We start from the raw sequence: 536,063 nt of genomic DNA on the forward strand, positions 1-536,063 counted from the left end.
GGGCAGGTTTATTAGAACAGTTTTGCCTCCATGAAGCCTTCATACCCAAACTGACATATTTTAAAGAACTTTGGGGAATGAAGTTTTCAGGGAAAGCAAAGCATAGAGAAATGGGGTGCATAGTCCCCACCCCATTTCCCACAGTGGCAAATTACAGCCATGCTCCTCTGCTCTGAGAATAGGGTAACTGGCTATGTCTGGCTTGGCACATCCCTTTGCTAGGCTAACGCAGGTGATATGTTGCCATGGGAACTAGATAGCAAGTTGCTTTTGGATACAGGATAATTTTGGGAATGTCCTAGATAGGAAACCACCACAGAACATGCCAGACCTTCCCCTCCTCCTAGCAAAGGATGAGACAATCCAGGTGTCTATGTGAAGAAAGGCTTTAGTCCGATAATATATCCACATACAAACCCCACCAGTTTGGAGGGCCCCATAGTCTACTAACCAACCAACCAACCAACCAGGAAAAACAGGTGCTGCTTGTCCTGGCAGATGTAGCAACAGAGGCACATCACTCCTAAATATCTGCCTGGCATGAACCTGTGGAAGCCACAACATGACAGTTGGGGTGTGGGGGGAAATATAGCAACATCATGCAGCACAACTGAACTATGGAACTTGCTCCCACAGGAGGTAGTGATGGGCACCAACTTCGATGGCTTTAAAAGATGACTGGGCAAATTCATGGAGAAGAGGGCTATCAATATGCTCTACTGTACTTCCACAGTTGAAGGCAGCAATATTCTGAACAGAAGTTGCTGGAAATCACAGGAGAAGAGAGTGCTCTTGTGCTCAAATCCTTAGCTTCCTGTGGGCATCTGGGGTTGGCTCCTGTGGGAACAGGATGCTGACTAGATGGGCCATAAGAAGTTCTTATGTTCTTAATCAGGGGTCAGCAAACGTTTCCAGCAGGGGGCCGGTCCACTGTCCCTCAGACCTTATGGGGGGCCGGACTAATTTTTTTAGGGGGAAATGAATGAATTCCTATGCCCCACAAATAACCCGGAGATGCACACATTCTACTCATGTAAAAACACGCTGATTCCAAGACCATCCGCGGGCCATATTGAGATAGTGATTAGGCCAGATCCAGCCCCCGGGCCTTAGTTTGCCTACCCATGTTCTTAAGTGTCCCTTCTTCCTAGTCCTTCACTGACCTTCCATTTCCATCAAATGTGCTTTCCACCCGATAAATATATATGCCCCCTTTCTCTCCCCCCTCCACACACACACACATCACACACAAACATATATAGATTACACACACACAGTTAAAGGGGTCGAGAGTGGGTGGGAATCGAGATCATCAAGATCTCTTGGCCCGGCTTAGCACTGTTTACTTTGAAGCTGTAGCCTTGGAAGGAGGAGGGCTGCCCGCTTTCGATTTGTGGAAACATGGGCTTTTAGCAATTATAGCAACATTCCACCCTAAATTCGTACTTCCTGGTGGCAAGTTTGTTTCCATTAAGTTGTTTGGGCCGCAGAGTAAATGGATCCCTGTGCGAGGGCTACGGAGCAACGGCTGAAATAGTTTGGTAAATTCTCTCTGCATGGGTGAAATTCCCGGCGCTACCAGAGGTTATTATCTCCACACAGGAACCAACAATATCCTTTTCGTCGAGACACTAATTCATACAGCATGTTCAGAGGAAAAGCGGGGAAGGGGAAGAAAGACTTGGCTGCTTAGGGATCCTTTGAAAACGCGCTGAACAGATCAGGCCAGGGGAGTCTCTCACAGCTGATTAATTTCCCTGTGCTTACCCCCATCCCCCCAAAACTAGTCCACCACCTTTTCAACCCATGATAAATCTTCCCTCACTGAACTCTTGGGGTATGAACCTAAATTGAGCCAGACCATTGATCCATCTAGCTCATTGTTGTCTACACTGACTACACTGACTGGCACTGACTGGAAATGCTGGGGTTTGAATCTGGAGCCTTCTGCATGCAAACCAGGTGCTCTGACACTGAGCTATAGCCTTTCTCGGTTTGCAACTGCCTTGCTCAATGGAACCAAGATCACTGTTATTTTTTAAATTGGGTTTGTGTGCATTTATTTCTTGTTATTCAATTTGGGTGCTTCATTACAGAAAGATTAGATAAATCAATATTAGCAAAAATAATGTACAGAAATGCATTACAGTGGACGCTCGGGTTGAGAACATGATCTGTGCGGGATGCACGTTCGCAACCCGCAGCATCCGCAACCCGCAACGGCGCTTCTGTGCACACGCGGGTTGTGATTCGACGCTTCTGTGCATGCGTGACCGCCAAAACCCAGAAGTAACCCGTTCTGGTACTTCCAGGTTTCGGGGGTCTGTAACCCGAAAAAACACAACCTGAAGCATCTGTAAGCCGAGGTATGACTGTATATTTGGGACAGTTGCTTTGCAAAAATATGTATGTTTAGGAACAGTGCACATCCCATTCACATGTGCACCTGCAACTAGGGGCAAGTGAATCTGTTGGTTTCCGTTTTTCATTTTTCCACCCTTAGGTTCAAGTTCCACATCAGTTTGCAACATATTTCTTAAAAGTCCTCATGAAGATTCATCAGCATTATAGTATGAATTTCCCCTAAAACACACATTTTAATGCAATTTCCACCAATGTATACATGATTGCAAACAATTTCTCCTAATATAATGCTCTTTTTTTGGTATGTTATTCTCACCAATATATGTGTTTTTATCCATGTTTTGTGTGGATTTGTGTACACATTACTGGGCTGGAGAACTGGCATTGCAAAATTTTGAAAAGTGCTATATTTTGCAAGATGGCTGTCTTTCTGTTTGTGCATTGTCTCGGAAAGTAAGTAAGTTTGTTTCTTGTGTTCATATTCTTAGTCCACAGTAGCTGGATCTGCTTTACTGTCCCAGGTTGTGGGCCAAGAAGAAGCTGAGATATGCATGAATCTGCCAAACAAGCCAACATACATGCTTTTTGTTTTTTGTTTATTTTGAAAATAGGTAAATATTCCACACTGAAAATATTACATAATCTAACACCATTTAAAACATCTGTCTATTGTGATCACATCTAGGCTCCTATTAAGGTAGGTGCCCTATCCATTATGCTGCTGCTAGATGACTCTGACCTCCCAACTCTTCGCTTTCTTAGATCCTTCCCTGTATCTAAGCATAAGAACACAGGGACAGCCTGCCAGATACAGTCAAAGGCCCATCCTGTCCAGCATCCTCTTCTCACAGTGGCCAACCAAACGCCTCTGGTAAGCTTGTAAGCTGCCATGAACAGGGAGGAGGAAGAGGATCCCAGGGAGGGGTGTAGCCGGGACAGGGACACGCCGAGGCAAGCAGGAGACGGGGAAGGAAGTACTCACAGGGTGATGGAGGATAACAAGGTGGTGGAGGTCAGTGCACAGGAACCAGAGCAGCAGGACCCATCACCAGAGGGGCTCCTGTCTTCACAAATATGGCAGGCTCTGAGGTGTAAGGAGCAGCAAGGGGGTACTCCAGGAAGCTGAGGCAGGCAAGGGCCCACAGCCCAGCTCCCTAGCTGGCCAGACTCGCTAGCTCTGGGAGGAGGTGTGTGATTCCTCAGCTGAAGTAGGCTTGGAACAGGTGAGGGGCACATGCCTCATCAAGCCCAGATGCTGCAGTCAAAAGGGAAGCAGACCTAAGGTGCTGTGTCTGCTCAACTGCCCATGCTGGTGGACCTTGACTTGGGTGCTCCTGGACCTCCATGGGATTGTGCTTCGGGTTTGACTCTGGACTGTATCCTGACTGCTGGACTTCAGACTTGGCAAGTTGGATTCACCCTGGACTATATTTCCTGACCTTTGGACCTGACATACTGGCTTGCTGCCAGGTAGGCCAGGGGTTCAGGACATAAGCAGGACCTGAACATAGCACCACCCTCCCTACATAGGGTTGCTAGCAGGGGCTAATCAGGAATACCATCTCTGACAGTAAAGTTAGAACACAGTTAGGAACAAGGGAATCTGTCAATTTTGGTTTCTTGTTTTCGTTCAGGCATAAGTTAAATCCTCCACATTTTCACATCTGCCTGTGAAAATATTTGCTTAGTATACACATTTTTGCAATGCAATTTCCCCTGCTGTAATGTACTTTGTTGGTTGTTTTAATTAATATATGTATTTTTACATGCACTTTATCCTCATATGTGCATGTTTGTACACATTTAGTTGGTTGGAGAACTGCATTACAGAATTTGGAGGGGCATGAACTTCAAAGAATGGCTGTGTTTTGGTTTGTTTGTTGTTTTGGAAAGTGCAAATTGCGTATTGCGTATTATGCTGCCCTATGCCCACAGGTTGGTGGTTTTGTCTATAAATGTGAACCAAGTTTAATTCCCCCCTCCCCTCAATCCGTAAGCATAGTAATCCTGGCTAGTAATCACTGGTAGCCTTCTCCTCCATGAATTTGCCACATCCTCTTTCAACACCACCCAAGTTGGTGGCCATCACTATGAAACAAATCAAGCCCACACTGTTTGTATGTTTTGCTCAATCAAGGGAAATCAGCTTTTTCCTTCTTCTGCATTACTACAGTGCTGAGCCTTAAAATCACAATTTCCATACAGCTAGAGGGTGCAATAAAAATGCTTTTAAATTTGTTCTGTCACAAACCCCACATTAAGCATCAAGCAAAGCCAGGGTGTATAATTGATCATTAGAAAAAATAAATTAATTTCGGTCCTTGGCAACCAACAAGACGAGCCGTGCATATCCAAAACGTTCAAAAGAGATATTTACATCTAGCCAGGGATCCCGAGGAGTTCTACTTACTGCTCAGCAGGTAGAGAAACTGTAGGCTAGTAGCAGCCAGTGTTGTGGGGCAGAGCCAAGGAGCCACCCTCCTCCTGACACCAGTGGTGAGTCTGCTTACCTAGGCAGCGCTGGAGTGGGGCAGGGAACCAGGGGGGTTGGGCCTGTGAAGGCACACTGTCGGAGCCAATCAGCCCTGTCCTTGCTGATGCCCTGCCCTTGCCCCATTGAGTAAACAGCAGTGGTGTGGGTATTGGGAGGGTGGGTCTCCATCTCAGCTAGGGATGTTAGATAATTCCACAGTGAAGGAAAACGTGGGCCATGTTTGCTTATTCATAACTGAGTATGCCCCCTGCTCCTGTCCACCATTTGCATAGCATTTCCTTTGCACTAAAATGAATGGGGTGGAGTTCTGGAAGTTTCGGGGGCAGCAGTTTCCAAATATGTTAAAGCCTCAGCACTTCTTTTTTTACAACCATCATTTGTAGGCAAAGGCGGTACAACATTGTGCCAAAATATGACTATGTAACACCTGTGCTTGGGGGTGGGTGGAAATGGTATGGGGCTGTCCAGAGGGGCTTAACTGAAAGCAAAATCTGCGGGTTTGTCCAATACTTTGAAGAGGGGAGCTAGCAGGCCAAGAAAAGGAGGGAGACAAGAATGGAAGCACAACAGTGAGATGGAAGAAGACTGGGAGCCATTGTTAGGTGCTGGGGTGAGGGGATAGGCATCCACTTGTCAAGAGAATGAAATACATGCAGAGTGTGACATTTCACTTCAACATTTTTGACATTTTATTTTGAATACGGTTGGCGTGAAGTATGTCCATGACAGGAGACTTCTTTTACAGCAAATGTCAAAAGAGATGTCAAATTTGTATTGGGGGGCGGGGGGAGGAAATGTCAACCTCTTAATTCTTATTCCTTTTCTCTTTCCAATAGGTTTTTTTTTTCTTTCTGGAGCAGCCCCAGATTTAAACCACAAGTAACATGACTTGGAACAGGTGAGATGGAGCTACCTCAATAAGATTGTGAAGAACCTCAGAATCAGATAAGAATACAATAAATTGCTTTGAGACATAAGGGTGTCTCAGAGTGGCTTACAATATAAGAACAGGCAAAACAAGAAACATTAAAATCAAATATAAGGACAAAAATAAAGCAATAACTTAAAATGCTCATCCATAAATAAAGTGGTACCTCGGGTTACAGACGCTTCAGGTTACAGACTCCGCTAACCCAAAAATAGTACCTTGGGTTAAGAACTTTGCTTCAGGATGGGAACAGAAATTGTGTGGCAGCGGCGCAGCGGCAGTGGGAGGCCCCATTAGCTAAAGTGGTACCTCAGGTTAAGAACAGTTTCAGGTTCAGAACGGACCTCCAGAACGAATTAAGTTCTTAATCCGAGGTACCACTGTAGTTATAAAAAGACAGAGCCAGCCCGCCAAAAGAATGAGCACAAAAAGAGGCAACAGGAATAGCCTCCAAGGGCCAAAGGCCTGGTAAATAAAAACGTTTTTGCCTGGTACCTAAACACAGACAATGACGGCACACAATGACGGCACAAAGCTTACTTCTCTGATGGGAACATTCCACAAATGGGGAGCCACCACTGAAAAGGCTCGTTCTCTTATTTATTTACTTACTTACTTTAAACCAGTTGGGTGGATCATTCTGTATTTGGTCCCAGAAGCAGCCACTGACATGGTCTGAGAGTCATAACCGGACCACTTGAGAGGCTTTTATTTTCTTTAAAGCACTCTGTTCTCCTGGTCTAAATCCCACCCACCTTCAAGCTTGCTTTTAGCTGCACCTGTGTTTTGTCTTATTTTCAACTTCCAGGGGAAGGGGGTGGGGTATTTAGATCAAAACAGTGTTTGAAGGGATCAGATTTGGAGCCCCAGTGCCTGTTTTAAAGTAAACAAAAACCCATCTCAATGTCCTGTTATAGATGTTTTGCATCATCTGTGCATTCGGCCTTAAAAGCTGTGTGGATGGGATCTCATATATATATATATATATATATATATATATATATATATATATATGATATATATATATACGGATATATATATACCTAAAGTCAGTCTGTCTGTCTATCTATCTATCTATCATCTATCTATCTATCTATCTATCTATCTATCTATCTATCTATCTATCTATCTAGTGCCTGTCTTTAAAAACCACAGACTACCTCTAAGGTGTCATGCTTTCTCTTATCTTTGCTGAGATTTCCCATGGACTCTGCCGTATTGCGAAAGGTGCTGTCCTGGCTGGCATGATCAGCAGCTGAGCTGCAGAAAGAAGCCCACGTTTTTGCACTGAAATGCCACTTGCACCTTTGCTTTCCACCCCCACCCCCACCCCTGCACCCCAATTGGCAGCTGGCTGTGTGAGACATAATCAGCTCTTCTGTTCCGAAGGAGGTCTTTCTGGAGTGTCAATGCAACAATCGGCCACCTTTTCCATGCCGTCTGTTGAATCTCCTAAATCGTTCTTTGGTGTTGACAATGTAAATATAGCTTTTCATGGACTTAAAGACCCTTCTCCCCACCCCCACCCCCGCCCGCCCTTGTGTGGTGGCACTGCATATACGCAAACACACACACACACACACACACACACACACACACACACACACACAACCACTTAACCCCGGTGACAAAAAGAGCAGTGAATTGGCTGTTTTGAGGCCCGCTCGTGCAAGAAAAGCAGACTCAATAGGATTTGGGTAACTGGGTGTATAGAAATTGCCATGCCTCACAGCTTGTCAATGGGGGATTCAGAGTTGAAGCATGTGCAGCTAAAGCTTGCGTGGAGACCGAGGGGGTTGTTCCACCTCTTAAAAAGCAGCTGCTTCCCTTTAAGAAAATAATGATTTATTCATACCCATTCAGGAGAGGGCGGAATATATTGGAAAAGCATCCTTTGGGGGGCCCAGGACTTAACACCATCAGCGTCTTTCTATCTCTCTCCCCACCCCTACCCCCACCAACTCCTTTTGTCCTTTAGAATCTGTGACAATGTGATCCCGCCATTGTTTCTTGACAAGATGCCCTAATAGAGACTTACTAAGCTGAGCAATATGGTCTCAGAAGGAGAGGACGAGGATGAAGAAGCTGGCTTTGCATGCAGCTCGCTTGGTCTGAAGAAGTGATAATTCGGAGGGGAAGGTTGACTTCTCCAAGCCTCTAGCTGTGGGGGAACAAGAATTGCAGAGGCTCCACCTGCTGTCTCTCCACAAGTGGTCATTTTATCTGGGCTTGACTGCTGAGCAAGGGAGCCTTAGGCCTTCCTGGGTCTCCTGCAGTAGAGTCTTCTGAATCAGAGGAAGCCAGTGCCACTCCCTCAGGCTGGCAGACAGGGGGCAAGGTCTTCATCTGACCCTGCAGGTTCACCTGAGTGTGCTTCTGAAGGTGGCTCCCTCTGCAAGCCACCTTGCTTCAGAATCCTTGTCCTCTTCCCCTAAAGATGAAGGATCCAACTCCGGGATCTTGGCAGGCCTGAAGCTCCCCACACCCCTGAAACAAAATAAATAAATAACTACTTCATAAAATTTATACGGCGCTTGACTATTAAGAAAAACCTCAACGTAGTTTACAAGGAGAATAAAACAATAAAATCGTCAGTAAAAAGAACAACTCTTTAAATCATTCAAAACATTAAATCAACAAAGAACAGATTAAACCACACTACCACATTCTACATGTCCGGTTCGTCTAAAACACAGACGTTTTTAGCAGGCGCCAGAATGAGCACAGTGATGGTGCCTGCTTGATGGCAATAGGCAGGGAGTTCCACAGTGTAGGTGCTGCCACGCCAAAAGATTTCTTACGAATGCGGAAGGGGTATGATGGGGCACCTGCAACAGCCCCGGTTCTGCAGATAATACTGGTCAAGTGGGTATATATGGGTAAGGCAATCTTGCAGAGAACTACCCTCTGTAAAGTAGGACACGTGGCCACCCTCACTCCCGGCAAGGCCACCTCAAGTGCTCTGCAACCTCAGCCAAGCACATTGGCCCACCTAATGCATTGCATAAGGAAACGCACACTTATTTGATGAGGTGGAGGGCCTTGCTTTTTCTCTGTGTGGAGTTTCGCCATCAACACCCCCCAGAAAAAGGCCGGAAAAGGAAGCCTTCCCAGATGTATTATCATACTTCTTGGCTCGTGTGAGATGCTTCCCATGAACATATGCACAGGGAGAGAGGCAGATGAGAGAGCCGAGGCTATCATAACAAGGCCAGATAAGGCTTTGATATCCTTTCCCCAGGAGAACGGCTCTCATGGAGGGCTCTTCCAAGACCCTCCTGGCTCTCAGCACAAGCACAATGGAGAACACATGTCAGGCTGAGCCTCCTCTTGCTTTAATTAACTTCAGTTCAATTGTTATTTTCATACGATTGCCTTTGTTCCTCCAGCGTTGGCTAATTTGGTCCCAATTACCTTTCATCCAAAGTAGCCCTTGGCTGCAGTGGCTACATAAAATCAGGGGTGGAGAAACTGTGGCCACACAGATGCTGCCAGACTCCAGCTCCCAGCAGCCACGGCCAGTGGTTGGGGTGATGGACATGGTAGCTCAGCAACAACACAGAGAGCCACAGGTTCCCCACACCTAATGCTGGAGGCCAGAGTCTCTGCCCTGGTCCAGAGCAACAATATTCCTTGCATACGGATGTTGGAGAAGCAGGCGGTGGGGCCAGCATCTCTAGTTAGGGCTGGGAATGTCCCACCTGAAAGCCTGGAAAGCCACTAGGAGTCAGCGTAGGCAATACTGAATGGACCAAGGGTCTGATTCAGTAGAAAGCAGCTTCCTATGGTACCTCTTCCATATGTTTTTGAGAGCAAAACTCCAAGCTGCATGGCTTGGGATGCTGGGAATTGTAGTCCAAAACATCTGGAGGCCCCAGATTGGCAAAGGCTGTGCTGTGTTATGGGTACAGCTGATAGGAAAGAGCCTCTCTGTCTGAGACCTTGGAAAGCCATTGCCAATCCAGGGGGGCGGGGGGGGGACCCCAGGCAGGATAGTCTCATCTGGTATAAGGCAGCTTCCTGTATCTGTAACTCTTTGAACGGGACTGATGTCCAGAATTGTGCCTTCATTAATATTTAAATGAAGGTTGTGGGAAAGTGAATGGGATTACACAAAGGTTTTTTGTCTGATTGCTTTGCGTTCAGACACCTCTTAAGATATTGCATCCAAAGTTTTGCAAGATGGTTTTTGAGATCAAGGAGCATGTTTTTGGCTATGTTTGGATACAGTTGGGTGCCATTTTGTATCAAGATGGCAGACTGAACCGCACTGGTTTTAACCACTGTTTTCCAAGCTGCACTGATCTTTTTGGTTTCTTAGAATTCCTCAGCAATCTTTCAAAACAGAGGCCTTCCCTCTGTACAGGACAACACAATGGCCACCCTACCTCTGTCAACAGAAGCAAGATTGAAGGTTTGCTCTTTTGAGAAGAGAACAGAGGTGGCCAACAGAGGCTCAGAGCCAGGATGTGACCTCAGAGGCTATAATACCTGAGAATGGAAGTAAAATTGCAGCAGAGGTGGAGCAGATGAGAGGGAGGCGCCTACACTCCTTCAGGGAAGTAGGGAGGAAAAACCCTCTTTAGCTTCTCATCAGCTCAGTTCAGTGGCCCAAATATTCCAAGGCAACAGGAGAATAGGCGAAATGCACAAGGTTAGCAACCAACTCTGGAAACGACCTGGAATCTGTAACGTAGGTAGGCACGCATTCTGTAAAATGTCTTGGGGGCCCAGCATCTTGATTGGGATGATTGGCAGGTCTGTTGATTTCAGGGACAGGGGCTGATTGATGGCTGCTTTAGTTGCTGCCCTGGGCCTCTTCACAGCTCGCTGAGGTGAAATGTTCAGCCGAAGGATGGGAGCTTGTCCCCAGAGGGACATTCAGGACCTTTGGCCTTTTCCTACTCCTTGCTCACTGTTCAGAAGCTCCGACATCCACCATCACACACATCCCCGACTTGCCAGCCTAGAGCTATCATGCAGAGGAGAAGACGTTAAACATTACCTAAAGAAGGCTGGGGAAGTCTTAACCTGTTACTGGTTTTGCAGAGACGTTGGTGTACAGTTATCCCAGAGGCCCAACTAATCCACTCCTCAGACAGATTTACTTTTTCAGCTGCCTTTTAAGGTGACTCACAACATACTACACACACAAGCATAAAATTGTATCCCAATGTAAGGACCAGGGATTAATAGATCAGACTATTTCTGGCCTGAGTGTGTTCCTAATACCTCATACCACACACAATCCTGTGTGACTGGTCTGTTATTTTTAAAAAAATAAAATATGTGCATTTAAAAATAAGTGTTTTCAATCTGCATATTTCTAAATGCATTTGCCCCTAAACTATAATTTTTTGTGCATTTGGGTACATTTTTTTTAGTGAATAGCTGTATTGCAAAATTCCGAGAAGTTCAAAAGTCCAAAGGATAATTACAACCCACTTCATGTATTAATCCAGGGAGTGAATTGTGTCACTCTGCTTAAAAATGTGAACCAAATGAAATTCTTCTCCATCCCTAGTGAAAACACATCTAAAAATATACCAAAACAGCAGCAGAAGTATGAAACAGACCTCAGCTCATTCAAAAGCTGACTAGACTAGAAAAGTCTTTAGGGTTTCCTTAAAATCTAACAGAGAGGGCCAAGAGGATTCCAGCGTGATGAGGCCTCTGCAGAAAAGGCCTTGTCCCTTGTAATCACCAGTCTAGCAACTCTTGCTTAATGTATTAATTCTTAGTCCCATTTATACAGAAGAGGGGCAGACTGAAATGAATTTTTTACTGTGAATCTCTATTCCTAGAGGCTCCTGAAGGACTTCACATTGTACGACCTTCCACTAGTGCTTCGAGTGGAATGGCTGTTGCCAAGGCTGGCCACACTCTAATCTGTTTGCAGCACAAAAATGTAGCTTTTCTCAATCCAGCGTCATTCAGCCTAGATCGATTCTAGAACCTTTGCTGTCCACAAAGGTGGGTTTGGTTACTTGATTATGTGTTTGAAAACTCTTCCCTTGTTTGGGTTATCTGCTCCTTTTCCTCTCTGCACATCCCCCAGGTAAATGAAGAAGGCACTGGCATTGTGATCTTGGCATACTCACGCCTACAGCATCCTTGAGCAGGTGTGGATACACACACAGAGAACCACCTACATCTGTTTTCAAATGGACACTCTATGGCAGTGATGGCCAAACTTGGCCCTCCAGCTGTTTTGGGACTACAACTCCCATAATCCCTAGCTAACAGGACCAGTGGTCAGGGATGGTGGGAATTGTAGTCCCAAAACAGCTGGAGCGAGCGCCAAGTTTGGCCATCACTGCTCTATGGGTTAATGCAGAATCCATCTACAATGAGCTCCCCCCCCCCCACAACCCCATGAAACCAGTCTCAATAAGTGTTTTTCAGGGGCACAAAATACGCAGCAAACCTAGATTGTGTGCAGACTATGTAAAAAACAACAAGGATGTGTTCTATGTTGATTCCTGAATAAAATGTTGTATGTCTGCAGCCGAAGACACCAAGTAGATCTCAGTGCCCCCTTCAGGGCTCCTGAAGGAGAGCAGGTCTTCCATCACCACCTCCCCAAATAAGGCTGTATGGATGGGGATTTTACCAGGTTCGTTTTGGGGGAAGTGGTATGCTTTCCCCACTGCTCTCACCCTGGGGATGTTGCACCAGATGTTCTTGATAAGGGCTTGTGATTCCTTTTAATTAATCACAGCTGTTCTCGTCTGTACTTGGCATTACGACTGCTGCATTGAGGTTGGGTAGGGAAGAAAAACATGGGAGAAGCTCCCCAAAAACAGGTGACAGGATCTGGTTTGGATAGCCTCAATCTTCTTCCTACTGATGAAATAAGTGGGGAGAAGTTGGAACTTCACACACCAAACTCCAGTTTAGGTTGCTAACTCCTGACAAGCCCCACGCTTTTGGACATCGGATCTGTTAAATGCTTTGGGTAGAGGCTGGGGCTGAATCAGTCAAATTCAGTTTCTCGTTTTGCCAATCTTGAATTCAGTTCACAACATTTCTGCATCAGTTTACAATATATTTATTTTGAAAAGTCCTCATGAACATTTCATCAGCATTTTTAGTGTGCTTTTCTCTATTGGATTTAAAATTGTTTTTACATATGAAAGTGTTCTAAGTGCTTTTTAATTGTTATAATTTTTATATATGAAATTGTGTGTTGTTTTCATTGCTGGTTTGTTTTGGAGGGGATCAGTTGAGGTACTTTACAGGAAGCAATTCATAAATGGAATAAAATAAATTTATTCAAATAAACCTATTATTGTATGCAATTTTGCCCTACACACACATTATTGCAGGTGATATCCACCAATATAAATCACTTTTATGCACCCTTCCGCCTAACAAACACATTTATAGACATGCTTTTAGGATGGAGAACTACACCAGAAAATTCAACTGAGGACAATTTCAAATACATTTCAGCATGCACACTGTGGTGTGAATTAGTTAAAAAGGTAAAGGGACCCCTGACCATTAGGTCTAGTCGTGACCGACTCTGGGGTTGCAGCACTCATCTTGCTTTATTGGCCGAGGGAGCCGGCATACAGCTTCCGGGTCATGTGGCCAGCATGACTAAGCCGCTTCTGGTGAACCAGAGCAGCGCACGGAAACGCCGTTTACCTTCCCGCCGGAGCGGTACCTATTTATCTACTTGCACTTTGACATGCTTTCGAACTGCTAGGTTGGCAGGAGTGAATTAGTTAGGCTTGCATTAAAATGTAAACTGGACTGAATTCCTCCCACAACCCTTTTTATCCTATTGCATACCACTTCAGTATTGGTTTGTAAAATCAGTAACACCTGCAGGGAACAGCTTTCCCATCCCTGGTCTACACTGACGCACACACTAGCTCTCCATGGTTTCAGACAGGGAGTCCTGCTCACCCCTGTGCAGTTTGCCGACGCCTTTCCTCTGAAGGAGTTTGGCTACAAGCCAGAGCTGATCCAGTACCTGGAAACGGTGGGTTGGATAGAACTGGCGGCTGGTTTGCTCATGGCATTTGGGCCTCAGCTGCTGCAGGAAATCAGCAATTTTGTGCTCACGATTGTCATGATAGGTAAGAGCTGTGCAGGGGTTGGCTATTTCCCCTCCGCAAGGTAGAAAAGGACTGCTGGAACGTAGGAAGCTGCCTTATACAGAGTCAGACCAATGGCCCTTCTAGGTCAGTATTGCCTGCACTGACTGGCAGCCACTCTCCAGGGCTTCAGACAGTCTTTTCCCAGTGCTCCCTGGACATGCCAGGGACTGGACCTGGGACCTTTTGCGTGCAAAGCAGATGCTCTGCCACCAAGCTGTGGCCCTTCCCAGATATACCAGTGATCTGCTGCAGGCCCACTTCTGTTAAAACAGAGCTCAAAGGGCACCCCCCAGCCCTGCGAGCCTCTGTGACATATGCCTGTCTCCTCTGCGCAGCCTGTACTTGTGCCTGGCATAGAATGCAGAGGTTGGTGGTGATACGATGCTGCTCTCTAGTGGCCAAAGGGCAGAGCGTCAGTGTGACACCACAAGCCAGTTTTTACGACTGACCTGTGTCCTTAGTCTCAAGAACAGGAGCATGCAAGGAAGTCTTTACAGGGGAGCAGAGCCAGCATCAGCACCTGGTCTCCTTGGACAGCAGCTGAGACCCAGAGTCCCAGTAGAGCCCACTGCTAGACCCCTTTAAAAACAAAAAACCCCTGGCCCTGCATCCTCAGCAGTGGTGTGCAGCTGTGACCTGCCTCCATTTGAACTTTTCAGTGACCTAGATTCCTATTATAGGATAAACATGGCAAAGCACACCAGTGGTCTCTCCATTTTCAGAGAGACTTTTGCACATTGGCCTCCTGTGCAAAGGACTCCTACATGCTTCCCATATGGAGTTGGACTAAGACCCAGAAAAGCAGGGTTCAAATCCCCACTGGGTAACCTTGGGCCAGTTGTAGTCTCTTAGCCTAATCTACCTTACAGGGTTGTTGTGATGACCATGGATGCCACCTTGAGCTCCTTTGGGAGGAAAGGTGGGATATAAATCTAATTAATAAAGAAATGACGACGTACTGTCTAAAAATCTGGCATATCTCTTAGGCCACTTGTGGAAAAGAGGGCAGACCTATCAGGCCTCAACATTGCCTTGCAAAAACTCAGCATGCCCCTAACATACAGGGCATAACAGGGCAAGGCCAGCCATGGCAGTCAAGCTGTCTAGTAAGTGCTGCATTGCCTATGCAACTCCCACTGTTGACACTTGCTGTCTCTTCAGCTGCAGAAGAAACTACTTCTTTTCCTCCCGGTTTCCAGTTGCCTTTTAACAAAGCACCTTTCCCAGCCCAGACTCAAAATGATAGCCTCACTCTGGCTCCATGGCAAGCTCCAGGCGAGGGCAGGCAGAGACACCGGTCCGTTAAATTTCAATTTTCCCTTTCAACTCCAGGCCATTTATTAAAACACACACACACACACTCAAAGGATGCACTCAGGGCCCCCTTTTGACACAGCGTTAACTTTATCAAGGCTCCCGGTACAGGGCAGTGATAAATTGAGCATCCCTGCGGTCTGTCAGAGGCAGATTAATACGGTGGGCTAAATGGCCCTTACATGGCTAGGAGGGCAGACATTTCGTAGTCATTGGAAAGAGAGAGGCAGAGGCAGGAACTTGCCTGCGGAACTTGCATCGCGATGCTCTCCTTTAGCAAAAAACGCAACATCAATTCTCATCACTGCACTTAGGAGAGGCTAGGGCTGGGTCCCCCTCCCACAGTTTATTTTTAATGAAGTCGCACCCTGAGAGCCATTTCCTTCTTTTTTAAGAGTCGGGACAAAGCTGTACGTCAGCAGCAGCTAGTCTAAGCTTGCACAACCTGAGGCCCACCAAAGCAAACATGTGCCAGCTTGGACTCTCTCTCTCCTTTTGGTTTCCCTATTGGGACTGCCCAAAATGGGATGCAAAGGACCCAAGCAAGGCCCAATGCTGGCCCTACCATTAGGTACGAGGCAGTTGCCTCAGGTGGGGAACAGACAGTGATGAAATGTTGCAGGACTGAGTTGTAAGTGCCACGTTCCCTCAGGTGCAGTGGAGCGGGCTGCGTCTTCAGCAGTGTTGAAGTGAGGGTCACCTGCAAGTCTGATTAACCTCTGTGTGTGGAATGGGTGGGGCATCTCTCTTCTCCTTCACCTTTGCCAAGAAGGCTCTTTCCCTGCAAGGCTGTGTTTGGTTTGCCAGTTCCAGTGTTGCACAGGACCCTGAATAAATGAACTGTCAGTCTGCATGAAGACGCTTCAGACCCAAGAGTCGGGGTTGGAGCCCATTCACAGGGCCTCAGGGCAGCACATTAAAATCTCTGGGTCAGCCTCAGCTCAGTGGTAGAGCACAGCAGAAGGTCCCAGGTTCAATCCCTGGCGTCTCCTGGTAGGGCTGCAAGGAAGTTCAGTCGGAAAGCCTGGAAAGCTGTTACCCGTCTGTGTGGGCAATAATGAGTTAGACGTTAGAACGTTCTGTCTCAGTATAAAAGCAGTTTCTTATGTTCCTTTTGTTGCAAATTGCCATCTTTGCACTTACGATCGAGGAGCTTGGGAGCAGAATCATATAAAGATACAAATTTTTCTAATCACATTCTAAAAGAAAAAAAATTGCATAAACGTAATATTTTACAATTTTAAAACACATTTTGTTTTGGATTATTCACCTTTTGAACTATACTTAAGGCCCCTTCTGAGCATCAGCTTTTTGTATTTTTTTGATTTGGTAGCACCCTGACATCACAGGGTATCATTGGTATCAGTCCGTGGAATACAAGATGCAACCTCAGGTCTGTGGCCTGTCCATTCCTGGATTCCATTTGGAACGGTTGTCCCTCACAGGCTCATTATGTCTCTGAATATTCTTCCCAGTGTGGACCCTAGGATTTTGTCCTGGGATTTTTCTTCAAAAGGGTCAGAAGCCCTCAGTCAGAACATTGGATACCTGCAAGCCATGCAAGGCCCTGTCCTCTGTTCATGCAGGAACAAACCCAGTGGGAACTATTCTCTTTGCACAAACTGCTTAAGGTGGAAACACCCAGCAGGGTCAAACAGTATGTAGATTTCAGAGCAGGGGTGGGGAATCCTTTTTTTTTGTCCAGGACCACATTCCCCTGGACTCGTGCATTGTAGTCACAGGGGGTGGTGCCAAAGCCCAAAGTGGGCAAGGCTACTTTTCTCTTTCACTCATTTCTCTTCCACTGTATAGTGTGCTGTTGGGAGGAACAGATTGTTCCTGCCAGTGGTTTGCACCCATTGCTTGTAGGCTTTTCTGCCCTCCCCACTGAATGCTTTTCAGTTGCTGTTTCTCAAATACACCCCCTCCCACTAGGCTTAACGTAGACCGAATATGGCTTGTCTAATCTTGCCCTAAACTACATACTGAACCTCACCACTTGCAGCCACCCCTCCTCAAGCATTGAGGTGCACCAGGGGTGGCTTCTCTTGTAGCTCCTCTGGATAGACAAGTGAGAACTTGAGTAGGGAGATGCAAGGTCTTGAGGACAGCAGTTCCATAAAGTGGAGAAATCTGTGGCCAACCAAGATCTCCAATAATTCTTTTTATCCATTGTTGCTTGTTGCTGTTCTTGTTAAACCAACCTGCGGAGTGTGGGAAGAGATAGAGGCCTCTACTGGCTGGGCAAGCAGCTGAGAATGTCAGCTGCTGCTGGTGCTCTGGCAACCTCCTGCCCCTCTTACTGGTCTGCTGAGGACAATGTGTGAATGGACAGCAGCAACCATGAGGCAGAAAGGAAAGGTAGCTGGTGGCAGCAAGAAAAAGCAATGGTTTCTGCTAGGCTGGGCAAGAGCGAGAGAATGCCTCTGAGATCAGGAAGGAGCGATGGGCAAGGGAGCCAAGAATGGTAGAAAACAGATGACAAACTTCACATGTTGGGGGGTTTCATATATAACCATACTAGGGGCCACCTTGTCAATTAAGACATTAGATGGCTATAAGCTAAAAACTGAAACTAACTGTATGTGTGTGTTTTATACAACCATTGTTGTGATAAGTAAAATAAGCCCAAAGGAAATTAAAAAGAGAGAGAGAAGACTGTTGCTTTCTGCTTCTGCACCTGCACCTGCTACAAAAGGACCTACCTTAATACATATTTCCTTGCTCCAAGGATATGTCCCATTCATCATTCACTGGAGAGGTTTAAAGTAATGAGATAGTTCCTACATCTGAAACCAAAATTGTAACAGGATTGATCTCTCTCCCTCTTCATAAGACACACAGAGCCCTCCTTGCCCAGAGGCACAGTCCTTGTCCTTTAACCCCATGGCCAGGAGCTGGGGGAGGAGAGGGGTTACTGAAAGATCTGGGATGGAGGACAGCAAGAGAGTTCTCTCTCTCTCTCTCTCTCTCTCTCTCTCTCTCTCTCACACACACACACACACACACAGGCTTCTTCTTGGCTTGTCCACTCAAAAGCCATTTTTCACATTTTGAAAATAGAGATCATTTTTAGCCTGGGTCCATCTGGTTTCTCAAATAGCCTGTCTCTTTGATAAATAACATAAATTAAATTAGACAAGACAAACAAATAGGTTTTTTGCTTCCCTCCCACCCACCCTGCTTCTCCACCTCTGCCCCCCCCTTTCAGGAAAGAAACAAAAGCAAATATAATTCAGCAAGTGCCTCCAGTCCCCCCAGGACCCGTTGCAGCAGGGAGCGAGAGTGATGATTAGGAACGTGTCTGCAATGTTAACCTTTAACACCAACTGTGGGCCGCGGCTGGCCCCATGCCTTTTAAACTCCTTTTAATTTCCTCTCCCATGAACCAGTGCTGCTAACAAGGCCAGCAGGTTAAGAGCTCTCTGGTTTTCTATAGCCCCTATTACCCAAAGATTGCGAGATCCTTCAGTGCAGAACTACCCTTTATGCAAGCAGCTAAACTAAAGCATTACTAGAAGAAGAAAGAGCTACTACAGGAATCTCTGGTGGTGCAGCAGCTCTGGGCTAGCCTCCGCCTACTCCAAGTGGGTCCCATCATCTCAACATAAAGGTAACTTTCATTTTTAAACGGAAGAGACAAAATTTGTGGATTATGAACCTACCCATGCTTCCTAGCCAAATGAAAATGGAACTGTTTGTGCAGAGAAAGTGAACCCTTCACTATTAAATGCTTAGGACAAGCAATGGGAACTGCAGGACTTCACTGCCTTGCTTGCCAACTCCCCAAGGGCACTTAGCTAGCTGCTATTACTGCTGGAACTGTTGTTGTTTAGTCGTTTAGTTGTGTCCAACTCTTTGTGACCCCATGGACCAGAGCATGCCAGGAACTCCTGTCTTCCACTGCCTCCCGCAGTTCATAGCTTTGAGAACACTGTGCGACCATCTCGTCCTCTGTCGCCCCCTTCTCCTTGTGCCCCCCATCTTTCCCAACATTAGGGTCTTTTCCAGGGAATCTTCTCTTCTCATGAGGTGGCCTAAGTATTGGAGCCTCAGCTTCACGATCTGTCCTTCCAGTGTGCACTCAGGGCTAATTTTTGTAAGAATGGATAGGTTTGATCTTCTTGCAGTCCATGGGACTCTCAAGAGTCTCCTCCAGCACCATAATTCAAAGCATCAATTCTTCAGCGATCAGCCTTGTTTATGGTCCAGCTCTCACTTCCATACATCACTACTGGGAAAACCATAGTTTTAACTATGCGGACCTTTGTTGGCAAGCTGATGTCTCTGCTTTTTAATATGCTGTCTAGGTTTGTCATTGCTTTTCTCCCAAGAAGCAGGCGTCTTTTAATTTCGTGGCTGCTGTCACCATCTGCAGTGATCATTGAGCCCAAGAAAGTAAAATCTCTCACTGCCTCCATTTCCCCCCCTTCTATTTGCCAGGAGGTTATGGGCCCAGTGGCCATGATCTTTGTTTTTTTGATGTTGAGCTTCAGACCATATTTTGCGCTCTCCTCTTTCACCCTCATTAAAAGGTTCTTTAATTCCTCCTCATTTTCTGCCATCAAGGTTGTGTCATCTGCATATCTGAGGCTGCTGGAAATAGGGTGCTGGAATAGATGCCCCACTTGGGCGCAGTTGAGTCATTTTTTTTATTCTGGACTTCAGTGCTTTTAGCAAGGTATAGTCAGTATCAAACAACATAAGGCTCAGTGCCTACCAATCCAGCGCCATCCCCAACCTGGTGCCCTCTGGGCAAGGGCCACAGCTCAGGGGTAGAGTGCCTGCTTGCAAGCAGAAGACCTCAAGTTCAATCTCCAGGTAGGGTTGGGAGAGTTTCCTACCTGAAATCCTGCAGAGCCACTGCTGTGCAGTGTAGACAGCACTGAGATAGCTGGGCCAGTGGTATAAGGGAGCTTCCTATGTTCCTGTCTGGAGGCAGCCTTAGGTTTGTCTGCAAGCAGATGGGGGGGGGGTGTTTTACCTGTGAACTCCTGGCACCTAGGAGTAGCAGGTGACGATCTCAAAGGATCATCTCATGCCTCTAAAGACAAGGACTAATATCTTAATTGTCTTGTGCGAAATATACTTCCTTTTTAAATAAAGACATGCCACAGCTCAGGCCAACATAGGGCCCTGCCATCTGCCTTTAAAGGTAGCCTTGAGGTATAAATCTCAAAGTGCAGGGACATGTTCCAGTTGCTCAGCAGTGAAGCAAAGGCATTCTGTAGATGCTCAGCATTACTTTGCTCTGTTTTATGAAACATCTTAGGCTTTCTTTTAAAAGGGGGCCTAGCAACGTGTCTTTTTGTAGCCAAAGGAGTGAGCCAAAGAGAGAGATTTCAACTCGCCCCCAAAACAGGATACAAATTGTGGTTTTCTTGGTGCAAAAGAAAGAAAAGTTTTTTAGTATCACAGAGCTTTGGAGAAGAGCAGCTTGCCAGGGCTCAATAGCTGCAGCTTTCTACTAGGAGAAGTCATTTAATAGAAGAAAGCCCTTTACCTACTTTCTCATTCCTTAGACCTGACCAAATAGCTCTTGTTTCTGAACAGTGCCCTCAGGTGGCTGAAAACATAACCAGAAAAAGAAGGCTGAGGAAAAATAGAGATGAACTCCATTGAGGGTGGAGAATTACATGCATGCTCTAAAACTGTGCCTGAAGCTGTGACATGTACCCATCTTGCTAAAGCTAAGCAGGCCATGTACACCCACCTCTGGAGGAAAGGTGGGAGATATATGTAATAAAATAAAGTTATCAATATAAATGTATAATTTTAACAAAAGGCAGTTTTTAAGAGAAAGTATTTTGATTCCCTGAGAAACAGGCTAAATAGTTTCCTATGGAATCTATAGATTAGGCAGTAGATTTAAAAAGCACTGGTTTATTTTGAAAATCTGCTTGCACAGCCTCACATCTTTCATCATCTGTACACATCCATTTGTAACACTATACTTTCTCTCCGCCCCCCCCCCCCCCGGCAGAATAGATTTACAATTCAGAATGACTCCTCTGAGATCATGCAGGTACAAAGTTTGAGGATGTTTAGATGCAGGTAAGATGCTGTTGTAAGAAGTCTTCATTGCAGCACTTTCTAAATATAGCCATAAATACGTTGTTTATTTCCATTCACCTTTCAAATTTCAAATCCATCCTCAAAAATTAAATGTAACTGTTAAAAAAACCCCTCCCCTCCCCCTTCTATTTTTCATGTTGAAAGCTTTAAATAAAGGTATAGAGAACTGAGAAGGATGCACAATGGACATGCCTCAGTTTTCTTCCTCAACACAGTTTCACATGTTCTGTTTAAAAAGGAGGGGCAGCAATTGAACATGAGAATGAGGTGTGGGGAACAGAAAAAGGAACCAAAATTGCCTTTAAAAAAGTTAAAACCTTGATTTTAAAATGCCCTAGAACTTTCAGATATATATAATGTTAGGGAGCCCTCAACAACTAGCGAAACACAGGTGGGGAAGATATTCAGCCTCCATAATCATTTTTTTAAAGCATGAAAACAAAGGCCTCAAATACCCGGCCCAGAACTCTTCTTGGGAGTGCAATGCAGATTGTGCAAGTTGAAGATAAGACCAATGCAGAGAAGTGCAGGTTTGACTGGTACTCAAGCTGCAGCTGCATCCAACAGGTAGAACATACCCTTTCACCTGCTCTCTTATTTGTGCACCCAGGGATGCAGGCCAAGTGACATTCCAGACATCTCATTATCAAAAGGGTTCCACTCTAGAGAGAGTTGCATCAGTTCCTTGACTTGAGAAGTCTGTGCAGCCGCTGGACCAAGACCAAGCACCATCGGTGCTCTCCACCCACGTCTCTTATCGCTCCAAGTACTGAAATATACTCCGGGTTTCTTGAGCTGAAGTGCCATCGAGCCGTAGCCGTTTGGGAGAAGGTGTTGCAATGGCGACAGGAGCTCTCTTCTTGACCTAGAAGGTGACAGGAACCATGAGACCACAAAATCTCTTGAGCACGAGAATTTTTTAATTAACTTAATTGGCTCAGATATACGTTGACCCTGCAAAAAGAACACTGCACTCTGTGAGAAGGAGGGTCCCTGCTTTTGTCCCCTGGACATTCTTATTTGCCACAGGCAACTGAGCGAGTGGCTGTTTTCAAGTCTGAATTATATAATAACTCAGCAGTATTTTGATTATGGACCATAGGATGGCAGCTAACTTTTGCTGCTAAGAGGGCCATGTACCATTCCTGTCCTGGGCAACTTGGCTGGGTCAGGGCCCAAGCAGACAACACACACACACACATACACAGTCTCTTTGTCACATTTAAGAAGGGCAAGGTAGCTGCTAACAGCCAGGAAACCACTCAAGATAGCAAAATGTAAGAATTGCCTTGCTCGATCAGATCAAAAGGTAATCTAGCAGAGCAATGATCTGCCAGATATAATGGGAAGATTACAATCAAGGTTCCTGCCCCTTTGCCCCCCATATCAGTCAGTTATCATTAAGCTTCTGTCACACATACCCCAAAACACAGACACATTTCCCACTCTTGGCTGTAAACACCCGACTTCTTAAATCTTTCTTCATAAGGATAATGCTGTCCGTTTCTGTTCCTTCTCCAGCTTCGTCCTATCATTTGCACTCCTGAACATAAACTACTCTTCCTTACCTTCAAGCAGTGCTAATGAGTCCCTACTAAAGCACTCTTCAAGGAGGCTGACAAACTTAGGAAGGAATGAAATATTGTTGTGGGAAGGAGGGGTTCTGAACTCCTAGGGAGCCTCTAAGGATGGATTAACTATCCTGCCCTAAAGCAGAGGTTGTGAATCTCAAACAGGGTTGTCATTGGCATGCTAAAGAGCACAAAGATACATAAAGGGCAGCTTTTTGGCCACTCTAGCCCAGGTTCATCAAACCTGACTGGCAGCAACTCTAGCCCTAATATATAAGATCATTCAATGCAAGTATTGGATTACTGATTGTGCAAAGTAATACTTACGAAGGTATGTGCTCATCTATAGCTCAAGAATCCATTCCCAGGACGTTCCATTGGATGCCCTGTAAACAGGATTCTAGGAGACTGGGAGGCAGCCAAGACCACCCCAATGCCTGCTGCAGTTGGACTTTCTCCTGTCCCACCCCCAGCACCAGTTTAACACCAGCTGCCCCATAGGAAGGATATTGTTGTTTTGCCTGTTGTTTAATGTTTTTTGTAAGCTACTTTGGAAGGATCGTATTCTGGAAGGTGGGGCATAATGAATGAATGCCACATAATGCTGTTCTGCCTACAATATGAATGAGAAAGCTGTGCTTTGGATGAAGAAGAAGAAGAAGAAGAAGAAGAAGAAGAAGAAGAAGAAGAAGAAGAAGAAGAAGAGTAGTTTGGATTTGATATCCCACCTTTCACTCCCCTTCAGGAGTCTCAAAGCGGCTAACATTCTCCTTTCCCTTCCTCCCCCACAACAAACACTCTGTGAGGTGAGCGGGGCTGAGAGACTTCAAAGAAGTGTGACTGGCCCAAGGTCACCCAGCAGCTGCATGTGGAGGAGCGGAGACGTGAACCCGGTTCCGCAGATTACGAGACTACCACTCTTAACCACTACACCACACTGGCTCTCCATATCATATCATGATCATGTTTCAAATTCCTTGCCAGCCAAGACTGCAAATTCTCCCTCAGACCATTCCTACTGAGGCATACCCAGTTCAAGGAACAAAAAAATTAAAAGCAGACTAAGTAAATGATTCCGTTCAATTTAAATCAAGAGATATCTACCTGGGGCTTGGACTTCTCCTTCGTCTCCTCGCTCTTGACTGGGGAGAGTGTCTGGAAGACGAAATTTCTTGAGTTCCTGGGAGCGTTTGGGTTGAGGTCTGACATGGCTGCCAGTTTCTGCAGGACTGCTTTGGGCCTGTTCAGCAGTGATCCATTCTTCAGCTGCAAAAAGAAGGAGGGGTGGATCCAGAGGCATAACATTCAAGTAACATGATCTGAGTAGTACACTGAACACAATTTAAGCCTTCAGAAGAACTGCTAGTCAAGATGTTCTTTCTCACAGGAAAAATAAATCAGGACTAGCAATCCACTTGATCTCCATTGCTTAGTTTACTAAAATAAAATAATACAAGCAGACCTGCACTGTTCAAAGAGAAGCGGTGACTCATTATACAATTTGGTACTCCTATCTCAAAAATGAGGCCCACCTTCAATTTCAAAGAAAGCTGTCTAGACACAATATGAGAAATGATGAAGGGAAGAAATAATCTATTCTCAAAAGAAATAATCTATTCTCAAAACTACTAAAGTACTGACCTGTGGATCACTGGCAGACCGGAAAGTTTCAAATGGATTTCTGGGTAGTGATTTAGTTTCCTGTACAGCTATTGAGGGAGTTGCTAGAAAAGCAAAAGACAGATAAAGTTTTGAAACTTTGCAAGAGAAAGACTAAGAACTGTAGCGTACTATAATACATATCTGCCACTTCCCCTCCCAATGCCACTTGCTCTGTACAAAGGCAGCAAGGAACAAGCCACTTGGAAGTATGGCCACGGCTGGGACCATTCAAAGAACCTGAAAATCAACCCTGTGGTGGTAAACACCAATGTAAAGTTGGCCTTCTCAGTCATGGTGTTTTGACTTATGGAAAGCCCTTTCCAGAAAATGAAAGAAAGGAGGCATCTGGCATTACCATCAATCCAAGGCCCAGGTTAAACCTACTCTTCGAAGCAAGAGTTTTGATGGCTAACACTGCTCTACCGTGACTGCAGTTTTTTTTTTTTGGGGGGGGGGGTTTGCATCATATTAGCTGCTGCCTCTCTTTCATTGTTTTTAAGACTGATCTGGCATTTCAGAAGTTTTATTTTTGTGAACTGTTTTATAGCTTACCAATATTTAAAATGATATCAAAGTCTCACTAGAGTGCAAAAGTATTTTTTCAATCAACCTGCAGCCTTGGTGTGGAATTTTGGTGCTGAATTTTGGTGCCCACCCATCCCCATTCTGCTAATGTTCTGCTAGCATTCATAGCTCTTTGGAAAGAAACAGGTGTACCTTTCTTTTGTAGGGACTTCACAGTGACTTTTTTGGCCAGTTTCATGAACTGGCTGTTTTCATCGATATCCTCCTCTTCCCCTTTCTCCGACTGTAAATAAGCAGAATTTTCATTAGACCACATCATTATAGGCATGGAACAAAAAGTAACTGAAAAAAGATGCAGTTTCTTTAATAAATGACACTTTTACTAGTCATGTGCTTTTGCTTAAAAAAAAAAGGCCACTTTGGGAGGAGCCCAACAAAACAGTTCCACTAGTGCAAACATTTCTGAAACGGCATAGTGGAACTTCCCCTCCCTGTTTGCACCCCCTAAATCTGTTGTGGGTTTCCCTCAACCTTCCCAAGTAGAGTTGGGGGCATATGGGGAGAGGAGAGGGAGGGGAAGTTCTGCTTGTGCTGGCAGAATTATTTAGCTGTATACCACTCTTTGAACTTAAGAGGCCAGTTCCAACCATTATGTGGCAGCATACTTGCAGCTGTCATTGAGTGTACCCTCTTCAGGGAATTGCAGCCAATCTTACCTCTCTGACAAGGGATGCCAATTTTTGTGCCTTTTAGAGGTATACTTAAAACAAGTTACCGTATGTATGTTTTTTAAAAAACATACATATGTGAAATAATCCATAAAAGAATTTATTACTGAAATTTTGCTTTACTTGCAAGATACTGGCACAGTTCTTAATTCACAATCCATTAACAGACATTAAAAGGTGTTTTAAAACCTTTTCACCATCAAGTTTACAAACTCCCACAGACATCTTCATCCATATTGCCTGCTATTTTATAAAGAAGACTACAACTGATACTGGCCCAGTGGAAGATGCTATCTTCAGTATTATTATTTTCTTACATTAGAATGTGTGCATCACCAAGAATACTAAATATCTATGGCTTGTAACCAAGAACCAATGGGGGGGGGACATTTCAGGTCTCATCTCAGTCTGTCATAAAAGCAGGCTAAATGAAATGGTCCAGGAAGAAGCCTATCCACAAAGGTAAGCTACCTGTTCCCGAAGCCACTGCTCCCGCTCAAAGCGCTCCTTCCTCCACTTCGCCTCTGTCTCATCCAGATGGTCTTCGTTTTCATCATCGTTCTCTGCATCATTGTGGAACATATCCTCCTGAAAAGCATTGTCTGAAAATGGAGACAGAAAGGGAATTGGTTCTGGCCACTGCTGCCTGAAATGCTCTACTTAAAAGTAAAAGTGTTAAATGCAGAAAAAGCATTGTGGGTCTGGTGGGGGAGAAAGAGATGAGATTTGGACTGGGATTTGAACAGTTGTGGTAGGATTAGGGGAAAGCGAGAGACCCTCCTGCTGGAGTTTGGGTTTACCAATGTAGCCTGCAGAACAGACAGCATATTTGCATAAAAAAGTATCAAAGCAGCTTACAATTTTAATACAATAAAAGCCACACAAAAATGTAAAACAGATCAGCAGCTATTACATATTTTAGAGACTGAAAGATGGTGGGGAGTAAAGGTCTGTTTCTCTCCTTCTCTAGGACCATTTGTGACCCACTAAGCTGAACACAGACAACAAGCCATGTAGGGTCTCAATAAGCCTTCTTGTTTTTTCCCCCCTGCCTGCGACCACAAACAGGGCCTATCAACTTGTATCAGGCTTGGCTCATTCATCTTTATGGGTCACCAGTTGTGCAGGCTTGCTCTAGAATAAGACAGCATTATACCTATGTTCTTCCACCTGAACTTCCTCATTCGCCCCGGGCCATCGCTGTGCAAATCTCCATCAGCAAGGTATCTCTCTTGATACAAGCGCAGCTGTCGTTTGTCATCATCCAGCATCACCTTCCTAAAAAGTATCCATGTGCAAGGGAGGAAAACTGAAATTAGTCTTCATTCAAAAACAAGGCTGTGCTTTCAGAAAAGCACAACCACAAACAGTATTTTAAGCTGATGTATCTGTGGCTACTGACATGTGTATTTTGTTGACTTGATCCTGGAGTTCTGCATCTGTAGGGAGGACCTCATCAAGGACTTCATCTTCATAAACATCAAGTTCCTCACCGTCATATTCATCCTCACTCCCCATCTCACTTCCCGACAGCTCAGCCTCCTCTTCCATGAAGTCCTGCAATTTGCTGAAATGTTTTGAGGGGATGGAAAGAAAGCCAGTAATCCAAGTTGAGTCTAAAAAGATTTAAGGAGCTGCTGCACATCGTGACAAGCTTCATCTTTCCCAGAACTGCCAACATTAGCTGGCAGAGTCTCAAATCCAGCCCTCCAAGACTCTGTTCTCAGCCCTTCAAGGAAAAAACATTTATACCTTGCAAGGCAGGAGTTGAACTGAGACTTCCATACATACACAGGATGTGCTTAATTCACCAAAGCACAATGTGTGAGTACAACACTTAAAGATACTGTGAAATATTGCAAATCCCATGTTAGGAGATACCCTAACATGCAATAGAAATTTTCAACATCATGCCAGTCTTTAAGGCTACAGAAGTTGTAAGCCTACATTTTTAAAAACTAGTTATGCATTATTATTAGCAGTAACAGTATTACTATTATTACTTTATTAATATATGCCAAATCTATGCTTCTAAAAAATGCAACAAAATAGAAACAATTCAGTGCCAATCAAAATGAGGAAGCAAGACAAGAAATCCGAGGCTCTTCTCTTTTCCTTTCTTCATGTAAAACCTTTGCCTTCAGCCATGGTTTTTATTTCAGAAACACTTGTTGCCATTTATTTAATACAGAATTTAGTGTATTAATATTTTGAAATAAGAACAGATGCCAAGGGTAAGCCGTATCAAGTTGGGAGAGAGCTTGTTCCTTCCTGCTGCTGCCTTCTTGTGGTGCCTTCACAAGAGTGTGTCACTGAGCTTATCTCAGCAGCATCCAGAAAAATAGGTTAGCCCTCTGAGTACCCTCCCCTTGCCTGCTTCATCGTCAGCCCGCCATTTCCTTAAATGGAACTGGGCTGTCAAACCCTGCAGTTGTTCAAGCAGCGGCTGATTCCCAGCGGTTGATTCAAGCAGCAGTTGTCTCCTTGCACCACACTGCCTTCACCAACCATTCAGATTTGCCTTAACCATTCCCCATATCTCAGTCTTGGTCCAATTTGCATCGAGCCATGGTCTGAGTCCGGGGTGGCTAAGTCTTTGTGGCCTGAGGGCAACCCAGTCAGATAGGTGGGATTTAAGTAATCTCTTCTTCGTCGTCGTCGTCGTCTTCGTCTCCTTCTTCACTGTTGGCTGACACTTGAAGGTTCCATGCCAGCCATTGGTGTGATTTCTCTCACACACAAACAGAGAGAGAGAGCTCCCCTGCCTGCAGATCAACTGAGGAGGTGATTATCCCCCTCAAAGTGCATAAAGTTTAGCAAATTTGCCAAGAAAGCCCCTGGAAAGATTTTTCTGCCAGCATCTTTCAAGCCTGTCCCTTTTTATTTTGTTTTAGTTAGCTTCATATACTGCATTGATCCTGTTTATTGCAAAACTATAAAGGCTAGATGGATTTACTTACAATTTCTTCTTCATTCCTTCCCTTCGTCTCAACACTTCCTCTTCATCATCATCTTCTACTTCATCTTCACTCTCTTCTTCTTCTTCTGTTTCTCCTTCCTTTTCCTCCTCCTGCTCATCGTCCTCCTCCTCTTTGTTCTTTTCATCCTATCAATTCAGGAAATGAATTCAGAATTTCCTTTAGTATCTTATCACCTCCTTTACTACCTTCTATATTTCAGCTTGTTCTTTTATTTAAACAACACAGTTAGAAGGGCGGTGTCTACATGATGATTGTTTAGGAGCATAGAAAACCCACAGAATGAGCTACTGGGTACAGCCTCCAGCTTCATTTAAAAAGCAACAGAAATGGGAATGGAAGTGCACAGTCTGTTGAAATCTCAGGAGCCTGAGGGGTGACTGAACAAGATACTGAGGGTTTAGGCTTGAGGCTTCAGTGCTCTGCAAAGGTACTCCCCATGACCGCTAAAGGCAGAATCAGTTACACGAAGAAAGGAAAAATATGCAAATTTGCTTAGTACGCACATTCAGGCTGCAGAATGGAGTTTCTCTTCAAATCCATTTACTCTGGGGCATACCCAGCCCTGCCCATTAGCTTCTGGTGGACTAGTTGAGTAGAACATTGGCTTTGGGGAGGGAGTGGAAATAGTTAAGGTTTTGTGTGGAATGCATGCCTGGTGTTTAATTCTGGAATAACCACAATAGCTTGCAGTACTCACTTCACTATCAAAGGCATGGTCATCTGTTAAGAGACAGAAGTCTCCAAATTCTTCTTCCTCATCTTCTTCCACTTCTCTACAAGAAAGGATTTTTAAACGGGAAGAAAAATACTTGTTTAGCAACTGGAATCTAGCAAAGTGGGAATGTGCAAGTGGGAACAAAGGAGTCCAATATACATTTGGAGGGCCACAGACATCTCGCCCCTGCTGTACAACCTGTCACACCTAGTTAGCCATGAAAGAACATGGTGAACAAAACAAAAAGCATTAGGACTTATCTATCCTCAGTCTCCAAGATGTCACTGTACTTAGCACTGCCATTGACTAGCAGCGGCTAATTTTCTGGAGTTTAGTTTGGTGTAGAAAGGTAAACAATAAGGAGAGGTAGCACCACTTCTTGGAGACTAGGCCAGTGAAAAATTCTGCTTAACTGAGAAGTTTTCTCCTCCCAGTCCTACCGATTATCTCAATACAATGGATGTTTTCATGCTCCCTCTACTGAAGGAGAGGAAAACCTTTGGAGAACTGAGTTGCACATCTCCAAGGCTTACCTCTCAGTTGAAAAAGAGCCAGAACAAAGAGCTACTGCCTCAGCCATTGGATCATCAGTGCTGTTCTCTTTTTCCAGTTTAGGGTTTGCTGAGGAGGATCGAATGGGAGAATCTGAGAAAGAAACCAGAATTGAGATGTCACTGGAACAGGGTCCAACAGGCAGAACCCAACTGGTCCCAGATAAAGTGTTCTTGTATCCCCAGCCCTTAAACTTATTAAAAAGCTGGTGCTGCTAAAGAAACAGCAATTCCTCTACCTAATATTGGGAGCTTTTATTTCTCTATATATTATAATGTAAGAACGTCATCACACAGCTCCCATTGGAGGGTTTGCATAAAGTCAGGGAAGGGGAGCAGAAGAGAAGGCTGGTTGCACAGCAGTAGCGACTATGACATGGAGGTAAGAAGAGAGGAACAACAAAAGGGGAAAATGTGGCTGTTTCAAACAATAGCAAAAGTCTGAGTAAAGTGAAAGGTGGGTATCACTTAGAGGAAAACTGCAGTTTTAAGCAATAGCAGGGGTTTAAGTAAAAGAGGGATGGAGCGATACTGAGACTGAGAAAGTGACAATTGTCAACAATGGCAGAGGTTGGACTCAGCCATTGATACCCAAGATGTGATTGTAATCTGTTTAACTACTTCTATTTTTAAATTTTGAATTGGGACCTGCTGGTGAAGGGCAGGTAATAAATCTAATGTCAAAAAAAAGTAATGATGATAATAGACCAAGCAGGGGAGACATATGTTTAAAACTAATGTTTGGGTACAGCAAGAAGAGAATTTGGAAAGGCTCTGTTGTGCTAGCTTCTGTGTTGCGCCCATCTCTGCTATTTCTCCTCGTTAAAACTATTTGGTTTCAAATAAGAAAAAAAAATCCTCAGTGTCTTTCCATCTTTCCTTTACTCAAACTCTACTGTTGTTTAAAACTGCAGTTTTCACATTTGTCCCTCCACCTCCACTTTACTGAAACTTCTGCCAGGTTGAGGAACTTCTTTCCTGGGATGGGACTTCTTGCTCCCTTAACAGTGGCCTTCAGTCACAACAAGAGCTTTTCGGGCAAGCAGTCAGACTACTAAGCTGTTGCATTTTATATAGGTTTCCTTAATCAGATTGTTATATATGCTGTTCTTACCTCCTTGTTTATTGTTATCCTACATGTGTCTACTATGCTGCAAGCAACCTTCAGCAGTGTATAAATTGAAAATCAAGAGTAAAAATAATTTTTAACGGAATAAAATTGCCATTAAAAAAAAATCCATAGACAAAACCGTTAAATTTACTTGCCAAAACTAAGTACCTACTAGCCTCTTTCCCTTTGGTTTGATCATCATATTCTGGGTGTAGAATTTAGCAAAAGCCTACTGAAGGTGGTATGTGCAACCCTAGCTCTTGCTATGAGGAGCAAGATCCACAACTTACTCTGAGAAGCAAACTTTCCAGAGCAAAGGCTGAGCAGCTCTTCCATGTTCTGCTTCTTGCCATGGTAAGTGTTGGGAGGACACTTGTTCTGAGAGGCAAACTGGCCAGAGCACAGATCCAACAGCTCATCCATGTTTGCATCCATGGCGTTCTCGTCCATGCTAGCCAACGGTAGGCGATCCTTGGATGACTGGTATTTGTTCCGGTGATGGCCAACATTCAAAAACCTTAAAGCAAAATTAACGGCCGTCTTTGAAAAAGTCCACAGTCATCAGAGAAAGCTCAAGTGGTTTGGCAAGAATAATAATAATAATATCTTTATTGTCATTGCCCCCTCTCAGGGACAACGACAAGAAAGGTCTCCAACATGGACCTTTTGGGATGCTTCTTCTGTAGCTACACTCACACAGTGTGAGTGTAACTGTGTAACTGTTTCAGCATTTTCTTTTAGGACTTACCTACCTTAGACAACTTTTATTTACTTGCTTTGTGTATACAGTGTCATCAGTGTGAAAGAATTTTACAGTTTCTCAAGGAATGTTCAATCTAAACTTTGACACAAAGAAAGCACAGGAACAGGGGTGGGGAAGTGTGGTTGTGGTTTTTATTTTCCCAAGGTTTTTAAATGCTTGTGCATTCTTGTTATGCTTCTTGGTATAATCCTGTCGGCTGCCTTTATATTGTGGCACTTCAACATATTTGTTTTAATTTGTTTAACAGTAGCTTTAACTTTGTGTAAGCTGCCTTGGGAACCTCTTGAAGGGTGGGGTATAAATCAAAATACAGTGGTACCTCAGGTTAAGTACTTAATTCATTCCGGAGGTCCGTTCTTAACCTAAAACTGTTCTTAACCTGAAGCACCACTTTAGCTAATGGGGCCTCCCGTTGCTGCTGTGCCGCCGGAGCACAATTTCTGTTCTCATCCTGAAGCAAAGTTCTTAACCTGAGATACTATTTCTAGGCTAGCGGAGTCTGTAACCTGAAGCGTATGTAACCCGAGGTACCACTGTAAAAATAACTTGAAAATGATTTCACTCTGCTCCAGACTGTGAGCAAAGTTTTTTACACCTTGGGTTAAGATTTGGTAGGGCTGTGGGCCCTGTATGAAAATTGTTTTCAGGCTAGATTCATTCCACAAGCTGCCAATAGTCAAAAAGATCAAGACACACACACACCTTCCCAATAGGCCTGTGAACTAAATAACTCTGAAATATGGCCTGCTGGTTCAAGATTTGTCACAGAGCCAGCAACCTGACTTCATTGCTAAGTCACTGAGGATACTGTGTCTTGGACTGAAAAGTGGAAGCTTAGCCTTTTCTACCATCAAACTTCCTTCCTCTCGTGGGTTTCAGGATTCAAGCCTATTATCTACTACTAGTAGATACTGAGTACACAGGCAACAGCAAACCAGCAGCTTCCATTTCTGAGACTGAGAAAGCATTCTCTGAAGAGTGGGTGCATTTCATCCCTCTGTTTATTTGTTCTAACCATTCACAATCCTATGCATGCTTACCTTGAAGCAAGTCCCACTGTGTTCGATGCAGCTTTACTTCCTAGTAAGTGTGTTTAGGATTGCAACCTTATTCTACCTATTTTGAAAGCATTACTTGCACAAGAGAGCCAACTCTCCAAATTACATACCCATCCGCATCAAGCAACTGACTCTGAGTGTCGTCTTCTAGGGAGAACTGGAACTGGAACCTCCCAGCTGTTGGAACTGGGCTTTTCTCTTCAGGAGTAGCATTGTAGAGATCTTGGGAATCCTCTATGGGTAGGGAAGGCTCAGATGCCTTCCCTGAACTCTAAAGCAGAGGAGAAGCAGAACACAGATTCATGAATTAAAAGGCAGACTGTACCCAAAATTCAAAATAGGAAAATGAAAAATTCAAACTAGAAAAATTAAAAGTACAGGCCAGAACTCTTCAGCTAACAAACTGAAGCAATACAAAATTGGAATCAGTTATAATGTTTGCATACAGAAATTAATCAATTTGCAAAAACTTTGAATTTCTGGACATAGGAAGCAAAGAAAGAAAGGTTTCCCTAAGGCTGCAGAATTAAAGGAAATACATTCTGGTCTCTGCTACTAGCCAGGGGAACAAGAGCATTGGGAGGCTCGTCCTCAGATTCTCATGTCTGATTTTATGTACCGTAGATTCCAGCACATAAGGTGACTTTTGAACCCCGGAAAATCTTCTCCAAAGATGGGGGTCACCTTATACACAGGGTATGGGTGGCGCGGAGCAGAACCCGCCCCCCCACTGCTGCTGCGGAGGCTCAGCTCCATGCCAGGCGGCTTTCTCCCAGCGCAGAGCTGAGCCCGCCCCCCATTGCTGCCCAGCGTATTGGGCAACTGGGCTTATAAGACGAACCCCCAAATTGCAGCTGCCAATTTGGGGGGTCGTCTAATACACTCAGTCACCTAATACGCCGGAATCTACAGTATATGGTTGTTTTGTATCTTGCCCTGGGATCTGCTGTACTATGACTACAGAAGATTTAAAAACAACAGCGCCTGTCTGCAAGCTCACCATTTAAGAAACATGATACAAAAAGGAAAATCGAGTGGAGAGGGATGACGGGGGAAAGCAAATTCAGGCACCAGCTCTTAAAGTTACATATTTGCTCTTCGAGTGACCAGCTACTGTTAGTTAAAGATTCAAAAAAAGATCAAAATCTGACCTTAGAAGCAGAACTGATGAAGCTTGTTTTGAAAAATCCGGGAGAAGGAGAGCGGACAACTCCAACGGCAGACAGAAAGTTGCCCCCACGTGCCAGTTGCTTATTACAAGGTTGATAGGAGGGAATCATAGAACCAATCAACTCAAAGCTGCTGTTGTGACTGTTTTCCTTTGCCAAGTTTGGCAGTAAAAATGAATCTTCATCTTCTAAGAGAAGGAAAAGAAAAGTGAAAAAACCCTACTAATTTTTACTGGAATTAAAACAACCTGAGCTGGTTATTAGAGTGAACTAAGCCACATCCCTCTCCATGGAATTTGGGGGAGGGCTGAGGTTCTGCTCAGACCCCAACTATGGGAACTGGTTTATCACTGAGTGCCAAGTGAAATTCATTCACTGCGTCTTCCCCACATAAAGCTCTGCTAGAGCACAAGTGTGAATCAATCCCACGAAATATCCTGTTTCCAGTAATGTCTCACAGAAAGAGGAAATCACCAATTCATTGAAACAGAAGTCACCAACAAAACGAAACATTTGCAATAACGTAGGGAAACAGCTGAACATTTTCAGAAGTAAAAACATGGAATGAGAACAGCTCAAGCTACATAAAACAGCCCACATCAAAACTAAGATCTTCTGCTCAACCCAACTCCCTACAACCTAGTTAGGTATAACTCATCCAGCGACTATATCCCATACACCTCTCTCCTAGTTTCACCTCTTACATACACAGCTCTCCACACACCGCTTCATTTCTAGCATCTGAAGATTTGAGCCTCTAAGCAGTCAAAGACTTACAACTTCACATTTTCCTTGCAGCAAATCCAGTGGGGTTCTGATCCACACTTTAGCAGATCGTAAGCCAAGATAGGTTTGCAGCAAGGCATGCAGCAGATCACATCTATCCCAGAGGTGGCTGTTTGATAGACCTTCCCAAAATTTAACCAGCCTATGTATCTGTGTATTAAACTTACCTTGTACAGTGGTGCTCCGCAAGACGAAGGCCTCGCAAGACGGAAAACCCGCTAGACGAAAGGGTTTTCCGTTTTGGAGGTGCTTCGCAAAACGAATTTCCTATGGGTTTGCTTCGCAAGACGAAAATGTCTTGCGAGTTCCTGCGGGGTTTTTTTTCCTTCCCCCCCCTTTTTCTAAGCCGCTAAGCCGCTTATCAGCTGATCCGCTAAGCCGCTAAACAGCTGATCCGCTAAGCCGCTAAGCCGCTAAACAGCAGATCCGCTAAGCCGCTTATCAGCTGATCCGCTAAGCCGCTTATCAGCTGATCCGCTAAGCCGCTTATCAGCTGATCCGCTAAGCCGCTTATCAGCTGATCCGCTAAGCCCCTAAGCCACTAATAGCGCTAATCTGCTAAGCCGCTAATGGGCTTGCTTCGCAAGACGAAAAAACCCGCAAGACGAAGAGACTCGCAGAACGGATTCTTTTCGTCTTGCGAGGCACCACTGTAACTAAAAGAAATATATTGCTAATTGTTGAAGTATATCTATGTTTTGGCAAAATGCTTGCCCACCATTCAATCATGAAGAGAAGCAGAAAGACTTACATATAAAAGTTATTAAGACATATATTTTAGTTACAAGAGAAGCTTAGTTTGTCGTTCAAAGGCACAGTATGAAAAAACAGACAAGAGCACGCCAGCTGCAGATATGCAGGTATATTACCTGGCTTGTGTGATCTTCCCACACCTTCTTCCACCTCAGCTTTTTCACATGGAAGTGAACACCTGCAAGAAACAGTAACAGCCCAAATGAAGGATAATCATATTTTTAAAAGGTAGTAAGGACCACTCCATAAATCAGGGACAGCCAATGTGGTGCCCTCCAGTTGCTGATGGACACACTGGGTGATTGGCTATGCTGGCTCAGATTGGATTCCAAGAACATTTGGAATTTACCATGTTGGCTAGCCCTGTAATAAAACTAAAGCTTACCCTGTTTTTGAAGAGTTATCCTTGAACAGCAGCAAGGTTGACTCTGTTGAGGAAAGCTTTGGAACAGCAGTGCAGTGCACAAAGTTAGCTGCTTGTTCCTCATCAACCGATTCTTTGTCAGTTTCTTTGTCGCTATCTGCAGGGCCTTGCTCTTCCAGCTCCTCATTATCTTCCTCTGCCTCACCAAGGAGATACTCCACCGTCTAGTGGAATATACACACACACATATACCAAATTCCAAAGTGAGTGAACTTTTGCTTACGGGTATGCTTAAACACAGACAGTTGTTGGCTTCAAGTGCATACACTTTTACGGCGAACAGTGAAAACTCTTATGAAACCTACAGTTACAAAACAGGGCTTTAAAAAAAGGATTAGGCCAGTTGCTAGGAGACAATAGAAGAACGTTGCCTTCCTGACTTGCTTCTGCGAAACCCACAAGCATCTGGCTTGGCACTATGGGAAACAAGATGCTGAACTAGATAGACTGTTGATCTAATCCAGCAAAATTCTCATGTTATCTAGACTTCTTTAGTCACTTCTTTCTGTATATGCGATAACCATTTCTAACCCTTATAGTTACAGACAACACCTTAAAAAGATGGAGCCAAAAGCTCAGACTAAGAAAAGAGGTACAATGGGGGCCACCAGCAGCAAGGATAAAGAAGTGGTTGCTGGTCACAGTTCCCATTCCCTACTGCCTGCCCCATCCCTCTTTTGGGATAACTGATCCAGAAGGCCAACACTTAATTTCTAGAGCTGGTCTATCTCAAACTACTATTCTCCGGTTCAGAAGCCCTTCCTCCTAACATATTGCAAGAGTTATCTCAGCAGTGAAGAATATGTACTTCCTTAAATTCTTTCTTCTTCTTTTCCCAAGTCTAATCCCTAGCATTTAAAAACAGGTGCCAGGACAGATTCCAAGAACACGTTGAGCCCAGACAGATGCCCTCTTTTGCAGCTGGACATCATGGGTGGCATAAACTCTGCAATAGAGGAATCTGCTGCCACTTGACATTCACAATGATCAGAGGCTGCTCCCTTAGTTTTTTATCTGGCCCATTTTTATTGCTGTATTTTACAGATTCCAATTATATTAATAATGTACCCCACTTTGATAATTCAGATTGTAACTTGCTTTTTCAAGTCTTCTAAATAAATACTAAATTTTTGCAGAACTCCAAAACTTAGATGCAACAGTTGTTGCCTTTTGTTTAATTTATTCTGCCTATAGTAAAATTGCAGAATTGGTCTTGCTAGGGGGGGCAGATATGTATATTTAAAGCAAACTAAAGTACCGGCTCATCACAATTCTGCCTGGCTTTGCAGTGCTTCATTTCCTTGCAACAGAGCTTCTAAGATACTCTGCTAGTTGATACTCTGTACAGCAATGTCATTATTGGTCTCGTTTCCTACTTTCTCATATTCAGAGCCCCACTGTGTGGCTTTTGAGAGGTATGGAACAAGGCAAAGTAAGTGGTGGCCCTTCAGGGTTCTGTGACTACCTGCCTGAATTTCTGTACTTCCTCGGGGGAAATTGCTTCATGATTAAATCATAAGAAATTTCTGGCTGCAAAATTGCCAGCAGTAAGGTGGATAAGATAAAAGCCTGGATTTCAATGCCTAGCTGTGTGGGGAGCTGAAGCCACATTTACTTAATTAGAATTTTTATTTCAGATCAATTTGGCAAGAGGCCAATATTAAACATGGCGCAAATTCCTGAGTCTCATAGTTCCTGGACAGTTTTATGAGAAGTCAGCAATACATTAGAACTTGCTGAAGTAGGCCAAAATAAAATAAAATGTAAAGGAAAATAAAGGAAAGACCTCTTGATTGCCTTCCTCCTCCTCTTCCTCAGATTCATCTGTCATCTCCTCCTCTTCCTCCTCCTCTTCCACCATATCCTCATTATCCAATTTATACAATGCTTGCCGCTTCTGGCGTTCCTCCATCCTGCGGAGCTTCATGACCTCCTGCAGTTGAGCCTTAAGCATTTGTAGCTTTTCACCTGGTAAGCATAAATACGCTAAGATGCACATTTTAACAGACACACAGAAATGTCATTGTCCCAGGCAAACATTTTAATGATGCCACCAACAATTAATTTTAAATGCAATGGAAGTTTATTTGAAATTGGGGGTGTTCAGGAACTCATGTGCTGACTAAGAGAACCAGCAATTCCAGCTAGGAGAGAAGGAAAGCTTCAGGCTTCTGAGATCTTATTTGCTTTAAGCTAAAAAGGACAATTGGTCCTACCTGAAGCATAGATTTTATAGGCGACGAGGGGTTAACTGGGGATACTGTATCATCAAGAGGACAGAGCTACTCATCATGTGGGACTAGGGCTGTCATTCAATTGACTAAAACTTGGATTATGGAAATGTGAGTCAATTAAACCTGTATGAGCAACAAAGATTATTTTAAATTCAGATGAATGCCATTTTGTGTCTTTTTCTAAATGACGCATGCTTGTGTTGCAGTAGGCATCATCTTAGTCGGTTCCCTTTTTTGAAGATGCTACTTGCCATCAGCAGCTTTGAGAATCTGCATTTTTTTAAAAAATGTAAGAAACTAAAAACCTGCTTTCCAATCAAGGGGCACCTTTTTAGTGTATCAAAAATGTTACTGACAAAGTAATCTACATTGGTTGAGCCACCATTGCAGCTCTATTTATGACAAGCACCCGAGAACTGGTGGAAGCATCCCCACCCAATAAACCTTGCCCTGTGCTCTCTCAAAGCGTACCTGGTTTTGCATGGGTTGCACCCTCCACAGTCTCTGCAGCCAACGTCACTGCCACCACATCTGCTTTCAGCTCCTCCTTGCCCTCATGAGTGGTCTCTTTCCGAATGATATTCAGGCCCACCGTTCGTTCTGCTTTTGGCTTGGTTGTGTAAAGTGCATGCTTCACAAAACGTTCCTTCAAAGCATCTAGTTCTGTTTTTTAGGGGGCGAGGGTTAGAAAAGAAAACATACTATAATTACTTATTTGTGAAAAACTTTGTAGTTTTCATTTTTTTAAAGCCTATCAATCTTACTTCAGCTGGATCTAAAGTTACCTAAAATCAATCAAGTTGAAAAATAAGAGTCTTCCTGTTAAGAATTTAACACCATGCCAACATCTGTTGGGGTTTCTGAAATTTTGGTTGAAAGTGGGAGAAAATAGTTCTCTCGTGAACATGGCACAATTCTGGGGTTAAACCTATGGGCAAAAGTCAAATCTTCTGTCTTTTCATAATATTTTTTTAGTTTTTCTTGCACTAACAATTGAATAAAAGATGTCAAAAGTCTTCTTAACTCTTGTTGGGTTTGAGACAATAAAATAGTGTCATCCCTCAAACAGCACCTCAGCTGTCAAGAATTAAGGGACACTTTTTAGGACACCTTTGGAAATTAGGAACTACATCCAGGTAACTGTGATGGCAAGCATTTGAAGAAGCCTTAAGGAGAAGGGCTGTAGCTCAGTGGTAGAGCATCTGCTTTGCATGCAGGTTACAGGTTCAACCCCCCAGCATCTCAAGGTAGGGCTGAGAATGTTTCAGATGAACACTGAAAGGCAATGTAGGTTTTACTGAACTAGATGGACCAATGGTCTTACTTGATATAAGGCAGGTTCTTGTGTTCCTAATGGAAGAGTGCCGATTTATGGGTTTTACTGCTATGTGTCACAATTATTAATATTGGGGGGCAGGCAGGCTTGTGAAAAAGTGTCCTTGCTTAAATATGAGCGAGAGACTTAACTAAACCATGCTAAGTGAATATCTAACGGAGGCTTAAAACAACCTGATTTAAGCAAAGCATGTCACAATTCTAGACACATTACACAGAAATAAATGATTTCAATATCCAAAGTGGCAGATAGCACCTGACCATTGAACTCAAACGTTTTAGGAGAAGAATGAAAAATCTATTTTTTTACCTTCCCCTCCCCAACAATGCAAACTTCCCTAGCAATTCCCTTTTCAATCTTTTGTCATATAAGCAGTAGCAAGCGAATAAGAATCACAACATAACAAGATACTAGATGCTGGTACCACACCTCTGTTAGATTCCGGCTCATCAAGATTAATATACGAATCATCCCCGGAACACAGCCTAGGCTTGATTGTCAGGTCTACTCCCAGCTCCCGAAGCCGATCCAGCTTAGACTTCTTTGTTTTTTCAGCAGGAGCTAACAACACTGCTTCCTGTGGCTGCACAATGTCTTTGGGCTTTCCACCCAGTTCTGAAGATTGCTCCTCCACTTGCTCAAGTAAGTTTTCTTCCACTTCATTCTCTACTGATTTGATGCATTCTGCAGGGATTTGATCAGGCTTTTCTTGCTTTCCAGAACTCAGCTCCTCCTTAAGGCACTCAATTTTTAAATCACTGTCCTGTTCATTTCCCTCAAAACAATGTTTTGCCAAATTTCCCACTTCCCCAGTAGAAGTTTCATCTGTGCTGGCAGAAGCAGGGTTCAAGGGGGCCGAAGATTGCAGATCAAGCTCTGCTGCCAATACTCTCCCTGCTGGTTGGTTAAATTGTCCTCTCCAACTCTCACTGCAATCGATACCTGGGTTCTTTGGAACAGCACTTTCTTCATCCAGACTGGGCTGATATTTAGTTGATCTGTTGGGGGGGGAGGAAAATACAAGTTAGATCACTACCAATCTTAAACTTGTTCATTTCAGGAAATGAAGAAATCAGGCTAAGGGCAGAATGCAGTATTTTGCCTATTTATCCTTGAATAAAGGGAGGGGGGAGAGAATTATTGAAGAATGATTACAGTTTTCTGCCAACAGCTAGACACAGTAATGTGCACAGTGCCTTCTCATGTGGGGCAGGAGAGTTAAATTGTGCAACATGTTCAACTGATGTTCATTTTGTTTTAGCCCATTTTGAGTCAATTCAATATAATCATAATGAAAAGAAACAATCTCCCAATTTTTGAAAAGGAAGCGACTCATCACTGCCCAATCTCAGACTAGCAGGCTGTCATAGCATCTCACTTTTTGGAAAGGAGCTGGACCTGCTGGTATTAAGAGAAGTCGGGATAGGCAAGTGTACATAGGATCCATTTCCCCATCTCTTCATTGCAAGGCAAATGTATTTTTTATCTTGTGAACTGGCCTGAGATCTTCAGATGAAGGGGGTACAGTGGTGCCTCGCAAGACGAAATTAATCCGTTCCGTGAGGCTCTTCGTATAGTGGTTTTTTCGTCTTGCGAAGCAAGCCCACTGACAGGGGGAAAAACCCCCGCAGGAACTCGCAAGACATTTTCGTCTTGCGAAGCAAGCCCATAGGGAAATTCGTTTTGCGAAGCGCCTCCAAAACGGAAAACCCTTTCGTCTAGCGGGTTTTCCGTCTTGCGAGGTGTTCGTCTTGCGGGGCACCACTGTATATCAATTTAAGCCTCTCCTTTTTATTCCACGCAATAATCTCTACCTGTTTCCACAGGATTACAAAATAGATACTGTACAAGGGTTGGTTGGAGGCATTCACTCATTGCAGCATATGAAATGAATTAGCTCTCTCTAACTTGGAGTAAATAATAGTTTTGCACATAAAAACACCCTCAGTTAGATCTCAGAGTATAAATGGCACACTTTTAGTAAGAGATGTCAGTTGCATACTCAGTGCTAAAAATAAAATTAGAATTTAGCCCCAAGAATTGCAAAAAATAAATCCTGTATAAATTATGTAAACTTTGGAATTACACAAGTTTGTTTATTTTGCACAATATATTTGGATTTTGCTAGTCAATGGGAAAAGCTTGAACTGGGCAGCATGTTGTAACCCTGAACTTGACCTCTGGAAAATCTTAATCACCCTTCTGGCTTCTGAAAACTGAGCAGGCATATTTTCAGAGCTATGCAGCCTTGAAACTTTTTTATTTTAATGAAACCCAGAGTTTCTAAGAAGATTAATTCTGTTAAAATCCTGGGAAATCTTTTTAATCCCTAAAACATTTTATATCTACTGTTTTTTTTTTAATTTTTACTATTGCTACGATAATTGCTTTTGTTTCTAATGTTTTTGATCTGTTTTATATTTGTTTTATGATTCTTTTGTAAGCTATCTTGAAAAACTAGATTAATGAAATTATGATTTTAAAAAGATGAATTCTGCATCCAGTCCTATTCTATAACAACACTACTGCAACACCTACAGATGCCTGTATCATGAAAAGGAACAAGTTAGCAGCAAGCTTGACTTACTTTAGCAAAGCCATAGCACTTCCCTGGAAGGCAGGACGAGGTTTGCGCTTGAAGAATTCATGGACACTTTTGGCTTCTGGTAGGTGATATGGGAGAGGGATGCTGGCTTCTACCAGAAAAGAAACAAAGGGATTAAACTGGTCTGTGTGGATACAATGAAGGAAAGTTTTGAATAGTATGGCCTTGGTTTAACTTTTAATGATAAAAACACAAAAATCTTAAAAGGAACATATGAAGCTGTTTTATATGAAGTCAGACCATTGCTCTAGCAAGCACAGTAAGGTAAAGGTAAAGGGACCCCTGACAGTTAGGTCCAGTCGTGACCGACTCTGGGGTTGCGGTGCTCATCTCACTTTATTGGTTGAGGGAGCCGGCGTACAACTTCCAGGTCATGTGGCCAGTATGACTAAGCTGCTTCTGGCGAACCAGAGAAGCGCACGGAAACGCCGTTACCTTCCCGCCGGAGCAGTACCTATTTATCTACTTGAACTTTGATGTACTTTCAAACTGCTAGGTTGGCAGGAGCAGGGACCGAGCAACGGGAGCTCACCCCGTCGCGGGGATTCGAACCGCCGACCTTCTGAACGGCAAGCCCTAGGCTCAGTGGTTTAACCCACAGCGCCACCAGCATCCCAGCAAGCACAGTACTGCCTAGCAAATGAATCTCCAAGGTCTGTGGCAAAGATAGGTCCACGTTCTGCTGACAGTTCCTTTAAGGTGTTTTTAAAGTGGGCGATACCAGAGTTTAATAGAACCTGGAACCTTCTACATGCATACAGAATCTTGCAAAATGTTTTGAAATCTTACCTCTGACAAGCCGCTGAGTCTCGCTGTGCAGTTGTTTGATGGCTTCCTTACCCAGCTTGGCTGCCTTCCGCTCCTTAACAAAAATGAAAAGACAGCTTTGAGCAAACATGTGGCTTAGACACAATTAAAAGTTAGGCATACTCAGGATGGAAGATGAGGTGCTGTTAAGTACCATACAAAAAAGTGAGATAGAAACAAAACTAAAAGTGAATAGGTGTGGGTGTCATTTTTAGGTTCCTTCAATAAACGTTCCTCATATTCATCCATCTTGTTTGTCGTGTTCACTCTCAGAACCAGTATTGATGGGAGAGGCAATAAAATTTAACATGCCAAAAGAAACTTTTATACAGAGTACTGCTTAAAGAAATACCAAATATTTATCCAAATATTTTTTTCTGGGGCTTCTGTGGTGTTTGCTGCAGATCCCCACCAATTTCTGTCTAGCACACTGGGACACTGTGCTTTGAAGGTGCTCCAGTGCAGTATTTTTGGAATCTTCCTATAACAGTCTCCACTTGAATTCCACAAATGTGGCACCACTTTAAAGGCTCTGCCTCTGGTCACCACCCAACTAGAATTTGGGATCATCCAGTAAAACTGATTGGCAATAAGTTCAGGTAAACAAAAACAAATACTTTGTATGGTTTCCTTGGATGGTTTAGCATTACTCACCTTCCGTTTTTTCACTTTCTCTTTTCCTGCAGCTTTTATCAACTCTAGAGACTCTCCATCTTGAAGGAGGGGATCCTCTTCCTCTAAGCCATTCTCAAAGAGGTCTTTATCAGCCAGCAGACACCCACTGTCATTGAAAGAAGACCTCTCACTATCCTCCTGGCCCAAGAAAGGTAGAATATAGGAAACAGTTAGCAGTTGCTACCTCCCCCTTTTCTATATAAATAGAAAGGAAATCAATGTTTTCAACTGCATATTATAAGTTCACAGTAAAGCCAACCACAGCCGACCACCCTCCACTCATGTGGAAGTTACATTTCGGGGCCCCACACACATAGGAGAAAATCATGTAAGTGGGGCGCACCTGTTTTTTACTGCTCTCCAGCTCTCTCTTCAATCCAAACCAAAACCAAATATCTAGAGTTGAAGCTCTGGAGCCTGCTGGAGGTAGCTTTGGAAAGTGGCTGCTACTGCTACTGCAGGGAGACTAAGCAACCTAAACAAAGCCCTGCTGAGCCGCTCTTCAGGGCTTCCTCCACCCTCACTGACATCATCTTTAGGATCCAGAGATGGTTTCCTTATCAGCCATGAAGACACTCTCTTCTGTCATTTCCTGGTATGATTCCATTTTATTTTATTTATTTATTTCCCGGTACCACATGTATACGTGATCACGCTTGAGTCAATTGCACGTAAAAGTGGGGAGACGCCTGTAGTGCAAGGCCCCATGCTATACCATGAACCACAGTAGAAGTGGGGCATCTCTGGCCCTCCAGATACTATTGGAATACAACTCTCATCATTCCTGACAACCAGTCACACTGGCTGAGGCTGATAGAAGCAGAAAGTCTGTAGCATCACATGCTTCCCATCCTATTTGCATTCAAACCCTGACCCAGTTTAGACAAACAACTTAACATGCAATCAAACTGTCCCTGGCCTGTACTGCTTCACACTGAGCAAAGGATTACCGTATTTTTCGCCCTATAGGACGCACTTTTTCCCCTCCAAAAATGAAGGGGAAATCTGGGTGCGTCCTATGGGGTGAATGCAGGCTTTTGCTGAAGCTTGGAGAGCGAGAGGTGTCGGTGCGCACCGACCCCTCTCACTCTCCAGGCTTCAGGAAGACATCCGCAGCCTTGGCAGCCCTGCGGGAGTTCCCCGCAGGGCTCCCCATTCTGCGGATAGCAGCCTGCCGCCCGGCGGGCAGGGCGCCCTGAAGCAGAGCGCCCCGCGCGCCGGACAGACATCCGCAGCATAGGGAGCCCTGCAGGAGTTCCCCGCAGGGCTCCCCACGCTGCGGATAGCAGCCTGCCGCCTGAGGCAGACATCGGCCAGCCCCACAAGCTCGGGGGACAGCAGGGAGGCGCAGCGCCGTTCCTCGACCTGGTTCGGTTTCCCCGACCTGCTTTTGGGGGGGAAATAAAGGGAAATTTTTTTTCCTTTATTTCCCCCCAAAAAAACTAGGTGCGTCCTATGGGACGGAGCATCCCATGGGACGAAAAATACGGTATATGTTGTGGGCAAGCATTCAATCAATGTTTATACATGGAAAATCAGCACGTCAAAAGAAGCCTACATTAGATTACTCCTACCCATCACATTTTCTATATAAAAGTGGTGGTGTGCGTGAGATAAGATTTTTTTAGAATAGAGGGGAACATTCAATTATGCAATGGCCATCTGTCCTCTAAAGTGACACAAGAACAAGAACAGTTGCATGGTGAGCTACTTATCTAGACTGTGCCTTATTCTCTCCTGTTACAGCAGCAAGTTGGACTACCATACCATAATGCTATAGCTGACATTTCAGTTTAACAGTGCAGCTGGTGAGACACTTATGTACATGCCAGTTAATGCAAAATGAGGCATGAATCACAAAATGTAAATACATCACTTGGCATTAGACTGGACTTTACCTTGGGTGCACACAATGATTCCATCAAAGCCCAATCCCTTAAAATGTTCTTCTCATTCCCATCATACCTTCCCTTCTTCTGCCTCTCCTTTCTTTATGAGATCTCTAATAGCTTTCAATTTTTTCTCTTTCTCCTTCCTCCTTTTCCTTGGGGCACCCTTTTCTTTTTCAATAATTTCCTTCATACAATGACTTCTGTGGTTCTTGTGTTTTTTCCCAGAGTTCTCCAACTTATGTTCAGGCAAGCCAAGCTCTGGATACATTCCAAGGTTCTTATTATTGAACAAGTTGTTCACTTCATCATCATCACTGTCTTGCAGAGCCTGGCAGATTAGGTTGGATTTCTTCTCCTTAGCAGCAAATGTATCATCATTTTCCTTCATGATTTCCATATCCCCAGTTGCAGCCTCCGATTTCTCAGGAGCCAGGTCTTCTCTTTCACTGTCACTGTCTGGGAGGATCTTCTTACATTTGACTCTCTTACTCACATATATCTCTTCATCAGAATCTGTCAAAAATAAAATTTTCACATATTTATGGCACACATATTTTAAACACACACATATTTTAAAAGCAGCTAAACTTATTTCTTACCCTCTTCTCCTCACTTGAAATATTGCAGATTCAGTTGCATACTGCAGTCAAAGATAAGCAACACTAAATTCAATTAATTTAATTGAACTTTATTGTACAATTAAGCTCCTGTAGGCTCTATTTCCCCCCTGCTCTGGTAACAATCCACAAACCACTACAGCTCATAGGAGTGTAAGGACCAGGTGTGTGCACGTAATTATTTCCTTTTTAAATTGGCTTCAGCTGTTCAGGTCTACTGTTTTCCACTTTGGAATATACTAAAAATCAGTTTCAGGAAAGCAGTCCTGCTATCAAAATGGCTTTCAAAACTTTGTGGGAGAGAGGGGTAGGCCTGGAGGTGTCAGATATGCATGGAGGGGCTCCTATGAAAAATGGATTAACTGTGTGCATGATGTTGGGTAAATTATATATGTGTCACATTTACGGTATATATGTTAGAGATATTTACTGTTGTATAGGACATATCTTTGAAATAATGCAATGACCTCTGTAATGCCCTTTTGTTTTTAAAGACAGTAAATTACTGACCTTCATCATCAACAGATGCAACTCCTTTGTTTATCTGTGCTGGAGAGGTCATTTCACAGCTTCCCTGTCCGCTGTCTGAATCACTGTCAGACGCTTCCTGAGATTTCAGATCCTTGACATCCAACTGAATCTGTAAGCCACAAACATTTATAAGTATGACAATAGAGACAAACACATGTAAATGTTTTGATAATGGAATTTTAAAATAGAAGCCAACTCCAGCACCATTCACCTCCCAACTGCAAAGAAAACGACATTGGGCCCTTAGGAGTTCTTCAGGGTTCCATTGTCTAATGTCTGCATGGCAAGACTGCCCAGAGAGTGAGTCTGGCATGATTAACACAACAGTGACATGCTTCGGATTTAAAAATCAGAACCAGAAACTGCTGCATGGTACATTTATCAAACTCAGCATGATTAACAGACTATATAGTAGAAGTTCCCACGGATGCAAGTTGCACAGTAGTGTAAGGATCAAAGTTATACAAGGCAGGCATGGGAGAGAGCTCAATGGGTGACCGTGGGCCAGTCACTACCTCTCAGCCTAACCTACCTCACAGGGTTGTTGAGGGGAATTAAACGAGGAGGTGGTAGGACCATGAAATGGATTAAAATGTGGGATATGAAGGCAATGAATGAATAACAAAACAAAACAAACTAAAAGCACACATGCACAAGTCTGAAACGGTAACAGTGCATTCCCCCTCCGAGGACCGTACAGTATTTCAAAGAAACTGGGGGGCCCCAGGACACCCTGGTTAGCCGCAATGTATGCTGGGAGTTGTAGTTCTTGCTCCCTTCGGTGGTTCCCGCGGGGCCGCAGCCAGCCGCCAAGGCAAGTGTCCTACGTTCTCCCCTCGCACCGCCAGCCGCTCACTGGAGGCAGTTTCCAGGCGTGAGCCAAACCTACACTGGACTCACCTCAGTCGCCGCCGCCATGACGCCCGACGCCGACGAGCGAAAAGCGCCAAAGCCTCCCTCGCGCCTCCGAATTCGAGTCTTCCCGCTCTTGCTAAGAGTTTGCCCCCCGCTCCTCAGACCTTAGCCAATCGCAACTTGCCTCCGCCCATACGCCAGTTGTCATCCTGGCACGAACCAATTGAGAGGCAGGATTTCCTCCGCGGCACCGCCCCCACGTAGCCTGCGTTAACCCCTCTCGACGCAGAAGGAACATAGAGATAAAATACAGCAGAATAGCCAAATTCTGAAAACAAGGCACTTTCCTGTCCCTTTTGGTCTGGTTTTTTCTTTCTTTCTTTCTTTCCTGCGGGGTTTTCTCTCCAGCCCACAAGAAATAAAAGAGCGCGCGTGGGGTGGTGGGGGTGGAATATCCATATTGCAGATGGGTGGTGTTTGTCGCGAAAATGGCTAACCACGTAGCATGCAACAGCTGCACAAACAACAACCCTGCAATATAGTCCAGTGTTAAAATATTGTTGCTGTTATTGTTTTTAATTTAATATAGCAAAAAAAATTGTTGCCGCGGAGCAAGCTACTTAAATCTACGCCTTTCAACACAAAAAAACCACCCACTCAGAGCTCAACAGTACTGTACTCAGAAGCTCTGTGTGCTAATGCACACATTGATGCTCCCTTTGTGCATCAATATAGGTTGCATTTTCAGATGTTTAAAACTCCACTCCACACCACTTTTTCCACATAAAAATAAGACTTGAGTGTGAAAGGGCGTGAATTGCTGTTAACTTCGCCGTTAGGGTTTAATGTTGTTGCCTAATCGTAGCTATGCTAAAATAAACTATTTCTCCACTTATTTCTATGGGAAGCAATCGCTTCCTCAACAAAACAAAATAAAAGAAAAAAAATTCCTTCCAGTAGCACCTTAAAGACCAACTAAGTTAGTTCTAGGTATGAGCTTTCGTGTGCATGCACACTTCTTCAGATACACTGAAACAGAAGTCACCAGACCCTTCTATATAGTGAGAAGGTGGGGAGGGGTATTACTCAGAAGGGTGGTGGGAATGGGTGATTGGCAGATAGCTGTGATGAGCCTGTTGACGACTCTTAACGACTGCAATAGGTCTTACAGGAAAAAGCAAGGGGTGAGAAGGTGAAAAATGGCTTTGTCATGTATAATGAGATAAGAATCCAATGTCTTTGTTAAGACCAGGTCTCTCCATGGTTTTAAGTTTGGTGATAAGTTGCAATTCAGCAGCTTCTCTTTCCAGTCTATTTCTGAAATTCCGGACTTCCGGGTTGGCGCCATCGCCGAATGGCGGACTCCCTCCGAGCTCCGGAGGGAGCCTGCTTGGCAGGGGCTGGGTTCTACCGCGCCGGCGACGCGGGGACCCTTAAAAACCATGGGCGCTGAAACCCATGGGCATGGTGACTCGGTGGGCACCGTTTGCGCCCCCCCGACCCGCGAAGGAGTCTTTTTAAAGGCTGCGGAGCGGGTGACGGGGGGGTGGTGCTGTGAGTCCTCCGCTTCCCCTGCCGAGTGAAGCCGCATGCCATTCGACGGAGAGCGCTGACTTCTTCCATTGAAAATTTGGATTTTAAAAGAATAACCCGTGAGTAATTGGAACTTGGATTAAAAAAGGGGAAAAATTCTTTTTAAATTCGGAGCGAGCGGGGGAGGTGCAAAAAGGAAGTCAGCCTCCCCCCTGTTGTAGAGGAGCTAAAACAAAGGATTTGACAACTAAGATCGAGCGCAACCTTTTTTTTTTTTTTGATAAAGTTATTAACTTCGGGATGGAAAATTATCAGACTGGGCTGGAGGAGAAAAGTGGAATGTGAACTAAAATGCAACCCCCCCCCCGGAAACCCCGGGAGCGATCCGTAAGAGCGCCGGGAGAGGAGAAATAGAGGTTTTGACAGCTGTCAAAGGAGCTGTCAAAGCGGAAGAACAAAAAGAGAACTTTGTTACGAGGACTTTGCTGGTCACATTTGTTACAAATTGGATATAAATTGTTTAAAACAAGGAATAATAAGTTACTTTGACTGTTGGGTCTGATCGGGAAGGAAACTGAGTTATTATAATCCCTCTAGAGGAGCTGTGGGACACTACAAGTATTGTTGGCATTGAATTTGAATAGGACTTTTTATCGCCTGGGAAACTGCAGAAATGGAACACTATTTTGTCTACAGAGGTCTACACACTAAAGGAGACAATAGATTTATCTATTGAAGAATGGAAGGGACTTGACGTAATGTTTTGTTCCTGAATAACAAAGCCTCTGCAGAGGAATTAGAAACTTTTTGGAATTAGAACATTTCTGCAGGAGAGCAGGGGAAAAAAAAAAAAGAGGAGGAGAGAGAACAATAAGAACAACAAGAATAACAAGAACTGGATAAAGTTGGAAGATAGACTCCTTCCAAGACCGGACATGTGAAATCAAAGATGACCAAAAGACGGCAAAGACTAATAAAAAGACGGCAAAGCGGATTGGTGAAGGACTGTGGTTTAGATGTGGGAGCTCCAGGATGACAGTAGACAGTGACGGACATTGGGAACGCAACCGGGAAGGGGGGGAGGGAAATTTGGAATCCAAAGGGTGTTAAATTACATTTTATTCTTTTTTCTATTTTTCTGTTTATCTTAATCTGAATTGCATATTAAAGAGGGGAACTCGCGGAAGGGAACAGGTCGATTTTAGGGGATGGGAAAATATTTTTTAAATTGGGCCAATGATAATAATTTTAAAATTTGGGGTAAGAATTTGTTGAATCTATTTGAAAGAACTGGAATACAAGAGGGGGAGGGGAGGGGAAGTCCTGGAAAGAAGCCAATGAAAATAAGGTTTTAAATTTGGATGTTTTTCTTTTTTTGTTATATTTGAAAATCTTTAATAAATATTATTTTAAAAAAAAAATATTTCTGAAATTCCTTTGTAATAGAACAGCTACTATGAGATCTTGTATAGAATGTCCTGGGAGATTGAAGTGTTCTCCTACTGGTTTCTCTGTCTTGTGATTCCTGATGTCGGATTTATGTCCGTTTATCCTTTGGCGTAAGGTTTGGCCTATATTGGACAAACAGGCCAAACCTTACGCCAAAGGATAAACGGATATAAATCCGACATCAGGAATCACAAGACAGAGAAACCAGTAGGAGAACACTTCAATCTCCCAGAACATTCTATACAAGATCTCATAGTAGCTGTTCTATTACAAAGGAATTTCAGAAATAGACTGGAAAGAGAAGCTGCTGAATTGCAACTTATCACCAAACTTAAAACCATGGAGAGACCTGGTCTTAACAAAGACATTGGATTCTTATCTCATTATACATGACAAAGCCATTTTTCACCTTCTCACCCCTTGCTTTTTCCTGTAAGACCTATTGCAGTCGTTAAGAGTCGTCAACAGGCTCATCACAGCTATCTGCCAATCACCCATTCCCACCACCCTTCTGAGTAATACCCCTCCCCACCTTCTCACTATATAGAAGGGTCTGGTGACTTCTGTTTCAGTGTATCTGAAGAAGTGTGCATGCACACGAAAGCTCATACCTAGAACTAACTTAGTTGGTCTTTAAGGTGCTACTGGAAGGAATTTTTTTTCTTTTATTTTGTTTTGACTATGGCAGACCAACACGGCTACCTACCTGTAACTGCTTCCTCAACAGTAGATGCAAGCCTATGTCATGCCTGGATACATAGCGTCAGCCTCTCTGATGGTCTTATGCCATGTTCACTATAGCAATGAATCCTCCATGGGTTGTGCTTTCCCATGTAATGCTGGCTGTACCTGGACCCTTTGTGGGAAAGTAGGCTCAGGGCCAGCTCAGGGTTTTTGTGGAACCCTTTCAGCTTCTTCTTCCTCCAATCACAACCTTTTCCTTTGCACTCACTCACCCCACTCCTTAAAACTAAAACAAGTGTTTTAAATATGCAAGGGAAATGATATTGTTTGACTACATACACTATACAGGCACACTGCTAAAAAGGGTATGGGGGAGGGGAAGCATTTGACAAAAGCCTTGCTGGCTTGAATCCTAAACCAAAATTTGGCCAAACTTAATTTTTGCTTAGAATAGACCTGTTTAAATTAATGGACCTAAGTTAGCTATGTCCATTTACTTAACTAGGTCTGCTCTGAATAGAACTAGCACTGAATACAGCCCTAAAATTTTATTAATCTCTTAGTTTTGTCACATTTTTGCTCCTTTGCAGTTGCTGTTTTTTAAATTGTACTTTTGCAAATCTTGGTGGTTCCTCCCAAAACATCCTTCTCTCTCTTTTTCTGTGGCCTTGTTTTGTCTCTACATCTGTTGGCATTCAACCATCTATCCTGAGTTTACCATTAGAGGAAATGATTATGATTATTATTAATTCATTTTATTCATCATATACCTGAAGTTGCCACTATGCTATATAAAGGTTTATGCCTCAAAAAGCTGCACTCTGTATCCACAAATGCATAGATTTGTACAGTAAATCTGCCAGAACTGTAGCCAACTAAGTGATACAGAGAATAGACTCACCAAAATCAATGGTGTTAAGCTAATAATGGCTCAAGGTGTCCCATCACATTGGCAATGAAAGGGGTGGTGCAGTTTCAGTCAGGATTCACTAGGGCAGAGGTTCTCAACCTTTTTGTGTGCATGGCTCCCTTGACCAACTACATTCTTTCTGTGGCACCCCTGTGGGGCTCAGGAGCCCAGTTATGTCACCCCTTGCCTGCACAGCTGGCAGCCTCTCACCCTTTTTCAAACATCCTCCCTTGTGGAGTATTCCCTCAGCCTCTTCTCTCCCGTCTCTTTGTGAGTCCTCCAGGCAGCTGCTGCTGCCACCCCTGGTCTCTGAGCTGCCCCCCACACCAAGAGAGGTGCCTCTCAGAGGCACTATTGACTTGTCAAGCTCTTAGCCAGGGCTGCTGCAATAAACAGCTGTGCAAGCCTTTGGGAGGCAGAGATGCAAGAGAGCATCAGAGGAGGGAGGGAAAGAAAGAGGTACAGAGGCCAGTGTTACCCTTGGCACTATCATTCAAGGCACCCCAGGGTGCCACGGCACAATGGTTGGAAACCACTACACTAGGGAGTAAGCCCTGAGATCTATCTGCAACGCCAGGAACATAGGCCTAATACTGCTTTTTGATGCATTTTCCCTCAAACCAGCTCTCATCCAATTTAAAATCACAAGCCACTGTTAAGCTGAGACACATACAGCTGTTCTGCATGTGCAAATGGCAGAGCATGCACAGATGAACGCTTCCTCAAACAGGAATGGGGTGCAGGATTGCAGGTGCCGGAAAACAAATTGGGTAATGTTTATCAGATCAGGTGAAGACATAACAAGTACAAATGTGATTTAAAACTCAGCAGGGGCAGGGGGGAGCAGTGTGTGGACCTCACTGTGTTATAAGTGCTAATGTGTACGTAGCCATAGTAAGTAATGCATTTGCCTGGCCCAGGATTGGATCAAAGTTTCAGGAAACCTCCCCAGGGGAAACTACCATCTGATGGGCCTGGTCTGGGCTATTTGGTGCTAAACAGGGGGAAATAATAATAAATAAGATGATATACTAATTCATTCCAAACCTAGACATATCTGCTCAGAAAGATTAAAAAATCTCATTTGTGTGCTTTATTTAACAAACATCTCTTGGAAGAAAAATGGATTATTATTATTCTTTGTTAATTTATGCACTACAAAATATCAAGAAAAGGTGTAAAAAAACAACAACCTCTAAACACCTATACTAAGCTGGCCCTGAAAAAGATGACACCTTTATAGTGTGAGTGCAGTCCAAGATTTACAAAGTATTTTGTACACTGAAAAAATGCATGTAAATAATAGCCATCTGCATTATTGCTATTATTTATTTATACAAAAACTGAAATAAGAACTGGCTACACCAAACCAGAGAAGCACAATGATTTCCACTTGCTGGTATCTTTTTGACATGACCATCATTAGCAGAAGATGACAGATGTCTCAAAGGGCAGCCTTCCCCAACTGCGTACCCTCCAGAAGTTTTGGACTACAACTCCCATTAGACTCAGGCAGTATTACGAATGAACAGGGATTATATGACTTGTAGTCCCTGCCCCATCCGCCAAAAAGGGTGGGGGAGAGAGAGAGTTAGGCAAGAGAATAAAAAGAGGGATAGAGTCTCCCACACAGATATTAGCAGTAGGGGGTAAAATGTGCTGAATCCTTTCACTCTCTTTTGAGGGAAATTATGTGTTCTAAGAGTGGTTTGGAAGGGGCATGGAGAATGAGAAGAGGTCAGCTAGAGAAGGAAATAAACAGGTGCTCATTGGACTCCTGGGTGAAGTTTCCCGTTGTTTAGGTGTGGTGCTTTTGCTGAAGTAGGTATACAGTGGTACCTCGGGTTACATACGCTTCAGGTTACATACGCTTCAGGTTACAGACTCCGCTAACCCAGAAATAGTGCTTCATGTTAAGAACTTTGCTTCAGGATGAGAACAGAAATTGTGCCCCGGGCGGTGTGGCAGCAGCAGGAGGCCACATTAGCTAAAGTGGTGCTTCAGGTTAAGAACAGTTTCAGGTTAAGGACGGACCTCCAGAACGAATTAAGTACTTAACCTGAGGTACCACTGTAAGACATGGAGTAGTCTGCTTCCCTACATCCATACCACCAACATTTAATCCACAGTTATTTCCCTAAGAGAGGTGAGGGGGTGAAGAATTGTTTGTATATATTTCTGAGGGATCTCCTTACAATACACCTGTCCATTCACTCTGGTCATCCATGGGGACCCTCGTTTTAGTGCTGCATGTGCCACACACTCAGTCTATGGTAGTCTGGCTCGGGTCATCTAGCTCAGTGGCACTTGACCTATGGAAGATTCCACCCACTGAGGTCAGACATGCACCAACCATGTTTAGATTTTGGTGGACGCTAAAAACCTCGCTCCGTCAGGCTTTCCCCAAAAGCAATTTGTGGGCAATTTTGATGCTTTATAATAATTATGTATCTTATTTTTATCTGCTTTTATTTTTTATTATTGTACACCACGATGTTATTTAGTGGTTATTAACTCTCCTAATAAATAAAATAAATAAATGTAATCCTGGGTAACACTTGCTTAGGCAATGAAAATCCTACGCCTGCACAACATAATCTCTCTGTCAACTGGCTGCCTGAGCCACTGACAAGCAATAGCATGCTTGCTGCTACAAATATCAACCATATTTTGGTGCATTTGGGCACTCCCTAATTTTGTTTTATAGCCATGTGCCAAATTGGTTATGAATTCTCCTAATGTGCCAAGTTGGAACATATAAAGCCACTGGCATCGCCCTGACCTCAAAACCAAGGTCTGTGATGGGAACTGGATCCTTTAGCAGATTTCCATGTTGACAATGATCCCGATGAGTCATCAGGCCTGTGTTGATTCAAGGAAAAAATAGGTATACAAATGAGTCTGGGGCAATTACTCTTTGGTTACAAAAGCCCCAGCAGAGATATAAAATCACAAAATATGCAGCTAAGTAAAGATTGGAAATATTGGCCGTTGAGACCTTTGTCAGGACAATATTTCAGATTATGGATGTTGCCAACAGCTGAATGTTATTTATAGTCAATGGTCAGTATAATATAAAACTGGCCAGGTGCATTAAATAGGTAAGCAAGGTAACATGAAACAAGGCATCACACATTAGCAGAGAGAAACATGTCTCTATTGGAATTCTGCAAGAGAAGAAGCTAAATTGTTAGAGATTCAACATAAGAGTACAAAAATATTTGGTTTGATAGTGGAAAACCTGATGTGATGCATTTTTATTATGTTTTTCTATTAGAGTCAAGTGCTTGTCTTTACTTGTCTGAGAGTTGGCAGTTCCATCCATTAAAAAAAATATACAAATGAGATGTGCTCAAAAGCACACAGTGGAGGAATAAGCAGACTCACTCACCTCAACTCACCACCGCCCAAGCCTCCCTTTTTACATATATAATAATTTTTATTTGATTTTACAAATATAGAATTATAACAATCCAAATTACATATCCCTATTTAGAGATGTCTCCAAATCTCTGGACTTCTGCAGAGGATCTCAGTGACTGAGCTGGGATATAAGGGAACAGCGAATCTCTACGGTTCCCTGGACCTTAGTTGCTTAGGGCTTTCTATATTAATTAAAAGACTTTGAATGTGGTTTGATAGTGATGGGTAACAGTGTAGAGGTTTAAATTGCTGTGTTCCACGTTGTTGGCGATAGATAGGTGTGGCAGGGGTGGATTTTGGCATCCTGAGGACAAAATTTAATGCCTCCCCCCCAAATACTTATTATTTTCACAATTTTTTTTATAGTTGCTTTTTTATCGATCATTTCAATAGGTATCTGTATAAATCTCACCTCATGAGAAGAGAACACTCCGGGGGGCCACACAAATCTTGCTGAGGCTGTGGTGCGACCCTAGGTGGCGTTGAAACCAAATCCCCTGGATCCGCTGCTGTGGGTGGAGCCTCCGCAAGTGGAGTGGTCTGAGTCTGTGGTAAGTCTGGCAGACCCTCTGAAGCGGCTTGGTTCGGCTCCACGCTGGCAGTTTGCGAGGGAGGTGTAGGTGGGGCCTCGCCATCTGTAAATGTCTCTTCTGGAGCCACAAGCGCAGTTGGGGGCACCACGGTAGTGTCCAAGTCCCCAACCCTGCGCCTAAGCTGGTCTATGTGCCGGCGCCACAAGCGTCTGTCTTCGAGTGCCACCTGGTACGAGCGAGGTCCAGTGACTCCCACTACTGTGGCTGGCACCCAAGGAATGTCCCCCACATAGTTCCGAGCAAAGACCTGGTTTCCTGGAACAAATGACCGTGGCGCGTTGGCACAGCCTGGGGGTTCGGCCACGGCAAAGTCCGGGTGCAGCCGGTCGAGCGGTGACCTGAGGTGGCGGCCCATAAGCAGTTCAGCAGGACTCCGCCCTGTGGCCGCATGAGGGGTGAAGTGTTGCACGAACAAGTATTCGGCGCCCCACTCGTGCCAGTCTCCCCGGTCCAGGCACGCCAGTGCCTCTTTTGCCGAGCGCACCATTCTCTCCGCTTGCCCGTTGCTGGATGGATGAAAGGGTCCGTTAGGGCATGGCGGATGCCCAGTCCCAAAAGATACCGCTCAAACGTGCCTGACGTGAACTGCGGTCCGTTATCGGAGACAAGGACATCAGGACACCCATGCGTCCCAAAAAGGCCTTGCAGCACCCGGATGACGGCCTCGGTAGTGGTGGAGGGCATCAGGGCCACTTCCAGCCATTTGGAATAGGCGTCCACCACTACCATAAAGGTCCGGCCGTGAAAGGGGCCAGCCAGATCAATGTGACCCTCGACCAGGGTGTCTTTGGCGTCTCCCAGGTGTGTCCCTTAGCTGCCGGTGGTGCAGGCCTCGACTCTTGGCACGCTTGACAGGTGGACACCCAGGCAGTGATGGCATCGCCAACGCCTTCATTTTGACAATTCCCGGGTGGTCAACGTGCAGAGCCTCCAGGACGCGCTGACTGAGTCCCATCCATCAAGGCATCGTCTAAGTCTCGGAACTCGCAGTGCATTGCAGCCTGTCGCAGGGCGGTGGTGTGGTTGTTGACTCCCCCTCTGCCTGGTTCCGGTGGTAGAATGCATGGCGGGCAGCAATCTTGGACGGCTTTGGTGCATAGTGGTTGCGGAGCTTCTATTGGATCGTGTCCCACGGTGTTGCCTGGACTGCTTCAGGCGCAACCAATGCTTGGGCCGTCTCAAACACCTCAGGCCCACAGAGGCTGAGGAATAGGCCCCGCTTACGTTCCTGTGATACTTGCGTCAGCTGATTGGCTTGGAGGTAGCAGTCGAACCAAGCGAGGTAGGAGTCCCATGATTCAGAGGCTGGCGCAAAAGGCGGTAGAGGCACAAGTGAAGCCATGATTCCGATACTGGCGTGAAGGGCGATGGATGGAACACCGTGCTCTAGCCAGAACAGTCAGCTCTGAATTGGTTCTGTTCAGTGATTTCGCTCAGTGATTCAGCTCAGTGATTCAGCTCTGCTCAGAGGTGGCTGCATCTGGCTGTGCTCTGATGTCCATCGATCCCACCTTCGTCACCAGTGTTAAGTTGTGGGCGAACATAGCAGACGACACAGCGATTTCTCCAGAGCAGCTCTTTTATTTGTACGCTGGCAGAACTGAACAGCAAACAGCTCAGCCGACCTGCTTTTATAGGCAGCCGGCTGTCAATATTGTAGCAACAACAACCCAGGGTTTCCCGCCTAAAATAACTGACGTGGACCTGAGTGAAAACTATCTACAGTATCCCCCTGCTGACCCAGGGTGAGAACTTCAGTACATAACAGAGGGCACAAGGAGAAGAGGATGACAGAGGACGAGATGGTTGGACAGTGTTCTTGAAGCTACCAGCATGAGCTTGACCAAACTGTGGGAGGCAGTGGAAAACAGGAGTGCCTGGCGTGCTCTGGTCCATGGGGTCACAAAGAGTTGGATGCGACTAAACGACTAAACAACAACATCCGTATAAATATATGATGATGAAAATGATTATTTTATGCCCCCTCGGCTCACCTAAATCCAGCACCGCATGTGGTATCCAGGAAGAGTAGCAAATTGCCTGGTGATGACCATGGAAAGACTCTAGCAAGCTTAAGCACTTGAAGGATTAAGAGCCATTCAGCAAAGCTATTCCAACTGCCTAAAGTTCAGTGTACAAATAGTTGTACTGTACTGTAATACCAAACTTCATGTATAATTACATATAAAGACATCGCACTTTATTAGTTGACATCAAAGGGAAATAAATCTTACTATGGAGTTCATGCCTAGTAAACATTTCCCAGAGAAGCAATAAATGCCATAGCTGCTTAAATCGCATTCTGCTTTATAATGGATGGGTGAATTGCCAACATAGGGAAATAATACAATAGACCGTATTTTTGGTAGACTCTAGAATATGCAAGGATATACAAGGAATAAGGGAGGGGTGTCTCTCTGTTACCTGTGTAGTACCGGTAGTTTGTGGCATACTGAACAGCAGGAAACATAGAAGCCAACTCACAGGGGCTGAGGGGTCTTCACATCCCCCCAATAAAAAGTTTGAGGAGGCTGCCCCCCCCCAGTTAATGGGCAATGCCATTCAAAATGTGTGTATGCACTACGTCATGTGATTATTATGTGGGGTGGAGCTGACTTTCCTTCATTGGAGGTTTTTAGGCAAAGTTTGGATAGCCAGAGATTCTTTAGCTGTGATTTTTGCATTGCAAGGGGTTGGACTAGATGACTTCTGAGATCCCTTCCAACTCTTCAGTTCTTTGATTCAGTACCATAAGGTGCACTTCTCCAAACTACAGATAAGAATGTGTGTCACTCTGTAAGATAAATTCCAATATTAGGTACAAATTCAGTACACACCAGCAGATGCCACACGTGAACTCAGTTGCACCACCAGGAGTGGTTCTGCTCATTTCAATGTGGCCCAGAAGCTTATGCCACCATAAACAGCATAAGATGCCACAAGACCCCACTTTGTATAAAAGAGTCTGAATACATACAGTTGCAATCTGGAAGGCACTTGTTAACATTAATGAAATCACTCTGAAGAAAGGACAGGATTGTAACTTCAGACTTTTAAAACACAAACCCATGTATGCCAATTAATTAATTAATTAATAAGGAATATTTATAAACTGTTAATCACAAAACACCATAGCATTATAAGAAAAGAACATAAAATAAAACAAGTACTGTAAAACAGATGAAACAGTTGTATTATTTTTTAATCAGGTACTGCCCACTAGTAAACTCATCCCTCTAGGGAGGCCTGCAAAAAATGAAAATAGGTTGTTAGCATCTGATTAAATGTGTAGAGTGTTGGAGCCTGACTAATTTATATGGTGAAAGTTAAGTCCATTGCATTCAGTGGAGCTTACTTCTTAGTAAGTGTGTTTATGACTGCAGCCTTAAAGATAAATTGTGTATGAATAGTGCATGTGTTTTACTGCCTTTTTGGATTGGGACCTATTTTATTTTTAACTGCTCAAGGGCTAATGATACCAGCTAATTTCCTCCCTACCAGTGTCTTTCATTCCTGCCAAATTCTGAGTGACATCCCATGATTGCTATTGATCTGTGCTCTCTGTGTTAACTATTAGCTGCTGGGTACTAATCAATCATTAATGCCAGTGAGAAGAGCTATCACATTTATCAGTGGACAGCAAATACACACACACACACACACACACACACACACACGCTGTGATCCTAAGGGTTTGTGTGTCCTTTTGAAAACTTCAGCATGTAGGTGGGCTTCAGATAATAGATCTAATTTATTTGCAAAAGGGTTACTACAGCCAGACCTTTAAGCCTGCCTACTTGGAAGTAAGTCCTTGCGATTTAAAAGATACCTACTTCATACCAAGTGTGCTTAGGAGTTTGACTACACAGACCAGGCATGTTCATGTTTACTCTGAAGTAAGTCCCACATGTATTCAGTAAGCCTTACCTGCAGGTAAGTATATGTAGGATGGCACCCTTGGAATGCTTTGACATGAAACTGAAAACACCTGAGCTGCCTTAATTAATACAATTTGCATATACCAATAGAAGCTTATATATAAGATGCTTGTTTGGCTAGAACATGGATTATGGGATAGGTGTGGCTCAGTGGTAGAACATGTACTTTCCATGCAAAAGGTCCCTGGCAGCTCCAGGTAAGGCTATGTTCTTAGCTGAAGAAAGGATGATGCTAAAGGAGACATTGAGATAAAATTCAGGCAAGTTTTTGCTTGTTAAAATTTAACATGTAAGTGTAATAATGTACCTAGGCCAGGAGCAACAAGGAGCATGTCCCTAGAGCAGATGTGGAATGAAGAAATTGTACCTTCTTTTGCTGCGGTGGTTTTGCATAGTTCTGGGGTATAAATGTGCATGTGTTTTAAGTGTGCGCACACAGGTAAATGGATAACTGAGTGTGCCCATAATGATTTATAGGTTTGTCTGTTGTTTTTAAGGTATATGTGCATGGGTAACTAATACCTGTATACATATACAGAACTGTACTTGGGGTTTGTGCAGTTCTAGAAGAATAACCCTCCCCAAAAATCTTCCCACTTGGAATAGGAATGGAGGGTAGGGAATTCATAACAGGGACAGCTCAAGAAACTCCTACCAAAGACCATCTACTACTGTGGATGGGAAAGATCAGGTCATGAATCTGGACGGAAAACCTGAAGTGCGCATGTGTGGATGTCCTCACTTAAATTTGCACACACAAAATGTGGATTCTCAGCAAAGTAACAACCCCATATGGATGTGCTTTATGTTATCTCAGCAGTTCTTACAACAGTCCTGTAAGGTAGGGCAGGTTTGCGACCCCCATGTTTTCTTCTGTGAAGAGGTGAGGCTGAGAAATTGAGACCTGTCTAGGATAACTCTGTGACTTATAGCTAAGGTGAGATTTGAAGAGGGAACTTTCTGTTCATCGTTTAGTTTCTTGGTGACTACATTGGTTAGTTTTCTCTGCTTTATTAGTTTGAATTCACCTAAATAAATATTTTCTAAACTATTTTAACCCTAACCTGGATACCTTAGTTGGTTAGAGCATGGTGCTGCTGACGACGCCAAGGTTGCAGATTTGCTCCCCATATGGGACAGCTGCATATTCCTTAACTGCAGGGTGTTGGACCACTAGATAATCCACAAGGTCCCTTCCAACTCTAGAATTCTATAAGAACTATATACCTGTTAATTTTTTGATGGATACAGGAAAGGTGTGTTCAGATCCTGTGATCTCTGTTTTGGAGATGCCAGGCTTTAAAACTGGAGAAGCTGTGCAGAAGTTATTACTTTGACCCCAATATTGTCTGTTAACAAGGTCTTTGAGTAGCAGGAATGGTGAAGTCTGCAATCATTGTAATCTTTGAGGGCTGCAATTAGAGGCACTGCTAAGGCCTTAAAAGACATGGTGAACACCTGTGGTGCAAATGTGCATGTGCTAATTTATCCACTAGAGATGCAAATATAGGCTGGCTTTCAGAAGGAAAGCTTCCTGGTATGTTTACTATTTTATTGAGTTCAGTCATAAAGGCTGATGGCTCAACCATACTGGAGCTTTTTAAATGCTTTAAAATTCAGGGTGATTAGAAGAATCATTATGATGATCAGCGTATGAAAAAGCCTGAATTTGCTCTTATTATTCCCCCCCTTCCCTTCCCCAGGTTAAGGTTAATTTTGCTGTAGCACAAATTCACAAGAAAGTGGTGTGAGAGGTTTGCAGGCAGCAGCTGCATGCTTATTGAGTATGCAAAAATGCTTAGAAAATGGATGTGCATAAATTTTCACGCCAGATCACTGGAAAAGCTAATGATGACAAATGGGACAGCCCAAAATGAGCATCATTCCCAGGTAGCACTTTCTCTTGCCCCCCCCCCCCCGTTCCTTGACAACCTTTCAATTTACCCCCACAGTTGAAATTCTGTGGCCTTACTCAAAAGTAAGGCCCATTGATTTCTATGAAATATGCTGCTAAGTGAATGTGCCTTGGAGAGAATAATTTTATTGAAAGTAGGAGAGTAGAGCAATCTCTGTTGAGAGTTACTTCTTTCTGCTAACACACCTGCCATTTCTGCTTTTACCTTCACTTCAACAAGCCCTTACTCCCCAGGCAGCACTTGGTGAGATGTGTGGCGCAAAGAGTACTGTGTGTGTACCATGCAATCTGCCTCATACTTCTTAAACCAGTGGTGTCCAAACTTTTTTCAAAGAGGGCCAGATTTGATGAAGTGAAGGGCCGTGAGAGCCAACCAAAGGGCCAACCAAAGTTTTTGACCTTTTTTTAGGATTGAAGTTGTTGAGGTTTTTTTAGGATTTTACCCCAGGGGCCGGATTACACTGACGAGCAGGCCGGGTTAGGCCCCCAAAACGGTGCCTGTCTTAAACTAATTTTAGCTGCCCTCTATGCGGTGGAGGATACTGCCCAATCTGGTTGGCTTTTATATTTACTTGCCTCAGGCAACAAAATGCCTCAGGCCAGCCCTGGTCAAAACTTTATAGGGACTTGTTCATCATTTAGGAGGCTCTGCAGCCCTTGCCCCCATCCCCAAATCTGATCCAAGGGTTGGGGAAACCTTTGGGACAGCATTTGGAGCAGGGGAGGTGACATTGATGGCTGCAAGAGAAAGGTGGAATTGCTATCCATGGCTCCCACACAAATGAATCCTAGGAACTGTAGTTCGTGAAGTGGGTTGGAATTGTAATTATGTGTGGGATAAACTACAGTTCCCAGAATTATTTGTGGAAACAGCGTGCTTTAAATGTAGCTTGTTAAGAACAGGAAGTAGTTCAAAATTAGGGAACACAGGGATTGGATCGTTACTTCTTCTCCCACTGAGTATGCTTTCTAACATTATTATTTCTTATGTTATTTTTGGTGTGAGTGTGTATTTGGTAACTTTCCACAAACTACCTGTTGGGGTGGAATATTTGATTGCAGCACCTTTTGAAGATGAACTGAATTTGTAACAGTTTAGCTGAAGAGCCTTTGAGAAACAACCTGCTTTATAGAATTTATATCCCAAACTATGTAATTTCTTTTTTCTTCTTTTCTAAGAAACCCTCCTAGAGTGTGTTTGTCTCCTAAGTCTAGCTACAGCAGCACACTTGGTGCTGGGAGGAATGCACCCATATATCTTTTTTCAGCCTATAGTTTTGCACATTAAAAAATTATGCTTACAGCTATTGGAAAATGAGTGATTCTGAAATGTTGAGCTATGGGAGACACATCTAAGAAGATGGATTGGGTTGTCAGAATGCTGGCATATGTGCTATGTTTGGAGATTTCCTTTCCAGTGGGACATACAAGTAGGACAGTAGTGAGGAAACTTTTCAGCCCAGGGGATGTATTCCATTCTGGGCAATACAAGGGCCACATACCTATGGCAGATATGACAAGAGGCAAAAATGGACAGATCAACAAACATGAATTTTACTTTTCTATCCAGACTAGCAATTGGCATGATCAGTGTCCAAGGACACATTCTAGGCCAGCCATGCAAAAATACTCAAGGAAGGTGTGAAGAGGGGCAATGAGGGCTGTGGCCTGGTGAGAGTTGCAAGGGCCATATAGAGGGAGTTGAAGGGCAACCTTAGGGGCCTGGGCCTGAGGCGGGGCAGTGTGAAATGGGAAATGCTGGCATGCCCAGACTTTGGCGTTGGGCTTAATTGCCTCATAATTATGACTGCTGGGTGTTTAAATAGCCATAGATCCTCTACAAGGAAACTCTGGGAAGTGCATTAATATGAAGCAGGAATGGAGATTTAGGATGGAATATTCCCATCTTTCTGCTGTTGAAGCAAACATTTTAGCATGAAAGAGGATGTAAAAATGGAAAATAATACTATCATGGGCTGGCTGGATGCAGAGGAGTGGTGGGAGGCACCAGTTGGGGAACCCCCAAATTGGACCCTCAGGAGAAGAAGGCTGAGTCAGGGGACTGGTGGTGGGACATTGATGAGTAGTGCTTGCTATGTGTGCAAGACCTCTAATGGGGTAAATGGCATCTGCTTAATGCCACAAGCCTATTTTTGCTTACCTAGGAGCAAGACTCATTGAATTAAATGGGGCTTGCTTCTGAGTAGCCAAGGATATGATTGCGTGGCATCTCTTGTAAAACAGACCTTCTTAGAACTCCCTTTCTCTCCCCCCCCCCCCCACATCACAGGTAGGCTCATGGCTGGTGGGGTAGTATTTGTGGCTGGTGTGAAAAGAGAACACACTTCGCACATGTTCAAAGGCACTCTTGGAGCCCCACAGACCGAAGCTCCCTGAGAACTTCCGAAAGGGCTGAAGTCCTGGCGCGGTCTCTTCTCTTGCTGAGTGGGGACATTCGTGGGGGATGGAGAGAAAGAATGGCCGGCGCCCCCGCTGTGCTTAAATGCCTCTAGTTGGCAGGGCGAGGTCGGCGGCAGCCTCTCTGTGCATGGGTTTGTGTTTGAGGGAGACGGTAACAAGCCCCCGCCCCAGACGGCAGCGCATGCAGCGCTCGCTCATCAGGGTCTTCTGCCGGACCGGGGAAAAGTGGGCGAGGGAAGGAAGCTGATCTACACGCGCGTACACCTTCGAGGCGAAGAGGACGGAACAATATACCGCGCCGCGCGTGCACCTTACGCGGCTCTTCGCCTCAGCCCTTCCCCTCTTCCTCCGCCCCCGCCCCCATGTTGGTTGAAGCGGGCGGAGCTAGTCGCGCACTCGCGCCTGAGGTGACAGCTGAGGCGGCTGCGCTGTGAAAGGGGGTCTGGGCAGGCGCGCGCGCGCGCGCCGGAGGGAGGCACGGGGAGCGCGCACGCACAAATACACGCACGGCCTGGGCCTGAGTGAAAGGCAGCGAGCGGCAGTGGCCGCAGCGCGGATACGCACATTTAGTCTCCTCTCTCTCTGGCACCGTCCGCTCGGTCTCGGGGCCGAGAAGACGCGTGCGCGCACATCCCCCAACACACAGACACGCGCGACCGAGCGTGGAGCAGGGGGAGGAAGAGGAGGCGGAGGCGGGTGGGGGAGGAGGAGGAGGAGGAGGAAGAGGCGCTCCCGGTGCCGAGGGAGAGCGCTGGGCGGCCGGGCTGGTTCCGCCGAGGCGGCCGCGGGCTGTTGGCGAGGCGGGGACGCCCCCTCCCCCCGCCTCCTGCTCTCCCCCCTTTCCCGGTACTGACCCTCACACCGGAGCCAATATTCCCGAAATTAAGAGATACGCTGCGGCGGCGGCGGCGGCGGCTGGAGCTGCGGGGCCCGGGGCGGCCGGGACCGGAGGGGACCGCAGCGAGGCCGCCGCCGTCGCCGCCATGGAGGCGCTGGGACCAGGTGAGAGGGGGGTGAGGCCTTCATGTATATGCATGCAAAGGGTGTGCGAGGTGTGTATGCGTGCGAGTGTGGTGGGAGGGGCCCAGCGGTGGTCTTGAGGCCGTGGGTGACGACGTGGGTCACGGTTGGGATGTGATGGAGGGAAGAAGGAAGGAGCCCTTGCCCTTGCATGCCTTGCTTGGGAGTGACATTGGGAGCAGGGGTTGCTGCACCTGCAGAGGTGGGGCTGGGAGTGTTGTTGTTGGTTTTTCTTGAAGGGTGGGGCTGGGCCATGGGGCTTAAATGGATGTATCTTCCAGCAGAAGCCTTGGGAGGAAGGAAAGGCTTGCTAAACCATTTGTTTATTTAGGTGAAAGGGGACGGTGTCCGCAGACAAACCATTCATTTAAAGCACACACCCCCTTCCACATCACGGGAACTGTAGTTTGGCTACCATAGAACTATAACTCCTAGCACCCTTAAGTGTAAGCCCCCAGGATTCTCTTGGGGATGTGTGTGCTTTATATGTGGCCTGAAAGGCTGATAGTGGTGACCCTGTTGCTTTTGTTCCTTGAGGGCTATTTATACCCACATAGCATGTAATGTTTTTAGGTAGATGCTTAAAAAAAGAGGTGGCGGCAGCTTGGGTGTATATCTGGAAACTACTGTGTGCAGTAAGCAGCCTTGCACCTCAGTGTGAACTCAGCCCTGCAGGGAAATGGGCTCTGACCAGGCTTGCTTTAAAAATGGGTAAGCCTGTAGCATAGTAGTACCCTCTGCAGGCTAGCTATTAAAGTTCTTGGCCCTAATTTATCTGGTTTTAGGTGTGCATTTTAGTGTTCATTCTCCCTTGCCAAGGGCTCTGGGTGGGTAATAATTTAAGTGGAATGGAGCAGTTACTTTTGGATGTCAACCCAAACTGGAAAGTCTTAGCACCAGTTGCAGAAGATACTGGTTGATGATTAGATGTAGGGCCCAGTTATGTTCTTGGGATCTTAACCCCAGGACTGTGATAAGAGTTGAGGTATGTATCAGTAGTACTGGTGAGGAACTTCACTCTTGAGCTGATGGAGCTCCTAATATATAAGAGATGTGCCAGGATTGGGCAACAGAAATAAGCGCTAGAAGGATAGCTAATATTCTTTGATTGAAGAGGGTTCAGCTTCAGCATAGTAGTATAATGAATTGATATGAGATGTGATAATATTAAGGTCTGGTTCATTTGGCCAGATGGAACTTGGAAGCATTGTGTTCATGAAGGAAACAACAGGTTAGCAATTGGTTGTGGTTTTTGGGGTGATGTAGGGATTTCTGCCTCCTGTTAGGTCTTTTGTCTCCTGAAATAGTTCAAGTGATGTTCTTTCTTTTAAAGTAGATTCTTAAGGCTTATTTTTTCCAGCCAATCTTTGTCTAATTGTGTTTGGTCTCCTTTTTTAAACTTACATTATCTAGTTGTCTGAACCATAAACCCATTGAGTGGGACCTGTCCTTTATGTGTATTTTGTACAGTACTTTGATTTTGTGGCATTTATTGTTTTAGTTATCATTAATCATCCTTGCTTCAGCTTCTGTAACCTGGAGTTCTGTTGTGGGTAATTGTGGTTGCGTCCTTCATCTGAAGTCTCTCATCTGCACCCCCACTCTGTTCTGGTAGATGCAAAACTGTGCCAGTGTTCTCTTTTATGTATCTCAAATGTTGAGGGCTAAAAGGTGTTACTTAGATGAGTCACTTTTGTAGTGCATTTTATATTTTTATCCTACCTTTTGACTCATTAGGAGCCCCCAGAGCAGCTAACTATCCAATAGTGTACAGAAATATAATTGGATGTCGTGCTTTAGATCTATCCCGTGAGACTGTTGTCCTCTTCAGTCTTCCCCATATTCTCCATTTGCAGCCTGCAGCTTCCTTGAGAGTCTTGTCTTGGGTACTCAGTGAATTCCCACCTGGAAGTGGTATGAGTTGCTGTTGCTTAGCATCATCATTTAGATTTGTGTGGGTGAGCTTTTGGGGTGGTGTGTATGTTTAACCTAGGGTAGCTATCAGAGGTGGGTCACTGCTGAACATCCAACCATTCAAATGGAGTGGTTTATCTGGCAGTTTGCCTTTTCAAGCTTTCTTTGTCTTGGCTATTAAAAGTCATATTATGGGATGACTAAATTAGTTCTGTGAAATTTATTTGTGGTTCAAGGGAGGGAGGAAGTGATGCTGTCATCTCTCAGAGGTGCTTGCAAGACCGTCTACTGAGGGAACCTTCCTTGGATCTCCTTGTCTTGAGAAATCAGATTTATCATGTGTTGAGAAATTATTCCTATTTTGGCAATGTGGTTGGATGGGCAATTGCTTATTGGATACATGTCATTACATATAAATTCTTTTAAATTTGGGCTTCTGGATGGAGTTTAGGATGGGAAATTCTTTGGTTACCCTGATGGATGTTCTGTATTGCTGCGAAGCATGGCTTTGTTGATCCTCCTTTCTTGACAGTTTTCAGTACCACTAGTTTATTTTATTTTATTTATATTTTAATTTATATACCACCATATACCTGGAGGTCTCAGGGTGGTTTACAGAATAAAATAAAAATATAAAACCACAAAATACATAATAAAAATAAAAACGGCAACAACCCAGTAACCCCCTACAAAAAAAAAGTGGCATCCTTCTGGACAATCTGTGTAGATTGCAGGAAAGAGTATGGTGCTTCAGTGGTTCTGCTCCAGCCTTGTGGGATGGTTCCAGAAGTTGGTGCTGTAATTGCTGCTCTGCCTTGTGGAAGTTAACCTTGCATGGTTGTGCACTCTGCAGGGTTCTACTCTAATACTTATATGCCACTGCTGGGCGAGGTCATTTGGAGATTTGGGGCACAGTGTCATTATGTTTTTATTTCTCTTTTTCCTTTGTATCAGATGCAGTGTATGAATGGCTAAAATCAAGTAATGAACTGGATATGAATTAATATGTTCAATCCTGACAGGGCAGATGCAGATGGTCCTTTAGAAATGATCTAAAGGACATTCTTCCTCTTGTTGGGTTCATACTCCCCATTAAGTAGATAGCTGTTTGGGAGTTACCCGAGGCCTGGCACTGTTTTTGGATGTTTGTGTAGCAGCTTGTGTTCTGTAAGCTTTCACTGATATGTCCACTGTGCCCTTTTCTGAAGACTCGGGGACTTGGCCATAGTCATGCATGCTCTGCAACCTTTTAAATTAACTCTTATAATGGGCATTGCATACACCTTTCCTTATGGACAGTCTGGACCAGCTGAAGGTTGGAAGTCCAATAGTTTATCTTTTGTCAGAGTTCTGAAAATCTGTGATGGTCATTCTTTGTGAGCCCTACAGGTTGCCTCTTGATTACTGAGCTGAACTCCAGATACTGATTTTGGCTTACACAGCCTGAGTCTACTCTGTGATACATTAAAGATCACTTTCTCCCATATAGACTTCTCCCTACATAAACTGTGAGTCACCATAAACAAGAGAGTGCTTTCAGTGCTGCAATAATAAAGTATTTTCAGCAGTGGTGCCTGGATTGTGGCCCTCCACGTGCATTGGAGTTGGGCCTTTTGTGTATCCAAATGACATGTTTTTCACCTGTGCTTTGTGTAAGGTTGAATTCTGATGTTACTGTTGTTCTATGTTGCTCTAAACTCATTTCAAAAGGATTTTTTTTTATTGACTAGATTTTTAAAATGTGTGATGTCCATGTAAACCCCTTTGCTTTTGCAGCTACGTTGCAATACATTTACCTATAAAAACAGAACTCTATTTTTTTCTTTGCAGTGGACAATTTTGCTAAGACTATACATTTGGCAACTTTTTGCCTTTTGACAAGTGAGTAAGTGAAACAATGGGATTATTTTTTTCCCTTAAAAGTGTCCTTAATAATTCCTTGATAAGGGATCCAGTGTTGGTTGAGGTTTAGGTTGTTAGCTGATAGCCCCGGAAGTTGCCAGTTTTTTATTGCAAAATGTGACCAAGCGTTGGTTTAAGCAAGCTTAATGGAGCTGGTAAATTCACATGCAGAGACTGCACCACTTCTCTGTTCACTTGTTATTTCACTTCCTTTGTCACTTTCAGGAAAGAGGAACACAAGTAGGTTACTGAACTTCACAGGGAGGTTCCTCTCCAAAGAACTTAGAGCGTTGGTGTCCTTGTGAGGAGTCTGTGAGGCAGGCAAAGTTCACATTTGGGGGATCCCTTGTGGAATGAGTATGGCTTAGAGCAGGGGTCAGCAACCTTTTTCAGCCATGGGCCGGTCCACTGTCCCTCAGACAATGTGCTGGGCCAGACTATTTTTTTTGGGGGGGGGGGGAATGAAAGAATTCCTATGCCCCAGAAATAACCCAGAGATGCAGTTTAAATAAAAGGAAACATTCTACTCATGTAAAAACATGCTGATTCCCAGATTGTCCGTAGGCTGGATTGAGAAGGCGATTGGGCAGCATCTGGCCCACAGGCCTTAGGTTGCCCATCCCTGGCTTAGAGAGAGTGATGACTTGACCAAGGCTACCCATTGACCTGAGCAAGGTTTCGAACCTGAGTTTCCCACATGCAAATCCTCTGTTTTTGTCGTTTAGTCGTGTCCAACTCTTCGTGACCCCATGGACCAGAGCACGCCAGGCACTCCTGTCTTCCACTGCCTCCCACAGTTTGATCAAACTCATGCTGGTAGCTTCGAGAACACTATCCAACCATCTCATCCTCTGTCATGCCCTTCTCCTTGTGCCCTCCATCTTTCCCAACATCAGGGTCTTTTCCAGGGAGTCTTCTCTTCCGATAAGGTGGCCAAAATATTGGAGTCTCAGCTTCAGGATCTGTCCTTCCTGTGAGCACTCAGGGCTGATTTTCTTAAGAATAGATAGGTTTGATCTTCTTGCAGTCCATGGGACTCTCAAGTGTCTCCTCCAGCACCATAATTCAAAAGCATCAATTCTTCAGCGATCAGCCTTCTTTATGGTCCAGCTCTCACTTCCATACATCACTACTGGGAAAACCATAGCTTTAACTATACGGACCTTTGTTGGCAAGGTGATGTCTCCGCTTTTTAAGATGCTGTCTAGGTTTGTCATTGCTTTTTAAGGCAAATCCTCTAGCATGCCACAATGGCTAAATATGTAGAAAGGCTGATTCACAAAAAGTCTCTTAAATGGTAACTCTTTCTAACAAATATTACATTGTACTCATATTGCATTATGCACCCAAGTGGATTCGCTTTTGATTTATGCTCATTATGAAAATTTAGGTGACCCCTTGCCATTCAGGGTTGAGGGAGAAAGAAGCTGGTCACATACAGCACACAGTTAAACTATGGAATTTGCTTCCATGTGATGTAGGGATGGCCACCAACTTGGATGTTTTTAAAAGAGGGTTAGACAAATCCATAGCAGATTAGGCTATCAGTGAATGCTAGTCATAATGCTTGTGTACTGTCTCCTGTGTTAGTGTCCCTCTGAATAAGAGTTGCTGGAAATCCCTGCTTGCAGGCTTCCTGTAGGCATCTGGCTTGCCATTGAGAACATGATGCTGGACTAGATTGGTCCTTAGTTTGATCCAGCAGAACTCCTCTTAGGTACCGGTATATGAAATGGCTTGTGCATTGTGAAGCGATTATGCTTACTTGTGTGAAGGATGGTGGCACCCTGCTTCAGTGGCAACCTAGATGTGATCTTTCCTTTTCTCTCTCTTCGTGCCAGCAGTGACTTATTTATTGCCTAGAGCAAGGAATGTGGGATTCCCACTACTTACAGTGATGTACCCAGGAGCTGAATTCCAGTTAAATTCTGAGTCTACTTGATAAAGTTTTAGTCATAGATTAGTTTAACCTCTTCATTACTACAGCTCATAATAAAGAAATTCTTGGCTTGGTACTATTTAAAGAATTGCCGTTGTGAAGGCTTCATGGATATGATGACTCACCTTCTTAATCAAATTCACCGCAGGAAGAATTGTGAAAACAGTTGCTTTCTTTAACAGTATTTTATCTGCTTGTTTGATATTTATTAAATTTCTATGCCATCCAAGAAGCTACATAATTCAGAGCAGGGTTCAAAATTAGCAGGGCGCCAGGTGCATTTTGCACCTAAAGATTCTCCATTTGTGAACACCTCCCAAAGTCAGGGTGCCATTTTTTGCACCTGTCTGACACTCAAGGATTACAGAAATGCATGTGCTTTGAAGCCTTGAAGTATATGTTAAGGGTAGACAATATGTTAAGGAGTTTAACAGTACTGTAAAAAGTAGAGTGTTTTGAAGACTGAAGTACGGTACCAATATTTTTATTGTAAGCACCAAATTAAACATGTATTAACAATTTCTGCTAAAATGTGATATTAACCATGTGTCACTTAGGTGAATTGTATATTAGCTCATGCTTATAAAAATAATAAATAAAAAGTGTTGCCAACTTCTCCCCAGTGGCGACTAGACATTCTGTTTTGGTGCCTGGCTTCTAGCTTTTCCATCTCAGTTTCTAACACTGATTCAGAGTGCTGGTGATTACTTGTAAAGCCCTAAACTTCATGGGATCTGGTTACTGAAGGACCACATTCTGTCACACAAATTGGTCAAGGCCCATAAGAAGTTAGGCAGGTGATGCTTGGGGAGTGACTGCAGGGGATGGGAGAGCAAGTATGGATTGACTGAAATGCCTGAAGGAGGGCTAAAATACTAATTTGTTGACCATACAGCCTACAGTGGGGGGAATTAACACCCAGTGCTGTGCTGTGTGGCAGTGATTCATGGCAATCAGCTGAGTTTTGCTTACAAATATGTGGAGGTATATTTCTAGTCACTAGTTCTGAAGCTCCTGTTTGTCCTAGTCTGTTTAATTTTTCTGTTACCAAAAAAAGTTAAAGGAGGATAGGTTCTGGTAGTAATTGGACTTTTATTTATTCTACATGCCCTAGAGAGTGGTGCTTGATTGCCCTCCAAGTCATGGTCTATCTCTCAACCTCTGCTTTCTATCTGTAATGTTTGAGTAACAATGGCCTTTCAGGAGTTTTGTGAGAGATACAAAGAGTAAAACAGAAGTGATGTATAAATACAAACTATTATTTCAGAAACTGAGGGAGCTTTTGACAGTAATTCTACCTCAGCAGCTCAAATGCTGAACCTACAAAAATTGTCAGCCTTGAAGGACACCAACATATTTTCTATGTACCAGTAATTCTTTGAGCAGATCACTGATCTATAAAAGCTATGCTACTTCAAACCAAATAGCACATCTCCTGAGTATACAAATAAAGTAAACTTTGATTGTCCTTGAGTCAAGAGATCTAATTTTTTGAAAGCAAAAAGGTTTAGCATTATGGAATCTTATGCTGACCGATGAGGGTTTTTAATGTAACTAGTTCTGTGAGGAGTTGAACTTTGAGCACTTTCCATAGGAGGAAAGGCTAAATCATTTGAGTGTGTGTTAGCTTGAGGTGGGTGGGGGAAGTGTGTGCAAGGGAAATGTTAACGTAGCAGAAAATATTTCAGAAAGTTTTCTGTCACTAGATTTTATATGAAAAATGCCATTGCTAAAAATACATTGTCCATAAAACCAATGTGTAATGGTAATGAATGTATACAATACCAGTCAAATTTTCTATTTCCCCCATGACTGTTCCTAAAGAGACTAATAATATAAAATCTTCAGCTATATATTAACAGCTTTTAGTACCTTAATTTACCCTCTTAATGTTTAAAACTATGTTAAGGGAATTATATGCAATTTTTAGTTGTAAGTGTCTTAAAGTGTTTACTAGTAGCCCAATAAAAATTCCACATAAAGCTTTGGATTGGTTTGTATCTCGCACACCACTGCAAGTGGTTGTGTTGTTAGTAAAACCTAAAACAGCTTGTGACCCAGGTAACTCGGAGACTGCCTCCTGCCACATAAGGATGTCTGTGTAAGAAAATGCACCAAGAGGCCCTTCTTGGTTTCCCACCACCATCAGAGCTGTGGCCTGGAGGAGACCAGAAATAGGGTATTTCTAGTGGTGGCACATTATTCTGCAATTGTCCCTGGAGGAGTTTGCCTGACAGTGACAAAATAAAGTACATCTTTGTACAACATGTAATTAACCTTTGAAATGCATTACTTTATGTGGTGATGGCTAGTGGCTTTTAAAAAATAGACAAAATTGTGGAAGACAGGCCTTGCAATGGCTATTGATTATCTAGATTTGGATACAGTATTCCTCTGAATATTAGAGACAGATGGAGGGAAGGTTGTTGCCCGATCTTCCCAGAGATCCCTGACTGGTTACTGTGGGAAAGAGAATGTTGGATCAGCTGGACCTTTTGGTTTGTCTCAGCAGATTTGTTAGATTCACAATGCAAAATATTACTAGTTAGCCTGGCCTATTAGCTATAAAACAAAAAGAAACAATGCTTAGGAATATATTGCACAGTCAAATGTGGAACACCAGATACTGGTTTTTGTTTTGTTTTTTGAAAATGTGTTGCTCAACATAACAAGATCCACTTGTCTGAAAACCCCCCTTCCAGCAAAAATACTTTCCAGTTTCTCCCATCACCCCTAGCTAACAGGACTAGTGGTCAGGGATGATGGGAGTTGTAGTCCAAAAACATCTGGAGGGCTGAGTTTGCCTATGCCTGTGGTAAAGCTCACTACCTCAAAGAGAATTAGCTTTTCACACTCACGGACACATAGCCCTTTCAATGTTTTGAACTTCAATGGTCTATCCCTGTGCACTTGGTCATCTCACAAGGAAATTAGTATTTTCTACTAACACTTGTTGACTGGCTTTACATGGCAGGACAGAGTCTGCAAACAACATTTCCGGGCTGGTTATCTGAGAGATGTTGTTTGCAGATGCCCAACTGTTTTGCCCAAGCCTGCATGGAGTTTGGCCTCATCCTCAGTCTGATGAAGACCAACATCCTGGGTCAGGACGTCATCAGCATTGTTGACCACACACCTGAGGGAGCGTCTCCACCCCCATAGTTCTGCCTGGACACCAAGGTCCAGCACTGAGGGCCTTCTGGCGGTTCCCTCACTGCAAGAAGTGGGAACGGGGAACCAGGCAGGGGGCCTTCTCGGTAGTGGCACCTGCCCCGTGGAATGCCCTCCCATCAGATGTGAAGGAAATAAACAGCTATCTGACTTTTAGAAGACATCTGAAGGCAGCCCTGTTTAGGGAACTTTTTAATGTTTGAAGTTTTATTCTGTTTTTAGTCCTCTGTTGGAGCCACCCAGAGTGGCTGGGGAAACACAGCCAGATGGGCGGGGTATAAATAATAAAATATTATTATTACTATTATTATATTTATTTATTTATTATTGTATGGGAATCCCTTTGCAGGCAATCACAGTGCCAGGAGACAGACAGACAGGTTGTGTATCCATAGCAGTGACTGTTGGGAGGAGCCCAGAGCACACCTTGGTGCACCTGTAGCAATAAAACCCAGACACTTTCATCTGCCCCACCTGCAGTAAATTAAGTCTCTTCTGTCTCTGACTCCACAGCCATAGCACATGCTATAACTCTCCAACAGTTTGACTTCACGTCCGAAGTCACACTCTTCCATTGCGAGACAGACTGATTGCCAACTGTTCATTGGCTAGGATCATTGTCCCAATACACAACCCCGGAAGTGTGCCTACTTCACTAGCTTTTACATGTGCTACATTACTGGTGCCTGGAATACACACTGCGCTTCCTTAGATTCTAACCTCTTGTTGGTTTGAGACAAAGCTTTTAACACAAGCTTAAACACTTTAAACCTTAATTAAATTCTGGCACTAGCTGATCTGGAATTTAGCCTGTCCCCCAGTTTCATAACATCATACTCAGCATAACTGAGATGCTATCAAGGAGAGAGAAGTCAAGGATGCAAGCTCTGGGCATATGTCTCCCACAATGTCTAGTTCTGACTTTTATTACTATGGTAGCAGTTCTCCCAGAAAGTCCTACATAACTTTTGTTTGTCAATCTCATCTGAATCTTTTCAAGGGGAGTGTAAACTTATTTGAGTGTGAGAAATCAAAGGACAGAACAACGTACTCCTTTCTGTTAGTATGAGCTCTGTAGTTCGGTCCATGTATTTTTATTCTGTCCTTCAGCCTGATTCTTAGGGTGGCTTACAAAATGAATAAAACAAAGCATCAATATGAAAAACATAAAACCTAATTGGCCTTAATTTTCTAGTACCTTTTGGGATTCGAATTGGAATTGCTAAAATGATCAAGCTGGCAATGCTTGCTAGGCAATCCTTCTAAATCTCTCAATTTTTTACAGGGCCACCAGCCAACCTGTTTCAGCCACCCCGTCGTCCCGGCCTGGGAACAGTAGGGAAGCCGATTCGTCTCTTAGCCAATCATTTCCAAGTGCAGATCCCTAAAATCGATGTTTATCATTATGATGTGGATATCAAACCAGAAAAGCGTCCCCGGAGGGTGAACAGGTGAGACCAACTAGAGAATTCCAAGCCTATTTTTAACAGTTCTCCAACTGCTGTCAATTGCAATTTTAAATAGGTTCTTTGGGTAAAGAACTAAAATATGCTATGAGCATTTGAGTACTAAAATTGGATGTACTATGGAACAGCCTTGCGTCCTCAGCAACAGATTTGGTGACAATCTGATACTGTATAAACCACTTGTACTTGGACTAAAATAATTTTTATTTATTTGGGCTCTTCAGGCAGCTTGGATTATGTTTTGGCAAACTGGATCAAGACTGCTAAATCCTTGCATGCCACTAATTTTTCCTGTTGTCTCTCCTCACTTCTATTTTGCTTCCAACTCTTTTCAGGGAGGTAGTTGATACTATGGTGAGACACTTCAAGATGCAGATATTTGGGGATCGGCAGCCTGGCTATGATGGCAAGAGGAACATGTACACTGCACATCCTCTGCCTATTGGCAGGGATAGGGTAAGTGCTTTCATGAATGGCCTTCAGAAGATACTATTCTCAATCTGATGCCTAGATCAGGCACCCCCAAACTTGGCCCTCCAGCTGTTTTGGGACTACAGTTCCCACCGTCCCTGACCACTGGTCCTGTTAGCTAGGGATGATGGGAGTTGCAGTCCCAAAACAGCTGGAGGGCCGAGTTTGGGGATGCCTGGCCTAGATCCTAATGATGTCATGCTTAACCTGACCTTCAGCATTGCAGGAATATGAGCTATCGATAAACTGATTTAGTTCTAAGTTTTGCAATAACACCGTGTAAACAGAATGCTGTGCAGAAGCTTAAAGTGGTATTTGTTAACATTGGCTAAATTCAGATGTGATGCTAAGCCATGAGGTATAGTTTAACATTGTGAATGGGCTTGAGTTCTCCCACTTTGTTCCTTGCTTACTTGAGCAGGGAAACAAACCATGGAGCAGCTTAGCATTTTACGTTCAGACCAGGGCTTATAATTTGCTAAGCCATGATTGGGAAGCTAAGAAGAAACTTGAGCTTCTTGATAGGGACCTGTTTGGAGAGAGACAAATCATGAGTGCTGGTTCAAAAGTTTGCCTGCTCAACTAAGCAAGGAGCAAAAGTGGGAGAGCTTGACCTGCGTCATAAGCCTGAAGTTCTTGCACAGTATGATTAAATAAACCATACACTATGGCTTAGCATTGCATCTGAATGTGACCATTGTATAAAGTGAGAATCTTATAGTATGTGTGTTCCTTTCTGGAGAGGGCCACTTTTCATGCCTCACTGTGCTAAATGAAACATGTCAATATGCTCTGAAATACTTCTAGGACTTACAATACTTCCATGGAGCGGTGATCTGCAGATTCAGAAGGAGTAGGGAAGTCTTAATAATGAAACTGATGATATTCTGGGATCAAGATTATTGTGGCTAGGCTGCAGTCCTTCAGATATTGGGACTCTGCAGTCCAGGCTAGCATGGCCAATGGTAAATGAATGATGAGAGCTGTGGTTCAGCAATATCTGGAGGACCAACTCTACTCTTTTTTAAGAGTTTTTACAAAGAGCAGGTTTCAGATTCTTCTGCTGCAGAAATACATGCTATAACTTAAACCGCACTAAATTTAAACTGATCTTCATCCAGTTTCAGTGGAGTACAAGCAGTGAAGGGCTTCAGCCTTTATTAAAGTTGAAAACATCTGCATTAGTATCAGCTATATGGCTAACTTTCACAATTGACTCCTCAGGTGGATATGGAGGTCACACTCCCAGGTGAAGGGAAGGACCAAACCTTTAAAGTGTCAGTTCAGTGGGTGTCTGTGGTCAGCCTTCAGATGCTCCTGGAAGCTCTGGCAGGGCATCTGAATGAAGTCCCAGAAGACTCTGTACAGGCACTTGATGTCATCACACGGCACCTTCCCTCTATGAGGTGAGCTCCTATGATATATTCTCACTCATCCCACAGCCAAGGCTAGTTAAGCTACCTTTTGTGGATGTACCTTTAACCCCCCCCCCAAAAAAAAACCCCACCAATGCAGCCCTATTGAGGATCGAGCACAGAATTCTGACTGACTTGGTGGGAGATGGAATAGAATATCCTGGCTGAGGGCATGGCTGGCTGGAATCCTGAACAGGAACATTCCTCATTGCAGCATTTTGTTGCAAGTCCCACTTGGTTAATGCTTGATGCATGTAATATGTTGTACAGAATTTTTTAGCTGCAAGTTTCCTTCAAAGAAAACAAAGCTGATACACCTGTCTTCTTAGGTACACGCCAGTGGGCCGTTCTTTCTTCTCTCCCCCTGAAGGATATTATCACCCACTGGGAGGTGGTCGCGAGGTTTGGTTTGGCTTCCACCAGTCTGTCAGGCCTGCAATGTGGAACATGATGCTTAACATCGATGGTATGAAAAAATCTCATTTGCTTTAATTGCCTTAAATCTCTTCCATAAACCTATTTCTCAGTACATTTTGTTGTTGTTCTCTTTTAGTATCGGCAACTGCTTTCTATCGTGCCCAGCCTATTATTGAATTCATGTGCGAGGTCTTGGATATTCAGAACATCAATGAACAAACAAAACCCCTTACAGACTCCCAGCGTGTTAAGTTTACCAAAGAAATCAGAGGTGAATCTTTGGAGTAAATAAAATATTTTCATTAATGTTGAATTGTAAAAAACAAAGTAACTGAATCCCAAAGCGTCTTCTGGTATGTTCCCATCATTGGAAAATAATATGAAGGCCCAGGACATCTATAGCACTTTTCAGTATGCAGACTGTAGTTCTTCTCATTTGTGTTGTTGCTCTTTCTTCCCAATAGGGTTTAGCTTGAGTAGCTGTTAAAAACATTTTGATCTTTTAATGTGGCCTGATCTTTGATAACCAGGTTTAAGCTTTTCATAGGTGGGATATTTCAGCATATAATATTTTGATTCCTATCTGGGACTTTGAAACTGTAATGCAGCCTAGAGATGAGCAGGCTAAATAAAGTAGACTTCACAGCAACTTTCTAATGTAGTCACTTAATCCATGTAGAAAGCAGGGATTTGAATCTGGAGTTCCACATAAAACCCCAAATGCTTTCTCATTGCTTCTCATTAACCATTGCTTATTGGTGTATTTGGTGTGCGTTCTGGATTTGCAGGTTTAAAAGTAGAGGTTACTCACTGTGGTCAGATGAAGAGAAAATACAGAGTTTGCAATGTTACTAGAAGACCAGCCAGTCATCAAACGTATGTATGCTCATTCCTTGAGTTGTAGCAACTAAATTCTACTCAGAGTAGACTCAATTTGAAACAGTGGATCCTAGTAAGTCATATTCATTAATTTTGGTGGGTCTCCTCTTGAGTTGGATGCAATCCTTTGCTTTTAAGATAAATATTTTTAAAGTGTAAACTATTAAAAACATGTGCATTACAGAACAAGAAACAGCAGACCATTCATGTTTTAATATATAAACATTTTTCTTGTGAACACTAATAACTGTGAATACTAATCAAAGCAATATTTCCCCTCACAGGTTCCCTCTGCAGTTGGAAAATGGGCAGGCCATGGAGTGTACAGTAGCCCAGTATTTTAAGCAGAAGTACAGTCTACAGCTGAAATACCCTCATCTTCCATGCCTTCAAGTAGGGCAGGAGCAGAAACATACATATTTACCCCTTGAGGTAAATAAACATGGCAGTTTACTTCAGTCCCATTGTATTCCAATATGGTCCCCTACATGCCGTCTTTCTGATCTTAGGTATGTAATATAGTAGCAGGCCAACGATGTATCAAGAAGCTAACTGACAATCAGACGTCAACGATGATCAAGGCAACGGCACGGTCTGCACCTGACAGGCAGGAAGAAATTAGTAGACTAGTGAGTAACTCTTAACTTGACTTTACGGGGATGAAAAGCTTCCAATAAGTCTGTGGCAAACATGATGGTCACAGTGTGCATATCACAACAGCATCTTTTCTCGTTAGCGTTCCAAACTGTTGACTTGGATCCAGGGTTAAAGACCATCTTTGGGTACTGGGCTTACTAGGATTGTGAGGTTAAGGCATGCTCGTGTGTTGGCTGTGGCACAGAGTATGATGACAACAAATAACCATAGCCAGTTAATTTTTGACAACTTAGGTGTACATGAATGGAGCAAAGAATGACAACAGCCCTGAAAACAGTATAGATAATTAGCTGTGGTTGAGCCACACCTGCACAAGTAAAAGAGCCATGTAATTATGTGTGTTCAAGAGATGCTCTCTTGTATCTCCAGGTGAAGAGTAACAGCATGGTAGGCGGTCCAGATCCATATCTGAAGGAGTTTGGAATTGTTGTCCATAATGAAATGACAGAGTTGACAGGCAGGGTGTTGCCTGCACCAATGCTGCAATACGGAGGCAGGGTAAGTTTCCACAAAATCATACATTAGACAAATCATGTATCATTTAATCACTAGTTGAATTTCTAGTCTACTTAGTCCCTTTAGACTTAGGTTTAACAGCATGAAGGAGAAACGCCATTTGTTTTTTATTTGTTCAGGCTTTGGGAAGATAGCATTATTTTTTTTTCTGAAGTAGATAGTAAATACTGTCTTCAGGGTTATATATTATTATTATTAGGTGTCCTAGGCTCTCTTTGGGGTGGAAAGGCGAGTCTTATATCTTAAATAATAAATATTTTAAAATGAGATAATAGTGCTAAAAATATGCAACATAATACCTTCAGTTACCAAAATGTTTCATTTGTACATTAGCTTAAAGTTGTTGTGGAAGAACTGTTTTGTTTTTTAAATCTTCCTTAGAATAAGACGGTTGCTACACCAAATCAGGGTGTCTGGGATATGAGGGGAAAGCAGTTCTATGCTGGCATCGAAATCAAAGTTTGGGCTGTTGCCTGCTTTGCCCCTCAGAAACAATGCCGAGAAGACTTGTTAAAGTAAGTCATTTCTAGTTTTGAATATACAGTGTGATTTATTCTTTTTTCCATTGATAATTGCTGGTGATTTAGCTGTCGGTTATGGGCTCAGTGCCCCTAATGCATGCAAGTCTTTTCCTTGCATCCACATGACATTGTTGACATCGAAATGCCAATCCATATGTTTCCCATATTTGATCTGGTTTTACAGTTTCCATAGAAAATCCAATAACTGATGAGAGGGGAAATCTTGTTGCCGGTGACTTGCTAGCAACCTCTGTCTGGAAGCATTGTTTGTTGAGCATATTGTTTTTAGTATGCTATGCTTTACACAGAAATAAATGAGCTAACAAAACAGAACGAGTGCTTAAGGCACCTGATCAGGGCTAGCACAAGACTACAGGGGCCCTTGGCATGGTCTGGCTGATGGGACTCAGCCTCTAGACACCTGATTAATCCACCCTTCTGTTTCCGGCGGCAGCAGAGTCACTGGCCCCCTTTCCTGCCTCCACCACCCCACTTTAAAAAAAGTTATCTGTTGCAGTACCAAAGGCAGCACAGGTGGCTTCTCTGCCACCTCTGGGCTCTGAGAATGGGCCAAAGAGGGGTCCTTTGAAGCCAGGTATTTCTGGGCAAGGTGGCTAAGATAATGCTTGCACTGCTGCCATGATTTGTGCAGTGCTTAGGAAGACTTTTGAAACTTTTAAAAATGGTTTAGAAGGCTTCTCTAGCCACTGTAGCAGCGGGGTGGGCATTTCCCTGGCTTCTCACCCAGAATGCCTGGCTCTGAAGAGTAAGCCTTTTTGGCTCTTTTCAAAGCACACAGGAAGCAACTGGCAGAGGCAGGCAGTTAGGTGGCCACTGCAGATTGAAGCTGAGTTTGTCTCCTAATAGGTGTCTGCACAACTCTGAACTGACTATAAATGAGTGAGTAGCAGATTGGGCCAGTGAGAGCCACTTTCTTGGCTGGGCCTGTGCACAGTATTTTTTTTAGATTTCTGAAAGTGTACTGGAAACTATCTACCCAGTCCTAGTTAAAAATTGCAATATAATTTGCTTATTTTCATTGGGAATTTCATATTAAAACCATAATAATTTAACTATACTAAAATCCATTTATTCCAGTGTTCCTTTTCCAACAGTGACAGGCCAAACACTTCTAGAAGATTAAGTAAGACCTGAAGGGAATAGCTGTCCCGTTTATCTTTATCTCATGGTATTCTGAGTTGTACTGTGACTGTACGTGGAATTTTCAGTTAGCAAGTACAGCTAATGACTGTTGCAAAACCTATATTCTAGGTATGGTCTAATTCTTCTCTCTTAAAACAGGCTCAGCTAGTCACCATTATGTCTCATGGTAGTGAATCTCATGGTGTGCTCAGAATAATAGAGATAAAACTTGCAGGATTTTAGGTTGCTGCTGATAACCTCAAAGGCATAATTTGTTTATAGGAGTTTTACTGACCAGCTGCGCAAGATCTCCAAGGATGCAGGGATGCCAATCCAGGGCCAGCCGTGTTTCTGTAAATATGCACAAGGTGCAGACAGTGTGGAGCCCATGTTCAAACACTTGAAGTTGACTTATGTTGGGCTTCAGCTAATTGTAGTGATTCTCCCTGGAAAGACACCAGTCTATGGTAAGGAAGATGAAACTTAATATAACTTTGCAGTTCCAACAAAAATATTTGTGACCAAAGTGCACACATGATATATTTGGCACCACCTTTTCCTCCCTCCTATGCAACACAGTGAGGTCCCCCCCCCCACTCCCCGAAATAAATCCACTCACTCACTGAGCAGGTTATCCAGTTCACTTAGCCACTGATGATGGGCAAGATCGAGCGTATTAGCTAAGATTGTCTGAAGTAATATGGCAAATGTTTATTGAATACATAAATTTTTCAGACTGGCAGGAATCCATCCAGCACTCATAGGATTCCATGGCATGCTCTCTTAAAGTAATCAAATGAAATTTTTAACATATGGCATGATAAAAGTCTGTAATTTTATCAGGACAAGTTATCTGTTTACTGTTGTAACAATTGTTTTCTCAAAATTTATCTTCTGTACCATGAAAATAAATAGTTTTTTGTTTTTTAAAAAGATTATCTGAAGTAAATTTTTGCTTTCTCTTACAGCTGAAGTCAAACGTGTTGGGGATACTCTGCTAGGAATGGCCACGCAGTGTGTTCAGGTGAAAAACGTGGTGAAAACCTCTCCGCAGACTCTGTCCAACTTATGTCTGAAGATCAATGCAAAACTTGGTGGGATAAACAACGTGCTTGTACCACATCAAAGGTCAGATTAAACTTAATACCTTTAAGAATCTAATGCAGCAGGCACTCTGGTTGATATTGGTTGAGAAGCAAAGTGAGACGTGATTGTTTAGAACGGCTTCCATTTGTAATGCACAGCGTCAACATCTTTCCAGTAAAAATTACTCTATATAGTAATATGCAAATTCTTGACAAGCCTAAAATCTCACTTTTGGTCCTAATAGGGAGGCATCCAGATGCCAGTAAAATATTTTCTGTGTTTTTTACATGTGCGCTTCTGTCATTGTTTGAACAAGATAGCACTGTGTACAGTTCATACTATACAGTTTTCTGTATTACAACCCACTTTATTTAAATGCTGTTGCGACATAGGGGGCAGCATTAAAACAACTTTACTAGAATTCCTGTTAAAGCCATCATAGATGTTGAGACCCAACCATCTGGCATGCTTGGTACTGGGAAATTTTTTATCTTTCTGTCCTAATTTTGTAATTGTGTTTTCTTTTAATTTTATTTGACTGTGTGCTGCTCTGAGTGTGTTACTCTCGCTCCACTATCTACAAAATAGCTCCAGAGAGTTCGGAAAATTTCCATAATAGCTTTGGTTGATGCAAGTGTGGCATAGAGCAGGAAAGTGCTCAGTTGCCTCCAATGCAATGAATGTTTGCTCGTTTTTGCCATTGATTAATAAATTGCATTAATGTGATTTTGTGAAATTAGGATGTTTATTGGTGCCTCAATTTAATTAGACCAAACTAGCATGTGGTCATAAAGCAGTATTTTAATGACTAGAGGCTCTTCCAATAGGGCTGCTGACATTCCCAAGAAAAATCTCAAAAGGACACACACGCTTTCCTCTCCCACATATATTTTATACTTTGATAAAGTTACAGTGGCTTGCAGAGGCATTTGTCAGTTTCATGTTCTCTGACCAATCATTCTCAGTACCACTCAGCCAGTCCTAATCTAAAAGGATCGCTATAGTTAGAAATGTGAAGGCCTGAAGAAAAAACTGAAATAGAGCCACTGCTCCCATTGTCCAATAACTGGAAAACAAAACAACAGAAAAAATTTGGGAAGATGAGGATTTCCCCCCTTTTTACAGGGCCTTTCCCATGCCGTCATATCTCTAGCTGTGGCAATAATGGTCCCTCACATGTGTCTCTGGGAAGAAAAGCCACTGACATTAAGATATTTGAGCATTTGGATTATTGAATATTAGGAGAACTGCTGGCTTTTCAGCCCCTGAAAGGGCTCTCACTCCCTCTGTTGTTTTGAGGGCTGTTCAGCAGCCACTGGATTAGGAAGGACTGCCTGAAAACCTTGAAGAACAGCCTAGCACCATGAGCATGTTCAGAGCTCTTTCCTTGAAGCCCAGACCCTCCTCATAACTTTTAGCATCTTCTGTAATTACAGAAGGAAGAGGGAGTGTTTTGAGGAGCTGTTTGTTTGTTTTGTTTTGTGGTATTGCTGAGAGAAAAAGAGGGCAAGCAACAGTGGAAACCGCATGTATAATAGATAAATAAATACCTATCTATTTTTGCTTGATTGTTTTGCATTTATTTTTGTAAAATGGATTGGGAGGAGAAATGGTGGATGGCTTGTGTAGCTGCAAACTCTGTATTAACCATTTCCCTGCATTCACTCATTAAAAGCTGCAGCAGCTGCTGGGTGGGGCAGGGCAGCTTGTCTGAGCCACGTGCAGTTCCAGAGCCTTTCCAGAAAAGGTGTGTAGATCAGCTTCCAATAAGTGCCCCCAGAATATCTTGATTGCAGAGTGGAAGAAAATGTGGGTGCTTTGAATTGTTTCTCGCTTGCTTGTGAGCTTATCAGTTAATTTCTAAAATGAAAAGTTTGGGCTCTGTGCCTGTCCGGATGTCACACTGACTGACTGCACATCCTTCCCCAAACCTGAAAGGTATTTCTCCCTAATCTCAGACATAAGAGGCTGATAGTGATTGTTCTGATGTGATGTGCTCTGCACATGAGACATTATTACTTCACATTTTCAGGACTCAGCTATACTGATCAAATGAATCAATAATTTTTGTCTATTAGTTGAAATACCTCATTCTTTTCATTTAGAGAAAAAACGTGTTTTGAATAATGAAAAGCCAAATTTTGGCGGGAGGGGGACTGCATGCAACTGAAAGCAAGTGTTTCTCACATTTTAGAAGTGTTGGTTTCATGGCAATAGATGTATAGATGTACTCAAGACATAAATAAAAAAACATATCTAATTTCTAAATAAAAGGTACAGAGTCATTCTTGTCTGAAAATCATAGTTGGGCCCTCTTACATGAAACCTCTTCCCCTGTCCATAGATGTGCAGAGAATAATTTTTGGCTCTCTACACAACTGTAATGGCATGCTTTCCTTAAATAAATGCTGTGCAAGTCTTATTGTGATGAAAACAGCAAGGTTAAGAATTGTAGCCCTACCAAGTCAAAATGTTACCAGGCTCCACTGACTGTAAATTTTCTTAATTTGATTCTAATTCTAAATCTATGGTTCTAATTTAAATATGTATAGATCAAAGGTAGGCAACCTTAGGCCTGGGGGCTGGATGTGGCCCAATCGCCTTCTCTATCCAGCCTGCGAATGGTCCGGGAATCAGTGTGTTTTTACATGAGTAGAATGTGTCCTTTTATTTAAAATGCATCTCTGGGTTATTTGTGGGGCCTGCCTGGTGTTTTTACATGAGCAGAATGTGTGCTTTTATTTGAAATGCATCTCTGGGTTATTTGTGGGGCATAGGAACATGGTCAGAGGGACGGTGGACTGGCCCATGGCTGAAAAAGGTTGCTGACCCCTGGTATAGATAGTGGGGGCATGGGAGCACAGTATGTGGTTTGCACCAGGTGCAGTTATGGTTAGTTACAGCATTGTCTATGGGAGCAGCAGAATGTTCAGTCCTTGTGGTACCCTGCCCATCTGACAGTGTACATTGGTGCATAAATTAAAAGTCAAAAGAAAGGTGAAGGGAATGTGAAAATGCATCCCATTTCTTGATTTCCAGTGTAAACTTTTTCTCTCTCCTTTTCAATTGAACAGGCCCTCTGTATTCCAGCAGCCAGTGATCTTTCTGGGAGCAGATGTCACACATCCGCCTGCTGGGGATGGGAAGAAGCCTTCCATCGCTGCTGTCGTAGGCAGCATGGACGGCCACCCTAGCCGCTACTGTGCTACTGTGCGAGTACAGACGTCCCGCCAGGAAACTTCCCAAGAGCTGCTGTACAGCCAGGAAGTGATTCAGGACCTGACCAACATGGTGCGAGAACTGCTGATCCAGTTCTATAAGTCCACCCGCTTCAAGCCCACGCGGATCATCTACTATAGGGGAGGTGTGTCAGAAGGGCAGATGAAACAGGTATTCGTCTCAAGATCCTTATATGTTGCATGGAGGTTTAGCTTTCCAAACTTAGGAAGGTCCAGGAGACACCACTTCTTTTCTGGACAGAGACGTTTGTGCCATGAGGTTGCATGAAGCGAATGCCTGTCCTAAAAAATTTTAGTTCATAAGCTTTATTATCCAATTTTGAGATCCAGTATTAGTATCACATGCAGGCTGTGCCACTGCAGTTACTTTTGAGATCCGATACATCCACAGGCCAATAGCCTGTTGGTTCATGTTACATACCCCCCCCCCCTTTCAGAAATGCTACTCTGTATAGGTATAGGTAAACATGGCAGTTGTTAAAAAGGGTGGTATATAAGTTGAATAAATAATAACAGTACTGTAGACAGTTACTGCTTTTGTTTGGTATTACAGTATATATTTTTATGTTTTTATACTGTAAACTGCCCTGTGATCTTTGGTTAAAGAGCAGTTTAGAAGTTTAATTAAAAATAAAGGAATAATAAGAGAAAACCAATCTGTGACTCAGTACACCCTTTTATGCAAAAAGTCTTATGTTCAATCCCTGGTGCCTCCAGTTAGAGCTGGGAATGAGAATGTCCCCTATCATAAACCCCAGAGAGCCTCTGCCAGTTTGTGAAGACAGTACTGAGCTGTATAAGGCAGTTTACTATGAAAAATGATGACTTCTTGGTGACTGCTTTGCATTTTATAGAGTAGCAACTATCGCAATTAACTATGCCATGTCTCCCGCCCCCAAAGAGTGGTTGTATTGTAAAATCCACACACAGTGACTGAGCCATATTCTAACATGTTTTTGTTTAAATTTCTAGCCTGTCTTTCCAGCAAATTGTGTTTTTTGTGTGATGTGTGTAGTTGTCATTTAAATTCTAGAACCATTTAAATGTCCCTTATACATTTGTTAATGATGAGGAAGAGGGTGTTTAATCTTCAGAAAGAGAAACTGCCTTTTCCTTTGGGTGTGGAAACTTGGTACTACCTGAAATGACTGAACCCTGTCCTAATGTGTTAGTTAAGCTTCCTCCTTACTCATTGTTTGCTGAAACAGTAGGCTGGCTGGCAGCCTCCAAATCTGAGCCTCTTGTATTTTACTAAAAGTATTTCTTCATCTTCAACTTGAATTGGCATTTAAGTTGAAATCTTACATTGCCAATGGAATCTGGCCCTTTATTCAGGTGTTGGTCTGATGCAGTCGAAATAAATAAAAAAATTGTCCAGTAGCACCTTAGAGACCAACTAAGTTTGTTCTGGGTATAAGCTTTCATGTGCATGTACACTTCTTTATATACACAGTGTGCATGCACACGGAAGCTTATACCCAGAACAAACTTAGTTGGTCTCTAAGGTGCTACTGGACAATTTTTAAATTTATTTTTACTTATTTTACTGGTCCTTTATGTAAGGAGTTGGATGTATTGGATAAATACAATAAAAATAATGACCTTGTGCAATCCAGATAAGTAGCTGATGTCAAGCACTTAAATTTTCTAGGTGGCCTGGCCAGAACTCATTGCAATTCGGAAGGCCTGCATCAGTTTGGAGGAAGACTACAGACCAGGAATCACCTACATAGTTGTTCAGAAAAGGCATCACACAAGGCTGTTCTGTGCTGACAAATCTGAAAGGGTAGGCCATGCTTCCTTTGGAATGACGAGGCATCTCATTAGACCACATCTTGTATGGGGCTGCCAAATAACTCTTGATAGAAATGTATTAGCACATTTCATAATGTTATTCATTGCTTGTTTTCTCAAAGTGAAGTTGAAAAAAACCATAGAACAGGGATGTAAATTAAATTAGTAATAATAAATAATGTCATTCAGCCAGACAAAGGATGACTCGAGAAGGGCGCTTAATTTCTTAAGGTATAATTTGTAACTAAATGCTCAGATGCACAGGATACCAAGTAAGCACCGGGACTCAGGTTCAGAATAACACTGAAAGTGCTGCTTTTGGCCATTCTGCAAGTCTGCTGTCAGAAGCATAGCAACTCTAAGCTGTAGGGCAATGTGATATAGCTGTAAGACAGGCAGCAGTTCTTCCTGAACTTCAAAGCTTAAGACTTTGAAAATGGTGTAAAGAATAAATTATAAACTGAGGGTATCCGAAAGCCAAATAGAGTAGTAGATACAGTATATTTCATCTATAGCTTTCCTTTTCCCCAAGGTGTTCAAGACAGCATACCTGACTTTGCCATTTTTATCACAACAAACGTAGCTGCAATAGGGCAGTTGAATACTTCATTTTATTGTTACTGCAAAACTATGCTTAATGTTGCTTTAAGTCCAGTTAGACATAACTGATACATTATACAAAGCTGAAGAACAAGGTGGAAGGCAAATTTTAAAGTGTGTGACACTGTTAAGTGGCCAAGAAGGTAACAACTGGTTGGTTGAATGGCACTGAATTGTGCCACAAATGCAGATACTAAGGCACTCATTGATGTATCTAATAGGTGGGGAAAAGTGGCAATGTTCCAGCAGGCACAACTGTGGACAGCACAATCACACATCCCTCTGAATTCGACTTCTACCTCTGTAGCCATGCAGGAATTCAGGTAATCTGCAGCTTTGGTTATGATAATATTTTGATGATTCATTTACTTTTATATGCATTGGGACTGCCCTACAGCAGCTTCATTTAAGCCATTAAAATGTGTGCTGGAGGGGAGAATGCATGAATACACTGTTAATTCAGTGGGCCCACAGCATTTGTGCCTCTTAGTCAGTGGAGCAGTCCCTTCTACCTCTGTCGTTAGTGATATTCAACCTTACTAAAACCTGTGTATCTCAGAGAAATGGGGAGGCATCTGGAAAAGAAGAGGGATAAACGGGATGTAATTTACCCTTGGAGAAAGAGAGAAGGGACTTTCTGACAGGGGCCCAGTCATTCAACTTTCGTTACACGTTTTCTAAAATAAAAATAGTGGATTTCCTGGCCTTCTCTTCCTGCAGGGAACTAGCCGTCCTTCTCACTACCAAGTCTTGTGGGATGACAACTGTTTCACTGCTGATGAATTGCAGTTACTGACATACCAGCTGTGTCACACTTACGTCAGGTGTACACGGTCTGTCTCGATCCCTGCTCCTGCATACTATGCCAGGCTGGTAGCATTTAGGGCAAGATACCATCTTGTGGACAAAGATCATGACAGGTGAGTAGTCGAGGGGCATGCATGCTTCTGTTCCATGGACCACTAGGCCAGGAAGGGATGGTGAACTTTATTTGGCCCAAGGACCATATTCCCTTACTTAAAGGCAACCAGTGGCTAGAAATTCCTTACTCTGCGATAGACTGTGGGCTTGTATTCAGTGTGAGTGTCAAAGAATGCATTCCCCATTTAGCGCTGTGTTGAATTCCACCGTAAGGTTTTGCTGTTGGTATATAAAGCCCTGAACAACCTGGGACCGGGTTACTTGAGAACCTGCCTTCAACCTTACAGCCTGCTCAGTTGCTCAGGTAATCTGAGGAGGCTCTCTTAATCGTGCTAGATGCCCCTGAAATTCATCCTGCTTGTGGGATTCCCACGGGGATCTGGTTAACCACTGTGAGAACAGGATGCTGGACTAGATGGACCTTTGGTCTCTGAGCTCAGCAACAAGACTCTTCTCACATTCATCTTGCAGCCAATGAGAGTAGGGCCTCTAGTGCAGCAGCATTTACTAGGTAGGATACCCTGTTCCTTTTAACAAATGGTGCACCAACGGCATTCTGGTTTTGGTGGCCTTTTCTTGTACTCTGAGCCTTCATAGAGCAGCTGTTTGCATGCATTTCTTGTCTTCTACTTGTCACTGTGAAGTTTGACCTGTATTTTATGTTTGTTTGTCTTTTGGTGTTGCTGGCACTTTTTGCTTTTTATCCTCCTGTATTCTGCTTTTCAGTTTGGGGGATGTTGTGATTTATAAATATTTAAAAAAATAAAATAAAGAAAATGTTGACTAATTGAGACAATGTTGCTTTACTAAATCTCTCTTTTGTCCCCCCCCGCCCCCCGCAGTGCTGAAGGCAGCCACGTTTCAGGACAGAGCAACGGCCGTGATCCTCAGGCGCTAGCCAAGGCAGTGCAGATCCATCATGACACCCAGCACACAATGTATTTTGCCTGATACGAATCTGAGAGTCTGAGGCAGAAGCAGTAGCCCAGTTGGGCGGGCCACCAACCACTGGTGGTTAGGGCTCATTTTTATTTCAGGCTGTCCACCACCAGCAGCTTGGGACAGTTGCACTGAATTGACGCAGCAACATCCGATGCAGGCGCAATTGAGCCATTTTTATTTTGTGATTTTCAGTAAATAGGAATTTCATAGACAGTCTTTGCATTGGACTGAATTTTTACCTCAAAGCGCAAAAGGCTGATCCTCGTAAAAAGAAATTTTTAAAGGACTTGGCACGAAAGGTTTTTATTGAAATATTTTGCTAATCAATTTTAAGTTACCTCCTTGGTCCCCCCATTAAGCTTATCAAGAAGCTGAATTCCTCCTGGGCTTCTTCATACTGCTTAGTGAGTCTCCAGATATGGCAAAACATCTTATTCCACTGTTCTTCTGTGTGGGGCCATATAGACTTTATAAATGGAACTTTTACTGTAAACACCTTTCAACAACTATTACTTTTCTGAGGTATTGCTGTTTGTTTGTTTTTTTCGCTTTGTTGTTAAGTTTTACTAGTCTTTTTGTAAATCTCTCTGCAGTCGTGGGCTGCAGAACAATTGCACTATAACTGCGAATTCAACTTGGTGGTTCTTGTTCTGTGAATGTGTAACATAAGCGGATAGCAATGCCCTCTGGCAGGTCTAGTAAAATCATAATGGTTACACACAACTGCCACTGGTTCAGAATGCTGAACTGCTTCCCCCTCTAAAAAGTATGTGACTAAGTTCTAAAAGATTAGTTTTAGGTATTTTTCAGACATTACGAAAGTGCCCATTTTATGCTGCTGTGTTTGATGAATTGAGGTCATTTTTAATACTCTTTTTCATAGAAGGTTTTAACTTTGGCAATAATTTTTTTTTAATACCCTGGCAGTAACTTTTCTAGCTGAATACTTTACATGAGTTACAGCCAACATTCTTGTGTAGATTGACTTGACTTTGCTGAAGAGGAAATTTGTTCTTAAATGGATCAGAAAAGGCTCCCTTCATGCTTTTTACAAATGATTATTTTTAACTGTTTTATATTCACCATTGGTCTGTCTAGCCCCTTTTTATAAGCTTGGAAAGTGGGTGTTCCATATATAGGAAAGGCTTTGCCAATATGTATAGTTGTGTATAGTGTGAAAGTAGCAATCGAAGACTTTACCAGCATTTTAAAACTTTTGTTTCTCTGAGAGTTTAGGTTGCCCGCATGTACAGCAACATTCGCTAGCATGTGTGAAGTGTACATTTCAATGTTGATCTTGACCCATTTCTATAAATTAGAACCCTTATTTGCTTGGTTCTCTTCCACTAAAATGTGTAATGCAAAAAGCGGGGGTGGGGTGGGGCACCTGCAGACCATAGTAGTGCTGCCTTGAGACTAGCTTGTGAGTGTTAGCGCAATATGCTTTAAATTCCTAGTTTTTAACTGAGATGATGCCACTGTGAAAGATTGGGATTTTGCCAATAATTGCACTCTAGTCTCTGATGTGAGCAGGTGGTGTTGCAGAGTCATGTGACCTTGTGAACGTTTGGATCCAGACCTCAAGGTCAGCAATATGCTATGTGGTTTAGATTTTTCCTTCAGTCTTTTGAAATAGAGCTTGTAGATACTTGGAAAGTTTACATTTCTAAATACTGTCAGTCAGCTGTATCAAAATACACTTGACATTAGTCTTCTGAAAGCAGTTTTTGTAAGCTCCTCTTAGAAATTTCTCTCTTTCTCCTTCTCCCTCTCCCCCCCCCCTTGTGGGTTCTAGCTTATAAAATTTTATTTCCCCCCAATCAAACAGGAGCGAAGCAAACTCTGCTCTGACACATAGTGTGGCCAGGCTTAGATACTAGATTTATTTAAACGTATTTAAGTCTTTCGTTTTCTTTTCCCCTTAAGAATACCTCACTTGTGTAATAAATATCAGGACATGTGGGGAAGAAGAGTGCTGCTTCAGTTGGTCTGCTGCTTTTCTTTTCTTTTTTAAAATTACCTGTTCAGGGAGAAAATTCAAGAATCGAACTCCTGCTGGCCAACAAATGGAGAACTAAGGCACCTTGAAGCAAGTAAGCACCTGTGTTAGTGTGTAGCATGGTTTCGGGTTTTTTGCACTAGGTAAGGTCGTGAATTTGGAAAGAGGGAGAGAGTATGTCAAGAAGAAAAACGTATATTGTAACATCATCAGGCAGGTAGCTTTTCGTAGCGCCAAGCACACCTAGTGCATGTGTAGCAGAGAGATTCTCTAATTTGCCTGTCTGCAGGTAAGTCTGACACTCTTGAACATCGGAGTCAAGCAACATGTTAAGTATACTTAAAAAACAAAAATGACACGTTTCCTGTTGGCCACTCTTCTTCCTTATAAACAACAGTTTGAGCTTCTGGATTAGGACTGGCATGGTGGGGTTACTGTGCAGAGTGATAGAAAAAGGCACCATATTTAATAAGCACTGATTTCTAGCTGTTGAGGAAGAATCAGTAACACATTTTGTATATGACACCAGGTCAGGAAAAGGAAGGCATGGTTTGCCCAAACCAGCCTGGAAAACATAATTGGGCCTGTGGGCCAAAAGTTCCTTACTTCCTCATGTCATTGTCATCAAAGGCAAATCTGGATCCCACCCTTCTGACACACCCACCCCTTCTTTAGCTGCATTTGCTAAAGAAAGAAAGTGACCAGTTGAAAGCATGCTTTTTTATTACTAAATGGGTGCTTAACATAACTTGCAGTTTTGTCCAGAACTGCGTAAGCAGGAATCTGAACTTGCCCTGGAAAGGGCTTTTCTGACTCACTCGCTCATCATAAAATAGGCAGGACTAGATGAAATTATCTTTTTTGTCTTCTATCAAAGGAAAACAAAACCCTGTTCTAATCATTATATCTTTCTTATGTATTACAGACCGCAGCTATCTTTTGAAGTCTTCTGTATTTAAAAATTATATATATATAAGCGGGATTCTTTTTAATGCATTAATGTCACAAAAAATTATCATCCAAAAATGTCTGAGCTTTTTTTTTGCCAACTTTTGCACTTTCTTGGAATTTTTCATGAATTTTCCTTTAATTTTTGCCCCTGTTGGAATTTTTTTCTGTGCAAGAAAATGTTCAGTTAACTCTCTGTTGCTGAAGAGTGTGATGATGTCTTTTGGGGTGGGAGTGCTTAAAAGCTGAGTATTTATCCAAGGGGCTGTACGGGTGGCAACAGTAGCAAAAAAGATCTTCGGAACTAATGACTGCAAGATCCAGATGCAGCAACACTGTTGTGTGGCAGAATCTCTTGACTCTGCTCATCTGAACTAACCTCACCCCCACCCTGAAAACGGGATGAACTGAATTGTTATGCATGTGTCAATCAATGGGAAGACGTGCATTCTGTAGCTGTAGGTTCTTATGGTGTTTGGGTTTTTATATGCTTTATCCTTTTGTTTAAAGCCTGTTGGCTATTGTTTAGCTATATGTTGTGAAAGATTCTCAAATGTAGCAAATTTGGACTGGGGTGGGGGGAAGGGGAAATTTTTTAGGAGCAAAAGGTGTTTATAGAGCCAACCAAAACACCATGCTCTTTTTGCTTTCCCCCTATCCTGTTCTGCTTGTTGTGAGCACTTAAATTCGAAAAGAGGCTCTGAAAAGCTTTTGTTCTGTAGCGGATTTGAAGTGCAGGCTGGGGTTGCTTGCTCTTTGCTTGAGGGCTGTTTAAAGATGACACCCAAAGAGGCATAATCAAGGGATGCAAAAGAGATGTTCCATGCAGTATGTATCAGTATGATTTAGAAGTGCCCCCTCCCCCCCACCCTCACCCCATTCTGCCCCACATGACCCTTATATCAAAAGCCTTTATCCACCTGTTGGGGACAAGGCCATTCTGACAGGTTAGCAAACCTCCAACCCCACCCCCCACTCCCATAAAAACTACCCTTGTGGATGTGTTGTAGATCTTTTTACCCCCTTCTTGCTCAATAGCAAGGCAGTCGCTCTGCTTTCATTTTAGGAAAGTAGAGCTTGGAGGGCATTGTATCAATACTGTTTGAACTGCAAGGTTTTTTCCCTTGTGCAATTTGAGGAAAGATCATATGTGAATATCACTTAAGAGTTTCTTTATACCTTGCTATTGACACATTTTGGTGATATTTCTGTCTAGAGCCTGAAACATGTATGTAAAACTTGTTTGCATTTGTTCATTTTTGACTTCTGATGTATTTTTTTGTTTTGTTTCTATATTGTTAGACTTGTAATGTTTTAAATTGTATTTTATTAAAATTGGACTGGATGTATGTCTATAGCAATACGAGGTACTTTTTTTCTTTTAAAAAAACAAACACAACCCCTGTTGGTGGGGAAGGTAGGCTAACAGCCTTCCTATTGCGATAATATGCTGGCTGTATATAACTGCAATGTATTTTTTTCCTCTTTTTTTTAGCCTGCAGGGATTTTGTGTTCATGTGTCCAAAAAAATAAATAAAGGCATTTGGGTGCCAAATGTTCTTTTCTTTCTTGGTGTATAATAATAATTGATAATGATCATGATCATGAATAGCCTGTAGGATAGTTGTAGTGCTCCTAAGAGAAATGTCTTTCAATTATCTAAATTTTAAACACAGTATATTGCATAACAGAGGAAATATTGTATATTAAACAGTGACATGCTTGATTTGTAAACCAGATACTTGAGAACATAACATAATTTGTAATATCTAAGCATAGAGCCATATGGTAAGTAAGAGCAGAGGCATAAATAATTGGAAGAGTTGCTATAAGCTTCAGTTAAATGTAAAGTGATTCATTTTGTAGCCAAAACTACTCATTGTATATACACAAAAGGTCTGAATTGGCAGTTACTAACCAGGAAATAGATCATTTGAGATGTAGTGGTTAAAACAGTTAAAATGGTAACTGCATGGCAGCAGGCAAGGTAAATTCCATGTCCAAGTTTATTAGGAAACTTTCATACCATGAAAGTTTGAACCATGGCTGTGTAACAGTTTGGGTGACTTGTGTCAAAAACTATAGAGCTGAACTAGGCTCAGAAAAGCAACCAAAATGGCTAAGCGCTGGCATAGCTTCCCAACAAAAATTATCATGTGGAGTTTTCGTAGTTTAGAAAAAACAAAAGTGCACTAGGTGAGAAATAAGTTTGTTACTTCCTTTTGTCTGTTGTAAAAGCTGTAACTGACAATACCCCATAGCTGACTTAAAAAGGAATTCACTGCCACAAGATATCCTGCTCACTAGAACAGATGTCAAAGGGATGAGGCATATTCATGGAAAAAGATCTCTCAGTGGCTCCTAACCCAGAGGCAAGATGCCAGTGACTAAAATTGCCTCTTGGTTTCCTACAAGGACCTGGCTGTTCCCTGTGGTGGCAAACAGGATGCTAGACTAGATGAATCTTTATTTATAGGGGTATTCAGCATTAGATATGCATTCTGCAGGAGCTGTGAGAAAAGAACAGAAGCCATTTAGTGCACAGCTATTTGAGAAAGGGACAGGACAGTAGAGTAACTGGATCTCAGAGGCATAGCTGGGGGAGTCGGGGGGGCACTGGGCACCACACCACACCACAGGGGGTGGCACTTACTGCGCCCAACCCATGCATCTCCTGGGAGTGAGATGGTGGCTCGGGCACCTGCAGGTTCCACCACTCTACAGCTGAGGGAGGTGGTGGGCAGACACGGCTGGGCCACATTCTTTGCAAGTGGTACTCTGCCAGGCTGCATCCCAAGTGTTTGATTGGGGACCTAGGGATGAAGTTTCTCCCCTCTACCCTTCCTCTAGTGGTTTAATCACAAGTTATGTGAATGGCTACACCAGGGGCAGGGGACCTGTGCCCTCCCCCCAGGTTTTGTTGGACTCCAGCCCCCCCTCTGCCCCAGCTAGCATGACCAATGGTCAAGGATTATGGGACTTTGAGTCCAGCAACCTCTGGAGGGCCACAGGTTCACCACCTCTGGCTTGCTTCAGCATAAAACTTTGCATTGTACAGACCAAATTCTGGGAGCTTTTTAATGCTGCAATGCTAGCTAGGGGTGGATCTACACTTAGGAAAAAATGCTATAAATAAGTCAGAAATTAAAATCGTTATAACAAGAAAAGAAACTATGTAAAAATCACATAAGAAATTTATTTTGCTCTCCGGTGCAATCTGGTTTTGTATGTTTATAACACATTCAAAATGTCGTTTTTTGACTAAGGTAGCTGAGTCCTAGGTCTCTTGTGTACTCTGGTTTTGATGTAGGTCAAGTTAAAACAACTAGTGGTTTTGGATGGCCCACCTGGAACAAGAGACATGTCGGTTCAGTGGGGCTGGAATGAGTATTGTGGCATGCACATGTATTACAAAGGGCTGTACAGTATTCAATGTTCTCTGTCACTAGTGCAAGGACTCCTGCGCCAGCAGGTGGGTGTGTTTTAATGTTGCACAAAGAGGAGCCCAAAGAATAGTTGCACAAAGCTATCGGTAACCACCGTGTGTTTTCTCTTGCACAACATAACATTTCTCTAATGGAACAAGTATACCACTTTAGTCTTACAACTAAATTTAGTGTTGGTGGCTCTCCCTTGTTTGATCAGGCTTGAATCTTCAGGTTTGCATCTTCCTTTCAGGTAACCACTGTTCTCAACAGAACAGTTGAGAATATACTTAATCTGCATACTTGCTTTGCTTGTTATTCTCTCAGTGCTGTAGACTTCATTTTATCTTTTTAATAGTTGGGGAGCGAGGCTGCTGGAAGCTTCCAAGAAAATGTCAATGAGGAAAGCAGCACAAATTTACTTATGGCATGCTTTCCCCATGGTTTACTAAACATGGGATGACAATTCCATAATCCAAGACAACTACAATCTGGAATATAATTGAAAATGCAAAATTAAAGAGGGGAAATGAAGACAGATAAATGGAGAAAAACACTGCAATTATTGCAGTTATACAGAAACTTTGTTTGGTTGTGGAGGTAGGACCAGTGGTGTGTGCCAAAGACACAGCAGAGAATGTGAGTTGAGAAAGATTTGAAGTAGTAGCATAATGGGGCTTTTTTTTTTTTTTTACAGCGATAAATGGACATTAAATATTTTATCTCCTATGTAATAAAGTTTTATTTCCCATTTAAAATATTGTGCTTGTGCATCATTCTGTTTTGTAGCAGTTGGGATTGTTTCTCCCCACCTCCCATTCCCCACAATTCATCCAAGCTTTGCAGTGCACCAAGGACTTTCCCATCTCATTTTACTAAGTGCCCCCCCTGCCCCAAAATTATTCAGTATGACTCCGGGTCGCCAGACTTATGTTTAAATCTTGTTTGAGCAGGCACATCTTCAAGATTCTGCCTTTTTTTGCAGTGCAGAGCATTATTCTGCTCTATGTCAATGTGATCTCGGTGCACTTTCAGACAAAATGCAAAAGTGGCAACCCATAGATGGGCAGGGTATAAATAATATCATTATTCTGGAGTAGGATGTCCCTATTTTCATCAGAGAAAGGTTGAAGAGTATGCCATTCAGTGAGCTTCATTGCCAGCTGGGAACTTAAACCTGAGCCTCAGTCTCTCCAGGCCTAATCCAATATTCTGCATTTGTCGTTTAGTCGTGTCCGACTCTTCGTGACCCCATGGACCAGAGCACGCCAGGCACTCCTGTCTTCCACTGCCTCCATTAAGGATGAGAAAATATACCACTTTCATATGTCTTGTTGGACTATAATGCCATAACCACTATCATTCTGGCTGGGGCTGATAGGAGTTGTAGTCCAACAACTGAAGGGTCACATGTTCCCCATCCACGCCTTATGCCATATTAACTTTGTTACAAGGCTTTTTTTATGATGAGCCTGAAAGTGAGGAGTACCATTGATGAATACTCTCCCATGTCTGAGAAGCAGACAAACAACAAAAGATGTACCAGCAACAACTCCCTGCAAGTAGAAGATTAGCACAGCACAGGGGTATTGGCCTACCCCTCTCCCTGCTATGCTAGTTTTCTACTTGCAGTGCATATTTTTTTAAAAAAATGTATGGGAAGCAGTAAAAAATACTATCCTCCATCTTGGGCCTCGGATAGTTACTCCCCCAGACTCGTTCTGGTTTCAAAATGGCCCCCATGCTGCATATGCCCTATACGGCCCCGAGCCTTACTCTGTTCTTGCGGCTCCCTTAGGTCGCCGCCAGGGGGCACCCACAGGATTCCTTTCCCCTTTTCCTTTGTTGGCAACAGGAGTCGAGGCAAAGGGGAAGAGCGAAGGGCTGCACTGTTACACTCTTAACGGCTCAGCACAGAGATTTCCGGTTTCCAATTGCAGCTAGTGGTGGGGGGCAAAAACACAGGGTTAGCGCTTCTTAGGCTTTTAGTAAATGTTTTTTTTTTAACAATCACCTCCACACTAAGCGGGCAAAAACAGCTCGACACGGATGAAATTCCTTTTCTCTCCTGCGCTCTCAGATCCCACAACAGCATTCATGGAATTGAACAGAGAGAGATGGAGTGATAAGCAAGACAAATAGCTTTCCTATTGAATTTTTAGCCTTGGGGGGAAAAAGGAGACGGAAAGATTGCACGGGAGTGTAACTCGGTAGGCTCCCTTTTGTCGCCTCCGTTTACCGGTTTCCCATGAGTCCCCAATGCAATCACCACTCATGGCCCCGCACATGGAGGATTCCTCAAAAGAGCCTGAAGTGAGGACTGCCTAAGGACAGTTATCTCGGGCGAAGAGCAGGGAAGGGGGAAGAGCTGAAGACCTCCTGTGACGCGTCGCCGGCGCTGCTGGTTGGCCGGGCGGCTGCGCATGCGCGGTCTGCGAATCCCAGGCGCCTGCCTCGTACAGAGCAGAGGCTGCGGCTGCAGCAGCGCGAGCGGCGCCCTGGTCCCGGCGCGCGCTCGCGGGCATCACTCAGCGCCCCCCCGCCCCGCACCGCGTCCGCCGCCTCGACTTTCTCTCTTTCCCCCGCTAGGCTCGGGGCGACGCCCGCGTGGATGGGATGGAAGCAGGACCCTCGGGAGCAGGTATGGAGGACGCTGGGGGGGGAGGGCTTAGAAGGAATGCAGGGGGGAATCTTGGAAGGAGGAAGATGCAATAGGTCCAGGGGCTCAGGGGAGCAAGTGCAACTGAGAGGAGGGGGGCTGAGAGGCAAGGGTGGTGTGCCAAGGGACATGGGGCCATCGCGAGTCTGCTGCATGTTTGGGTTCAGCTCTTTGGTGGGCCGCAGTATGTTTGGGGGCTTATGGGGAGAAGTGCAATTGAGGGGAGGGGGCTGAGAACGGTGGGAGGCCTGCTGAGGAACAGCGGGGAGGGGTTTTTTTTGGAAGGGTGGGCTGTGTTGGGGACTGCAGGGGGCTTGTGGGGTTTAGGGGAGCTCAGGAGCAAGAGGCCTGCCGAGGCAGAGGAGTGGTCTGTGGGGGGATTACAAAAGGAGGGTCTGCAGCTGCTGTGTGTGTGCCGGAGGGGGGTGGCCCATACGGGTGCAAGTGTGAGATCAAAGAGGTCTGCCAAGGAGCGGAGTGGCAAATCGTGTGCGTGTGTGTGTGTGTGTGTGCTTGCAGTGCGCGTACGTGGGGGATGCAGGAAGGATGAGGACACGGAGGGGGCTGTGCGGATGAGGGGCGGGAGGAGACATGGATCGGTGGGGGAGGGGAGAGAATGAGAAGCATTGGGACTTTGAGAAAGGAGTCCCGGCGTGGCGTCCAGGGCACCTGGAGCCACATGTGGAGAGGGAGTTGTCTGATGGGTTCCAGTTGGGCTGCAAGAGTAGTTGGCAAAGAGAAGGCGATGCTGAGGGGTGGATGGGAGGAAGTGGGCATTCCCAGGCAAGTTGGAGGAGTTAGGGGCTAAAGAAACACTTGCGTTGGGGGTGTTCTTGCCTAGGGAAAGGGGGAGCAGCAGCTAATTGAGAGGGACAAAATGCAGTAATGCAGTAAGGAGAGGATTGAGAAGAAACACACACACACACACACACACACACACACACCCCATCACTGGGACGAAAGGTTGGGGACGTCCCCCAGTATCCTAAGTGTGTTGGATACGAACAGGCAATGATGACTTTAAAACTGCCCATCCCCCTCTCCAACAGATTGATGTGCAGGGATTAACTTTGTGCATGGTTACATCCACATCATACATTTAAAGTTCATGGCTCCTGCCACCAAAAAAAAGTGTCCCATTAGCTGTATTTTGTTACAGGTGCTGGGAATTGCAGCTCTGTGAGTGGTAAACTACAGTTTCCAGGACTGTTTGCGTATGTGTGCTTTAATTGTATGATGTGGATGTGACCTGCTGTTTCAAATTGATTTTTTTAAAAATGTAAACCACTTTGAGGTAACTTGTGACTACTAGTATTATTATGTGCAACAAGGTGAGAGAGGCCTGTTGAGTACTTAAGTGGAGGCAGAGGAGAAATCTGCAGCATTAGCACATCCAAGCCCAAGTTGAGTGGGGGGAGATGTTGGCTTAACAGGTATGAAATGCCTTGTGGCTCTTGAAAGGAGAATGTTGCAAAGGAAAGAAGATATGGAGAGTAAGCGTTTGCTGGGCACTGAGAGGTCCAATAGCTTTTGAAAGAGGGCAGAATGTGGTGCTGCAGATCCTCAGAGAGGGAAGCTCACTTCAGCACAAATCACCCTGAATAGGAGAGCACTAAGAGGGGCTTTCTCTGCTCTGGGTCTCCTAGGTTTAAAGGAATCTGGCTGATTCAGGAGCAAAACTGACTTTAGGTGTGCGAGCGAAGCCTTGCTTGTTACATAGACAGGGGTGTGAAGGTGGGTGAGAGGGAGAAACAAATGCCCTGTCCAGGAGGAGTAGATAAAATGCTGAATCTTTGCACAAACATTTTTGTAAGATACTTGCTGCTTAATTGAGATTTGGGAAATGATTTTGGGGCTGACTAGTGGAGGGGACATAGAGGCATTCATGCTGCCCCCTTCGCTGTATCAGGGAAGCTGGGGGGTCTGATTTGAGTGGCTGAGCATGCCTGAAAGCTGGGTGGTGAGGGGACAGAAGCAGAAAGATAAGGATCCCTTGTTAGGACAAGGGAAGCTGGCAGCAGCTGGGTCCTTGGTGAGCCCCCCCCCCTTTCCCTCCAGGCATAGCTAAGAGATTTGAGGGGAAGATATGCCCACAGCCTTTGAGTAGCTGGAGGAGGAAAGACTCTCTTGCAGCCTTTGTCAAGTAGGTGCCCTCCAGGTGTTTTGGACAGCAAATCCCATCAGCACAAGTAATAGTCCAGAACAACTGGAGGGCAACTCCAGCCTGGTGGAGAGGCTGTTGTCTTGTTTTTGTGTACTGAAGGAGTGATCAGAAGGCTATTGAAACCCATCAGTATTTGTGTGTGTGTGTGTGTGCCTTTTCTTTTGTTGGCTTTTACAAAAGTAGAACATCTTGCTTTCAGACCTACTTTAAATTGACACACAAAGCCCTTCTAGGTTGATGGTAAAGAGAATTGATGCTTGAGTTTGCTGACATCTTTTCAGATATGTTTTTTTTTTTTTAAAAAAACAAACTTTCCCATAGTGCCTTGTAGAGGCAAAACCTAACTTCCAGGGAGGTGGGTGATTGTTTACTACACTTGCAAAGTGCTTTGTGATCTCTTGCTTCATTGTCTCCTCAATAGCCTTGTTAGGCTGGGTCACTGCTATTAAAAAAGTGTTGTGGGTGGTGATCTGTCAGGCTGATGAGACTGGTGTGCCCATGGCTACATAGTGGCTGGTTCCATGTGACTCTTGAGCCAGGTTTTAGAAACATAGGAACCTGCCTTACACTGGTCCCACTGGCTCAGCATTGTCTACAGTTTACACTGTCTGGCAGCGGCTCTCCAAGGTCTCTGAGAGGAGGCATTCCCAGCGCTACCTGGAGATGCTGGGGGGATTAACCTTGGCCCTTCCTCGTTCAGTGCAGGTTCTCTGCCACCGAGTTATCTAGCTTATTGTGGTTTACAGGGCATGAGCTGTGTGCCCATGCACATGGCCTGATTGCTTCTGCTTGCTCTTCCCCCTAGCAGGAGCAGGAGAAACAAATCAGCCAGCCTTGGCTTTGCAGACTGACCAAGCCCAGGGTTTGTGGTTTTGGTTTTCCCTAACAAGCCACAGCAAATCATGGGTTTGGACTGGCCAGCAATTGTGGCTTGTTAGGGACCAATAGATCACGGCCCCTTGTTTAGCCATAACACAAAGTCTTAAGTTTCTGTTTCATTTATTCTCCTTGCTCTAGGGCAGGGCTGAAGTAGGGACAGCTGGGCAGCGATGTACCAGCACCCTGCCCAGGTTCAGTAAACCAGAAGGTCTGGATTATGACATGTGAACATGACCACTATTTAAAAGGGATGAGACTTCATATGGCTCTCCCAGGTCTTAAGTCCTCCAACTGCTTCCCAGTTAGGTTGGTGAGAGAGGAGTGGGGTTTGCTGGCATATCAAGTTGGTTGTCTGCTTGTCAGGCTGCAGGTGTGTACTCATGTCCCAGGAAGGGCTGTAGCTCAGTGGCAGAACATCTGCTTTGCATGCAAAAGGTCGCAGGTTCAATCCTCACCCACTCCAGGTAGGCCTTGGAGAGACCCCTCCTGCCTAACATCCTGGAGCGGCCTGAATCTGTAGAAGGCAGCTTCCTGTGTTCCTGATGTTCTTTAAAATAAAGGCAGAGCCCAAGAGTGAAGGCTGGCTTGCTTCTAGTTCTGGTTTTAACTTGTGGAAATTCACCCATAAAGTTTTTGTGTGATGAAGGTTGCGATCCTAACCCCCTTTACCTGGGAGGAAGACCCACTGAGTTCTGGGTGGGTATGGTTAGTCTTGCACAGGGCAGCTGCCTCATTAGAAGGACTTACACCATTTTTGTTTCAGAAACTAGACATGTGTCCATTCATGTCTTTGGAGGCAGGGCTTGAACCTGGAGAAAGCAAATTAATTAAGATGGTGCCTTGGACCAAGTGGAAGGGTCCATTCTTAAAGAAAATTTGTTCCTGGCACCAGTATTCGAAATTTGCCGGGTGCTAGGCAAATTTGGCACCTGGCTATCTGCCACTTGCGACCAAGTGAATATATTTGGGCACCTGGATGGTGCCTGATGTCTTTGCCATCTGGAGGTGCATGCCTAGGGGACCATTGGATCTTGCCTGTTTTCACACACTAACATTACATCCTGTAGAATTCTATCTGTGATATTTTATCTGCACAATCAAAGTTTGGCTTATATATCTGACTTTCTATCACACCCCATACGTGCTTAGATGGCCCTTTTCCAGCTTGAGAAGCAAAGACAACTTCTCTAAGTTTCTCTGGCTGGCTGGCTGCCTCAGTTACAATTCTTACTTGCTACCAGAAGCCAAGTGGCTAACTACAAGTTGGACTTTTCCAAAAGCCAATTTTGGCATTAAGCTGTACTCAGCTGTATTCAGTGGAATATCTCTGTTGGCATAGCGTGAGACCCTTAATATCAGACTTGTGGATTTGAGCACCAGATTGGGCAAAAGATCTCTATATTGCAGGGGTTGGACTGGATAACCCTTGGGGTCCCTTCCAACTCTACAATTCCACGATAAACATAGCAATTTAGAGTGTTACCCAAATAGCCATACAACTTGTATTGGCTTGATCAATCTGTGTCAATGTAAGTATAGCTTATCAAGAAATAAGCCTCTACGGAGCCTATCTTGTGTAAGTTGTTGTGTTTAGAAGAAGCCAAGTGAGAACAGACACTCATTAAGGGATGCAACAGCAGACATTTCTGCATTTGTCTCTGTGTCCAGAGTGGTTTGAATGCTCCTGTTTGAATGCAGAGGTATGGCAGACTGCTTCCTTTCTAGATATGGCGCCTCATGGCACACAGTTTGATGGCTGTGAACCCTAATGGCTCATCTTGACAAACTGATTGCAGATGTGAACTGAGGATGTGTTGATAACTCCACAAGGCGGATTTTAATTTGATAGATAAAATAAATAGGATTGCATCCCAACTAAGTCCTTCCTTTCAGTAGGTCTCCTCTGAGTAGGACTAACATTGGATCAGGGATGTTTGACTCAAAAGTTTCAAGTGCAAATCATTTGCCAAGCATTTTGCATCATTTTTACCACTTCAAAATAACCAATCTGGCTCAGTCCAGCAACAAAAGTGTAAAATTCTTAAGAGTTAAATTCTGCCGCTTTTGCTGAGTTCCTACAGAATTGCGACTTACGAAACAGCTGGGGTTCACAGCCACACCATTGACTGCTGTGTGATATTTGTAGGGGTGGGAAATGTTTAGTTTCACAAGTTCATTAAAAAGAATGAATGGATGCCTGTTGCAAGTCAGGTTGTAGACACGAGTTTTTAGCTTTGTTTACTAAATGCCAGTAAAATAAACATGCTAGATTAGATCGCTCTCTAGGGCAGTGCTGGGAAACCTTGAGCTCTGAGAACTTCTTATTTTGCCTGCAGCATTGTTTTCCCTAAGCCATGCCTGCCTGTCTGCCCATCACCTGTTGTCATATGATATCAGGTGTGGGTCAGGTAAGCTCAGCTGATCCAAACTGAACAGGAGATGTTCTCCCAATTCTTCTGTTCTGTGCACAGGTAAAATTTCTTGCTTTTTGAATTTGGCACCTTTTTTGTTGTTGCTGCCCTGCAGTAACAGAAAAGGCACCAAACACAAAAAGCACAGAATTATTTCTGGATAACACCCTGCCTCTGAAATAAAATCCTGTTAAGCATGCTGGGAATTGTAGCTCTGTGAACTACAGTTCCCAGGATTCTTTGCGGGGGAACCATGTAGTTTAAATGTATGACCTGGATGTGACCAAAGAATTGGGAATGCCCTTGGATCAGGCTCCTGTTTTTTTCCCCTTTGCAGGTGTGGCTTGAAAAGTTTTGCATCCTGTAGTTACTGCTTATTGCTTTGCTGATTTTAGATGCTCTTGCCATGCCATACGGTTGATTTGAAGGAGATGGTGGTTTTCCTAGGTCCAAAATGAGGTTTTGGTTGCTTCATTTTATGTGTTCCTTCACTGTAGACTAGAATGTAATGTTGAGGTCTCTTCTTGCTCCAACTCTGAGCAATGTACACTTTGTTTTGTTTAGTATGGCCCTGTCGCCTCTGCGTGATGCAAAAATCTCTGTGATTTGTGTGATTTTTGGCATCAAATCCATAACAAGCTTACATTAACTTCATCATAGCATAGCAGAGAATCATTAGCAGGCAGTGAGTGCAAACTTGCGGCTTTGCAGAACTTAGGTGAGAAAAGATTTTGCCTTTTATTCATCTGCATAGATTTCTAAGTTCTTTGTTTAAATGCCATCTTCATGCTGGCTCTGATAGCTTGAGTTGTCTTCTAGGAATTTTGCTTGGGGCACATATTCAATTACAGCAAATAACCTGTTGAGTTTTGAATTTGTTGCATGCCTAACTGTGTTTTTTCCTACTTAAAAATATCCTCAGTTATATGGAATAGCTTCATCTTGCGCCTGTCTAAACAAATGAAATTTGCTGTTAATGCAGATTACTGTAATTTAATACAGATTAAATCTAGGTGTTAATTCTTCTTAAAAATAAATGCCCACAGATGAGGAAGAAAGAAAAATGGTAGTCATGTAGTATTGATTCTCCCAGGTTTACAAAAAGCCTGTTACAGCTTCAAGGAATGTGTAATTTAAAGGTGGGGAACTTTTGGTTCTCCAGTTGCTGTTTGACTCCCAATTCCTGTTAGCTCTGACCATTGGTCATGTGGAGGCATTTCATGGAGAAAAGTAGCAGCTGCCACAAAAAAATGGCGGCCCCAATGTTGACTGCCATCTTTTATCACTGGAGTGGCATATTCTAGGTGTTTAGTAATTTGGACTGTTATTATTTGTGTGTGTGTGTGTTTGTTTTGTTTTTTTGCAAACTACTTTGAGTTTATGTTCTAAAGAAAAGTCTGACAAAAGCTAACACTACTGGTTCTGGAGAAAGGCGAGTCTCACTACCCCTCAGTGAGTGATGAATGGGTACAAATGGAACAAACAACAACACCCGACGATACTTGCTTGTTGATCAGTGCATTTATTGCTGATTTCTGCTCCTTTTTGAAGACTGTGGACTCAACTAGATTGATAAAGAAATAGCGATTTACAGTGGTATCTCGGGTTAAGTACTTAATTCGTTCCGGAGATCCGTTCTTAACCTGAAACTGTTCTTAACCTGAAGCACCACCTTAGCTAATGGGGCCTCCTGCCACCACACAGCCGGAGCATGATTTCTGTTCTCATCCTGAAGCAAAGTTCTTAACCTGAGGTACTCTTTCTGGGTTAATGGAGTCTGTAACCTGAAGCGTATGTAACCCGAGGTACCATTGTATATGTGCTATAACACTGTGCCACCAGATGGCGCTGTGGAGTCCCAGTTTTTCCCTACCAGATTTCTCTGTTTAAACGTACGTGTTTTAACGCTGCTTTGATGTGTCTAGATCCAGCCTGTGTAGGCACCAGAGAGGAACCCAATCCAATCTAATCCATAGTTCTATGCAGGATAAGTTTAATTTTAGAAATTAGATTCCATCTTCTAAAAATCAGGTGCTGGAACGTATTAGGCCTTGAGAATGCCTTTCCCCAGCCCCCTTGGCAGTGGCTGGGTGTGGGCATCCCCTACCCCTGGTGCTGGGGACCCCCCTGTGAATGGGAAACTTTGCTGTCTATCCTTTTTGTGTGTGTTTGGTTCGGCAGACTGAGAGCTGGTTCCTAGAGGAGTGATTAATGACATGTGTTGCCCGCAGTCACAACTTTGCTGCCATTTGGAAAGCAGTGGGTCTGTGTGTGTGGTTCCCCCTCCCCCTCTTTCCCCTTTGGGATCTCACTTCTCTCTCTGCCCCCAGTTAATTTATTGAAACAGCAGGAGAGTATGTGGGAGAGAAAGGGTGGAGGTGGCAGTTTATCCTCCCAAAAGCCTCAGTGAAAACAAAACTACTCCATGTGTCCTGTGTTGTCTAGGATCGTTGGTGCATCCCCCTCCCCCCCCCCAGTGTTGGGGGTGCAAGGATCTAAATAGACATGTTAATTTCATGCCCTCCTAACAGGGCAGCCCCCATCAAGCAGCTGTTGATCTAGAGCTGGCTGACAGCTGTTAAGACAAATCCTTTGTTTAGGATGGGGATTATCTCAAAACAGAGGTTCGGAGGCCTTGAATTCTCTCTGCACACCCAAATAAAGATGCTTGGGGGGAAGGATGGGTTTCAGGGGGAAACCAGACGTGGACGTTCTCTTTGGAATATGCTGCCTCTGGTGAGCAGGGGGAAAAAGAAGTTTGCTGCCTGATCTTTCAGTGGCAAAGTCTGGTTTCATACTGCTGGATGTGTTGTGCTGCAACTGAAAATAGGTTTCTTCCCCTCCTTGTGCCCCTCTGCCTAGGCTCATTCATTTGCATGACAAAGTGGAGGCTTAATGCAACTTTGCCATGGTGAGTGGAGGTATGCAGAGAGGCACCCCCTTGTTTCGAGGGAGAATGGGGCAGGTCTTGATAAAGGGGTGACTGTCTCTCTGGGTTCCCCTGTGCTGGCTTTGGTTACTTGCGTTTTGTAGATGCGGTTTCTTCAACTGTGCCATGGCGATGACCTCAAGCTCTTTAGGACTGGGTTGCCCAAATGTCTCGTCTGCATCTGCGAAGACAATTTGTCTGGATGGTATTCGTAGTAGGGCCGCCATGGTGGTGGCCCCGCAGTTAAGTGGAATTAGATCTTGCTCTAAGTTGGGCAGGACCCATCCCATGTGGTCTTTACATGGGCCTTGAAGACCTACTTTTTCATGAGGGCCTTCGTGTAATATAAATGGGGGTTTCTATTCTGGGGGTCTGCTGACATTTCTTTTCACTGCTGGTGTATTTCAGTCTATTTTGAACTGTCTTTTAGGGCTAGTGTTGCAATAAAGTGGATATATTGAATTGTTACCTTTGTATATTTCGTTCCGTTGTGAACAGCTCTGTGGAGCCATGTGCTCAGAAATCCAATCATCTTTGTTTTTAATTGGTGCAAATGGGAGTTGTGTTTGCATCTGGTAAAGTTAAGTTCATTGTGGTTGCTGATTCCCCCCTTGCCACCCTTCTGTTCTGTGGATCATTGGCTCACCTTTTACAGGTAAGAGCCACAGTGGAGTATGGAAGTCCTTGTTGTCTCTTAATTTCCTTCCCTTCCTTCAAGGAGCACAGCGGGGTCCCTGGAATTGCTTGTCATCTTTTTATTTCTAGACAGTTATATCAAACATTAGTCACACTCAGAATAGATGCATTGAAATGAAATAACAAGAGTGACTTTGGTCCATTAATGTCAATGGTTCTTCTCTGAGCAGAACTTAGTTGGCCTAGCTAGTCTTCTTGAATTTCAGCTAAAGCAGGGGTACAAACCTGGTGGCCCTATAGATGTTGGACTACAAATTCCATCATCCGTGACCATCGTCTAGGTTAAGATCCTTCCTCTAGTAAAACTAAAAACCCAACAAAGTCTTAAACAGTCTTTTAAAGCATGGGTTCTACCTCTAAACATGATTGTGTTTTGTTTTTTGTTACTCTTCCCCTGGTTAAGATAGTACAGCTAGCTATCTGTTTTTATCCTCACAGCAACCCTGTGAGGTGGGCTAGACTGAGAGGCTGGCCCAAGATTACCTGGTGAGCTTGATGGCCAAGTGGGGATTTGAACCCTGGTCTCCCAGGTCCTAGTCTGGCACTCTAACCACTGTGCCACCACTAAAACTCTCCAGTATTTTAGGGTGTGTGAGATGTTAAGTTTTAAAAAAATATTCTCTGTCATGAAATCACAAAAGCTCAAACACACAAACAAGGAACAGTTATGGCATTCCTGCAAGGTAGTGTTAAAATGAAACTTCTAACTCATTTAAATTGCTTTGCAATGAGCACAATTTGCATACCACATTTCTGCATATTGGAGATAATGAACAGGTGGCCGCTTTGCACTTCTTATTCTGCAAAATTTATTCAGAAGATGTTGCCCCTGGATATGACTGGAAACTTTGCAGTTAGGTACTGAACAATCTTGAGCTTTTGAGAATTAGGAAAACCAGTGCATCTTGGCTGTCTCATTTCAGGAACCTTGAGTATTTTTGCCATCATAGCTCTGAACTCAGGAAGCTTGGTTTCTTAGGAACTTGAAAATACATAAAAGTCATGTTCAAATGCTACTTTCCCAGAACCTGTGATCATGCTGAGATTAGGAGCAGATCTTGGGCTTGAAGACCTTCTCACCCACTTCCCTGCCTCCACCACCTTGCATGCTGCATAACCAGAGCTGTGATATTGCAGGAGCACTGGGCAAAGTGCCAAGACTTGTATTGTCTCTGCTGTATTTTTAAAGCAAGCATCTAGCCCTCCTGACTGCAAGTATATAGAATGGACATGAACCTCAGAACTGCTCCCTGTCTTGGTCATAGCTCAGTGATAGAGCACCTCCTTTGCTTCCAGAAGGCTCCAAATTCAATCCTCAGTGGCATCTCTGGGAATTTCCCCTGCCTGAAACCATGGAGAGGTGCTGCCAGTCATTTGTAGACCAGTGATTAGCTTATATATCTGAGTTTCTAGCACTGGACCCAAGTTTGAGAAAGGCTGGTGTAGGCAGTACTGAGTCAGATGGATCAATGACCTGACTCTGAACAAGGCAGCGTCCTACGTTCTGGGGTAGGGCAAGTATTGGCTGAAAAAGCTTAATGGTGCCTTGGGGAAAGTGCTTTGGAGGAGGTCTGAATCTCTGGGGTAGAGCATCTCCTTGGCCTTTGGGAGGTCCCAGGCTCAACCCCCCAGCATCTCCAGGCAGGGCTGGGAGAAAGACCCCTATCTGAAACTCTAGACAGTCTCTTGTCTGGGCCAGATGGAGCAATGGTCTGGTTTGGGCTAAGGCAGCTTCCTGTGTTCTTTGGGGGGTGTTGGTGTCGCTTGCCTCTTGGGCAGGCATTCTGCCATGGGTAAGTCCTAGGGTGCCGTGAAAAGAGGGGTGGGAAAGCAGCTGGGTGCCAAGGCTCTCAGGCGGTGGTGTGTAGCTAATGTCTGGAGTCTCATCTTGCCAGCTGGGATGCTGAGCTTTAATTTATGCATCGTGGCCACTCTTCCCTTGTCTGCCGTCCAGCCATAATTGGCCCGCCAGCCATCCCCCTTGTTGTGTCGCTCACGGGCAACCACTTTTAATCTGTGCATTGATTCCTTGACTTCATTAATTAATCTGCAAGGCTTTCAAGAGACAGGGCTTGGCAACGGTCCGAAAGCTGGAGCAAATCTGCATTTGTGTTTTATGTGAAACTCTGTGGCATCCTGGCAATTCCACAGCAATTTCACTCCTTCTGTGCGGTTTAAGACTTTTGAAATGTCCCAAACCATCTCGCTGAGGCTGTTACTGCGGAAAAGCAACAGCTAATCCTCAACTTGATCTGTATTGCAGGTGGAGGGGTGAGGAGGGTGAGAGAGAGAGAGAGAGAGAGAGAGAGAGAGAAGGGAAGATGCATTGAATGAGCCCTGGGGGAATCTGGGAGAGTTTGGTCCCCATTGTGTGTCTCTCTAGTCCACAGCTGCGCCTTGTCCATTCATTTTTGTCCTGCAAACGTGTGCAGTGACGCGGCAGGAGCCCTGCCACAGACTGTTCTCAGACTGGGTGTGTTAAAGATTCTGGTTTTCTTTTTTAATAGTCTGTGGGCTTAGCCATGCCATCTTGCCAAGTGTGATCCAGCCACATACTTTCTTTTGTTCAACTCCTCCTTTCCCCCAAAGCAGTCCTTAGACACAAAAGTATTTTGCACCCAGATCCACAGGATGTGGGAAGGGTATGGCAAAGGTGCATTGGGGAGAGCCTTAAGTTCTGGGGGCAAGGAAGAACTTTTCAACTCCACACCTTCAATATATATAGCCTGTTTAATCTCCTGTCCCAAATTGACAATTTCATCTCTCTTACTGGAAATATCAGTGGAGATTTTTTATTTTTAATAATGGTTGAACAATGCCCTGATTGAACAAGTGCTTTCTTTTATGTGTCTAGAAGCTTACTCAGAAGTCTGTGGTGAGCTACCTTGCCAAAAGTTTTGTGAAAGTCCATGTATACTATGTTAACTGGATTACCCCTATCTATATGTGTGTAGACTCTCTTCTCTTAAAGGTAAAGGTAAAGGGACCCCTGACTGTTAAGTCCAGTTGTGAACGACTCTGTGGTTGCAGTGCTCATCTTGCTTTACAGGCTGAGGGAGCCAGCGTTTGTCTGCAGACAGCTTCCAGGTCATGTGGCCAGCATGACTAAGCTGCTTCTGGCGAACCAGAGCAGCGCACGGAAACGCCGTTCGCCCTCCCGCTGGAGCAGTACCTATTTATCTACTTGCACTTTGACGTGCTTTCGAACTGCTAGGTGGGCAGGAGTTGGCACCAAGCAACGGGAGCTCACCCCATCGCGGGGATTTGAACCGCCGACCTTCTGATTGGCAAGCCCTAGGCTCTGTGGTTTAGACCACAGCACCACCTGCGTCCCATATATGCGTGTAGACTCTCTTCTCTTAAAGTACGCTTGATAAGTTGTTGACATTACTGAGCTGGATGGCTCAGTGGTCTCTCTGAGTAAGGCAGTCCTATCAAAACCAGATCAGCAAGGAACCCCCCAGTGGCACTCAACAGCCGTCATTTAATGAGGCACAGGAGACTGGGAAGAGGTTTTTAGCTCTTTTCTTAAAAGTCATTGACAATTGTGGCAGACTGACTTCCCTTAGTAACATGTTTGCTGTGCTGGCTGGGGCTGATGGGAGTTTTAGTGTAGAGCATCTGGAGGGCACCAAGTTGGAGAGGGCTGCTTGAATGCTCCCAAGGATGCTTCTTAGAACGGTTCCTTTCGAATTCCAGAGAAGCATGTGAACCTGTTCCTTATATATCAATAGTTCTAGAACTATGATATGTGGAAATGTTGTTGTGGAGCCATTGAGAAATATCTACCGGTATCTGTACTAAATATCTATCTGTACTTGGCCTTGCATGGGATTCTGCCCCTACCCCCAAATATGGAGATCAGTTTTGCAGAACATCTTAGTTCATAAAACAGTCACATCCATCACTCTAGAGCAGTGATTTCCAACCTTTTTTTGACCATGCCCCACCTAAGCATCTCTAAAGTCCTGATGCCTCCCGCCCCCGCCTCCCATGACATATAATTCTTATTATTCAAAAAATGAACTCCTATTCACAAGGCCATTAACTTAGTCTAACACATTCTCGAATTTCCCCCCCATAAAAATCAAATTGCCCCCCTGTGGGGCATGTGCCCCACATTGGGAACCACAGCTCTAGAGAGTAAAGACAAGGGTTATTAAAAGTGAGTTGTGGATGTGCCTTGATTTGTAGAACTAATAAAGTTTATTAAGTTGTCTGATTAGACCCCCCCAGCAGTTTTCAAGTGGCCTGCATTGAGGTTTAGAACCGCTGTTCTCAGTGAGGAATTAGACTGTGTTGAAAGGAAGCGCAGCAGCAGCAGCAGCAGCAGCCTCTCAGCAGAGTAATCCAGAGTATACCGGTAAGCCAGAAAGCAAAGCGCAGCAGTGTGGCTTGGGATAAGAGGATTCCTCTACTTTCTCTAAGCAGTGCTCTTGGGCAATGGGGGTCAGGGGGTGTTTAAGGTGAAATGTGGTGGATAACACCCGGTAGCGGCGCTCTGGCTCCTGTAGACTAGCTACAGGGGTTTAAGTAACAGAAGCATTGGCCGTGGAAGTAGAATGAAGGGTAATACCTGGGGCGCCTGCCCTGCATGCAAATCGGCCATTGAAAGATTGTTCAACACCTGGCGGGTGTTTTGTTTTTTTAAATGACTTTACATTAAATTATGTTTTCAGTGTGGAAGTATCTGTTCAACGAGGTAGGTGACAAAGCAACCTGCTAGCTTGCTCTGGGGTGTGCTACTCAAATCCTTTGCATGTTTACTCAGAAGTAAGTCCCAATGTGTTCATTGGGGCTTACTCTCCATTAAAGGTAAAGGTAAAGGGACCCCTGACCATTAGGTCCAATCATGACCGACTCTGGGGTTGCGGCGCTCATCTCGCTTTATTGGCCGACGGAGCCAGCATACAGCTTCTGGGTCATGTGGCCAGCATGACTAAGCAACTTCTGGCGAACCAGAGCAATGCACGGAAACGCCGTTTACCTTCCCACCGGAGCGGGACCTATTTATCTACTTTCACTTTGACGTGCCTTTGAACTGCTAGGTTGGCAGGAGCAGGGACCGAGCAACGGGAGCTCACCCCGTTGCGGGGATTCGAACCGCCAACCTTCTGATCGGCAAGCCCTAGACTCTGTGGTTTAACCCACAGCGCCATCCGTGTCCCATTAAGTGTGTGCAAAATTGCAGCAGGACAGACAGTGGTGCAGGTCTTCTTTGGTTGACAGCCGAACCAAAGTAAAGCACATAAACAAAATTAAATGTATAACAAACAAGACTAACAATGTATTCTACCAATTCAAGGGAAGAGCAAAAAACAACAACAACCCACAATTGAGCATGGTCAGTATAAGGTAGGGACACACACACACCAGGGAGGAGAAAATAAGAGATGTGTGATTAAGAAACTGGCCATCTCAGTAATAGTTTCCTTAAAAGACAACAAACCATTCCTGATTCTTTCCAGAGCTGGTCCTTGAGATGTGTGAATGGGTGTGTTACTTGGGATCCTGTCCCAGGCAGAGAAATGGCTAACTCTACCTCCTGAAAGTTTCTACTTCTGCTGGGGGGGTCTCTGGCAGCTTTGGGTTTAAACAGTTTGTACTGCAGGGCTGAGCAGACTTTAGACTGATCCAATTTCTTTTTGTTGCTTATTATAAGAGCTACTGGGACGCAGGTGGCGCTGTGGGTTAAAGCCTCAGCGCCTAGGGCTTGCCGATCGAAAGGTCGGCGGTTCGAATCCCTGCGGCGGGGTGCGCTCCCGCTGCTCGGTCCCAGCGCCTGCCAACCTAGCAGTTCGAAAGCACCTCCGGGTGCAAGTAGATAAATAGGGACCGCTTACCAGCGGGAAGGTAAACGGCGTTTCCGTGTGCGGCTCTGGCTCGCCAGAGCAGCGATGTCACGCTGGCCACGTGACCCGGAAGTGTCTCCGGACAGCGCTGGCCCCTGGCCTCTTAAGTGAGATGGGCGCACAACCCCAGAGTCTGTCAAGACTGGCCCGTACGGGCAGGGGTACCTTTACCTTTACCTATAAGAGCTACCAACCAGAGCCCGGTGCAAAAGAGAGTAGTGTTTGAGTTGAAGAAAAGTGAGCATGTCCTGACCTTAGGATTTGTTTTCAGCTCAGGAACTGAAGCGAGTTCACAGTCCCTTTGCCCAAGGGGCCAACTCCCACTTCGCTTTATTCATTTCAGTGGCCTAATTTAGTTGGGAAAACTCATTCTGCTGTTGCTGTTGTTAAGGAACTGGGGGTCAGAACCCCTGGCTGACCTACTGTCAGTCACTCAGAGATCTACTGGTAGATCAGGATCTACCACCTGCCCACCCCTGCTCCACAGAACACCGTTTTAGTCCTTTTTCCTAAGTGGTGTGGGCTGCCAATTTTTGTCTGTGGATGGTCAGGCTGGTTGATGGTGTCTACTGATTCATTTATTTTTAAAATTATCCCAAAGGACAATTAATCCTCATCATCTTCAGGAAAATCATGGCAGATAATTGGCTGGTTGCCGCCTAATTTAGTTGCACTAAGTTTCCACTGAAATCAGTGGGACAAGTTAGTTACAACATAAATAAGTAACGACTAATTTGTCCCACTTATTTCATTGGGACCCAAATCCTGCTAACTTAGTCTGGAGCCAACCCAATGTTTGCTTTGCACCCAGAATCTACCATAACCACTACCAAGACCTCCCTGCTAAATGCAAGGTTTTCATTTGAAATTTTAAAATGTAATATTAAACACATACAACAACAGCTGATTGTCCACACCAAACCACCCTCCTCGCTGAGGCTTGTAAATCATGTTGCAATTCTGGAGAGCTGTGTTGGGTGGGATGCAGGGCTGATAATAGCAGTTGTGGTATGGAGGGGGCTCTTCAGAGATGGATGCTGGCCTCTGGGTGACCTTGTAAGGGAGCAGACTCCCAAGTCTGTTCACTGGGGAAGCCGGTAGGTTAAAGGGCAGGTTGAGATTGATTGTAGGGTGGAACCTATTGCTTCCCGGAATTGCATGCGAGTGACTTGACTTAAAAAGAACAGCATGCAATTGATCCTTCCCAAATGTTCTTTCTCTGGGAAGAGTAGTCGAAGAGAGCTAATTTCCCTCTACGAGATTTCCCTTCTGTACTCTGAATCATCACCACACTTTACCTGAGTCTTCACATGGCCACAGAATGGAGTGGTATAAAGAAGGGCTGTGCAGACCACAGGTAGAATCACATTTATTTTTCTTACTGCTGTGTGTGTGGTTTAAAATAAAAATAAAAATCCACCCTACAAATAAAAAGCAGGAGAGAGAGGTGGGTTAAACCTTGGTATCACCAACATACTAGATTTATTATTGCAGGAGGTTTTAAAAAGTGAGAGAATCCTTAATAGTGTTGATCATCCTGAAGTGGTACAGCTCACTTTGTATAGCCTCATGACTTGTACCACTTAATTCTGCTGCCAAGTAGGAAACAGTGCTTAGAGTGGGATAACTCCGTAGTAAAGCACCTGTTTTGTATGCAGAAAGGTTCCTGGCTCAATTGCTGGCATATTCCATTAAAATCAACATCTAGGAGCTGTGTGTGCATATATATCTGTCTTGGACCCTGTAGCATCCTCTGCCAAACTGGTACCCTTTCGGACTTAAACACCCAGCACAGCCAGTGGTCAGGAATCATGGGCGCAGTGGTCCAGAACTTCTGGGGGGCACCAGGTTGTGGAAGATGTTGCTGCTCAGAGCAGATAATGCTGTGCCAGACAGACAAATAGTCTGGTCTGATAAAAGGCAGCTCCTAAGAATATAATAAGAGCCTTGCTGAATAGCCTTGATAGTCTAGCACCCTCTTCTCACAGTGGCCAACCAGATGCCAATGGGAAGGCCACAAGCAGGCCCTGAGCACAACAGACTCTCCCACCCTGAAATTTCCAGCAAATGTTACTTAAAGGCATACTTTTCCACACAGGGGAGTCACTCAAGCCCCTTGATCATTTTGGTTCCCCTTCTTCACCTTTTCCCCAGCTTTACAATATCTCTTTTTTAAAGCACAGAGACCAGAACTGTCCTGTGTTCCCATGAATATGATGCCGGCTGGGGAGTCCAGGTGTTCTGGGAGTACAGGGTCCACCAGCCCCAGCCAGCACAAACTGTCCAGCCCCTAACATCTGGGAATTCTACTTGGTCCGTCCCACACCCCGTTGCCTCTAGTTCTATTAGGAACCCTTCAGTGAGGTTGGGGGTTGAAATCTTCATTATTTCAGGCAGATTCCTTTACCACTTTGCATCTCATGCAACAGTGTTGGCACCAGGGAAATCTGACTCTTTACTCTTGTTCTCCAGAAACCATGAATTTTGGGGTTCCAAACAATCTATTGTGAATCTTTGGTTTGAGCTCCCTGCGCCCCCCTTCCAGTGTTGCCAAACAACAACTCTCCAACCTTCTGGACCAAACACCTCTGTGTCCTACAAACCACCAAGGTGCATGCATTGTGTCTATCCTTACCACCACTAGTGCATTTGACAGGCCTAAAAATATTATAACTGAGTTTTTCTGAGCTTTTCTGCTGCAGTCGTGAGCAGAGGATCCATGGTTCCCCTTCCTTCCCTCCTCCGTGGTTACAAAGCATGGATCCACATGGATCCTCAGGACTTTTGCATTGGGCTACTCCAAACTCACTGTCAGATCACATGTCTGTGGCCACAGCATGAACCACAAAAACCATATATCCACTATTTCATTTAGAATATTTTTTTTCTTGTTTTCCTCCTCTAAAAACTAGGTGCGTGTTATGGTCTGGAGCGTGTTATAGAGCGAAAAATACGGTACTTAAAAATCCAGTGCTGACTCCCTTTTAAGTGATGGGGTCATATTGTCACAGGTAGTTGAACTGCAGACTTGCCATCTCTTTGGAAAGCTCTTTGCACCACTCTTTCCCATAATTAATCAATGTTCCTGTATAGCATTGGCTGCAGTGTCATTTACTTGGGACTACAACTCCTTTATGGGATGCGGGTGGTGCTGTGGGTTAAACCACAGAGCCTAGGAGTTGCCGATCAGAAGGTTGGTGGTTCGAATCCCCGCGGCAGGGTGAGCTCCCATTGCTCGGTCCCTGCTCCTGCCAACCTAGCAGTTTAAAAGCACGTCAAAGTGCAAGTAGATAAATAGGTCCCACTCCGGTGGGAAGGTAAACAGCATTTCCGTGCACTGCTCTGGTTCACCAGAAGCGGTTTAGTTATGCTGGCCACATGACCCGGAAGCTGTACGCTGGCTCCCTTGGCCAATAAAGCGAGATGAGCGCCGCAACCCCAGAGTCGGCCACGACTGGACCTAATGGTCAGGGGTCCCTTTACCCTTTACCTTTACAACTCCTTTGGCCATGCTGGCTGAGGTTGATTGGGACCTCTGAAATGCCAAAGGTTGACCACCCTTCATCTAAAGCATTGGTCTTCAACTGGTGGGTCTGGGCGCATTACCAGGTCAAAGCCTGACCTATGATGGGTCACAATAGCAGTACCCCATTGTGCAAATACACGGCAGCATATTAAGTAATGGGTCCCCAGATGTGTGTGTAGGCTAAAGTTTGGTCCTCAATTTGGACAGATTGAAGACTACTGCTGTGACATTTTAAAATATCCTCCGCTCTTTCTTTTGTCTAGCAACCGCTGCAGGCACTTACCTGCCACCCCTGCAGCAGGTATTTCAAGCTCCTCGCCGGCCCGGGATAGGAACTGTTGGGAAGCCAATCAAACTCTTAGCCAACTACTTTGAAGTAGACATTCCCAAGATTGACGTCTATCACTATGAAGTTGACATCAAGCCAGACAAGTGCCCTCGCAGAGTCAACAGGTAAGGCAAGTATTAGCGTTTAGCAATTTCTCCTTTTGTCCAGCCCTTTAACTGAGAAGAAGCCAAAGGCCTTGGAGAAAACGCATGCAGAGCCCTGCATCTCTTCTCCTCCCCCATCCGGCTAGTTCTGAGAGCCTCACTTCCAAGCACACCTGTTGCAGCTCTTTCTGCCCAGTGGGATACTTGGCACTATTTAGCTTTGCTACGAGTGAAGTTGCCGCTTTTTGCACAGGTGGGAGCTGACCCTGCAAGCTGATGCTTAGACCGGCAGTGAAGTGGCTTTCCTGCAGCATCTCTCTCTTCCTTCCTCTCCGCCCACACTGGGAATTCGGCCTCTCTCCTCGCCCCATCTCTGGCCATGCGCTGGCGGCTTGAGAGATAACTGGGCTTTGGGCTCTATCACTGGTCAGCTTACAGCAGCTGTGTGATCTTGGCTGCAGTCCCAGGCTTTTAAAATAGCCATCCTTAGGCTTTGGGCAATTGTACTGCTGTTTAAAACTCTACTGTTCGTTTAATTCTTTGCTTGGGAAGGTCAGTATTGAGAGTTATCTGAATTAAAGAATGAAAATTCTGCAAGGAGCACATGCGTAGAGCAGCTGATTAAATTTTGTACCTGTTCTCTTTTAACTTGCATAATTCTGGCTTGGCTATCCATGAAGGCGTGAGAAACCTCTAGAGGCTCACTCTCCCCCGCTCCTGGATACCAAACAGGCTTCTGAGATGTCAGCTGAAGGCATTGTAGAGTTGGCATGCTGGTCAGATATTTCAAGACTGCTACTAGGTAGAGGGCAGCGTAATTTAAAAATAAAAATTATGGTGCCATTTGTTAGCAAGGACAGGAACATGGGCTACTTGTCCCCTAGCCTTGCAGCAGTCAGGGGCAAGTGTGCCCCCACTGGCCACCTACTTATAACAGAAAGCACATTGCAACTCTGAATGCAAGCAGTCATCAGTGGCACAGGCCAACATGTCAGACTAGGACCAAGGAGGGGACACAGGTCCAAGTCCTTACTTATCCATGAAGTTCATTAGATGGACAGGTTGCGCACAGCCAACCTCACCTGCTTCATGCAGTTATTGTGATGGTACATTTTTTTTTTTTTTGGTGGGAGAAATTTATATATCGCCCTATCCTTTGGGTAGCGTGAAGTAAAAATGCAATAACATTTTTTATTACCTAAAAAAACAAAACTGGCAGTCAGGCCAGTTACAAATAAAAAATAAAAAATAGTTAAGTGGAGAAATGGTTGATCTTCTTATTTCCTAATGGCAATGCTTTAAAGTCCAACCCTTCAGATGTTGTTGGACTACAGTTCCCATACTGCTAAGGGGAGCTGTCGTCTAACAACATCTGGAGGGCACCAGGTTGACCAAGTCTACTTTAAACATGCTTGACCATGACTTGTCAGTATTTGCCTGGTCAATGTTGCTTTTGATCATTTCAGGGCATTACCCATAGGCTTAAGTAACTTTTATGATAAACATCAAAATTATTCAAATAATTTTTTTTAGAAAACTTACTTAGCATATCATCAAAGGCAATTAAAAATAAGATTTTTTTGGAGGAAAACATTAATACAAATTTCATACTTCTTCACTGGTTGGCGTGTCAGCTGCAGTCTTTTTCTGGACAGGGATAGCCTGGGTACAGTTAGCGGCACTCTGTGACACACTTTTTATGAGGCCACCATTGAATGCAATTCAACAACTGCGACGAGTGCAGAATGTGGCAGCCAGAGTGTGGAGAGGAATAGAACTCAAGCAGGTACACTGGTTGCCAGTTACCTTCCGGGCACAAAACTATGTGCTTAAGACAACATTTAAAGCTCTGAATGATCTGCAGCCCAAATATCTGAGAGAATGCTGTCTCCAGTATCAACCTACCCTGCATTAAGATAAAAGGCTGCTTTCTGGGTCATCCCTATGTTAAACGAGGTGCATAATGCAGGGATGCGTGGTAGAGCCTTAATGGTGGTGACTCCATGTCTTTGGAATGACCTCTCCTGAAGTGCATCTCACCCTAGCTGTATATTTGGGAGGAAGGGTGGGGTATAAATGAAAATAATAAAATTTGTTTTGATGCCAGATGAAAGATCTCTTTTTGGTAGGCCTTCTATTATAAATTGCATACATTTATGTAATTTCCAAGAATGATTTTAAAAAGTTTTTCTGCTTATTTTATCCAATATTGCCTTTTTTTCTTTTTTCTTTTGGTAAACTACCCTGTGACCATTTTTGGTGAAGAGCGATCAAGAAACCTGATAAAGAAACAAATCATTTACCAAGCATTCTACCTCATTTTTGCCACTTCAGGTTAACCCATCTGTCTCAGTCTAGCGATGAAAGCATTAAATTCTGTCACTTTTGCTGTGTTTCTGCAGAATTGTGGAGTTCACAACTACTTCATTGGCTGCTGTGCAGTGTTTGTGAATGGGAATCTTGAGATTCGGGCTGGAAAATGTCCTGTTCAAAAGTTTATTAATAAGAGTGAACGAATGCCTGTTGCAAACACAACGTTAAACAAGCCTGGCAATTTATGATGGTTTTTAAAGCTTTTTTTTACTAAATTCCAGTAAAATAAACATGCGTTATTAGATTGCTCTCTAGGGCATTAGTAAATTTTCTAATGCAATCAGGGTTTTTTTTTCCTGATGCAGATCACTATGATTTACATAAGGAAAATTTTCCAATTGAAATTTTTTCCAGACAAGTTACATCACTTATGGGAATGAGGGAAAATACAAGATCAGCCGAGGTGATTGGCCAAGCAATACGAAGTTGTTGTATTAGATAGTCTTGGTAAATCTGGGTGCTTAGCCTATTGTACTCATTTACTCAGCAGAGTAGTACCTTCCACTTGCTGCATGTTGAGACTTAAACTTTTCCAGCACCAGCCACTGACTCAAATGATCCTGAGTTCTCCCTCATGTTCTAGCTTGGCTGCTCCCAGTCCAGTCATACATCTGGTCCTAGTTTCTTACTGGAATTGTGAACCTGCTAGCCAATCCTTCTAGCTTCTCTCTTCCTCCCCCTCCCCTCCTGGTCTCTCTCTCTGCAGGGAGGTTGTGGAATACATGGTACAACACTTCAAACCTCAAATCTTTGGAGATCGGAAGCCGGTGTACGATGGGAAAAAGAACATCTATACGGTCACTGCCCTGCCCATTGGCAATGAAAGGGTAAGAGGGCGGTGTTCTCTTGGGTGGTTGGGCTTCCTCAGGCACCCTCCTTTTTAAAGCCAGAAGGATCAGGAGAATTAAGAAGCTGCATTGGTGTTCCCTTCTACCTCTGCTGTCCATCCAACATGGCAGTGACTAAAAATTACATGTCAGTCACTTGACATCACCTTGATGTCTGGCGACCTAGCTTCAGAGGAAAGAATTGGGAACACACTCTTAAGTGTGTTTTCAATTCTTTCTCCCTCTGTATCCTGACTTGAACTCAAGCCCCTGATGAAGGGGACTTGCAAAGCACTGTGCTTTCAGCTGGAATTGTGTTTAATGAATGCCAGAGACAGCAGGAGCTTAACAGCAACTGTTTCATTGTCTAAAAATGACTATACAACAGGCCTAAACAAACTCACTAATGGAACTTCTTTTTCTTCAATCCTTCACTCCTAGTTCTAGTTCCATACCATATAAGGCAGGGGTTCCAAAGCCATAGTTCCATGCCATACCATATAGGGTATGGGTTCACAAAACTCTGGACCGCAGGTACTCCATGAGCTTCATTCAGGTGGCCCATAGCATGTCTGAATTAAATATTCATATTTATTTTTTAAATGGTTCCTTTATTTCTTTCCTTGTATTTTATTGTATTACAGTGGTGCCTCGCAAGACGAAAATAATCCATTCCGCGAGTCTCTTTGTCTAGCAGTTTTTTCGTCTTGCGAAGCATCCCTATTAGCGGATTAGCGCTATTAGCGGCTTAGCGGCTAAGCGGCTTAGAAAAAGGGGGGGAGGGAAAAAACTCGCAAGACTCACAAGACATTTTCGTCTTGCGAAGCAAGCCCATAGGGAAATTCGTCTTGCGAAGCGCCTCGAAAAACGGAAAACCCTTTCGTCTAGCGGGTTTTTCGTCTTGCGAGGCATTCGTCTTGCGGGGCACCACTGTACAACCTGACTACTGTGGAATGCAAATCATAACACACAATAAAAGACAATTAAAAAAAATGAATTTATTTTTCTGTCATTTGTTTGTAGGTTGACTTTGAGGTGACAATTCCAGGGGAAGGCAAAGACAGGATATTCAAGGTTTCAATCAAGTGGATGGCCATTGTGAGCTGGCGCATGCTTCATGAGGCCCTGGTGAGCGGGCAGATTCCTGTTCCGCTGGAATCTGTCCAAGCCCTTGATGTTGCCATGAGGCACCTGGCCTCCATGAGGTAACTAACTTTCGTGGCCAGGGATTTAGTTCATTTTTTTTTTTAGGGAAGATACACACAACTCTGGGCACATCTTTTATCCTGTTTTCACACAGATATATTACATCCATGAAGCCAACATGGCCCTGGGAGTTGTATTTTTGTGGAATTTTCTGTGAGGGAGTAGCTCTCATGCCTCTTCACTTTCTTCAGCTGGTGTCTAAAAGAGTACAGTGATGGTGCCTACATAATATCAGTAGGCAGGGTGTTCCAATGCACAGATGCTGCCTCATTAAAGGAAAACGACTGCTTTCAAATGCGGAATGGACATCGCTTGGCACTTGTAGAGGTGCAAGTTCCACAGATTGAAGTGATTGGATTGGCATGCATGGAGCAAGGAAATCCTTTAACTTGCAACTTTGAAGACTGCCCGCCCCAATTAAATAGTGCCTAGGTACAGCGGCGTAGCGTGGGTTGTCAGCACCCGGGGCAAGGCAAGTAATTTGCGCCCCCTAACCCGGGGCAAGGCAAGTACAGTAATTTACTCTCCCAAGCAGCAGCAGCGAGGCTTCTCTTCCCCCCCCACTCTCCCGGAGCTGCCTCTTTTCTTTCCTTTTTTCCCTTTCTCCAAGGCTTTTCGCTTTCTCTCCTTAATTGATTCCCCCTCCACACCGCGGCGTTTCCTGGCTGCTTCCCCCCCCCCCTCCGCCTCGCTCTGCTTGCCTTGCCCTGCCCTGCCTGAGGGTGCCCTGAGGAGACTCCGCTCTCCTTTTTGACCAGGCGAGGTGGAAAAAAGGGGGGAAAGTCTCTTCCCGCCCCCTCGCCAGACTCCCTGCTCGGCTCGGCTCACTACCCAGAAGGCCAGTGGAGAGAGAGCCGCAATTACCATAAAGCTCCTCTCCCTCTGCTTCGCCAAGCTGTCAAAGCCCGGCAGCAGTGGCAACGGCAGCAGCAGGCGCAGCCAGACCCCCGCCAGCCAGCCCGCCCGCCCGGCTTCCTCTCCTTTTTTGGCCCGCGGCAGAAGGCTTCGCTCTCCCCCTTCCGCGACCTCCTCGCCAAGCCGAGCGAGCGCGGGCTCCCTAACCCGTGGATTTTAGTAGGGGCAGAGAGCTGCTAGTGCGAGCGCGCCCCCCGCCCATGTTGCGCCTGGTGCGGCTGGCCCCCCCTGCACCCCCCACGCTACGCCACTGCCTAGGTATGAGGAAAGAACTGGGCAAAATTATGCTAGTGACAAATCTTTAAGAAGATTTGAGGCCCAGGGACATTCTTGAAGGGTTTTTGTGCCTCAGTCTAGACTTCAAATATCAACGTTTGCTGTCCTACATGGGTATAGCATGTGCTAATGTTCTTCATTTTCTTTGGCCTTCCCAGGTACACGCCAGTGGGCCGTTCCTTCTTCTCTCCCCCTGAAGGATACTATCACCCGCTGGGAGGCGGTCGGGAGGTCTGGTTTGGGTTCCACCAGTCTGTCAGGCCCGCTATGTGGAAGATGATGCTGAATATTGATGGTAATTATATGCATGCAGTAATGTAACCCTGTAACTGTAAAACATTCAGAATACCCAACCAGAAGTCTGTGACTGAAAAAAGATTGTTGGCAATGCCTCTTAGGTTCTATGGGGCCCTGTTCACCAGAGGTGCCTGAATTAACTGTTGTGATAGGTTCAATGGAGAACAAGAACCTGGTCAGATGTAGCTTGCATTGTGGTGATTATTTTGACAGTTCACAGGCACAGGTTTTCTGACAGCATGCATGGCTGGTGTTTCCCTAAGCAGCTTCATAAAAGGCAGAGCAAAAATGTATTATATAAACATAAGTAAACTTATCTGGTTCTCTGCAAGTGTTGCATTGCTTTTTAAAATGTGATTTTTCTAGAGCATTTGAGGGAGGGGGTTCTTCTTTGGTTCTTGTTTTTATTACAAATTTTGTGTTTATATCTTGTATTTTTATGCTGTGAATGGCCCTGAGATCTACGGATGAAGGGTGGTATACTAATTCTAGTAGTAGTAATCATCATCATCCTGGTTTCGTTATGGAGTATTTACATGTTTTTCCACTAGTCATTTGTTTATCCCGCAGTTTTCTCTGTCACTTTCCAAACTGCAAAAAAATCATTTAAAAATGGATTTGTTGTGCTAGGGTGACAGTACTTAAATCCATGTCAATTGCATAAACCTTAAGTTCTGGTATGCGCTCGAACCCCTCCTGCAAAATGGTGGCAGTCTGGAAGCACCCCTAGAGAAAGTGAGTCAAGAAATGACCGTGATGCTTGTGCTGCTGTTGCCTGGACTGACCTGCACTCTTGTCTGCTCACTCCACAACAGTATCAGCGACAGCCTTCTACAAGGCCCAGCCCGTGATTGAGTTCATGTGTGAGGTGCTCGACATCCGGAACATTGATGAGCAGCCGAAGCCCCTGACTGATTCTCAGAGAGTCCGTTTCACCAAGGAGATCAAAGGTAAAAGAGGGCAGAGACTCTAAAAGGCCCTAGTTGGCAAGTGGTTTTCTTTCAGGGCCGCAAAGGAAATAGATGCAAAGCAAAAGGCAAAATTAAGAGGGGCAATATTTTGGAGGCCATGGTGGAAAGTCTGGGACACCCTATCCCTCCTTTGCGTTCTGTGTTTTATATGTTGACTGGATCAATAAGCTGATAAATGGATTGACATCAGATGTCTTTCTCTTTTGATAGGTTTGAAAGTGGAGGTGACTCACTGTGGGCAGATGAAGAGGAAATACCGTGTGTGTAATGTTACTCGGAGGCCAGCTAGCCACCAAACGTAAGGCTGTTAGCTTGGGGGAAGGGGAAGAGACACTTGTGGTGTGTGTTTGTGTGTTTCGGGGGGGGGCTGTGTTACCTTGTGACATTTAGCATCAGTTGGGTAGCATTTAGAAAGGGGAATGAGAAAAAACACTGTTAGTCTGGTGATACAGGAAGCCTTGGGAACTGACTGATGGGCACTTTCTTGGAAGAAGTGTGCACTGCTGCTAGGTGACTTGTTTCAACTGTCAGTGTGGGGAAAGCTGTCCTGAAGGTGGAATTAAGAGCCAGATGAAATCTTGCAACTTCGCATAATACAAATGTTTTGGAGTTGTTGTTTGTCCTGCCTTTGTTGCCCTATAGGACAGCGGCGTAGCGTGGGTTGTCAGCACCCGGGGCAAGGCAAGTAATTTGCGCCCCTAACCCCTAACCTGCCGCCGCTGCCAGCTGCTTCTTGCTGCTGCCTGGGCTGGTCGGGTGTGGTTCTGTCCCGCGCTCAGTGCTGCGCTGGGCGGCCGCTGCACTGCCCCTCCCCCAGATAGTCCCTCCCTCGCTCTCTCTCTGCTCCGCACCGCAACGCACGCCTGGCACCCTCCCCCTCCACAGTGGGCGGCGACCCGGCAGCTCGGATCGGATTCGCACAGCCAGCACTGCAGTGAGAGAGAGTGAGTGAGCCAGGTAGGGGCAGAGAGCTGTGAGTGCGAGCGCCCCCCCCCCAAATGTTGCGCCCGGTGCAGCTGGCCCCCCTGCACCCCCCAGTCTACGCCATTGCTATAGGGCAAGAGTGCTCTTCCAGATAGCAATAATGCGGTAACCACTTACAAAGCAGAATGATGTGTGGATGGTCCAGCATAAATTCACCACTAATGCGCAGTACAAGTTGTAGAGTGCACCTGCAAAACCAATCAGTCTGGAGAGGCTCGAGGTCTTTTTCCTGGTTTTGTACCGGGCTCTCTAAACAGCTGTGGATTTCTTCTGTGTAGGTTCCCTCTCCAGCTGGAGAGCGGTCAGACGGTGGAGTGCACAGTAGCGCAGTACTTCAAGCAGAAATACAACCTCCAGCTCAAGTACCCCCACTTGCCATGTCTTCAAGTCGGCCAAGAGCAGAAGCACACATATCTACCTCTGGAGGTGAAAACTCATTTTTGGAATGGGATGGGGAAGATGGCTTTGAAATACCTCAAGGCTTTGCTGTTATAGTGGGGGGGGGGGGGCGAGAGAGTGAGTGTGTATGTGTGTGTTTGTGTGTGTGCGCGCCCTTGCATGAACAGTTATGTTCTGTTTTGTACTCGTTGTTGTCCTTTTGAACCTTTTTGTGCTTCGGCCTCCAGCGGTTTTAAGACTTTTAATTTTTACTGAAAAACAAATTTTTAAAAAAGAAACAAGAAGTGCCTAAACACACAGACACAAAACAAAACGCTGCAATTTTATACACAGAGAATAAAAATTAAATAAATAAATAAATAAATAAATAAATAAATAAATAAATAAATAAATAAAATATAATAAATATATAATGAAAAAGAAATAAGCTGAATTTTCTTTCTTTCCCAACCATGGGACTTTGACCAATCCTGACTGCTTGCTTTACACTTCTGTGTAAAGTCCCATGGATTTCTCAGCTGGTTAGAACGTGGTGTTGATAACACCAAGTTTGCAGGGTTTGGTCCTCCATATGATACAGCTGCATATTCCTGCATTGCAGGGGTTGATCAATTATCCTCAGGGCCTCTTCTGACTCTACAATTCTATGAATCTTGCCCTCTATTCTCAGAGCATCCTGTCACATATTCTAAAATTTAACTTTGTTGTGTTTTATTATCCTGCTTTTCAGACGAATAATGTCTTCCGGACAGAAAAGAACCACAGGCCCAACCCTCAGGCTTATAGACTAAAAAGTCAAGATGCAAGAAGGGAAAGCAGGTGGAGAAGGAAAAGAAGGGGACAATCTTTTTAAATCCTTCCCCATAGCAAATGCTCTGAAACTAATTGGAGGCTCCTAATCTTGCCCATTCACCTTGCCTTTTAAAGTCCCCTTGGTGAATAATTTCAATGCGATGCCCCCCATTCCCTTGTCCCTTTCCATGCCAAGTGCTCAGCACAAATTCTGCCTGCTTGGCTCAAATTAAGGGTAGGCGGGACTCAGTAGTGACTAGTGGATACATGGTGGATTGGAACACAGGAAGCTGCCAGACACACTGGTCTGGTACACACGTACTGGTAAAACATAGTTTGAAATGAACTACGGTTTACCATGAACAAGTAGCATGCTGGTGCATGCCAGTGAATTGCACCTGTTTTGCACCTCCCTTTCCAGAAGTGGGAATCAAAACCACAGAATGGCTGACTTCACCTAATGTGTGAAACAGCACTCATTGTTTCTCTGCAAACTACTACTGGAAGCCAAGGTTTTGTTTTTTAAAAGAAACCCATGAATGCTGGCTTGCACAGAATGTTAAGTCAGCTTCTCCATGGTTCCCCCCCCCCCCCCCCGTCTATGGGAAGGGAGGAGCTCAGCAGCTGCTATTGGGCAGCATGCACTAGCACACTGCTTGTTCATGGTAAACCATGGCTTGTTTCTGACCATGGCTTAATGTTCACAGTGAACCACTGCCCAATGGTCTCTTACTGGCCCCTGAGCATGGCTGTCTTAATGGTTTGTCCAGGATTCTGAGAGGGCTGTTAGTACAACAGTTTTACAAATTCAAGTGCTCCATTATCACTCACAAAATCTATGGGAAATTGGCTCCCAACTCAGGAGCTATTTGACTGTATTTGCAAGTTTTCCATAGCTGTGGTGAGGCAAAGTTTATGTTTTTCTCTAATGTACCGTATTTTTTCGTGTATAAGACTATATCGTTTCCTAAATTTTTGAAGTTTAAAATAAGGGGTCGTCTTATACACGGATAGTGCACAGTGCATTTTCTTAATTTTGAGTCCCAAAAAATACACGGGAAAAATACGGTATATCCTGTATGAATCTCCTTCTGCAGTCCCCCAGAGAGGCCCTGTTTTGTGTTCCTCTACCATTGGCGGTTAAGCTGATTGACACAAGAATCAAGGCCTTCTCTGTAGTGGTGCCAGCTTTGTAGAACTTCCTTCTGAAGAAGGAGCAACAGTTCTGGAGTACTGAGGACTCCTTGTTTCACCAGGGGGTTGGGGCAGGCTGATCCAGATCAACAGGAAGCTGCTGCTGTTTTCCATAAGCGTTCTTATATGCTGCTGCTGACATTGATCTGAGTTTTAAGTGTGTGTTTGTTTTATGCTTTCATTGTTGTCCATCTGGAAGACCAGTATTGGGGCCAAAGGGCAAGACATTAATTTAACGAAAACAACAATTAAAAATAAATGTCTTTGGCAGGTATGTAACATTGTGGCTGGCCAGCGGTGCATTAAGAAACTAACGGACAATCAGACCTCCACCATGATCAAAGCAACAGCGAGGTCTGCCCCGGATAGGCAAGAGGAGATTAGCCGGCTGGTATGTGCCTCTTGTCTTTTTGCTCTTGTGGGAGGGAAGCAGCAAGCGCTTGTGAGCTTTCTGTTCTTTTGGGCTGGCAACTTGCGAGTGAGGGTTTGTGAACTGCTGCTGAGGACAGTGAGAGCTTTATGATTTAGTGGTGCAATTCAAATGGGGTTGGCTGGGGCAGAGATCTGCCTCCACCCAACCCTATAACAACTCGGGTAGTCTCTGCCAGCAGAGTTATGGCAGAGTCTCTCAAAGCCAAAACTCATGTACTTTAAAACTTCAGGAGTTCTAGGTTGCTGTCAATATTTGTATCTCTTCATATCTACCAGAATTTTAGGATGGGGCAGGGCAGGAAGTATGGGGCTTTCTGAGTGTTTAGCTACAAAACCTTTGACCTAAATCCCTCCAGATCTTATGGAACTAGTGCTGAAGTGATGCGATCCTGCCATTACCTGGGTAGAGCTTTCTGCAATCCATTGACAGATTCCAGCACCATAATCATTTGAAGTGTTCCACTAGGAGCTTTCACAGGCCAGACCTGTGTTATTTATCCTGAAGACTGTTGGCTGCCCATGCTTTGCTTAAACTATTGCCTATATTTTCCACTCTTATGAGTAGTGTTTCTTTTTTGCCAGTGTAGCTGTTGGAAAGCCTGTTCTGTTTGGATAAATATATTTTATTATATTTATATATCATTCTTCCAGCCAAGTTTAAAACTAAATTTTAATATTACAATGGAAAATGGGAAAGAGATGTGGAAAGGAAACCCCTTGAGTTAGTTTCAGCAAAAAAAAAAAAAAGAGAGAGAGAGAGAGAGAGAAAAGGTTCTTTTAAACTCACACATTGTTGATACCTCACTCTAAGAACACTAAGCTTAATATATGCAGTGAGTCCTGTATGTTGACGATGTGGGTGCCCAGAATTGGGCACATACGTACATATGTGGTGGGAATGTGATGTCATACAAGTTTTTTGGGGGGAAATCTTACTGGAATGTAGTAAAATAATAAGCTACTACATAGATCCTTTCCTGATACTGGTGTTGTTAACTATATTTGATGGCCAAAATTCAGATGAACCATATAAAAAGGTTTTATTGATGTTATTGGCTGCAGCTAGATAAGTAATAGCAAGAAATCAGAAAACGAGAGAGAGGGGCATTTCAGGAATGGAAAATTTTATTGTAGCAAAATGCTTTAATGGAAGGATTGATGAAGCAAATACAACTGACGAGACAGACAAGCATGGAAGGTGATTTTGTAGGGCAGTGCTTTGGGTTCATTCTATGGTTAGGAAGTTGTGAAACTGGAACCTCAGCAGCAGCTTCACAATAACCTTACTGGAGAGACTTGATAGTTTGATATGAAACAATACATTGCTATTCACATTTTTCCTATGTATTATGAAAATAAGAATAGCGGCACAAAGGGTAGCATTGTATACCTCCCATGAATTCTATGTATTGTATTTTTTGTGTGTTATTATATGTGAAAAATAAAAAGTTAAAAGTTATTTGTGCAGTATGTATACATAGATCAGCTGTGGGCCATTTCTGGCCTGTGAGCCTAATTTGGCCTGGCAGGGGTCCTAATTAGGCATGTGAGGCCATTTGCCCCAAACCACACCCACCTGCACCACACCTGACATAATATGTGAATTCAAATGTGGGGCAGATAAAGACTGGCTGCCTTAGAAGTTCCTGGTGAGAATTCCCTAGTGTAGCTGATGGGGCTTTCTCTTGGCACCAATCAGCTGATGAGTACTGAGAACAAGCCCTTTGGAGGGTGCACTGTTGGTACCAATCAGTTGAGTGGAGCTGAGTTATCCCCTTTGCAGTAGTCATCTGATGTCAGAGTTGACCTGTGGTGGGTGGGGCAGCTGAGGAACCAAGCCGATAGCCAGCTTCAGCTCTCCACCATGGACATAGACAATAAAATAGGAAATTCTGTTTTCAGAAGGAGCCCTTAAAACAAAACATAAGCACCAAAGCAGAAAGATCAGCAAAAAGCCAACTTAGAGCAGCGTAAAGCACAGCATGGGGAAAGTTGATGCAGAAAGTGAGGCACTCAGTAAAATGTAACCATCCTTGTTTTTCAGATGAAGAACGCCAGTTATAACCTGGACCCATACATACAGGAGTTTGGCATAAAGGTGAAGGATGACATGACTGAAGTGACTGGGCGTGTCCTGCCAGCCCCAATTTTACAGTATGGAGGACGGGTAAGCATCCAAGGGTTTCTCAAGTGCTCTTGGTGGTGGGGGGTGGCAGATTCTCTTAGAGTAACTGACCAGTAGTAATATCTAAGGAATGGACATTTTGACACCCCCTCCCCAAAGCCTTCCATCAGTCACCATATAAATTGTGTTTAATTCTCAGGATTATGGGTTCAAGCCCCACATTGGGCAAAAGATTCCTGCATTGCAAGGGGGTCTTGACTAGGTGACCCTTCCAGCTCCACAATTCTACGATTTTATGACTGTTATCTTTTACGGGTGAAATCCTTTCAAGATGGCTTACAGAATAAAATTATATCTGTCCCACCACAGGAAGGATACAAGAGAGGGCCTTCTTGGGGGCTGCTCGCAATGGATTGTGGAGCTCCCTTCAGGGGGAATCTAGGCTAGTCCCCTTTTGCTGGCAGGGAAATAACTTTGTTTGTTTAGAGAAGCCTTTGGCTGCTAACTGATGACTGTGGCAGGGTCTTCTGAGGGCGGGTGTTGCACGTTTTGTTTTGGTGCTTTAAAATAATTTTAATTTTAAATAATTCAGTGATGTTTTTAATAGGGAAACTTGTGTATTTTTATTATTTATATTGCTTGGTGGGAGTGGCCACCAATTTGGATGGCTTTGAGAGAGGATCAGACAAATGCATGGAGCGCAAGCTACTGGCCACAATGGCTATATTCTGCCTCCCCTGTCAGCAGCAGTATGCCTCTTGTTTACCAGTTGCTGGGAGTCGCAGTTGGGCAGAGTGCTGTTGCGCTTAGGCCCAGCTTGTAGGCTTTCCACAGGCATCTGACTGGCCGCTGTGAAAACAGGATTCTGGACTGTATAGACCATTGTATAGACCATTGGCCTGATTCAGCAGGCTTTTCTTAGATTTTAATAAACAGTTAAGCTTGGATATTGACGCCAGATGAACCCCAGGCCCCTCTCCCCTGAATTGACTAGCCATCCTCTAAAACGGTTATCTGTGTGGGGCATGTAGGGCAAATGATTCCCAAACTCCCCTGGTAAGGTAAAGGTAAAGGGACCCCTGACCATTAGGTCCAGTCGTGGCCAACTCTGGGGTTGCGGCGCTCATCTCGCTTTATTGGCCAAGGGAGCCGACGTACAGCTTCCGGGTCACGTGGCCAGCATGACTAAGCAACTTCTGGCGAACCAGAGCAGCGCACGGAAACGCCGTTTACCTTCCCGCCGAAGCGGTACCTATTTATCTACTTGCACTTTGACGTGCTTTCAAACTGCTAGGTTGGCAGGAGCAGGGACCGAGCAACGGGAGCTCACCCCGTCGCGGGGATTCGAACCGCCGACCTTCTGATCGGCAAGTCCTAGGCTCTGTGATTTAACCCACAGCGCCACCCGCGTCCCAAAAAACTCCCCTGGTAGGTGGTGTTTATTTTGAAAGACCAATTCACTATTTTCTTTCCCTGCAGAACCGTGCCATCGCCACACCCAACCAGGGGGTATGGGACATGAGGGGGAAGCAGTTCTACAATGGCATTGAGATCAAAGTCTGGGCCATAGCCTGTTTCGCCCCCCAGAAGCAATGCAGGGAAGAAGTTCTGAAGTAAGTGAGTGGTATGTTTGTGGGTGTGGGGAACTGGATGTGGCTATAGAAGGACAATGGCTTAGAGACACTCTTCTGCAAGCAAAAGGACCCAGGTTCCATCCCTGGCATCTCCAGATAGAGTTCAAAAGGTGTAGGTGATACTGAGTTTGATGGATTAATGGCTCGTCTTTGTATAAGGCAGCTTCCTAGATTTCTAATAGGGAGCTGGATCCGATATTGAAGCAGCAGCATAATGTATTCTGGTAGCCCACCTCCTTCAAAATGTGTGCGGCAGTTTTTTGGGAATTCCCCTAGAAAACTGGTGTTGAGAAGCTGGCAGCAGTTCCTCATCTGCTATAGAACCTGGGGCCTTGTTCCTGAGTATGGCAGGGTTTTCCCTCCCATCCAGGGCTATGGGCGATTGCTTGGAGATGGTTCCTTCATTCCTGGGTTGGCCACAGGTTCTCCTCCCAATGTTGTTGGACTCCCATTAGCCCCAGCCAGAGTAGCCAGTAGTCAGGGATGATGGGAGCTGTAGTCAAAAATACAACAACTGGAGGGCCACTGGTTCCCTTCACTGCTTCCTGTGGGCTTAGGGACAAGCAGACTTTTGAGATGGATTTTTAGTTCTCCGTCCTGGACCCAAAACACCCCTCAGTGCAGTGATGAGAAACCTGTGGCCCTCTAGACTGCAGCTCCCATCTTTCTTGAGTGTTGGCTCTGCTGGCTGGGACTAATGGGAGCTGGGAAGGCCATGGGTTCCCCATCCTATGCAACAGCACTGCTTGTTAGAGGGATAACCAGTCATAATAAACTCTTCCTGCATCCTCCTTTCAAACCTCATTTTCTTTGCCCCTGTGCCGTAGGAACTTTACAGACCAGCTGCGCAAGATCTCCAAGGATGCAGGGATGCCAATCCAGGGCCAGCCGTGTTTCTGCAAATATGCACAAGGTGCAGACAGTGTGGAGCCCATGTTCCGTCACCTTAAGAACACCTATTCAGGGCTCCAGCTCATCATAGTCATCCTGCCAGGGAAGACGCCGGTGTATGGTATGTTAACAGGAAAGGAGAGAGTTGCTGGAAGGGGGGAGGACAAAAGGGAATTTCTGTCCATTGAACCCTTAATAATCCAACACTTCCAGCTGCCAATTTCCCCTTCTCGGACAAGATTTTTGAGTGGGCAGTTGCAGACCAGATCCGTGTGCTCTTGGAGAAAGCTGATTTTCTAGATCTGTTTTAATTGGGGTTTAGGCCTGATTTTGGCACAGAATCTGCTTTGGTTGCCCTGTGGTTTTTGAAAGGACAGTAAACAAATGTAAATACTATGATGATGATGACTACTACTACTACTATATATTTCTTTTTAAAGGACAACCTGTGCCTTTGAACGTAGAAAGTTAGTGCAGCAGGGACTAGGCTAAAACCCCTTTTCTTTAGAAGTTAGATTTCTGTGTTTAGCGTTAAAAAGATTTATCCCACACCTTCAAAGTTAGTTGGCTTTTTCTGGGCCAAACAAACAAAATCCCACAATAACAAGCACAAACAAACAAATGGCCTCCAGTAAAAGTAGAAACCTAGGAAAACTTAAAAACTGTAAAAGCTTTTTGAAAGCCTGAGAAGGGACAACAATAAAGTGGGAGCCAGACAAGCCTTCCTCAGGTAGCAATTTCACAGGCAAGGTTGCCACCATTGAAAAGGTATTCTCCAGTTTTGCTGACTGCCTTACTTAAATTGGACATCCATGGGAGTATGGGAGAAGAAGATCCAACCAGTATCTTGGTCTCATACTGTGTAGATAAGCATCACTGCTTTGAACTGAGCCTGGAAGTGGATAGGGAGCCAATTATGTTGCTTCAGAACAGATGTAATAGATCCCACCTCTTGGGGAGAGCTGTGGCTGAGTGGTAGAATGAAAAAGTGCCAGGTTCAACTGTAACATCTCCAGGCACAATTTGGAGAGATGCCAGTCAGTATAGACAATACTGAGCCAGATGGTTTCACTTGATATAAGGAAGCTTCCTGTGTTCCTAAAGCAAAGTGTACAGGAAGTGGTGAAGAGCTTTCTTTTTCTTGCTCCTGTTGGCTGCGTATCATGTTATGAGAAAGCTTGCAGGTTTCTCACAGGCATCTGGTTGGCCAATGTGAGAACAGGATGCTGGACCTCATAGGCTTTCGGCATGATGCTGCAAGGCTGCTCTTCTGTCCCTGTTAGCCATCTGGCAGTTCTGCACTAGTTGAGTTTCTGGACTGTCTTCAAGGTCAGCCCCACATAGAGTTTATTACAGTAATCCAGCCTCTGTAGTTACAGATTTTAGGAGCATATTTTCAAGATGAAAAAAAGAAAATTAAGATTTGTGGCCTTTGCCCCCCTGCGCTGTAGTTTGAAGCGATGCAGTGCATGTAGGTCTACAAACCCGCATGCTTTAAAATCAGCTCTGGAATTCTCAGCCTCTCTTAAAGCTATCCCTCCACATATCAAATGGAAACCTTCCCCAGATATGTTCCTGCTATCCTTTTCAAGGAGAAGCCTCAAGGTGCCTGTTGCTTTAACAAGCTTTTACTCTTCTGTCTGCAGCGGAGGTAAAGCGTGTGGGGGACACGCTCCTAGGGATGGCTACCCAGTGCGTGCAGGTCAAGAATGTTGTGAAGACATCGCCGCAGACTCTTTCCAACCTCTGCCTCAAGATCAATGTCAAGCTCGGCGGGATCAACAACATCCTGGTGCCTCATCAGCGGTATGTTTGCCAAGTGGGATGGAAGGGAAGTACCTTCACTTGAACTCTCCCCCCCCCCACCCAGTGATGTTGTAGCTCACACAAGGACACCCTGCTACCTGGCGTAACTGAACAAGAACACATGATTAGGGTTACAGATAGGTAGCCGTGTTGGTCTGCCATAGTCAAAACAAAATAAAAAAATTCCTTCCAGTAACACCTTAAAGACCAACTAAGTTAGTTCTTGGTATGAGCTTTCGTGTGCATGCACACTTCTTCAGATACCAAGATATCTGAAGAATATTCAGTATTCAGATACTTCAGATATCTGAAGAAGTGTGCATGCACACGAAAGCTCATACCAAGAACTAACTTAGTTGGTCTTTAAGATGCTACTGGAAGGATTTTTTTTATTTTGTTTTGACATGATTAGGGATGTAAGAAGGCATTGATCTCCATTTTGTCCTGTATTGGTTGCATGCAGCTGTTTCTGTTCTGCCATTCGTATTCCACCCCAAACTATGCTGTTCATCTCCACATCCACTGTGGTGAAATTACGTGACACACGTAATTTTTGTAAGCTACACTGTCGCTCCGTCGTTCCACCCCATTCATTTCAGTGCAAAGTAAACGAGGCACAAAACGGGGTGAGGTGGGGGACTTAATCAATTGTGTATTGTTTGTGGATGGAAAAAAAAACAGCAACAATGAATACTGATCATATTTACCGGATTGATTTGCACCGGCAATTTCTATTCCCATTTCTGTCAGAATTCTGACATCCATACTTGTGACCCTGAAAATCTCAGCTTTGGCTCTCATTTAGAAACAAAAAGTGAAGCTCTGGCCCCAGTAGTCACACCAAGCACTTGGGCGCAGAGAGTCCAAAAGAGAGTGGGAGAGGGAGAACTCAAGGCAGACCAACGTACCATATCCAAAGCCCTATTGGACTTGTGCCTTCCTCCGTTTCCCCCAGTCTTCTGTCAGCCTTTTTAATACACATTTCTCTCCCATTGAACCCAAAAGAAGGGGGGGGGAGTATGCCAGCCACAAGGCTGCTGGTGTCCTCCATCCCCAACCCCCCAGTTCCCAAATCTGAAGATAATGTTAGGAGAACAGGAGAGCTTGGGAACCAGAGGATCCAAAGGCTCCTTTGAGTTGCCCCTACATCTGAAATGCAACCTTCTTTGCCGCTCTCCACTGCTGAAGCACTAGCGGCCAAGGAGGTGACTGTGGTTGCAAGATGGGTGCCTTTATGGGCGGACCTCGTCTCCCTAGGGAGATCTGTGATATCCTATGCCCCTGGGATGCTCTCCCAGGGACCACAGGAGTGCAGCCGCAAGATGTAAAACAAAGGAACATATAATCTGCATCCGAAGAACCTTCCTGTTGAACTGAGAAATTTGATTCTTTGTCCTAGAATGAACTACACATAGTAAGTGGAATTATGTAACTGCTCATTTTTTGCCCTGTTCATAATTTCCAATATTTTATAGGCAACACTCTCCGCTATTTCTCCAGTGCTTTGCGTTTTTTAATTTTAAAAATCTAGTTTGTAAACCAAGTTTACAGTCCAGATTTTTTAAAAAATGCAAAATTACTACAGAACCATAACTCTTACAATTAAGCAGTAATAAAAGGGTCACCTGAAATGTTTCATGGCTTAAACATTCAGCCAGTTATACAACTACACTGAATACTTTATGAGAGCTTTTTTATCAGATTTCTCATCGTTTTTAAGAAGAAATGTGGACAGTTTAGAATGCAGTAAGTCAGCCCAGAGGAAGAGCTTACTGAAAATATCAGGATTTCTCTTGGCAGTGGAAAATCACCAGTGAGGGAGCCTGATGAACACACTTTCAGGAGTTCTTTGGGACTTGGCTTGGAATTTCGGGGAGGAGACGGGGGAGATAAAAGCATGTAACTCTGATTATACTGCTTGTCAGTAACTTGCTTTAACAGAAGGAAGTAACTTGCTTTAATTTAGCTACAAAATGTTGGACGGCTAGCTTTTGCAGAAGGGTGTTCCCCACAAAATGCTAGTTTTTTTTAATAAAAAAAAATCTCTGGTTGTATTTGGTACTAAATCTTCTACTCAATCTTGTTCCCAGGTCTGCTGTCTTTCAGCAGCCAGTCATATTCCTTGGAGCTGATGTGACTCATCCCCCAGCAGGTGATGGAAAGAAGCCTTCTATAACAGCTGTAAGTTTTACCTCTCAAATGTTGTGGTGTGTAATAGGCTGGCTCGGCCCCAGACCATCAAGAAGGGAAGAGCCATAGTTCAGAGATAGAACACCTGCTTTGTGTGCAGAAAGGCCCAGTTTCAGTCTCCAGGGAAGTCTGGGAATGCCTCCTGCCTGAAACCCTGGAAAACCATTGCCAATCGGTGTAGACAATACTGAGCTAGATGGACCATAGCTTTGGTTCGGTATAAGACATTGTTCTTTGTGCCTGTCTGGAGCACTTGGCCACCACCTCAGATGTGCTCCAACCTGCCCATTCAGGATGGAGTTCAGTGAGAGGCTCACATAGGTACATTTGCCTTGTGTCCATGTAGTCTAGCACAGATGTCTAGGGAGTTGCCTCTTAAGTCCCCTAGCGTAGGGAGAGGCAGTGTTGTCTTCAGCCTGTTCTCTCCCATTTGTCTTCACCAGTTGACAGTCCTTCACTTTCATCAGGATTGCTACCCACACCCAAGCCTGACAGAAATAAAACAGGGTGAAGTTCTTAATAATAATAACAATTCTCAGTTTCAGTGGCATGCAAGTTTCACACTTTTGCTCTTTATGGGCTGCAGGTGGTGGGCAGTATGGATGCCCACCCAAGCCGTTACTGTGCCACCGTGCGGGTTCAGCGGCCCCGGCAGGAGATCATAGAGGACCTGTCGTACATGGTGAGAGAGCTCCTCATCCAGTTTTACAAGTCCACTCGCTTCAAACCCACCCGCATAATCTTCTACCGTGATGGAGTGCCGGAGGGACAGCTCCCACAGGTGAGGGGGCCTCTTTTCCTCAATAGTACCAGCGGGAATGGATCCTGCGCAGGAAGCTTCGTTCACATTAGGCGGAAAGGACAGAGGTTTGCAGTAGGTACAGGTTAGGAATTGCCCAGTTTAAGGTGGGCTTCAGTAGTAGATAAGTTCTGTTGAATTTGACTAACTGGATTTTTGTAAACCGCTTTAAGATTTTTTACAATCAAGTGGTGTATAAATTTTATGAAATAAATAAAGGTTCATTTAGTCTAGGTCTGGGTGACCTGTGGCTCTGCAGATGATGATGATGATGATGGTGATTATGATTTTGTTGACAGCCATAACTTCCACCATCCCATTTGTCTTGGTGGCTGGGGTTGATGGAAACTGGAGCCCAATGACATCTAAAGGGCCCCAAATTTCCCAGCCCTGGCTTATGGGAGACCCAGAGGCAGGGCACAAGGGCAACAGCTACTGATTTTCAGGAGTAAACATTTCAGGAGGGTCCATTTAGGTATTAATAGCTGTTGATAGGCCTCTCTCTCGTCGTGATTTTTGCCTCCTCCCCCTTTAAAGCCACCTTAAGCCTGTAGATGTGCCTACAACCTGGGGCAGCCAATTCAGTAAATTAACCATACATTAGTCTTACAAAGTGCTTTATCTTTTGTTGAGTTGTGCTAAATTCACTTCCAGTCCATTTTACTGGGTGAAAAAGTTTACAATTGGCTGTAATCGTGCCTTAGAATAAGGTGGCCTCAAACTTTTTTTTAATTAAAAAAATGCTCTTCATATGATCAAGCAAAAAATAATAATAAAAATAAATGGCTCAATGAATAGATTATCTTTCTAGAAACAGAAGTGGGGGCAGCATGGTGTTTTCTTTTTCCTTCTACCTTTTAAAGTATTATGGCTGCTTTTCTCTTAGATCCTTCATTATGAGCTCCTGGCCATCCGTGATGCCTGCATCAAATTGGAGAAGGACTACCAGCCAGGCATTACTTACATTGTTGTGCAGAAACGACACCACACTCGCCTCTTCTGTGCAGATAAGAATGAGAGGGTGAGGATCAGTGATGGGGCATGCTTCAAATTAGGTCTTTTGGTTGTGTAAACAGATCAGCGAGGCTAACAAGTGGCAATTGTGGAACTGCTGATAGCATTAATAAAGCCTGAGATGTTTAAGATACGAAGCTAATTTAATTTTTTTCTTTTATTTTGTTTGGCACAGCAGTTCCCTAACTTAACTTGCTTGAGATCCCTAAAGGATAGTGGAGGCATCCAGGCAATTGATTTTTCTTAGCATTGCTTAACATCCGTCTTTCTTAGCATCTTGCTTAAACATCCCAGACAATTTCTCTTGCTAACAGCATTTATGCTTTTGTTTCCTTTGTAATAAACTCTGCAGATCGGTAAAAGTGGGAACATTCCAGCAGGAACAACAGTGGATACAAACATTACTCATCCGTTTGAGTTTGACTTCTACCTGTGTAGTCATGCTGGCATTCAGGTACTGTGTATTAATGACCTTTTTTATTTAAGGAGAGGAGGCGATTTAGATAATAGCCGGAATCCCAAAGTATACTTCAGTTTTCCTACCCCTATAATCCCTGTTCTCTTTTTGCAGAGGGAGGCAATAGCAAAGAAGGACCTGGTGAATGGGCACCAGTTTATTGTGGCTCCCTGAAGCAGAGGTTCTATGGGGGCTGTAGATCTGGGGAAGGAGCAGCAGTTGGCTCTGTTACATGGAGTTGACCATGAGGGAAGATAAAACAAGAGGACCAAGTTGAGACGGTGGCCTCTGGGTTTTGTGGGTCACCATAGTGGTGGTTGGAATTTACCTAGAGGTTCTTGAATGCACAAAGCACTTCATATTAGCTCAGTAATCCATATGTCAGCCTGGTAAGATGTTGATATTACTATATCCATAATGCCAGTGGGGATTGGAAGCTGGGGGAGGTCTTGTCTACGGCCACCTAGCACAGGGGTGGCAAACCCATGGGCCAGATTGTGTGTGCATTGGCTGCTTTTGCATGCAGCCTTTGGACTGAAAAGTTTAGCCACTACCCCTGTAGATGGACCATCTGTCCACTGCACTTAGGAAGTTATCATCATTCCTCCCTGTGTACTCTACTGAGTCCAGTTCTTCTTCCCACCCAGGGTACAAGCAGACCTTCCCATTATTACGTTCTTTGGGATGACAACCGGTTTACAGCGGATGAGCTTCAGATTCTCACCTACCAGCTTTGCCACACTTACGTACGCTGCACTCGCTCAGTCTCTATCCCAGCACCAGCATACTATGCCCGCTTGGTGGCATTTCGGGCGCGATACCACCTTGTGGACAAAGAGCATGACAGGTGAGCAACTGGGTGTCTGTACATGTAGTACCTCTACTTGTTTGTTTCCATCCGTGGAGCAGGATAGACTAGGGCAGTTACGTGGCTGCACGGTAACTTGTTTTCCGTCACCATCATCACTGTGGTGGAAGCCCAATGACACCTGGGTTTGAATGTGTGTCTTCAGTTCTGAAGGAACAGATTTGTATGTCAGGAACATCCCATTTGTAGAGCCCCTGATGGGTTGATTGTCGCATTATACCACCAATAGGCATGGTGCTTTACGGAGCACAAGAGGGCAGGTCGCTGCTCGAAGGGGTTGCCATCTGAAAAACAACTGAAGGAGGGGAGGGGAAGTGGGAGGCAGAAGAGGGAAACAAGGGAAGGGTATATGATTGTTTCAGTTACACATACCTAGGGTTAGATGCATTGATAGTTCTTCGCAGAGTAGATCCATAGAAATTAATGGGCCTGAGCTAGTCCTGTGTATTAATTTCATGGATCCACTCTTGAGTAGAACTAGCACTGGATAGGGTCCTTAGGCTTTGTTGAGAAAAGGGCAGGGTTGATGAATCTGTGGGCCTGCTAGAGTTGCCGTCATTATTGGGTACAGGTGGTGGGCAGCATGGATTCCTCCCTCCCCCCCCCCCAGCCGATTCTGTGCCACGGTGTGTTTGTAGCCAGCCTGGCCAATGATCAGGGATAGTGGGATTTGTACTACAGAGAATTTGGAGGGCTACTGATTAGTGAACCCAAGATAACAGAAATGGCATTATACACCCCCTGTTTTTACTGTGCGAACCAGTGAGACGTACAGCCTGAGAGAACTGAGGACCAGTCAAGAGACGTGGAAGGCCGCATTTGGCTACCTGTCCTGTGGTTCCATACTTCTGTCTTAAAACATAATATTATTGAAAAATAAATTTATTACATCGTAACTTAACTTGTCAAAAAAGGCACTCAAAGGCTTTGCAGTCAGCCAGATGCTGGAAGCTTAATTGTTAAACAGGTGGTGCAGAATGGGGTGGACTCGAGAGAGCTCAGTCCCAGGTAGAAAATCTCACAGATGTTCACTGTTGAGATCCTTGAAGGTTCTTCCTTGTCCGGCAGCAGCACCAATGATCAGTGATGAGCACTAGAGAAGATTCTGCAGATCAGACTGAGCTGACTGGAGGTCAGAATTTGGTCTTTAGTTTTCTAGGTGCAAATAATTTATTTGCCCCAGAGAAGTGTTATAGCACACCTGGCAAGTCCTTTCTGTTCAGCCATACTTTGTACTTATTCTTGGCTATGTCTGGATATTTGTGATACTGTAACGCGAGTGGCACTGTGGTCTAAACCACAGAGCCTAGGGCTTGCTGATCAGAAGGTTGGCAGTTTGAATCTCCGCGACGGGGTGAGCTCCCGTTGTTCGGTCCAAGCTCCTGCCCACCTAGCAGTTTGAAAGCACATCAAAGTGCAAGTAGATAAATAGGTACTGCTCTGGCGGGAAGGTAAACGGCATTTCTGTGCGCTGCTCAGGTTCACTAGAAGCGGCTTAGTCATGCTGGCTCCCTCAGCCAGTAGAGCGAGATGAGTGCCGCAACCCCAGAGTCGTCCGCAACTGGACCTAATGGTCTGGGTACCTTTACCTAAGACAGTTTTCTGCTAGGGCAATACTTACTTGCTTGCAGGCTTCTTACCTGGAATGGAAGCAATTCATAAGTAGTGGTTTTATATGTTGACAACTAATGCTTTGTTCTCTTTCCCCTCACACCCTGTTTCTTCCACTTTCAGCGGAGAAGGCAGTCACATATCTGGCCAGAGTAATGGTCGAGACCCTCAGGCCCTCGCCAAGGCCGTGCAAGTTCATCAGGACACTTTACGTACCATGTACTTTGCTTGAAAGTATAACTTTTTTTACCTCACTCCAGAAAGCTTTCAGATTTGTAGGAGCCATAATTTAAAAAGAGGAAGCACCTTGCGGGCATCCAATGAGAAATCACTGCAGGGCGCAGATGGCGTTGGAGGCAGGAAACCAGCATCCTCTGGAATGAATGCAGGAGAGCCACTTAACCGGATGAACACACCTTTGTAGTCTTTGTTTTTCAGGCTTTCTAGTTACCTGACCAAACACACTAAGTATTTAAACCAAGGAAGAGATCTGACTTCCTGTTAAGAAAAAAACAAAACGGTTTTCATTATTGGGGCGGGGCGGGGCGGGGGGGGGGATGCAATATTAGACTTTCTCGACTGTGAAATAACTGTTTTGGTTCTCCAATGCCAAATCAAACGCTGGTAAGATTTTTGTTTGTTATTGTTTGGGATGGGTGGGGGAAATGGGATTTGTAGAGCCTTAAAACAGATGACTAGATTTATAAAAACTAATATTTTAGGATACAAGATGCTTTAATTGGTGAAGAAGAAGAAAAAGCCAGTAGTTTATAGATTAATTTTAACACTCTTACCCTTCCCTATGAAGAAATTTTCTCCCCTTTATATATAATAATAATAATAAATAATAATAATAATAATAACGTAAGGCACCCCCAGCACTTACCACAATGCCGAAAAGGAAACTTGTCTTCCGCCTGTTTAAAAGTGGGATAGCTGCTGCCCTTTTAATGCAACAGTCACATACTCAACTGTGGGCGAGTGCCTTACTGCAATGCTGCAAAATGTTGATGTTCGTTCACCTTTCAAAGGAAAAGAAAAGCAAACCAAGGATACTCTTGTCTCGGTGGTGGTCCAAAAAATCTCCATCTTGAAGGTATTAGGAGTTCTTTTTTTAACGTTCACAAAGCTTTCAGTTTCATGTTAGCCTCACAGCCTCACGATGGGTTAAAATTCTGTGCACTTTTAACATGACATATGAATTTGGAGAGCTGCTGATAAAACCTGTTTTTGTTCTTTTGTTTTTATTTGATGTTGATTTTATTGTTCCTGATGTATTTCTTGAGTGGATTTTTTTAAAAAAAATTTAATTTAAAAACTACATTTCTAACAAACGGGGTTTTGCAAGAGGAAGAATGTTTTTGCCTGCCTCATGAGCACAAATGAGAAACTCCATTATCAATTGATGTCCTGACTTTTTTTTATATGCCGATGAAATTTTTTATTACCAAGTGTTATTTTTGTACGGTGCCGAGTCTTATTGCCAAAACTTACTCAAATCACTTATATATTCTCAGCGTTTACATCACAATATTCCCCCAGCAGCCCCCTCATACTTTGGAGTTTTCCTATAGCTTATGTGGTGGGTTGTGTTATGAGCTTTTTGTTTGCTTTGGCAGCATGTATACTAAAATGCAAGTGATAGAGATTAGCGAGAGGCTGGCTGCTTTTCCATTAATCGGGCTGCAATCCACAAAGTCTTTATTTTTCTTTCCTAAAGTTTCACCCTATTTTTCCTGTATAGTTTTATAATAGTTTTAGGTCCAGCATGTTCTCAAAACTGCCCTGATGGTTTCTGCTGCTTTTAATTATTGCCATCCCCATGTAAATAAACAAAACCCCACTTGGCTTTTCCTTGGATCAGAACAACAACATGCACTTTGCTATCTATGTAGACATAGTTCGTATTCACAAGACAAATCTATTCTGTCCCCCCGTGATGATGAATTTCAGACTTCCTACAAGAAGCTACTTGTGCTTTCAAGGCTGGAGGTTCTCTGGCATATTCTGTTACGGACACATTCTTGCCATTTTAGTACAAAAGCAGGCATGTGGTGAGAGAAGGAAATGTCACCTATACTCAAGCCACATTGTCTCTTCAGATTATTACCTTAAACTGCCAAAACCTTTGTTAAAAAAGGAAGGTTGAACCTGTGCAGCCATGCCACTCTCTTTGTAGGCACACCCTGTTAAAGCATATGCTTTGCAGCTTGTGAGGCAATACTGATTTTACCACTCAAGCTTCGAGTGTCAAGTCAGGTATCCCATCCTTTTTATTTTCACTCCTCCATCCCATCCCCTTCTCTCTCCAAATGCTATTTTTGGGGCAGAATGTTAACCCATCAAAATGCTATGCAAAAAAAAACAAAAAACAAAAAACGTGCTACAGAATGGAGCACTGTTGTGTTTTACATTACTTGGGCATTATGGCTCATATTCTTTAGCCAGGTCCCAAAGAACTGCTGTAGGAATGCTCCAACATTGCTTGTGTGCAGCTGCTGAGATTTCTGACCTTGAGCATCAGATCTCCACTTCATATCACAACTGGCTTTTAGCCCTTCCCCAGGTTCCAGAATGGTTCACCTGCTTCACTTGGGAAGGTGTGTGCCTGCTTACTGGTTTTTGAAGCACAAGTCCAATGCACTATTGGCTGCACACAGTGAGTTATGCAGTTCTTTGGATCTTTGACTCTTCTCTCTTTCCCCGCTGGTTTCTTTTTCCCTCTCACTCGGCTGCTTTGTATCCCGCAAGGCTGGGGATTGCTTTGCTTTGGGCAGAGTCCGGTCAGCAAAAGCATCTGTCTGGGAAAGCTGATCTTCTTAACCAAGTGCCTGCATGGGTAAACACATCATCATCTTCCAGCATGAACCTAGATTATGAGCCCTGCATTTTTCGAAAGAGATGTTGGGGAGTTCCCTCTCTTACTTGGGCTTGTGAGTGAGAATGCTTTTATTTCTAGAAGCAGCTTTTTGAGTTCTTTGCATCCCCTTCATGTCCTCTGCGCCGCTGTCTCTGTGCTTGGAGTGGGATTTGTAGGTTCAGTCACCAGCATTGCAACTAAAATATTTGGTCCAAGATTCAGAAGCGTTTTGAGCAAAAATGACTTGGGCATTTGCAGAACTGGGTGGGGTGGGGTGGGGTGGGGGGAGATGGAGGGAATTTGAGAAATATTCAGCTTTGTTTAAAAAAAATGCTTTAAAACAAACATAAACCTCCAGGACTTGAATTGTTGTCAATGGATTCTCTTTTTCAGATTTTTGCACTCCGCCGTTAAGTAGCTGCTTTGAATGAATTGGTGTTGGCATGACCTAATGAGACAGGCAGCTAGGGCAGGCTTTGCCAACCTGGTGCTCTCCAGTTGTTTTGCACTGCTTTGAGTTGCCTGGGGAGTTATAGTGCAAATCATCTGGAAGGCACAAGGTTGCTGAAGGTTGAGCTAGAGGAAACATACCTGTTTCAAAGCGCTTTCTGGCCCATCCTTCACTTCTCCCTTCCACCCACCTGGTGCATGCGGAATTTTCACTAAGTGCCGTAAATGATGTCATTGCTGCACCCTCTATGGAACAAAGTTTCTGGGTTCGGGGTATTTCCCCCCCCCCCTTTAGATGTTCTACTTAATGAGTTAGATCTCCCTGCATGTTCTGTGTACTGGAGGCTCCCTGTTCCATTCCTGCTTAGGTTTGGCAAAGCTGTATATTATGTCCTCTTGATAGTCCACGAGAGCACATAGGAGGTGGCATTCTTTTTTTTTGTACCACAGACTGTCCACTTTGGGGGCGTTGCAAGGCTACCAATAAGATATTTGAATAGGCATTTTGGAGCATTTAACCTTGCACCTGAAGTCTGTCTCTTGTCGCTATGTTGCCCCTCTGCAGCTGAAAATGTTGCCAAATTCTCACAGGTGTGTGTGTGTGTGTGTGTGCTCGTTTGCGTGAGGGTTGGGGAGGCAGCATAATTATGTAGTTATCCGTTGTTGGCTCTTGTTTTTTTATTTTACCTGCACTGCTGCTAGTTCCAATTTAATGCTTATATTTGAGCAAAAGACACTGGGCTGGGTGGAAGAGGATGATGAAGGCGGCAAGAACCTGTTCCGCGAAAGATTGCAAGGAGCAGTACAAAAACTGGACTGGGATTCAAGGTGGCCCTTAGGTTTGTGCCAAGGGGCTTATATGAGCCCAGTGGAATATTTAAAACCCCCCCCCCCGCCAATTTTTTAAACTGCAGGCCCCAATGTCATGTCAGAAGCTACTGTTGACATTATTCTCGGTTTCCAAAGCAACTTGACATACAGCATAAAGGGGCTGTTACCTGTGGAGAAATTATTCTTAAATCTCACTTGGGCTTGTGGAAGTAGCTCCACAGTTCTTGGGAACTGTGTCTATGGCTGTTGTGGCTAACCTCTTGTGGCCCTCTAGGGGGCTCTGGACTCCAGCTTCTATCAGTCCCAGCCAGCATGGCCAATGGGACTTGCAGCCCTCCAGACATTGCTGAACTACAAGTAAGGGCGAACCAAAATGAAATTGATAGGATGTAAAATAGAGGTATGGTAACAATCTTTTCATTTGGTGGTTGCAAACTTTCTGAGTTACACACCACTCTTCAGGCAGAGGATACACAGTACAGAGGGCAAAACTGGGTAAATATGCGGCGACATCTAGATATTGTCTCTAGTGTAAATCCTTACGTGGAACCAGAGGTTCTGTTTAGTTTGGAAAATGAGCTGTTCTCATCTGAAGAATTCTGTACAACTGTAAAACACGAAAAAATTCTCCGGCTACCAAACATTTGTCTGAAAAAAGGAAAGTTGCCGTGCCTGGTTTTTGTATCATAATCCTTTTGGGACCAACAAAGCAGCTTCTGTCTGTAGAAAACTGATGTTGTAGGAAAGCCTAAAAGCGTCAGCATTGCAAGGATTCAACAAAGAATCCCTTTTTAATATAATGTTCAAAGCAATTTGGCAGCAAGGTGCAAACTTGTTGTGTTGGTCCTATCTGGAGAGAAATGTGAGCAACATGGCAGAACAGCAATAAAAAAAGTGAAACCCGTATCACGTGTGCACATGTAATTTTGCACTTCCAAGAAATTGTGAAAGTTTTAAACTGATGGCAACTCTGGTTTGTGTTCAATATATTTTTTTTTTTAAAAAAAGAAAAACTGTTACAAGGAAGCGTTGAAGTGTAAATAGAGAATGTTCACAAAACACGCTATTGGTTGAGTTTTGTTTTCTTGTTTGTGTTTTTTTAATTTGAAACTGAACATTGTATGGTCCATTTATTAAACAGATTTGAACAACTGCTGTACAGTCCTTATTGAGAGGAGCAAACTGGAACTCAAATTTTATAAAGAGAGTTTCAACACTTGGATATGAGTTTCTTCTGTGAGAGGCAGACATTTCACTTAAAGTATAAACAAAATCCGCATAGAATACAGTTGTGCTTTTTTTTTTTAAAGAAAAACTAGGATGTCAATATTCTGGCAAAACTGGTATTTTATTTCTTGAACAAGGTTTGGTGCCTTTGGTGTGCATAGATGGCCATGCACTTCTGGATACCAGTAAACCACATACCCAGCTTGTAATAAATGTCCCACTGTCATGTATTATTATTATTATTATTTAATTAAATTTGTAAACTGCCCTTCTTGTGAAGACCACAGAGCAGTTCACAACAGAAAAATGCAAACTGAGAACACAAAATACATTAAACAAAAACCAATAACGTCCCCCCATCACGTTTAGAAGGTGATAGAATGTTAACCAGCCAACATAGAAAAATGTTTTCACCTGGGGTCTTAAGTATGTAATGATGCCAGACGAGCCTCCTTGGGGAGGGAATTCCACAAATGGGGAGCCCACCACCCTCCAAACCTTTTATGGAGGAGGCACACAAAGAAGAGCTCAGATGATGATTGCAGGGTCCAGGCCAGTTCATATGGGGAGAAGTGGTGGTCCTTAAGGTATTGCTGTTCTGAGCTGTTGATTGCTTTATTGGTAAAAAACCAGCACTTTAAATTGGGCCCAGAAACTAGAATCAGTGTCATACACTCTAAACTGTCTTGCCCCTGTGATCAACCTGGCTGCCAGCTGAAGTTCCTGAAGTTTCTTCAGACACCTTTTCACGGTCCCTGTGACCACTCATCACTACTCCCTGGGCTCTGGTTCCTCCCACCACTACTCTGTTTCCAACTAGTCCATGGCACTAACAAAGTCATCCAACATAGCAGGACTAGACAGTGCTCTGGACACCCCTTGAAATTCATCTGCTGTAACAGAACCTGGTGGATGCAAGCAAATTTATTCTCAAGACAGCTTGCAAGCAGGTTACAGTGAGCTACCTGCTTCAGGCCAGACTGCACTACTTGGAAAAGCTCTACCAGATGGCACAATGAGGATGCAATGGAAGTACCAAACTCTGCTGCCTTTGCTGCCTTCACTGCCACTAGGTAGGCCCTATGATGAGCCCTCCTGAACAGGTGGCCCTCCTGAATGGACTGTGTTTAGAGGATGGACTACACTAATCCCTGTACAGCAGCCTTTGTCCAAAATATCTGAGGGCGCCAGGTTGGGGGAGAATTATGCGTCTGTAGAGTTAGTGTCTTAGTGGGACTGAAAATTCATAGCATGTCAGTCCAAGCACTACAAAACACTGCTTTTATTAGTTACTACTTTATAAAGTGCTGTACAAAGATTTAAAACAAGATGGTTCCTGCCCAGAAGCTTACAGTCTTACAAACACACACAAAGGGACACTGAGCCAGGTTGCCTGTTCTTTATGCATTAGACTGTGTATGTGTCTCTTAAGATAAATAGTCTTGTTATTTTCAGGCAGAGACACTGTGTAAGTGTGAAAGCCATACATTTTTTACTGTTTGGGATGGGAATGTTGCATTCAGAGTTGTGGATTGAAGCCCCACATTGGGTGAAAGATCCCGCATTGCAGGGGGGTTGGACTAGATGACCCTGGTGGTCTCTTCCAAGTCTACAATTTTATGAAAACTCAGTGTTTACAAAAAGAATCAATAACGGTTAAAAACAAGCAATTAAAAGTAAAAAAATTAAAATCAGTTAGCTAAAACTATATTAAAACTACATTACATGTAATTTTCTGTTTTCATTTTTAAAATCAACCTAACTTTGTATTTATAGTTACATATAAATTGTTGCCTGGTGGGCAACTCCTCTTTTATTTTTAACCATAAGATGTCTAAGTCCTTTATCTCTTCTTGTCGGGATGTTTTCCTTTCCAATGGTGTTCCTCCTGCCTTTTTTCCTTCTTTCCCTGCCATTTTCTCTTTCACTGGTTTTAAATTAAATCTCCTACAATACTTATTCTCTCCCCTAAAGGGCACACACTCTAAGCTCTATCTAATTAATTATCGAGCAATGAGTTCAAAAACTCTCTTAGACACTTTCCCCTAGGGGGCGCACACTCTGAATTCTGTCTAATTAATTATCGAGCAGCGGATTCACGAACACTCCTTTAATCATTCAGAAGGAATGTATGAAAGTCAACTCTATACTTATAACAGATCAGGCTCGTCTTTAGACACTTTAAATTCCAATAAATTCATTTATATTGATAAATTAACTTAGATAGTTTCAATGTCCTATCGAACTTGCTATAAGGCTTTTATAATAAGAGAAGAAAAAAAAAAGACAGACAGAATATACAATATCAAAACCAAACAAGATCAACAAAGCAACCAACCGATGATAAGAACAGCAGCAGAAATTTAGCTTTTATCTAATTTTGTCTTATGTGGGGGCTCTTTTTCCTTCTTTCTATTTAAACAGCCGCGGAATTTAAAGGTCCTCCAAGTCTCGCGCTTACCTCATATAACACAAGCCGAGCCTCGAACCCGCGGCCTTTCGTTCATTTACGGCCAACCCCATAACCACTCCTTCCTTTTGCTTGTTCCTGCCTCCACACGGCCCTAGCTCCGCCTCCTAAATTTGCATTCGCCGAGGGCTGCCCTTGAAGGAGAGCGACTACTCTCGTACGCATGCGTGCTGCGTTTATCTTAGTTGTTTAACAACAACGCGAGCGGGACTAAGCGCGAACTTGCGCGGGGTTGAGGTAGAGCAAGAGAGGCTGAAGTAGGAAAAGAACTTCCGGCGGCCAGAGGTGGTGGAGGAGAATGCACGCATGCGCGTGAGCCGGTGAGTGAGTTAGTCAGGCACCCTCCCCCCCTCCTGCTACAGAGTCAGTCATCGTAGAAAGACTACAGAGATAGTCTTCAACTCAGAGCCGAAAAAGGGAGGAGGGGCGGCTTCCGGTAGAGAGGGAGGCGCATGCGCGCGCCTGCGGGCACCCGGGGACTGGTCCCTCTAGAGCCAGGCTCAGTGTGTGCCGAGTGGAAAGTCGGGTTTCTCAGTCAGTTAGTCAGTCAGTGGAGAAGGGAGCGAGCCGGGGCTGCGGGCGGCCACGCAACTTCCGCTTCTTCACCCGTCACCGCAGCCCGAGACTAACTGACTGACTGACCGCCCGTGGGCGGCTGGGGAGGGAGAGTAATAACCTGAAAGACTCGAGTGGCTGCGTTGTGTGAAGAGGAGGCGCCGCCGCCGCCGTTGTTGTTGCCGCTGCTGTCTCCTCAGGCCCGGCCGGACCGGGACGGCGCCAGGCGAACGACGTGGGGGACCCGGCAGGAACCGGACCGGCACCCGTAGCCTGAGAGCGGCCGCGCCAAGCTCCATGAATGGAAATCGGCAGCGCAGGTGAGGCGGAGGCGACGCCTGACGGGACGCTCCACTCCTTAGGAGCCGCTGGCAGCGCTTGGCGTGGGCTGGATCTTGACATAATAGGTGGACTCGGGGAGGGAAGTTTCGGGGCGGCGGTTGGGCGGCAGTTCCCGAATAACTGACCTTGAAGTTATGGGGCTGGTGGCAAGTATGTAGCTTGGGCTTCATGGTATCTGCCATTTGGGTATGGAGGCAACCCGGGGCCCTGGTGTGTTTTCCTCAGAACTAAAAATAAAATAAAATATGCGGCTGAAACACAACTAACTGCATGAAGTAAATGTCCTCTGTGGCCCAAAGTATTGTTTACTGATAAGTTCCACTTAAGTGACTGAAGTTGAGCTTATTCCTAAGTGCATTGAGGGTTGTAGCTTGAGGACCAATCCTATACTCTTGAGATGTCTATAAAATCAATAGTTGGATAGGACCAACGTGTCAGGCTGTGTGTGTGTAAGAGCTTGTAGGTAGGTGTACCTATGGAGAAGCCTGGGGAAGTGTGGGTCTGAAATCTTGGAACAGAATATGGGGGGACTGGTGTAGGTGTTTTGGCTTCAGCAGGGTGGTCCTCCCAAGGTGCTTGTGGGGCAGCTCAGACCCTGAATATTTTATACGTAGCCGTGGAGCAAGTGGCTTGATTATCATTGCCATTGGAGTAGAAACTTGGAATAACTGTGAGGTAAATGTGTTTCTGATTTGCAGTAGATACTATATAAAACCACATGTTTGCTTTGGTGATTTATCTATGCTAAAAAATTATTAGCTTCTTGTAACCTATGGTTACCTGAAAAATCAAGAAATGCATGACATAACTGATCTTGAGAATGCAGTTGTTCTTAAATAGTATTTTCCCCCTGTGTATTTGTGCCTGACCTCAGATGAACCCTGGTATGGGTGACAGGTAGATGTGGTAGACATGTATAGCTTGTCTAGACATCAATGTTAAATTCATAAAGTTGCTCAAATTTTGCAGAATATTTGTAAATCCTACTTGTCCACTTGAAATGATTTTGGGTGAATCAGTGGCTGAACTGAAAGAAAGGACACTTCCTGAAAGTTTGGGAGTCATTTGAATAGCTAACTGCCTTGAGATATTTGCTTTTTTGGATTCTCAAGTGGGAGGGATTCCTGTTCTTTCACAATCATTTCTTTAAGTTTGTTTATAAACATAAGCAGCTGTGTGAGTTTTTGTTTGTTTTTGTTTTACCAAAACAGTGATTTAATTTTTAAAAATATGGACACGTGTTTGAATAAGTGTTTAAGCAATACTAGCATTGGATCATAGGTGTATATGGCCTGAGGGCATATGAAACAAGCATTCCTGGTCGGTGCCATATATGCCATTTTTAGTACTGTGACAGAATAAAAGTAGGATTTTAATGCACTAAATAAATAGCTACTTGTGTCTGAAAATACTTGTGTTGCAAGTTAAATGCATTGGTTAGATCATACACACACCAAAACAAAAGTTTTCTTTTCACGATTTTAGCAACGTGACAGCTAAAATCAGTTGCAGAACAACAAACCCTCCCCAAAAACTGCACTAACATGTAACTTTGTATCTCTAGAGCTGCTTAACAATTTATAACTGGAGCCTGAAGTTATTACTGACAGTGTTGACCAATGAATACAAATGCTTGGATTTTCATGTTACAATGTTAAATGATAGCCACAGCATTTGTTTTCTTAACACTTTTGGATTCCTCCATTTTAGATTTCTAGCTGTTAAATGCTACTAGCTTTAATACCATTCTTTAAGATAGGGTGCTTTGATCCACAACTTTAGCAGCTAAATTATTTTGAAATAAAAGTTTTACTAGCTTGATATGGCACATATCTAAGAAAGCCTTAGCACTCAGGTGGAAAATTGTAATGCCATTTGATACAAAGATATGTAAAGGTGTGTTGCTTTGTAACTTTGGGTTCAAGCATTAAGGGGGGGAAAATAAGTGTGTGTTATATGCCTAATACAGAGATAGACAACTTAGTAAGTTTTTGCTGGTTTCTTCCACTTTGCAGGATACTGTTGAGTAACACTTTTTAGAATTTGTTTGGCTTCCTAATGAAGAATAGTGATCTAATTGTTGTCTGTATGCATAGTGGTCATTAATGCCATATGTTAGACTTAGTGATATGTACATTCTTTATATCCCTTCTTATTGTACAAAAAATTCCTCTTTTAATGTGGAGAATTGAACATTATTAATCCTGGAAAGAAGATATTAGTATAATTGCAGAACTGTGTGTCCCTAATAAGGTACTGAAAGAATCAGGAAACATCTGGCTCTTTAAGTCTGTGATTTTAAGCTTGTTTAGAAGTATCTTCATTAAAACCAGAGATTAGGTTCCAAGTAAACATGGCTAAAATAATGACTGCAAATCTTAAATTCTGCAAGCCTCAACTAGTTTATCTGCCAGTTGCACCCTCCCCAAAACTACTGTTATTTTCCTCTAACTTTCATATGGTTAATAATAATAGCATTAATACTATATCATACCTTGTATACAGAGTCAAAGTTATGTGGGATTTCCCCCCCCCCCCAAGTTTCATTTCTGAACCATTTTCTTACAATTCCTTTCGAGTCCTCTCTGCTTTCATTCTCTCTGTATGTTGGGGAAATGCCATTAACATTTGTTTTCTAGAGAGGCGTACATTACTGTTTGATGGACATAGTAGCAGTGATGGCTATATGCTACCTCCAGGGTCAAAGACAGCATGCCTCTGAAAACAAACCTGTGACTACAGAGCAATAGTAGGAGAGGATGCCTGTGGGCTTCCCATTGACTTCTGGTTGTTCATTATGGGAAACAGGATGCTAGATTAGATGGATGACTTGATCTAGCAGGGGTGGTCTTATGCTCTTATACCTTGCAGGTAGCCTTTCTTTAATTTTGTCATAATTGGATATTCAATTCCAATATGTCATTATAAAAGCACTAGAACACAAGAAATGGTGTCTGGGTTTGCTCTACCTGCTCCTCTCCACCCAATTCCTTTTCCTCTTGTGTCTGTTTTTAGATTGTAATCCTAGACAGGGACTCTTTTATGAATGTCATTTGTAATTGTAAGCCACTCTGGGAGCATTTTTTGGTTGACGAGTGTGACAAAAATGCTATGAATAAATAATTTAAGAGGTCAGTAAATACTGAGGTGAGCGGGACTAATGTTTCTGATTTCTGAATAAAGTTTGGTTTTATTATGCATATTTTTGACATAAGGTTGATAATATTCTTATCCAAATAATGGATGCACTAAGAAGGTGAGCTTTGTGGTGCTTAATTCACCCCACCCCCAAAACAACCTTGGCAATAAAGTCAGAGGATCTAAAGCTGGCTCTCTGGAAGTTTTGAGTGTCACAGGAGGAAGATAAAAAGATAAAGCTACTCAGGCAGCTAGGGGCTCTTAGTAAAAAATATTTAATTGGTGTTTAGCATGTTTGTGGGTGTAGCTGAGGATAGTTTGCAAAGCAGAGTTCTGCATTTAGCTTTCTTGGGAGTTCTGTGAGTCACTGGTATAATTGATCATCTATGTTAAACCTACATCTTAATTAACTTCATTGTAATGGTCTGAATAGCTTCAGAGAAAAATGTTTTATCAACCTTTGGAAAAGATCTACAAAATATTCATTATGTGCATCTGGAAATGCAGCAGTTACATGAAAACTAAGTTAGAGCATAAGGGACAGGTTTGGAGATCTCTTCCTTCAGCCTTAGGAACTCAGCTGTCAGCTCCCCGTTTCTGAGTATGCAGTGTTTATGTTCAGAATTGCTGGCTGCCTAAAGGATGCTATAAAATTTGAGATTTTACTCTGGCATCAGGTATAGAGATAAGAAGGAACATGTCACTTGCGGCATGGGTAGCACATTCAAATTTAATGCTGACGAGGTCAAAGTCCTTCATTAGGTCTATGAAAAAGATGTATGAGGTGCATCACTGCTCTCAACTTTTCTCCTGCAGTTTTCATACTGAGAGAATCATGTCAACTGTTGATCTCTAAGCTCTAAAGGCTCATTGTGACTCTGGAAAATTGTTGGGTGTGTTGTAACTCTGTTTAAGGCAAATAGCTGGCGAGATTGACATATATGATAGATACAAGACTTTTACTTATCTGCTAGACTGTACTGTTACATGTCTTACTCTGAAGTATTTTCCCATAAGCGTGTGCACAATAATTTTGCACATGTGGGTGGGGAGACACCATAGATCTTCTGCCAAGCAAGCAGGGGTTGGGTTTCCCCCTTTACTTGAGGAGATATATACAGCTGACATTTTAGTCATTTGGTGGTATTTTTTGTTTGTTTAATTATCTGAGGTTGTTTGTTTGTTTGATTATCTTGAGGTATTATTATTATTATTATTATTATTATTATTATTATATCCTGCCTTTCTTAAGAACATAAGAGCATAACTGAAGCAGAACAAAGGCCCATTTAGTCCAGCATTCTGTTCTCTCTGTGGCCAATCAGATGCCATCAGAAATCCACAAGCATAACATGAGTACAAGCGAACATTTTCACTGAACATACTGCCCTGATTTTGGGTGTAGTCCATAGTTATTGTGACTAGTCGCCGTTGACTACCTTATCCATAAACTGGTCAATTCATTTTTTTTAACCCTTCCAAGTTTGTGGTCTTTCCTTCATCTTGTGGTAGCAAATTCCACAGTTTAACAATGTGTTTTGTAAAGGAATCTTGCCTTTTGTCTGTCCTGAATCCTCCAAACTTCAGCTTTGTTGGATGACTTTTCTTTCCCCTTCCTCCACATAATGCATAATTTTTGTACACCTTTATTGTGCCCCCCACTTAATCACTTTTTTCTGACCTTCAATGTCCCAAACATTGTTATCTTACCTCATAAGGGAGTTGATCTTGCTCCATGATCATTTTGGTTGCCCTTTTCTGGCTCTGCAACATCATTTTTTGAGGTGTGGCCACCAAAACTGTACCTAGTACTCCAAGTATGGTTGTACCAGAGTTTGTGTAATGGTATTATGATAATGGCAGTTTCATTTTCAGTCATTTTCTTGTGGGATGCTACACACTGCATCTTCAAAGATGAAATTCCAGGTGGCATACATAGGTTTTTCAAGCCATCTCCTATCCAAGACTGAACAGATATATTCAACTTTAGCAAGGTTACTGCTTCCTGTGCCTTCAGTCCAAATGTCTTTCTTCGTTAAAATTTGTAAACATACTAAGCTAATTTTCATAAATGTTACTTCTTTTTTAATACCACCAGCAGGCTGAGCACACTTAATATACAAACAGTTGTAAAATCATTTGAAAACAGCAATTGTCAGGCATGCTTAAGGGATATTCAGTGTTCAGGTAAATCCTTTGATAACATATCCTTCCTTGTTTTGAACATTTTGAAATTCATATTTAAAAAAGCAGCCATAGGACAGACTTCAGTGCCCAAAATTCACCAGGTGCATTTTGAGACTAGTGTGGGTCCAGTTGCGACCACATGGACATCTGTGGATGCCAGGTTGGGGTCTGGCATCTCCATCTGGCTGACCTCTCTAACTTTCTTAAGCAAGTACTGTAAGCATTTACCGTATATCCCACCTTTTTCTCCAAGGAGTACATGGTTCACCCCCCTCCTCAATTTACTTCTACAAAAACCTTGTGAAATAGGTTAAAAGGCTGTGACTGACCCAAGGTCAGCCCATGAGTTTCATGATTGAGTAGGGATTTGAACCCCTAGGTTCTAGATTGACACTCTAACCACTATAGCACACTGACTATAGGTAATCCACCTGGATTAGCAAGGTGGATCAGACCTGGCAAAGCAAAATGTCACTTAGGAAGGATCTGAAAGATTTTCCTTGAAGCTTGAATTTGTTTTATTCTGGATTGTTTTATTTGATGCTTTAATGTATTGTATACTGCTTTGAGATTTTTTTCTTTAAAATATAAAGTGGTATCAAAATGAAATAACTACCGGTAACTAACAAACAACAACAAAATTTCATTGCCAAAAAGGCGCCTAGACATTCCATTGTGGTGACTGAGGTTTAAGGTGCCATTTGGTGATTAGCTTCTGTATCTGAGATTCTTTTACAAATGATATTTTATTAAGACTTCATAATACAATAAAAAGAAACTAATCTAGACAAAAATAGACAAAACGGGGGGGGGGGACAAAGGGAAAGAAAAATGCAAAGACTTAGCTTATATATCTGAGTTTCTAACACTGACAGGCTTGTCTAAACTGTGGATGAATAGGGTTTTTGCAGCACTGTATCCCCTTGACACATATATCTAAGTGATGCACAGAAGTACCACATAAATATTTCCTCCAAACCTTTAATGTGCTTATTGTGGTTCTGAACTGTGACATGTTTTCCCATAACATCAGATACTGTTATACATTTTCAAAAATATTGTTTGAGACCAAACTATATGAGTGTTAAGAAGGATGAGAGATTTGAAAATAACAGGGCACCATAAAGTTAGTTGAAAAGATTATGAGAATGAGTGAATCGTATGAGAATAATAAACTTTGAATAAATATTATGTCAAAATTAGGTATTTAAGATATAGATAAAATTTTCAAAGTTAGGGACAAAATATTGAAAATGTGTATAATAAGAATGGAAATAAGGTGATAAATTGCTGGCTAAAGTTTTATTAATGTGGAATGCAGGAGCGGGAGATGTGAGGAAGTCCAAAAACGAAGAAAAGTTGGTTATTATATGATGCTAAATTTTATGTTTGTTTTTTCTTTTTGTTTGTTTTTCTTTGCTTATGCTGTTTTTTCCCTCTACTGTATTAAAAAAAAAAATATTGTTTGAGACCAGTGACTGGTGGCAATAGATGAAATGTAATAACTTGGTCAGTAATATATTTCTTCATGGCAGCACACTGCACATGCCTCATTGGAAACACATCCAGTTTTAAAATTCTAATAGTTTTCATTGGGTCTGCATGCATTGCAAGGGAAGGTTTAATCTTTCCTTCCCAACTGCGACACTGACAAAGGTAATCCCCCACCCCAGCACTACTATCAACATTAGTGGGGGGAAACTCCCATTGGTGCCAGTGAGAGATTTTCTTCTCTAAAGCTAATGGCAGTGTAGGAGAGATGATTCATCAGGATTTTGATGTAAGGGTTAAACCACTCTTCTCTCATGCTGCAGTCCCAGTGAAAAGCGTGCCTTTGTTAACCTTCCCTCCCCCCAAAAAAACCAAACTCTGTCATGCATGCAAGATACCCATTTAACATCCTGTGCAGTTTGATACTGTAGTCTTAAAATGTACGTGGATGATTCAACTAACAGGGTGCTGCTAGTTTCAAGCATACATCTGTGTGCTTGTGGGATATGATTCGAGTAACTTTGTTATGCAAGTTGATCAGGAACTGAGGTTGGACAGATTTCTAGCACTTTGCGTTACAGCTTAGATATGCTGCCTTTTGTTAACTAGAGTTCTAGAAGTTAGTCCAGTACTCAAAGGTGATTGAATTCTACCTATTGTAGTAAGGCAGGGTTTTCCATTCTGTAATTGCTGTCTCTATCACACATCGGGATTCTAGCCTCCTTACCCACATATAGCATAACACCACCCAAATTGTGTGTTAGTAGTATAAAATGTAGGTGGGCCAGAAATTGTAGGTTTAAAAGTTCCTGGAATCAAGAAATAGTGTTGCAAACTAGAAAGCTCAAGCAAGTTTACCACATGGTACAGGAAAGGGAGGTAGGACGCAGGTGGCGCTGTGGGTAAAACCTCAGCGCCTAGGACTTGCCGATCGTCAGGTCAGCGGTTCGAATCCCCGGGGCGGGGTGCGCTCCCGTCGTTCGGTCCCAGCGCCTGCCAACCTAGCAGTTTGAAAGCACCCCAGGGTGCAAGTAGATAAATAGGGACCGCTTACTAGCGGGAAGGTAAACGGCGTTTCCGTGTGCGGCGCTGGCTCGCCAGATGCAGCTTGTCACGCCGGCCACGTGACCTGGAAGTGTCTTCGGACAGCGCTGGCCCCTGGCCTCTTAAGTGAGATGGGCGCACAACCCTAGAGTCGGACACGACTGGCCCGTACGGGCAGGGGTACCTTTACCTTTACCTTACAGGAAAGGGAAATTTCTTGGGTTGTTAGTTGACTTGACCTGAAAGAAAACTCAGTTTTAGGGATTGGATGGACAAAGTTTGGAAGATCATCGTGGTTCATAAACTGACTTGACAGATATGAGCTAACCAATAAACTAAAGCTCAAGTGAACTGATGCACATGTCTTGCTACCTGCTTAGGTTTCTTTTCTTGGCTCATATTGATTCTCAACATAGGAACACAATACCTGATCATAGTACATGTATTTCTTTGTAGCATTTGCAGTCAGTACTCACCACCACTTTGTTGAGTGATAAATACATACATTAAACACTAGCCTTTATAGTCTTATTGCTATGTTCATACTTAAACTATGGTCTGAAAGAAATGAACTAGTTAAGTTCAGTATTAATATTCTGTTCTCTCCTTTCTTATAATAATATGTAGGCAGTTAACTCTTCAATGGTTTGTTTTACTTTCATTTTGTATATTTGAAAAGCCTTTAATAAATGATAGGTAATATACAGTGAGACCAGACATCTGCATGCATAATGGAGCTTCCCTTCTCTTACCTCTGACAGGTACCCCAAATCTGCTTCAGACAGTTGAGGACCCTCCAAAACAGATTTAGGGGATCACAGACTGTAAGGTAGAGGAGAGAGGATGGAATTCCCTGCATGCAGCACTGAATATGGGCTTTTTAAAAAAGCAATATTTTCTGATCCTAGGCAAGGAACATTGCACAAAATCTGTTCACTCTGCCTTTCTGAACAGGGTATTCACTTAGCCTGTAGAACAACTCCATCCCACTCAACCTTCCAGCCCCGAGCAAAAGGCGTAGTAGTGAGAAACCAAGATTTGCTATTTGTATAAGAACTTGGCTTGGGAATACTTCTGTGTTTGCAGTGTAATTTATTTACTTAAAATTCTATGCTACCCATTAACAAAAGGTCTGTGGATAGTTCTCACACAAGTTAAAACTGAAGTAGAAAATGGATAAGTGTAAAAAGAACTTTGACGTAAACGTTGAGCAGCTAAAACAGCATCAGAATAAAACCATCAACACAAAACAATTGTTTCACAGAACTTAAGTCTTCATCTGGTGCCAAAAAGATCCCAGTGTAGGTATAGGTGAGCCTTTCTGTGGTGGACATTCCTCAACCAAGGTGTCACCGCTAAAAAGTGGCACTGGTGATCATCCACTTCACGTCATTTTGCAGTGATACCTGGAGAAGGGTCTCTTAAGATATTGGTGTCAGTTCACATGTGCAATGGGAGTTTCCTTTTCTCTCCTGCCCTCCCTCCCTCAGTCTCAAAATCTGTTCTGGATGAACCTCTGGAGTAAATGGAGGGTATGTAGAACTGTAATGAGGTAAGAGAGGAATGGGAAGTCTAGTTGCATCTGCTGATGTAACATTCAATATCACTTGATCTTAGGGTCTAGGCAGTTATAATATGGGAAGAGACAATCGTTAAGGTAATGTATTATAAACACAATCCATATTGTAGCAAATGTGGCTTGTATACTTTATTTCTTTATATTTGAAAACTTTTCAATAAAATATTAATACCAAAAAGAGATAAATGTGGCTAATTACCTATATAGTTGTTTGACTTGCTTAATTTTTGTTATGTTAATACCTTTTGGAGGCCTTGGTGGTTAGGATTTGTGATGAGATTGGTGCATAAAACAAGTCACTTTGAAATGTTTGCTAAGCAATTTTCATATGAATCTGGTCTTTTAATATATGTGTCTTGTGTTTGTTGTGTTTTGTGAAAGCTTTTTCCAATACAGAGCAGCTTGTATATAGCCCCTGAAACAGTGGGCAGGGCAGATTTTAGTGTAGGTAGAAAGAAACATGATGCTATTTTATCTATGATTTGCTTTTCTCCACGTACAAGAGATAAATTAACAGCTGATGTTAGAAGGTGGGAATATACACAATTTCTGTCAATGAGTAGGTGTGAAAAAAGGCGGGGTCATTTTTGAGTTTGTCATACAGTATCTACATATAATGACATTTGTTGGTTGACTCATTCCAATAGCTCCAAATGAGTGTCCAGTATTTATCTTTTTGAATATGTTTCTTTTTGTTTGAGACAGTGTTAGTAAAATGAGAAGTGATAATATTACTTCCTGTACAGGGAATTTCTACAGAAAATGCTAGAAACGGAAGAAGCAATGTTGCTGCCTGCATAGCTAGATATGCCTGATTGCACCTCTTGAAAATGCATCCTCCTTCTGTTTTGGTAGTATTGGCTTTCTATTAAATACTTAAGCTACTGAAGCTGATTGCTGTGAGTAGTGAAACTTCTAATTGGCTCAGTAGATATGGTTCACTTCTGGTTTCACTGTCTTTCAGCCCCATCTTCAGTTTTGCTAATCATTGTATGATCTTTTTTTAAAAAAACAACTTGTGCTTCAAAAACATAGGAACTAATTAGAATGTGGTTCATTACGTAGGGATTGACAGTTAGGTCTCATCTGGTGGGTTGAATACAACGGTACCATTCCATGAACTGAATGAATTCTCCAGTAATGGAAACTCAGGATCCAGCAGAGGCTCCTGCTCACAAAATGGTGGTGGTGGAGAGGTGATTTTTGCCAATTCTTGCTTGCATGCTGTTCTAGAGGGTTTCCTGCTACTTCAGAGCTGATTTGGAGAAGCTGCAAGGTGGGGGGGGGTTGATAAATCACCTCTTCAGTTCCATAAGCAGGAGCCTCTTTTGGATCCAAGGCTACTCCGTGAACGGAATTCTCTCTTTTTTGCAATGCTACATTGCCAAAAGATAAATTTGTTTATTTACACATATTACAGTGTGAAAGCCCTCTACTAAGGGGGAAACAGTGTTTGCGCCTTTGTGCTGAAAGCTAATGGCTTAGGCTTCCGGAGGCGGCGCCTACCGGCAATGGCGGATTCCCTCTAACCGGAGGGAGAAGCTCCGTAGAAATCGGGTCCACCGCTGCAGCGAAGCGGAGGACCCTTAAAAAACCCGCAGGCGGGAGAAGCCTGGGGCCGTGGGACTCAGTGGGCACGCGGAGCGCACCCCGAACTGTCAAAGGAGCTCTGTAAAGAGCTCCGGAGCGGAGCGGGGTTGCGCTGTGCTGGGAGTCGATCGCTACTTCTACGGAGTGAAGCTGCATAGCAGTTGCCGGAGAGCGCTGACCTTTGTCCTGTGAACATCGAATTGAGGCATCTACCCGTGAGTAAGACTGGGGGAACTTTGAAAGGATCAAAGGAAAGGACTTAAAGAACTAGCAACTTGACTTTGACTTTGACACTTTGATCCCTGGATTTTGATCTTGAATTTGAACCTGAAATTGGTAAAGTTTAAACAGGAAGCCTGCTTTGCCGACTTGTAGACAGCTTAAAAGCAAGGGACAATGGAGCTGGGAACCACAGAATTTGAACTTTTATAAAGAGCTAAATCTCATTGCCTGACAGAAGAACCCCCCCAAAAAAGTGGAAAGGGGGGGTTTTGAACCTACCACTCAATCCTTGACTTCGGTCTGCCTTAAGTATCTGAAAGGTCACTTTGGATGCACCGTTTTATGACATTGTAACTATTACAGTAGACCTCTGCAAAAGATTGGTAACTTTTTGGGACTATCTGAGCTTGCAATTGTTGCTATTTGTGTAACATTATTATACCTATGAAGATACTGTTTTATAGTTGTCATCCATGCTACTCTGCTCCCCTAGAGGAATCTTGTGTTATAGCTGGGGATTTTCCACTGCAGCTGCCTTTTTATCATTGCTGAGAAACAATCCTGGGAGCTGTGAGAACTGTGTAAGTGACCTTGACTTCTTGCGGCGCAGGAATGGATCAAGACAAACCACAAGATAAGGCCCAGGAGAAGGCGCAAGAGAAAGCTATAAAATATAAAACTAGACAACAGCAGCAATTGTTGACACAGCAACAACAACATTACAGAAGACCATCTTTAACAGGCCTTTCTGCCCCACAAGTCACAGAAAGAGAAGAAGCTAAAGGACCAGGACCAGCAGGATCAGATTCTGCAACATTGGACAAGATTCTCTCTGCTCTACAAAACTTGTCAACCAAGATAGACTTAAATACCTCAACTATTAAAGACCTTGGACAAAAAGTGAATGACGTGGGGCAGAAAGTGAACTCTAATACCCAGGCAATTGACAGGCTACTGCAGGAATCCAAGGAGACTAAACAGACAGCAGAGGAAGCGAAAGAGAGGATCTTGGCGGTAGAGGAAAAAATACCACCAATTAATAGAAAACTGGATGACTACAAGGCACAATTTTCTTTGATTGAACTTAAGGAAAAGCAGGCCAACTTGAGAATAAGAGCAGTCCCGGAAACAGAGGAAGGAGAATTAATAGAGTTCCTTACATTGGAATTTGAGACTTTCTGGGGTCTGGACCCTGAAGAAATTAAGATAGTGAGTGCTTTTCGACTGGGAAGGGTCAGGAGGAAGAACAAGGCAAGGGACTGCTTGATTTCGTTAAGATCAAAAGAAGAAAGAGATAAAATACTGAGCCTACATTACCAGAAAGCACTTGAGATTGGAAGTGAGAGAATTGAAATTTTTAAAGATATCCCAAAATACCTACTAGATCTTAGAACCAACTACAGTGATTTGGTCGACCTACTAAGAAAGAACAACATCCTCTTCAGGTGGGAATTCCCGCAAGGCCTCTCGTTTACATTCAAAGGAAAGAAAATTAAGATAAGATCAAAGGAAGATAAAGTGAGTTTCCTGAAAGATTTTGGTGAAGAACTACGAAGGGAGGCAAGAACAAAAGATTTGGAGGCACTAGGATTGGGACCACCTGACTTGGACAGGCACCCCCTGGGGTTGGACCGGCCAGAGAAAGAGACACAACCATCAGAGGAAGAACAACTTTTAGGAGCAGTTGGAGGAACGTCATAATAACTACAACATGTCTCTGCAGATGTTAACTTGGAATATTCGGGGTCTAAATTCCCCTAGCAAGAGGAAGAGAATTTTTCACATGTTAAAAAAGGAACAATTGGACTTGATTTGTTTACAAGAAACACATATAACCAGACTCCACAGGAAATTATTGATAAATAAGAGATTAGGCCAAGAATTTATCTCATCGGATAAAGTTAAAAAAAGAGGAGTAGTGATATATGCAAAAGAGAAATTGACACCAAAATTTTTGTTTAAAGATGAACATGGACGATTCATTGCAATTGAAATACAATTATATGGAGAAAAAGTTTTAATAATTGGAGTCTATGCACCTAATGAGGGAAAATCAGACTTTTATAAAAAAACTGCATGAGACGTTGCTCGATTATATGGACCAAAACATCATTTTGATGGGAGATATGAATGGAGTTGTGTCAACAAACATGGACAAATCTGAAAGACAGGTAGTTACAAAAGATGGAAGGCTACCAAAGACTTTCTTTGAATTGACAGACAATATGGACTTGATTGACATTTGGAGAACTAAAAACCCCCTAGGTAGAGAGGGGACCTTCTTCTCTGAAGCCAATATGACATGAACAAGAATCGACCAAATCTGGATTACAAGAGGGATGGCACCTAAGATACGGAAAGTGGAAATCTGCCCAAAAGCTTGTTCCGACCATAATCCTGTGAAAATGGACATGAAATTAACACCGATTGGTTCCTTTAGATGGAGAATGAATGACACCTTATTTAGAGACTGTGAAATCATTAAGAAGGCCCAAAAAACTATGAAAGATTACTTTGAAATAAACCTGAAGACAACTGTAGAAAAAAGAATAATCTGGGACGCGAGTAAGGCGGTCATGAGAGGTTTTTTGATCCAACAAAATACCTTAAAGAGGAGACTTCAAGAAGAAAGAAAAGGAAAGATTTTGGAGAAAATTGGAGATGGAGAGAAGAGACTAAGGACTAAACCAAAGTCACAGGAGATCCTGCGAGAAATCAAATTATATCAGGCACAATATTTGAAATTGGTTAATCAGGACATAGAATGGAAGATTAAACAAATGAGACAAAGAACTTTTGAATCAGCTAATAAGTGTGGAAAGCCGCTAGCATGGCAGCTGAAGAAAAGACAGAAACTAAACACTGTGACAAATCTTGAAGTAAATGGAAGGAATGTACAAAACCCACAGGAGATTAAAGACTGTTTCCAGAGATATTTTAAACAATTGTACGCACAAGGGCCACAGAATGAGACCAGGATTGACGAATTTTTAGAAACAAATGGATTACAAAATATTTCACAAGAGAACAAACTAATATTGAATGGAAAAATTTCTGAACAGGAGGTTGAAGGTGCCATTAAGAATCTGCAACTTGGCAAGTCTCCAGGCCCAGACGGGCTTTCCTCCAAATATTATAAAGTGATGAAAGACTATTTAATTCAACCATTAATGGAGGTCTGCAACGAAATTATGGAGGGGAAAAGAGCGCCGGAGTCGTGGAAAGATGCTTATATCACTCTTATACCGAAAAATGAAGTGGAAAAGACACAGCTTAAGAACTACCGCCCCATATCCCTACTTAACGTGGATTACAAAATTTTTGAAGACATATTAGCTAAAAGATTAAAAAAAGTTTTGGCAGGAATTATACATAAAGATCAAGCAGGCTTTCTCCCAGGTAGACATATGTCAAATAACACAAGGAACTTAATTGATATTTTGGAAAAATTACAAGTTAATATTAATACAAAGCAGTATTGATATTTATAGATGCTGAGAAAGCCTTTGATAACATCTCTTGGAGTTTTATGAAGAAAAATCTGCAAGGGATGGGGGTGGGAGAAAGGTTTGGAAACGGTATAGGGGCGATCTACTCGGAACAAAAGGCAAAGTTAATTGTGAACAATGCGGTTACAGAAGAAGTTAAGATAGAGAAAGGGACACGACAAGGCTGCCCAATCTCCCCTCTACTTTTTATTTCAGTCCTGGAGATATTGCTGAATATTATTAGAAGGGACCAACAGATTCAGGGTATACAGGTCGGAGTGAAACATTATAAATTAAAAGCCTATGCAGATGACCTAGTTTTGACATTACAGGAGCCAATCCCTAGTACTAGAAGAGCTTTGGAACTAATACAAGAGTTTGGTCAGGTGGCAGGGTTTAAACTTAATAAATTAAAAATTATGGTTTTAGAGAAGAATTTAACACAAATGGAGAAAGACAGGTTTCAGAGAGAAACAGGTTTAACAGTAGTGAAAAAAACAAAATACCTAGGGGTGAACATGACTTCAAAGAATGTTAACTTATTTAAAGATAATTATGAAAAATGTTGGTCTGAAGTGAAAAAAGATCTTGAGATATGGACAAATTTAAAGTTATCCTTACTGGGTAGAATAGCAGTCATCAAAATGAATGTATTGCCAAGACTATTGTTTTTGTTTCAATCGTTACAGATAATTGACAAGATGGACTGTTTCAAGAAGTGGCAAAAAGAAATTTCTAGATTTGTCTGGCAGGGCAAAAAGCCCAGGATTAAATACAAAATTCTTACTGATGTGAAAGAGAGAGGGGGGTTTGCCCTGCCGGACTTCAAACTATATTATGAGGCGGCAGCTTTTTGCTGGCTAAAGGAATGGCTACTTCTTGAGAACACAGACATTCTTGATCTGGAAGGATATGATAATGCTTTCGGATGGCATGCATATTTGTGGTATGGTAAGGATAAAGTACAAAGGTCGTTCAAAAACCATATTGTCAGAAAAGCGTTGTTTAATGTCTGGGTCAGATATAAAGATCTTCTGGAGAATAAAACCCCAAGGTGGCTTTCTCCAATGGAGGCTAAGGCCTTGAAAAAACTTAACATGGAAACTAATTGGCCAAAATACTGGGAAATTCTGGAGCAAGAGGGAGACAAATTGAAATTGCAGAGCTATGAGAAAATTTAAGATAAGGTGCGTGATTGGTTACATTATTTTCAAGTAAGAGAGGCCTATAATTTGGACAGGAAAATTGGCTTCCAGGTGGAAAAATCGAAGCTAGAAACAGAATTGTTAGAACCCAGTGTCAAGGTATTGTCGAGAATGTATAACTTGCTGCTGAAATGGAATACTGAGGATGAAACGGTTAAATCCGCTATGATAAAATGGGCACAAGACATTGGTCATAACATCATGTTCACTGACTGGGAACGGTTGTGGACCACCGGTTTGAAATTTACGGCATGCAGTGCCATAAGAGAGAATATTATGAAAATGATTTACAGGTGGTACATGACCCCAGTCAAGTTAGCAAAAATCTATCATTTGCCTGATAATAAATGTTGGAAATGTAAAGAAACGGAAGGAACTTTCTTTCACCTTTGGTGGGCCTGCCCGAGGATTAAGGCTTTCTGGGAAATGATATATAATGAACTGAAAAAAGTATTTAAATATACTTTTCTAAAGAAACCAGAGGCCTTTCTCCTGGGTATGGTTGGCCAATTGGTGTCAAAGAAGGATAGAACGTTTTTTATGTATGCTACAGCAGCAGCAAGAATACTCATCGCAAAACACTGGAAGACACAAGATCTACCCACCCTGGAAGAGTGGCAGATACAAGTAATAGACTATATGGAACTGGCAGAAATGACCGGCAGAATCCGAGATCAAGGAGAAGAGTTGGTGGAAGAAGATTGGAAGAAGTTTAAAGTTTATCTACAAAATTACTGTAAAATCTATGAGTGCTAAGGGCAGTGTAAATGAAATGATGAGGTTCTAGCGATTAAGATAAGTAAGAGTACAAAGGGAAAGATAAAGGATGAAAATGAATATGAATGAGCTTGCTGAAAATTTTTTTAAAGTGGAATACAAGAAGGGAAGGTGGGAGGAAGTAAGGAAAATAAGGTTTGGAAGATTATTAAAATGAACCAGAGTTTTCTTTTTAATTTTTTAGTAATAGGTTGAATCTTTTCTATGTTTTCTTTTTTTTTCTTTATGATTTTTGATGTTGTTTGTATTTTTGATGTCTATTGTTTGTTGTCTTTTTACCTTTTGTAAAATTTAATAAATATCATTAAAAAAAAAAAAAGCTAATGGCTTAGCAAAAAGGGTAACTTAAACCAGTGGTCTTTACCCTTTTAGGGTCAGGACGCCTACTCCCTTTATCCCAAACATGCATTTGAGAACCTACTTGTTAATGTTTTGCTGTATCTTTGAATAGTGTTAGTGCTGAAACCCACCTTAGGTCAAGCTGTGACCTTGCAGTGGGTTCCAACTCACTGGTTGAAGGCTGGTGGCCTACCAAGGCACTTTCTGGAAATCCTTTGCTCCAGGAAGCTGAACTGAGGCTTTCCCTCTAGCATGGGGGTCGTGATGTTGGGCTGTTCTCTTTAAACAGAGGACTCTTCTGCTAAAGTTGGCATACTTTTCTTTATATTTTATTCAAATAATTTTAAAAAATAAAACACTTTTAAGAAGGTAAGGAAATTTGGAATGAACTTTGGAAACTTTAGCTTTCTGAAAGTTTGGGTAGGTCTGAGGATAGTGATGAGTGTGGAAAATATGAAGAGGGTAAAGGAGTATTTAAAGATGGATTGTTAACAGGTGAGAATGTAAAGTTATAAAATATTAAGATAAATTATTAAGATAAAAGCAAAAATGGAAAGGATTTGCTGAAACAACTAATTGAACTAGAATACAAAAAAGGGAGGTGTGAGGAAGTCAGGGAAACAAGTAAATGAAAGTCAAGACATGGAAAGGTTGATTTGTTTTTAATTGTTTTTACTTTTTTGTATTTTGTATTTTTTTGCTTCTTTTTTCTTTTTTCTTTTCTTTTTTCTTCTTTTATTCTTGTAACTTTTTTGAAACTTTAATAAATATTATTTTTTTAAAAAAAGAAAATATGAAGAGCGTGAAAGGGAAACTGGTGGAATATTAGCTTTCTCACCTTAGCATATTGATCATGCTGGCAAGGAACAAGCGCAGAGGGATTGCGGGAAGTGTTAATTAGATGTATTAAATGCAGCATTTATAATAGTAGTAAGAAAGTTCAGCAACCTTTTGTCAGGCACTGATTGGACCATACTGGAGAATACTGTGTTAACAACTGTCCATCTATATCTGAGAAGGATGAATTCATACTGAAAACTGATGTAAAGAACAAGATTATTACAGAAATGGATGGAACTAGTCCAGGCATAGGCAAACTCGGCCCTCCAGATGTTTTGGGACTACTACTCCCTCATCCCTGAGCACTGGTCCTGTTAGCTAGGGATGATGGGAGTTGTAGTCCCAAAACATCTGGAGGGCCAAGTCTGCCTATGCCTGAACTAGTTCAAATTCTATTATATGTTCCTCACAAGCTCCATTGTGAGAGGGAGGAATGATTGTGGGTCCTCCCAGGTGACAGCTCCATAAATGAGGAGTATGTCAATTTGCCCCACCTTTCAGTGTGAGCTTAAGTTAGGGAGACAGTTGAAACGAGAGTGCTGCTGCTACCTTGTATATTTGCATGTATATTTGATGGGTAGATCTGGTTGTCTCTGCTGCATATTGGATCTGCTAGAAGTGGTTATGGTACCCATAAAGGTAGAGCTAAAAGACCCCTGGATGGTTAAGTCCGGTCAAATTCGACTATGGGGTGCGGCGCTCATCTCTGCTTTCAAGCCGAGGTACCCATATTTCATTTTAGTATATAATGATTTTTAAGAGGCTATCTTATTTAATAATTATTTACTGCTCTAAAATACAGGTTTTTAATTGCATTTTTGCTGATACTTTTATGAAGTTGCAAACAGCTCATATTTCTTTTGACTTATGGAGTGGTATATAAAATGGCCTGTTTGGCTTCAATGAAGGAAATAGAAGTACAGTATATAAGTAGTTGCAGAAATGTATTGGAATTATTTAAAGGGCATAGAGATAGTTGTATTAAAGAAGACTGAGGGCAGTGGAACTAATAGCCACCACATTTTACACAAGGTTTCAAACTGCTAAATCAGTGGTAAGAAAGAGGGCCTTCTCAGTAGTGGCGCCCACCCTATGGAACGCCCTCCCATCAGATGTCAAGGAAATAAACAACTACTGTATTTGACTTTTAGAAGACATCTGAAGGCCGCCCTGTTTAGGAAAGTTTTTAATGTTTGATGTTTTATCTTGTTTTTAATACTCTGTTATGAGCCGCCCAGAGTGGCTGGGGAGGCCAAGCCAGATGGGAGGGGCATAAGTAATGAATTATTATTATCATTATTATTAATTCTCAAAGGGTGTGGTGTGTGGCAGGAGAGGATGGTAAGTGTGGAAGGAAGATTCAGAGACAATCAACAAAACATTTAAACAATTCAGTGTAGTATAGTGTAGTATCAAAACATTTTTTTAATTTTCAAAATATGGATAGATACCTTTTCAAAATGAGAGCAAGAGCATCAAGTGATACTGATACTAAGGACAAATCCTAGCTGTGATCTAGAATCACTGTTCAAACAGAGTGCTGGAGAATAACATTGACTATTTTTCTACAGTTCTCCATGACATACTGTTGTTAACAGGAATTTTTAACTCTGACAAATATGAAAGATCAGAAAAGAGAAAAGCTTATTTGTGTTGATGAGGAGATGAGAGTTTGTTCGTCTCAAATTAGACCTAATATAAATGAGATTACCAGGCACAAGCAAGCTCACACCTCTCACTGAGTTTGTATGCATGCTTAAGGTTTGCCTGATCACAGAAGAAAACTTTCCTTTAGGTAAGGTTGGTTAGGTACTATGTGTGGGTACTAGCATTTTTGTGTGTTGGTTGGCTTGATTCCTTGAATAATTATTTATTTGCTCTGCAAGCACATTCTCTCTGCTAATGGCATAGCTTGGTTTGAATTGAGTGGATCTGTGGCAGGGTCTGAGTACTTGGTTCTGCAAAGGGGTCAGACTAGGTGATATTTTGGGCAGGTTACCAATGTTACATGCTTCTGAGTCTCAGCAAGCTTTTTCTATAGCCTTTTCCGTAACTACTTCCCCCCCAGGGTCTCCAAGGGTAAACATGTTTAAATACATTTATTTAATGTGTCTGCTACATATTGCACATTTCAAACTCTAAACTATATGTTATATTTATTTGACAGGACCCATTGGGGCTCAGCCCCTGCTGATGGTGCCCAGACGACCTGGCTATGGCACTATGGGCAAACCCATTAAACTGCTGGCCAACTGCTTCCAAGTTGAAATCCCAAAGATTGACGTCTACCTCTATGAGGTAGATATTAAGCCAGATAAGTGTCCTCGGAGGGTGAACAGGTAAGTCAGGGTGTTTAATATTACTACATCAAGCAGATGTTTAGGCAGTACTTGATGAAATTGGATGTTGGATGTTTTTGTAAGACTATAGCGGCTTTAACAGCTGGGACTAATCAGACAGCCTTGTTTGAGCAAAATATGTTTGCTCTAGTTTCCCTAGGTATTTTGCATGGTTGCTGCCCAGAGCACTGTTTTAATCTGTATCACAATACAGAGCACATGTGAATGTCGTACAAGATACGAAGCAAACAAGAACCTTCTGTAGACTGAACATGCCTTCTTTTATATTGGCATTCTAAACCTGGAAAATATCAGAATTAAGAATTGTTTTTGAAAACTGTCTTTCTTTAGTAAATGGGCTAGTGTGTTTAGAGGCAAGTATTTTATTTGTGTTAGGAATCACTAGGACATTAAGTATTCAGGGAGTAAATGAGAAAACATCACATTCAACCAGGAATTAAAAACAACTTTTAAAGTTAGCATTTGTTTGAAAAGAATTTGATTCCATCTTTTCTGATAACACCCTTTGTACAGCTGAAGTTCTATAAGTGGTCTCATGTCTTTATGATATTTTCCTTTTGCAGTTGGAACTGTTTGCTTATTTCTGTGATGGGGTCAATTGCATTCCTTGATGGGCTGCTTAATTTCTCAATGGAAATGCTTGCTTCAGTTCCAGCAGGCAGAATAAAAATTCTGCCAGTCCCAGTTTTGATTTGGATTGGTTCTGTTTATTATGTGAAATAAGGCTTTACAAGCAAATTATAATCTGTAGCTTGAATGCACCTCAGCCATTTGTAGAAGAATGGCCTCATGATTAATTAAAGTAGATGCTAGTTATATTTAATAAAATTAAAATAAAAGCTGGGCTGTAAGACTTCTGTTCTGCCTCTTGTGATGGACAGTCACACCTTCCCCCAAGAGTAGCTTATGTTGAAAGTGCAGTTTGTAAATGGCATTAATATTGAGTAATGTAAAGGTAAAGGTACCCCTGCCTGTTCGGGCCAGTCGTGTCTGACTCTAGGGTTGTGCGCCCATCTCACTTAAGAGGCCGGGGGCCAGCGCTGTCCAGAGACACTTCCGGGTCACGTGGCCAGCGTGACAAAGCTGCTCTGGCGAGCCAGCACCAGCGCAGCACACGGAAACGCCGTTTACCTTCCCGCTATAAAGCGGTACCTATTTATCTACTTGCACTTAGGGGTGCTTTCGAACTGCTAGGTGGGCAGGAGCTGGGACCGAAAGACGGGAGCTCACCCCGCCGCGGGGATTCGAACCGCCGACCATACGATCGGCAAGTCCTAGGCACTGAGGTTTTACCCACAGTGCCACCTGCGTCCCTTATTGAGTAATGTAGGCAGAGCTTTATGACTTCTCTTAGTAATAGTTCTTCTTTAGCTTTTATTCTTGCAATGAACAGTTTGCGGAGCTTTCTTTTGTTCCCAGATCCCACCTGGCCAGTCCTCTGCATGGTGAAGCCTTCCAGGCCAGAAAAGACATTTATCCAGCCTGATGCTGTAGAGAAATGAAATGCATATTAAGAAAAGTTTAGTTTTAATTGGTTTCAAATAATGCTTCAATATGCTTTTAACTATTCAGACGCTTGCAGTAGAGTGTGAGAGTGTGTGTGTGTGTGTGTTTAATGCTATTCTGAAAGTCTTTGCATCCAAACAAGTGAGAACTCTTTCTTGGGCTATTAGGTTAAAGATGCTCACTAAAACGCTTGACAGACTGATTTAACTTTAAAGAAAGTAACTGTCCAAAGTCCCCAGGATCAAATAGTTTTAATTCTGTACTAGAGCTTTGAGATGTTGCTTTTATTGATAAGTCATACTTGGGAAGCAAATGTAAATATGTAATTTACAGAAAAGGCAGATTACTTCAACTCTAGCTCTAGTAGATTCTGCAATATGCAGTTGGTGTGAACTCATGCTTTTATAACTGAATGATTTCATACCTGCTGAGAAGTTTCATCACTTAGTGTTTGTACAGTGTGGTGGTGGATGGCTCCCAAGTTCTCAGAATAACTTTATTTTGCATTTAAATTTTTGTTTGCTATGACCCCATAATGTTGCTGGATGCTACTATTCATCTGCTTTGATCTTGGGGTTAGCTAATGTGCAGTGGGAAATCATAGTTTATAATGAAATGATTTTAGAATGTTGTATCATTGTACTGTTGTTAGCCGCTCTGAGCCTGGCTTTGGCTGGGGAGGGCGGGATATAAATAAATAAATTATTGTTGTTTTTGTTGTTGTTGAAGTATTGTGTTCCATTGCTGTGCACCTAGTCCTCTGATACATGCTTATTCTAGAGCAGGGTCATCCAACTTTTCACACCAAGTGGGCCACAAGAGTACTTCATTGTGGAACCTGTGGGCTGCATACTGCTTTGTTGTGTGGGGGGGATGGGGAGTGAGGCCAAAATTTGATGCCCGTGAGGTGCTGGGATTAGTATGGAGATCACGTTGACGTGTTTTCCCTTTTACTTGCTTAATATACTGTGTTTATCTGTGAAAAGAAGAGACAAAAATATTTTTAACAGTCTAGCAGCCAGGCCTCTAGGATTTAGCTGAGCTAGGACAAGGAATGAGGATATTGTTGGTGCACACCTGATATGTATTCCTAAGGATGTCAAACTGAGTCTGGCTGGCCTTCAGGAAATGATAATGAGGCAGAACTACAGTAGCATCTTGCTCTTGGTAGCATCAAATACAATTTTACTGAAAGTGCCACAAGCCATATAGGTGCAACTCCTTGTCTAAGAGCAGGTCTGAACACAGTCATTGTGCAATTGAGACAGCTCCAGATGATTTGAGGAGGAAAATTAAGGCTATATTCCACCAACACCATTTGTTTTCACTAGACTTCCATACCACCAGATGCACAATCTGTATTTAATTACATTTTTATACCACTTTCAGGCAAAATTCTCCAGTTTGTAGTAGTAAAATACAGTCAAGTATGTAACTTAAACAGACAGTAACTCCATATACAGTGGTACCTCGGGTTACGTTACCTTCAGGTAACATAATTTCGAGTTACGAACGCGGCAAACCCGGAAGTGTATACTTCCGGGTTTTGCCCCACGCACATGCACAGAAGTGCTCTTCGCGCGTGTGCAAAAGTGCTGTATCGCACCGCACGCTTGTGCAGAAGTGGCGCCTCTGGATATGGACTTTTCGCGGTAAGTATGGACCCCCAGGACGAATTAAGTTCGTATCCAGAGGATCCACTGTATAGTATAAAGAAGGAAAACTTTAAGAAACAGTACTTCAGCTTAAGTCCTATCTCAATAAAATTGTTTTAGTTTTCCCATCTTGTATTCTGAATTCCCCTTTCACTCAGCTTCATGGTGGTCCTATCTGATGTGTTGGTAAGTGGTTTGTTGCAAAGGGAGGCACCCATGTGTCTATTCCAGTCTTGGTGGATCAATGGCTACCTTTGGTGTATTTCCCTTCAGCTTTTGTCCATGCCCTGGTAACCTGGGTTGGATTACTGCAATACATTCTAGGTGGAGCTGCCCTTGAGATTGGCTGCAACTAGTGCAAAATGCAGCAGCTTGACTGCTCACAGAGCAGACAATCACCACCATGTCATTCAGCTGCTAAAACAGTTGCATTGCCTGCCAATTGACTATGAAGCTAAGTTCATGGTGTTTGTTATGTGCACAAAGCCCTATATAGACTGGAACCAGGATACCTCAGAGATTGTTTCACCCTCATATACCCAATTGATTCTGTGCTTTGCAGATCATCTGTCTCGTGCAGAAATAATTTTAGCAAGAGGTCTGTTTCATATGATATAGGAATCTGGCCTTTAGCATGGTGGCACCTACCTTTGGAGCTTCCATTACTTATCAGACATGCACTATTCTATTGTCTTTTCAGCATCTATTGCAGATCTTTCTCTTAAATGCACTAGTCTTTTAAGTGGCTAAGCCAGTCTGTATCTGTATTGGATTTGAAACGGTTTGTATATATGGAATTGTTCTGAATTGTTTTCATTGATGTTTCTACACAAAAATTGCCTTGAGATACTTTGTGGAAAGTTTACTATAAATGGAATAACATAAATAAACAAAACTTTATTGGCAGTACTGGTAGTGCAGAGATGCGCCTTTGAAAACCTCACTCCCACTGAGAAGCATTCCCCATGATGTTTAGGGCCATGTCACTCGCTACACAGAAACAAACTGTTGTTTAAGCCATCAAATATATACTCAACATGAAGGCACAGCCAAACTCATGAATCTGATATATGTGCATTCTCGAACACATTCCCATTGTACCATGTTGTGTACCCTTACAATCTTGAGGTATCCACCTAAGACGACTAAATGTGTGAAGAAATTCTAAGGCTGGAAAATGACTCATCATAATATTTTATTTTTACTCTGCTCAGCCAAAAGATCTCATTGAGTAGTTTTTCCTAAGATCAGTAATAAAGATCAGGAAAATAAGCAGAGGGGAGGGGGAGAGCAATAACTTTTTGCCCTCAGTTCAAGTATCCATAAAAACTTCATTTGATTTTTTGCAATGAGATGGGCAGTTTTTTCTTCTGTTATTGCATTAAACTTGGGAAGAAAGTTCAATGCAACTTATTATTTCTCTACGAAGACTTAATGTTTTCAGTGGCCTAAGACAACAGTGACTTTTAACAGGATAAGATGCAGCCGCAAGGTCACTGTGCTGTAATTGTTGCCATCACCAGTCAGAGGAGTTGCAGTAACAAGAAATGTTCACTGGAATATGTAAAGAACTGAATTGTTCTCAGCTTTGCATAAGGAAATTAAAAGTATTGGAAAGCACAGGGGCGTAGCATTTCTCTTGTAGCAGTTAAACGCATGCAGCAAGCTGTCATTTTGAGTTCTTTTTATTAAAATTTTATTTGGCACTGAGGAAAAAGCAATAACCATTCTCTCCCATCTTATGCACACTCTTAAAACTTTGTTTTGTTCTGACATCATAATTCAGTGAACCATTTTTTAGATAATTGCTCTGTAATGACTTGGTTAAATGCTGAAAATATTAAAATGGGCTGAAATGTAGTGTTTTTCTTACGTTCTCCCTTAGTGCCATACTGTTTTAAAATTATATATATTGTTTCCCTAGGGAGGTGGTAGATTCAATGGTGCAGCATTTTAAAGTGACAATATTTGGGGACCGCAGACCTGTTTATGATGGTAAAAGAAGCCTTTATACAGCCAATCCGCTCCCCGTTGCAACAACTGGGGTAAGATAGTTTGTCCTTCCATAAGTTCTAATTGTTTGTAAGATAAATGAAATCTTTTCTGAAAATGTTAAGGTTTTATTGATTGTTACTGTACATTGCAACCACTTTGTGTGGTATTTTTACAAAGAATGGCAGGTCTTGGAGGACCTTACTATCTAAATCTGGGCGATGGGAGAAATGACAGACAGGATGAGGGGGAAGGGAAGGAGTGGAGATTAATGGGTTGAGTATGCACAAATGCAGTTGAGTTTATTTTAGTTGGGATTGAGGACTAAATAGTTGAGTTTTTGTGTATGAAATTGACAAGGTTTACAAGGTAATTGGACACATTTCCGCTGGACACAGTCTTGCAACACAAATGGTCAGTCTAGTGTGGGTGAGATACATTGAGTGTGCACACACATCCAGTCTGCAGCATCATAGCCAGTGGATGCAGTTCTTAATTTCACTGTGAGCTCTGGCATATCCTGGCAAACAGGCAGAACTGTATTCTCTGAGGGCCAAACTACATTACATTTGAAATATGTGATCACATGTCACAACAAAAGAGCAGCCACACTGGAGGGAAAAGTTCAGGTTTGGGACTTCGGCAAGGTGGGGTTAAACACATCCTCCCATGCTGTGGTCTGGGTAAAGAATTCTCCCTTAAGGACATTAGCAGTAGCTGCTGTTGTGGCCACTTTCAGCTTTCTTTCTGAAGCAAATGGTTTCAGCTTTTATTAGATCTGTTGCTTGGGAGGAAAGGGTTAAACCTTGGTGGTCCTGATCTCTCTGACACCGTTTTGGGTTTTTGTTGTTGTTTTTAACATGAAATGCAATCGCACACTTAATGCATTGTCTAGTTTGGCCATAAGACAGTGTGGGAAATCCAATGACTCACCAGATTTTGGGCTCTAACTACACTCATTACACTCATCTCTATTCATTGCCCATGCTTGCTGAGACTGATGGAGTTGGGAGTCCAAAAACATCTGGGATCCACGGGGTCCCCTGCCCTTGCCACAGTAGACTGGGTTGGATACATTTAGAGATTCCCATGACAGCTGCTGTGTCAAGCATCTGATGCAGAATCTGATTACAGTGGTACCTCTGGTTACGAACTTAATTTGTTCCAGAGGTCCGTTCTTAAGCTGAAACCGTTCTTATCCTGAGCTGCACTTTCACTGCTGGGGCCTCCTGCTGCATCCTGGGGCAAAGTTCGCAACCAGGAGCAGCTACTTCCGGGTTAGTGGAGCTCCTAAACTGAAGCTTTCGTAACCAGAAACGCTCATAACCAGAGGTACCACTGTCGTGCTGATGTGTTTGATTTTGTAACTTCACTGGTGACGAGAGGTAAAAGGATTCAAGGCACTAACATTAGGCCTTGATTTTCTGGTTTCCCATTTCTGTATGTTGAATTAATCTGGAATGCCATTTCATTGTCATTCACATAGATGCCTAGCATTTCTTCAGTCTTCTGTTTGGTAAAATAGGTTTAAATCCTTCAGTACAGTTTGGCCAGAGGAAGAAAAAGAGTAACACTTGCAGATAAATTACTTACTTTAGGATTCTTCTTCTCTGTATCCTCTCCTATGGCTTTTTCTCTTAACAGGTTGATTTGGATGTAACATTGCCTGGAGAAGGTGGTAAAGATCGTCCCTTCAAGGTGTCAATCAAGTTTGTTTCCCGGGTGAGCTGGCACTTGCTGCATGAGGTTCTGACAGGACGAACCTTGCCTGAACCTCTGGAATTAGACAAGCCAATCAGCACTAACCCTGTTCATGCTGTCGATGTGGTGCTACGACACTTACCCTCCATGAAGTAGGTTCCCTGTCATTCTCTGAACACATTATCTATCTTTTTAAAGTTCATCTTTATGAATGGATCTCTTTACACTCCTATGCACATTTTTCAGGGTAAGGGAGAGAAAGGGTTCATCCACATTTTGCATTAGTGATATGAGTAAAGGTTTCTCAGTTTTGTCCACTGAGCACATTGCTACTTCTAGACATGTACATAATTCTTCTGGAAGACCAATGGTTAATTGGAAAGCCTTTTCACAATGAGGTCGTTCAGAAGTGATCAAGGACATGAGATGCTTGTGTTGGCAACTGGCAGGCAGTAAGATAATGGCCACAACAGAGCAGTAAAAGAATACCAATCACACTATGACAGTGTTTTGCTTGTCTAATCTACTAAGACTACTGTGGAACCACATTTGTATGTTTTATAGCAACTTTCTGTGTATGTATGCTTTCAGAAGTCTGCTATTATTTATTTTTCTTTAAATTTTGTTGAATCTTTTCATCATACAGTACAATAAAAAACTAACTAATCTAAATAGAAAAAGAAAAAGAAAGGAAGAGCAAAGGAAGTACAAAGTCCTATCTCAAAGGAAAATTTTAATCCTTGTCTCAAACAGAAGGAGGTGGACCCTTCCAGCTCTTACCTTGGAGCTTCTCTTCTCCCAGCTTCCCACCTTGGGATATCTTTCCTTCCCCACTTCTCACACAGGGCCCTTCATCAACCATCCATCACCTTCATGTATGTCCAATTCCCTTAGTAATCTAGAGTAGAGGGCACCAAAATAAGCAAAACAGAAACAAAAGCAAAGCAAGGAAAAAAAATAAGAAAAAGAAGCAGGAAGATAAAAATAATAAAAGAGATAGAAATAAAAAGGGCTTCTGATTCTCCATCTGTCAGGTATATCATATAAGGATTATTCAAAATATTCACAGTATTCACTCCAGGGTAGTATCCAGCTGTTCCTCTTTCTGCTAGGCAATATTTTCCCAGTCTTCAGACATCTCAAGTTCATTCATTTTCCCTTCCACACAAAAAGTCTAAAAGGGGTTCTCCAATTATTATTATTATTATCATCAGTACATGTCCACAATAGTCTTCCTCCAGTTTAGCACAACAACTTTACTTCCAATGCTGAAAAACAAGAACTTTTCATCTTTATTCACACAGGAGTCTCTCCACTGTGGTCATATATTGAAACAGTAATCCATAGTTATTTATTTATTGTATATTCATTAATTCACACCCAGTTCCGTATCTTCCGATCCCATTTCTATGGCTGTGATTTTCCATCCTAATATATCTTTGCAATTCTGCTTCTTTCTTTTTCCAGAAGAGTTGCCAAAGGCTTGGTAGCTTTTTCTTCTAAATTCATTCCAAATTGTACACAGAATCCTTTCTCAGCTCTATCTCTGCCAACTCAGAACAATCTCTCAGTCCATGGTTTCGTTCCACTTCTCCAACATTCATAAGTCCACTGCTTGACTGTTTTAGTCCTCCGGGCTCCTGTGTGAAGGTCCTCTCCATTTCATCATCTACTGTCTCCAGCTTTACCTTTCCACTCTCCTGTTTAGAGCAAATATTTAACACAAAATTGGGCTGACTACCTGGTAGTTTAGTCAATAAAGGGTTAAGCATTCATTGAAGAGCTCCTGCATAAAAATTACAAAACAAAAGAACAACTTCTGTTGGTCCCACCTTCTGGTACTGTAATTACAAGAACAAAATTTTGAGGAAAGAGTAACAGAAGCATATCTGCTCCTAAGTAATTGAGAAGGCAACACATTAAAACTGCTCCAAATGTCCTAGGTTATCCTCCTTGTCATTGTATTTTGAATCCAACTTGGGAAGTTGGAGAGTCCCTCATTTACCAACATATTTTGATGCCTTCCAGCTTCAGCAAATCATTCCTATGATTTCAGCAGGCCTAGTAATATCCTGGATCAAGCTTGAAGCATGAGACGCCCATTTTCAACCCCAAATGAGGTTGACAGGGAAGTGTCTATCCAACCTTTCACATGAAAAGTGTGGAATAGATACTGTAAAAAAATTAGTCTCCACACTCTGACCTTTAATCCCACTTCCATATCTATTGCAATTTCAGACCCAAGATAAATATGTAAATATATGTTACTGTTTCAAAAGCAGGACCTTGCAAGACTGTTTATTTTCATAATAACTTCTGCCACTTATGGAATTGCAACTCTTGGAACGTTTGAAAGATTCATTCCTAGATTGGCTATGCACCCACCATCTAAATATTTAGCTACAGCAGTAATATAACCTCTTCTTTATATAGGTATACACCTGTAGGCCGCTCCTTTTTCTCTGCTCCAGAAGGCTATGATCATCCCTTGGGAGGTGGCAGGGAAGTATGGTTTGGATTCCATCAGTCTGTTCGACCTGCAATGTGGAAAATGATGCTGAATATTGATGGTAAGCCAGTTCTCTGAGAGCATGAAGAAGTATGTTGTCTCTACAAATGGCTGTTGTATCGGAGTATGAAATAATATACATATATAGATATAGTTCATTGCAGTAAATTTTGATAACTAATCAAAATACTTAACATGCAAATTGTCTTGTTCTATATATTGTTCCTGCCAGCTTTTCTCCTTTGTAGGTGGTGTGAGGTGTGCTGCAAATATTTTCCTTCATAATTTTTTGAATTATAGAAACACTTAAGCCCAAGAATCCAAGAGCATATGATAGAAATATTGTCTGCTAATTAGAGTAACAAGGTAGATGGGAAAGCAGGCATTAAAAGCCATGCCTTTCATCAGGCAGTGATAGGTGCATAAGCAAAATCACATTGACAGAACTTGAGTTGATTAGTTACTAACAGGTCACTGACTTTGGTATGATTTGATGGGGGAAGGCGTCTTAACACTGAAATTATTTGTAATACTTGCAGTTCTGAAGAATGCCCCCCTCCCAGTTTCTGACATGAAGGTGCTTTGCTTTTAATCTTATGGCTAGAATAGACAAGGTTTAAAAGTTATAAGCAACATACTAATTCATATTTAGGTTAAAATGCCTGTGTGAATGTTGTATTTGAGGAGTAAAACTGTTAGCGCAGGATAACTTCATTCTGTAATGTGGTTTGAAGAGGAAACCTGGTACACTGAAACTTCTTAATTGTTGCCCATCCAGGACTAAGTACTTATAAAATGTTTTCTAATTGGTGTAGCAAGTTTGGTTACCATGGTGATAAGCTGCAGCAGGTTGAGGTTTTTGGAGGGATGCACACAAGCTATTTGTGTTCATTCAGTTAATCAGCATCTGTAGGCGTCGGCTAGCATGCGTCATGTGAAGTTGGCGGGCTGCTGGTGGTGACGCATGTCTGAAGAATGTTTTGTTATATTTGTATGGGGACATTCTGTTTGGTGCACTTGAGCCCTGGGAACCTCAAAAACGCCTTGTTAACCGTTTCACAGTCTAGTAATTCTGCTGTATGGAAAGCATTTGAAACGTATTGCCTAGCATTCACCCACACACAGCATGGCAAAAGTGGCAACAAATTCATCCCTAAGTTAAGTAAGCCTTTATAATTTAGCAAAGTCTCAAATACCCCTAAATGCTTTTTGGGTGATGTTTTACAGTGACATCATGTTTAAAATATGGGAGGAAAAAATAATTTTGGACGCTTGCAGTTGTATTATCTTATTGCAATTGAGTAATTTATTTGGAGCTCTAAACATTCCTGAAGTCCTTCCAGTTGTGAAAACTCACTCAGGACCTTGAAACGTTATTGAGGTGTCATGATCTTACGATGATCATTGAAACAGGACCTTATCTGCAAGCCTGTCTCCTCTCAGCTGCTTTGAGCATTCTTCAATACAATAGTCATTTGTTTTGCGCCATATGGTTGTTTGTAAGCATTGTAATTATAATGATATTTTGTCTATTGTTAACTTCTTCTTGTTAATATATTGCTGTTACAGTCTAGTGCCTTTCAGCATTTTTTAATGGTTGTTGTATAGAATTGTGCCCTTATATGTGAATTTGAGTGCCTGCTATTTCCCCTCCTCCGAAACTAGATTAATGGCATTTTTTTGGACTTTCTTTGGAGATCTTATTAGTTTGGGAGAAACTTCAGGCTTGAGTCTAACTTGCAAGTTTAGCGTTTTGCACAAGAATGAAAATATGGATGCTGGGTGTTCTATTTCTTCGTGGGTAGAAGGAGAACTTAGGCTGGTTGAAATTTGACTGAGTGATATAGGAGTAAATGTGCATAATTATTTGTGTAACTTACTATGAGACTTCTACTGTTTTGCTCACTTTGGTAGTCATGAGTTTATTGCCCTACATAAGATTAATTATTACTCGTTTTCAATATGAACCCTCTAAAGCAGGGTTTCCCAAAGTGGTTAATATTGAACTCCTAGTTTTTGTTTTTATTTATGTGGGCATGTACAAAGTGTGCCTTCCTTGCCATTGATAAACCTCTGTATTAATATATATTTTTAGATTTGATGATTCCTGTTATTGGTGATTGATGATTAATAAATGTTGATTAAATATTGATATTTTTAAACTTTATTTCATTTACTTTCCTAAGAATTTGCAGAGTGGATGGGTGATGACAAAGGATTAGTAAACTAGACTTCCGGGTTGGCGCCTCCGGCAATGGCGGAGTTCCTCCGATCGGGAGGAATTTGCTCCGTGGAAATCAGGGTCTGACCGCCACGGCGAAGGCGGAGACCCACTAAAATCACAGGCAGGAGAAGCTTGTGAACGTGGGATTCGGCTGGCACCCTTTGCGCCTCCCCTGCTCGCGGGGAAACCCAGTTTTGGGGATCCGGAGCGACGTGGGGTGAGTGGCGTGGTGCTTAGAATTTATTGTTTTTTTCACGGAGTGAAGCCGCATTGCTGTTGCCGGAGAGCGCTGACTTTTTCCTGTGGACAATTTGACTTCAAACAACTACCCGTGAGTAGAACGGAAAATTGGATTTACAAACGTCTTAATTTGGTACCGAAACGGGAAGGTCTCAAACAGGAAGTCCGCCTTCCCCTTTTGTAAATAGATTGAAGCAAAGAAGCTGCAAGCTAAGGTCTTGGAAAGCCTTATGTAAAGGATTAAACTTCCATCAATTGAAATCATTAAACCCCCCTTGAAAGCAGGAGAAGAGGGGGGAAATTTTGGATTGTGTAGCCTGCAGGAGAGAGTGATAAAAATTAAATTACCACTGATCTGAACCTGGAAACGGGCTGCCAGTAGATTGACGTTTTTGGAGAGTTCATTGACAGTGAAGAGAACGTATGTGACAGTTAGTTAAATAAGAGAAATATATTGTTTCCATTGTCCTCTTCTGCGTTTAAAAAAAAAAGGAGGAAAAGTAACTGAAAATTGAAACTAACTTTACTTTTTGAACTGTGCTTGAAAGGATTGATACAAGTGGAGACTGTTTCCCTCTAGAGGGAGCTTTTGAAACTGTTACAAGAGTGGAGCTGGGGAATCTCCAGCTGCATAAGAACTGTGAGAATCAGGGATTGACCTTGGACCATTTAAGAATGTCGACAGGAGAAGCTTTAGTGACTGCATTATGTAAGATAAGCTACTCGTTGGAAAAACTTCACAAGAAGAAGGATGTTTTGACTACTAAAATTGATAACTTGGGACAAAAAGTGATTAATTTGGAACAAAAAGTGAGCACCAATACAGAAATTATTCAGGATTTGGTACAGGAATTTACTTTAGCAGGACAAATTGTGGAAAAGGAGAAGGAGAAAGTTGTTGTTGTCGAACCTAAAGTAATACAAGTGGGAGCCTCAGCCTTACAGAGGCAAATTGAGGACTATAAGTTGAGGCCTTTTATGATTGAAACTAGAAAAAGTCAGATTTTGAGGATTGGAGCCCGGCCTGGACTGGAAAAGGAAAGTTGGAAAGATCCCTCCATGCAGGGATTAACTGACTTTTGGGACATGGACTTGGGTCAGGAGGAGATTGGAGTTCTGGGGGCCTTTGGATTTGGAGGAATCTTGAAACATGCCCTGAAATACTTTATGGATCTTAGCTTTAACTATGGAAATTTGGCTGACCTGTCGAGAAGGAATAAAAGCATCGTTAGCTTGGAGTTTCCCCGAGATCTGCTCTTTAGCATCAAAGAATATGAAGAAGAACTGCAGAAGGGATGTGGAAAAGAGTTAAGAGCCTCGGACAAAAGATCTCCAGGTTGATGGACTGTATGGAGTTGATGGAAGTGACTGGCAGAGTCCGAGACCGGGGAGAGGAGATGGTGGAAGAAGATTGGAAAATTTAAAGTTTATATATAGAAATTTTGTAAAATTAATGAGTGATAGAAAAATGTTGGAATGAAATTTTATGGCCTTAGTGGAAATATTTTAAGGAGTTAAGCTTAAATAAGTATACTAGTTTTAATGGAAAATAAGATTAAAAATATGTTAAGACATTTATATGACAGAAAATAGAGAAAGAGGGAAAGGAATTGCTGAGACAACTAATAGAAGTAGAATACAAAAAGGGAGGTGAGAGGAGGTCGATGAAACAAGGGAATGAAAGATAGAATATGGAAAAGGTATGATGTATGCTTTTAAATTGTTTTTGTATTGTTTTGTTTAGTTTAGTGTGTTTAGTTTAATGTGTTAAGGTTGTGTTTTGTATAGTTTATATATTGTATTGTATTGTTTTTTCTCTTTTTTGTTCTTTTTTCTCTTTTGTCTTCTTTCTTTTTCTTTTTTGTAAGTTTTAAAAGTAATAAATATTATTATTATTTTTTAAAAAGGATCAGTAAACTGAGAAGTTTGGGGAAACTTGCTCTAAATTCATGAGATAATTTTAATTAGAAAATGTACTACATGGCACTTTGTTGTGCCAAAGCATAGTGATGATTTTAATGATTTCTTCTTCAAATGTATACACAGAACTAATCATTGTGTACCAGTGGTTTATTTTAGTCTTCAGAAAGAAGCCATTTCATTTGCTTTTACAGCTTTGGAAAACTTATACTTTTTAAACTGCTCTATTTTCTGCTCTTAGTTTCTGCCACTGCCTTCTACAAAGCACAACCTGTAATTCAGTTTATGTGTGAAGTTCTCGATATTCACAACATTGACGAACAGCCACGACCTCTGACTGATTCTCACCGGGTAAAGTTCACCAAAGAGATAAAGGGTAAGAAGAAAATAGAGCACTCATCCATGTAGAGTAGCTTATAATTCTCTCAGAAGCCTTTCCTCTGCTCTTCCTGAACACTCCTAAGTTCATTTAAAATGCATATGATTCTTCTTCTTTTGTGCTACTCATACACTAATTTGCATGAAATGTGTGTTCTGGTAAGAGATTTGTATTCTGGAAAAGGTTGCCTTTATCCCAGCCCCTGAAAATCATACAAAGAAGTCTCTAGTCCTCTTAACTGTGGAGACTTGAACATGGCTTGTCAAAAGGCCATACTGTCTAGCAGCATACTTCTTCAACATTGTATCTTTGTCTCATAACTGTTAGCCATTTTTGGCATCAAAATTTGTTTCATATTTTTACTTAGTATTCCTTCAGCCGCCACAGTGCTGCCGCTTGCCAAAATAAGATTCTCAGCCTACAAACTGAACTGTTGGCACTAGTAAGTGCACCTGTATAAGTTAGAAGCTCATGCTCTTCTGCTTCGGCATCCCTCCTCTGGCACAGCCATGAAGAGGTGATTTGAAAGCTTTGACTGATAGATTCATAAAATCATAGAATCATAGAGTTGGAAGAGACCCCCAAGGGTCATCTAGTCCAACCCCTGCAATGCAGGAATCTCAACTAAAGCATCCAAGACAGATGGCCAACAGTCCTCTGTTTAAAAATCTCCAATGAGGCGGCTTCACCTCAATCACTGCACACAATGCTGCTAGAGGAAAGTGGTATAGTAGAGCCATTTTTGCCTGTAGTAGCGTACACTCATTTTTATATGTCATACTATTTTAGTCAAATGGCAATTTGACAGTAAAGGTCCCGGAGCAAGCAGAGCGAGAATGCATTTATTATCTATTATTATGATGATTATTAAATTTGTATACCATCCTTCATCCGAATATCATAGGGCGGTTCACAACATAAAAATACAAAATGAGAATACAAAATACATAATAAAACAAAAACAAGCCAATACCACCCCTAGAGACTTAGCTCACCAGATTTCATTGGGACACACAATTACAGATAAGAGTGAATGTATTTTGGTAATGTCATAGGTGCCAAGCCATGCAGTTTCCTGTACATTTGTACCATCTTCTCCCAGTTACCTTATCAACATGAGATCAAGTCATGTGTACGTGCTTGTGCAAAAGGGGCCCAATGGAAAGTTGGCATTATCTGTCCAAAGGTCTATTGGACCCTCTTTTCCCCCAGACTCCCTTGCTTTGCATATGAAATGAGACATTCAAAGTAACTATTCTTTGTAGAATTGTTCCATAATAAGAAGCCTGATGGCATTCTTATTCTGCTGTACATTAATATGCATGTTCTGTCATAAAACAGCTTGTGCATGTACCATTTTGGGTGCAGCCATTCTGTGACATCAGTAGTTCTCTTCCCCCCTTTGTTTTCATATAGGTCTGAAGGTTGAAGTGACTCACTGTGGAACAATGAGACGAAAGTACCGTGTCTGTAACGTTACACGGAGACCTGCCAGTCATCAAACGTAAGCAAATGTTTTAAACAATTGACTGGAATGTTGCATACATGGCCACAGTAAAAATCCGCCACCCAATCTTTCTAGAATTTGGAATGCATGACACTGTATTGGTTTTTTATTTACACACACACATAACTTTATTGGGGTCCATAGACCCAAATTGCACAGTACTTTTAAAAAATACATTGTTGCTGTTGTTTTTATTTTTGTATTATTCCCTTGTATTCATGGATGCACACACTGATTTGAAGCCACTTTGTGTCCTTCCTAAGAGAGGCTCCTTAGAGGCCGGAGGGACATTACTGGAACAACTCTTGGGTTGGGGCAATTGGCTAAAATGTTTTAAATGGTTCTCATTTTGGTTCCTCTGCTTTGTTTTTGTTGGGTTGATGTTGGTTCCGTTTCTGAGCACAATTCAAAGTGTTGGTGCTGACCTTTAAAGCCCTAAACGGCCTCGGTCCTGTATACCTGAAGGAGTCTCTCCACCCCCATCGTCCAGCCCGGACACTGAGATCCAGCGCTGAGGGCCTTCTGCCAGTTCCCTCATTGCGACAAATGAGGTTACAGGGAACCAGACAGAGGGTCTTCTCGGTAGTGGCGCCCACCCTGTGGAACACCCTCCCTTCAGATGTGAAGGAAATAAGCAGCTATCCTATCTTTAAGAGACATCTGAAGGCAGCCCTGTTTAGGGATGTTTTTAATATTTAATGCTGTATTGTTTTTAACACTTGATTGGGAGCCGCCCAGAGTGGCTGGGGAAACTCAGCCAGATGGGCGGGGTATAAATATATTATTATTATTATTATTATTATTATTATTATTAGTTAAATGTTTAGTTTGGGCTGGCGATTATTTTATTTGGGTATAACTGCAATCTGTTTATTATTGTTATTATTGGTTTCTATTGATTTATTGGTTTCTTTGTTGCTCGTGTAGGATATTTTGTTTTTTTAATGTTTGATGCTTTGTTGTGTTTTTATATATATTGTAAGCCGCCCAGAGTGGCTGGGGAAACCCAGCCAGATGGGCAGGATATAAATTTTAAAAAGTTATTTATTATTATAAGACTGACATGAAATAATGTTGTGTAACTTCCAGAAAAATCACTTAATTTTTTTCCAGAAGGCAGTTAACTCCCTCAGTTCTCCTCTGATTAAAACTCAATTTCTCTTTTCAGTTTCCCATTGCAGTTAGAAAATGGTCAGACTGTGGAGAGAACAGTAGCACAGTACTTCAGAGAAAAATACAACCTGCAGCTGAAATATCCTCATCTTCCTTGTCTACAAGTGGGACAGGAGCAGAAACACACCTATCTGCCTCTTGAAGTAATTTATTCAGAACACTGTTACTTTGCATAGCCAAAAAGGATTTGCCAGATGTTTTAATTGTGTGCAGTACAAGCAGTTTGCCAAACTTTTTATATAAAGGAAAGATTTTCTGACTTGTTTTTTAAAAAAGTTAAATATACATTTTTAAAAATACACCTATTCTCTACAGCCATGCCTGCCATCTAAGGATAACTCCATTTATCTGATGAAATGAGCTTTAGTACATGAAAGCTTATGCCATAATAAACAAGCTAGTTTTTAAGGTGCCCACAGGACTCTTCATTGTGTTTAGGGTGTGTGTGTATGTTACAAAACTAGCTTTCAAATATTTATTCATTTAAAAGCTTTGCATTTAAAAATATTTAAGTGGTATGCAAAAATACAACATAAAAGCAATATAGAAACAGATAAAGCAATATAAAAACTGAGATGCAAGTGTAAAAATGGAAAAAGTAAATCCAGTAACATCAAGATCTAATTTTATGGGTCAAGGAATGCCTTGGCAAAAGGATGTCTTTACAAGACATCTGAAGCAACTGATGAATGATGGTTTATGTATGGCAGGGGAGAAGGCATTCTAAAGGGAGGTGACAGTTATGGAATGCACCTGTTTTCAGGTCACCACCCGGTGATGCTCGGTAGGATTTGGTGCAATAAAATGCCCCCCTGCACACTGCATTAAATAATGTTGCTGACATGAGGGAAGTTTGGGGTAAGTAGGTTTTTGTGTGGAAGGATTGCAAGCTCTATTCACTTCAAGAACTGGCTCTGACTGGTGGATTACAATGAGCATATGAAGCTACCTTATTCAGTCAGATTGTTGGTTCATCTTGCCCAGTATTGTCTACTTTGACTGGCGGCTCCTCTTCAGAATTGCAAGCAAGAGGCTCTTTCCCAGCCTTGCTTCTTGTTAATCTTTCAGCTGGCAATGCTAGGGAATGAATCTGGAACCTTCTGCATGGAAGGTATGGGCTCCGTCAACTTGTCATAAGAACATAAGAAGAGCCTGCGGAATCAGGACAGCAGCCCATTTAGTCCAACATCCTTTTCTCACACTGGCTAACCAGAAGCCTATGGTAGGCCTGAAGGCAGGATCTTGACCCAATAGCACTCTTCCACTTAGGATTCTCTGCTGTTGGTGTTCAGAGGCATACCTCCACTTTCAGTGAAGGTAGAATATAACCATTGATAAACTTATTCAATATGAATTTGTCTAATCCTCTTTTAAAGCCATTCAATTTCTCCTATGCTGAATGTTGAATCTTAGGAAGATTGATAACTTTAGGAAAGCTTTAGAAAAGCTAACTTTTGTGGAAACATGTACTGCACTGAGGTTCTTACCACATAGGAACACTCACATTACTAGAACACAGTTCTAAAATTGCTTTGGCAGGCAATATGCTAGGTTCATAAATGATTTCAACAAATTTGTTTAATGTACATCATTAGACTGACATGTTCCATTTTTGCAGGTTTGTAACATCGTGGCAGGCCAGCGATGTATCAAGAAACTAACAGACAATCAAACATCAACCATGATAAAAGCAACAGCAAGATCTGCGCCAGATAGACAAGAAGAAATCAGCAGATTGGTTAGTTTGCTTTTGAATCGGAAAGAGGACTTGTGTACCCTTGAATGGCTAATGAAGATAAAACACGGCCTTTCCTAGTTTGTTCTTAAATCCCACAGCCTCCTTTTTGCCATTTTTTCTGCTTAGTGTTGTAGAGTGTGTTGCTACTGACTTCATAACTGTTATCCCCACCTCTGAAATCAATTAGTGAGGACAAAACTTGAGTTAATCTGCTTTGTACATGAAAGTTAGTGCAACATTTATCTCATTATCTCTGCATCTTCAAGACCTATAAATACCAAGACCTATGGCTAATTTGTTTCTTCTAACCTTTAGTAAGATGTTTTGTATGTTTTTTTCATTTGCGCGAGAAAGTTAGGTGTGATTTGCCCAAAACTGTCTGGTGGGCCAACCTTAGAGGCCTAACAGGCCTAATTAGGCCCATGGTCTGTAGGGAGTGAGTACAAACCTGGGACTATGCAAGCCAGGCTATAAATGTTATATGCCCTTGTGCAAAAGGGACCTGTTCTGGAAGGAGCTGTACTCACCCTGAAGGTGTAGATAAAGAGCTTAGGGGCACTTCTGGCTCAACTGCTGTGCTCAGTGGTGCACAGCATCTTCTAGCAGGTTTGGCTGGTGATCCAGTTGCAACCCTGTCTGCACAGGGGTAACTTAACTTCAGTTGTCTATACTCTAATAACCTCTAATTTATATTAGTGCAATACATTAAACATGGGACTGCCATTGAATACTGTTAGGAAACAGTGACCATATTACCAAATGGGACTAGCAGGTCTGAGTTTATTAAATCACTTCTGGCCCAACTGCAGTGGCTACTGATTAGTTTCTGGGTTCAATTCAAAGTGCTGGTTTGGACCTATAAAGCCACCATCCTCAGGACCCCAAAGTCCACCTCTTCCCACTTGAACCAGCTGAGACCCTGTGGCCCTCAGAGATCCTTCTCTGTGTACCTCATCTGAGGAAAGTGTGGAGGGTGACTACATGAGAATGGGGTTTCTCACTAGTGGTTCCCTGTTTGTGGAATGCTCTCCACCAGGAAACACACCTGGCACCTTCATAGTCACTTTTTAGGTTCTAGGCTAAGATGTTTGTATTTAATTCTGATGATTAATTAGCCCGTAATTAGCTCATCCTTTGGTAGGTATGGGTAGGATGACTTATCCTATTGTTCGATGAACATTTTAGGAATGTTGCATTGTATGTAAATTTTTAATTTGGCTTTTAATATATTTTACTTGTTTGTATTTCATCTTGCTGTTAAGTTGCTTTGAGATTTGTTTTTTTCTAAAGAGCCTAACAAATGCAATAAATAACAGTAATAGTATGTCATCGTCTATTGAGGCTTAGATTGAACTTTTGGAAGAAACTCTGCTTATATTTAGTTGTAGATGCTTTAGATTTCTCTTAAGAAAGGGCAGCTTCCCCTCAAATGGAGCATGATAAAAGGTATGTGCTCTCCTTGCGTGCCACTGGTCTAGGAAATATGCATGCCTTAATTTTGCCAAACTTTGAGCTTCAACCTTAAGGGCATAGCAGCCATCTTTAGAAAGTTTTTAAGCATCATCAAATGAGGTATGAATAGTAAATAATAATGGAATTTTTTGCAAATGGCTTGTAATTTAAGGCAGCCAAGTCTGTCTTGAAGAATCACAGAAGGTCCTTGTTCCACATTTGGAATACGTTGTTTACTTTTGACTTAGAGGAGGAGAAAGGAATTGAACCCTTAAATTAGCACTTCTGCAATAACAAGTGTATTCAATATGGCTGTTTTTGGTTCCACTTTTATGCCAGGTGAGAAGTGCTAATTATGATGCCGACCCATTTGTTCAAGAATTTCAGTTTAAAGTCCGTGATGAGATGGCTCATGTGACAGGGCGTGTGCTTCCAGCTCCCATGTTGCAGTACGGAGGGCGGGTAAGAAACCCTTGTTTGTTTGTCTCCTGGTGTAATATTCAGATGGGATTCTAACTTTGATTAGCAGCGCTTCCCTTCGTAGAACCGTCTGAGTTTAAACATCTGTGGAATGATTTATTGATGCACATACTGTAATTTACCAGTACATTAATTTAATTTTTTCCTCCCCATTTATTTCCATAGAATCGAACAGTTGCAACACCAAGTCATGGTGTGTGGGATATGCGGGGAAAACAATTTCATACTGGTGTGGAAATCAAGATGTGGGCAATTGCTTGCTTTGCAACACAGAGACAATGTCGTGAAGAAATACTGAAGTAAGCCACCTGTTAATGAGGCAGTGAACTGTTTCTCCCTTCCTTCCCCTGCCCTCATGTTACACAGTTTTTATTGCATGGTAGGTCACCGATTAGAAGAGGCTATGAGTTTTGTGTTTCTGCCTTAAGACCTGTGAAGCTGTCCAACCTTTGCTGCTGACATTGTTCACAAATGGGATTTATTTACCCAAAAGCTGCCTTGTTGCTGACAACCTGTTTTTCACATCTTTACTTTTTGGTTTATGATTGAAATTCAAGGGGTTGTTTTGGCACTTTGGCAAGGAGGGACTGAATGAAGCGTTAAAGTTGTGAGATGGGCAGTAGCACCTGAGCAGGACAGTTTCTGGGGAGCTGTTCTCACTTGTTTTTCTTCAGCTCTCTTGAACTGTTCCACCTGCTGTTCCGCTATGCTGCAGTTGCAGCGTCTTGGAGGCCATGCCAACTTAACTGCAGCATGACAGTATATTTTAAGATTTTATTATATAGTAAAACAGTAACCATTGCCTACAAACATTGGCCACAAAGCCTCTCCTTTGTGTGTAGTTTCTCCTTTAGCAGCCCCTGACAGCCTTATGTGTGGTTAAAAGCTGTGCTGGCAACGCTTTTAATCACGTGTAATGCAAACCAGTGATCAACAGGAACTTGAAACAACATTTTAAATGGGCTTGAGAGTGGTACCATCATAACCATAAATCTTGTTGAAGGCTCTCACTACAGAAAGAAGTAGCTGGAGGGAGAAAGTATGTGATCTGTGCACCCACAACTTTAGGGACTGGAAGAAAAAGGTATTCAGGGTTTTTTTTGGGGGGTATGCTTAGTTTCTATCGGTGGATGTTCATTATTCCTCCTTCAGAAAGCTTTCCATTTTTTGCCAGGGGTTTTACAGACCAGCTGCGCAAAATTTCCAAGGATGCAGGAATGCCAATCCAAGGTCAACCATGCTTCTGTAAATATGCACAAGGTGCCGACAGTGTGGAGCCCATGTTCCGACACCTTAAAAACACATATTCTGGGCTCCAGCTCATCATAGTCATCCTACCAGGGAAAACACCAGTGTATGGTAAATAAATATTAAAGTTGTATTTTGGTTCAGCTTGTGTTTGATTGCTTCTGTTTTCAAACTTTCAAATGGCAATCTTAGCATAGCAAGTTGCTGTAAGAAATGGCCAGTTGGACATGCAACATAGGTCAGACTTGTTGTATGTGTCTTGCTATTTTGTGAGGCTGAGAAATAGACAAGCTGGAAGAGGGGGAAATGTTGTTCAGGATAAGATAAAACTCTTGCCTGGAAGAGAGCTTTGCATTCATATTTGTAAGGAAGGAGAAACTTTTGTCTTGGGTTTTCTTTCTCCTGTTGATCTCTCTCATTCCAGCTAAGCTTCATTGCTTTCCTCCCTATTAGCTGCTAGGGAAGATTAGCTCCATATGAAGAAAAGCAGATCAGCTCCTCTTGTCAGCATGAGTTCAATTCTCTCCAGTTTTCTTTGCCTATCAGGAGGGGACCTCATTCTGTACTGAAGATATAGAGTTGTGCTGCTTTTTTAATATTGTACCTTTCTCTTGACATCCTTTGCATTGGGCATGACTTAGTGAGCTGACATTGCAGGGACAGATTTTAGAACTGTGCTGTGGTGTAAAATATTGAAGTCCCTTCACATCAATGCTTGTTTCTCAGCCGAGGTGAAGCGTGTGGGGGACACACTTTTGGGGATGGCCACGCAGTGTGTTCAAGTCAAGAACGTCATAAAAACATCTCCTCAAACCCTCTCTAACTTGTGCCTAAAGATTAACGTAAAACTGGGAGGAATCAACAACATCCTTGTACCTCATCAACGGTAAGAATCCTACCTTAATGTTAAGGCAATTCTCAGAATTGTGTACTCTGTAGAACTTCAGGGAATTGCTTTTCCCCCCAGATGTGGCATGAAATGATCAGTTGGATTGAGCAATTAAAAACCACACTGATTGTCTTAAAGTGCTCTCTATTACACTTTATGCCAATCAAAATGGTTTTTAATTGCAATTGTTAAGCATATATAGTCATAACTTCAGATAACAAGTGCCATCTGAGAAAATGTGTTTCTCAATTTTCATACTTGGGGAATGCCTCTTCTTAAACACCTACTGCAGCATGTACATGTATAATCTAAAACAGGGATGGTGGAGAACTATGGCCCTCCAGGTGTTGTTGAACTTCTAACTTCTAACTTCTGCTGGCAGGGGTTGATCATATCCAGAGGACCACAGGTTCCGACAATCCTCAGCTAAAAGCAAATTACATTTTTCCTGCAGAGATATTCTTCCATATTCAGATTTAATTTATTGACTTAAAGAATCTTGAGAATGTGGTTTTTAACCAAGTTATAGCCTTACTAATGTTACGTGCTTGATTTGATAGCCAAATTCATTTGCTAAAGCAACATTGGTCATCACAAAAGTACAGTCGTACCTTGGAAGTCGAACGGAATCCGTTCCGGAAGTCAGTTTGACTTCCAAAATGTTCGAAAACCAAATCACAGCTTCTGATTGGCTACAGTAAGCTCCTGCAGCCATTCGGAAGCCCCGTCGGACATTCGGATTCCAAAAGAATGTTTGCACACCGGAACAATCACTTCTGGGTTTGCAGTGTTCGGGAGCCAAAACGTCTGAGTTCCAGGGCGTTTGGGATCCAAGGTATGACTGTACAGACATAATAAATATTTGTATTTTTTGTAGCTGTTATCTTACTGAAAGCTTTAATAAGAAACAGGGTTTGACACAGCTAAATCTAAGTGATTTGGGGAACTTTATAATTTAAAATTTTGATAATTTGATAACCTTAGACTTTCTTGATGGTTTTGTGTTAATCATATTGTAATGGGTATTGGCTGTAATCAATAAAAATCTGACTGATTAGATTGCAAAAATAAATAAATACATGCAATCAATTTGAAAGGTACATTTTAGGAGATTGGACCCCATTTTGCAGGATAATTTTTGTCTGATCCGTCCGGATTACTATAGCAACCATACCCCTTGTATATAATATAATTATTCCTATCATCCAGTAAGTAACAGTTTTTGTCACCACTATTCAAAGAATAAAATGTACCATGAATCAATTTCAAAAACCTATCCCTGAGGAATTATGCAGCGAGCAGTATAATTCACAGTGAGCAATATTGTCCACCTCTCTCTGGCCGCACGATTTGAGTCAATCAGCTCCAGTCACAGGAATGTGAGACTGACTGTAAGATGCCCTCTGACTTGCACATCTTTAGTAAGCCCATGTATTCAGAGCTTCCCTGCCTCCTACAGCAATGTGGGGTGTTTGTTTTTATTAATTTTAAGTAGAGGAAGTCTGGTACATCCAAAATCTGCTATGTGTTCTAAAAAACTAAACTCTGGCATTTTAATTTTCTGTATGAAGATTTCTAGACTCCGTGGATGCATTTCAGGAATAGTTGCTTACCTTCTAGAATGTGAGGTGCATAGTCTAGGACCCTTCTGAGGAAGGCGGTAGATGAAGTTGGGATTTGAGATTGACATGTCACCTTTTTTTTTTAAAAGACCTTCTGTGTTCCAACAACCAGTGATTTTCTTGGGAGCAGATGTTACTCATCCACCTGCTGGGGATGGAAAGAAGCCATCTATCGCTGCTGTGAGTTGCATTCACATTTGTGTGTGCCCCCCACCCAACCTTCGTTGAATACCTTAGTTATGAGAGAGTGAAAGAGAGAGAACGTTCACCAGGATTGACTGCCTTAAATAGGCCCCTTGTCTCTGTCTCATTAGTTCTCCATGCCTCCTTTTGTGCTTAGTTTTCTGATGTAATCAAAGCATTCCCTAATACAAAATGACTGTTGCTTGGGGTTCCAGGGCTAACCATACGCAAGATGGAGCATTATTATGAGTCAGGAAAGGTTCAGTTTGCACATATGTAATGCTGCACCATGTTTTAGTGCTCTTTGCACAAACAGGAAGAAACCAAAGCAAATCCTTGGGCTTTCACACTACCCTCTCCTCTTGCACAGTGAGGAAAAGGACCACCTTCATTTATGGCACACTGTTTGAAAACCACTGCACTAAATCATCATTTAGTATTTTCAGTGAATGAAGCCAGCGTATAGATAATAACATTGTGATAGATGTGAGAAGAAGGCAGATCTGGATCAACTGGTAGATATCTGGTTCATTTGCAGTTGATCAGCAAGGATTTCTGACTCCCCATTTTTTAACAAAACCAGCAGCAGCAACAGAATGAAACCCACCACCCAACAAAATAATACTGCTGAAATGAAGAAAGCTTGGGGTAACCAGAAATAGATTTTGCGTGTGAAAGATCTGGGAGGCTTGGTTTGGTGCTGATACTCAAAACTGTTGCTAGACTCAGAATTAGGCAGTGGAAGACAGGAGTGACTGGCATGCTCTGGTCCATGGGGTCACAAAAAGCCGGACACGGCTAAACAACAACAACAACATGAACATGTCTTTTACACCAAATTCTAGTTGGTGGTTCTTGAGGTTATAGTAAAAACAAGCAGATTCCACAAGATCTCTTAACCCATGCATTAGGATCACCAGTGCTATCAGATTCAGTTTTGTCCAAGTGGGTGTGTTTGCTGTGTGAATGTCATGAGAGCTCCACTAGATGTGTATGACAAATTAGCCATGCATTATTCACATGGTGAATGAAGCACAGTTGTTTAGACCTCAATGGATAAAACATGCTTCATTCTTAAATGTCGATGACTTTCTAAGCTTTTATACATTAAAATTTAGTAATAAGCGGTTTTCACAGCTTTTCGCAACTGTCACTCTCTGAAGGCTTCTGCTTCCTGTTGGGGAAAACTATTTACGCTGATTAGAGAAAGTATTGTCTGTCTGGAACAATCATTTTTCTTCATGTGCCTCTCTTGTTTTAGGTTGTAGGTAGTATGGATGCCCATCCAAGCAGGTACTGTGCCACAGTGAGAGTTCAAAAACCCCGCCAGGAGATCATCCAAGACTTGGCCTCCATGGTTCGAGAACTTCTCATCCAGTTCTACAAGTCAACACGCTTCAAGCCGACACGAATAATCTTCTACCGTGATGGGGTGTCAGAAGGGCAGTTTCGACAGGTGTTTATGTCCCACAACTTTTACCATAAAAGGGCCCTCAGAGCAGATTACGGCGTTATAAAACTATTTTTACAAGGGTCATAATTTGGCCCGCAAGCCCATTTCCCCCAAGTGACACCTGATGTAACATGTGATGTCATGTGTGAGGAAGGGGACAACATGACTGCAAAGAAGCAACTGGGAACCTTAAAATGTGCTCCTGATAGTTCCTTAGCATTTTAATTTGGCAACAAATGCAAGGCTTGGAATGTAGCTGATCCCTTTCAGAAGCAGAGCTTGAACACAGCACTAGTCAGCTTGATCACAGCGGCTTCAAGTTTCACTGTGATCAGCTACACTTCAGAGTATCGGAAGCTTTCAAGTGTAGCCAGTCCCAGAGTTGATATCAAACTCTGCTTTGATTTCCTGGGATTTTCCTTGGCAGCACAGCTTGAACTTCAAAGGAAAAATGGGTCACCCGATGTCATGGTGACATAAGGTTCTTGAGAGGTGGGTGCTCCTGTCAAAGTGGGAATACTTAGAAAGGTGGGCAGTTCAGAACCGGACACTTCAGTCAGGTCCTAGTCCCCCACAGAATTCAGTGGCCAAGTTGCTTGATGGTTTGAGAATATAACACCAATCCTTGCCCTACTGCACTGGCTGCCACTTAGTATCCAGGCCCAATTAAAAGAGATGGTTTTGACCTATAAAGCCTTAAATGGTTCTAGTTTTTAAAGACTACCTCTCCCCATATGAACCAATACTGCAATCATCCTCTGAGGCCCTTTTGTGCCTCTTCTATGAGAAATCCGGAGGGTGGCAATGTAAGAATGGACCTTTTCTCCAGGGGCTCCTCATTTGTGGAATGCCGTCCCCAGGGAGGCTCTTCTGGAGCTTTCATTAGGCTCCAGATGAAAACACTCCTCTTCTCCCAGGCCTTTGGCTAATTAAACAATATATTACTTTTAAAATTGCCAGGGGGTGGGGATTGTGTTTTGTTTGTTAAATATTTTTGTGTTGCACACTGTAAACTGCCCTTTGATCCTTACATGAAGGGCTGTATATAAACTTAATAATAAACTCCACTTTAGATATTTTAAATAGCTATAATATGTTCTAACATGTTTGGTTGAACTGGTCACAGGTCTTCTGACCCTTCCAGGGCCATGTCCCTTCTCCCTTTATTGCCCTCGGCTCCTTGGGAAATCATGCCAGTCACCAGGCCATTTATTCTTTCGAAAGATCAACCCAGGACTTGTGTGTACACACACACACACACACACACACACACACACACACACACACACAAACACATACACGGTTACTCTGGGAAGCCTGCATGCAGAGCCTGAAGGCAACAGTCCTCTTAGTAACTGGTGTTCAAAGGGTAACCTGGAGGTCGCATATACTATCATTAGCACTAATTAGTAGATCTGTCCTCTGTGAATCTATCTAATCCCATTTAAAAATTGTTCTTGATGCTGGCCATCATCACATCTTATGGCAGTAAATTAATTATGCACCATGTGAATTACTTGATTGTGTCTGGCCTGACCCTCCTGCCAATTGGCTTTTCACAAAATGTTTCTCAGTGTCTAACAAATCTAAACCCCACCTCCTGACATCATTCCACTCATATATTGAGACTCCTTAACACCCCATGTCCAGTGGTCTTGGACATGAAATAGGTAGCATTTGTGAGAATTCTACAATAGGGGTTGTAGGTTGCATCACGTTACCTAACAACGTAATCTTACTTGCAAAACTTCACTTCTGCATTTCCCATTGTCATTGCTGCTAGTATGCACTACAATACCACTACAATGCACCACCCAGCCTATCTAGCCAATATGTGATGCCTGCAACCTTTGATATGCATTAAATGCACCCACCAAAACCCATCTCTCTGTATGCCTAATTATCAAATTGACCGTTACAAGGAGCTCTAGAGGCATAGTCTCTGCTCAAGAAGATGTTTATTTGTCACCCAAGGAATACTTCCTTTGTAAAGGAGTGTTTTCCTCTTCCTCAGAAAGATGCTCTCCTTCCTCAAGACCCTCATTCTCCATGCCAGCAGAGGAGCTGTCAGCTTGGCAGCAGGACGTTTCTATTATGTCCCTGATGTGTCAGGACCAAGTAGTGATCCATCCACAACAATGGAACTACATTAAGTTCCCCACAATGAGATCGCCCTCCTTCTACCCAGCACAAAGCACCATATCAAATACATGACCTGTCGCATGGGTGGGACTTGATACTGATTGTTTAAACACACTTATTCTAATAACTGCACCAGGATGCTAGCTTCCAGACTGAACTGCAAGTCCAGCCCAAATCTGTATAAATCTATATTGTCTGTTTTGCAGTTCTGCTATACATAGACCTTGGAAGTTCTAAACCAGCAAATACTATAGTGTCTTCTACATTTTAGTAGACTTAAAGGTTAGACACACTTCAAATGTATGTGTGTGTCTCTGCAATAGAATTAAGTAGTGTGTGTATTTTTTTAAATTGTTAATTTATCATGAAGACTCGGGGCGGGGGGGGGGGGAGAATACTAGCAGCATCCACCTATACAACAAATAAACAAGGATCAGGAATTTGAAGTGTACCCATTGACTACTAATGTTTCAAGAAATAAATTTCTAATTTCATATTTTTAAATTAAAATAATATAAATTAGTATAATGTCCATACCTTTATACCTCAAAACATTAAGATTGGTGAAGCAATGAGTTTTTTCTAGAATGTTCAGTAAAAGGCTTGCAGTGTGCCATAAAGTTGTCTTGCTGTTACCTTTCCCCTTTTATTCTTAAATATATCAGTTTTGCTACTAGAGCAAATTCTGAGAGGTTTTCTGTCCACTCATTTGTTGCCGTTTTCTTTGTGATCTTGGTTTCTTTTCACATAAGAATTTGATTTAAGTGTCCTGTTTTATTTTCTATTTGAGAGTAAGCTAACCATTCTGTATCTGCACTCTAGGTGTTGTATTATGAGCTGCTAGCAATTAGAGAGGCCTGTATCAGTCTCGAAAAGGATTACCAGCCTGGCATAACATATATTGTTGTTCAGAAGAGGCATCATACAAGGCTGTTTTGTGCTGATCGGACAGAAAGGGTAAGACTTGTCTAATTTCAGTGTAGTTGCTTCCAAGTGGATGACTGAAGAAAGTGTAATCTATCATTATTAGCATGTATATAGTGATTTAGAACTTTCACAGCACTTCAGATGAATCATCTTGTTGTAATCCTTACAACAGTCCTATAAGATAGCCCATTATGATTTCCCCCGTCATAGATGGAATTGAGAGGCTGATAAATGATGGTAGAGGCAAAATTTCAATGGAGGATGTTCTGATTCATAGCATGGTACAACAGCTTAATTCCCCCACTTTGTAAATGCTTCAATGAGGAGCCATAGCACCATGGCAGAGTAACAACTTTGCTTGCAGAAGGCCCCCAGTTCAGTCATTCCAGTGAAAAACATCTTCAGCAGCAGGGCTTACTAATGCCCTTGTACGAGACCTTGACAATCTGCTTAGTATCTAGATATCAGGCTAGATGGGCCTATGGGTCTGGTCTGATAGAAAGCTATATGTTTCTATTCTTCCAAGTTTACTGTTCAGTTTCAAAGGCAAGCAAAATTGACTGATACAAAATGGCATTTCAACTTCATTTTGTTGTGAACCTCACCTCTATGTTAACAACAGACTTTATTCCAGCTGCCAGCCTCTTTGCACCATCATTGTTACAAGCCTGGTGTCAGCAGCCCAGTTCTGGACTTGCTTTCATGCACAAAAACTAGAAGCTGATGTTCAAAGTTGAAACAAATAAAAGCAGATTTTTCAGTATTTTATATCATGTGTTCATTGCATAATTATCAAGCTAACATTTTTGTTCCTCTCCTGTGGAAATGCATTCTTTTCTAGGTTGGAAGAAGTGGGAACATCCCAGCTGGAACAACTGTAGATACGGATATCACACATCCTTATGAATTTGATTTTTACCTCTGTAGCCATGCAGGAATACAGGTAGGAACTAAAGCACAAACCTACTTGACTCAGTCTGGGTTTGGTATCATTCGTGAGCAGACATGAGTGGTAATATAAGTGAATCTGCAGGGTGCTTTCTATTTAAACCAGTTTTTTTAAAACAACCAAGGCTGACTTAAAGCAAGCTTTTTATGACTTGAGCTTTTTTTCCAAGTTTGTACCCTTTAGATTTGCCATGGAACAAAAATGTCATATTAGCCAGGAATGTATTCTCAAAATGTTTGGCTCACACACTAAATCTTTTCTGTGACATCTGAAGGCAGAAAATGTGTTAGGAATTGTCCTCTGGAAGCTCTGCTATGGCTCCAGCATTTGCTTTTCGTGCTTGTATTCACCCATATACCTTTCGGAAGCTGCAGAAAATATGTAATTGCTGTGCTTCATAAATTCGAAACTGAAGCAGCTTGGCATCAAGCTCTTACAAAGTAAATTTGTTTAGTTACGCCAAGGGCTCCTTAAAACTATATTCAGCCTCTGGTTATGGGCTGTATCCAATGTAGCAGCAAGTCACTTGTCTTGATCTGCTGGTGAAAAGCTTTGTGCCAGTGGATCATTGTTGCACCAGAGAATGCATAAGCAGGTTACTGGTAAGTTTGTTGTTAACACAACTGTTGCATTGGTTTTCTCTGTTGTGCAGCATTAAAACTCTCATGTCCAGTCGCACAAGAGCCGTTGCACTGGTGAATGATACAGCCCTATATTTTAGCACTTGGAAGTGTTCATTTGAAATAAGTGACAGGATAGGACTATGGTGGTGTTCTGCAGGATGCTAATGTGCTGCAGTGCCAAGAGTGTGCAAGGGTCAGGCTACAGCAACATGGAATCCCCCTTCTCAGGAACACAGTCAATATCCTTGGCATACAAAAACATTTGCTATTCAGTTTAATTTTTATAGAAATGTGATGCAGAAAGTTAATTGGGCATTTGAACTGATGTTTCATTCTCCCTAGGGTACCAGCCGTCCCTCACATTATCATGTATTGTGGGATGATAACTGTTTTACTGCAGACGAACTTCAGCTGCTAACTTACCAGCTCTGCCACACCTATGTGCGCTGCACACGATCTGTGTCTATACCTGCACCAGCGTATTATGCTCACCTGGTGGCATTCAGAGCAAGATATCACCTTGTAGACAAAGAACATGACAGGTAAGAGTAGTGTTGCCAAATGTCTTGGCTTCTCTGACCTCTGGGCTAGTTGCCATAATTTTTTATGTTAAAGTATGGCATTTGATCTCATTGCAGACTTGTTCCAAACTTGATTTTATTTTTTTAAAGAAAGGTCAGCAGCATCATTTTCACATGTTTAAACAGTATAGTCAACACATGTGCACTAGGGTACCTGGTTGTTTAGCTCAGTCCTAGCACATTGTTTCATACTGCTGCATATGAAACCACTGAGTATAGTCAGAGTTAGCTTACAAGAATGATCCATTAACTTCACTTTTTTGTGCAACCCTGATTGGATTTTGAGAGGTAAGTAGGGGTGTGTGCATGCTCCATGGAGACCACATGCATAATTAGACCCCTTTGGGCATTGCCCTGTCTCTCCCACCTCAACTAGCAAACCATCAAATGTGCATGATTAAATGTGTACAGAGTTCTACAGAAATGGCAGCAGGCAAGCCAGTTAGCTATGAGGTCCATTGAGGTAAAGTCGTCATGATTGCCAATCTATCCTTTATAAATCTAGCACTGTTATAAATATGACGCAGAGTTCCTGCAGTGTTCCCATACAGCTCATTCATTCATTCATTCATTCATTCATTATAGAAGGTTGCCCTGTGGGTGTGGTGGGGAACCGTGGATTCCCATAGATGGTTACCCACAACTTTAATCTTTTATTAGGTGCAATTGGGTGCACAAATTATTTGCAACAGTCCATTGTGCTTTAAGTATGCGTTTGTGAGAAAAGATAGCACATTGTTCATGCTAACCACTACATCACACATTTGATTGTACATGTTGCAGGGCAGTTTCTTCAAGCTTTCCCATGATGTCTATGGCTAGCCATTTTAAATGAGTGTGTGAATTTGCCCATAGAAGTGTTTGGAATATGTGTTCCAGTGACTTGTTCTATACTGATAATTGGTGGTGGGGACCATGCATCTAGTACTGAAGTTCATCCATGTGCTGCATTAGTGTAATGTATTGTTTTTGAGAGCTGAAAAGAACACGGAATACAGCTTTCTTAAAGCTCTTTTCCTGGTTGATGTTCAGAAGCAAAGGAATTAGCCCAAGGCTGTACTAATGGCTGCTCAGTGCAGAAATTGGAATTGTTTTTTACAGCTTAGTTGCTTAAAAATATAAGAAGGGAGCGTGACTTTTGCTACTTGGGCCCAAAGGTATTTGCTAATTCTTCTCTCTTTTCCCCACTATTGCAGTGCTGAAGGAAGCCATGTTTCAGGACAGAGCAATGGGAGAGATCCCCAAGCCCTTGCGAAGGCTGTACAGATTCACCAAGACACCTTACGCACCATGTACTTTGCTTAGCTATAAAAAAAATATCAGTGAGACCGGAGCCTATTCACGAAAGGAAGAACTGCAGAATTTAGCCACATACAGTGTATGTTTAAAGAAGGGTCAGTTCATTGGGGAGGGGGATACCTCTGCCACTGCTGAAACTGATCCTATGGGAGGGGGCATGGGCCTTATCCTTGTTTTGACACAAGGAAGATTGTTTACTTCACCGAGAACACGGCACTTATTATGCAATATGAAACCAGCCAACTGCTTTTGAAGCAGCCTCCAATGGGAAGTGCTGCCGTCATCGTTGTTGTCTTTTCCTTTGTGTGTGTTTTTTCTTGTAGTCTAACCCTTTTTTATGCCTTTACCTCAAGTTGCTCAGCAGCACAACTCTTTCTGCAAAAAAGAAACAATTATTACGGTATTAAAACTTACAGGAGCAATCAAAAAAGTGATTGTTGGGGTGGGCAAGTGAAGTGAAGTAGAGAATGTGCAAAAATGTTTTTATCCTTTGGGTACCCCTACGAGGGTAGCCGGTGGCTTCCCCTCAATGGCTGTCAGCACTTGAATGTGACCATAGCAAGTGTGTTTGTTTGTATGTTTGAGTGAGCAACTCCACAGAGTATGTTGTGGGAAAGGCTGTGTGTATAGTGCATTTGCAGATCCATTGATCCCAGTGTGGTTTAGCCAACTGCTGCCTTTTGTGTCTGTCTTCATTGCTTGGAGTTGCTCAACTCAAGTCTATTTCTGTACCATAACTAAGTTGATGCTGGCAGTAGCAATACAACCTGATGAGATTAATGAAGCTGCTGCTTTCTCCTTGTCCAGAAGTTTCAGCTAATTTTACATCTTGTGTGCCATGTGTATACCTTCTGAGCTTCTTGTGACAGCAGATCTCCTCCCCTGTTTTGCCAGGGTGACGTGTAATATCCATTCAAGTACAGACACTAAGTTGAGGTCTCTCTTTTTTAAAAATGAAAAAATATATATTAGTTGACTCGCTGCCTCTCACTTTAATGTGATTGCATATATATATATCTATATATACGTGTACTTTGAGGTTTAGCTTCCTTTTTTCTTTTATATTTATTAGAGTAATAATAATGCTTTAATTTAAGTCAGTGTATTGGCGACATCAGTTTTAATGTTTAGAAACATAACTATTTTGTTTTAGAGAACTGACAATGTTTTTGCTATCTTTTAGTGCAATAAGCCTTTGCAAAGGAGAAAAATCTGTCCATTTTTGCTGTGCACAAACAGCAGCATTTTGCACCACTAATAGTGGGAGAATGGACATGTTTGTGCACTTAAAAGGACAAAGTTAGCCTTAATTTTGAAAGGAAAGTCTTGTAATAGGGAGGATTCCCTTTTTTAATGCATAAAAAGGCAAACCCTTTCATGCTGCTAGCAGACAACAAGCTTTAATACTGTCTAGTAATGCAGGATTTTTGCTCTGCTGCACCCTGGGGTTGGAGGGCATGGTTTTTCCCAGCACAGAAGAAATTCAGGTTTTTAGATCTGTCCAGATGACATTGAGCAAAAGTCTAAAAGGGGGCATGAAGATTTTTTAAAAGCAGTTTTTGATCATGTAGACTTTCCTTTTGAAACTTGAGTGCTTCATTTCATTTTACAAATAAAGCTACAGAGGGCTGGGATACACTTAAGTGAGATCACTGAAATGTGAATCAGATGAATGGGCCTCTTTTCATTCCACTTTGAAGCTGAAGCAAAGTATTTTACAAGATGATGAAGATGAGCATTGAACTCAGTAGCAGGGATTCAGGGGCGTTTTGCACTTTGTAAACACATGAACTGCATTTGTGACTGCTTTTTTTGCACTGGTTTTATAGTATATATGCATAGATATATACTGCAGATGGTTCATATGGGCATTGCTAGTAACCCAGCCCTGCTGAAACAAACAAACAAACAAACCCTTCTCCACATGAAAACCATTTCACTGGTTGAAGCATCTTTCTTATATTGTGCTGTCTTCAAAGTGACCCACTATATTTGCCAATTTACTGTATTTTCAGCTGAAAAATCTGAGCCCATTTTGCTCCAACAGGCCTGAACCTTTCCTATTTCTTCTCTCCCGACCCCACCCCCACCAGAAAACTTAAGTACTGTGTTTTATATGCTTTCTTGTGCAGGCATATGCTGCTGTTCATGGTGTCTCAAAATGCTTTACTGCACTTGTGATCTAGTGAAGTTTACTCCCAGTTTCAGCAAAATGGTACAATGCACACTTAACCTCTTGGGGGCAAGAATCAAAGTGCACTTGAAATAATTGTGATGGGGAGCAGCTTGCCTTAGGGGGTTGGGAAGAAGTGTGCACTAAGATGAAAGGGGAAACTGCTAGAACCAAAAGAGTTCTTAATGAATTGAATTGCAAGTGGCTGTTTTCATGCTTCAATCTCTGGAAGTTTCCTAGCTGAGGATACTTCATGCACTGTACTTATGCTTGAATTCCTAGCATGAAATGACTGCGGGGAGTTCAATACCAGCCTGCTTAGGCCCCATGATGTGGCCAAGGGACTCAGACTTCACCTCCTCTGTCCTTCACCCCCCTGCCTAAAGAGAACATACACCACTTGTTGTCAGGGTAGCCTAGTAAATTTTCCTGGAGCTTGAGGTCAAGTTTAACGGTTCTAATATGGGTGCATCACAACAAATCTTCACTAATATTAATGTTAAGTTTTTTCTCTTCCAAGGATTGTCACTTTAAAAGGCTCCAGTGGGAATTCTTACTCAGTGTTTCACAATTGAGATTTTAAAAGTGAGTTGTGGAACATTGGGACCTCTGCCCCCCCCTTTTTAAAGACCTTTTAGCTGTTTATACCAATATGCACTATAATATTTATTTCCTGACCTGTCCCTAGAATAGTGGCTCTAAAGCCTCCTTTGCTGCAGCCATCACCTTCATCCTTCCAAAGTGAAAATGATTTAGAGCCCAACAGAGAAGCACCTTTAAAATACTTGTACACAGTGCTAGTGTGATTGATTTTCATGTGGAGAGGAGATGGTAACTTAAAAACAAACCGGAATATATTTTAATTTTGAAACTGTCTTTGTCAAGTGCCGATAAAATTTGTAATACACTGGCCTGGTTCACACCTAAATGCTAAGCCATGGTTTGATTAACAAACCACAAGTTAACCACCGGTTGTCTCATAGACGATCAACAAACCATAACTTGTTTCTTCAAAGTTGCTTTGGGTTTTCCAGCTGCTCTTGGTTTGTGCCTATGTAGCTTAGTGAGAGGTGGGGTGGCCAAAGAAATGTTTAAGGAAGGGTGAAGGGTTTGGGTGTAACAGCAAGCCATAGTTAAAACAAACAAAGGTTTGTAAGCCAACAAAAAAAATCATGACTTCAGGTTGTGGTTAGGCGCTAAACAAACTGTAGTTGGGTTGATGGCAGGGTTTGGAGGCTCAAACAACAAACTATGGGTTAATAAACAATGACTTAGTATTATCTGTGAGCCAGGCCAATATCAATGTACTGGCATTGAAGGCCACCTGTACTACAGTACTGTAGCTGCTATATTTATTTAAATGGAGGTGGGCAATTACTGCACTAAGGAAAAAGGGCAGGTGAACCGGAATCCAATTTAAGAAGTAGTATTCTGATTTTTGTTGTTTCAAAAGCAATTTTAACAGTGTGATATATCAAAGGGTGCTGTCTTAACCAAGATTATAAAATAGCCAGATATTCTTCCTTTGTTTTGAAAGACTTAAGATATATTTTGACGTTTGCAGTGGATGGGTGGAGGTGGGGATGGGAGGAAATAAACAGTACCTCATCTGTGGTGGCAGTTCCCAGTATATTTTTCACAAGATTATATGGACTTTTATTTTTGTACATGCTCTCTGTTTTTGTTTTCTAAAAAAGCTTTCTTGAATTTTAATGTGCTTTCATGAAAATTTCTGCCTGTACAGCCGAGACAGCTGTCTGTTCAGCCTATATAGGTACAAAAGTGTAGGTTTAATGGTTTTTTGCACCCAGCTTGGCCTTGTTCTTTGTTCAGTATGTGTATTCCTGCCTAGGATGGTTGCTGTAACTCCCCCCACCCCGGTTGTCCTATTTCTCACTTATACTTGCAAGAGCCACTGTCCTCTCTCCATCACCACTCCATACCTGAGAGTTGCTTGGTGCTGAGTTCTGTCCACCATGAAAACACAGTGCATTGTTCTCCATATGTTTTGAACTACAACTTCCATCAGCTTCAGGCTGAATAAAGCTGAGCTAACAGAATGTGCCCCTCTGTAGGTAGGGACTTTTCTTTTGTGCCATTGGGCTTGCTCTCTGTCAGGTACAATTCCCATTAATTTCAGCAAGTCGGTAGTGCTAGGGCTGGATTTTCAAAGGCAGAATTGACGACTTTTGGGCAACCCTAGTAGTACAAAGCATTAGAGTCCTACTGGCTAACCTTCGTCATCTAAGCAACAGCTGCTAAGAGGGGCATTATTAAAAGACATCAGACCGAAAGGTTCATTCTGTGGGGTCTTTCGCACATGTGTGTGAGAGACTGTGTTAGAACGTAAAGATCTCAGGAGTGTTAGATGAAAAATCTTAAAAATAATGGCAAGGGTGCTTCCCAAAGCTTCCTTGGGGATATTTCTGCAAGACTGAAAGTCTATCTGCTTGTAGATATCCTTTGACTCTGTGTGTTCCCCTATGCAAATTATTGTGACTTGTTAACCACCCATGTAACCTTCCTGTTGTATAGCTTTTCTGCTAGCTGTTTTTGATGATGGCAACACCCTGAATCTGTCAGATATTCCCACTTGGTAGGTAAGTGATTCATTGAATGGATTTTTAGTGCTATGAACTGATAGAACAATTACCTTTTCAACTGGAAGAGTTGTTTGTGTGTCTGCAAAGTGGGAGCAGGACATATCTTTTTAATCAACTTCCACTTCCCATCCTTTTCACTTTAGGGCAGTTTGTCCATGCATATTGAGCTTGTGGTGAATGGAACTTCAAGCATAGTCTGGCATATAGAAAATGGCCATCATGGGTTAAACACCAGGCAGAGCTTTCACTATTGCCTCAAGCACAGCAACGTCTATTAAGACATGTTCAGCTTCAAGTTATCCTCTGATGTACTTGACCCTTATGTTTTTTGGAAAGCTAAACAACTCCTGGGGAATTTGCAGGTCTGCTAATACCTGCTTGTTAATTATCATATTTACAAATGCTTGGATTTCACTATGATGAGAGACAAAGCTGTTAGATGCCAGACCCTCCTTTATGACTTGCCAGTTTATTCTCTGTAACCTTGACTTTGCTGATAAAGAGGTTATGACTAAGTAACCACTGGGGAATGAGGAACAAAAACCCTGGAGTGGGAACTGGAGAACAGTTTGAAAAAATAAACTGAAGGATTGACTCTGCAGGAGGTAAAATGTTGACAGACGAAAATCATGTCTAGCATCTTTCAGTCCCATTTCCATATTAAAATTGTGTCTGAATTAACTCTGGCAGGTATGTAACTATAAAGACCTATTTAAAAATGAAGTAGCTCTGCCATCTGAAACTTGGAGGGTTTTATTCATTCAAAGCAAGACAGTCCTCAAAGTGCCTTTTTAGAAGATGGTGCTGTAGATTTTTCTTTCTTTCTGAAGTTGTATATTGCTGGGTGATGGGGGGATAGAAGCATTTAGTGAAAACACGCCAAGTTCTTGATGATATCACTTGTAGTGTTGAGTACTATGTAGTACCCCACCCCAAAGTAATCAGGACCAAGATAAGAGTGGACCATACTATATTTGGGGGAAATAATGGTACTGATAACTTGATTAAAATCCACTGTGTGGATCTAAGATACTTTAGGGTTTTTAGGGCAAGTAGCCCAGGACACTTGTAAGCACTAATTGTTTATTCAGAGGCCACAAGCTATGAAATTGTGGTAAGCAGCATGTGCCCCTGAAGCTATATGTGTATCTTTAAAGTTGTTAAAATTCTGAAAATCCCAGCTTTAACTGTAGACCTTTTGTAAAAAGCAGTCCTCATGGTTGCAATGGCAGATATTGATGGCAAAAATTTGCAGCATGGTCTTTTGGTGCTGAGCAGGTCTGCTGCCCCGAAATATATAAAAAAAAACTTTTTAAAAAGAAAAGTGCTGTACAGCCAGTCTTGTCTTTAAGCTTTTTATCAGTCAGGAAAAAACTAATAAACACTGCACCTCTAGCAGCAAAATGCTGTAAAAGTAATAATAACAAAGTTGTAGTGATTACACTGTAAAACTACTTGCACACAGCTGCAAAAAAATCCAGTTATGGTCTTAATGGTACCAATAGAATATTTTTCAAGGAAGATTTGTGTCCCTTTGTGGTTAGATTATTGGTCACCTCTGTAGTTTATGTGCCATCATCTCTTTTTCCTGACTATTGGCTGCCATTTTTATGGAAGAGTTTATCAGGCTTTGTCTTTACAATAATGTTCTTGCTATAACTTTGCAATCCAGGGTTTCAGGGGAACTGCGAGGGCAAAGGATAATCTCATCCAAACCTACTTTCATATCCGTCTTCGGCATCCTGAAACTCTCAGTGCAATGCTGGATTGTAGAGGAGGCCAGTTGTTCATTTGAACAATAGTCTAATGCTTTGGCACAAAAAGGAAAAAAAAAGTTATTTGGATTAGGCAACAGCCTATTTTAATTTGTTATGATGCAGGCTATCGGAAAGAGTAAGAGTTGTGGCCTGCACATACATACATTCTGCCTGCCTGATGCTCACACCATGCTTCTCCATGTTACATGGCCACAATGCTGACTGCTTATACTTAAGGATGAATGATCCCTTCTCAGCCACTCTCTCCAGAGGTGTGGAAGCTTTTGTGACTCCAAGTGATGGCTGCCTTAATTCACACGTGCATTGCCCATTAATCTTCGCATATAAGTTTATATAGTTCCCTTCTTGAATAACCTTATCCAAAGACAGTGTATTAAATTGTTCAGTATGCACTGCGGCATCTGTGCTAATAGTAATTTAACTAACTTTTTTTAAAAAAATGAATTATATAATCCGAAATCAGTTGCTCTGTTGTTTTTGACCCAGTGGCCAACCCTAGCTGATAGCTTAATAGCACATATGGTATGGTCCTAGTTTAAATGTGCACAAAGGTTCTTGACTATTAGTTATTCCAAAAGGGTTCAGCAAAATACTGAATACACAGCAGTGGGAAAGTTAAGGGTGGATACTGAAGTACATACCTTTTTTTGTAAATGATAAGAATGACTTGCTATTAGAATAGGCTGCCTCCAAAGATATGGTGGTATTGGCTTTAACTGTACTAGCTTTCTAGAGGTGCAAATGCTACCCCAGTGGCAAAACTCTCTAATTACAACCCAGTCAACTTTTAATCTATTAATTATTCAAGTTCAGCCAATTAATCAATTAATTGATCAATTAAATTTGCATATGGATAAAACCAATATTTCTGAAGAAGCATTTTTTTAGTTGATGCACACATGTCATAACATGCATAATCTTAAAATGCATTATTCCTGTGTGAAAAAGGAAAGTGATTCTTTTCAGATTATGCTCACCCTCTGCAACTTTTATAAGCACTTTTATTAAAATTTTAATGTATATATACGTGTGTGTGTGTGTGTGTGTGTGTGTGTGTACCTTCTGCCCAAGTGTCCTCGGGAACATTTTCCATCCCTACTATGAATGTTCCATAAGAAAAAAAATTAGGTGAATTGTCACAGGCTGCAATCCTATATGTGCTTACCTGGGAATAAACCCCATTGCACTATTTGGTGCTTACTTCTCAGTAGACATGCACTGGACTGTGCTGTGAAAGTACCATAGAGGTGCCTCTGACTTTGCCATGTATGAAAACAGACTAGATGTTGTCCCATTTCAAGTGGTCTCTGGCAGAATTTGTTAACAGATACTTCCAGAACTTTTTCTAATACTTTTATTATTTTTAATGTTAAATCATAGAAATTATTTCAAAACCTAATGCACTTTCAACTGTAGGGAATGGGCGGGGGGGATGGAGCAACCTCTGAATGCAATACTTTTGTTGGGACCGACCCCAAAGTCTAAAAAAAGTGACACATTTTTTTATTAATTAACACCTTAATTATTAATAATTAATACCTTTATTGAACTGTGGACTTCAGAGGGTTGTTGTTGTTTTTTAGATGGACCAACATAGCTTCCTATTCTTTTTAAATTAGAGAAGTTGCTTCTTCCTGGTGACTTATATCTGATTTTGCAGGCTCTCCTTTAGCGGGAAATCTACTTTGTGTTTGCTTTATTATGCCTGTCTAGCGGGGGTGGGGGGTGGGGAAGCATATGTGTGCCTCACTCTTAAGATGGGGTCTCATTCATCCTCCATCTAGAGCACTAATCAGGTCTGCACGTGCTTAACTACAGTAGTAGCTGTACCATTAGTTGTGTGGAGACCATTTGCTAGGCCTGACCTTACTAGGTGTCGCATGTCTTGTTCTCTCTTTTTTAAAAATTTATTTGCAGCTTCAAGAGAGGAAAATGCTCATCATTTCCTACCCACTCCAAGCTTTCCAGACAAGTGTGGCATGCTTCTATAATCATACCCTCAGGGTGTTTAAGTGCAATATGCATCATCCCTGACAGTAGCCGTGCTGACTGAGACTGATGGGAGGGCACATCTGGAGGGCATCATGTTGGCTACCCCATTTATAGGTTCTTTTGTAAAAATGTGTTTATGTCTATATTATATACACATATAAACATAGATGTACACTCTATAAACCAGTGGTTGCCAACATGGTGCCCTACCATGTGTGCACGCACACATCCTGTGTCTTTTCCAATGTGCATTGATGATGCAATGCAAGTGCAATGTTGAGGGGAGAGGCACAGGCTAGCTGGGCTGGTCAGATGCAGCAGATTTGAACATGGCCTGTTTGCCGAAACCATGCAGCAGAGTTTTGCAGAGCTGGCACTGAAGCCTGACAGGAGGTTCGGCTCCTAAACTGGTATCTTTTCTTTTGTTACCAGAAGTGTGCTGGACTCAGGGGTGCTCTTTGGGAGCTGAACCCTACTTTCCCAAGATAGTTTTGGGGACTAAATCTTTTCAAAGTTTGCTGCAAAACATTAAACAACTTTCCCAGTTTACTAGTACCCAGTCCACAATTTGTTTCTCAAAAGAACCAATCAAAAGCTAATGGAGAGCATTATGCCAATCTTTTATTTGGAACAGATGATGCTCTTCCAGAAAAGCTTAAAGCCCTCTTGGTCTCAGACTGGGAAGTTGACAGTAGAAAAACCACAGAATCCTCCCTATGGTGACAAAATCCTTGTCTTGCTTTCCATTCTGTGCTTTGAACAGTGCACCTGTTTCTTGCTTCGTTCCTCCCTGCACTCCACAGCATAGACTAGGAAGCACTTCAAACAAGCAAGAAACTGGTGCCTTTGTAACTGCATTATCCCTGACCCTCTTCCCTGCTTAGAATTCAGTGGCATTGGACTTTGGTGTGAGCCCTTAATTTATCTCAGTTTACTAATACCCAGTCTACAATGTTGCTTTTTAAAATAGCTGCCCATTAATTTTGGGGGTATCTGTTTAAGTGACTTTAAAGTTACTGCTGTCCATTACCTAAGAACTCATGTAGTCATAGTAGTCACCTGAACTGATCTAATCTGCCTTCTCTCTTTCATGTTGCTCGTTTTTACTGATTCCTTTGTTTTTATGGTCCCTTTGTGCTTGCTGTGCTTGATGGTAGTCTTTTTTTGAGGTGGATTATGAGGACTTGTAAGAATGTTGTGTGGTGAATATAGTGGAGCAGGGTGATGAAGGAGAGCTGTTGTAGAGTCAGAAAACTTTGGTTGCAGGAAAGGAGCAGGGGCTGAGAAGAATACATGCATATTCCATGGACACACCGGGTCATACTAGTGGAATTGTTCAGATGGATTGTACAGCAAAATTCAGGCATAGAAAACTTGCTTGGCAGGAGCAGATTGAGGCCCACTTAGTTTAGATTCTACTTCCATCAAATGCCCTGGGGAAACTCACAAGCAGGACATGAATATGGCCTTCCTCTATTATATCTCTAGCATCCTGGTCCTCCAGACTTAAGCACTGAAGCTAAGAGGCTTGCTGAATGTCAGGTTTGAGCAGAAGCAACATAAAGATTCACTCACTCACTCACTCACTGTATTGGCTGTGTCTAGTCATATCTGTTTGTCTACATTTAAGGAATGAGCTTTTTGTTCAGAAAAGTTTCAGGCTGTACTCTCTGAAATGCAGGCAGCAGAAGGCAAGACTATTCCACTTTTAATCATGAGCACTATTGACCTCCTTCTCCCAGCAGCAGTGTGGGTGTGTTTGAGGGGTAGGTGGGTTCAGACCTATTCAATATCTCATTTTAGGAGAAGCAAATCTCCAGCTTTTTTGATGGAAATTCTTGAAGCCTGTGATATGATAGGTTTTTCATTTTTCAAGTAGCAAAAAAGTCTCATTAGAAGGGACTCTGATGTAGCATGGACATTTTTCCATGGAATGTTCACTGTATTAGAGAATGTTGTTTCTCAAAATACAGTTTCATGAAATAAGCAACACAATGAATGATTACAATGCTAGTTTCAAAGTGTAACTAAGTTTTTGTTTCAGGTGATTATTCCTAGGAACATTAATTGTGTTAATGATTTTTTCCCTCCTGATTAAAATTGTTTAGTTTTACTACTTTAAAATATTGGGAAAATGTGTTTATAGAATACATAAAATTAATGTGGCATACTTTTGTGTACACATGCCAGATATGCTAAATTAGATCACAATTTAAGTCACTGAAACAAACATCGCAAAAATGTTTTGAATCAAAGTTTATGAAAGACCATTGTTAAGGGATTTCAGTACATGCTAAAGTAGAATATTTCTAGTAAAATGTTTTTCTAGCATTGACTTTAGGGTCATTTTTTTCTGACTATTGGCTCTGTTAGAGACTGTATTTTGTTCTCAGCTCAGCTTTGACGTGATCTAGGAGTTTGGACTCCAGGTTGGATATGGCTTGCTTGAGTATGAATTTATTTGCACATGTGGAATCATTAAGTTACCTGTGGGGAGTGGCTGTTGTGTTTTAAACAGCAAGCTGCCATTTTGCCATTTCGCCAGACCTGAGAGGTATGTATTAGCAACCATTCTCACAAGTCAATTATCCCCAATACACACTGAAAATTAAAATGGATTCTGAAATTATGTTTTATTGCACAGTCATGTGGTCAGGCAAGTTTTCTGAGGTTTTCCCTGCAGACCGTGTTAAAAAATGACTTGTGGCCTAGATGATTGCTCTTCCAGTTTGTCCACACTAAGGGGCAGGGGTTGATGAGGTTTCGGTTCTGCATGCTTGACACAGATGGTCCATTGTGACAGGAAGAAGGCAGCTTGCAGTGACATGTAGGTTGATCACAGGGCTCTTTGATGCATGACTGCTAACTGTATGGGTACCTTCTGTCTAAGAGAATTGTATGTATGCTACATGTGACAAGCACACGGGTGTCTATTTGGCCACATCCACACACAGTGAGAACCTGTTGCCAATCACTGCATCCTTTCCACATGCATCTGCACATGGACCTATGCATGTTGGTCTTGTGTTACAGGGGACAGGTGGTATATGCAAGGTATTCCTGTATGGAAGCTATATCCATGAGAGAAATGACCCTTCAAGCAGTTTCCTTAATAAGGCAGACTTTAAACTGTGTAACAATATAGTATTAACATTGTGTGTGTGTAGTTAGGGGGACAAATGTAAGCTCCATCCTCAAGACATTCCGTTCACTGTGGGTCCATCAGGTGCTTGGGGCTGCACTGAGCAGTTGGTCCGCTATAAGAAATACATAGCATGGCAGACTGGAGGTGCCCTTTTGCCTTTGTGTGGGGCATCGTGTTGGTGATGTCAACACTATTCTGTGTGCCATTGCAGGGACACATTTCTTAAGAATCCAGCTGTAGGCCAGCTATAGTTTCACATTCTCCTAGGAACATGTTGGTGCTGCACTTCAGCTTAAAGCCCTTGGTTGTAAATTTCTGATGACTTCTTGCTTTGTGGGGCACTGCCATTTTGCTTTCTGAGAGAAGCATAGGATGAGTTTGAAATCTCTGGGTGTTCTTGTAAGTTCTCCCCCCCCCTTAACAAAAGTATGCTGAAGTCAAGCAAGTTTGTTGCACCTGAACTATTGTAGTTTAGCCTTCCTGCAGGTGGACAGATGGATGGCAAGTGCATTGGTAAAAGCCTTCACAATTTTTACTTATTAAACCACCTTGACCGTGTGTGCCTCTTTGTATTGCAAATGTGAGCTGCAACTATTTGGGGATAGGGTGGGAGGGTTGGTTTATATAAAATATAGATAAATATATATATACATATATATATATAACAAATCTGTATTTCAGTATGTTTTTAGAAACTTAACTCTTTAACCCAGAAGCAGTGTGTCCACTGCTCCCTTCACTCATTACCCCCGCCAAGTTTACTGCCCTTGCCAAAAGTTTAGCTATCTTTGCATTTTCTTCCAGTTTGGTTAAATATCAGCCTGTCATCTTCTACAATTTTCAAGTTTGTTACATATCCATCAGCTTTGTGAGACTTGGGTTGGCTCTTAACACACTTTGTTGGAAGAGGATGGCTCTTGTAAGCCTATCTTAACTACTTAAGGACCAAGCGTTCTTGAATTGGCACACAAGTCCTTGTTGCTTTTAGTGGCATAAATTTCTTCCCACCCCACAACTGTCTTAACTTCCAGGGTGGAGGTTAGTGTATCCACTGTCAGGGGCAGGACACCTCTGGATACCCACTGCTGTGAATCATGAGTGCTGTTGCACTCTGTTCCTTCATACAGGCTTCCCACAAGTATCTGGTTGACCACTGTAAGATGCTGGGCAAGATGGGCCTTGGGCGTGATCCAGCAGGGGTCTTACGTTCTCATAGGTCTCAATCTTGTAATGCCACAGAAGCAGATATTCTGAGGGACTTCACAAACCTAGTCTGCCAAACTTTTTGTCAGTGTGATTTTGTGTGTGCTTGTGTGTTTTCTAAATTTTCTCTGACAATTTTTCCAGCTAAGGGAGAAGAGGAAAAAAGGAGAATGTTATACTTAAAAAACAACAACCTGGACTGACATTTGCATAGAAATAACAATGTTTGCCATAAATAAAATGGCCTTGGCACATGGTTAGTGACATGCATACCACTTAGGGTATAAGCAGGAGGGAGTTTGTGGCACATGTGGACAGCAGTCCAGGTTGGCTGAGATAGCTGGACTTGCACTCCTTGCTGCCTCTCTAGCCATCACTGTGATGCTGTGTGCTCCTCTGTTCAACAGACTAGTCCAGCCTTCCCTAACCTGGTGCCTTGCAGATGTTTTGAAATACGACTTCCATCAGCCCCAGCCATCCCCACTGTGCTGACTGGGGCTGACAGGAGTCATAGTTCAGAATAGCTGGAGGATACGAGATTGTGGAAGACTGGTCAAGAGGCAAAACAACATCCAGGCACTGTAGTAGGGTTGGGGTTGGGGGTGGGAGAGGGAGAGGGAGTGGGGAAGTTGGTTCCATGTACGTACTCATACTTTGATTTACGGCACACTTGCCAAATAGGTTGGACACCACTGATTCCTAGCGTAACCTGATGTGTTATGTTGTATCAAATCATGGTAGTGCCTCTGAAATTCTGTCACCATGTCTTGAATATCCAGTTAGGTTATGAATTCACCTTAAAATACTTTGAGGGTACAGATAAAGACTGGACAAGCAGGGTTTGTTTTTGTTTTCTCCCAGACTTGTTGCTAGTTATATCTTTTGGGGTCAATCCATTGTGTTACAAAACACATTGTCATATCTGTCAGTTGAAGTTACACTTTTCTGTTCTTGTCTAATGTTCTGTCGCTTACAAGTATGTAACCGTACATAATTCAGTCATGGAACTCCTGAGCCAAATCTGTCCCCAAAGTTGTTTTTCTGTGACAGATTCCACTCCTTTTTATGTTTTGTTTTGTTTTGGTCCACTTTCTCTATACTGGAAGGACTCTATGTTGTGGGTTGTTTTTTTTTAAGTAAAACAATTACTTAGCATTGCTTTGCTTCAGTTTGAAGTGTAACTTTCACTAATAACTGCAATAAATACGCTTTTGCTCCAGAATTCAAGTTTGTGTCCAGACTTTGGTTATGGTGATTGTCAGGGACGGGAAGCAATAAGAAATTTTAATGTCTAAGGTTTTACTTCATATTTTCAGTGTCATCATTTACACCTAGCTGCACCAACCAAATTCTGGAAAACTGCTTCATTAAAGAAATAAATAAAAAAATTATAAGCTCTTACGATGGCATTACACACAGCCATTAGTGAATGTGAAGGAAATGCTCTTGCTGTGTTCCGTCATCTAACTGGAGGGAAGTTCCATGCTTTCACAAGATCTGTATTCTTTTGGAGGAAGAATGCTAGAAACCTGTGTTGTCATATTATACATCTTCAGTGAAGGTAGTGTAAGGCCGCAGAAGCAAGCACACAGATCAGTGCACCTGCACTTTCTGCCAACTAGCCCCATAAAAGCTTAAGGGTGCATCTCCTGGCCAGATTCAAAAGTGCTCCCTTTCCAGGTTTCTTGCCCTCACACCTCACAAGCCACTTCACAGCCTTCTCCTACACCGCAGGTATGTGCATCAGGATACCCTGCTTTGATCACCCATTGATTAGCATGTGTTCTTAGTAGCCCAGCCACTTTGAAGCTAAAACTGAATTGCAGGACATCAGTGACCTATAATAATCATCAAGGTATTTTTGCTCTGCAGAACCCCAAATGACATGTTGCATACAATCACAGATGGGAGTGGGTGAGAAGACAGACTGCTTCCAGACTGTTATTATTATGTAGGCTGTTTGCATGGTTCAACCAATAACTGATCCTTTCTCATGGGGAACAAATGAAGCAGGCTTCTGGTAGGTAAGACTAATTATAGCCACCTTTTCTTCAAAAAGGAACACAAAGCAACTTACAAAGCCTAAAGACGGATATGATACAAGAATTAAAATATCCTAAAATACTCACAACATGCATATAAGGGCAAATCCAGCTTGCCCCCACCCTGCTAAAAATATGCAAAGAAACTCCAAAGGCCTAGGTGAATAACAGTGTATTTGCCTGGTGCCAAAAGACAGAGATGGCACCAGGCATGCCTCCCTGGAGAAAGCATTCCACAATCAGGGAGCCACCACTGAGAAGACCCATGTTTCTGTCGCCACCCTCAACCTCTCCATTGGAGTTCACACAGAGAAGACCCTCAGATGAAAAACATAGAGTGGGGAGAGGCATACCATTTGGTTCTGAGCTGCAGTTTGAATTGGGCCAAGAAACTCATTGGTATCCAGTGTAGTTGGAGCAGGACTGGTCTTGGCTAGTTCAGTACTATCTTCTCTGTCAGTGGCTCGCCAGAGGTTTGTCCCCATTACCTGTTACTCCTTTATCTAGCGATACTGGAGACTGAACTTAGGACCTGCATGCAAGCAGGTCCTCTAGCATGGAACTATGTGTTCCTCTTCAAATGCAGTACCACCATTGATACTGGAATATTGCACACTTTTGAATGCCCAGCTCACACTAGCTTGAGGCGAAATGGGAAGTGCAGTCCTGCCCTGCCACTACTGCTGCTGCTCCCACCACCATCTACCTGCTCCTGCCACTGCCAACACAGCCTACTCCGTCGCCACAGCACATCCGTTACTGGTGGAGAAGCACTGTTGCTATCAGTGCCATTTTGAGGTAAGGTCACATCAATTCTGGGCAAGTTCTCGTCCAAAATGGACACTTATCTTGCCTGTTAACTTGGTGGAGGCAACAGGGCAGGCAGGGTGCCTACAGCGGTGTCACCGGGAGTGTGTGTGTGTGTTCTGCCTTCCGAAGCTGTGGTCTTGCCCTGCCTAATAGCTGGGCCAGCTCTGAGTCGCAGTGTGAAAGGCATATGTGACTCTTGAGGCTCTATCAGCTCCCTGCAATGTTGGGCTGGATATCTGTACCAATACTGAATCCTTGGGTGTATGGGGTGTTAGGGGAAGGGGAGTATAACTTTTGGTGGGGGACACATGCTCTTTGGTAGTTATCCACCTTTGGTCTGCACCCTGCACTCAGCGCTCACCTGTGGTACCTAGAAGTTAGCATGCGATAGTCTAGGTGAGGGCAAACTGATGGGTCTCTAACCCTTGGTGAGATAGAGACTTTCCCTGCATGCAAAGACAGGTTCTGGCAGATTGAGCCGACAAGACCAAGAGTGGGTCCAACAGTCAAGAAAGCAATTTTTGTTTGTGCTGTAGAGGGAAGTGAGGGACAGATGGGGTTCGTCAACCTGGGAAGGGAGCCCACATAGGAGAAGGAATACTCTGATCCTAAACCTCCACTGCCTTGCTAGAGATCTCCAGGAGAAGAAAAGGCTAAGGAGTAAACCCTACACAAATCTAGAGTGGAGTCCCTAAGACGGTTGGATGGTACTATGTACACCTCCTTCCAGTGACTCTTGACCACATCAGTGAGCCCAAGAAGAGGGGTTTGTCATCTGGGCAGCCTGGGACTCCATACCCACTGCCCAGGCTTGAGCCGTGGGGAGGTCAGTTCAGTGTTGCTAAAACAGCAGTTTGACTTCACCCCTGGAGGTGCACTCCATTGTCTTTCCAGGCAGATGGATGTTCAAGATCCTCTCTGGCAACCCATCTAGAAAAGCCTAATTTAATAAGATTCTTTCTTTTGGTAGAAGATGATTTCACTGCTGGAATATAGGACTTATGAAAAATATATAGGCCTTACTTATAAAAAACTATACCCTCTTTACTAGCCCTGCAGAAGATGAACACATTTTTTGTGTGTGGGGGATGCTATCTAGGTGTATTCCATTGATCTTGAAAATACATATGCAAGATTAAACCAAGGCAGCAGGGCAATCCACCAGATACAATCAGGGAGGCATTTATTGCCCTGAGACCCTCTCAAATCCACTGCTCCTTGTTGTAACCTCTGAGTTGGATGGGCAGGGTGAGAGTAACCCAGCCTGCTCTTCTGTGATCGAATGAGTTTCACCAGCCCTTTGAAGCCTTTTCTTTTTCAGATCTCCAGGTTGCCATGGCTTCCCCCTCCCCCACCCCCTTTGTAAACACTTGCAGGGGGATTCTATCTGATTGGCTTCTGTTGAGAATGGCTGCCTGGCAACAGGCACAAAGCGTGCTTAGCAACCAGGCTGATAACACAGAAGAGCAGTTGTAGGAAGCGGAGGCCGAGAGGAGGACTGCCTGCCTGGAGAAGAGGAGTGGTGAGTTGATGATGGAAGGGTAGAGACAGTTGTTGTTGGGGATCTCTCTTTTTCTTTTTATGCAAGTCAAAATTGTGTTCTGCATCCACTTTGTCAACCTTCTGTTCCACCCCCCACTTCTGTCTTAAGTAATTTCGTTCAAAATCTTTCCACAGCTTTTCCTACTGAACGTGCAGCTTTTCCTACTGGGCAGAGTACCCTCCTTTTCTCCTACCAGTAACAACAATTCATTAGGCTAGCCTGATAAATCTTGGCAAAACCAAATGCTGCCACCACACCTCCTCCTTCCTCACAGGCTCTAACAAAACATCTACATGTTGCTGTCTAACAAAGTGTGTGATTTTTTAAATTAAAATATATATATATATTTGCAAATAGAACAGGGTGGGAGAAGAAACCTCATCAGCTGCCATTAACATTAACAGGGAGGGATAAGCAGGGTACAAGTAAGCTGTTGCAGAATACACACCAATCTCAGGCAGGAGAAGCGGAAAGCATAGTTCTTTAGAGCAGAGAGAGTTCGGAGAGGTTTTACTTTTTCTTCATTCTCCCTGGATTTTAATACCCTGGCCCACCTCACCTGAAGCAGCCTATCAACTGTCTTCTGTGACCTGCCCACAGTGGGATAGACCAGAACAAAGCTTTGCAGGTGGGTGGGGCCAGCCACCTGTCAGTCACCTGACATCATAATGACATCAGGTATTTGACACTTGTGAAAGTCACAGCAACCTTCTCTGAATATATGCTATCAGCACCTATTGGCTAGAGTTACAGGGAACCCCTTTGAAATCTCTGTGGAGGTGAAAATGTTCCCCTCTGCAGAAGAAGCAGTTTGGACATAATTTTTGCTGCTCACACTTGGTTCAGATTAGTGTAGAGGTTTTATTGGACGAGGACTGGGGAACTATGGGTTCCAATCCATACTCAGCTCTGGATTGTCATAGGGTAAACGTGGGCTTGGTTTTCTTGCTGTCTTGCTCCAATCTACCTCACAGGGCTGTTGTTAGGATAAAAGGGATCGGATAACAGAATGTATGCCATCATGAGCAGCATTGAGGAACAGGCAGGAATAGAAATAGAGCATGCGCTAGGCAGCAAAACAAGGAGGGTTATTGACTCAGCGGGTCACAAATTTTACAGCAAGGGTAGAGAGCATGTGGCTTTCCAGATGTTGTACTTCAATTCCCATAACACACAACCAGATGGCCAAGGTCAGGGATGATGGAAGATGTAGTCCAACAACGTCTGAAGGACAATAGACTTCCCAACCCTCTTTGTACAGGTTTATTCAATGTACATAATAATGACAACTGAAAAGAAGTAGATGGAAAGAGGGTCAGCCAATATGGCAGGGGAGTATACAGTAGTTTCAGCCCCTGCAACATTTTAAAGTTTGAAAGCAAGGATGTGTGTTTTCCAGGAAATTTTGAATCAGCTGTACTGCCCTAAATGGAGAACTGATTTTGCTCTTTTGAATTTTGTTTGACTTATGTTTAGTAAATAAAAATAAACAGATGAGAAGTGTCCCCAACCCCTGTACTCCACCCCCAATAACCAAAGGTATTTCAATGGAGACATTGGAAGCCATTTGCTCTGACTCTCTCCAGTTTGCTGCTTTTTCTTCTAGCTCACATCACTACTAAAACTCAGCTTTCACCTCTGGCTTTTCCCTTCTAACTCCCATGCGGGTTGAGGGAGGTGATTCTATCCACCCATTTGCCATCTCCCACAGAGCCCCTTCCTTTGCTCTCCTTAATGGCCCATCACCAAGGCTATCACCTCACTAAGAGGCTAGCCTGACTATTCCAAGAGTTAGAAGGCTTGATTATTTTTTTCTAGTATTTTCTATTATTTTATGCAAGCAACTTAGATTTTGTTTATTAAGCAGTCTGTAAATTTTGTTAAGTAAAATAAAAGTCATCGTCACCCCCCAAAAAAAACAATTTGCTTGTAATTCAGAAAAACAAAGTGTAATGCATAGCAGACTGCTATGTGTTGAGCAAGTATGTTGGCCCCTGAGTCCAGTATCTCTGAATGTGTCACCTTCATTTTTGTCTTTTCTAGAATGTTGCTGCCATGGCTACTCTGAGTGTGAAGCCCGGCCAGAGGTACACACTTCCAGACTGGCGCACCCACTTTGACCTCATTGCAACCAATGCTGAGCGACAGCGCTTGGCATCCCACCAGATCAGGCAGGAGGGCCGGGTCCTTCGCAATGAAACAAATAACCAGGTGGGCAAGTATTTGAGCTTCTTTTCTGTGTTTCCAAACAAAAACAAATGAACTAAAATGATAAATTGGGGTCCAAAATCTGGAGGTCATGGTGGGATGGGGAGAGGAGAGCATGGGATCATTGCTGAATAGGCAGAACAGAAATACAAATTGAGAAATTATGAGGAACCAAAATTGGCAGATTGGTTCATCCTGAATTGTAACTGAAATTTAATCATTTGAGGGTTTTTATTGTGTGTGTTTTTGTGTTTTGTTTTCTTTTGTTGGTTTTGTTTTTTTGAGAAAGCAGAGTGAAGGAAGCTTCAGCCTTTCCTCACAAAACCAAGGAAAGGTTGTTCACAAATAATTTCCACACTAGCATGTCTGTGTGAAATGTACATGTCTAAAGAATGGGCCAGGAACTTGTCAAGATAAGGAAGGGCATGGTAAGAACCTGTAAGAACCATGCTGCTGATGCCCTGAAAGTGGGGTTTGAAACCATTGCCTCTCTCCTCTCCAGACAAAATGGGATGAATATGACAACCGCACACGCCTTCTTGAGCGGATCGAAGTCGTCAATCGAGCGAAGGAAACTCTGGACAAATGCCTCACGGACATCGACACGGAAATCTATGCCTTGACTCAAGTATGTAGTGCAGACTTACTCATTTATGGTGTTCCTAAACTGAATTTCACCAGGAGATTCCAGGATAGTGTGCAGAAGTATGAAAACAATTCACACAACGTATTGTTAGGTGCACCCCAGTCTCTTGGGGTGGGAGGTCTCAGGGGGTCCCAGCACATGCCTTGGATCTGGCTTCCTTGGAATGAAGGTCATCAGAGGCAACTGGCATTTCTGTGCCATGTAAGGATTATTTATGCTTTTATCCAGGTTGAGTGTGCGTGCATGTGCACTTACCGATTCACTGTTAAAAGCGTGTTCATGGAAGACAATCTTACTCTGCTATGAGTGATCGCCAAATAAGAAAGAATTGTGCAATGAAGGGCAAAGGTCATGGAACTCAATTTTGGTGTGCTGAGAAAGTGGTTTGGGTGGTTCTGTGCAGTAGCTGGCATGTAGCCAATGTTTTCTGTGATGCTAAAGATGGAATGAAATTCAGTGACCTCTTTGAGATGAAAGCTGAGCAACCCAGCTTTCATCTCCATGTGTCAGAACGTGCTTGGCCCACCTGCAAAGAATTCCCATTGGAAACCTGATTGGTTAGCAAACCTATGTCACTTGACAAGATGCCCACAGAGGGAGTTGGGAAGGTGAGATCAACCCCTTATCTTATTTTTGCTTCTTCCCTTCAGATGAAGGAGGAGGCAGAGCGTGCCCTGCAGGCTAAGAACTTGCAACTGGATGTGGCCATTGAAAATCTCACTCTACGGGAAAGTCGCCGAGACATCGATGTGGTGAAGGATCCTGTCGAGGAAGAGCTGCACAAAGAGGTGGAGGTGATTGATGCTACTACGAAAGATCTTCAGCAGAAAGTGAGCGAGGCCTTTGAGCAGCTCTGGTGAGTCAAAAGACTTGGTGGTCAAGTACAACATATTGGTATTGTGTCTGAGGCATCAAACTGAGTTAAATGCAATGTGGGATGCCAGAGGAGGTGCAAAAAACTTGTCTTAATGGTGCAGAATGACACATAGCCAGCCTTTGGATGGGAAGGGCTTGTAGGGTGCGCATTGGGGCGGGGTTGTGGGGGCCAGGGAGGGAGGCAGGTGTGGGGTGTGGTGGGAAAAGGCAGTGAGGGGCCATTTCTGGCACTAGTTTTTCTAGAAAAAAAGCACTGCATAGCAATACTTAGATGTTTGTAGCAACAGTGCATTTCAAATTTCCACCACATTTGAGCATCACACACATTCTTTCAGTAATAATTGCACCAACCTTGTAAGGCATGCCATACTTCATTTATTTACTTACTTTGGCTGCAATCCTAACTCCACTTAACTGAGAGTAAGCCCCATTAAATTCACGTAAGATTTACTTCTGAGTTGGCTTGGTTGGGATTGTGCTGCCAGTTAATATCCTGCCTTTTGAAAAGTATTCTAGGGTTATATATTATAAAAGCAATACTAAAACAATAGGGGGACACTTTTTAAGAATAACTGAAACAGTATTATCTCTAGTACCCAAAATCATAAATTTACTGGCTGGTGTTAGAATTTAACTGGACATTTGACGACTCAGGCTCCCACATTCTAACATATTTTCAGTGTACCTTGTAGAACACCTTTTATATCTTTGCTACTATTTGGTCAATTAAAAAAAAAGCAAGCTGAAACGCCACCTAGTATTACATACCCAAGAGAAAGGCCATTGCATTGTTTATAACTTATTTTATTTGGCAGAGAAAGAAATGGGATAATCAAAGCCCCCCAATTACTTGGGGGCTCATTCCCCATCATATTCAGCTCCCTTTTAGCATCTGATTGTCTTGTTTACACAATCCTAGATTTAAAGTGATTTGGGGGGATTGTAATTGCTCTGCAACTATAAATTCCTCTGTTTTTCTTAAAAGAAGTTCTAGCAGTGATACAAGGACTTTGTGTTGTAGGCAAAATATACAGCTACACTTGTATATGGTGTGTGCTGCGTTCAGCATTAATGGCACCATCATGTGAGAATATATTCTTCTACAGACGGGAGACTTTTTTGACTGTCAACAATTTATGGGAGTTTTAATTGCCAATTGCTAAACAAAATGAAAGGGGAATAAATCTGAAGACTTCCACCTGAATATTCTCTTACATCCCTTCATGTCTGCCCTTTGCCTCCCCCCCCCCACTTTTAATTCATAGCTTGTTGCAGGAAGCCCGCCAACAGCTGAACTTTGCCCATCGAGGGAAAACGGAAGCCGTGGAGATTGACCGGACCTGTGTTTCCCTCAATATCAACTCTCCAAATATCTCCTATAAAGTCAATCCTACCCGAGTGCCGATTGGGTAAGGTTGTGTCCAAAAGGTCTTGAGTTCCACCTTCATCTCAGGGCCAGCCCTCCTGTTAGACAGAATGTGGCAACTGAGGTGCCCCTTCCCGAGTGCCCTGGCTGTACCTTTCTGTTGGAGGCCCAGAGCAGCGTGTGGCATGACAACTGGAGGCCTATGCTAAGCCCTCGTTATGACTGCACCTTCTTGAAATTGTCCCTCTCTCACAAAAGAGGCTTTTGTTTTTCTGCCTTTTTCACAGGGTGCTTTATAATTTCCTCGCACTTTTGGTAAGCTTGGAATTAGGTCTCATCCTTGTGAGGTAACTGTGGGTTGTGGTGGGATGTGTTTTTCTTCCCATTAAACATCTCTCCTGCCCTCTGCAGCCTCCCCAGTTGCTTGGGCCTTCTCCCATGGGCGGAGTTAACATCATGTCTTCCCCTCGGCTTTGATTGAAGTGTAGGAAACTGGTGAAAGTAGTTACCAAGCACCTGCAATCAATGTGTTCACCAATATTGTTTAAAAAGTGCTTCCTTTTGTCTTCTTAAAAAGTACGTCATTCTACCTTTAATCTTTCTGTAATGATTTCCTTAAAAGTAAAGTCTCGTTTTTTAAAACAACAAGCAGCGCCCAGGAGGGGCAGCAGCCCTACCTTCTGTACTTAGAGGAAAGTCCAGCCAAGGACTTCATGAGGCTTTCAGGAAGGACAGATATGCAGGTGTGTGTGTGGGGGGGGGCGTGCTGCAGAGTGCAAACTTCTGGAGAGAAGATTTGTAGAATGAAGAGAAGGGCACTCAGTCACTCAAACAGTCGCTTGCCCACCTCAGAATTAAGGGAAGTACATCAAAACCCCATGTGTTTCACTGAATTTTGTATCCCCTTCTGTATTTTCCCCAGTGTCATTTCTTTCCTCATTAATTGATGGAGAATGGTCAAAAATATTTGGCACACTGCTAGCTTAGTGTGCTTTTATTAAGTGCACTGCATGGGTGGGTGAGTGAGTTAAACTTCATTTATACAGTATGTTCTTTTCTGACCATTGGCTTCCAAAGCTGCAGATATATAGTTTAAAAATATGCAAGGCAATACAGTGAGAAAGTGTGTGTGAAAAACTGATCCTAACAACCAGGCCATCTTTTCCTTCTGCCTATTGTAGAACTCTCACTCCAGAGGAATGGGATCAGATCACTCAATACAACAAGGATCGAGCAGAGGCAGAAATGAAAGCAGCCTCAGATCTGCGAGAAGCCATGGCCCTCACCATTGCCCAGGTAAACCATACGGCTTCCTGTTGGCTCCTAGGAAGGCTCTTGATGGAGAAGATACATTACTGTATGTTATAGAGCAGCCTTTGCCAACCTGGCGCTTTGTAGGTATTTTGGACTGCAACTCCCATCGGTCCTAAGAAGTACCACACCTCCCACCTGATGGGAGTTACATTTTGAGGGCTTCAGGTTGGCAAAGGCTGTGAGTAGATCCATAATTAAGGTGACTTGTTTTCAAAGTAATTTACTGAATGTCTGATCTGGATCTACTGGAAGATCTTTTAGTACAAAGCTTTCCGGCGCCTAATGATTTATCAATGGCAGCAACTAGATGGATCCCTGCAGCCTAAAATTATACTGCTGAAATGAAACTTTTTTGCTCAGAATCACCAACCTTTACTGGATAGTAATAATAATAATAATAATAATAATAATAATAATAATAATAATAATAAATTTTATTTATAACCCGCCCTCCCCAGCCAAAGCCGGGCTCAGGGCGGCTAACAACAATAAAACAGTACAACAGTACAACACAACACTCTAAAATCATTCCTTTTAAAATTAATTCAAAACAAACCACTGGCAACCATTGGGCGAAGATTGCCGAAGGAGGGAGTCAGGCTGTGCCCTGGCCAAAGGCCTGGTGGAACAGCTCTGTCTTGCAGGCCCTGCGGAAAGATGTCAAGTCCCGCAGGGCCCTAGTCTCTTGTGACAGAGTGTTCCACCAGATCGGAGCCACATCCGAAAAAGCCCTGGCTCTAGTTGAGGCCAGCCTAACCTCTCTGTGGCCTGGGACCTTCAAGATGTTTTTATTTGAAGACCGTAAGTTTCTCTGTGGGACATACCAGGAGAGGCAGTCCCATAGGTACGAGGGTCCTAGGCCGTATAGGGCTTTAAAGGTTAAAACCAGCACCTTAAACCTGATCCTGTACTCCACCGGGAGCCAGTGCAGCTGGTATAGCACCGGATGAATGTGATCTCGCAGCGAAGACCCTGTAAGGAGTCTCGCTGCGGCATTCTGCACCCGCTGGAGTTTCTGGGTCAGTCTCAAGGGCAGCCCCAAGTAGAGCGAGTTACAATAATCCAGTCTGGAGGTGACCGTCGCGTGGATCACAGTGGCTAGGTCAAGGCGAGAGAGGTGAGAGAGGATGCAGTAGAAAAAGGAGGAAAGAGGCAAAGGCTGTTTAATTAAAGGCTGATTATTCCAACAGCCTTGTTAGCTCAATGGAACGACCCCCTCCCTCTCCTCTCTCACTCATCCCCTTCCCCAAATCTGCTCCAGAGGGTTGAGGAAACCCTGGAACAGATATGGGGGGCTCGTGGGGGGGGGAGCAGGAGGGAAAGTTCCACTGTGCAAGTAGTAGTCCTTGTGCTAATGGAACAACTTTGCTGGATGCAACTTGGGATTTTTTTTTTTAGAATTAAAAGTGGTTTGAAAGAGAAATCGTTGCTTGTGGCATATATACTTGTTCAACTTTTTTTCCTTTCCAAAACCCATTGTGCCCATCTACATTTCAAAATCCTGTAAAATCTGTTTGGTCAACAGCCAAGGCAGTATACATCATTGCAAAGTGATGGCTCTCTCAATCTATGTGCAGTTATTAAACTATGGTATGATAGGGGACGCAGGTGGCGCTGTGGGTTAAAGCCTCAGCGCCTAGGACTTGCCGATCGAAAGGTCGGCGGTTCGAATCCCTGCGGCGGGGTGCGCTCCCGCTGCTCGGTCCCAGCGCCTGCCAACCTAGCAGTTCGAAAGCACCTCCGGGTGCAAGTAGATAAATAGGGACCGCTTACCAGCGGGAAGGTAAACGGCGTTTCCGTGTGCGGCTCTGGCTCGCCAGAGCAGCGATGTCACGCTGGCCACGTGACCCGGAAGTGTCTCCGGACAGCACTGGCCCCTGGCCTCTTAAGTGAGATGGGCGCACAACCCCAGAGTCTGTCAAGACTGGCCCGTACGGGCAGGGGTACCTTTACCTTTACCTTATGATAGTGGCCTAACTTTTTATATGTGATTCCATGGGCGTAGCCAGGATTTCTGTTAGTAGGGGCCAGGCCTTTCGTTGGGAGGGGGCAGAACCTCAGTTAGCTATGTATTTTTATTGCCTTTTATTGATTTAGGGGGGCAGCTGCCCCTCCCTGCCCCCCTCTGGCTATGCCCATGTGTGTTTCCTATTCTAGACTGAGAACGAACTAGAAGCTCAGCGCGTGGCCACAGAATTTGCCTTCCGGAAGAGGCTCCATGAAGTGGAGCAAGCCCTTGATGAGCTGAGGTGGCAAGAGAAGAATGTAAGTCTTTGGCTGGCATTGGAGACCTGCCCTGCATTTTTTTTTTAATGACACATATAGAATGTCTGTTCCAAGTGCAGAGTCTCCCTCTGATCTGAAGGGTTTATGCTAAGGTTCTTCCAGAATTCAGAGTGTTATCATCTGCAGTCTTGGAGGGGATTTCTCCTTTTTTTCCAGTGCCTGAAGGAGGGGTAGGGAGCCTTTTTTCATGACCTACTTCAGACCCTTCAACATTTCTCTGATGAAAATAGGGACATCCTATTTCATCATCATCATTTTATTATTTATACCCTGCCCATCTGACAGGGTTGCCCCAGCCACTCTGGGCAGCTTCCAACATTCATAAAAATATGTTAAAACATTAAACATTAAAAAAACTTCTCTGTACAGGGCTGTCTTCAGATGGTTCTTTACTAGCTGCTTCTGTAAGTCCCTCACTGTGACACTTGGTTGATAAAACCCAAAACTCTCCCAAATTTGTCTGTGACACATTTTCTCTTAAAAATAGTATTCCATTCCATTCCATTCCATCTCATCCCATTTCATTTAGTTTCTGACTGCTTCTGCAGGTCCCCTTTTGGAAGGCAGCCTTGAGAACCGCAATCATTGCCACACTCACTTTCATACTTGGGTCACACACACTTTGCCACGTGGCCATCAGAGAGCTGGCTATGTGTCAGTGTGGCCCTTTCTCCAAGAAAGATGAGCCATAGTTAAGTTGAGCAGAACAGCTTACTCTATTATATTAACCCTTTCATGCATTAATTAGACTTAAGTATTTTGTTTGTTTGTTTGTTTGTTTGTTTGTTTGTTTGTTTGTTGATTGAATTAATATACTACCCTATACCTGGATGTCTCAGGGCAGTTATCCCACAACCTGGAGATGCTGCTGGGGACTAAACCTGGCACTTCCTGCACGCAAAGCTCCGCCATTGCATGTGCCCCTCCTGTATGGCCCACCTCACAGATAGAGGTGGCAACCACTTCTAAGCCTCTCTCCCCATGGTGTCTTTGCTTTTTTCAGACCCTAGAAGAAATTGCAGAAATGGAAGAGGACATCAGGCGCCTGGAGGACGACATCCGGGCAAAGGTGGTGAATCTGAAACTGGCTCATACCCGTCTGGAGACCCGGACTTACCGCTCCAACACAGAGCTTTGCCGCGACCAGGTACAGCAAACCTCTAGCTCTGTAAGCTTAGAATTGTGGGCAGACAGGAGTGACAGCTGGCCTTGTGCACCAGAGGCAAGGCAAGGCAGAAAGAAGGCATGAAGCAAATTTTAAAGGCTGCTTGCAGAAGGCTTTAACTGCTCCACTCCACTGCCTATTCACGTGGGATGTGTGTGTGTGTGTGTGTGTGTGTGATTCCTTTTGCTTACTACTGTGTAATGTATTTTTCTGTTTTTATATTGTAAACTGCTTGTTATCCTCAGTTGAAGGGTGGTATAGAACTACTACTACTACTATTACTAATAGTGATAGCCTTGCAGCTTCTTGGGCTTTTTTGTATAAGCCAGACCATAACAGTAATATTAGGGGGAGCTGACAGTTTAACCCAGGAGTAATCACCTTTTCTTGGCAAAGCTACCATTTGCGACGTATTGAAGCTTGACGTCCCTCTCTCGTCCTTGGCTTTCAGGCTCAGCATGGATTGACAGATGAGGTGCATCAGCTGGAAGGCACCATTGCTTGTCTGAATCAGAAGCTGGCACAGTTACAGTATGTACCTCCCTAAAAACAAAAACAAAATTAAACAGAGAAAGGGAATAGGCTGTTTTTAAGTAAGCATCAGTTGCAAGTTGTGGCCTTGGGTCAGCATATGCTGCCTAGGTTGCAGGAGGCCATGGCTGTTCACTAGGATCACCTAGATATATGAGTGAAAACAGAACATGGGAAGCTGACTTTATACAGGCTAGGAGCATAATCCCCAAATCTTTTGTGATGCAGCACCAATGTGTCTTTCACACTGCAGCATTATAAGAAAGGCTGGTAATTATTAGGTCAAAATAGTGGGCTCTGTGCATGATCCTTAGGTGATAGATGCAAGATGGCATCTCCTGGATTCCAGTGCCTGGGATGACTTGCTAATATCTGGTCCCAGTAGGAAGTCCACAATAATAAATCCAAGACATAGTGTGTATGTTAGAAGTCAGAAACATTGTCCCTGTTCTTTTGCACCAGGGGTGGCTAATCTGTTGCCCTCCAGATGTTCTGGAACTCTAGCTCCCATCAGCTCCAGCCAGCATATCCAGTGGTTGGGGATGATGGAAACTGCACTCCAAGAGCTTTTGCCTGGCTGGACCATGCTCCTGAACTCTCATAATGCCTCTTGCTTGGTTGGATAGATTGCTTCTCATCCCATCCACTACTCTCGCATGTGGCCCTTGGAAGGTTGCTCAGAAGCGAATGTGGCCCTTAGGCTGAAAACAGTTCCTTACAAGGTTTACAGGGAGGCCCTGCCATGGGGAGAGAGATCCTTGTTCTTCCAAGATAATCTGCCATCGTAAGCGTAACTTGTACCCAGTGCTGGATTTATGTATAAGCTAAATAAGCCATAGCTTAGGGCCCCACTCTCTTGGGGGCCCCAAAAAAATTTAAAGGAAAAAAAACCTGGATGTACATTTCCAAAATATAAGATAAAAAACAAATAAAATAAAACCTACATACAGCAACAGTGTTTTGTGTTGTGTAGGCTCCTGCGATGTAAGTAATGGGCCCCGCCTGCTAGCCTGCTCCCTAAAATATCACTGGTTTGCTCATTTCTATATATAGGGTGCCTACATTCAACACAAAAAACAGTGACAATTTGTTGTTGACAAAGAAGAGCTGGACATATAAAGGGCCCCATTACCTTCAGTAGCTTAGGGCCTCATCAAACCTAAATCCGGCCCTGCTTGTACCTGATAGAAAAATGATTAATGAGACCCTTGCAACAGAAAATCAGTGTTACCCCACCCCCAGTGCCATAGCTGAAATTCAGTTGCCACCAACCACACCAAAGGATAAGGACGTGCTTTGATTTAAAGGCAAATGGAGGCAACCCCCTGTTCAACTTACCTTGGCTTCTTTCCTCAGGGATGCTCTGGATGCTCTCTACAAACACCTGGACCGTATCCAGGCAAACATCGTCTACAAATTGAACTCCCTGACGCTGGATAACAAGTGCATGGATGTCAGGCGGAAGCTGACAATCCCTGCTGAAAAATTTGTGCCTGAGGTGGACACCTTCAACCGAACCACCAATCGCACTCTTTCACCCCTCAAGTGCCGACAGCTGGAACTGGCTTAGAATAATGGCATGAGATGTATAATCCCTTGAGTAATACTGAAGAAGGAATTGGCTTGGGAAGTGAGTGACACAGTTCCTGCCCCCCGCCCAGTGACTTGCTTCCATGCCAAGCGCAGATGACATCTGTCTCATGTTAAGAGTGACATGACTTTCCTTCTCCCTTTTGACCCATTTCTGTTCTCAAAGGTTGTATAAAACTTCCCCTTGTTTACAGCTTTGGTATTTCAAGAAAGTGTGATAACCAATAAATCTGTCCCCAGCGACAGTATTTCTGACACGTCAAATACTTTCATGCTTTGATTTTTGCATCTCTTTAAATTTGGTGGGGAACCCAAGTTCTATGTTTTAAATCAGGCATAGGCAAACTCGGCCCTTCAGATGTTTTGGAACTGCAACTCCCATCAATCTTAGCTAACAGGACCTAGTGGTCAGGGATGATGGGAATTGTAGTCTCAAAACATCTGGAGGGCTGAGTTTGCCTATGCCTGGTTTAAATACAACAGATAACAGAGTCACTTATATCTCAAAATTAATAATTCCAGCCCAATGCAGGGCCTTTACGTTAGCCCGACCGAATGTTTTCCCCTCAGCTTTTGACAAGGGCAGAAATTTATACATCCCCAGAAATGATAAGACATTGTGGATGTTCTTTGAATATGCCGGACACTGTAGGTAAAGGTAAAGGGACCCCTGACCATTAGGTCCAGTCATGACCTAACAGGCATGACAGACTCTGCTAACCCAGAAATAGTACCTAGCTACTCTGGGGTTGCGGTGCTCATCTCGCTTTATTGGCCGAGGGAGCCGGTGTACAGCTTCTGGGTCATGTGGCCAGCATGACTAAGCCGCTTCTGGCGAACCAGAGCAGCACACAGAAAGGCTGTTTACCTTCCCACCAGAGCAGTACCTATTTATCTACTTGTACTTTGACGTGCTTTTGAACTGCTAGGTAGGCAGGAGCAGGGACCAAGCAACAGGAGTGCAGCCTGTCACAGGGATTCGAACTGCCGACCTTCTGATCAGCGAGCCCTAGGCTCTGTGGTTTAAGACATTGTGGATGTTCTTTGAATGTGCAGGACACTGTAGAACATATCCTTTTCTACTAACCAGCTATGCAAACGCGTACTATCCCCTTTTTTGGGTAGTATAACATCATGGCAAAATGAAAATATCGGATTCTATCTGACATGAACCCGGAAGTAACTGCAAGGGTGGCTGAGTTTTAGCGGGAAGAAATCCCAATGAAAATCCTCCTCATTATATATTTTACATGGCTGTTTATTTGTATATATTTTAAATTTTTATATATGGTTGTTTTATGATGGCCTATACTTGTAATGCCTAATAAAGGTTTGGTGACGTACGTTTGGGGAATCTCAGGCCAGGGATCAAATGCAGTGCTCAAGGCAACTCTGTGTGGCCCTTGAAACTCTGCCATGACCACATTCCTCACTGACACATGATGTGTAAAATGTTTCGGCATAGCTGGAACTCTAATAATGCTCCTTGCTTGTTAGGACTGAGGACAGCAAGGCATGTGTGAGTGTATGTAGAAACTAGACTCCTCTATACAGTGGTACCTCGGGTTACATATGCTTCAGGTTACATATGCTTCAGGTTACAGACTCTGCTAACCCAGAAATAGTACCTCGGGTTAAGAACTTTGCTTCAGGATGAGAACAGAAATCGTGCTCCGGCAGCGTGGTGGCAGCGGGAGGCCCCATTAGCTAAAGTGGTGCTTCAGATTAAGAACAGTTTCAGGTTAAGAATGGACCTCCGGAACGAATTAAGTACTTAATCTGAGGTACCACTGTAAAGGCAAAAGACTCCAAATGGTGCACTCTTGCTTCTTGCTGGATAATTAATTTGCACACGCACAAAAAGGGTTCTTATCCTGCACATGTGCAAATATCCCATCACTTTTCTAATCACAGGAAGTCTGATAAGAAAATTGACAGAAAATTGACAAATGGGAACTGTAAGATAACCACTAGCTGGTTGTATCACTTCGGTGTGAATGTATCTGGGTGAATGCTCAATAAACATCTCATCTGGAATCTCCCATACAGAACCCAATTTACTGGGAAATAAGTACAATATTTTGGTAAGGCTTGCACAGGATAACTTCCTTGGAATTGTGCCTGCTACAGGTCAGATCTAATTGTCTTTCTCTCCCACGTTGCGCTCATAAATGGCACCTAAAATCTGCTACCTGGCTTCGCAGGAAGCCAAGAAGTGAAATTACATTTGGAGCCCATGTCTAGGCACAACATGCTTAAGACTCTGGCCAAGTTAACTCCAGAGGTAGCACTGCTCTGATGCTGCTGGTGACCTAATGCATCAATGATGTGAGATGCCAATATAGATTTTAAAAAATCCTTTTCCTATTAAAGTAGCTGACACCCCACACCCCCAAGGTCAGGTAAAACACCTGTAGGGTTGCAACCCCAGGACAGAAAATGACAGGTGTGTCCTGTGCATGCCCTTCTTAGTATACAAAGCTATTCCGCGGTGGAATTTCGCTACTCCAGAAAGAGATTTGTTTTTATTTCATTTAGAATAAGAGAAGAAAGAGTTCTTCTTCTTCTTGACGCTGTGCTGTAACAATGCTAGGCTTGTCCAGGCATTTTTAAATGGGGTTTTTACATTTGCCTGCGGTCGATTCTATTGTTCAGATCTCTTCCGTCTTTTGTTTCGTTTTGTTGCTATGCCCTACACCGCCCCGTTCTCTGCCTAAACAAAGAGCGGCTGAGGGAAAAACTCAACGGGACACAAAATGCTGTTTTTTCACAAGGGCAACGGGACGGCGAAAGCGGCGACCACCTCCTCCCGTCGGCGGCTAAGCGGGTCCACTGCAGCCGCGCGGGGGCGGCACGTGGCCGCCGGGGCCGCTCTTCCCGCCTCGAACGAAAGGAGCCAAGATGGCGGCGGCGGTGGGGAGCGGTGGGGCCGCCGCGGCTTCTGTGCTGAGCCGAAGCCGGTTCCGAGGCTGCCTGCTCGGAGCGCTGCTGGGCGACTGCTTGGGCGGCGGCTTCGAAGCTTTCGAGACGGTCAACTTGGCGGAGCTGCTGCGCTTCGTGCGCTCGCTTCAGCCGCCCGAGAAAGGTAAAAGGAGGAGGGGCTGAGGCGGCCTCCGGAGTCAGCTGGGCCGCTTTTACCTCAGCAGATGGTGATCCTCGGGGGTGAGGGAGGCGGCCCTTCCTTTTCGGGGGGTGTCGGGGAGGGGGGGGGAGGGAGAGCCCCCAATTTATTTGGGGCAAGCGACCCTTCCCCGCCGTCCCTCATACATTTATTCCCGAGGGGTCGGGGCGGCTCACGCCTCGGTGTGTCGTCGGGGCTGTGACATTTTCTCCACGGTAAACGGTGGGCAGTCACGAGAGGAAGACTTCGTGTCGTGGGATTATCAGCCCTTCCTTGCGAAGCTACCCTTGCTTGGGGCTGCCTTCAGAGGCCGCAAATTCAACTTGCGCAGTTGAAGCTGGCTTTTTGGAGGTCTTGCTCAACAAGCCCGCTTTCTCGAAAGCGTCGGGGGTTTTTCGTTTTGCAGTAAGGGGAAGGCAAACGAATGATTTGACCCAACGGAGCCTAGCCTCCTCAAATCGGAGTGAATCCTCATTAAGTAGGGTTCTCCGCGTCGTCACAATCAGCAAACAGATTGGGTGGGAAGCACCCAAGGTAACAGAAGATGCTGTATATGAGAGTGAGAGAGACCTTGGAGAGCCAAGCCTGAGGGTGCAGAGGACGAAAAGTGAATTTATTTCTGATGGAAACTTTTAAAGAAATGGCTTCCTGGCTCTGTGTATGGTCACTGTACAGATTCGGGGCATGGAATCTCCGAAGGGTGATGAACAACACTCGGGTGCTTTTATTTTGGTTATTTTATTTTGGTTATTTTTAATGCCTTGACAGAACGGCCGGCCCAAGGCAGGTTGGCACCTGAGGCGCACCACAAAACATCCTCCCCAGCCAGGGAAGAAGGGGAGTGTGAAGATTTGCACCAGGAACAAGGGGGTTATACGGATCCACATAGGGAAGATTTGGGTGAGTAAAGATCTACATCCAGGACAACGTGCGGTGGGGGGGAATCAAAGCAGCCTTCCCTGCCGGTTGATGTGGGAATCAAAGGCGGGGAAAAGCCCCACTCTGAATCATGCCAGGTGGGTGCAGACCCCAGGAGACCCCAGAGGCAGCCCTTTCCATTTTCTCCAGAGGGATGGGAGGATACAAGCCACATCTCTTGGTCACCCGGATGTACAGATGGCATTGGGGAGAGCGGCCACTGTGGAAGCAGTGTTAGAAACTCAGATATATACAGTGGTACCTCTGGATACGCACACCTCCGGTTGCATATCCTTCAGGATGCGAACGCGGCAAACCCGGAAGTGTTTTTCTGGGTTTTGCCCCGCGCCCATGCGCAGAAGCGGTCCCTATGGTTGCGGAAACCTCGGGATCCAACCAGAGCTCCGGAACGGATCCTGTCCGCAACCAGAGGTACCACTGTACACTAATCTCCAAATGACACCTTAAGCATAGGTTGCAGTTGCCACAACAGAATGTCTAGGTTCCATTTCCCCCCCATGAGATTTATTATTATTATTGTTATTATTAATAATAATTTCATTTCTATACCACTTTGTATTTTAAAGAAAAAATCTCAAAGCAGTTTGTAACACATTAAAATATCAAATAAAACGATCCAGAATAAAACAAATTCAAGCTTCAATGAAAATATTTCCAATCCTATGTGACATTTTGTTTTCCCCATTTATTTACCTACTTAATTTATATAGCTGCCCCATAGCAGAAGTACTCTAGGAAGCCAGTGTGGTGTTGGGGTTACAGTGTCATCCTAGGACCTGGAAGATCAGGGTTCAAATCCCCACTCAGTCTAACCTACCTCACAGGGTCATTGTAGGGATTAACTGAACCATGTACTCCTTGGAGAAAAAGGTGAGATAAAAATGCAATAAATAAGTTCTTCATCTTATCTTCTTAAGAATGCTGGAGGGACCAGCTATATGGAATGTCATTTGCTAACCTGGCATCCAGAGATCTCCATGTGGTTGCAATTGGACCCGTGCTAGTTGCAAAATGCACCCGGCTCCTTGGGAATTTTTAACACTCTGGTGGCAGCAGCAGGTGCTTTGTTCCTTGGATGCTGGATCTGCTGCCCCTGTGGATCCTGCCACCCAACGTGGTCACCTCACCTTGCCTCATGAGTGGGCTGGCCCTGCTTGCCAGTTGCTCTGAGCATTCTTTTTACAGTGAAAGGGATATAAATTGTTTTAAAAATGCTTTCTTCTTATGCTAGAAGAGTAAGATCCCACAAGAGTCTTTATTGACTGAGGGCAGTATCAAGTAGTTCCATTAGTGCAGGAACTTTTGGCTGTGTAACAAAACATGTCCTTCTTTTCTCTGAAACCCCCTTAAATTTATTTTGGGTTTCCCTTAGCAAATTTGAGGAGTGCATGAGGAGAGGAGAGGAGAGGAGAGGAGAGGAAGTTCCACTGTGCAAATGGAAATCCTTGCACTAATGGAACTACAGTGGTGACTCTGGATAGGAACGGGAACCGTTCCGGAGCCCCGTTCGCATCTTGAAGTGAACGCAATCCATGTCTGTGTGTGCACGGGTCGCAATTTGCCGCTTCCGCGCATGTGCATGACATCATTTTGAGCGTCTGCGCATGCACGAGTGGCGAAACCTGGAAGTAACGTGCTCCGTTACTTCCGGGTCACCGCAGAGCGCAACCCAAAAACGCTCAACCTGAAGCATATTCAACCCGACGTATGACTGTACTTTATTAGAGCATAAGCTCTCAATGACAACATTCTGCTTCAGCAGGTGTATGAGATTTAATCCTAAATTGGCAAGCATACGTATTTATGAAAACTTGTACATCCCACCCTTTTAGAGTAAAAACAGTTCCTTCAGCGTGGCTTACAGCATTACGATTCCATAAAACAATGACAAAAAGAGAGTGGCAGCCACATTTAGCACATAAAAACAATTCTTTACCTCATAAAATAAAAAGGTCCTCAGTAAGCAGCAAATAACAATGAGGGGCTGCTTTGGGGGAAAGGGTGGAATACAAATTCAAGCATCATTATTTAATAATAATAATAAAGTGTGTATTATACATAATATGAAAATTAGGTCTTTTTAGCGTCTCCACCCAGATTATGGAACACTTTTATTTGTTCCATAATCTGGGTGGAGACACTAAAAAGACCTATGCGCATATTGTGGCAGGGATCTGGAGCAAAGGAAAATAAAATGCAAAATGAACAGTCAGCTGGCAGTTACCTAAAGCAAAATAGTTACAATGTCAAATTGGTGAGCCTTTGGTGTAATGAAAAAACATGCTCTGGAAATTCTTCTGTTGACTATTGCCATGGAAATAACCTAATTTTGCCATATCATGTTATAATAAGATGTTTGTTTATAATTGTTGTTGTTATTGCACAGTGCCAGTATTATAACTGCAGACAGGGAGTGTCTGGTTGTGAGCTCTGGTATCTCTTTTCCCCACCAAATGAAGGTTTTATCTGAGCCCCACTTGTGTGTGTTTTGAATGCTAAGATTATGCTGAACTCAGTAATGGGTGAAGTTCTCTGAACATGTACAGAGTGACCTTCTTCCCTCTAGGATTGCCTGATACCTCTTTATCAGTTAACTACTCTTCCCAAATTTTTATTGAGGGGAAAGAGGAAAGGGAAAAGAACACTCAGCACACACCCACGTGCTTTCTAGTCTATCCATCGTATGCTGACATTTCTGCACTTCTTACCTTGTAGGAATCCACTTCTACAGTGATGACACAGCTATGACTCACTCGATAGTGAGGTCACTACTAGCCAAGCAGGACTTTGATGAAGTGGATATGGCAAAGCGGTAAGGAGGGTGCTGTAGTTACAAGAGATCTTGAAGAGTAGGTGTGGAAAATCTCTTTCAGCTTGAGATCCTGGACAGGTGCACCCAGTCACAGTTCACAGTAATGAACTGTTTGACAAAGAAATCATTGAAAAGGACTCTGTCCCTTTTTATTTTTATGATTATTCATTCCTTTCTGTATCCTAAAACGCTTCTCAACTGCTTCTGTGGGAGTGGGAACTTGCACGTTCACATTGTTTTTTGAAAATTTAAAAAGACAAGGCAATGATCCTGTGCAGATTTACTCAGAAGTAAAATCTACCCTGTTCATTGGGACTTAGCTCTCAGTATATGAGTGCAACTTAAGGCATCTTTGTGTAGAGTTTCCTGCATGCTTACCCAACCATACCAGTTTTTAACAAAAATGAAATGTCCTGGAGGCTTTTTGTGTGGCGTGGTGGGAAAAGGGGTGAGAGTTTATGTAAGCATTTCTCTTCCCAGGTTTTGAGGAATTTCTCAGTCCTCCTTTTTTGTGTTAGGCAAGGAAAAGAAAACCTTCCCAGAGTTTCCTTTATTCTTATCTGATTGTTTCCACTACAGAGATGTACATGTTTGGCAACGTCTAGGGTGCTTCTTTGCATGTATTTCCTAAACACACAGGGACAGCCCCTAAGATACTGTTGAAAAGGGCTTGAGAAGAATCTACGTCCTGTGTGAAATAGAGTTGCGAACTTTAACTTGATTAAGTAGCATGATCAGTTAATTCACCCACTTTGCCACTGCTGGGCAATCAGGCACTGTACTTATTGTTCACCTATTGGCACCTGTGGAAGACCTTCCTTTTCCAACAAGCCTTTTAAATTTTTATCCCAGTCCCCCAATGATTGGCATTGGGACCTGTGCATTGTAACTTGTTCATATATGATCTAAAAGTTAGGAGAGAACAGTGCAGTAGTCGGGTTTGCTGAAAGAGGAGTAGACCAATTAATTTGTGGAGGCAAGGGCTATCAGTGGCTATTAGCCATGATGTCCGTGCTCTGCCTTTCCAGTAGGAGGCAGCAATACTTCCAAATACCAGTTGCTGGAAACCATAGGAGGGCAGTGTGCTCTTGTGTTCATATTTTGCTCGCTGGTTTCCCACAGACATCTGGTTGGCCACTGTGAGAATAGATTGCTATTCTTATGTTCTTATGTAGTCTTATCTTCATTGGCCTAGAAATTGTATTTATATGTGTTTTCTTATTGGTTTTCTTATTAGTAAATTGCTTTGGGATGTTTCATGGGAAGCAATTTATAAATGAAATAAATATATCCTCCAAATTCACCCTGTTAACTGGACAAACTAGGCACTATTCTTTTTTCATATTAGTAGCTGTCCAGTGATAGCTCACAGAATGTAAGTGGAGTTACATTTCAACATAGTCTCCCTGCAGGTTTGCTGAAGAATACAAGAAAGACCCTGACCGGACCTATGGCGCCAGTGTGATTACTGTATTCAAGAAACTTCTTCGCCCCAAATGCAGAGATGTGTTTGAGCCAGCGAGACAGCAGTTTAATGGGAAAGGCTCCTATGGGAATGGTGGCGCCATGAGAGTAGCAGGCATTTCACTAGCTTACTCTAACGTTCAAGACGTCAAGAAGGTTTGTTGATTTCTTATATGTAGCCTGCTGAAATAATGCTGACTACATAACAATAAAAGCGCATCACAAACATTGTCCTAGGCTGGACGGACATATCTGTGTGTATGGAATGCTGTCTCCAGTGAGACCCGCCAAGTGCTGGCATTAACATCTTTCCAGTGCCACGTTGACATGTATGATGCTTACTGCTGTTTCTGGGTGTGCATGGTTTTTTTGGTGTGTGTGTGTATTGCTTCATTAAACTGGATGGCGCTTTTTACTTGTGCATGTAATTTGCATATTAGGTGACAGATAAATAAATAATAATATGTTGGTTTAATTAGCCAGAATATGCAACAGTCTCATATCTGCATGGGCCAATGTTTTTGTAATATTTGCATAAACTCTGTAAGGAGCAATCCAACAATATCATCCCCCATAATCTCTCCAATGCAGCCATTTGCTGGTTGCCATGCTTGTGGGATGTCAGATAAGAGTTACAGGATTTGGTCCTGCACATTGTGGTGCCAATATCTTAGGAAGTTGCTGCAGTTGTGCCTACAAAATTCCTCTGAATAAGGAGTTGCTGAGGAACAACAAGGGTGGGGGTAGTGCTTTCATGTACTGCTGGTGGGCTTTCTGAAAGCATTGGGTCAGCCACTGTGGAGACAGGCTAAGAACATAAGAGCCATGCTGCATCTGGCTAAAGGGCCATTTAGTCCCACATCATTCCTGTCCTCATAGTGGTCCTTAAGGAAAGCCCATAAGCAGGACCTGAGCAGAACATTTCTAACTTGTTCCCCAGCAACTGGTATTCAGAGGCATACTGCTTAATAGCTAGAAGCCACTGGCAGCTATATCCTCCATGAGTTTGTCTAATCTGTTCTGAATTTTCTCACATTCAGCTTCAGATAGTGGCCTGGTCTAGCAGGGTTGCCTTACCTTCTTAGGTTCAACTGCATATATTGATACTGTGGGTAAGTCAGAAAGGCAAGGGAGTCCTTAGACTGCTTTGTCACTGCTTCCTACAACATTTGTTGCCAGCATCTGTCAAAGAAGATGCTAGGCAGGTAAGACATGCACCCTGTTGGTTTAAGACATGCACCCTTATTCAGGCTTAATTTTTACAACAATGTCTTCTGCTTCTGCAGTTTGCCAAATTGAGTGCTGAATTGACCCACTCCAATTCCTTGGGCTATAATGGAGCCATACTGCAGGCTTTGGCAGTTCACTACGCTCTACAGGCTGTAGAGTTGAATCGGGAGAAGTTTGTGGAGCAGCTGATAGGCCACATGGAGGAAGTGGAAGCAGATGACAAGTCTGTTGCAGATGCACGAATGTAAGTAATAGCCATCTGAGGGCAGGCTTACATTTATACTTGGCTGTAACACAAGGGGGCAGCATACCCTTCCCCCTTTGAAGCACATGCCTCAACCCAGTCTCTCATCTCCAGGCTGGGCTATGAGGAGTTGCCATATTCAAAGCGTCTAAAGAAGATCAAAGAATTTTTGGAGCAGAGCACTGTGTCAAAATCAGATGTGGTGTCAGAATTAGGTATGTACAATATTGAGCACAAGGCATGGACTCCCATTTTGTGACCAGAAAACAGTAAAACACTAATCTGTAGAATTGTAAAATTCAAGCATGTGGTTTATTTAAATCATCAGCATTGGGGAGGAAGTACAGTGGTACCTCGCAAGACGAATGCCTCGAAAGACGAAAAACTCGCAAAACAAAAGAGTTTTTCGTTTTTTGAGTTGCTTCGCAAGACGGATTTCCCTATGGGCTTGCTTCGGAAGACGAAAACGTCTTGCAAGTTTGTTTCCTTTGTCTTGCAAGTTTGTTTCCTTTTTCTTAAAACCGTGCATTCACTTCGAGGAGCAACTCATAGCACGTGGTGTGGTAGCCTTTTTTGAGGTTTTTGAAGACTTTGGTGATTTTTGAAGCTTTTCTAAAGTCCGTGCTTCGCAAGATGAAAAAATCGCAAGACGAAAAAACTCACGGAACGAATTAATTTCGTCTTGCGAGGCACCACTGTTGATAGAATAGTAAAATATTTGCTCGATTGTGTGTGAGAGAGTGGATGAATTGTGGGAGGTTTAAGACAAATTATCTTCACACAGTGCTTACTTGGCTGTTGGAAATTTTCATAGGATGTTATGAAAGTTGTGGTATAAATAGCTTAAACACATACATACACACGAGTTTTTAATGGTTAGGTCTTTTGGGAACTACCTGTTGATAGGCAGAAATGCAACTTCAGCATTCAGAGTAGCCACAATTCCAAGTATCTGATCTTGGAGGTGCACACTAGGATGTGTTTATAGCCAGCATAACAGTGCTTGTGGATTTATGTGAGGCATAATGGTCATGTATATAACGGTATGGGTACACACACATACACGTTTCTATAGTAATCGCTTTGTACTGAATATAATGAGAGTTTATGGTGGAAGGCTAGATGCATGTGCTGTTGCTTGCTAAAGGGAATTAATTCTTTTGTCAGGCAATGACATTGCAGCCCTGCGCTCTGTCCCCACTGCTATCTATTCCTTTCTGCGCTGCATGGAGTCTCACCCAGATATCCCTGAGGACTTCAACAGTCTGCAACGGACCATTGTCTACTGCATCTCATTGGGTGGGGATACAGACACCATTGCTACAATGGCTGGGGCAATTGCTGGGGCGTATTATGGGGAAGAGCAGGTGCCCCAAAGCTGGAAGTATAGCTGTGAATCTTTTGAGGAGACAGAGAAGTTGGCTGACAGCTTGTATGAACTCTACTGCCAGCGGATTTGAGCCATGGAAAAAGGAACCCTGTACCTCGTCATCAGAACTGTGTTTCTGTTTCATCTTCCAAAGAAGAACTCGTTTGCAATGTGGGGCTTTTCCCTCATGGGAAACATGCCTAGGATATTTTGTGTGGCAGATAAAGGTTCCTCTTGTAACCAATTGCTCAAAGTGGCAGTTGCTTTCTTCTGCATACATAATATGCTCCTCTTACAGTCTCTGATTTTTAGATTTTTATTATTAAATCTCAGTTGGAGTTGAATCTCTCTCAGTTCACTATGCCCAAGTGTTGGGAACCCTTGGTACTGAGCTCTGCTAGGAGCAAGGTAAGGATCTGTAAGCATTGCTTTCCATCCATTGTTATGGTGCAAATTCATCAAATGGTAGCTACAGAAATTGCTTTTGGATTTCCTGTGTGGTTGCAAAAGCCAGAGGACTCTCTTGTAACTGAGTAATCTTGGAGTACTTGAAATCTGGAGATTTTACATATGTCTTTGATAACCAGGAATGTGTGTTACCAGTAGTAAATTTAAAATCAAGTAAAATACACTGCTGCCCTCAATAGGAAACAGAAGGCCAAATGGATGATGCATCCTCCTAAGTTTGAAGGGGAGCAGGTGCCACATTTCTGTCCACCCAGCATGCCTGTCTGGACTCCAGTGCCACCAGATGTCCACATCGGGGACTATCATTTGTGCAAACGTGCAAAATCCAGATCACATGACCCTACCGCCACTGAACTTTGTGGTGGTGTTAGAAGTAGTGCAATGCCCCGAAGGAAAATGGCTCAGGATATCCTCCTCCCTGGTTTGAATTCTTATTTGTTTTTAAGAAACAAATTAGAGTTTAAATTCTAACAAACTCTAAACCAAAAGCACTGTTGGTGTCAATGTTTGTGGCACTGCCACCTTTCTCGTGAGACCACCCTGTGCATACAGTGGCCTCTGGGTCAGTCCTTAGCTGTCCTGGTCAGCTTGAAAACCTTCTGTTTGTTCACAGTGGTGATCAAAGAACAGGCTTGCTCTAAAGACAAGGAGTGAAAATATAATTATTACTATTATTATTTATTGAATTTGCTAGTCGCTTTAGATTGCCCAAGGCAACCCAAAGTGACTTACAAACAAACAATATTTACATCGGCATGATTTTTGCAGGCAGTAATGTGAAATGCAAATCTTTTTGTAAAATAATATTTATTGATGTTGGGTCAATACAATCAAGTACTGTAGTTTCAGTTCAAAAGTGAAGACCAGTTTTTGATCACAAAACAAGAGTGCATTTTAAAACCAAATTTACTATGAAACAGTGCATGTAACATAAGTATTTACAAAACTAAAAATTCGCTATATACTAGGTTAGCAATGAAGATACTAGAGGCAAACTTCTTTTCTTTAAAAGAGAGAGAATTTGTATATAAAAATGCATATTGTAATGCACAGTTCAAAGTAGTTTCCAAACCTGATCTTTCTGCTGACTGAAACCTAATTCCCACATGCTCTCCAACAAAAAACCCCCAAACTTTGTCACAGACAATTTCTGGCATCTCATTAAAAAAAAAAAAAGCTAACTCATGCGAATCAGCCTCTTCATCCCACACTTCATTTCCTATGTGTAATAACAGCCTCTATATTAAGAAGTTTAAAAAGTTGTATAAATGCAGAAGGGTTATGCCCTGTATGAGAGAAGAGAAGAGTGAGGCTGCAGAACAGTACCCATGAAACAAAACAATTTAGTTTGGAGATAAATGTGCTTTTTGTCATTGTGTTTTCTGTCTTACCAGCCAGATCACAAATGTTGAATCTCCAAAGGAGCTGAAAAAAGAGGTTATCTCTGTGTTAGAACACAGTATAAATAAATTGTGTACCAACACACCCAGGAGCAATTCTGGGGTTTATGTGATTCTCTGCTGCTGTTAGAGTACTTATCCACCACACTTTCAATCTCTGCCAATTCGACTTTTAAATAGTAACACATTTTCTTAGATCTGATGGTGTTAAAAATGGAAGCTTAATACTCTACTTCACAGAAAAATAGACTTAAATTTAGAGCACCAGTCTCTTGGAAGCCTTCTTCCAATATTAGGCACGTAGAAAATGTGTGCACTTGGCTTCTTCAGTTTTAGCCTGTGGTGACCCAATGTGAAACCAAAGATGTTATTGCAAGCAGAGTGTGCCTTTGGCATTCTTGTCCTCTCCAGGAATTTAGAAAACATCAGATGGAATCAGAAATCTTGGGCCTATTCTTTTGCTTGTGTCTAAATCATACAAGTTTAAGTTAAATGTAGGAAAGAAGAAGAGGCAGTTGGCAGCGCAGCTGAAATAGCAGGTGACCTAAATTTCAATTCTCCAGCATCCATCTATCAGTGTTAGTTATTTTTACAAACCAAAATGTGATGATTTTTTTCTCTCTCAACCGTCGCCCTAGAATACTTGTTCACAAATTTAAAGTTCACTGCATTTTAATGTTTAAATACCTTTATCTACATTAAACCTGGGAGATTGAACTAAGCCACTCTCGCTGTATTGTTGGCATCCTGGACACTTGAAAAGAAGCTCTGAACTATGAACTGGATCAATTCCATCTATTTTTTTCATAACATGGCTAAACAGTAAGAGGCTTTTGCTTATTTTTATGTGGTATCACCAAAACAGCATATTATTTCTCCAAGATGAGAGAGCTCACTCTTCAGCAATTTAAGGGTATGCGTTACCACTTCTGAAAGCACTGTACACATGATCAGTTATCCCAAAATCTGTGAATAACCTTGTAAGGCAGGTGACATTTCAAGCATTATTGAGAGAAAGTGGTAAGAAAAGACAAATTATTCTTTTCCAAAATCACATAAATCTTTGCACACAACACTTTGCACCTTTTTAATAGATATTGCACTATACTGAATAACATTAAGTAGCTAATAGCACCGTTGTAGAAATGATTGAATGGAAAGTTACCATGAAATCTACTTTTTAAAAAAATCAACATTTTTATGGTGGTTGGGTACTTCCACCACCCTGAACAACAAATAAGTTTACACATCCTGAAAAAAATGGTCTCTTAACTGGCACTTCGAAGATAACACAAGTCAAGCTAGTAGCAACTGAACCTATATCTGCAGTGCCTTTACACTGGTTTTGTCAGACAACAGCGTTCATAGAACTATCTTTTTAGGCTGCTGACTCATGAAGGATATTTAGCTACTTGATTTGCTTAGGGACTATCAAGCATGTGCACTTTAGGGAGTCCTGTTTTTGTAGAGGATCACAAAAGTCTCTGGCTTTGGAATATGTTTCACTTGCCATCCCTTTCCCCATATACCTCTGATGGCATGATTTAAAGATGTGTTAAGCATTGTGTAAAAGGTGCTCATGCAAAGCATTCCACAATTAATTCATCACTTTGTCACAATTTGACTGACTTGAATCACACTTTTAGAGCAGAAAGATTAAAAGTGAACAAATGCTAAATTTGGAAGGTGGTGTCTTAAGTTGATACGTCACACAACCTGCAGATCCCCGAGTGCTGCTGTCCATCGCATGCCTTCCGTGCATCCTAAGAGAACTGACGGGCAGCTAATCCTCAGGTTAGCATCTGTGGTCGATGTGCAGTCACTAGGATAAACTAAATTCTGAATACAAAGATGGTACTGAAAACAACAGCAAAGTTTTCTCTCTCAAATTATCTTCTCAGCTTGGTCAAAATGGTTCCACACACCATTGGTTTTCACCATCTTCCCAGTGACACTTTTTTATTTTTAACGGACAAGTTTATGGCTACAGTGGATTAAAGGAGGTGTGCCCAACAGCTGTTATGTAGGGCAGAGAAGGAATCCAGAAAAAGATGAATGGATGTATTCAGTGGAGTACAGACCGTTGGCCTGATCCGATGGCATTTGGATCCAGACCTGGTCGTTCTCTTTGAGTTCAAGCACTGCACTACCGGAAGCTTGGTCCAAGTAGCCTTTTTTGTATTCATCGTAGGTATAGGTGGCAGGCACGTTGTTTTTGTAAAGTGCCACCCAGACATTAGTTCCTTTAACGTGCACGTGATAGGCAAAGTAATAGATGCCAGAGATGGGACAAGTGAAGATTCCTGTCACTGGGTTATAGCCGTTGTGACCATTGTACAAAGTCCTGTCGAATTTTACTGGCATTCCTGAGGCTGGGAATGGTGATGTTAAGATGGCAGTGAAGGCAGGTACCATCTGGGCAGATAGTTCCCCTCGGCCAAACTGCGGCTTCCCAGGCTTGCCATTCCCCAGAACTGCTCCCTCTACACCTCCATTTGGCAAGTGGAGGCCAGCAATCCCTGTCTCATCAAACATCCCGGGTGCTCCTGGGGGTCCAGGTGGCCCTGGTGGTCCTGGAAGCCCATTTAATCCAGGATTTCCTGGAACCCCTGGTGGCCCACTGGGACCTACAATACCCGGCTCCCCTACTTTGCCATTTCCTGGTTGGCCTGGGAGGCCAGGCTCTCCTTTCAGTCCTGGTAAACCTTGGGGCCCCATTGGACCAGAAGGGCCTTGCAGACCTGGTATCCCTGATGAGCCTCTGAGGCCTGGTTGCCCTGGAATACCAGAGTCCCCCTTTGGGCCCATGGGCCCTGTAATCCCGGGGACCCCAGGGAGACCAGCGAATCCACCTTCCCCCTTGGGGCCCATTGGGCCAGGCATCCCTTGTGGTCCAGGCAATCCTCGCTCCCCAGGAATCCCTGGCTTCCCCACAAAACCACTAGGCCCTTGGTCCCCACGCATACCTGGTAGCCCTGCAGGCCCACTTGGTCCAGCTTCACCTTTAGGGCCTGGAATGCCATGTTTACCTGGCATACCCATAGAACCAGGAATCCCAGGGGCCCCTGTGATACCAGGGGGACCCATTTCACCTGGCTCTCCATCCATTCCGGGCTCCCCTTTTTCTCCGCTGATTCCTGGCACACCTGGTTGCCCACGATCTCCCTTTAAGCCAGGCAACCCAGGCTTCCCGTACCCTGTAGGCCCAGGCATGCCAGGAAGGCCACGGTGACCAGGTTCTCCTTTGGGGCCCACATGCCCTTGCAGTCCAGGCACACCAGCTGCCCCTGGCACACCAATTCCATCCACACCTGGTGGGCCACGTGGGCCCATAGGGCCAGGCTGCCCACTGAGCCCTGGCTCTCCTGGAAGCCCTGGGTCACCTTTGCCACCTGGAGCACCAGGCAACCCATCAAGTCCAGGTTTCCCAATTCCCTGTGGCCCCGGAGGTCCTGCAGGGCCTGGGGGGCCTCCGTTTCCCCGCGGCCCTATCAACCCTGGCTTCCCAACTCCATTTTCACCCTTCATGCCACGCTCGCCACGGGGACCGGGCTCTCCTTTGGCCCCAGGCTCCCCCCGGAATCCTGGCAGGCCTGGGCTTCCTGTTGCACCTGGCTTTCCGTTCACAGAAATGCCAGCTGGGCCAGGCACTCCTGGAGGGCCTGGCAAGCCTCGTGGCCCTTGGTCTCCTCTCATGCCCGGCTCACCATTAATTCCAGGCATCCCTTTCATACCTGCCTTGCCAGGGAGCCCTGGGATGCCTGGTTTGCCAATGCCAGAAAAGCCAGGTGGGCCTGCGGGGCCTGGTTGGCCGTGGAGCCCTGGTTTGCCAATGCCGGGTTTCCCAGGGTAGCCAGGTGGGCCAGGAGGTCCTCTTAGGCCAGGCTTTCCAGGAGGTCCAGGTTCTCCTTTGAGGTCCATTGGCAGCAGTGGTGGCATATCTGCGAAGAGAAGAGGGGCACATCAGTATGAATTGGGAAAGAAAGGACTGGCAACTAACATTTTGGAAGCCAAGGGAAACGTAGATGCATGCCGTCTCTTCAGCTCCAACTACCAATGGCTCCCAGCACCATTATTGGTTAAACTTCCTTCTGTTGCTCTCCGAACATAGTATCTGGGTAGCTAACAACCTTTGTTGCCTGAAAGTCTTGAGTAGACACATTGATGCCATCAAAGGACATTGCACAAGAATAACAACATATTTCCAAATATGTATTTAGATTTGAGGTCCTTTGGAATAATTAGCTGCATTTCTGCATTGTGACAATTAAACAGCATAATCCAGACAACTCCAAAATAAGAACAAGTGATTACGTTTCTGCATATGCAAAAGCACCTGTACAAGAGGGTCACAGATGGAGGTAAAGGCTTGGTGGTAGATACCAAGCCCCTTAAGAAAACTACATTCGTAAAGAAACCTAGCTTGCAAGATGCACAAAACAATGAACAGTGCTCAGGCAGGTCTCCTGCTTTTCTGTTGTTGAAACTGTGCTAAACTTACATTCTTTTAAATGCCATGGTGTTCCCCTAAAACTCATGAGTGATGTAAAAGAGCCTTTGTTCACTCTACACGATGCTGAGTTTGAGTCCACCCCACTGCATGTACTTCTGTTTAAGCACTGTCTTGATGCAGCGATAGACAGGATCAACACCATCTCTTCAAAAGAAAGAAAGTCTCCAGAGATTTGGCCATTGTGAAACAGTTTCCCTCAGCCAATGGGAGACTAATTCTGCAAATGAAACACACATGCGAGGAAAAAGACCCAGATGGCATTGACAAAGCAGCCCCCATTCCAGTAGGTGAGTGTATGGAATACACTTATCTTATTTTAAAATCTGAAAAATTAGCACCAGACATTCCTGATGTTACTCTCCTCCTGTTAGTGGAAACATTTGCGGCTTGCCCACATCCACTGTCCTAGCTAGGGTTGCAAAAGCATCTCAGGAAATCCTTGCCCATATAGCTCTTAAGTGGCCACAGTAGTAATGCAGCCAAAGAGAGCCATTTAAGCTTGTATGCTCAAGCAAGTTTTTTTTCATTCTCTTTCGGCGCCCGGAAAAAATGCTTTCCCGAGGAAAATTATTTCAGTATGTTCTTATGCTGCAGTTAATAGTTTGAGAAGAATTAGCTTTCTAGGTCATCAGAACAAGGAAGCAGTCAGGCCTACAAGGCGAGGGAATGAGAGTGAAAGAAAAAACAACACACACACACACACACACACACACACACACACACCAGTCTTATGAAAAGGAATTGGGAGGTGGGGGAGAGAGGTGGAAAGGGAATGAACAGATGCAACTTTGCCAACTTCAGCCGGTCAGGAAAGCAGACAGGAAAACCAAACCGGGGACGCTAGCACGGAGAAATTGGGACACTGCAGCCCTGATGTGATCCAATTTCAAAAGAATTGTGTCTCACCGCAGAAACAGAGTGTGTGCTCAACAGCAACAGTGTTTGTGTGGGGATTTATGCCCTCCCACTGAGGCATGAGGAGAACCTCAGCTAGTGCTTAAAGGCTACACCCACCAAGAAGGGGGGGGGGAGGGAAAGCCTGGTGGGTGTTAAGGGAAGGTTTCTTCAATGGATGGCCCCCATTTCTCTTAACATCTGAGCTCTGCCTCTTCTTGAATGGGATTGTTCTTCACATTCTAACTGTTATGGGAGGCTCTTTGTTTTAGTGTATTTCATTCTTGATTTTAGTTAGCTGCCGTGAGTGATGCATAAACACTAAGCCCTTTGCACTCATATAGTCATAGTCCCCGTCCCCCCCACTTTCCCATCTAAAGTGGGGATAATAATACTGGCCTATGTTAAAAGGTTGCAAGAATTAACATACTTAAAAATGGAGAATGTATTTGAAGTGCTGTGAATTCTCAAAAGCACTACATCAATTATTTTCTAAAACCAGATCCATGCCTCTGATGATAAATCCTCATCAAGAGCCATTTCAAGAAAATCAGTTGCCAAAGTTTTTTCCTGGCACTGCAAGTCATAAACAATTAAATCAAAAATGTTATTGCTAGGAACCTGCTAGGAGAAGTTTCTTTTTTGCTTTGCTCTGCAGGTAGGCTTAGTTAAAGGTGATGGTGGAAGCAGAATACCTCTGCACGTAAAAGCAAAAAAGATTGCTCTAACCATCACCCTGACATGTTATGTGTTTTATTTGCAGGGATGGTGTCTGCTTCTGGGAAGGAGCACATATGCAATCAACTCCCATTCCCTGGTAGACTTCAGAAAAATGCCTTGACACTTGATTGTGCTGGCAGTACAAAATGTGTTTGTGGCCCTTTAGATCACAGGTGGAGAAGAAATCTGATTTCATTTTCAAAATGTTCTTCATCTGAACAATCCTGCAAGGTCTTTTACTGATCCTATTTTACAGGTGGAGAACTTAGGTCAGAGACCAAATGCCGTCCAGAGTGCCTGGGGCAATCCAGCTAAATGGGCAGGGTATAAATAATAAAACTACTATTGTTTTTGTTATTATTAGTTAGTCACACACTTTAATAAACACACTTAACCTGGCTGTATTTACTCTGGAGAAAAAGCAGCTTCAGGCCCCAATCTGGATTATGCTTCTGATTCAGACTGTGGCAACTTTCTCCTGAAAACCACTCTGTACCTGGCTTCCTCCGGAGGAACCAGTGATGGGATAATGGCAAAACCCTATGTTTTCATTGCACCTAGACTTTCCCACTTCCTGTGGTTCTGTTCCTGTGGTTCTGTTTGTGTCTCAAACATAAGTGGAACTAGACAAGCTTCCTCCTCAAGCTGCCTTTGGAGGCCTCTTGATATTGCAATTTGGAAACTGTGACTTTGAAAGACTGCAAATTCCAGAAACAGCCACTGGGTGGTGGTGTTACATAAAACATCAGCATTTTTCCATTGGCTATGGCCATCACCTGATCATGAAGCTATTCACATCTTCATATTTGTCCCCCCAGTTTACTCCGGCAATATACTTTTCTTGCCTTGTAAAAGGCACTGGGGCTAAGCCAGGGCTCTGGTTTAAGCCCCAATGCCTGCCTCCTCATTTTATTTTCTTACTTGAGAACTCGACGTGCATATGCTGTAAGTTAGTCCTTGGGGAAAATGCAAAGTGTTTGCACATTCACAGGATGTCAGGCCACTGGTCCATCTAGCTCAGAACTGTCTACTCTAAACTGACTGGCTCTTCAATGTTCCAGTTAATTCCATTGGATCTAATTGTCAGTCCTTGGAAAAAAAGTGTGTGTGCAGGTACTTTCTCCCTCTTGTGGGTGGGGCCACGGGTGTAGAGGTTTGTTTGTTTTTGGAGGGGGCTGCTGGAGTGATGTACCCCATGCTTGAGCTAGAGAATGAGTGGGAGTGAAGGGGAGGAAGGAGGTGGAAAAGCCTAGTTCTGAAACCTGGACAAATCTTCCTTCCTTGCCTGATCAGCTTTTCTTTCTTTTCTTTTGTTGCCTCTCACCCAGGGTGTGCTGCTGCTGCTGCCTGCTGATTTCACAAACACAGCCTGCTCAGTGGCAACAAGAACACATTGGAAGAAATAAACACTAGCACAGAGAGATACTTGAATCTCAGCCCATCAGCAGCCAAAAATGTTACTTCTCAGTAAGGCTGTGCTGGAGTTTGTGCTTTGTTTTGTTCTCCTTGGCTGCAGTTCAGATAAGAGCTTCACAACAGCTGGAAAAGGCAGGGAAAAAGAAAAGAAGACCTTTGCTCCCTTTAATGCTACATAGAAGGGTGTGCGTGTGTCTTTTAACCTCCTTACATACCACATTTAAACATCCGATGAGCCTAGTTGGTTGAGCAGTAATTCCTGTGCAAGAGATGCCCATCTTCTCTGCTAGCCTTTAAGACGCCTGGGTAAAGATACCTTTTCCCTTACTCTCTCACAGTTCTATAAATTATAATTCTGCATCAGCAATACATGTACTCTGGAATGATGCTGAGAAAGATCTTGTTCTATCACCAAATGCAACAGATACCATGAGGTAGAATGAGGCAGCTGCCTCAAGGGGCGGGTACTGAGGGAGGGAGTGCAGTGCTCTCAGGACAAGGGACACATGATCCTATTTGGCTGCCCCACTGACCCGCCTAGCAGCTGCATTTTACACTAGCTGCAGTCTCCAAACTCTCATCAAGGGCAGTCCTCTTTGAGGCAGCAGCAGTTGGCACAGAGCATGAGGAACTAGAGGGCTGAGTCAAAGAATCCAAAGAAAAGGTAGGTTTAGAGCGAGGGGAGGCAGTCCCAAGCACACTGGGCAAAAAAGAAGTTAGAGTGGAATCTTTTGTAGGCATGGGGGACCTTAATATCTATATTATGTTTTATGTACATTATGTACATTACCTAACTGCAGTCTTTGCAACAACTCTGTAAGGCTGCCTTTTCTCCAAAACGTCTGTGCTGGCTTGGGCCAATGGGAGTCACACCAAAGCATCTGGAGGGCACCAGTTTGGCAAAGGCTGCTGTCAGGTACACCAGTGGCATCTTTCCATTTTGCAGATAGGGACGTGGCAGGGGAGGAAGGCTGAGCAATAGACTGTGGCTTGTCCAATGCCACCTATGGAGTTCATGGCAGACATGAGAGGTGAACTGGGGATTGCCTGATTTGTAACTGTCTCTGAGCCACTATGATACACCACTTCCGGGATATGCCTGGCAAGGATTTTCTGGTGCCCAGAGCCTACACTCCCTTTCCTGAAATTAGTTTTGAGAGAAGCATTCCATTGTAATCAGCAGAATAGGCTGTGGTGTGTGGTTGGTTGTTGTTGTGTTGTGCTGTCCACAATTTCTCTAGTTTGCAGTTGTGTCCACAGGCCCCACAAGGTTGGTGACTCCTGCGGCCCTAAATCTCATATACCGCATCATTTGTGAGTGCCATGCCGCCTATTTCTAGCTTAAGCCACTTTCCTCTAAAAAATGCACCCAAGCAGAGACCTGATTTTCCCCAAATTCCACTGAATCTTATTTATTTAATATCATTTCATAAAATTTATATACTGCTTGATTGCAAAAAACAAAAAACAAAAAACACCTCAACATTGTTTACCAAAAAATGCTTTGAGGGTTTTTTCCCCAGCAAGAAGTTTTATACACATTTTACCTTTTCAAGGTAAATATCCCAAGTTTGCATATATACATTATGGTAGTGTATATATGCTTTCTACACCAATATATGCTTTATACCCTGTGTAAAAAATATAACAAATGAAGAAGCATCTTTGGAAAGCGCTGCTGATAACTTATTAAATGTGAACTCTTACATGGTTGTGAAGATAGGAAACAGCACTTAAACATTTGCTAGATTTCATTTATTTTAATTGGCTGCTTTTATAAGCCTCCTGTGCATCACCAGCAACCCAGCACATCTGATTATCAGCTGTGCCAAAACACAGGTGCCATGTGGGAAAGTGCTTATGCCACTTGTTTTGCAGACAGGGAGGTAAAGCTAGTCTCCTTCAAGCCCCAGGGACACAGGGAGCTGCCTTATACCAAGGCAGACAAACAATCCATCTAACTCAGTATTGTCCAAACACTCCAGTAAGCAGCTCTCCAGGGTTTCAAACAGGGGCTTCTCCCCATCCTACCTGGAGCTGCCAGGAATTGAACCTGGTATTTCGGCATACAAAGCAGATGTTCCACCACTAGGGCCTGCCCTTCTCTTTCAGGGATCTACACCTCTGGATCTGCTTTCTCTTGTCCATGTGCCTTTACCAACCTAGATAATAAGTCTGCAGTCTCCAGCAAGGTTCAGCAAAGCTGTGTCTCCAGTTCAGAGTGAAGCAGTCCCCAGGGACCATTGATTACTTCTCTGATTTTGTCTGTTGTCAGCCAGAGAAGCCTGTCTGGATTTCATACTGTACTGCCCCCTGTATCCCTCACCAATGACCGGGAAGCCCCTTTGCAGTCCAGCTGTGCTGCTGCAACTGGAGAGCACCTGCTATCTCACAGTGGTAGCCTGAAAATCCTCCCTTCACACCCAGCCTGCAGCCTGCAGCAGTCACAAAACGTCCTCACCTTTAGGGCAGAGCAAGAGCATTTACCAAAAGACAGTTTTCACGGGTGCCAAGTTACTTACACTGTTTTAACAGCAGCGGCTTTATTTACAAGCCCAGGAGTTTTTAACTTGACCTTGTCATCATTCTTGGTGTGGAGTAAAAGAATTAATAACGGTAATTCACCTCCATCCTGAGGGAGCAAAGGGATGCAGCGGCCTAAATGTCAGTACCCTTCTCAGGCTTGTGTTTCCTGCTTGTGTGCTTTTGTAACTCTAATAGTAAATTTCCCAAGGTTTGGGTGAATCACCTGAGAAGGTCTGAAGAACATCTGTTTTCATAGCTCACAGACTGTTTGTTGGAGAACTCCACTGCAAAATTTGGGTAAGTGTGAATTATTGAAGGATGCCTATGTTTTGGTTCTCATATTGCTTTGATAAATCCAGCTTTGAATGCAAACAGAATCACCCCCACCCTTACCTTACCAACTGGCAGTGGCTGCTCAGGGTTTCAGGAAAGAATGTTTCCTTGCCCTGTCTGGAGATTCCAGGGATGAAATCTAGGACCCTCTGCACACAAGTCATGTGATCTACTACTGAGCTACAGCCCTTTCCTGTGAAAATGCTGATTGCCGCACATCTTAAAAGAAAACTATATGAATAACATGTTTTAAAAACAGACTGGGTGTGATATGTCGCCCAGCTGAATGTCTGACACCTTACTTTAGGATGGGAAGACGGTTGCTGCCTGCCAAGTGCCTGAGCCAAGCTCTCTTCTATTCTGGAGAAGTCTTCCTGTGCAATATGGGATGTGGCCCTTGGGTGGGAGACATGGCTGAATAGGCCACTGTGTGATCATAAAACTGATGATTCACTAGCCAAATGGAACAAGGCAGCCACACCTATATTTCAGCCCCTCCTCTAGGGTCTGCCCTAACTTTAGGTAGAGTGAGGCTGATGCCTCAGTCCCTTGTTACAAAAGGGCAGCAATTGGTTTATTGTTTTATTATTATTGGAATTTATCTCCCAGAGAGAGATACTCATGGGATTTTTCTGCCTCAGGTGGTAAAATAACACATACATAATGCACACTTTGGGGGGTGGGGAGGGGAATGGTGCAATTTACTGTTCTGCTTCAGGCAGCAAAATGTCTTGGGCTGTCTGTATCCTCCTGTGTTGATCATTGACTGCTAATCCTGAAAACAGCACGGCACCAACAGAGAACTGGGGCACAGCAGGAATCAAGTGCTCCACATATATATTTAGACCACAACTCCAGTCATCCCTGATGTTTGGCCACACTTGCTGAGGTAGATGGGAACTGTCAATAACCTAAATCTGGAGGGCACCATGATTGCTACCCCTGCCATAAATGATGAAGTTAGATATAAATTACCCCATCAAAAACCAAACCAACCAACCAACCCACAGGCTACTGAGGAAGGCAATACAAGAAAATAAAAGAGTGAGGGAGCCTCCCTCCACCAAGCAAAATACAACTACCCCACCTAAGTCACTAGCCAAATGAAACAGCATGCCAATTCATTCTCTGGCTGTGTACACATTATCAGCTTAAAGTGCATCTTGGCTGTTCTTCTCAATTTGGATCAAAGCCGGCTTGGGAGAAAATGCATCAAAATGCAGTGTTTCCTAAGAAACTGTGGGATATACATGGATTGTGCTAACATCATGTGTACGCTGCTTTCCAAACCAGAAGTGGAAGTGCACTGGATGCAGACTATATTGGAGTGTGTACGCATCCTCCGTCTTCCTGAAGGGGATGTTGTTATGGCACATCTATTCCACTCAACATCCTGCCTTTAGCCGTGGCTGTCTCTAGCAGGCACCCCAGAGGGAAGGAAAAACCCAAAAACTCAGGCTACTGCAGCAGGAAACAATGTCCTGCCAGCCTGGGCCCCAGTTTCCTCTCCTCTCTGGGTGGCCTGCCTTGATTGCCTGCCTTTCCTCAGCTGAAAAGCACACCAGGCTTCCTGTCCAATGGTCTCGCTCTCCAAACCAACACCTGCATGAACACGATGGCAAGCCAATCAAAGGAAGCACTCAAACAGAGACATATTCCTAGGCTCCCCCGCCAATGCAAACCCACTTGAGCCAGCAGAAGTGCAAAGGCTCCTGGGAGTCATATTCCACCTCTAGGCAAAACAAAAGGTGAATTGTTTTACTGGGCACCATATATTCTATAGCGTATCTCCTTTGCTGGCCCACACCAGTGTTTCAGACCTGCATGCTGCCCTGCCACAGTTATTTTGCAGTTTGAGGCAAAATACACAGGAGTCCCTTTTGTAGCTCATTCACTGAAGCAAGGCTGGAGTGCGGGGGAGATCAGAACAGGGGAGCAAATTAAAATATTCTTCCCAGCTACATTGCAGAAATTGGAACCCACTTACTCAGCTAGCTTCTGATTATAAGAAGGGGGGAAATAATAAAAAAAGATAATTACATCTCCTGTCACAGAAAACGCCAACATCACACCCTGGTCCCATAATACAGCACCTACACTCTCAACAACAATAGACTCAAAGGTAGTGTCTTGTCCGGAACACATGGGGGGTGGGGGCGGGTCTAAATCCATGCCTTCCCAGTCCAGCACTGCAGCTACTGCACTCTCCAGTCACCTTTGTCTATTAGCAGGGTTGTGATGCCATTGCCATGTAACCACAGTAAATACTAAGGGAACTGATCTAAGAACCCAAGCTTTTCAGGGAAAGCAATAAGGTTCAGCATGTCCTGAGATCTGACAAGCCTCAGGCTGAATAATGTGTGTGCGCGCACACATGCCTAGCAACAGCCACAACTGTTGTTCCATCATCTGAAGGGAGCAGAGCTAACCTCTATGTGCACAGCTGAACTGTGAACTTATATCTGTTTTATATCAGCTTTTTTATTTTTAGGTATCTGTATGCTGCTTTTCTAGGGAAATCCCATCCAAATAACCTTTCAACAATAAAAAGTACATGCAAAAAACAATCAGTATCACTAATACCAAGGAAAAAGACTGATCACACACACACACACACACACACACACACGTACTGCATATGTATTTACATATAAAGAAAGCATAAAAATAAATTTAAAGCAATAAAAACAGACTCACCATTCCAGTAATACAATGATATACCAACTTACTTTCAGTGAGTGAAACATAAACCACACAGGGGAAGGGTCAATAAATGCAAATCAGACTTCAAGGCTTTACAAAAAGGCAGAAGCCAACCCCAGCTCTACTGGGAAGCTCTGTATGTGTTGAGCCACCACAGAAAAGGCTTGCTCCCTTGTGCTTCCCTCAAACACAAGGGAGTTTCCTGAATCTACTTTTTGCCCCATCTTCAAAAAGATGGGGGAGACTCAGTAAACTCCCAAATGATTAGCTTGACACTGATACCAAGAAAGGTCCTAGAATAGATTGATATGTGAGCATATAGGAAAAAAGGATGCTGTCATCAGCGGCGGAGCATATGCCTGCGCTGCCCAGGATGGGCGCGCTCCCAAAGGGGGCAGGGCATGGAGGGTGCCCTCCCAGGCGTGGGATAGCCGCTTGGGTGACGGAGTGGCATGTGCACCCTATAGCTGGGGGCGGAGCAAGCCGCCAATGGTGAACATTCAGCACACCACATGCCCGCGACTCCCAAGCCTCCCCCAGCTGCCCAAACAGCTGCTGGCAAAGCGGCGCAGTTCCCCCTTTCCCCCGACAGCTTCAGGTAGGCTTGGGAGTCGCAGGCGGACGGGCAGGCGGTGGGCCAAATGTCACCCCCCTCAGCGAAGACACCTGGGGCAGTCCGCCCCTACCGCACCCCCCTTCCTCCACCACTGGTTACTAAGACCCAGTATGGGTTTCTCAAAAACAAGTCATTCCAGATGAACCTCCTGTGTGTTTTTGATACAGTTACAAGCTTTGTGGATCAGGGGGGTGCTGTGGACATAGTGGATCTTGATTTCAGTAAGGCTTTTGACAATGTTCCCCATGATATTCTTGCAAAAAAGCTAGTAAATTGTGGTCTGGACAAGGTAACGGCTAGGTAGATTTGTAGCTGGTTGACTGAACCTAAAGAGCGCTCACTAATGGCTCCTCATTATCCTGGAAAAAAGTGACAAGTGGGGTGCCACAGAATTCTATCCTGGGCCCACTGTTGTTCAACAACTTTATAAATGAAAGGGATAAAGGAATGGAGGGGTTGCTCATCAAATTTGCAGATGATACCACACTGGGAGGGGTAGCTAATGCCACAGAAGACTGAATCAGGAATCAAGATGATCTTAGAAGTTTGGCCCATACTGGGCCAAAACTAATAAAATGAATTTCTACAGAGACAAATGTACCAGCTGCACAAATATAAGATGGGGGACACCTGGCTTTCCTGTAGTACATGTGAAAAGGATCTAGGGGTCTTAGTAGACCACAAGCTTCATGTGAGTCAACAGTGTGATGCAGCAGCAAAAAAAAAAAGCAAATGCTATTCTAGGCTGCATCAACAGAAGTATAGTGTCCCAATCAAGGGAAGCAATAGTACCACTTGCTTCTGCAGCCATTCTGTGGCCTAACTATCACCATCACGAATGCAGACCACACACTGCAGCCTTATGGCCTCCAGGCAACCTCTGCTAGTCAACAGACCCAGTGCCACACACTCTTAGGCACCACTGTGAGACAACCAAAATGGCACAATCTCTTCATCACCTAGCAACCAGCACTGGGAGACACAGCATGATGGCCTCCTTTCTCCTAGCAACTACCACTTAGAACTTAAACATCTTCTCTGTTAACTATGGTTTCTACTTGTAGGAGAAAAGGGTAGGGATGGAATCACCATAATTACTGTGGGGTCTAGGCAGAGGAGGTGTGAAGCTAACATTAAACATGGAAAGATGAAGACAACAATTAAAAAAAATATCAGTTATATGCCAACCTATAGCCAAGTTCTCAGGGCTACTGGCAAGAAGAATACAGTGGTACCTCGGGTTACAGGCACTTCAGGTTACAGACTCTGCTAACCCAGAAATAGTACCTCAGGTTAAGAACTTTGCTTCAGGATGAGAACAGAAATTGTGCTGCAGTGGCAGCAGGAGGCCCCATTAGCTAAAGTGGTACTTCAGGTTAAGAACAGTTTCAGGTTAAGAAAGGACCTCTGGAACGAATTAAGTAGTTAACCCGAGGTACCACTGTAAAAGTAATCTGAACATTTTAAGTAGGCAAAAACAGTAAGAGGCCTGGGCCTGGGAGTTGTTGTTCCTTCAAGATAAAACTCTACAACCCCCCCCCCCACACACACTTCTGCCTCCTCCGGAATCTGTGCACCCGAAGGCTACTTACCTATGTACTGCCCTTTGCCTTCCCGAAATGGAGGGCCGAGAGGTCCTTTCACCACAGGCTGCATGTATTTGATCTGCCCATAACCACCTCCAGCTCCCCCTCCAGTCACCGTGGAGATGCCAACCACCAGCAACAGCCACAGGGTTACTTCATGGAGCATCGTGGCTTTGTTGGTAGTCTCTCTGCAAACAAAATGTGACAGCAAAATCACCTTTTGAGAAGATCTCTAAGCTGTTCCTTGGGTATTTTTAGCAAAAACAAAGCAGGTGCGTGAGAGAGATTTTGCTAGAGCAGGGATGGGGAACCTCAGGCCCTGGGACCAACTACGGCCCACTGGGCCAAACCCTCCCAAGCCACTAGCCCTGCTGTGCACCCTCCCTGAGTGTTTTTGCCTGGCTGGAATGTGCCCTTGAGATCTGATATGCTTCTTGCTAACCTTGATGGAAGAGAGAAAGGTGTCTGCATGAAATCCTGTGTAGAAGAGGTCAGCTTAATGTCCAAAAGTCCACATTTCTTTCTCTGCCCACTTTTGGTTCTGGCCCTCCCTGTGGCTCTCTGGCTCAAAAAGGTTCCTTGCCTCTGAGCAAAATTCCCTAGTGTTTTCCCTCTGCTACCTCCTCCTGAATTTCCCACTCCCCCAACACCCCAGTTCTCCTCCTTTGTTGCCACTGGTTCTTGATGCTGCCAAATTATTTTGCTGAGGCCTTTCTATCCATGGTCCTCCACACAGAAGACCCTGTATCTGTTGTTGCCTCTCCTAGAATGTGCCCTTCACATTGCTGACAAGAACACCCCATCTGCTGTGCAGACAGATGGAGGCAAGATACAGAAGGGCAACTGCATTTCTGTATCATTTTGAGAAGAAGTGGGAATTTCAGCTAGCACGACGTGGTACCTGCCAACCCCCTGTTTAATACATCTGTTGAACATGGACAGACTGGCCCCTCCCTAATTCTCCTTTGTATCAGGCCACCCCCAAGAAACAGTGTGGGCATACAAAGTGGGGATACATCATGAATGCATAGCTGACTCTTGAGGGCTTGGGGAAGAATCCATGCAACCACGTCTTTTAGATCAGGCCACTTGTTTCAAAAACAGCCGAAGCACATATTTATTCATTCAAAAACATTCCTAGGTTGCTTTTCAGTAGAACAAACCACAACTCACAGGCTGAGCACATACCGTACATTTAAATCAAAGAATCCTGGGAACTGTAGTTTGCTAGAGGTGCTGGGAATTCTAGTTCTCTACAGTTCCCAAGATTCTCTGGGGGCGAGAAATGTGCTTTAAATGTATGGTGTGTACACAGCTAAAGTTTTTTTTAGCTGTGTTTTACAAAACAGTAATATAAGAGCACTGTTGTAAAGCACCCACAGGGCTGCATAACTAACAAAAACAAAAACCTGACATTGGGTAGAAACAAACCACCATGGATGCCCATCCTATTTTTATTTTATTTGTTTATTTATTAGATTTCTATACTTTTATTTATTAGATTTCTAAACTGCCCTTCATTGAAAGATCTCAGAGCAGTTCACAAGACAATATCACAGGGCCCTCTTCAATCCATAAGGTAGGGACCCCTGCAGAGAATGCCTGCCACTGTCTTTCCACCAGATGCTTCTCTGAAGGCTGTTGTATGATCAGCATGGCATTCTCTGATTATTTTAAATGAACTCACAGATCTATTTCAGGTATTTTGGTCCCAAGTGCAGTGCTTTACAACCTTGATTCCTCCATTTGTTCCTGAAATAAAACTCTCATCACTCCTGACCTTGAGTTTAGCTGGCAGGGGATGACAGGAGTTGTGGTCCAACAACATCTGTGGACCCAGGGTTGAACATTACTGGTGCAGGGCTTTATCTGCTATCAAGGACTTCTTACAACTGGCTTGGTAGCAAACTGGCAGTCTGCGCAGCCCCTCCAGCACAGGAGCTATATGTGCATGGCTAGATACCCTGCTCAGCATTGTAGCCGCTGGGTTCGACCCCAGCTGCAACTTCCAAACCAGCCTTAAGGGTAGCCCCACACAGAGTGCATTACAGCAGTTCAATTTTGAGGTTACCAAGGCATGGGTGAGAGCAACTAAGCTATCCCTTAGTATTTCCAGGAACAGGTCTAGCTGTTATGCCGGCCACAGCAAATATGCCTCTGAAGTAAATGACACCCACTCTAGAACGCTCCTTACAGATTCATCCACCACCACCACCTACCCTTTAATGAGATCATAATGAAGCAACAGTGGGGTGGAGGGGATGACCAAGCTGAGGGTTATTATCATGTCTTTCGACAGAGCAGGATTTCCTCCAGCAAAAAATGTGTGCGCTTGGGAATTGGCTCTTGAGAGCGTCTCTGATTCCAAAGCCAAGGCCTCTCTGTGCTGCCTTTGAAACCCTCTGGCTTGAAGAGCGGGTGTGAAGAAACCCTGTTGTGTTTGGCGACTTGAAAAATGACTATGTCAGAGACACAATTCCCTCACTTGGAGTATCGCCAGAGCTAGTAACTCTCCGCTGTGGTGCTTCTTAAAACGTCAACAGGAGTTTGTTTGGTCAAGTACTTATGAGTAACCTTGACTGCTTATGATGCTCAGTAATGCCAGACGCTTGCTAAAGTGCCCACTTGTGTAAAATTAAAGGGCCTTCTATAAATACTGCCTTCTACTCTTGCGACATTTTCCGAGGCACAGGCTTCAAATGAGGCCTGTATGAAGCAAAGGACAGTTTATTTTCTGACAGGTTTAATGACACAGAACACCAAAAGTGCTGTGGACTAATTGAACCACAATCGCCATTAATAAAAATTAAAGACCTCGGCCTTTTCCTGCCTCCGAAGGAATGAAGAGAGCTACTCCTCGCCTGGATTTGATTGGAATTTCCTGAGCTGAAACGGGAGCGGGGGGGAGGGAAAAAAAATACACCATGAAGAAAGAGGAAGAAGAGTTTTAACAGCGGGTAGCGATGGAGATTGGTTCCCACATGGAAGTGATTTGAATGCTATGTGGGCTTGGCGGGAACCTGAAAGATCTTTAGTAGCAATGTCATTCCTCGTCTAACCCAAATGATGTATATTAAGTCTCCTTTTATTACTTTTACCTTTGAGAAGAGGGCTCCTGCCCTCACGCGGCCAAAAGGTGGCTAGGGCTGCAGCTGACGTTCCAATGATCTGAGGGAAAGAGTTTGTGTTGGCTGCTTCCTTCCATGTCTCCCAAGGTTTCTGCACAAACTGCCCCCTTGTCACCAGCAGAGGAAATGGCTCCTCGCTCAGAGAGGAAGCTGGTGGAGGGCAAGAATTAATGCAAGCTACATGGGACCCCAGGAGGAATAAGACCTATCACCTTTCCTTTAAAGGAAAAAAACAAACCCCAGCAACTTTTGAGGCTCCACGTGAGACTAATTTTTCAGTGAAATCGGTGTACAGTGGTGTCCAAACTTTTTTCAAAGAGGGCCAGATTTGATGAAGTGAAGGGCTGTGAGGGCCGACCAATGGGCCAACCATTGGTTGTTGACCCTTTTTTAGGGTTGAAGTTGTTGGGGGGTTTTTTGGGATTTTACCCCAGGAAACAGACTGCCACAGGGGCCGGATCAAACCGACTGGTGGGCCAGATTAAGCCCCCGAAATTGACTTTGGACTTGCCTGGTGTAGACCTAGAACAGCCTTTGACAACCTGGAGCCCTCCAGCTCTTTTGGACGACATCTCCTATCAGCCCCGGCCAACACAGAAGGCTGCCCTAGAGCAAGCACATTGTGGAAGGACATGAGTGGGGAAAGAACTGCTAAGCTGATCTTCTAGGGAGAAGAGAGGATACAATGGACTATCCTGGAAAAGAACATTGCTAGGAGGCTAAAACCCTGAACAGGAGCATTCCTAAATTTGGTATTTTTTACAAATCTTCAAGTCTCTGTGTGACTGCCTGATCCCTGACTTGTGAAGACAGCTTTCCTGGGAACTGAATCATAACCACCTACGAAAGCAAGTTGGTAAGGGTGGCTTCCAATCCAAACTTTATTCAATATTCACCTGATCATTAGATTACTATCAAACAGATTCCTCTCTCGTGATGCCTCCTTCTTACTCAGCATAGATGAGATATTGGATATGTACTATAAACAATAAGAAATCCATGGCAACTGAGCATACTCAGCCCTCTTCACTGGGTTGTTTATTGAATCCCCCCCCCAACTGAGTTTTTTTGGGAGGTACTTCTGCTGCACACTTAGCTACTTGCATTTTTGGGGAGTGGGAACGGAGAAGATGATGGAGAAATGCTGCTATTAAATGCAACCCAAAGTACGATGTTCAAAGGGTGAATCTAACAACAAGAAACTATATTTTTCACTGTCCCCCACCTTTAAATCTTGCCCTTACCAAAACAATAAGGACCTTGCTACTGCAGATGACTCTGAGATTTTGTCTGTGTAGCTGTTTCTCTCTCTCCTCTTTCAAGGTTTTCTTCATACCAATCCCTCAAGCCACAGAACAGGCAGAATCCCAAACCAAGTAGGCTTCAAATGAAAGGTAAATATACGCCAAGGCCTTTACTATTCATTATAATTTTCCTTGTTTGTTTGTTTTACCTTTCAACAGTGTGGAGCTGAATGGGATTCAAACAACAAAAGAGCACAGGAAGCTGCCGTAGACTAGCTCAAACTATTCTCCCCTTTGACTGGCAGTGGCTCTTCAGGCTCTCAGGTGGAGATCTTTGCTCATTCGCTGCTATCTGATCTTTTAAACCAGAGGTGCCAAGGATTGAATTTAGGACCTTCTGCATGTGGAAGGCCAGTACAAGCAGCAACTCAACAAAGCTCATTTATCATAACCCAATTGGAAGCCAGTAGCCAAGAACAATGAATACATAGCCATGAGTTTTCTTGTTATGCATATAAGATGGCTTGCTGAAAGCAGATCCATAAGGTTTACCCTAGTCAGGTGCACATAAGGTTTACCCTAGTCAGGTGCACATAAGGTTTACCCTAGTCAGGTGCACATCAACAGCTAGACCCAAGGATTCTGCCTAACAGGGTCTCCATTTACTCATGAGCACTAATAGGCTGGAGATGGACAACAGCATATTCAGTGCTGCATCACTGCTCCTGCCATTTTTATTCTGACCAACGGTCCCCCTGGTTTAATCAACTTGGGCGTGCAGACAATATTCAGCTAGATGGACTAACAATTGCATGTTGATTGCCCTCTTAGAAGACAAAGTCCAGCAACTGGAGGAACGTGTAGCTACGCTCCAAAGAATTAGAGAGCTGGAGCTCTTCTTGGAAGCAACAGAGCACACCGTCTCCACCAAGGAGGAGACAGGGGACTCCCCTGAGAAGGAGGCTAGTTCACCAACACAGGAGCCAGATATATGGAGAAACGTGACTCAAAGAAGTAGGAGGCCCAGGGTTCGCTCTGATTGTTTAGAAATACACAATCGCTTTGAGGTCCTCTCCCCTAGCATGGAAGACGAAGAGCAGACTCCATTTGAGGATCTCTCCCTCATTACAGTCGATCAGGTATATGAAGACGAGCAGCAAAGTCAGTCCTCAGGGAATGTGCAGGCGACCTTGGAATGGACAGCTCACGGAAGAACCCCGACCAAACCTAAGAGGGGGCGTGTAGTGGTGATAGGGGATTCCCTACTGAGGGGAACAGAAGCAGTGATCTGTGGGCCTGACAAGATGTCTCGGGAAGTGTGCTGTCTCCCCGGGGCTAAGATCCAAGATGTAACTGAACGACTGCAAGGAATCATAAAACCCACTGACAAATACCCCTTCCTCTTGGTTCATGTGGGAACCAATGACACTGCAAGCAATAGCCTCCAGAAGATCAAAAGAGACTATGAGGCTCTGGGCAGGAAACTGAAGCAATTAAATGCACAAATTGTCATCTCATCTGTCCTCCCAGCTGAACGACGTGGCCCAGGGAGAGAGGGAAAAATAGTGAAAGTGAACAGCTGGCTTTGCAAATGGTGTAAACAGGAACGGTTTGGATTCTTAGATCACGGACTGCAGTTTCTTGAAGATGGACTTCTGGCAAGCGATGGGCTGCACCTCACAACGGTTGGGAGGAATGTTTTTGCCAAAAATCTCAGAAACCTCATCAGGAGGGCTTTAAACTGACTAATGTGGGGGAGGGAGACAGTGCTCCTGAAGGTAGGAGTCTATCAATTGATGAAGATGATCATCTAAATGTCATAGACCAAATGGAGCAAACAGCACGCAGACCTAGTGGTGGGAGGAAAAAATCCTTAAATAAGAGACACGGGGGAATGATTAATGGACTTCAATGTCTGTACACTAATGCACAAAGCATGGGAAATAAACAAGATGAGCTTGAGCTCTTGGTACAGCAAACTAAATATGACATAATAGGCATCACTGAAACCTGGTGGGATAAGTCCCACGATTGGAATGTAATAATGGAGGGATATAATCTATTTCAGAGAAACAGACCAGACAAGAAAGGAGGAGGAGTGGCGTTATATGTCAGGGATGTGTATACCTGTGAAGAGATCCAAGATTTAGAACCTCAAAGCCAAAGTGAGAGCGTTTGGGTCAAAATTAAGGGAGAGAAGAATAACAGTGACCTCACTGTGGGAGTTTACTATAGATCCCCAAGCCAAACGGAGGACATAGATGATGCCTTCCTGGAACAGATGGCCAAGCATGCAAAAGGAAGGGAGATAGTAGTAATGGGGGACTTCAATTACCCGGATATTTGTTGGATGTCAAACTCAGCCAAGAGCATAAGGTCAAACAGATTCCTCACTGGCCTTGCAGACATTCCTCACTGGCCTTGGTAGATGAAGGGAACGCAGTGGATGTAGCCTACCTTGATTTCAGCAAGGCATTTGACAAGGTGCCCCATGATATTCTTGTAAAGAAGCTGGTAAAATGCAGTCTTGACTATGCTACCACTCAGTGGATTTGTAACTGGCTGACTGACCGAACCCAAAGGGTGCTCATCAATGGTTCCTCTTCATCCTGGAGAAGAGTGACTAGTGGGGTGCCACAGGGTTCTGTCTTGGGCCCGGTCTTATTCAACATCTTTATCAACGACTTGGATGATGGACTCAAGGGCATCCTGATCAAATTTGCAGATGACACCAAACTGGGAGGGGTGGCTAACACCCCAGAGGACAGGATCACACTTCAAAATGACCTTGATAGATTAGAGAACTGGGCCAAAACAAACAAGATGAATTTTAACAGGGAGAAATGTATAGTATTGCACTTGGGCAAAAAAAATGAGAGGCACAAATACAAGATGGGGGACACCTGGCTTGAGAGCAGTACATGTGAAAAGGATCTAGGAGTCTTGGTTGACCACAAACTTGACATAAGCCAACAGTGTGACGCAGCAGCTAAAAAAGCCAATGCAATTCAGGGCTGCATCAATAGGAGTATAGCATCTAGATCAAGGGAAGTAATAGTGCCACTGTATTCTGCTCTGGTCAGACCTCACCTGGAGTACTGTGTCCAGTTCTGGGCACCACAGTTCAAGAAGGACACTGACAAACTGGAACATGTCCAGAGGAGGGCAACCAAAATGGGCAAAGGCCTGGAAACGATGCCTTATGAGGAACGGTTAAGGGAGCTGGGCATGTTTAGCCTGGAGAAGAGGAGGTTAAGGGGTGATATGATAGCCATGTTCAAATATATAAAAGGATGTCACATAGAGGAGGGAGAAAGGTTGTTTTCTGCTGCTCCAGAGAAGCGGACACGGAGCAATGGTTCCAAACTACAAGAAAGAAGATTCCACCTAAACATTAGGAAGAACTTCCTGACAGTAAGAGCTGTTCAACAGTGGAATTTGCTGCCAAGGAGTGTGGTGGAGTCTCCTTCTTTGGAGGTCTTTAAGCAGAGGCTTGACAACCATATGTCAGGAGTCCTCTGATGGTGTTTCCTGCTTGTCAGGGGATTGGACTCGATGGCCCTTGTGGTCTCTTCCAACTCTATGATTCTATGATTCTATTCTATGATTCTATGAAAACCAAGTCTTATGAGGAACACTTGAGAGAGTTGGGTATGTAAGAGGAGACTGAGAGGAGATAAGGGCTGTCACATAGAAAATGGAGCAAGCTTGTTTTCTCCTGCTCTGGAGCGTAGGACCTGAACTAATAGATTCAAGTTATAAGAAATGAGGTTTCAACTGAACATCAGGAAGAACTTTCTGATGGTAAAAGCTGTTCAACCTTGAGAGGTGGTGGACTCTTCTTCATTGAAGGAGTTTAAGCAGAGGTTGGGTGGCCAACTGCCCTGGATGCTTTAGTTGAGATTCCTGCATTGCAGGGACTTAGACTAGAAGACCCTCAGGACTCCTTCCAACTCTACAATTCTCTGTTTCTGTTATTCTATCCAGCAATGATCTGGACAGGGTCAGAGGCTGCAGAGGCAACAGATGGGCAGGGCAAGTCTGGGACAGGACAGAGAGCTAACTGTGCAGGATAGGGAGACACTGCACCTGAGGTAGCTAGACATTAACTCCCCAAGGAATCTTTCAGACCACCAGGGCCCATAGTGCCAGAGCCTGGACGCTGATGGAACCTTCCCCTGAGACTGAAGAACCAGATGCCTCCCACTGCATATTGCCAGCCAATTAGCCAGCATCAGGAGGGATGCTATGGAATGAAGGAGGAGGGCTAATCTTTATGCCAGACCGCTGGCCATTTAAGGCTCTGAAGTGCTCTCAAGGGGGTGCATCCTAGAAGAGGTACCGTTTTCTTTCTCTCCATAAGACACACTTTTTTCCTCTTAAAATCTAAGGGCAAATGTCTGTGCATCTTATGGAGCGAATGTGTGGTCCCTGGGGCTGGGGGGGGGGGAACCCGGGCTTCCCCTGCAGCCTTCCCGCTGCTCCCCAGGGCTGGTGGAGGGGGAAGCCCGGCTCCCCCCCCCGCCAGCCCCAAAGAGCAGGTCGGGGGAAGCCCGGGTCCCCCCCCCCAGCCCTGGGGAGCAGCAGGGAGCCCTGCTCTTTGGGGCTGGTGGTGGGGGAAAGCCGGTGGGGGAAAGCCGCTGCCCTGGGGAGGCTTCGCACGGCTATCCCTGACTTATGCAGGAGGTGGGGGAAGGGACAGAATTCCCCCCCCCAAAGTAGGTGCACCTTATGGTCAGGTGCGCCTTATGCAGCGAAAAATACGGTAATCTGGAGACAGAGGCATAAAAGGCTTTAGTCTGCTCCTAGTCTTTATTACAACAAGTTGCTCATCTAGAGCTGTCTGTGGTCCAGTAGCCTTGCAACATACCAGAACACATCAGAAGCAAAGACTGCCTTTCCCCAGTCTCTGTAGAGGTACTTTGTTTAGAAATTGCCTAGCATCTTTTCTGTGTCTCCATTAGGCTTCCCCTTTCCCGCTCTCTGAGGTATTTTATATCCTCCCGGTCTCTCCTCCCTTCTTTCTACCTAAGGTACAGCAGCTGGGCTCCTTCTCTGCCATCAGGCAGCTGATGGGGATTCTCCCAGCCTTCTTCTCCCACAGGCAATATCCAAATGTGGTCTCTTCTGCAGTCATTGCCTGGTTGGTGAGTATTGGGGCCTGCCTAAATGGTCAGGTGCCAGCAAAAGGCCAGTGAGGCTTGGCAACCCTTCACAGACTCATTTCAGGCACTCATAACGTCAGAGCCATGAAGTGTATCCCAGCTATGCCACTGACTTGATACAGAAAGCAAAATGTCCTCAAGGAGACGAGAGCTCTGCTTAACATGATGGGAAATGCTAAGAAACTTTTAACAACTTCTCTCATGAAACTCTACTCATGAGTTGTACAGGGCCCCAAACCAGCAGAATCTTAATCGGTTGTTTGGACTTGGGTGACCAGACAAACAAAACAAGCCAGCCAAAAGTATAAATATAGACAGCACCTTGAGCCAAAAACGTAAGACTAGGAATACAGTCAACAATGGTGGAACACAGGAATGAACCAGAAATTCAAAACTCAGTATTGTGTCTGTTACCCTGAGTTCCTTTGGGAGGAAGAGTGGGAGGAAAATAAGTTGAATAAATATTATGGAAGTAGTAGCAATTTGGTAACGCACTACTGCAATACAGCAATGCATGCATACACCACTTTGTAGGTGAGTATGTTTATAGATTTATTACATTTTTATCCAGGCAGTGCACACAGTCCTTCCCCCATTTTATCTTTCCAACAATCCTGTGAGGTAGGTAACAGTGAGACTGTGACTAGATTGAGGTTCAGCCACTGTTCTTCTTCATGGCTGAGTGGGGATTTGAGCCCAGGTCTCCTGGGTCTTCATTTTATGATTATTTCACATAGGCTGTCATTTAACTCTATCTAGCAGAGAAGAAAAATACAAAAAGGAGCAGAGCCAGAGAGCCACAAACATTTAGGTCATACCAGGTAAGGGGGGGAAAATCAAACTGCTGATTCAGACTATTCCACATCCCTCCATGATCCCCCTGCTTCAGCTTTCTTTTTATACAGCAGAAAACATATTTTTACAGCTGAGATATCTTAATATGGGCTTCTTCTCTCCTTTTAGACAAATCCCCATAAAACAATGTTTCATAAAAACAAGTGCTCTTCTCCTAAACTCTAAAAGACACAGAAAATAATAAAACCACCAGGGCCCCTTAGAGAAGCAAACTGGCTCAGAATTGCAGTGCAAACGAAGCCCCATATGCCTCTGATACACATAATCCACTTCCAGTACAATGCAGTGTACAATAAAGTATATCGTTGAGCAAGTCATTTTGTCTCAGAGGCCTGGATGGCTGTGCAAACATGGGTGGGGCTCATGCTGTGTCTTGAGTCTGACCAACTGCAATACAGGCAGGTTTCTCATTATCTCATTGCACAGGGTAGTATATATGAATCTTAACGGTAAAGGTGTCTGTGGGTGCTTCAAGGCTGTTGCAATTTTGAGGTGGAATTCAACCCCCATGCTGCCAAATTCAGGTTGAGCAATGAAAGATGATGTGGCACTCTTGTGCATCACACTCATTACCCCCACCACCACTGAAATTGGAGAATGAAAGGAAAATGGATGGAAAGCGTGGGGTAGCACTTACTTGACCCAATGTCAAATAACTTCCCTGCAAACAAAGCAGAATGAATGGACAACGTACTTTAACCACCCCACAGGACAAATGCTCAGTAAACAAGTTGTCTGGATGTGAACTGTACCACAGTGTAGTTTGTAGAACTGGTGGAGAATGAAAACATTTTATCAGTATGATTAACTGCAAATGTTTTCAAATAAATATATTGTTTTTAATGCAAGTAAGCATATGGATGTTCAAGTGCTAACTTAGAAGGATTTCCCCTCTTCTTTCACACCTGAAAGAATGCTTCTTCCAAGATGATGCCTGCGGTGAAACATGTAGAATCTAAAAACAAAGAAATCACGCATTTTTGCTGCAAAACTATTATCACTTTTATTTAAAAGTTACTAGTTAATCTACTAAAATCCAAACAATGAATTAACTAAGGCTGCAACCCTAAGGAGTGGGGCTAAATCCGATGGTGGTTCAACCACCATATCCAGTACCTTGGAAACAATAGGAAGAAAATGGGAGAGGGGGATTTTGATATACTCCTGAGCATGTTCCAACTTCTTCCTGGTTTGGGGGTGAATCGGGTGTGTCCTTTGGATCCTCCAAACTGCCCCCCACTTAAAAAGCTCCTTCTTTGGTCCTACTGATGCTAGCGCTCTGGCACTGGATGGGCCAGGGTGTTGGAAGGTTTGGCATCACTTTTGTGATGCTTCACCTTTCTTTCTAGCTGTATCTAGTTTTTAATTTTTGTTATTTAGTTTGCAGATTGTTATGCGAATTTCCCCCCCTTGAAAAGCAGTCTATATCTAAGTTGTTAAATACAGTTCACTAACTATGATGCATTAAGTCCTGGGACCAGATACGTTCTTTACATGCTGGTTTCCGTTCGCCAGGGTTACCATGCCTCCACTAGGCAGGCTGCTTCCTTTGTGGGCTATGCCTTTCCATCTGTGAAGACGAAGGAAGCTGTGCCAGCAAAATGCACCAAAGCAAATGTATCCTGGCCACTCATCAGTTGGGAATCTGGCATAACACTCCGTCTCCAGGACATCGACACTCAGCTCCGTAGAAGTTTATAAAAAGATGGGATGGGGAAGACAAGCTCTTTGGGGGCTGGCCTTGAACCCTGGCAACCTCCCATCACATCCCAGACTAAAATAAATCAGCTCAAATTGGGCGTGAAAAAGAAATCAATCGCTTGCCTAGGCCAAAACTTCCTCTGCAGACAGGGCCATGAGTGTGGGCTTTAAACCATGAACGGGAGTCAGGGGGGAGAGAGGAGAGAATCCGCGCTGTAAACCTGGCACAAGATGCACTCACCATATAGACCATCTTTAATAACTGTGCTAAAGCGAAAAGGACTGCATCTGCCAACAGTGAAACTAAAATTGTGCATGACCAACAAACGACAGATTTCTAGAGTGCAAAGTACTAGAAAACTGCACTGAAACTATGCTTGATGCTCATTACAGTCTCACACACACAAAACAGAAAAATATTTTTAACCTAGGGCATTTGCCCAGGTTCCAGTCTCCAATGTGGGATGGCATGCTGCGGAAGGCGGGGCAGGCCTTAAACCTTTCATTTCTGCTAGTCTTCTACCCTGAAATTGCCCTCCCCTCACAACTGCTTTTAGTCTCATGGGGTTGGGGGCAGAACCAAGTGCCCATATTGGAGGGTGACTAGCATCACCTGTAATTTCTGCCTCATTTCTTAGCTAATGTCGTCTCTTTGCTTGTCACACACATGCACACACAAACTTACAAGCTTATGTACAATCAGATTTTATTTCTTGATTAAATAGAGAAGCTTTATGAAAAGCTCTGAATACCAGTTGCTGGTAATTGCAGGTGGGCAGAGGTGTTGTTGTGCTTATGTCCAGCTTGCAAGTTTCCCTCAGGCATCTGGTTGGTCACTGTGACAACAGGATAGTGAACTAGATTGGCCATTGGCCTGAAGCTCATCTTATGCTCTACACCAGGGGTCAGCAACCTTTTCCAGCTGTGGGCTGGTCCACTGTCCCTCAGACCATGTGGTGGGCCGGACTATATTTTGGAAAAAAATATGAATGAATTCCTATGCCCCACAAATAACCCAGAGATGCATTTTAAATAAAAGGACACATTCTATTCATGTAAAAACACACTGATTCCCGGAACGTCTGCAGGCTGGATTGAGGAGGCGATTGGGCCACATCTGGCCCACAGGCCTTAGGTTGCCTACCCCTGCTCTACACTCACAAGGACTAGAATCTTGGGTTAGAGTTGCATGAGTAGATGTCATCCTTGCCTCCTGCTCAAAGGTGTGGAAATTTCACACATGGCCTGGTCACACAAGTTACAGAACTGTATTATTAATTATTTACAAAAAGGCTGCACATCATCATGATAGAATCCATTATGTCAAGCCAGCCTTTAAAAATAAGGATCTAAAGCTTAATTTGAACAAAGGGACACTAGGAACTGCCCTGTAATAATAAGGGGAAGAGTGCCTCTTAAAATAGAAGATCCTTCAACAAATCAGGGCTAGCATCTTCTACATCAGAGTTTCCCAAACTTGGGTCTCCAGCTCTTTTTGGACAACAATTCCCATCACCCCAATCACTGGTGCTCCTAGCTAGGGGTGATGGGAGTTGTAGTTCAAAAACAGCTGGAGACCTAAGTTTGGGAAACCCTGTTCTACATTAAGGGGCAAGGCTTCCAGATCAGAGGATACTGATAACACATAGAAAGGAAAACATGAAATGTAGGGATGCCACTTAAAGCTACCCCTGCCCGTACGGGCCAGTCATGTCCGACTCTAGGGTTGTGCGCCCATCTCACTTAAGAGTCCGGGGGCCAGCGCTGTCCGGAGACACTTCCGGGTCACGTGGCCAGCATGACGAAGCTGCTCTGGCGAGCCAGCACCAGTGCAGCACACGGAAACGCCGTTTACCTTCCCGCTATAAAGCAGTACCTATTTATCTACTTGCACTTAGGGGTGCTTTCGAACTGCTAGGTGGGCAGGAGCTGGGACCGAAAGACGGGAGCTCACCCCGCGGCGGGGATTCGAACCGCCGACCATGCTACTGGCAAGTCCTAAGCACTGAGGTTTTACCCACAGCGCCACCCGCGTCCCAGGGATGCCACTTATGCAATGCCAAAAAAAGAGGAAAGGTCTCACCAAAAAATAAGATAAAAGAGGATAGATTTGCACAGAATGTGCACATGCTAATTTGTATTTACAGATTTAACTGTAGAAATAATTACTATAATTTCAATAGAAATACATCTCGCCACACTGCCGAAGACTATGACCAGTGACCTGTGTCCTGTCTGCTGTCCATGTGCTAACAGCTGTTGATGAGCAACTTCAACCACCACTCCAGCTTTCATTCCTTATGGTTTTTTGTTTTCAGTTTGGAGAACTCCTAGCCATCTCCAAATCAGATGTTTCATGGTTATATTTCCAAATCGGACAACTTTGCTGTTTGCAAGGTGAAACAAAATCTCCGATAACTCATACAACAAGGCAGTACACTCCCAGTACTAAGAATTTGTCAAGAATGTATAACTTGCTGTTGAAATGGAATACACAAGATGAATTGGTCAAATCGGTAATGATTAAATGGGCACAGGATATTGGTCATAATATTATGTTTGCTGACTGGGAAAAGTTATGGACCACTGGGATGAAATTTACGGCATGTAATGCCTTGAGAGAAAATATTATGAAAATGATGTACAGGTGGTACATGACCCCAGTCAAACTTGCAAAAATCTAGCATTTGCCCGATAATAAATGTTGGAAATGTAAGGAAACGGAAGGAACGTTTTATCATCTTTGGTGGACGTGCCCAAGGATTAAGGTCTTCTGGGAAAAGATCTATAATGAACTGAAAAAGGTACTTAAGTACACCTTTCTTAAGAAACCAGAGGCCTTTCTCCTGGGCATAGTCGGCCAATTGGTGTTAAAGAAAGATAGAACATTTTTTATGTATGCTACAACAGCAGCAAGAATACTCATCGCGAAGTACTGGAAGACACAAGAGTTACCCACCGTGGAAGAATGGCAGATGAAGGTGATTGACTATATGAGTTTGGCAGAGATGACGAGCAGAATCCGAGACCAGGGAAGAGAAACGGCGGAAGAGGATTGGAAAAAATTTAAGGACTATCTAAAGAAATATGCAAAAATTAGTGAATGTTAGGTTGATGCTGGATGAGAAAATAGGGGTTGATAGCGGTAATGGATAAGTAAAAAGAAAATGAATGTTATTAAAATTAAATTGAAATAAGGGGGGGATTTGCTAATAAATTATTGACATGAGAATGCAGAAAGGGAAGGTATGAGGAAGTCGGGAAAGTAAGGTATAAGAAATTAAGATTTGAAATTATATGTGTTTTATGTTTTTATTGTTTTGTATTTGTGTTTTGTTTGTGTTGAAAATTTTGTGGAAACTTTAATAAAAATTAATTTAAAAAAAAAACAAGGCAGTACACAAGGCAAGCAAAGAAACAAATTTACATTTTGCCTGTTGGAAGAGAAATTTAAATTACTTTGGGGTTCTATGTTGTGTATGGAAAGCTGTTGTGTTTTGTTTTTCTTCTGCTGGATTCTAACTGGGTTATGCTTACTAATTAAAATCCCTACTGAAATTGTAAGCCTCCCCTTCTCTCGCTCTCATTCCCTGTTCCACGAGAAAGTATAAAACAAAATTTAAACACAGAAATGCAATAGCTCTCCAGCTGTACAATAATAGAATTAATAAAACAATCTGCTGAAATGTGAACCTGTGAGAGCAAGGAAAGTTGCAGAAATAAAGAGTGAGGAAAATTAACCAAAGGTCAAAGTTCTTGGCTCCCTGGGCAGGTCTCCATCCCCAAGACAATGATCCTGTAACTGGAGATTTAGGAGGGTAGAGGATTCCAGCCAATGTGAATTTACTAGCTTGTAACACAGACCCCCTTGTCCCAAGGAGTTGTAAAAGCAGCATGAAATTGGGCCTTCAAGGGGGAAAAAATACAAAGCAGATCCCCCACGGAAGGGATAAGTAACGGGGAGGCACAAAATGAGTCCCAGGGAGGTAACTCAACTGGGCCATGGGACATGGGCTGCCTAAGTTGTTTCTGATGGTGATATAACAGGCATTTCAACCACACATAATAACAAAAAGTCAATGCTGGAGGAGGAAGTCACAAATTCCGCTAAACCAAGGGAAGATCTGTCCCAGTTTGCTTTTTCAGTGTTGTGCTTGTGTATATATTTCGAGAACATTTTGTCAATTCCATGCGGGAAACTACCAATCACAAAGAAAATGGGGACAGGAGATAAAATGGAGGGGAAAAACATATGGTACGCCCTCATAGCTTGTTTAGAAAACCGAGTACGTGTCAGTAACTTAGGACATCTGATCCATATTGCAGATCATTTTCTGTGTTCATAGGAACACAAGGAAGCTGCCTTCTTCTGAGTTAGACCTTGGTCCATCTAGCTCAGCACTGTCTGTACTGACTGGAAGCCACTCTCTAGAGTTTCAGACCCAGTTCTATATGGGGAGGCTGGGAATTGAACTTGGGACCTTGTGCATAAAAGGCAGATGCTCTGCAACTGAGCTACAGCTCTTCCCCTACTGTTGGCCTACAGTTCTCATCCGCCCCAGTCAGCATGGCCAGAGATGAGAGCTATGGCCCTTCAAGTTACATTGGTCCTCTGCATGTTTGCCTGAGCTGTGTGAACTACACACAGTATATGGTTTACAAGATTGGCTTTATAGTCTTGGCATGAATTACCTTTTCCAGGGCCACCTTTCACATTTTTTGTTTCACCCTATGGCTGTTGTGGCAAAGCAAACATCAGCTGCTATAGAATGGAAGCCCCCTTCCTTTGCTGCTTATGAATTACTAAACAATCAGCTTTGGTTTTTATCCCCATTCAATGTTCAGACACCTTCTTTGAGGAAAAAGAAGTAGCAATTCATACCAAGTAAGCAAACAGCACGATTCACAATGGTTGTTATCTGCATTCTGGTCCATCATTAGAAAGCCTGGCACATCTGGCATATGTAGTAACCTGGGTGTTCACATTCTCATGGGCAAATTAAACACGATACTGTTCAATCATTAAGTCTTCTCCAGTCACATATTTTAAAAGGAGTGTTTGCAACATTAAAAAAGAGTGTGGATAAAGGTAGAAGAACTCTTCCTTCTTAGCGTCATCCCAGACATTTGCCCCTTGGCCTGGCTTTCTCCTTGTATCAGGTTGGGCTGCGAGTTGTGGGAAGAGAGTGTGGGTGTTAGGCCAGGGGCAAATTCAGCTTCCCTCATCCACACACAATTTCTGCTATTAAAAGCACCCACCCAAACCATGCCCAGCTTTATACATGAACAAATGGGACTTGCAACAAAATGTTGCAGCATGAAGTGTTCCTGTTCAGGATGCCAGCCAGCCAGCCAACCAGCCACACCCTTTCCCATGACATTCCATTCCTTTATTTCCTTCCCCAGTTTTTTATCCCCTCTCCAACAGTCAGTCTTCGATGCCTACTGGGTATCCATTGGATGCCTTTCTCCTTAGGATTTCTTCCTCCAAAATATTTTTGGAGTAATGCAAATTTGCTAATGCCACCCTTTTGTGCTTGTATGGGGCAGACTTGGTGATTGCACCAACATGGCTGCCTCCATCATGTCTCTTTGGCCCAGTGAAGGAGGCCTTTTGTGAAATTAACAGCCCTGCAAGTTTTCCCCTGCACATATTGACCCAAAAGGTTCCACCCCAGTTTCACCTCCATCATCATCCTTCATCATGAGACAATACTGCTCAGTTATGCATCAACTGGCTTACTACTATTAATAAACAAGGTAGAGGTTATGCAATTCCTTAAAGACACACCTAGAAAGGAGCTCCAAGCAGAGTGAAAATTGGATTCTGAGACTTGCATGTTCTTGTTTCTCCCTCTCCCTGCAAACTGGGCATTTCGAGAGCTCTAGCCCAGCCTGGTGGTAACAGCAACTCCCTTGAATGCTCTCAACGAACAAGGAAAGTCAAGAAAAATATATCTGCAGTTCACTCTCCCTCCTTTTCTGAGAAACACATACGGGCAGAAGACGAAGGTCCCTTCTCCCTTTTCCTTTTATTGCGGAAAACAGCAAACATAAATCCCAAACCATCCCAAAGCATGTCTTTTAACTCACCTGCCTGTCTTGAAATGCTTCATTCTCCAAGTCCAGACTCTCCCACTTCCCTTCCTAAGGCTCCTGCGCACAGCCTGAATACTTTGATTGTCTTTTGCCAGGCTGTGACGTATACACCCACTTACATATTCCCTCTAAACATCAACAAGCTCCATCCCGAGACAAAGTGGTCAATTTATTACTTTGAAGGGGTTCTCTGTGCACAGGCAAGTGTGGCATTAACCACACACTTCAGCTTTAGCTTCGCCTTGTAAACTCTGTGGCAGATAAATGATTTCTCTTCTGACGCTGGAATTAGGTCTTCGTGTGTGGCTGCACCACAAGGCTGGCTGGCTTCACCAGCAGTAATGATGCATCTGACTAGAGAAAGGAATCATCACTGGGAACTCCTGAATGGGATTTCTAATCTCTGGATATTCAGTTTGCACATCTCTACAATGCATATTTCTTTAAAGCCACAGATGACAGAAGACAGACAGATATAGATATAGATATAGATATAGATATAGATATAGATATAGATATAGATATAGATATAGATATAGATATAGATAGATATAGATGATATAGGGCTGCTGTGATTATGCTGAAGTTCTATGGATGTACAGAAAAAGCCACTACATGTGGCAATGGACATAGAAATCAGCCTCCTTCAAATCTCAGGTGTCTTCCTCTTCTATTTTTTTAAGGGGAGCACACTTCTAGCCCTTATAGCTCTGAAAATATGCTCAAATGGGTGTCAGTAATGGCTGCAGAAATCTGAGTGGCCATTGCTTACTGGTTGGCAAGGCACTGAGAATCCACAAAGCTGGGGGAACACTAGGGGGTGCATCGGAAGATGGCTGACAATGACATCTCTCCGACCCACACGAGGTAATTTGGAGGCTATGATGGGAGTAATTAGCCTCCCTACCCCCCCCAGGATGGTGGGGGGGGGGACTGCCTTGCCTGCTGTGCCCTATACCTGGGAGCAACCAGAGCTCAATTAGGGCCAAATTACATATTACATGGGAGAGCTACGGTCAGATCTTGACGGTTTTAAAGCAGACACAAGGATTCTGGATTTGAACCCACTAGGGAAAAGGGACTGGTTTGTAGACTGTAGGCACTGCCTATTTTCTCTTGGTGTGGGGCTAACACCACCTGATATGGCAAATGGTAAGAGAGTGAACACACTTCCAGGCAGTGCCGATTCTCCAATCAAATTTGGAGTCCCACCTACAGTTGTTTCGGAATGAAAATAAAAACATGGGGAGACCCACTGACAAATCTACCATGTAGTTTTCAATCCTGTTGCAATTCTCTGCATGGTGGGATCACTGCGTAAGAACACAAGAGAAGCCCCTGCTGGATCAGCCCAAAGAACCATCTAGTCCAGCAGGCTGTTCTTATAGTAGCCAAGCTTACAAGCCCTGGACCTGTATTCAACATATAAAGATTTCCCACAGTGAAACTGACACATGAGGAGACGACAAGAAGCACTGACCCAAGTGTGTAACAGAGAGAAGTCAAGAACAGGTGCCATCTTCTTCTGTCACTGTTGGTGTTAGCAATTCTTCCTTCTCATATTGTGATCTCTCTGCCCAAGGAGAAACAGCAAAGGAAGAAGCAGGAGCAGAGGCAAGGATGGAGTGTGCTTTCATGCACACCTGGACTTGCTTGCAATGTTGGTGAGTGGTTATGGTGACCTATCCAGACCACAAATGGTGGTCATGGGCTGCAAGGAATGCCTGGCAATATTTTGGTCAGGAAGGCAGGGAGGTTGGGGCCAAGCTAGAGTTGCAGGACCTTGGATAGCTCCAAGCAGACAGATTGCTCCAATGAAGTCTGGAGCTCAAAGGAGGCCTTTTATCCTTCTTAGATCAGTCCACCCCTCCCAGAATGTGTCATTTTCTTGAAGAATGGAGCCTTAAAAGCAGGGATGGGGAACATGTGGGCCTTGCAGTGTTGTTGGACTCCAACGTCTACTATCCCTAGTCATTGGCCATACTATCCGGGACCAATTGGGTCCAACAACAACTGTAGGGCCACATATTCCCCCTCACTGATTAAAAGGGTAGTCCTGTGTCTTGGAACACCCATGCCTTGCGTTTTGCCTACAGTGATGAGGAGATATGGATGAGCATGAGGCCCCTGGTGTAAATGCAACTGGTTCCTTAGGGGTTGGTTTGTCATTATGATATTAAACAGCCCCTATTGTTACTGTTACTTTGTTCCACCTTTTTAAGACTTGGCATAAGCTGAAAGGGCACATTACTTTCAAGGCATGGCCACTGCTGACCAACAAATTCCTTCTCTGCGTGACATAACATTGCACACAGTCTGTTCCCAGTGGCCCACCAGCAACAGCCAATGATGTGGAATGGAGTGGAGTGGGGGGACCCTGAGTGCAATAATGCCATGTCTGCTTTAATGAAAAATTATAAGAGAAGATGAAGGCCTTTGTCAGCCATGCATCTAAAGTGACATTTGGTTCCAAGATACAAAAGGATACTCATCTTAAGTTGAGGTCTTAAAAGGGTTTTTGACATTATTTCTCTTTCTGTTATCAGCTTTGGGTGGACAACGGAAAGGAAAGAGGCACATTTATATAACTTCTAATTGCTGGATATTGCTGCTTTCTCCTTTGATAACCCTGCTCTGTGTTAAGATTCCTACTCATTTCTACATCACTTTTTAAGGCAGAAAATGCTGTTCTTACTTTTATTCTTGTGACAGTCTTGTGAGGCCATTTTAAGATGAAAGGTAATCCACTTTTTCACATAGCTGAGCAGGAAGATGAACCTGGGATTGGGAAAGTGATATCGAACCTCTGTATGCTGTATTCAGGGAATAATACTGACTTGAAGCAATACAACTATATATGTTCCAAATAATTTGTCTCTCAGAGCAGATGGAGGGGAAAAGGCAAAAGAGGATGCCAACCAGAAGCCATAGTGGGCTTAATGCAAACACTTTTCCACTATGGAAACTGGCTGTACCTCAAGCTGTCAAAATTCATTCCAGGGTTATACTGCTTTTGCTGTTCGGCAATATGGCATCCCATTGCCGCCACATTTCCAATCTCAACAAACAGGTCAGAGGCTGATTGAATAGTGGATCTTTTATAAAGACTCTGAAAGGAAGGGGGGGGGGGAGAGGCTTTCCTGATGCCTCAAATCAAGCCCCTTATAGCAAGGAGAATCAAGCTGCAATTATTTCTAAATTTTCACCCATACTTATAAATATGCAATTTTGTGTAAATCTGTAGCATCTTTGGCCTTTGTTTGGAGAGAAGCATACTTGAGTCTTGATCTTAGACTTTCTATGGCAGCAAACAGAGCAGCTCAGGGGAGGGGGGGGAAAGGAGGAAACAAGACAGCATGGGCAGGGTTAAACGTGGTGCAGGGGGTATTCCAATGAGCATCCTAAAGCTTGGCACAAACCTATACACTGCCCTGAGATTTTTTGATGAAGGGCAGTATATAATAAATCTAATCTAATTTAATACAGGAATAACTTGTTTGAAGAGGAATCAGAGGCAGCCCTACCATTTAGCATGAAGGGGCGAAGATCATGCTGGAACAGCTCAGTTGGTAGAGAATGATACTCCTAAACTCAGGGTCATGAGTCTGAGACCTATGTTGGGTGAAAGATTCCCGCATTGCAGGGGGTTGGACTAGATAAGCCTCATGGTCCCTTCCAGCTCTACAGTTCTCTGATTCTATTATAAAGGAAGCCAGGAACTGGTGTCTGAATGGTAAAACAGTACTGCAGGAGTAGGTCACTAATGATTTTTTGGGGGGCAGCATATGTCCCCTATCTATGCTATAAGTTGCTATTGGCTTCACAAAAGTGCAACTGCTGTGTCTTCCCTCCAATAGTCCTGGGAGTTGTAACTTGGCAAGGTGCTAAGAATCTCTTTTTTAGAGATCCCTGATCTTAATATACTTCCCAGAGTTCCTTTAACCCTAGAGAAAAGGAATTAGTATTAAGCCAGAAAAAAATCTGTAAGAAGATATACATATGTGGGATGTAATCCACTGGGAGCAGTCAAGCACTCCTTGTTTTGCTAGAGCGGACATGTAAGGGAATGTTTGGTCCACCCAGTCAAACTTCCTGTTCCTCCTGGCCTGGAGCACCCTTCCTTGCATGTGACTAGTGGGTGGGGGTGACCTTTCCAGACCCGGTAAAAGGACAAGGCATGCTGCCACTCTCCCCTTTTTCCATTTTCTTTTTGTCCTGTGAACTACCTGGAATGAACTGCTGGCTGCCTGCCAAGCAATCCCCCAGGTCATCTCCCTTATGGGATAAACCTGTTTGTAACTTTAAGACTAAAGCCTGCCTTCAGGGATCACACTGTGCTCTGCCTGATCGTGAATAAACTTTCTTTTTATTGCTTATGAATGAGACTGTGGGGTCTTTTTTCTTTTAGGAGGGATTCAAGGGGTCTTACCAGGAAAATATTAGAACACATTTCAATCTGCACAAGCCAGATTGAATTGCAAATTGTCTTAAGAAACTCACACGGGTTTGCAACTAGTTTTCCGCTGTGTAAAGGGGAATGCACTCTGCTAAGTAAAGGAACTTGCTAACGCAGTTAGGAAGGATATTAATAAACAATATATCTTCTCCTGCCACCCTGAACATTCCCACAACATATTCCCTTAAAAGTAGCTATGTTATATGCAACTTATGTAATCTAGACTGTATATATGTATAATCAATGGAAAACCAATAAAAATTTATATGGAAAAAAAAAAGTAGCACGTCAGGATGGCCCTTCCCTACCTACTATCTACTTCACATAGATGCTGCTGCAATTATGACGGTGAAATGCACAGATACCTTACAGAGTATATGAAATTACAGTGAAAACCAGGCTTGATATGACCAATGGTTCGATCTCGTGTCTACAGTAGTTTCATACCCAGAAGCAATTGGTTCATTCCCAGGTTTCAGCACAGAAAGGGGCAGCAGAGAATTGGAAGCAATGTGCAGAGTGAGCATAGGAAGCTGCCTTATGCTGAGACAAAGAGCATTGGTCCATCTAGTTGGGTACTGTTTACAATGATTGAGAGCAACTCTCAAGGATTTCAGATAGGGGCCCCTCCCAGTCCACCCTGCAGACGTTGGGGATTGAACCTGGGACCTCCTGTTCTCCCACTGAGCTATGGCCCTTCTCTGTGCTTCTTCCTTATCATACCACAACCACAATGAAAAATAACACACCATCCATGCTTGCTCCAAATAAGCTGTCGGATGCTGCATGAATAGACACCTTTCCACCCATGATGTCTCAGGTCACTAAGCAACGATCCATCACACTCCATGTTCTGTCTTTGATGGTGTTCCACAAGGCTTAGTGAGTTAATTGTTTGGAATGCAGCAGGGTCCTCTGGGTGTAGTGCATGAGTATCAGTGCATGAGGTAAGCACTTCAGTGCTCTTCCAGGACCAAGCATATCTGGGAGAACTTTCATACGCAGCTGCAGCAAAGTTCTGACAGTTTATTAAAAGCCCCATGAGCTTGTGAAAAATGGCCTCCTCCTGAGTACGTTCCCTAATATCTGCAACTATTACAGAAGACGTTTGTTCAGGTTCAGAGGCAGCTGGACTCTGGACATGAGTTGCTAGGGGCAAAGCAAAGTGAGGCAAGCATCTGGTTGGCCACTGTGGAAAGGAGGTGCTGGGCTAGAGGGGCCAGGAGAGGTGAATCTTTTGTGTCTCAATGCCACATTACCTCCTGGCCAACTGACTGGCGACCACGTGCCAACTGAGAAAGGTGCAGGGTAAGGGAAGCTGTGGTGCATTGCTCTTTTAAGATGCTCCGGGTGTCTTAAGGCAGCAGATCCTGGCATAGCTAGCTTCCCTTGTCTTTTCTAACAGATTCCCAGTCTCTTCCAATGCTTGTAAGTGCTCTGCCCACCTCCCCCTTCAGCTGCTGCAGAGATCCTGGGATCTTCCAAATATTGCTGACAACAGATCCAGTAGGGTTTTTCATTATGTTCTTAAACTTCCTTATCCAAGCCTCATTTATCCCAGATTGTGTCCGCACATCTGTTTAGTCTGCAATCCCACTACTGGTTTGGAAAGCAGTGTTAACAGGACATTAGCCATACCTATCCTGTGCTACCTCCTGAATTTGAGGCGGTATGCCTCTGAATACCCGCTGCTGGGAATCACAAGTGGAAAGAGTGCTCCTACACGCATGTCCTGCTTGCAGACTTCTCAGAGGCAGCTGCTTGGCCAACATGAGAACAGGATACTGGTCGAGATGGGCCTTTGTTCCTATCAAGGTCAGCAGTAGGGTGGTAGGGACAATCTCCCAGGTGCATCCAGTTTTGGGGATGAAATAGGTTATGTCCTTTGCTAGTCATATATCCAATTGCGGCTCACTGTCACACACAATGTAATGGCAAACACTATGAACGGAGCCGGTTCTGATACACATAGGTTTGTCCCTGTTATCTGTGTTCCCTGCCTTGGTTTCACTCTATTTACAATGCTAGAATGTGATGAAGTCTTGAGCTTTTAAAAACATGATAGAAAGAAGATTTGGAACATGGCACTGTATATTTATACAGTCAAAATAAGTTGTTTTACACCAATTCAGACCATTAATCTATCTAGTTCAGCAAACTCTGATTGGCAATAGCTCGCCATGATCTCAGATGAGGGACTTCCTCAGAGCTACTCTCTAATAGCTTTTTAACTGGAGATGCAAGGCATTTGGCTCTATCACCAAGCTGTGGTCCAAGGGTGGGGAACCTGTAGCCCTCTGGAAGCTGGTGAACTACAATTTCCATCATCCTTGACTACTGTGAATTGGGCTGATGTCCAACAACAGCCACAGGTTTCTAGGCTGTGAAGACACTGTACATGGCTACCCCCAAAGAATCCTGGGAACTGTAGTTTACCCCCACAAAGTTACTTCCCAGCACTCTTAAAATACTTCAATTCCCATGATTCTTTGGGCAAAGTCTTGTGCTTTAAGGTATGCTGTGTATGCAGCTCCCCTCTTGCTCTAGTCCCTCCCATGAAGAGTAAAACAGTTGAAGCAGGCCTTCTAGCCCAGTTTTTACTACTTTGGGGACTGATCCTAGCACCTTTTGTTTGCAAAATATGTTCTCCACCCCTGAACTGTAGCTCCTTCTTAATAGAAAGCAAGCTAGTTGAGCAGGCTTACCTGGAGTCTTGGCGCGGCAAGACCAAGTGCAAATGTTTTGCAGAAACCTGAAGTCCAGTTTCACAGCATATCTTTGCTCCTTTTGAAGATCTGCTAAAAGCCAGGAGACCGAGATCATAGAGTCATACTCCTAGAAGGAACAAAAAGAGATCATCATGTTGCAAAACTGAGCTTTAGAGTTCTGTGAGATGTTCTCGGAGGCGAGAGATCCTGTTGGGCCTTGTTTTATTGACATCCCAAGATACACCATGGTTGGCTACAAGAGAAAGAGCTGCCTCAGTAGTGTTCACAAAACATGAATCGCAGGGGATTTTTTATATCTGTGTGAGCTGTTACCCAACAGGGAGAGGCTGTCATGTGTTTATTCAGAAAGTAATGGAATTACTTTTTTAAAAGGAATTTCATTTCTAGAAACATAAGGAAACACTGGGATTGTTTATTCATGAAGCTTTCCCTGAGCAAGACTTTAGATTCCAGTGAAATTCAGAAGACAGAGCAAGTTCTGGAAAAGCAGCACATGGGAATAGTTTTCTTCCTAAATTGGCATTCCCACACGTGTGCACAAGTGGCATTATTTAAAAAAAGAACCAAATGAGCCCATGAACACCAAATATTAGAACAGAATCAGACCAGTCAATTTACATGGAAGAATGAGAGCCTAATTCTATTTTACTTAGTCATTGCAATTATTTGGTATTTTGCTCTTCAGTGCAAGGACTTCCAGAGCATCTTGCAACAATTAGGGCTTATGTCTCCTTTATGCTCTGTTTCTCCTCTGTTTGGAACTTTGATGCTCTGAGGCCATTCACATGAAGTAGTGGAAGAAAAGGGAGAGACCTGGGATTAATGAAGGCTGCTTCACACATTACAAATTCTGCTGCACGCAGATGCCACATGCACCCAAAATATTGTTCTGCACAGCTTTTCAGGAGGATTCTCTTTCCATTCATGCTTGTAATGATGACAGATACCTAAACATACTGTTATGGCTGCTAAATGATCTGCCCGTTCTTAGGTCAATTTACCAGTTAATAGCCTAGGACGCTTGGTAGATGTTTCCTAAGTGGGAGTTAATACTTAGGAAACGGTTGGAGGTTTCTGTTCTCAATGGCAGAGTTACCCAGTGCTGCAGTTTTCCAGACACTTGACTTAAAGATCTTATGCCTCTTCCCTTTAAATGGTAACGTATAGTCCTGGTACATCTGGGGCCCTTCCTGCTCATTCTGCTGAGTGGGGCACCGGGCTTCTCTGTCAGCTGCAAAGTCCTGCTCTGATGCACCACTGCAGCTACCAGACCTTGGGAGGGAGTCCGGAGTGGCACAATGGGTCAGTGCATCTGGCTGTTAACCAAAATGGTTGGTGGTTCAAGCCCAACCAGGGACGGCTGTGGGCAGGATTCTTGCATTGCAGTGGGTTGGACTAGATGGCCCTCGGGGTCCCTTCCAATTCTACAATTCAACTATGAGTAAACACCCCAGCTGAGGAGAAATGCTTGATGCATTATTTGTTTATTAAATTTGTATCCCATACTTCCTCCCGAAAGAGCCCAGGGGGCAGCAAACATCAAAATGTTAAAGCAATACAATTTGCAATAAAATATAAACATATTCAGAACATTTAAACCACAATGGCATTGCTTCTCCAGGGTCTTGGGCCTTCCTCACCAATGCTACACTTCAACAGATGATATATCAAGAACTGAATCTTGGCCCTTTGCATTAGAAACATGTTTTGCACCAGTGGACTATGGGCTTTTTGTTTTTCTTTCTTTTCATACATTTAGATTGTACCTTTCTTCCATCACGGAACCCAAGGTAGCGTTTATTACCAGATCCTAATCTGCTTAGCTTCAGCAAGAGTGGGGGCCCTATGTGCTTTTAGACCAATATAGTTGGTGCTGTGGGTTAAACCACTGGACTTGCCGATCAGAAGGTTGGCGGTTCAAATCCCCGCGACGGGGTGAGCTCCTGTTGTTCAGTCCCTGTTCCTGCCCACCTAGCAGTTCGAAAGCACATCAAAGTGCAAGTAGATAAATAGGTACCACTCTGGCGGGAAGCTAAACGGCATTTCTGTGTCCTGCTCTGGTTTGCCAGAAGTGGCTTAGTCATGCTGGCCACATGACCTGGAAGCTGTACACCGGCTCCCTCAGCCAATAAAGTGAGATGAGCACCGCAACCCCAGAGTCGGTCACGACTGGACCTAATGGTCAGGGGTCCCTTTACTTTACCTTTAGTTTCACTGAATGACTATAAGCAGCCAGTCCAGGGCATAAATAACTTATCTGCTCCAAGCCTGACTGCAGTCTCAGCAGAGGCAGCAGCTCTCACCTTTCAGCAATGCATTTGGCCTAAATCATTATCTGGAACAGGTCATACTTGATGCTCCGTTCCTGACTATCCTTAACTGCACGCTTGGAAAGCCGATGCTCTGTGAAAGACCTGGAGTGTGCAGAAGGAAATGGCTGCATTTCCTTCAAGGAGCTGTAGAGGTGGACATCAATCTTCATTAATTCTGACACAAGGGGGCCTTCTTTCCACTCCCTCCTTGGAGGGAATATAATCTCCCCCGCCAACATTCACCGCTCCTCTCTGGCTACTGTCCGCTGCTAAATGCAAGATCTCTTTGGACGTTTGGGAAGCTTATTTTACAGGGATGATGCATTGCAATAATTATCATCAGCTTAGAATAAGTGTACTCCATTTTGGAGGCCTAAAACAGAAGACCAGCACTGAGGCATAAAAGGCACAGCAGCTGCTTGCTGTAGGTTTTCAATGATTGCACAATTAAGCCAGCCCAAAGGCCAGCTCATCTGAGGTACTAATGTGCTGACAACTTGTGTGGAACAACTGCAGCACAGCTTCAGTGTCACGCTTCTTGAACTGGAGCAAAGCTCTGGGTCAGATGGGGCAAGCAACTCAATTCAGTTTCTATTCGAAAACGAACTACCTAATTTGAACTTTGCAAAACAATACACTGACTAAAACAGAGCCATCTTTCTCTGAATTGAAGTGGAGTTCTCCAGTGAAATTACATGCACAAAAATAACAATAACAATAATAATAATAATAATTTATTATTTGTACCCCGCCCATCTGGCTGGGTCTCCCCAGCCACTCTGGGCGGCTTCCATAGAAACCAAAAATACACTAAAATATCACACATTAAAAACTTCCCTGATGTCTTCTGAATGTCAGGTAGTTGTTTATCGCTTTGACATCTGATGGGAAGGTGTTCCACAGGGCGGGCACCACTACCGAGAAGGCCCTCTGCCTGGTTCCCTGTAGCTTTGCTTCTCGCAATGAAGGAACCACCAGAAGGCCCTCGGCGCTGGACCTCAGCGTCCGGGCAGAACGATGGGGGTGGAGACGCTCCTTCAGGTATACTGGGCCGAGGCCGTTTAGGACTTTAAAGGTCAGCACCAGCACTTTGAATTGTGCTCGGAAACGTACTGGGAGCCAATGTAGGTCTTTCAAGACCGGTGTTATGTGGTCTTGGCGGCCGCCCCCAATCACCAGTCTAGCTGCCGCATTCTGGATTAGTTGTAGTTTCTGAGTCACCTTCAAAGGTAGCCCCACGTAGAGCGCATTGCAGTAGTCCAAGCGGGAGATAACTAGAGCATGCACCACTCTGGCGAGACAGTCCGCGGGCAGGTAGGGTCTCAGCCTGCGTACCAGGTGGAGTTGGTAGACAGCTGCCCTGGATACAGAATTGACCTGCGCCTCCATGGACAGCTGTGAGTCCAAAATGACTCCCAGGCTGCGCACCTGGTCCTTCAGGGGCACAGTTACCCTATTCAGGACCAGGGAGTCCTCCACATCAGCCCGCCCCCTGTCCCCCAAAAACAGTACTTCTGTCTTGTCAGGATTCAACCTCAATCCATTAGCCGCCATCCATCCTCCAACCGCCTCCAGGCACTCACACAGGACCTTCACCGCCTTCACTGGTTCTGATTTGAAAGAGAGGTAGAGCTGGGTATCATCTGCATATTGATGGACACCCAGTCCAAACCCCCTGATGAAAAAATGCTCATTTTAAGTGAGCATAAGTGAATAGCTTACTGAAAATAACATAGAAAATTCATTATATCAGGAAAAATGTGTATATTAGGATAAATTTGCACTAAAATGCTGGTGAATTTTCATGAGGACATTAAAAAAAAATAGACTGCTTTGGAAATGTTGAGAACTGAATTTAAGATTGGAAAAATGAGAAACTGAGAATAAGCAAAACTAAAATTGACACATTCACATATTCACTCATACCCTCCCAATTACAAACTTAATCAGTTAAGCAACCTTTCCCTCTGCCCAGGGAAACATGGGAACTGTTGCTCTGAAAAAGGGGGTTATTGTCTTTAGCATATCAAGCTTCCCCCAACTACAATTCCCAGAATGCTTTTGGGAAGTGAAGGCAGTCAAAGTTGTAAAAAATCAACCAACACCTATAATATGTAGTTATGGTTTCTGTTTCCCTGGAAACTTGCCTGAGGCTTTTCTGAAGCTGCTTCTGATATGTTCTTGTTTGCCAACTTTCAGTAGGCACTATTAAGAAGATCTTCAAGCTACATACTTTACATCAGTACCGGCCTGCTCATGAAGTGAGGTGAGGCAGTCACCTCAGGTGGCAGATCAGGGCATGAGGAGCACAAAGTTCACCACTGCCATTTCCTGTGTGGGTGTGCCCTGCTTCCTCTGCTGCTGTACCCCACTGTTGCCACACCCATACCCCACTAGTGCTGCCCCCCACATGGTGGCAGCAGGGAGCACCTGTGGAGGAGGAGATGGTGGCAGCGGGGCATTTTGACTCCAGCAGCAAAATGTCCCAGGCCAGTCCTGATTTACATACTAACACATTATTTCAGTACCTTGGTGTTTTTGAGTTGTATGTCTTATAAATCTAACCTCAGCTCATAGGTTAAGAACAGGGCTAGAGATCCTGTGCTCCTTCAGATTCTTCTGGACTTCAACTCCCATCAGCTCCGACCAACATGGACAACTGTCTGGGATGAGGGAAGCTATAGTCCAATAACATCTAGAAGGCCACATAAGATTCCTTATCCCTGGATTGGAATCTTAATAAAGGCAAACGTCATGTCCAGTTTGTCATGTTACAGGCAGGCATGCTGGCAGAAGTGTAAATACACAATAGCAGCAATCATGTTTTAGAGAGCATGAGATCCCCCTTTCTAATCCAGCAAGTTCGAAGTTATATGCATCTCTAGTGTGGCATTACCTAAATGCCAGCTAAATGGAGGCTGGTGCAATTAATGCTCCTTGCTGGTCTGGGAGTCTTTTTAGAGCTGTAAAAGGAAAATGGAAGAGGAAGGAAATCAAAACAAGCAGCCAGGTCTCTCTTTTTGCAGTATTCTCTCTCCTTTATGTACAAGGTTGCAGATTTAAGTCAAAATGTTGAGGGGAGTTTTCCTGTCCACTAGATGAGTACAACTGTGAAAGAGGATGCCAAGGGCATGCTTGCAAATACCTACCCACCTACCCATTCTTAAGGAAATCAGCCCTAAGTGCTCACTGGAAGGACATATCCTGAAGCCGAGGCTCCAATACTTTGGCCACCTTATGAGAGGAAAAGACTCCCTGGAAAAGACCCTGATGTTGGGAAAGATGGAGGGCACAAGGAGAAGGGGATGACAGAGGACGAGATGGTTGGACAGTGTTCTCGAAGCTACCAGCATGAGTCTGACCAAACTGCGGGAAGCATTGAAAGACAGGAGTGCCTGGCGTGCTCTGGGCCATGGGGTCACGAAGAGTCGGACACGACTAAACGACTAAACAACAACACCCACCTATCTAGGTGATCCTGCAGGGAAGCTTTTTGCTTCTAGAAGAGAGTTTGAACATGGAAGTTAAGCTAGTAACTTTTATGGACATAATTGCAGAGTAGAAACTCTTTGCAGGGCAGAAACGTATTCTTCAGCTGTCTTGATGGTCAGGGTAGTGAAGCTGCTGCCTTGGATGCTTGCTTTGATAGTGGGTGTTCTGCTAGGAAACTTTTGATGTCGTTTTATGATTCTTACAGTTGCTAACTGGAGGCCCTGTGCAACCACCTCATTAGTGTTCAGAGCCTCCAGCTAGCAGTTATGTGGAGGTTTCACTTGTGTGAACTTGTAATTTCATAAGGTGACTCCTTATGCAGGCTTTTCAGTGTTAATTTCATACAAGCTGAAGTGCTCAGTAGCTTCCATGAAGAGTTGTCAATGCACACAAATGGTGCTACTCCACCGGAAGATTAGTGACTGCTCTCTTCAGTTATCATCACTTGGTACCGAGTTTCTTGGAGAGGAGAATGGCACTCTTGGTTGTTGCTCCCACTGAGGCTGTTCACCATTACAAGAGATTTTCAGACTGCTTTGCTTTATTACTGCAGCAAACCATTTTAATTTAAAGTTGGGGGGGGGGGGTAATTTTAAAAAAATGCCTGCAGTTGGTTTCTCATCTTACAGCACAATCTTTGTTTATTGGGAAGTGAGTCCCAATAATCTCTAAGCAGTTTTAGTAAATCTTCTTTGGATTGCCGCTTTAAGAAATATTTCTTGCTCTTGATGACGTTTGGTGTTTTTGACGAACAATTGTTTTCTCTTTTATCTCTTATGAACGTTACATCTTGTTTGTGGTTTGTTTACGTGGATAAATATATTTAAAACCACTTAGCTTGGTGAGGAGCTGAGGTCACTGTACACTGCTTTGATCTATACAGATGAGTTCTGGCAAAGGAGTTTTTTTATATAATTGTTTTGGGGAAAACACAATGTGGGGCCAAATGTTTTGTAGCACTTTGGATGAAACTGGGGCAAAGCCAATGTGGAGTCAATAAATCCAATTTCAAACCAGCAGAGAAATGAGCTCCATGTTAAACTGGCAGGCTTTTGCTCAGAACGGGAATCTTGGCAAGTACACGAACCTGGTGTCAAAAAGTTCATGTAAACAAGCTACTTTTCAGACTCAAATACACACCCACCCACCCCGGGTTGTTGCCACTCCCCGCGATGAAACTTGCAAAAGGCCATTTCCTAGATCAAAATACCTTCACCATTCCATCTTGTAAACATCATTACCATTATGCTTATTATTTTTCTCCTCCCTCTTCAGGATTTTTTTTTTTTTTTTTTGCTTTCAGAGACCTACAAACCTTTCTTCCTGTTTGCTGCCACCTCCCCCAACCACTGTAATTTTGAGATCCATTGAAATACCAGACAGACTGAAGCATTAATAGGAGGGTAAAGCTGCCAGGTGCATATTTTGGCCAGCCAAACAATACATGCCAAACCGCAGGTATTTTATGAGACGTTTCCTGTTATGAAGACATTTTTTTCCTGTAGAGATTCTTTGTTACTGCACCCCCCATCACTCACTTTCTCCACTGTTTCCAGCTCTCCTTTCCCTACGGGCACTTTTGCCTCATAGAGCTGTGTCATGCTACAAAACATTATTATTTTCTTAGCATCACAAAAGGCAAGGTCTTTTGAAAGTAATAAGAAAAAGCACCATTCATTGCAAACATGGGTATAAAAGCAAGCACCATTCAGTTCTGAAAACTAAAACCAATCAACACACACAGACCACACCTCGGCCAATTGTGAAGTTTCAAGGGCTCAAGCAGCCATATTATGGCATGAGCCTAATTCATAAGATACAAGAGGTGGAGCAGGAATCTAACAAGCTGGGTTGGTTCAAGACACTTTGCTGCCTGAGGCAAAGGGCAAGATTGCTCATTCAGGGTAGTATGGCCGTAGACGAGGCAACGGGCAAGACTGATTTCCTCATCCCAATTTTGGCCACATGGCAGCTGAATCTTACTTCATTACTGGCAATAGGACAGTATTCTCCTCTCCATGTGAGGGCAACAAGCTAGGCTACATGGAACATACAGCTCTGTTTTCCAATATGTACCATCATCACCATTCCCTGCCTTTCTCTCCAATGGGACTCAAGGCAGCTTACATATAAAAACAAGAACTGTGAAAAACATAGAAAAATCAGTTATTAAAATACAATTGAACATGGACAGAATTAAAGGTCTGGGAGTAGCCACCAAAAAGGCCCTCTCCTACGCCCCCCCCAAGCGTACCTGTGAGGATAGCAGGACCGAGAGTAGGGCCTCTCCCCCAAATCTCAGACCCCAGGTAGGTTTGTGTGAGGTTTGTGTGAGGAAATACAGTCTTCCAGATAGCTTGGACCTAAGTCATGTATGTTGTCACTGCTACCCCCCACCTACCAGCTACCTCACTCTAGGATGGCCCAGGTGATGAGTATGTAGATACAAGAGCTGTATGGCACTTGCATTTTTTTTAAAAAAAGTATGGTATACCAGGCCTGGCCAATGCAGAATATTTGGCAGCTGCAAGGTTTGATATTGCAGACCCCAGCACAGGGATGCCAACCTGGCAACCATGGGCACTACTTGTGCCCGTAAAGCCTTTCACAGGTAACTTTCAAAAGAATATACAAAGAATTAAAAAAAAAAGGTACAACAAATCAATACAGCTACTGCTCTGGAAAGCAACTGAAAGCAATTCTTTTATGGGTTTAGTGTTTTATATACACACACATATGAGACAAGCCTACCAATTTGTTCTCAGACTGATGTGGAAAAACTTCTTTTCCTGAAGCCATACATCCAGGAAACATTTTTTTAAAAAACCAAACATTCTTTTTCATCAAATAAAAAAGTGTCCCTTCCAATTGCTCCGAAACTACATACAAAGAGGAGGGGGAAACTTTTGAAAGCCAGGAAAAATAAGAAGGAAATAAAGAGAAAGGAAGGAATTCTGATGGGATGGGAGAACAGAGTGGCTTCAGAACACAGCACCTTTGGTGTTCAGGCCCTGCTTGTGGGCTGCCCATAGGTCATTTTATGTTAAAATAATATTGCAGACAATACAGTAGTACCTTGGTTCCTGAAAAGCTTAGTTGTCGACCAAATCAGCCCCCGAACGCTGCAAACCAGGTAGTAAGTGTTCTGGTTTGCAAACGTTTTTCAGAAGCCAAATTTCCGACGCAGCTTCTGCTTGAGTGCAGGAAGCTCCTGAAGCCAGTTGGAAGCCACGCCTCGAGAACCAAGATTCCACTGTACTAAAATAAACAATATATTAAAATATATTAAAAACTATATTAAAGTAAACAAACCAATATAAAACAATCAAACCATTCTAAAGATCACATGCGGGGAATACATAAATGAATTGAGGGTCCCCATTACACACTTTGGAAATAATTCATTTGTAAATGCCAAACTTGTAAGATCAATTACAACAGCAGATTTGCAAAGTTGTTAACAACCTTGGAGAGAGTCAGTGAGATGATATCTAAATAAAGAAAATCTGAGTTATTAGGATAACATACCTCTTTTTTTTAAAAAAGTGAACAGAACCATTTTGCTATAGAAACTATGACACAGTTTTTGCAAGCTGTGCCATCTCCCCCCATTTTCTTAAATTTTAGTCTCCCAAAATAGGGTGCCTCTTATCAATGGGGGCATCTAATACATGGAAAAATACGGTAAGTAATGGTGAAGGCCCATACAGCTTTTGAAGCCATTTGTACAGATGCCAATAGGTCTTCCAACTGTTGGAAGGTGAAGGGTTGTCCTCTGCAGAACGTGATCTGGACAGAGTATAAACATTTTCCCTCCTACCCCTTATACTGACTATATTTAGATGGATCACAAACCTATGGCTGGTCTATGAATGGGAGTAAAGGAAAACTATCATGAATTAGTTTCTAAACCCAGAATTCCCATACTTTAAGTGAGGATCAAGAAAGGGATTTCTTAACCCAAGGGTATATTCTTTCAAGGCAAACAGAAATGAAAAAGCCCTGATAGTGGTATAGTGTGTACATAGCTCTACTGCAACCCAATTTATTCAACTGGTTAAAGCTTTGTTTACTAAATTTATATGAGTCTTGCTTAAAGTAGGCAACCCAGTGTGCTCCAGATAGAGCTGTGTTTTGTTAGGTTCAGGGTGATCAGTTGAATAAAGATTATTATAAAAATCAGCAAACGCTTGACAAGTGTCCTCAGACTTGTAACATAACTCCCCACTGATACTCTGAAATTGTGCGACTTGGTTCCTAGCTTGTTTCTTGCATAAAGATCTAGCAAACAGCCTAGAGCTTTATTGTTGTTTATTGTTGTTTTGAATTACAAGAAAATCTACAACAGCCAGTTCACTTCTCTTACCCGTTAATTTGTGGTATATTTTATATTTTCTTATGTTATTTCTGTCATAGCTAGTATTCAAGACAACTTAACAAAATACATAAAAACATGAGGATAACTCCTAAAACAGTAAAAAGGAAAGAAAAAAGGGCAGCCTGAGGCCATGAGGTTCCTTGGTTGAAATCCAAAAGTCTTTGACAGGTCCACTAAACAGCATTGCCAAAACAGGCCAAGATGATCTCTGGAGATGCTTGAGGAATTCTGGCCTTGTGGACTCTGATACACATTGACCTGATCTTCACTCAACTCAGGTTAACGTGTGGACTGCAGCTCAGTTATCCACTACACTTCCATAATATTCTGATGCAATTCACAGCTAAAAGAATTGATCAAAATAAATTTGCGGCGTGCTATGAGCTGAAGGAGAATTGCATGAAAATGATGGCTCAGTGGTACTTAACACCTGTAAAATTAGCAAAGATGTATAGAACTGCTTCAAATGTTTGTTGGAAATACAAGGAGAAAGAAGGCACATTTTACCGTGTAAGATTACAAAAGCATTCTGGGAAATGATTTACAATGAGTAAAAAAAATTGTTTAAAATAATGTTTCTGAAAAAACCAGAGGCTTTTTTACGAGGCATTTTAGGTGCAGAGAGGAGCAGAATCGACCATTTATGTATGCAACAACAGCAGCGTCAATACTAATGGCCCAGAGATGGAAAGAAGACAAAGTACCGACCAGAGAGAAATGGCTGATGAAGATGATGGACTACGCCAAAATGGCAAAATTGACTGGGAAAATCAGAGCCAGAAAGAGAAGAACTTTAATAAGGAATGAGAAAAATTTATGATGTATTTAAGAGAACACTGTAAACAACTAAATACTTTGGCAGGATTTGAGTAATGCTTGTAATGTACAAAAAACCCCCACAACTATGGTAAAAATGGATTTTTTAAAAAAATAAATAGAGAAAATAAGGGAAGCAGTTGAAAAAAGATTGATAATGGTAACCATGGAAGGGAGGGGGAGAGTCAAAGGATTTGGGGAATCTTAAAAGACAATGTTGGTGTTTAATGTTTGAATTTAAATTTGTTATGTAAAACTTAATAAAAATATATTTTAAAAATATAATTGATCAAAATATGCATGGGGTGAATACCTATTAAACAATGCACAAGATACATGGAGTTAAATGCAATTTTTTTGTATGCATATATACCTGCAGCGGGGTGCGCTCCCGCTGCTCGGTCCCAGCGCCTGCCAACCTAGCAGTTCGAAAGCACCTCCGGGTGCAAGTAGATAAATAGGGACCGCTTACCAGCGGGAAGGTAAACGGCGTTTCCGTGTGCGGCTCTGGCTCTGGCTCTGGCCAGAGCAGCGATGTCACGCTGGCCACGTGACCCGGAAGTGTCTCCGGACAGCGCTGGCCCCTGGCCTCTTAAGTGAGATGGGCGCACAACCCCAGAGTCTGTCAAGACTGGCCCGTACGGGCAGGGGTACCTTTACCTTTTTATACTTGACAGATTAATGAAAAAAGGGGCCGCCTCGTTCAGAGTTGTGGCTGAACACATAGGAAACTCTCGTGGAACAGTGTTAAGAGTGATTTGCCCATCCTTGGCAGGCCCTCATTTTAATTGCTGAGGTTTGGCTTTTTAATTCAACTCTGTTAGGTGGTCCATTCTTTTTGGTAAACAGCTGTTTCAGGTTAGAAGCCTGCCTGCAAGCAAGGAAAGGTGGCTCTCCTTCCTCCTCTGAGGGCAGTTCATTTTTATAAGACTTGCTAAGTGTGAAGGCATCAGTGGAGTTTGACTTTTACATGGTGGGTTCGGGAATGTGGCTGCACCAAGCCAAGAAAGATGTCAGAGATGCATTCATGCATCCCCATCTGCACCATCACATCTAGTACCAGTAGTAAAGAGTAAATTTTAAGGGAGGTATTTAGCACAAGGAGCATGTAAGTTTTGGGGGCTCTCCCCAGGGAATTCTGCCCGAGACCAAATCTACAAACTTTTAAGTAACAACACAAGGATCTTGGGGTTGGGGGATGATAATACTTATTCAACATGAGAAGCTTTTACTAATGAGTTTGTTGCAGCAGGTTTTTATTTGTTATTTATGAAGTGCCACAAAATCAGTAGTAACTGTACACAAAAATAAAAGTGATGCAGACTCGTAAGTCTAAATCTGGGGTTGGATATTTTGTTACATGAGATGACAATGTGTTGCCTCCTCCCATTCCACGTACAGAAACTTTCAGGACCCTGCACTGTACCTGAGTGCAACACAGTGTCTTAGGACAGGCTCTGTGGCATCTAACTCTTTACTCTCACCCCCTACACCTGGTGCCTAAGGTAGCTGTCTCACTCTGCCTAAAGGTAGGGCCATCCCCGTCTAAATCAAAACAAAGCTACACTAGGGAGAAAAGAGAAAGTGGGGTATTCAGGGTGGAAACCAATGGAAGGAGATGTTTTAGGATTCACTTATGGAGGAAATGGTGTCAGGAAGAGAACGGTTCCAGTGGGAGGACAGATAGGGTAACAGATTTCACTTGGCACCATTAGAGCAATGGGCTTCAACCATTTCAGACCTGGGACACACCTTTAACCCAAACATTAATTTCTTATTTTTTAATATATATATATATATCTGTATGGTAGTAGTGCTGCTCTTGAGACCAAATGTTGATCGGGCCATCATGACCTGGTAGTGTGTCCAGACCCACTACCTGAAGACCAATGCCCTGGAATGAAGATTCTGGGGAGGAATGAATAAGAGAAAACAAAAAGGGGAATGATGATGCAATGTTGAGGAGGAGAAGGTAAGAGTGAAGAGTGGATAGAAGAAATCTTGTCCAATAAATCTTCAGCAAAAGCCCATGTGGGGAAAAACAGGAGTGGGATGAAGAAGCCAGTCTAGAAAAAAAGCAAACACTTAAGAGAGATGCTTACAAAATGAGGATGCAAGGTATGACTGAGGCAGAAAGCCTGAAACAGAAAGTGGGAGAAAGAATAAGCCTGAAATTTGAGTAAGTAGGAGAATTATGAGGGCCCCTCTAGATTTACGGAGCATTCATTTTTACTTGGTTGCACCAATCTTATATGGAGGTTGGACTATAACTTTGCTGAACTTTCATCCTGATTTACTTGTAGGTTGTTTACACAACTTCCCATCAATTATTCCTTCCATCTATACTTTTCACTACATTTTCCTGTACATTTTCTTTTTAAAGTGGATTTGTTTAGCTAGGGTGACAGAGTTCTTTAAACCACTTTAATTGCACAGCAGAATCCCTTCCACAAGATACTGACAGTCTTTAGTATCTAATAAATTAATAAACTTTAGTTTTATTGCTATGTATGTTTTGAAGAGCAAGTATAAGAATGGAGATAATGAACTACTGGCCAAGAACCAAGGGAGAAGGGAAGAAAGAGAGATGTAACTGAAGAATAGTAAAGTGAGATAGACAGCATTGGAGAGAATGAGGAATTCTCAAAGTCCACAGAGGAAGAAAAGAACACAGATCAGAAAGGGAAAGTGAGCAAGCAGGTACCCCAGCAGAAAATAGCACCTGCTCACTGAAGCAATACCTCCCTCCTGTGAGATACAAATCCTAGAAGAGGTAACGGTGAGGCTGGACTCACTCTTTTAATAGGTCTCTGTGCAGTGTTTTTGCTGACAGGGTTTCAGACATGTTCTTTCTCAGCCTTACCTGGAGACAAGATGCCAAATATTAAACCCAGGATCTCCTATAGGCACAGGAGATTCTCTACCAACCCTCTTTTCCCAGGTGCAAGATCTTGTCTGGAAATTGAACCCAAATTAGACCCAAATCACGGACCAACATACAAAACAGAACAAATAAATATTTTGAGATGAAACCATTTTGCTATAGAAAACTTTTCTTCTTCTTCTTTTGGTATCTGATCATTTATTGCTGTTTTATTTTTTATTTTAAGTTATTGTTGCATGTCATATGCTTTCTAACATAACAAAAATATATATTAATGCAACCATGTTAAAACAGTTTAAAGAGGGAAAAGAACAAAAACTATGCTACAAAAAAAGAAAAAAATTGGGGGGGGGCAGTAGAAGCTCATTATGAGAAGGAGGAAAGAAATTCTAGCTTTGAACTTCAAGCTCAAAGTAGCTTTTTAAAAGAAAGTATAATGTCTCGTAAAATGATATTTCAAGTTTTGGGAATGAACGGCAATTTCTGATTATTCTAAGGCACAGGAAAACTAGTTTAGCATTTCCAGTCACTGAAGGCCAGATCTGTTAAGGGAACGAAGCAGTCTGTGAGAGTTCACAAACTTAGGTTCCTGTTGAGATCATGGCGAAAGTGTTACCTGTTTTTCTCTAGGATATTCCCCATCTGAGGGCTAAATAACCCAACCAGAAGAGACGAAGCTCTATCACTTGAATGCTTTCTTGGTAAGTGTTACATATGTTTTCTTTGTAAACTAGCACTTTTCCTGGAAAAGAAGTATTTCTTTACTAATTGAGGAAATAACTTGTACTTAGCTGAAAACCCAATTAAAAATATTCAGATCAAAATCAATCAATACCTAAGTCTACCTCTTAAGATAAAATGCATGTGGAAAAGCCAACAGAAGTGTTATAAAAATATATAAAAGGATAAAAGCGACAGGTTTGGACAGACTGATTGCCAAATATTACAAATTAACTGCAATTTGTTTGATCTGAAAAAATAGTTATAAATTCCCAAGTTTCACTTTGCAACCAAACAAAGATTAAATAAGGGATCCTCCACCCCCACCAAACATTAAACCACTAGGTGGCAGGCTTCATTGACTAGTGGATCCGATGGTTGCATTGCAAAGAGCAAGACAGTGGGAAAGAGAATGGGATTCCCCTCTCTACAGTGGATAAATGTTAAACCTGATGCTTGTGTTGTTCAGTGCTGAGGTTTCCCCAGTGCATCTCCATGGCTGCTGCTGGTCTGAGTTAATAGCTTGCCAGGTCTCTAGCAAAAGGGTGGAATTCAAGGCAGCAAATGTTGCCTGGTATTGCTCCAAAAGGTTAATTGACCATGAGAAGGAGAAAAATCAAAGGCTGGCCTGACGCTAAGCTTCCTTGAATGTCAAACTCACTTTCCACATTAGGAGAAGATAATTGATCCTGCTAAAGCTGCTCCAGCCAGCTGTAGGTGCTTGTTCTTGATGTGGCAGTGGAAGAGAAAGGGAGGCTAAATGGTTAGAGGGACTAGTTTCTGTCTGCAAAGCACTGAATAGATTGGGCCCAAAACAGAGTATGCTCTAACTGTAAGAAAATTACACATTGTGTGAAAGAGCTTAACAAATAGAACTTGATGCCACAGCATGTGATGATGCCAGTGGCTTAGATATCTGTAAGAGGTAGCGAAGCATAGTTGTTAGAGTATCAGACTAGGACAAGAGAGACCAAGGTTCAAATCCCCACTCTGCTATGCAGCCCATTCTGGGTGGAATTTTTGTATATTTTTTATAATCTTCTACCATTCCATCCAATTCACCCAATAACATTGGAGGGTATTAGGATTAGGCGGAGGGGTACATCTGCTGCAGAGCCTTCTGCTGTGCCTCCTGAAAGGAAAGGTGGTTGAGAAGCTACCACCATCAATGTTCCCATCAGCAGTAGTCAGTATAGGGCCCTAAAACAGAGTAGAGTGAATTGAGTAGGCCCTAAATTGGAGTAGGGTGGAACAGAGCATGCCATGCTCCAAAACAGGAATCCTCAAGTGCACAGTCCTTCTGTGGCAGAAACCCCAAGAAAATGGATTCATTCCTTGGTCTTTCTCATGTGACTCCGGTGACACCAGAGCCCACATCTCCACTTCCCTGAAAAGACATCTCTGGCACTGGATTCCTATGACTGGACCACAGGCTTCTTGGAGAATCAGTTATTTCCCCCATAAAGCAATTCCGACAGCTTGAAACCTTAGTGCAGGCTTCCTCAAACTCGGCCCTCCAGATGTTTTGGCCTACAACTCCCATGATCCCTAGTGGTCAGGGATGATGGTTGTAGTCTCAAAACATCTGGAGGGCCGAGTTTGAGGAAGCCTACCTTAGTGCCTAGAAAAAGCTAACAGTTGCATAAAAATGTGTTGGCCTTTTAATTGGCCAGATGCAACACTCAGGACATCGGGTTTGACAAACTAGTCCAGACTATAAAGCCCTTCTAGCTGTTCCAAGACACTGCTGAGACAACTTGTATTTTCTTTCCCAGTGGCAAGACCACTAATTTATCTGTGGGGTTTATCCATTTATCCATGGGCATGGGCTCATCTGTTACCTATTCCAGAACTCCAGGCCTAGTAATCTCTACCTTGTTTGGGCTATCACCTCATTTTACTTCACAAGTGGTGCATTGTCCATGCTAGCATTGACGAATAGCGATCTGAACAAAATCAAAGCTGTAAATCAAACCAATTTAGTCTTCTAGCAATTTTACTGGGGTTTCAAAGCATACCAGTTGCACATCAAGATCAAATGAGAAGTCACTTAGAGAAACAACACTTTCAGGCGTAAGAAACTGATTATAATGATAATGCAAAGGTTCTGAGGGTTCTCCGTTCCAACAGGAACTATGCTGGGTGCAAAGGAATTGCAGAATCCAAAGCTTCTGTACACCTCTGAGAGGGGCCCCAACCTGGAAATGGCCTTACTGGCTGGTGCAGGGCGGCGGTTGTGGCTCTGCTGCTCTGTCCACCAGCCCTTCCCCCCTGCCCCCCGGGCTGCTTCAAGGTCCATTTATTGTATTTTATGTGCAGGGATTTCTCTCCTGCTATTCAACTGTAAAAGGGTTTCTAGGGCAGGAAACAATTAAGAGCCAACAATTTAAAACAATAGCAATTTAAAATCGCTTAAAAACTGTGGGCCATTATAAGATGTTGTTGCGGAGAGAATTCTTATTTCATTAGGGAGATTCAAACAAATGGACCATTCTTACACTGAGCTAGATATTAACCATAAGGAAAACAACGTATCTTTTAAGTTTAAGGACAAATGGAACTTTTGATTTCAAAAAGCTGCTATAGTTGCCCCTTACAGCAGGTATGAAGGGTTAAAACCCATTCTCCTATATCATAGTCCCGTTCTGCATCACACACACACACACACACACACACACACACACACACCCGATATATAATGAACCTGGAGGTGGATACCGTGTGATATGCAGCAATGAGGGTTGCTCGTCCATCAGCTTCTTAAAATGGGTGGGGCAGATTTTGGCCATATCCACACTGTTTGGGTGGTCTGCTACTGGAAGCTGAGACTTCTGAACCCAATGCATTATTTTAACCATATCTCTTTCTTTAGGCCATGTGTTGATTAATTTCATTTGTGGTTATAGAAAGGGTCATTTTCATGATGCACAGTGGGCTTTATGATATTTTCTAATTTTATTATGTTTCCTGGAATTATGTATAATTATATAGCATAAAATGTGAAGCCAATTCTGCATTATTGGGGAGGCAGCATATAAATTTAATCAGTCCATGTGGACATTGAGGATTCTATTTTCTTATTAAGCTTAAAGAAAATGCATACATACCCCGAGTGTCATTCTTTGAAAAGTGGTATGTGGTACCCAGTTTCCCCAAAACATATTGGCAGAGCAGCAGGGACAACCAGGGTTCAGCAACTGGGCAAACACTCTCTAACATTTGACCATTTAAAATATTTGCACAATGTATTCTCCACAACAGCACAACCGTCTCCCAAATCACTTTAAAATTTGGATTAAAAAAAAAATCCAAGTTATAATAACACTTTGAATTCAGTCCTGAAATACTAACAATTTCAAGAAGTCTTGAGTTTAATGCACACTTAGAAATTACTGTGGTCTTTTGCCCTCTTCCACCTCTACATGTCAAATCGGGGCTGGCTTCTGTATTGTATGGGCCTTATGCATGGCATCTCACCTGGCAAGCCTGTGAACCCACAACCTACAGATTGCCCTGGGCGTCAGGCAGCCCCAGCAATCACTTGCCACCTAATCCCTCTATCCTATATAAGACTTTGCTTTGGGTGCAGAAGAGGGACCTTCGCACACACAGCTGGGAAGGGGAAGAGGGAAGAGGTGATGGCAGCATTGCTGATGGAGGAAGTGGGGTTGTAGTTGAGGAGAGGGGCAGAAGCAAGAGAGCAATGTTGGACCATTAGCAGCTACCTGACTCTGCTGCCTGATACTACTGGGGTGTGTCCAGGACAAACGTGCTCTATCTCTACTGCTGGAGGCAGCATGACTCTTGATTACATTTTGAAATGCACCCCTACCCACGAAATCATCCAAAGCCATAATGGAGACAGACAGTCATTTGCCAGGAAGAGGTACAAGAAAATCTTGACTGTCCCCAGCAAAGAGGAGATCACTGGCACATATGCAAAGACAGATAACCATCGGGAATTACACATAAGGTAGGAAGTTGGGCATTATACAGCAACACATTGGAAAACTTACAAACCAGACTGAAAACACTATTACTTGGAAGTAAGTCCCACTGGCTTCAATGGGATTGAAGCACGTCTGACCTGAATATATATACTTTTTTAAAATCAATTAACCACAGCACTCGGGAATACTGAAGTGTAGGCCATTTACAATTGTCTCTCCTGGACTCTGTTGCCTGAGCTTTCCCCAATGGGATCCTAGCCCCTGGCTTACACCCAGCTTACTAGAGGTGGCATTGCAAACTCAGCTATTTATGGCAATGCACAGTGCAGTCTGCCGACAGCAGGCCTATTTACTAACCACAACAATTCAGTACATCTCCCTTGGCCGGCTCAGCGTCTCAGACCTTGGGGTTTGGGTCTGAAAGGCATGCTATAAGAGCATGGATTGACGCTGTCACTTGGATCCTGGTCTTAATCAGCCAATGGGCCAAAATGATTTTTATTTTTTTAAAATGAAACAAGGTTATTTTAGCTAACAGCATCATTTCTTCCATTTGTAGGAAAACAGAGAAGGGGACAGCTCTGCTTTAGGAGGCTACAGAGTGTAGGGACCTTGGAAAATAGGAACATGCCTTATATCATTGGTCCATTTATATAGTTCAGTCATGCCTACACTGACTGGCAGCTGCTCTTCAGAATTCCAGGCAGGAATGTTTCCCAAGCCTACCTGGAGATGTCAGGGATACCACTAAGCTACAGACCCTCACTTGCCTGATTGTGGAAGAGACAGAAACTTGAGTTTATCTGTGGAATGTAATTGCTGCCTGGTTAATTTATTACAATATTTTTCTGCCACTTTTCATTGCATAGTGGCCTACTTTGCAGTGGACAGTCATTTATTTCAAGGGCAGTCAGAAAATAATAATAGAATCATAGAGTTGTAGAGTTGGAAGGGACCCCAAGGTTCATCTAGTCCAACCCCCTGCAATGCAGGGATATGAAGCTGGCCCATTGGGGGATTAAACCTGTGACCTTGGCGTTATCAGCACCACGCTCTAACCAAATGAGCTACAAAAGTTAACAGTTCTCTGTTTAAAGGATCCTACCAGGATTCAGTTTGTTGGTCTTCATCCAGCCCACTACAGTGGTACCTCGGGTTAAGAACTTAATTCGTTCTGGAGGTCTGTTCTTAACCTTAAAATGTTCTTAACCTGAAGCACCACTTTAGCTAATGGGGCCTCCTGCTGCCGCTGCTGCACGATTTCTGTTCTTATCCTGAAGCAAAGTTCTTAACCCGAGGTAATATTTCTAGGTTAGCGGAGTCTGTAACCTGAAGCGTATGTAACCTGAAGCGTATGTAACCCGATGTACCACTGTACTGCATACTGGCACTGTTTCAAGACATTCACAGCTTCTCTCTTGATTCCGATATAACAAAGAAATATCCAGAATCTACTAATGACTGCTTCCAGTGCCTTCACATAGATAGCGAACAGCGCTGGGAATAAAATAGTGCCTTGCAGCATCCCACAGTACAACTGCAATGGGACAGATATACAACCCCCCAACGTTATTCTCTGAACCAGGCCTTCTAGGTAGGAGCGTTACCACTGCAACAGAGTGCCACCAACTTCCAACTCACAATCTATATTATAAAGAGGAAAATCCTAGAGTGCCACCAACTTCCAACTCACAATCTATATTATAAAGAGGAAAATCCTATATTATTTTGTTCCAAGGTTCCAATTCTAAGTTATTAATACTAGGTGCAGTGACAAATGTGGAAAACATTCTTGAATTTGGTGGAGCTTTAACAGCAGGGCAAGATCTGAAAGTTAGCAGAGATAGACAAAACATACAAGTTTTGTTCGCAGCCGCAGGTGACAATGCAACAAAGACTTGCATGCTAAGGACTGTTTTCCTAGCCTGTTCCAAACCCACAAGTTGAAGCAACAAGAGCAGCACAATGGTTTCAGTCAAGGAATGGCTGGACAGTTGTGGTTTGGCCTCCCTTCTGTCTCTTCCAGGTGCATTTTCCAGCACTCTTTGATACAGTATATTTTATAAATAAACATAATTGTGTTTATCCCCGGACCTCATTAGGATGCACTGTCTGTGTTTCTGGGCCAGGGACAATGTTTTTGGAGTGGGTGTTAAGGACACATTCTTTCAAACATTATGCTTGGGACGTGCAGCTAAACTGTTTGCAGATTCCAGACTGAAAACGGAGGAGCTACAATAGCAAGGAAGAAGCGGAACAAAATGCTGGGTTGGATTGGACCTCAGCCACAAGGGCTCAGATTAAAAAGGAGTTAGAAATATCTCAAAACAAGGTTTTATTTGGCTGAAAGCCACCTAGGAAAACACCCCACGGGTTAGCTGAGTTGGAGTTACTGTGGCATTCAAGGTGTAACCACAGTGTGTGAGAGAGATGGAGGTTACATTCCATACTTCTGTGTTTAACCTGCTACAGCGTACCTTTCGGAAGACGGTTATGAAAACACCTGGTTCTGTGGGACAGAGCAAAACAATTACATTCATTCCTATGGGTGGGGGGAGTACAGCCTAAACCAGCCCCCATCAACCTAGTGCCCCCAGCTGTCTGGATCTGATGGGAATTGTAGTCCGCAAAACAGTGGGAGGACACCAGGTTGGTGAAGGCTAGCATACACTTTGAGATTTGGATAAAATCCACATATCACCGTTGACTCTAGTTAGTCCAGCTTTATCTTCAACAACCAAACTAAGGCGGGCACATTATACCTATCCCATGTTGCTGCAGTGGAGACCACCACCCCTTCCATACACCTGCCACTGTAATTATGGATGCTTTGCTAGTAATGACAACAACTTAACATTTACACGGCCTAGCTCAAAATGTGCAAAACACTCCACATACTAATAATTGCTACAGCAGTCCTGAGATGTAAGGTCAGTGCAGAAAAGTGGTTAGAATGTCAGACTGGGGCTGCGGAGACCTGTATTTAAATCCCCACTCAATTATGAAGCTTGATGGGTTCAACTCTCAGCTGAAACTACATCACAGGGTGAGGATAAAATGGGGAGAGGAATGTAGGCCAGCACACCTAATGGAGCAAGTTATGCATTTCCAAAAAAAGAAGACAAACTGTTGATGAGCAACTTCAAAGCTCCCGCTCACACTTTTTATAGTTCCTTTTCTTTAAACCAGACTTGGACAGGGCAGCCTTCAAATAGAGGACTGTCTTATGACACATGGCCACCCTAGTGATACCCAAAACTGCTGCCTAAGGCAACTGTCTCATTCCGCCTAACGTTAGAGCCAGTCCTCCAAGAGGGAAGTCTTATACTTCTCTCACTGAAACTTTTTTTTAAAAAAATAGTAATTAAAAAGCAAATTTTCTTCCAGTGGATATTGCTTCTCCTCATGGAGCCCCACTGAAGAAAAACAGCTTTCAAACGTAGACAAGGAAAGGGTTTCGCTGTCATAGCCCCTCCCCTCTGTTGTCCATATTGTGCTTTTAAACACCTGAGCCCTCACCCTGCTTATAGGGATTCTGCAGTGACCTGAGATAGATGGTTCTAGGGCCACTGCATCTGCCTTGGCCCTTAAGTTGCTATGCTACAGCTCTGCAGCATACAATTCATTTTATTTTAAGTCAACATTGCACTAGGCAGCATACAAAACAACCGAATGCCACAATCTTCGCCCACAGAACTGATAATTTCTGTTAGATGGAGCATGCAACAATCTTCTTCAGATCAAGTTGCCATATGACTCCTGACCAGCAATTCCAAACAATATGAGTAACCCATGACCAATCTTGTAGGAATGAACATTATATATTCCTTCAAAACCACAAGCATTTGAGAGCTGGTTCTTTTTTGCTATTTCCACGCAAGACACTTAAAAGCACTTAGGAGCATGCCTCATGCTATTTGTGCTTTGTGTGAACCATGTTAAGGCTGGATAGAATCAAGAAAGTGAAATAAAAGTTCCCACCCATGTAGGTTATACATTCACGCTATGCACTAATTTAGGGAAAGCCAACTGAAACCTCCTATGTGAAAACACTCTTAGAGGAGCTTTAGAAGAACAAACAATTTCTGTTCCCCCCATCACAATACTTTCCTTCTTAGCAAGTTTTCTCATAAGTCAGCCAGCCAGTCAGTTTCCATGGGAGGCAGAGACAGCAGGTAGCAGCCAATGCTAGACCTACTAAGAGTAAATCCAAGGACATTAAGAAACATTATTAACTTGAGTCCATTAATTTTAATGGGTCTACTCTGAGTAGCACTTAGCATAGTACAACCCAGAGACTGACTACAAAGGATGAACGCATGAACCCTGCTGGATCAGGCCAAAGATCCATCTAGTCCTGTTCTCACAGTAGCAAAGCAGATACCCACGAACCTGAATACAACAACCTTGAGTCACCCCATTTGTAGGTCCCAACAATTGGTATACAGAGACACACTGCTTCTGGCAGGGGGATGTAGCACATAACCATAAGGACTAGTAACAACTGAGTAACAGTCCTCCATGAATTTGTTTATTCCCCTTTTAAGGATATCAAAGTTGGTGGCCATCCCTACATCTTCTAGTAACTAATTCCAACTATATGTGAAGAAATACTTCCTTTTGTCTGTCCTGAATCTAGTATAAAGAGAGAGGAAGATGGAAGGGGAGTGGGAGAGTGAGAGGAGTGTTTAGTTCAGTCTTTAGCTTTGATTATTATAGTTCCATAAGAACTACACAAAGGTTATGAACAGATAACATCTTTAATTGTGCTTGATTGTCATAACAGTGACAAACAACAAGGACATATGGCATGTTAGGGACTAACAACTTTATTATGGCATTGGCTTTTGTAGACTAAAATCCCATTTCATCACATGCATGTTTTATCCTTGGGTGGGGAAACTGAAAACAGTGGGGTCAGAAAGACTATGAAAATTCTGTTTGAAAAAATGCAATTTTGTACTATGGAAAGCGCAAAAGAAGTTATTGACAGTTCTATTTCTGTTGGGAATTTCCATGCTCAGTTTTCTTTTAAGTGGTTAAGGACATAGCTTAAACCAATACTTGGACCAAATATTGTAGACAGAGAACTCCTAGTGGAAAGGAAAGGATTTTCCACTACTTAAGACAAATAGAAATAAAACTACTTTGGAAGGCAGAAAAACAAGCTATATATTGCATAAATTCAATTTTTGAGAATTTTAGTGAGAATTTTCCTTCCAAAGTTTGCTTCAGGATTGTTCCAATCACCCCTGCTCCTAAAAAATAAAGTTGTGTGTGTGTGCCTAGCTAACATACTATCTGGTGATATCACTGCAATATTGTATTCTGAAAAGCAGCAAGCTTCTTTTATGTTACAGCAGAGGAGAATGTTCGCGCTGTTTCTTCCCCATGTGTTTCTAGTGCATGTCAGGTCATACATTAAGAGGAAATGGTTTTCACTGTAGTGGTGAGTAAGCGTGGGTGAACAGGAGACACTGGAATGGTTTTAATTTCTTTACAGACTGACTTTCATGTTCTTGGTAGTTGCTAAGCACAACTTGCTCCAGCATATTCCCTCCCTCCATGGCTCTATAATATAAATGCATTCATTACTATCAACTGGTTTTATTATCTGGGCAAAGCTATAAAGACCTCCCCCACTACCACCATCCCTTTAGAGTTTGCAAGCTGCATAGGTTGTGGTTACTAATGCAAGGCCATCAATAATGGCATCTGTGAGCCATCTGTCTGCTTAAAGCAACTCCAACTTTGCTCTTTAGAGGGGGAGGAAATAGGAAGAAAAAGTTTATTTATACTTAGAGCCTTGGACAATGGCAAAATGTCTTCCGAGCCATGTGCTGGATAGCTTTGGCTTCACTGCTAGTTTGGAGTCGCCATCCACACATACCCATGAATACAGGAGCCCCCACTTTTTCCCACTTGTGCTGTCAAATAAATGAAGCATTGCATCAATCAGTCCATAAACCCTATGCAACGGGAATGGCCCCATGCTCTGTCCTTAGACCTTTATACCATCTGGCTTCCACAGTGATGGTGGGGTTCAGATAACCATTGCTGCATTGAAAGGAACAGTGCTATGCTTCATGGACAGTCTAAAAGGCAGGTCTGTGTGCGCTCTGTTCTTAAATATATATATTAAAATTCTGCACCAAGAAAAATATGGATTTTGCCAGCTGTATAAATTATACAAATTGAGAAAAATCTGTATAATTTATTCTGGTTGTGCTTGTCATGGGGAGGGCCAAGAAGTTATTCAAGGCAATGAAGCCCCACCCCAATCACTGGAAGGTCTTATTCGTCCACTCTTCTGACTTCTATTTTAGTAGGCACTGCCTGTACCCTTTCCAGGATATCTTTGCTGCCATAGGACTAGAAACACATACAGAGAAGAAAACAAAACAAAGCTGAGATTCTTAAGAATTCTACACCCAATGCTGGATTCTGCTGCCCCTCAAAAATGCAGCATACAAAAAGCTCTGGCTTGAAAATAAAGAAGTAAAACCCAGAATAGCTTTGTATGGGTAAAGCAGGCAAAGTTCATACCAAAAATCGTGACAGCAAGAAATGGCAATGCATCCCAATAAAGCAAATAATACAGTCTATGTTGGTCACCTGTATAAGCTGCTGGATGCTGCCCAGCAAAGTGCATTCCATTACACATTTCAGTTCCTGCTGATAAAGGAGCTTACAGATGAATTACTCATCTCTAGTTATTTGAGATCCATTATCGCTACTAGCACTGAGTAATTCATCTGCAAGAGCTATTAAAGTTATCCTTCATTAGCAATCTGTGGTTTTTTCCTATTGTTGGTTTATCTTTTATCTTTTGCTATGGCTGGAATCCTTTATTCTCTCTCTCTCCCTCCCCCCCCCCTCTCTCTCTATATATTCCCTAATGGGCATTTAAGCAGAGGTTAAGTTTAAAACAAGAACAAGCAGATCTGAAAACTATTATCTTTCCAGAATTAAAATAAATACTGTGGCATTTTAAAGAGTAACAAATTTATTGTCTTTAAGGTACTACAATATTTCTTTTGCCTCTTGCTGTAACAGGTACCACAGCACTGCTTCCCATCAGTGGTGTAGTGGAAAGGGAACCCAAGGGTGCCTATCTCTGGGATATTCTTTCAGAACAGGAAGGAGTGTTGATGTCATCTGATGGAGCAGCAGTGCAACTGACAGTCTCTCTGGCAAGTGAATGAGGCTTTGAGAAATTTTTGAGAATTAATCAAGCAGAAGTTGGATACGTCTTTCCTTTTCTTTGATGCAGTTCCTACTTCATACAAGGAGTTAAAAGGTAACACTTCTCTGAAAGATTGTATGCATTTCTAATTAAGAGCTAAAGATTGCATTTCAGGTAATGGAAGATATTTTGCTAAAGTACACTGTGTTTTACAGTTTGAACCCATAAGTCAGAAGTAAGCACCACTGAGCAGAGGTGGAGTGTATGTTACTGCTACCTGGGCCGCACCAGCCCAGCCCTCACTGCTGCTTCAAAGTCACAGCGAAACTTGTTTTTTCTTCTTTTGACAAGGCTTGGGATATTTCTCCAGGCCATAACCAATTTCACCTAAACAGTTTTGCTCACTTCATGTAGGGGTTTGCAGCACTAGTAAAGGTAAAGGGACCCCTGACCATTAGGTCCAGTCATGACCGACTATGGGGTTGCAGCCCTCATCTCGCTTTATTGGCTGAAGGAGCCGGCGTACGGCTTCCGGGTCATGTGGCCAGCATGACTAAGCCGCTTCTGGCGAACCAGAGCAGCGCACGGAAACGCCGTTTACCTTCCCGCTGGAAGGTACTTGCACTTTGACGTGCTTTTGAACTGCTAGGTTGGCAGGAGATATACAGCACTAGTGAAAGGCAAATAGCCACAGCAGCACAGCTGGACCAACAGCCTGCACTCATATTATCTCTGGGGGATAATATCAAGTTAAGGATATGCTGAATCCCACCAAGAACTAGACTTGCCAAAATTTTTGCTTCCTTCAAAATTCCGAAAATGCTTCACCCATGCCAGGACCCCTGACTGCATCATGAATTTTTGCTCTGGGTGAAATCAGGGGGCAATGTCATCTAATCTTAAAGCTAAAAAGCAGGGGAGGTGGATGTGTGGCAAAACAGACACCCTAACTTTTACAACCCCAGATTCAGGTAGGTAGCCATATTGGTCTGACACAGTTGAAATATATATAAAGAATTGTCCAGTGCACCTAAGAGACCAACTAAGTTTGTTCTTGGTATAAGCCAGGCTTCCTCAACCTTGAACTTCAATATGTTTTTGGCCTACAACTCCCATGATCCCTAGCTAGCAGGACCGGTGGTCAGAGATGATGGAAATTGTAGTCTCAAAACATCTGGAGGGCTGAGGTTGAGGAAGTCTGGTAGAAGCTTTCGTGTGCATGCACACTTCTTCAGATACACACAACCCCATTTGATCTTTGCATCCTGCAGCCATGTAGACACAGAAATAGTTTCAAGTAAGAATGGAGAGTCTCCAGCCAATGATTCAGTGTTCCTTTAGTTAGGTCTAAATCGCTCCTCCCTCCCAACGTTCTTCGGTGTCTGCCATGTCTAAAAACATAAATATATTCATGAGCTCCATCTCTGGAAAAGGTACTCTAGTTCAGAAAATAAATTCCATATGAAATTTGCTGTGGTACAATGGAGCTTGGCATCTGATGCCATAAGGAAGCTTTTCTTCTCAGCTGCCCCCCGCCCCCACCCAAGCCGTTGCCAATGTTCCCTCCAGCTTCAATACATGCCTGGACCCAGCTGTAGAGAACACGGAGGGAAGTTAACTCTCTGAAATGCCCAGGGTTTTTTTTCCATAGGCAGTCCAGGGGATTAAACTGTGAAGCAACGAATGTGCAAAAGAGAGAAAGTTCATTTTGTATCTTCAACTACAAAATATGTAGATACTACAAAATATGTAGTATCTTCAACTACAAAATATGTAGAGTCGCAAAATTGTGTTTCAAGGCAGATGAGGTGAAAAATAATGTGCTTCCTCTGAGAACAATCTCTCACCACTTCTTGCTAAAAAGTTATGGATCTCTGTACCCAAAAGTGCCACCACACAAAACCACTTTCTCTCTCCTCTGACACCCCCTCAAAGGAGAAGGGGAAACACACACATAGCTCCTTTTGCTGAAGCTGGGGGAGGTGGCGGCAGGGGGCAACGATGAGAGAAAAAGAAACTTGTTTATGCTTCTTTTAATATCTCCCTTCTGTTTTACATTTACAGTCTTTTCAAAAGATACGGCACAGGCTTTGCCAAGATTCCTAAAGAGATATCCTGAGAAATGTAGACCGGTTTCCCAACCAAAATTCAAAGAAAACAAATGTCAGGCCAGCAATTGATATGAAATAGTTTAAAAATGAGAAAAAGCTGCCTCTGAGCTAGGTTTACATTAAACTACATTTCTGCAACAAGAGGGAGGGGAGACTCAAAAGAATTTCTCTCAGCCAGGGAAGAAAGAGAACCTGGGCAGGGTGGAAAAGGCTTATGTTACCTGCTGCCAGTGAGGTGTCCAAAAACTGCTTGGTGAGCGGGGTGCCGGGAAAGTAGAAGCCTTGTTACTTTCTGCTACAATAAACCTGGACATAATTGGAGGTGGGGAAGTGCTGAAAAGATAACCTTTGGAATCTGAGCCAGTCCCATACAGAAGTACGAAACTATAGCCTATAATAAATTTTAACAGCCTGCCTGCTTGCTTTTACTTGCTTGGCACAATGAAAAATATTACTGGGTAATAGCTGATCTGGAAATTTTCTGGAACTGACTCCAGCACATAAATGGCCAACAAGCAGAGGTGCCAACTTGAGTAAATATTTGGGGAGGGGGAGGCAGGTAAGCCCTGCCCTACAGAATCGATCACAAGATGTGGCACCCCCCTAATATGAATGTCAATGTCCATCAACTTTGGGTGCCCCCAGAGTTTTATGGGGGGGGCGGTGAAGGGACCTTAGCTGCTAGGAGTTGGCTGCTATGCCAACAAGCCAGTGAGGGCTGGGCGTAAGATAAGCCAGGGGTGTGGAAACTGTGGCCCTACATAAAGTTGTTGAATTCCAATTTCCATCAGCCCCAGCCAGCATTCAGGAATGATGGGAGTTGTAGTAAGGTAACAGCTGGAAGGCCACAGGTTTCCCACCTTTTGATAAAGCACCTCATGGCAGAGAACAGACAGTGAAGCAAACTAATTCAGGAGAGTTCCTGAGGGTAGATGGTCAATTTGGAGTTCACAAAGTCCTTCTTATCAGTCAAAGGCTTGCAGCATGGATGAGTAACCTATGATCCTCCAGGTGTTATGGAGCTCCTACTCCCATCCATCCCAGCCAACATGGCCAATGGTCAGGGATGATGGGAGTTGCAGTCTAGCTTCAGGTTCCCATCCCTGGCTTACAGAGATGTTCTGCAATATCAAGACTGTTGGTCCAGAAAGTTCAGGTCTTCTTTTTTTAAAAAAAAAAAAACTTACTTTAATCATCAACAACTTTAAAACCTCCATAAAGTATCTGCATGTTTAAGATGGAAAATGAAAAGCTGGTAGATCGAAGAAGGTCAACTGACAGAAGAAGTCTGCAGCAGAGCTTTAGCAGAAACCAGAACTGAGGAGGCCTTCAGAAAAAGTGTTGTCCAATGGATCCCAGGTGGCTGGTGGTTCCATATTCATATTCCCAAAATACAATGCCTCAGAATTTCCATTGTTTATATAGCAGCATTCCATATTTATATAGCAGCTGCCATTCTTTTTGAAAAAAAATCCCACACATCAGTGCTAAGGAATGACAGGACCTTCCTGGAATTGTTTCATATTTTGGGGGAACTAAGATGGTGGCTGAAGCTAGAGGCACTGGAACCCAGAAGGCATCCCTATTGCAAGAGGGCACCAGCAACTGCCTTAGGATGCCAGATAGTGACAACTGGCCTGGATCAAACATCATGTTTTTCCATGTATCGGTTATGTTATCAATCATCAATTGAGCAGCAAACTTTCAGCTTAACTAAGCCTGTTGGGGGATGCCTGGCTATCTCCAGCCCCTCTCCACTGCTAAAATTTAGCACAAGACACATATAACAGGATGTCATTCTGCTCAGTGTTGCCCAGCTCCCTTGCAAGTTAATTCAAGTGGAGTATGGAAAAGCTAAATGCACTTACATGTTTCTTGAACTAGGTATTACCAGGAGAGTTGCCTACTGGTGGCACATTACCTGAGGGAGATGTGGTTGGAAGCTAACATCCACCATAATGCCTAGTTAGCCTCCCCTTTCTCTAGCGAATAGTACACAACACTTCCAGAGCCAGTTATATGGCTTATAAAGCATACACCCGCCCCCCACATCATCTCTTTAGGTGGGGGTCACATGCTTTATTACCTCCCTTCATCCCTCATTCATTAATCCTATTCCCTCTCTCCTCCGCCGCCACCCCCCCTGCTTCCATGGAGACATTTCAATGATCACACGTCCCTTAATCCCCATCACAGCACTGTAGACAGAAACCCTTTTATTTCCTACTGTATATGCCATGGGTCTTTTCCTTTCACAGATGTGGTGTGATAGATTTAAATATTCAAGGAGCTTATGAACCTCTAGTTTGTTCAGTAGGTGTGTTTCATCCTCACAGATCTCACGAGTCAGATATTAGCAGTCATAAACCAGTCAGGTCTCTTAGAGGCCACCTTTTGCTGTGTGCTCAGCACCAACACATTCCTGGAGCTGGTTTAGGCTCCCCCCGCTACTTTCATATACTGCTCCAAGATTTTCAGGCAGATATACACTCATTTTAGGCACTTTTAGCGGATATATCCTTAAAAAAAACTATTCTGGGATTATGTAATACGGCAACTATTTGCAAAGTTAGATCATAATATGGAACAAACGCATTAGGAGAAATAGATTAATAGAAGGATGTACAACCGATTAGATTCTACTGCTGATATCACATGGTCTATCTAACTACTTAAACCATGATTAAGGAGTAGCTGCAGATCAGGATGTAAAACCATGACTTTGCAAAACATGGTCTGCACCTAGCAAACCCGTTTCCCCATCTCCCCAGTCTTTATGCTCACAGGTTAGCAAACAGAACTTGCTAGAATAGTTGAAATATAAAAATTAAATAAAATAAAATCCAGTAGCACCTTAGAGACCAACTAAGTTTGTTCTAAACTCCAGAGGCAGGTCTTAGCTTTCTCTTAATGTTCAGGATTGTAACCAGGGTTAGCACTAAACATATTTAACCATGTCTGCACACCACTGGACCAGTATGGTCTGCACCTATTTTAAGGTATTACTGATGTCTCAGGGAAAAAATATCAAGAAGTATGTAACTAATGAGGAAATGATAGTATTTGACTGAAACTGCTCAAATTACCAATATTTTTTTAGCAGGGCTACGACCATTAGTTGGGCAGTAAGGGCAAATTTTGTTTTGTGAGTAAATTAGTTACAGGCAATTAACATAGGATCCTTAATTGTATTAAAATTCTCTAATTGTTTGGCAACTATAGTTTTGAGTCAGATCACACACAAAAGGAAAAGACCGCCTACCCCCAGCTGTACTTTATTTACCAGCCCATTAATGTACGTAACTTCAGAACCGTCAACTAACAGAACAGTCAACTAACTTTTACTCAGAGTCAACCCATTGAAATTAATGGACCTGGGTTGGTCATGGTAATTAATTTTAATGGATCTACTCTGAATATAACCCAGTATATCTTTTTAGTTAACACTTCTCTATCAGTCGGGTAGTTAGATCTATTACTACAATGCTAGTCTAGTTTAATGACATCTTTCATCAACAAACTATGGTTTCTCAGACTGGAAATGCATTGTAAGCCTACATACTCCATGCTCCCTTTGCACCTCTCCTCGTCTATTTTAATACTTGATGTCCTGGTTTGTTAAAAGCACAGCTTGCTATTTTGTCCAAGCTGGGTAACTGGCTTGAGCACTTCTTACAAAAAGATTTCAGATCAGGATTTAAATCACACAGGAGAAGAAGTCAAGAATGTATGCCTCTTAACAGTTGTTCATTTCTATGTGGAGCAGCTTTCCCCAGCCTGATGCCATCCAGACTACAACTCCAATAATTTCTGAACAATAGCCATGGTGATTGGGGCTGATGGGAGTTGTAGTCTAAAACAACTGGAAAACGCCAGGTTAGGGAAAGCTATTTTAGTTACCCTTAGCTCTAACCTACCATGTAGACAACAGCATCTTGATTTTATATACAGTGGTACCTCGGGTTAAGTACTTAATTCATTCTGGAGATCCGTTCTTAACCTGAATCTGTTCTTAACCTGAAGCGCCACTTTAGCTAATGGGGGCCTCCTGCTGCCGCTGGGCCGCAGGAGCACAATTTCTGTTCTCATCCTGAAGCAAAGTTATTAACCCGAGATACTATTTCTGGGTTAGCGGAGTTTGTAACCTGAAGCGTATGTAACCTGAAGCATATGTAACCCGAGGTACCATTGTATCAGTCTGTACTGTGCCTTTCAGGTCATCTGCTTATCCACCGAGCTGGATGGGCCATTGCTGCAGGATAACTGAAGGCATGTTCTGCTTCCTATTTCCACTGTAATTGTGTCTTAGCAACAAGAGTGCTGTCAAAAGGAACTAAATCCACAAGACCTACTATGCATCACCAGACTCTCTCACACATTAGCTCTTTTCAAAGAGTATGCCAGAGAGACTGGGAGGCAGGATCTTGCAGCTTTTCATTTCTGCCTCAATGTTCTTCACAACCAACCAACAGCTGTGTTCACGATTCAATCAAAGTTTGCCCAGGCTGATGCACTGCACTGCCAGTCTGCTGGGAGCCAGGGCTGCATGTATACTTCCCAAACTGCAACAAGGGACAAGCTTCTTACTCTGTTCTGACTAGTTGCCACGAAATACTGTTATGTTGCATTACCAGGGTCAGTGAAATAAAGCATGCAATTAGAAGAGACAAACCTTCAAAGCAGCACAGCGGCCAACGACTGATGGTCTGTCTATCAATCCAGATGATGAGCAGGGTCTGGAGAAGATGAATGGAGAACATGAACTGTCAATGCAAATGAACAGAAACCCAACTGAAGGGAGACCTTCCTGATCTGCTCCCCCTTGAACAAGCTGAGCCTCTCCCCTCTTCCTGCCCTTGCTTTGCCCTATAAGAATGACTGACAAGCCCAGCTTTAACTAAGGGATTTTGTGGGTTTAAAGCATGTGACCATTTTTCCTCCTGTTTTGTCCATTAACCCCTTTTCAAAAATATAAGTCAAGTTTTTCCTCTACACAGCGTTTTCTTCCCCTCCCTTGACTGCTCTCTTCCTTCCAAGAGGAATCCATACAAAAGCAGCAGCAACTAGCTAGGACTCTAGATACCATCTCTTCCCTGGGCACCAGGCATCAGCCCTACTACCACCACCTGAACTAAAACACCCCTGCTTTAGAAAAGAAGTAGTTGCTGCAGATAAAATAAGGTTGCCTACAGGTGACTGGTGAAGGAAGCCAGACATGGGGGAGGGGGGAATTTGTGAATATCCTCATGGATTTTATTTATAATTTTTAATTCACTTCACTGTGGTGGGGATCAGCAGCTAGAGGCCCTCATATAGCGGGGATTCCTCTCTTTCATTGCCAACCCAGATATTTTGCTACCTGGGTTGGAATAGTCAATGGTGCCCCCAACCCAATCATGATGCATAGTAGCCATGACTGGTGATTCTATTTTGGCAACTGCAGCAAAAAAATAAAAAAGCCCACATGGGCCTCTCTCCAGGTATAAAAATTAAATAAGAAAATATTAAATAATTGACAATTTGCTGCCCTTTCATGACACCCAAAATTGGCTTCCACAGGCATTTGCCTCGCACTGCCTAATGTGAGGGCCTTCCAATGAATCTAATTGCTTTATAGGCACAGGGAGATTAGCAGAAATTAATAAAGTCACTTTTCATTAATATTCATCACTGTAGTTCATGAAGGCTTCAAACTTTGTGTACTCCTTGAATGAATCCTATGGGTTGAGTTTATTTTTCCAGCAGTACTAGTGGGCTTACCATATACACTAGTTCATGACTCACAGCACCCTAGAAAATCTTCCAAAATTGTTTAAAACAGAGATACTGGTGAGCCATAAGCTGTACTTGTGTCGGAGCATTCACAAGGCCAGTGCCATCATGCCACACACTGAAAGCTACAGAAGGTGTCACCCAGGGATGGATCACATGATGTTTTTAACACGGTAAGTTACATCTGTACAGAATTCATTACCCCAAGTTTCCATTTCTCAGAAGGCCTTGGGCTGTGTGTAAACCACCACCATATTCTGAACATAGCCCTAAGCAATTTTGGAAACCCCACCATGAAACTATGTAGACTGCATAGGGTTTGCTGAGTGGCTTGATGCCACTTTAACAAGCAAGCTAAATAATACGCAGCTTCTACAGTATGGTCTATGGGAGCTTGGCCAGGCTAGGATGATTCATTGGAAACCGTAGAACCCACTTATTGGATGTAACACAGTGCTTGGAAAACTCCTGCTCTTACACAACTGCTCTCCAAAGAACTACCCTCCAAACACAAGTTTGAATTTTAAAATGAGAAAAATTCAGAATGCCTCCTTCAGGCTACGGTCTCCTGAACTCACTATCTCTTTCCTCTCTCACTAACCCTTGCTTCATGATGGATCTGAAGAATTTTAGCAGATATATATCTCCATACACCAAAAGTTTAGACACAATTTTCATATTTTAACATTTTATTAGCTTAGCTTAAAATCCTGAAAACATTGGATTTACAATGAAAACTTTGAGCTCCTTTAGCAGTTGTAAACTGCACACCAAGCTAACACACCCAGTGCAAGGTGTAATTTTTTCCATGAGCTTAGAACAGGTTCCAGACACATGTTTTATAAAGTTCAAAACTCCATTAGACATTTGATAGGGCAGAGAAGAGTCAGTGTAACGCTTCCAAAACTTTCTCACTAAACAAAGGCAATGTCAAACTATACTTAACGGCAAACTAGGCTACCCAAAGCCCATGTGCTGACTTTCCCTGTAGACTATCCCTGGTTCAAAAAAAAGGTCATGTGTCCTTTCATGTCCATATTGGACTCTGCCAGCTACCATGCAAAGGTTTACAGGGGTGCTGGTGAAACAGAGAACTTCACCCCACTAAGACAGACAGACAGACAGACAGACTTTCTTTCAAATAAAGTTTTTATCCAAGTTCTTTGAAGTCATCAAGGCTACTGCTACTCTGTGGGAAACTGAGATATTTTATGAATTATTGCTACAATGCCGAACATCTCACATGTGATTTTATTGAGATAATGCAAAACACTTTGAACATGATAAATAAAATACTATATAAAAGTTTACATTTTATCACTCTTGCACCAAAGGTTATTATGTCTGGCTATTAAGCAAAAGGTTGGTGGCTTGAGTCCACCCAAGGATTTGGTAGCCATCATCTTACTCACTTCCCTACCCTTCCAGTCAATGTAGGCTACTTGCCTTCAATTGGGGGGTCAAGACACACTAGTGGGTCAGGGCCTGATCCAAAGTGAGTCGCGACAACAGCACTAGCACCATGCAAATATATGGTAAAAGACTGAAAAATTGGGTCCCCAAATGCATGTTTGGGTTAGAAGTGGGTCCTGGGTCTGGAAAGGTTGAAGACTACTGATGTTGACAATTTTGGGTTAGGTGGACTAATGGCTTGACTCAGTGTAAGGCAGCTTTCTTTGTTCATTCTCTGATAACACACTAAAAAGCACATTTGAGTCTCTGGCTCATTACTTACTCTATGTAAGGATGGATAAATCTGTCAATTTCAGTTTCTAATTTTTCTAATGTTAACTTCAGATCTCCACATTTCCACAGTGTGGGATAATTGTATATTATTTTGTAAAGACCTCATGACAATTGGTCAGCATTTGATTGAACTTTTCCCCCCTTTGCCGGCAAAAAAAATCCATTCCTTCCTACCATTCCAGAAGTAGCACTCATATCCCAGATGAGGAAGAGCATCAGCAGAAATTGAGGGTATCAGTTGTATGTCCCATGCATTTCATTCATGTCCTCCTCTTCCTCCATGGAACCCAAAGAGTTCACACCTGCTTCAAGTCAGGAGTAGAACTGCATCTTGTGCTCTTGGACTTGCAGTTATCCATACTGTACTAGACCCACACCCTTTTGTAGACTGCAGTGACTGCTGCACTGCTCTGACAATCCATGGTGCAATGTCAGGACGAGGTTTTTTGAGCCACGCTGCAACCTTCCAACAGTTTGACTTCACCCCCAAAGGCCCACTGCTCCTTTGTCTCCGAAGACAGACAAATGCCAACCAGGCAGCTTCATTGTTGCAGGACTTTTCCCAGGCACCTGCATTGGTGCTACAGTCTTGAACTGGGAGATGCTCCCATACAAACATAAGCCTCACCTATTGCCTCTGGTACGCTGAAAACCTTGCATGGATTAAGTGTGTCTGAGTCTAAACTGTGTTTCCTTGGCACAGTTCAGCTTACAGGTTTCCTGTGACCTGAGGTGCCTTGTGCAAAGCTAACCATACGTGCAAAGCAATATCTCCTCCCACACTTGACAAAAACACGCAGCTTGAAAAGTTCCAGCAACGCTAATCACCAGCTATTCAAAATTCAAAGCTGCAATATCTCATTACTGTGCTCCCAATTTGCTCTGCAATCAAACATCTAGGCTTAATCTCTCTTAAAGGGTTCCAGATTCCCAGAGGCTAGGTTTTTCTCATGGCTGTTGAGATCACAAGCTCTAAAACGTTGAAACAAAAACTGTTATCTCCTCCCTTTTTATTCCCTTCCGCTGCTGAGATATTATCCGGCGGAGAAGGAAGAGAGAGGCGTGGATAGCTATAATTCTTTGCTGACAAGATCGCAACTTAAAAGCTCAAGAAACAGCACTATGTTCTTAGCTGCACGCTACTATAAAGAAGTTTGCCCAAGAACTCAAGGAGTGTGTGTGTGCTTTGATGCCCCTATCTGGGATAGAATCCACCCTCAGAATCCATCTCCACAGAAATTGTTGTTGTTTAGTCGTTTAGTCGTGTCCGACTCTTCGTGACCCCATGGACCAGAGAACGCCAGGCACTCCTGTCCTCCACTGCCCCCCGCAGCTTGGTCAGATTCATGCTGGTAACCTCGAAAACACTATCCAACCATCTCGTCATCTGTCGCCCCCTTCTCCTTGTGCCCTCCATCTTTCCCAACATCAGGGTCTTCTCCAGGGAGTCTTCTCTTCTCATGAGGTGGCCAAAGTACTGGAGCCTCAGCTTCACAATCTGTCCTTCCAGTGAGCACTCAGGGCTGATTTCCTTCAGAATGGAGAGGTTTGATCTTCTTGCAGTCCATGGGACTCTCAAGAGTCTCCTCCAGCACCATAATTCAAAAGCATCAATTCTTCGGCGATCAGCCTTCTTTATGGTCCAGCTCTCACTTCCATACATCACTACTGGGAAAACCATAGCTTTAACTATACGGACCTTTGTTGGCAAGGTGATGTCTCTACTTCTCAAGATGCTGTCTAGGCCTGTCATTGCCCTTCTCCCAAGAAGCAGGCGTCTTTTAATTTCGTGGCTGCTGTCACCATCTGCAGTGATCATGGAGCCCAAGAAAGTAAAATCTCTCACTGCCTCCATTTCTTCCCCTTCTATTTGCCAGGAGGTGATGGGACCAGTAGCCATGATCTTCGTTTTTTTGATGTTGAGCTTCAGACCATATTTTGCACTCTCCTCTTTCACCCTCAATAAAAGGTTCTTTAATTCCTCCTCACTTTCTGCCATCAAGGTTGTGTCATCTGCATATCTGAGGTTGTTGATATTTCTTCCGGCAATCTTAATTCCGGCTAGGGATTCATCCAGCCCAGCCTTTCGCATGATGAATTCTGCATATAAGTTAAATAAGCAGGGAGACAAAATGCAGCCTTGTCGTACTCCTTTCCCAATTTTGAACCAATCAGTTGTTCCATATCCAGTTCTAACTGTAGCTTCTTGTCCCACATAGAGATTTCTCAGGAGACAGATGAGGTGATCAGGCACTCCCATTTCTTTAAGAACTTGCCATAGTTTGCCATGGTCGACACAGTCAAAGGCTTTTGCATAGTCAATGAAGCAGAAGTAAATGTCTTTCTGGAACTCTCTAGCTTTCTCCATAATCCAGCGTATGTTTGCAATTTGGTCTCTGGTTCCTCTGCCTCTTCTAAATCCAGCTTGCACTTCTGGGAGTTCTCGGTCCACATACTGCTTGAGCCTTCCTTGTAGAATTTTAAGCATAACCTTGCTAGCGTGAGAAATTAGTGCAATTGTGCGATAGTTGGAGCATTCTTTGGCACTGCCCTTCTTTGGGATTGGGATGTAGACTGATCTTCTCCAATCTTCTGGCCACTGCTGAGTTTTCCAAACTTGCTGGCATATTGAGTGTAGCACCTTAACAGCATCATCTTTTAAAATTTAAAATAGTTCAGCTGGAATACCATCACTTCCACTGGCCTTGTTATTTGCAGTGCTTTCTAAGGCCCATTTGACTTCACTCTCCAGGATGTCTGGCTCAAGGTCAGCAACCACACTGCCTGGGGTATATGAGACATCCATTTCTTTCTGGTATAATTCCTCTGTGTATTCTTGCCACCTCTTCTTGATGTCTTCTGCTTCTGTTAGGTCCTTTCCACTTTTGTCCTTTATTATGGAAATCTTTGTACGAAATGTTCCTTTCATATCTCCAATTTTCTTGAACAGATCTCTGGTTCTTCCCATTCTATTGCTTTCCTCTATTTCTTTGCATTACTTGTTTAAGAAGGTCTTCTTGTCTCTCCTTGCTATTCTTTGGAAATCTGCATTCAATTTCCTGTATGTTTCACGATCTCCCTTGCATTTTGCTTGCCTTTTCTCCCCCGCTATTTGTAAGGCCTCATTGGACAGCCACTTTGCTTTCTTGCATTTCCTTTTCATTGGGATGGTTTTCGTTGCTGCCTCCTGTATAATGTTACGAGCCTCCATCCATAGTTCTTCAGGCACTCTGTCCACCAAATCTAAATCCTTAAACCTGTTCCTCACTTCCACTGTGTATTCATAAGGGATTTGACTTAGATTGTATCTTACCGGCCCAGTGGTTTTTCCTACTTTCTTCAGTTTAAGCTTGAATTTTGCTATAAGAAGCTGATGATCTGAGCCACAGTCAGCTCCAGGTCTTGTTTTTGCTGACTGTATAGAGCTTCTCCATCTTTGGCTGCAGAGAATATAATCAATCTGATTTCGATGCTGCCCATCTGGTGATGTCCATGTGTAGAGTCGTCTCTTGTGTTGTTGGAAAAGCGTGTTTGTGATGACCAGCTTGTTCTCTTGACAGAACTCTATTAGCCTTTGCCCTGCTTCGTTTTGATCTCCAAGGCCAAACTTGCCAGTTGTTCCTTTTATCTCTTGATTCCCTACTTTAGCATTCCAATCCCCTATAATGAGAAGAACATCCTTCTTTGGTGTCACTTCTATAAGGTGTTGTAAGTCTTCATAGAATTGGTCAATTTCAGTTTCTTCAGCACCAGTAGTTGGTGCATAAACTTGGATTACTGTGATGTTAAAAGGTCTGCCTTGGATTCGTATCGAGATCATTCTATCATTTTTGAGATTGCATCCCAGTACAGCTTTTGCCACTCTTTTGTTGACTATGAGGGCCACTCCATTTCTTTTACGGGTTTCTTGCCCACAGTAGTAGATATGATGGTCATCCGAACTGAATTCACCCATTCCCGTCCATTTTAGTTCACTGATGCCCAGGATGTCAATATTTATTCTTGCCATCTCATTTTTGACCACCTCCAACTTACCCATGTTCATGGTTCTTACATTCCAGGTTCCTATGCAATATTTTTCTTTACAGCATTGGACTTTCCTTTCGCTTCCATATTTCCATATTAGTCCCCCATATTTCTGATATAGATCGTTCTACAGAATTTTGACGGCTAGTCTCACCTACCAGGGCCCAGAGGACAAATGCTCAAACCTTGGAAGCTAGAAGTGGTAACAGTGGTATGGAAACAACAGAAATATTTGGTGGTGGGGTGGCTGGCTGTGCCCATGGAGACTTCTACAGCAAAATCCACCATCTTGTAGTACCATAAAGACTAATTTATAAATGTTTGTAGACTAGAGCCTACTTCATCAGTGCGAGTGCATACATAAACACACACAGACACACACATAGTAGGGCAGAGAATTATAGCTAGTGAGGTCAAGAGAAAAATAAATGTTTTTTTAAAAGGAAGAAACATAGTTCGCTACCAGGCAGCCTGTTTATGGCGCATTCATCCTGATTGTTGTTGTTTAGTCGTTTAGTCGTGTTTGACTCTTCGTGACCCCATGGACCAGAGCACGCCAGGCACTCCTGTCTTCCACTGCCTCCCGCAGTTTGGTCAAACTCATGCTGGTAGCTTTGAGTCATCCTGATTAGTTTGCATAAATTTTGCAAGGAGGTTAGTTGACACTGGCAATTTTGAGTTAATTCATTCATTATTATTTTTTGCAGGGAGGGTATACAGTGTTGCATCTGGCAATTGTTACCCCATACCTTGCAGCAATAGTGGCCAGTGTGGCAGAGTAGAGCTGTGGAGTCAACTCCCCACCACTGCCGTTGCTGCTACTTACTGGAATGGGGCTGGTTTCTCAGAAGGAAACTGACCTTGTTAGAGCCTGCCCATGAAACTCCCTAGTGCTCAGGTAATCAGGAAATGCTTAACAATGTACATGCATGGAATGTTTCGTTGTATTTTTTTTTTTAAGTCATCCAGAGTTCCTGGGGAAACCCAGCCAGATGGGTGGGGTATATTATTATTATTATTATTATTATTATTATTATTATTATTATTATTATTATTATTATGTTTCTTGGCTGGTTATGGTATAAGGGGGTTGTTTGTTATATTTTTTTTCCAAAACTGAAAAATAAAGTTAAGAAGAAGTTAAAACAATAAAGTATTCTAACAGCAGAACCAGAAGCTTGTGCTCACAGAATCTGGCTCTCCTTGCTATAGAAAGGTAAATTTCCAGAGATGGATGGTGGTTAAAGTCTTGCAGGGTAAAGAGGTGTTTGAAGAGAGGCAAAGCTTCTGCATCTCTGCCAAAGCAAGAAGGAAATCACATGTGTGGTTGTGCAACTCTTTGGAACACAGACCTGAATGAAGAATTGCATAATGTTACAGTCCCCTTGTTAAGAGTCCAGGTGCTTGACAAGCAAATCCATTACAAAGAGCAGGTGAGCGCAGATTCAAAGCCAAAAGGAAGGCATCTTTCAAAAGGCAATGAAAACTGCTAAGGTGTGAGGAAGTGATTATTCACTGAAAAGTATGAAAATCACTTTGCATTGATATGGAAAAAGAAAAGAAACACTTTTCCAGATGCTTCTGGATTCACTCAAGACTGATGAAAGATAGCAAACTAATGGGCTCTTCTGCCTGCTGTCATTGCATTAGCTCCTACCGCCAGCCAGTTCCCAATTTACTCTGCTGATAGCAGAAATCAGAATCTGACCCAGAAACACACGTACACACATTTTTTGTGTTCTAGGAAACAGAAAATATTTTGAACTGCTGGCTGCTACTATCCTTGTTTGGGCGAAAGGCAATACAGAGCAACTATGTGTTCAGTGATGTTGTCCAACACAGTTAAATTGCAAGGTGGAGGAACAAATTATTTGAGGGGGGTTGAAATTTAAAGGTTATCCATGTTTGCCATGTGCAAATAATTAAAGTAATAAACAATGTATGTGGGAGGGACAACCTATACTCATGAGATGTGCATGCCTGGCAATGAAAATAAATGCCAAATTTTGTAATATTACACATGTCAAATGACCATTGGGTTGAGAATGCAATTTACCCAAATTTATGTAGGATTATTTTGAAGAAAACCCACATCATGTTTCTGCTCTGTACTTTGCAAGCCTTTTTCTTACTTTTGCATTAGTTAACTTTCATAAAAAAGAGCAGCTAAAGACTTTGACTGAATACACACCATATATTTAAGGCATATTTTCCCCCACAAAAAAATCCTAGGAACTGTAGTTTACCCCCAGAACTGCAGTTCCTACCACCCTTAAACTGCAGGTTCCAGGATTCTTCGTGGGTGTGAGGATGACGAGAACGTGCTATAAATGTATGGTATGCTTGCATCTTTAGAACTTGAACAGAAGCATAGCACTGAAAGACCTTTAGATGAGAGCTGTCACAGCACAAGTTTAATAAATTTCTTCATTTACTGCTAACAAGTTTTCTTGCAGTGAGCTAAACAGAAGATGCTTAGGTTAGGTTTTAATAATCCCAACCCCTGCAGCAGCTTTTAGCAGTATTCTGTTTTGCTTGTAAATCCACTGCAGGGACTGGAAATATCCAAATGCCTTCCACTGCCGCAGCATTCCAAATATTCCAAATAGGAGCTGCTTTTCCAACTTCTTTCTGTTATAACAACAATGGAAAGAAACAGATTAGTCCTAACTAAAGGTCTATGGTTATCAGCATTACTCAGGTTAATTGCACACCATTTAACTGATTAACACCTTTCAGCTATCATAATTTTCAGCCGAAAACAACAGCAGCAGCTACTTTTCAATAGGCAGAAATTATAACAACAACAACAACAACAACAATCAAAGTGCACAGGTGAGTAAAACTCACTTCTGAACAAAACTAACATAGCAACAACTTCAACATAAAATGTCAGCATAGTCATGGAAATAGTATTATCAGGAGTGGCTGTCCTATTTTACCGTCTTAGGCAAAATGGGAAGGTGACTCCCTGTGCTCTCCCACCATCTCAAAACCTTGTTTACAGGAGTCATGTGGCTGTGGCATCTGGCAAGATCTCGCAAGAGCCCCAAAACCAGAGCCACTTCTCCTTGCTTATCCAGTGGCGGGGCAGGCGGGGATGTAGGCAGGGTGGGCACCCACAGTGGCACCAGAGAACAGGCGTTGGCAGCTTCCAGCAAGATCCCACAGGAGCTCCGAGAGTCTCATGACTCTCATGAGATCTTGCGGGAAGTTGCCAGCACCACCATTTTCTTCTTGCTTCTGCAGGGTAAGGCAGAGCACCCACAGGCCAGTACCCCTAGGATTCTGCCGCCCGAGGTGACTGTCTCAATCTACCTCATGGATGGGTCAGCCATCCATTCAGTTTTATCTGGGGTGATTCGAGACCTAATTTTCTCTGTGTCTGGCATGTTAGCTTGCAAAACTATCAGCTGCCACACATAAGCATTTTATTTTCAACCATGGGTATTCATTGTGTTCTACCTTTTGCTATCCACACCAGCAGTGGAAACTTGGTGGAATGTATCTCAATTGTGTTTCCTCTCCTCTCCTCTCCCAGTCCCCTTCTGTTACTCTCTACTATCTTTTCTTGTTCTAGGCGTGTGCACAGGTATTTCTGTACCCACACACACCTTCAAAATGCTGCATGGAAAGAGCCATGCTTGTATCATTTGGGATGCCAGAAACAAAATGGCTAGGGTTGTGCTTATGTGAGGAGCACATGGAAACAGAGGTGTGGAGACAGAGACCACTCCCTGGAATGCCAATACATATGTGACAAACCACCCTCCCCCAAATATGCTACAGATCTCCTCCACACAGGCAGCAACTGTGAATGTACAATTGATTATTTTTACTTATTGGATTTTCTTCATTACGGAGAAATATAGGTTCAACGTAAGGAGAAATCTAGGTTTACCATAAAAAAGAAAAGTAAGTAGCAGAATGGGCATCTTGATGCTGGCACATCATACAGATGCTGTAAAGAATGTGTGTAAGAGTCACACTGATTTCATAATAAACACCCGTCTGGAAGCACCATTAGAAAGCATGTAAAAGATTTTATTTCCAGGACCATATTTCTGACCCAGCAACTGAAGTGCTGAACCACCCTATCTGGCATTGTAGAAGCAATGTCAATGGTTGAAGTGAGAGTATACACAATTCAAACAATGTAGGCTGATAATTAAAAGCTCTTGTGCGCAATTAGTCGTGTTACCCACTGAACTTCACACCCAGCCTCTCTCTCTGTTCCAGTAACAGCAAGAAAAGCCTGCTTTTCCAGACACTTCACATGTCCAAATGTCAAGGCCTGAATGGAACTTGGGCAGCGACCACAAATGGATTTAACTCCCAACAAAATTATTAGGAGCAGGATCAATTTGGGCAGGCTATCAAATTTTAGAAAACGTTCCGTATTAGCATATTTTAAGTGGAGGCAAATCCAGCAGCCTAGAGAAAAGCAGAGAGGAAACACAGGCCAGGCCCACAAGCCAGCACCTTGCCTCAAAGGGCGAAGAAGGCACTTTTTACAATAGAGACCTGCCCTCCATCTTGTTACTTCTGACAGCAGGCATGAGACGGCATCCATACTGCAAGCGGCAATGAAAAATGGTTTGTCACGTCTCTCTCCCTCTCTCTCTCCTGCAGTTTCCTTTAAACAGACGTTCTGTAAATTAAATGGAAGCATATGCTCCAGGAGGGGCTGCCAATGTGGTGTCCTCCAAATGCTGTTGGACGACAACTCCCATTAGCCCTGCGTTGTTGCCCAGCAGGGCTGTCTTTCCTAGAAACAGACTCCAGGCATTTCGGGTTAACTCAGACTTGAACAGTTTTGTTTAAGTACAACAGACAGGGAGCCCGGCTAATTCCTAGGCCTCCAGGCCATGCTGGATTCCTCCTCCCACTCACCTCTGAAAGTTCCCTCTTCAAGTACTTCTTCCCCTTGGCCCAGGAACTCACTCTGAATAGATAATAATAATTTATTATTATTTATACCCTGCCCATCTGGCTGGGTTTCCCCAGCCACTCTGGGCGGCTTCCAACAAAATATTAAAATACAATAGATAACCACTGCCCACTGGTCACAATGATGAAGGCTGTAATCCAGCAACAGGAAGAGGGTACCACCTTGGCTACTCCTGTTCCAGAGCTAGGGTTGCCAAAATTTCAACTGGTCACTGTTACTATAGCTTTCATAGCAGCTGCTATCTGCTTATATGTTGTTAAGAGGTACAAGAGCAGACCATAATGTTTTGTTTTGTTTTTCTGGCTAGCTGGCAACTCTTTTTAGCATCTCCGTTGCACACACAAATCAGAGTGGATAAAAGAGTGAGAAAGGCGACATTTCCTGCCGCTAGGGTTTCAGACTCACAAACGTGTCTGAAATCCCACAGAGGAAAATTTTCACAGAAGAACGGGTTCAGGTTAAGGGTAGGAGGAGGAGGAGGAGGAGGAGGAAAGTTCAGCAGTGCTGTTTCCTAAGAATGGTTTGGGGCAGAGAAGCAGACAATTTAATGTGCAGTCTGGCCATAAAAAAGAATCACCCTAAGTCAGTGATAACACTAAACTTTTGAAGGACTGATGAGCTCCTGTCATCAGATCCAAAAGGTTTACCAAATGACCATCTCGTCCAGCATTTTGTAGCCAAGCAGATGCCCCTATGGAACCCACAAGCAGGACCTGAACGCAACAGCAACTCTCCCTGTTTGCAATTCCCAGCAACTAGTATTCAGAGGCATTCTGCCTCCGACTGATGAGCTATGATACAACCCAGTATCAGTTTTAGGATCTCATCTGCAGTTGCATTAACAACACCTTTCGCCTCTATGTTGCCTGGCAAAGACCATGAAGAAATAGTTGAGAGGGACTTACTGTAGCATCGCTTACATACCTCTGACTGAAGATGACAAGAGCAGCCAGCTCACTTACTGTGAAAACTCAGAAAGGCCCCTCATGGCTTTTATATCTCACGCAGGTGTGGCTTTGCTTGGGGGTGAGGTGGGCTGGGCATTGCTCCCTATGAACAATAGGAGATTTCCTTAAATGACAGCACGCTTGGTAGGACCATCTCCCAGTGAAGCCTTCCTGGCAGCAGTAAGGAAAACAAGAGTGCAACTCTCTCCCACTCCTTTCAGTCCCACAAACACTTTTTGAAATAAGAAGTCTGGTGTTCATGACACCAAAAAGTGTGCAAGAAAGTTGGGCTATGCTTTCTCCAATACTGACAACAGGGAGCTCATTACTAACTTGCACAATTGATAAGGGTTTACTTAATGACTTCACATTATCATAAAATATAACCCATATGTCAAAAAGGATAGTGACCCACGCTTTAAGAATCAGGGGCAGTAGAATGCAGTTGCAAGAGCTGAGAGAATGCTATTGCCTTCAGAAGACTGAAGACATACAATTTTGATAAGACTGGACTTTTTTATGTAGCTGTGCCTTGAACCACTAAGAATATACTCAGTTTTCTGAGAGTGTCAGTAAATAAATACAGATTAAACACATTTTTGCTTATTTCCAACAGGCTTCTGCTGAGCCTTCAACTTGTGAAATGTGAAGACATGCACAAATGTATTTTAAATGCAAACATTTACCACAGCCCTAGAAGTAACACATTTTAAAAGTTTGTTGTCTAGGAATGTCAGAACAGATCTGTAACATCTGGAGTGGTGAATTATCTTACTTCTGAGAGATACTTTAAACATATAAAATCTTAAATCTTTTTATTTAATAATGTTGGTAGCAATGCCAGACTCAGTATTTTGACAGTTACTCCCCCCCCCCATCAAACAGTACCTAAATCAAATAGCTACTATAAATGGCAAAGTGGGAGAAACTTGTTTTTTTCCTAGGAAATTTTGTCACTGGATACCTTTCCCCTAAATGAATTTCACCTCTAAGGCTGCAATCCTATATGGCACAGTGATCTGGATTGCCAATTGCTGATTGGTATGTACAGTACATGCGTGTCCTTACTGCTGCAGTATAATTTGGAAATTGTAGACTCTGGATTTAACTGTTTTACAGGATGGGATTGTTAGATGATAATGTTTATTATAGCTTATGGGAACTTAATTACCTGGGTCTATATTTTGGCCCATTATTGCTTCTATTGTGATTTCATCTGTTATCTGTGGCCATGCTTTTGGTTGATTTTAATTCCTCACCTAAAACTGTGGGCTCACATTTTGATGAAGGGAAACTTAGAATATTTTAAATAAATATAAATGTTGTATGTGTCTTATTTTTATTTGTTAATACATGTATACTGCACCTTTCCCCCAAGGAGCTCAATTGCTCTTCCCCCCTTCCTATTTTATTTTCACAACAACACTGTGAGGCAGCTTAGGCTGAGAACCAGTGACTAGCCCAAGGTCAACTAGCAAGCTTCATAACCAAATGGATATTTGAACCATGGCATCCCAGATGCTGTCCAACACTCTAACCACTACACAGAATTGGCTCTCAGTTGTGGTCCAAAGCTACATTGAAGAAGAACCTTGTGTTCCATGTGTTCCATGCCCTTGTGTTCCATGGGAGGAAAGGCAGCATAAAAATCACACACACACACAGGATGTGGGCCTCTTGTAAACTGGCCCAAGATCACTCAGTGAGCTTTACAGATGAATTGGGATTTAAACCCTGGTCTCCCAGGTCCCAGTTCCACACACTAACCATTATACCACAATGGCTCTCTTATGCAATTCTTGAGGAGGAGCTGCAGGGCTCCCCACTGAAGAGAAAACTAGGTATTTTCATGTTCAAGGGGGCTGCTCATGTTCAAGGGGGCAACAGAATAAGAAAGTAAACTTGGGCTTCCAGTTTTCCCTAGAAGAATGTTCTACTTCATTATAACTTTTGCGCTTTGGCTCCTCTCTGGGCTCATTTGCCATCCTTCTCCCATTTCCCTCCCTTCCTAACAATCCCTCTTTTTAGCAACAAAGTTCTGAAAAAATAAACTCAGCACTCCTTTTAGCTGTTTGGCCCAGAGCAGAGGAGATCACAAGGCCGTGAAGAAAGCTGACAGCACCACTGCCGAACAAATGCGTCGCCTTCTGGCAAAGACTTGGCCAAAAAGAAGCTAAACATTGAGCAATGTTAATATCCCGTTGCCCCTTTAACGATCTCTCTCTCTGCTGGGCCAGGACTGTGGTAAAAATAAAATGTCCTGCCAGACAGCCCTTTTGAAAGCATGTGGAGACATTTTAGAAAAGATATAAACTGGGATTCTTTCCCCTCTTGGTTTCTCTTCGGTTACCAGTGTCATTGGCTCAGTGCCTTGCTTTGCAGCAAATGCCACGTCTGTGAGGATGCCAAGAGCTTAATTGGGTTTCACTAAAACACGCCGAAGATTAGAGTTTTTTTCCTCCTCGTCTGGGTTGAAACCTAATATTTGTCTTGTTTCGGAACTGGCTTCAGCTCCTATCCTACCGAGTGCTGGATGGCTGGCCTGGGAAACTGAAACTGTAGACCTGGAAGGGACCTCAAGAAGAGATTCTGCTCTCCAATTGATTTGGGCCCGTTTATAAACTTTGAAGGCTTAGTTGTTACCAATTAAAGAGCTTAAGTTAAATCTCTCCATTAGGTTCTGGTATTTATGGTCATGCTGTATATTGGTGGGGGGTTGGGAGGTAGAATCCAGATCCTAGTCTTGCCCACAGAGGCAACATGAATGCTTATTTATATAGCTTTTCTAATGTGAAAAGCCTTGGGCGCATTATTTCACTTACCCTGCTCAGTAAATGGTTATTATACCCATTTTATAGATGGGAAAATATGAGACAGTAAGCTGCAAAGACACACAACTTCTTTGCAGTGAGATACTGTGAGCTACACATCCAAAAGAGGTGCTGAATGAAATAGGTGCCTGGTGCTTTAAATTAACGGGCCTATTTCTTCTGGTTTTCTCCAACTAAATGTCCAGTAATACATACAGGGCTTTTTTTCAGCCAGAACTCACTGGAACTCCGTTCTGGCACCTCTCAGGTGGGTGTCATTGCCATTCCAAGAGAACGAGGGAGGTGTTCATGATGAGTTCCGGCACCTCTTTTTCTAGAAAAATAGCCCTGAGTACATGCAACGGACTTTGAGCTAGCCCCGCCGCCCGAAATTCTTTCCAGGGCTTTGGTTTGATCTGAAAACATATTTCTGGATAGTGTCCCCACCAAGCGTTAAGCTCCATAATCAAAGGTGCGGCAGTAAATAGTAAAGGGTGGGAGCTTGTTAGGACAACCTCCATAGCCACACACCCAAGGAAAAAGCAAAAAATGCAGCCAGCTGTTTATAATACAGAGAAAAAGAAAGAAAGAGAAGATGTACACGCGTATATTAGTATCATCATGAGTGTAATCATGTTGGTAGTTTCCTGAAGGTAAGTTCAACTGAGCTCAGTAGCACTTACTTCTGACTGCACAGATTCAATGAGTAAAAAAAGCATGTTTAGGATTAACAGACATTCTTTAGTTGGCTGAAATATAAGATTTACTTTAAAGCAGAAATGCAGACAAGTGTTATAATTTAAACTGCTAGCATGAAGTAGGAATCCTATCAAGGCAAAGAATTATCCATCCTCTGCTTGATTATACTCCTCATTCTGACTCCCTCTGTGCTAATCTCCCACAAACCTGAAAGCCTCATCATCATCTTGTTCACCTACCATAGCAAGGAGTGTCTCATCAATTTATCCTGCCACTCTTGCAAATCATGGTCATTACTCCTGCTTTTTTAAAAAAAGCCCTGGAGCGGCACTCCCTTGTGCTCCTCCTCCATTATACCAATGCCCAGTACAGTGGTTTTTAAGACTGTTTGCAGTGTTGGACCAACCAATCTCGCATTAGTAGTACTTGGCAAATGAGAGGTCCATTGGTCTTTCTTGGGAACTGTATAACTTGTTTTCTTCTTTTAAAAGCAGTTAAATAGGTGCTTGAAGCATGGCTGTGCCTGTACGCTGAAAAGCGGGGCCATAAATGTGTCTGGCTTGTGATGGGAAGCCTCAATTAGTATGGAAGAACTGCAAAGCTTTTGCCTTCAGGGACCCTTCTCAGACATTACTTGATAGCTTAGATGACTTTGCAAGAGAATTAGACAAATTCAAAACCAATAGGTCCACCAGTGGTTATTAGTTTGGTGGAACCTAACAATTAGCAGAAATAATAATTCTATTCTTATGTTTTTAGCATTAATGTAGGCTGCCCAGAGAATTCTGGTTTTGGCCAGTGTTTAAATACTGTAAAAAATAAGTAGTCATTCCTTTAGTTTGGGGGAGAGGAGACAGAATTCTGTGCAGATTTATTTATTTATTTAATTTTTATGGAAAAAACAACCCTGCAGAAATGGGGCAGAATGGACATAAAAAGAAACTGCTAAACCATATAGACCTCTCTCCCAACAACACAACAAAACCCTCTTCACCGAGTCTCCACAGTTCCTACTCTCATACAGACATCTCACTCACCCTTTTCAACGGAGTTTTCATGTTCTGACATCCTGGCCTCATTAACTCCAGCACAGAGGTGAGGCTATTTATGGAGCATTCAGCACCAACAAGAGAGGTCCCTGACTTCTTTGCTCTGCCACCCAACATGGAAAATATAGCTCTTATTTTTAATCCTGATGGTTGTTATTCAGCTGCAACTGATTTCTACATGGGAGCAGCACAAGGGGCCAAAGCAAATGCAGCTGCTAGGAAGCCATCCATGCAAGGTGAGAAGGCAACACACACAAGGAGTAAGTTGTAAGGTGCTTTCACTGACCCACAACATTCAAGCTTAAGGCAAGATTACACATCATAGCAGACAGCTATAGAGGTGGTGTTTTCTGAAAAGAATCAGCAGGCAATGTGTACATAACCCTTCCAGCACCTGCCAATTTAATGTTGAATTTTAAATTGTTATAAAATGCCCTAGGCCTTTAGGGCAGGTAATAAATAATGATGATGATGATGATGATGATGATATTTCTACCTGTGCAAATTCTCTCCCCCAGCTGCTTTCCCTAGGAATTGAGCTTATTCCTATCTCAGAAAAATATACTAACAGATTAACAAGTTGGAGGCATTTTAAGGCACATAGGCCTGGCAGATGCAGAAAGTATTACAAGTATGATCATCTAGAGATGAAGGAAGAATCCGTTTTAAATCCTCCCTCCTTCCCCACTTCCTATAGATTCCCATAAATTATAATTGTTATTGGTACAAAATACCTTTGCAAGGTGGCGCTGTGGGTAAAACCTCAGCGCCTAGGACTTGCAGATCGCATGGTCGGCGGTTCGAATCCTCGCGGCGGGGTGAGCTCCCGTTGCTCGGTCCCAGCGCCTGCCAACCTAGCAGTTCGAAAGCACCCCCGGGTGCAAGTAGATAAATAGGGACCGCTTACTAGCGGGAAGGTAAACGGTGTTTCCGTGTGCGGCTCTGGCTCGCCAGAGCAGCTTCGTCACGCTGGCCACGTGACCCGGAAGTGTCTGCGGACAGCGCTGGCTCCCGGCCTATAGAGTGAGATGAACGCACAACCCTAGAGTCTGTCAAGACTGGGCCGTACGGGCAGGGGTACCTTTACCTTTACCTTTTACATTTGGTCCCCAATCTAAGCAATACATGCTACCATACATCATTTCATATCTGAAATACAGTTGTACCTCCGGTTACGAACTTAATTTGTTCCGGAGGTCCGTTCTTAACCCAAAACCATTCATAATCTGAGGCACGCTTTCGCTAATGAGGCCTCTTGTTGCCGCTGGCATCACAGGGCAAAGTTTGCTACCAGGAACATCTTCTTCCAGGTTAGCGGAGCTCGTTACCAGAAGCGTTTGTAAGGAGGACGGTATGTAACCCAAGGTTCCACTGTAACTGTAATAATGTTGATAAATATACTTTGTAAATATATTCAGAAATGTTTATCCGAGTTTGTTTTATTTTTAATTTTATGTAATTGTTGCATGACATGTGCTCTGATGTAAAGAGCACTAAGCAAGCAAATGATGTTGCTCTGTCACCTCCCTCTGGCATAACCTCCAACATTTCTCCAATGAAAATAGAGACATTCTATTCCTTAATAATAGTAATTTTATTGCCCCAGCCACTCTGGGCGACTTTCAACATATATCAAAGCATAATAAAACATTAAACATTAGAAAAATATCCCTATACAGGACTGCCTTCAGAGGTCTTCTAAAGGTTGTGTAGTCACTTATCTCCTTTGCTTGGGCATTGCATAACTCCATACCTTCCAACATTTCTCTGATGAAAACAGGGATGTCCAACTATCCTCTCCAATATTCTTCTGATGAAAAGAGGGACATCCTAAGGAAAAGTGGGACATCCCAGGATCAAATCAGAAACCAGGGCGGCTTCTGTAAATCTGGGACTGTCCCCTGGAAAATAGGGACACTTGGAGGATCTGCTCTGGTCAGGCAGTGACACCAGGTAGGATCACCAGGGCCAGGAGGCTCCAGGAATTGACAGTTCCACCTGTGGATATGTAGGATTTGGCAATCACGTTTGCAGAACCACCCTGAGGGTTTATGGAGCATCACCTCAACTCAGTTCTGTAGTCACCATCCTCCTTTCACCAGGAGACATAATCAGATTTGAAATAAATATTCTGAGCCACTGGAATTCATCCAGTGCTATTACCTCAAGCCACAGTTCAGTGGCCATTCTTACTTCAGAGAGACCTATGGCTCAACAGCCTACACACCCTGTTGGTCAAGAGACTCCAGGAAATGGAAGCAGAACCCCTGCTGTAGCCTTGGGCATATGCCCCAAAATGTCAACCTCTGACACAGGCCCTAAAAACAAACCATAGTTGAATGTTGCATTGGGCCGATATTTGAATAATTTGCTCTATTGAAGGCAGAAACTAACACCACATGCCAATTAGAATTTGTGCTCCGAGTCAAGTTTTTATTGCAGAAACAAGTACCTGACAAAATAATTACCAGTCCTGTAGTGCTGTTAGTAATGCTTATGTTCCTCCTCCCACTCTGTTCTGTTCAAAATTAAAGGGAGAAGGGTGGAGAGAGAAATTACTGCAAGCATGTCTGTTCAAAACAGATACAAATAGTTTTGTTACTCCCATCCCTTCAGAAAAACTTACATATACACAGATTTCTTTCATAATGTACATGAATCAGGGTAACAGTGAGACTGGAATATCTCCATGTTTTCTGGGGAAATACAGTTAAAAAGAAACATTTTAATTTAGACTTCTGTTTATGTACAAACAACAGGTAGCGCAAAGGGGAAATTGGTGAAGTAATTGGACAGGATCATGTGGGCAGAGGCAGGACAGATGGGAGGAACTTACTCAGTGATGAGGTGGAGCTTTGAACACCACCTATTTCCAATGAAACTGAGCTTGATACATAATGAGGCTTGACTAAGCAATATATGTTTTCTAAGTCAAACTGGATTCCATCGTATTCCTAATAACATAGCATGGAAGGGTTCCAATGATCTGTTTCCAAGCCTTGAGAGTAGGGTTAGGTGAATATGTCAATATTCAATTTCAGTTTCTCCCAGTTTGGAACTTTTCCAATCTTAAATTCAATTTTCCACATCGCCATATCAGTTTTGCGATTTTTTTTAAGTCCTCATGAAAATTCATCAGCATATTACTGCAAATTTCTCCTAATACATTTTTCCTAATACAGTATTACACATTGTTTTTTGTAAAGGAAATTCTCCTTTAAAAGGCCTCTATAATGCATGCTATTTTCACATACATGTATCAGTACACCTTACTCTAGTACATGCATTTTTCTTTTTTGATTGGGGAAGTGCACTGCAAAACTTGGAGAAGTGTGAGTTTTGAAGAATAGCTGTGTTTCAATTTGTGATTCGATCTGGGAAGAGCAAATTAAGTGGCTTTGCTTCAAAATGCAAACTGAATGAATGTCTCCCCCAACATCCCTATAAGGAGCAGGCTGTGCTTCCTCTACCTTGACCACAGGTGTGGGAAAAATAAACTTCAGACTGTCCTACTTATAGAAATCACTACCTTTTCCACAAAGCCTACACTTACAGTGCCTTACTAGTGCAGACATGATCCATCCGCCCCACAGCGAGAGAAAGGAAGGAGAGGAGCAGTGACTTCCCCCCTCCCCACCCAGGAGCATAATTAATGTGTTTGTCCGGAGATGGGAGTGGGTAGCGAAATTCCAAGGTGATTGACTAATATTAAGCCCAGACAAAAGGCCCCGTGAGTCTCTGCTGTGGCCACCTTCAGGGAGCATTTTAGCAGAGGCCATTTTCATAGAATAACAAATTGTATCATCCAAGAGAAGGAAACTGCGGAACAGCATCAACTCGCAAGTCCCACACACAAAGAGCCTCTTGTCTCGAAACCTCTCACCCTCCCCTCCTTCTCCCTCCCCCCTTCCTTCCTGGTGCTGCCGCTTAAGTGCAATTTCACCTTCAGCACCATAGGCACCATCACAACCACTCTATCCTGCGAACAAGCTAAGACACAGGAAAATGCTCCATGCAGCAGGGTTCTCAAATCAAAAGTTCCACGCAGACTCCAATGTACAATCAACGTGGAGCATTCTCCAGCAGTGAAGGAGCAGGCCCTTCTCCCATAGATTTCAACATGTGCACTGTAGCTCTGTCAAATATATCAGGGAGCTCCTGCAGCAAGATAATTGTGAGAAGTGCATACTGACAAGAAACTCAGGAGGCTTCTGAAATTTCTCCTTGGGTTTCTTTTTTTTAAAAAAATATATTTTATTAAGGGTTTTCTTGTTTTACAGTGTAAGTGTAATGCCTCGTATTTTTTTCCCCCGTGTAACATTTTTACAAATCCATTTCATTTGTTGAGGCATTAGGGGGAGAAGAAAAAAGAAAAGAAAAAAAAAAGGAGGGTGGAGGGAGGGGAGATGGATGGGGGTGGGGTCGGGTAGCGGTGTTTCTATTATGTTTAATGTATGTAGTTTGGTGTCAGCGTGCTTGTGTTGTTCACTTGTGTTCCTTTGGTGGTGAGAGAGGTTGGGGTTGGCCTAGGATGTGATTGTTTGTTTGTGATTGGCTGTGGTAATCTTTGTTTTCGTGTGTGAGTGAGGTGGGTGGGTGTTTTGGATCAAGTTAGCCATATTGATTTGTATGCTGTTGGTGGATTATTGTCATTGTCCTGTTGGGCTGTGTATGTGATAAAGGGGAGCCATATTGGGGTGAAGGTGTCTTCTTCTGTTTGTCCCCGTGTCAGTTTCAGTTTATTAGTTAATTTTTCTAGTAGGGCTGTTTCCCATACTATTTGGTACCATTGGTCCATGCTTACTCCTGACAGGTCTCTCCAGTGTCTGGTTATGGTGTTTCTGGCTGCTGAAAGTAGGTGGGTTATGAGTTCTTTGTGGTGTAAATGGGCATTGTTGTCTTGGAAGATGTTTAGTAGGGCCAATTCTGTGGTGAAGTCTAATACTTGCTTTGTTATTTTACATATTTCTTGTATGGCTGTTGTCCAGAATCGTTGGATTTTGGGACACTCCCACCACATGTGAAGGTATGTGCCTGTGGAGGTGCACCCTCTCCAGCATTTTGGTGAGGTTCCTGGGTGTATTAGCGCTAGTTTCCTTGGTGTTAGGTACCACCTGTAGGTGAGTTTCAGTGTGAGTTCTTTTCTTTTCGTTGATATGGATTTAAAGGGGGGTTTGGACCACATTCTGGTCCATTGAGTGGGGTTAATCTCATAGCCTATGTCATTCTCCCATTGTTTTTTGATTGCGTCTAGGGGATTTGCGGGATTTTGGAGTAGTATTTTGTATATTGCGGATACCGTCCCTTTACCATTTCCCTTTGTTGTTGTTAGGAGGAGGTTTTCAAAGGTTGTCAGGGGCCTAGTTGCTGCTGATTTTACTGTTGGGTTGTTTAAGAGGGCATGTAGTTGGTGTTGTGTTAACCAGGGCATTTGGGTGTCTTCTAGTTTGTCTTGTATTTCTTGTGTTGACAAGGGTTTGTTATTTTTATAAAAGTCTATTAGGCGATATAAGCCTTTGGTTCGCCAGGCTTTTATCTGGAGGTTTTGTGCTGCATGGTGGAATAATGGGTGGTACGGCAGGGGGATTAGTGGGGATGGGGTTGGGGATAGTTTGCCTATTTGTGTTTTCCATGCTTTGAGCATGGTCTGTGTGTACCTGTTAAGTGTTGTGGGAATTTTCTTTAGTTTGTTTGGGAGGAGTGGGTATGTTGTGGTGCAGGTATTTTCAATTGTGTCCCTCTCTAGGTGTACCCATTGTTTTGTCTCATCTTCTAGTATGTATGGGATTGTATGACGTATTTGGTTGGCAATGTAATATGCTTCTATGTTGGGGATTCCCCATCCTCCTTCTGAGGTGGGGAGGTACAGGTATTTGGGGCTTATTCTTGGTTTTTTATGTGAGAAGATGAAATAGTGTAGTTTTCTCTGCCAACTGCGGAGTTGGGTTGAGGGGATCCAGATTGGGAGGGTTTGGAATAGGTAGGTTAGTTTTGGGAGTGTGATCATTTTGATCATGGCTATTTTGTCTGAGAGAGTGAAATTCGTGTTATTCCATCTCTTTAGGTCTTTGTTAATTTGTCGCCACAGGGGCTTGTAGTTGTGGAGGTACAATTTGTTGAGGTTTCTGGTTATTTGTACCCCTAGGTATCTGAACTTGGTGTGGCAGAGTTTTATTTTGGTGACCTTCGTGAGCTCTTTTTGGGTGTGAGGAGGGGTGTTGAAGCACATAGCTTCTGACTTTGTAAAATTTACCTGTAGGCCCGACACCATTGCAAATTTGTTGAGTTCTCTGATTAGGGAGGGTGCTGTGCTTATGGGGTCTGGTGTTGTCACCATTAGGTCATCTGCAAAGAGCCCTAATTTATAGGTTCTGCTTTTTATTTCCACTCCCTTGATGTCTGTGGCTGCTCGGATGCGGATTGCTAAGAGTTCCAGAGCCAGGATAAATAAGAAGGGAGACAGTGGGCATCCTTGTTTCGTGCCTCTTTGGATAGCTATAGTATTAGAATCCATATTGTTAATTCTGCATTTTGCTGAGGCTTGGGAGTATATTTGTTCGAGGATTTGTAGGAAGTTGGGGCCAAATTTCATGTTAGTTAGTACTGCTAATATGTATTTCCACTCTAAGCAATCAAAGGCTTTGAGGATGTCTAGGGACATAATTGTCAATGGGAGTTTTGTTGCCTTGCTGTGTTCGATCAGGTTCCGTAGTTTCCTGATGGGGTCTGTTATATTGCGGCCAGGGACAAAGCCAGTCTGGTCTGGGGCTATTAACTTGTGTAGGAAGATTTTTAGGCGGTTGGCCAAGATTGATGTGAATATCTTGTAGTCTTGGTTTATTAATGAGATTGGGCGGTATGATTCTACTTTGAGGCTGTCTTTTAGTGGTTTTGGGATGGAGACTATTTTGGAGTGGGTCCAGGTTTTGGGGATGGGGCCCCCTTTTATGATGTCGTTGAATAGGCGGGTCATGTAGGGCATCAAGGTTTCTTTGAATTTCCTATAGAATTCTGCTGTGAAGCCGTCTGGACCTGGGGCTTTGTGTGGTTTCAGGTTTTTGAGGACCACATCTATTTCCTCTGGGGTGATAGGGCTGTCCATGAATTCCTGTTCCTCATCAGTTAGGGTAGGCATGGTCAGTCCTGATAGAAATGTTCTGATTTCCTTCTCTGGTGGGTTATGGGAGGTGTATAGGTTGGAGTAGAATTCTGCAAATTCTGAGGTTATTTCTTCAGGGGAGAATGTTATGTTGCCGTCTTTTTTGGTGATGCAGTGTATTCTTGTTTTGAGTGCTTTTTTCCTGCATCTATTTGCTAGTAATCTGGAGTTTTTCCCTCCATATTCATAGAAACGTTGTTTAGAATATAGAATGCTGATCATTGTTTTGTTAATTTCTAGGGAGTCTAGTTCTCTCCTTTTTTGTTCTATAAGTTTGAGGAGTTTTTTAGATCCTGTTTGTTTGTAGCGTGTTGAGAGGGCTGTGATGTCTTGTTCTATTTTGCTAATTTTTGAGGAGGTTTGTTTTTTAAGGAATGTTTTCTCTTTTATGCAAGCTCCTCTGGTGACCGCTTTCATTGTGTCCCATAGGAGGGGGGTTGTTATATTGTCTACATCGTTTTCCTTGAAGTAGTTTTGGAGGGTTTTTGTGAGACTCTCTCTAATTTGTTTGTTTGTAGTTAGGATGGGACTGAAGGACCATGATGGGGTGGTTTGTGTTCCTTCTCCTATTTTAACGATGACTTCTACTGGGGCGTGATCTGTGATTTTAATGTTACCGATGTTTGTTGATTCCACTGAGGGGATCAGACCCTGTGTGAGTAGAATGCTGTCCAGTCTGGACACTGTATCATGACGTCCCGATTGGAATGTATGGCTGATGTCTCCCGGGTTTTGCTCACCCCAAATGTCGTAGAGACCCCTGTTTTTTAGCATTTTTAGTAACTTGTAAGAGTTCCTAGTTGTTGGGGGTTTCCTTCGGAGGAAGGTTGCCCATGGGGTTGTAGGGTGGATATCTTTCAGGGATATACCTTTCATATTTAGATTGAGGTCCCCTCCTAGGATTGCTTCCCCTTCAGAGAAGGAGAGGAATTTGTTTAGTGTCTTCTGGAAGAATTCTAATTGTTTCGCGTTTGGGGCATATATGGAGCCAATTGTCAGTTTGATTTTACCATCTAGTGTCCCTTTAGCGAAAATGAATCTGCCTTTTTTGTCCCTGAGGACTGTTGTGGCAGTGAAGTTCAGGTCTCTACTGAGTATTATGGCTACACCGCGAGCTTTCCCTGAGCCTTGTGCGACCCACTGCTGACTGAAGCGGGGGTCGCTCAGGAGTTTGCTGCCTTTGGGTGGGTTGTGTATTTCTTGTAGGAAGGTGATGTGTGGTTTCATTGTGTATATGTATGAGGTGATGCGTTTTCTTTTGATGGGGTTTCCCAGCCCCCTCACGTTTAATGTACTTGCTTTTAGGTTAGCCATCTTGCTTATCTATTATGTGGGGCGATTCCCTGCCAACCTGTTCGGGTTGTCTTGTGTCTCTCTCTTCATGTTGTTTAAAGAACCAGTGGGGTTGCGCTGACCTAGGGTGTGGTGGGTGGGGGGCTAATGGGATTAGAGTAAGATTTGGGTTAAAGAGTTGGGGGTAAGTTGTAGAGAGTTTCCTATATGTAGTCATATAGGTGTTTGTTTGGGGTATTTTGGGCCATCTGGCATTTAGCCGGTTGGTCCTAGGTCTCAGCTGGTGTGGAAGGCCGTGTTCAAGGACAGGCCGTCCCCCCTGTTGTTTGCGAGAGGGGGAGATCAGTGAGACAGTGTGAAGTGACTTTGTAACGTCGCTGTCAAGTATAAGGTTCATGAGCAATGTTGCCAATGTTATGAGCAACATTGTTGGTGTGTTGGGGTGTGGGTGTGGGTGCTGGTACGCTCTGGTGCCACCATAGTGCTGGTTGGGTATCAGATTTTAGCCTGATTGTGGGTTGTGTTATTGAGGTTGGAGGAGTTGTTTTTCCTTAGTATGGAGTATGGGAATGTTGAAGGTGTGGGTGGTGGGGAATGTGGTTGAGGGCGTCTGGGCTGGTGTTGGGGTGGGGATTTCTGTGGGGGTGGGGGGCTGGGGGGATGTTGATGGTGTTAACTAAATCTATGGTTTTTTTGGGGGGGGAGAGAGGGGGAACGGGGGGGGGAATCACCAGTCCTTCAGTTTGTGGTTTTTTCCTGGTTGCTTCATTCAGCTGCGGTTGTTGTTGTTGTAGGGTTGTCCATCTGCGATGAACTGGTTTGGTTAATCTTGGTCTGGTTTCTTGTGTCATATGGCCGGCGGGGTGGTTCTGAGCATGATGCTTGTCTGTATTGGTTTGCGTTGTTGTGCTGCTTCTGTTGTTTCCTTTTCTTCTTCTGTACCGTCGTCCAGTTGTTTGTTGTTGTTTCCTCGTGGTTGGGGCTGTCACTTGGTGGGTTTGTCGGTTGCCATTCCGGTGGGAGGTCGAGTTCAAGGTTCTTTAGTAGTTGCAGGGCCTCAGGTATGTTGGTAACCATGTGTTGTGTTGTATTGGTTGTTACAATGAGACAGAAGGGGAAGCCCCATCGGTATTTGATCCCTGCTTGTTGGAGACGCTGGGTGCATGGGCGCAGGCTTTTCCTCCGGTTTAGGGTATCCTGAGATAGGTCCTGTAGGGCCAGAATGGGGGTTTCTCCATATCGAAGGCTGGTTGAGTTTCTGAGGTTGTTCCATACCTCTTCCTTCTTTTTGTAGTGCGTGAAGCATACAATGATGTCTCTTGGGGGGGCGCTGGGTTTTGGCATAGGTTTTAGGGCTCTGTGAGCCCTCTCCAAGTCATCTGCCTCAAGTTTCAGGCCTGGGATTGTGTTTTTCAGCCAGCGTATAATTAGGTCTGCTGGGCTTTTCTCCTCTGTTTTTTCAGGAAAGTTGCGGAAGCGGATGTTACAGCGTCTATTGCGATCTTCAAGGTCGGCTTGCTTAATTTTCCATCTCTCTGTGTTCTGCTTCCATTTGGTTTACCAGTTCGTCCAGTTTCTTGTTCACACGTGCGTTCTCCTCCCGGTATTGCTCTATTCTTTCTTGCATTTGGTTCTTGTTCTTTAGAGCTTCCACTTTGGAGGTTAGATTGTTGATTAGTGCCTGCATGGGAGCCATTGTGGCCTTCAGTGTTTCTTCCAATCGTGCTTCTAATCTTGCTTCCATTTCCCTCAGATCTCGTTTTGTTACTGGGTGGTCATCATCTTGAAGGGGAGTTACGGTATTAGCATTGTTTGCCATCTCCCTGGTTGGTGTCATCTCAGTCTCCCTAATGGTTTTGGTTTGAGGTTGGCTTGGCATCCTCTTGGAGTAGGGCGTGTGGTGGTTAGGAGTTGTGGCAGTGGTGATTCCTGGGTATTGTTGGGTTGCTGGGCTGATCAGGCGTTGCTGGCTGGTGGCTTGTGCAGAGCGTTTCGATTAGATGGTCATTTGTGTCACTTCTAGCCTGTGTTTTAAGAACTTCTCTAGAGTTTCTGTGGTTGCCTCAGCGTTGCCGCCAAAGCGGGGGTGGGGGGCAGGTAAGTAGAGATGGGTAGACTAACGGACAGACAGTTCATATAAAGGGGGGGTTAGCAGGTAGAGATGCAAGAGATTAGAGGGGTGGGGCCAGGGAAAATATGTGTTTAGGAGGGGGTTGTATATACCCAAAAAGGGTATTGGGGTCCGGTTAAGGTGGAGGTTGGGGTTGGGGGTGCGCTCAGAAACAGAGACAGACAAATAGGCTATATGTAAAGGGTGGGGGAGAAAAAGGAAGAAGAAGAAAGAAAGAAGAAGGGGAGAGACGGGGGGGAGAGAGGGGAGATTGGAGTAAAAGAGAAGAGAGAGAGAGAGACAAAAAGAGAGTTGAAAGAGAGAGGAGAGATAGTACAGTAATATCGGCGGTATTAGATTGCCGCAGTAGTTTTAGCTATAGTATGAGGGGGGCAAAGTATGATATGGTGATATGAATGTGTGTATGTGTTTCCTTTAGGGGAAGGGGGGGATGGAGAGAGGGAGGAGGAAGAGAAAAGGAGAGGAGGAGGGGGAAGGGTGGGAAAAGGAGGGAGAAGAAAAGAGAGGGGGAGAGAAGGGAGGGGGAGGGAGGGTGAGCTGTGGCAATGGTATGGGGGGGAGTCTTATTTTAAAAGAGGGGGTGGGGGGAAAGGGCTCCCCCCTCAAAAACAAGCTGACGAACAGGCTAAAAAGGGGGAGTTGATTTTAAAAGATAAAGGGGATAGAGAACAAAATTGGGGATGGAAAGTGAAAGGTGGGATAAAAGGAAAAAATAAAGGGGGTGAAGGGAGAGAGAGAGGAGAGAAAAAAGGGAGAGAAAAATAAACGGGGGGGAGTATCAATAGCAATAGCAGTGATATGGAGGAAATTTTTGTTTAAAAAGAGAGTGGTGGTCGTGGCTGGGGGTGAAAGATCCCCCCCTCAAGAACAAGCTAACAAATAGAATAGAAATAGAATAGAGAGGGGGGGATTGTGTGTTTTTTTTTAATTAAAAAAAAACCTATTTCCCCCTAATTATTATTATTTTCTGTTTGAAAAACGTAAGGGTGGCTGCTGCAGCAGTGGCCCCTCTTTTAAAAAGAAAAATGATAAAAGTAGGTATATGGGGGGGGGAATAAAAAAAAAGGACTTTTTTTTAAAAACCAAAAAAAAAAAGGGAGAGGGGAGGAAGGAGTTAAAAAGGGATATTTTTTTAAAAAAAAGGGGGGGAGAAGGTAGTTTCTTCCTTTCTGCGATCTCCTTTGTCATGCGGTTTTCCTCTGTTTTCCTCCGTTTTCTGGAGGGGTAGGCTCCCGTCGGCTCAGCCACGTGTTTTTTCGGAGCCTGTTTTTTCAGAGCCGTGCTCACCTACCTCTCCTCTTCTTTCCCGTTGGCAGAGATGGGGGCAGCAGCGGTAAAGTTTGGGCTCCTATTTCTTTCTTTCCTTTTCTCCTTCTTTCCCCCTTTTCTCTTCTTTTTCTTCCTCTCTGCGTTAGCTCCACTGTCCTCCTGGTTTTGGAGCTCCTCTTAGCTGTTGGGGGGGGTGGTCGGGTGCCTTTCCGGGTGCCTTTCCGGCTCAATCTCAGTCCTGGGGGGGTGTTTTGGCTCCTTTGATAGACCCCCCGGGCACCCCCAATTCCTCTCTGCTGGCAGTGCTGGCGGCAGCAGTCCTGGGCGTCCGGGAGTCGGCCAGACAGAGCCTTTTACTCTGGCTGGCTTCAGGAGCTCTTTTCTGCTGTTGCAGCCGCCATGCTGCCTCGCCGGAAGTCCTCCTTCTCCTTGGGTTTCTGAATTAAGATTCCTCCCAGGGCCAGCCCAAGGATAAGAGGCACTCCCCTCGCATTCCACGTACAGAAGTTGGGCATCGGGGCTGGCACGGGCTGTTTGAAATATCCTGGAAGTGGACCTCAGGGAAGCCTGATTGTTCCCTCAAGCCCGCTCCCGGAGAGCCCCGTCCTCTGCACCAGCCTGCCATTGGCCAATTCGGCAAGCTGACGCAGAGCAGGATTTCAAGCTTGCATTCCAGCAAGGATCAGACCCTGGCGCCCAGCCCTGCATTGTCCCATCCTGCAAAGCCACTGCACCACTAAAAGGGGGTAAGCAGACTTCCTTCAATGATGGCAGTGGGACAGAATCCTCCACAATGGATGGGCCAGGGTAGAGTAGGCGGCACAGGGCAGGCCCTGTGGCACACACAGCTATTTTATTTCATTTCATTTCATTCCACAACACAATTAAAAAATAATAATTTAAAATATATTTTTAAAAATCTGCTGTTTTAAATCTACTCCCCATTCTCCAGCATCTACCTAACAGTAGCGCTGCTCCTGAACCCTCCAGTGTCCCATTATTTATTTCCAAATTTTGCACAGAGAACTGTGTGATGCACAGTTTGCCACACTTTTCACTTCCTTCTGTTCACGTGCATATTTTCCACTGCCAAATTATTTTTGTGCAAGTGAACTGTCACAAAAAACCCCCAATCTGAATAACAGAGCTGCATGCAATGTAACCATATGCACAACAGCATCAAGGTTTTTTTTCCTACTCTCATGCAATCTTGACCCGATAATGTGATATCATAAAATAAACCTTGATATGAATCAACTAATATGTGCATATCAGCATGCAAAGAGAGGAACCAAGCAGGACTGTCCCTTGTATCTCTCCCCTACCTCCACCTCCATTTGCACTGGCCATTGAGATTTTGATGAATAAAATTAGGTCCAATTGTAATATCCAAGGGGTAGGCATATGGGGCGTGGAATACCCCATCAATTTATTTGCCAAGGACATCCTTTTAATGTTACTTAATCCTAAAGAAGCTAGTCTCTGCTACTAAAAACTGGTTTTCCTGCTGTTGCTGGCCTTGAAATCAATTTATCCCAAACTGTTACGTGTTTTAATCTTCCCAAAGACAAACATAAACATATTTTTTTGCTACAAGATTTCACGCTTACTATGGAGGATTTCACTAGCTGCGTATGATCTTACCAAAAGATCTTAAGACAGCTACACAAGCGCAATTTTGAAGACTTCATGGGCAAAATTCTGAGAATTTTTACTGAATAGAAGTATTTTAAACTTCCATAGTTGGACCACATCATAGCTCTTAAAATGTCTACTTTTTCAGTTTCTTATTTCATGTTATCCCTTTTACTCTCCCTCCATTAGGGCTAAGCAAATGGCAACATATCCTGAAATTATTTGCAAATAACAGGAAGAGAAGTAGAATAACAAAATACATACTATATAGAGTTGGAAATAAAGGGGGCCTCAGCTTTCTTAGTTGCCTCTGTTACTCTAATGCTTTTCAGCTGAAACATCTATGATATATTGTAAGAAGTTCAAAAGGTATCCCACAGGTCCAGGTGGAAACTTCCCCTCTGACACCATCAGTATGGGGTCTTACCTTCCTCCTGACACTGTCCTGACTAGTTATGGAAAGTTAATAATCTAATTTTTGAATGCACTTTGTCAGTTTGGAAATGGCGTTCTTGCTTTGCCCCTCGCCAGTCATCAGCACTCCCTTTTCTTGACCAACCTAGCTTCAGTAATAGTGACCAATATGCCCAGGATAGAGAATGGGAATCTAAAGACCTATATACTGTGCATGATTTGTTTGTGCAAGGGAGGCTGGTCACTGGTGCAATACTGACAACCAAACTTGCAAGGTCACCATGAAAACTGGTTGCAAAAAAAACCAGATGTTGTCATTTACACACGGAATTACAGGTGTGCTGATGTGCACAACATTCATACGCTTTTAAAGAGATTACTTCTAAGATATATAAGCATCTGTTTGATGTGTCCATGGGGTCTAGAGTGGCACTGGAATATATGTGGGAAGGGGATCAAGATAAAAATAAATAATTCCAATTGGGAGCATTTGTGCCCTCCTCTGCCCCTGACAACTATTTCAGCTACATCCAGGAGGTGGTTCTCAAGATCATATTTAGTTGGCACTGGACCCTGGTGAAACTTCATCATAGAGAGGGTGTTGGGAAAGGAGCACCCCCTTTCATATGTGGTGGAACTATTACACACTTCTAGGCAATGGTTCTCACTACAATTTTCAACCTCATGAATGAACTTCCAAATCCAGAATGCTGTTTTGTGCTGTTAAATAGTGAGCTAGCTCTGTGCAACACAATGAACTTATTGCTCTATTGTTAGCTATGCAAGCAGAGGCATTGCTCCATTAGAAAAACAAAAACAGGGTCGTCATTAAAAGGCAGGATCTGGTCTGCAGGGCTCTCAGAAAGACTCGCCATGATAGAGTGGGTATATGGCACTTCAAAGCATGACTGTTTTGATAATAATAATTATTTATTATTTCTTCCCCAGCCACTCTGGGCGGCTTTCAACAGAACATTAAAAACAGAATAAAACTTCAAACATTTAAAACTTCCCTAAACAGGGCTACCTTCAGATGTCTTCTAAAAGTTGGGTAGTTGTTTATTTCCTTGACATCTGATGGGAGGGCATTCCACAGGGCGGGCACCACTACCGAGAAGGCCCTCTGCCTGGTTCACTGTAACCTCACTTCTCGCCGTGAGGGAACCTCCAGAAGGCCCTCAGCGCTAGACCTCAGTGTCCGGGCTGAATGATGGGGGTGGAGACGCTTCTTCAGGTATACTGAGCCAAGGCCGTTTAGGGCTTTAAAGGTCAGCACCTTTAAACTTTAAAGGTTTAAGCAATTTGGTCCCCATTTTAATGTTTTGTTAATAGAAACACAACTGTCAACTCAACAGTCAACCAAGTGTCAATTTGAAGAGTTGTTTTTCCATATGTGGATGCTAATTGAAATAAATCTGGAGAAATCTAACAGTTTTGGAAAACCGAAAACCAAGGGGTAGAAGAGGAAAGAATGATAAATATATCTGAAACATTCAAGTCTCTGCAAATAACCAGGCTTGCATCAATTAGTTTCCAAAAATAAATACCAGTTGGCAATTTGGGAGCTGTTTTCTTTTGTTGGATTTTGAGAAGATTCGAGAGGAAGAATTTGCCAAAATTGGTCCAATTTTCATGTCACAGTAGGCCATGGCTAATGGCGTACCATGAACCAGCAACATGTAAGTGCACATTGCCAAGACGCTCCTCCCCTGGCATGAGCAACAAGCCATGAAGCTTGGCTTGTCATTGTGTCAGAACCTGGCATCATAGTTTATTTCTCCCACACAAACCACAATTGTGAAGCCAAGGTTTGTTCTTGGCCTGCTAATCATAGTTTATTCAAGAGAAACAAACCACAAGCATGGTTTTGACGTCATGGCAAGCCAACCTTCATGATTTGCTGCTCCTGCTCATGTGAAGGAATGAAAAAGGAGAAGTCGGACATTACTATGATGTGCAAACTGGGCCACTGTCCCCTGGTGGTATAAAGGAAAGAAAAGAATGAATAGGGTTTATGTAGAGTCAAGGGAGAAAGAGAAATTGGTTAAACACAGAGGCAAATGTAGTTTCATGTAGTTAGGTAGACTTGCAATTGAGAAGGTGGACTGAAGAGTTCATAGCCTCACGAGCAGCTGGATTTTGAAAGATGATTGAGTGCAAGATGGCACAATGAACACATTTGGAAAGGGGCACTTATGGGGCAGCAAAAAGAGAACAGGCAGTCATGATAAATAGTAAGCAAGGTTCAACTGTCTGAAGTGCTGGACAATGTAAGCCACTCTTGGTATTGAACTCAGGGCAGACAAAAGAAAGCATTTCTTCACAGTACATAGTTAAACTATGGATGATGTTGTGAGGGTCATCAAAAGGGGATTAGCTAAATTCATGGAGCACAATGCTATCAATGGCTACTAGGCTATGTGCCATCCCCAGGATCAGAGGCTGTTGAAAACCAGCTGCCAGGAAACCCAACAGCAGAATGTTCTCCTTATGGGCTTCCCACAGGTAGGTGGCACGTAGGTTGGCTACTGTGTGGAACAGGATACTGGACTAATTGTGTCTTTGGACTGATGCAGCACAGATTTTCTGATGTTCTTATGTGCTGCATCTCAGCAGGAGTGAAGTAATAAAAGGAGCCAATGCAGCTTTTCTTGTCCTTTGCACCCTCCAACCTGAGCAGATGGACAGCTTGCCTAGCTAGTGCACTTTTCCTCCAGTCTTCTGAGGCTGACAGATTATTATACCACAGCATTCCTACACACAGCTTTGGATGTTTTGCTGTAGTTCTGAAGAGCAATAGCAACCAACAGCACTGTTAAACAAAACGTGCAGTCATAAAAAAGTGTTTTCAAAAGCTCCCTTTCTTCTCCAGGACCACAATTAGAAAATGGGTGCAGGATTATTTAATGACTCCAACTTAGATCTCCTTTTGAAGAAACACTTTGGCAAACTCCAGTCAAATCGAGCCGCCATCCAGGTTTCTCTGAGGGCAAAAAGCTGCTGATCTTTCATTTTTGAGTGCTTAATCATACCCAGTAAAATGTAAAACCTCAAAACATCCAGAAAGTTGGATGCATTAAGGTGGAGTGAGGGAGCAAGAACTTAAACTGATTCTTACATGGCTTTATTGAGTTTCAGCAGGTATATTTAATAGCTGTTCTGTTTTATACTTCTTTCTTTATTTTTAAGTTAATGTTGTCCCTTGGTTAGTTACTGTTGATTTTAGTTCAATGGCAGAATGTCCAGGTGACATTTTAGTTTAGTTTACCTATTTATATCCTACTTTTATGAGCAAGTTCTCGCCAGAAAACAGTAAAATTTCAATAAAACACACAAAAATTAAAATACAGCAGGTAGCAAAGGAAAGAGCCAGATTAAAATTGTGGGGGGAAGTATTCTTCAGAGCCATGCCTGAAAACTGGCAATCTGGAGCCTTGGTTGGGCTCACTAGGGAGGGCATTCAACAATTAAGGCATCACCACAAAACAGACCCTGCTCCTGATTCCTGTCAATCTTCCCAAAAGGAGAGCCAGTGGTGAGACATGGTTATTGATGGGGTTATATTACTGTGTTTGGAAATCATTTGGCCAGTTAAGGAGATGACTCAGGGTAGAGAGAAGGGCAACTTTTTATTTTAAAAAGTAAATAAATTGTAATATGGATGCAGCATGCTTGAAAAGTCAAAAGGTCTATCTCATCCTGCATTCTGTTTTGAATAGTGGTCAGCCAAATGCTCTGGGAAGCTCACAAGGAGGTCACCAGGGAAACTGTCCTCCCCCAGCTACTTGACCTCAGTGTCGTGTGCATTCAGAGGAATGCCACCTCTGCAGATGAAGGATCCACTTAGTTCTTTTATAGGCCTCTGCTCCTCCATGGATCTGCCTAATCTCTTTTTGGTAGTGGGACACAAGGAAGTACTTCTTTGCAGAGCATGAGTAATGGTGTCATTTCTCAGAGTGTCATGGTAATTGACATCCATCACAGTGGGAATCAAGAGTCAAGCAGATGCTGAGTATTTCTCTCCCCTGGCATTTTTTGGATGTGGTTCTGAATTCAGGTTAGCAGTTTAAATGGTAACACTTTATTTCAAGTTGGTTTGAATTTCTTATTAAAAGCAGAAGGTTGCATTTTAGCTAACTGAAGTCCTTTTCTTAAAGTTCAGTGTGCTTTGCATGTTGTTATTGCTGCTGCTGCTAATTCCATTTTTATCCCACCCTTTCTCCTGCAGGAGTCTAGGGGAGCCACCCATCCATAAAACAGCGTAATTAAAACATAAGATTAAAAAGTTGAACCTATACAGTGAGAAATGAGCCAGCACCACTGTGTTCAGCAGAGCTTACTCTCAAGGAACTACACACAGGATTATAGTCATGGTGATACTAATAAACTATATATTATGCTATGTACTGTAACTGACTGTGAGTTGGGGTGTGTGTGTAAGAAATTCCACACAGCTGCCTGCCTTCTCCTGAACTTCAGTTTACTGCTACACCTATATATCACATCTACAGCCACATCCCATGGCAACCAGTTCCATGTTATCAATGTACCATGCTAGTAAGTCATTCCTCTCACCATTCTGAAGAGATGTAATTTGGTGACCTCGAGTTTCACCATGTAATGGGGGGGGGGGGATGCCTCTGTCCACCTTCTTTATAACACACATAGCTTTTACCATGTCTCCCTACAGAAGTCACCATTTTTCCTAAACCCAAAAGTCCCAAACACTTTAGCATTTCCTTATAGGGAAGGTGCCCCAACTCTTTGCATTTGAAGCACTTTTGGGAGGCAGAAATGGTTAATGTTTCCTAACCCTTTCCAGCTCCAAGTTATCTTTTTTCTGAGATAGGGTGACCAGAAATGTACACTCACAGTATTCCAAAAGCTGCTGCACCATAGATACATGCAAAAGCATTACAATCCCAGCAGTTTTATTCACCAGGACTTGTTGTTAAGTGCACTATTCTCCCACCCATCAGCCCCCAAGGCTGAAAGGAACAGACTCAGAAGAGCCAGGTTACCTTTGTTCCATGGGATTGTTTCCAAGTAGGGCTGGCCCAAGCGATTTTGCAGCCTGACGAAAAGAATAAGGAGTGCCCTCCCAGTACTTGTACCAAAGTGGACTGAACCAGCAGTCTATTATTTACTCATTTAAAATGTGTTTTATATTGCTTCATGTTTAAAATATCCAAAGTAGCATAGAAATAATAAAATATATCATAAAGCAATATGAAACCATTGTTCAAAGAATTTACAACAATACAAAATTCATTTTGGAAAGTAATATGTGTAGTCAGTACAAGATGTCAGTAGAATTCTTTCTTCAGTACTAGCAATGGGACAACATCTTCCACTGTTTCACCCTATCTAAAGGTAGGACCAGCCTTGTTCCCAATCAAGTGTGTATAAGATGGCAGCAAACAAGATTTTACTCCTTGAAACATTAGCAGATATAACAATTACAGCATACCAGATACATCAAATCTTAAAACACTAAATCAAAATCCTACTTTTTGGCTGGGCATTAACACCAGCCAACCAACAAACAGCAAATTCTCCCTTCCTTCCTATTTATTTCCCTTCTAGATATTGACACTTCTTTTAAAGTTACCAAATCAGAGGCCTCTCTCAAAGGCAGAGAAATGCTTGAAAGCTTCAGAAGGAGCCCAAATAAACACAGAGAGACAGAGATTTAAGGCAACAGGGGATTATTATTGGTTTTGCTTCATTCCCACAGACCACCATGGTTGAAGATTTTTGCTAGATGCCAAAATGTTGTTCTTGCCAAAAATGTTGTTCTTGTTTCAAACATTACAGATTGTGGACAAAATGGAGTGCTTTCGGAAGTGGCAGAGAGATATTTCTAAATTTATCTGGCAGGGCAAAAAGCGCAGAATTAAGTTTAAGATATTAACTGATGCGAAAGAAAGAGGGGGCTTTGCCCTGCCAGACTTAAAGTTGTATTATGAAGCAGCAGCTTTCTGCTGGCTAAAAGATTGGCTACTTCTTGAAGACACTGATGTATTGGACTTGGAAGGTTTTAACAATGCTTTTGGTTGGCATGCATATTTATGGTATGACAAGGTTAAGATTAATAAGGTCTTCAAGAACCATATTGTCAGAAAGGCAGTGTTTAATGTCTGGACAAAATATAAAGACTTACTGGAAAATAAAACTCCAAGGTGGCTTTCACCATTGGAAGCCAAGGCCCGAAAAAGACTCAATATGGAGGCCAATTGGCCAAAGTATTGGGAAATATTAGAAAAAGATGGAGATAATTGGAAATTGCAGAGTATGGAGAAAATAAAAGATAAAGTGCGAGATTGGTTACACTACGCTCAGATTAAGGAAGTTTTTAAACTTGACAAAAAGTTAGGATTCCAGGTGGAAAAATCGAAGTTGGAAACGGAACTGTTAGAGCCCAAGACTAAGGTACTTTCAAGAATGTATAACTTGCTGTTAAAATGGAACACACAAGATGAAATGGTAAAGTCAGCTATGATAAAATGGGCACAGGACATTGGGTACAATATTATGCTAGAGGACTGGGAAAGGTTGTGGACCACCGGGCTGAACTTCACTGCATGTAATGCTTTGAAAGAAAATGTTATGAAAATGATATATAGATGGTACATGACCCCAGTCAAACTTGCAAAAATATACCATTTGTCTGATAATAAATGTTGGAAATGTAAAGAAAATGAAGGAACGTTCTTTCACCTCTGGTGGACTTGCCCTAGAGTGAAGGCTTTCTGGGAAATGATATATAATGAGCTGAAAAAGGTATTTAAGTGTACCTTCACTAAGAAACCAGAGGCCTTTCTTCTGGGTATTGTCGGCCAGAAGGTGCTAAAGAAGGACCGAATATTTTTTATGTATGCAACAACAGCAGCAAGGATACTCGTTGCTAAGCATTGGAAAACCCAAGATTTACCCACACTGGAAGAATGGCAGATGAAACTGATAGAATATATGGAACTGGCCGAGATGACTGGCAGAATCCGAGACCTGGGAGAGGAGACGGTAGAGGAAGATTGGAAGAAATTCAAGACTTATTTGCAAAAATATTGTAAATTGTATGAATCTTAAGCAGGATGCTAGATTATGAATAACTTGGCACCATTAAAACAGATGAGGTGAATGACGAAGATAAGTTTTATTTAATTAGATAATGACTAGGCTAAATTAAATTTTTTAAGGTATTGAACAAATTTATTGAAATTGTGGGATATAATATCAGGAAATTAGTTAGTAAGAATGGAAATAAGGTGATAAATTGCTGGATTAAATTTTAATTAGGAACGCAGGAGCGGGAGATGTGAGGAAGTCCAAAGATGACAAGAAAATGTGTTATGACATGTACTATTGTGTTTTATCTATTTGTATTGTAATTAAAAAAAAAAAAATCCTAATAAATATTTATAAAAAAAAAGATTTTTGCTAGAGCCAGGAAGTAGAGATGAAATATCTCCCAATATGCCTTGTACAATCCCATCAGCAGTCTCTCTCTCTCTCTCTCTCTCTCTCTCTCTCTCTCACACACACACACACACACACACAGAGAGAGAGAGTGCGAGCGAGCGAGCGCACTTCCTACCCCAAACTGAAAGATTAAAGATACATTATATAGGTGAGTAATTGATGGAGATTTGCTGGCGTCTCTCATCCATGGGTCATTTCACACAGGAAAGTGGTTGGTGCCCTGGGCAGTTCAAATGAGTGAGCCTAGAAACAAAGACCAGTGGGTCTGGAGATATGTGTAGTAAAAATGCTGTAATTTTTGTTATTTGCACAGTATGTTCTATTATACAGTATGCTCTGTTTGTTGTTTAGTCGTTTAGTCGTGTCTGACTCTTCGTGACCCCATGGACCAGAGCACGCCAGGCACTCCTGTCTTCCATTGCCTCCCGCAGTTTGGTCAGACTCATGTTTGTAGCTTTGAGAACACTATCCAACCATCTCGTCCTCTGTCGTCCCCTTCTCCTTGTGCCCTCCATCTTTCCCAACATCAGGGTCTTTTCCAGGGAGGATGCTCTGTTATATATCTGTATTTTATAGAACTTTGTAAGTATTATTAATTACTACTATTTTACAATTCAGATTTTTATTTAATCTGAAGAATGCTAGGTAGGCAAATCTGTGTGGCAAATTGTAATACATATGACAGACTGCTAAACAGCTGAGGGTCCCAAGGCTCCTCCAGATAGCATATTTATTAAGCACTCATCTCAATTTGCTTGCACAAAGCTTACGCAATTAGATTATATCCAGTTATTATTGAGCATTAAGTTCTGATTTGTAGGGCAGTTGTACAACAATGAACACTCATTTTGATTTGCTTGTGGGATGTTTATACACCTTCCTGTTCATTTGTGGTTCATCTCACACTTTTCAATGCATTTCCCCATCACTTTTCTAACAAAATAAAATAAAATATGTTTCTTCTTTTTAGTGGATTTGTTGTACTAGGACAACAAAGCAGTCTGGAGGCACCTCTAATAACTAAGAAACAACATAATCTAATTCACATTCTCAGAAACAGCCTCGCAGCTGGATAATCAGTATATTATCTAGCTGGTAATTAATTATCCTTAAATAAAAGTTACTATGCCACTAGTAGGGAGTGTGTGCATTTGAACTTGGCAACCAAAATACAGGGATAAGGGCATCCCAAACAGGTGTACATGTGGTGCGGTTCAGCCTAGTGGGGGATTTGTGTGTATTGCAGTTCCTTCACTCCTCATTGGCCATGCCGCCTCCACTGGCCTTCGACCGAGTCCCTTTGCCAGAACCTTGCTACTGGTCTTCCCGCTTTTCCTTAACTAACTTCCTGGACTGCTTTTCTGGCCTTGGCCGCTGCTTGGCACAGACTCCGACATGGATTCTCTTTTGGCTCTGCTTCGTCCACCCTGACTAGATTCCGTTGTTTGCCTGTGACATCACTCCAGGAACATCCCTCTGGCTTTCAGCACTCAGAACAGACAGGATTCCGCTATGCTAACATGGAATCCTAATTTCCTATGTGATGCTTAAAAAGCATGTTTTGCATTTTGTGCCTAATGCAAGTAAATGGACTAGAACATACATTATTTTCATGTTATTTATTTTTCAAATGGCTCTCTTCCAGTTTTACGTCCCACAGCAATACTCACACGCCTTAAAAAAGAAAATAGTGCAAGAATGACTGAAGTGCCATACATGTTAAAAACAGGCATTATGTTGGCAAAAACACAAGAATCATCTAATGCAATGCTTTTTTTTCAAGGAAGGACCAATTTACCCAACAGTCTCTCCACAGATCAAATTAAACAATCTTGATTGCAAAATGCTACAATTAGGTCCAGTGCCACCATCTGGCACCCTCAGACATATGCCATGGCACCCTAGCAGGGCCCAACTGGTACTGACATTTGCCCTTGCCCCCACACTTGGTGACAGTGAAGAGTCATTTCCCACAATGCCCTAGGAATCCCCATTGTAGGGAGGCTCTGGAGCATTGTAGGAAATGTATATGGCTACCTTCTACTGTCAAAGCCTGCAGATGGTGGCCCACTTATGTAGGAAGGAACTCACCAGAAAACATTTTGCCAAGGGTTCCTTCAAACCTAGAGATAGCCCTGCTGCAAAGACTGCCTAAAGTTGGTCAATTGATGGTCCAAGGACCACCTGCAACCCACAGACTAATTTAATAGGTAAGGGAAACCTACAGACAGACAGACAGGAAGAAAAGAGAAGAGGAGAGGATGGAAACAGAGGGGAAACCAAAATGGATGGCACAATGAGAGGACAACAGGGAAGTGCCCTTTGCAAGAGATAAATTCAGACCACTGGGAAGAGAAATCTGTCTCTCCCCTTGTCATGTTTGACCAACCCCTCAAGCTTGGAGAATGACCTGGACAAGGAGTCATTCATCCATCCCTACCAGATTTTTCCAGGCCAGAAGACATGCATGTTCTGGATTTCCCTGGATTCAGAATATTCACATCCAGGACAGTCCTCATCACCTCCATGCTGTAAAACAAGGCCCTTAAAGGTGAAGACAGCTCCTCAAAGGGGACAGGGCCAACAGACTTGGATCTGTGCAGGATGAGGAGCAGAACTTAGAAGTTGTTGGAAAGTTTTTAATGTATTTCTTCTTCCTCTTTGTTTTAATGTATATCTGTGGGGCTTTTCCATCTGTTTGTTGGGTTGCAAGCTGCTTTGGGGTGTATGGGGTGTTTGTGGAGGGGTAATATCTCTGGTGGGGGACACATCACACTCTTTCTGGGTTAGTTTGTCCACCTTTGGTCCCCACCCTGCACTCAGCTCCCACCTGTGGCTCCTAGTAGCTGTCAACATGTGACTGCGGCCACAACCAGGGAACAACTTCAACTGTCTGGCAAAACCAGGTAAAGGTAGTCAATGGGTCTCAAACCCTCTGTGAGTTAGGGACTTCCCCTGCATGTGTAGACAGTCTCTGGAGGATTGAGTGGACAAGACCAATAGTGGGTCCAATGGTCAAGAAGGCAGTTTCTGTTTGTGCTGTAGATGGCAGTGAGGGGCAGATGGGGCTTGTCAACCTGGGAAGGTAGCCCATCTAAGAGAAGGAAAACTCTGACCCTAAACCTCCACTGCCTTGTAGGGTATCTTTGGGCGAAGAAAAGACTAAGGAGTAAACACAACACGCCTCCTTCTGGCAACTCATGCAGCTAAGCTGGTACCAAACGTATTGCTCTGCTTTCCTTTGGATCACATCAGCAAGGCCCAGAGGGAGGTCATGTCATCTGGGCAGCCCAACCCCATACACACTGCCCAGGCTTACACCCTGGGGAGGTCACTTTGGTGCTGCTAATGCAGCAAAAACAACATGGGAAGCAGCAGTTATGAGTTACCAGTTTCTGCAGCCACAGCAGGTGCTGCGATTCTCCAGTATTTTGACGTCACCTCTAGAGGTGCACTCCATTGTCTCTTGAGACAGACAGATATCAACAAAAATATGCCCTTAGTTCAGACAACTGGGAAACAACTTCCAACATTCCTTTCTCTCGTTACATCCACACGGCCATGTTCTGCCTGCACATTCATGAAGAGATTTTGAATATAGAAGAACTGGGCTTCTCTCGAAGCTTGGAAAAGCAGCTACTCCCCTGATAACAATGGTGCAGGTGCTTGGACGCAGGCCACATGAGAGGCCTCACCCTTGTCAGAATGAAATATGTTCCCCTGACACTTTTTAAACCCTGTAATCCGCTTCTTATCCATCATCACACAGTGTTTTAAAACAGTCTTGGGGCGGATAAACTGGGTGCTGCAGAAAGATTTATGAGGAAATAAGCCTCTGTGATACCCTGGTTAGTGTTATATAGGGAGCTGAGCCCCCTTGGGCAGGATAGTTAAGCAGATGGGACATAATACTATGAAATGAAGAAAAGAAAAAAGACAACCCAACCATCCAAATGCATTGAGAGTGGAATAAATTATTCCAGGGTCCAGAAGAGGAGGAAATGCTTTTGCTGGCTACAGATTACTTTAGCCTTGCCTAAGATTACGTCTGCCTTTGCCTTGCCCTGCTATCTGCTGTAAAAGAGTTGTTTATTTTTATTAATTAAATTTCTATACTGCCCTTCATCAGAGGATCACAGGGCAGTTCACAATATAAAAACACAGAAATACCCGTACATAACATAGTAACAAAAGCAATAACCCTGCATGACACACCAAGTTCAAAATGTCATAGTTTAATTAGCCAAAGGCCTGGGAGAACAGGAATGTTGCTGCCTGATGCCTAAATATATGTAACAAAGGTGCCAGGTGAGCCTTCCTAAGGAGAGCATTCCACAAATGGGGAGGCACTGCAGAAAAGGCCCATTTTGTGTTGTCACCCTCCAGACCTCTCACGGAGGAGGCACATGATGACAGGCCTCAGATGATTGCGAGGTCTGGACTGGTTCATATGGGGAGAGGCAGTCCTTGAGGTATTGTGGTCCTGAGCCACTTAAAGCTTTATAGGTGAAAACCAGCACTTTGAATTGGATCCAGAAACTAATTGGCAGCCAGTGCAGTTGGGCCAGGATTGGCATTATATGCTCATACCGTTTTGCTTTGCTGAGTAACCTGGCCACTGAATTCTGCAGCTCTCCAACCCTGACAATGCCTTTTGCTTGCCTACATACAGGACAGAATAGGCCTGGCCCACTCATGAGGCAAGCTGAGGCACCTGCCTCAAGCAATGGAAGACCAATAGGTGGCACCTTGCCTCCACCCAATGGCAACTGAAAAGTGGAGCTGGTTTCTGGTGAGAGCTAGCAAGATCTTGAGGAAGCCAGCACTGCTGCTGGCACCTTGTAGCTTAGAGAGGCATGGCACTGCTGGTGGGGTGGCAGAAGGGCAGAGAGGAGGCACATTCTCATTTAGCCTTGAGTAGTGAAATGGGATTTGCCACCCCTGGGTCAGAGGGATGTGGGGGAGGGGATGTAGAAACTAGGCTACAGTATGAAGGTAAAATGTACAGTGTGGCCTTTGAGCTGAAAAAGGTTTCCCACCCCGATAGGTATATATGTGACATACAAGGAGAGCGTAAGTGCACACATGCAATTAGCTGGCAGTAGAAGCACTGGCCTGAACCAAACTCACAAAGAAAAAATCTTTGCACCCAAAACCTTTCAGCCCTCCAGCACCATCTCAGCTGTGTGAGTATGTGTGTCTGTTCCAAATTGCTTCTACTGTTTCTCCACACATAGAGACCTCAAATTAGTCCCCTTCCTTAACGAGGAGTGAGTGGGTGGATGGCATATAAATAATAAAATTATCATCATCATCAAATGCAGAATCCAAACCCCATTTTTCATGATATAACAGGGAACATAGTGATGGCGACAGGTAATTTTAAAATACACACACACACACACACACACACACACACCTTCCCACGTTACTTGACAGTGCTTTCCAAGAAAGCCAGCTTGTATGTTCATTTTCACGTGGGATTCAATCATATCAGCAAATTCTGGTAGTGCAATCAAAGTAGATTTGGAGCTCTTGTGTAACAAAACTGATTGCCCCCAAACCTGGACTTTTTATTATAAGGAAAGTGGTGGGAAATGCACTGGAAAGTGTAAAATAATAATTGCTTGACATGTTTTCTAACCTCTTCACAAAAATAAGAACGAATGCCCAATACACAGTGAACAAACAAATCAGAATACATCCTCAAGAAACAAGTTGTTTAGAGAAGTTTGCATGCACACGAAAGCTCATACCAAGAACAAACATAGTCGGTCTCTAAGGTGCTACTGGACAATTTTTTATTTTTTAAAAATATATTTCTGATGTTTTATCATGTTTTTAATACAGTGGTACCTCAGGTTACATATGCTTCATATACTTCAGGTTACAGACTCCGCTAACCCAGAAATAGTACCTCGGGTTAAGAACTTTGCTTCAGGATGAGAACAGAAATTGTCCAGTGGTGGTGCAGCGGCAGCGGTGCTTCAGGTTAAGAACAGTTTCAGGTTAAGAACGGACCTCTGGAACGAATTAAGTACTTAACCTGAGGTACCACCGTATTCTGCTGGGAGCTACCCAGAGTGGCTGGGGAAAGATGGGTGAGTATAAATTACCGTATTTTTCGCACCATAGGGCGCACCGGACCATAGGGCGCACCCAGTTTTTAGGGGGGGGAAATCAAGGAAAAAAATATTTTTCCCCCCAGCCCCAAAGAGCAGCGTACAGGCTGCGCACAACCTCTCCCTGCCGGAGGGGTTGCGCGCGGCTATGGCACAAGCCAAGGCAGCCAGCGGGATCCATCCCGCTGGCTGCTTTGGCTTCCTCTTTAGCCCCGTGCAGCCTCTCCCTGCGGCTATGGCACAAGCCTGCATTTGCTCCACAGGACGCACACACATTTCCCCTCAATTTTTGGAGGGGAAAAACTGCGTCCAATGGAGCGAAAAGTACGGTGTTTATTATTATTATGCTGTCTAGAAACAACCTCAGAAGATGAACTTGAAGTGAAAACTCAAGTGATGAGTGGATGAAGCCAGAGCATCAATGGCATAAGAACATTTGTGCCCCACATTGCATTCCACTTTTCAGTGTTTCATGTTCTGAAGGTCAGTGCTCAGAGGTATATGAACATATGATGTGGTTGGAAAAAATGCTTTCTAATTACAGAAAATTTGGAACTAGGCTTCCTTTGTGTGGGGTTCGGGAGAGTAGCACCGATTTCAGATGCAGCTGCTAAGCAAAATTTCCATGGGGGTGATATTTTTCTCTCTCTTCCCACTAATTTTTGTTTTACCAGACTTGGATCTCTGACAATTACACTATACATTCACATGTGGAAGGGCTTCATGCTTCAGCGGTTGATTTTCTTGACGCACGCATGAAGAAAGGGTTCCTAATAAAATTATTTATGTGGACACTAGATACTTCCAGATGTAAAAGGCCTTTCTTCTGAACCCCAAACATCATTTGGAGGAACAAGTAGCTCTTTACAAGTTAGGATTTCATAGGAAGGCACACAGAAAGGACCCTGGAATTCTGCAAAGATGTTTTTATTGTGAGTGTGCACAGGAGGTGCTGAATACTTTACTAAGAGCCAAGGATCCCCACCCCCCGGTCCAAACATGGCGCTACAGCTTTTGTAGAATTATTTGCAGCTCATTTCTCACATTTATAATACTTTATTTTTAAAAAAGATTTTCTTACTTTACAATGTATGTGCATTGTCTCTTTTCCCAGGTTGTATACATATAATCCAAGACATTGGTGTTGTATACAGAATAAGGTTGGGAAAGAGCATAGAGAGGGGAGGAGAATTTGTAATATTTTTTTAAACCTATATTTCAGATGCCTATGCATTCAAGGTGGCTTACATCAATAAAAAATTCAGAACCACAATAAAACCACGGCATCAGCAAAATGCAACAGGTGCCTGTATGACAGATAAAGCAACCATCCAATCAAAACATTTTTTTCTACCTCGGAGGGCAAAAGCCTGCTGGAACAGATAGGCTATAACTAGCTGGTAGAAAACAGCAAGAGTAGGAGGAAATGACTAGCTAAGCCTCATGCATTACAGGGTTCCACTGTAAGAAGATAGTCACCAACTTTGCTTCCACCAAAAGCTAATGGTTTGGAAGAAGATAAAGTGGAGTATTAAAACTAAGGGCTTATCCACACTCTGCTCTTTACAGGCACAATCTGCAATTTAAAGCTCTGTGTCCAGGCACCATTCCCTCCCCCGCCCCCGAGCATTCTACACAAAAACCTTCCCTTTAAAGCTCAATGGGAGCATAGGTCAATTCGCAGAAACCCAAATTGACATTTGCTCCAATTCTGCTTTAAAGAGCAGGTTTTCATGGTAAAGCTCAGTACAAACAAACGCTCAGACACAGAGTGTTAAAGTGCAGACCTGGAAATAGAGGGCAAAAGATAAGGGTGGATAAGCTCTAACTTCGAATTCTCACAAGCACCACTCAGGTAGTAGCAGTAGCTAGAGCCCTAAGGTTATTATTATTTATTTTTAAAGCATTTCTACCTCAGAATAAAACTCACAGAGGAGCTTGCAGATTATTTAAGAATCAAAAAGAAAACATTGTCCCTACCCTCAGACAGCAGTTTCCCCCAGCCCTATCAGCAATGCTGGGGATCTTAAGCAGGTCAGGCAGCTGCTCTACCACTGAGGCACAACAACCATCAGGGAAAGAAATGAAAAAAGTGAGAGGAGTAGCTAACTCAGACCCAAGGTTTTAAAGTTACAGAGTTCTTATCATAACCAGCTGAGATAAGAACAGTTCAGGGAGAAGAGGAACTGAAGGGAGGATGGTCTCAGTAACAGAGCCAACTGGGTGACCCTGTTTCCATCTCTCCCTTGGCTGCAGGGCCAAGCTATACATTTCAGTACAACAATTTAGCCCAAGAAGCACTCAGTCTGGAATAGAAGAATCCTTGGGAGTAGACAATTTGCAGCTAAAAATAATGAGATATGCTCAAACCTTTCCCCGAATTTCAGGTTGGATTACATATGCACAGGCAAACACAATTTAAGGGATTGGTGCCACTGGACAGAATCAATACGTGATCCTGTTGTTGTTTAGTCGTGTCCGACTCTTCGTGACCCATGGACCAGAGCACGCCAGGCACTCCTGTCTTCCGCTGCCTCCCGCAGTTTGGTCAAACTCATGCTGGTAGCTTTGAGAACACTGTCCAACCATCTCATCCTCTGTTGTCCCCTTCTCCGTGTGCCCTCCATCTTTCCCAACATCAGGGTCTTTTCCAGGGAGTCTTCTCTTCTCATGAGGTGGCCAAAGTATTGGAGCCTCAGCTTCAGGATCTGTCCTTCCAGTGAGCACTCAGGGCTGATTTTCTTAAGAATGGATAGGTTTGATCTTCTTGCAGTCCATGGGACTCTCAAGAGTCTCCTCCAGCACCATAATTCAAAAGCATCAATTCTTTGGTGATCAGCCTTCTTTATGGTCCAGCGCTCACTTCCATACATCATTACTGGGATCTGCAAGCGATCAAATCCTCTAAATGCTCTCCTTGGTTCCCCCTTCTAAAAACGGTCCATTTTAGAGCCAGTTGCCTGTCAAATCTCTGGCCAGCCACACATGATTCGCTTTTACTGAGCTGCATTTTCAAGCTATGCCCTCCTCCGTACTAGACAGACAATATAACATCATACCGTACAAAGACAGACTCTGCATATGTGGGCAACCACAGGTGGAAGACAACTTGCATTATTTCCTATATTGTCCACTATACATTGGACCCAGGAGGCGATTTCTCACCTTACCATCCCTACAGGAAAGATGTGTCTCCCCAGCAGATGAGGCCCTATGGCTTCTTAGCGATGTAAACAATTAAGTGGTTCATAAAGTTGCCCTTTTTGCTTTGGCAGCCAAAAAGATCAGAAAGTAGACTGTGGACAATATAGCAGTGAACTGTAAGGGAGATGCAGAGATCTAAATAGAGACCATTATTTGTGGCGCCCTTTTGCTTGTATTTATTTTTGAATGAGATTTGTCATGGCCAATGGCTAGTACAATAAAGTTATTTGGATTGGTTGGATTACAGCAGTACAGTGGTGCTTCGCAAGACAAAATTAATCCGTTCCGCGATTCTCTTCGTCTAGCGGTTTTTTCGTCTTGCGAAGCAAGCCCATTGACGGCTTAGCGGATTAGCGCTATTAGCGGCTTAGCGGCTTTTAGCGGCTTATCAGCTTAGCAGATAAGCAGATAAGCGGCTTAGCAGCTTAAAAAAAGGGGGGGGAGAAAAAAAAGTCGGAAAAACTTGCAAGACTTTTCGTCTTGCGAAGCAAGCCCATAGGGAAATTCGTTTTGCTAAGCGCCTCCAAAACGGAAAACCCTTTCGTCTAGCGGGTTTTCCGTCTTGCGAGGCATTCGTCTTGCGGGGCACCACTGTACATTCTATATGCAACTACTTTAGAAGAGTCTCCGAAAACTGCAACTGGTCCAGATAGCTGCTGAAAACTTGCTGGGACCTCTTTACACTGAACCTGTGACAGCTGCACTGGTTACTCGTTCACAATTCAATATACTGGTGATAAGCTTTAAATCCCTAAATGGAGGTTGCCAGATATTGGGAACCTGTGGTCTTCCAGATGTGGCTGGACTCCAGCTCCCATCAGCCCCAGTCAACATGGCCAATAGACAAGGACAATGGAAGTTTTAGTACAGCAACATCTGGAGCACAGAAGTTCCCCATCACTGGTGTAGATCCAAGGATTGCTTCCTACCATGCTATCCTGCCTGCTCCCTAAGATCTGAAGGAAGTTCCTTTCCCTGTGTCCTGTATAGAGTGAAAGCATGACTGAGTGGAACAAGACAGAGGGCCTTTTCAGTGGCTTTACCCAGATTATAAAACACAATGCCCATGTAGTACAGTCTTCCACCCACTGCCACACCCCTCATTGTTTTTGCTGGTTTACTGAAGACTGTTTTATACCAGCAAATTGCTTTATGTTATTTTCTAATTGTAATTGCTTTATTTTATTTTATAAAATCATAATGTCTTATGTTGTAAGATGTTACAAGTGGCATCTTTATTCTACAAGGGTAGGAAATGAAAGTTTGAATAAAATTAATACATAACATTCCCACCCTACCCGCCCCCGAACAACTGTCTATTTGCTTTCTCCCTCTTAAGGGTTCCAAATGTAAACATGAATCCAAAAACTGGGAAAGGAAGGAGGAGATACAAAGAGATCTTGTCCACTTCTGAGTATTTACAATTTAGGTGCTGGCTAGGTTCTTATGTCACAAGGAACCAAGGGCAAGGAATGTCAGGCCTGGGGGCCGAATACAGCCCTCAAAGCCTCTCTACCTGGTCCAGATCATTCTCCCATATCACACTTCCCCTCAAGCTACCCCTGCTATATCCAGGCCATGTCTCTCACTGGCCCTGCTTTGCACCCTCCTTGGGTATTTTTGCCTGGCTGGTATTCAGAATAAAAGTGGCAGACAGGGAAAGAATGAAACACCCACATACATTTGAATGGCAGACGTTAATGAGTTTGGAAATAAATCAGAGCTGGAAATCAACTGCTTTAAATCTGTTATGCAATTGAATCTGCCTGTTGCAAAGCAGAACTGTTTGTTTTCTAACATTTAATTTGTGCCCTGCCTCGGGGAGGGGGGGTGGTTGATGCCTGGGAGCTATAAATGGATTTTTAGAAAATAACCAAACCAAACAATAAAAGCACAGATTTGCTCAACACTGAACTAGGATGTGAATACCAGGGCTACACCAAATATATGGATATTCCAATATTCTTGGCACAAATTATATGTTTCCAGAGGGAGAATACAATACAGTACTTCTTTAAAAACAAACAACAACAACTCTATCTCCAAAAACATTGTTATTTGTTTTTGCCTGGAATGCCATCTTCTTTTGCTTTGGTGTCATTTCCACCTTTTATTTAGGAATTCCCTCTTACACATTACATGAGCCCAGCCAATCAGAGATCAGATTGCGAATGATGTGATGTCATGTCCAGATTTGGCTACATAACAACACCTGAGGACAAATTAAGCCAACTGATATTGAGAACATTACTGAACAGGTCTCATGGGTGATGCCAGTCAATCGGATGCCTACTGCCTTTACTCTAGAGCAGCTGAATAGTCACTAGCAAAAGGGAAAGCTACTGAGCATTTTCACAAAATGCACCCCTTCTTTCATCTCCACCATAAATGAAACCAGATTTCCAGATTCACACATAAGATTTCACATCATCCTGTAGCTGACTTTCCAAAACACTGCAGTAAAAATATGACCAGTGTTCGAAATTCCCATTGTTCTAGGCATATTTTGCGACAGGGAATTTCATTAGTGCAAGCGGTTTCTGAGCTCTGGGGGCAGTACTGCGCCTAAGATTTCAGATTAAAACTGCAGAGTGGAAAGAAAGGAGGACATTTTTCTGCCTCCTTTTAAGAATATTAGGGGGTGGGTAGGGGAAAGAGTAGACCATGTGAAAAATGAACACTATGAACACAAATGAACACTACAGTTCATTTTCAGCTTGTATTCTTCTTATTATAAAAATGCACCTAGACATTCCGTTGTTGCGCCCATAACCTAGGATTAAGGTGCCATTTAGCTCCTAGCTTTCATATCTCAATTCTTAACACTGAACATGACAGTATAAAAGTAGTAGGAGAAGAACCAGGAGAGACAACCAGAACATGACCCTATATTCCTAAAGAGATGACACAAGATAACTCAACCAATGTGTACACAGACTGCGGCCATAATTATGAGCCAGTTTATACAACACAGCCACTTCAGAGCATGGCTGTGGTCATTTAGCATGTACACCATGGCCTCAAATAGCAATTCTTGGATCACAGAGAGCTTACATGCTAGAGAGTTTCTCAGCAGCCTTGTACTCTAGCAAAAGTTGCACCTTTGTGACCATTTTGGTGCAATTCATTTCGGGGCAGCATGTGAGTTTCCAAGTTCCAACTATCATCCTTCCCACAGGGGTGATTGTGCTTTAAGGGGAATTATTTCAGACACTACGCTCAAAACTACTATTATGCAGTTTTGCCGACAGTCCCACACAACACAATTCAGAATTCGGTCGTTTATTACCCACTGGGGCAAATTATCAAGTATTGGGATGGTTATGTGAAAGAACTCTTACAGAAGCAACAAGAGGCGCAGAAACCAAGATACATAAAGTGTCCTTTAAATGTACTACAAACTGTACTTGGGTTTCTATGCGTTCAAAGAGACCAGCTCCTCTCCACATTGTATCACAATTTATTACAACAAATGGAAGCAGTTGGAAACAAGTTCACAGAACAATCAGAGCACACAGAGAAATGGTTCCAGTGACCACCAGGTCTTAAACCTTAATTTTGAAGTTTCCTGGAACCTGAATTCTAGTATTTTTCATATAGGAAGTAAAACTTGGGAAGAAAGTACTAAACATTCAAAGAATATACTTTCAGATTCAGTGTTCCTGGCTGTAGCTTTTCATAACAAATTATTACTGTGAGGTAGATACAACATTTGTTTTTACAATCTTGTTACTCAGAATTCTCACAGACATGGTGGGCTCAACAGTTATCAGAATACCACACCCCAAAAAGCAAAACTTCATTTGAAGTTCAGGCAGAAAGGGAGCACCTTTTTAATCTCAGTTCAGGATATACATAGCCAAAAAAATAAGGAACTGGACGCATGGGAGAATCGGGTTTGCCCTCAGCCTCTTGCCAATCAATTTTATTCCTTCTACAAAGAAGCAGAAACTTTCATTTGGGATTCAGCTACATGTTTCAATAAAAAGGGGACTGTCAAAGAAAATGACAGCCCCACATCTAGTTCTTCCTCCCAAAGCCTTGTTCTAAAATCATGCACATCATTCTGACGTGCATTTCTATGTCTCCAAACCAGACTGCAGTGCAGTAAGAAAAAGGGCAATGTGGTAATATCAGGGCATGTTTGGGTACATGTTTACAGATGGGGGAGAACTCAACACAGGGCCACGATCTTCTGCAACATGTAATTCCACCTTCAGTAACAGAAAGCCAAATACTGTATGTAAGGAGAGCCCCCCTCCCCCCGCCACCAAAAATGTGTCAAGACATATTTACATTTGTGCCACTGTTTGATTCTTTGGGCATTTCCCCCACAAACTGTCAACTTTTGCCACATTTGCAAAGCACATGTTTAGTGTGTTTACAGAAAACTTAATAACTTTGTAGGAGAAATATATTCTGCTATATTCCCAAGTGAAATATATTTAACTTATTGGCATCAGCTTTTGGGAAAGTGATCACATTCAGTAAAACAATTCTATAAAACTAACTCTGCACATCAGCATCCAGTAATTAACACCATCACCACCCCTGGAGATGGAACGTTGAGCCATTTTTAACAAGAGCCCCATCCCATTTCTTCTGGGCAGATACTGTTCCAAATATTCTACCTGCCAATTTCACCACACAAAGGACACAAAATGGTGGCCATGATTCAGAGTCTTTACACACAGCTGATCAACACTTCACTAGCCCTCCTACTTGCGGCAGGGAGGGGCGGGAGCAAGAAAGAAAGAAAAAAAGCAAGCCTTTATCAAACTTATAAAGGATCTGACTGGGTGGCAGCCAAGAGCAGCATTAGTTACCCTTTAAAAATCAACACATTAAATACTTTCTCTTTTTTTGTATCTTAAGGAAATGCAAATTCTTCCATTCTGAGCTCCCAATGCAGGCTCTGTATCAAGCAAGAAGGGGGGGGGGGACATCCCACTACATAAATAAGGCTTTATAATCTATAATTTGGTTGGAGTCTGGAGTCAATCAAGCCACTCTCCCGCTTTCCAAATGAACAACCATCCTCTGGCTGCAACGAAAAGAACAAGCTTCCTCAACTCTTGTTTGCTCATTAGATCAACTTATTTAATTTAAAGGTCAAAATATTCCCCTGAACCACCACCCCCCCCTCAGGAAAACACACACTCAGTTGCCCAGTTCAAACAGCTACCACCTATGAAAGAAACACATTTTACCAAGATTGAATTTGGGAGCCTGCATCTTTTACTGGTTAATGAATGGGCCATACCTACAAGAAGCCAGGAACTAACTGGCCACACAGGAATCTCTACCAAAAACAGGCCTGCAGAACCAAGCCAAATGCAACCCACCTGCCAGGTGTTTGATAACTCCTTTCTATTTAGCAGGCAGGAGTTTTATTGATGCACTGTTGGGCCATCGTACTTGCCTGGTGGGCTGCTGTGTGTGGCTCGATGAGTCGCAACTTGTGCAGACCCAATCTAAAAATAACTGCTTGAACTTTCAAGTGGCTTGTGTTTGAGAACAAGACTTATAAAATTGTAGAAATTACTTGTTTATACCTATATGGCGACAAAAATTATACCAGGTGTTTCTGAAAAGTAGCTGAAGGATAAGGAGTCACCACAAGAACATATGTAGATATGCCTTAGTGTAAAATTATGAACCCTCCCATAATCTCTCTCTGTATAGTTAACAGCCCATGTTATTTATGCTCTTGGTGGTAGTAGTATAATTGTGACCTTATGTTTTATGCTGTTCCTAAATTTATATATATATATATATATATATATATATATATATATGAAGACAGGAGTGCCTGGCATGCTCTGGTCCATGGGATCACGAAGAGTCGGAAACGACTAAACAACTATATATATATATCTCTCTGCAAAAAGCCTGTGTGCATACAATCCAATCACCAGTACAATAATTACGGTAAATGTGCAAAAAGCTTGTAAATGTGTAAGGTCTTCAGGTTCTGTGCAGATATACTATGCTGAATGTGCAAAATGAGGCAGCTGTTGGGTGCAATCCTGCTCCCTCCTGTTATGCGAATTTACTCAAGAGCAAGGGTGGCTTTCAGTTGTTGCTGAAGCACTGGCCATGCTGGTTGGAGCTGAGGTGATATGGAGATCAACAACATTTGGAGGGCCACAGGCTCTGCTTCTTTCCTGCTCTACATGCATGTTTCATCTGCACTGTCACAATACATCCCTTGAATGGTAAGGTATTGGTTTGAAATTTGGCATGAATGTTCAGAATGCAATTCTACCATTCAGCTTTAACAATTTGCCAGCTCAGTCTCTGCACCTATTTTCAAGAGGGAGAGAAATGCAAAAGACATTGTAACCCATCACAACCCCTGAAGACTGAGACATCAAAATGAAAGTAGGTGACCTGGTTCAGAACCCTGTTCTTCATTTACTGTTCGGACACAAATTTGGCCCTGCCATTTTTAAGGGTTTCAGTTCAGAAAAGAAAAGACACATAACACATTGAAATGGGATAGCAAGGAATACTGAACATTATGATTTACTAGTTATACTCTAAGGGGCTCAGAACCCCCACCAACCCATTTAAAAGTAGCTTGATATCAAATTACTCCAAGTCCTAGGTTCTCAGACACAAAGGAATGTAAATCCAGAGAAGCACAGTGAGAAATTCATAAGTGCTGTGGAGCTTTTAAACCTTGAACAGCAAAGGAGAAGAGAGCACTGCAAAGGAAGGAATAGGTGAAAATAGGCCAACTAGCTATAAACAATTATTATCACAAGTAAGAAATCAAACCACTTTGGCCTCTTCTTTACCATGAAAATAAATAAAAGCATTTTTTTAAAAAACAACAACAAACCACCCACTTTGGTATGACCTGAATCTGGAATATATTTGGCACAGGGATGAAAAGTAGGGAAATCCAACTACGGTAGCTCAGAACCAAGTAAGCTAAGTGTAGGAGAACCAGTTGGAGCAGCAAGAAAATATCTAAATAGAAACACAGAATTTTATAGTTAGAAGGGACTCCTGAGGGTCATCTAGTTCAACCCCCTGCAATGCAGGAATCTCAATTCCATGAAAGATGGCCATCCAACTTCTGTTTAAAAAACCTCCAATGAAGGAGAGTCCACTACCTTCCTAGGGAGTCCTTTCCATTGTCAAACAGCTCTCTTATACTGCAACATCCAGAAGCTGGCACATATGTTTTACAGCACAATGGAATATATACTGACCTCCCCTATATTCAGCTGTGTGATAAATATCTGGCTTCCCAGATGTAGGGCATCCAGGTAAAAAAGGAGGATAGGCAGTCTCCACTTTGATTACCTGTGTACAAGAGTTTCAGCTGGGGATGTTTGCATGGCAAGCTACAGCTGCTGAAATTTCCTATCAAATGTGAAGGAGCACCTGTCTCCAGGTACTGTAATTTTGAAAATTGCTGGGAAGGCCATTTAGCTCTGATACTAAAAGAAAAGAAATATGCTAACCTGCAGCCAATTAAATTATAAAGAATTTCCTCCAATTCTAGCAACACCAGCAGAAACTAGTAAAAATGAAAAAAGGTACCTCTAAGTACTAAATAGGTGCATTTTATCCATTGTATACCAGTTCACCTCTTAATATTGCCCACAAGAGTAAGTTGTTGGGGGAAAGACACAAATTTCTCTGTTGGAGATCCCTTGTTCCCTTCACATAACTAGAGTAACTAAGGGTTTTGGGGAGTGGGATGACTGTGAAATCTGTTTATGTTTGCAGTGTGACCCAGGGGTAGCCAACATGGTTTCTGGACTACAACTCCCATCATCCCTCCTGCTGGCTGAGGCTGATGGAAGTTGGAGTTCAACAAAATTTAGGAGGCACCATAATTGGTTACCACTGGTGTAGCCAAAGAGGCCACAGGACTGTGCAGCCGACTACCAAGAGATTCTGCCATGGTGGCCCAAACATCCATACTGGCATTTAGTGTATGGCAACTACATTTATTCCCCACTGCTCCTGGGAACATTCCTGGGAACTGTAGCTTAAGGGTGCTTGGAATTGTACCTCTGTGGGGTGCGGTAAACTACAGTTCCCATTATTCTTTGGGTGGTGTTCTTTAAATATTTGGTGTGCATGTTGCCCAAGAAAGCCCAAACTTGTTAAGGATTTTTAGAGTTCGAAGCCCAGCTGCCTTTGAATAACCTTTCCTCATAGCTAATGCATGCGTAAGAAGCTGATCAGGATCAGTTTAGCTCAATCTCCATTTGGGCACAGATGTTGAAACAGCTGAGTAAATCTTCTGTTCTCATAAGGGGACTTGAATAAGAGAAGTTTAAAAATGATGTATTTGAGTATGTGTGGAGTGCCTTTTGAAAGTTTTACCATTTAGCTTGATGAAGAGTTGTAGAGAACTTTAAAAATTGCGCACTATTTTGTGATACTCCCTAATAGGAATTTTGGATTTTTTCCCCTTCTTGAGACATCATGGCTATCTAGGTTTTTGATTTTGTAAATTGTATGTTTTATTTTTTCCTGTAAGTTGCTTTGAGAAATATAGTCAAAAGCAGGGTATAAATTTCTTAAATAAATAAAATGTTCTTAATGATGTTCTTTTTTAAAAGTTAAACACTGTCTTTAATTGCACTTCACCAATATCCTTGACCCTGTAGTGGTTATTGACTCAGACTTCAGTTCTGCTGCAAAAAGGAAATTCCATGATTCCAACTCCCAGAAGCAGGGTGGTAGCAGAGTCGACCAATTCAACACAAATGCGAAAAGACACACACTAGTAGCTGCACAATTCAAAATTAATCCGCTAGAGGTCATCACAAGGGGAAAGGTATTTAAAAACAAAACTCAACTTTAACTCCAAAAGACACGTTCAAATCATAACACCCTGGCAATGTTTAGAAGAAACAACACGTTTCCTTAACAGAGCACTTAGTGAACAACTTAATTATTAGCATCTGGACTGGATGGGTGAGCTGCTGCTAAGCCAGAAAGAGAAGTATCCACCACCATTAGTTTGCTAGTAAAATACACCTCAATGGAAGATGTACTGAAAGAAGATCCAAGGGCAAGTTTTCCAGTTGTCCAGAGGCGACAATGGGATTTCTGTAGGCTACATTTTAAGAAATGGCTTCCAATGAAAGACCTTTGCAGGCGAATGTAGCCTTTCATAAGCAATGACTTTATGCGATGGTACCTGTCTGTATTTTAAGACAGTGAGAACGGAACAATTTTAACCTACCTTTCAAGTTAATGAGCTAAGCTAAAGCTAAAGGCTTACTATTACAATCTTTCTACAGTGGACTCCCTATAAAAGACTATTATTGTTATTGTTTAAATTTTCATAATGCCCTTCAAAGATTTCCGGGAAGTTCACAACATAAAAATACAGAATAACCACAAAATACATAATAAAAACAAGATCAAGAACAAAACAATAATTCCCCCTGCAAAAAACCCCACAGCTTTAAAAGGGCATAGACTGTTAATCAGCCAAAGGCCTGGTTGAAGAGAAACGTTTTTGCCTGACACCTAAATATGTATAATGGATAATGAAGATAAAGGAACAGTTAGCTTTCTGGTACATTGTGAAATGCATTGGGTTCAAGATAAAAATATAATGTCCAATCTGTACCTATCAAGGGGGGGAAATGTGGAGGAGCCACCTTCACTCTAGAGTTAGGAGACGTAAAGGATGAAGACTGGCTATAGAGGTTTTCCCCCAATTGAGTTTCTGTGGGTCTTCTGCCACCAGTAAACAGATTCTCAAGATATTTGTTTCAAAGACCTGCCAAGCCTGTTTAGCCAAAAGGACACCATATTATTTATTCATTCATTACTGCATGCTACTGGAGAACTCTCTGGTTGCTATTGCTTGAATTAATTCCATTTGTTGAAGCCTGAAGATGTGGACAAACTTGTAAGGAACATAGAAGGTCCAGACCTTTGGCCAATTACTGTCTACACTGACTGGCAGCACTCTCCAGGGGTTCAGGCAGGAATCTTACCAGCCTTATCTGGATTAAACCCAGGACATTTTGCTTGCAAAGCATGTACTCTACCACTGAACTACAGCATGCACCTCCTAAAATGAAGCGAGAAGGCCATTCCTTCCTCTGCTGTGCTAATGGTATAGCAGCAAAGCTAACCCTATCAACTGACATGGGAATGAAGATATAACCAGATATGGTTAACGCTAGTATACAGCCATATTACCCCCTTGAGATAGGACTTGCCCATGGAAAGGCCCTCACACAGCTTCAGTGTTCTCCCAAATTTCACCGCATTTCATTGTCAGATAGGCTACAGCCCTTCCTTCACCCCTTCAAGGATTATTAACTCTGATCAAGGAGGTCAATATTTTGAGGATAGCTGCATAACTAAGATTGTGAAAGGGTCAACAGCTGGCAAGGACTAAAAACCTTTGTTGGAAATAAATGCTGAAATTCTTAATCTGAGGGAAGGGGAAGTCACTTGACTTTAGCAGCTGGGAGTTAAAAGAAGAAGAAAAAACACACCAGATATTTGCACGACTTGCAAGAAAACCACAAGAATTTGGAAACACTAAGGGGCGAGACCACCAAACTAATTTTGGCTCTGAGTTTAAGCTAGGATTTCAAGAGAGGCCTCCAGAAGTGAAGACATTAAGACCCTCGATCAGCAGAGCTTTTGAGTATGTGATTAACTTTAAGCACATTCTTATAAATCGACTGAACTCACCAGAAACAAAGCATCTCCTGCTTAAGAGCTTTGTTGAATTGTGGTACATACTACTGCTCATACATAGATTTTTCCGGTGCATTTAAGTAGTCATGTCTGTGAAGTGTAAGATCACTTTCCATTCTTACACTAGATAGTGGCATGAGTGGGCAAGAGGGATCAGGTGCTGTTCAAATGATCATGGTATACCTTGCTGCCAAGTCACAGAGCACCCATGCTGAGTGCAAAGCTTGCAGCAGTCAGCACTGAAGATCTGGAGAATCATGGGCTCTCATAGATTCTAGAGTGTGCAGGGCCATCCAGCTAACCTGATCAGCAAAAGGGGATTCATGAAAAACACCAGGAAATACTACTTCACAAAACACAATTGATTTCCGAAATTAATTGCCACAAGGTGTTGTGATGGCCACTAGTTGAGAGTAACATTAAAAGAGGAGTAAACAACTTCATGGCAGCTATGAATTGCTTCCAGGATCATGCCTCTGAATACCAACTGCAGAAGAATATGAGAAGGGGACAATTGCCCTCATGTTCTGCTTACAGTCTTCCCATAGGCATCTGGTTAGCCACTGTGAGATCAGAATGCTGGACTTAGATAGCCCTTTGATTCTGATCCAGCAGGACTTTTCTCAGATAATACAAGTGGGACTGCAACAAAATGTTGAAATGTGTTTTCACCTCCTAATATGGCTGCTCCTGTTTGCATCTCTAGCCAACTAGCTAGAGAAACAAACCACAAGCCCAGGTTTGAACATCACAACATGTGAGACTCTGGTTTGTTCCCACAAGGTTGTCTGGAAGGGTATACATCCTTGGACTGGAAAAAAAGTTGTCTACTCATCAGTCCGAGGATGTATCTCCTATCTCATTCCAGACAACCTTGTGGGACCACATGCCAATGGTGGCAGAAGCCAGAGGTAAAACTGTGAAGTTTTATCTTTATACAGTTGGCTACTTTTCTATACACACATCCCAATCTATCCTCTATCCAGGCAAGCAAGATGCAATATGAGACTTTCCAGGCAGGCAAAAACACTCAATGAAATTGGGAAGCACAGCCAATATTGGAGTGGTCTGGGCTGAGTGGTTGTAGCTGGGGAGGAGGCATGGTGTGGGAAGAATCTGAGGGCCAGATAGAAAGACGTGGAAATATTTGGTCCCTGAGCCTGAGATTCCCCACCTCTACTTTATTGTGACATGAGAACTGGGTCAGTATCTAATTTGTAAATACTCAAATAAATGTGGTTGAAATCCCTCCATCTCCTGTCATAACTGGTTGAAGGACCTCCTTTGTCTATTTAATATACAATTCTTATATAAAAATTATACAGTGAGAAACACAGTGATTGAAATAACTGACTTTTAACTGACCTAAGATCAGAGAACTTACGACTATATGAGATTGAAAGGACACATAGTTTGTCTAAATGTATCCTAGGAGCTCCATAACCCATTTTTATCTTGTTTTTATCCAGTTTGGGGGTAACCTTATTCAATGTTCTTTGCATTTTACACTGTTATTGCATTTTTATTGTAAACCACTTAGATATCTTTAAGTGTTAGAAAATGAAGATAGCTAACCAAGCATTGACCTTTTTGTGTGAAAGGACTGTGACCTCAGTACAGTTCTCATATTGAAAATAAATACAGTACCTAGGCTCAGAATGTGCTCAAGAGCACCCTGTTCTTTCATTTTAACTGTATGTCCTCTGCTCCTGGTTATCTTTGATAGATCTTGATCCAATAAGCCTGCTCACCCCTGTTCTAGAACAGGAATGGCCAATTTGTACCAAGGGACGGAGGATTATATTTTCCAGCATCTTTTGCCATGCTGCTCAACCCCTTCATGGGTTGGCTGGGTGCATAATAAAGTTGGCACCCCATAATAAAAAGGCTTCTCTGTAATGGAGCACAAGTACTCACATGTGCTTATAGAGCATTCATTACATGTGCAACCCCGAAATGAGATGTTAACAGCATCTCTCTCACACAGAGACATGCATCTCTTTTAAAAACAATGCTATTTTCCTTCAAAGTTAAACTGATTTTTACTGCACCTTAACCTCATTGAGTTGCTACAAGGTTAAAATACCAGTCAAAGTTCCTTAGAGGAAGGGTGGAATAAAAATTCCATGAGCCACTAACTGGCTATCCCTGCCCTAGAGAATCTAAGCTCCAGTTGTTGGGTTTTTTGTTTTGCAAAAGGAGTGAGAAACTTGCCTGAACAACTTTGCACTTCAGGAGAATGATGCATGGAACTATAATGAACTATAATGAAAGTGTGTGGTTTCCTAAGGGACTGAGTTGAAAGCAGTGCCAGTGGATAATTTCCATGCAAGGACCTTATCTCTTTTTCAGCTCTATTAATGAACATTGCTGTATTCCTGAATCATTTTTTTGTGCTACTAGGGCAAGACTTTGGGGCAAAAGTCCTGGACTCCACTCAGCAAAATGAGCAGGAGGGCCCAAAAATTCAACAGGGTTAGCTTATGTGTCCCAATGACTTTTTCTCCTTTGTGCAATAAACCTGGATGGCTCAAATCATCATCGTCATCATCATCATCATCATCATCAGCAGCAGCAGCTATATATCTTTTCCTCACTTAATAAAGGAAGAGAGGTTAGCCATGCACACTGAACAGCTACTCTTGGTGGTCTTTACCACATTTTGCTTTTTTCAAACAGAACTGTGCTAGTTCTCCAACTTTGGGCTTACTCAGTATACTCCACAAAGAAATAAACTTTTAAACAAAATCCATGAGTGGGGGAGGGAAGCTGTATGACTCCCACTAACGATAATAGTCAACAGTGGTCCATGATGCTTGCATAACCACAGTTTACATGGCAATTACAACAGCAATGGATGTACTTGTGAGGAAAGTATTTAATTCTGCCCCCTGCTCTATCCCTGCCTCCACAAAATATACCATTTACTAGAAAGGAAAACATATCTACAGTGGAAACTTAATCTAGCAGGAAGATAAGTGGGTCTCATTGCGACAACAAACAATAAACGAAAGAGCATTTTTTGCAATTAATATAATGAATCGTGTAAAGACTTTCAAGTCAAAGTTACACAGTACAGCAAAAGTACGACTTCGGCTAAAAAGGCGGCCATACTTCTCTTGTCTCGCACCTAGAATATCATAAAATAAGTTAGGGTTGCCATATGTCTGGAATGGCCAGGCGGAAATGTCGAAAATGTCCAGGAAAATCCGGATGTATGGTAACACATGTCAGCAGCGTCGCTTTTGAAGATTTTCCTCTGGGGTGGGGGGGGCGCAAAACAAAAAAACCCTAAAAACTAACAAACAAACAGCTCAACAACCTTTCTGTCCAGATTTTCACTTTTTGAAGTATGTATGGCAACCATAAATAAGTGCATCATAAAATAAAATGCATTAAGTGACATTATTGCACTCCTGGTTTCCCTGCCACTACTCCATTTCAGTGACTGAAGTGGAAGACAGAAACTCTTTGTATGATGACGATCTCATATGTCCTCTTTAACTACGTGTAAGTGGGGGACAGATCAGGAAACAAAAACATGGGGCCACTCTTTTCAGCAGTGTCTCTGTTACCATGTAGTTCTACTCACAAATAACTTGAGATAATACCTCTCCAAATAAACATAATTCAAATAATGTTTGGTCGTAGTTTGATTAGACTATTGTGGTTTGTTTGAATATGCAATCTCAGTCCATGGCTTGTTTTTTGCCAACAAATCACAATGTAAACTCATGGTTTGTTGTTGGTTTACAAACCACGGCTTGTTTTAAGTATAGTTTGTGTCATTTCTGAATCCTTAACCATGATTTGCTTGACCACTCCATCCCACACACTCAGCAAGCTACAGAAGCATGCATAATGCAAGAGTAGCTGGAAAACAAACCAAGCTTTTGGAGAAACCTTTTGAAGAAGCAAGCAATGGTTTGTTTTCTTACTTCTGAGACAATTCATGGTTTGTTTAAACAAACCATAATGGAAATGAATTGTGGCTTAGCAGACTGTGTGAACATAGTCAGTGTATATGTTGCTCTTCAGACAACAGACTTTCAGTGATACTAAACCTATCTGAAAGCCAATTAAGTGTAGACAACAATGAGCTAAATGGAACAGTGGTTCAAGTCAGCACAATTCAGCTTCTTCTGTTCAGAACGGGGTACTGCTCAGGAAGATCTCAGTAATCTGGCAGGGCTGGAGCTGACTGTCTGAAGTGACTGCCTCAGGTGGCAGATGGACAGGGAGTGGACAGAGCTTTGTGCGCCATGTGGCTCCCCTAAGCTTCCACATTAGGTTGTTGTCCTCATGAATGCTGTCCCATTGCCAGGCTGGCCTGCATTTGCACATGGAATGGAGGAAAGTACCAACATATGCTTCACTTCAAGGAGCAAAATGTATTGGGCTGGCTCTGTGGGCAGCAGACCACTATATAATCTTCCTGGTTCTGTCTGGGCGAATCTGATGAAGGGTTAGACCTTGTATCAGCTAACTTTATTCAACTGCCAGATGAACAAAACCACTTCCCACCCTCACCCCTTCCTTTCTCTCCTCCAACGCTGATATTCCATATATTGAAGTTAATACGCTGTCTACCCAGCCACATTCTTGGTACATTCCTGCTGTAAGCACTGTGGATTTGCTGCACTTTATGAAAAAATGAAAAGAATGTTTTAAATGAAATTAATTCTTAGGAACCCAACTTTTCATTTAAACATCAGATCAGTCAGGGAAAGGCTTTTCTATTCTACCGCAGAAACGGGGGGTTATGGAAAAGGACAACCTCAGTACATTATAAATATTAAACTCTTCATATGGTTCCATTTCTAACCAGGGAAGATATCTTATATGGAATGAGAGAATTTCAGAGGCTGAGCTCATTCACAAGGTTTATTTGGGGGGGGGGGACTCCTTTTTCAGTTTTATCATCGTTTTCTGCACAGACTGAATGCATACATAACAACCTAGGTGTACGGACTGACCACTATGAGGAAACGTAGCTGGTGTGTTATGAGTTGTGTGGATTTTCTCATCCGGTTCCTCATACCCATTTATGCGACAACTGTAGCTTTTTTCTTTTCTTGAGAACTCTTGAATATTTCTCTCAGGCAAGGCCATCCAAATTCACCTTAGGCAAATTCAGTCTTAGTATAGAACTGTAGTGTTGGAAAGAACCCCAAGAGTCATCTAGTCTGACCCCCTGCAATGCAGGAATCTCAACTAAAGCATCCATGGCAGATGGCTATCCAACCTCTGCTTAAAAACCTCCAAGGAAGGAGAGTCCACCACCTTCCAAGGGAGTCTATTCCACTGTTGAACAGCTCTTACCATCAGAAAGTTCTTCCTGATCTTTAGCTGGAATCTTCTTTCTTGTAATTTGAAGCCATTGGTTCAGGTTCTGCACTCCAGAGCAGGAGAAAACAAGCTCGCTCCATCTTCCATGTGGCAATTCTTTAGATATCTGAAGATGGCTATCATATATCATCTCAGTCTTCTCTAATCCAGGCTAAACATACTCAACTCCCTCAACTGTTCCTCATAAAGCTTAGTTTTCAGACCCTTGAACAACTTGCTCACCCTCCTCCTCACACATTCTAGTTTGTCAATATCCTTCTTAAATTGTGGTGCCCAGAACTCAACACAGTATTTCAGGTGTGGTCTGAACAAGGCAGAACATAACTTCCCTTGATCAGGTCACTATATCCTTTTCATATGTACTACTGGAAGCCAGATGTCTCCCATCTTATATTTGTGCAGCTGGTTCTTACTGCCTAATGTAGAACCTTGCATTTGTCCCGAATGAAATTCATTTTGTTAGTTTGGGCTCACTTCTCCAGTCTGTAAAGGTCAAACCAAATCTTGATTCTGTCTGATACCACTCTGTTTGGTGTCATCTGCAAACTTGATGAGCATCCATTCAGGTCCAAGACAGAACCCTGTGGCCCACTTTCAAGGCAGATTACAACATTAAAACAATTAAATACAAAGAACAGTAGCTAAATATCCCACAAAATCCCTTTAAAATAAAATAGACAACAAACCAGCAGAAAATAAATCATCTATCAAATGCTTCAAAGAACAAAATATTTTAAATTGCTGCTTAAAAGACAACCACATAAATGTCACTGCTGGTGGTATTCGTATTTCACAATGTGGTGACACCACAAAAGGCCCTGTCCCCAGTCACCACTCATGTAACCTCTGAACCAGCATGGTGTAGTGGTTAAGAGCAGTGGACTCGTAATCTGGCGAACCGGGTTTGCTTCCCCGCTCCTCCACATGCAGCTGCTGGGTGACCTTGGGCTAGTCACACTTCTTGAAGTCTCTCAGCCTCACTCACCTCACAGAGTGTTTGTTGTGGCGGTGGAAGGGAAAGGAGATTGTTAGCCACTTTGAGACTCCTTAAGGGGAGTGAAAGGTGGGATATCAATTCCAAACTCCTCCTTCTCCTCTTCTTCTTCTTCTCAGATGATGATCTCAAAGATAGGGCAAGTTCATGTGAGAAGAAGAGTCATTCAGTTTGCTGGTCCCAAGCTGTGTAGGTCAAAACCAACACTTTGAAAACCAACACTGTCACTACTGGATCAGATTAAAATAACTAATATAGTTCATGCACTTAACATGTTGAGGACAACTCAGCAAAATATGGAATTCTCCCTGTGGTTTCATGAAGACATTAAAGACTATAGAGCATAGAATACAGTACCACTTAACAAAAGTCCTCAATAACTACTTTCTAAAACTGATTAATGAGTAAGCAATAGAACTGCACGAAAGTGGCACCACAGAGTCACACTCCCACAATACTTCCAGGACAGAGTGGACTAATGGATTAACACATGCAAAGGTGACAAGGACCAGAACTAGACTGATTCACCCATTCCTAGCTCTTTTCTGCAGAAAGAGGGTGTTACCAATGCCTGTATCCAACCCCTCAGCCATTTCTGTATGCAACCAATCCTACTTTTAATTTAAAGAATCTGTCAATAATATTGATTCTACTTAATTTTGTAGTGCAAATCCCTTGGGAAATGTTTTTATAACAAACAGTGAGCCATGCCCAGACTTCCTGTAGAGTAGAGAAAAGAAACAAGGCAACTGTCTCTCATATGGGGGGTGGCAATCAACCTATCAGTCTTTATTATTTAGCTACAGGCCATTGCAGCTTAATTGAACTGAACAATACTCAGCAAAACATTCTGTAAATTAACCACAAACTTCAAAAATATTAATATGGTCAAATGAGATCTACATTTTTTAAAAGCACTTTACAAAACACCATTAAATGCAAGTTATATAAAATTGAAATGCATTACTGTAAAGTGTTACCAACAAACTGCATTGGTTTTAGCACTGGGAGAAAATTAAGCTAACTTATGAACTGGTATTAAGTCAAATCTTTCTTCTTAAAAAAAATAATCACCAGTTTGTTATCAAAAGGCTACAAGTATAACAAAATCAGCTACCACTGCTGTGAAAAATATTCACCCTGATTTTAGTTGCCGTTACCAAAGATGCAACTGCCAATCTAATTCTTCTGTAATACCTTTTAGCATGGTGCTTTTTTTTTTACGGTAGTCAAACTTTAAAACTCCCAGCTTGTTGATTAAGGATATTGTAATGGTTGTAAGGGGTTACTTGTGCGTAAGTTGCCTTCAATTTCAGTTAGATTGCCTGGTTCACCATGCCTTGGCTGACAGCCCACACTCCGTGGCCGGTCAGTCGCTTGCAGAATCCGTCAGTGGGCGTTTCTTGAACCTCTTCCAGCATAAGAGCTGTTTGACGCCAAGTCTCCTCCTACTTTCCCTGCGCGGAACTCGTCTGCGCAAGTAAGGGGAAGGCAGAGGCGTGTCAGCGCTCTCCCCACTAGTCTCTGGTGAAGGGTCTTGGAGCCCTGTCTCCAAATCCTCCATCTCCTTCTCTTCTCCACTGGTGTTACGCTGAATTCCTTCCCCCCTGCTGGTCCCCTCTCCTGCATCGTTTTGGAGCCTTGCCTCCACCTCTCGCTCTGATGTCAGTTCCCTGACAGATATAATAGAGGATTTCCGAGCTTCCTCATAACATGGTCAACAGAGTTAAAAAGAAGGATAAAATGAAGAAGAACCTCCTGTTTTATCCCTGCCAAAAATGTACTTGAAAAATCCAGGGCTCCTAATGAACAAAACACCTTAGGATAACTTTTTGCGGTCATGTACCAAAATTTCAAAGAATGGATGTGAGAGAACAAATCATTTTCCTTAATACTTGTGCTTTATAAATATTTTAGCCATGAAGAGACAATGGGTATCCTTATGGCTGTCAAATCAAAATGAATTTCAGTATCCCAGCCTAGAATGGTGACATAAGGGCCTCATTACAGCTGAGTTTATATCAGGCAAAGTCCATTCAAAGAAATGGCACCTCATTTTTGCAAATCATGAGTTCAATGTGTTTTCCTATCAGCTATTGTTTGAACAGGCAGCTATAAAGGTAGCCTGGAATGACCCACGTTTGGAATTGGTAATTCAGATTCCAATCTTCTGCATACTTAACTGGTAGTAATTCCCAATAACTTACTGAGTAGATGTACATGCAATGTACCGTAAATGCCCTACAACTGGTGTGTGTGTGTGTGTGTGTGTGTGTGTGTGTGTGTGTGTGCATTGTCATGAACTTAAAAACATTAACAAAGACTCCCCACATCCCTGTTGTTTTGCTGTGGTTGTCAGCAGAGTGGAGGTTTCTGCTTCTGCTTTAATAACCAGAGGTCCATATTATGCATTTACATATGTAAATTTATTTACATATTACAGTAATCTGTCAACCACTACTCACTGCATGAGCTGACTGTGCCTGCTTCACAGCTTCACACTCATGCTGGAGAAAAACAAGCCACAATCCCTGGCGAACCATGGATCATGGTTTGTTTCATTCAAACAAACCACAGTTGATAAGCCAAGAACAAATGTTGGTTTATCATCGTGATTTGTTTGGAGTGCAACAAATTACAATCCTTGGTTCAGACATAATGCTAAGCCAGAGATCATAGTTTGTTTCTCCCAAGCACAAATTGGGAGCAGTGAATCTTCGTACATTTTGCACAGCAAGCCATGATTTATGGCCTAGGGTGACATGTAACTGTAGCCACTGTGCCCAAACTAAGGGTAACTTAAACTATGAGTATATCAAACAAGCCAGGGTCAAACCATAGTTTATATTCCTGGCTATACTGTGCCCATAAAAGGAATGCTGGTAACTGTTAGGGAACTTCCAGCACCCTAAACTAACTATACTTTCCAGGATTCTTTGGGAGGGAAAATGTGCTTTAAATGTCTGGTGTATATGTGACTCCCTGGCTCATTTATTAAAAGTGGAAGGAGAAGCTTCTAGTCTTCTTCTCACAGTCACACAAGCGTAAAAGAGGAAGGGGTGAGGGAGAATGCAAGCCTGAGCATCATTCATGTAAAGAATGCTCAACCATAGTTTAGTGTAGGTCCAGTGAAATTTTCATGCAGGGTAGCAGAAACCTACTTTGATTCCTTTGCGCCATAGTGCTTATACAGCAGCAATTAAACCCCTTGCAACAAGCAATGATATATCTTCTTTTCCCCATTACATCACCCAGAGACTCTTTAATCAAGTAAATGGCAGCTCATTACAAAGAAGTGAAGTGCATTAAAGTACAGTGTGCAGTAAGTATCTGTCAGCAGGTGGTGCTATTACTGTACTTAACTTTGCTATAAAGAATGCTATGCTTAAAAGAAAGGAAATCCTAATTCAAAGCCTTGCCAACAGGGACTGTTACCCAATGCTCTGTGATAAAGGGCCAAACTAGATGTGTCTGCAGGGCTGTTTCACTGCTATATTCCCTAGTGGGTGGGGCAAGGCAGTTAAAAGGAACATGGCTGTGAGGGGGCAGCTGAACCATCACATGCCCACACTCCTCTCCCAAAACTTAAGTGATTTCATGTTTTTCCTCTGGCAGGGGTTACTCTCCTTCATGGAGGGAGTGAAAGATTTCCACCAACTTCCTGTTACCCCCACGCTGTACTTTGTATCACACACCCAAACAGCTTTATGGAGAATGAACACCATGCATTTTTGTTTGTACTGCTGTTATATCTAGATGTGCAAAAATCAGCTTTGCCTATACACCATGTACACCACCAACTGTAGCTTGCTACCTGCTCTGTTCATGAAATATGCACCGATGCCATGCAACCAGAAAGCTGAACTACTCACAGTTTGCAGAAGCTCATCGCTGTCTACCCTAAAGGGTTTATAACTAGGACCTGCAAGAAAATGTTGCTTTGTGGTGGCATGCTCCAGTTCAGGGTTCCAGGCAGCAGTGCCATTCCACTACCTGCCCTCTTCCTCCTTGGTTTCCATTCTTAGTCTCCAACAGCAACAATTCCACACTCACTGAGCATGCACAGTCTTCACTGGGCTGTTTTGGAGCTTTTTCCCTCCCTCTGCAAACCCTGGAGTTCCCTAAGCCTGCTGACACCTCCCACTTGTGCATGGATGGTGCCTTTTTTGCTACATAAGGACGGACACTCAGAGAATGAGCTTCCTATTTGTATATATGATCTCACTCTCATTCATTCACTGAAATTCTCACCTTGTAGCCTATTTGTCAGGTAGGGGTGACTTCATAAAAAGAAACAGTGCCAATCCTGAGAGACAACAAGAGAAGGATTGTTGCTCAGTGCCATAGTGCACAATGTTTGCAAGCAGGTAAGTCGTGGGTGTAACACCACCTTCCTGACATTTCCAGAAAATGCTGGGAAAAACTTCTGTCTGAATGAAAGCTGCTCCCTCCTGTGTTTCTAGTTGACAGTGAGCTGGATGGACCAATGGTCTGACTTAGTAAAAGGCAGCATCTTATGTTCCTCACCCTTCTAAAGGGAAGTTTATGGGACACCCAAGGCCTATAAACATCTAGCAGTTGTCAAACAAATGATTTAGCGACTTATCAAATATTCTGGAATTTTAAAAACATGCAATGGGTTCCAAATACACAGGGAAAAGAAAGCGAGGTTTAAAAAGCAAATGTCTAATCAACCTTCCAAGATAAATACAATAAACAGGCATTTTGCAAATCCTGAAAACAAATGACACTTTTTATCTCCTGTGTAAAACTCTTAAAATTCTTGGCCTCTTATTATCACATACAGTGGAACCTTGTGTTACGTACATCCTCCTTGTGAATGCTGCGGGTTACGAGCTCCGCTAACCCGGAAGTAGATGCCCCTTGTTGCGAACTTTGCCCTGGGATGCAAGCAGAAGTCACACACCAAAAGCAGCGGGAGGTGCCATTGGCGAAAGCGCACCTCATGTTACGAGCAGTTTCAGCTTAAGAATGGACCTCCGGAATGAATTAAGTTCGTAAACAGAGGTACCACTGTACAGAGAGTGGGACATAGCCCAGCAGTAGAGAACACACTTTGAATGCTGAACATCCAGAGATCTGATCTGTGGTCACACCAGCAAGATGTCCTGAGACCATTTTGTCTAAGACTACTGCCAGTTTCCTTTGTATGTTCATTGTCTTAACCAGGAATGGAGAACCTGCAGCTTTTCACATGTTGGACTATGCAGCTCCTATTCTCTCTTATACCACTGGGCCATGCTGGCTGGAGCTGATGAGATCTGGACCCCAACAACATCTGGAGGGCCACAGGTTCCCTATTCCCGATCTAAACAAAGCACAGCAAGAATAGAGCTTTCGTAATAAGAAGCAGCACAAGAATTTGGAAGATAACGGTGCCATCTGGTGGCACATGCAATTGAATCTGATCTACCGGTATCTTTTGTCCATTTTAAAATAGGATGTACCTTCCACAGACAAGTTATGGTTTCATTCTGACATTGCCACGAGCTTAAAATCATTAATGCCAGAATACAGATTGGCAACTAGAAGCCACCAAACAGAGCTGGTCCCTAAGTACCACCAGCTAGCACCTGCATTCGTCAACTCAATGGCAAAAACTTTGTTTGACAGGAGTGGTGGCTGCATCAATAGGACTTGTGGGCAGCAAACTCTCTCTCTGTGTGTGTGTGAGAGAGAGAGAGAGAGAGAGAGAGCGAGAGCGAGCGCATGTGGGTCTTGCACTCTGCAATCAGCCACTGTGATCAGTCATAGAAATTCTCCAACATTTCAGCTCCTGTAACATTCTATTTCAGCTTTCCCCAGCTTAGTGCTCTCCAGCATTTTACAACCTTCAACAGTCCCAGACAATATGGAACAATATGGTCAGGGATTGCAGGTATTGTAGGTCAAAATGGAAGGGGAAGGGCCATAGTTCAGTCGTGAAGCAACTACCCTGCATGCAAAAGATCCCAGGTTTGATCTCCAGCATCTCCCAGTAGGGATGAGAAAAACCTGTGCCTAAAACACTACCAATCAGTGTGTAGATAATACTGAGCTTAATGAACCAGTGGTCTGACTCAGTGTAAAGCAGCTTGTACAATATATATACGCAGGTCCTGCTTACTGAACACAATGCGTTCCTTGGAAATGGTTTGTTAGGCAAGCATGTGCAAAAGGAATCATTAATTTCCATTAATTCCTATGTGAAATTTTCTAATGCGTTCCCGGCCACAGATTTCTGACTCCAAAAATCCAGAAAAAATGCTCTCTAATTTGTCCGATCACTTTTCCTCCTCCCTCCATTCCTCAGCCAACCAGTAAAAAGCAAACAAGGTAGTAAAAATGCTCTCTGTTCAGATATATGAATCTGTAGTCGGCATTGCAAGGTTTGGGTACATTATTCCTCATGTCTGGATAAGTTAATTTTTGCATAGCGGACATTTGTAAAGTGGGGTGTGGGTTGGTGGGTGGGTGGGTGTGTGTGTGTGGGGGAGAGAGAGAGAGAGAGAGAGAGAGAGAGAGAGAGAGAGAGAGAGAGAACTATCACCTTTTAAAACTGGAATTTTGCAAACAAGGATTTAAAACCCTGCAGCAAAAAGAACTACAAATACCTCACTCTCATCTTTCAGTCAAAACCAGAGCTGTAATTTATTTAGCCAGTTCCTATAAATGCCCCTTTAGCTGCTGTTTGATCTGGAGCAAAGAGCAGATGATCTCAATGCCATGAAAAGCTCCCTTACATTGGCTGATTTCTGTATCTCAAAGCTCTGTAAGAGGCACAGGAGCAGAGTGGGCTCTTCTGTTTTTCTCCCTTGGCAAACCTCGTCTAAAGTTACATAGATCTATACTGACAGACTTCCCAGCAAAACTTAGCCATACTATTTCCCATCACAGGTCAAGTCAAACTCTGAAGAGAATTAATCTGCAGTAACATTTTGTTGAAAGTATGTTTGTTGTGCTTGATCCTGTGACAGTTTGTGCAACAATAAACATAAAGTTGCTTGAATTTCATGTGGGTATCAAAGTACTTCCACATCATTCTGAAAGTTGAAATTGGACACACACATAGTCAAAGACATCCCAATTGTTGAAAGTTTCAAAGAGGGACATTTATCTCTCTCCCTTTGGCACAACCTCCTAGTCCTCATTCCAAACTGTAGCCAAGCCTTAATACACGTAATTGAAAGATCTGCATATTCTTCCCATTTTTATCCCGTCTCAGTTTCCTTCCCCCTGTCCTGTATCATCTGCCTTTGTAAATTTATAAACTGTAAATCCCTCAGGGCAGGGCCTGTCCTCATACTTAATGCCATGTACATAGATAGCACTATATTAATAATATTGGGGGTATAAAGTACTGCAGCATTGGCAAGAAATGTAAAATGCAGCACGCATATGACCCAAGAAAACACGGATTACTAGAAAGGGTCGAACACAGGGATAGTTTTGCACTGAAGACTTAGAATGCAAGGCATGAAGTTCAACTCATGATAAGAAGCCAGCATTACACAAACTCAGATACACATGAAAGGGAACTGCTGGGACTGTGAGAGTTCCTCTTGTTGCCTCTTCACACTCTTAAATTAGGCTTGGATATGGGGTGGGGATGGGACGCAGGTGGCGCTGTGGGTTAAAGCCTCAGCGCCTAGGACTTGCCGATCGAAAGGTCGGCGGTTCGAATCCCTGCGGCGGGGTGCGCTCCCGCTGCTCGGTCCCAGCGCCTGCCAACCTAGCAGTTCGAAAGCACCTCCGGGTGCAAGTAGATAAATAGGGACCACTTACTGGTGGGAAGGTAAACGGCGTTTCCGTGTGCGGCTCTGGCTCGCCAGAGCAGCGATGTCACGCTGGCCACGTGACCCGGAAGTGTCTCAGGACAGCGCTGGCCCCTGGCCTCTTAAGTGAGATGGGCGCACAACCCCAGAGTCTGTCAAGACTGGCCCGTACGGGCAGGGGTACCTTTACCTTTACCTTTATGGGGTGGGGAATGCACGCCAAAGTGCAAATAGATAAATAGGTACCGCTCTGGTGGGAAGGTAAACGGTGTTTCTGTGTACTGCTCTGGTTTCTCCAGAAGCGGCTTAGTCATGCTGGCCACATGATCCAGAAAAACTGTATGCAGACAAACAGTGGCTCCCTCAGCCAGTAAAGTGAGATGAGCGCCGCAACCCCAGAGTCGTTCGTGACTGGACCTTAACTGTCAGGGGTCCTTTACCTTTTATGGGGTGGGGAAGGACTTACAATTGCAATGACGGACACATACAAATGCATATTCAAGTGCATCCATGCATGCAGATTACTAAGGAAATGCAGAAAATTGCTCTGAGATCTCTTGGTGAAAGGTGGGTAAGATATCTAACAATAGCAGAATACATGGAAAGTGAGAGAACTCTTGTCACCTGCAGAAATTCCTAAGAATTCTCAAAGATTATACATAAAGGTTCTTACATCTGCAAGCTCCTTTAGTACCCTTGAGAGCAGTTCATCAGGCTCCGGAGATCTGAATTCATTTAAAGTAGCTAAGCGTTCCTTTACCACCCCTTTTCCTGTCCTGGCCTGCAGCTCCCTCCTTGCATTGTTTATTGTTACCACCAGGTTGGGCACTGATTCCCTTTTGGGTGAACACAGAGGCAAAGTAGGCATTTTGCAACAGGGAATTTCATTAGCGCAAGCAGTTTCTGAGCTCTGGGCGCAGTACTGCGCCTAAGATTTCAGATTAAAACTGAAGTGGAAGGAAAGGAGGACGTTTTTCTGCTTCCCCACTTCCAGCTACTCTCTGAAGACTGGAGAAGAGACCCTCTTAAGAATATTAGGGAGGTGGGCAGGGGAAGGACCAGAACACGTGAAAAATGAACATAACATTTTAGATGCCTTTGTATTCTTGTTATAAAAAAGCGTGCCTGGACATTTCGTTGCTGCACCCATGACCTAGGTTTAAGGTGCCATTCAGCTCCTAGCTTTCATATCTCAGTTTCTAACACTGAGGCTATGCAGGGTGGGGAGCAGCCAGGTACACTTGCCCTGGGCCTCAGAGGGCTAAGCCAGCCCGCCAGGGACCAGCTGCATTTTTGTTTGAGTTCATAGCTTTATTCTAACAAGACTCCCACCTCAGGCCTCAGACAAGCTCTGCGTGGTCCTGACACCAAGCCATGGTTTGCCTTAGTGTGACATGTGAACCAGGCTTGAGAAGGTGAAGTAAAGGGAAGAAGATAAAGGTACACCAGAAATTGTGGTCTTTTAAAGGCTGGCTCTAAGACACCAGATGTGGACTGCACAAAGGGCATAGTCTGGAACCTATGGGGGTCACCTAAGCATAATGCCATGCATTCCTCAGGAGGGGAGGCCAAAATGCTGACAAAAGACTATGCTAAGAGATCAGAAGCCAACAGCTGCTGAAGTTCTCTCCTCACAATTTGGAAATTTGTCAAAAGAGAGTGTGTATGCAGTTAGTGTGTGAAAGGAGAGGGACCTCACGACCAGGCTTGCTATGCTGAAGCAATGCCAAAGCATAGAGGCTAGAAAACACCTAGAGTTCACCACTGTGAATAAACTTTCAGCACATTTAGAACTTTATTACTCTAAACTCATACACATGCAGAGCCTACCACATCAGCATCCATTCACACTGAATTTCACATGAATGGAATATATGAATCACTGCAAAGAACTGCAAGACATTCAAGTACAGATAAACTGAGTTCTTCCTACTGAAATCTAGCCATGTGTAGTCCAGTTCACAACAGGGCTGGAAACTAATAATCCAAAATATTCAAGTTTTGTTTTAAAGAGATGGTGGCAGGGAGCGCAGGGATTGAGAGAGAGAGAAGAAGAATAACAGTAGCTCTCTTTTTTTTCACTGAAAGAAAAAACAGACCAGGACATTCTGCTCAGCCAGGACCTGTGCGACACGGAACGGGGCTTCTCCTTCCGTCTGCTTTAAAATGTGACAAATTCCATACTTCAAGCATCATGCTTCTTTTCCGAAAAACTTGACAAAACTCCTCACAGCTCTCGGAATGCAAGTTTGATGGTGCTTTTTGAAAAGAAAAGCAACAGAGTTCCAACAGGCTTCCCGGGAAAATATTTTTCTCAGAAACGGAATGCAAAAAAAAGGAGGGGGTGGTAAAAGTAAAGCCCTATACTCCAAGCTTCTCAAAAGCTGAGACCACTGAAATCTCAGACAGTTGCTAGCATAAGGGTCAGCAAGCAATGGACCATGAGTCAAATCCAGACCTTTGAGAGGTGCTGTTTAACCCCCTCCAAGTGCCAAACACAAACACAAAGAGGTGTGGAACAGCAGCATCTGGGTTAAAGCAGCAGAGCGATGGATTACCTGTACAGTAGGCTGCATCCCAGACACATAAAAGTCAGTGGTTTATAGACACACATCTCTCCATCCAGGCAAGCAAGAGGTATTATTATCAGAGTTCAAGAACACCCTCTAAGCAGGCAAAAGCACTAATGGAATAGTGCAGAGGGCCAGTGCAATGTGTGGCCTGAGGAGAGTTCCAAGGGGAACACAGAGAGACTTGAATGGCCAAATTCAGCTCTCAGTTCTCTACCCTGCAATAGGACATCACACTGTTTGAGGAAAGGAGCCATGGCCTGCTAAGCCTTGCCCTCTCCTCAAAAATGGCCCTTCAAACCATCCCAAAAAAGCCCATGCAACAGGGAAAAAGAGTGTCATGCTCTTCTGGGAAGAGAAGGGCATAGCAGTTTTAAAGTACATATTCAGCACGCAGAACATTCCATAGTTCAAGCCCTGAAGTCTTCAGCTCAAAGGATCAAGTAGCAGGCGATGGTAAGGCCCCCTAACAAAATCCAGTCATGGCCAGGTGGCTAGAAAGATTGAGTAATGCAGCTTCATGCATGTTCTAAAGAAGCTGCTGACCAAACCGTTAGGGGGAGCATGAACTTGTCCCTGGCATCTCCCAATTCAGATTTTATGGCTACTGTCATGGTGACAATGCTAATCCTTCTTCCTTCCTTGGGAAGGAAGTGTAAAAAGGAAGGAAGAAAGCCCATATATTTTGCACAGTGTTTTCACACTGTCTTGTGAAATTGTTCCTATGACCTGCTTGGCCCAGCCAGAGAAGGCATGTCACTGTTTTAGTTTTACCAGAGCTCTGTTCGCATGATCAAAAACAAACAGTGCTAGGTACTCTTTACTGAGGACCAAGTGCCTTATTTCCACTCCATATTCTCTCTCTCTCTCTCTCTCTCTCTCTCTCACACACACACACACACACACATTCAGTAGTATCTTACCCATAACAAAAATCATATATGATTGGCACTCCAGAGTTCTACACCTCTCTTTGATGTGCAAAGGGGTCTCGGGATGGGGTGTCAATGGTGTCAATATTTACTCGAGCAAAGCACTCAGAAGTAGGCGCCTATATTGATCCATACACTTTACCAGCCATGAGAATAAAACCATCAAAAGCCAGCCAAATAGTTGTCACTTTGCTAGAGTTTGCTTCTTCTTTTTCTTCCCCCTTTCTTTTTTTACTGGCCTGTCCAGCTTTTCAATGCTTGGGTCACTTGCCAGTCCAGGCTATGAAAAGGGCCAGTGACCTGAGAGGAACTCTGCGTGCTCCCTCTTGTCTAAACTAGCAGATGTGAACTGCAGGACCAATATATTGGGAAAAGGAAAAGACTCCAAGCAGTAGGTTTGGAGGCCCCTTCCCCACAGAGGCCATCAGGCCATCTATTTGTTCATCTTTCAAACTAAACAGTATTTTTGGGTGAAGGAAAAAGGTACCAAGAAGCAAAAACTACTAAAGTAAGACTGGGTCCATGAGTGACATGCTAATTTTTCCCATCCAGAGCCCCAGAAGCCAGGAGCTGGAGCTGAGGGATGGGGTGCAGGAGGAAGATCATAGGCATAGTCAGGGGGGCAGCTGCCCCCTAGATCAAGTAAAACAACAGAAATACTTAACTAACTGACCAATCAGATCGGTTCTGCCTCCCCTAACAAAAGTCCTGCTCCCCCTAACAAAGTCCTGCCCCCCCAACAAAAATCCTGGCTATGCCCATGAGGAAGATGATTCTGTTTTGTCTTTTAAGCAAGAGAAGAGAAGGACCCTAGAATTTATATCAGGCCTGGCTAATCCAAAGGTCTCATAGTGCTTGCCAATCACAGAGGCTGATGTAGCACAATTCTATTCTTTTCTATTCCTGAATCATAGAAACTGAGCACAGGCAACTGTGGGTAATTCACTACATCAGATTCTAGGAGGTAAACATGGTCAGTTCAACAAGGGAAGAAGGAGAAACATGGTTCTGGGTTCAAATTCTAGTTGAGCCTTGGAATCAAGTGGACAGCCTCTATCTGTCATGTGGAAATATAACATTCACCATATAAATGAGAAAAATGAAATCACTTTATATTTTTAGTATGCAGATATATATCCTTCTCAAAATGTACTTGATACATCTTTTCAATCATTAAAAAAAGGTTGATGCTGAGTCTTTCAGTTTTACTTTTGTAAAGAAGGGCCTTTTCAAGTAAAGATAATGTATTCTTTTTCTTGCTGCCCTCCAGAAACAGAAACAGAAGGCAGTTAATATTCCAGCCCACAAACTGACGGGAGTTTCTTGCAGTAACATTCCATGTGGCACTGTTCTCAACATGGTTTTGCTATTGATGCTTCAGGAGTGCCAAAAACAGGGGGCTATCTGCCATGTAATGTAGCAAAAGGTCGTAACAGAGAAATATTTACTAGATTCCAAACTTTCCTAGTATTGAGATTGCAAGTCGCAAACTGGAAAGGCGAGGTAAATCCAACAATAAAAAAGAAAAGACACAGAGTTATAATTCTGGAGAACATTCTTTGAGAGGTCAGTAAGTCTACACAAGGCCCCTTGAGAGATGAGGAGGAGCTGTTCCTCATTGGAAGAGAACGTATGTTGCATCCAAAAGGTTCCAGGTTCAATCTCTGGTATCTCCAGATAGGTCTGGAAAAAGACTCCTGTCTCAAAATGTGGAGAGCTGATGCCAATCAGGTATAGATAAGACTGAGCTACATAGGTCAACATTATGAATAGTATAAAGCAGCTTCTTATATTCCTCTGACACATCCAGCAACCTGGGCAGGAGAGCCATCATATTCCCTTCTAACCTCCTCAGCTTGTAGCCGGAATACATATCTGTAACTCCTTTTTCCCAGTGTCTGGAAAAAGTCCAGCAATATGTCACAATAAGAAGCAGGACACCTCTGTGCACATACAGACATGTACAATACCCCTGCCATTAGAAGTCAAGCATGTCACTTAACTAAAAATGAAATAAAATTCATCACAAACTGACCACTTTCTTCTTCTTTTTACAAAAATCCAAAATGTAAATACTGGAATTGTTTTCTGGCATGCTGAAGTCTTGATGACAAATGATAAGGCAATAAAATGAAATGTCACCTTACTAAATGCTTTAAAGTCTGACAGTTCTATAGGCACTTTCTTGTCAATAAGTTCCACTGAACCCAATGGATGATATTCAACTAAGTTTTACTCCAGGTTACACCCACTACGATTAATAAACATGACTGAGTTAGGTGCATTGACTTCAATGGGTCTACTCTGAATAAAACTTTGTTGAATACCACCCAATGTGACTTACTTCTGAGAAGACACAAATAGTGTTGCACTTTCAGGCCCATATTTCTAAAACTGCCTAACCAGTAATGTTCCTACCTGGGAATTCTGTAAAAACATAATAAATGGATATTGCTTCAGGACAGTGATTTAGAATTCAGTAAACATTCCTGAATTAGAAGTGTTTTACATGCTTGCATTCTTTGCCAATGCTGCCAGATTTCGCAGGGAGGTGGAGTTCCATGGTTTCATGCTTTCAAAAGGCAAGAAAAAGGAGCCAGGTGTCAGGATCTGGTCTACACAATACAAGCACAGCCTCCCAAGCCTCTTGTAGCTCTCGTTACTCCCGGCCCCGCATTGTGATACATGAATCACCCCATGACAGGAGAACTGGATTTCTGACTATAGTTCATTTATTTATCTTACACACACACACACACACACACACACACTCCCTATTTCTCCCTCTCTAAGTTCTGATAACTTCCTCTGGTAGAAAGCTCAGGAAATTACACTCCAGAACTGTATTTATAGCGTAAACAGAACAAAAAAATGCATTTATAAAAACACTCGGTGGGAATCTCTACTTCAACCCAGTTCATCAGTCAGCAGTGACATACCTCTCAGCTTTTAAAAGGTGTCTTGCTGATGAAGCTGGTGCTTCTTCACAGAGCGCATAGTTTATCTGTGGAATTCAGTGCCACAAGATTTTGTCACTAACAAGGATGGCTTTAAAAGGGGATCAGACAAATTCAGCAGGTTAGCCACTGCGGGAAACAAGATGCTGTGCTAGACGGGGCTTTAGTCTAACCCCGAGAGGCTCTTCTTATGTCAATTAACTGTCTTTGACTTTCTCAAAATAAAGGGTATGTTCATACTAGTGGTTGAAATGCAGTGAGGTCATCCCCTCCATTTGCGTTTCAAGCCACATTTGCATGGAATTGTTCACATCAGAGAGGGGGCAGAGATGTCTTCACCCAACGCACACAACCTTTTTAGTTTCCACGCCCATGTAACCCACCCCCACCCCAGAACTCCTTATTCTTTAACCTGTCATCTGTGTACATGTGCTCATCTGCCCCTGCACAACGACTGTCATGGTACGTTCACGTTACTGCTTACTCCACATTCAGCTTCCTAATCAGATTGAAGCTTGTTTCAAAAAAACACACACCAAAAAGCAGTGGCGTAGCGTGGGTTATCAGCACCCGGGGCAAGGCAAGTAATTTGCGCCCCCTAACCCATGGATTTGCGCCCCCTAACCCGTGGATTTCCCTAACCCCCAGATGTTGCGCCCAGTGCGGCCGGCCCCCCCCCTGCACCCCCCACGCTACGCCACTGCCAAAAAGCAGTATTTGTCAAGAAACTACAGGATCAATATGGATTGTGGCGAATGTGCAGCTTCAACAGTTAGTAGTGGAAGCACCCTGGATGCAGAGTAAGCGCTAATGTGAAGATACCCCAAGACAGTTCAGCTCTGGCAAACTTCCCTGGAAGAAGCAGCCCACAATATGGAGTGGGAAGAGGAGACTAGCCAATCCCACTGAAGTGCCTGAGAAGCTAACAACAGGAATCTGCATTTTGAGGAATGGGAAAGAATTCATCTCTCCTCAAATTGCACTATTTCACACTTTCCTTGTACAGAGAAATAGACAAAAAAGTATGTGATGTGAATTTGGGCAACAAAAGGCCTAGTAGCAAGATTGGCTCTGTCTGTGGATGATATTCCCCCATCTATGAATGAATTGCCAGCTTCCTGACTCTGCACATTTTGTTCTGCTGTAGAATGAAAGGGAACAATCCAAACCCCTTTCTTCAAACCAGGATTGTATTAAATACAGCTGAATTTGAATCAGTGCCAAGTCTCAAATACATGATGTATTTATAAAGGAAAATAATTTATGTGCAAAGAAAGAACTGAACTCTCTCATTAGGTAGTAACTACAAGCAACAATATTCAGGTTGACTTGATCCCCTGGCATTTAACTATTTTAGAAATTTAAGTAATGCTATGAAATTGCATCTATTCCAAGCAGCAAATCATAAGCAAATGGAAAAGGAAGGTAAGATGTTAAATTCACCACCAAATCAAGATGAACCAAGTGTGCTACTGCAGACGACTCCTGAGCCTTTCAACATTCACTGTACAACACCACCATACAGGGCAGGGACCCAGATTGGCAAATTATGTCATATTTTTAAGGAACAATCCTTATTCCACAAAAACCACAGCTCCATAGCACACAGACATGTCCATAAATCTATAACCCATTTTCCATATACTCAACAAAAATACATTAATCTAACCTTCCCAGTTACATTAAAAGCTTTCTCCTGTCCCGTGTAAGTTTACTCTACCCAGCTTCTCACAGACTCAGTAGATAAAAATCCAGAGTAGAAGAAGCCAAAAAGACCAAAGACCACCTCCTCTTGAATGGCTTTATAAAACCAATACCCCACATAGCTCTGAAGAGTTCACACACCCTTACTCCATACAGCCCCATATAATTGACATCGTACAACCCGATTCAAACAAGTTACACTTGTCATGTAGGAAGGCTGGCAGAAGAAACTGGGATTCCAGCTTTGTTTGTTGTGTTAGCATCCAAATGCTAGAAACTTCAGCCAACAATGCAGAGACTTCAGGGCATAATCCTTCAGTGGGAAGTTCTCCTGCATAAGCCCCAGGGAAATTTATTCATTTGCATACATAGTGCTTACAGGGGAGACTGTCTCACTGGATTGTGGCCCTTTTTGGTCAGAGCCACTTGTCGTCAGATCCAGTGTTATGGGTTGTTGCTGCTTTTAAACAAGTACTAAAAAAAAATCCCTGGAATTTGCTGGCCTTATGATTTATTAAACATTTGCTTACAGCAAAGCTGCTTGTCATGAACAAACTCCCTCTAATCTGCTTATTAATCATTATTAGCATTAAATTATTGACATTGCCTAGGACTGGAAGAGTTCAATTTAGCAAAGCACTTCCTGACTTGATTTGCCTATCAGACTATAAAAAGTGTAACCAGCTCCAATTTTCTCTTTTTAATTTTTAAATCAACAGCAAAACACAAGAACAAAAATTGTTGGGATGCAAGTAAAATTATCAACCGGCCAACTTCTCTCTATCAGAACTCAACATTCAAGTTGAATTTTGAGACTCCCCTTGGACATTCAGCTTCTACACACAAACACACACACACCATATGAACACCCCACACCCTTAGTTAAAATAGATAAATATGCCCCAGATATTTAAAGCTGGCTCAGCGGAATAGCAAAAAAAGAGGGGAAAAAGAGAGGAAAAAGTCAGCAACAAACTCAACGCATTTTACTGGGGGAAAAGAAAGAAAGGGAAATGAGTGTGAGATAAAGAGTTTTAAAATACCTTCTGGATTTATTTATGTATTAAAATTAGACCATATTTTAGACGGGGGAGAGGAGAGATGGAGAAAGTATAAAGTTGCCGGTGCATAAAGCAGAGTGGAGCAACCAGGCAAAATCACTGGTCCCTGAAGGAAATAAATATATACAGATAACTCACGCGAAATTCAACATGTGACAGAGAGAAAAGAGGAGGCACCTTACCTTGGGGTGGGGGGAGTGGAGAGAAGATGTGGGGGGAGGCTCTCTCAGGCTGGCAAGTGGGGGGCAGGAGAGGCCGGCAGGCACTTGCTTAGTCGCTCTCGAGGGCAGAGCCTGCTACTCCATGGGAACTGCAGCTGCTGCCCCGCTCCTGAGGGCTTCAAGAGGCACCTTAGAGCAAAGGGAGGGAGGAAGGAGGTGAAGAAGAATGAGCGAGGAGGACCGGGCACAGCCAGCCAGCCAGGGCTGCGAATGAGCGCGCGGAGGGAGCTAGCAGCTTTTCACGAGCTCCTTCTTTTTTTCTTTTTTTGGACGGGCGAATTCAGCTCAGGAGGGCTGGGTTGGCTGGTTGAAAATTTTTTTTTTTAAAGTATCTCTCTCTCTCTCCCCCTCCTTTTCTCTTGAGTGGCTTCCAGCTTCTGAATTGTTTTTCCTTTACACAGAGGCAGGAGGCGGGAGTGTGTTATTTAAGCCACAACAAAAAAAATAAAGTTATCGTCATAATAAGCTTCTTCCCCCCCCCCTTTTTTTTCTTTTTTAAAGCTGAGGAAATAAGCCCTCTTTTCTCCCCACGCTCCAAATGTACACATGCACACACCTTCTCCTTCAAAGCTGTATGATGTTTATTCCAACACGGGCTGCTTCCTTTAGCTGACCAAACGACGTTCTTTAATTTTGTCACCCAAGTGACCAATAAACCTAAAAATCATGCCCCTACCCCAAAAAGGAGGCAAACCTTGATGGAGAAAGGGGTTTTTTTGAAGTTGCCTGCCTGCCCTTCTGTAAAGTGTGACAAGCTCGACCAAACCTGTCCTTCTCTCCTCAATAGTGCCTGGGTTTTCTAGGCTGGGGCAAGGAACCTGTGGCCCTTCAGATGTCTTTGATTCCTTACCCGGCATTTACCATAAGGTACCACAGCAGGTTAGAATAATATAAGAGAAAGCAAATGTATTTACTCCATTTATATCCAATACCATTCCTCCAAAGAGCTCAATATAACATGCATGGTTCTCCTCCTCATTTTATCCTCACAACAACCCTGTGAAGTAAGGTAGGTTGGCAGACTGCGACTGGCCCAAGATCACCCACTGAGTTTTGTGGTTGAGCAGGGATTTGAACCGTAGATCCCCAGGTCCCAGATCCAGAACTCTTAACCACTACATCACAATTGCTCAAATAAAACCATTACAGTTGTTTTTTAAACAAACAAACAAACAAACAAACACACATTCCAAATAGAGCAGAACAATATAAATTATATCATAGCAAATAAATACACATCCCCAGAGTTCTTTGGGATAAGCCATGATAGTTTTTCAAAGAGATTTTAAAACTAGTTTGGCTGTAACAGCAGTAACTCAGATTCAAGTCACACCTCTGCGAATAACATTTGCTCAGTTCTTAAACAAATATGAACAACAAGAAATAAACCTTACAGGGTAGTGAGGCCAAACACTGGGAAGTACTTTTGAGTTTTCTAAATCACATGTATAATTGCCACTTTATAAATTCTCTCTGCTGTTGTGCCTTTAACAGCAACCCAATATAAATTTAATAACCCCCCCCCAAAAAAAAACCTTGATCTGCATGCCAGGAAAAGCTTCACCTGACAAATTTCCATGTCAAGCTACTATTAAGGGCAGTTAAAATGTCCTTTGTCTCTCCTCTCCTCTTTTCGCTCCCCTGCTCTTTATGTTGCCACTTTTTTTAACTGGCCCTGTTCCTGTGCTTCTAAAAGCAGCTTACATTCAGCAGATGAAGCTTCCCCTAATTAGCTCTGTGCTGCAATAAACCTAGCCTGATAAATTGATGTGTGTAGGATGCTGTTAAAGGTGTAGGAGCGACGCTCCTGGAAAAAGTGACAAATGACTATATTCCCAACCCACACTGTTTTTCTCTTCCACTTTCAAACTGAAATTGTAAGTTCGTGGAGCAGGGGACTATCTTTTTTGCTTACATAAAAAAAGACATGCTCCTGCCTCCTCAAGTTTACATTTGCTCAGCAGAGTGCCATGCACATTGATGGTTATAAAATACAACCATATAAAATATCACCTATAGATCACATTTGGATAGCATTTATTTCCTGAAATTTTTCCAGTTGTGTACAGCTTTCAGAAGCGAGACTGCCTTTTTGGATGCAGAGTTAGAACAGAAGTGGAATGTTCCGGATATTCCCATCATCACCTTGATCCCTTTTCTGCCTCTAGTAGCCTCAGCTCATTTATCTTCAGCAAGAGGGGCCTGGCCCTCTGTTTTAGTTGGCCACTACATTAACGTATTATTTTTGTGTATGAATTAACCGAGATGTCTTGTTGACAGGTGTTCCCTGCAAGGCTCATCCATCCATCCTCCCCAGGCCCCTGTTACTTTTGGACAGATTGGGCCTCACTCCTCCTGCAGGATCAACAAAAAGAGCTATGACTGAGCTCCAGGAAACTATGAATGAATGAAGGTGCCAGGGATAGCATTCAAGGATCAGTTGTCAAAAAACAGTGTGCAGTGGGATCATCTAGCACTCCATACACCTCAATCTTGTCTCCCTTTCCACCTTCACAGACAGATGTTGATCCAACCCATCTGTTGCTCACATATAATTATTTAAAATGGGAGAAAATGAAAGTACTGTACAGATTTACACAACACGTGAGTATTTTTTTAAAAACTACCCAAGTAAATATGAATGCAGATAACTCACAATTTATATACTTTAAACTTGTGTGATTTCAACTTTATGCGGCTGAAGGCTGGCTGGTTGAAATCACACAAATTAAATGCATGGAAGGAGGAGAGCTTAAAAGTTCTTTTTATGCAGGGTCGTCCCAGTGTGGAAAGAGCTTTAAAGCTCTCAGGCTTGCTTACTGGGCTCTGAGGGAGATCATGAGACAGTCTCTCAGAGCTCAGTAAGACCCATTAAGTGTGCTGGCTCCATAAGGTAAAATTGCTTGTGTGGGGGCAGTTCCAAAGGGGTGGCTACCTCCCCATGTAAATTTTAGTTTTATACAATACACTAGTTTCTATACACACACACCTGTCTGTCCTCCATCCTAATAGGCCAGAGGCATTATCAGAACTTGAAAACACATTCTAGCCAGGATACACGTGGCCCCCAGGCAGTCTCTCATTCAGGCAGGTTTGGGGTTGGTCAGTGCCTTCAGTCCATACCCTGGAACATTCTCTTAGTTACACTGGAATTTGGGGGAAGTGAGATGTAAAGGCAAGCTCTTACCATCAGAAAGTTCTCCTTCATGTTTACCTGGAATCTCCTTTATTGGTTTTTTTTTAATCCATTGATTCAACTCCTACCCTCTAGAGCAGCAGAAAAAAAACTTGCTCCATCATCCATGTGACAGCCTTTCAAATATTTGAAGATGGCTATCATAATTCCTCTTAAGTCTCCTCTTATCCAAGCTAAACACACCCAACTCCCTCAACAGTTCTTCATAAGGCTTGCTTTCCAAACCCTTGATCATCTTTGTTGCCCTCCTCTGCACACATTCCAGCTTGTCAATATCCTTAATAGACTGTGGTGCTCAGAACTGGACACAGGACTCCAGGTGCGGCCTGACCAAGGCAGAATAAAGTCCTACTCAGGGCCGGCCCACCAATGAGGAAACTGCTGTCGCTGCTTTGCGCCACTTCAAGTGGTGAAATGGGATGTGCTGGCTCTGGCAGTACTATTATTTCCTTTGATCTGGACATTATACTTCTGTTGATGCAACCTAGAGTTGTATTAGCTTCTTTTGCTGCTGCATCACAGTGTTGACTCCTGCTAAGCTACATTCAGGGTCCAAGCACTGCAAGTAAATAAACACAGTGAAGGAACATCAGCAAGACCCCCAGAGACTATGGTACCATCTTAGTCCAGAGAACCATGATGGCAAGCAGAGCCCCAGGAATATGCCTCAAATTCAGCCAGAGTTTGTACTTTTCAGAGGCCCTGGACACAAACTGTGAAACTTTATGTTAATACAGTCCTCTAGTGTAGGAAACCGCAGAGGGATGCAATACAAGCAGAGTTGCTTGGCAACAAAGGCACCCTTAATATGTGAAAATGAAACTATAACACACACAAAAGGCACACAGACAATTGTTGGCATTTATGTAGGAATGTAATAAGAGGAAAGTTAACAGCCTGGAGCAGCTAAATTGTACACACAAAGAAGTAATGGTATGGATCAGGTGTTAGAAGTGTCCCTGTGGCATACCTTGTAGCACAGTGATGGCACCACCATCCATAGGTTGACACTGCTGCATCTTGTAGAACTAAGCAGGAAGGAGGATGGGGGAAACAGTAAAAAAAGGTAGCTCTGGCTATCATTAGCTCTGGTTCCACCTACCACTGGTCTCCCTGCCTTCTGACCCTTGCTCCCATTTCCCACTGGGCTGGGAGAGACTTGTCTGAAACCCTAGAGAGCAGCTGCCAGTCAATGGAGGCAAAAATGAGCTGAATTAACCAATGGTCTGACTCAGTATAAATCAACTTCCTATCTTGCTACGATGTAATATGTTGGACGGCTATACCATTTCATACCTTACACAGGGAGCAGGGAAGACTGGATGGATAAATTCTCATCACAAAACATGTTCCCTTCCGTGTGTCATGACAGTTGCATGTGTGTAGGAAAGTTGACTGGGATATTGGATGGGGCAACATTCAAACATTTAATTCCTCCCCATCCGGCAGGCTGAACTTGTACAGCTCACTGACAGGTAAATCACACGTAGCTTCTGTTCATTTGCTTGAGCTTCCAGTCAGTGACACAGAAGCTGAATTGTTAAATCACCTTCTTAATGATGCACATCTATCAATTGCCCAAATATGAAAAACATTGCCTGAAATTAACGCCTCATTGTGGTGGAGTAATATATGGAAAATTGCATTACATGAAAAGCTTAGCAAGTAACACCTTTTTTTTGAAAGGAAAAACAAAGGTAACTTCTTTTTTCTCTCACTTTGGTGAGATTTTATTAAATACATAAAAAAAGAAAATTTACATTTGTCTCTTCCACAAGTCTCTCGAGAAAGTTGGGATAAGTAACACCTAATTGGTTGGAAAAAATTTCTTGATGTAATATAGAGCCTTTTATTCTTGGTACTCCTTGTGCCTCTGAAGGTTTCAGTTATAGGTTTATGTTTCTGTATCTCTTGCAAGTCATGTGCACCAAACTTCTTGTTCTCTCATTTCTTATGACAGTACTCTCCAGTTACTTGTCTGTAGCTTATCGCAAATATCCGAATAATCAGCTTTGTCATTTCTTCCTGTGAATGTAATATCCAATGCCAGCCTAGGTTTAGTTTGGATAGGTTTTTATGTATTTGTCTCATGAATTTCTACTTTGGTAATTGGGTTATGTGGATAAAATCCAATAAAAATACTTCTTTTTTAAAAAGCTGATTAATAAGATGAAGCAGAGTGGAGTAGCAGACTTGGCTGTTGTGTGCTTCCACATCACTCGAAAGGACTTTCAGCCACCCTGCGTCAGTGTAGCACAGTTGCCCTCTGCAGGCGTTCAAAGAGAGCATGTGCAAGTCCGTATCAACATCTCCATCCCAAAAGGAGATCTTTTTGTATGAAGGGATCTTATAGCTGCACTCTGCTCAAAGCAGGGGAAGCCTTTGTACAATCAGAAACTATTAGGGTTCACGATTGTGCAGGGACTTAATCCAAATCCATTTGGAAGCTTCATTCCCACTCGATGCAGGAAGATCTGGGTGGTATATTTTATTAATCCATTTATTTTTGAACTTACATCTTGCCCTTCCTCCCAAAGGAGCCCCGGGGCAGCAAACAGTGATAGAACAATCAAAGCATCTAAAAACATTACAGATGTAGACTGGGAAAGATCACTGCTTAAAAGGCTTGTTAAAAAGAAAGACCTTCAATGGGTGCTGAAAGGACAACAGTCTAATATTTAATGCAACGGAATTCCAAAGACGGGTGCCACCACACCAAAGGCCTAATTCCTACACTGCAGAAAGGAGCTCTTGATAAGATAGTATCTGCAGGAGGCCCTCATCTGCAGAGCAAAGTGATTGACTGGGTATAGAAGAGGTGAGATGATATTTTAGATACATATGGGGCAGGGAAGTTGGTGATGGGGCTGGTGAATACAACCACTGCACCCTCTACCTACCTCTCACCCACCCACACTGCTTGAGTAGGGATGCTGTTGGAATGCATCTCCAAAACCGCTGGTCTTACAAGCAGGTGACAGAGCATTTAGGGAGTGAAACTTGCCACGTACCCACAGGTCTAGCTGTGTCACATCTACTAGTGTGGATGAAATATAGCCGGATGTACCTATGCAAACAGTTGTATACCTGCACAAGTTGCAATTCCACATGAACGTTGCAGCAGAACAGCAAATGACTGCCTAGAACTAAAAGACACCATTCATGAAGGACCTAAGCTCTTTTTGAAGCCATCGAAGCAAGCAGCATTTACCACATCTTGTGGCAGTGAGTTCCATAAGTTAAAAATGTGTTTGAATAAATACTTCCTTTTTCCTCTTGTGATCCTGCTCCTAATCTACCTCACTCTGTAGCACAGAGTTCTAATACTATGAGAAAGACAAATTTTACATTTTACACACAGCTTATAGTTTTATAACTCCCTACCATCTCGTCTTTCTCATTCCCCTAAATGTCAATGCTACAGAAATTTTAGACCAGAAATGGGGAACCTGTTGCCCTTCAGATGTTATTGGACTCCAGCTCCCATCAGCCCCCAACAAACATTGCCAGGGGTCAGGAATGGTGGGAGTTGTAGTCTAGCAACGTCTGGAGGGGATCAAACCTTCAGCCTTGGTGTTATCAGCACCATGCTCTAACCAACTGAGCTATGCAGCTGACTTGTAGCCCAGCAATATCTGGAAGGTGACAGGTTCTCTATTTAAGACTGTTATCATTTACCAGTATATGTCTGGGGAATATTTTGAACGTTGCAATATGTTCTGAGTAAAACAGGCGCTGGTTTATATTTTTGTAATTGTGTTGTACTTCAACATATAGTGTAAAACAAGTGAGCTGCACAATGTGCAATTAACTTCAGTTTACTGAAATGATGGGAAACAAAACATTTTTATACAAGGGAATCATTTTAGCTCTGGGGGACACTTTGTGAGGAAAGGCATTTGGTTGTACTCAGCAGCACAGCCTTTGCCAGCCTTTTGCCCTCCAGATGTTTAGGACTTCAACTCCCATGAACAAAGGCTGACTGGCACTGATGGAAGCTGTCGTCCAAAACATCTGGAGGGAAACAGGTTGGCAATAGTGCCTGCTAAAGCTCTTTCTGTTTAGAGAAGCCTCCCCAAACGTAGGCCTGCAGTCATCTAAATTATACTCAAAGTAGACCCACTGAAGTTACTCAATGTAAGTTAGTCATATCCATTACTTTCAATGGATCTATGTGGAGCAGGACTAGCCTTGGATACAATCCACATAATTTTATTATGTACATTTGTTTTTAAAATCTGTTTATTTTTATGTCTGTTTTTAAAATCTGTTTTTATGGTTATTCTTAATGCATATTTTATGCAATTTTATGTAAACCCGTTAGATATTTTCTCTTGATTAAGCACTACATAAATCTTGCTAAATAAACAGAATGAAATGCTTCCACTCATGCTAGCCAGAACACCCAAATTTCATGAATCCCTCCTCCCCATCTATTACAGCCCTCCACATTATGTGAGACACACACACACACACACACACAGAGAGAGAGAGAGAGAGAGAGAGAGAGAGAGAGAGAGAATATTCTCTGGAAATTCCATAGCTGTTGCATTTACCCAGGTTTGGTTTACTATAGGAAATGAGGTCACTGGAAGTTTAGTGCCATTTTGTAATATGTGTTGGACGTATACATTTTAAAAACTGTGATTGACAACCAAATCTACTGCCCCACATCAGAACTTCAGACAGAGACAGCTGCCCTCCCCAGATGCTTACAGAGCCCCATACTCAGCTCTCCTCCCCGTCTCTCTCTCAATCTTTATGAGAAACTGCCATTTCCCTTATTTTTCACACATAGACCTATGGAGCGATCCTATGAGTAAGAAGCTGGTGTAAAGCAAGCCGGTGTAAGTTAAGCAGGTGTAAAATTGCACAAGATCAAAATCCCATTCAGCAGCAGAAATCAAAATCCCATTCTGCCTAAGTCAGGGAGGGGCTGGGGAAACAAACCTTTAAAATAGGGTTGTAAAACAGGTTAATGAGTCGTGTGACCAAGCCTATCATGCCACTTCCATGGCAACCAAAATGTCTGCTGTTCTCTCACAATAATCAATAGGATGTCCTGATATTTCTGAGACACTTGTGGGGTATGAGCTTTGTGTAGGGCAAACTACAGTTTCCAAGATTCTTTGGGGGAAATCATGTGCTTTGAATGTGCTTCAAATGTATGGTGAGCATGCAGATTGTGGTTAGCTTTTCTCAAGAAGCAATCTTCTAAGTATTCTGAACTATTAACATTCCTCCATCAAATCCAAGACTCTGCCCAGGTACTGCTTTAAGGCAAACCCACAGCAATATCTTGATGCACCGAAATCCAATAAAACCCATAACATGTAACAGAATTGTGTTTTCTGAATCGCGTTCAGCTAATTCCATTATAAACCTTGCAGATCACATGCATCACATCTCAAAGTAGTCCTTATCCTTTGCAAACACAGAGTTTTGAAAGCACATTTCAACACCGTGGCTCAAGAGTTAACACTGCTATAATTACAATACTTAACACCTATAGAATGCTTTCCCCGAGGGTTTGAATAGATTCATAACCACCATCTCAATAATCCTCACAATAGCTTCATATTTATAGGCAAGACTTGGAGAGATTTGTGGTTTGCTTAAAATCCAACCAGTGCATTCAGTAACTGAAGGGAGGGGAAGGGAGGTTTGAACTGGGACTTGCTGGCTTACTGTACACACACTTGGCCCCTATGCTGCACCACCTTCCTTTTGCAAAATGTAGCCCAATCCTGCGCATGTTTACCTGGAAGTAAGTGAAGTGGATTAAACTGGACTTCCTCTCATGCACAGGATCATTTGCCTACATAGAAAGAGCTGTCTTCTTATGGGAATGGAAGGAAGGTTACGTCCTAAGGCTGGGCGTCTCCTCTTCAAAGTGGGAGAGCTGGCAAGTCCTGGTTCCTGGAACAGGCTCACTGGCTTTAGAATCCCTCTTGGCCTGTGAGGATTGCCAAGCCCATCTAGTAAGTTGCTGTGCCCAGCCGGGGTCCCTGGCTTCAACCTCTGGCCTGCCATGACCCCACATCTGACTTGACTCCACCACTTGGCACCAACTGAATCTGATCCGCTTTCTGCTTATGCATGCCTGGGTGGGCCAAATCCTGTGAGCGAGTGCTGCACCCAAACTCAGCATGTGGCACCACTTCCTTTCACGTTTTTTAGCTGTTGACAGGTATGCACGGAGGAATGGAGGCGAGCCCAGCTTCCTGGTCTATTTCCCACTCTGGAGCAACACTAAAAGCATGAACCAAAGCATCCTCAACCGCTGCGTGCCAAGCATTGCCCGTGGCAAGAAGATTAATGGGTGGGCTTTGGGAGAGCACTTAAAAGAAGAAGCAGTGGGATTAACAGGGATTTAAGGAGCCCAGACACTGTTGCCAGTGAGCAGCTGATATGTAGCCGGTGGCTCACAACCTCCGTTTTCCAAGAAATGTTGCAGCAGGGTTGTTTGACAAGGAAACGACTAAAGGTTTTGTGTGTGGTTGTGCTTTTGGAGGGGAGGGAGAGACTGGGGGAGCTTCCAAGACAGGGGCTTAATTTGCAAACGGGTTGTTGAGATGTCGCCAAGGAGTCACTGGCAACAGTCATTGGATTTTCCCTGCAAAGGGTAAATCGGATTACATTTTGGGAGGGGGGGGGCAATGCAGGCTGCCATTTTTGATGTTGTTGTAGACACTGCTAGGTGAATATGTCACTTTTCGTTTTTCACTTTCCAGTTCTCCACATTTCTATATCAATTCATGATATATATATATTTTAAAAAATCATCAGCATTTTAGTGTAAATTACTCCCAATGTACACATTTTTGTATGTGTTTTTCCTAATATACAAACATTTGCAAAATGATTTCCCCTAGTATAATGCATTTTTGTATACTACTGTATTTGCACTAATATATGCACACTTTAGCCCAGTACATGCATTTTGGATACATTACTTGGCTGTAGAACTGCACTGCAAAATTTGGAGCAGTGCAAATTTTGAAGGATAATTGCATTTCACTTTGTGTATGCTTTTGGAAACAGCAAATTAGGTAAGTTCAGAATTTTTTTACATTTCATTAAATGTATACACAGCTTGATTGTAACAAATCATCATCATCATCATCATCATCATCATCATCATCCTCATAATCTCACAGTGGTTTACAAAAAAAAAAAAATGCCACCTGAGCTGAATCCCTCCCCTGCCCCTATCTCTAGTGGTGGCTGCTTGGTGACTTGCTTTGACTTAGACCTGGGGCTCCCCCTGCCCTGATGGCTTTTGTTTAATAACCATGTGCAGTTTTCTTTCTTTGTCACTGTGGTTCTTTATCTCCATCTCTCTGTTGGGGAGAGGGTTCCAGAGCTCTGTTAGGCTGTCTTGATGTATTAGAAAATTAGGAAAAACATTCTCCCAATGCTACTTCTATGGACTTAGATCCAAAGGTAGGATTGGAACCAGTGCCCCCAATTCCCATTCCCCAGAGCCAGTCCAGGAGGATAACACGGTCGATGGTATCAAAAGCCAACGAGAGATCCATAAGCAAGAGCAAAGTTGCACTCCTCTAGCCCTGCTCCCTGCAAAGGGTAACCAAGAGCCACTCAGTTCTTCCAAGGCCAGGCCTGAACCGAGATCGGAATGGATCTAAATAATCTGTGTCACCCAGGAAAACTACCCTGGGATCACCTTGATATGTTGAAGAGTGGTCTATGAATGTGAAAATAGTAATAATAGATAAATTTATCAGGGATCCATGCCATCTGTCTTCTTGCCATGAGCAGCAATTGGAACTGCTGTATTTAATAGCCGCAAGCTGCTCAGCACCAATTGCTTGTGACCACAAGAGAGAGAAGGCTGCTGTGCCTTCGAGCGTCTGCTTATGGGATTCCCAGAAACCTTTTGGTTGCCTCCTGTTGAATAGGAAACAGGATGCTAGGCTAGCTGGACCTTCGCTCAGATCCAGCAGAGCTTTCATTATCTTCTTGCTGAGTTTGTGAACAAACATATGCAAGGATGAACACAAAGCACATGTCATTGTATCGTTGTGGAGTTTTACAGCTCTTGGCTTGAAGGTTGAGAGCGCTAATCTAGGCTACCATTTTTGCTTCTATAACAGATTCCCAATCCTGCTTCCTGTCCTTCAGTTTGAACCATTAGATCAGAGGCCACAAACATCGCATCCACAGGAGCCACTGTGTTGGCCAGTACCTCCTATGGGTGCTTGCAGAAAGTCTTGGTAAATATCCCTCAGAAATCCACAGTACAAAAGAACAGTTTCTGCTGCCTCTTGTACATTGAGCATATCCCCTTCAGACATGCTCACATGTATCTGGGTGCCAGAATGGGAAACCCACCTTCCCTTCAATTTTGAACCATGGAGCGGTGAAAAGAATTTCTCTTTGGCTACATACCCTATGCATTTAAAAGAATATCATATCACTTTAAACAGTTAAGAATTCTTGGAATTTTGTTTGATAAAGGTGCTGAGAATTGTTAGGAGACCCTTATTCTAAGGTTACCAGATTTTTTTCCAATGAATCTGGGGACACTTTTCAACTTCAGTGGGAATGATAGGATTTTGTCAGGGGAATGATTTGTAAATCCGCGGACTGTCCCCGGGAAACGTAACCTTACCTTATTCTCTTCACAGAACTGCAGTTCCCATAATTCCCTGGGAAGAGAGATTGACTGTTAAACCCCTCTGAACAATGCAGCTCTGTGAAAGGAAATGGAGTCTCCTAACAACTCTCAGCACCCTGAACAACATGCTGTTCCTAGGATTCTTTAGGGGAAGGGATGACTGTTAAAGTGGTATGATGGTGCTTTAAACGTATGGTGCGGATATGGCCACAGTCAGTGAGTGTGGCCTTGACTGATTTGGTTGCCATTTTGTGATATGCCATGCCCCCATGGCAGCCATTTTTTAACTAGTGCCCGTGACACTTTCTAAAACTTCCAAGTGTGTCTACAGTCCCAAAGTGTTTGCCAGCACCTGCACTAGATCATGAAAGACTTCTGCTTGAGAACCTCTGTCTTTCTTCTTCTGCCACCATCAAGAAGAGAAGGCAGAATCTCACCCTAAAGACCACCCATGCAGTATGCATTATTTTTATAAGCTCTCAAAAACATCTTGATCTCCCAGTAGAGGACCACAAAAGTAACTGGAGCTTTCTCAGTGCTTGGAGAATGCCCAATGAGAAGAGTTTGGTACGATGAATGTTCAAGATATTTGACAGATTCCTCAGGCGCATATAAAATTCCTGACACTGTTGCTCTTCAGCCCAAGAATGTATAACCCACCCACCCTGCTGCCCTGTCCGCTGGTGGATGCCAGGGGTACACGCTCCAAATTTGCATTTTGCAGGCATTAACACGACAAGCCGGTGTGCTTTGCAAACAACAACAACAACAACAAAAAACGTTGTCGAGAAGTAATCCTTTTGGCACAACCCTCTTCAAATCTACCCTCTCCCTTTGAACAATTTTGGCGAGGGAAAGGTTTATTTATCTTGGCAAGCCCTTTACCTCCTTCAGCATCTGCATGTAAAATAACAAGACTCCTTTAAAGATTTCTAAACCCTGCAAACAGCTACGCCTCAGGTGGAAACAAGTTAGGGCAAAGGGGCACCTCCTAAGTCAACACCACTTTAATGAGGAGCACAATGTCATGCCCTCTCCATCACGAACAGATTGCTGTAGGGGGGGATAGTGCTGCTGCAGCTTACACCATCTGCTCTGTACTACAGCTTTCCTCAACCTGGTGCCTACTAGATGTTTTAGACTACAACTCCCATCAGCCCCAGCTGTCATGGGTCCCTATGGGCTGGCTGGCCTGATGCAACATGATTCTGGGGAGGGGGGCAGCGGGATCAGAAAGACCATGCCAGAGCCTCAGGGGCCCAAGGAACCACTTGGGGGAAGGATTCTGGGGAAGGTCCTAGAGCTTCTCTTCATCCCATCCTGCCTCTCCATCAGTCACCCAGGCATGCCTCTGCCTCCAGAGTTGCCAGGGGCTGCTTCTGACTCAAGATACCCTGCTTGTTAGGCCAAGCCTGCCTCCAGAGCTACCAGAAGCTGCCTCTGGCTCAGCTTCTGAGGAGGAAGCTGTCACCTTTCCCACCCGCATCTGCTCCAGAGGAGTTGCTAACACCTCAACTGCTTAGCTCAAGCCCAGCCTTCCCAAAGAAGTGCTCATTTGCTTGCCCTGTCTATGAAACAGAGTCCTGCTTGCTGCACCAATCCCAACATAACAGGATCACAGAGGCCGCATCACTTTTTCTTAAGAGTGCTGTACCAATGCATGAAACGGGAAGGTTTTGGACCGGTTACATTTTTCTGCAAGTTTTGGCATTTCCTGAAGCATGCAAGAAAGGCACCATCGCTAATCACCCTCCTGCCTCTCCTCCCCATCTCTCGTGTTGTGAACAGACATGCATTGCCTAGATGGAAAGTGCAAAAGTCCTTCTTCCCAGTCCAGTCTACTCACAAAGCAGCTAGCTGTAAGTGACAGCTTAAGTGACCAATAGAAGCCTTTGGAATAAATATATAAACAAATCTACACCAGATTTCCCAGGAATTAGGCCGTAGGATATTTGCTTGAAATAGCTCTGGTATAATTCAAAAAAGTAGGTCTGACAGGAATAGCAAATGTACAAAGCAAAGAATCTCCTTTCCTTTCCTTATTTTTTTGCCTATTTGACAATCTCCTCATCAGTCTGCTGAAGAGCATTACAATGAACTGAATCTCTGGCATGGTACATGCAGGAGGCTTTTTTAAAAGCCTCCACATGGTCAAAAGCCTCTGGCTGGCTGTAGCAGCTACATGTCTTACAGCACTAGAGAATAACAACCTCCTATTTTCCTCTCGTTCTGCAAGCGTCCGCACAGAAGCAAAGGGTGAAGAGTGATGCCAGAGCTGGAATGGAACTCCTGATGGACTGTAGCACCTATCAGTCAGAATCAACAGCTGCTACAGATAGCCAGAGGCTTTTGCAATGGTATGTATTTACCAGGTTATATTTTATGGTCCTTGCCCCAAGTTTGCCTTGCAAGTTTAAGACCTAAGGGGGAAATGGCTCCACCTTGCATGTAGTGCACATCAGTGTTAAAAATCCATGAACACTAATGCACTGTTCTATGCAGCACCAACCCTGATACTTCACATACATACTACAGCTGCTGAGCAACCTTTTAAACCAGGCATCCCCAAACTCGGCCCTCCAGATGATTTGGGACTACAACTCCCATCATCCCTAGCTAACAATACCAGTGCTAAGGGATGATGGGGGAACCTTTATCAGCCTGAGGGGTGCATTTTCTTCTAAACAATCTTGCAGTGGGCACATGTTTAGGGTAAGTGGAATGATTGATGTAAATTTTAAATATGTATAGTAGAGTAGCTTCTATACACATTGGTATGCCTCCTCTCTATCCTCCATCTGGGCAAGCAAGAGACATTATCAGAGTTCGAAGACATTTTGTTGGCATCTGTCTGTCTTGGGAGGCAATGGAGGAGTGTGCCTTTGGGGGTGAAGTTAAACTGTCGTTAGGTTACAGCTGCTGTGGCTGTAGAGACCAACACAAGAGAGACATGTTTTGTCGCAGCTGGGGCAGATTAAGGCAACCCATTGTGCTGTTGGAGGTTCACCATGGGGTTTCTTCTCTCTGCACTCCTCCCAGTGGTCATTCCTCTTCTGGTCACTGCTGTGGAGACATGGCCTGTCTGTCTGTCTCCAGGTACTGTGGTTATCTGCAAGCGATTCACGCATGGCGAAGTTGATGTTGCCAACCTTCAGACATATTGCAGCAAGGCAAAAACACTGATGCAGGGTACAAAGCAGGGCCAATGAGTGGTGTGATCCTGGGCTCAGGTTTCCCACCTTTGGCCTAGAATGACATCGGAACAAGCTCTTCAGATTTGTCGCCCAGCCAGCAAGTTTTCAGCCATTTTTTCCCATGGGAAACCATTTGGAATGCAAAAGAAATTTGTGAGCATTAAAAATAATTTAAGTCACTTAATTGTCATTTTTTGGCAAGAAGAAAGAAATGTTAAAACCCCAAGCTTGTGTTTTCTGGCTTGGACAGAAGATTGTGCTGAAATCTTTGTTCTTACTTTAGGATTTTTCCTCCTTTGAAATGTTGCCCTTAAAATAAATATTGGTACTTTGTCAACATAAGTTGTTGAGAGGCTCTTACAGACTTTGGAAGATGCCATACATTATTGACATTTCTATCATACCCTTTTTTTCAAGCAGCTTAGAGCAGCATACAAGAAGTTACCTCATTATATCATCACAACAAGCTTATGTATTAAGGTTAGAGTCTCCAAGGTCACCCAGGAGCATATATTTTAGCATGTCTCCCCATATATATTAAATTAACACCCTAATATGTGTGTGTGTGTGTGTGTGTGTGTGTGTGTGTGTGTGAGAGAGAGAGAGAGAGAGAGAGAGAGAGAGGTTTTGCCAGTTGCTGGTTGTTGTCTCTTGATCACGCTCCAGGGTGACAACTCAAGAACTGATCACTAAATCACTAAACCACTAAACTGATTGCTAATTCACATAAATCACCAAACCACAATGCAATAAAACGGAGAGGAATGAAACTATTCAACCAGCTGAAAATACACTGCCACTCCCAGTAAGAGCATTATCACAGTGTTGAGGGAGAGGAGGGGCCATTTAGATTCCAGATTCAGTCCCCCACCCCACTTCCCCAATCCAGGTTGAATTGTGAGGGCAGGACAGGGATCAGGCAGAAGGAGAATGCTGGTGCAGGATACACTATGAAACTGCCCTATAATTAGGCCATTGGTCCACCTAAGTCAGGGACAACCAGGGTGGTGGCCTCTGGATCCCGTTGAACTACATTTCCGATAATCCCTTACCATTGGCGTTGATGCCTAGGATTCATAGGAATTGGAGTCCAACAACGTCTGAAGGGCCCCCAGTTCCTCGTCCCCAGTCTATCCCAACTACTCCAGGGGCTTAGGCATAGGTCTTCTCCAGTCTTTAAATGGGGGTGCCAGGAACCAGAAAGGTCTTGACAAATGGGACAGAGCCACTTTGCTAGCATACTGGCAGGTGGGCTCATGCTGAGAGAAAGAGGGGCAATGTGAGGTTGGTGTGGTGCAAATTCTCTACTGAAGCCAATCCAGCACATTGACACTGTGCTGACTCCCCCACAGCCTTGTCCCTCCCAGTTGGCAACAGGAATGCACCTCCCAGAAAGCTAACTTAGTGGCTCTGCCGCCCCACCTGCTGAGCTGTTCCTGCCAGGGTTTTAATTTGGGAGCTTTTGCATGCAAAGCATGAGGTGTGTCACTGAGCTATGAGCCCTCAAGTGCATGGATGTGTGGGGTTCAAATTCAGGCATCAAAAATAAATACTGAGAAAAGGAAACGTAAATGATTCACACTTTCTGTCCCCTGCATCTCACAACATCCAAAGCCATCCTCAGTAAAAAAAATTAGTTAAAAAGCAGGGCACATCTACTAAACCCAAGTACTTGCGAGTATGAACATGGCCATAACGAAATAAAAATATTTTCTGTAATGTTCCTATTGAGCCTTGTATAAAGTTACTTTTTGAATATATGCAGGTAGGGATGTTGGAGAATTCTGACCAAAACAGAAGCGGGAATTGGCAATCTTTGCTTATTCGTCCCACGATCAGAATGGAAATGAATCCAGTGAATACAATTGGTATTCACTTTTGTTGCTGTCAGTACACAAACAATTCGTAATTGGTCATGTGTGTCTCCCTCCCCAACACAATTTGCATTGAGTTTTCTTTGAAATGAATGGAGTGGAAGACAAAATGACAATGAAATTTATATAATTAATTACATAATTTACTAAATTTCACCACAGCAGACAGTGAGATGAATAACATGGTTTTTGGCAGTAGACAAACTGCAGTGGAATGGAAACAGTGATGCACGCAGTAAATACAGGGTGGAATGTAAAATAATACCTTCTGACAAACCTAGGTGCAGGTGGGCGGTGTGAAACCAGTATTGGATGTCTGTACTATATGCTATATGCTACGGATGCCTTTAAAAGAGAGGGACAGAGACCTCACCTTGGCAATTCCATGTCTGGACTGAAGCTTCAGTGTGTGCAAATGGAGAAGGTGGAAACCACAGGTTCCTCATAAAAGAGAGATGTCTGAACTGAAGTAAGCAGGAAAAGGAGGAGTGTATCTAGTAAGCTGGAAAAACATGTCCTCCCTTTCTCTCTGCTTGACTAATTTTACTTAATTCAAACCAGCCACTAGCCTTGAAGGGCCACTTGGGTAGAAAGGAGTTGACTCTGAGGGAACACACATCATTTCAAGACATGTGTCTTCACTTCTTTGGGGAAAGATGAGGCGGGAAGTGGGGAGGCAGCCAATAGATAGATGGGGGGGGGGGTTGCAATGTTCTTCTGGAAAACTAGATATATTAACATGGTTCTGGCACACTTCCAGAGTTCCTCAAAGGCAGCCTCTAGGGACAGCAAGACTTTTGCTGGATGTCTCATTTTGTCTACTGACAGACGGCATGACTGGAAATAAATCCACTTACTGGCATATTGTAAAATTCATCACATGCCCAGGGGAACCCTATCCACCCACCAATAAACTTCCTGCTAGCAAATCTGATTGTGGCTTAAGAACAGAGGCTCTGGATTCAAGACAGACTGTTCTAGCTCTCCCAGGCTGTCCGGCAATTCAGTATGCGTCAGTACCAGCTCCTGCTCTGTTTCCAGGTGCAAAATGCAATAACAGCCAGCATGGTGGGGCTAGTGATGGGCAAATACAGCAAGCCTTCAGTTTATGAGGGCACCACCCTTAAAGACAAAATTGTGTAACATTAAAACACATTGGGTGTCAATATCTTTTTTTCCAAGGGAAAAATGCCAAGCGCGTAAAGCTGTATGTGTACAAGTTAAATGCACACAAGTTGCAGGCTCACTATATGTCAATTTCAGTTTCTCACCATTGCTCATTTTTCCAGCATTAAGTTCAGTTCTCACATTTCCACATCAGTTTGTGATTTTTCAAAGTTATTCTGAAGATTCATCTGCATTTTAGTAAAAACTTTTCGTGAAAATTCACCAGTGTTTTAGCAATAATTTCTCCTAATATACGCATTTTTTGAAATTTTGCAAAGCACATTTCCCTAATATTTCTATTTCCCTAATGCATGTTATTTTCACTAATATATGCAGTTATTGGCACACTTTAGTTTTGTATCTGTTATCATACACATTACTTTGCTGGACAAATGCACAGCAACATTTGGAGAAGCACAAATTTCAAAGGATGGTTGTGTTTTGGTTCAAGTATCATTTTGGAAAGTGGGAATTGCTTGGTTCATGAGGACTTTTTTAAAAATGGCAAACTGATGTGGAAATGAAGAGAACTAGACATAAGACTGGAAAAATGAGAAACTGAGAGAGCTTGAGAATTGTTGTTGTTGTTGTTGTTAATTCTACCCTATGCTTCCTTCTGAAGTTGCCCAGGACAGCAAGCATATAATTAAAACAGTAACATTAAAACTCTCTTAAAAGTTCTAAAAATTGTTTTAAAACAACCACCTCCTCTCTCAGCCAATGATTTTAGGGTTGCCAAGTACCTTATCTCTCCGTCATCAAATGCCTGGGTAAACAGGAATGTTTTTAAATTCCTCCTGGGGTTTAATAATGAGGGAGGACATTCCACAAATGGGGAGCTATTATGTTATGTTATGCTATGCTGTTATGGGTCAACACCAACCAGGCATCCCCTGCTGGTCACAGGGTCTAAGATACTGGAGAAGGTGCTTGGATCTCAAGTGATTTAGGGCTTGGCATGCTAGCACAAACACCTTGATTTGAGTCCTGTAGCTCACTGGCAGTCATCACACATGCTCCCATTAGGCTGCCCCACTTACCAGCCTAGCAGATGCATTCTATACTCCCTGAAGCCTCCAGACTATCTTCAAGGGCAGGACATAAGCTGGACATAAGCACTTGTACTCACAGAAGCCACCTGAGACTCCAGTGACAAGTTGGAATCCAGGAGTGCTCCCAGAATAGAAAACCATTCCTTCAGGGGGGAGTGCAACCGCTCTCTGAACATTGTGGGCTTTCAGCCCACAATAAGCAAGCTGGGTGCCCACACCACCAATCTCTAGAGCTGACCAGAAGACAACTTCTGTAGCCCTTTCCTGGGGTTGCCTGGGGGTGGTGCAGTTAGATCATTTTAGACTCTGGATTCAATAGTCTTACAGTGGCAGTGGTCATGGCAGGGCTCTTTCAACAGCATTGTGTAATGTTTCATTTAAGTCACAGCCACATTATAAGAGTGCCAGTATACTAGTATACTATTATACCAAATATACCTGAAGGAGCGTCTCCACCCACATCTTTCAGCCCAGACACTGAGGTCCAGCTCTGAGGGCCTTCTGGCACTTTCATCACTGTGAGAGGTGAGGTAATAGGGAACCAGGCAGAAGGCCTTCTCAGTGGTGGCACCCGCCCTGTGGAATGCCCTCCTGTCAGACAACTATCTGACTTTTAGAAGACATCTGAAGGCAGCCCTGTTCAGGGAAGTTTTTAATGTTTGATGTTTTATCATGTTTTCAATATTCTGTTGGGAGCCCCCAAAGTGGCTGGGGAAACCCACCCAGATGGGCGGGGCATAAATAAATAAGTTGTTGTTGTTGTTGTTATTACTATTACTTCAAAACACAGTAAGTCAACCATTTGGTATTGGAAGGGCTGCTGGGTGGGGACAAGAATTTCTGCACTCAAGCCCTGCCCTGAAAGTACGGCTGTGTTGCACTTGGACTGGAGGAGTACTGAGTTCCAATCCCTGCTCAGCCATGAAGCTTCCTGGTGGACATAAACTTAACTTACCTTACTAGGTTGATGTGAAGATTACTGTCACACATTTTGCCCCACGCTTCCTGGAGGAAAAAATGAATACACTTATGACTACATTTATAACTGCCCACCCATAATTGCAGCCCATAATTGCCCCAGTTTTGTGTGGAGTTTTAATCCACATACATGTCCAGAAGGCCAGACAAAGGCTATCTATTATAGAATTGGCTTCTGTGTGAACAAGGGTGTCAGAACACAAGCAAACTTTGCAGCTCCAACTCTGTAGAAATGGTGTGCAATAAATTAGTTGCAAGGAAAAATAAATAAATATATATATCTTACTATATTCTGAACAGCTGCTGTTTCGTTTTATAGAGTCATTTTCCAGGGAGCTCCACCAGGGAAGAAAAACAAGATTCCCAAGAGTGGAGCTGGTTTAATATTTTTCAGTATAAAGAAATGTTGAGTGCCTTGCAAGTTTGGATGATACTGAAGAGCGATTTCAGATTTGTCTGACCTCAAGTAAAATGTCCAAAGTTTTAAAAATATCACTGCATGCTTCCCCCCACTCCAGTGAGGTAGCTCTGCCAGCTTTGGTTTCCTTTGCATGAGAAGGGCAGACTAACAGAGCAATCCAAACCCCTTTGTGCTGTGGATGGGCAGAGGTTAGCAATGGAGGAGCACTTTGATTCAATTCACATTTAAAGGCAAAGTTGCCGGATTCACACTTCCCAAAACAATATGCGAACCCAAATACAGCAATCCTTCGAAATTTACACTTATCTAAATTTTGCAGTGCAGTTCTCCAGCCCAGAAATGTGTCAAAAGATACACACAATGGGGTGAAACATGCACATAAATGCATATATTAATGAAAATAACATGCAAAAATGCATTAGGGACATTTTGTTTTGCAAAAACATGCAATTAGGTAAAATTGCATATAATTACATATATTTTCAGGACCAATTTAATTTTTGTAATTTTAAGTTGCAAAAACTTTTCCCCCTTTTAATAAGAGTCCTTAGTGTTTGTGCCAGAAGGGCATGCTATAAATATTTTAATTAATAAATGACTCCCTGAATTTTCACGGTGTTTTCTGGTTTTTTCTTTCTTTCAAGTATTCACAAAGTCTTTGAGATTGGTGTGCTCAACAGTGCCTTCTGCAGCGTAGAATTGGAACTGCTAAGTCATTTTAAGAAGCCTAACAAGAAATCTTGAATATTTGTGCACCACAAAATTGGGATGGGGTGTATTTCTATCAATTTTGGGGGACTTTAAATTCTAGCCATACTTTTGTGTGTGTGCACAGCGCACAGAGGTTTCTATGAATTATGATGAGGTGACAGAGGTTTTGTCATATATCCTGTGACTTTTTTTCCTTGCAAAAGTGGGGAGAGGGTAATTTCACTGACTTTAAAGATAGTTTTTGAATTCCATCCATACTTTTGTTGTGAGGGGAGTTACTATTATTTAAGAGGTGGTGGAGGATATATTGTCTCTCTCCTCCTCCCTACCATTTCCTTCCTTAGGCAACTTGGATGGGACATTTTCACTGTGAGTGTGTGTGTGTGTGTGTGTGTGTGTATGTATGTGTTCAAATTCCATTAGTATTGGGGAGGGCAGGGGTTACTATTACGTAAGATGAGGTGTGGCAGAGTTTTTGGACCTCCCACTACCAAAACTAGGATGACCATGTCTCCTATTTTAAAGTGGACAGTTCTATTTTACACTGGCAGGGAGACATTGTTTCAGCCAAAGGGCTGTTTTTCCTTCTGGTCAACCACCTTGAGCAGGGGTCAGCAACCTAAGGCCCATGGGCCAGAAGTGATTCGTTGAGGTCGTTTGACCGGCCCACAAGCCACCCTTGAACCAAGTTACCCGCTCATGCGCTGCACTAAACCGCAGCGTGGCACGGGGGCTCACTTCCGCGGTGCCAGACAGAAAATCGCGGGCGGGCGGGCAGGCGCGCTCATGCGTGTGCACAATCTGGCCAACAGAGGGATCTCCGCAGGATCAATCTGTGTTTTTTTTTATATATAATATTTATTAAATTTTAGTTTAACAATGAAATACATTGGTAATAACACAATCTTTTCCCAAATTCCACATTTCATATTCATCTTTGGACTTCCTCACAACCCTTGTTCCTGCTTTCTAAACTCATAAATTTTGCCAGCAAATTATTAACTTAATTTAATTCATATAACATAATTTTTCAATATTAATATCTCAAATTTTAAGATTTAACATACTCTTATCGAAACTTAATTATAAAATGTTACTTGTCCAAAATTTATCTTTTCATCTTCCAATTAGATTTAAATTTATATTCTTTATAACTAGTTTGTTGAAGCCATGTTTTTGCTAATCTTACATCTTTCTTAACAATCATACAATTTACAATATTTTTGTAGATAGTCCTTGAATTTCTTCCAGTCTTCCTCCACCAGTTCTTCTCCCAGGTCTCGGATTCTGCCCGTCATCTCCGCCAGTTCCATATAGTCTATCAGTTGCATCTGCCATTCTTCCAGTGTGGGTAATTCTTGAGTTTTCCAGCTTTTAGCGATGAGTATCCTTGCTGCTGTTGTAGCGTACATAAAAAAGGTTTGATCCTTCTTTTGCACACTCTGACCAACAATGCCCAAGAGAAAGGCCTCTGGTTTCTTAAAGAAGGTATACTTAAATACCTTTTTCAGTTCATTGTAAATCATTTCCCAGAAGACCTTCACTCTAGGGCAAGTCCACCAGAGGTGAAAGAATGCTCCTTCAGCTTCTTTACACTTCCAACATTTATTATCAGACACATGGTATATCTTTGCAAGCTTGACTGGGGTCATGTACCACCTGTAAATCATTTTCATAATATTTTCTTTCAAGGCATTACATGCCGTAAATCTCAAACCTGTGGTCCATAACTTTTCCCAGTCAGCAAACATGATGTTGTACCCTATGTCCTGTGCCCATTTTATCATGGCTGATTTGACTGTTTCATCCTGTGTATTCCATTTTAACAGCAAATTATATATTCTTGAAAGTATCTTAGAGCTGGGTTCTAACAGTTCTGTTTCTAACTTTGATTTTTCCACCTGGAATCCTACCTTTTTGTCCAACTTAAAAACTTCTCCGCAGGATCAATCTGGCCCAGGAAAGATAAATCCTGATCTTGCCACTGATGAGCAGATCCAGAGGCAAAAGTGATTAGAGCAACAAGCATAAATGTTAACTTTGTGCAGCAGGTTAGTTTCTTCACACACAACACAGCCTTCTCTATGCTCCATCCATCCAAGCAAGCAAGCAAGCAAGCAAAAGGCATTATTGTTCCAGCCAGGCAAAAATACTCCAGGAGCGAAGCAAAGGCCAACAAGGAACGTGGTTTGTGGAGAGTTCTGGGGACCAGATAAAGAGGCCCAGGGCTTGAGTTTCCCCACCTTGATATAGACTAATCTGTCTCTATCTCCCCAAAGGTGAGGAGTCATAGACAGAATAAATAGTGGAGGTTCTGGAGCTTGTTATTCAGGGTGAGATTCAACTAGGTTGCTGCATGCGTGGAACAAGGTCAACTGGCACCACAGGACTTCCCCGCCACTCTCACCATGCACCCCCACACTCCCTAAATCTGCTCTGGAGGGTTGGGGGAACCCCAGAACAAGAATAGGGGTGCTCATGGTGGGGAGAAAAGGAGAAAAGTCCTATTGTGAAAGGGGCCTGATTATCTGCACGTATTCCCCACTAAGTGTTACGTGGAATTGCACCCGTAACATGGTATATTAGTTACATCCATGCGCTCTCTTTGGGGGGAAGAATCACACATATTTATGTATAAATAAAGATTCTACATGAAGGTAATACAATATTAGCCCATCAAAAGTGGAATTTTGTGATTATACAAATCAAGCTTATTTTCACATAGATTTTGCATGTTTCTGCTTGTCATAAAATGGGACTGAAATCCTGCCCAAGACTACTGGGAAATCTCAGTTATTCAGTACTTTACTTTCTGAGATTCGCCTGATATGTAGTCAAACTATAAGGACTAGAAGCTTGAGATGCTCATGAATCTGAATTCTGCACTTTCTTTGCCTCCCACCTGCATGCTTGCACAGAATGACAGAAAATATAATCAACTTTGGCAAGTGCTCCTAGTACTTGGTAAAGAGTTGACAACCCAACTGGAGCTAAGCCCAGGTCAGCAAAAGCAGCTGCTAGTCCTGTTCTTGCCTTCCTCTCCCCCCTGGCAACCCTTTCCTTAAAAGAACAAGCTGTTCAATTCAGGGATTTCCTTTGTAATTAGACATGTTAGTTTTATGATCTTAATCTGCAAACTACTGTAGCTACCAACAACAGGTTGTTCTTGAGAAAATGCTATATTTTTGACTGGCTTAGAAATCAGCTCTAAATGTGGCTATTTGTTCTCCAGTATATTCTGAGAGGGAAGTAAGGGGAACTCTGAGGAAGAAGAAGGAGGAGGAAGAGGGTTTGGATTTGATACCCTGCTTTATCACTACCCGAAGGAGTCTCAAAGCGACTAACATTCTCCTTTCCCTTCCTCCCCCACAACAAACACTCTGTGAGGTGAGTGGGTCTGAGAGACTTCAGAAAAGCGTGACTAGCCCAAGGTCACCCAGCAGCTGCATGTGGAGGAGCGGAGATGCGAACCCGGTTCCCCAGATTACGAGACTACCGCTCTTAACCACTACACCACACTGAACTCTCCAGTTTCCCTTTTCCTTCAGATGTAGGGTGCTGTAACTGGGGCCAGCTCTGAAGTAGTATTTGGGTCAACTGCATTTTTATATTGGTGTAGAAAAATGCATTAAATCAGTTCCTGGTGGTATCATTATTTAAATTAAATCTCCTGTCATTTTCTCCATCACTCTGCTCAATGCAGTGCTACCCAAGATTCTGGGAGTGTTCATCAAGGGCCTAGCCCTGCTTAGGCAGCAGCAAGGTTACAACATCATGCAATATCAGCCATGCGCTGTGTCTACAAAACGGAAATTATTTCCTACATTTCTTTGGAATCGCTGAGATGGAGATACATGTCAAAGTGGGTGTGGTCAAGGTATAAAAGTGGGCCGAAATGTGGTGGGTGTGGCTGGGGGGGGGGGAAATGGCATCACAGAATCACAGCAAGGGACCCACAAAAATGGTCAGTTATAGTCTATTTTTTAAAAAAATGTTTAATGGACACATTTGAGGTGGTCTTGGGGACCCACAAGAAAAACACATTCTAGTATCACAGAAGGGGACATATATGAGCAGTCAATTATAAAAAAAAAATTAAAAATGGGGGAAAAGTGAGGGGGGTCTTTTGGGCTACACAAAAAAACCAAAACTGACTTCCGGAGGCGGCACCACCGGCAATGGCGGACTCCCTCTAACTTAGAGGGAGAAGCCCCGCAGAAATCGGGTCCTACCGCTACAGCGAAGCAGGGACCCTCTCAAAAACCGCAGGCGGGTGAAGCCTGCGACCGTGGGACTCGGCAGGCACCTTTTGCGCCCCCCCGACTGGCAAAGGAACCCTGTAAAGGGCTCCGGAGCGGGACGGGGTGTTTGGCGCGGTGCTGAGAGTCAATTGCTACTTCTGCGGAGTGAAGCTGCACTGCCGATGCCGGAGAGCGCTGTCCTCTTTCCTGTGACAATTCGACTTTTAAACAACAACCCGTGAGTAGGAGAATTGAAAGATCGGGAGATCAAAGGAATTGCTCCTTTGATCAAAAGAACAAACTTGAATTTGGCACTGAAGTGGGAAGGTGTAAACAGGAAGTCCGCCTTCCACTTTTTGTAAATAGATTGAAGCAAAGATCTTGCAAGCTAAATAGCCTGGAAAATTGATTCCAAGATTGAAATTTCCTGCATTTATAACCATCAAAACCCCCCTGGACAGCAGGAGAAAAGAAATTTTGACCTCTTAATCCTGCAGAGAGAGTGAAAGAATTTAAGCTTCCATCGTCCCAAACCTGGGGACGGGATGTCAGAACAGAAATTATTGGAGTTGTCCATTAATTGAAAACGGAACACTTTTGACAGATAGAAATAAAAGAGAAACAAAATAATTCTAATGCTGCTTTCTGCTTGTCTGTATTGTTCTGTAAGGAAACAACGTACCTGAAAATTGAAAGTAAATTTCCCCTTGTTGGATACATTTTAAAGATGGACGTTAAATAGAAACTGTGTCCTCTAGAGGGAGCTTGTCAGTGAGTTTGCTGTAATTCACAGGGAAGATATAACAGCTGTGAAAAACTGACCGTGGGACCAGCTATTTGACCTTGAACAGAAATGAATAGGGAGGAAGTTTTACTGTCTGCCCTTGACAAAATAAATGCTGTGCTGCAGCAGCTGGATGAGAAAGTGACTTTGATGAATGAAAAGTTGGACTTTATATCTGCTGCAGCCAGCAAATATGAGCTAACAGGAAACGAAGTTAAAGAAATCTTACAACAACCAACCCAGGAAACTGGTTTAATAAGGCAAGTCCAAGGGCAGTCGAAGGTGGAAGAGGTGGCGATTGCACCTCAAAAGTTACAGAGACTCAAAATCCCACACGATCAAAAGCTGCAACATTGGAAGATTGAACTTGGAGAATATTTGCAAGACTCTGGAGTTAAGGAAATTCCTAGCTCTGGTGGGACTGTGAAACAAGTTGATGAATATTCCTGGAACAACTACCTTTCGGATTATAAATTAAGCATAGGGGAGTGGATTAGCGGGGAATGGGACAATCTGACAAAAGAAAATGGAGAATACTACTGTAAGGAATTCCCTGGAGACTCACTCCCCAAGGAGAAAGGGAAGAAACTACGTAAGAATCCAACAAGGGACAAGGATGTGTGCAAGTATAAACAGGAACAAGAAAACCTGCAGAGGGGGCATAGAAGGGACCTGAGAGCCTCAGATATTAGAACACCAGATTAATGGACAGGATATAATGGTGAAAGGACTGACACTACCCGAAACCAGGAAGAAGGGACGTTGGATAAAACTAGAATGAGAATTTCTTTTTATATATCTTTTTATTTTTGGAATTAGTGTAATACTAATGAAATATTAGAATGTGCTGGAAAGGATTAATTGGCTTTAGCAGAAAGGTTTGAAGGAGTTGTTTAAATATGGTTTAAATTTTGAAATTTTATTGCTTTGAAGGTAAGATTAGGCTAAAGAAATTAACGGTAAATTGAATTGAAAATTTTTTGAATGTTAATGATAATGAAATGAAATGAAGTGGTTTTAGTAATAAGGTAAAGTAAGAATTTGTAAGAATGGCTTGATAGTAGACGAAAATTTGAAGCTATAATACGTGAGGATAAATAATTAAGGGTAAATTAAGAGGGTATGAATTTGCTGAACCAAATTTTGAAATGGAATACAAAAAAGGGAGGTGTGAGGAAGTCAGGAAAATAAGTAAATGAATGGTAAGAAATTAAAAAGAGGGATTTTTATTTTTTATTTTTTCTCTTTTTCTTTTTATGTTAAATTTTGGGTTCTTGTATTTTTTGTGTTTTTTATTGTTTATTGTCTTGTTACTTCTTTTTTGTTAAAAATTTAATAAAATATCATTTAAAAAAAAAAAAAAACTACCAACCCACCAACTTTTTGGTATCATGGTGTCAGGGGCTCAGGAGCAGAGGCACGGGGGAGAGAGGAAATGGAGAGCGAAGGGGAAGAATCTGAGGGCAGCGTAGGGGAGTATGAAAGTGGCCCGAGAGATTCCATGAGCTTCTCCAGTGAATCAGAAGATTCCCAGAGGGGGGCGCCGATGGCCAGGGCAAGGGGGGTCCCAGGGGGGGACACACCAGAAGCAAGGGGCCAGCGGGGACTCCCAAAGCAGCAGCGGGAGATCAGGACCAGCTCCTCCACCAGAGCGTAGTGGGGGGGAAGAGTCCCATGTATCAGGGCCAGCTTCTCCTCCAGCAGGGAGAGAAGATGAATCAGGGCTGGCCACGCCTCCATCGCAGAGTGAGGGAACGGAGGGGAAGTCAGGTCCAGCTAGCCTCTCCGAAGGGGGAAGCAGTGACAGGAGCAGTGTAACGGTCAGGAGGAAGGTTGCCGGTTGGGCGTGCGCGCCAAGTTCAAATGTACAGGCGCGCGGCACAGCAGAAAACCCGGATTGGGAACCAGGTCATAAAGCCCGCCGGAGGCAGGGGGAAGACCAGGGGACTCAGCGTCAGAAGAGTCTAGAAAGGGCAAGACCCCAGCGGACAGGCGGACCCAGAGGAGGAAAGAGCAAAGGAAGAGGTGGAGCAAGGCTAGAGTCTTAAACTGGTGTCTGGGGGGAGGAGATTCAGACGGAGCTTCAGCGGTCTAGAGTTTAAGACGTAGAGCTGCGCGCTGCGGCTTTGAAATCGAAACTGCACTTCAATAAAGACTTTTATATATAACAACGGACTGGCGTTGGTCCTTTGTGAGCTGGGACCTCGGGCAGCTCTGACACATGGCATCCCAGAAGGAGACACATAGGAGTGACAAAACAAAAACATTTTTTTAAAAAATAAAGTTACTTTTTTAAAAGATTGACAAACTTTTGGGATCTCTTGGGGAACCACAAAAAAACTTGAATGTGTGTATGGGTGTATGCATGCTGCCCCTTGGCTAGCCTCCCACACTCTCAGGAATGATGGATTCTGTCAGAAAAGGCAAGTCCTCCAGACATGTGGGATTGTGTGGTGCCACTTCAGGGTGAAGGATGATGGAGTGCTGGTTCAAATACTCCTCTGCAGTAAAGTCTCTCCTGCAGAAAGCTAGCTTGCCAGTGTAAACACCACTGAAGGGCATCAGCATTGAATCTGGATATGCGCTTCATTAGCCTCATTAAGGAACTGAGCATGGCAAATTCCTAATTTTTTTCTCTGGTTTGGATTAAAATGTGAGCAGGTCATGGGAAATTAGGGGTTTAGGCCAAGGCTTCATGGGAAATGTGTGGTTTTTAAGGAGGAATTTAAAAGAAATTTGAGAGGATCCAGAGCAGCACACCTGGCTTCTGGATAGGCTTGAATATCCTATTCTTCTAGAAGTCCAGCTACATTTACAACTCTTCAGAGAGAAGTTTCTTAAATGCCAAGAAAAGGAAGAAGAGAGAAAAGAAACACCTGAAACCAAGGCATGACCAGTCTTTGCTATAGCATCTCCAACCCTCAGTACCCAGTAACTTAAAAGGGTAAGCAGGATTTTTGTCCCTGATGAAATAATTTGTTTTTCCTTTAGTTGTAAAACAGCACATGGCCCTTTTCCAGCCTTTCCAGACAGGGCTTCATGGTACAAAGTAGAAGCCAAATGAATCCTGTTCCTATTAATGACTGGTCCATTCCTGTCAACGCTGGCAAGGATCGATGAGGGAACGGGTCTCTCCCCTCCACCCTCTCAACCACCAGCCCCAGCAAAGCCCAGGCTGTGAAACATTTGCAATATTAATTACTTGAAGAGCCCCAGAGTTCATGGTTTCAATTTGCTCTTGCACAGAGAGCAACAGGGTGAACTGAGTAAGCCTCACAGGTTCCCTCTTATATAGAATGTCACATTCATATCTCTAGGCCAGGGGTGGGGAATCTGTGGCCCTCCAGCAGTGGTTATAGACGCTTCAGGTTACAGACTCCGCTAACCCAGAAATAGTACCTCAGGTTAAGAACTTTGCTTAAGGATGAGAACAGAAATTGCACTCCGGCAGCGCAGCAGCAGTGGGAGGCTCCATTAGCTAAAATGGTACCTCAGGTTAAGAACAGTTTCAGGTTAAGAAGAGACCTCCAGAACGAATTAAGTTCTTAACCAGAGGTACCACTATACCTCAATGCAGGCTTCAAGGAAGGAAACCAAGGCGAAAATGAACACTCAAGCCCTTCAAGATCCTATTAAGTGGGATTGCTTCCAAATGACTCTTAAGGATCATCTGCTTTTGAAGTTCCCTGATAACATCGAGGAACACTGAACCAAGCTAAGTGCATCCATTACTGCAGCCTGTGAACAAACTATTGGATACCAAACCAGGAAACACCAGGACTGGTTTGATGAGAATGATAGTGAGATTGAATGCATTATTGACAAGAAAAGGAAGGCCTTTCAGATCTGGCAAAGAGATAGAAATGATTCTATTTCCCCATGATCTGCTCACATTTTAATCCCCTTTCAAAGGCAACACAATGCCTTTCCTTTTCATTTTTTTGCAGACCAGGAAAGGCTGTTTCCCAGTGAAGAAGGAGTTTGTTCTTGATCTCTTGCTGCAATAACAAAAGAAAAAGCTGAAAACGCTTTTGCTTGGGGTTTGGAGATGTGGTAAAGCCTCTCATTTACATAGGCAAGCCACGGGAGGGAGGAGGGGATGATTTATGGCGCTGTGTCCGCTGCCGCAGAAAAAAGGACATGACTCTCGCCGTCCAGCTGAACCTTTCGGTAAATGTTGTGCATGTGGGCTTGGACAATTAAAGGGGCTTTCATAACGAGCTTGTTGTTTGCACAGATGGAAAAGGGGCCTTTGAGAAAACAGGCGCACTGAACAGGGCCATTTCCTCCCTTGCGCACAAACATAGGCAAAGGCAGCAGAAAAAAATGCTATCAAACCCATTGAGTCAACAATCTCCTAGAAAGAGAATGGACAGTCACAGATGTAAAGAGATTGTGGTGAGATGGACAGTGTTCCTCTGGCCTCACTTGTAGAGACCTATGACGAAGGACTTCCCAGGGACACCATAAACTGAAATATTTTTGGTTTTGTTTTACCACTGGGGCCATGGGGGTTGTGGGTTGGAAAGCCCTCACACAAGAATTCTATCTGGCATGCGATAGTGATCAGTGCCAATTGGGACTGATAGGGCAAAAGCTTGGGAGACCAACAGTAGGTGCAACCAGAGAACATAGGAACATAGGAAGCTGCCTTATACTGAGTCAGGCCATTGGATCATCTAGTTCAGTATTGTCTGCACTGACTGGCAGTAGCTCTCCAGGGTTGCAGGCCAGGAGCTTTCCCAGCCTTATGTGAAAATGCCAGGGATTAAATCTGGCACCTTCTGCTTGCAATGCAAATAATCTACCACTGAGATATAGTCCTTCCTGTGATGGCCAGAGGCAATGACAGGCACAGATAGCTACTTCTTGTTTTATCTCCATCCTCCTCTCTGCTCAATTCTACAAAGGCAACACTGACACTGAGAAGGAGGAAGCTGACAGGCAATGTGCCACCTCCTGGACTAGTTGGAAGTAGGAAAGCAGATAGGTGGGGCCACTGAGGTTGGTGAGGCAGTATCTCATTCATCCCAATAGACTAGCATCCACTGCAAGCAGGGAGATCTCCCTGGCAAGCCCTCTGCAGTGGGTCATCTCACCTGGCTCAGGGTGGGGTAGAGTAGCTGGTGCCACCCACTTAGCAACCCTCTGTTGAACATACTTCTCTCCTACCCCATATTATTCACATCTAGGAATGTTGTAAAGTTCTAATGGAAACGGAAAAAGGATCAGATTTTGCAAGAGTTTGCTCATTTGCCCCACGTCCAGAATGGAAATCAATCCAAGGAATATATGGTTGCTATTTGTTGTTGTTTTCCATCCACAAATGATATGTAACTGTATGTAATTTATGATGTTTTTCCTTCCAATTTGCATTGTGCTTCCCTAGCATTGAAATGAATAGTGTGGAGTAATGTAATGCTTATATAATTAATTACATCTCCTTTGTTGCCTTTGCAGACAGTGAGAAAAATGTTGTAGATTTATTCAGCAGTCAAACTGCAGCGGAGCAGAAACAGCACTGCATGGGGTAAAGCAGAAATTGATGCCTTCCTGCACCCCTTTTTGCAGTCCATCACCCTCAACTAAAAGTTTATAAAAGTATGCATGGTTAAAAGAAAACAAAATAAAACTGACTGACAAGTGATTTGGGGAGGGCAAAACTAAGTTTAAATTAGCCTGTGGAATTCAAGGCCAAAAGATGTGGTGATGACCACTGGCTTGAAAGCTTTAAAAGAGAAACAGACAAAGGTGGAGATATCCACTAATAGTTATGAGCCATGTTGGCTAATACCTCTCATGCTCTGAAGCAGCACGTGAATGAATCCAGTTAGTGATGGACAAAGATCAGGTGAAGGTTGTTGCCATTATACCCTTGCTTTTGGGCTTCCAGGAAACAAGATGCTGAATTGTAGCTCGGTGGTAGAAGGAAAGCACAGTGGGAAAACATGGGTCCTGGGTTCAGTCTCTTGCATTTCTAAATGCAACTGCGAAACACTCCTGCCTGAAACCCCAGAGAGTCGCTGCCTGTCAGTGTCAACATTACTGAGATAGATGGACTGTTGACTGGTATAAGGCAGCTGCCTATCACATAAAAATTCTCACTTTGTTAGCCTCTCTATTTGGGGGAAGGTCATAGCTCAGTGGCAGAGCTTCTACGTGCTCCGAGATTCAATCCCTGGCAACTTCAGGTACAGCTGGCCTGCACTCCTCTATGAATCCTTGGGGAGATACTACCAGTCCATGTAGACTGGTATATTGAGCTAGATGAGTTGTTATTTTTTTCTTGGTTTTATCTTTTTGTAAACCACTTTTAGTCATTTTGCAATCAAAATTCTCATGAAATAATTAAATAAAAAAAATGGACTGATGAAAGGCTGCTGCCTGAAACCCTGGAGAGCTGCTGCCTGCCAAAACGGAGCTAGAGGGAGAGGAGCCCACATCTTCTCCTAGATCCATTGAGCATAGGCTGGAATACACATCCAGCATGGTGGTTTAACATTTACAGAGGCTCTTCCTGGCTGCAGGTTCAGGACTACCAGCTTCAAAGTGACATTTGTGCTGCTGACATTCTATATATCCACAAAGGAGAAGGAACTGCTTTACATGTTTTCAGGCTTGATGCTGATCTACTCCAGCCTCTGAAAAACTTCAGCTCAAGACACTAAACCCCTTGACCAAGCATCTCCTTTTAATTCCTAAATTAAAAACAAATACTCCAATAAATAAAACCAACAGGGAGCTTTCCCCCCTTCACTCTAGAGTGATGATGGGATGTCTTCACTCAGTCCATATTTCATGCAGCTGTGCTTCAGAGGGGATTTTAAAATATACCTAATAGCCCAAAATGTGTGGCAGGCACAAAACACACTTAACTGCGTCCACACACAAAAGCTGGGAGGTGATTTGATATCACTGGCTGGAGCTGTGAAAGATGCTTGCAGCTGATTTATTATTATTATTTTGTTTTTTGTTTAAACAGGACCAACTTCTGGAGCTGCTGCCAGTCAGTTTGGAGTCGACAATACTGAGCTAGATGGGCCTGTGGTCTGGTTCAGTATAAAGCAGCTTCCTCTGTCTCAGCTAGGCTACTACAATGATGCTGGGCTATGGTGGTCAGCTGGGCTACATGAGATGCTTGCTATGGAAATCTGCAAAGGTTGTCACATAATCTATCAAATGAATTTAATGGGGCAGCTGCAGCTGTACAGTACCACAGGCCATGCAAGAGAGAGAGCATTATAGAGAAATCATCCCCTGTGTTACAAATGTGAATTTTACTGTTCCACCATGGTTTCTGCTCATACCAGCTTTTTAGGTTTTTCATGGCACCTCAAAAACAACATGATAAAAAAACCAAAACTAGGTGGTAGCCCTGCCACAAAAAATGTGTGCCAACAGCTCTTATTTGTGTGTGTGTGTGTGTGTGTGTGTGTGTGTGTGTGTATACACACACACATACACACACACAAACTGTTGTAACACCCATGGCATGATCGATGACAACTAATGCACTCATTCCCCTTCACCATCCAGAGATGTATTTAAAAATTGTGCAGTACAGCCCATATCCAATGATCCACACAATGATCCAATGATCCACCCTTTTTAAAAACAAAATCAATTTCTTATTTTTGTTAAATGAATGACTTCTCAAAGCAATAACTTGCCATTTGAGTTCTAAAAGGTTTCAAAATCCATTTTTTAAACAGTGTGCACCATCATTCCTTAGCAACTACTAATAAAGGGCTGAATCCAGCCAGCTTTTACTCAGAGTACACCAACTGAAATTAACAGACCTGAGTTAGTCATGCCTATTAATTTTAATGGATCTACTCTAATACTGGAGACAAGGCATTGTTTCCTTAGGAGTGAAATCAATTGCATGGGATTAGAGGAAGCATCTGCAATTAGGAAACTGGACAGTGGGACAAACCCCCTAATACACATAAGGGCCCTCCTCTTTCTGCTGTTCTATGATATTTTGCACAAGTATCACACTACAAATGAGTGATCCAGACCAGAGACATGGGAAGTTGATGCAATTGCTCACTTCAGACATAGTTGTATGTACATATTGTAATACTGAGAACTGTCTTGCTGGATTGGATAGGGTGGGACAATACTACAGCTTGGTTCAATAGCAACGCATTCAAAATATGAATTACTCAAAGGCCTCTGGCTCTAATCGAGATCAAAGATCCTTGCCAGTAGCATTTTGCTGCATTTTGTTTTGTTTTGTGGCTTGCAACTGAATATATATATATATATATATATATATATATATATATATATATACCATATATATATATATGTATAATTTCTCCCTAAATTCTAGAACAATGCTGGATATGAAGCAGCTAATACAAACAATTTACAAAAACAGAAACGTGTTCCACCCTCCAAGCACAGCAGCCAGCCAAGCCAGTTCCAAGGCACATTCCCTAAAGATCTTTACTCCCTTTTGGCTGGCTGAGCTATGCAGGGCCTGTGCTGCTGTGGCTTAAACAGCAAGCCCTCCCTGTTTTGGTCATCAGATTTCATCCGTGTCCTCAAAAATTCAAAGGGAAAAGGCGGGGGAGTGGAAAAGCAGCCACAATCAGTGTTGCCCTAAATATTTTTGATTTCTTAACAATTGCTGTAATTTCTCTAAATATGACCATATGCCTGTAGACCACACAAATATGTTCTCTTTTATACACATACACATACAAACCCTGCAACAATTCTCTATCTGCAGCCATCGAAATATAGTAAGCTGCCCTGTGCCAAATCAGACACTGGTTTATGTAGGTCTATATCGTTTAACTGGCCTATGGACCCCAACCGCCCTCTCGGTTGGCTCCCGTGCGCCGCACTAAACCGGCGCAGAACAGAGAGGGGACTGCTTCCACGACGCTAGTTGGCTTCCTATTGGCTGCAGGAAGCTCCTGCAGCCAATGTGAAGCTGCGCATGCCTCCTCCGCGCCAGAAATAGCATTTGCGCATGCGTGCGTGCGCACACACTGCGGCCCACCGCAACGTCTGCAGGACTGTGAATCAGCCCAAGCCACAAAAACTTTGCTGACCCCTGGTCTATATGGTCTATACATAGGCTTGGAACCTCTGTGGCCCTCTGAACATCAGATGCTGTCTCCAGCAGATCACTGCAGTCCTGTGTCTTCTGTAATAAAATGCAATTGCAGGAGAGTTTTGGTCACTCATTTGTGTGCGGCTTGGGGGTTCTTTCACACCCAGTGGCTGTTCAACTATTATCCACCAACTTAAATTACTCACAGTGCCCCAAAGTAGTCTAGGTCCGCTGCCCCAGATCTTTGCGTGGAACAGGGGTGCCAACTTGAATAAAATATTGTGGGGGCCCAGGTAAGCCCTGCTCTGCATAATCAATCACATGACATTGTGCACACACATACTACAGTCATACCTTGGGTTGAAGTAGCTTCAGGATGAATATTTTCGGGTTGCGCTCCGCGGCGACCCGGAAGTAACGGAGCGTGTTACTTCCAGGTTTTGCCGCTCGCGCATGCACAGACACTCAAAATGACATCACGCGCATGCGCAGAAGTGGCGAAACACGACCCGCGCAGTCACGTCTTACGTTTGCTTCAGAATGCGAACGGGGCTCCGGAATGGATCCTGTTCGTATCCAGAGGTACCACTGTATTTAAATGGCCCCCTCAAATATTTTATTGTGAGCGCCGAAGCCCCCATGTTGGCTCTTCTGGTGTGAAAAATAAGACGGCAGCTCCAAGTTGTCTGTTGCTTTGGGCACTGGGGGCTTGGCAAGCTACCCAAGGATGCCAGTTGCTGACCCCACCCCTGCTCAGATTTTTACCCCTAGTAATTACAGATTAGCTTTAGCCTGGCACCAGAGAACTGGCTCTCCCTCCCATTTTGCTCCCCAGTCTTAACTACAGTGGGCCAAGGCAGTCCAGCCATCCAATCTCACTTTGAAACTTGCTAGATTTCTTGGCCTCCATCCCTCCACATCCTTCCTGTTTCCACTGGGGAAAACTTCTCCTCTGAAAATTTTCCAGCCAGCTGTATCTGAAAAGAAGATGGAACCTTTATTAGCCTAGGAAGCATCTAAGCAATTTAACCATGAGTGGGTGCTGATTTGTACCAATTCTACTCCCACTCACCCACCCACCCCCCAAAACCCCTCCTCCCCCAATAGCAACACAAAGTTCCACATTGGCTCCACCAAACAATGCGGCCTTGTGCTTCTCTCTCATCTTGGCTCTCTACCTTGAGTATTGCCATGTGCTTCGGAGCAGATCCCTCCCTTTCTTTATGATGTGGTTTCAGAAATGACAAGCTGTATTATGCTGGCAGAGTGGTTGGGGTTGTGGGGTGCATGTATGAATGGAAGGTACATGTTATGAATGGAAGGTACTGCAGAAAGGCCAAATAATCATGGAACGTATAGTGCATTTCAGGCCATCGCCAATGCTTTCCAAGATTCAGAGAAAGAACATTTTAAGACTAATCCCCACATGTACTGTACTTTGTGGTAAGCGCAACATTAAATTACAAAGTGAGGTGAGGGGGAGAGATAGGAAAAGCTGCAAACACACCATACATTTAAAGCACGTGGCCTCCTCCAAAGAATTCTGGGAACCGTAGTCTGTTAAGGGTGCTAGGAATTGTAGCTTTGTGAGGGATAAGCTGCAGTTCCTAGGATTCTCTGAGGAAAGTCATGTTGTAGGTCCTTCAAAGTGTGTCAACTATGCTTTCAAAGTATGGTGTATACGCAGCCAGAGAGAGATTGGGAAGCAAAATGGGTTGGTCTATCAGAACTGGATTAGTAAATCTACCAGGTATGCTGCAGAACACTAGACCTGTCAAATTCAGGCCTGCGTTACAGTGACTGCTTACAAACTACCACTGTTTTGCAGGAGCAATTCAAATGCATACCGGAAATTTAAGTTTGCACAGTTAAATTGGATTAAAGGGCTCTAGTGCTCTTGCATAAAAAGCCACTTTAAAAAAGAAACAGAACTTTTGCTGTTAGGAAAGTTACAAGGAAATACGTTGGAAAGTGAGGGATGAACAAATTATTAAGAGGAAGCCACATAAACATCATGCAAGCAAATCAGGATGAATGCTAAACAGTGGCGTAGCGTGGGGGGTGCAGGGGGGGCCAGCCGCACCAGGCGCAACATTTGGGGGGGGCGCTCGCACTCACAGCTCTCTGCCCCTACCTGGCTCACTCACTCTCTCTCACTGCAGTGCTGGCTGTGCGAATCCGATCCAAGCTGTCGAGTCGCCGCCCACTGTGGAGGGGGAGGGTGCCAGGCGTGCGTTGCGGTGCGGAGCGGGGAGAGAGCGAGGGAGGGACTATCTGGGGGAGGGACAGTGCAGCGGCCACCCAGTGCAGCACGGAGCGCGGGAGAGAACCACACCCGACCAGCCCAGGCAGCAGCAAGAAGAAGCTGGCAGCGGCAGCAGGTTAGGGGTTAGGGGCGCAAATTACTTGCCTTGCCCCGGGTTAGGGGGCGCAAATTACTTGCCTTGCCCTGGGTGCTGACAACCCACGCTACGCTGCTGATGCTAAATAAAGATCAGACATAGTCTAATCTTTGTGTCAGCTTTGTGCCAGAAAATAAGGTTGAATGTTCAGTAAATAAGCCATCTGGAGGAACCCATTGTCATCACCTGAAGGTTTCCTAGTGTGAAGGATATGCTCATTTGGCTCTCTTGGTGTAGTGGTCTGAGTAATGGATTTGGACCAGGAACACCTGAGTTAAAATCTTCCCTCTGTTCATCTACAAAGCTTTATGGGTCTATTTCACAAGTCCTCATCAAAGCAAATCCTTTCTTATTTAGAACTAACTACTCTTTTATTTTGCCTTGAGGGGAGTTTTAACTGGCCTTTATTACTGTTCCAATTTAATTCCTCTATGTTACTGGAACAATTTCTCCTCAAAGCTTTATTCTATGTATTTTTTTACAATGTTTTTTGATGTTATTGTTTTTGTGGCACATTTTTGAATTGTCATTATGGAAGAATCAAGCTGTCAGTTTCAGTTTTTCTCAATTTCCCATGTTTCCAGGCTTCAGTTCAACACATTTCTATATCAGTAGGTGATTTTTTGGGGAAAGTTCTTGTGAAAATTAGTCAGTTTTTCAGTGTGTATTTCTCCTACTACAGACATTTTTGCATTCAGTTTTGTCAAGTATAGAGCTTTTTGCAAGAAACTTCTAACATAATGCATTTTTGTATGTTATTATTAGTAGTAATATTTTACTTATTCTTGTTGTTGTTGTTGTTGTTGTTGTTACATTTATATCCCACCTTTCCTCCAAGGAGCTCAATATAGCGTACGTGGCTCTCCTCCCTCCACATTTCATCCTCACAACAACCCTGTGAGGTAGGTTAGGCTGAGAGAATATAACCAGCCCAAGATCACCCAGCAAGCTACTTTATTTGCTAATTACAGTAGTTAGTTGGATTTACATACCGTCTTCCTGCCAAGGCGATTTACAATTTAAACACTAAAACAAATGCATTATATAAAATGAAGACTGACAGAGTGCTCTTGTGCCAACAGGAAACTGACAGAATACAGGCTCCTTCACTTCTGCCTTCCCTCAGGGCACTTCTGCCTTTGAATCCAGGCCTCCCAGGTCCTACTCCAGGTCCTACTCCAACACTCTTGCCATTACGCGACACTGGCTCTTGATATATTCAGTAACATATGCATTTCTGTGCACTGTTTCTATTTCCGTTAAGATACACATTTTCAGACAAATTTTGGAGGGAAGTGAGAATTAAATATGTTCTCAATAAAATGGGGGGGGGGACCCACCCCTAAGACACCATGAGTGTGAACGGGGGAAGGCAGGATACACTGTAATCTGTAAAATAAATAATAATAATAAATAATCATTGGCTCTGGTTTTGAATTCTAATACTTTTTTTCTTTTCCTTTGACACATGCAGAAGAGGCAACGGAGCAAGCCAAGGTAACCAACATGGCATAAAATGTAGCCCTGCACTTGAAATCTGGAAAGTACCTTTAAAAGCCATCTTAGTCCCTTAAGTGGGGACTAATTATCTCTAAATCATCCCAGACAGACGTTTTCCAGACTTACTCTTGAAAGCTTTTAACAATGTGGACTCAACAAGCTTACTTGGTAATTTATTCCATTGGGCAATTATTCTTATATGCCTTTCTCCCTCTCTTGCTCCCCCCCCACCTACACACACACACACACACACACACACACACACATGTACATTTGTTTTTTAAGAGGCCAGCACCTTTTAATCAACTTCATTGGAATATTAATCAAGTAGAACTTTAGCTGATTGCAAATGGAGGTGATTTTGAATTAGCAAGCAATACCAGCTGCTTATATGGAGTGCCAAGTATGCCATATCCAGATGCTAAATGAAACCTTCAGCCTACCACCATTCCCCACCCTTTGGGATGGGTGAATTTGTCAGTTTCTGTTTATTTCAGTTTTTCAGTCTTAACTTCAGTTCAGTTTAGTTTAGACCCAGAGAACTTTGCCCACCTCTCTGTCTGAGCCGAACTTTGCCTGCCTCTTTATCTGAGTCCAAGCTCAGAGAACTTTGCCAGCCTTTCTATCCAGATCTGATCTCGGAAACCTTTGCCAGCTGAGGAAAAAATTAAACAAAACATAGCAAAAGTGCTGGTCTGGATTATATTCACTAACTCTGGACATTTAAAAACTCTGGTAGCTGTGCAGGAACTGATACCAGAGCCCGCTGGCTCATGGGATGGAGCCCAGAGTAGCAATTCTGTTGCTTCTGGGTCTGGAAAACAGAACAAAAGCTGTCTATTCACCTAAGGTGTACAAATGGGGGGGGGGGATGCTGAACCACATGAAAAACAACAACAGAAAAACACAACCTCAAAATGGCCATACTGGCTTTATTCCAGTCATTTAGCAACAAACTATACTTTAGCATTCCAAACCATACTTATGGGGACACTCAGAAGATGCAGAGGTCTTAGCGTGGATCGGTCCATGCTGGCACCCCAATAGGCTCAACATCTTCCTTTACTGCTGGACAAGCTTTTTTGCCACCTCTCTAAGGAGCTAATAATACAGAAGGGAAAGTCTGCCTCTGGGTGGCTCTGCTGAGATGAGCGGCACTCGTAACATTAACTCTCCAGATACTCTTTCTGCCCTTCTGTTTCACATTTTTTTCATGACTTCAAGTTCACCTTGGCTGGCTCAGTTCTGTCCTGCTCCCTCCATCAAGGTGAAACCCATCAGCTCTCAGGCCAGTTGCCAACTGTGTCTCGGCCTCAGACTGAAGGGTCCCTTTTCTTCAAACAGGAAGTCCCTTTCCCTCCCTCCCACGCCTTCTTCCAAGCTCTTGGATAGGTGAACGGCTCCTTCTGCCCAACACTTCCTTTTACTACTCCAAATACAGGAAACCACAACCGCAGCTCTCTTGAAAAACCTTCCCTCGTGGTGTCCCTTCCCCTCCCACACCTCTCTGTGGGGAGACCACCAGTACCGAGCGATTAAAATGGCTGTTGTTTCTTCCATTACTCAGCTTTCCTGAATTATTGGGTGTAAGATTCAGGGAGTGGGAATAATTATGGGCTGGGGGGGTGAGCGGTGGTGGTGGAGGAGAACAATGGCAGGCTTGAAGGCTTAACGGTGCTTGTGTGGTTCTTTCTAACAAGGTCGGCCTGTAGTCATATTTCCCAGAGTCTTCATTTCTCCCCACCCGCCCACCCCACCGAAACCTCTCATAGCTTTTTGCCAATAGACATTTCAGCACAGGGCAACGAGCCCATTTGCAGCACCCTCAGTCCAAAGGCTTAAGTTTTTAATCTGTTAGGCACCCAAACTTTATTTAACCCTGCGTTCTCACAGGCAGCATTTCATCGGTGAAAGGAGGGGTGGGGTGTAGGGGTTTCAGCCAATCCAGGATTCATAATGAGCTGGTTTGCACATAACATTAAGCCATGCTGTTGTTTAGTCGTGTCCGACTCTTCGTGACCCCATGGACCAGAGCACGCCAGGCACTCCTGTCTTCCACCGCCTCCCGCAGTTTGGTCAGACTCATGCTGGTAGCTTCGAGAACATTAAGCCATAGACTATTTTAAACCAGGGGTAGGGAACCTCAGGCATGGGGGCTAAATATAGCCCTCCAGTCGTCTCTGGCCACTTGGGACTCTCCTCAGCCACAGCCTCTTTCCCCAGGCCACACCCCTTACCAGTCTGCCTTTACAAAGTTCTTGACCAGGCTTCCTCAGCCTCGGCCCTCCAGATGTTTTGAGACTACAATTCCTATCATCCCTGCTAGCTAGGGATCATGGGAGTTGTAGGCCCAAAACATCTGGAGGGCCAAGGCTGAGGCAGCCTGTTCTTGACCATCTTGGCTGTGAGTCCTGGAAGATCTGCTCCCTGCCTTGCAGGCCTTTTCCCACCGAGGGCGGGGCCCTGATTGACTCCAGCTACAAAAGCTGAGGCTGCTGAATAGATGCTTGGGCCGGGAAGTTTGTTGTGGGGGGGGGTTGTTGCTGTTTTGTATCTTTATTTTAGATTTTGTTGTGATTTACGTGGAAATTGTTCAGATTGGTGGTGTATTTTTAATGTTTTATTTATTGTTTATGACTACTTTTGTTATGTTGTAATGTATTTTTTTCATGTTGTAAGCTGTCTTGAGCACAGTTTGAACTGTGGAAAATCTGCAAACAAATGAAATTATGTATATATGTATGTTGTGTGTTTTTGCCTTTGAACTGAGGGTGCTGCAAGTGGGCTCACTGCCCTGTGCTGAAATGTCTGTTGGTCAATCAACAGGGATGATGGGAGTCCAACAACATTTGGAAGGTCATAAGTTCCCTCTTCCTACCTACTATGGAGTGCACAGTATAATTTTAGTGTACCTGAAATTTTGCTCTCTTTCCATTTCTGACTGATGGACAATTCCGTGGAGCTCAGAAGCTGATATATGCCACTTACAAGTACCTTTTTTGTTCCAGTAAAGCATGTGAATAAATATTCGGGCCCTGAAGTTCCTTAGCCAGAAATGAAGGTCACACCCATCAATGGAGTCAGACCTCATATGATTAAACAACTTTAAATGGCTCAGGACCGCAATATCTCAAGGATCGCCTCTTTTCTTAAGAGCCAACCCAGACCCTGAAATAATCATATGAGGCCCTTCTTCATGTGCCACCTCAATGAGAGGACTGGAGGTAGGCAACATGATCCCAATTGTGGGATGCCCTGCCCAAGGAGGCTTGCCTGACACCTTCATTACAAATCTTTAGACACCAGGCAAAGACGTTTCTCTGTAACCAGAACTTTGGCTGAGTAAACATTCTATGGCCTTTTAAATGTGTTTATGGGAGGGGGGTTATTGACTTGTTTTATTATGTATTTTGTGTTCTTTTGTATTTTTACGTTGTGAACTGCCCTGTGATCTTCAGGTGAAGGGCAGTGTACAAATTTAAGAAATAACACTAATAATGATTAGAGTCTGACAAGGAGTGTCTTATGGTGCTTCGGTTTTATATATATATATATATATATATATATATATATATATATATATATATATATGAAAATATAATATACATTTTATAAAAGTATATGAAACTGATCAGGTGCAAACAGTATAAGACACTGATGGACAGTGGTGCTTTCAGAAAAGGACTCTCTGATAGTCTGCCAAGTGCCCAAGCAGCAGAATGAGCAGGAAGGGACCCAAATGCAGCCTGTTGGGTGGGTGGGTGCTATTGTTTAAATCCAGAGTCTAAAACTAGCTAACTACACCACTGATGATACCTTTTAAAACACCATCAGTTCTTAAACAAAACAGTCTGTCTTTGGACCCACACCAGCCCCTAGATCCTTCGTGCCAGCTAGCAAAACTCAGCTTTCTTTCTTCCATATCTGGCTGTATTCCAACTGTCAGACCCCAGCTGAGCAAGTGGGGGGTGTCCACTGGACTCTGTCCAATAACTAGTTGCCACCAGGCATCATGGTTAATTTTAGTAGGCATCTTCAAGCCATCTGTGCCCACTGAGCTATAGAAAATCCTCACTTTGCATATTCATAACAACACATCTTTCCTTTTAATAATATTAATAATAATAAAAAATCCTGCCTCCTCCACTTTAGCTGGTTCGGTAGCTGGAGCAGCCCCTCTTGTGAATACATCTACCACCACTTTTAGTTTTTGACCAGTTGGAGCCAATTGTATATTGTCAGCCAGAATTAGAGCCAGGTCTTATGAGTTATTACAGTTTAAATTCCTTGGTAATCAGCTGCAAAGAAATGGAAAGTGAAACCTGAAGAAGATGCCAAATAATTCTCAGCAACAACTAAATCACCGACACAATCCCCCTTCCACAGAGATGGAAATGTTAACTATTTCCCCACTTTGGTCTGGAGGCTCCTGATGTTCAGGAAACATCAGTCACCCAGCTGGGATAGAAGGGAATTCACCTGGTCCAGATTTTCACAGTGAGCTGACCCAATTCGGTCATCCCAAACTTGCTTGTGAATCGGAGTGCAGTTCCTAATTGGACTGCACACTTCTCCAGATTTTGCAGTGCAGTTTCAGTGTGCAAACATACATATTTTATGGCAAAAATGTGCATATTTCACAGGGAAATGTATTGAAAAGCATTTCGAAGAATACATTTTTGAAGGGAAATGCATATAAAAAAATTACCCAGTGATGTATATAATAACAATAGGCACAATAATTTAAATGTGAAATTTCCATGCATTCTTAAAAGACAGAGTGAATCTAGCACTGAGTGCCAGTGAAAATTACAGGCTGATCTGCTCATCCCTCGTCACACAGCAGAAATAGGGAGAGTGGCTTAAAACTTTTGAGCTGTTTATTTTTAAAAGTATATACTGTAGTGTGGATTCGGAATTTAATTCCCTAGAGGTCTTTTCTGTGGTTTTGATCACATGAGCCTAGCTTCAGTAACACACTCCCCCCCCCCCATTTGATTTATTGCAACAAGTTGTAAGTGGGACAGCCTTTGAAAACAGTCTGGAAAAACTGAGTTGGTACAAAATATGGCCACTCAGTTACTAACTGGGACTGGACACTGTAAACCCATTATGCCACCATTTCTTCACCGGCGGTTTCTTGGCCTTTTTCTGGATGCAAGTCAAAGTATTGCCTTTCCATGCTGGGCCTGACATTTATGCATCACCCATTTTCATCAGAGAAATGTTGGAGGGTATGGTGTAAATACTTAGCACCTAAGATTCTTATCTTGGTTCAGAATTATTGCCACAATTTCTAGTACAGTGGTACCTCGGGTTACATACACTTCAGGTTACCGTATTTTTTGCCCCATAGGACGCACCGGCCCACAGGACGCACCTAGTTTTTTGGGGGGGAATAAAGGGGAAAAAATTATTTTCCCCCCCCAGGTGCTCTGCGCTAATCCCGAAGCTTGGGGCGTGCGGAGTTCAGCGCACCCCAAGCTTCTGGGTGCCAGCAAGGTCTCCGCTAGCCTTGGGAGAGCTGGGTCTCCCACAGCTAGCGGATAGCTTCCTGAAGCCTGGAGAGCGAGAGGGGTCAGTGCGCACCGACCCCCTTGCTCTCCAGGCTTCAGCGAAAGCCTGCATTCGCCCCCTAGGACGCACACACATTTCCCCTTCATTTTTGGAGGGGAAAAAGTGCGTCCTATAGGGCGAAAAATACGGTACATACGCTTCAGGTTACAGACTCCGCTAATCCAGAAATAGTGCTTCAGGTTAAGAACTTTGCTTCAGGATGAGAACAGAAATCGTGCTCCGGCGGCGCAGCAGCAGCAGGAGGCCCCATTAGCTAAAGTGGTACTTCAGGTTAAGAACAGTTTCAGGTTAAGTACGGACCTCCGGAACGAATTAAGTACTTAACCCAAGGTACCACTGTATGGGTTCATGCCACAATTTTGTTGTTGTTTAGTCGTTTAGTCGTGTCCGACTCTTCGTGACCCCATGGACTAGAGCACGCCAGGCACTCCTGTCTTCCACTGTCTCCCGCAGTTTGGTCAAACTCATGTTAGTAGCTTTGAGAACACTGTCCAACCATCTTGTCCTCTGTCGTCCCCTTCTCCTTGTGCCCTCCATCTTTCCCAACATCAGGGTCTTTTCCAGGGAGTCTTCTCTTCTCATGAGGTGGCCAAAGTATTGGAGTATTGGAGCCTCAACTTCACGATCTGTCCTTCCAGTGAGCACTCAGGGCTGATTTCCTTAAGAATGGATACGTTTGATCTTCTTGCAGTCCATGGGACTCTCAAGAGTCTCCTCCAGCACCATAATTCAAAAGCATCAATTCTTTGGCAATCAGCCTTCTTGATGGTCCAGCTCTCACTTCCATACATCACTACTGGGAAAACCATGGCTTTAACTATACGGACCTTTGTTGGCAAGGTGATGTCTCTACTTCTCAAGATGCTGTCTAGGCCTGTCATTGCCCTTCTCCCAAGAAGCAGGCGTCTTTTAATTTCGTAACTGCTGTCACCATCTGCAGTGATCATGGAGCCCAAAAAAGTAAAATCTCTCACTGCCTCCATTTCTTCCCCTTCTATTTGCCAGGAGGTGATGGGACCAGTGGCCATGATCTTCGTTTTTTTGATGTTGAGCTTCAGACCATATTTTGCGCTCTCCTCTTTCACCCTCATTAAAAGGTTCTTTAATTCCTCCTCACTTTCTGCCATTAAGGTTGTGTCATCTGCATATCTGAGGTTGTTGATATTTCTTCCGGCGATCTTAATTCCAGCTTGGGATTCATCCAGCCCAGCCTTTCGCATGATGTATTCTGCATATAAGTTAAATAACCAGGGAGACAATATACAGCCTTGCCGTACTCCTTTCCCAATTTTGAACCAATCAGTTGTTCCATATCCAGTTCTAATTGTAGCTTCTTGTCCCACATAGAGATTTCTCAGGAGACAGATGAGGTGATCAGGCACTCCCATTTCTTTAAGAACTTGCCATAGTTTGCTGTGGTCGACACAGTCAAAGGCTTTTGCATAGTCAATGAAGCAGATGTAGATGTCTTTCTGGAACTCTCTAGCTTTCTCCATAATCCAGCGCATGTTTGCAATTTGGTCTCTGGTTCCTCTGCCCCTTCGAAATCCAGCTTGCACTTCTGGGAGTTCTCGGTCCACATACTGCTTAAGCCTGCCTTGTAGAATTTTAAGCATAACCTTGCTAGCGTGTGAAATGAGTGCAATTGTGCGGTAGTTGGAGCATTCTTTGGCACTGCCCTTCTTTGGGATTGGGATGTAGACTGATCTTCTCCAATCCTCTGGCCACTGCTGAGTTTTCCAAATTTGTTGGCATATTGAGTGTAGCACCTTGACAGCATCATCGTTTAAAATTTTAAATAGTTCAGCTGGAATATCATCACTTCCACTGGCCTTGTTATCTGCAGTGCTTTCTAAGGCCCATTTGACTTCACTCTCCAGGATGTCTGGCTCAAGGTCAGCAACCACACTACCTGGGGTGTACGAGACATCCATTTCTTTCTGGTATTATTCCTCTGTGTATTCTTGCCACCTCTTCTTGATGTCTTCTGCTTCTGTTAGGTCCTTTCCACTTTTGTCTTTTATTATGGTAATCTTTGTACGAAATGTTCCTTTCAAATCTCCAATTTTCTTGAACAGATCTCTGTTTTTTCCCATTCTATTGTTTTCCTCTATTTCTTTGCATTGCTCGTTTAAGAAGGCCTTCTTGTCTCTCCTTGCTATTTTTTGGAAATCTGCATTCAATTTCCTGTATCTTTTACTATCTCCCTCACATTTTGCTTGCCTTCTCTCCCCCGCTATTTGTAAGGCCTCGTTGGACAGCCACTTTGCCTTCTTGCATTTCCTTTTCATTGGGATGGTTTTAGTTGCTGCCTCCTGTATAATGTTACGAGCCTCCATCCATAGTTCTTCAGGCACTCTGTCCACCAAATCTAAATCCTTAAACCTGTTCCTCACTTCCACTGTGTATTCATAAGGGATTTGACTTAGATTGTATCTTACCGGCCCAGTGGTTTTTCCTACTTTCTTCAGTTTAAGCTTGAATTTTGCTATAAGAAGCTGATGATCTGAGCCACAGTCAGCTCCAGGTCTTGTTTTTGCTGACTGTATAGAGCTTCTCCATCTCCATGCCACAATACATGTACATTACTCAGAACTAATCCCCATTGAATTCCATAGGGATTGCTACCTAACAAGCATGCACAGGATTGCAGCCTGAATTGCTTCGTCTAAAAAGCACCACACAGGACTGGAAGGGCCCCCATAAATTCAATATAATCTGCCATTTCTTTTGTATTCCTGCATGGAGAGGGATGGGGAAAACCTGAAACAGAAACTACTTCATTTGCATTGTTGCTGTTCTGCCCAACACAGAAAGCTTCATCTTGGACCATTTAGCTATGTCTCTCTTCATGCTTTTCACCAGCAGGCAAAAATTAAATTTAAATATTTTATCCAACTTATCTGGTATTTGAATGCATAAATATTGAAAGGATGGTGGGTTTCTGGAACCATACCCTGGCCAGATTGAGTTGAGTAAGGTGCTGGGCTAACTTGCCACACATTTCTTAGTATAAAGAGAGCTTCCAAATCCACCTGGGCAAGGAGCTTTATTATGTTTAAGCTGCTTTATGGCTTGTTTGCTCTGTGATCCTCAGATAGATGGTTGGTTGGTTGGTTGGTTGGTAAATAAATAAATAAATAAATAAATAAATAAATAAAGCTTTATTCAAATAGTGTGCTACAGAAATAGGTTGTATACCACAACTGAGTTTATCTCCGGATTTGAACTAGCGATTGCAACAAACTGAATTAGTTGAGCAGCAGGAAGACTTGGCAGGTGCCCCTAAAACTACTGTTTATAGAAATATACATTTATATTATTTATTTAGAGCATTTGTACCCCTCTCTCCAGACTGAATGGCTCCCAGAGCAGCTTACATAACAATCAAAATAAGACAGTCTCTACCCACGGAGTTACAACCTAAAAAAAACAAAAGACACACAAGGGAAAGGGGACAGGGAGGGATGAGGAAAATATAAATAAAAAATGAAAACTTATGGGCCAATTTCTAAGCAGTTGTTCCTGTAATGGCCAGCTGGCCAGGGCAGGAAGTACCTGATAGAGCTGGGTCCCCAGCAAAGCTGATGAAATGAGCCCTGCTTCCCTTCTCTCCCACTGAGGCAGACTGACAGAATAGACGCCCCCAGGTGGCAGCTCTGCCTCTGCGCCATGGCCCTTCTCCTCCTTCTTGTTTGGAGTCAGAGCAGTGGTTCATTTAGCTCAGTGCTGTCTACACTGGCTGACAGCAGCTCTCCAGGTCTTTCCCAGCTTTACCTGGAGATGCTGCAGATTGAACCTGGGACCTTCTGCATGCAAAGCAGTTGTTCTACCACAGAGCACTAGGTGGGGGTGGGATGGGCAACCATCCTGACATGTCAGCTTGCCCAGAGCCTCCCTTGAGGGTCAGCTGCACGAAGGTACAGCCCTAAAATCCTAGAATGCCCTGAAGCCCCTACAAGCCATAATAGCCTTAGACAGTTCTCTATGACACACATGCATGCACTGCCTGTTATTACTTTAAAAGGCTTCATTTCCCCAGGGCCCCCGTCTAATATCAGAAACCCAGACAGAAAATAAATGAGGGGGGCATGGCTTGCTAAGTGCTCTCTGAAATACTCATTTGCAAAAATCATCTTCTGGCTTGTTCGTGAGCCAATCTGCCACTAGCTGAGGTGCAGAAACACCGCAGAATGGCAATGCTCAGAGACTTTTCACAATCCTGCCTTTGAACTCACCCTGTGGGTTGTGAAGAGAAGAAGAAGAGAAGAGTTTGGATTTGATATCCCGCTTTATCACTACCCGAAGGAGTCTCAAAGCGGCTAACATTCTCCTTTCCCTTCCTCCCCCACAACAAACACTCTCTGAGGTGAGTGAGGCTGTCACCCAGCAGCTGCATGTGGAGGAGCGGAGACACGAACCTGGTTCACCAGATTATGAGTCTACCACTCTTAACCACTACACCACACTGGCTCTCTTGAAGAGGGGTGGGGCAGCAGTGCATCCCCCTAGGGTAGGGGAACAAAGATTTGGGATTGGCAGCCAGCAACCCAACAGCAGTGTCCCACTTCAAGGAGCTTCCCATCTGCCTCTATGAACTAAGATCCAGGCAAAGGGCTCATCCTGGTGCCCACAGGTACCCGTGTGCTTGCCAGTACCTCTTCGTAGTAAATATCCCCTGAAAAATCCACGATGCACAAGATGGTAGCGTGCCCACAGTATTTTGTGTTCCTGACTTTTTTCTATTGTTATATAAATTTATAACCTGTCCTTCCTCCCAAAGGAACCCAGGGAGGTAAACACACCAGCAATAAAACAATACAATTCAAAATATTTAAATACATCTACAAATGTCCAAAATAATTAGACGGCTAACCATTTCAAGGTAGCCAAGAACAGTGGGCTGTATTCAGTGCTAGATTTACTCAGAATTGACCTATTGAAATTAATGTACATGACTAATTCAGGCCCATTAATTTTGATGGGTCTGCTCTGAATAGAACGCAGTATCTTTAAATGTGGCAGATATTTTGTGTTATGCCACATCCCATAGCTGCCATTTGTGCTATGCCACTTTTTGTGTAAAGCCCCATAGCTGCCATTTTGTGACTTGCACCCATGGCACTGCCTCCAAATGTGCCCACTAGCCCAAAAAGGTTGATGACCCCTGGGCAGACCAGTCTAATTGAAGTCTCAGTCTGTTTTCCATGTGCTCATTAACAAATCTAATCTGTCCCGTTTCCATATCAATCAGCTTATTAAAAAGCACAAAAATTCACCTTATTTTTCAACAAATCTTATCCTCAAAGAATACGTTTTTGAATGCATGTTGGTACTTTTTTGAGCCAACAACTATATCACATCACTCAGTGAAGTGTAAAATCCAAATGCTAGCTAACTGCATCCAAACCTGAAGTGCAAAGTACCGTAAGACAGGCTCATGGAAGAATGCAAAGCAAACAATATCCTGGAGCATTCCAAGCTCCTAAGAAATGATTGGTGGCATAGGTGAAAGTCAGCCCACCCTTCAATAAGAGATGCCAGGGGTTGGGGGCAGAATTATCACTTTGTTTCTGACTTGCTGGTTTTGGCTGCAGATTCTCCCAAGCAACATGCGTTTCCCCTCCATGGAGCTCTTCTATACTGAAATCAGGATATGGTTGAACATTCACTCACTCACACTTTTGCTTGCAAAGGAATGGAAAGAAAAATGTTTTCGAGTTGTAACCCAACAGACATGCATCTCACTGGCCCTCTCCCCACCCTCCCCAAGTTCTTTTGCCTGGCTGGATTTTGTCCTTGAACTCTAATAATTCTGGATGGAGGAGAGAAAAGGGTATGCGACTTATTTATGTAGGAGCAAGCAACTCTACAAAGGTAAAATATGCACTGTTTGCCTCTGGCCCAACCAACCATTTATCATGTGGCCCTCAGAAGGTTGCCCAGTAGGAAATGTGGCCCTTGGGCTGCAGAAGATTCCTTACCCATGACAGAAAAGACTGCTGTTTTGTTGATGTTTAATTATGATGTATATCATTTCTTTATCTATTTGCTGCATTTGAACACCACCTTTTTCTCCAAGGAGCTCAAGGTGGTGAACATGGTCCTTCTCCTTATTTAATCTCCACAACAATCCTGTAACGTTGATTAGGATGAGAGAAGACAGTGACTGGCTGAAGTTCACCCAATGAGCTTTGTGGCCGAGTGGAGATTTGAACTCTAGTCTCCCAAGTAGTAGTCCGACACTCTAACCACTACATCACATTGGCTCTCTGTGTTATGGGAAGATGGCAGAAAAAGTTTATATATATATGTAACACATTAAAATAAAGCACATTAAAATAGCTGTCTACTAGCACAACCTGGTAGCACAACCTGGTCTTACTAGCACAACCTGGCACTTCTTCAAAGAGATTAAAATGCTTTAGCATGAAAGAGGGACGCCCCCACCTTCCAGGCATCCCTTCCAGAAACAGAGCACAGAGCTGGGACAGGCAGACTCTCAGATTGGTGTGGCCAGCAGCCAGTCTTGCTAAATAATGAGGTATACCTTGGGAAAGTTGGCTGCCACAGAATCCATGCCCTAAATGATAGGAAAACACACCGACGGTCTCACTTCATCTTGGCCCTGCGCATGATAATGAAGGCAAATGCCAGCTCCCTTCCACGGGGGAAGATGATCCTCTCTAGCTTAAGGGCCAACTCTTCTTTTTGCCTTCATCTCTCTAATATTTCAGCTGCTGTCCAGATGTGGAGCAACTCTGGAGGTTGGCTGGCTTTCAGACTCCATGCTGGAAAGACCCAAGCTTGGCTCTTGTCTGCCAGGGACACATGGCTGTTGAATTAACAAGCAGGCTAATGACAATGGGAGTTGGAGAAACCAACAAACAACAACCAAGGACCCTGAGGATGAACCTCTGTTGTATATACCTGGGGAGAAAATGATGTTATGGATGCAAAGAAGCAACAAGAAATGACATGGAGACGGCAGAAAAGAGTGAAGGGGAATGAGTTGCCCCTACAAACCTCAGCATCTGAGAAAATGGAGGTGAAACATAAAATGTATTTGGTTTGTGCAGGAGAAGCTGTTTCTTATTATGCTTTTGCCACTAGGAACTCCTGATGCAGACGGTACAGCATGCTGGACCACCATCTTAAGATAGGAATTCAGCCAATTGCCATCTCTTAAGATAGCACTTAATTGTTGCTGTTTTTAGAGATTTGGATGCTCTGGTGCTGTCAGCAGGAGGGCAAAAAGTGCTCACACAGTGTGCTGCCTACTTGCATGCACAGTGGATGGAGCAGCCATACTGGTGCTACACGCATAACTGTTTGGAGGGAGATTCAAGAATGTGATGGAGACTAGTCTGGGCTAGCTTATTAAGTGGCTGTTGGCTAAACATCACGAGTCTGTTTTAGTTTCATGTGGTGGTAGTCAGCTAAGTTTTATTCAGAGTAGACTCATTGAAACAAATAGGCCTGACTTTGTCATGTTCATGTTTAATGGGTCTACTCTGAGTAATATTTAGCTGAATGCCACCAATTCTTCACTCCCTGAGTTCCATTCCTTTAAACTGGACAAAGGTAAAAGGCAAAAGAGGAACTGGCTACTTGATAAGATCCAGCTGCATTAAAGGAAACCTCAAAGCAGGCATATTATGAACCAAGCATGGACAAATAAGTCTATTTACGTTTGTCTCAGTTTCTTCCTTTTCTAATCTTCAGTTTGCCACATTTCTGCATAAATTTGGGATAGTTGTTGTTTTCAGTCCTCATGAAAATTGCCAAAAATATACATTTTTCTTTGCTTTTTTTCTTTGTTAATTTGTTAGTTTTACTAAGATATGCATTTGTATAAACACTTTTTAAACATGTGTGCTTGTGTACACAGTTTTTACTTGGTGGACTGCATCGTAATATCCAGAAAGCTGTGAATTTCAAAGGATAATTTTGTTTCAGTTTGGATGTTATTTCAGGAAGTGCAAATTAGGTAAGGTTCACATTAACATAGGAGTCAAAGCAAAATTCTCCCCATCCGTATTATTATTTTTTTAAAATTAAAACTATATAACAACTGAGCAAAATCAAGATACTGTACACCAGAACTAAATAGAGTATGTTCCTTTGCATATTTGAAACATCATTTGGAGATATAATTTAGGTATCCAAATACAGGCATGTGACCAAGATGACAGTGAAGATTAAGATAACAGATGCTGTGGCAATAAATCTTTCCAAAATGACTTCTGGGGCTCCAGTGGTATTAAATTACCACCTTGTCTAGTAATAAATGTCATGAAAGGCCCTGATGTTGCCATGAAGTTATCATGTCTTGCAACTACGGACAGGGGATAAATTAAATTCAGTTTGCATTTAAAAGTGAATTTACCTAATCTGCACTTTCCAAAATAATGTGTGAATCAAAATTAAGTCATCCTTCCACATTTGCACTTCTCTGAACTTGGCAATGTAGTTCTCCAGCCAAGTAATGTCTACAAAAATGTATATATTAGGGTAAAGTTCTAAATGCCTGTTTTAGTTAAAAGAACATAAAGAAATGCATTATATTAGGAGCAACGGCTTGCAAAAATGTGCATATTAGTCCAAAATGCACACCAAAATGTGTTTAGGAGGAAATACTGACAAATTTTCCTGAGGCCTTTTTTTTTTAATGAAAAAGAAAATGCACAAACTGATGCAGGAAATGGAGAACTGATTTTAAGACTGGAAAAATGCAAAACTGAGAAAACATTGGTTGCAGGGGATTGGACTAGATGACCCGTGGGGTCCCTTCCAACTCTTCAATTCTATGACAGCTCCATCCACTCCTCCTTGTCACTCCTCTGAGCACCCTGTCCCTGCTAGACGCAAGAGAGAGAGCAATGGGCTTTTCTTTCCTGTAGGCGAGAGAGGAACTTTGTGACTGGGGATAAATGAACTGAAGGAGAATTGGTTTGGCAGGGGTCACGTTTCTGGCTCTTCCCTGTATTTGGCTTTGAGGCCTTGGGTAAGCCACTTGTCTCGCATCTAGTCCCCCATCCTGTTTCCACGCGTGGCCAGCCAAACTGCCTCCGGGAAGCTTAAACAGGGCATAAAAACCAGAATGAGCAACAAAGTAAACACACCAAAAATTAAATCAGAAAAATATGAACATGTTGCATGTCTGTCTTGGCCTTTTTCCTGAGTCTCAATTCCCCCGTGCCTGATTTGCGGCTTATTACTGGGAAAATGTGGAACGGCTATACCCAGACCCTCCCTGCAACAACTGCGGTTCAAAGGCTTCTGAATATCAGTTGCTCGGGGAAACAATGGGAGAGGACTATCATGCTTACCTCCTGCTTGTGGGCTTCCAGGAGGCATCTGGTTGGCCAGAATGGGAAACAGACTAGAGGGATCTTTGCTCTGATTAACTGGGATAGGGAAGGGCAACTATGTCAATTTTGGTGTCTCATTTTCTCCAACCTGAAATTCAGTTCTCCACATTTCCACATCAGTTTGTGGTGTGGGGATGTTTAAATCTCTCTTTTTTAAAAAACCAAACCAAAACACCAGCATTTCATTACAAATTTCCCCTAATATACAAATTATTGTATGTGTATTTTGTGTAACATACACATTGCAAAGCAATTTCCCTTAATACGATGCATTTTTGCATGCCATTTTCACTAATATATGGGTAACTAGCATCTTAACGCAAGGGTTTCGATTCCAAGGATCAGAGCATAAAAACAAAACCTCCCAGAAACACCCCCTCGCCCGGCAAGGTGCAAAGACACTTCTCTGGGACAATAAGGCCCTGGCAAGACTTCATGTGCCCAGGAAATGGGTCCAGCAGCTCCTCCAAATCAGGAGGGAAGCTGCCACACTCACAGTGTGCACTGCCGGAAGACGACCCGATTGCCAGTGCAATGGCTGGTGCCTCCCTACCCTCGGCACAATGGGCTGTGGGAACTGGCTTCTCAAGACTCCCACTTGGATCCTGAAGCCCAGAAAGTGGCTTATCAAGGCTACGTGCACCACTGAGATACAGGGATGCTCCTTCAATAAGCACAACCTCTGGGGAGCAGTCCTCAGCGTTTGCAGTTGCCTCAATAATAATAGTATAATAATAATTTATTATTTATACCCCGCCCATCTGGCTGGGTTTCCCCAGCCACTCTGGGCGGCTCCCAACCAAACATTAAAAACACAATACAGTACAGCATTAAACATTAAAAACTTCCCTCAAGTGTGGACTGTTTCTACTTGCTTCTGCAGTGTTCTCGGCCCTAGCCCCACCCTTGCCTTCTGTTCCCTGAGGGTATTTTACCTGCCCTCTGGCTGTCCCCTGACCACCCTGTATGCCTAGAATTTGGGCAGGCAGCAGCAAGAGGGAGTCTTTTGTATTCTGCTTGCATCGGCCGGACTCTTGACAATGCACTGTACAGAAAGCTTTGGAATATACAACTCTTGCTACCCCAGGCAGAGGTGCAAGTGTAGAGTTCTCTCCTGGGAAGAGATGGAGCATCACTTTCTCATCCAAGTATCTGCCACTTGCTTCAGAATCCCTGGAGTATTATAGCTGCCTTACACCCAGTGGAGTAAGCCTTCAACTGCTGGCCAAGATTACAAAGTGATACCATCTGAAGATAGACTCCAGGAGACGTGGAATCTGTGTCGATTTGAAAAATGTAGCTTTATGGACACCTTCGTGAGAGACTGCAATGCCTGTATGAATATCAAAAGCAGGTGCCGTTATTTCCATCCCTTGGAAAGATTGCCAGGAATTTGCAACCTGATTATTGCAAAAGGGACTACCGTCTCAGTGGTTTTACCTTGAAGTGGCGCCTGATTAACCTTTGTTCTTAATACAAAAAAAAAAGGAAAAAAAAGATAGAAGATGATTCCTGCTAGATCAAACCAAAGGTTCATGTAGTTCAGCACTATGTTCTTACAATGTTCTCTGTGAGGGGGGAACTACAGCCTGCAGGATTCTTTGGGGGGTGTCATGTGCTTCAAAGGTGTGTTGAATGTGCTTTAAATGTATTGTGTGGATTTGCCATGGGTGTCCTAATAATTTCAGGTGACCTGTTTGCCTATGTTGTTTGAAATTAAATGGTGCAGGCAAAGGCACAGTGACCAGCAAGCACCAATGACCAGCCCTGGACAGTTGTGGGGGCATAAACTTGTCAAGGGTATAAAATATCTACAGCCTCCACTTTTGTTTTGCTCTGCACCCAGTGCCTGTGCATCTTGCAAAAATGTCAGGCACTCACTCCCATGTGCAAGTCAAAACACCAGCCAAATGGTAACAAGACGCTGAGACGCCAATAGGAAAGGCTCTATCAAAGCCACTGTTCCCATTGGCAAAGAGAGGGTTAAACAGCCCTTTCTTCATGTGGGAGGGGCCAGTTGGGGGTGGAGTCACTGTTGCTGGTCTTTGAGCCATTGCTCAGTTCAAAATTAAATACTAGCTACTAACCTGAAACTTCAACTTAGAACTTCAAAATGCACTGGGTACATTTGGTTCAATCTCCAGGTGGATCTGGAAGAAACTTTAGCCTGAAACTCTGAAGAGCTGCTACCAGTCAGTGTTTACAACACTGAACAATATCGACCAAGGATATCGCTCTATACAGTGGTACCTCTGGTTACAAACGCTTCTGATTACAAACGCTTCAGCTTATGGGCTCCGCTAACCCAGAAGTAGCTGCTCCTGGTTGTGAACTTTGCCTCAGGATGCGAATGGAAATCGCGCGCCAGAGGCATGTGCACAGCGGAAGCAGTGGCAGAGCTTCACGCTCTGGCGCCGGGGGGGGGCAGAGAGCAGGCAGGGGCGGGGGTGGCGTGCATCCTGGGGGTGTGGCGCCCAACGTTGGCAGGGGGGCAGCTGCGATGGCACCCCACCGGGATCACGCTGCCGGGGGCTTAAGTTTCAGCTTAAGAACGGACCTCTGGAACGAATTAAGTTCATAACCGGAGGTACCACTGTATAAGGCAGCCTCCTACACTCCTATGCGGGGTGGCCAGGCTACATGACCTCTCAGATCCAGCCCTTTATCCCTCTCAGATTCCTTCCAAAGGCATGGAAGGTCCAGCGTTCAACTCACATTCAACTGCACCAAATATTATTGCTTTGCACTCAAGGAACTGGCCATCTTCATACAGGCTGTGCCCCCTATTAGATGAGTCTAAGTGGCAGCCACAGGATGAGGTGCTGGTATCATTATTTTCATTGAAGTTTTAATAACTGTTATTATTACTTTGAGCTTTGCTCCCTCTGGTGTGGAAAACTCTTTTGCTTGATGCATGCAGCAGAGACTTTGGGGAACGTTCAGTCCCTTCTTACCTCTTTGCTTCCGCAGCATACTCACCAACCTCTACAATCCTTTCAGGAGAAATGATTTCTCCAATAAGCACAAAGACTCTCCTCCTACGCTCTGGAGAAGAATGGAGTCCCTTGGCAAGATTGCTCGTCATTGCTGGGAGAAAATAAGGCGGAATTCTCCCTGGACGTGTTTTCAAAATACACTAGACCACTCACAAAGGGATCATAATATTCTCTTTATGGCTATTGGGAACCATAAACAAGAAACAGACTCTCTACAAAATCCCTCTCTTGCTAATTGGTTCCACGCTGTGTAATTCATCGTCAGCACCAACTCATACCTTTGACAAATGGGGCACTCGTCCAGAGCACCAAAGAACCAGTTCCAAAACAGTGCTGCCCTCACGCCTGGCCTCTCACTATCATCAGCTGTCACAGCTGTTTCTACAAGTTGTGCAATGTTTCTATTTTATTTATTTAGCAAGATTTATATGCTATTTAACATTAATAATAAAAAATCTCTAAACAGTTTACATAAAATGGTATAAAATAGTCATTAAAAAGGCAATAAAAGCAGACTTAAAAAACAGTAGATGCAAAAAAAATTAAAAATAGATAAAATTATCAGATTTTAAAAGCAAATATGCACAATAAAATTACATGTCTGAGTAGGTTTTAACAGTGCAATGAAGGCTCCTGGTTAATATTAAGAGGCAAAGGGTTCCAGTTGCTGCCATGCTATAAGATTGATTTCTCGCATGTGTGTAACATTATGTGGCACTTGTAAAAGTGCCAGTTCCACAGAACACAGCAATCTAGTGGGCCCATATAGGGTAAGGCAACTGTTGCCTTGCCTGCCCTCACCAATTTGGCAGGTTGTCTGAAAGACCCCAGGGCACGATAATGTTTGCAAGGCAAGTGGAAGTGGTTGCAGGAAGTTATGGAGATCTAATGATGAGCAGGGCTAGGAAATTTGTGCCCTTCCAGCTATTTTTGGAAAGAGAATCCTATCATCCCTGCATATTGGCCATGTTGCTGGGACTGATGAGAGTCCAACAATAGCCAGGGGGAGCCCTGCACTAGGGACCAGGAGAGTGTGGCATTTATGACCAAAGGCTTTGATAAAGTGTGGAATGGATATAGGAAGGAACCTTGTCCCACCTGGGGCTAATTCTGTTTGCCATTTCAAAGCTAGGCAGAACTACCCTGTCAGGACCTTCTCTCTGTACAGTAGGACAGCATCTTATGTGGGGGTTTAGTTCCAAGGGCTCTGCATATATGTAAAATCAGGATGGCTTCTGTAATTCCAGGGATGACCCAGGAAAATCAGGATACTTGAAGGGTATGTAAGATGTGATCATACCGAACACAAGCGTGTCTGGCATGTAAGTAGCACTTGCAAAGAGATGTACAGAGAATTCAAAATTCAGAGTCTTGCTGGCCTTATTAGGCCTGAAGGTTAAAGATTCCCCAACCCTCGGCTATAGTAGTTCTTGCACTTGAAAACTGCTGCTAAAAGCATGCCTCTGGGAAATGAGTCATGTTTCCTTACTCTTGATTAGAAACACAGGATGCTGCTTTATACCAAGTCAGAACGTTGGTCCATCGCAGTATTATCTGCACTGACTGGCAGTGGTTCTCCAGGGTTTTAGGGAGGGGTCCCTCCCTACACTACCTGGAGATGCTGGGGACTGGATCAGGAGGCTTTCCTGCCGCTGAGCCAAGACCCTTCCACTAATCTGATATGCTAGGGAAATATAATTCAATTCCAACATGCTTAGTTTTAGCAAGGGGAACAGCATGGGGGTGGATTCCCCCCCACCCAGGGGTGGATTCCCCCCCACCCACTGGATGGTCAAAGCTTAGTTCCCCGGGAGAAAAATGTGAATATTTATTTGAACTTCAATTCTATCAGATCCATTTCCATGCAACTGTTTTTCTATTTATTTAATCATGCAGGGGAGAAACACGGACATTCTCTCCAACTGCAAGGACCCTCTCATAAGGGGCAACATGTTGAGAAACCGCTGGCAATTTGCATGAAAGAGACAGGGACATGGGCTGTATTGGCTAATTGCTCCTATTCATTCTAGGGTAACCTTTTATTGATTATGGGGCTGGATATTATTATTATTATTATTATTATTATTATTACCTGATTTATTTCTTTTTGCAGTCTCTTAGAAGCTGCCCGGGGAGCAAACTAAAGGTAGTGTGTGAGATATGTGTGGATGTTTTCACCCACTTTAATCCAGTTCCATGTTTGAGTGGAATAGCAAATATGGGGGAGAGGCGGTGCATCACTCCCTCTCAGCTGTTCAGCCATTTAAAAACACCCCTAACTTCTTTTCTTCCCATAGGAGACGAAGATTCTAGATCCACATATTTTTTCCTCCACAAAGAGAAAAGAAGGCTGAGGAGGGGGATTCATAGCAGGCATAAAACCTGCAGGAAAAATATTATGTATTGCCCTCTCCACCAGAGCTCCTTGTAGCTGTATTGAAGTGGAAATCAACATCAGGGCAGACTTTATAGAACCCCCGTGTCATGTTCAGTCTGGTTATTAGAGAGCTGAGTCAGGAATGTATTTGGAAAAGTAAACAAGACTATTTTTTAGTAACTCTTTTTATTGCATCGTTGTGCATGCATAAGGACCTGCTAACTGGGTCCAATTCAAAGCAATTGAATTAGAATCAAGACCTTGGGCTCAAGTATGCCCAGTGCTAACAAAATCTGCAGAGGCTTCCAGATTTTTATCAGGCAGGCCCACTAATTCCTCAAAGTTGTGTCCTATTCCCTCCCTGCAGGGTGCTTTACCTTACGATGTTAGAAAAGCAAACAGTCATTTAAAGTAATTTTTCTATACCCTAAATCCTAATATGGGCATTTCATGCTTAGCTTGCTAGCATTGGAACCAAATAGATGGCAATTAAGATCCACCTAGAAATCTCAGAGCCAAAACGTGCTAGCAGATGCCATGGAATGAGTGCTACTTGGTTTCCCCCAGAGTAGAATCTAGAGCAAGGATGGGGAAATTTTGGGGTCAGACACAAAAGTGGGCAGAGCAACACAATTTTTATATTTTGTACTGTAGGTGAGTTCCTACACACACTTGCACACCCCTCTCTATCCTCCATTGAGGCAAGCAAGAGGCATTATCAGAGTTTAAGGACACATCCCAGTCAGGCAAGAATGCTCAAAGAGGTTGCAAAGCAGGGCCAGTGAGGGGTGTGGCCTAAGGAGAAGGGGTGGTGTGGGGAGAGTCCCAAGGGCCAGATGGGGAGATCTGGAGAGCCACATTCCAAACCCAGGCTGGAGGTTCCCCACCTCTGCCTTAGAGGAAACTTAGCAAGGGAGAAAGGAGGTGGTAATTGTAGCAGTGATGTGGTGTGTAATGGCATAAGAGCATAGAAGAGCAAGTAAGAACAAAAGAAGGGCCAATGGCCCATCTAGTCCTTATTTGTCTGTCTGTCTGTCTTGCCTGTAAGTTTCCCATTGTGGCATCTGGCTGACCAGGTGCTGGACTCGGACACAGTGCTTTAAAGCACAAACCTGTGTCTAGAAACGCAGCACAAAAGCAAGTCTAGATGAGACCTCAGTTCATCAATAACACACTAATATTGTGTCAATACTATATTGCAGACTATACCCACAATAAAGCACCGGTCTGGAGGGGCTGTAATGCATCAGCAGTGGGTTTATTCTGCATTAGTTTACTCTTCAATGTTACCACAATAATGCTATCACAGGAGTGATGGGAAATAAAGCCGTGTGATCACCCCAAAACTTTTTACAGCATTGAAAACAGGATTGCATGTGACCATCCCAACAGCACCATGGGCAAAAATAATCATGAATGCACAATGAAAAGGACATTTGGACTCTGAAGAGGCCCTCAGAGCTGGGTGATACATTGCAACATTTTATTGCAGGCCCCATTTATTAATAGCAACTCACTCCTTAAATGTTTGGGCCTCTTTTATTTAAATGTTTGGGTCAGAAGGAATGCACCTTCTGTTGTTTGTTTGTATATATGTGTGTGTTTAATTGTTTAAAACCATCAGGCATAAATATTTGACTGTGTATATCTCCAGAGGCACTTCCCAGATGCTATCAAGCATCCTGCTTGGATTTAGAAGGATAAGCAGGAATGGCCTATTTTAACCTAAAAGATGAAAATGTAGATTACTGAGACTATAATAAAAGTATTGTATAGGATAAATATAGCCAGAGCTTTGGACATTTGTAGTCTCCAATGTTTTAGTAATATATAGAACATAATTTACTTTTGTTGTTGTTTAGTCGTTTAGTTGTGTCCGACTCTTCGTGACCCCAGGGACCAGAGCACACCAGGCACTCCTGTCTTCCACTGCCTCCCGCAGTGGTCAAAATAATAATAATAATAATAATAATAATAATAATAATAATAATAATAAAATTTATTTATATCCCGCCCTCCCCAGCCGAAGCCGGGCTCAGGGCGGCTAACAACAATAAGACAGTACAAAAGTACAGCACAAACAACACTCTAAAATCATTAATGTACACATTAAATTAAGATAGTGTTGCGTGCCACCCCAATCTCCAAGCAGTGCAAGATTCCAAGTGTTCGAAGCGCTTACCTGGGGTTTGTGTTTCCTTTTGAGAATGAGGGACAGTGGAGACTCTGGTGTCTTTATGATATATGGTTTATTTACACATTCTGTATATACCTGAGCCTATGATGGAGAGGTCCACAGCATCAACACCCCAAGAGGGTTTTGTTTCCCCCACAGCCACAAACTTGGATTCAAACAGAAATCAACCATTGTGTTTTCTGGCTTGCTGCCTTTACCTGCCTGCAACTTTTTTTCCTCCAGGTCACACTCATTTGACATCTGGCACAGAGCTCCCTCTCCTTGCTTTCTTAATGGCCCATAAACCTTTCCTTTGTTTTCTAAATGGTGATTGCCTTATCAGGAAACTAATCTGTCTTATATTTTAACCCTTGCTGGATCCAAGAGTTCAGGAGGTTTGATTAAATTCTAGCACTTATTGAATATAGGAATTTAGGAGAGTATGGCATCCCACAACTCATAATAGTATTTTGGAATGTGGGGGAAATATGCCTTGAAGAATCTGATGGACTACACCCTTTCTGGTGGAAGAGGTAGAATACCAAAGATAAAGGATCAAGGATCACCACTGTTTGGTTCAATATCATACAAATTAGGTGCATGGCTGCAGGTACAGAAGGAAATCATAAATTTAGAAGTCCAAGTCTGAGCATTTGATATTATAATTGTCCTCTTTTAAGGTCCTCCTTTCTAATCACATCTTATTCTTATGAATACTGAAGTTACATAATTGTGGAAGGGTCAGAGCACAGCGCAAGAGCGCATGCTTTGCATGCAGAGGTCTGGGGTTCAATCCCTGGCATCCCCAGAGCTGGGAAAGACTTCTGCCTAAAAGCCTGGAGAGCAATTGCCTGTCCATGTGAACACTGAGCTAGAAAGACTGTTAACCTGACTGTGTGGAAGGCAGTTTTCTATATTCCTAGAATCAAACCACATCATATATTTAAGCAGTCTTATACCACTCAGTAATGTCTACCCTGACTGGCAGCAGGACTCTAGCTCTACCTGGGGAGGCTGAGGGTTGAACCTGGGATACATTACCACTGACCTACTATAGCACTCCCCCAAACAGAGAGTACAAAGTCATAGAATCATAGAATCATAGAGTTGGAAGAGACCACAAGGGCCATCGAGTCCAACCCCCTGCCAAGCAGGAAACACCATCAGAGCACTCCTGACATATGGTTGTCAAGCCTCTGCTTAAAGACCTCCAAAGAAGGAGACTCCACCACACTCCTTGGCAGCAAATTCCACTGTCGAACAGCTCTTACTGTCAGGAAGTTCTTCCTAATGTTTAGGTGGAATCTTTTTTCTTGTAGTTTGGAACCATTGCTCCGTGTCCGCTTCTCTGGAGCAGCAGAAAACAACCTTTCTCCCTCCTCTATGTGACATCCTTTTTTATATTTGAACATGGCTATCATATCACCCCTTAACCTCCTCTTCTCCAGGCTAAACATGCCCAGCTCCCTTAGCCGTTCTTCATAAGGCATCGTTTCCAGGCCTTTGACCATTTTGGTTGCCCTCCTCTGGACATGTTCCAGTTTGTCAGTGTCCTTCTTGAACTGTGGTGCCCAGAACAGTCCATCTAGTGGTGCCCAAAACAGTCCATCTAGCTGAGTATTGTTGACTAACTGGCAGTGGCTCTATAGCGCTTCTGGGGATTGAACCTCGATTTTACGTGACCCCCACTCCCACCCCTGGTTTATATTGTATTTATTTTAATTTTGATTTCTTACCTCCCCTTCACCACAAGGTCCCAGGACAAGCTGCAGCTGTGTTAAAATCCAAACAGAATATTAAAATCCAATGAAATGACGTAAATCAAACCAATAATGTACATCAGACAACAGAGGAAGTAGTTAGTTTTGGTGTTTTTAAACGTTTGGATCGTATTTCGTATTTTTAATAAGTTCCAGATAACTTAATTGTTTAATACGTTATGGAGGGCAATGTAATAAATACTTCCCACCCACCCCCACATCAGCATGAAAATTGGCAAATGCTGCATCGATATCATTCACTTTTGCTTTCCCCTCCAAAAGTACCCAAACAGTTTTGGGTGAATGATGGTGGTGCAGTGAGGATAATATTGACTTGAAGCAATACCTGGTGGCCAAAGGAGGCTGGGCCTAGGGCTCTGTCATAAAAGGTTTTCTGTGTCTGTTCTCCTGCTGGGCCTTAACTTCATTCCGCATTCCCATTTCCATTTCCAGGGACTGGAAATTGCACTCTGCCCAGATTTGATTCTCTTCACCATCTGAAACCAGCCAATCTGCCCTTTTGAACTCCCAGCCAAGAGTCTCCAGGGCAGAAACGAAACACAGGCAGGCAGGAGCCACAGGCAGGTGGCCACTGAGCCTTTGGCTGGGGCGGCTTGTCCCTCTGAGGTGCGCCTTTTGCCTCCCCTGCCCCCCTCCCAGCACCTCCATTCCTTTCAGTCGAGGCAGAAGAATTTACCTAGCATGTGAGAGGAACGAAGCATGTGGGGGGCGGGACTATGGTCGCCTATAGCCAATCACAACGCAGGCTGTGAGCATGTGCAGTGCCGCTTCTTACCTGAGCAGCAAGTTCTCAGGAGGAGGCAGGCAGCCTTCTTGCTGCCCTCAGAGGAGCCTGCAGGGCTGCAAGTAGCATCACCCTGGCTTGCTTTTGAGAACAGTTGCCGTCATCATCAACAACATCATCATCACTGAGAGCCTTAAATAGGAGTAAACACCACTGAACTCAACAGGACTTCTGAGTAGACTTGGTTAGGGCTATAAGTAGCATTAAATAGGTACATTCATGAAAATTTATGCCTTTATGATTTATTAAAATAGTTATAGACTGCCCCCTCATGCAAAATAACAGGGCAGCATACAACAAAAAATTGCAGAAAGTTTAAACTACCATTAAAAACAATACAGAATATTCATTAAACGACTGGGTCATCATATCAGTTTAAACCACTGACTATTAATTAATGGCTATTAATTAATGGCTGCTATATAGAACCTCCAGGTTCAGAGGCAATATATCTCAAAATGCCAGCTACTGAGGGTCAAGCTGTGGTGGAGGGTTGTTACCTTATTGATTGATTGATTGATTGATTGATTGTTTAAATAATTTGTTAGTCACATAATGCAGGGCAGTCTGTGGTTTAAAAACATACAAAATAACTTGTTTCATGTCTTCCTTTGAGCTTACTGGGCAGATTGTTGGACTGGATCCTGGCCTTTCAGCTGAGTTCCATTTGCAAAATAGCAGAAAGAAAAAAGAAAAAATTCCATGCATACAACCAGAGAATGGCTGAGAAACATTTGGTATATTATCCTTGCTTATGAATAAAATAACGTACTATAAACATTGACTTGGTTCAATCGGTAAGGAAGGCTTCAGAGATTTGGCAGCTTCTCATTTTATATTGGAGTAAGATTAAACGGGTTGCAGGATGTAAGACAAGTAGTGTTGTTTATGATTTGGTGCTCTTTAAATATTGACTGGAATTGGTTTTGGTCTATGTTGTTTATCATTTGACTTACTGTTCTTTTCTATTCAGTTAAGAACTTTAGAATGAAATATGACAGCAGTATAACCTTGGTGGTTCTTTCTTACAGTTTTAATATACAGTTAGACATTGTTTGTTTATTTTTAAATGTCTGTGTGTGTGCGTGCGTATGCGCCCTCCCACCCTCCCACATTTTTAAAGACAACTCAATAAAGATTTTGACTTGAAGAATCCTCCCAACCTCAAAAAGATGTTGTTTTGCCAGAGAAACATAATGGCTCAAATGTTTGCAGAAAGCGGAGCAGCCATCAAAGCGAGGCGGTTAAGAAAAACGTGGAGGAACTTTCCGTGGGTCACCCAACCCTCCTAGACCCATAATTCTTTAAGCCTGTTGCACTGGAAACAACTAGCGAAACAACGCAGGGAATGCTGTCTGGATTAATCGGGTATTATGTATGTTTAAATGAGAAGGATCAACCCAGCAAATATTCCAGCAAAAATATCAAGTTTGGACACATCCATATGGGAGGAAGAAAGTGGACAGCTAATTAATATTTGATATGTGGAGAAAGGCGGAAACCCAGAGCCAGCCAAGCTGGAGAATAATACAACTTTATTGATTTTGGATTACTCACCCGGGACGGATAAAATTAAACCTGAGGTTCCTAAGGGATATAGAGAAACATCCACTGCAGAAGAAAGCATTCTTCTTTGGCTCCAAAGTGCACACCCCAAGTTGTGAATTGATGCTTGCTCAGACCTTGTGTCTGAACAAACAGGAGGAGGCATAAATCAGGAGAGATGGTCGTTCCTGACTCAGAGCTGTTCCAAAGGTTGCTTGGGGTCCAAGCTGGAAGAATGCAAATTGTTCCTGGGATTTAGGATTATTGTTATTATTATGAAATAAATCCTCGGTGCCTGCCCAGAATTAATATGGGAAAGCTGGAACTGGTGCCTTGATCCTCAGCCTGACCTGGGATAATATTTCTTATGTTGCTCAGAGTCTTACATCAGAAACACAAGATCAGGAGGGCTACTCACTTGAATGGTTAGATTAATCAACTAACGCTGTCATGAATTGGTGAAGTCAGGTTTTGAACCAGGGCGTGGGGAAGAGTGCAGGTTCATTTCTATTTCTTATATTTTTAGCTCAACACCCACATTTTGACCAGGCAGGTGGCAGGAAGGGAAGAAGAAGAGTTTGGATTTGATATCCCGCTTTATCACTACCCGAAGGAGTCTCAAAGCGGCTAACAATCTCCTTTCCCTTCCTCCCCCACAACAAACACTCTGTGAGGTGAGTGAGGCTGAGAGACTTCAAATAAGTGTGACTTGCCCAAGGTCACCCAGCAGCTGCATGTGGAGGAGCGGGGATGCGAAACCGGTTCACCAGATTATGAGTCTACCACTCTTAACCACTACACCACACTGGCTCCAGGGGGTTAAGCAGCTTCCCCACCGCTGGTTTTCAGTAACAGGAAATCATGATTGACCTCATTCATGTCTCACTGAATTCAGACATTCATGTCTCACTGAATTCAGACATTCATGTCTCACTGAATTCAGACACCAATTCCTGCTTCATCTGTCTGCCTAAATTCCACCACCTCAAGCATCCTGCACCGCCTTACTCCATGGTAGGGCCAGCTCACTTCATGGCATGAAGAGAAGCCTGATCACCTGCTGTGTGGGGATCAAACTGACATTTAAAGCACAGAAGGCAGAGTGTTAAGGAAACTTAGCAATCCTAGAAAAGACCAGCTTCTGCTCTAGACTCCCTGTCCACTTCATCTATGAGCACAGCTCATTATTCAAGACTCAACTAGGGACTTTTGGGCACTGCTCCAACCAACTCCTATTTCCACAAGGACAGAGGAGGGTCAGATTCCCTCTGGTTCCCTCTGGTTCCCTCTGGTCCCATGTCTCAATCTACACTCAGAGCTACCAAGGATGGGTGCGGTTAACAGGGGTTGGTTAGTTGCAGGATAAGGGAAGCCATTCCAAGACCTTCATTGTTTGACACACGGGAAGGACCTTTGGCCAAAACTACTGGATGTTTTGTCTATGGCTCCCTCCCTTCCCACCCAACTGGGTCACTGGATAAACAACCTTTGAGCGTTTCAGATTTCGACAGAAAATAAGCTGAGGTCTACAGGGACAAAGCAAAATAATAAAGTGCCAACCCGATTGTTCGTTTTAAAGCAATCTGACAGAGTTTGGAGGTTTAGCCAACTCTTAACCTACAAAAAATAAATAAATGTGTAGATTCTTTCCTAAGAATTCTTTTCTTTCAATTTTTGCACGTTGGAAGTTAAGCAGTTGTAGGCTTCCCCCCCTGCCACCACCCCATGAAAAAATAATCCAAATTTCACACACATTTACACTTGGCCTGCTTTAATTCAGATTATTGCTGCATCACAGTGCAATACTGTAGCTGCATAGTGGCTTGCTTTTCTTACTATAATTCAAGATTGCTTTACCCCATATGTGCCCACACAGCCACTTTGATCTGTGGACTTGGCACTGTTACAGGCACCACATTATGTGTGTTCTGCAGTTGTAAGTAATTGATATTTTAGAGTGGCAGCACCGGCACTTTGGTACTCCCTGCCTGTTGAAATCTGGCAAGCATCTTCACTGTACTCTTTTCAGCCCCTGCTTAAGATATTTGCGGGCGGGGGGTGGGCTATCCAGACACATAGATTTTGGTGTGTTTTAATCTCTTACTGTTAATTTTAATTTTCATTATTTTTATTACCGGTACTTGCCTTTAACGGTTTTTTATTGGCAATTTTAAGATTTCTTACAAACCCCTTAGAAGTTTTGTTACAATCAAGAGTTACATTAATTTTGTTAAATAAAAATAAATAAGGTGATAGGAAGTCTGCAAGTTTTTCTCAAGTTAATCAGAGAACTACAGCTTTCTTTCAGCTTAGATGGTCAGAGCATGATGCTACTTAATGCCAAGATCAAAGGTTCAAGGCCTGTTCTGGCCACCTAGAGAGAGGGAATTAGCTCAATTGGGTGAACACATCCTTAACAGATTATCACTGCATTGACCATTGGCAGCCAATATGTTTGACTCTGGACTGTATCCTGACTACTGGACTTCAGATTTGGCCTACTTGGATTGGCCTTGGACTGCATTTCCTAGATTTTGGAGTTTGCATACTGACTTGCGGCCAGGTAGCTCAGGGGTTCAGGATATGGGGGAAACACGCAGCAGTAGGTTTCCTTAATTTAGGAAAACGAGTTCACATCCTAGTATGGACACTAGTCTGCAGACAAAGAAAAGCAATGCTGGTTGCTGGGTGAAAGGGATGGAGCAGAAAACTGCATGACCCATAGAAACAACAGACCTTGTGAAATACTTGGGTATTTGGATCACCCCCAAGAACATAAACTTATTTCAGGATAATTACACCAAAACTTGGCTAGAGATTAGAAAAAACTTGGTAACCTGGAGTAAACTAAAATTAACATTTCTGGGTAGGATTTCCATTATAAAGATGAATGTGCTTCCAAAATTAATCTTTTTATTTCAAATGATTCCGATACTGGGTGAAGCAGGTTGTCTCAAGATATGGCAAAGAGAAATTTCCAAATTTCTGTGGGAAGGGAAGAAACCTAGGATTAAACACCTGATCTTAATAGACATAAAAGAGAGAGGAGGCTTTTCCCTACCCGATTTAAAACTTTATTACGAGGCAGCCTGTTTCACCTGGCTAAAAGATTGGTGCACGTTGCAGGATCCGGACCTCCTGGACCTAGAAGGTTTTGACAACCGTTGGGGATAGCACGCCTACCTAATATATGGAAAAGCGAAAATTCATAAAAATTTTACCAAACATATAATAAGAAAGTCACTCTTTGCTGTATGGGAAAAATATAAAGACCTGATGGTGCCTAAAGTCCCGTGGTGGACTTCTCCAGTAGAAGCCATAGCAGTAAAACGGAAAAATACTCGGGAAAGCTGGCCAACATATAAAATACTTCTAAAAAATGAAGATAACCAAATAAAATTAAAAAAAATTGAGGAAATAAGAGAACACATTTCAGACTGGTTCCAATACCATCAGTTATTTGAAAAAATTAAATCTGACAAACAAAAGGGGTTCTCAGTAGATATTTCCCGATTCGAATCAGATCTTGTAAATTCTAAAAGAAAAACTCTTTCCAAAACTTACCGACTCCTCCTTGACTGGACAGTCAAGGAGGAGGAGGTAACAGTGGCAATGGTGAGATGGTCCCAGGATTTTGGCCATTCAGTAACCATGGCCCAATGGGAAAATTTATGGAAGATCAATTGGAAATTCACAAACTGTTACACGATTAGAGAGAACTTTCAAAAAATGCAACATCGATGGTATCTAACACCATGGAAACTTTCAAAAATGTATAAAAATGTGTCAGGTAATTGTTGGAGATGCGAAGACTCAGGAACATTCTACCATATGTGGTGGACATGTAGGAAAATACAGGTATTCTGGGAGAGTATACATGCAGAACTGCAAAAAATGCTAAAAATCTCTTTCAATAAAAAAACAGAGGCCTACCTCCTGGGAATAACAGATTTGGATATTCCACAAAAGAGGAAGGGTATCTTTTTATATGCGACGGCAGCAGCAAGAGTTTTGATCGCAGCAAAATGGAAGAGTAATGAAATCCCCTCTATACAAGATTGGATCCAAAAGCTGACAGAATATGCCGAATTAGATGGTTTATCAGAAAAGATAAAGAATAAATCAAAACAGGAATTTGTTTCTAAATGGGAGGTTTTCAAAGAATATCTGAAAAACAAATATAGTAGTTTAAATTCTGTTGCAGCATTCGAGGAACTTCAGTAATAGCTGCTAGGTAGATAGAAGAAATTAGATTTATTGAGAATAAGTTTAATTATGAAAAAAAATGTGTATTGGCAGTAAGTAACATGAATTTGAAATATGGAATATATGGGAAGTTGGGTCTTTAGTGTTAAGACCAATAGATGTTTTATTGTTTGCCAAGAAAATTATGTGGCTATGGTTATTTTTGTAATTTGTGTGTAATTTGGTATTTGTGGGGGTTTTTTGTGTGTGTGGTTTTTTTTCTTGTTGTATAAATAAATAAATAAATTTTTAAAAAAATTTAAAAAGAAAGAAAGAAAAGAAACAACAGACCTTAAGCTCTCCTGGATCAGGCCAATGGCCCATCTATTTCAGCATTCTGTTCTCATAGTGGTCAACAAGATGTCTATGGGGCGTTCATAAGCAGGACCTGAGTGCAACAGCCATCTTCCCATTGCAAGTCTAAGCAAGTGAAGACCAAAGCATTTGGAGGACATCATGTTGGGGGAGGCTCTGGGATCTCAGAATTTGAGGCTTGCTGCATCTGCCGAGTAGATACCCATCATTTCAGTACTTGGTTGCAGTCATAGAATTGTAGCATTGAGGGTCATCAAGTCTAACCCCCCGCAATGCAGGAAATCTCAACACACAGTTCCCCATCCAATTTGAAACCATTCTGGACCCTGCTTAGATTTGCAAATGTGCTAGCAGTTTTATTGCTGCACCATTAGAATAATAAGTTAGAATAATAAGGATGCCTGCTCTTTCTGTGGCCCAAACCCCAGAGGGCGGGTCCCTGTTCCCCCTTTCTCTTCCATGTTCCCAATCCCCCAGCACAGTACCTGTCTGGAGAGTATAACTGAGTATTGCAGTGTCTCTGTCCCAACATCACTGGGAACTGGGCAAAGGGTTGTAGCCCAGTTTGAGAACATCTTTTTTGCAAAGAGAAGTTCAATCCCTGGCACCGCCTGGTAGGGCTAGGAAAGATTCCCTGTCTGAAACCCTGGAGAGCTGCTGGCAGTCAGTGCAGACAATACTGAGCTAGATAGGCCAATAGTCTGATTCATTATAAAGGTGGCTTCCTATGTTCCTGATCAGCATAAGCAAACCCCAGCAGCAACACTGTGTAAGCATGTCATGGTTATGGACAGCTGCCACCTCCATCATAACAAGACAGAGTTGGCAGCCCAGGACTGACCTGCTGAGAGCCTGAAGGGCCCTGCCCTGCTTCTCTCCACCTGGCTTGGGGCGGGGCCTGACAGGCTCCATAAAGGACTGCTGCTGCCATCGCCACTGCTGGGCAGAGAGGGCTCCATTTTTGTTTTTGTTTTGTTTTGTTTTTAAATTGCTTTTATTTTTTATCTCTGTTATTTTAAATTGTGATTGATATTAATGCTGTATTCGTTTTAGATTTTATAAATTATGTGGAAATTGTTTTCTATTTGGTTGTGTGCTTTTTAATGTGTTTTATTTATTGTTTATGACTTTTGTTACGTTGGTAAGTATGTAAATCTTGTCATGTTGTAAGCTGCCTTGAGCATTGCTTTAACTATGGAAAGGCGGCATACAAATAAAATGATGATGATGATATACTTGCGACATTTGACTGTCAAAAGTCTCAAAAAAGGACCCAGTTAAACTTAGAAAAGCCATTCCTTTCATTCTAAAGCGTCTGTTTGTTTGTTTGTTTGTTTGTTTGTTTGTTTGTTTGCCTGGCAGCTGACATGGATTGAAGTAGTCCATTTATCAATGCAGAGCCTATTCTTGTGCTCATCGCTGGCCTAAGTTTTACCAGCTTTTGCCAGGAGTTACTCACAGGGTTGTTGTGCATCCAGCCCGGAAGCATCGCACCGATGGGTACGGGCCAAATGAAATGTTACACAAGAATCGTGTGAAGAGTCTCCAGAAAGGGTGTGTGCGTGTCTTTATGAAAAGCATCTGTAGGAGGCACCCAGTTTCAAAGGGAGGCACAGCCACAGAGTGGGGCTTCTTCAACCCTTTCCCTGCCTGCTGTTTTTCTTCTGAAAAGTGGCTCCCTCCACGGCTGCTCTTCCACCTGGGAGATAAAGGATACAGATTAATGAGCCCGCCCCTCGTGGTGTTTCCCTACCAAAGTGGCCACCAAACAGACTTTGTGATATGGTCCTGGAGCCTTCTATTTCTTGGGAAGAAAAAAGGCAGAAGTTCTTCTGGACATCCCTAAAGCATTTCAGTGTCTGTCACCCTCGTGCCCTCCAGATGCTGGCTGGAGCTGATGGGAAACGTTGCCAAAAACATTTAGAGGGCACCAGCTTGACAAAAGCCTCTCCTGATTGTCACGTTGATCTGCTCAGATGGCTCTGTCACACAATGTCCTGTGCTGAACCCAAAATCCCACCAGAAAAACTTTCCTCTTTTTGCAAAAGCCACCGTGACCCTATACAGGAAGGAAGCATCTGCAGGCATTGCAGTGATCAAGGAAGGAAAGGGCTGAAGCACTATTTCCTACGTCAGCAACCAGCTTCATGGATGTGACATTTTAAAAACAGAATCAAATGAGAACCTTCTTTGTAAATTGAAAATTCCTTGCCAAACAGCTGCCTTCCCCGTCTGGGTGAGCTAAGTCTCTTTGGCCTCCATTCAAACCCAGGGTGTACTCAGAGATGCCTAACTTCTTCACTGCCTAGTGGAGCCAAGCAATAGCTCTGAATCCCAACAAATGGGGCCTGCTGCAGCAAAATGTTGCAGTATATGCCCAACTACCAAGACAACATTATGGGACCTGTGGCGCTTTAGTTTTGCTGGATTTCATCTCCCAGCTCCAGCCAACATGGCCAATGGTCAGAGATGATGTTAGTTGTAGGCACCCCACAAAGAATCCTGGGAGCTGTATTTTTTAAGGGTGTTGGGGATTTTAGCTCTGTGGGGGATAAACTATAGTTCCCAGAATCTGGGGGTGCGCACAAAAATGTGCTTTAAATGTATTGTGTGTTATGTGCAGCCATATTCTAGCAACATCTGGAAGACCACAGGCTCCCTAAACCTGCCCCAGGAGTGGAGCTCCTGTTCAGGTTTCAAGATTCAAATTAATTTGGAAATGGAGCCTTGTCATCCCATTCAGGTTTGGTGGGTGGTGTCAGAGTTTCAGGAGCAGAGAAAGGGAAAAAGAATAACCGTTATTTCCCCCCACCCTCTGGACTTTCCTTGCTTTGCCCTAGCAGACTTCCTGATTGGTCTTTCTCTTGCAGTCTTTGGCTCAGCTGCCATCCACCCTGTGGACCTCACAGGTGCTTCTTGGGCTGCTTTTCTTTTAATTGCAAACTTAACATACTTCTAGGGAGTCTCCAGAACATGTATATGACATTCATTTAATTTAAAGTGACTGTTTTCCATCCAAAACTGATAGACAGTCAACTACCTGACTGCAGTGGCTTTATGGGACCTCAATTACTTGCTGGAGAGCAACAGAATGAAAGGATTATTGTCGCTTTTGGGGCTTACCAGAAGCATCTGGTTGGCCACTGGATGAAACAAAATGCTGGACTAGATGGACCTTTGATCTGATCCAGCAATAAGGCACTTCTTCTTTTCTTAAGCTCATCTGAGAAAGCAGTCATGGCCACCCATACAGTAGGATCAGCCAACTAAGGCAGGCCTCTATATCAACCTCTTCTATTCTTAGCATTTAAATGAGACTGCAGGGTTGGACCAGGCTGTTTTGCTGCTTGAGGCAAAACTGCAGCTCCCTTGGCTGCCAAAGTCACCCCCCCGCCACATGGGAATTGGGGGGGGGGGTGTTGTCAGGTATAAATAGAAGATTCCTGTATTCAAGCAGCAGTCTCTCCCTAACTCCCTAACAGTCAACATTTCATCCGGCTGCAGCGGAGGAGGGAAGGGTTGAGAACCAGCAGTTTTTGTTGCCTCCTTTCCTGGAACTCACTTATCCTAGCTGGTCATTCGAACAACCAGTAACTAAGAACCTGAACATGCAATTGATGGGCACGTCATCTCATGAAGCCATCTTTGAATTGGGGACTCCATTCAGAGAAATTTATTGTGGAATTCAATGTTGTGCTATGGTGAATGTGTGGAATTCAATGTCAGGCAATGCTGGATTAAACCCTGTGGAGGCCCCATGGCAGTCGAAATCTCAAGGTGGGGGGGCAGAGCTCACAAATTATCTCCTAATACATTTTTGATTTTACCAACCAACAATTTTAATAAACCAATTTTATTTCAAGATCAAATCAATCTTATTTTGATCCGTTGTCACAAGGCCCCTAAAAGGCATGGGGCCCATAGGCCGGTGCCTACTCTGCCTATTTGATAATCTGCCCCTGTAGACATTTTCGTGTTATGGTGAATGTCCTACCAGTGCAAGCATTTCAGCTATCCAAATGGAATGGCCCCTCTGCCCCTTCTGCGCATTGTTCTGGGGGTTTTCCCAAGCGCCACCGAGCCAATTTCAGGGGGCACAGTGGAAGGCAGCTCTATTGTGTAAGAATAAGCCCTTGTGCAGAGCTTGCATTAGGTGAATCCTGCCCAATGTATCTGCAACAAGCACATATTTAAAAGCATGCAGTAGCATGGCAGCCAAGCTCCTTGTTTCCTTCTGCAAAAAGTCATAGATGCATATCAAGCATTTGTGATAGAAAGGTTAGTGGCCCAACAAAACACCTGTTCAGCCACACCTTCTACAGAATGGCATTGGCTCATGCCCACTTGGCTGTTCCTCATCTAACCTCTTGCCATATGGTTTCCTGCGGCCCTCTCTGTCCATCATTTCCTGTCTGCGGTGGTTGTGGCTGGAACATTGACCTCTTTTCCCACAGCTGTTAAAATCCTTGTTTGTTGCCAGGCAGAGAGAACAACTGGGGAATGACTCAGAGGGATCTGGGTTGATGGAAGTGAAGGGCCATTTAGTCCTGGTTGCAACAGTGGTTGCCAGCCAGATGCCTTTGGGATGCCCACAAGCTGGGCATGAAGCAACAAGCCCCTCTGCCCCCACTGTTTGACCCCACAAGCATCAGAAACGAACTAAACCCGAACCCACAATTCCATTTGGTCCTCGTGCTAACAGTCATTGGTAAAGCTATTTAAGCATGAATTTTGTCTGCAGGGCCACTCCATCTTCTCTACATAAAAACAAGGTCTATCAGTTTTTGGCTCCTGCTTTACTTGCAATCTTTCCATGGCAGCTGGTAATTAGAAGAAATGGTGCTGAATTTGCTTTTTCTCTCCTCCCTCCCAGTGCTTTATTTTTTTATACTGTTCTCTCTTACACACCCCTTGCTACTCATCAATCCAGATGCAGATCACCAGCAATGTATTCTGGCCTGCAAGATATAAGACAATGCCCCACTCCTTCTTTTCACCTGTTTCTACAAGTGCAGAAATGTTGTACTTGAGGGATACGATATATGGTTGGTGGGCAGAGTTTGTAGAAATGGAGAATCTGTTAAGTTCCAGATGTTGTTGGACTCCCAACTCCCATCATCCTCAGCCAGTGTGGCTGGTGATTAGTGACGATAGGTGTTGTCCAACAACATTTGGAAGGTAACAGTTTCCCATCCCTGACTTAGTAGATCATTTGTTGTATATAGACCTCTCTCTCTTAGTATCACACACACTATATTTATTATTATTATTATTATTATTATTATTATTATTATTATTATTATTATCATTATTATTATTATTAGCAGCAGTAGTATTTTCCATTTAAATTTCAATGTTCTTTACACTCATATAGTAAAAACAACTAAAGATAGGTTTAAGATCAATAATTTATCTAATCTAATCTAATCTAATAAGCACAACTATATAAATATATTGTTGTGAGTTTTTGAGGGGGTTAGTCTGTATGATGCCTGAGTGCTTTCTAATTTCTGGGGTCCTGGATCCAGCAATGGTTAAAACCTAATGGAGGATTCCATCACTGAACTAGCCAGTCAAACCCTAAGTACTGGTTGTTAGTATGGTGGTACCTCGTTTTTCGAATGTAATCCATTCTGGAAGACTGTCTTACTTCCGAAACATTCAAAAACTGAAGCATGCATTTCTGGAAGCATTTATGTCCGGAAAACTTGATACAGAAACTGTGTGGCACGTTCAGCATCTGAAAACATTCGAAAACCGAAGTAGTTACTTCCAGGTTTGTGGCGTTCGAAAGCCGAAATGTTCAACTTCCAAGACGTTTGGAAACTGAGGTACCACTGTATAAAAAAGGAAGTTGCTGTGTGCCAGAGGGCAAGTGGGTTTGCTCTCCTCCCTCACCTGACTGATAATGAGAAGCAGTGACGTAGCGTGGGCGGTGAAGGGGGGGCCAGCGGCACCGGGCGCTCACACTTGAGTGCTAAAATCCACGGGTTAGGGGGCGCAAATTACTTGCCTTGCCCCAGGTGCTGACAACCCACGCTACACCACTGATGAGAAGGGCAATAGCCAGTGTGTGTGTGAACTCAGCTAGAAGCAGGAAGCAACCAGAGAAGCAGAGTCATGCTTGATTTCTGCTTGATTCCAAGCTGTGATGATGGGAGATGCAAGACCTTTTGGAGTGTTAATGCTGTGAGCCCCTGCATCTTAGGCTCAGGTTGTATAAGTGTGTAAATAAACCATATGATAATAACACCACAGTCTCCGCTGTCCCTCATTCCAAGGAAATTAAACCCTGGGTATGCGCTTGGAACCCCTGGAATCTCACCCCACTCAGAGGTTGGGGTGGCATGTACAGTATATTTTCCCTCCAGACTGCAAGGTCATGGCTCCCTGTTTCCATCCTTTAGCCAAGGTTGCTAGACAAGAATACCCATCATCCCTGGCTGAGGCTGATGGGAGTTTATAGTCCAATGACATCAGGTTCTCCACCCCAGTGCTAGAAATATGAGAACCAAGATTGACATTGTTACCATTTGCATTCATTCACATGATATCCCAAAATCTAAATTTGTAACAGAAATGTTCCTTTGGTTGAACAGCTCAGGCTTTGAAAAGTTTATTTTTCTTACCTTGAGTTGCCAAGAAACGGGGCCGTTGAAGCAGGGTGTAGGCTTTGATCTAACATGTTATTTCAAAATATATATATATATAATTGTCCATGACATGGCACAGGAGAACTCAGTGAAGAAATGCGATATTTTGTAGCAGTGCAGTTGAAAGGTAACACGGAGTCTCACCTGCAAATTTCCGTGCTGTTCAGTGAAAAGGAAAGAAAGTTAGCTCTGAGAGATCTGAACTGAAAGGTCTCTGAAGGATATCAATATTAGATTTCTCCTTTTTACTGCTACGTTTTTGTTTTGTTTTGTTTGCTTAGCAGCAGGTTGGATTCACCAAAGTAATTTAGCTAATGTGAAATATGGAAGCTGGGAGAATTTGATCTTTGCAAAGTTGTATATGAAATGACCTAACGTGCACCTCTTGAACTAAATGTGTGGATCAGAATTTCAGCATGTATGCATCTATGGTATGTATAGAATTTAATCAGTATGGTGTGGTGATCAAAGTGTTGTAGTAGAGCTGAGGAGAGCCAGATACAAATTCCCACTCAGCCATTAATCTCCCTTGGTGACCTTGGGTGTGTCACACTGGCTAACATACTTTACAGGACCACTGTGAGGATAAAACAGGGAGGGGGCGGGAGATGCATGCTGCCCTGAGTGGAATAAAAGTAACATAGATCCATTTTCTCCATGCACTCAAATTAAGCTGTTCCAGGTTGGGGGGAGGGGGGTCACCAGTTTCAGCCTCATATACAAATCTCCAAAGTTAGAAGACTGATGTTCACACAGGCTAATCTATTTGTACAGAAGCTGTTCCAAGCCCTTAATGACTTTCCGTTGTTCAGCTGTTCTGATGAAATGTGAAGGGGGATAACAACAGGAGCGCGTGCACACACACCTCTGCCCTTTTACTCCAAATTCTGCCACTTTTTAGTGATTCATTAATACCACTTGCCTTTTCAAAAGCCAAGCACTAACATTTCCCGGTTCTGGCAGCCAGACTTAGCCAGGCCTTTGGCTGTTGGCCTAGGTACACAATGAGGCTGACACAATCTGCGCCCTGTCACACGGCGTATGGCTCATTCCAGACGGCGATTTATGGCGTGTCAGGGCGCTAGCGCAGGTGGAACTGTTTGGTAGATAGAACATGTGCAGAGGTGTGGAGCCCCCTGGGGTTGTCTCCACAGGAGTCACACAAACCCTTCCTTTTCGAAAGAGGGGTTTCGTGGCTAATCCCGAAAGGTTCTGCAAAGGGGGCCTGGGGGTCTTGGAAAGGAGCACAGGTCCCAAGCAAAGGGGAAATGCTAACCCAGACAGAAGCTGGACACATTTCACCGGCTGCTCTTGGTATTCAGTCTTGTTACGATATGCAGTTTCCATTTCACTTTAATGAAGGTCTTACAGGAATGCCACATAGCCTCATGGGTGGAATGAAAGGTGTAGCTGGAAGAGGCCAGGGGGACATAGCTGGCTTTGCCAGGTCTCAAGCTTTGGCCCCCAAACTCTGCTTTCCATTGTTAGGACCTCCAAATGACAAGTTAAATCTGAAGGGCTCTCATTTAGGATGGTCACTTTTGCATTGCCAGAGAAGAGGAAGTGCATCACCAAATTTGCAAATGTTGGCTTATATGTACTGATGCACATTTAAAAATAATTACTATAATTTAAATAGAAATTCAATATCTCTCACCATGGTGGGGATGACATGAGGTGACCAGTCTTCAGTCTTCTATTCAGGTGATAACTGGCAACTTCAAGGCCCCTGGTCTCTCTTCTCATGGTTCTCTCTCTTTAATCAGGACTTGCAACTGGACAGCTGTTCAAACAGAGGATCATCCTCTGTGAATTAGGGCACATGGCTACCCTACCCATTCAGTATGTCTGGATTCCACAGACTGTCAAACCATGTTTGTGTGTTTGTGCAGGAAAAGCGTGACGGATCTCAGGCCCAGGGCAAAATGTGGCCATCCAGACCTCCTGATCTGGCCCAAGTTGTGCTTCTCACCAGGTCACCCTTCAGACTCATGCATAGATCAGAATGTAGATCTGCAGATTAAGCTGCATAATTGATTAATGGATCCACACATGTGTGTGGACTGCACTTACAAGGAGGTCTGAGGGCTACCTCTTCAACATTTTACAGATGATTACAGTAGTTAGTACTTCCTCTGTAGTAATGGGGTTAGGGCAGGGGTAGGCAACCTAAAGCCCGTGGGACAGATGCGGCCCAATTGCCTTCTCAATCCGGCCCGCAGATGGTCCGGGAATCAGTGTGTTTTTACATGAGTAGAATGTGTCCTTTTATTTAAAATGCATCTCTGGGTTATTTGTGGGGCATAGGAATTTGTTCATTTTTTCTCTCCAAAATATAGTCCGGCCCACCTATGGCTGAAAAAGGTTGATGACCCCTGGGTTAGGGTTTTAAAATGCTCCCAGGAAACAACTGTATGACATAATGTGCAGTCGCTTCCTGGGGAATTGCATGTGGGGGAGGGAGGGGCAGGGAGGGTGCCTGCTCTTTGCCTTGAGAGTCTGTGACAGTGAGAAAGAGCTGAGAACTGTATTGCAACATTCAGAGACATAGAAAATCCAAATCCAATTGACACATAGTTTAGTTTCCATATTATTCTAGGAAGTATGGATCAAGGAGCTTATCTCAGAATTCATAAAGATCAAATCTGTTAAGCATCTTTATTTGGTTGATCTCAAAATTCATGGCTTGGGGCCAGATTTCAACCACAGACTTTACAGCTCATGCTCTATGAAGATGGTTGTCCCGTGTTGTTTGTCCCCAGCATCTACTGCTCAAAGAAATGCTGCCCCCAGATGTGGAGGTTTCATGCTCCTGAATCATCCCTTGGGATTCTAGCAGTTATAAAAGACATTTGGAATCAAGCACATCTGATTCTCAGCTGCCTAGGCACCCTTCCTCCTGTTGACCAGGTAATACTTTGGTGTTACCACCCATCCACTCCCATCACAGACAAACTTCGCCCTGTTTTGATCTTTATTGTCTCTTTGTAATACTTGGGGAAGATACAAAGGCCTGAATTAGTTGTCTTTTGTGTTGCTCTCAAGGGTGTATTGCTCACCAGGAATGCTGATTACATCCCCAAAGTCAGCTGCTCCCACTCTGCTGCATTCCCCTGTCTGGGGAGATCAGAGCCAGCAGGCACGAAAGCAGCAGGCCTTCCATAACCCACAAGCAGTGGCAAAGCTCACGTCCCAACATCATGGCTAGCGAGGGACTCTGCAGAGGCCGCGTGCCTTTCGCCATTTGTTTCTGATAAAGAGCACATGGGATCATTTAGCCACTCGCTGAACGGAGCTCCGGGCACAGCCTCCCTCGTCTGCAATAAAGCTACTTGTTAGAAGAGACATTTAATTTACTTAATGCGTTTGGGTTTTTGTTTTGTTCCTCTGCAGTGGTTGGGCTGCTTTAAACCCACAAATGTAGAATTCCAAAGGATGGGAACAGGGGAAAGCTGGCAGATGCAATAACCTGCTTTTGCAAAGCTCCAAAAGATGGATACGGGAGGGAGAGGGAGAAAACGGAGGGAGTTGGCAATGATTTGCAGCCAACCCTTCACTGGGGAGAAGGGTGTAGATAATCCTGTTGGATGCAAGGCAAGGCTAAGAGAAGTGTGGAAGAAACCTGACCGAATTTTATAGACCTCTTTACATACTCCTGTTTCTTTTAATACATTCCCCCTTCTGCACTAACCTCCTGCCTTGATATTTGTGGAATGCTCCGTTTGTGGTAGAAATACAAGCCACAAGGCAAAACTAAGACTTACACCTTGCATATCACTCATGAAGGGCTCGTCCAGATTTCTTTTTGTGCCACATTTCTAGGCACAGGTCTGGGCTTTAAAGCTGTGTGTCTGAGAGTTGGGGTTTTTTTGTGTGCTTTCCCCAGGAAAACCTACATTTTATCACTGAATTGGAGCAAATGACAAATTGTTTTCAGTGGACTGACCGTTGCTCTTTCAGCAGCAAAGTTTGCTGGGAAAGCACCAGGACATGAAACCCACAATTTAAACTGCAGACCTATGCATGGAAAGTGAGGTGGAAAAGGAAGTCTGGATGAGACTGAAGTGGAATAAGGCTACATTCCTAGGCTAGGGATGGATCAGAGAGAAATTCAATTTTGTTTGCATTTTCATGAGAAACGACCTAATTCATACTTTCTGAACAAATATATGAACCCTGAACCAAAACTCTGCCATCCTTCAAAATTTGCAGCTCTAGGACGGATTATTTCTTCTTCTTCTTTTTTTTGGAGGGGATTGCAGGGGCAGGAGAAGCAGAGAACATTCCCCTTGCACAAGCAAAAATACTTGTGCGGAATGATACACTACTTTGGATATGACTCCATTACTATGAAGAAGAAGAAGAGTTTGGATTTGATATCCCGCTTTATCACTACCCGAAGGAGTCTCAAAGCAGCTAACATTCTCCTTTCCCTTCCTCCCCCACAACAAACACTCTGTGAGGTGAGTGTGGCTGAGAGACTTCAAAGAAGTGTGACTGGCCCAAGGTCACCCAGCAGCTGCATGTGGAGGAGCGGAGACGCGAACCCGGTTCACCAGATTACGAGACTACCGCTCTTAACCACTACACCACACTGGCTCTGATTGAATCTTATGATTGAATTAGAACCATAACAAATCTCACCATAGTGAGACTTTGCCCAGATGACCAGTACACCTGCTCTGGTTGCCATCCAGATGCTTACTGTTGGTGGGCAACCTCAAGGGCCCTCCCCCCCTTAGGGTCATTTATATTGAAACCACACTTGGATGGGCAGCCCTTCATATAAAGAACTGTCCTCTGTAAAGAAGGGTGCATGGCCACCCTATGCAAGTGACTTACAACATTCCAATCAAAACTATTGTTGTTGTTGTTGTTGTTTAGTTGTGTCCGACTCTTCGTGACCCCATGGACCAGAGCACGCCAGGCACTCCTGTCTTCCACTGCCTCCCGCAGTTTGGTCAAACTCATGCTGGTAGCTTCGAGAACACTGTCCAACCATCTCGTCCTCTGTCGTCCCCTTCTCCTTGTGCCCTCCATCTTTCCCAATATCAGGGTCAGGGTCTTTTCCAGGAAGTCTTCTCTTCTCATGAGGTGGCCAAAGTCTTGGAGCCTCAGCTTCAGGATCTGCCCTTCCAGTGAGCACTCAGGGCTGATTTCCTTAAGTATGGAGAGGTTTGATCTTCTTGCAGTCCATGGGACTCTCAAGAGTCTCCTCCAGCACCATAATTCAAAAGCATCAATTCTTCGGTGATCAGCCTTCTTTATGGTCGAGCTCTCACTTCCATACATCACTACTGGGGAAACCATAGCTTAAACTATACGGGCCTTTGTTGGCAAGGTGATGTCTCTGCTTTTTAAGACACTGTCTAGGTTTGTCATTGCTTTTCTCCCAAGAAGCAGGCGTCTTTTAATTTCGTGACCGCTGTCACCATCTGCAGTGATCATGGAGCCCAAAAAGTAAAAACTATTATTATGTATTGCTTTTAAATACCACCTTGTCCTCCAAGGAGCTTAAGGTGGCATTCATGGTTCTCCCCGCCATTTAATCTCCACAACCACCCGGTGAGGTAGTTTAGGCTGAGAGACAGTGACTGGCTCAAGGTCATCCAGGGGCCTTCATGGCTGAGTTGGGATTTGAACCCTGGTTTCCCGGAAGCATGTAAGCAATGGTCCAAAACAATCGAAACAAAGCCCTGCCACCTCCTCCTCCGTTTAGCTGAATTATGCCTCTCTACAGAGCCTTCTAAAAGAGGACTGTCACAAAAGGTAAGGGGGCCTAGACTCCTTGGAAGTCAGGCACTGCCAGGTTTCCTTACAAGAGCCCTGAAAGGTATGCCAGAATTAGTGCTGTCATCACTCAGCAGTAAAGCATCTGCTCTGAAGGCAGAAGGTTCCAGGTTTCATAGAATCATAGAATCATAGAGTTGGAAGAGACCACAAGGGCCATCGAGTCCAACCCCCTGCATTTGATTCCCAGCATTTCAGCACAGGGGTGGAGAAACCCGTCTGAAACGCTGGAGAGCTGCTGCCAGTCAGTGTAGATTTAGATGGCCAAAGACTTGTCTGACCCAGCTTCCTATCATAGAATCATAGAATCATAGAGTTGGAAGAGACCACAAGGGCCATCGAGTCCAACCCCCTGCCAAGCAGGAAACACCATCAGAGCACTCCTGACATATGGTTGTCAAGCCTCTGCTTAAAGACCTCCAAAGAAGGAGACTCCACCACACTCCTTGGCAGCAAATTCCGCTGTCGAACAGCTCTTACTGTCAGGAAGTTCTTCCTAATGTTTAGGTGGAATCTTTTTTCTTGTAGTTTGGAACCATTGCTCCGTGTCCGCTTCTCTGGAGCAGCAGAAAACAACCTTTCTCCCTCCTCTATGTGACATCCTTTTATATATTTGAACATGGCTATCATATCACCCCTTAACCTCCTCTTCTCCAGGCTAAACATGCCCAGCTCCCTTAGCCGTTCCTCATAAGGCATCGTTTCCAGGTCTTTGCCCATTTTGGTTGCCCTCCTCTGGACACGTTCCAGTTTGTCCGTGTCCTTCTTGAACTGTGGTGCCCAGAACTGGACACAGTACTCCAGGTGAGGTCTGACCAGAGCAGAATACAGTGGCACTATTACTTCCCTTGATCTAAATGCTATACTCCTATTGATGCAGCCCAGAATTGCATTGTTTTTTTTAGCTGCCGCGTCACACTGTTGGCTCATGTCAAGTTTGCGGTCAACCAAGACTCCTAGATCCTTTTCACATGTACTGCTCTCAAGCCAGGTGTCACCCATCTTGTATTTGTGCCTCTCATTTTTTTTGCCCAAGTGCAATACTTTACATTTCTCCCTGTTTCCTAGCATTTCTTTATGACACAGAGGGGGCCTGGCAAACAGCAGCTACTTTGAGGCCACCTAGTGAATTTGTAGATGAGGTAGGATTCAGTCCAGGGGCTTTCCAGCTCATACTTCGCCACTGTGCTGGATCAGTTTTGCAGAGCCCCTGCTCCTCTAAATCCTGGCCCAAAGCTGTCATTGCTACCAGCCTCTGGCCTCAGCCCCAGCATAGAATTCAGAGGCTGCTGGAGACCCGAGGCTTTAGGGAGATTGTTTCCAGGGCAGCGCTGAGATGAAACCATCTCCCGGAAACTGAAATGCCACAGACGCCAGGCCAGCAAGGGCCAGAACTGCAAAAGGTCCAGAGCACAGGGAGGAGACTGCTGGCACCCACTCTGTTTCCCCTATCCAAGAAAGAACAGGAGCCCTCCCTCCTCTGTTCTGATAAGGCGGGTGGGAAGGCCTCCAAGCCAAGCAACAAGACCAGCCAGCAGGAAGCAGGGCTGGTGATTTAGGAGGTGGCTCCAGAGTGCAGCCAAACAGTTGAAACAGCTTTTATTGCTCCATCCTGCAGGGTTGATGGAGTTGATTTGCTGGAGGGTCTTCAAAAAGCTTCTGCAGCCCAGGTAGTAGTGTGTTTAGCTGCACACCTCAGCTCAGCAAACAAATTCTAGTTGTATCAGGGTCAGCAATGAGTCCCAATGGTAAAATTAGTTTGACTGCCTTGCTTCAGCTCCAAAAGTTACTAGGACTTTGGTTCCAATATAGAAAATATAATTAGAGCTTTTGCAGCCTTAAAACACACACACATCCTGAGAGTCCTTGAGCGGAGGAGGCACCCCCTCCCCCAGCAAGCCTGTTAGGTTTGGAAAGAGATTCATAACACAAACCACAAATGAAGGCCATTTGATGATGGTATTGCTGTCCACACTGCATCCATCCATCCTATAAAGAGAGCTGGACATCTTTTTGTACTGTCTCATAATGCGCACATCATGGAAAGAGAAGTCTATTTCAAACAATTTGCAACTTACAGATGATAGATAACAACTCCCAATATCCCTGACCATTGGTATGCTGACTATCAATGATGATGATGAGAAATATAGTTTAACAATATCCAGAGAGCTGCAATTTCCCCATCTCAATGGTTTAGGTAAAAGCAGGGTTCAGTTCAGCAGGGTAAAATACTTTTTTAAAGAAAAAGACATGGAAGGAAACATATTTCCTTCCCATAGCCTCTAAACCACAGCTAGCATGGGGCCCTACAGATGTAATCATCCATACCCATTGGCTGCTCTGGCTGGGGCTGATGGGAGTTGGGGTTCAACAACTTTTGGAAGACCACAGCCTCCCCAGCTCTGCCTCCAGCCTTTCACCTATTTTACTTCAACAAGTGAAACATGGCTTAACATCTTCTACATCACAGTTTCAAAACAGTAAATATACCTCCTTGATTTTACTACCAAATAGGTCAGCACAGGATTGCAGGGTAAAGTTGCTTCCCAAGCTGTGTCCAGGGAGTTTTTAAAGATTATCTTAATTCAAAATACAGTAAGTTAGTTTTGTGATTCACTGTCTTACGAGATACAGCTGCATAGATAACTGTTTTTGAGCTGGCCAACCCTGAAGGCTTCTTAGTGAAAAGCCAGCCAAGTGGGTCACTTCCAGACAGCCTTTTGATTGAGCATTCATTCCATTTTGTTTGTGGGGAGGTCATAAGACATCTCATCAAGCAATTGCTATTAATTTTGCAAAAAAAAGTCGACAAAAACAATCCAAGATCAATACAAATAGCAAAAAGAAAAGAAAAAAATTACAGATTCCATTATGACTTCCGATCACCCCAACATGTTTCCTGGGTTACGTTGTCAACTGCACACTTTCCATTGTCTCTCATAAATTCTCTCAAATTGTCTTGGTTTTTAAAAATTTCCTACTGCCGTGCAGGGGTCAATCAAAACATGCCAGAGAATTCAGGTGTTTATAATGCTTTTTTAGGTATACAGTACTCTGTAAATGTCCCCATTACTGACCTTACTGTAAAAGGTGTCATGTATTATTATTAGGGAGCACAGGTTTGCTGCACAAGAGCACCAAATCCACTTTAATCGAGCGACCTGAATTTGCTGGTATGCCGCTGAATCCCACCTGCAAAACAGTGACAGTCTGCAAGGCCTCGTAGAGGGCACGCCAGTACAGACAAGTTGTTCTATCCTTAACTTAGCTTCATCTTGCTGCACAGATGTTCTAATGGCACCCCCTTGTGTCGCCAATACTTCATAGCAATTAATATTTCAAAATGGGAGTGATACATTTTTTACTCCAGAATACTCCAGCCAAGGTGTGGGGAGACACTTAATCCTATTGATTTGGGCATGGTAGTACACACCCAGGAGCAAAAAAAGCATTCCAAAGGGGCACCGCTCTTTGGAGAAGAGATGGGGGAAATGTGATGCCCTACAGATTCTGAGGGTCTACAATTCCCATCATCCCAAACCCTGGCTAAACTTGCAGGGGCTGATGGGAGTTGGGAGTCCAACAGCTTCTGGAGGGGCTCAGGTTCCGCAGCCGTGCTCTGGAGCATCTCCACACATCAAAGAATGGTGTGTGGAGATTGTAAAGCTTTCAAGGATGGAAGCAGCCCATCATGCAGCACAGCTACAGGAACTAAACTGGGGGTTGGTGAGCAGAATGAAAGGAGGAACCTTCCCCCCACCCAGGACAGATATGCAAGCTGAGCACAGGAGAGCAAGCAAGCAAGCAAGCACATAAGCTGCACTGCTAATCTGTTAAAGCAGCATCAGTCCAAAGCCATGCAGTCCTGGAGCCCCTCCCTTTTATAGCGCCTCATTGTCAATTAGCTGCAAAACTCAGACTTCTGTCTCCTTTAGCATTTACAATTATCCTCTCCAAATTAAGCAGATGGGGTGCATTTGGTAACAATTAGCCACCAGCCATCAATGCTTTCAGCCATCAGTACTCATTAAAGAAACATCTTCAGCTACAAGAACTTGGCAAAGGTGTCACCTCTTCATGTTGCTATAACAATATATTGTTGCAATACAAAGAGCAAACCGCACTACAAGTCAACAGGCAGCATTCAACAAAGCCGCTTTTTGTAAATGCTTTGAGGTTTGGCATTTTTTTTTTAAACTATCAAACAATATATAAATTTGATGAAATAAAAATGTGTAGGATACAAGCTAGTTGCTATTCTTCTCTTTAAGTGTGTGTGTGTGTGTGTCACCTAGAGGCTAACGGAGGTCAGATTTTGTTGTTTAAATCTACAAAGCCAAAATTAAATTCCTAGACTTGAAAAAAAACCCTCTATAACTGCACTGGAAGGTCTATTTAACTCAGCCAAACAAAAATCAACAGCTTGGAAATTCAAGCTGGAAAATAAATAATCTAAATTAGAAACACACCCCAGTTTTTGTTTTATATTAATTACTGAGACAGGCTAAGGGTGGGGTGAATTCCATTTCACTTTCAGATCTGGCTTTTGTAAAAATGTATTATGCAAACTGCAATGATTAGAAGGAACACAGCATCAGACTGCTGAAGTCAGGCTCAATCAATCAACTCAGCACCTGCTTTGGAAATTAAATGTTTGTGGGCTGCTTCTGATGTTACATTGTCCTAAAAGGTGACTTATGACCTTTTGTCGCTTAGGGTGGAAAATCCATATAGCTCCCATTCTCTTCAAACAAGTTTATGTCTATTCTATGGGCAAGTTCTCTTGGGCAAGCCTCATTAAGATAAGTAGAACTCTTGAGGGACTCTAGTTCTCTTCAGCAGGTTTTATTCCTCTCTCATGAGAGAACCTGGAGCTATCCAGTGAAGTGAACATTGGGAGTTTCAAGATAGGCAAAATAAATTACTTCTGCACAGTGCAAATGGTTAAACAACCATGGTGATGGCCACCAACTTGGAAGGCTTTAAAAGGAATTAAACCAATTTTGGGGCTATAAGGCTGTCTGTAGCTGCTACTCTTAATGGCTATATTGCCTCCAGTATCAGAGGGGACCATGAGCACTATTGCACTTGTGCCCCACTTGTGGACTTCCAAGCAGGGGTATCTGGTTGGCCAATGTAAGAATAGGATCCTGGAGTAGATATGGCCATGGTATGATCCTGCAAGGCTCTTCTTCTATGAAGATTGTTCCAGAGGATTGTGCCCCACACTGAATCAATCTGGCTGCCCCCCATCGGTGTGCCACTCTTGATGGTTCCCACAATCCACGTCCTGAAGCAATCACTGAATATCATCTTATGGGATTGGTTTTCTAACACTTTCCAAAAATAATGTTTTGGGAAGCAGACAGAAAATAACCTCAGATATACAACTTTACTGTGTGGGAATGGTTAAAGGCAAGATTGAGAAGATCAGATAATGGATGCAGGGCTCATTGGAAGTCACATTTTATACCCAATCAGTTTGGTTCTAAAAGACACTATGGAAAGCCCCACTGGGAAGCTGTTGTGGAGATGAAATCAAGAAGGCAAGATCCAGGTACACCACTTTGAGCTCTGTGGAGGAAAAGTGGGATATAAGTGCAGTAATAAATAGATAAGAATCTACTGCACACCTCTGAGCTCTATGGCATAGAGCTCTTCTATTCACACAGCAAATGCTGAGGAGCAACTGCATACCCACAGCTGCTGCATGAAATGTGAGCCAGCTGAGGGAGAGAAGACATCTGCCATACGTTCATTGTGTGATCCTGGGCAAATCACTCTCCCTGGACTTAGCTGTTTGCTGTGAAACTGGCATAGCAACCACCTTCTCCATGAGGCTGCTGTAAAAGCATTATTCAGCTGGAAAATGTAACTGATTTTAAGCTTCTGTGACCTCATGCTAGAAAACTGAATCTTACAGTGGAGAGAAAGCAGACATTTGGAAACACATATAACTTCTGTTCTGAGCCTTTTGTTCTTAGAAACAAGAAATATTACTTAACTAGGGTGCTCTCCATCCTCCTTTATAGAGAGCAGCAACCTACCTAAAAAACTGTCTGAGGAAGCCTGGGATAGCACTTTGTGACTTTAACACAATCTTCTGTAAGAGGACTGAACATGCACACACAAATAGTGTGCCTATAGCCCAAGAAGATATTTTCTACAGAACAACCTCTTTGAAAGTACCCAAGGCTGCTTAACTTTAGAGGCAAGCTCTCCATGGTGATACCTTTAAATAACCAGAACCATCAAATGGCAGAAATACATAAAGAAATTGAACCCACCCTTACAGACAACTAACGTCCATTGTCTTGATGTGCTTTGGAGGCAGTGTAGAAACACAGAAGATCTGGTCATGACTTAAGAGATCCAGTTTGAGCATGTTATGGCCGTAAGGATGCAAGCTGAAAAACAACCTCAAAAATTACCTGACATTAGAATGCAAGCTTATTCTTATCCATCTTGACAGTAACTTCTTGGGATACCAATGAAAACTTTGTTAAGGGATAAACTAATGTGAATCTGACACTTTTCTAAAATTACTCTGTCCCCTAAATGCCACAGGAAGAAAGCCAAAATGGACGAGTGGTTAGAATGTCTGGCTAGGGCTGGGGAGACACAGGTTCAAATTTCTTAACCTTGAAGCCCACCAGGTTGGCTTTGGACTTGTCCCTAACTCCCTCAGACCAAACAAACACCCAGAGTTTTTATAAGATTAGAATAGGAGCAGACAGGAGAAGAGCAACTCACAGGATGGGCAGGACAAACGTGATAAAGTAAAGAATGAGTCTGCTGCCATGCTCCGCAATCCAATGGCAGGACAGCTAAGAAGATAGTTAACGGTTTATTTAACATAACACCTTTAAAATGTTGCTTTCAAAAGCTTTACAAATGGAACACACGTGAATGACCCCTTATACAACAAAAATGTTTTAATTATATACACCTTATACCCATTCACCCAACAGCCATCACTCAGTGCAGCTCTGTTTTAAAACAAGGTTCAAAGTATCGCCGAAGGAACAGTGTCAAAATGCTTCCTCCAACTGTAGGAATGAATTTTTCAGAAATAGGAATATTGAATTTTCATTGAAATAGACACAAAATTTTAACACTAGGTGGACCAACATTTGATAGATATTTATCACAATGCAAAAAAGGACGGAAGGCTTTCCCTTTACCAGCCCAACAAATGTAGCAAAAGTTAGTCCAAGGTAGAACAGGAGTTCCTCTCTCCTCTCAGAGGCAGCTTTGGGGAGTGGGGTAGAAAAAGACACTAAAAAGTACTAGGCAAATATCATCAACATAAATCATTAGGCCATTGACAAAGGCCTCACAGTCCTGGAGATGCAGTACTTCAAGTTCCATTATCGCATGTGTTGGTAAAGCAACTTTGTTCCATACCACCTTCCCCAAGATTGAGTCACTGTCTAGTTACAGCTGATCCTGCAGTGTTTTAAGATGCTGTCCAACCAGTGAGTACACAAACTGTAAAATCCACTGTCCGCATACCTCCACTCAATTTCTCTTAATATTTTGCACTCAGAACTCCTTATACTGCAGACTGTAAATGTCAGTTTGTGCCAAATACATTATGTAATTCCAAATAACAGGTATTACTAATGGGTACATTGTGCCTCTTCAAGAATGATAGAAGTTTCTATTTTTAACCTAGAAGATCTCTAGAAGATACTCAAACCAATTATGACTTCTGCATTTTAGTGAAGACATGGCAGTTATCCTGCCTGGTGGAAATTTTAGACCTTCATGGCATACACAGATAGGACAGCCAAACATTGCTACTGGCTTAAAACTTGGGCCACATATTTAGTACCTATATGCTTTCTGGCATTCATTTTCCCTATAAAACAATCCTAGAGTATTCTCCCTTGCAAGGATCCATTGCACACAGACCTTAGCATATTGATCTACACATGCAAGATGGGCTATCCGTCTTGACAAACATTCTTTCAAAAAGAATGTATGCTTGACCTTCCACCACTGACCTGGCATATGAACCAGTTGCAACACCTCAGAACCCCTGCCTGACTGGATCTTTCAGAATACAAGCTTGCATTTTACTACCCTTTAGTAAATTATATAAATCAAACTACTGGAAGGAAGGAACCTTCAGATTATTATAGTTTAGAAGCTCTTTCTACATTACTTAAATATACAGACCTGCTCTTGGTGGGTTGCAACTTTTGCCTAGCCAGTTATGTACAAGACCAGGAAGACTGAGGAGATACTCAATGCATCCAGACTATACAGATTCTGTCCTGCTAACACAGGAAGCTGTTACAAAGTATCCTTCAAGGTCTGAAATGAACCAGAAAGGATTATGACTATCCCTCCATCTTCTTCTCTGGCAACGGGGAGAGGGAAGATGCTCACCGAGAGTGTGTTCATACTAAGTCCCTACCAATGGAGATGTTTAAATGGAGATTGCTCTTGTTTTGTGATAGATGTTATTTAAATTGGCCAGTTTTTCATTATTTGCAAAACTAAGCCATTTTGTTCCACCTGGAACCCCAAACTTCTTTCAAATTATATGCTATGTTCTGTGCTATCAAAAAATGGCTGTCTGCTTTCTGTAGAGAAATAAGAGTTCTGGCCCCTATCCCTAACAAGCAGGAAAGAGGGGGTGCGATGTGGATGCTCTTCATATGCTGCAAGACAATCTGCAGCTGGGGTCTAATTCTGGCACCAAGGTTCTAGGAGACACAGTTGTGATGTACTGTATATTTGCACAGAGCCAAACATGGAAACTAGAAATGGGTGTCTATGTTTCTGATGAGTATGAAAAGTGTCCTATGAGCCCTACAAGGGCCTGTAATACAAATCTGTGGAATTAAAGCAGAAGAATTCAAACAGTTGCTTCCTAAGAAAATAAAGGAGATCATCTTAATTAACCAGTCAGAGCATCTGAAAGCACAGAGGGCACTATATTCCCATAAATCCCAGGTAGGGCTGGCTTATCCTCTCAGTCCAGTATGGAGGATGCTCTGGGACTCACTCCTCTCCAACAGGAAGATTATCTTCAATCCGTCTGATAAATTTCATCCTTATTTCAGTGACTCCATCTCCTTTTAATGTGTCCTGGACAAATTTGACATCCACGGCCATCTGAACCTGTGATATGGGAGAGAAAAATATAAATACTTTTGAGATACTTATCTAGGACAGTCCCCCAAATTGCTTAGCCTCTTTCAATCTTGTTGCATGTACAGAGGTTAAGAAGCTCTACCCCATTATTCTACCAAACGGTTATCCCCACCCTTTACTAACCTTACCTAAGATTTACAGCAGCAAAAAAACTCACCTCTCTAGCCCAGAAGGCTCTTACATTCCCCAGTTAACCACAATTCTAGCCAATGTTCTGTTAACAAAGATCGCAAAGTACAGGCAAACTCCCACACCCCATAGAACTGAAGTATTAGACTCTTAATCATAGGGCTGTTGGTTGGAGCTCAGTGTTGGGCAAAAAAGATGCCTGCATTGTAAGGAGTTGGGCCAGATGACTCTCATGTTCTCTTCCAACAATACAACTCTTTGATTCTATATACAGTGGTACCTTGGGTTACAGACGCTTCAGGTTACAGACTCCACTAACCCAGAAATAGTACCTTGGGTTAAAAACTTTGCTTCAGGATGAGAACAGAAATCGCACGGTGGCAGTGCGGCGGCAGCGGGAGGCCCCATTAGCTAAAGTGGTACCTCAGGTTAAAAACAGTTTCAGGTTAAGAATGAACCTCCAGAACAAATTAAGTTCTTAACCCGAGGTACCACTGTGCCATCCTGACCACCCTCTCTTCTGCTTCCAGGCAACTGGAATTTAGTACACACAACTCCATTAATTTAACTCGGGAAAACTATGCATTTGCAGACCAATGGCTACATGTATTCTACATATCTACCAGAAAGAACAGAATATCTTGTTTATTTCATTTATATCCAACCTCAAAGTGGCATTCATAATATATTCTTTGTATGAATGAATGAACTGATTTATTTCAGTCACTGATTATTTGTATAATTATATTTTATTATACGCACACAATTTATATTCCATGCATTGTCACAGCACCCTGGAACAGGTTGCAATCAATAAATGTCAGTTACAAGTTAAAAACACAATACACAATCCTTCACTCTCACCCTGACTGTTATTATATGGCAGTTCAATACTTTGAGAATAAAAGTTTTTGTTAAAATAAAAGGATAAAGCTGCAAGGATTGCCAGGAAGAACCCAAACATATAACGCTTAATAAAACATTCTGAAACTAGGACAGCACTGGAATGTATTTTGATTTATCACGTGACGCTGGCATGTGAGTGGCCTTGAACAGCCCTCTATTCCTTCTCATTTGATTATCCTCCATGGTCTATGACACTAGTGATTCTCTCCCCTTTATGGTTCCCAAATAGGTGAATAAATATAGTTGTAGATCTGAATCTGGACTGTAATGAGATACAGAAACCAGCCTCCCCCACCAATTTTCTATGCATTCCATCACTGAGAAAGTATGTCTAACCACTGCTGCAATTAGTATCTCCCTTTCCTCACCATTTCCAGGGCTCCTCGCAGCACACCACATAATAGGTTAGAGTAAATGAGAGATGAATGGTTGTCAGGAAGCTCCACAAAGTCCACCAGTGGGTTGTTTTCCAGGATAAGGGAGAATTCATCACCCGCTGGACTCCAGTTTGTGATGCTCGGGGTGATACCCAAGTACATTTTAAATGCCACCTGCCAAACAAGACAAGCACAAAGGACTAGGCTTACACAGCACAATGTTTAGCATGAAACTCTTTTATGGGTAACTAAAGATCTGGCCAAAGAACCAGAAGCAATTCTGTTACATAACATAATTGATGCAAACCTTTTATTACACATCAGACCAGGCTTCCCCAACCTTGCGCTCTCCAGATGTTTGGGACTATAATTCCATTCAGACCCAGCCAACATGGCTGTGCTAGCTGTGGCTAATGGAAGGTATAGTTCAAAATATCTGAAGGGCACCAGATTGGGGAAGGCTGCATTAGACAGGTAATGAAAATTTGATCAGAAGCAGTAGAAAGCATTTGCCCACGCCAGATCCAATATATCCTCTCCTAGAAAACAGTGTGGTCCAGCAACATTTGATCCTAGATTGTGTTTTTAGACAGATATAAGAAAGAAGGCATATGTTGCTGCCATTAAAAGGTACAGCATGATGCCATTATGAAACATGTTATGTGGCAGGAAAATTGTGTCCTTAGACATCTATATCCCCACAATGGAAACCTTGTAATAGGCTAGTATATTGGAAACAGAGGGGAATAATCAAAGACAGGCATCACCTTAGCTATTACATCTGCAGTTTCTCGGAAGTCATGGCATCTCCCGACATTGGATCGGGCCAGGAAATCTTCAACGAGTCGAACGCCTATGTTGTAGCCCCTGTCAAGGCAGCCAAAGAGCAGCATGCTATAAAACTGACAGTGTAATAGAGTCCAACTTGAGTCTAACATTATAGGGATAGAAAATAGAAGGGAGAAAATCTGTTCCTTCCCTTTTCTTCAAAAACTCCAGTGAATTCAGAAAAATAAGATTCATTCTGCCTAGAGATGTAAAAATTCTGGAAATTTTGAAACTGTGGAAAAAACCCTGCCCTCCTCCCAGGGCTTTTTTGGGGAAACAATTATCCAGGGTGAAACAGGAAAGAATGTCTCTCCCCGCCTCTGAATTTTCCCAGCTATTTCCTGGGTCTTCACATCTCTGATTCTCCCAAGTGGATGTCCCACAGAAAGAGATCATCCAGTACCCCTAGCTACTGGTATTTTGTAAAGATTCCACTCTGCCTCCACTGGTTTACTTACATTTTGTCAAGCTGCTTGTTGACATCTTCATCATTCTCATAGTCCTTACACAGCTGAGTGACCAAAGCGCCATAAGTCAGAGTGAAGAGCTCCGAACTCTAGACAAATTCAAAATGCATTTAATTTAGACAAAGATACACATGTTTAGGGACTTGCCACAAAGAACAGTTGGGATTGGCATGGAGAAATGAAATGGGCAAGGAAGCTTCAGCATCATAGGAACACACTAAGCACTGAATTCTGCTAGTGTCTCCACCTTCAAATTTAAAACACATTTGTCTTGGGGGTGGGGGCTACTAACGTGATCAGAAGTTTGACAATCTTCAGCTGCTCATCAAAAACAGTTATTCCATCTTCTGCATTTCTAACGTAACATTCTGCTTAAGAGCTCAAAGGAACAACAAAGCCTCCTTGGTGTTAGGATGGATGTGCAGTAGAGATGCGCATAGCATCAACAGAACAAAGGAAAGAACAAACTATAATGTCTCCCTCACATTTCCCCAAGCATGAAGTAAGTAAAATATACAACCAAATTAAATCCTTTTATTATCGGAATTGTAGTTGCACAAATACCTTCCTGTTAAAAACTGAAACCTGTCAGGATTATTAAAAAGTCTGTGAAGTAAGTGTCAGCTATATAAAGTATGGTCTGCTTTAGGTTTTATTAAGGTTTCATTTTATACAGCAAAATGTCTAGTCTCAGATTAAGAAACCTATCACCTACCATGAGATGCATAGATGCGGAAGGTGAAATGAATGGCAAATACCAATACTACAGAATGAAAGCAGCAGGCAAGCAGAAAGGGAGAAAAAAAGAGACAATGTCAGAGTTCAGTGAGACAACACAGATCACACCACGTTCTCACAAGCTCAACACAAAGTCAAAGTGCAGAAGAAAGAGTCAAGTCAAATTTGGAATTAAGGTACGTTAGATGAAGGATTCAAACATGCTATTTCTACCTAGCAGCAACTGATGAAGCCAGCCGTCAAGACATCTCTCAGAAGGCTAAGAGATGCTGGTTTTGCTTGGTTTTAAAAAGGCAGAAAAGGCCAACCGTCTTACAACCCCAGATTCATCTTTGAAATAAGAAGGGTCTGTTTTAGAAAGTAACAGGACTTAAAAAGTGAAAATCAGAAGACTCAGCCAGTTCATGTATGGGGAAGGAACTTAACAAGCAAAAAAGAGAATTAACAGGTTAGTAAACGCATTGGCAAGGCAGCTGAACAGAACAGTTTCTGAAGAATGCCTGGCTGCTACCAATCCAAGGTATAGTCATTAAATTATTTAAATTTTGAGCATTTCCTAGAGTTGTGGAGTTGGAAGGAACTCCAAGGGTCATATAGTCTAATCTCCTTCAAGGCACCTATCACTAGGTAGTAAAAAGAAGAAATTTAAGTTGGTGCACATATAAATTCACCATTTTGGATCAATTGTTCAATAATAATCTTACCAAAAAAACCAAGGACATTCACGAAAAATAACTTGGAAGTTTATGGTCCAAGCCGGGTGGATAAAAATCAATGGTTTAAAAATAAATAAATTAAAAATGGATTTTTAAAGATTTAAATCGGATTTTTAAAATAAAATTCTTTTGGAGAAAAAAATATATCTAAATATATTTTTCTATTTAACTTACATTATAGTCCAAAGGCTATTAATCAGGAAATAAGGATTTGTTTTAAGTTTTTCATGTGTGCTAAAACTCAGTCTAAGTTTTTTTTTTAAAAAAAGTTAAACCACATCAGTTAACAAACATGGATACATATGCTATAATGTTATTATTCTACTTAAATAAATTGTTTAAATTGTTATTAAGGAAATGATTATTTTTCTCCTTCCAATAAAGTACAGCAGAAAAGTTGTCCAATTATAAACAGTTAAATTATTAAACCTCACAATAATTTCATAATTATCTGTCTATGTATTTCTAATAGTATAACCAAATCAGTAATTTTTGACACAACTGTAATAACTACTCTGAAAATTTATTATTCAAAAAATGACACCTTCATCTGGTTGTAAATATTAAGCTTATACCAGCAAGATTGAATCACTCTGTAAAAAAAATGATTTAAATCAAGTCTTACTGACTAGTGATTTAAATCGATTTGATATAAATCAAATCCACTCCTGTTCCAAATGTGCAAAAACCTCTTCCAACAGCATTATTAAAAGACTACCTGATAAAAACAGACTGCCTAAGTTGTGAAGCTGGTTGGCCACTGCAATTCACTGGAAAACAGTAAAAAGTTGCAGTTTACACATGCTTCAATGGCACATGCGTTAATCCTGTCAAGTGTCATAATCCCATTACTATTGTGGAAAAGCAGCACTTAGGCCCTTAAGTACACCTAAGGCAGTGATGGCCAAACTTGGCTGGCCAGATGTTTTGGGACTACAATTCCCATCATCCCTGACCACTGGTCCTCTAAGCTAGGGATGATGGGAACTGTAGTCCCAAAACAGCTGGAGGGCCAAGTATGGCCATCACTGACCTAAGGTCAAGAGAGGAGTTAATAAAATAAGCATTGCATCTTAAGCACCAAAGGACAGCAATGGCCACAAATGAAATGTATTAGCATTAAGCTATATTAGCATTAAGCAAATTAAAATAGCTTCAGTATGTGTTTGCCAACTATTCACAACTCTACTGGATAATTTTAAAGGGCCACAATCCTGCTACAGTTTTAGAATATTGGATATTCGCAGGGTTAGAGCCCGATGAAAAGAAAAAAAAGACCAAAAAAATCCAGCAGTGATCCCCCCCCCCGAACATTCTTTGGAAATTTGTCACAATATCATAATTTAAGGTTTTGTAGCAATATCCCCATTTTTGTTGAACTGCTATCACAGAACAAGGTTAGAAACAGACATAAGAATGAAACGTGAGAAAGGCACCAAGACCAACACACACACACACACACACACACAAAATAGCCTGAATTAAAACATTTAGCAAATAACACAACATATTTCTATATAATCTAAAGCAGCATTCACCAACATGGCATGCTCCAAATGTTTTAGAATGCAACTCTCATCAGCCCCAGTCAGCATGGCCTGCTTATTAACATGAAGAACATGAGTTTGCAGCACTAGCTCACTAAAGCTTAAAAATCAGGTAACAAATCAGCATGATTGCCCATTCACATAATTTTCAGAGATCCTGCATAAACGTAAGGGCCACTTCACACAATGTAGATAAAGCATCCTTTATTTCCATCAGGGCTGATAGTAAGGGCTCGTCCACACTTCTGCTTGCCCCGTGCCTTAGAAAGCACAGATCCGAGCATTTTTTCTGCTTGTCCCATACTTTATAGCCATGGGTATGAGTGGCTTTGCCTTTGCCCTGCCACAGTCACATGGAAAAACTGTTTAGCGATAAATCGAAGCAAACATCAATCCAGAGAAAACTCTATTGATGTTTGCTCCGAACCAGTGGTAAACAGCAGGTTGTGCTGGGGGGAAGCATTGAAGCAAATGGAAGTGTGGGTGTGCCCTAAGTGTTCTGTTTAAAAGTATGTTTTGAAGAAGACCAAATTTAGCTCTTCAACAGAGGGATCCTAAAACTGAAGACTAGGAGACTTCACTTTTGGAGATTACGTGCCCTCCAGCAACTAAGTAATGCTACCTATTTCAGATTCTACCGACTCCTTATCTAGTACAACCCCCTAAAATTAATTTAATGGACCTGCACGTAAAGCAAAGAACAATACAAACACAAACAATTTAATATCCCAAGTGCCTGACAAACCAACAAGATGATGGGATGGGTTACTTGGAGATCTACTCTTTCTCCAAGGAATCCATTACATCTTGTTGGCCAAAATGGAGAATAACTCATGCCACATGGAAAAGATCCACTGCACAGCACTATGAAGATAATCACTGCTACAGAGTAGGATCCAAAATGAGCTCTAATTTATACTTAACCAGTTCCAGTTCAAGCCTTCCTACACCACGTTCTAGAGGCCTATTCAACTCCCATTTCTTTGCTCCCATCTACCTAGTGAACCATGGTCTGCAGCAGAGGGCACTTAAGAGCAGTTGTGTCACCTGCCCAAGTAATCTTGAAATTCCAAAGAGCAACCAAGATGTTGGCAGGAGCACTAGCCATGCTTGGTGGAACCTGCCCAAGGGGATTTAAGAATGTATCACGACCCATCAACCTCTAGGGATGGACCATTTAAACAGCCCCTCCCATCTATAGAGAGAAAAACACCACCATAGTAAGCCTAAAGCTCTGGCTGAAACGGTGTAAGACAAGACATTTAAAGGAAAGCCCCCCACTATCTTCCTGCCCAGATGAAAGCACCAGATCCAAAGATCTCCAGCATGAGAATCAGGTGGATTATATGCTGGGACAGCTCAAGAACTGTCATGGCATTCATGAAGTCCAGAGTCACTGGACATCTAGTCTCAGCCCACTTCTGTCAGCTTAGATAGGGAGATGGTTAGTCAGTGGGATGGATGGCAAGCACCAACAGAATCTCTGATCTGTCTCAATTGCTCAAACATTCAAATCCACTGCCAGAAGATTGCCTATGAAATGATGCGGCCTTCAGACTGAAAAAGTGCCCATGACCTACCCATCTTCACAAGAAGTCTAGTAGAGGGAGATGAAATTCTTAGAAATCACTGCAATCCTCCTCCATTAACCCTAAGTGGCTGCTACATTAAAAATCCAGGTGGACAAAGCTAAGAAAGTTCAGCTCCACCAAGCTCATCTACGCACATCTCATTAATACAGATCAGTAATGCAGGGATTCTTGTCTATGGTTAAATGAAGGATAGTTTATGCTTTCTCTGTGTCTTCATAACCATTATCTCAATAATTCTTTCAACAATCCTATAATGTAGGTAGGTCAGTATTATACACACACTCTCCATATTTTTATGTTGTGAACTGCTCTGTAATCTCCAGGTGAAGGGCAGTATATGAATTTAATGAAGAAGAAGAATACAGTTGGGGAAGTCAAGAAATAGTGGCTTGCCAATGGGTTTATAATCAAGATACTGACTTTACAGGATTAAGGCATAGACAGCCGAGATTAGTAAACTCTTCACTCCATTATCATGGAAATCCTTACACCAACCCTATCAGGTAGGTCAGTAGCATAATTTACCCTATATGGGAAGATGGGAAGATTAAAAAGCACTATTTGTCTGTGACCAGCTCAGTAATCCATGATTGAGGTGAAATTTGAACAGGGGGCTTCTCAGTTCACAGGGTTTGGCACAGCCCCATAGACCTAATACTTTACTGCCCTGGAAGATTAAAGTTAAAGGTAAAGGTACCCCTGCCCGTACGGGCCAGTCTTGACAGACTCTGGGGTTGTGCGCCCATCTCACTTAAGAGGCCAGGGGCCAGCGCTGTCCGGAGACACTTCCGGGTCACGTGGCCAGCGTGACATCGCTGCTCTGGCGAGCCAGAGCCGCACACGGAAACGCCGTTTACCTTCCCGCTGGTAAGCGGTCCCTATTTATCTACTTGCACCTGGAGGTGCTTTCGAACTGCTAGGTTGGCAGGCGCTGGGACCGAGCAGCAGGAGCGCACCCCGCCGCAGGGATTCGAACTGCCGACCTTTCGATCGGCAAGTCCTAGGCGCTGAGGCTTTAACCCACAGCGCCACCTGCGTCCCTCCTGGAAGATTAAGGACAGACAAAAAGAACACAGCCCACAGTTAAACTATAGAATTCACTCCCACAAGAGGCAGTGACGGCACCAGTTTGGATGGCTTCAGAAGACAATTATGGAGGATAAGGCTATCAATAGCTACTAGCCACTTTTGTATGCTATTTGTATAGCGTGATAACGTACTTTCAAAATGAGGGTGTTTAACAAAAAAAAGCAATCTCCAATTAGTGCATATCCCCAGATGCTTGTAAGCATTTATTAAGAAACCACTACACTGCCCTTCACCTAAAAAATGTCACAGAGGCATTTACAACAAAATAAGGCGATCTAAAACATAGTATGAAATAATATTTAAAACATTCATAATGAAAATTACATAATTATCAACTTAAATTTTAAAGTGATTTGATCCATTAGCTCTGAAAAGCCTGATAAAAATGAGACTTTCTTTTTTTAACCTGGTGTCTGAGTGACATCTAAACGACCAAATTTTGCAGATGATGGGAGGCACAATCAGGTTGCTGCCACTGCCAGGAGGCTGAGGCTGAGGGCCACCAAGAGACTGTGTACTCTCTGGTCTCCCAGACAGAGGAACATGATGGGAAACGGGGGAGACCAGCCTGGCTCCATCCACGGGAGGGCAAAGCTGCAGCTACTCCAACCCTGACTTTCCTCTTCCCTGTTCATACAGGGGTGTCCTTTTTGCATGGTGGTGTTTAAATCGTGAGCCTACAAGCAGGGCCTCCTCCCTTACAATTCAATCTATTCCTACAGTTCAAACTGCAGGTGTTATTGTCAGGGAACAACAACAACAACAACAACAACAATAGCAGCTGCCTGTCTTGGGGTAACTGAAGTGAGCAAACCCGCTCTTTCGGGATAGTTTTATTCGGACTTTATCTTCCTTCGTGCCTTCGACAGAGGTAAGCTAATAAAAGGAGGAATGAAGGAACAAACATGGCCCTATTCAGGGTGGAAGGAAAACGCACAAAGTAGAAGTTAAGCCTCTCCGCTAAGCCTCCTAGCTCTCCATGGCGGAGGCGTCTTCCTCCCGCCCCTCAGGGCTCCCTTCCTCCTCAGGAGACCTGCCGCCGCCCCCTCGATTACCCCCACCGCCATTACCATTTTCTTGCTTTCCGCGCCCCCGCGGCTGCCCTGCCGCGCCATTCTGTCTCCTCCGCTGTCGTCGGTCTCCTCAGCCCGGCGGTTTGCGAAAAAAGGGGTCGCGGCGATCGGTACGACAATCCTCAGAGGGGGAAGGAAACCGCCCGGCCTTGACTTTTAAGTCGACGCCGCTCCTCCCACCCTGGGAACAGAACTACTACCCCCAAGGTGCACCGCGCGGACGCCCTGTTCCCGTTTCTCTCGCGCGGCATGCCGGGAAGCTAGAGGCTTCGCTCAAAACTACTGTATTCTGTATTAGACGGTTGCGTGTGGCAAACGGCGGTTTGATTCCCTACCCAGCATGCTTTGGAGAAGGCCCGGGAGGCGACGCTGTACTACAGCTCCCAGCATGCTCCTGTAGCCGCTTTTCAAAATGCCATAGAGCCGTGTTCGGTTACCAATGTGAAGCGGAGCAGTAGAAAAACGGGACGCGTAGAGCGGCTCCACATTTCGTAGACGTAAGAAAAGATGTAGAGTAAACCATGTTATTTTCTCGACGGGTCATTTGCGGGTTAAATGGGAGAATCAGTGTTTTTGTTCCTGGGGGCAGAACAAAGGTCACAGTCATAGACATCAATAGAGAAAGACAAGATTTTAGCATCCCTGTGATCGGACAGCAGAGTATCCACCTAGAAATAAAAGAAGAAGGAAATAATTTTCTAGGTAGAGCAAAAATGTGATTTTGGAATAGTTGTTGGGTTTTTTTTAGGAATAATTTTTTCTAAAAAAATTAAATCCTAAAATACTACCATTATTGATAACACCACAACATGGTCATGATTTCACCACTCTTAGAAATAACTTCACTGATACAATGTTGCTACTAACCTGTGACTTATGTTGCAGGAAAAATCCGAGGGCTCCCTTGGACAAAACAAAGACACCAACCAGGATAACTTGGAGCAAAACAGCAGCCTGTAGGCTTGGCCTTTATTGAACTGTTGCAACAGGGTATTCCCCTCACTTGCAGGAGAGAGGAAAGACCCAGAAGAATAGTGTGCAAGGTCTTATAAAAACTTTTGAAATTCCCCTCCTCTAGGTCTAGCCCACCCCCAGAAACATCATGCATACATTACAGAAAGGAGGGGTTGAGGGAGGCATACATTACAGAAAGGAGGGGCTGAGGGAGGAGTTGGTGGTAACCTGAGTGTCTTGTCACCTGGCTGGTTCCTCCTTTCCCCCCTCCCCATGAGTCACTTCAGGAGACAAAGGGGAGTTTGCAGTTTCCTGCCCCCTGAGGGAAGATCTGATCAGTGTCCTTTGTTTCAGTCCATGCTGAATCCACTCCCATATGCAAGTTCTTTGTGATCTTGATTGTCTTCTGTCTGGGATCATCAGGGTTGGCATGGGCAGGGCTCCTGTGTATGTGCTGAGACAGTGAAGGGATTATGGCTGACCAGGACTAAGTCACCCCGCTTTATTAGTTCTTGTCATATGGAGTAAAATAAAAATGGAACAGTGCAAATCCAATGTATGGTTGATTTTCTATGAATTTATAACAGAAATGTGGCGTTATGAATTTATAACAGAAATGTGGCGTATGTAGTGTGCGAGTGTGAAGTTTATACAAACAGAATGATTGGGGTGGGGGGGTTCCTGCTACACTTAAATATTAAATAAATATGAGTGGGTGGGGACTTAAAGCATTGAGAAGGAAGTGTCCTGCTTATGTTGATTCCCATGCCAAATAAAATACTTAATGCATTCAAGACCAACAACAACCATGAAACAAGGACAGTTTGCTGCCCTTTTCATAACACCCAACACCAGGTGATGACCTCATTCTGTCTAATGTGGAGATGGGAAACCTGTGGCCCTCCAGATATGGCTGGATCACAACTCCCATTACCCCTTGTCTTGTTTGTTTAGTTGTGTTTGACTCCTTGTGACCCCATGGACCAGAGCACGCCAGGCACTCCTGTCTTCCACTGCCTCCCGCAGTTTGGTCAAACTCATGATGGTAGCTTCGAGAACAGTATCCAACCATCTCGTCCTCTGTCGTCCCCTTCTCCTTGTGCCCTCCCATCTTTCCCAACATCAGGGTCTTTTCCGGGGAGTCTTCTCTTCTGATGAGGTGGCCAAAGTATTGGAGCCTCAGCTTCAGGATCTGTCCTTCCAGTGAGCACTCAGGGCTGATTTCCTTGAGAATGGATAGGTTTGATCTTCTTGCAGTCCATGGGACTCTCAAGAGTCTCCTCCAGCACCATAATTCAAAAGCACCAATTCTTTGGCAATCAGCCTTCTTGATGGTCCAGCTCTCACTTCCATACATCACTACTGGGAAAACCATAGCTTTAACTATGCGGACCTTTGTTGGCAAGTTGATGTCTCTGCTTTTTAAGATGCTGTCTAGGTTTGTCATCGCTTTTCTCCCAAGAAGCAGGGGTCTTTTAATTTCGTGACTGCTGTCACCATCTGCAGTGATCATGGAGCCCAAGAAAGTAAAATCTCTCACTGCCTCCATTTCTTCCCCTTCTATTTGCCAGGAGGTGATGGGACCAGTGGCCATGATCTTCGTTTTTTTGATGTTGAGCTTCAGACCTTATTTTGCGCTCTCTTCTTTCACTCTCATTAAAAGGTTCTTTAAATCCTCCTCACTTTCTGCCATTAAGGTTGTGTCATCTGCATATCTGAGGTTGTTGATATTTCTTCCGGCAATCTTAATTCGGGCTTGGGATTCATCAAGTCCAGCATTTCACATGATGAATTCTGCATGATAAAGACACTTAGTGGTTTTTAATGGTAGGAGATGTTGCTGCGTTGTATTATTATACTATATTATATCGTATTGTGTTATTTATGTACATCGTTTACTTTCTGAGAGTTAAGAATAGGACTGGGATAAATTGTGTTTGCTGTGCCCGTATTTTACACAGGTTGTATATGATGTTTGTTTGTTTGTTGGTGTGTTATGCCTAATAAAGGATTTTGAATTGAATTGAATTGAATTCTGCATATAAGTTAAATAAGCAGGGAGACAATATACAGCCTTGTCATACTCCTTTCCCCATTTTTGAACCAAGCAGTTTTTCCATATCCAGTTCTAACTGTAGCTTCTTGTCCCACATAGAGATTTCTCAGGAGACAGATGAGGTGATCAGGCACTTCCATTTCTTTAAGAACTTGCCATAGTTTGCTGTGGTCGACACATTCAAATGCTTTTGCATAGTCAATGAAGCAGAAGTAGATGTTTTTCTGGAACTCTCTAGCTTTCTCCATAATCCAGCGCATGTTTTCAATTTGGTCTCTGGTTCCTCTGCCCCTTCGGAATCCAGCTTGCACTTCTGGGAGTTCTCGGTCCACATACTGCTTAAGCCTGCCTTGTAGAATTTTAAGCATAACCTTGCTAATGTGTGAAATGAGTGCAATTGTGCAGTAGTTGGAGTAGTTGGCACTGCCCTTCTTTGGGATTGAGGTTGTAGTGAAGTTGGGAAATCTTGGTGTGTCGGGTGCTGGTTCACGTGGGAGTGAGGCATCGTGGGAAAGATAAAACTGTGGCTTTCTGGGGAATGGGTGTTTGGTCTCTTTAAATGTAAAGCTCCCTGTCTCTAGAGGTGTGAGTCAATTACATCTTGACTCTAGGCAGGATGAGATGTTATCTGATTTGTACACCCTGGTACTTTGCCTGGGGGTGTTTGACCAGTGAAAGGACTCTTGACTACTCTCTGTGTTTTGAACTATTGTTGCTGTGTGAGTATGGTTTTACTTAATTATATTTTACAATGTTTTTATTGTTTTGTCTGTAACCTTCTAAGAAATGTGCAACTTTTTGAGTGGCTTTTTCAATAAACTTGGAAAGGACTTTTTGTCTTTGTGCCTTTGCTCGGGGAAGCTAAACTGGTGCTTACCTTTTGGACACCTACCTGTTTAATTTCTGTCTGCGTCACAGTAAAGTTACTCAGGGCTGGGCAAACCCGGTAAATATCGAAGGGGGGGTCTTCTTCTTGAACCCCATTTGAGGGTGGTCCAGGAGAGGAGGTGGTGGCAGCTCTACTGTCTGGCTTGTGATTTGAACATATAGTGATCTTTCCCCCTTCCTGGCCAAGCCCTACCAGTGTCTAGGAGGAAAGGGGGGGGAGTGGATAGCCCTGCTTACTACAGGGATGTAAACTAATCTTCTCCAATCCTCTGGCCACTGCTGAGTTTTCCAAACTTGCTGGCATATTGAGTGTAGCACCTTAACAGCATCATCTTTGAAAAATTTTAATAATTCAGCTGGAATATCATCACTTCCACTGGCCTTGTTATTAGCAGTGCTTTCTAAGACCCATTTGACTTCACTCTTCAGGATGTCTGGCTCAAGGTCAGCAACCACACTACCTGGGGTGTACAAGTCATCCATATCTTTCTGGTATAATTCCTCTGTGTATTCTTGCCACCTCTTCTTGGTGTCTTCTGCTTCTGTTAGGTCCTTACTCCAGTGGAAACAAGAAATGTGGATTCTATTGCCCTTGCTTACTTTTCCTATCTGTATGATGAGTAGATCATATGGCTTCAATTCCCAACATGGCTCACAAAGTTAAGTCTCAGTCTGATCTAACTTCAGTCCAGAGGTGGGAGCTGTTTTCTGCAAAATCTGCCTTGAAGGGAACATAGTCCTAAAGAAAGCAGGCCTATATTAAACATACTAAGGACATTGTAACAACATTTTTTATTATAGGATTTTCTTTTTTCTGGGTAATCTTGGACCACTAAAAGCCATAATGCATTTCTTTTCTAAATGTCATATTTGTTTATTCCCCCCCCCCCTTTAAATTTAATTCTTTTAAAAATAGTTAAGAAAAATATTGTGGGGTTTTTAAGGGCCAAGAAAAAGCAGAATAATGTTTGTAGAGTATGATATGATATGTGGTGTGACATCGGTGCAGCTCTGCCAACTATTAATGGGAGTTGAGGAGGAGGAGAGGCAAATCACATTGACCGTTGTTTGTTTAATTTAACCCTAAGTGAAACTGATATCATGGAAACATACTATTTCACAGTACATAATTTACTTTATGAATTTTGCTGCCTCTGAATGTCATGGTGGGCTTAGGTGGTTTTAAAAGTGGATTAGATGAATAGATAGAGAATAGATCTACCAATGGTTACTAGTCAAAACGGTTCTGTCAAATACCAGTTGCTGGGGAGCAGGAGTAAGCTATTGCCTTCATGCTCTGCTTCTGGGCTTCCCTGGGGCATATGATTGGCTACTGTAAGAAATAGGATGTTATGGTCATGCTTTGCATGCAAATGATCCCAGGTTCAATCCTTGACATCTCCTGTTGGAAACTTTGGAAACTATTGCCAGTCAGTAGAAATAGTACTGAGCTAGATGCAGGGCCAGTCATACCATTAGACAAACTGAGTTAGCCGCCTCAGACAGCTTCTTTTGGGCGTCATAATAGGGGCAGCAAATTGTCAGTTGTTTAATTTCTTATTATTGTAGTTGTACTCCCAAGGAGGGTGATAGGCACTTGTGGGGAGCTCTGCCTCAGGTGCCAAAATTACTTGACTGGCCTCAGATGTTATGCACCATGAGCTGGAGGGGGAGGTGTGGAGAACCATTTGCCACTCTGCCTCAGGCAGCAAAATGTCTTGGGTCTGTCCTGACTAGAGGAATTTGTGGGCCAAATTAGTGTAAGGCAGCTTCCTGTACTCCTGCCTATTAAACCGGAGCAGTGTCTCCTTTCCTGTGAAAGGTGTATCTGTGCCAGTGGGGCTTATTTGGGAGGAGCAAATGATTTTGCAGTGACAGAGAAAAGAACAGAATTCCTTAAACCCAAGAGATACTGTTAAGTTGTGGGCGAACATATCAGACGACACAGCGATTCTTCAAACAGCTCTTCTTTATTCTGAGGCCAGAACTGAACTGAGCTGAAGGGCTCAGTCAGCCTGCTTATACAGTGGTGCCTCGCAAGACGAAAAGAATCCGTTCCCCGATTCTCTTCATCTAGCGGTTTTTTCGTCTTGCGAAGCAAGCTCATTGATGGCTTAGTGGATTAGCGCTATTAGCGGCTTTTAGTGGCTTAGCGGATCAGCTGATAAGCGGCTTAGCGGCTTAGAAAAAGGGGGGGGAGGAAAAAAAACCCGCAGGAACTCGCAAGACATTTTCGTCTTGCAAAGCAATCCCATAGGGAAATTCGTTTTGCGAAGCGCCTCCAAAACGGAAAACCCTTTCGTCTAGCGGGTTTTCCATCTTGCGAGGCGTTCGTCTTGCGGGGCACCACTGTATAGAGCTCCAGTACCTTGTTACTGCAACAACTTTCTAAAACTATCCAATCACTGAACGTCACTTTCGATCCTTCATTTGCATACAAACTATCCAATCACTGAACGTCACTTTCGATCCTTCATTTGCATAACTATCTACAGTATCCCCCTGCTGGCCCAGGGTGAGAACTTCAGTACATAACAGATACCTCTTTTTTACACTCCCATACTTTCCCAAGTCGTTGATATTCCTGGGCAATATTCAGCTGTGTGCTTTTCTTAAGAAAAACTTATTTCTTAATATGTAGTGCTGAGTCAAAAAAATAAATCCCATGATTTTCCCTATCCCGAACCATTCTCCATCACAGTGGACGTTAGACTAAGTCCAGTCTTTATTGAGCATTTTTTCTGATTTGTTAAGTTATACAACGTTCATTCGAAATTCATTCTGATTTGATTGCGTGATGGTTAATCATCCCAGTTAATTATTCATCTCACACTTTCAGTTCTTCCTCATCACTTTTCTAATTGCAACTTTCCTTTAAAAAGGGGCAGGGCGGGATTTATTGCACTAGAGCACTGTAATCCACTTTAATTGCACTAACCCGAATCCTTCCTGCAAAAGATGGACAATCTGAAGGCAACCCTAGAGAGGGGCCTGCTTTGCATAATCACGAGCAAATTTATGACACCTCCTTGCTGCTTTCAAGGAAAGCTATCAAAAGCATTTGATGGGTGACATTTGCCATAGTCTTCTGTGACAGCTGTTTGGCATGACAAGGGCACAACTGTCTCCTATAGATAGGAAAGGCAGAGCTGCCTCTATTAATAAAGTGTGGTGGTGTGAGGTTGCAAATTCATCCCATGGCTTTGATAACCTCAGAGCAAGGCCTCGCACCCAAGGACGCATGTTTCAGAGCAGAGACAGGAGATGGGTGCCAGAGGGGCAGAAGGCTGTGTGTTTACTTCATACCACAGCCGTCCAAAATCTGCATCCAAAACAAGTTTAATTTGGTGAGCCGGTGTGGTGTAGTGGTTAGTGAGTTGGACTAGGGCCTAGGGAGACAAGGGTTCAAATCCCAACTCAGCTATCTAAATGATTCAATCACACTCATCTCCAAATGTGGCTAGGAGAGAACAATGACTGCAGTCCTGGAGAGGTGCTGCCACCAGATTGGTAGATCTGCGGAGCTAGATGGATCAATACAGAGCTGCCCTTCTTCTAAGGCAGCCACATGGCAAGAGGGAGACTGGTTTGGCTCCTTCCCTCTCCTGGTGTTAGCTCAGTTGCTCTTATGCCTGTTTTCCCGCTTTGCTTTGCTTTGCTTTCCTTTTTCCTTTTGTATCATGCCTACTAGATTGTGAGCCTGCAGACAGGAACCATCTTATCTTTTAAAATTGTAGATGATGAGGATAGTGATTAGAGGAGTTGTTCATAAGATCGTTCAAGTCGAAAGTTGGGTAATTACCCAACTATCCTACTGCCTTTCTGGGTGACAGAAAAGCTGAACAGAAAAACTATCTTGCCAGTCTGCTGGATGAGGGGTCCACCCCAAACGGCACTTCATAGCTGCGCTTTAAGCTGCAATTGGTGCTTATACTGAACGGATACTCTTGACTCCCAAATGTTTAACTTGAGGGATTTCTGTTTATCACTGGACTTAACCCATGTTACTTTAGGGCTTTGCAAATCAACAATGGCTCACCTTTTTCTCTTGTGCAGCCAAGGAATGTTCCCTGGTCTTTGAAGAGTGGCAGAAGGCCCCAATACCACCATTAATATAGCCAAGGGGCCTTGCTGTTGCATGGGGGGTAATGTTTCTCTGTAATTTATGGGGCTTTCAAAATAGGTGGGGTTCTTTTTGTGCTTGACGAAAACAACATAAGGAAGAAGGAATGCCAAATCAATGCATACCCTCTCCTTCCCCTCCAAAATAAATGTGTGGGATTGAAAACATAATGAGAATTTCCAGAGATGGGGGTGATGGGTGAGTTCCTCCTCTCTGTCAGTTTCCTCTGGGGAAGGGAGAGCTGAAGGGGATAATGGCATAAATGGGGGTGAACACTATAGAGAAAACACAGATGCAACTTGGTTTTTGCTGATGCTGCAAATAGCATTTAAATATATCTATGTATATCAGATTAGTTTGGTTGGGAATGGATTTTGGATTGGTTTTGTTAGTGTAGTTTAGTTACATTATCCACACATCACAGCAGCAAGCAAGACTTTGAGCCACTCTGGTCTCGTTTCTGTGGTATTTTTAATCGTCAGTCCAATACAGAGAACTGTCAAACAGGTAAAGAAGTACAGTGGTACCTTGGTTTAAGAACAGCTTAGTTTATGAACAACTTGGATTAAGAACACTGCAAACCCGGAAGTAGGTGTTTTGGTTTGTGAACTTTGCCTTGGAATAAGAACATGTTTTGCTTCCTGTTGAGCGTGTTCCATTTGTAAATTGAGTCCCCCACTGCTATGAAAAAGTATGTATTGGTTTAAGAACGCATTGGTTTAAGAATGGACTTCCGGAACGGATTAAGTTCATAAACAAAAATACCACTGTACTTTCTTTCCTACGTTTGCCCTTTGCTGCTATGCTCAGAAGCTGTGAGGTTTAGGAGTTTAAAATATAAACTGCTATTCTCACAAAACTACAAAATGATACATTTTTAAATGACCATCACCACAGGTGATGGGTGAACTGTCCTTTGCTCAAGCAAAGATGGTCTTGGTTTTGTTCTCTCCCAGCTTGTAATGATAGTGCACGAGTGCTGATGGTGGTCCACACAAACCTTGTTGCGTTGTTCCCTGTGAATTATTGATCTGAGCACCAACGATGAAAGAAAAATTCAACTGCCTCCCCCCTCAAAACATACAGTGGTACCTCAGGTTAAGTACTTAATTCGTTCCGGAGGTACGTACTTAACCTGAAACTGTTCTTAACCTGAAGCACCACTTTAGCTAATGGAGCCTCCTGCTGCTGCCGCCGCGCCGCCGGAGCACAATTTCTGTTCTCATCCTGAAGCAAAGTTCTTAACCTGAAGCACTATTTCTGGGTTAGCGGAGTCTGTAACTTGAAGCGTATGTAACCTGAGGTACCACTGTATATGGGAGCAGGAGAGGCTTTTAGATGTGGATGAGTGGCAGCAACTGAGAGAAGTAATAAAGAGAATTGACTTATTGTAAACATTACAAAATGTGTCCCTTTCAGTTTCTTTTCGTGGCCCTATTGACTCTCCTCTGGACATACCTATCGCCAGCCCTGCTTCACACTGTCTTTTATTGCTTTTACATGGCTGGAAGGTGTCCTTGAGCTCTGATAAAGACTTGCTTGGTGGATGGAGGGCAGAGAGGGGTGTGTGTAAAAAGTAGCCTAGTGTACAAAGGTAACTTTTACATCCATTGCTGGGAATCAGAAGTGGGGGGCCTGTTTGGCCACTATGAGAACAAGATGCTGAACTAGATGGGCCACTGGCAGCAGGGCTCTCCTTACATTTTTCTTGAAAAAAGAAAAATGAATAAGCTGATGAGCATACCATGCACAAATGATAATGCAGTGCTAATTCATATACATATGGCAGGCAGCCCACCTTGAAGTGTCGAGGAGGGATAAGAGTGATGGCTGAGTCAGTAACTGGTTTCCACACCTGCCATTTCTGCACTGCAGCTGGGCTCACCCCACAGCTGAATGGCGTGCCCTGATCCATCTCTTTTTTGCTCCAGCTGCCTCCATTCCTTTTCTTGTTCTCCCCCATGCAGCCATTTGGAACTTTAGCTGGAAACTATCAGCCTGACGGATGGCTCTTGGGGCTTTTGTTTTCCTTTTTACGCAGGTGGAGGCCTTTCTCACCTACAGAAAATGCTGACAGTAAAACTGCAGTTTCCATTGTGGGTGAGGAACAGGCCAAAGCACGTTGACTCTGGTTCCTTTTGGCCAAGCTCAGGCTCCAAGGGTCTCGTCAAGTTATGGATATGCCAGAAGTCCTGGCTTCTCATCTAAACAGCTGTGGGGGGCAAGGGGGGAGGCAGCTAGATCCCCCCAGCAGACTTCTGGAGTTTTCCATGCGCTACGTGTTGGCCATCCATTACTTCATAGCCATTCCTGCTGTCTGGCACAGAGAAAAAGCAGATGGCAAGAAACTGTGGCACTGTCAGATCCGATCAGACCCAGCTGGTGTTTTTAGCCAGAGTTGGGCGGGGGGTGGATGTGATCTGGATTACATCCCAATCTGCAATGACCATATCTGCGTTGCGTGCAGAAGGTCTCAAGTTCAAACCCTGACATCTCTAGGTAGGGCTGTGAAGGGGGCAGTGCCTGAAACCCAAGAGAACAACTGCCAATAGACAATGTAGACAATGCCTGTCTCTTTTTCTGCATCCATTTTGTGTTATGCCACCCCATGGCAGCCATTTTGGGACTGGTGCCATGGCACTTTCTCAAAATTCCAAATGTGCCCACTGGCCTAGGAAAGCTGGTGACCCCTGCTGAACAGTCTAACATACTATTTCCATATCTTCCATATCAGCCAGCTCTGAGCCTTGAACCTGTCTGGATCACTGCTAGATGCAAGGGTCATGACAACAATAGCCTCCCATTGGCTTCATTGGGGGCAGGGTGAGGAGGTTAGTCCATGGGCCAGGGGCAGATCCCCCCTGGACCACATCAAGCCCATGGGCTGGAAGTTCCCCATCCTGGCTCTTACCATTATACTCACTCGGACTCCAATGTTTGGCTGGCAGCAGCTTCCTCCAGCTCCACACCCATGTAGAAGTGAAGCCAGAACAACAATTGCTTGAGATTGTGATCGCAGCGACTGTTGTAAAAACCAAGCAGTCATTCCAGAGATGTATCCAAATTCAATCCTGTATTTCAGCCAAAATCTATTCATCATAACCAGGGTCACTTTCCAAACTGAGAGTGGAAGCCTGAATGTATAGAAATTATATGTTTAATGTACATGACATAATCCCCCAAGTTGGCAATCAGTTTCAGTTTCCAGAAAAGACTTGGATATTATCCTGCTTGAGCATGAAAGATTATCCTCAAGTCAGTGTTCTTCTGGACCGTGGATTGGCATCTGTGGTGTGCTGGAGTTTGTTAGAGATGATAGTACAACGTCTTCCAGCAGGAGAGTCTGACCTGGTGAGAAAAAAGACTTTGTTTACCCCTTGGAGGCAGAGAGATTGGGGGGGGGGGGGCTCCAAAAGTCCTTTTAATCATGCATTCATCATGATTTACATTCATGTTGGTATTGGAGCAGCTACACATGATTCCAGGTGACGCAGGTGGCGCTGTGGGTTAAAGCCTCAGCGCCTAGGACTTGCCGATCGAAAGGTCGGCGGTTCGAATCCCTGCGGCGGGGTGCGCTCCCGCTGCTCGGTCCCAGCGCCTGCCAACCTAGCAGTTCGAAAGCACCTCCGGGTGCAAGTAGATAAATAGGGACCGCTTACCAGCGGGAAGGTAAACGGCGTTTCCGTGTGTGGCTCTGGCTCGCCAGAGCAGCGATGTCACGCTGGCCACGTGACCCGGAAGTGTCTCCGGACAGCGCTGGCCCCTGGCCTCTTAAGTGAGATGGGCGCACAACCCCAGAGTCTGTCAAGACTGGCCCGTACGGGCAGGGGTACCTTTACCTTTACCTTTACACATGATTCCACTTTCAGGACACTTTGGTGGAATATACACGTATAAAAACCATTCTGAAAATGCTTTTTTAAAGAGCGTTTTAAAAAATACATTGAATTTTCCATAAGGCTCACCATCACCATCTAGTGTCACATTGTGTCAAATGTTTTATTTGCAGCTGTATAGCTGAGTCCTTTGTGCCTGCAAAAGTGTGGTGGACATACAGTACTGCTTTGTTTCCAATCAATGCATCACCTGCAAATTCCTGCTGAAATCCTGTACCTTTTTACACAATAAATATTCTGGTGTATTTCTGAACCTGATTTTGTTGTGCTACAGGGTAATTCTTGGGGCTGGAGACGGCTTCTAGACCAAGCATCTGTTCTGTGGCAGATTCTTCTCCAAATGTTCACAGGCTATACATTCAGCCCAGATAAGCAGCCTTGCAATTTAACATGCTCTAGAGCTGCACAGAAATATTACTCCCGATGACCTCTAAATCAGAGTGATTATGCTAGCCAAAATATTTGTGTTTCAGAGATATTAATGAGCATAGCCACACACAAACATCTCGCAAAATTTAAAATATGCAAGGGGCAGTGATCCGGATGAACTATTTTGCAAGATATTTCTCAGGAGGAGGAGGGGCAGAATGGGCTGTTTAAAACAAGGACTCTTGACCACTTAAAGGAGTACTAGCTTATTAACTGTATACCCTTGAATTGACCATTTAATAATCTCCATTTTACATAAATTTCATACTCCCAAAGGCTCAGCAAAAATACATTTTTTTTAATATATTGAAGGAAATGTGCGAACGTACAACATTTTCAAACTGCAACTAGAAAGGGGAAAAGGCAAGGAGGGGACATTACAGAGGTATATAAAATTATGCATAGTATGAAGAAAGTAGATACAGAAATGTATTTCTCTCTCATAATACTAGAACTCCAAGATAACTAATAAGGCTAAACGTTGGAAGATTCAGGACAGATAACAGCATCTTCAGGACTTCTCAGAGCATGTAGTTAAACTATGGAATTTGCTCCCACAATACGTAGTCATAGCCACCACCTTGAATGACTTTGAAAGATTAGAAAAATTCACAGAGGAAAAATATATCAATGGCTGCTGGCCATGATTGCTATGTTGTGCCTCCACTGTTGGCGGCAGTATTCCTCAGACTGCCTGTTGCTGGAAATCACAAGAAGGGACAGTGCTTTTGTACTTGTGTCAAGCTTATGGGTTTCCCAAAGGCATCTGGTTGTCAACTGTGTGAACAGGGAGGCTGGACTAGATGGGTCTCTGAGGTTCTTTATATTAAACAGAAGAAAATGCCATTTTAAAGTCTGTTTTCAAAGATGAACTTCAGTTTCATTTAATATCCCAAACTTTTGGGGGCCTACAACATTTCCCAGACTTTGGCCCAAGATGAAGTGACATAAAGACAGAATGTCCAAAGTGGGGGGGGGGGGAGAGAGAGAGAGAGACAGAAAGAGGCAAATTGAATATGTACAGCACTTTGTAAGAAACAAATTCACCTGGGCAGAGATCCAAGTCAGAAAATATTGTTGCACGCCACCCCAGTCTCTGAGTGGTGCAAGATTCCAGGGGTTCCAAGCACTTACCCAAGGTTCAGTTTCTGTGAATGAGGGATACCAGAGACTGTGGTGTCTTTATGCTATATGGTTTATTTACGCATACAGTGGACACTCGGGTTGTGAACGTGATCCGTGCGGGTTGCACGTTCGCAACCTGCAGCATTCACAACCTGCAGCGGTGCGTGTGCGCATGCGCGGGTTGCAATTCGGTGCTTCTGCACATGCACATAGTGTGATTTAGCACTTCTGTGCATGCGTGACCACCGAAACCCAGAAGTAACCCATTCCGGTACTTCCAGGTTTCGGCGGTCCGTAACCTGAAAAAATGCAACCTGAACCCGAGGTATGACTGTATATACAACCTGAGGCTACGCTGGAGGGGCTCACAGCATTATCACCCTAAGAGGGTCTTGCTTCTCTCATAGCCACAGCTTTGGATTCAAACAGAAATCAGACATATCTCTCCCTCTCAGGCTTCTGCCTGCAGCCTGCTTCTAACTTCTAGTCCTCTCACACCCCTCAACTCTGGCTTTTGTCCTTCTAACTACTAGCCAGCTGAGGGAGGGGAGCCCACCCATTTTCCCTCTGGCACAGAGCTACTTCCTTTATTACCTTAATGACCTGCACCCAAGCTGAGGCTCCAATACTTTGGCCACCTCATGAGAGGAGAAGACTCCCTGGAAAAGACCCTGAAGTTGGGAAAGATTGAGGGCAAAAGGAGAAGGGGACGACAGAGGGCGAGATGGTTGGACAGTGTTCTCGAAGCTACAAACATGAGTCTGACCAAACTGCGGGAGGCGGTGGAAGACAGGAGTGCCTGGCGTGCTCTGGTCCATGGGGTCACGAAGAGTCGGACACGACTAAACGACTAAACAACAACCACAACCTAAGGGCCATTACCAAGAAGATTGCCTGGCTATCCCAACAATTGAATCCTTTTTGGATCCAGGAATTAGAAGGGACTCAGGCATGCAGCCTAACCCCCCACCCCCAAACTCACAACAACGTAGAGGTGGGAATCAAAACTGCCTTCCCCCACTTCGAAATCACATCATGCCAAATTCCTTCTTCTTATGCCAGGAGGTCCCCAACATAGCTGGAACTCTGAAGCAGGAAGTGCTGGGACTTTGTTATTAGATAGAAGACGAATAGATAAAACGCTGAACTCCTCTAAGAGGCTCATACAGCCACAGTTAATGACTTATTTTTCCCCACCCGACTCCACATTTCTCCTGTCAGCAATTCTATGTGAAACTGCACCATGTTAGCAATTCTCATACCAAAAAACACTAGGGGTGTGCACAGGCCCCAGGCTTCACCTTCAAAAAAATTCCTATGTTTGTTATTTGCTCTGTAGTTTGGGTTCTGAGCCATTGTGTCAAAATGAAACCCCGTGTTCCCTCTTCACTCTTTATGCGGTTCTAAAAACTCTTATAACGTTTTCCCCCATTTGGCAGAAATAAATGAAATTTGCCAACACAATAACTCCTCCAGAGTGGATTAAGCCTGCCAAATTGCAGACAAATAAGCTTAGAGACTTTTGTGAGGGGAATTAAAGTGATTTACTTTACTCCATGCTCCATATTAGGTCAATGCTTTTATTAGGCCAAGTAAAACACCAAAATCAATGTTAGTTTCACATTTTTGAGGGGAGCAGGGTTTGTTTCTTTCACTTTCTTTTCCTAAAATAATGAAGGGTGGCTGAGAAGCTTGTGTGTGTGTGTGTATGTGTGTGTGTATATATATATATATATATATATATATATATATATATTTGCAGCTTCCTGCTGGCTGTCTTGACTTTCCACATACTTTTTTTTAGTGGTGGGAGAGGATGCCCTTCAGTAGGCATTACAGGTGAAAATATACGGTACTTAGTACTGCCTGGGGTTTGATTGTCTGCTAACAATGATTAGGAGTTCTGGAGTATTTTTTTTTCCTCCCATGCAGAGCTGCAGATTATTATTTTTTTAAGTTAAATTAAACTTTTAACTTAAAAAAAGCCACAAACTCTTCTGCTTGCTCTGCTTTAACAAATGAAAATAAATAAATAAAATCACCAGAGCTCTTTAGTGCATCAAAGCCTATTGACCTAAAGCACTGGTTTTTCACCTTTGGGAGGGGTTCACGAGCACCTCCAAGAATCTGATTAAAGCTATGGACCCCCTCCTTAGAAAAATACAGATACAAAATATTGCATACATTTTATTTTATTACATGGGTTGCATCCAGTTTATGGGTGCCTAATCATGGATCCCCTAGGGTTAAAAACTCCTGAACCAGAGTAAAGGAACATAAGCATAGAAGAGGCACAGAGAGGCTGAACAGAGAAAAGTGAGGAGTACAGAACAACAGCCACATGAGGCTTTGTGTGGGCACAATGTTGACATTGTGGTTTGATTCAGAAAGGGGAAAAATAACTGTGGTTTGCCTTGTTGTCCAGTCCCAACACAGAGTGGTTGCACACACCGCCCCCCAGCAAACACTGGTATCCACTGTGTTTTGTGGAGGCTAAGGACATAGATGTACAGTGGTACCTCAGGTTACATGCGCTTCAGGTTACATACGCTTCAGGTTGCAGACTCCCCTAACCCAGAAATAGTGCTTCAGGTTAAGAACTTTGCTTCAGGATGAGAACAGAAATCATGCTCCGGCGGCGCGGCGGCAGCAGGAGGCCCCATTAGCTAAAGTGGTGCTTCAGGTTAAGAACAGTTTCAGGTTAAGAACGGACCTCTGGAACGAATTAAGTACTTAACCAGAGGCCCTACTATCATGGGCACTACCCAATAGATCACCCTTCACCAGGCCTTCCCTCACATTAAGTGCTGACAATTATTATTATTATTATTATTATTATTATTATTATTATTAATTTTATTTTATGGGGGAGGGCAATAAATAAGTCTGTTAGGTACTTCTGGAGCTCTAACCAGGAATCCCATGGCAAGTAAGTCTACCAGGACCCCCTGACAGGAGGGGACCCATCATAGGTCCCTTCACCCAAGACGCTTTCAGTCCTTAAGCCCCACCCACAGAGAAACCAACTACAGTCTGAAATGTGCATCCTCTTGCTCGGAAATTGGCAAGTTTTACAGGTTTTGTGTGCACTGACACAAACAAAGGAACCTCTTCCATTTGGTCTAGCTTTCCCCCATCTCATTTTGGATGCAGGAGGCTGGGATTCCTCAGACCAGACCTATGCAGACAAGTGACGCTCAAACTGTTCATTCAAAGTTTCTTTAGTGACATGTAGAAGGGACCAACCAGCATTTATGCAACTGGGAAAGTGCAGGGATATAGAGAAGTTGTTGTGTTTAAAAAAGAATAAGAGAAAAGGGAGATACCGTAAATCACAGTCTGTGTGGGATTCCATGGAATGGAGCCATAAACATTTATTGGAACAAATACGCTCCTAATTAGCCTTGTAGGATAGAGCAGTAGATTTTCCCGAAACACAGTTTTAAAAAATGTTTGGGATTCTACTCAGAATGTCTCAACAAATGAAACCGATTTGTAAAAAATGTTACTAGAAAAAAAGAGAGAGAGATTGCACATAGTTTGGAAACCAAGAAAATCTTTAACAAAAATACATTTTTAAAAAAAGAAAAAAGAAAGTTTTGGAGAACAAATTTCAAGTAAGAAAAAAGGGTTGGGCTGTTAAAGGGAAGTTCTACGTCTAGACAAAGCAGATGTGATGGGTATGTTTTGCAGTGGCTCTTGAATGTGAGTTGTGGACCGTGCAGCTTCTGGGTAAAATCAAATGCAAGGTCTCTAGGAGGTCTCAGGTGACCTGCCAGGGCTGTTTTAAGGATTAAAGGAATGTACGTATGTTAGGTGTAAAAGGTAAAGGTAAAGGTACCCCTGCCCGTACGGGCCAGTCTTGACAGACTCTAGGGTTGTGCGCCCATCTCACTTAAGAGGCCGGGAGCCAGCGCTGTCCGCAGACACTTCCGGGTCACGTGGCCAGCGTGACAAGCTGCATCTGGTGAGCCAGTGCAGCACACGGAACGCCGTTTACCTTCCCGGGGGTGCTTTCGAACTGCTAGGTTGGCAGGCGCTGGGACCGAACGACGGGAGTGCACCCCGCCGCAGGGATTTGAACCGCCGACCATGCGATCGGCAAGTCCTAGGCGCTGAGGTTTTACCCACAGTGCCACCCGCGTCCCTTTCATGTTAGGTAAGCTAGCCTTAAATGGGGTTTAAACTTGGGTTTATTGTGGACCCCCTCTAGCTGGGACCTGGCCTGAAACAAGATATCCTTGCTCCATGTGTGATGTAAGTACAGCATCCCTGGGAGATAGCCATCCAGCCTCTGCTTAAATACCTCCAGGGAAGGAGAACCCCCTTTAGCCATTTGTTAACAGCCCCTTACTATCAAGAACATTCCCCTAATGTTTAGCTTCAATCTGCTTCCCTGATGTTTAGGGTTAATGCTTTTAGTCATGGTTCATGCACCTATCATGAAGGCTAAACGTTAATGCTAAGTTCTCCCATGCCAATTGTCCCTGCTTTGGGGAAATTTTCTTCCTGTGCTCCTGCTTTATCACTGAAGCAGGATTTCTTGTGCAGTCATATCCCAGGTGCCAATTTTGGAAACAGAAACTCTTGTTTCTTTCTCTTATCCAGCTGGCTGGCAGAGGGGGTGGTTGTGGACAGGAGTGCGCTGGAGAAAAGCAGAGAGATCCAAGCGCAATTGACTTTGGAGTGTACATTCTTGCGGTGTAATTATCTCATCAGAAGTGGAGCTTGACTCAGTGAGCAGAGAGACAAAGCATCTTTAAATGAAGCCAGGCTGTGTTCCAAAAACCTGTAGGGGGGCAAGAGAGGAGGGAGATGGTGGGAGGGTTTAAAAAACCATAATAATAAAACTTCCTGCAGTGGTCAGGAGGACGTGAGCCAGGGATTGGAGAAGCAATTGACGGGGCTTCCCTGCACGCAGACACGGAGTGCTTGAAGGCTGTCTCCCGTCACACTTCTTCAGAGGAAGGTGCAATAGGTCACAGCGTGGGACTGAAGGAGCTCAGATACACAGGAAAGCTTTCTGAGGCAGGACTGGAATATGAGGAGCTGGGGAGCACTGGCATATCTCTTCTTCTTCTTCCCTGTTTGGGCAGGGGTGAATCCAGTGGTTCTAGGACTTGGCCCCCATGTGAAGGGGAAGGATGCTCCTGCAAGGCACCTCCAGCACCAGCTGCAGCATGGCTCCTGCACCTACACTTTCCTGCTGCCAGAGCTTGGGGGCTGTGACTCGCCTGCTGCCGAATACCAGGTTTCCAACTCACTCCAGAGGGATGCTCCCTCCCTAGCCGAGGCCAAGTGGCCAGTAAAGAGGCTTCAGCAGCTGGAAAACATCATGGAAAATAACACCCAGTGGCTACAGAAGGTAAGACCAGGGGCTTGGATCTGCAAGGGACTGTCATGTCCTCCTAGGCTGTGCATACACCATACATTCAAAGCACATCCCACCACCCTAAGAATCCTGAGAACTGTAGTTTGTTGAGGGTGCTGGGAATTATAGCCCTGCAAGGGGGTAAACTACATTTTCCAGGATCCTTTCTGTGTGCTTTAAATATATTGTGTATATATGGCCTTAGATCAGTGGTTCCCAACCTTTTTTTGGCCATGCCTCACCTAAGTATCTCAAAAATCCTGATTCCCTCCACACACCCCGTGACATATAATTCTTATTATTCAAAAAGTGAACTCCTGTTCATGTGGAGGAAGCCTAAAAGGCCATTAACTGTTAATAACTCATTATGGGGTTTCCGTATAGCCTCCTATCCATGCACTGACTGGACCTAGATCTACTTTGCTTCAGGAAGGTTGCAGCATCATACCTCCAGTCCCCTTGTGCAGCAGAATCAGGGGAGATCTATATAAGTCATCTGCAGAGATCCACAAAGAACACAGTCAGGTGGGGAGATCTCCTGTACAAGCTCCATTAGCATTAATGAATGCTGCTTAAGAGACTGGCATAGCTGAGTGTGGTGTGAACATGCACCTAGAGTGTCACAATGTGACTGAAAGACTGAGTTGTGAATTGGAAAATCTCTTTGAATCTTGCTTTTGCCTTGAACTAGGAATGGGTGAATCCGTCAATTTCAGTTTACCTCGGTTTATCATTTTTTCACTCTTCAGTTCTCTACAGTTTATGATTTTTTTAAAAAGGCTGCATGAATACCCACCAGCATTTTAGTATTTCTCCTAATATGCACATCTTTGTGTGCAATTTTGCCAAATATATATGTTTTTTACGAAGCAACTTCCCCTAATATAATGCATTTTTATGCACACTTTACTCTTCAGCCATGGATCAGGACCCACAGGCAGGTCACAAAGTCACACCAGGTGGGTCACAGCAAAGCTGTTGATGCCATGTTGGATTCTAGCTTAGGCTGACCAAAGAAGCACAATGTGCATGTCTGGGCCAGAACACATTCTTCTGATCAGATGCTTTTTGTCAATTTCCACAAGTGCTGCAATGTGGCAAGAGAAAGGCAGAATATCTATCATCTATCTATCTATCGCTATCTTTTTGGCTACCTACATTCTCATGCCTTTCTCCTGCCACACTGTGGGGCTAGTTTTCATTTAGTAGTAAGGCTAAGGTAACAATATGTATATTGCTCTGATTTTCCATTTTAGGGTTAAACAGCATGCATTATTAGCACAATTAAATCTAAATCAAAAGTATAAATGTGAATGCTTCACCTACAAAGCAACCTGCTGATCAAGGTACCGGAGCATACTAGGTATTCCCCCCCCCCCCAGTCAGTTGGCAACCCTAATCTAAAACAGTGGCGGATGTGACTCAGGAATATGCAGTAAGATGACCACAGTGACTCCTCTGCTTGTAACCTCATCCAACATTTTAACGATTAATCAAGAGCAGGCACTTTCCCCACAGTGAGTGTGCATGTGCCTCTGTCATTTTCAAATTGCTTTATTGCTGCTCTTGTTCTTAAAATAACAGTGCAACTGGCTTTTCAGCTATGCACATGCAGAACAGTGGTGGGGAAGAAGAATGTCAGATGCAAAAAGGGGGGAGAGGGGGCAATGTACTTTAGGAATGCATTGCATATACTGCTCTCTTTCCAGCCTAGCATTTTGATATGCATGTGGACATTTTCATGACTCTGTAATTATATAATTTTAAATACACTCTCTTGAAAGGTCTCAGTACAGGCCCGGTAACTAGAAAGTGACCGTCCGGTGGCATTAATATCCTTAGATACCCATGTGGCAGTTGCTCTCCCTGCCAGAAAACTATTCTCCTTTGCTTCAGCTGTTTGAGGGCAGCAGGCAGAAGATGCTTTCTTCAGGATGAGAAAAAGGTTTAGGATGGAAGAGTGGTTACACATGAGCATTCCACATGGAGGTATCTATCAGCTATGGAGACCCGACTGCATGCATTGGGTTGACCCTGAGGTCTACAACCATCATATTTCTTTAAGAAGAGGGCAGGGAAGGGTGAAATGATTGTTGTATGTTCTGTCAGGGCTGGCCCACTCATGAGGCAAGGTGAGGCGACTGCTTTGGGCAGCAGGATTCACAGGGGCAACAGATCCAGCCTCCAAGGAACGCATTGCCTGCTGCTGCAATGGTATAACCAACAGCTACAGTGTACTCCTTGGAGGATGGATCTGTTGTGTCATCAGCAGCCCGCACCCCAATGCCACCTCTACAGCAGCCTCTTGGGATATCCTAGGGATTGCATGCACTTAGCGTGAGGTTGGTTTGATTCCCCCCTTGTTCCCAAAATAGATCTTTATCCCCCCGACATGTTCATTCACTCCATATTCCCTGGTGGGGGGAGCATTTTGTGGTTTGCCTTGGGTGCCAAAATGTCTTTAGCCAGCCCTGGATTTTGCTCTGGCAATACCCCACTGGCAAGTGAAAGCTAAGATAGTCTTTGGGACCATTAGCAAATCTGGGTCCAGACAGCTCCCTAACTGCGCCCCCTCCGCAACCTCTGGCGCCAAGCCTGCTCTCTAATTACAAGTTTTTGGTCGGGCAGTCTTGTTTCCAAAGGACTCTACTTCCTGCCCTGTTTTATTTTGTGACACTCAGAACAATCTGTCCGCCCTATAATTCTTGCCCATTAGCCAGCACTGCAGTAACCAGTAGCCTTTAACTATAGAAATGAGAGAGCTTTGGGGGCCTTATTAGACAATGCTCTTAAAAACATTTGAAGGTTCCCGTTCTCTGGGGTTTATTGGAAAAGTCTTCCTCTTCATCAGGAAATCTTCTAGAATCAGTAGGAGGCTAGAGATAAAACAAATGTATTTGGGGGAGATATTCTGGAGCGAATCACGTACCTTGGCCATGTATGTTTCTAAGTTGTGTAGGAGGAACTGCTTTCACTGGAGATTAATTTTGCTACCTTAAAAAAGGAACATGTCATTTTAACATTCATTTTGACAGGTTTGAATCATAGGTTGCCTTTCTGTATGCTGCTCACCCCTTCTCAGTTCTGGCAATATTACTTTACACCTAACACAGCAGTGGCTTGAGTCCAGCTCCCATCAGCCTCAGCCAGGACAGTCAGGGATGATGGGAGCTGTAGTCTAACAGCATCGGTTGGGTCACAGCTTCTCTTCTGTTAAGAGGTGGGATCTGGATCAGCATTTCCTCAGCCAATCTAAAACCAGACCTATGGAAGGCTCCTGACTTTCATTCCACCAGCACTGAACTGGGTCTGGAAGCTAATAGGAAAAAGTGCAGATGAGCCAAAATAGGAAGGCTGCAGTCCATCGGTCTGCAAAGAGCTCCAAAAGGCTCTCCAAACTAAGGGTTTATCCACACATCAGTTCATCCTGTAAGTTATTCTGTTTGTCCCGTGATTTCTGGTCATGGGTCCAAGAGGTTTTAGTTTTGTCCCTCTGTTTTCCCCGGGAAAACCCCCTGTTTACTGCTGCACCAGAACAAATACCATTCCACGGAAACCCATTGATATCTGTTACAATTCAGCAGTAAACAGCAGGTTTTCCTGGGGAAAGCAGTGGGGCAAAAAAACTCACTAAGATTTCTGGTCTTGTGCCTAGAAATCACGTGACAAACTAAAGTGTGGATGAGCTCTAATGAGCAACAAAATGGCAAATTACCGTATTTTTCGTCCCATAGGACGCTCCGTCCCATAGGACGCACCTAGTTTTTTTGGGGGGAAATAAAGGGAAAAAAAATTCCTTTATTTCTCCCCCAAAACCAGGTCAGGTCCCCGCTGTCCCCCGAGCTTGTGGGGCTGGCCAATGTCTGCCTGGCGCAAGGGGCGCTCTGCTTCAGAGCTCCCGCAGAGCTCCCTGTCGCGAATTCCTCACGGCGCTTTTTAGCGAAACGTTCAGAGTCCCAGGTTTTTCCAGTGCAGTCTTTTTAATGTGAGCTATATACAGGTATTTACAAAAACAGTCCATACGGAGTACCTGCTCCTTAAGGCAAACGAATACTCTCCACCACAGCACAGCACAACCACCACAACTACTGTTGAACAGGCTTCCCTTTTTAAAACAGGTGATAGCCAATCACATTAATCACATTCCTGCTGAGTCACTCTGACACAGCACTTCACAGAGTATTGCATCAGCCTGTTGAAGCCTGCAGACTTACTCAGTATCCTGCGAATCCCAACACTCCCCACGCTGCGGATGTCTGCCCGGCGCAAGGGGCTCTCTGCTTCAGGGTGCCCTGCGTGCCGGGCGGCAGGCTGCTATCTGCAGCGTGGGAAGTTCCCGCAGGGCTGCCCAGGCTGCAGATGTCTGCCGGGCGCACGGGGCGCTCTGCTTCAGGGCGCCCCGCGCGCCTGGTGGCAGGCTGCTATCCGCAGCCTAGACAGCCCTGCGGGAACTCCCGCAGGGCTGCCTAGGCTGCAGATGTCTTCCCGAAGCGCCGGGCGCTCTGCTTTTGGGGCGCCCAGCACTCCGGGAAGCAGGCTGCTATCCGCAGCCTAGACAGCCCTGCGGGAACTCCCGCAGGGCTGCCTAGGCTGCGGATGTCTTCCTGAAGCCTGGAGAGCGAGAGGGGTCGGTGCACACCGACCCCTCTCGTTCTCCAAGCTTCAGCGAAAGCCTGCATTCGCCCCATAGGACGCACCCAGATTTCCCCTTCATTTTTGGAGGGGAAAAAGTGCATCCTATGGGGCGAAAAATACGGTATGTTCAGTGTAGGTGTAAAATGATGCTCATATCTCACCCTTTTAGAATATACGGCATACAGTTCTAGTTGCCTCATCTCAAAAGGAGGTAAGGAAGTAGAAAATATAAGTTAAAAGATAAGGGGGTTTTTAATTGCGGGGGAAGACAACTGAGAGGCAACACAATAGAGGTTGACTGAATTATGGAATAGGTTGTATGAAGAAAGGGAAGAAGAAGAAGTAGTTTGCAATAATAGGAAGTCCAGTGGGGAGGGGGCGAATCTGGTGGGATGATCATGTTTGTACATGTGTTGGCCAAATCATCTGCATAAACAGAGAGGAAAGAAAAAAATATTATGCAAAGAGCTTCTGAGAACTGAAAGCCAAATATAAATCTCATTGTTTGCAAGGAAACATCTTTTAGTTTTAAAAAAATCAGACAACCATTGTTGAAAATAAGCCATGGGAAACTGTTTTCATGCTGATGATCTGAAACTGCTGTGCAATCATACACATGTGCTGCTTTTGTTTTGGCAGAGAGGTTTATAGGGTGGTCATGTTGCCGATTATCAGGAACATAGTTTCCAGGTGCCAAAATGTACTTGTAAATATTGGTTAATATTTTACACAGTGATTTGAAGAGTGAAGATGTGACATTAATTCTGCACACTTTTCTTATGCAAATAGCAGTAAGTCTCAGTTGGTCCCAGGACTGTGGGGCAAATAAGAAGGGGGAGTCTGACTCCACACTATAGCACCACATTTATAAGCACAGGTCCGGGCTTTCCAGGTCCAAGCGGTTGCTTTTTTGTCTCAGTGAAAACCCACATTTTACTGCTGAATTGGAGCGAACAGCAGTCAGGCTTTCCACAAGACACTTGCCTGCCCTAAGTGATTGCTAGACAAGTTGCTAGACAAAGCTTCAGGTAAATGAAAGAACAGGGGTGAAAATCAAGGACATCACAAATATAAGCTTAGAAAATTAAGCCCCACATTTTCAGCTATAAACTAAGGTTGGCATAGATCTTCCATTGGTTTTAGGGAAGAAGAAAGCAACCTAGAAGTTGGTCTGCTTCCATTTTTCGGAAGTCATGGTGCATGTGTGATGGAGTATTAAGTCCTCCTCCTAAGTACAAACTTTTATGATCTCTCTCTCTCCCCCCCCCGCCCACTCACTCATAAACAGCTGGAGAACTATATCCAGGATAGTGTGAGAATGGAAACATCTGACAACCACATCAGTGCTGTGCAGAATCACACAGCGGCCATGTTGGAAATTGGCACCAGCCTTCTGAACCAAACGGCTGAGCAGACTCGCAAGCTCACTGATGTAGAGATGCAGGTAAGCTGGGCGGCTATTTAGGGAAGACAGAGCAGAGAACTCTGAACCCCTCTTTTCTCCACTTCAGATCACTTGTGATTATTTTTTCAGGAGCCCTTGTATTTCTTGCCAACGTGGATTCTACAGGCAAGCAGTTGTTACAGACAATTAAATGGGCCATGGAGGTTGGTCCATTAGGGAAAATGGGGCACTGCCCCACCAAGCTCAGTCTGCCTCCAGCCACCACCCCCCCACCTCAACACTCCCTTACTCGCAACCAGTGTGAGAGGTGACACTGGCTGGCTTCTTCCTCCTCAGTGCTGCCTTTGTGAAATTCAGCAAGGTGGATGATGTGGACAAAATTAGTTGGCTCCACCTATAATTTGCTCTGGCTCCGCCTACTTTTTGCCTCTCTACTTCCCTCCCTTACTGTTGAGCTGCTTGTTTTCCCCTCTACTCTCACCAACCAGGTTTTCACCCAGACCTCGCGGCTAGAAATCCAAGTACTGGAAAACTCCCTTTCTACCAACAAGCTTGAGAAACAGCTGCTGCTGCAGACTCAGGAGATCAGCAAACTTCAGGAGAGGAACAGGTCAGAGCTGTGCTTGCTTTGTGCAGAACAAATCAAGGCAAAGTAACAGAATCCACGCATGTTTGTGTAATTTTACTCTGGTTGCAGAATTTTTGATGTCTAGCTGTCAGGCCTGGCCATGTCACGAGACACACTGAGCAACTTGCCTCAGGTGGCAGACTGGGATGGGCAGCAGCCTCTGCTGGACTGCCAGAATGAGCATGCCCCTTTGCCACTCACTGCTTGCCACTCAAGCTCCCATGATCAGCAGCCGCTTGGCAAGATACTGTTGAAACCTTGCAAGACTTATTAGCAGTGTCTGCAGTAAGTATTAGCTGATGACACTGTGAGGTGGGGTAGCAGGAGGGTCCTAGGTCGTCTCAGGTGAGAAAGAGCAGGCAAGTTAATATAGGAACAGGTGATTCTTCAACTGTCTTGGTACCAAACCCCTGATCATGTATTTTGTATCTTTCATAGATTGCTAACTACCTTGGGTACACTTTCTAAGACAGAAAGGTGGGGTATGAGTGTTTTAAAGGAAATAATACAATTAATATTGCTGGCCTGTATGTGGAGGATTCCCATTATCCTTTCCCTTCCCTAGCTTCCTAGAGAAGAAGGTCCTGGCTATGGAGGGGAAACGTGAGGAAGAGCTTCAAGGCCTCAGGTCTGAGAAACAGGAAATGCAGAGGTTGCTGTCCAAGCAGGTGGACCTCGTTGGGCATCTGGAACAGCGTCTGGGTGCTGCCCTGGTCAACAACACAGTCCTCCAGAGACAGCAGGCCTCCCTGGCAGAGACTGTGAAGCTCTTGATAGGCTTGGTGTCCCAGTGCAACCGTAAGTAACTGTTTTCCCTGAAGTGATTTTTTTCCCCAGGGCAATCCTGCTCTACTTATTCAGTGCACTTTGGGGCTGGTGTCAAGGGCTGACATCTGGCCCACATCCCAGTAGGGAGCCTGTTGATGTGAGCTCCTGAGACCTGCTGCAGTGAGGAGGAGACTACCTGAGGGTGTGTGTGTGTATGTGTGTGTTGCCCAAGGGCACAGCTGAATGCTTCTGTCTGCACTCCTAAAATCCCTGGGAATCATCCACTGCAGACAAACAACTACAAGGAGATGGCTTCCTATTTGGTTGGCCACTGTGAAAGCAGGATACTGAATGAAATGGGCCTTTGGCCTGATCCAGCAGGGTTTTTCTTATGTTTTTAACTTTCTGAGTCTATGCCTACAAAAATGCATGCATGGGCATTGCACAGATTGAAGACAGCTATACTGAAAGCACCTCTTTGTCTGACTCTTGCAGACATTTCTCACGTCCGCCCAGAAGAGCAGAAGACATTCAAGGACTGTGCAGTTGCATACAAATCAGGGTTCACCGCCAGTGGCATCTACACACTGCAGTTCCCCAACACTACGGCCACCGCAAAAGTGAGTGCAGGCATCAGGGCCTAGACACACTAAGAATGGGGGCCCTGTGGCCCATCAGATGTTGCCGGACTCTCAGCTCCCATCAGCATCACCAACAGTCAGGGATGATGGAAGTTGTAGTCCAGCAACATCTAGAGGAACATCTAGGAAGTGGGTGGTGGATTGTGTTAAGGGATGCTCTGTTACTCCTTTGCACCTATAGATGGACAGTTCCAGGCAAAGATGCAGAGTCCCTCTTAGGAAGAATTGTGTGCACACCCCTCTGAATTCCCTAGAATGTAGAAATCCTCCCTCCCTCCTGAAGCTCACTTTCCCACAGCACTTTTCTCCACATATCCTCTCTCTTAAAAAACAACAACACAACAACAACCAACCCCCAGGGCTCTGAAACTGGAAGTGAACCTGCACCTGAGAAACTCACAATCTGTGGGTTCTTTGTCCAGCTCTGAATATGAGGTGTTAATGGATGGTGCAGAATTGGAAGAGTTGTTGTCCCTTAGGGCACAGCTGAGGAACCTCAGGCCCAGCTGCAGCTTCTGGACATTTGTGAAGTTTCCCTTCCATTAATGTACTGCACTCCTTGCAGGTCCTCTGCGACATGGAGACCAGTGGAGGCGGCTGGACTGTAATCCAGCACAGGACGGATGGTTCTGTTGACTTTCAGCGCACCTGGAAGGAGTATAAACAGGTAAGGAAGCAGGTGGGCAGAGTAGTTTATCTCTTTTAAGGACCAGAGATATACTTGATTTTTTTTTAAAAAAGAGTTTTAAATCTAGCAGAGGCAGGTTCACTTAATTGCTTATGCCTGTGGCAGCTGCTGATACGATCCTGTGCTCTTCCATATGTCCATGACAAAACCTATTCCAGCACCTATTGCACAGAAAACGAGTCAGACTCCGATGCAGTGAAACCACCTGCACAACTTCTGCAACTACTTTTTTATGTCAGCTCCAATTGTGCAACTAATTTGTATACCAGATCTGTCTTTTCCCCTTTGAAGTGTCTCCTCCAATTTACTATGCTTATGGCAGCCATCAACATTTCTCATTGTCTTTCAAGTCCTGTCCACTGCTAGCCAGCCAGGGGTGTGTGGGTGTGTCTGTGTGGGTGTGTTCCAGCATAGTGGGTTAAGTGGTCATAAATCTCAGTGGGACTTGCCTAGGACAGCTTTGTAAATAAATTGGTGTTCAAATGGGCCTTCTTCCATTTCTCTTTGAAACTGTTTGAAGTGTGACTCTACTACTCCCAGTGAGTGGGCAGCAGCAGAGCAAGCCGATGAAGTGCCTGGGGCAGTGTACGTCCAGGGGTGGGGTGAGCCGAGGCAGGATGTTCCGTGGGGCCTCCGAGGAGTCTGCCTGCCTCCTCCCACCCAGCTGTCCTACAGCCAGTGTGCATAAGCCACTGCGTCTCTCCCAGGAAAGACACATGGTTCAGGTGCACTGCAGTGGGTGCCGCCCAGCATTTTGTCACCCCCCTCAATGGTGACACCCGGGGCGGCCCGCCCCCCACTGCACCCCCCTTCCTCCGCCCCTGGATGGGTATACATGTAAAGGATCTCTCATATGAAAATGTTGGGGCCAGCAGGCAGGGATCGGTAGAGGGGGCTGAAAGCAGAGTTATTTGGATGATGATGAGTAAAATGAAAGTAATATCAAAAATAGGCTAGCCAACACAAAATGACAAATGAAGGTAATGAAGGTAATAGACAGGACAAAAGGGTAAGAAAAACCCTTTAATGGATAGAAAACCACATTGCCATCCTCAAAATTTGTAAAAAATAAATAAATCAAAATGGAACAAACAACCCACCCACCCACCAACTCCGGGTCTAAACTATTAAAGTCTAAACTATTAAAATACCAAAAGAATGAGTGGGCCTTTCAAGTTGAGGCAAGTTGTGAGGGAGAAAATAAATTACAGCAAGGTATAATTGCATAAGGTAAACCAAAGAAAAACCTTTGTTTGTTGAGAATACTGGTGCAGCAAGACCCTGGTGGGGTACTTACCTTAAGTTTTACAATTAGTTCTGGGGGGGGGGTGAATTGAAGTGATTTGCAGAAATGTCACATTTCTCATTTACTAGCAAGCAGTGGCGTAGCGTGGGGGGTGCAGGGGGGGCCGGTCGCACCGGGCGCAACATCTGGGGTTAGGGCAAATCCACAGGTTAGGGGGCACAAATTACTTGCCTTGCCCTGGTTGCTGACAACCCACACTACGCCACTGCTAGCAAGGGTCATTTGCGAGTAGAATGAGAAATGAGCCGATTTTGCACTAGGAAAATCTGAAAGTGAGTGAAATCAAACTTTCCTGCAAGTTCAAACCCTAGTAAGGAGTAGGCTAGTTTCTCACAGAAAATGAGAAGAATAGAACCTGTACGTTTTGCTTCATATCTCAGGTTCTACAAATGCTAGAAACTATTTAAAAAGAAGCAGAGGTAGATTGCAAATGGTGGCTTCTATCATTAGTAACTTCCAAATGGAAACTTCTTGTTTGTTTTGGAGGAACATTTGGTCCTCTGAATCCCTACCTGCAATTTGAAGTGGTACAGTCCTGACACAGGTTCACCACCTTAGTAGAAGCCAACCAGGTTGATTACCAGCTGGGATTCCCGCCCCCCCCTCCCCGCAATCTCTGCCATACCAGACCAGGCGGGCTCTATAGCCTCGGCTGAGCCTTTATGTGGTTCATTTGTGAACTGCTTTCCCTAAAATATCTCTAAGCAATTTCAAAGTAAAAGCATGAATAAAAAGAGTTAGAAACATTGTCTAAGAGGTGAGACAGTCTTCTGTAACTTCTGTGATGTGCTGTATCAGGACTCTATTAATCTGTGCTTCCTCTGACATTTCTGTGTTTTTATTGCAGGGCTTTGGGTCCCCACCTGGAGAGCATTGGCTGGGCAATGATTTCATCCACTTACTCACCACACAAACTTCCTACTACCTTCATGTCAAACTCCAGGACTGGGAAAACAATGAGGCCTATGCCTTGTATGACCACTTCCATGTAGGGCCTGAGGAGCATAACTACCGGTGAGGAGCTTATTTCCTTGTGGTGCTAAAATAAGCACCTTATTCAGGCAGGGAACAGGCTCCATGGCTGCTGACTGGCCCTAGTCCATGAAGGTCAGTTGAAATTTCAGGCCTAGCACCACCACTAGTCCTACTCAGGAAGTGCTCTGGAAAGGTCCAGCCCTGAATCCTACCAAACTTGCTGGACTCCAATTTAAAAATAAAACACAATTTTAAAAACCTCTTGGTGTTATTTCTTGGCGCTAGAACACCAGATTTTGTGTTTCAGCCCTCCAACCAAATAATGTATACACAAATGTGCATATTAGGGGCAAGTGTATTTTATTCAAAACTGTATTTAAAAAAAAGTTTATATTAGGTGAAATTTGCACTTAAGATGCTGGTGAATTTTCATGTGGACTAAAATACTAATAATTGCAAACTGTTAAGGAACTGTAGAGAACTGAATTAAGATTGGGGGAAATGAGAAACTGAAACTGTCCCAATTCGTCCATCCCTAGTTACATCTAATTTGGCCCTAAAACAACAGTGTAGGACTAAGAAAGAGGTTGGGATAAGGGTTTGGGCACACCTTACTAAATGGTCTGCTCTGGACCGAAAGCATTCAGCTCTGTTAACACTGATTTAGAACTACAGTGGTACCTCGCAAGACGAATGCCTCGCAAGACGAATGCCTCGCAAGACGAAAGAGTTTTCCGTTTTTTGAGTCGTTCCGCAAGACGAATTTCCCTATGGGCTTGCTTCGCAAGACGAAACGTCTTGCGAGTTCTTGCGAGCTTGTTTCCTTTTTCTTAAAGCAGCTAAGCCGTTAATAGCTGCTAAGCCGCTAATAGCCATGCTTCGCAAGACGAAAAAACCGCAAGACGAAGAGACTCATGGAACGGATTAATTTCGTCTTGCAAGGCACCACTGTACTGAGAGCTGCTGGTAGCCATGCAAGTGCATGACCTCAGGTAGGAAAGAGATCTTCCTGGATTGCAGGAAAACAGGGATACACATAGTGCAGAGATAAACAAAACGAGCAAACCGCTTGCTTATGAGACTGATGGCACAGCCCTACCACATTCAGACTTTTTGAAATAAACATTTCACCTAATGCCAAGCAAGTATACCTTGTTTCATATTTCAGAGGAGAGGCAACCAACAGAGCATTGTAGCTGACAATGGTACGTTCCCCCTTTTGCCCCTGCAGGCTTTATGTCGGGAGATACAGTGGCACAGCTGGTCGCACGAGCAGCCTTAGTCCCTCAGGGACAGACTTCAGCACCAAGGACGTCGACAACGACCACTGTGCATGCAGGTGTGCACAGATGGCAGGTGGAGGTAATGAGCGGAAGGGGAGGGGAAGTGTGTGCCACACAACTCCTATATTGTGTTGCAAATCCATATGCCTCAGAGCACGGGTGACCAATCTGCTTGGGAAGAGTGACTTGAGGGGGGTTGCTTCAGGGTTTATGGGCAGAGTACCCCAAGGTTCCCTGTTCTTTCTCTTTTTCCTCCTCCCTCTGTCTCCAGGCTGGTGGTTTGACGCTTGTGGACCCTCCAACTTAAATGGCATTTATTACCCGCCCAGCCCTGGCATGAACAGGTACAATGGCATGAAGTGGCACTACTGGAAAGGCCCCAGTCACAGTCTGAAGGTGACCACCATGATGATCCGCCCTGTAGATTTCAGAGAAGAATAAGAGGAGCTCGCCATGTGGCTGAGATGGACAGGCTCCAGCAAGATCAACTGAAACTCAAATGCAGCGTTGTGTCTCTCTCCAAACTTGTGCAATATCAAAGGGGGTGTACTTTCTGGGAGCCAAAGAACATCACTGTACTTGATATTGGTGGCCACAGGGGGCACTAACCACAGAAGAAGCACAAGGTATATATCCCAGATGCATCCTTGCCTGTCCTGTGTATATAAGGAACTCCTTTAAAGTCCAGAATCCTGAGGCTGAAAATGGCTTGACTTTTAACAGGAGGCCTGGGGAGGGTGTGTGTAAGAGAAAGCATTTATGGCTTGAAAACATTCAGGTGCTGCAGGAAGAGCTGAGCTAGACTTTCTGGAGTCAGGCAGAAACCTCTTCTGCACTCTCTGTGGCTCCTGGTTTACACCTCCGTGAGCAGGGTAAATTAGGATAATATGTCCATGTGTACTTAATAATTCAGTTGGGAGGACAATGCACTCACTGTTTTGTGTGCCTTTAACGGTAAGTTTGAACCTTTCTTACAAACTTGCCCCATGTATGGCTGGTAGATTTCTCAACCATCCCTTAGTGTTCTATGCAAAATGTTATTGACTCTCGCTGGCAGATGAAGGCAGAAGTTGAAGCGTTTAATTTTTTCTTACTCCACACTTAACTCTGTTGTGAATTGTGTGCTGATGTGTGAGTATGCACACGTATGTAATCTAACAAACAACTAAACAGTGCTAGATTCAAGTGGATTCTGCAACCTAAGAAGCTAAGAACATAAGAAGGGCTTTGCTGCCTGAGACTGAAGGTCCATCAAGTGCACCAGCCTGTTTCATACTGTGGCCACCTCGGGAACCTGGCAGGCAGGGCATGAAGGCAGAAGCCCCCTCCTTTTGCTGTATTCCAGCATGTGATCCTCTTGGCTATATCGCCTCTGGAGTCATATAGCTATGCTCTTTAGTCATTGATAGCCTTCTCCCTTATGAATCTGTCTTGTCTCCTTTGCCATGAATTTAATTCTGTGTTATGTGAAGAAGTTTTTTTTTTTTTTGGGGGGGTTGCCTCCCCAATCTATTCTTACCACATTCTGTCTCATCTCAGAAGCTAAGCAGGCCCAGACAGTGCCCAGATGGGGAGGATCAATTGAGAGTCCTGAGTAATCTGGAATCTGCTGCCGCTGCCAATTGGTTTCACTGAATAACTACAACTTCTAATATGGGGCAGCGAGCCTTTGGACCTCTAGCTATTGTTGAATTGCAACTCCCATC

General features: G+C 43.3%; 9 protein-coding genes and 2 long non-coding RNA genes across 22 annotated transcripts; 7 read left to right on the forward strand and 4 right to left on the reverse strand.

Annotated features, from left to right (window-relative positions):
• Window positions 1–21,074: 21,074 nt before the first annotated feature.
• CLSPN (claspin) lies at window positions 21,075–47,823 on the reverse strand. The gene is made up of 24 exons (XM_079987696.1): window positions 47,681–47,823; window positions 46,760–46,889; window positions 45,706–46,145; window positions 43,720–43,878; window positions 43,048–43,120; window positions 42,241–42,349; window positions 40,083–40,651; window positions 38,789–38,980; window positions 37,870–38,051; window positions 36,045–36,247; window positions 35,776–35,837; window positions 34,103–34,308; window positions 33,062–33,222; window positions 31,421–31,647; window positions 30,002–30,113; window positions 29,429–29,526; window positions 28,733–28,862; window positions 27,175–27,339; window positions 26,929–27,050; window positions 26,244–26,374; window positions 25,237–25,327; window positions 24,499–24,581; window positions 23,962–24,123; window positions 21,075–22,151 (listed from the first exon to the last, which is right to left on the reverse strand). The coding sequence occupies exons 1-24, from the start codon at window positions 47,696–47,698 to the stop codon at window positions 22,041–22,043; spliced, it is 3,936 nt and encodes a 1,311-aa protein (XP_079843822.1). The 5' UTR covers window positions 47,699–47,823; the 3' UTR covers window positions 21,075–22,040.
• LOC307222499 lies at window positions 40,208–43,707 on the forward strand. Its single transcript, XR_013841778.1, has 3 exons — window positions 40,208–40,295; window positions 42,194–42,319; window positions 43,470–43,707. It is a non-coding gene; the product is annotated as an uncharacterized lncRNA (long non-coding RNA).
• A 17,171-nt stretch (window positions 47,824–64,994) lies between the features above and the next one.
• LOC307222442 (protein argonaute-4) lies at window positions 64,995–95,016 on the forward strand. Its single transcript, XM_079987710.1, has 18 exons — window positions 64,995–65,503; window positions 75,733–75,898; window positions 76,249–76,369; window positions 77,609–77,790; window positions 78,129–78,265; window positions 78,353–78,487; window positions 79,005–79,092; window positions 79,380–79,527; window positions 79,605–79,724; window positions 80,122–80,250; window positions 80,650–80,783; window positions 82,215–82,399; window positions 82,901–83,060; window positions 86,093–86,408; window positions 87,909–88,043; window positions 88,873–88,974; window positions 89,372–89,571; window positions 90,415–95,016. Exons 1-18 carry the CDS (start codon window positions 65,485–65,487, stop codon window positions 90,521–90,523), a joined length of 2,586 nt encoding a protein of 861 aa, XP_079843836.1. The 5' UTR covers window positions 64,995–65,484; the 3' UTR covers window positions 90,524–95,016.
• A 4,344-nt stretch (window positions 95,017–99,360) lies between these two features.
• On the forward strand, window positions 99,361–147,789 carry LOC307222444 (protein argonaute-1). Of its 2 annotated transcripts, XM_079987715.1 has the most exons (19): window positions 99,361–99,527; window positions 118,266–118,455; window positions 121,514–121,634; window positions 122,658–122,839; window positions 124,190–124,326; window positions 125,144–125,278; window positions 125,510–125,597; window positions 126,562–126,709; window positions 128,940–129,059; window positions 131,145–131,267; window positions 132,705–132,838; window positions 133,687–133,871; window positions 135,397–135,556; window positions 137,647–137,737; window positions 138,333–138,527; window positions 139,432–139,566; window positions 139,912–140,013; window positions 140,664–140,863; window positions 142,619–147,789. In XM_079987715.1, exons 1-19 carry the CDS (start codon window positions 99,503–99,505, stop codon window positions 142,725–142,727), a joined length of 2,580 nt encoding a protein of 859 aa, XP_079843841.1. In that variant the 5' UTR covers window positions 99,361–99,502; the 3' UTR covers window positions 142,728–147,789. The 2 variants fall into 2 exon arrangements, with proteins under 2 accessions (XP_079843841.1, XP_079843842.1); XM_079987716.1 differs by lacking the exon at window positions 99,361–99,527 and having other exon boundaries at window positions 118,324–118,464; window positions 121,518–121,634.
• Window positions 147,790–150,372: 2,583 nt separating this feature from the next.
• Window positions 150,373–217,998, forward strand: LOC307222443 (protein argonaute-3). Of its 4 annotated transcripts, none has more exons than XM_079987712.1 (19): window positions 150,373–150,653; window positions 171,298–171,469; window positions 176,576–176,696; window positions 178,288–178,496; window positions 180,778–180,914; window positions 185,479–185,613; window positions 187,033–187,120; window positions 188,292–188,439; window positions 189,915–190,034; window positions 191,826–191,948; window positions 192,132–192,265; window positions 193,141–193,325; window positions 193,941–194,100; window positions 195,815–195,905; window positions 197,170–197,364; window positions 200,326–200,460; window positions 201,272–201,373; window positions 202,345–202,544; window positions 203,780–217,998. In XM_079987712.1, the coding sequence occupies exons 2-19, from the start codon at window positions 171,324–171,326 to the stop codon at window positions 203,886–203,888; spliced, it is 2,538 nt and encodes an 845-aa protein (XP_079843838.1). In that variant the 5' UTR covers window positions 150,373–150,653; window positions 171,298–171,323; the 3' UTR covers window positions 203,889–217,998. The 4 variants fall into 4 exon arrangements, with proteins under 4 accessions (XP_079843838.1, XP_079843840.1, XP_079843837.1 ...); XM_079987711.1 differs by lacking the exon at window positions 150,373–150,653 and adding an exon at window positions 150,677–151,208; XM_079987713.1 differs by lacking the exon at window positions 150,373–150,653 and having other exon boundaries at window positions 171,309–171,428.
• A 2,832-nt stretch (window positions 217,999–220,830) lies between these two features.
• TEKT2 (tektin 2) lies at window positions 220,831–233,417 on the forward strand. 3 transcript variants are annotated; one of them, XM_079987780.1, is made up of 11 exons: window positions 220,831–221,150; window positions 221,306–221,366; window positions 223,215–223,382; window positions 223,882–224,007; window positions 224,676–224,881; window positions 226,167–226,310; window positions 227,449–227,563; window positions 229,739–229,846; window positions 230,871–231,014; window positions 231,484–231,563; window positions 232,920–233,417. In XM_079987780.1, exons 3-11 carry the CDS (start codon window positions 223,227–223,229, stop codon window positions 233,131–233,133), a joined length of 1,293 nt encoding a protein of 430 aa, XP_079843906.1. In that variant the 5' UTR covers window positions 220,831–221,150; window positions 221,306–221,366; window positions 223,215–223,226; the 3' UTR covers window positions 233,134–233,417. The 3 variants fall into 3 exon arrangements, with proteins under 3 accessions (XP_079843906.1, XP_079843905.1, XP_079843904.1); XM_079987779.1 differs by lacking the exon at window positions 221,306–221,366 and having other exon boundaries at window positions 220,832–221,150; XM_079987778.1 differs by lacking the exons at window positions 220,831–221,150; window positions 221,306–221,366 and adding an exon at window positions 221,918–222,095.
• Window positions 233,418–236,019: 2,602 nt separating this feature from the next.
• On the forward strand, window positions 236,020–244,576 carry ADPRS (ADP-ribosylserine hydrolase). Its single transcript, XM_079987784.1, has 7 exons — window positions 236,020–236,238; window positions 237,043–237,174; window positions 239,929–240,025; window positions 241,438–241,645; window positions 242,776–242,963; window positions 243,078–243,178; window positions 244,131–244,576. The coding sequence occupies exons 1-7, from the start codon at window positions 236,055–236,057 to the stop codon at window positions 244,421–244,423; spliced, it is 1,203 nt and encodes a 400-aa protein (XP_079843910.1). The 5' UTR covers window positions 236,020–236,054; the 3' UTR covers window positions 244,424–244,576.
• A 1,385-nt stretch (window positions 244,577–245,961) lies between these two features.
• On the reverse strand, window positions 245,962–402,030 carry COL8A2 (collagen type VIII alpha 2 chain). 4 transcript variants are annotated; one of them, XM_079987729.1, is made up of 5 exons: window positions 401,671–402,030; window positions 319,406–319,469; window positions 286,861–286,990; window positions 261,514–261,695; window positions 245,962–250,141 (listed from the first exon to the last, which is right to left on the reverse strand). In XM_079987729.1, the coding sequence occupies exons 4-5, from the start codon at window positions 261,671–261,673 to the stop codon at window positions 248,220–248,222; spliced, it is 2,082 nt and encodes a 693-aa protein (XP_079843855.1). In that variant the 5' UTR covers window positions 261,674–261,695; window positions 286,861–286,990; window positions 319,406–319,469; window positions 401,671–402,030; the 3' UTR covers window positions 245,962–248,219. The 4 variants fall into 4 exon arrangements, with proteins under 4 accessions (XP_079843855.1, XP_079843856.1, XP_079843854.1 ...); XM_079987730.1 differs by lacking the exons at window positions 319,406–319,469; window positions 401,671–402,030 and adding an exon at window positions 295,764–295,885; XM_079987728.1 differs by lacking the exons at window positions 286,861–286,990; window positions 319,406–319,469; window positions 401,671–402,030 and adding an exon at window positions 279,694–279,784.
• A 3,406-nt stretch (window positions 402,031–405,436) lies between these two features.
• Window positions 405,437–465,896, reverse strand: LOC307222503. Of its 2 annotated transcripts, none has more exons than XR_013841784.1 (4): window positions 465,547–465,896; window positions 465,177–465,212; window positions 437,918–438,015; window positions 405,437–405,464 (listed from the first exon to the last, which is right to left on the reverse strand). It is a non-coding gene; the product is annotated as an uncharacterized lncRNA (long non-coding RNA). The 2 variants fall into 2 exon arrangements; XR_013841785.1 differs by lacking the exon at window positions 405,437–405,464 and adding an exon at window positions 421,785–421,838.
• Window positions 465,897–491,390: 25,494 nt separating this feature from the next.
• Window positions 491,391–503,431, reverse strand: TRAPPC3 (trafficking protein particle complex subunit 3). Its single transcript, XM_079987818.1, has 5 exons — window positions 503,184–503,431; window positions 496,423–496,520; window positions 495,904–496,003; window positions 495,128–495,310; window positions 491,391–493,691 (listed from the first exon to the last, which is right to left on the reverse strand). Exons 1-5 carry the CDS (start codon window positions 503,226–503,228, stop codon window positions 493,572–493,574), a joined length of 546 nt encoding a protein of 181 aa, XP_079843944.1. The 5' UTR covers window positions 503,229–503,431; the 3' UTR covers window positions 491,391–493,571.
• Window positions 503,432–503,560: 129 nt separating this feature from the next.
• LOC307222459 (angiopoietin-2-like) lies at window positions 503,561–535,547 on the forward strand. 2 transcript variants are annotated; one of them, XM_079987754.1, is made up of 10 exons: window positions 503,561–503,683; window positions 521,754–522,022; window positions 527,952–528,107; window positions 528,557–528,678; window positions 529,262–529,494; window positions 529,960–530,084; window positions 530,671–530,772; window positions 532,947–533,113; window positions 534,306–534,436; window positions 534,629–535,547. In XM_079987754.1, exons 2-10 carry the CDS (start codon window positions 521,993–521,995, stop codon window positions 534,796–534,798), a joined length of 1,236 nt encoding a protein of 411 aa, XP_079843880.1. In that variant the 5' UTR covers window positions 503,561–503,683; window positions 521,754–521,992; the 3' UTR covers window positions 534,799–535,547. The 2 variants fall into 2 exon arrangements, with proteins under 2 accessions (XP_079843880.1, XP_079843879.1); XM_079987753.1 differs by lacking the exon at window positions 503,561–503,683 and having other exon boundaries at window positions 521,514–522,022.
• The last annotated feature ends 516 nt before the right edge of the window (window positions 535,548–536,063 follow it).

The sequence above is a fragment of the Podarcis cretensis genome (assembly GCF_951804945.1).
Source record: "Podarcis cretensis genome assembly, chromosome: 8".
Classification (NCBI taxonomy): Eukaryota; Metazoa; Chordata; class Lepidosauria; order Squamata; family Lacertidae; genus Podarcis; species Podarcis cretensis.

What these genes read in the sequence shown, in the direction of transcription:
- ADPRS (XM_079987784.1), top strand. Translation starts at nt 236,055, where the DNA reads ATGGCGGCGGCGGTGGGGAGCGGTGGGGCCGCCGCGGCTTCTGTGCTG. An exon ending in TCCACATAGGGAAGATTTGG is followed by an intron (nt 237,175 to 239,928) that starts GTGAGTAAAGAT and finishes CTTACCTTGTAG; the next exon opens with GAATCCACTTCTACAGTGAT. An exon ending in TCTGTTGCAGATGCACGAAT is followed by an intron (nt 242,964 to 243,077) that starts GTAAGTAATAGC and finishes TCTCATCTCCAG; the next exon opens with GCTGGGCTATGAGGAGTTGC.
- LOC307222459 (XM_079987753.1), top strand. Translation starts at nt 521,699, where the DNA reads ATGAGGAGCTGGGGAGCACTGGCATATCTCTTCTTCTTCTTCCCTGTT. An exon ending in ACACCCAGTGGCTACAGAAG is followed by an intron (nt 522,023 to 527,951) that starts GTAAGACCAGGG and finishes ACTCATAAACAG; the next exon opens with CTGGAGAACTATATCCAGGA. An exon ending in ACACTACGGCCACCGCAAAA is followed by an intron (nt 530,085 to 530,670) that starts GTGAGTGCAGGC and finishes CACTCCTTGCAG; the next exon opens with GTCCTCTGCGACATGGAGAC.
- CLSPN (XM_079987696.1), bottom strand. An exon ending in TGCATCTGTTGATGATGAAG is followed by an intron (nt 46,146 to 46,759) that starts GTCAGTAATTTA and finishes TATTTTTGACAG; the next exon opens with ATTCTGATGAAGAGATATAT. An exon ending in GAAGTCCCTACAAAAGAAAG is followed by an intron (nt 24,582 to 25,236) that starts GTACACCTGTTT and finishes TTGCTTTTCTAG; the next exon opens with CAACTCCCTCAATAGCTGTA.
- LOC307222444 (XM_079987715.1), top strand. Translation starts at nt 99,503, where the DNA reads ATGGAAGCAGGACCCTCGGGAGCAG. An exon ending in AGGCACCTGGCCTCCATGAG is followed by an intron (nt 122,840 to 124,189) that starts GTAACTAACTTT and finishes TGGCCTTCCCAG; the next exon opens with GTACACGCCAGTGGGCCGTT. An exon ending in AGGCCAGCTAGCCACCAAAC is followed by an intron (nt 125,598 to 126,561) that starts GTAAGGCTGTTA and finishes TCTTCTGTGTAG; the next exon opens with GTTCCCTCTCCAGCTGGAGA.
- COL8A2 (XM_079987728.1), bottom strand. Translation starts at nt 279,716, where the DNA reads ATGAAGCATTTCAAGACAGGCAG. An exon ending in AAGCATTTCAAGACAGGCAG is followed by an intron (nt 261,696 to 279,693) that starts GTGAGTTAAAAG and finishes TTTTGTTTGCAG; the next exon opens with AGAGACTACCAACAAAGCCA. An exon ending in AGGCAAAGGGCAGTACATAG is followed by an intron (nt 250,142 to 261,513) that starts GTAAGTAGCCTT and finishes TTCTCTTCGCAG; the next exon opens with ATATGCCACCACTGCTGCCA.
- TEKT2 (XM_079987778.1), top strand. Translation starts at nt 222,057, where the DNA reads ATGGGTTCCAATCCATACTCAGCTCTGGATTGTCATAGG. An exon ending in AAATCTATGCCTTGACTCAA is followed by an intron (nt 224,008 to 224,675) that starts GTATGTAGTGCA and finishes TCTTCCCTTCAG; the next exon opens with ATGAAGGAGGAGGCAGAGCG. An exon ending in TGAGGTGGCAAGAGAAGAAT is followed by an intron (nt 229,847 to 230,870) that starts GTAAGTCTTTGG and finishes TGCTTTTTTCAG; the next exon opens with ACCCTAGAAGAAATTGCAGA.
- LOC307222443 (XM_079987711.1), top strand. An exon ending in TGTCCTCGGAGGGTGAACAG is followed by an intron (nt 171,470 to 176,575) that starts GTAAGTCAGGGT and finishes TTGTTTCCCTAG; the next exon opens with GGAGGTGGTAGATTCAATGG. An exon ending in AAGAAGAAATCAGCAGATTG is followed by an intron (nt 190,035 to 191,825) that starts GTTAGTTTGCTT and finishes CTTTTATGCCAG; the next exon opens with GTGAGAAGTGCTAATTATGA.
- TRAPPC3 (XM_079987818.1), bottom strand. Translation starts at nt 503,228, where the DNA reads ATGGCGCGGCAGGGCAGCCGCGGGGGCGCGGAAAGCAAGAAAATG. An exon ending in GCGCGGAAAGCAAGAAAATG is followed by an intron (nt 496,521 to 503,183) that starts GTAATGGCGGTG and finishes GAATTTGTCTAG; the next exon opens with AGTTCGGAGCTCTTCACTCT. An exon ending in CTGCAGATGTAATAGCTAAG is followed by an intron (nt 495,311 to 495,903) that starts GTGATGCCTGTC and finishes CTTGTTTGGCAG; the next exon opens with GTGGCATTTAAAATGTACTT.
- LOC307222442 (XM_079987710.1), top strand. An exon ending in AGGAAGAAATTAGTAGACTA is followed by an intron (nt 79,725 to 80,121) that starts GTGAGTAACTCT and finishes TTGTATCTCCAG; the next exon opens with GTGAAGAGTAACAGCATGGT. An exon ending in GTGGACAAAGATCATGACAG is followed by an intron (nt 89,572 to 90,414) that starts GTGAGTAGTCGA and finishes CGCCCCCCGCAG; the next exon opens with TGCTGAAGGCAGCCACGTTT.